The sequence below is a fragment of the Somniosus microcephalus genome, chromosome 7 (assembly GCF_052327205.1).
Source record: "Somniosus microcephalus isolate GS21.2 chromosome 7, FLI_Smic_1.0, whole genome shotgun sequence".
NCBI classification, from domain to species: domain Eukaryota; kingdom Metazoa; phylum Chordata; class Chondrichthyes; order Squaliformes; family Somniosidae; genus Somniosus; species Somniosus microcephalus.
Genome location: NC_140993.1, coordinates 177872736 through 178449451, shown reverse-complemented (window position 1 = coordinate 178449451; position 576716 = coordinate 177872736). Strand labels below are relative to the sequence as shown.

At 45.3% G+C, this 576716-nt stretch overlaps 1 protein-coding gene across 7 annotated transcripts; it reads right to left on the bottom strand.

Moving 5' to 3' along the window:
- Window positions 1-265794: 265794 nt before the first annotated feature.
- On the bottom strand, window positions 265795-564359 carry mib1 (MIB E3 ubiquitin protein ligase 1). Of its 7 annotated transcripts, none has more exons than XR_015079035.1 (21): window positions 563507-564359; window positions 550625-550796; window positions 541724-541853; window positions 519713-519817; window positions 516352-516418; window positions 495225-495429; window positions 494920-495103; window positions 493762-493906; window positions 492122-492255; window positions 475304-475411; window positions 446021-446218; window positions 444743-444894; window positions 356600-356732; window positions 346861-346947; window positions 346090-346251; window positions 318791-318972; window positions 317406-317598; window positions 316629-316707; window positions 311106-311219; window positions 267791-267914; window positions 265795-266560 (listed from the first exon to the last, which is right to left on the bottom strand). XR_015079035.1 is itself a non-coding variant. In XM_085993272.1 (21 exons), exons 1-21 carry the CDS (start codon window positions 563910-563912, stop codon window positions 302092-302094), a joined length of 3198 nt encoding a protein of 1065 aa, XP_085849398.1. In that variant the 5' UTR covers window positions 563913-564351; the 3' UTR covers window positions 298080-302091. The 7 variants fall into 7 exon arrangements, 4 of the variants coding, with proteins under 4 accessions (XP_085849401.1, XP_085849398.1, XP_085849399.1 ...); XR_015079034.1 differs by lacking the exon at window positions 265795-266560 and adding an exon at window positions 266587-266982; XR_015079036.1 differs by lacking the exon at window positions 265795-266560 and adding an exon at window positions 266588-266982 and having other exon boundaries at window positions 311133-311219; window positions 563507-564358.
- Window positions 564360-576716: the final 12357 nt, after the last annotated feature.

Genomic DNA, 576716 nt, shown 5'->3' with positions numbered 1-576716 from the left:
AGAGAAGTGGGGGGGAGGGGAGAGGCCAAGGTGTGAATTGGCGATAAGAGCTGTGACTCCACCATAACTATTGACAAGAGCCAAGGCTTAGGGATCCCCAAATATGTACAATGGCACTGATGGTATTTGATGAACTAAAACTTCACAGCTTACTAGCACAAAAATTATCCCATCATAACCTTATTTTCACATTGATTTTCCTGCCTTTGCAATTCTTGTATTTTCAGGTTACAGCAGGTTTGCTTACCATTTCATTTGCTGCAACTTTCTCTCAATGCAAACATCAAAGGTTAGCAAAAGTAAATTTTTTCCATGGACCACTTAATGAAAACCTTATGGTTAAGGCCCTTTTGCAAAGGTATGCCTTTTTTAATTGATCCATAAAGATGACACAGAGAAACAAATTTGCAGGTGCCCCTTTGTTTTAAAAGGCACAGCTAATAAAATAATTTCATCACAAAGTCGAATTTAAAGGAAGCCAAATAATTTTATTGTGTGTGTCTATCAGACACTCTGTTCCCTGCGGTGCCCATTGGTCGCAGGAGGCCTCAAGCGTTTTCCTGTGCAGTTCATTTTTGCAGAGCTTGAAGGTTCCAGTTTCTAATGAGCCTGACTGATGAGTGTTCATCAGTGTTATTTATGCTGAGTCTCAGCTCAGATACTGGGTGGGATCGAGAAATGCCGACAATCTCGATTTCATTGTCAAGTTTTTAAGCAAACAGCTGAGTTACCAAATAAAGTCTGCTTCTAAGTTTTCTGAGTCAGTACATGGGATGTATCTCACTACCCCTCCCCCCATTTACTGATACGATTTCCTGAAAAAGAATAGGATAAAAAAGGAATGGCAGCCTAAATTTTATGCAAGGTTTAAGCTTTTCAAAAATCTTCCAGGATGCAGCAAGGCACTGTTTGGCAAATTAAAAAGTGGGAGAAATTAGAGTTTTCAATGGGGGATGCAGCTTTCTCCTCATGTGACGCATTATAGATGTGAGAAACTTTAAACTAAATTAACTTTCACCCATATTAAGTTTTGGTTGTGTTGAATTCTTCTAAATGATTGAAAACTCTCCTGATGTTGCCAGTTATTTCTCAATCCTTTTCCCCTTGCCACAAAACATTTGGCGCGACAGTAAATTCTGGCCCATACATCTTACTGGTATTAAACATAATATTAAAATATATAAATACTATAAAGGACATGGAGAATTGGATGCAAAACCTTATCAGTGACAGATTGTTAAAAAATAGGATCAGGATTGATTGAAGAATGTTTCATATAAAGTTATGTTCTGATGAGGGTTGAATCGCTTAAGGGGCTATTTCAGAGTTACCTTCCTTCACCCCATACATTAACTGTACAAAATCATTGCTGTTATAGGCCATGGAGGAGTCTGTGGTCTGTTCAGCTGAAGAAAAAGCATGTGAAGGATGAACCGGAATAACACAGGGGTGGTGGTGAGGGGGGGGGGGTGCGGGTGCGGGGGGGCGGTGGAGGAGGAATGTTACATTTTAAAGGTATGATTAATTTCCAATATGGAGTGCTACACAGACATAGATGTGTTAATTGAAGTATTTCAAAGTGGGCTCTGATGTTAAAGTGCACAGCTCACTTTTTTGATTCATTCCTTTGTTGCTAAGATGCTGGTATGAGGGACAGTCATGTGGAATCTGTAAGGTTCTACTGAGGTTTGGTTAGCTTGAATTGAATTAGTCATTACAGTCTGGCTGCCAGGATTTAGGAGAATGTGGGCGGCAGTATTAAATACTGGATAATCTTTAACAGAGCATGTGAACGCCTCCTCATTGGCCTGGTGCCTGCTTTGGGTTTTCATCTCTCTGTGAACAGACCACAGTCAAGTCATTAAATCAGTTCTTCATTTAAAGTTTGCAACCTAAACAAAGTGTCATAGCTAGGGATCTTTTTACAAGGCTTACATAGGATAGAATTGAACATTTTCATTTTAATGCATTTTCAAGATCTACAAATGGCATTAGCCATATTTACCGTTGATGTTATAAATCACAGGAGTTAGAATTTTTCATCAATAATTGATTGCAGTTATAGATTCATCCCATGTTATATATGTCTGTTACAATGTAAATAATCCAAAGCTTAACAACTGGTTGAGAAAGATAAATGGTTTGTAACCACAGTAAGTTGGCAGCCATTATGAAACAAAAAATGAGTTAAGCTTGGAGTAAATAAGCAACTAATTTATAGAGCTAATAAATTTCAACGTAGTGCAGCTATCCTGCCCAATAAAAAAGTGAGCAATATTGCGTGACAAGATCTGTCACCGCCTCACTACCCTGATGCCAATTTCCCTCCCACCACCCATGCCAAGACCACCGCTGGCATCCCTTTTAGCACCCCTACATGCAAATAACAATGGAGGCAGTGCTTGGGTTCGCAGCCTATTGCCCTTCTATCTGCCCCTGTTTCTGCTACTCCTCGGGACCACCAGGTAAAGCCTGGAAGTTTGCATGGGGTAGTGGTGGGAATGATCCTACATGTGGCAAATGGAGGGCTTGGTAGAAGCCTCCCCTCCTTCCAATGAGACCCAGAGATAAGGCCTACAGTGGGAGATGTATTGAGGACTTCAGGCATCTTCTATACCTTTAATTTGGATCCCACCTCTTCTGCTGCTGCAGTGGCAGCCCCACAGCAGCTCCGGCCAGGTATTCCTGTCAGCCGCAGGCAAGTTGTCACTAGTTGGTGGGGATTCTGCCAGGGGGCTGCCATAAATGTCTAATGCCCCCCAATCAGGATGTTGGGCTGGGGTCATGGTGGGGTCAAGGCAGCAGGCAAAAGTCCCACCCCAACGCTGTAGGGGCAGGATCAGGAAAATCCAGCCCTAAGGGTCCATGATCTTCTGGAAGATGCAGTTCTTCATGAAGGTCTCTACATGAAGGGGGTTATTTTAATCAAACCCGCTCACCGGGAAATTGACAGGATCGGATTGGCTGCCCGTTTTACACATCACCAGATTGAAGCGAATGGAAAGTAAAATCGAACGGGGTGTAAAATGGCCGACCAATCCGAACCTGCCAGTTTCTCGCTGAGCGGGTTAGGCTTCAATTACACCTGAGGAGCCATCTTTTTGTCTAGGCACATCTTTTGCTTCACACCAAGCTCTGAAAGTGTGACAAAATGTAAGCTTATGGAGTTTCTATTCTTTAACACTGAGTTTACATAGGAGAGAGAGTACTGGCTTCATTAATCAACATTAGATATCCTCAATGGGCACTGAGCCTGAAGTGGGCAATCAGCAGCACCATAACTGAAATAACTATTCACCTGGACACAATTAGGGAGACACTAGGACATTAGTAGAATGCAAGCAGGTAACAGAACTACCTGATTTAACTCCCTGCCCAAAGATTGAAGGAGAAAGCAGGGACCTCTGGGGAAACATGACAAAGAAGAAATGAATGGCTGACTTGCAAAAAAGTAAAAATGGACTTGTGAGAATTGAAAGAACTATTTTACTTTCAAAAGTATATCTCATTGAGTTCTCCATTCTGACAGTGATTTCCTTCACCTTTTCCAGAAGTGTTACAGATACATTCTCTGGCTTGGATACCACAGGTTTGCCCTGTAAGAAAACAATGTGACATTTTCCTTGCCATAATAGATTTGTTTATCTTTCTCAGCAGCCGCGAATCTTTGCACTCTATGGAAGAACAGCTTGTGTGCACACAAACACCCAATCTACCAGTTCAGAAAAATTATCACTAGCATTTTGACCTGCTCAGGATCTTGTGTTATAAATCTGTAAATCAGTGCAAGTAACTAAGCATTGAATTTGTAAGTCAGTAAGAACAATAAGAATGTCACTAAATAAAGCACCATCAGTGTAATATACAGAGGTTTAGAAACAATGCAAAGTAACAACTTAGAAATATGTAACCTTGAACATTTGAATTAAATTTTATATGATGTATATCTGTCATATCTTTATAACATTTATTGTTCAGTTAATTAATATAGTAAATATTTACTGAAGAAGGAAAGAGAGAAAGAAAAAGAGAAAGAGAGTGAGAAAGAAAGAGAGAAAAAAAGAGAAAGAGAGAAAGAATGAAAGAAAGAACAAACATTTATATAGCATGTTTCACGACCTCAGGACGTCCTAAAGCGCTTTATAGCCAATTAATTACTTTTGAAGTGTAGTCACTGTTGTAATGTAAGAACCGTTATATAGGCATATAAAATGGTTACTATATTTATTGCAAAAAATGGTAAATATCCAAACATCTGCACTGGGATTATTAACACGTTTTTTGCCCTCGCTTCAGTGAGACAATACAAGGTAGTCTAAGATAATTAATGATATTTATTGTGTCCTTTTTGAGTCTCCCAGCTATAACATTCTCATCTATTGGTAACATCCTATCAAGAACTCAAAAAAGTTTTCTTTTTTACATGTATCTAGAGATACACAATACTGTGTTGTAGTTGTTTTGTGTTTGAGTTCTGGAATCTGGAACAGGATTAATCAGCAAAGAAATCAAACTGCAGCCACTGTCCCTCACAAAAGATGTGGAAGGATAACAACAAAGCACAATATTGCAAGTCCCAAGTCATAAATTAATCACAAATCTTACTAACAAGCCTGGTATAATTTCATTACTGTTTTTCAGAAATAGTGAGAATGCAATGGTCATCTCAAGAGCCTTGCAAAGTTCAATATCACATTAATTCACACAGCACCTGTATATTTATCAAATACAAACTCTTTTAATGGTAAATGGCCATTGCTGGAGATTTGTGTTATTGTACGGCGCAGCTGTGTCACCAGACCTGATTTATGACACATAACAGAAAATTATGGCTTAAGTAACATCAGCCATTACTTACGCCGCTCCATAATTTCCTAAGACTTTTGCACCATATGGGTTTTCACTTTGGTCATTGGTCGCGCTACTTCCGATTTGCTGCTATAGTTGCCTATAGGTTCGCCAGCAAATTTTGGCGTAAGCTCCCCACTGGAGGTGTACAACAGTCTTAATTATGGCATTCGTCGCCAGTATAGCCGTCTCAGCGAATTCCAGTCTCCGAAAGTGGACAGGCAGGGCACAAAACTAGTATTTCATCTGTTGTTGCCAGAGATGAATTAAGTGAAGCTTAATAAACCAGACCACTGTCCTAAACAATATAATGCTTGCCTGCCTAATATTTTTTAGAATTTAGAATATTGATTATACAAGAAATGTCACTTTTAGATGCCTAATAGATGCCAGTAGCATAGAAGTAAAACAATAGGGGTCATTTTAACTTTCATCACTGTGCGAAAAATGGCCGATAGCAAATCAGCAGCCCCGGTGTGGGCAATGCTGGCAAGGCCGCATTTATTGCCAATCCTTAGTTGGCCTGAGAAGGTGGCGATGAATCTTTTCCTGGAATCCCTGCATTCCTCAAGGTGATGGTGCTCCCATGATAATGTTAAGGTAGGGATTTCCAGGATTTTAATCTAGCAATGATGAAGGAAAGGTGATGTACCTACAAGTCTGGATGGTGTGTGATGAGGTGAGGAACGTGGATATTCCTGCTCTTGTCTTTCTTAGTGGTAGAGGTCACAGGGCTTGGAACTGCTGTCAAAGTAAGCCTGGTGCATTCTGAGGATAGCACATACAGATATGCAGTGAATTGTAACAGAATTCATCTGAACTTACTACCAGTGGTTAATTATCACTGGGAGACTCCAGAGGTAAGCCATTGCAGGAGATTCTCTGGGTACGATTGGATAGATAAGAGTGGAACCAGGCTAGGGCAGTCCCACTCAGCTGGACAACAGAGGAGAAGCATTGGAGGAGTATGGTGTGGTCAACCATGTCAGGCTGAGAAGGATGAGGAGCGATAGTGCAACATGGTCAGAGTGACAGACTTGTGACTTTGATTAAAGTCATTTCAGTGCTGTGGCAGAGGTGGAAAACTGATTGGAACATGCTGTTGCGACAACGATTGTCACGCATTTGGGACCCAACAGCACATTCAAGGATTTCAGGGCCAGGGCAAGGGGGAACTTTGGGGTAAGCTTAGCTGGATGGGCAAGGGGAAGGGAGGGAAGCAGCAGAGGCAGCTGAATGGATGATGTCAATCTTAGTGACAAAGAAGTCCATGAGCTCCTCGCACCTGTTGTCAGAGGTGACGGTGGAGGGGGCAAGGGAGAGGGGTTTAAGGAGATAGTTTGTAGTGGAGAAAAGAAGCCATGGGTTATCTTTACATTCCAGGATGATTCTGGGGAAGTGAGCAATTTTGGCAATCAATTCATAATCAAAGTTAAGTATTTAAACAGCCAGAAAATGAGATACTTAACCCATACGTCGGAGGTGCCGTCTTTTGGATGAGACGTTAAACCAAGGTTAAACCTGCTCTCTCAGGTGGACGTAAAAGATCCTATGGCACTATTTTGAAGAAGAGCAAGGGAGTTATCCCCAGTGTCCTGGCCAATAGTTATCCCTCAATCAACATAACAAAAAACAGATTATCTGATCATTATCACATTGCTGTTTGTGGGAGCTTGCTGTGCACAAATTGGCAGCCGTGTTTCCTACATTACAACAGTGACTACACTCCAAAAGTACTTCATTGGCTGTAATGCGCTTTGAGATGTCCGGTGGTCGTGAAAGGCGCTATATAAATGCAAGTCTTTCTTTCTTTCATAAACATTACAAAGCAGAAATTACAGAAAAACAAGATTTACTGAACAGAAAAGTCAAAGAGGAGAAAAAAAACCATTTAGCCCATGGAAGCTCATCCCTCCAGTACTCTAACTCTCCCATTATAGCATCCAACTTTTCGTTGAATATCCCTAGGCCTAGAAATTCATTAGCTCCCGAAAACAAGCGCAGGGATAGCGAAGCGCTAGCAACCTGCAAATACTATTGGAGTGCAGTCACTGTTGTAATGTGGGAAAGTAAGAGGGAAGGTAAGGTATGGGACTATTGTTGATTGGGAAATTGGGGTTGTGTTCACTCATACAACAGTCGGATGAGTCGATCACGGACAGCCCAGGCAGAAAGGGGCTGTCTGGGTTGCCTCTCTCTTCCGCATCCTCCTCTTTCTCCTTCTCCTTTTCCTCCTCCTCCTCTTCCGCTTCCTCCTCCTCCTACTCTTCCTCCTCCTTCTCAGCTGGTCGCCATATTCCTGGTGGCAAGGGCTGGACCCTCATGATGGCCAGGTTGTGGAGCATGCAGCAGACCATGACGAATCTTGAGACACATTCTGGTGAGCACTGCAAGACTACTCCAGAGCGGTCCAGGCAGTGGAAGTGTTGTTTAAGAACGCCAATGGTCTGCAAGAGGTGACAGAGTTCTGTGAACACCTCCTTTGTAAAGTGCAGACACCTCACACACTGCTCCTGGCTCAGATTGAGGTAAGAGAATTGCTCTCGGAAGACTGTAGGTAGGTAAGGCCTCCTGCTGAAAGCCCTTATCCACCTCCACCTCCTCCCTCTGTGAGCAGCTTGTCCTCTTCTTTGCTGCCTTGGCTCCATCTCCCTGTCATGCTGCAGACAAGCGCACCCATGACTGGGAACAAGTGGTCTGACCAGAACCCTTGAAGTCAGAAGCAAGGACTTCTCCACTTGCAGCACCACTCCCTGTCACCTCACCAACTTTAAACATCTCTAGAAAGCTGCAAACACTTCCACAAACTTACACAGAGCCAATAGAAATTAATCAGCAACTGACCTGTGAGTGGTTGATGATCCCTTTAAATATCTCTGGCGGGGGTCCTTGCAGCTGCAGAATGCAGGTTCAGCTGTGTAAAGTTAACACAGGGCGTTACTTCCAGCGTTGAGGACGAAAATGGCAGCACCTACTCTACATACTTTTGGTGCTCACTTCCAGCACCAACGCTACCGCCCTCACCAAGTTGGCATCCAGCGTGGCCCACACCAGACTTGTGCGTGCGCTGCTCGGACCCCATTTTCAACTCAAAACGGGACCCGTAGCACCCAAGCAACGCGTACTATGCAATCTAATTTCTAGGTCCTAATGTTTAATCCTTAGTGCCCTACTTTGAACATTTATCACTCTTTGAGGAAAGAAGTTCACTTCAATATTCCTAATTTAAAACTATTTTTCACTAATTTGAATTTATGTCTTCTGTTTCTCTGTTACGTTTCAGAATTTTCAATTTTTTTTCCATGGAAAGGATTTGGATATGATCTCTGACAAATAAAATGAACTGCATTGCTTAGTCAGAGCAATGTGTGAAGGTGATTTCTTGGAGACCGAGGTTGCCCACTTCAACCATGGCTGATGAGATCACTCCATCACCTGAAATCTAAGAACAATGACAGGTTCAATTAAGCCTTGTGTGCTAGAGACCTGGGTCCTTGAAGGAAGTGAATCTTGAATGGATGGTAGGAATAGGAGGGGGAATGGGAACCTACCTTAAACATGGTACCAAGGAAAAGGAATATACATCATTGTACATATTAACACAGTGATAAACCTCAAGGAAAACACTTCCATATGGTAACACAACAGAGTGATCGGAAAGGGGCTACCTTAATACCTGGGGTCCCCACTGGGGGAGACTGCCCCTGCAACCAACAGGAACAACCCCTCTACCTGCAGACAGCATTCACCGCCAGCCACAACTCTGGGCAGTTCTGGGCCACTGTGTTCAGAACACAACAGCCCTACCCCTTGGCTGAAATCAAAATTATATCCTTAAATATTTAGGGCCTGAATCAGCCAAGCAAATAGAAGAAAATCCTGATTAAACTCATGAAAGAGGTGGCAGAGAGGTAGTTTCTGGAGGAGACCCACCTCACTAGCTCAGACTATGTCAACCTCACTAGGAGCTGCATACGACAAGCAATGGAAGCCACCTATTCATGCAGGACTAGAAGGCTGGACATATTGATTAACAAGTGCCTGGAGTTGTCCATCCTGCTCTATCCTAGTAATGGGTCAAGTAGTGGGAGAGCTGTTCACTATCTATGCCCCAAACGAGGATTCCTCCCACATTCCCCACTTTAGAATTTCTCTCACTTGTTCCCCACATGGAAGACACAGTGATCATGGGAGAAGACTTCAGCTGTGCCCTCCTTTCACAGCTGGACAAGCTCCCAGCAGACTTAGGGCAAACTGCCAGAATAATCTGTGAGCAATGTAACAACCTTGTCCTGATAGCTATCTGGGAAACCAAGTACCCCCAGTGAGGGGATTAACCTTCTGCTCAAATGCACATAAAGCATATTCTAGAATCAACTACTTGGGGTAGCTTCTGACTTTACGATAATGTAAAACGAGCAACGGTAAGTTGTTAGCCCATTTTACATCATTCCTGATTTTATAACGGAAATCAAAATCCAGAGAGATGTAAAACGGGCTGCTGACTCGCTATCACCAGTTTTACACTATCTCACAAAGTCAAGATCTACCCACTAGATTCTGAAGCCAACGCACCTACCTCAAGTTAACAGATTGGGCCCACAGTCATCTCTGACCATTCACCAGTCACTATCTAACTCACCCTTGATGCCCCATCCCCAGTACTTGGACCTAAAGCTGGCACTGATCATAGAGCAAGGAACGAGCCCTGATACAGAACAGAGATAATCTCAACAATCTGTTATCAATTGGAGCAGAAAAGCTCCTTCGAGACAACAAGGTTAAATACTATGAGCAGGGGAACAAATCAGGAAAACTGCTATCTTACACTCTGCAACAGTAGGTAAAGAACAGAATGTCACATCAGTTAGGAAAGCAAATGGTGAGCTAACCTCTGATTACAGGAAAATCAACAAAGAACTTGCAGTTTCTTTTACCACACAATACACCTCAGAGTCTCAGATCTTCCCACAGAAAACATTCCACTATCTTACCAACCTCCCCCTTTCACACCTCACCCAGGCAGAAGCACAGACACATGTTTGTTGCACAGACATTGGGCTATCCAATCTCAGCCATGGAGATCCAAGTGCCAATAGAAAGTGCTAGGACCCAATGACTACCCAGCAGATACTTTCACGGCCCTGCTCCCAGAACTGACACCTGTCCAACTGAAACTCTTTCACACCTTGAGGAGATGGGCACCCTCCCTATCATCTGCAAAACCAGACTAGGTCAACTCATTGACAGAGGCCAGATTGTGTCTTGCAACAACAGGTAGACAGAAGTCAGGCAAATTCCACTTCACCCAGCATGACCTATTCCTCCACCTCCAAATTAAAAAATTCCGCCCACACCCAACCATACTTGAATAACTCCAACATGAGCCAAACTCCCTGGAACTGTACTTCCCCATATCAATATAATCCCTCGTTTTCTACCATGATTGCATCCAGATCAAAAGACAACATATAAGCCTGAAAGTTTCCTGGGAGTGATACCTTGGCTGCCAGATAACAGGGAAAGAATAGGAAGAAGTATGGAAGCAGATCCTCATAACCATCACCTGGAGCAGAATGTGTGGGACCAAGATAACATATCAAGTGTACCTCACCCCACACAAATTCCATCCCTCCGTGGGGTTAATTACCGGAGGGCTGCAGCCAGAGGTGTACACTAGTGCACACGTGCTGGTCCTGTCGTCACTTACCCCTCCCCCATTCAACATTTATGAGCAACAATCCAGAAGGCCGCAAAGAGTACGACAAACCTCTGCAGATGTTTGCTGGGCATACTCACTGAGGAGTGAGATCCCCCACCCTCACAACACACAGACTAATTAGTGTCATTGCTAGCTGCAAGATGATGCATGATCCCATTACTGCAGAGCAATACCCACCCTACAGCAAATATGTGGATGAACCATCTAGGCGATACATGGCAGTCAAAAAGGGGCATGTATGTGCTACACGTGGAACTCAGAAAATAGCAATCAATCTTTAACCTATTCCTAGAAACCCACATGAACTAGGGTCCTCGCAGATAGGCTCAGGCCACCTGTCAAAGAAGGATTGCAAACTAATAACAACATCCCCCCCCCAACCAGTACTCCACAAAGGGCAAGGCCCACTATGATACTTACAAGGCCCACTATGATACTTACAAGGTCCACTATGATACTTACAAGGTCCACTATGATACTTACAAGGCCCACTATGATACTTACAAGGCCCACTATGATACTTACAAGGCCCACTATGATACTTACAAGGCCCACTATGATACTTACAAGGTCCACTATGATACTTACAAGGCCCACTATGATACTTACAAGGCCCACTATGATACTTACAAGGCCCACTATGATACTTACAAGGTCCACTATGATACTTACAAGGCCCACTATGATACTTACAAGGCCCACTATGATACTTACAAGGCCCACTATGATACTTACAAGGCCCACTATGATACTTACAAGGCCCACTATGATACTTACAAGGCCCACTATGATACTTACAAGGTCCACTATGATACTTACAAGGCCCACTATGATACTTACAAGGCCCACTATGATACTTACAAGGTCCACTATGATACTTACAAGGCCCACTATGATACTTACAAGGTCCACTATGATACTTACAAGGTCCACTATGATACTTACAAGGTCCACTATGATACTTACAAGGCCCACTATGATACTTACAAGGTCCACTATGATACTTACAAGGTCCACTATGATACTTACAAGGCCCACTATGATACTTACAAGGTCCACTATGACACTTACAAGGTCCACTATGATACTTACAAGGCCCACTATGATACTTACAAGGTCCACTATGATACTTACAAGGTCCTTGAACCTTTCTTATTCAGTCAAACCTCATGGACTGTCATTAAATCATCCTGACCCCACAAACTAAATGCTGTTCCCAATGTGAACAAAACACGGCAACTACCCTGTTGCATCAACATATACCTCTGTAACTACCATGTGACAAACTGTACAGTGACTTTATAAAGTATATGCACTTTTTATTAAGGAAAATAAAACACAGGCAAAAGAATTTCACATGAATGTATTAACATGCACATTACTAATATCACACAGCAAGATTAATTAATCAAAAGCAAAATACTGCAGATGCAGGAAATCTGAAATAAAGACAGAAAATGCTGGAAACACTCAGTAGATCAGGCAGCACCTGTGGAGAGAGAAACAGAGTTAATGGGCTGGATTTTGTGAATGGAGGCGAGTTGGAGGCGAGACAGTTGCTTGTCATGTCAATGTCCCGCCTCCATCCTCGCCTGACAAACCAGAGGGATTTTCCCCTGATTAAGCTTGTTAAGTCTGCCCCGCGGACTCAGCAGGCCAATTAGGGAGGAAGTCACTGACAGATGACGTCAACATCAGACGTGCTATCTGTCAAGACTTCTTGAAAGAAGAAATGTCAGCGTTTAACAGCTCTGTGAAGCTGTCAAACACTGACATTCTCTTTAGCTTGATGAGACCTTGTGTTCAGGACTCATCAAACCTTTCAAATTTGTAAATTTCACAAGGCTGTTGGAACGGAGGTTCCAACAGTCATTCTATGAAATTGACAAGCAGGATGTCGGCTCTCCCGATCCACCGCAGCTAAAGGCTGTAGGAAGAAAACAAGGTAAGTGAACGCTTTTTAAAACTTATCGCTCACCTTGCATACTTACCACTCCACACTTGCACCCATCACTCACCTCTACACCTTACTTCCAGGTGCCTCTTCCCATCACAGACCTCCTCCATGTCTCCTCCAACCCGGCAGGGTTCTCCGAGGTTGGGAAGCCTTCATCTGTGAAGGTAAAATGGCACTAGTCCTTTTTTCTGCCTGTTAACTACCTGTTAACAGGCAGTTAAAAGGATTAAATGCCTTTTCTGCCTCCAGGAGATGGGACCCAAAGCTGCACATCTTCCCGCCTCCTGGCAAAAGGGCACAGAGGCAGGATGGGGGCAGCTTTGCCATCCGCCCCCACTTTCTCCGAGTTTACCGGCTGTCCCGCCTCCATGCCTGCCTCATCGGGGCTTGGAAAATCCAATCCAATGTTTCAGGTTGATGACCTTTGATCAGAACTGGAAGATGTTAGAGTTGAAGAGCTTTTAAGCAAGTGCAGAGCCAGGGAAAAGGGGGCAGGAAAAGAACAAAAGGGAAAGTTCTGTGATAGGGTGGAGGGCAGGAGTTATAAGAATGAATCCTATATCGATATGATTATGCATTACGTATAGCCAGCAGTAATCTGTACTTTGAGTTAAAGATCATGGTTTATACATTTCCTGAAAATAGATGCTGCTGCTGGATAATAAGAGTAAGCAATCCATCAATTCCTTCATTTAAAATGGCCTTTGTGGGGCTGTATTCATAACTCCTTTAATCTAATGTATGCTGAATAATTAACATGAAAATTTATCATTTGTAAGTTATGAGACTAGATTATATGATTAAAATTGGGAAATTACAACGTCAATGGATTTTATAATCAGGGATCACTGAATAATATTTTTACTGGTACCTGCTTTTTACTTGCATTTGCAAAATGTTTGTGTCTTATCTTGTGAAACATCATATCATTTAAAATTTACAAGGTTCACAAAGAACATTGCTTTCCTAATAATGTGCTCATTATGTTCGCATGGCCATTCTCAGCCTTCAGATATTGAAACACAAGCGCAGATTTTTTGCTCAAGTATGCAAGGAATTGAGGACTAATTTGATACAAAACACTCCAAGACTGCAACTGCAGAAGCAACATATTAACTGAATTTTGTAACACCGGGTATTTTGCCTTCAGGAGATAACATGTCAAGGTCTATGACGCAGCCCATTTAAAAAATATCATGTTGAACACGTTGCCAATTAGGACAACACTGTCCTTCTGGGAAAAGCCTTTAAAACGTCTTCTGTTTAAATTTTAGAAATTTTAAAATTACAATATAAACAGGAAACTCTGTCACACTGCAAATATATTAAACTTTTATTCTAATAGTCAGATATAATGTGATAGTCATTTCCATTTCCAGTAGGCAATAGTTTTGAGGAGAAAATTTTCGGCCCATTTTATACCATATACATTAATAGAAAAGATTAAGCACAACGCTGATTTTACAGAGAACAATAAATGGGAAGAAGACTTAGTTGATCTGCTACACTGAAAGAAGATGAGTCGAAACATTTCCCTCACTGTGTAACTAGGAGAAACTGTTAGGTTCAAAATTTATTCATTTAAATTTTCATTATTTATCTACATAAATTGATGCTAAATATTTCATTTATGATAACTTTTTAACTTTTAAAATTTTAATGATTCATATTTATATTGAAATGTTTTCTTAAATTCCACTTCAAAAAAGATGTTTGATCTGATTTTTTTATTTAAAAAAAAAATAAAATTCTCCTGAACACAAACTTGTTCTGAATTGTATGCAGTTACATTGTAATGAATTCCAGCTTTTATTTTTTCCCTACCTTCTTGCTTGGCTGCTAACTTCATTGAGGACAGGTTTCCTGGTCAGGAGAATCCCAAGTGGTATATATTATCCAGAATACTGGGTTGCAAAGTATTACTGATGTGCCTGCCCTGGTTTATACATTTCCTGAAAATAGATGCCGCTGCTGGATAATAAGAGTAAGCAATCCATTAATTCCTTCATTTAAAATGGCCTTTGTGGGGCTGTATTCATAACTCCTTTAATCTAATGTATGCTGAATAATTAACATGAAAATGCAGTGAAGGTGCTCCCACAGCGCTGTTAGGTAGGGAGTTCCAGGATTTTGACCCAGTGACGATGAAGGAACGGCGATGTATGGCCAAGTCGGGATGGTGTGTGACTTGGAGGGGAACTTGGAGGTGATGGCATTCCCATGCACCTGCTGCTCTTGTCCTTCTAGCTGGTAGAGTTCACAGGTTTGTAATTGTCTGTGTGGTTAAAAATGCAGTGTAATACATTAAATTCACATTACTTCATGCAGTCCAGTACGCAGGGAGAGGGGTTCTATTAAGGGGAAACCCATTGATATTTATGCCCCAATTATACTGCAACTAGTGGCTTTATAATGGTATCTGCTCAAGACCCATGCAAACTGTTAGCATTGAGTAACACTATTGGTTCCACACCACTATACAAATAGAAGCTCTGAATTTTTATACTTAGACCTAGGTACTCATAAACACCCAAATACCAGTAAAACTTTTAACATTACCGATGAGCTGACCAATCAATGGATGACTAACATTGCAAAGTTTAAAAATAAAGTTTGAATTTTTTTAAGTTTGCTTCATACTGGTTGCAATTATGCTGACGCAGTGGCCTCAAAGTGCTGTGGGACTATCTCATACCACTTTTGTTAAACCAAATCCCCCTGAAATCATTAGTTATCTTGCAGCTATTTTCCAGATTCTGTGCTGATTTTTGCATCAAATCAAAACAAAATCTGCAGTATGAATGGACCATTATAATATGTTAATAGAGTTGTGCCCCTTTTGAAATGCTAATTAAAATAATAATAATAATAATAATCAACTTTATTGTCATTGTTAGTGCACAGGTGCAGTACAACAAAATGTAGGCTTGCAGCTCCCGAGAGTATACATTTAGATTAAGACAAAGGTAAACTGTAAATAGAAAGATTTCCTGTAGTCCACGTGCATTTTACTTGCAGGAAAATGTTCTTTTTCTGGTTGTTGTTACAGATTCATCCAGTGATGCAGTGTCAGTTAGAAATGAAGAAGGATTTACAAGAAAAGTTGGGAAGTTTAGATTCTTCTATGCAATGCAAAACTCCCAGTTCGCCAGTAAAAAAAATGGTCAAAATGGGACACGGGCTAGAAGATTCCTAGTTTTTACAGCATTTAATTTCATTTATGCATATGGTATTATCTTAGAAACATAGAAACATAGAAGATAGGAGCAGGAGTAGGCCATTCGGCCCCTCAAGCCCATTCCGCCATTTAATGAGATCATGACTGACCATCCAAATTCAGTACCCTGTCCCTGCTTTCTCCCCATATCCCTTGATTCCTTTAGCCTTAAGAAATATATCTAATTCCTTCTTGAATATATTTAATAAATTGGCCTCAACTGCCTTCTGTGGTAGAGAATTCCACAGGTTCACCACTCTCTGGGTGAAGAAATTCCTCCTCATCTCAGTCCTAAATGGCTTACCCCTTATCCTTAGACTGTGACCCCTGGTTCTGGACTCCCCCGCCATCAGGAACATCCTTCCTGCATCTAGTCTGTCTAGTCCTGTTAGAATTTTATAAGTTTCAATGAGATCCCCTCTCATTCTTCTAAACTCTAGTGAATACAAGCCCAATCGACCTAATCTCTCTTCATACGTCAATCCTGCCATCCCAGGTATCAGTCTGGTGAATCTTCGCTGCACTCCCTCCATGGCAAGAACATCCTTCCTCAGATAAGGCGAACAAAACTGCACACAATACTCAAGGTGTGGTCTCACCAAGGCCCTGTACAACTGCAGCAACACATCCTTGCTCCTGTACTTGAATCCACTCGCTATGAAGGCCAACATACCATTTGCCTTCTTAACCGCCTGCTGCACCTGCATGCTTACCTTCAGCGACTGGTGCACAAGGACACCCAGGTCTCGTTGCACTTCCCCTTTTCCCAATCTATTGCCGTTCAGAAAATAATCTGTCTTCCTGTTTTTGCAACCAAAGTGGATAACCTCGCATTTATCAACATTATACTGCATCTGCCATGCATCTGCCCAATCACCCAACCTGTCCAAATCATACTGGAGCTTCTCTGCATCCTCCTCACAGCACACACGCCCACCCAGCTTTGTGTCGTCTGCAAACTTGGAGATATTCTATCTAGTTCCCTCATCTAGATCATTAATATATATTGTGAATAGCTGGGGTCCTAGCACCGATCCCTGCGGTACCCCACTAGTCACTGCCTGCCACTCGGAAAAAGACCCGTTTATTCCAACTCTTTGCTTCCTGTCTGCCAACCAGTTCTCTATCCAAGTCAGTACCTTACCCCCAATCCCATGTGCTTTAAATTTGCACGCTAATCTCTTATGCAGGGCCTTATTGAAAGCCTTCTGAAAGTCCAAATACATCACATCCACTGGTTCTCCCTTATCTATTCTACCAGTTACATCCTCAAAAAATTCCAGTAGATTAGTCAAGTATGATTTACCTTTTGTAAATCTATGTTGACTTTTTCCAATCCTGTCACTGGTTTCCAAGTGCTCTGCTATTACATCTTTTATAATGGACTTTAGCATTTTCCCCACTACCGATGTCAGGCTTATCGGTCTATAATTCCCCGTTTTCTCTCTACCACCTTTTTTAAATAGTGGGGATACATTAGCTACCCTCCAATCCATGGGAACTGTTCCAGAGTCTATATAATTTTGGAAGATGACCAGCAATGCATCTACTATTTCTAGGGCCACTTCCTTAAGTACCCTAGGATGTAGATTATCAGGCCCTGGGGATTTATCAGCCTTCAAGCCCATCAATTTCCCAACACCATTTCCGACAAATACTGATTTCATTCAGTTCCTCCCTCTCATTAGACCCTATGTTCCCCGACATCTCTGTGAGGTTATTTGTGTCCTCCTTTGTGAAGACAGAACCAAAGTATGTATTTAATTGGTCTGCCATTTCTTTGTTCCCCATTATAAATTCCACTGATTCTGACTGCAAGGGACCTATGCTTGACTTCACCAATCTTTTTCTCTTCACATATCTATAGAAGCTTTTACAGTCAGTTTTTATGTTCCCTGAAAGCTTACTCTCATACTCTATTTTCCACCTCTTAATTAATCCCCTTGTCCTCCTTTGCTGAATCCTAAACTGCTCCCAATCCTCAGGTTTGCTGCTTTTTCTGGCCAATTTATATGTCCTCTCCTTGGACCTTATGATATCCCTAATTTCCCTTGTTAGCCACGGTTGAGTCACCTTTTTTGTTTTATTTTTATGCCAAACAGGGATGAACAAATTTTGTAGTTCATCCATGCGATCTTTAAATGTTTGCCATTGCCTAACCACCGTCAACCCTTTAAGTAACATTCCCCAATCCATCCTAGCCAACTCGCACCTCATACCATCATAGTTTCCTTTATTTAAATTCAGGACCCTAGTCTCTGAGTCAACTACTTCACTCTCCATCTTAATGAAGAATTCTATCATATTATGATTGCTCCTCCCCAAGGGGCCTCACACAACAAGATTGCTAATTAATCCTTTCTCATTACATAATACCCAGTCTAAGATGGCCTGATCTCTAGTTGGTTCATCGAGATATTGGTCCACGAAACCATCCCGTATACACTCTAGGAATTCCTCCTCCACAGTATTATTACTAATTTGGTTAGCCCAATCTATATGTAGATTAAAGTCACCCATGATAACTGCTGTGCCCTTATTGCACGCGTCTCTGATTTCCCATTTAATGCCATCACCAACCTCAGCATTACTGTTTGGGGGTCTGTATACAACTCCCACTAATGTTTTCTACCCCATGGTATTTCTCAGCTCTACCCATACAGATTCCACATCATCAGAGCTAATATCCTTCCTTACTATTGTGTTAATCTCCTCTTTAACCAGCAATGCTACCCCACCTCCTTTTCCTTTTTGCCTGTCTTTCCTGAATATTGAATACCCCTGGATGTTGAGTTCCCAGCCTTGGTCACCCTGGAGCCATGTCTCCGTAATCCCAATTATATCATATCCATTTACATCTATTTGTGCAGCTAATTCATCCACCTTATTACGAATGCTCCTTGCATTAAGACACAAAGCCTTCAGGCTTGTTTTTTTAACACTCTTAGACCTTTTAGAATTATTATTTACTGTGGCCATGTTTGATTTACACCCTTGATTTCTCTGACTGCCACTTTTGCTTTTCTTCTTCCTATCTTTTGCTTTTATCCTTGCTTCCCTTTCCTCTGTCTCCCTGCACAGGTTCCCAACCCCCCTGCCATTTTAGTTTAAACCCTTCCCAACAGCACTAGCAAACACTCCCCCTAGGACATCAGTCCCGGTCCTGCCCAGGTGCAAACCGTCCAGTTTGTACTGGTCCCACCTCCCCCAGAACCGGTTCCAATGTCCCAGGAATTTGAATCCCTCCCCCTTGCACCATTCCTCTAGCCACGTATTCATCTGAAATAGCCTTCTATTTCTACTCTGACTAGCATGTGGCACTGGTAGCAATCCTGAGATTACTACCTTTGAGTCCTATTTTTTAATTTACCTCCTAACTCCCTATATTCAGCTTTTAGGACCTCATCCCAGTTTTTACCTATATCGTTGGTACCTATATGCACCACGACAACTGGCTGTTTCCCCTCCCCCTCCAGAATGCCCTGCAGCTGCTCTGAGACATCCTTGACCCTTGCACCAGGGAGGCAACATACCAACCTGGAGTCTCGTTTGCGGCCGCAGAAACACCTATCTATTCCCTTTACAATGGAATCCCTTATCACTATAGCTCTCCCATTCTTTTCCCTCCCGTCCCGTGCAGCAGGAATATCTTGCAACATATTGTGGCATAACATCAGCAATAAAACTATCAGCTCCACTTATTTTCCAGCTATATGCATAGTCTATGCATGAACATATTCTAACGTCTACCTTCATTATCTAGCAATGTTATTTATATATAATCAATCATTTTCATTCTATCACATGCTCAAACCAGCTCAGAATCACCTGTTTGATTACGAAGAGGCAATCTCAGCTATGCCAACTCTCACAAGAGTCCACTAATTAAAGATAGCCAGACTTCTACCAAGGGGGAAACATGTAGAACATTTTTAAAGCAAATATGCAATCCACAACCCATTCAAAACATGTTTTTCTCAGATTACTTTCTTTAGATACACCTGCACATTAATTTCTAGATGAACAGCATCTGAACTCTGAACATACATCGCCTAGAAATTACTGTTGTAATATCAGCAAATGAATATTTAACATGACATTCCTCTGTCTGTTATTTTAGTAGATGTTTTAACCCATTTAAAATAAGTAGGTTAATTGTGTTAAAATAGTGGACAGAGGAATGTCATAGGAAGGTGTTAAGCTTTCATCCGCTAACGCAGTAACAGCAACTTCTAGTCATATGAGTGTAGTTATGGGATTTCCAGCAGCATGTGCTTACCAAATTTACAGAGCTTTTGTGAATTTGCTCAACTTTGAAAAGAAGCGCCAAATGAATGGCAGCCAAAATATTGTCAAATGGATATAGTGAGAGTAATAAGCCATAATGTATTTTATGATCACTGTAATATGAAAACCATTTCCACAACTCTGTTATCACTTGATGCAGAACATGGAAAAACTATTGTATGTGGTAAAGGAAACAACTTCTTTATACTTTTGAAGCTAATATCATTGATTTTATTTGCTGTGTTGCAGCAGTCTTTAAATAATGCAGAGACTTGAATCAATAACAAAAATAACATTGTTTTTTTGCCAACGTCAGGATCTATGCTTCTTTCAAAAATGTATGTCAGGTATTTATGGTTTAGGTGTTTACTGCAAATTACTACACTTAAGTGACTTTGACAAGAGCATTGCTGGTGCTGTGGGTAGGGCAGAAGCTAAACTGAAGGGATTCAGACAGGAAATGGTGGAATGGGTGGGGTGCAGTGTTGCAATGGCAAGTTCAAGGCCCTGAGAGAAAAATGGGAGGTTGGTATGGGGCGGAAGCTGGTGAGCATAGAGGGGTTGAGGATAGGCTATTTAACGAAGGGAATGATGACTGCAGTTTTAAAGGCCCTGGGGAACAATAACTGAGGAAAGGGACCAGTTAACAACACTAGCAAGCATTGGACCAAGAAGAGACAATTGATCTTTTTTTAGATAGATAATGATTTTGTAGTTACATTGGATGGCTAATGGTTATAATCATGTATACCCAATGGACATTGTTTAGAATTGCATGCAACATTGTAAGTATTGTGTCCACTAACGATTAGAGTGCAATTTCTCCAGCAGGTTTTGTACTAGAGTAAGGTGTCACCTCTTGCTTTATTCAGGCATCTGTCTCCTACCAATTACAGCATGTAGCCCAATGTACATTGAATGGTACTCACAGTCACTAGCCCCAGTACTACAGGGGTGTTATGTTAAAATATATATTGTAACAAAGTACAATTACATAGAATATACAGCGCAGAAACAGGCCATTCAGCCCAACCAGCATAACCCTCCCTCTTACAATAGCAAAATACTGCGGATGCTGGAAATCTGAAATAACAACAGAAAACACTGGAAACACTCAGCAGGCCAGGCAGCATCCGTGGAGAGAGAAACAGCGTTAATGTTTCAGGTCTGGGAAGGGTCCCAGACCTGAAACGTTAACTCTGTTTCTCTCTCCACGGATGCTGCCTGGCCTGCTGAGTGTTTCCAGCATTTTCTGTTGTTATTTCAGCATAACCCTCTATTCCCTTCTCCCTCATATGCTTATCTAGCTTCCTCTAAAATGCTATTCACCTCAATCATTCCCTGTGGTAGCGAGTTCTATATTCTCATCACTCTCTGGGTAAAGAAGTTTCTTCTGAATTCTCTATTTGATTTCTTGGTGACTATCTTATATTGATGGCCTCTAGTTTTGCTCTTCCCCACAAGTGGAAAGACTCTGGGCAGGATTTTTATTGGGCCGTGGAGGCGGGATTGGAGGCGTGTGGGGGATTAAAATCTCGAAATGGGGGGCATGAACCCATCCCACCCCCAACCTGCCTCCATGCCAGTTTCAAAGGAGGCGGATACCCGACCTGTGCTGGGACCCGCCCCCCTGAGGCAGGAAGGGGCAGTTTTTAGCCTCATCCCTATTTTTATTCCTGAAGTGTGGGATTCCCGATGGCTCCAAACCACAGCAAGTTAGCGAGGCGGGCCGTCAGGCTGAAGGACTTGGAGGGTTCGATACAAGTTTAGCATAAATTCACTACTTTTCAATTCTATCCCTCTAGAAATAAATTCAACTGAATTTTAAATGAACATGTTTGATGTAATTGAAGATTTTTTTTTAAATTACATGAAATAGATCAGCTCCTCTGGGTGCTCCAGAGTAGCAGGCCTATATTAACAGATGTACAGTCAGGTCTCACGTGAGTTATATGTGGCTATTCCCATTGATGTACAAATGTTGTTGTAGGTGAAATGGTTGCAGAATATCAACACTTCACACCAGTGGCGTGAAGACAGACAATTAATTGACAAGAGTGAAAATTCAAATGTAACAAGTTCAGTTAGCCAAGGATCTTGCACAAATAGCTTTGGTATTTTCTGGAATTAAATCTTGCGAAATATAAAATTAACTTCCTACCAACCAGATAGGTGGCATTGTAGGCATTGTAAATGAAAGCATAACATTACAAAGGGATATGGATAGATTAAGTGAATGGGCAAAACTGTGGCAAATGGATTTCAATGTAGACCAATGTGAGGTCATCCAATTTGGACCTAAAAAGGATAGAGCAAGGTACATTCTAAATGGTGAAAATCTAAAAACAGTGGAGGTCCAAAGAGACTTGGGGGTCCAGGTACAGAGGTCATTAAAATGTCATGAACAGGTACAGAAAATAATCAAAAAGGCTAACAGAATGTTGGCCTTTATATCTATAGGACTAGAACACAAGGGGGTAGAAGTTATGCTGCAGCTATACAAAGCCCTAGTTAGACCACACCTGGAGTACTGTGAGTAGTTCTGGACAGCACACTTTAGGAAGGATATATTGGCCTTGGAGAGAGTGTAGCATAGGTTAACCAGGATGATACCCGGACTCTAAGGGTTAAATTACGAGGAGAGATTACACAAATTAGGGTTGTATTCCCTAGAATTTAGAAGGTTAAGAGGTGATTTGATTTAAGTTTTCAAGATATTAAAGGGAACAAATAGAGTTGATACAGAGAAACTATTTCAGCTGGTTGGGGAGTCTTGAACAAGGTCTAAAAATTAGAGCCAGACCTCTCAGGAGTGGAATTAGGAAACACTTCTACACACAAAGGATGGTAGAAGTTTGAAACACTCTTCCACAAATGGCAATTGATGCTAGAACAATAGTTAATTTTAAATCTGAGATTGATAGATTTTTGTTAACCAAATGTATTAAGGGATATGGGGCAAAGGCGGGTATATGGAGTATTTTTTTATTCATTCATGGGATGTGGGTGTCACTGGCAAGGCCAGCATTTATTGCCCAAACCTAGTTGCCTTTGAGAAGGTGGTGGTGAGCCGCCTTCTTGAACCGCTGCAGTCCAAGTGGTGAAGGCACTCCCACAGTGCTGTTAGGGAGGGAGTTCCAGGATTTTGACCCAGCGGCGATGAAGGAACGGCAATATACTTCCAAGTCAGGATGGTGTGTGACTTGAAGGGGAACTTGGAGGTGGTGGTGTTCCCATGCACCTGCTGCCATTGTCATTCTAGGTGGTAGAGGTTGCGGGTTTGGGGGTGCTGCTGAAGAAGTCTTGGTGAGTTGCTACAATGCACCTTGTAGATGGTACACACTGCAGCCATGGTACAACAGTAGTGGAGTGAGTGAATGTTTAAGGTGGTGGATGGGGTGCCAATCAAGTGGGCTGCTTTGTCTTGGATGGTGTCGACCTTCTTGAGTGTTGTTGGAGTTGCACTCATCCTTGTAGATGGTGGAAAGTCTTTGGGGAGTCAGGTTGTCACACTCGCTGCAGAAGACCCAGCCTCTGACCTGACCTTGTTGCCACAGTATTTATGTGGCTGGTCCAGTTAAGTTTCTGGTCAATGGTGACCCCTAGGATATTGATTCGGGGGATTCGGCAATGGTAATGCCATTGAATGTTAAGGGGCGGTGGTTAAACGCTCACTTTTTGCAGATAGTCATTGTCTGGCACTTGTGTGACGCGAATGTTACCTGCCACTTATCAGCCCAAGCCTGAATGTCGTCCAGATCCTGCTGCATGTGGGCATGGACTGCTTCATTATCTGAGGAGTTGCGAATGGCACTGAACAATGTGCAGTCATCAGCGATCATCCCCACTTCTGACCTTATAATGGAGGGAAGGTCATTGAAGAAGCAGCTGAAGATGGTTGGGCCTAGGACACTGCCCTGATGAACTCCTGGGGCTGTGATGATTGACCTCCAACCACCAAAACCATCTTCCTTTGTGCTAGGTATGACTCGAACCAGTGAAGAGTTTTCCCCCGATTCCCATTGACTTCAGTTTTACTAGGGCTCCTTGATGCCACACTCGGTCAAATGCTGTTTTGGTGTCAAGGGCAGTCACTCTCACCTCACCTCTGGAATTCAGCTCTTTTGTCCATGTTTGGACCAAGGCTGTAATGAGGTCTGGAGATGAGTGGTGCTGGTGGAATCCAAACTGGGCATCAGTGAGTAAGTGCTGCTTGATAGCACTGTCGACGACACCTTCCGTCACTTTGCTGATGATTGAGAGTTGACTGATGGGGCGGTAATTGGCTGGATTGGATTTGTCCTGGTTTTTGTAGCCAGGACATAACTGGGCAATTTTCAACATTGTCGGATAGATGCCAGTGTTATAGCTGTACTGGAACAGCTTGGCTAGAGACGCGGCTTGTTCTGGAGCACGACAGCCAGGATGTTGTTGGGGCCCATAGCCTTTGCTGTATCCAGTGCACTCAGCCGTTTCTTGATATCATGTGGAGTGAATCGAATTGACTGAAGACTGGCGGGGATGCTGATATGGATCATCCACTCAGTTGCAAATGCTTCAGCCTTGTCTTTTGCATTCACGTGCTGGGCTCCACCATCATTGAGGGATGGGGATATTCATGGAGCCTCCTCCTCCCGTTAGTTGTTTAGTGTGGGACAGGACATACCCAGGGATGGTGATGGAAGAGTCTGGGACATTGGCTGAAAGGTATGATTCTGTGAGTATGACCTCCCAATTTTGGCATAAGTCCCCAGATGTTGGCGAGGAGGACTTTGCTGAGTTGAGTTGACTGGGCTGGCATGTAGCCAGTGCCGAGATCAATGCCGGGTGGTCCGTCCGGTTTTATTCTTATCAGATTTTTTTACACCTGAGTGACTTGCTAGGCCATTTCAGAGGGCAGTTAAGAGTCAACCACATTGCTGTGGGTCTGGAGTCACATATAGGCCAGACCAGGTAAGGATCACAGATTTCCTTCCACTAAAGGACATTAGTGAACCAAATCGTTTTTTACAACAATCCGATAGTTTCACAGTTATCCTTAATAATACTAGCTTTTTATTCTAGATTTATTTAATTAACTGAATTTAAATTTCCCAGCTGCTGTCGTGGGATTTGAACTCACGTCTATGGATTATTAGTCTCGGCCTCTGGATTACTAGTCTAGTAACATAACCACTATGCTACCATTAGGTCATAGATCAGCCATGATCTCATTGAATGGTGGAACAGGCTGAAGGGGCTAAATGGCCTACTCCTATTACTATGTTCCAATGCTCCAAACGTGTATCTGAGAAATTGGGCTAGATTTTCATTGAGGAGGCGGGACTACAACTTTCAGGGTTGTAGTCCCGCCTCCATCGAGTTCTAGCCAACCCACGCGATTTTGACTTGATTGACCTTGTTGAGCCCGCCCAGCGAGCTCAGCAGGCCAATTAAGGGCCACCCGGCAACAGGTGACGTCACAGATTGATATTTCATCTGTCAAGACCTTTTGACAAATGAAATATCAGCGTTTCACAGCTGTTTGAAGCTGTCAAACACTGACAATCTGTACTCCAGGTTAATTCCTTCCTCTCAGGATGATTTAGAGATCTCCCCGGAACAGAAAGCTGAATGCTGGAACTTTTGACAGCTCGCGGCCATTCTGCTTTCTGTGCCGGTGTGATGAGGGACTCCCAAGACCTGAAGGAAGGAAGGCTGTAAAGGTAAGTAAAGGTAATTAAACTTTTTAAAACACTTTACACCAAACACACTTACCTTTGCACTCATGCACCTATCACTCACCTGAACACCAGACATCTCGAACCCTCCAAGCCCTTCAGCCCGGTGACCCGCCTTGCTATCTTGGCGTGGTTTGGAGCCGTCGGGAATCCTACATTTCACCAATGAAAATAGGGATCAGGCTAAAAACTGCCTGTTAACTACCTGTTAACAGGCAGTTAATTGGCACTAATCCCCTTCCCGCCTTGGGGAAGCAGGTCCCAGTGCGGGTCGGGTGCCCGCCTCCTTTGAAACTGGCATGGAGGTGGGTTGGGGGTGGGATGGGTTCGTGCCCCCCGATTTCAGGATTTTAACCCCCCACATGCCTCCAATCCCGCCTCCACAGCCCAATGAAAATCCTGCCCATTGTGTTCAAACAGATCAAACCATAAAACTGTGAAGCTTATGCATGGTATTCAGAGGGCTATTAACTTGCAATGTTTGAAGGTGGTGGATAATTAAGCTGTAAAGGCAGGTAGAAAGTAACCTTTGTAGTTTGAACAATTTCATAAATAGCCCTTTGTTTAGAATAGATAAGATACTATTTTTATACAACTCTGAACCTAAAGTTTTATTTAATTCAGCAACATATTTATAGGCCTAGAAATTGAGTGCCCTTAGCGCCGATTTTGCGGCGCTAGAGGGCCTAGCGCTGCATTTGGCGCCGGCGCCGAAATTGCCTGGGGCCCTTACGCCGCAGTAGACCGGTAGCGCTGCGCCGGCACCGATGACGTCATCGGTGTGCGCAGCGTCCCGGTTGCCATGCCGACGGGCCCCAGCGCCGAAATTCAGTTGCGGCCGCCTCGCCCGTGACAGCCGCAACTAAGACTCTGGCAACAGAGTCTTACGAGTCTTTGCGCCGGCGCATTAAAGGCCCCGCGGCGGCCGGCCGCTTTCCCGCCGGCCGCCTGGCCGCAGCTCCCTCCCCGGACTTCCCCCCCCCAACCCCCGGAACAGAAGCAAGCCTGGCACTTGTCCGAGGTGCCGGGCTCATTTTTTAAAAGATTTTCGCGGGCCGCGATCGGGTGCAGGCAGCTCCTCCTTAAGGGAAGGAGGAGGCCTGCACTTCCCGAGCCTGCCGCACCGCATCGGGTGCCGCAGCGCCGGAATTGCGGCGCGAAACGGCAGTTAGCGCCGATGTACCGCCGCAAAGACCCTTCAGTAGCGCCGGCAGCCGTTTGGGCGCGGCACTGCTGAATTTTTGGCGCGCGCAGGGGGACTTAACGCCGGCACTAACTTCCGGCGCTAAAGCCCTGGCTAAGCCAAAACTCAATTTCTAGGCCATAGTTTTTTTTAAACTTTAAAAGGTATATTGGGTGATTGTTTAGCCGTTTTTAAGAACAGCTCTTGTTGGGTAAATTAATATTAAAATTAATGTCCTCCAGTATTCAAGGTTTATGTTAAAGGGCACTCAATGAATAATTGTGTCAGTATGTTTACCTCCTCAGTGAGAATACCGTGTAACGTATGGATGACAAAGGCACGTGTGATCTCCACAAGTAGAAGATGCCAATCAGTTGCCCAACATTCCTACTACAAATTATATCAACAACATGTGAAAATAAATAACTCATTTATTTATCTCTAATATATGGTACAAAAAATATGATATTACTATCTTACCAACAAAGTGATGGCATTTACAGTCAGGTCTGGAATTTTTCCTACTTTGCTGTTTTACAGATTGTAACACTACATCTGAAGAGTCTTTAAATTTGTGGGCTTGATGCCCTGAAGAACTGCCAGCCTCAGGCACTGCAACAAGCCACATTTTTACAGACACAAAAGGGCTGCTTTGACTGTTTCAGCTGCTACAGTAGCAATGGATTTTCCTCCCCCATCCCCCATCCCCCACTGCCCCAACCCCCGAGGCAGCACCTAAAACTCACCATGAATGTATAATGAATGCGCACTGAGGAAAATTGGGCAGATTCACAGCGGTATAATACTGGCAGGTTTAAGGATAGTCCTAGTGCACTTCTGGCAGTAAATCCACAGATGAGAAAAATCCAGCCCCTTGTGTCAAAAAATCTGTTGTTACAAGTGCATAATTACAGATGAGGAAGGTCATTCATTTTATCTTAGTTCATCCATCCAGAGGGAGCCTAACTCCCCACCCCACCCATTGTAGCATTCAATTGTTTCTTAAATGACTCCAGGAATTTTGTCTCCACTACTCTATCTGGAAGTTTATTCCACGCATTGATCACTCATTGGGGTAGATCCTGACTGTGTGTGATAGTGTAAAATGCATCATTATAAATCGGCAGCCCATTTGACATCTCTCATGATTTTTACGTCCTTTGAGGTCAATGCCGACTCGCTATCACACGTTTTACACTATCACAAAAAGTCAAGATCTACAATATTGTATGAAGAAGAATTTCCTGATAGCCTAAAACTACCTTTTAATAGTTTAAACCTGTGCCCTCTAGAAACATAGAAACATAGAAAAATAGGAGCAGGAGTAGGCCATTCAGCCCTTCGAGCCTGCTCCGCCATTCAATATGATCATGGCTGATCCTCTATCTTAATACCATATTCCCGCTCTCTCCTCATACCCCTTGATGCCTTTTGTGTCTAGAAATCTATCTAGCTCCTTCTTAAATATATTCAGTGACTTGGCCTCCACAGCCTTCTGTGGTAGAGAATTCCACAGGTTCACCACCCTCTGAATGAAGAAATTTCTCCTCATCTCAGTCCTAAATGTTCTACCCCGTATCCTGAGACTGTGACCCCTCGTTCTAGACCCCCCCAGCCAGGGGAAACATCCTCCCTGCATCCAGTCTGTCTAGCCCTGTCAGAATTTTATATGTTTCAATGAGGTCCCCTCTCATTCTTCTAAACTCTAGTGAATACAGGCCTAGTTGACCCAATCTCTCCTCATACAACAGTCCGGCCATCCCAGGAATCAGTCTGGTGAATCTTCGCTGCACTCCCTCTATGGCAAGTATATCCCTTCTTAGGTAAGGAGACCAAAACTGCACACACTACTCCTGGTGTGGTCTCACCAAGGCCCTGTATAACTGTAGTAAGACATCCTTGCTCCTGTACTCAAATCCTCTTGCAATGAAATTCTACTTCTAATTCTACTTCTGCTGTTTAATTTAAAGTAATATTCCAGGTTAACTTTATACCCTTAATAATGTTACATACCCTCTATAAGATCACCTCTCAGATGTTTCCATTCTAAGTTGAAAAGCCCAAGTTTCTCCAGTCTTTCCTCTTAACTCAGGCTCCTGACACTGCGCATTATGCTAGTAGCTTTTCTCTGCACTGCTTCCAGTGATCAGAACTGTATTCTATTCTATATTCTATTCATATATTCTATTGTTTTATTATGTAGCTTAACTTCTTATTGGCTTTGTTAATTGCTGCTCTGCATTAGTTGGACATGTTCAGCATTAAATCCACTAAGACTCCTAGATCTTTTTCAGCATCATCCTTAACTATTTTAACACCGTGATGAAGTACACATGTTGGCCTAGAAATTCACTATGGCTCCGCCAGCTGCCTAGCGCCCAAAAGTTAGCGCTGGGCGGGAAGCCTATAGCGATCGTCAGATATTCATTGTTAGCGCCCCAATTCGGAAGCGGGCGCTATACCAGGGTGTGCCCGCCTCCGCTTGGTGCGCTGACACTGAATATCAGCGCTCTTGGCGCCGCTGCGCCAGGCGCTGCGCAGCGGCAGGCTGCGGTACTGCAGGCCTCCTCCTTCTCTTAAGGGGGAGCTGCCTGCAACGGGGAGATCGCCGCTGGATAGTGCCGGCAAATGAGCCCGGCACCACGGAGAAGTGCCGGGCTCGCGGAAAGCAGCCGGCAATGCCGCGGGGGGGGGGGGTGGAGGAGGCCGGGGAAGGAGGTGCGGGCAGGCGGCCGCCGCAAAAGCGGCCGGCCGCACCTTCCGCTTTAAAGCGCCCCACTAAGGCAGCAGGACGGCCCCGTTTTCTGGTCGCTGTTTGCAGCCGCTTCGGAGGAGGCGGCCGCAACTAAATATGGGGATCGGCGCGGTTTCGGGGCGGAACCGGGTCACTGCGCACACCGATGACGTCATCGGTGCCGGCGCAGCGCTAACGGCTACCGCCGCCAATACCGCTGCGTTGAATATCTGCGCAAACTCATTTTTGGCGCAAAATCACCCTTTAGGCGTTAACTGGGCGCAAAGCTGGCAGCGCCTTAATGAATTTCTAGGCCGTTGTCTATTTTTCCTTCCTATGTGTAGCACTTTACAGTTTTCTGCATTAAATTTAATCTGCCATTGTTTTTCCATTTACAGATTTTATCCAACTCATTCTATAATTTCTACGCTGCTTCCACTGATTCTACTGCCCCTCCTGGATTGGTATCATTGTCAAATTTCACCACTTTGCATTGAGTTTTTGAGCCCTCGGTGCCCTTGATAGAGTAACAAGTCATTTGTCCAGGAGTGTCTTCTAGTGGTACTACGTACAAGAGCAGCTTCCCTTTCACTATCTAGTAAGGAATCTTGAGACAGAGAAAAATCTGCTTCTGAAAGCTCATTCTATAGAGTTCTGAATCTAATTGTAGACTGGAGAATCCCGATGGGGATGCTGCTGCAGCACCAGTATAGATGGCGAAGGACCTTAAAGTGGCAGAAACCGGTAAGTGCTGGACTCAAATTGGAGGAAGAGAAGGCTTCTACAAAGCAGTAGCTCTCTGTTGCCCAACCTTACTGTCGCTTTCTGAGGCCTACGCCACCTTCCAAATGGTAGACCCAGGAAACAGTGGACTCAGGGTAAATACCCTGGGGATTTGGGCCCTGTACCCCATGCTCCCACCACCACGTTCATGTGGCAGGTGGGGAAGGAATGGGCAGTGTTGGTCCCAGCAGGGCGGGGAAGAGGGAAATCTAGGTTTTGACAGTGAGGCAACACGATAGGCCGCATTGTCCAAATTTTCCCTCAACCTCTGTCGGTATCCTGCCAATACTGTTTTCTACTCTGATAGATTGATCCGGTGTCCACAAGAAATGCAACCATAACTGCCAACAAGTAGCTTCACTGAATGGCAGAAGGAGGGACAGGTGGGTGTTCACCTTTGTTTCTATCAGGATGGGCTAATTTCAGCATTTAAGGTGCTTCTTTTCCTGTGTAGGGTGAAAATGGGGAAACCTTTTCATTCACACAAAGCCATTGAAGTGAGTATTACAAATGGATTCAAAAGACAGTTGGATGGGATTTTAGAGAGAAAGGATTTAGTGCTATGCTGAGAAAGGAGGCAAATGGAGTTGGTCTGTCAAAAAGGAAAACCTCTGAGCCTAATGGCCTTTTCCTGTTCTTAAAAATTATTCTTTTTTTAATGAAAAATCAATGTGAAAGGCCAAGGGCCATAGTGGAGGACCTCGCCAAGATTGAAAAGAATAAAGCCTGGAAATTCCGCAGTTGCACAAATGACAAGAGGTGAATAGTACTGTAAATGAACAAGCATTATGCAGCTAGGTTGTCTTAGGAAGATTTGTTGTCTCAAGCCTCTTTAAAATTTCCATGTGACAACAATTTCAGCTCGAAGTTGCTGCTGGATCTGTGCCATGCTGTAGTGTCCCAATGCATGGTAGGCATTTAGGCCCTGATATTCCTCTCCAATGCGCCTGGAGAATGCTTTCCACCACATTTATGTTACTGAGGGATGTTGTATGGTAAAGTGGGGGTCAGGGTGCAGCGGGCACAAGAAAGCCTTACAAATGAAATCAGCGGAGGCAGCGGACCTGAGAGGGAGCGAGAGCGGAGCCTGAGGATATAAAGAGTGTGGCAGAGCGAGGCCCGAGAGCGGAGGCAGCGGACCTGAGAGGGAGCGAGAGCGGAGCCTGAGGATATAAAGAGTGTGGCAGAGCGAGGCCCGAGAGCGGAGGCAGCGGACCTGAGAGGGAGCGAGAGCGGAGCCTGAGGATATAAAGAGTGTGGCAGAGCGAGGCCCGAGAGCGGAGGCAGCGGACCTGAGAGGGAGCGAGAGCGGAGCCTGAGGATATAAAGAGTGTGGCAGAGCGAGGCCCGAGAGCGGAGGCAGCGGACCTGAGAGGGAGCGAGAGCGGAGCCTGAGGATATAAAGAGTGTGGCAGAGCGAGGCCCGAGAGCGGAGGCAGCGGACCTGAGAGGGAGCGAGAGCGGAGCCTGAGGATATAAAGAGTGTGGCAGAGCGAGGCCCGAGAGCGGAGGCAGCGGACCTGAGAGGGAGCGAGAGCGGAGCCTGAGGATATAAAGAGTGTGGCAGAGCGAGGCCCGAGAGCGGAGGCAGCGGCCCTGAGAGGGAGCGAGAGCGGAGCCTGAGGATATAAAGAGTGTGGCAGAGCGAGGCCCGAGAGCGGAGGCAGCGGACCTGAGAGGGAGCGAGAGCGGAGCCTGAGGATATAAAGAGTGTGGCAGAGCGAGGCCCGAGAGCGGAGGCAGCGGACCTGAGAGGGAGCGAGAGCGGAGCCTGAGGATATAAAGAGTGTGGCAGAGCGAGGCCCGAGAGCGGAGGCAGTGGACCTGACAACAAAAACAAGGAGTGACATCACAGGAAAGCAGGGAAGTGTTTGGTTGGTCAGTATTTCTCTCTTTATCTTGGGCATTGGTTTAAATTAAGAACCGGGATTAAAAGCTAAACGTTCAAAAAGAGGGAGCTGATTGGTGAATATCTGGTAAGTGTTTTTACTTGGCTTTCTTAAAGTTTTCAAGTTTATTCCAGCTAGGTTAGTAAATAGTCTGTTAATTAGAGGTATGGCAGGGCAGCTCACATCCGTGGAATGCACATCCTCTGCCATGTGGGGCGTCCTGGACACCTCCCATGGTCTGGACGACCACATGTGCGGGAAGTGTCGCCAGCTACAGCAGCTCGAGCACCGGGTTACGGAGCTTGAGCGGCGGCTGCAGTCACTGCTGTGCATCCGCGAGGCTGAGAGCTACGTGGATAGCACGTTTCGGGAGGTGGTCACCCCGCAGCTTAAGAATGTGCAGGCAGAGAGAGAATGGGTGACCGTCAGACAGAAGAGGAAGACCAGGCAGGTAGTGCAGGAGTCCCCTGAGCCCATCTTGCTCACCAACCAGTATTCGGTGCTGAGTACTGGTGAGGGCAATGGTTCCTCTGGGGAGTGTAGCCAGAGCCAAGTCCACAGCACCATGGAAGGCTCAGGTGCACAGGCAGGGGGGAAGAGGAGAGGGAGAGCAATAGTGATAGGGGATTCAATAGTTAGGGGAGCAGACAGGCGTTTCTGCAGCCGTAGACGTGACTCCAGGATGGTATGTTGCCTCCCTGGTTCCAGGGTCAAGGATATCACTGAATGGCTGCAGGGCATTCTGAGGGGGGAGGGTGAACAGCCAGAGGTCGTGGTCCATATCGGTACCAATGACATAGGTAGGAAGAGGGATGAGGTCCTGCAGACAGAGTTTAGGGAGCTAGGAAAGAGGTTAAAAAGCAGGACCTCAAAGGTAGTAATCTCCAGATTACTACCAGTGCCACGTGCTAGTGAGTACAGAAATAGGAAGATAGAACAGATGAATGTGTGGCTGAAGAGATGGTGTAGGAGGGAGGGCTTTAGATTCCTGAGGATCTGGAACTGTTTCTGGGGGAGGTGGGACCTCTACAAGCCAGACGGGTTGCACCTCAATGGGAACGGGACCAATATCCTCGCGGGAGGGTTTACTAGTGCTGTTGGGGAGGGTTTAAACTAGCTTGGCAGGGGGATGGGAACCTAAGTATAGAGTCAATAGGGAGGGAAGAAAAACTGGAATTGGAAAACTAAAACATAGAAAATAAATTGGAAGGACAGAGGAATCAAGGGTTAGATAGTAGTCAACAAGGAGATTTGTCTGCACTAAATGGTATATACTTCAATGCAAGGAGTATAGCGAACAAGGCAAATGAGCTGAGGGCACAGGTAGATACTTGGGACTATGATATTATAGCTATTACAGAGACGTGGCTGAAAGAGGAGCAGGTATGGCAGCTCAACATTCCTGGTTACAGGATTTTCAGATGGGATAGAGAGGGAGGTAAAAAGGGAGGGGGGGTTGCGGTATTGATTAAAGAAACTATTACAGCTGTGAGGAGGGATGATACGTTGGAGGGATAATCAAACAAGGCCATATGGGTCAAATTGAAAAACAAAAAATGGGCTATCACCCTGCTGGGAGTGTACTACAGACCCCCAAACAGTGAGAGGGAGATAGAAGAACAAATATGTAGACAAATTTCTGAGAAGTGCAAAAACTATAGGGCAGTAATAGTAGGGGATTTCAACTATCTCAATATTAACTGGGATAAAATTAGTGTGAAGGATATAGAGGGTGTGGAGTTCCTAAAATGCATCCAGGAGAACTTTTTTAGCCAGTATGTAGCAAGCCCAACAAGGGAGGGGGTGGTTCTGGACTTAGTTTTAGGGAATGAAGCTGGGCAGGTAGAAGACATATCAGTGGGGAGCATTTTGGTGCTAGTGACCATAATTCTGTTAGATTTAAGGTAGTTATGGAAAAAAATAAGGATAGACCAGGAATAAAAATTCTAAATTGGGGAAAAGCAAATTTTGCTAAGCTCAGAGGGGATTTAGACATAGTGGGCTGGAAACAGCTACTTGAAGGTAAATCAGTGTCAGAGCAGTGGGAGGCAGTCAAGGAGGAGGTCCAGAGGGTTCAGACCAAATATGTGCCCTTAAAGAAAAAAGGTAGGACTAACAAATCTAGAGCCCCCTGGATGTCTAGGGACATACAGGGTAGGATAAAGAAAAAAAGGGAGGCGTATGACAGATACCGAGGGCTAAATACTCCAGAATCTTTAGAGGAGCACAGAAAGTGCAGGGCTGCAATTAAAAAGGATATTAGGAAAGCAAAGAGAGAGCATGAAAAATTCTTGGCAAGTAAAATCAAGGAAAACCCAAAGATATTTTATAAATATATTAAGAATAAGAGGATAACTAAAGAAAGGGTAGGGCCTATTAGGGATCATGAGGGTAATCTGTGTGTGGATGCGGGAGACATCGGTAGGGTTCTTAATGAATACTTTGCGTCTGTTTTCACAAAGGAGAGTGGCGAAGCAGACATTGCTATCAGGTGGGAGGAGCGTGAAATATTAGATGAAATAAACATAGTGAGAGAGGAAGTATTAAGGGGTTTAGCAGCTTTAAAAGTGAATAAATCCCCAGGCCCAGATGAAATGTATCCCAGGCTGTTAAGCGAAGCAAAAGAGGAAATAGCAGAGGCCCTGACCATCATTTTTCAATCCTCTCTGGCTTCAGGTGTGGTGCCGGAGGGCTGGAGGACTGCTAATGTGGTACCCTTGTTTAAAAAGGGAGAAAAGGATAGACCGAGTAATTACAGGCCAGTCAGCCTAACCTCGGTGGTGGGAAAATTATTGGAAAGAATTCTGAAAGACAGGATAAATCTTCATTTAGAAAGACACAGATTAATCAAGGATAGTCAGCACAGATTTGTTAAGGGAATGTCGTGTCTGACAAACTTGATTGAATTTTTTGAGGAGATAACAAGGAGGGTAGATGAGGGTAGTGCGATTGATGTAGTGTATATGGACTTTAGCAAAGTTGGATTCAAAACTGGCTTGGAGACAGGAAGCAGAGGGTAATGGTTGATGGGTGTTTTTGTGACTGGAAGTCTGTTTCCAGTGGGGTTCCGCAGGGCTCAGTACTAGGTCCCTTGCTTTTTGTGGTATATATCAATGATCTAGACTTGAATATAGGGGGTATGATTAAGAAGTTTTCAGATGATACTAAAATCGGCTGTGTGGTTGATACTGAAGAAGGAAGCTGTAGACTGCAGGAAGATATCAATAAATTGGTCAGGTGGGCAGAACAGTGGCAAATGGAATTCAATCCGGAGAAGTGTGAGGTAATGCATTTGGGGAGGGCTAACAAGGAAAGGGAATACACATTAAATGGTAGGACACTGAGTAGTGTAGAGGAACAAAGGGACCTTGGAGTGCATGTCCACAGATCCCTGAAGGTAGCAGGCCAGGTAGATAAGGTGGTTAAGAAGGCATACGGAATGCTTGCCTTTATTAGCCATGGTATAGAATACAAGAGCACGGGGGTTATGCTTCAACTGTATAAAACACTAGTTAGGCCTCAGCTGGAGTACTGCATGTGGTTCTTGTCACCACATTACAGGAAAGATGTGATTGCACTAGAGAGGGTACAGAGGAGATTTACAAGGATGTTGCTGGGAGTAGAAAATCTTAGCTATGAGGAAAGACTGGATAGGCTGGGTCTGTCTTCCTTGGAACAGAGGAGGCTGAGGGGAGACCTTATTGAGGTATATAAAATTATGAGGGGCTTAGATAAAGTGGATAGAAAGGACCTATTTCCCTTAGCAGAGAGGTCAAAAACCAGGGGCACAGATTTAAAATAATTGGTGGAAGGTTTAGAGGGGATTTGAAGGGAAAATTCTTCATCCAGCGGGTTGTGGGGGTCTGGAACTCACTGCCTGAAAGGGTGGTAGAGGCAGGAACTCTAACCACATTTTAAAAGTACTTGGATGCGGGGTTACAGACCAAGAGCTGGGAAGTGGGATTAGGCTGGATAGCTCTTTGTTGGTTGGCGGGGACACGATGGGCCGAAATGGCCTCCTTCCTTGCTGTAACTTTCTATGAATCTATTCTATGAATCTATGAAGTGAGAGGGCACTAACAGGCCTTTTATCTCATTTTGCTGCAAGCATGTTGGTGGGGCACCCAAGTGCAAGGGCACCAGAAGAAGTTAGCTGTAGGCTTTGTGCCTGGCACCCGTTCTCTGTTCGGAGGATCAGAAAGAGGCCTAAAAAGGTAAGTAGTAAGTGGCCTTTTTTCCTCATAATGTATTGAATCCTCAGCATTGAATTACTTTTAGCTGCTGTGTTTGTACAGCACCCAGAAGGCCCCAAAGCCTTTCCCATCATGTCAAAGGGTGGCCATATGCCTGGAGAGCATTGGGCCTACGACGATGACCTTAACCTAGAACTTTAGGCAGGTTCAGATCACATCAGGAGGCGTGCACTTTGGACAGGAAGGTTAACGTGAATTTATGATGATTTTCAAGAGTAGGCTTACCCGGCTGTTAATCTTCAATATTCTTAATCATTATATGAGTGCTGGGCAGGTGTGTTGGGGTTGCAGAGAGAAATCATGAGCCAGGTGAAGAGTAGATAGTCCTTGTCTCCGACCATCCAGCTGCGAGCTTGATGTGGTGGCTGGAAGAGTGCTGGCACAGGATGAAGGCATCGTGGCTGCTGCCAGGATAGCGGGCATTGACATTGAGGATTCGCTGTCTGTGGTCGCACACCAACTGCACAATAAGTGAGTGGTAGCCTTTGCGATTACGGAAGATCTCAGGATTGTTATGCGGTACCCGCAAAGCCACATGGGTGCAGTCAATGGCACCCTGCACCATGGGGAAGCCCGTTACCCTGGCAAAGCCACATGCACGTTCGTCCTGCTTCTCTCTGGTGATGGGGAAGGAAATGTAGTTCCTTCTCCTACTGTAGAGAGCCTCTGTGACCTGTTGGATGTAGCGATGGACGGCGAACTGCGAGATGTTCGCTATATCTCCTGTTGCAGATGAGAAGGATCCACTGGCAAAGAAATTGAGAGCAACGGTGACCTTGACTGCCACTGAGAGAGCCATGGTCGCCCTGATCTGAGGCTTGAGGTCTGGTTTCAGGAGGTGGCAGAGTTCTGTGACCACCTCCTTGGTGAAGGAGAGTCTTCCAATACACTGCTCCTTGCTTAATTGGAGGTAGGGGAAGTGCTCTCGGAATGCCCTTGGAGCATAAGTCCTCCTGTTGAGAGCCCTCATGGCCGTTCTCTTCCCTCTGGCCACATGTTCCAGTCTTTCTCGCTGCCTCCACTCCCTCTGCGGTAGATCCTGGAGGGCAAGGTCGACTGCCAGTAAAGTCCCTATTAATGTAACCAAGTGTAGCACTTTGATATGTTGTGTGAATAAATGTAACATTTGTTAGTACCCACAACACTCCTGATACTAAACAACCTTTAAATGACTGAATTAAACTGTTGCACAATGTCAAATTGACAAGGAAGCAGTGAAACAACACTAACCTGACAGCTGCGACTCATTACTGAGGATGCCTTTAAATATCGCCCCAGGGCTGGCATCCACCTGCTTGACGCCTCTTCTCCCTGTCGCTGTCGGAGCAAGGTGCTAAGGCAGGGAGCAACAATGAATTTTGCAGATCGGGTGCCCAGTGAGCGTCGCTCACTGACGTCACGATCTGCCTGCCGCTGAGGTCCCCGGTGGTAACTTGTAGCAGCGGCACTATGTGGGGGGGGGGGCTGGATTTGGCGTGCGGCCCCAGCGCTACTTCATCAGTGCCCCATTAGTGCTCCTGCCAGGCGATAACTGGAGGCGCCAACCAACTGAATTTTCCTCCCCTGTGCATCCTGCCTAGGAAGCACGCATTGACTTGCATGATATAGTGTTGACAGTTGTGCAGTGGTGGAGTAGAACCCTTTCTTTTCATATAAGCATTTCATTGTTCCAAGGGGCCCCCTGTTTTTTGGAGAATCCTGTAATGCAGTGGAATCGATCAACCATTTCTTAAGGCTAAAGGGATCAAGGGGTATGGGGAGAAAGCAGGGACCGGGTACTGAACTTGGATGATCAGCCATGATCGCATTGAATGGCAGAGCAGGCTAGAGGGGCCGAATGGCCTACTCCTGCTCCTATCTTCTATGTTTCTATGTTTCTATGTTAACCTGCCATGCCGGTATTGCTGTTCAATAGGAAAGGAGTTGAAAGTTCAATATGACTGCCTACAACACCCAACTCTACCTACTCATCACTTTTCGCAGTCCCTCAATAATCTTTGCGCTATCAGACTTTTTGACCAACACCCAGTTCTGGATGAGACATAGCTTCCACCACCTCACTGTTGGGGAGGCTAAATCCATCATCTTCCACCCCTATCACAAACTTCATTCCCTTGCTACTAATTCCATTTCCTTCCTTGTCAACCTCTCAGACTGAAGACTGTTCACAAGCTTGGTATTCACTGAGTTTTAGGGATGCTGTATAAATGGAAGTTGTTGTTGCATATGATAAAGCTGGGCTAAAAATACTAAAGATGATCATGAGGAATATAAAATATGTAGTAGGGAAATGGAAAAGGTTAGAAGGGTTAAAAGAAAATATGAAAAGTCTAGCAGATAATATAAAGTAGTAATATAAACATATTAAAAAGTAAATGAATAATTAAAGAGAGTGTAGGACCACTCAGGGATGAAGGAGGGAGTCTAATTATGGAGTGTGGAGGCATGTTGCGGTATCCAAAAAATACCTTGCATTGTTTCTTACAAACTATGGTGGGAGTGAGAACATGGAAGTACTAAAGAAAGAACTTGCATTTATATAGCATCTTTCACAACCTCAGGACATCCCAAAGCGCTTCACAGCAAATGAAGTACTTTTCAAGTTTAGTCACTGTTGTAATGTAGAGAAGTGCTGCAGCCAATTTGCACACAGTAAGGTTCCACAAATAACTTTGAGATAAATGACCAGACAACCTGTTTTATCGATGTTGGTTGAGGGACAAATGCTGGCCAAGGCATCAGGTGAACTTCAAATAGTGACATGGGATATTTTTACATCACCTGAGAGGACAGAGAGTTTAACAGCTCATCTGAAAAGCAGCACCTCTGATGGTGCAGCACTCCCTCAGTAAGGCACTGAAGTGACAGCCTAGATTATGTGCATAAATCTCCCAAGTTGGGCTTGACTCAGAGGCAAGAATGCTACAACCACTGGAGGAGAATATGAAAGAGTTGATAGAAATAAGTGTTGAAAATGAATTTCATTGATGTCAATGGGAATGAAAATTGGGAGATGTGTATAACGTGCAGCCAGTCTGATATCGCCAGTTTTCCACTATCATCAAAAGTCAAGATTAACCCATAGAGAGCTTACAGCATTGATTTGCCAAAATGCTGCCAGGGATGGGAAACTATAGTTATGAAGAGAGACTTGAGATACTCAAACTGTTTCCACTGGAGCAGAGGAGGCTAAGAGGAGATTTAACACAGATTTTTTTTAAATTGTGTAGAGCTTGATGGAATAGGGAAAGATTATTTTCTTTAGTTGGGAGTCAATGACAAGGGATCATTAATTTAAAATTATTAAAAGTGAGAATAAATGCTAGGAGTTTTAAAGGAAATTTGGATAAATATTTGAAGCAGATGAGGATACAAGACTATGTGGAGAAAGCGCGGCAGTGGGATTAGTTTTGGATCACTCTAGCAGGCACAGGCACAATGAATGGCCTCCTTCTGTGCTGTGAACTTCCATAGTTCTAGATTAAAGGTCATTGGGACCGAGCAGAAGGGTAGAAATAGACAAGGTGGCTTCACAGAAACCACAGAATCACAGAAACCTCACAATGCAGATAGAGGCCATTTCGGCCCATCGAGCCTGCACCGACACATATCCCACCCGATCCCCGTAACCCCACGTATTTAATCCCCCTAACACTAAGGGTCAATTTATCATAGCCAATCAACCTAACCCGCACATCTTTGGACTGTGGGAGGAAACCGGAGCACCCGGAGAAAACCCACGCAAACACGGGGAGAATGTGCAAACTCCACACAGACAGTCACCCAAGGCCGGATTCGAACCCGGGTCCCTGGCACTGTGACTGCAGAAAAAGACTGGCGCAGACTTGATGGGCCAAATGGCCTGCTTCTGTGCACTAACATTCTGGCCATGAAATTTGACACCATGGAGCCGGCTGACAAGGTCGGTTTCGGAGATTGTGGGGAGGGTGTCCTGATCATAGGTGGGGGGCACCCGATTGTGGGGGGACCCAATCGTGGGAGTGGTCCAATCACAGGGGGGTCCCAATGGCAGAGGGGTGCCAATTGCCTGAGGGGTCCTGATCGTGGGGGGGAGGGTCCAACCACAGGTAGGTCCAATCACAGGGTGGGGCGATCGCGGTAGGGGTGCAATTTCAGGGAGGGGGGCAGGGGTCACCCCGCGATCAGGGGGCGCGGTCCAATGGTGGTCGGGGGATCAGACAGATCGCGGCCAGGGTTATTGGGGGGGGTTTACTGGGTGGCTGGTTGGGCCTGGAGGGAACACTTCTGCTCCTCCTGGGCCACAAGCAGTGCTGTAAAGGCACTTACCTCATGGATTCAGCCCTTCTCGTCTCTTTTCACCTGCCGGGTTCCCAAGGCCTGGGAAACCCAGCCGACATGAATTAAAAATAGAATTACTGTTAAAATGAAGGCAGGCAGCCTCAGCCCCTTGTCGCGCCTCTATTAAAATCAGAAGTGGCTGGGTTCAAGGCGGGTTGGGTTCCTGTTTCAGATTTTATGAATATTAATCTCTGACACAACCCCAACCCACCCATTTGTGGGAGTTAAGATTCAGCCCTACATGTCTCAGTGAGGATTCTTCAATCTGATTGGGTGAGGAGACAGCTGTTGCATGCCCTATTTACACAGATCCCCTGTCGAGGGTGCCATGCTGTTTCAGATGCTTGATCACCCTAAGTTGTCGCTCAGAAGTCCACGAAAAGACTGTGGGCAGCTGCAAGTGTAATGAATGGTGAGCGCCGTTGATCATATTGAATGGTGGAGCAGGCTCGAAGGGTCCAATGGCCTACTCCTGCTCCTATGTTTCTATGTTCACTCCTGACCGCAAAATCTGGGCCATTGCCTCTTGCCTGGTATCATGCTGCACTTTCTCAGGTCATCCTGGTCAGTGCACGGGTTTAATTCACACAAACTCTACATGTACAATATCTTATATAGAATACATTTTAACAAAAGAGGCAAACAAACATGTCTGAGTTGGAATGAATGAATGACCATAAACTCCGCTCCACTACATCGATGTGATAAGTACTAAGTGAAGTTTTAAGTACTTCTTGCATTGTAGCCGACACCAGCAGCAAGTCACAAAAAAGGTGCAGATGAAAATCCAGTGGGACTTTTTGTAAGAGATTTTTTAAATTACGCATCAGTCAAATAAACATTGCTTTCCTATTTATTTGATTAACACATGGTTTGGAGCATCATTTTCTGAAGAGGCCCAATCGATTTTCGCCTGTAGCTTTTTGGGACTGAAATACTGCTGGTGTCAGTTACAATAGGTGATGCTGCTTGAAGCTCCATTTTGTACTTACCTTTACAATGTAGGGGTGATTCATTCATTCCAATTGAGACTTTGCTACTAATGTAAACTGTTTTGCCTTGTAAGTTTTGAGAATGATATATATTTGCGATGTTGTCTGCAATTATTTTGTGCTTTCCAGCATGTAGTTGCAGTTTGTTGGTACAGGGATGTTTTGTTCCTTTATATATGGGTCCATCATTTTATTAGCAAGAATACATTGAAGTGTCATTTGGATACTTAGCAAATAAACTGAAATTGGAACAATCTAGAACACTTTAAGTAAGACATTCAGTTCTTCATTTATCCCTGCCACTTAGCCAATAACTAACATCACAAATAGCATAGGAGCTTTATGATGTTAATGCCTTTTGGGAACAGGGAGAAATAAGTACTTAAAGAGAACCTATTTTAATAAAATATGCAAGAACACATATCGTTGAGCTCATTATTGCTGTCAGATTATCGATAGGTGCGTTTATTGTGCTGTCTTTATTAAAACATTTCCTTTCATGTTCCATTGTCTTTGTGACACTGTTGAGTCACACGAGCAGCTCTGCTATAAAACAATGAAAGGCTTCCAGGCTGAGTGAAGCCGAACATCTTGTTATAAGTTTTTCAAAATGTCCTCAACAGATTAAATCTGCATGTTAGGTGTATATGTAATGTAATGATTGTTAGACTATGATGTAATTGCTACTGGAGAAAATATTTCAAATCTGTGAAGGCTCAGACAGATGTCAGTTGGAAAATTGTGCCTACAGAAGATAATAAAATGTTTTATTGCTTAACGCGGTATCATTAGAAATAGGAAAATATAACAATGAGCTTGATTTTCTGCAGGTGCAAGAAGCATATAGCGGCTGTTATTTATAACAGTCATTAATCTGGTTTGTGTTTTTGTAAAGAGTTTAAACTAATTAAAAATGTCACTAAAACAACAAAGGCAAATCTGTTCCTAAAGCTGTCATGAAGCAGTGAGTCTGAATTCTAACAGTACTAAAGGCAGATCTGTAACCTATCTCACTTCACTGAGCTGGGCATTCTTGCTTTAAGCACTGGCGGGGTCAACATGCATTTTCTGGTAAATGTCTGGATCACATTAAAGGAGGTGGTTGTCAGGAAAGAATGTTCGAAAGGTGCAAGTATTAGAGTTATGTGGGAACTGTTGGTGATGCTTTCACTTTCACTGGTTGATGCCACTGTCAAACCAATATTTTCTGAGACCAATTAAGGTACTGAGGCCTAGAAATTCAGTGCCCTTAGCGCCGATTTTGCGGCGCTAGAGGGCCTAGCGCTGCAATTGGCGCCGGCGCCGAAATTGCCTGGGGCCCTTCCGCCGCGGTAGACCGGTAGCGCTGCGCCGGCACCGATGACGTCATCGGTGTGCGCAGCGTCCCGGTTGCCATGCCGACGGGCCCCAGCGCCGAAATTCAGCTGCGGCCGCCTCGCCCGTGGCAGCCGCAACTAAGACTCTGGCAACAGAGTCTTACATGACTTTGCGCCGGCGCATTAAAGGCACCGCGGCGGCCGGCCGCTTTCCCGCCGGCCGCCTGGCCGCAGCTCCCTCCCCGGACTTCCCCCCCCCCCCCCCCCCCCCGGAACAGAAGCAAGCCCGGCACTTGTCCGAGGTGCCGGGCTCATTTTTAAAAAGATTTTCGCGGGCCGCGGCCGGGTGCAGGCAGCTCCTCCTTAAGGGAAGGAGGAGGCCTGCACTTCCCGAACCTGCCGCACCGCAGCGGGCGCCGCAGCGCCGGAATAGCGCCGATATTCAGCGCGTAGCACCAGTTTTCAGGCGCAAACAGCTCTCAGCAGCGCCGGCAGCCGTTTGGGCGCAGAATTGGTGAATTTTGGGCCCGACCAGCGCGACTTAGCTCCGGCACTAACTTCCGGCGCTAAAGCCCTGGCTGCGCCAAAACTCAATTTCTAGGCCTGATTCTTTTAACCCCTATACTGCTGCCTCTGCTGAGGACTAAAACATTTTTCTTTCTAGGTGCATGTCTTTAGGGAAAACTATTTAGCTGGTTGCGCTGTGCACTGGAGCATTCTGATGCAGTGCCACAGAGCAGAGGTGATGTCAGCTGACTTTCATGCTCATGAGGGGGTTAAAAAATCAGACCCATAGTGCTGAGTGTGCTGCTGTTGGGTATCTCCTCGTGCAGTGTTGTCCAATACGTTAGCCACTAGTCATATGTGGATAATTGGGAATCCAGATGTGACTAACTGCATTTTTGATAAGTAAATTAAAAAAAGGAGTAATAGACAGCATCGTTAGGCATGTGATCTCAATACTCGTATTTGCAAGGTGTATGCAAGTCTACTTTAAACCTTTTGCTTGTTTATTGATAAAATGGTTAGACAAAAAGCAGAGTTTGCGAGTGGATTTTTGATCGTTGTGAGTGCTTTATTTCTTTAGTTACTGAATGGTGGTAGATGTTTGTTAAGTAAACAGACACGTGAAGTACATTGGCCTGCATTGTGCGAGTGTATGTACAGTAAGGTGTTTTTTACTAAAATTAGTGCATCTGTCTAAAACAGTGTAACTGTAGCCACACTTGTGGCTAGACAGAAATTTCTATTAGACAACACTGTCCAAGTGGATGGCTAGGAGTGGCATCAGCTGTGGCCTGGGAGGAGGTAGCCTGTCACACCCCTTTTGACATTTACCTCAGTGGAAGAACCTGCAAGGGCTAAAAATGCGTAAAACAAAATGAGCATTTCCCCTAATTGGGTAAACACATCAACAATTGGTTACCTGGCATATCTTTTGTATGAGAGTAAAGGCAGAAAAGCCATGACGTATTTCTATTATAATGACGTATTTTAGTGCAATACACATTATCACATCACGTGTTTGTGTGCAAGTTTTAAAAATGCTGCCAAACACTATTCATAAAGAGAATGTGCTTCAAAGGATTTTTTCAAAGCTCCAGATTGGAGTGCTTATTTTCCAATTGCTTTCCTCCTGCTAGATCACCACTGTTATCACTCACTGCCAGGCCATCTTTCATCCAGGAGGGTGGGATGATCTAAGTCACAGATTCCGCTGCAGCTTAAACTTTAAAAAAAATTAATACTCCAGGCGAATGTGGAAAAGGAACAACTTTTTAAATATAAGGGATGATTTTCTGACTTTGTGCTCCTGGCAGGGAGTCTCGCTCACTGGATGCACACGTTTTTTCTGGTACAAATAACAGTGACGTTATCAGTGCTCGCCATTATTAAGGAGTAAATTGGACATTAACTTCCAGCATCGGCACATGCGCAGTTCAACGTGGAAACTAGGAAGTTGTTATCCGAGATTCCCTGCTTTTCCAGAAACTTCGCTACACCGGTACCTCAGACTCGGCATTCAAATACATGGAAGGGCGTGCATTTGTGGTACTTACCCACTAGATATGCTGTAAACACGCGAGAAAAAGTTAGGACTTGTCCATTCAAGAGTAAATGAATTTCTAACAGCGTGATAAGTCTTAATTACTGCCAAACAACCTCTCTGGCACTGAAAATTTACTTTTAAAAGCGTGGAGTCTCATTCCTTCAGATTTTAATTTTGTTGGGGATTATTAAAAAAAAAATTTTTTTTAAATTTTACTTTATCTTTCTGTCTCTTTTATCTCTCGCTCTCTTAATCCCATTTATCTTTCTCTTTCTTTATTTTGCTTTCTGTACCTGATTTTACATTGACTTCTAACTTGCACTTCCTGGTTTAGACTCTGCGGGCTCGATTTTGTCAATGGGGACGTGATGGAGACGGCACTCCCACTTTTTGGGTTGTAGTCCCACCTCCATCGACTTGTGGCCAACCCACGCTATTTTCCCCTGATTGACCTTGTGGGCCCAGCGGGCTCAGCAGGCCAATTAAGGGACACCTGGTTACTGGTGATGTCAGCGATTGACATTTCATCTATCAAGAGCTTTTGACAGATGAAAAATCAGCTTTTGACAGCTCTGTGAAGCTGTCACACTGACAATCTGTCTTCTAACTTGAGTCCTTCTACTCAGACTCAGTTAGAGAGATCTCCAGACCAGAAAGCAGAGGCTGCAGCTTTTGACAGTTCAGCGGCCATTCTGCTTTCTGTGCCGGTGAGCTGAGGGACTCCCGAGAACTGAAGGAAGGAAGCCTGCAGGAGAAAGTAAAGGTAAATAAAACTTATTAAAACACTTTACACTTACCTCACACACTTACCTCTGCACACATGCACCCATCACTCACCTGCACAATGGACAACTCGACCCCTCCAACCCCTGCAGACCGACGGACCGCCTCACTAACTTGGCGTGGTTCAGAGCCATCGGACAGCCCATACTTCAGGGCTAAAAATAGGGATTAGGCAAAAAAGCTGCTTGTTAACTACCTGTTAACAGGCAGTTAATTGGCACTAATCCCCTTCCTGCCTCGGGGAGGCGGCTCCCAGCACAGGTCGGGTACCCGCCTCCTGGGATGTTGGCATGGAGGCGGGTTGGGGGCGGGATGGGTTCCTGCCCCCCGATTCTGCAATTTTCCCACCACTCCTGCCTCCAAACCCGCCTCCTCGGGGCTTGGAAAATCGAGCCCTGCGTGTCTCAGTGAGGATTCTTCAATCTGATTGGTTGAGGAGACACACCGTTGCTTTCCCTGTTCACACAGGTCCCAGATCCCCTGTAAAAGGCGCTGCACTGTTTTGACACTCTAATAACCGCCAAGTCGCAGTGCAAAAGCTCACAGAAAGTTGGTGAGCAACTGTAAGCATAATGAACGTTCACCACTGACCACAAAATCTGGGCCATTATAAATTTGGTTATGTGTTGCGCTTGGTTTTCCAGTCATTTATTGAATTTCCAATATGCACTCCCAGTCAGCGAGGCTCCCTACCAGATGCGCAAACTCAGAAAGTTATTCCTCTATTGTCTACCTCAACCACTCCAAATTTAGTTCCATTTTGGCACAGGGCAGGAAGGAGATTAGCTCACAGATATTTCACCTCTGTGACCTTGGTTAGAATTCAGCACAAATTGATAGGTTGAAACTCTCTCCTCTCTACACGTACAGTAGTGAGTTTGAACAATCTCAGTCCAGTTCCTAATAGGTGCAAGCTTGCAGTAAAATAAAAGTCCCCATAATTCTGTACAAATTGATACTGTATTAGCAATCTCACTCACAGAGAGCACAAGATAACTCATCACAAAGGGAAAACTCCCTCAGTCATACTCACAGAATCATACCTTTCAGCCAACATCTCAGATCCCTCCATTACTACCCCTGGGTATGTCCTGTCCTACTGGCAGGAAAGACCCATCAGAGGTGATGGCACAGTGGTATACAGTCAGGAGGGAGTGACCCTGGGAGTCTTCAACATTGACTTCAGATGCTATGAAGTCTCATGGCATCAGGTCAAACATGGGCAAGGGAATCTGCTGATTACCACCTACCACCCTCCCTCAGCTGATGAATCAGTACTCTTCCATGTTGAACACCACCTGGAAGAAGCACTGAGGTTAGCAAGGGCACAGAACATACTCTGGGTAGGGGACTTTAATGTCCATCACCAAGAGTGGCTCGGTAACACCACTACTGACTAAGCTGACTGAGTCCTGAAGGACATACCTGCCAGACAGCGTCTGCAGCAGGTGGTGAGAGAAACAACATGAGGGAAAAAGCTACTTGACCTCATCCTCACCAATCTATCTATCACAGAGGCATCTATCCATGACAGTATGGTAGAAGTGACCACCACACAGTCCTTGTGGAGACTATGCCCCATCTCCCCACTGAAGACACCCTCCATCGTGTTGTGTGACACTACCACCAAACTAAATGGGATAGATTTAGAACAGATCTAGCAGCTCAAAGCTGGGCATCCATGAGGCACTGTGGGCCATCAGCAGCAGCAGAATTGTATTCCACCACAATCTGTACCTCATGGCCTGGCATATCCCTCACTCTACCATTACCATCAAGCCAGGGGACCAACCCTGGTTCAATGAAGAGTGTAGAAGAGCATGCTGAGAGCAGCACCAGACATACCTAAAAATGAAGTGCCAACCTAGTGAAGCTACAACACAGGACTACATGCATGCTAAACAGCGGAAGCAGCATGTTATAGACAGGGCTAAGCGATTGCACAACCAACGGATCAGATCAAAGTTCTGCAGTTGTGCCACATCCAGTCGTGAATGGTGGTAGACAATAAAATGACTAACGGGAAGAGGAGGTTCTATGAACATCCCCATCCTCAATGATGGCAGAGCCCAGCATGTGAGCGCAAAAGACAAGGTTGAAGCATTTGCAACTATCTTCAGCCAGAAGTGCTGAGTGGGTGACCTTTCTCAGCCTCCTCCTGAGGTCTCCACAATCACAGAAGCCAGTCTTCAGCCAATTCGATTCACTCCATGTGAAATCAAGAAATGGCTGAGCGCACTGGATACAGCAAAGGTTATGGGCCCCAACAACATTCCAGCTGTCGTGCTGAAGACATGTGCTCCAGAACTGGCCGCACCTCTATCTAAGTTGGTCCAGTACAGATTCAACACTGGCATCTACCTGACAATGTGGAAAATTGTCCAGGTATGCCCTGTCCAAAAAAAGCAAGACAAATCCAATCCGGCCAATTACCACCCCATCAGTCTACTCTCAATCATCAGCAAAGTGATGGAAGGTGTCATTGACAGTGCTATCAAGCGGCACTTACTCACCAATAGCCAGCTCACCGATGCTCAGTTTGGGTTCCGCTGGGACCACTCAGCTCCAGACCTCATTACAGCCTTGGTCCAAACATGGAAAAAAGAGCTGAATTCCAGAGGTGAGGTGAGCGTGACTGCCCCTTGACATCAAGGCAGCATTTGATGGAGTGTGGCATCAAGGAGCCCTAATAAAATTGAAGTCAATGGGAATCAGGGGGAAAACGCTCCACTGGAGTCATACCTAGCACAAAGGAAGATGGCTGTGTTTCTTGGAGGCAAATCATCTCAGCCCCAGGATATCGCTGCAAAAGTTCATCAGGGCAGTGTCCTAGGCCCAACCATCTTCAGCTGCTTCATCAATGACCTTCCCTCTATCATAAGGTCAGAAGTGGGGATGTTTGCTGAAGATTTTACAGTGTTAAGTTCCATTCACAACTCCTCACATAATGAAGCAGTCCGTGCCCGCATGCAGCAAGACCTGAACGAAATTCAGGCTTGCGCTGATAAGTGGCAAGTAACATTCACGCCACAGAAGTGCCAGGCAATGACTATCTCCAACAAGAAAGAGTCTAACCACCACCCCTTGATATTCAACGCCATTATCATTGCCGAATCCCCCACCATCAACATCCTTGGGGTCACCATGGCACAGAAATTTAACTGGACCAGCCACATAAATACTGTGGCTAGAAGGGCAGGTCAAAGGCTGGTTATTCTGCGGTGAGTGATTCACCTCCTGACTCCCCAAAGCCTTGCCACCATTTGCAAGGCACAAGTCAGGAGTGTGATGAATACTCTCCACTTGCCTGGATGAGTGCAGCTCCAACAACAGCTCCATCCAAGGCAATGCAGCCCTTGTGATTGGCACCCCATCCACCACCTTAAACATTCACTCCCTTCACCACTGGCGCACCGTGACTTCAGTGTGTACCATCTACAAGATGTAATGCAGCAACTCGCCTAGGCTTCTTCAAAAGCACCTTCCAAACCCGCGACCTCTGCCACCTAGAAGGACAAGGGCAGCAGGCAACATGGGAACACCATCACCCCCAAGCTCCCCTCCAAGTCGCACACCACCCTGACTTGGAAATATATCGCCGTTCCTTCATCATCGCTGGGTCAAAATCCTGGAACTCCCTCCTTAACAGCACTATGGGAGTACCTTCACCACATGGACTGCAGCAGTTCAAGAAGCAGGCTCACCACCATCTTCTCAAGGGCAGTTAGGGATGGGCAATAAATGCTGGCCTTGCCAGTGATGCACACATTCCATGAACGAATAAAAAAACTTACTCGAATGCATAGCCTAAAATTGTACAGTTCCACTGCACAATAGACAAGGATCATTCCTGCAGTCCTGTCCAATTAATTTGACAACACTTCTACCTAATTTTCCTAACTGTGTAGTTCTAAAAGGATAGAGAAAAAAGACAGAAGAAAGAAAGCCAAGAGAAGAAAGAGAGTGGATGAAGGTCAATTGCAATTCAATCACTGTTCACCTCATAACCAGTTTTTTGAGCTTAAAACCTGGCCACAAGAATTCAAAATGGGGCCTCTATGCAGCTCATCTTTTGTCTGCTAGAATATTCCATTATACCACCCATGCTTACCTATTATAATGATATTACTGCTGCCCAACTGTTTTGCAGCCCTTCTTGGAAGAGAAAGTTTTCATTCTATCCCTTACTCTTTCCTTCCTCCTGTAATCTATGGGCTTTTAAAACTCAAGGTTGGCGTCACTTAACCACTATTTCTTGATTTATTTTTTATTCTCTTCTCTTTTCAACCTTGGCAATGTCCTACACATGAGCCTTGGCCCTTCATCTAGGATTCTAAATCATTAAAAAAAATTCCAGCTTCCAGGACACAAATATTAAATGCACAGGGAAGAGAGAGATGCTGACAGGAAAAGAAACAAGGTAAATCAGCAGCAATTTCTAGCAAGTGATTATTGCAAAGGATGAAGATTTGTTCTTCAGTGCCACAGTGTTGTGCATTTATGCTGAATATCCTGAATTGGTGAAGGATCTTTATGATTCTGTATGGGTCCTATGCCAACATTTATTGTATTATTGCTCACTCGAGAGTTATCCCACTATTATTTTTAAAGTGAAGATCCATTGCACAAACAAGCCTGGCCTACACTTCAATGCAGTACTGAGGGAGTGCTGCATTGTCAGATGTACTGTTGTTCAGAGACTAAAATGAGACAAAAGCAAAATACTGTGGATGCTGGAAATCTGAAATAAAAACAGAAAATGCTGGAAATACTCAGCAGGTCAGACAGCATCTGTGGAGAGAGAAACAGAGTTAATGAACTGGATTTTGTCAATGGGGGCGCATTGGGGGCGGGACTGCTGGTTGTCGGGTGGGACTGCTGGTTGTCGGGTTTCAGTCCCACCCCAGCGATGTCTGGCCAACCCACGCTATTTTCCCTTGATTGACCAGGTTAAGACCGCCCTGCCGGCCAATTAAGGGAAAGCCGGTGATAGAGGACGTCAGCGTGTGACATTTCATCTGTCGAAAAAATTTTGACAGATGAATTGTCAGCTTTGAGAAGCTGTCAAACACTGACAATCTCTGTTCTAAGGTCAGCAGAAAGCATCTGAGAATGCAGCAGCCATTCTGTCATCTCTGCCGTTGAGATGAGACACCTCCGGATCCCCAAGGGTTGAAGCCTACAGGAAGAAGCAAAGGTAAGGAAACTTTTTCCAACACTTTACACTCACCTCTCACACTTGCACCCATCACTCACTTCTACAGTGGACTTTTCGATCCCTCTCACCCCCGCAGACCCACTGCTCACCTCGCTGACCCTGGCGAGGTTCGCAGCCATCGGGAAGCCCACACTTGCAGGGGTAAAATGGGGATAAGCCCCTACACTGCCTGTTAACTACCTGTTAACAGGCAGTTAATTGGCTCTAATCCCCGTCCTGCCTCGAGGAGATGGGTCCCTGCGCGAGTCGGGGACCCGCCTCCCGGGAAGATGGCATGGAGGCGGGTTGGGAGCGGGGTCGGTACCTGCTCCCAGTTTCTGACATTTTCCTGGCAGTCCTGCCTCCATACCCGCCTCCCCAGGGCTGGGAAAATTCCCCCCAGTGTTTCAAGTCGATGACCCTTCATCAGAAATGGGTCTGCCAAAGGGTGATAGACCTGAAACGTTAACTCTGTTTCTCTCTCCACTGCTGTTGCCTGACCTGCTGAGTATTTCCAGATTAAAATGAGACCCTATCTCAATTTAGTTCCTAATGGGCATGGATTTACATTCAAAATGGTCTCTAATTTGGTCAAATTGGCAATCTTACTCAGAAAGGCCAGAGGATGGCTGGTGTGGGGAAATATTACACAGTGCAGATGCTCTCCTGAGGCTGGGACTGAAGCATGTCTTGGGGGCTGAGGAGCGAGCTAATTATCCTGCATCTGACTGTGCTATACCTGACACAGGAGTGCTTGATGCTGACAGTGGTTGCTTGAAATGGGAGAAATACCATTCCCCAGCACTGATATCCCTCACCTTGGTGAAAACTAAAATTGTAGGAGGTAAATAAAAGGAAAAACTTTTTTTTAAATCCTATGGTATTATTTGAAGAAAATCAGGGAACTCTCCGCTTGTCCTGGTCAATCTTGTAACCTCAACCAGCACTACCAAAAATTGATTAATTATGCTATGTAAACGCCATTCTTTCTATTAAGTTTTCCACTTTCCCAGCAACAAATAGGCATTTGGAGAGCAGTTACTTTGATTTACCAAAAGACAATTTTTCTGCTAACATCTTATCAACACTTCCAAAGAAGAATTCTTACCCATAAATGAGTAGCACCATAGCAAAGGAAGCCTGAAATGTAGAGATAGGAAAGCACATACGGCATTCCAGCCCAGAGTGTGGGGAATAAAAATTATTATATCGATCCCAGAGGAACAAGAAAGGAAGGAGGGAGAAAGGACTAATTAAACAGAGTAATCCTTAATCCTTTCAAACTCCAAAAAAATCAGCATTTTGTTTTTGGTTTCAAAACTATACTTCAGGTGTAGATTTACTAATGTTAATAACAGATGAAATATTAATTAAACCAAAGAAATAAAGAGTGACAGCAACTTTATTCCTAATACTTATCTAATAGTATAACTTGGAAATAAATGTTTTTACTTTTTTTTGTTTTGTTTAATTTGTTTATCATTATGAAGAAAGGAACAGGAAGTGACTTAGACTATTCTATCACCTTGGGGCAAGAGTGAGGGGCTAAAGAAATGAAGTATACCGATGTAATGGTTATGGTACAAGCAACTTCGAGGTTCTGAGTTCCAATCCATGTTATAAAACTGAAGTCAATAAATCTGGACATTTGTGGGTTGGCACAGAAAAAAATGACCATGAAGGTTGCAGATTGTTGTAAAAACCCAATTCTTCTTCTTCTTCTTAGGCAGTCCCTCGGAACTGAGGATGACTTGCTTCCACATTAAAAATGAGCTCGCAGGTGGCTGATTAGTCCAATGTGGGACCTACAGTCTCTGTCATAGGTGGGGCAGACAGTGGTTGAAGGGGTGGGTGGGTGGGGTGCTTGGGTTGACATGCGCTTCTTGCGCTGCTTGTGCTTGGCTTCCGCTTGCTCCCGGTGAAGAGACTCGAGGTGTTCGGCGCCTTCCCGGATGCTTTTCCTCCACTTTGTGCGGTCTTGGGCCAGGGATTCCCAGGTGTCGGTGGGGATGTTGCACTTTTTCAAGGAGGCTTTGAGGGTGTCCTTGAAGCATTTCCTCTGCCCACCTGGGGCTCTCTTGCCGTGCCGGAGCTCCGAGTAGAGCACTTGTTTTGGGAGTCTCGTATCGGGCATGCGGACAATGTGACCTGTCCATCGGAGCTGATTGAGCGTGGTCAGAGCTTCGATGCTGGGGATGTTGGCCTGAGCAAGAACACTGACGTTGGTGCGCCTATCCTACCAATGGATTTGCAGGATCTTGCGGAGGCAGCGTTGGTGGTTCCACTCCAGTGCTTTGAGGTGCCTGCTGTACATGGTCCATGTCTCTGAGGCATACAGCAGGGCAGGTATCATTGCGGCCCTGTAGACCATGAGCTTAGTGCCGGGTTTGAGGCCCTGGTCTTCAAACACTCTCTTCCTCAGGCGACCGAAGGCTGCACTGGCATACTGAAGGCGGTGTTGGACTTCGTCATCGACGTCTGCCCTTGTTGACAGTAGGCTCCCGAGGTATGGAAAGTGGTCCACGTTGTCCAAGGCCTTGTCGTGGATTTTGATAATCGGGGGGCAGCACTGTGTGGCGGGGGCAGTTTGGTAGAGGACCTTTGTCTTACGGATGTTTAGTGTAAGGCCCATGCTCTTGTATGCTTCGGTGAAGGTGTTTACGATGGTTTGGAGTTCGACCTCCGAGTGAGCGCAGATGCAAGCATCGTCTGCATACTGTAATTTGACGACAGAGGATGGGACAACCTTGGATCGGGACTGGAGACGACGGATTCACCAATTGGTTCACTAATGGCCTCAGGAAAAGAAACTTGCCACCTCAACAACAACAGCTCGCATTAATATAGCACATTTAACGTAGTAAAATGTCCCAAGATGCTTAACCTAGGCTAGGCCTCTACCTAGTCTGGCCTACATTTGACTACATGATTGAATCTTATTGCCCTTTGAAGTGGCCTGGCAAGCCACTTAGATATACAAACAATTGCTACAATTAAGCACCATCAACCCAAGCACTGTAGCAGTTCAAGAAGATCATCTCCACCTTTCAGGGTGACTAGGGATGGGCAATAAATGCAGCCTCACCAGCATCTATATCCCTAATGAAATAATCCAATTTTCTGTTATCATTTAACATGAACTTACATAGAAAAACATAATGGAGGAAATCATGATATACTGTAGTTACTTTCTAATGTAGGCTTTGTCAAGCATGAGATGTTTGTAGTGCTGAACTACACACTCACCATTCTTTTGATATTTACTGTCAAAATAGCTGCAGGTACAGCAAGTTTCTCTCTGGCAGATATAAAATGACAAAATGATAAATGGTAGTATATAAATATATTACCAATTTATCTTAATCTCTATTAAAAGTGTATTTATCATTAAAATGCCATAGATAATAAGCTTTCCACTTCACCTTCGTGACCTACCCTGCCTGTAAAATGGGATGATCACCCAAGAAGCAAATTTATCTTCAGTTATCAATGCGGCTCACCTTTTATTGCCTTCTGTGTGTAAATCGTACTCCAAATACTTGCTATGAATGCTAATGTACTGACGTTTGAATTCAGCTCCTTTGAAGAAATAACTATATTTTAAGAAATGGTTCTAAAGTTTAGAAAGCTAAACATAGATTGACACCAAAGCACAAAAGAAAATTGCTCAGCAAGTAAATATTTTAGAATATGAACCTTTAAATTATTCACTTATATAAGATCCTCAGATAGCATTGCCATATGCTAAATGCTTCTTTGAAAGGAGTGCAGGTTTTCTTAATGTTAATTCACTCCGAGCATTTCAGCTTTCAAAGTATTCAATTAGATAAATGATCTAACCATGATTCTTGACTTGTGACAGGAAGGTGAGTGGAAGCAAAGGTACAATTGAAGACAATAGTTTTTTCAGGGGTTTTTGAAGGCAGTGAGGGAAGTAATATGACAAAGTCATTTTTGAAGTGAGTTCCAGAGACCATGGGTATTGTAGCTGAAGGACAGACCTCCCATGGTGTTAGATCAGGTAATTAATTTCAGTGGACCACACTGATTTGAGGTCAACACACTAAAATTAAAGTTTGCGAGTCCGGTGGTAAGTTTTAAATAGTCAATTTATTGCATCACTTGATTTACACTGTTTGACTTCCTTTATCCGACTAACATCATATTCAAAATGGCTGGTTTTTATACAGCAGCAGATGTACCCGCCCCCTTTATTACCATTGGCTCAGCAGCATGCATGCAGAGCTATGGTTGGTTCAACTACATCACACTGATTGGATCTCTGGTACATCAATCATTCCTTTGTTCTCTGTTTAAGCTAAATCAGCACTTTCAGTATTAAGCTTAGATCAGCACCTTCATTGTTCTCAGCTTTTAAGCTAAATCAGCACTTTCATTGTTCTCAATTTTTAAGCTAAATCATGTTAAAATCTATGTTATTAAAATATATTCCCTAACACATGGTAAGGTAGAGGGAGCAGTGAACAAGCAGTAGTCTGGAATCAGAAGAGTAGAGGATTTTGGCAGAGACATATAGCTGGAGGAAATTATTCAAATTGGGTGGAGCAAGGCAATGGGGAAAGCTGAAAATGAGGATGAAGATCTTGAAGATGTTATCCGGTAGCATTAGGCAAGGACAGGGTTTGATGGCTATGTGCAGGAGATGACACAAGTCATAGAGTTGTGAAAGGTGGAAGCAGGGAGGCATGTGAGGAGAGCATTTGGGAAATTGACACTCAAAGTGATGAATGTGAGGATTAGGGTTTGGGCACAAGTGGAGGAGAAGCAGGGGCATAAATGAATAATGTTCTGGAATGGAAAAAGCTGATCTTAGCAATGGGTCTGATGTGGAGTAAAAAGCTTAGCTTGGGTAGACAGGATGGCAAGATTATGCACCACCATAATTAGCCTGAGAGAGCAGTCTGAGAGGTTGATGAAGTCAGATCCAAAGATATGTATATGCCGATGGGGGATGAAGAGGGTGGCTTTGGCTTTGCCATTGTTTAGGTTGAGGAAGTTTCATCTTATCGGGACTAATGTTATACAGGCAGTTGTAAATTATAATGACAGCCTTGGAGTCAATAGAGAGGTAGATTTTATGTGATCACCTACCTGTGGAAGCTGAGTCCATGCTTGGGAAAGATGCTGTCTAGGGTCAGCATGTAAATGCTGAACAGGAAGGGGCCAAAGATGTAGTCCTGGAGCACATTAATGGTGTTCATATTAGCATAGGAGGATATAAATGGAGTGATTAAAAGTGTCAAAGGTAGCAGAGAGGTTAAGGAGGATGAACAAGAGTCTGTGGTCACCGTTGGACTTTGACGCTGGGTTCAAAATCAGATTGTAGGGACAAAAAAAAGAATCACAAGGTAGGTAAGTATGTATTTGGTTGGAAATTTTATGTTCAAGCAACTTGAAGAGATAGGGTAGATTGGAAAAAGGGTTGTAGTTTGAAAAATAGAGGGGTTGGGATGGGCTCTTTTAGAATTGGGGGTGCTGAGGGTAATTTTAAAATGGGTGGGGACGATGCTAAAGGGTAACAAGAGGTTGATACTGTAGTGTATGTACCTTTAAGGGGAGAACTACTTTTTACAGCTCCTGTATACTGTAATACCAGCAGTGACCACACCTGTATATAAACCCTGAGTAGGGATCTGTACTGTTAGTTTTAGAGTAACCCTCATCCAGTAAACACCTGTTGATTGTTCCCCTGCAGTCTCTGTCTAGTTATTGAAGGACGCACAACATCAAGATACACGGATTTAACATTGGCGACGAGGCGATTCGAACCTACCTGCAACTCTGCAGAAGAAGGCCGATTCCAGAAGCATGGGTGTCGACCATCCAACGGAGACTCCAGCAAAACGGGCTGGCAACAGTTACGGCGCAGACCCTTCCCGCACAGCGGTGGCTAGAGCCGACCGACGGCACAGGAAAAGGCCGAGCAGCGTCGACGGGAGCAGAGAGAGGGTAGAGCGCAGAGGGCGCAGCCGGTGTTCAGGACCGAGCGGCGTTGACGGGAAAAGAGAGAGGGTAGAGCGCACAGGGCGCAGCCACTGTTCAGGACCGAGCAGCGTCAATGAGAGAGGCGCACAGGAAAATGCGCAGAGCGCAGCCAGTGTTCAAGGGCTCAGCAGCGTCCGCGGGGAAGAAAGGAAGCACGGGAGACGCCATTTGAGCCGCAGTGGAGAAGAAGGGAGAGCGCGGGAGACGCCATTTTTTTTGAGCCGCAGCGGAGAAGAAGGGAGAGCGCGGGAGATGCCATTTTGAGCCACAGCGGAGAAGAAGGGAGAGCGCGGGAGACGCCATTTTTAGCCAGTCTAACCACACCCAGGGATGCCGAAGAGTGCCAGTGTCACAGCGTTCGACAATGAAGTCGAAGATTGGGCGACATATGTCGAACGCATAGAAGTGTACTGCAAGGCGAATGAAGTGCCAGATGTCAGGAAAGCACTGGTATTGTTGAATTCCATGGGTGCAAAAATGTATGGCTTACTGCGAAACCTAGTAACCCCAGAGAAGCCAGTGGAAAAGGATTTTGAAAACATAGTGTCAATCCTACAGGACCACTTAAACCCCACACCGCTGCTGATAGCAGAAAGATTTAAGTTTCACAAAAGGAACCAGCATAAAGATGAAAGTAATGCTGAGTATTTAACAGAACTGCGCAAGCTATCGAAACACTGCCAGTTTGGAACGGGACTAGCAGATACGTTAAGGGACAAGTTTGTGTGTGGGCTTCAAAGTGAAGGAACCCAGAAACGGCTTCTATCAGAAAAGGATCTTACGCTGGACAAGGCTTTCAGCATGGCAGTATCACACGAAGCAGCCGCACGGGGCGCTGCAGAGATACAACGGAGACCGCAAGAATATGGCACCAATGAAATGCCATATGGAGCAGTGAAGTGTTATCGCTGCGGCAGAACAACACACGACCAGAAGGATTGTTGGTTCAAGGACCAAGTGTGCAGACAGTGTGGAAAAGTAGGACACGTAGCAAGAGTCTGCAGGTCGGGAAAGAAAACCAGCAGCAAGAAATCTCCACAGGAGAAGTACAAGGTACATAAGGTGACGGAGAGTAGTTCAGACGAACAGAAAAGTGATACAGACTCCGGAAGCAAGGAGCTGGGTTGTCTGAAACTACATAATGTAATCAAAATGGAGGATCACCAAACTATCTGGGTCACGCTCAAGATAGACGGAGTCCAAGTGAAAATGGAATTGGACACAGGATCAGCCCTAACAGTCATAAACCAAAGGGACTACAAGCGGCTATTCTCACATATACCCTTAAGAGATACAGAGATTGTCTTGAAGACGTACACGGGGCAAAAGTCTACCCCAAAGGAAAAATAAGGGTGAACGTTATATATAAAGGCAAGGAAACACCAAAAATGGACCTATATGTATTGCCAGATGGAGGACCACCACTACTAGGACGTGAATGGATCCAGAAGATACAGCTAGATTGGCATTCCATACAAGCACTGACTGTAGATGCCAAAAAGGATGACGACGTCACACCTGGACGACTGTCAAAAATGCTAACTGACGCACAAGAAGTGTTCCAGGAGGGACTCGGAACACTAAAAGGCATAACAGCGACGATCAAAATAGAGGAAAATGCAAGCCCAAAGTTTTTTAAGGCCAGACCGGTACCTTATGCGATCCGCCCAGCCGTCGAAGCAGAGCTGGAAGGTTTGGAACGTTCAGGAGTACTGTCCAAAGTGGACTGCAGCGAGAGGGCTACACCCATCGTTCCTGTAATGAAGAGGTCGTTGAGTAATACGCCTGGGGAACCAAAGAAGGTTCGCATCTGTGGGAACTTTAAGGTGGCAGTGAACCCAGTCCTTCACACTGTACAATATCCGCTTCCGCGGATTGAAGATATTTTCGCCTCGCTATCTGGAGGGAAACGCTTCACTAAGATTGATCTGGCCCAGGCGTACCTGCAAATGGAGGTAGAAGAAGCCTCGAAACAGTACCTCACGATCAACACTCATAAAGGTCTCTACCAATACAACCGGCTGGTGTTCGGGGTAGCATCAGCTCCGGCTATTTGGCAAAGGGCAATGGATCAAGTCCTGCAAGGGATTCCAGGGACCCAGTGTTATTTGAACGACATCCTGGTCACGGGCAAAAATGACAGTGATCACCTCACGAACCTGGAGCAGGTGAAATGAAGGAATATGGGCTCCGAGCTAACCGCCACAAATGCGAGTTTTTCCAGAAGCAGATCTCGTATTGTGGCCACGTTATTGATGAAGAGGGGTTACATAAGTCCCCTGAAAAGATTGCGGCAGTAGTCAAGGCTCCAGCACCGGAAAATGTGTCACAACTGAGGTCGTTTCTCGGGCTGGTGAACTACTACCATAAGTTCTTGCCGAATTTGTCTACAGTACTACACCCACTGAACACCCTACTGCAAACGAGGGTACCATGGAAGTGGAATGACGAATGTAAACGAGCTTTCCAGAAGTGCAAAGAATTGATCACATCAAAAGAGGTGTTGGCTCATTTCAACCCAGCACTACCAATTTGGTTGGCGTGTGATGCATCACCCTATGGCATTGGAGCGGTGCTGTCGCACAAATTCCCGGACGGCTCGGAGAGGCCAGTAGCCTTTGCGTCTCGGTCACTAACCTCAGCCGAGCGTAACTATGCCCAGATTGACAGGGAGGCCCTCAGCCGAGTGTGGGGAGTGATAAAGTTCAACCACTATCTGCACGGGCAGAAGTTCACCTTGCTAACTGACCACCAACCGCTTGTCTCCATCTTTAATCCAAAGAAGGGCGTTCCGGTGATGACTGCGCAACGGCTACAAAGATGGTCCCTTTTTCTAGGGGCGAACCAATATGAAATAGAGTATAAGGGCACGAAACAGCATGGAAAGGCTGATGGGCTATCACGCCTGCCACTGCCTACTGCGGAGGAAGCACCAGCAGTGGACCCTGTCAAAATATTTTATTCGACTATAATTGAACACTTGCCAGTAACTAATGCGGATATGGAGAAGGAGACCCAAAATGACCCGACACTGTCTCGGGTATATGACTTGACGGTGAAGGGATGGCCAACACATGGCGACTCACTGTTGCCAGCATTCTCATCCAGAAGAGAACAGCTGTCAGTATGCCAGGGGACCTTGATGTGTGGATCCCGAGTGGTAATTCCACCCAAGTTAAGTGAGAGAGTGCTCAATGAGCTTCACGAAGGCCATCTGGGAGGGGTGAAAATGAAAAGCCTTGCTAGGGCTTATGTGTGGTGGCCGGGGATCGATCAGCAAATCGAGGACCTGACAAAGAGCTGCTCAGGATGCCAGAAGGTCCAAAATGCACCACCACATGCCCCTCTACACCCATGGGAGTGGCCCTCCTCTCCATGGCAACGGGTGCATATTGATTTTGCTGGTCCATTCATGGACTCAATATTTTTAATAGCTGTGGATGTGCACTCGCAATGGCCTGAGGTGATCAAAATGTCCTCCACCACCACGGAGAAAACGATTGCAGTCCTACCGGGCCATATTTGCCAGGAACGGCTTGCCAGAGCAGATTTGCTCTGATAACGGACCAGAGTTTGTGTCCGAAGAGTTTCAGAAATTTATGAAAAGGAATGGGGTAAGGCATTACACATCCGCCCCGTATCATCCAGCCACAAATGGATTGGCTGAGAGGTTCGTACAATCCTTTAAAAAGGCAGTAAGGGCCTTGTGCGATGATGACATTCCACTGCAGCATAAGGTGGACAATTTCCTGTTAGCCTACAGAAATGCGACACATGCAGTCACCAACCAGACCCCGGCCATGATGTTCTTTAACCAAAGGTTGAGATCTCGTCTGGATTTGCTCAGACCAAATGTACGAAGAGATGTTGAGAATAAACAATTCCAGCACATCAATGAGAAGCCGACAAGGAGCTTCAATGTAGGGCAACCAGTCTTGGCCCGCGACTACCGAACAGAGAAATGGCAACCAGGAACGATATGCACACGGCAGGGGCCACTAATGTACACAGTGGATGTTGGGGAGAACATTGTGAGACGCCATGTCGACCAGATCCTAGAGTCACAGGAACGAGTCAACCCCATGTCTCGCGTACCTGGTGATGAACCCGACATACAGGCAGCATCTACCCCAGAAACAATAGCATCGGAAGCTGATGAACCAACCGGTGACGGGGGCCAGAATCGCCTCCGCACCAAGAGCAAGACACTCAGGAAAGGCGCTATCCAGAAAGGATCAGGAAGCCGCCCCAAGACTGAATTTATAAATGGACTATTTTCAGTTAATGTTGCATATTAAAAGTGTTAATTGTTAAATGAATGTTATGGTACTGTTAATCTAAAAGGGGAGGAATTGTAGTGTATGTACCTTTAAGGGGAGAACTCCCTTTTACAGCTCCTGTATACTGTAGTACCGGCAGTGACCACACCTGTATATAAACCCTGATTAGGGATCTGTACTGCTAGTTTTAGAGTAACCCTCATCCAGTAAACACCTGTTGATTGTTCCCCTGCAGTCTCTGTCTAGTTATTGAAGGACACACAACATCAAGATACACGGATTTAACAGATACCATTAACAAGAAGGGGACAAGAGGGTAAAGTTGGTTGGTCAGAATCTAGATCATTAGAGGGATCAAGGGAGCAAGTGGTGGGTTTCAGGAAGGAGATGCATTTGATGAGATGCAGAGTGTAAAGGAGAGGGAGCTGAGTTGGGATGAGGATGAGGTTTGGGGGTTTGAGGGAGCAGAGGAGGTAAAGGATGAAGGTTGTAAGGGAGGAAGCTTAGAGGAGATGGCTTGTGGTGGAAAACTAAAAATTTGGGGTTGATCTTTCTCTCCAGGATGACTGCAGATTAATAGGTCAGAGAAGAAAGCAATGGCATAGTTTGAAGTTTGTCAAGTGTGGTGTATGTGCCTTGTACTGTGTACTGTAATGCCGGTAGTGGCCACTCGGGCTATATAAGCCTGTATAGTGTCTTGTATCTTTTCGTTCACCTCCAGACTTTGTTCAGTAAACACCTGTTAAACCAACTCCTGCATTCCGTGTCTCCATTAACACACGGATACAACAGTGGCGACGAATTGGAAACGGACTTCCCTGCAATTCGGCAGCACCTCAAGGAGATTGATTCCTCAGACGAAGGACGAAAAAAAAAAAGAAAAAACTGTGGTTTCACCAGCTAGCCGGGCTGGTGGCAGGTACTGCAATAATCCGTCCTGGGCGGCGGGCTCGGGCTCGATCGGCTGGCTCTGCAGCGGGGCCGAGCAGTGAAGGCGGAGGCAAACAGAGACGGAGGGTGGAGCACTCGGGAGACGGCCAGCCCTGCAAAGTCCCAGAGAGCCCGGCGGGAACGAGTCTCCAACTATTAAAAATATCTGTATAAATAAAAACCGCGGAGAACAGCGTTATCAGCAGCGGCAGCGGCGGGAAAGCGCGGGAGGCGCCATTTTTTTCTCGGCAGGGAAGAAAGGAAAGCGCGGGAGGCGCCATTTTTTTTCAGGATGCCTAAGACTGGCAATATTATTGCTTTCGATAGTGATGTAGAGGATTGGACCACATATGTGGAAAGAGTGGAGGTATATTGCACAGCGAATGAAATAGAGGATGATAAAAAGGCATCGGTACTTCTAAAACTAATGGGCGCAAGGACATACGGGCTGTTACGAAACTTAATCACTCCAGCCAAACCGATGGACAAGAATTTTAAAGAGATTGTTGATACCCTACAGGAGCACTTAAACCCAACACCGCTGCTGATAGCGGAACAATTCAAATTCTTCAGGAGGAATCAGCACAAGAATGAAAGTAACGCTGATTACCTCACCGAATTAAGAAAGCTGTCAAAGCACTGCCAATTTGGGGCAGGACTGGCAGATTCTCTTCGAGACAAATTCGTCTGCGGTCTCCTAAGTGAAGGAACACAGAAAAGGCTACTTTCTGAGAAAGATTTAACACTGGACAACGCTTTCAGTATGGCTGTATCATACGAAGCAGCAGCAATAGGAGCTGCAGAGATACAGCAAAAGCCACAGGACTTCGGCACCCATGGAATGACACAGGGTTTCGAGAGATGTTATCGCTGCGGCAGATCCACCCATGACCAGAGGGACTGCTGGTTCAAGGACAAAGCATGCAGGCAATGCGGAAAGATGGGACACATTGCATGTGTATGCCGATCTGGAAACAAAAAATCCACTGACAGGAAAAAAATCAATAAGGAAAAGTACAGAAAGGTACAAATGATGACGGACAGTAGCTCCGAAGACCAGAAGAGCGATAGCGACTCCGGGAACAAGAGACTAAGCTGTCTCAAATTACATAATGTAATTGCCAAAGAAGATTACCAGACCATTTGGGTTACTCTCACGATAGCGGGGTCCCCAGTTAAAATGGAGCTAGATACAGGATCAGCTCTGACCGTCATAAGTCGACGGGATTACGAGCGGCTATTTCCGCATATACCTTTGAAAGACACATCCATTATCTTGAAAACATATACGGGGCAGAAAGTATACCCCAGAGGGAAAATAAGGGTGCCTGTTGTATACAACGGCAAGGAAATACAGAAGTTGTATTTATACATTCTGCAAGATGGTGGTCCACCGCTGTTGGGACGTGAATGGATCAGGAAGATACGTTTAGACTGGCACTCCATTCAGGCACTGACGGTGACCAGTAAGAAAAAAAATGATGATGACGTCATACCTGAACGATTAAAAGACATCTTGGCCAACGCCAAAGAAGTGTTTCAACAGGAACTAGGAACCTTGAAAGGCGTCACCGCCTCAATAAAAGTGGAAGATGCGGCAATTCCCAAGTTTTTTAAGGCAAGGCCGGTGCCATACGCAATTCGTCCAGCAGTCGAGGCAGAGCTGGAGAATTTGGAAAAGGCAGGCGTGTTATCCAAGATAGATTGGAGCGAGTGGGCAACACCCATCGTCCTGGTCATGAAGAAAACGTTGAATAATGATAAAGCTGAAGAACAGAGAAAAATTCGCATCTGTGGGGACTTCAAGGTGACTGTAAACCCGGTCCTTCACACGGTACAGTATCCTCTTCCGAGGATAGAAGATATTTTCGCCTCACTATCCGGAGGGAAACGTTTCACCAAAATTGACTTGGCACAGGCATATCTACAGATGGAGGTTGAGGAGGCCTCTAAAAAGTATCTCACGATAAACACACACAAAGGCCTGTACCAGTACAATCGACTGGTTTTCGGAGTAGCATCAGCTCCAGCTATCTGGCAAAGAGCTATGGAGCAAGTCCTGCAAGGGATTCCGGGGACTCAATGCTACCTAGACGACATCCTTGTAACAGGAGAAAACGACAACGAGCACCTTGCCAATTTGGAGCAGGTGCTCACTAGGCTGAGAGAACGGGGCCTACGAGCAAATCGCCCCAAGTGCGAATTTTTCCAGAATTAACGAAGAAGAGTTGCATAAGTCACCTGAAAAAATTGAAGCGGTCATAAAAGCCCCAGCACCTGAAAATGTCTCACAATTAAGGTCGTCCCTGGGATTGATAAATTACTATCATAAATTTTTACCGAACTTGTCAACTGTTCTGCACCCTCTTAACAAACTGCTACAAACGGGAGTAAATTGGAAATGGAGCGAAGACTGTAAACGTGCCTTCCATAAATGCAAAGGCTTGATCACGTCCAAGGAAGTTTTGGCTCATTACAACCCATCACTGCCAATCAGACTGGCATGCGATGCATCCCCTTACGGCGTAGGAGCGGTATTATCGCATAGATTCCCTGATGGCTCGGAGCGGCAGATAGCTTTTGCGTCACGCTCATTGAACTCAGCTGAGCGTAACTATGCCCAGATCGACAGGGAAGCACTCAGCCTGGTATGGGGAGTGAAGAAATTCAACCATTACCTACACGGACAAAAATTTACCTTGTTGACTGACCATCAACCCCTCGTCTCCATATTCAACCCTAAAAAGGGCGTTCCCATTATGACAGCGCAAAGGCTACAGAGGTGGTCCCTTTTCCTAGGGGCACACCAATATGACATAGAATACAAAGGATCAAAACAGCATGGAAATGCTGACGGTTTATCGCGTCTACCGTTGCCAACGGTAGAAGAGGCACCTACAGTGGACCCAGTGGAGATGTTCCACTCAACCATAGTGGAATGTCTACCAGTAACAAATTCTACCATTTAAAAGGAAACGAGAAATGACCCGACTCTCTCACGAGTCTACGATTTAACGGTGAAGGGATGGCCAGCACATGGCGAACCACTGTTGCCAGCATTCTCGCAAAGAAGAGAACAGCTGTCAGTGTGCCGAGGAACCTTGATGTGTGGATCCAGAGTGGTGATTCCACCCAAACTCCAGGATAAAGTGCTAAAGGAGCTTCACGAGGGGCATCTGGGTGGAGTGAAAATGAAGAACCTAGCCAGAGCGTTTGTGTGGTGGCCAGGTATCAATGGAGACATCGAAGAAATGACCAAGGGCTGTCTAGGATGCCAGAAGGTCCAAAACGCCCCACCACAAGCCCCTCTACATCCATGGGAGTGGCCCTCATCTCCATGGCAAAGGGTACACATCGACTTTGCTGGTCCATTTATGGACTCAATGTTCTTAATCGCGGTTGATGCACACTCCAAGTGGCCGGAGGTAATAAAGATGTCCTCCACCACCACGGAAAAAACCATCACAGTATTAAGGACCATATTTGCCAGGAATGGGCTGCCTGAACAGATCTGTTCTGATAATGGACCGCAATTTGTGTCCGAAGAATTCAGGAAGTTCTTAAAAAACAATGGGGTTAAGCACTACACGTCCGCCCCATACCATCCCACCACCAATGGATTGGCTGAAAGGTTTGTCCAGACCTTCAAGAAGGCCATGAAGGCCATGGGTAATGAAGACATAAATCTACAGCATAAGGTAGATAACTTCTTGTTTGCATACAGGAATGCAACACATGTGGTTACAAACCAAACTCCCGCCATGATGTTTTTCAATAGAAGACTAAGATGCCGGCTGGATTTGATCAAGCCAAACATCAGAAGGGACGTAGAGAACCGGCAATTTCAAGGCATGAATGAAAGGCCAACTAGAACCTTCCAGATAGGTCAACAAGTTTTGGCCCGGGACTACCGTACCGAGAAATGGCAGCCTGGAACTATTTGCACACGACTAGGACCGCTGATGTATACCGTGGACATTGGAGAAAGCATAATAAGGCGCCATGTTGACCAGATCATAGAGTCATCCGAAAAGGGACAACCTACACCCCAACTCTATACGCCTAATGATGAAGCAGAGATACCCATAGTATCTACCTCCGATCCGGTGATACTGGAACCAGATGAACCCGACACTGGCATTCAAGCCGAATCGACCTTGCCGAAAGAACCTACTACACCACCGAAAACTACTACACCACCGAGGCGTTATCCGGACCGAGTCAGGAAGCCTCCAGAGAGACTGACTTATAATTGATTAACTGCAGCAAATGTGTAGATTATTGTTCTTGTAAACATGTTAATTAATGATTACTTAAAATGTTATGTACTGGTTGTCTAAAAGGGGAGGAATTGTGGTGTATGTGCCTTTAAGAGCCCCTGTGTACTGTAATGCCGGTAGTGGCCACTCGGGCTATATAAGCCTGTATAGTGTCTTGTATCTTTTAGTTCACCTCCAGACTTTGTTCAGTAAACACCTGTTAAACCAACTCCTGCATTCCGTGTCTCCATTAACACACGGATACAACATCAAGCAATGTCTGGCAGTGGATGACCAGTATAAGAATGAATAATGGAAGATGGGAGCCCATCTAGGATTGGGTGCTTAAGATGCCATTGGGACACTATGGTGTGAAATAAGGATGACTGAGTCATGAGATAGTAATGGCACTTTTACCTTATTAATCGGATCCCCAAAGAGGGACACTCATATAGAGACCTGCATCCTCCATGTGCCACTGTCTACAATTTGCTGCCCATTCGTTCTGAAAGCCTCTTAGAGGCATATTTGTAAGATAGAGACCCATTTAGCTGGCTAGAAAAGGAGACATCTAAACTAACATCATATTGCAATACCCCAAACATTCTATGTCTATGCTGAGGTACAGAGGGATCTGGGGGTCCTTCTCATTAATCACAAAATGTTAGCATGCAGGTACAGTAAGTAATTAGGAAGGCAAATGGATGGTTGGCCTTTATTGCAAAGGGCATTGTAGTGTCCGAGTATCAATAATACACGGACTGCAGGAGAACAATGATAACAGGTATTTACTGAACAGAGGGTAACTCTTTTGTTTGTACCCAAAAAAAACCGAATTGGACTGTAAACAAAAGTTCAACTAAAACTTAACAAATCAAATTAAAATTTGGTTTTCCGGGTTGATGATGCACTCCAGTCCCCACGGTGCCCACCGGTCGCGGAAATACTCAAGCGCACCGGCGGACACCGCGTGCTCCATCTCCAGGGCCACCCGGGCGCGAACATGGCCGCGGAAGAGAGGCAGGCAATCCGGCTGGACGACCCCCTCGACCGCCCGCTGCCTGGACCAATTGATGGCTCTTTTAGCCAGGCCCAGGAGCAGGCCCACAAGGAGGTCCTCCAACCTGTCCGCTCCCCTCCGCACCGGGTGACCGTAGATCAAGAGCGTGGGACTGAAGTGCAACTAAAAATCGAGGAGCAGCCCCTTCAAGTAGTGAAAGAGGGGCTGCAACCTCTCACATTCCATATAAATGTGAAACACGGACTCCTCCAGACCGCAAAAAATGCAGGCGGCCTGGGAGTCCGTGAACCTACTTAAAACCTTATTGCACGGGACCGCTCCGTGCAACACCCTCCAGGCCAAGTCCCCGATGGAACAAGGGAGGACTCCCGCGTAGAGAGCCCTCCATTGGGGACCACCGCCACCGCCAGTCGGCAAGACGCCACGCCAAGGCATGTCCGGACGGTAGACGAAGATGGCAAAGTGGAGAGTGTGCAGGAGCAGCCAGTACAGGAAACCCCTCCGTGCGGAATGAAAAGGCACGGAGGGTATTTCCTCGAGATGGCTCAAGTTGTGAGGCGCCGGTTCCCGAGGGGAGTTTCGGGGCTGGGCGCCGATGAGGAATTCCGTCCGAACGGGGGTAAGCTCGGACGGGATCACCCCACGTGCTTGAGCCACCTCGATACACCTAGTGTAGTCGGGGCCCAGTGCCGCTATCACCGATTTGATGGCTTCAACCGCGAGCCGGGCGTTGGCCCAGGACAGGCGCCGCGCCAGCTCCTCCGGCGCCATCCAGCCCACTCCTCCGCCATCGAGCAGGTCCCCGACTCTGGTCACCTTGCCAAGCACAGCCCTGCCCTCCGCCAGCCGCCCGAACCCGCATTCGTGGAGGTGCGGATTCCTGAGCAGCGGCTCCCGAAGGAGAGCCGCCGCTCCTGACGGGGGAGAGCTCCGCCTGGAAGCGACGTAGTTCCAAACCCATAGCAGTTCCTGGTAGAAGACAGGCAGCTCCCGCAGGCCGGCACGCCTGCCGCCCACTTTCGCGAACAGGAGCTACGTGTCGTAATTGAGGCCGTGCAGCTGGTGGAAGAAAAACGTCGCCAGCGCACACCATCTCGGAGGATTCTCGACGTACAGGTATCTCTGCAGCGTCTGAAGACGGAAAGTCGCAGCCTGGGTGTGAAGCCACACCAGCGCCTGACCGCCCTCCCTAAGCGGGAGACACAGAACCGCGGCAGAGACCCAGTGCTTCCTTTTGTCCCAGAAGAAGTCGATGAGTTTCTTCTGCATCTTGGCGACAAACGCAGGGGGAGGGATCAAAGTGACCAACCGGTACCACAACATGGCGGCCACCAGCTGGTTTATGACCAGCGCTCGACCCCTGTAGGACAACACTCGGAGCAGTCTTGTCCAGCGTCCTAGGCGAGCGGTGACTTTGGCCTCCAGCTCTTGCCAGTTCGCCGGCCAGGCGTCCTCGGCAGGGCTAAGGTAGACTCCCAAATAGAGGAGGTGCGTGGTGCTCCAGGCGAAAGGCCTGAACTCCTCCGGCAGGGAGTCCACCCGCCATTGACCCACCAGGAGTCCGGAACATTTCACCCAGTTGATCTTGGCGGAGGATACGTCCGAGTAAATCTGCTGGCATTCCCGCATCCTCCGCAAGTCAGCGGGATCCGTGACCGTGAGGAGCACGTCATCGGCGTAAGCCGAGAGGACCACCTCCATGCCCGGCCCTTGCAGAGCCAGTCCCGTCAACCTCTTCCGCAAGAGCCGCAGGAATGGCTCCACGTAAACGGCGTATAACTGACCGGACATGGGGCATCCCTGACGCACCCCCCTCCCGAAGCGAAGGGGCGCCGTCAAGGACCCGTTAACTTTAATCAGACACTCCGCGGCGGCGTACAGAAGTCGGATCCGGGCGGCGAAATGCGTCCCGAACCCGAATGCGCGCAGAGTCCCGAAGAGATACTCGTGATCCACCCTGTCGAACGCCTTCTCCTGATCCAGGGAAAGGAAGGCGACTGACAGACCAGCCCTCTGGGAGTGGTGGACCAGGTCCCGGACCAGATGGATGTTATCGTGGATGGTCCGGCCCGGGACCGTGTAGGACTGGTCGGGGTGGATCATGTGGGCCAGCACGGTGCCAAGGCGAGCAGACATGGCCCTGGCAAAGATTTTATAGTCCGTGCTGAGGAGGGAGACCGGGCGCCAGTTCTTAAGGAGGCGGAGATCGCCCTTCTTAGGCAGCAGGACAATGACCGCCCTGCACCAAGAGAGGGGCATCTCCCCGGTCGCCAAACTTTCCCCCAGGACCCGCGCGTAGTCGCCACCCAAGACATCCCAGAACGTCCTGTGGAACTCCACGGTCAGCCCGTCCAGCCCCGGGGACTTTCCCCTAGAGAGCTGGCGGAGGGCGCCGGTCAGCTCCGCCAGGCTTAGCGGAGCGTGCAATTTTTCGGCGCTCTCCGGGCTGACCTTCAGCAGGTCCTCCCACAAAATTCTGCGCGCATCCTCGCTGGACGGATCTGGAGACAACAGAGCCCCGTAGCAGGCGCGGGTCTCCGCGCTGATTCCCTCCGGATCCGAGACCAGAGATCCGTCGTCGGCCAGCAGCCCCAAGAGCTGCTTACGGACTCCCCGTCTTTTTTCCCGCGAGTAGAAGAAGGGGGAGACGCGGTCCAGGTCCCGCAGGAGCTGGATCCGCGACCTCACGTACGCGCCTCATAAGAACATAAGAACATAAGAAATAGGAGCAGGAGTAGGCCAATCGGCCCCTCGAGCCTGCTCCACCATTCAATAAGATCATGGCTGATCTGATCCTAACCTCAAATCTTCTATCACTCTGCATCCACCCGAACCCATGTGATCTCCCGGGAGAGGCGAAAAACCAGATAAAGACCCAATGGCCAATTTGGGAGAAAAAAATCTGGGAAATTCCTCTCCGACCCATCTAGGCGATCGAAATTCTTCCAGGAGATCACTCTGTCCCTATATTTTCTACAGTACTTACCTTCTGTAAAGGCGATCTCCACCCCAGCCAGGAACAGGAATAAAACCATCTCCTGAAATCTAACAGAATTAGAACACAGTAGGAGCAGAACAAGGCTACACGGCCCCTGGGCCCACTCCACTACCCACAGGGCCATGACCATTCCGAACCTAGACTCATGTCCAATTTCCTGCCCGCTCCCCGTAACCCTTAATTCCCTTTACTTCTAGGAAACTATCTATTTCTGTTTTAAATTTATTTAATGATGTAGCTTCCACAGCTTTCTGGGGCAGCAAATTCCACAAACCTACCACCCTCTGAGTGAAGAAGTTTCTCCTCATCTCAGTTTTGAATGAGCAGCCCCTTATTTTAAGATTATGCCCCCTAGTTCTAGTTTCACCCATCATTGGGAACATCCTCACCGCATCCACCCGATCAAGCCCCTTCACAATCTTATATGTTTCAATAAGATCGCCTCTCATTCTTCTGAACTCCAATGAGTAGAGTCCCAATCTACTCAACCTCTCCTCATATGACCACCCCCTCATCCCCGGGATTAACCGAGTGAACCTTCTTTGTACTGACTCGAGAGCAAGTATGTCTTTTCTTAAGTATGGACACCAAAACTGTATGCAGTATTCCAGGTGCGGCCTCACCAATACCTTGTACAACTGCAGCAATACCTCCCTGTTTTTATATTCCAACCCCCTAGCAATAAAAGCCAACATTCCATTGGCCTTCTTAATCACTTGCTGCACCTGCATACTAACTTTTTGAGTTTCGTGCACCAGGACCCCCAGATCCCTTTGTACTACAGTACTTTCCAGTTTCTTGCCATTAAGATAATAACTTGCTCTATGATTTTTCCTGCCAAAGTGCATAACCTCACACTTTCCAGTATTGTATTCCATCTGCCAAATCTCTGCCCACTTACTTAGCCTGTCTATGTCCCTTTGCAGGTTTTTTATGTCCTCCTCACTCACTACTTTCCGTCCCATCTTTGTATCATCTGCAAACTTTGATATGTTACACTCGGTCCCCTCCTCCAAATCATTAATATAGATTGTAAAGGGTTGGGGACCCAGCACTGACCCCTGTGGAACACCACTAGTTACTGGTTGCCAATCTGAGAACGAACCATTTATCCCAACTCTCTGCTTTCTGTTAGAGAGCCAATCCTCCACCCACGCCAGAATATTACCCCCAATCCCGTGATTTTTTATCTTGAGCAATAATCTTTTGTGTGGCACCTTGTCAAATGCCTTTTGGAAGTCTAAATACACTACGTCCACTGGTTCCCCTTTATCCACCCTGTATGTTACTTCCTCAAAAAACTCAAGCAAATTTGTTAAACATGACTTCCCCTTCATGAAACCATGCTGAGTTTGCCCTATTAAATTATGTTTATCCAAATGTCCCGTTACTGTCTCCTTAATAATGGACTCTAACATTTTACCAACCACAGATGTTAGGCTAACAGGTCTATAGTTTCCAGCCTTCTGCCTACTACCCTTTTTAAATAAGGGTGTTACATTAGCAGTTTTCCAATCTGCCGGGACCTTTGCTGAGTCCAGTGAGTTTTGGAAAATTATTACCAATGCATCCACAATCCCTACCGCTACTTCCCTCAAGACCCTAGGATGCAAGCCATCAGGTCCAGGGGATTTATCCGCCTTGAGTCCCATTATTTTACCAAGTACCACTTCCTTAGTGATTTTAATTGTATTTAGTTCCTCCCCCCCTAGAGCCCCCTGTTTGTCCAGTGTTGGGATATTCTTAGTGTCCTCTACTGTAAAGACTGATACAAAATAATTGTTCAGTGTTTTTGCCATCTCCATGTTTCCCACGAGCTGCAGGTCCTTCAGCGCGCCCTTCTTCTCTTCCTACACCTTCCGCAGGGCCGGGTCCTCGACGACCTGACCGAGACGGGACTCCAGGTCGATCACCTCCTTCTCCAACCGCCCGACCCGGGCCTCCCGCCTCTTGGTCGACCCCTTCGCGTACTCCTGACAGAAGAGACGGATGTGAGCCTTGCCCACATCCCACCATAGCCTCAAGGAGGGGAAGCCCCCCCGCTTCCTTCTCCAGTCGGCCCAGAACCGACAAAATGAATCCGGAACCACGCGTCCTCCAGCAGCAGGTTGTTAAAATGCCAGTACGCGGACCCCTCCCGCGCGCGCAGCGGAGCAAGCTCCGCCCACACCAGGTGGTGGTCCGTGGACGGCACCGGCCACATGGAAGCTGCCGGAATGCAGGAGACGTACGCCCGGGAAATATAAAGCCGGTCGATTCTGGACCTTCCTCCCCCAGACCTCACGCTAGTGAAGGTGCTGGAGTCGGGGTGGAGATTTCGCCAGACGTCCACCAAGTCGAAGGACCCGACTAGGTCCCTCAACTTCTCCATCGCCGCCGGGCTTCACGGGGGACCCGAACGGTCCCTCGCCTCGAGGGTGCAGTTAAAATCCCCCCCCGAGGATGACGCACTCGCCCACGTCGACGGAGCCCAAAAGAGCGGACGCTTCTTCGAAGAAGCGCACTTGCTGCGCACCGGTCTGAGGGGCGTACACGTTCACTAGATGGAGCGGCACGCCCCCCAGGCAAACAGTGACCTGGAGCAAGCGGCCCGGCACGTGCTCCTTGACCCCCAAGATCTCCGGCTGAAAATGCGGGGCCAGCAACATAGCCACCCCGCTGGAATTGTTGGAGGGGTGACTCATGCTGACCCCTCCTTGCCATTCCAGGAGCCACGTGGCTTCGTCTCCCAGAACGGTGTGAGTTTCTTGCAGGAAGCACACCGCATACTTCCCGTCCCGAGGACCGAGAAGTTATTGAATCTGCGGCGCGCCTCCCTGCTGCCGTTGATGTTGAGGCTGGCTATGGTTATCTTCATGTCAGAAGCATAGTGCAACCTCTACCTACACCTAACGGGGGGAGGAAGCGCAGCCGCTGATCAGCCGCCACTTCCTCAGCAGCCCAGTGAGAAACGTTCTGAGCCGACGCAGCTCGAGCGGGTTCACACCCTCGTCCGCGCCCATGATCTTAACGGCAGCGCGGACGGATACGATGAACAGCGCCAGCTCCGACCACCTGTCGAGAGCCAGCCGGACCTTATTGCGCCGACCCAGGCACGTGGTCATAAAATCCTGGAGTTCCCTTACGGGAATGAGGGGAGACTCGGCAAGGGGCACGAGGTCATCCATTGCCTCGTCGGCGCTGGAGTCCAAATCATCCTCCGTGCCCATCACCGAGTCCCCATCCTCCTCCAGGGGGTCGTCACCAGCGGCCGACCCATCCGCCGCTCTGTGCGCAGCGAACGGCTCGGCCGCACCAGCCAGCCCCGCCTCCGCCCGGATCCCACCCCCAGGATCGGCGGCAGAGGATTCCTCCCTGGGCTCCTCTAGGGGTGCTGGGCCAGAAGACGGCGGCAGTTCAGAGCTCCCCTCCGCCCCAGATGCCGGAACGACCGGAGAAACCGGGGTGAGAACAATTCCCAGCTCCTCCAGCACGTCCGGCAACAGAGGCGCAGCCAGGGGGCCATCCTCCTCCCCGCCACCAACCTCCGACCCAGCGGATGGGTTGTTTTGAATTAAAAGCTCTACCAGGACGAGCAGCCCCTGGGAGATGTCCGGGTTGCATTGGGCGAGCTAATTATCCTCGAGCTCGCCCAACCCAGACCCCAGGCCGCCCGACCCGGCGAGGGACAACGGCACCGATAGAACGTCAATTTCCGCCGGGGGTTGTTCCGCGACCCCCCCCATGGGCAGGGTCTCGTCCCCAGCCCCGGGAGGCACGCGCCGGACAGACACATCTCCCTCAGCCTCCCGAGGGACAGGCGACCCCTGCCGATCGCTGGTGATGATGACAGCGGGGGGGGGGGGGCGCAGTACCCGCGGCGGGCGACGACTCCTCCTGCTTGGAGGGACCTTCCTCCTCCCGGTCCTCCTCCTCTTCCAGGGGGTCGCGCCTTCTTTTTAGCACGGAAGGAGCGAGGGAGGCCTCCATGTCTGCAGAGGCCTCCTCCTCAGCTCGCTCCGGCGGAGCAGGTTTGTCGGGTTCCTCGGGCCCGAGCCCGGCCGCAGGTATCGGCGTTTCCGCAACGGCGGTTGCGACCACAGGCTCGGGCACGAGGACCCTCCCACTCACGTCCGCCCCGATTAACTCCGCTGGGAGTGCGGGTGTAAGGGGCTCAAGGGGCAAGGGCTGGCCCTCCACAGGGGGACCCACCCCAAGGTGTTTTGATTTTATCCGCGCCTTCTTTCCAGCTGGACGCGCTCCCTCCCCCCGCCGGAGGCCTTGGTGGCATCGGCCCCCGAAATCAACCTCGCATCAGATGTTCTCCACGTGTGGGCAGATCCGGGGGGAGGAGCGGCGGCGGCGGCAGCCTCGGCCGCACGAGATGATCTGGCAGCCTTGGAGGCGGGGCAGTTTTTCCTGATGTGCCCCACCTCCTTGCAGGCGTGGCACCGCATACCGTCCGACGTCCAAAAGACGCGATAGGCGGTTCCCTCGTGGAGGACGACGAATGCCCCATCAGTGTCCTCCTCCTGCGCCAGCAGGATAAACAGCTGGCACCGGAAGGAGAAGGCGTGGCGAAGGCTGGCCTCCCGGAAGCCGAGCGGGATGGGCGTGATCCCCGACCTCACCTCCCCAAGTTGGCGTAAATGGGGAAGGAGGAGCTCACCAGGAACATAGGGCGGGACGTTGGAAATGGCGATCCTCTGCGCGGTGGCCTCGAGAGGATCCACTGGCAGGAAGGTCCCGCCCATGGTGAGCCCCTTGGCGACGGCCAGGGACACCGCCTGCTCCGACCCCAGGAAGAAAACAGCCTTCCCATACATTTTTGAGGCCGCGACGATGGCTGAGGGGCCGACAACCCCAGCCATGGCTTTAACGCAGGCCTCAATGGTCATAGTGGGGTGAGTGTAGCTCTTCACCCCAAGCTTTTTTGTCATCAATCTGAATGGTGACGGGTCAGCAGAAGCAGCGGGAGCAGCTGTGGCTGTGGCTGCCACTCCCGCATACGTCTTGGCTGGCCTCGTCACCGGCGAAGATGCAGTCGCCATTCTGGGGTGGTATTATAGAGGGCTACACTCACCCCAAGTCACAGGCCTGAAGGTGGAAATGGCCTCAGGTATTTTTTTGGTCCTCTATTGAGCAGAGGGAGCTGTTTAAAATGAAGGCACACCTCTCCCCCTATTGACTGAGATTGGGGGAGGGGCCTTCTCTCCTCTGCTCAATAGGCAATTAATTAATAGAGTCAATTGAGGTGCCTTAGAGAAAGAGGCAGAGAGAGACAAAGAGAGAGAGAGAGGGATGGTGGGAAGGAGGGAGGCCGCAAAGGCAGGGTCGCCACTCAGGATGGCGGGTGGGTGGGTGTTGGCAGGGGTGCACTCTCCTGATGGAAATTTAAAGTCTCTGATAGTGGTGGTCTTCTGGCAGGGGGAGAAGATGTCTTCACCTGGGAAAGCTGGAGCTGCCCAGGCTCAGTCCTGCACCAGGTATTAACGATGTAATTAATGGAAATAACCACTTCACCTAGGCAGCTCCAGCTGGCCCAGGTCAGGCAATAAAAGGGATGCTTATTTGTGGTGCGTGTGGCCTAGTTTTGGCAAGAGCCACACACACACACACACAGCCACCCCTTGATGTTCTGGCCTTGTTTCATCTTTTCTCCCCCCACCTTGATGTGCCTTCAATAACCACAAAGCTAGAAGTTATTAACTTAAACAAGTTGGCTTCTAATCACTAAGATCAGAGCTAACATCTCAACACACCGACTGGCTCACAGGAATGAGTGATACAGATCCTGAGATCTTTAAGTAAGAGAAGTCAGGGGCGGAGCCAAGAGCCAAGACCTGGAACCTTCCAGGTTAGTCAGGAAAAAGGAAGTGAAACTATACACCGTGTGGGGGAGGGTAATATACATGAGTGCAAAACGGATACAGGCAAGACAAACAGATTTCATTACACACCTAAAATACAAAGTCTTTGGGAGAGTGCCCCAAATAACACCCACCTGTAGATATTTTGAAAGATGATATTCCTCCCTCCTTCCAAACAGTTGGTGTTGGTTGATAGTGGTTTCTCTCCCCTCTCTCCCTCTCCTGAAGTGGAGGCCAATTTGGGGAGGCAGTAATGGGAAAGGCCTCTCCCCTGGTTGGTGTTGTTGCTGGCCTCCCTTCTCCTTCTCCTCTGTCCTCTCCCTCCAGGTACCTCAGTTGCTGTGATGATGGTGGAGGTGGAGGTGGTGGTGCTCCAGCGTTCTCCTCCTCTGCCTGGTCAGGGGACCACCACTTTAGTCCACTCTCCGAGTCTGGCTGCTCCCTCTGCTTGTGCTTGCAGCTGCACAGCCAGCAATGCTGTAACAGAGGGTACTCTTTTATTTGGACCCAAAAAAAACCAATTGGACTGTAAATAAACAAAAGTTCAACTAAAACTTAACAAATCAAATTAAAATTTGGTTTTCCGGGTTGATAATGCACTCCAGTCCCCGCGGCGCCCACCGGTCGCGGAAATGCTCAAGTGTGCCGGCGGACACCGCATGCTCCATCTCCAGGGCCACCCGGGCACGAACATGGCCGCGGAAGAGAGGCAGGCAATCCGGCTGGACGACCCCCTCGACCGCCCGCTGCCTGGACCAATTGATGGCTCTTTTAGCCAGGCCCAGGAGCAGGCCCACAAGGAGGTCCTCCAAACTGTCCGCTCCCCTCCGCACCGGGTGACCATAGATCAAGAGCGTGGGACTGAAGTGCAACCAAAAATCGAGGAGCAGCCCCTTCAAGTAGTGAAAGAGGGGCTGCAACCTCTCACACTCCATATAAACGTGAAACACGGACTCCTCTAGGCCGCAAAAAATGCAGGCGGCCTGGGAGTCCGTGAACCTACTTAAAACCTTATTGCACGGGACCGCTCCGTGCAACACCCTCCAGGCCAAGTCCCCAATGGAACAAGGGAGGACTCCCGCGTAGAGAGCCCTCCATTGGGGACCTGCGCCACCGCCAGTCGGCAAGACGCCACGCCAAGGCGTGTCCAGACGGTAGACGTAGATGGCAAAGTGGAGAGTGTGCAGGAGCAGCCCGTACAGGAAACCCCTCCGCGCGGAATGAAAAGGCACGGAGGTTATTTCCTCGAGACGGCTCAAGTTGTGAGGCGCCGGTTCCCGAGGGGAGTTTCGGGGCCGGGCTCCGATGAGGAATTCCGTCCGAACGGGGGTAAGCTCGGACGGGATCGCCCCATGTGCTTCAGCTGCCTCGATACACCTAGTGGAGTCGGGGTCCAGTGCCGCTTTCACCGATTCGATGGCTTCGACCGCGAGCCGGACGTTGGTCCAGGATAGGCGCTGCGCCAGCTCCTCCGGCGCCATACAGCCCGCTCCTCCACCATCGAGCAGGTCCCCGACTCTGGTCACCTTGCCAGGCACAGCCCTGCCCTCCGCCAGATGCCCGAACCCGCGTTCGTGGAGGTGCGGATTCCTGAGCAGCGGCTCCCGAAGGAGAGCCGCTGCTCCTGACGGGGGAGAGCTCCGCCTTGAAGCGACGTAGTTCCAAACCCATATTAGTTCCTGGTAGAAGACAGGCAGCTCCCGCAGGCCGGCACGCCTGCCGCCCACTTTCGTGAACAGGAGATGAGTGTCGTAATTGAGGCCGTGCAGCTGGCGGAAGAAAAACGTCGCCAGCGCACACCATCTCGGAGGATTCTCGACGTACAGGTATCTCTGCAGCGTCTGAAGACGGAAAGTCGCAGCCTGGGTGCGAAGGCACACCAGCGCCTGACCGCCCTCCCTAAGCGGGAGACACAGAACTGCGGCAGAGACCGTGTGCTTCCTTTTGTCCCAGAAGAAGTCGATGAGCTTCTTCTGCATCTTGGCGACAAACGCAGGGGGAGGGATCAAAGTGACCAACTGGTACCACAACATGGCGGCCACCAGCTGGTTTATGACCAGCGCTCGACCCCTGTAGGACAACACTCGGAGCAGTCCTGTCCAGCGTCCTAGGCGAGCGGTGACTTTGGCATCCAGCTCTTGCCAGTTCGCCGGCCAGGCGTCCTCGGCAGGGCTAAGGTAGACTCCCAAATAGAGGAGGTGCGTGGTGCTCCAGGCGAAAGGCCTGAACTCCTCCGGCAGGGAGTCCACCCGCCACTCACCCACCAGGAGTCCGGAACATTTCTCCCAGTTGATCTTGGCGGAGGTTGCATCCGAGTAAATCTTCTGGCATTCCCGCATCCTCCGCAAGTCAGTGGGATCCGTGACCGTGAGGAGCACGTCATCGGCGTAAGCCGAGAGGACCACCTCCATGCCCGGCCCTTGCAGAGCCAGTCCCGTCAACCTCTTCTGCAAGAGGCGTAGGAATGGCTCCACGTAAACGGCGTATAACTGACCGGACATGGGGCATCCCTGACGCACCCCCCTCCCGAAGCGAAGGGGCGCCATCAAGGACCCGTTAACTTTAATCAGACACTCCACGGCGGCGTACAGAAGTCGGATCCGAGCGACGAAATGCGTCCCGAACCCGAATGCGCGCAGAGTCCCGAAGAGATACTCGTGATCCACCCTGTAGAACGCCTTCTCCTGATCCAGGGAAAGGAAGGCGACCGACAGACCAGCCATCTGGGAGTGGTGGACCAGGTCCCGGACCAGATGGATGTTATCGTGGATGGTCCGGCCCGGGACCGTGTAGGACTGGTCGGGGTGGATCATGTGGGCCAGCACGGTGCCAAGGCGAGCAGACATGGCCCTGGCAAAGATTTTATAGTCCGTGCTGAGGAGGGAGACCGGGCGCCAGTTCTTAAGGAGGCGGAGATCGCCCTTCTTAGGCAGCAGGACAATGACCGCCCTGCGCCAAGAGAGGGGCATCTCCCCGGTCGCCAAACTTTCCCCCAGGAACCGCGTGTAGTCGCCCCCCAAGACGTCCCAGAACGCCCTGTGGAACTCCACGGTCAGCTCGTCCAGCCCCGGGGACTTTCCCCTAGAGAGCTGGCGGAGGGCGCCGGTCAGCTCCGCCAGGCTTAGCGGAGCGTCCAATTTTTCAGCGCCCTCCGGGCTGACCTTCGGCAGGTCCTCCCACAAAACTCTGCGCGCATCCTCGCTGGACGGATCTGGAGAGAACAGAGCCCCGTAGCAGGCGCGGGTCTCCGCGCTGATTCCCTCCAGATCCGAGACCAGAGATCCGTCGTCGGCCAGCAGCCCCAAGAGCTGCTTACGGACCCCCCGTCTTTTTTCCAGCGAGTAGAAGAAGGGGGAGTCGCGGTCCAGGTCCCGCAGGATCTAGATCCGCGACCTCACGTACGCACCTCGGGACCCGACGAGCTGCAGGTCCTTCAGCGCGCCCTTCTTCTCTTCCTACACCTTCCGCAGGGCCGGGTCCTCGACGACCTAACCGAGACGGGACTCCAGGTCGAGCACCTCCTTCTCCAACCGCCCGACCCGCGCCTCCCGCCTCTTGGTCGACCCCTTCGCATACTCCTGACAGAAGAGACGGATGTGAGCCTTGCCCACATCCCACCATAGCCTCAAGGAGGGGAAGCCCCCCCGCTTCCTTCTCCAGTCGGCCCAGAATCGACGAAACGAATCCCGGAACCGTGCGTCCTCCAGCAGCAGGTTGTTAAAATGCCAGTACGCGGACCCCCCCCCCGCGCGCGCAGCGGAGCAAACTCCGCCCACACCAGGTGGTGGTCCATGCACAGCACCGGCCGCATGGAAGCCGCCAGAACGCAGGAGACGTACGCCCGGGAAATGTAGAGGCGGTCGATTCTGGACCTTCCTCCCCCAGACCTCACGCTAGTGAAGGCGCTGGAGTCGGGGTGGAGATTTCGCCAGACGTCCACCAGGTCGAAGGACCTGACCAGGTCCCTCAACTTCTCCATCGCCGCCAGGCTTCACGGGGGACCCGAACGGTCCCTCGCCTCGAGGGTGCAGTTAAAATCCCCCCCGAGGATGACGCACTCGCCCACGTCGATGGAGCCCAAAAGAGCGGACGCTTCTTCGAAGAAGCGCACTTGCTGCGCACTGGTCTGAGGGGCATACACGTTCACTAGATGGAGCGGCACGCCCCCCAGGCAAACAGTGACCTGGAGCAAGCGGCCCGGCACGTGCTCCTTGACCCCCAAGATCTCCGGCTGAAAATGCGGGGCCAGCAAGATAGCCACCCCGCTGGAATTGTTGGAGAGGTGACTCATGCTGACCCCTACTTGCCACTCCAGGAGCCACATGGCTACGTCTCCCGGAACGGTGTGGGTTTCTTGCAGGAAGCACACCACATACTTCCCGTCCCGAAGGACCGAGAAGTTATTGAATCTGCGGCGCGCCTCCCTGCTGCCGTTGATGTTGAGGCTGGCTATGGTTATCTTCATGTCAGAAGCATAGTGCAACCTCTACCTACACCTAACGGGGGGAGGAAGTGCAGCCGCTGATCAGCCGCCACTTCCTCAGCAGCCCAGTGAGAAACGTTCTGAGCCGACGCAGCTCGAGCGGGTTCACACGTTCGTCCGCGCCCATGATCTTAACAGCGGCGCGGACGGATACGATGAGCAGCGCCTGCTCCGACCACCTGTCGAGGGCCAGCCAGACCTTATTGCGCCGACCCAGGCACGTGGCCATAAAATCCCAGAGTTCCCTTACGGGAATGAGGGGAGACTCGGCAAGGGGCACGAGGTCATCCATCGCCTCGTCGGCGCTGGAGTCCGAATCGTCCTCCGTGCCCATCCCCGAGTCCCCATCCTCCTCCAGGGGGTCATCACCAGTGGCCGACCTGTCCGCCGCGCAGTGCGCAGCGAACGGCTCGGCCGTACCAGCCAGCCCTGCCTCCGCCCGGATCCCACCCCCAGGATCGGCGGCAGAGGATTCCTCCCTGGGCTCCTCTAGGGGTGCTGGGCCAGAAGACGGCGGCGGTTCAGAGCTCCCTCCGCCCCAGACGCCGGAACGACCGGAGAAACCGGGGAGAGAACAAATCCCAGCTCCTCCAATACGTCCGGCACCAGAGACGCAGCCAGGGGGCCATCCTCCTCCCCACCACCAACCTCCGACCCAGCGGATGGGGTGTTTTGAGTTAAAACCTTTACCAGGTCGAGCAGCCCCTGGGAGATGTCCGGGTCGCATTGGGCGAGCTCATTATCCTCGAGCTCGCCCGACCCAGACCCCAGGCCGCCCGACCTGGCGAGGGGTAACGGCACCGATAGAACGTCAATTTCCGCCGCGGGTTGTTCCGCGACCCCCCCCATGGGCAGGGTCTCGTCCCCATCTCCGGGAGGCACGCGCCGGACAGATACATCTGCCTCAGCCTCCCGAGGGACAGGCGACCCCTGCCGATCGCTGGTGATGACGACAGCGGGGGGGGTGGGCGCAGTACCCGCGGCGGGCGACGACTCCCCCTGCTCAGAGGGACCTTCCTCCTCCCGGTCCTCCTCCTCTTCCAGGGGGTCGCGCCTTTTTAGCACGGAGGGAGCGAGGGAGGCCTCCATGTCTGCAGAGGCCTCCTCCTCAGCTCCCTCCGGCGGAGCAGGTTTGTCGGGTTCCTCGGGCCCGAGCCCGGCCGCAGGTATTGGCGTTACCGCTGCGGCGGTTGTGGCCAGAGGCTCGGGCACGAGGCCCCTCCCGCTCACGTCTGCCCCGATTAACTCCGCGAGGAGTGCGGGTGTAAGGGGCTCAAGGGGCAAGGGCTGGCCATCCACGGGGGGAACCGCCCTAAGGTGTTTATTTTTTCGCCGCGCCCTCTTTCCGGCTGGATACGCTCCCTCCCCCCCGCCGGAGGCCTTGGTGGCAACGGCCCCCGACGTCGACCGCGCATCAGACGTTCCCGATGCGCGGGCAGATCCGGGGGGGTGGAGCGGCGGCGGCGCCAGCCTCGGCCGCACGAGATGATCCGGCGGCCTTGGAGGCGGGGCAGTTTTTCCGGATGTGCCCCACCTCCTTGCAGGCGTGGCACCGCACACCGTCCGACGTCCAGAAGACGCGATAAGCGGTCCCCTCGTGGTGGACGGCGAATGCCCCGTCAGTGTCCTATTCCCGCGCCAGCTGGATAAACAGCTGGCACCGGAAGGAGAAGACGTGGCGAAGGCTGGCCTCCCGGAAGCCGAGCGGGATGGGTGTGATCCCCGACCTCACCTCCCCAAGTTGACGTAGATGGGGAAGGAGGAGCTCACCAGGAACATAGGGTGGGACGTTGGAAATGGCGATCCTCTGCGCGGTGGCCTCGAGAGGATCCACCGGCAGGAAGGTCCCGCCCACGGTGAGCCCCTTGGCAACGGCCAGGGACACCGCCCGCTCCGACCCCAGGAAGAACACAGCCTTCCCATACATTTTTGAGGCCATTACAATGGCTGAGGGGGCGACAACCCCAGCCATGGCTTTAACGCAGGCCTCAATAGTCATAGTGGGGTGAGTGTAGCTCTTCACCCCAGGCTTTTTTGTCATCAGTCTGAATGGTGACGGGGCAGCAGAAGCAGCGGGAGCAGCTGTGGCTGTGGCTGCCACTCCCGCATACGTCTTGGCTGGCCCCGTCACCGGCGAAGATGCAGTCGCCATTCTGGGGTGGTATTATAAAGGGCTGCACTCACCCCAAGTCACAGGCCTGAAGGTGGAAATGGCCTCAGGTATTTTTTTTGGTCCTCTATTGAGCAGTGGGAGCTGTTTAAAATGAAGGCACACCTCTCCCCTTATTGACTGAGATTGGGAGAGGGGCCTTCTCCCCTCTGCTCAATAGGCAATTAATTAATAAAGTAAATTGAGGTGCCTTAGAGAAAGAGGCAGAGAGAGACAAAGAGAGAGAGAGAGGGGGGCGGTGGGAAGGAGGGAGGCCGCAAAGGCAGGGTCGCCACTCAGGATGGCGGGTGGGTGGGTGTTGGCAGGGGTGCACTCTCCTGATGGAAATTTAAAGTCTCTGATAGTGGTGGTCTTCTGGCAGGGGGAGAAGATGTCTTCACCTGGGGAAGCTGGAGATGCCCAGGCTCAGTCCTGCACCAGGTCTTAACGATGTAATTAATGGAATTAACCACTTCACCTAGGCAGCTCCAGCTGTCCCAGGTCAGGCAATAGAAGGGATGCTTATTAGTGGTGTGTGTGGACTAATTTTTGGCAAGAGCCACACACACACACAGCCACCCCTTGATGTTCCGGCCTTGTTTCTTCTTTTCTCCCCCCACCTAAACTACAAAGTATTTGGGAGAGTGCCCCAAATAACACCCACCTGTAGATATTTTGAAAGATGATATTCCTCCCTCCTTCCGAACAGTTGGTGTTGGTTGATGGTGGTTTCTCTCCCCTCTCTCCCTCTCCTGAGGTGGAGGCCAATTTGGGGAGGCAGTAATGGGAAAGGCCTCTCCCCTGGTTGGTGTTGTTGCTGGCCTCCCTTCTCCTTCTCCTCCTCTGTCCTCTCTCTCCAGGCACCTCAATTGCTGTGATGATGGTGGAGGTGGTGGTGGTCCAGCGTTCTCCTCCTCTGCCTGGTCAGGGGACCACCACTTTAGTCCACTCTCCTAGTCTGGCTGCTCCCTCTGCTTGTGCTTGCAGCTGCACAGCCAGCAATGCTGTAACAGAGGGTAACTTAAGACTGAAGTACAGAAGCCTGCTATGGCTTTATATACAGGGGTGGTCACTGCCAGTACTGCAGTATAGAATCAGTTCATCTCTTAAATGTACATACACAACAATTCCTCCCCTTTTAGATAAACAGTACATAACATTCATTTAACAACTAAATAATAACTAATTACAATTACAATTTTCTCTGCACTATATAGATCAACTGAAATAATCATTTATAAGTACAGTCTTTGAGGAGGCTTCCTGATCTGGACTGGATAGCGCCTTTCTCGAGTATCCTGTTCTTGCGGCGGAGTTGATTCTGGCTCATTGTCATTGGTTGGTTCGTCAGCTTCCAATACCACTGCTTCTGAGGTAGATGCAATCTGTACTTCGGGTTGATTACCAGGTGCACCTGCTCGCGGTATGGGTTTGGCTTGTTCCTGTGACTCTAGAATCTGGTCAGCATGGCATCTCACGATGCTCTCTCCAACGTCCACTGTGTACATTAGTGGTCCCTGCTGTGTGCATATCGTTCCTGGCTGCCATTTTTCTGTGCAGTAGTCGCGGGCCAAGATTGGTTGCCCTATCTTGAAGCTCCTGGTTGGCTTCTCATTTATGTGCTGGAATTGCTTATCCTCAACATCTCGTCTTATGTTTGGTTTGAGCAAATCCAGGCGACATCTTAGCCTTCGGTTGAAGAACATTATGGCTGGAGCTTGGTTGGTGACTGCATGTGTCGCATTCCGGTAAGCAAACAAGAAATTATCCACCTTGTGTTGTAGTGGTATGTCATCATTATACATCGCCTTTATTGCCTTTTTAAAGGTCTGAACAAACCTCTCAGCCAATCCATTTGTGGCTGGATGATATGGGGCAGAAGTGTAATGTTTCACCCCATTATTCCTCAGAAACCTCCGGAAATCCTCGGACACAAACTGTGGCCCATTGTCAGAGCAAATCTGTTCTGGCAAGCCATTCCTGGCGAAGATGGTCTGTAGGACTGCAATAGTTTTCTCCGTGGTGGTGGAGGACATTTTGATGACCTCTGCCATTTCGAATGGGCGTCCACAGCGATTAGGAACATTGAGTCCATAAATGGACCAGCAAAATCAATGTGTACCCATTGCCATGAAGATGAGGGCCACTCCCATGGATGTAGCAGGGCCTGTGGTGGAGCGATTTGGACCTTTTGGCATCCTGTGCATCTCTTGGTCATATCCTCGATTTCTTTATCGATTCCCGGCCACCACACAAACGCCCTGGCGAGGCTCTTCATTTTCACCCCTCCCAGATGACCCTCATGAAGCTCATTGAGCACTCTATCTCTCAACTTGGGTGGAATTACCACTCGGGATCCACACATCAAGGTCCCCCGGCACACTGACAGCTGTTCTCTCCTTGGCGAGAATGCTGGCAACAGTGAGTCGCCATGTGCTGGCCATCCCTTCACCATCAAATCATAGACCCGAGAGAGTGTTGGGTCATTTCGGGTTTCCTTCTCAATACTTGAGTTTGTAACAGGTAAACATTCGACTATGGTCGCATGGAATATCTCAACAGGGTCCACTGCAGGTACTTCCTCTACCATAGGCAACGGTAGGCGCGACAGCCCATCAGCGTTTCCATGCTGTTTCGTACCCTTGTACTCTATGTCGTACTGATGTGCCCCTAGAAAAAGTGACCATCTTTGCAGCCGTTGCGCCGTCATCACCGGAACGCCCTTCTTTAGGTTAAAAATGGAGACCAGGGGCTGATGATCAGTCAGTAGGGTGAATTTCTGCCCGTGCAGATAGTGATTGAACTTCTTCACCCCCCACACCAGGCTGAGGGCCTCCCTGTCAATCTGAGCGTAGTTACGCTCGGCTGAGGTTAACGAGCGCGACGCAAAGGCTATTGGCCTCTCTGAACCGTCAAGGAATTTGTGTGACAGCACCGCTCCGATGCCATCGGGAGACGCATCACATGCTAACCGAATCGGTAGTGTTGGATTGTAGTGGGCCAATACTTCTTTTGAAGTGATTAGGCATTTACATTTCTGAAAGGCACGCTTACACTCATCACTCCATTTCCATGTTACTCCAGTTTGCAGCAGGGCATTCAGTGGGTGCAGAATTGTGGATAAATTCGGCAAGAACTTATGGTAGTAGTTCACCAACCCAAGGAACGACCTCAGTTGCGACACATTTTCCGGTGCTGGAGCCTTGACTACAGCCTCAATCTTGTCCGGCGACTTATGCAACCCTTCCTCATCAATCATGTGGCCACAATATGAGATTTGTCTCCTGAAGAACTCGCATTTGGGGCGGTTGGCTCGTAGCCCATATTCCTGTAATCTAGTGAGCACCTGCTCCAGGTTGGCAAGGTGTTCACTGTCATTTTCGCCCGTAACCAGGATGTCGTCCAAATAACACTGGGTCCCCGGGCTCCCTTGCAGGACTTGTTCCATCGCCCTCTGCCAAATAGCCGGGGCTGATGCTACCCCGAATACCAGTCGATTGTACTGGTAAAGGCCTTTGTGAGTGTTTATCGTGAGGTATTTCCTAGATGCTTCTTCCACCTCCATTTGTAGATGCGCTTGGGCCAGATCAATCTTTGTAAAGCGTTTCCCTCCAGATAGTGAGGTGAAAATATCTTCTATCCGTGGAAGTGGATATTGTACTGTGTGCAAGACTGGGTTCATAGTTACCTTGAAGTCCCCACAGATGCAAACCTTCTTCGGCTCCCCAGGCGTGCTGCTCAATGATTTCTTCATTACAGGAACAATGGATGTAGCCCACTCGCTCCAGTCCATCTTGGACAGCACACCCGAATGCTCCAGACTCTCCAGCTCTGCTTCAACGGCTGGGCGGATCGCGTAAGGTACCGGTCTGGCCTTAAAAAATTTGGGATTTGCGTTATCTTCAATTTTTATCATTGCCGTTACTCCTTTTAGAGTCCCAAGTCCTTGTTGGAACACCACTTTCGCATCAGTTAGGATTTTTGAGTCGTCTAATTGTGACATCATCATCCTTTTTGTTAGTCACAGTTAGCGCCTGAATGGAATGCCAATCCAATTGTATTTTTCGGATCCATTCACGTCCCAATAATGGTGGTCCTCCATCTTGTAGTATATATGGATACAGTTTCTGTGTTTCCTTGCTGTTGTATTTAACTGGCACCCTTATTTTTCCTCTGGGGTAGACTTTTTGCCCTGTGTATGTCTTCAATACAATGGACGTGTCCTTCAAGGGTATGTGTGAGAATAGCCGCTCATAGTCTCGTCGATTCATGACAGTTAGGGCTGATCCTGTGTCCAATTCCATCTTTACTGGGGACCCTGCTATCATGAGGGTGACCCAAATGGTTCGGTGATCCTCCTTTACGATCACATTGTGTAACTTTAGACAACTTAGTCTCCTGCTCCCGGAGTCATTATCACTCTCTTGATCTTCCGAACTACTGTCTGTCAATTTCTTTACTTTCTTGTACTTTTCCTTAGTAGTTCTTGTAGTGTTGGTTTTCTTTCCCGACCTGCAGACTCTTGCTATGTGTCCCATTTTCCCACATTGCCTGCATACTTTGTCCTTAAACCAGCAGTCCTTCTGATCATGGGTTGTTCTGCCGCAGCGATAGCACTTTTCTGTTCCATACGCCATTCCGTTAGTGCTGTATTCTTGTGGTTTCTGTTGTATTTCCGCAGCTCCCTGTGCTGCTGCCTCGTAGGATACTGCCACGCTGAAAGCCTGTTTTAGCGTCAGGTCCTTTTCCGAAAGTGGTCGTTTCTGGGTTCCTTCACTCTGGAGCCCGCAGACAAACTTATCCCGTAAGGTGTCTGCCAGTCCTGCTCCGAACTGGCAGTGCTTCGATACCTGCGTAGTTCCGTAAGATAGTCAGCATTGCTCTCATCTTTGTGCTGGTTTCTTTTATGGAACTTGAATCTTTCTGCTATCAGCAGCGGTGTAGGGTTTAGGTGTTCCTGTAAGATATTAACAATCTCTTCAAAACTTTTCTCCATTGGTTTAGCTGGGGTAATTAAATTCCGCAATCGGCCGTACGTTCTCGCGCCCATCAAATTTAATAATACCGACGCCTTCTTTCCATCGGCCACCTCATTTGCCTTGCAGTACACTTCAATTCTTTCCACATACGTGGTCCAGTCTTCTACCTCGTTGTCGAAAGCAGTGATACTGCCACTTTTCGGCATCTTGGGTGATTTAACATGGCGCCTCCCGCGCTTTTTCTTCTTTCCCAATGGATTAAAATGGCGCCTCCCGCGCTTTTCCTTCTTCCCCAATGGAATAAAATGGCGCCTCCCACGCTTTTCCTTCTTCCCCTTGCTGCCACGCTGCTCCTAGCGTTCTGCAGGGTAATGGCGGCGACCCGCGGCTTCGGCGCATCTCACTTTTCCTTCCCCTTGTTTTATTTTCGCTACGCTGCCCGGTTCTTGAGCACAGACCGCGCCCTGTGCGCTCCACCCTCTCTCTCTCTCTTTTCCTCCCGACGACGCTGCACAGCCCCTTTGCAGAGCCGCTCGATCAAGCTCGAGCCCACCGCAGTCCAGAAGGGTCAGCGCACTACCTGCTACCAGCATGATTTGCTGGAACACCTTGACTGGGGAGCCAAGCCCAGCTCTCCACAGCCTCTCCAGCAACTCTCTGAACTCCGATGGATCCTTGGGCGGTTGCCCGCGGTCGACGCCCGTTGCTCTGACTTCGACCTCCAAGAAGCTTCTTCTCAGGGAAAGATCCCCGTGAGGTGATGCAGTACTGCAGGTGAGTTCGAATCTGTTCGTCGCCAATGTAATGTCCGAGTATCAATAATACACGGACTGCAGGAGAACAATAATAACAGGTATTTACTGAACAGAGCATACTCTTTTATTTAATTTTATTTCTGAACAGAGGGTACTCTTTTATTTGGACCCAAAAAAAAAACCCAATTCAACTGTAAATAAACAAAAGTTCAACTAAAGCTTAACAAATCAAATTAAAATTTGGTTTTCTGTGTTGATGATGCACTCCAGTCCCCGCGGCGCCCATCGGTCGCGGAAATACTCAAGCGCACCGGCGGACACCGCGTGCTCCATCTCCAGGGCCACCCGGGCGCGAACATGGCCGCGGAAGAGATGCAGGCAATCCGGCTGGACGACCCCCTCGACCGCCCGCTGAACAAAGGGTACTCTTTTATTTGGACCCAAAGACAAAAAAAACCAATTCAACTGTAAATAAACAAAAGTTCAACTAAAACTTAACAAATCAAATTAAAATTTGGTTTTCTGTGTTGATGATGCACTCCAGTCCCCGCGGCGCTCATCGGTCGCGGAAATACTCAAGCGCACCGGCGGACACCGCGTGCTCCATCTCCAGGGCCACCCGGGCGCGAACATGGCCGCGGAAGAGATGCAGGCAATCCGGCTGGACGACCCCCTCGACCGCCCGCTGAACAGAGGGTAACTTAAGACTGAAGTACAGAAGCCTGCTATGGCTTTATATACAGGGGTGGTCACTGCCGGTACTGCAGTATAGAATCAGTTCTTCTCTTAAAGGTACATACACAACAGGCATGGAGTATAAAAGTAGGGAAGTCCTGTTACAACTGTACAGGGCGTTGGTGAGACCACACCTCGCTTACTGCATACAGTTTTGGTCTCCTTATTTAAGGAAGGATATACTTGCATTGGAGGCAGTTCAGAGAAGGTTCACAAGGTTGACTCCGGAGATGAAGAAAGGGTAAGCAGTTTGGGCCTATACCTCATTGGAGTTCAGAAGAATGAGAGGAGATCTTATTGAAACATATAAGATTCTGAAGGGACTTGACAGGGTAGATGCAGAGAGGATGTTTTCCCTCGTGGGGGAATCTAGAACTAGGGGGCATAATTTCAGAATAAGGGGGCACCCATTTAAAACAGAAATGATGAGGAATTTCTTCTCTCAGAGGGTCGTGAAGCTTTGGAATTCTCTTCCCCAGAGAGCTGTGGAGGCTGGGTCATTGAATATATTTAAGGTGGCAATAGACAGATTTTTGAATGGTAAGGGAGTCAAGGGTTATGGGGAGTGGGCAGGAAAGTGGAGTTGAGGCCACGATCAGATCAGCCATGATCTTATTGAATGGCGGAGCAGGCTCAAGGGGCCAAATGACCTACTCCTGCTCCTAGGTTTTATGTTCTTATGATACTGTCAGAGCTCCAGAAGTCAGGTCATTTATATTTGGGAGGTTCGTTGACATGAGAAAATGAAATGTCTGCCTTCGACAACATTCCCTAAAGGTAAAAGTGCCTTCAAACCAAAAACAGCTGACAAAAATCAGTGATTTGCAACAAAAAGAACTGGTCCATCAACATAGTAGAACATTCGATTTACCAAACTTAATACGTAGACAGGTATTGGAGATAGCGCGTTAAAAGCTTGTACTGTATATGCAACTTGTTTTGCACAAAAGTACATACGTGTGTCGGAGTATTTTTCTTGGTCCATCAGGCCAATCACATTCCCACTCTTGCTGGTCTCCTGCCAAATGTACTGGTCCCTGTCTAGTGAACCAGTGTTAAGTTAAAACCTTGGAACATTCTGTTTCCTAATGAAGTGAGTGGGAGGAGAGACCTTGTGAATTGCACAGTTGTACCTTTCTGGTACAATAACATGTAACTTGAAAATAAAAATGTTAATTATGCAGCCAGAACGAAGCTAAATTGAGTGAGATAAGCAGCTATCACTCTCCAGTATGATATTAAAAATTATCCTTATATCATGACCAGAATAATTTGTCCTTCTCCAATTACTGCTGTAAATCTGCCATGTTCTGGTGCTTTGCAATGATGCAACAATATGTTAAGGCCTGTTGTAAGAACTGATGTGGAAATAGTGACATTTCTGATTGTATAATTGTCGAGGGTAAATTTGGTCGCATTTTGCAATATTTTGTCTGTGTATGGAGTGACAGAGCTAAATATTCACATGGTCTGTAACTCACTTGTCAAAGCAGTAATACTTGGTGCCAAGAAGACCCAATGCATTTAGTATTACATCCCTAAAGCAAATCATCAGACCCATCTAGGAACAGATAAAGAAGAGATACATTTAAAAATCCATGTGAAACAAAGAAAAAAAACCTAAATGCACATTAATTATTGCAAACACCTTTATTCCGCACCAGGGAATCAAAGGAATGCCCAGTTTATTCTACTCACAGGTAAGATCTTCCTCACATATTTGTTATGTCATTACTCATTAGTTCTTAGGACTTTCATATTCATAAAGTAAACTGATATTTCTTCCTGCATTGGTCCCCTGATGATGAGGGTCTCTGCCACCTCCCTCCTCGACACCATGCTCATTTTGCGGGGATCCCTCGCCCTCTCAGTCCCCAGCAGCCACTCACATCTCCTCTCCACTTTATCCAGGGGGGACCACAAGTCCTCCTCTCCAACCCTCTGTCACCATTTCTTACTTTCATCTTGAGAAATTCATTTTGTGTATTGTGGGAAAAGTGTATACGCAAAACTGTTAATTACTTTTTACTGCATCGCAAAAATGTTTTAAAAAGTTTTTATGTGTTAGTAACTTTTTAAAGTTGATTTAGGTCTTTTCAGAAGTTGCAGTTCACTCATCTCTCAGTGCCACATCTCAGCTGAGTTATGCTCAGTTTTTCAGTTTTCATTTTTTTATAATGACATGTGGTTTATGAGGGGGGTACGTCATTGGGCACAATATTCATGAGGTCCTAGATGCGACATTGACATTAGAGTAGTCGAGTCTGGAGGTAGCAAAAGCATAGATGAGGGTTACAGCAGCAAATGGGCTGAAGGTCATTAGTGAGTTGAAAGAGTGAGGTGATCCTGCCACTTTATAAATCATTGGTGCGACCACACTGAAAATACTGTGCACAGTTCTAAAAGGATATTGCAATTATTAAAAGGATATAGAAGAGAGCATCCAGAATGATTGAGGAGATGGAGAGATTGGATTATGAGTAATTATGTAAATTGGGCATGTTCTCAATGGAAAAGAGAAGGTTGCGAGGTGATATAATTGCAGTTTCTTGGATTCTAAAGGGATTAGATAATGTAGACCATTACAAGTTGTTTCACCTTGTCCAGAACAGAAGAACCAGAGGACAGAGCACTGGAAGAGGCATAAATTCAAAACTTATCTACGGAGTTATTGGCCCCAATATTATAGGGGAGGTGAGGGGGGGGAACAGTTTTGTGGTTGGGAAACTCGGAAAAACAGGTTTCCCTTCGGTCCTGCCAAATGTAACGGTAGGGCCTGATTACCATATTTGGACTCTGTTTCCTGGCCACAGCCAGCCAAATTGAAAGGCTGGCTGGCTGTCGGGCGGGTAGGCCTGCAGCACCAGGCCGCAGACGGGGAGTGAGAGGAGGGAGGGAGAATTAGGAGGTGGAGGTGGGGGGACATTGATGGGGAGCTGGAGAGATTGGGAGTTGGGGGGTCATCGATGGGAGCCGGAGAAATCGGGGGTCGGGAGAGACATTGATTGGGGGGCCTGAGAGATCAGGGGAGATGGTGAGAAGATCGTGGAAGGGGCCAGAGAGATTGGGGAGGAGGAGAGAAGATTGCAGGGGTCAGGAGAGATCAGGGGAGAAGATTGCAGGGACCCATGGAGAGCATGGGGGGCCTTGGAGGACATGGAGGGAGCGGGAGCAGATTGTAAGCCATGGAGGACATCGGGAAGTCATAATTACTGTTGAACAACCTCTCCAGCCCTGAAAACTTAATTTTACAAATGTGGAGTCTCATTCCCTCAGAAGAACATATAAAAATTGCATCATTTTCTCAAAGTTTGTTTATTAATTCCAGCTTCTCCCTTAATCCCATGTGTATGTCACAATCTTTATTTTGCTTTCTGTACAATGATTAAAATGTGAATTATATTCCATGCTTTTCACTTCCTACTTTGCTGTCTGTGAGAATTCTTCAATCTGATTGGCTGATCAGCTGCCTGCTGCCTGCCCTGTTGCTGGATGGCACAGACCCCCTATAAATGGTGCCAAATTCAAAGTGACATTGGAATAGCGGAAATCAACGCTCTAGAGTCGGCTAAATCTTTGTGGACAGCTTTTTTCGAGGTCAGTGGTGAGTGTTGTCCTTTCGCCGTTGACTGCAAAATCCAAGCTATTTTATTAAATTGTGCCAGTTCTAATCTTTGTAAGAGTGCAGGCTTTTACCACACATTATTAACAATATTGTTGGATTTAAAAAACACTTTTAACCCTTAGAATGTTGGCATGTCAAGGGAATTGCACACACTGTGAAAAACCCTAATTGATAGTAGTAATACTAAGCAGGAATAGTGTTTTCACTGTAATATTAACTCAATGTAATAAAGATAAATACCCAACCCTTCACCATGGACAAGTTTACTGTTCTGGAAGTTATTTGGTTTCTGGGCCATTGCACAGCCCTCTTCTAAGTTTAACCTGGTCACTGAAGCCATATTAATGTGCATATCTGGGCTTTCAATTGGCTTAACAATTTAAATCCAGTTTTCAGCCAATGAAAGCCCAATATTTCTAAATTTGTTCCCAATTCCAAAATGGAATCAATTGCAAGTTGATATTGGAGTGGTGAAGCTGCTCTTGATATTGGAGTAATATTATTGCAGTATATCCATGTTCTTTTCAATATCACATTGTGTGAGTTGTAAACAACTGGTCACCCAGGGAAACAGGAGTTTCTCTTGAATCTGTTGACAGTCTAACGATTAAACTAAAAATGAATCTTCCAATGCATTAGACATTCATCATGGATTTGATTTTGAGTCATGCCTATCCAATGTTCATGCACGTGCATTTTCTAGCAGGGGTCACTGGATAGTGACTAGCAGTTGGAAGGTTACTGAGGTCAATTGTCATATCCCTACCTTCAACCTAGGTCAAATCATCCAACAGCCTAGGAACTTAAGACCTTCTGATCTGTGTGGTTGAGCTCCACTCTGCCTTTACCAATTAAGCCATCAGAGGAGCTCTACTGTCCACTTTAGGGATAAGCAGATGAGAAGGTTAAATGTATGGCTCAAAGAGTGGTGTGGGAGGCAGGGGTTTTGCTTCATGGGGCACTGCCACCAGCATTGGGGAAAGAGGGAGCTGTTCTGTTGGGATGGACTCCACTTAAACTGAGCTGGAACCAGTGTCCTGGCGAAACAAATAACTAGGGCAGTTGACAGGGCTTTAAACTAATGAAGAGAGGGTGGGAAGATTCAGGAAAGAGTAAATTTAAAAGTAGCAAGAGAAATGTCAAGGCTCTAGAGCAAAGCAGCGTTTTGGATGAAAATAAGCAGAGTGGGTCAGGAAAGGACAGAGGTTAATAGGGCGTCAGTGACTAAGGTGACATCAGGGACAAATATAAAAAAGTCATAGCTAAAGGCACTATAACTGAATGCATGAAGCATTCGCAACAAAATAGATGAATTCATAGCAGAGATAGAAATTAATAGGTTTGATCTAATAACCATTATGAAGACGTGGTTGCAAAGCGACCAAGGTTGGGAACTAAATATTCCAGGATACTTAACTTTTGAAAGAGATAGGCAAAATGGAAAAGGAGGAGAGGTAGCCCTGATAACAAAGGATGGGATAAAGACAGTAGAGAGAAAGGATCTTAGCTCCAAAAATCAAGAAGTAGAATCCGTTTGGGTGAAGATAAAAAACAGCAAGGGGCAGAAAACATTGGTGTGAGTTGTTTATAGGCCCCCAAACAGCAGTTGTAATGTAGGGCAGATTATAAATCAGGAAATTAGAGATGCATGTAACAAGGGTAATACAGTAATCGTGGGGGACTTTAATCTACATATAGACTGGGCAAACCAAATTTGCAATAATAGTGTGGAGGACAAATTCATGGAATGTATACAAGATAGTTTTCTAGATCAGTATGTTGAGGAACCAACTAGGAAACAGGTTATTTTAGATCTAGTATTATGCAATGAGAAAGGGTTAATTAATAACCTTGTAGTAAAGGGGCCCTTAGGGAAGAGTGACCATAATATGATAGAATTTTATATTAAGTTTGAAGGTGATTTCGTTAAATCCAAAACTAGGGTCTTAAATATAAATAAAGCAAACTATGTAGGTATGAGGGGCGAGTTGGCTAAGGTAGATTAGGAAACTACATTAAAAGGTATGATGGTAGGCAACAATGGCTAGCATTTAAAGAATTAATACATAATTTACAACAAATATACATTCCTTTAAGGCACAAAAACCCCACAGGAAAAGTGAACCAACCGTGGCTAACAAGAGAAGTTAAAGATAGTATTTGATCAAAGGAAGAGGCTTATAATGTTGCCAAAAAGAGCAGTAAGCCTGAGGATTGGGAGGATTTTAGAATTCAGCAAAGGATGATCAAGAAATTGATAAAGAAAGGAAAAACAGAATGTGAGAGTAAACTAGCGAGAGACATAAAAACAGACTGTAAAAGCTTCTATAGGTATGTAAAAAACAAAAGATTACTGAAAGTAAATGTGGGTCCCTTACAGGCCGAGACAGGAGAAATTAAATGGGGAATAAGGAAATGGTTGAGAAATTAAACAAATACATTGGACTCGATTTTTCGGTTCGAGGCGGCTTGGGTGTGGGACAACTGCCTTCCGGGTTCCAATCCCGCTCCCAACAACATCAGATGCACAAACGTGATTTTGCGTTAATTGGCCTTGTGAAGCCCGCCCTGCAGGCTTTCCAGCCAATTAAGAGGAAGCTGGTATCAGATGACGTCAGTTGATGATGCTTCAATCTGCTGGTTTTCTTAACGGGGCCATGCACATTTTTCTTTGACAGCTGATTTCTCAGTGTTTGACAGCATTGAGGTGCTGCAAACACTGACAATCACTGTACAAAGGTGAGTTTTTGCACCCAGGCTCTCCAGTGACTCCCTGCTTAGGCGAGAACAGATGGCAGCTGCAGGTGAGGTTACAGAAGCGATCTGTCACTGGTGAGAGAGGTTCTCCCAATGAGGTGGAAGCACACATAAAAATCAAAACTTGTTACTTATAGAAAAGTGTAAATGCATTAAAAATGATTTTCCCAACATTATCTTACCTCTGAAACTCACCAGTGCACCATTGGATCCTTCACACCACTCCTGCAGCTGTCATCAATGCAGAAACATTACAGTAGACCCACAGCACGCCACACTTACCTGGCGTGGTGTCCAGATGTCGGGAAGCCCACAGTAGACCTGTCAAAATTGCAAAAAGCCTCTTAACTGCCTGTTAACAAGCTGTTAACAAGCAGTTAAGTGGCTATAATCCTCTTCCCGCTGCTAGGTGTCGGGTCCATGCGCAAATCGGGGACCCGACACTTCAGAAGATTGATTGGAGGCGGGTTGACAGCGGGTTTCCGACCTGCTGTCAATCTTTGCGATTTTGCCGGATGTCCCGCCTCCAAACTCACCCCGAGTGCCGGCAAAATTCCGGCCTTTGTGTCTGTCTTCACGGAAGCAGACGCAAAAAACCTCCTGGAAATAATGGAGAACCAAGGGTCTAGCGAGAATGAGGAACTAAAAGAAATTAGTATTAGTAAAAAAATAGTACTGGAGAAATTAATGGGACTGAAAGCTGATAAATCCCCCAGATCTGATGGCCTACATCTTAGGGTTTTGAAAGAGGTGGCTATGGAGATAATGGATGCATTCGTTGTCATCTTCCAAAATTCGATTGACTCTAGAACAGTTCCCGTGGATTGGAAGGTAGAAAATGTAACCCCACTATTTAAGAAAGGAGGGAGAGAGAAAATGGGGAACTACAGACCAGTTAGCCTGACATCAGTAGTAGGGAAAATGCTAGAATCTATTATTAAGGACGTGGTAACAGGGCACTTAGAAAATATTAATTGGATTGGGCAAAGTCAACACGGATTTATGAAAGGGAAATTATGTTTGACGAATCTGTTAGAGTTTTTTGAGGTTGTAACTAGCAGAATAGATCAGGGGGAACCAATGGATGTGGTGTATTTGGATTTTCAGAAGGCATTCAATTAGGTGCCACACAAGAGGTTATTAACAAAATTAGGGCTCATGGGATTGGAGGTAATATGCTAGCATGGATTGAGGATTGGTTGGTGGACAGAAAACAGAGAGTCGGAATTAACGGGTCATTTTTGGGTTGGCAGGCTGTAGTGGGGTACCGTAAGGATCAGTGCTTGGGCCTCAGCTATTCACAATCTATATCAATGATTTGGATGAGGGGACCAAATGTAATATATCCAAGTTTGCTGATGATGCAAAGCTAGGTGGAAATGTAAGTTGTGAGGAGGATGCAAAGAGGCTTCAAGGGGATATAGACAAGCTAAGTGAGTGGGCAAGAACATGGCAAATGGAATATAATGTGGAGAAATGTGAAGTTATCCACTTTGGTAGGAAAATAGAAAAGCAGAGTACTGTTTAAATGGTGAGTGATTGGGAAATGTTGGTGTTCAGAGGAACCTTTATAAAGCGCTGGTTAGGCCACAACTGGAGTATTGCATCCAGTTCTGGCCACCACACTTTAGGAAGGATGTGAAGGCCCTTGAAAGGGTGCAGAGGACATTTGCCAGAATGATTCCGGGGATGGGAGATCTTAGCTACAAGGACAGGTTGGAGAAGCTGGATTTGATTTCATTAGAGCAAAGGAGTTTGAGGGATGATTTGATAGAGGTGTTCAAGATTATGAAGGGTTTGGATAGGCTAGACAAAGATAGGCTGTTCCCACTAGTTGATGGTACAAGGACTAGGGGACACAGATATAAGGTTTTGGGCAAGAAATACAGGGGGGATGTGAGGAAAAACTTTTTTACGCAGCGGGTGGTGAGGATCTGGAACTCGCTGCCGACGGAAGTGGTGGAAGTGGAAACACTCAATGTTTTCAAGGGGAAACTGGATAGGCACTTGAGGGAAATAAACTTGCAGGGCTACGGGGTTAGAGTGGGGGAGTGGGACTGACTGGATTGCTCTGCAGTGAGCTAGCATGGACTTAATGGGCCGAATGGCCTCCTTCTGTGTGTTATGACTCTATGACTATGACTATGACATGGGTGTCCTTGTACACGAATCACTGAAAGTTAACATGCAGGTACAGCAAGCAATTAAGAAAGCAAATGGTATGTTGGCCTTTATTACAAAAGGATTTAAGTATAAGAGTAAAGACGTCTTACTGCAATTATATGGGGCCCTGGTGAGACCACACCTGGAGTATTGTGTACAGTTTTGGTCTTACCGAAGGACGGATATACTTGCCATTGAGGGAGTTCAATGAAGGTTCACCAGACTGATTCCTGGGTTGGGGGGATTGTCCTATGAGGAAAGATTAAGTAGACTAGACCTATTTTCTCTGGAGTTTAGAAGAATGAGAGGTGATCTCATTGAAACATACAAAATTCTTACAGGGCTTGACAGGGTAGATGAAGGGAGGATGTTTCTCCTGGCTGGGGAGTCTAGAACCAGGGGTCACAGTCTCAGAATAAGGGGTTGGCCATTTAGGACTGAGATGAGGAGAAATTTCTTCACTCAGAGGGTGGTGAATCTTTGGAACTCTCTACCCCAGAGGGCTGTGGAGGCTCAGTCGTTGGGTATATTCAAGACAGAGATTGATAGATTTGTGGATATTAAGGGAATCAAGGGATATGGGGATAGTGCAGGAAAGTGGAGATGAGGTAGAAGATCAGTCATGATCTTATTGAAAGTTGGGCAGGCTCGAGGGGCCAAATGGCCTCCTCCTGCTCCTATTTCTTATGTTCTTATGTTTAGAGTTGGGACCGGTGCTGTAAAAATGAGTTTTTCATTGGCTCAAAAAGAGATTCTTCAGCAATTGAGGCCCAGAAGTGTAACAATTGACATGATTGCATCAGATCAACTTTTGCTTTGACTTTTACTGAGCAGACATATCATCAGTGGCATTCCAAGGGTGAACTAGCAGAGGGATTATGGACATCGCTTCACTGAGATTGACTACTGATTATCTCACAGAGGTGACTGTTTTATGAGTTTCTACAACAGGCTAAAGAATCTCAATCGTTATTCGTCCTTATTGCTCAATTATTCGGTTGGGAATTTTGTGTTTCCTGTTGATCATTAGCTAATTTGAAATTATTAACTTACTATTAATTAAATATGTTTAAATGCCCCATAATTCTGATCTTCTAATTCATGTTATATTAAAATTCTTCCTTGAAAGGGAAAAGATAATCTTATAATACATTATAAGGTGTATCATCTTCAGAACAAGTATTTTACTATGTTTAAACACATTACAGATTCTTGAACTAAAATGGTTGAAATTTGTCCACAGTTTCCATTTATGAAGACTGATGCAAAAAATTAATTTAACACCTCTGCCATTTTTTGATCCTCCATATTAGTTCTGCCCAAACTATCCCTTAAAGTATATACCTGGCCAGTTATCTTCCATCTATGAACATAGAAAAAAAATACTTTGGATACCTCTTGCTGCTATTCACAATCCCTCTTCTAATTATTCTTTTATTTACCCTCAAGTGGTATTTGCATGACTGTCAGTCCTCACAATGTTTTGTTCCATATATATATATTTTAAATATCTCTGCTTGGTCTTTAAGTTATTTTTAATCTATTCAGCTGCCATGGTCTTGGTCGACTCTGTTTTTCAGTCTCATAGGGTTATACTTTTGTCTTTTTTTCTGCTGCTTTATTTTCTTTAAATTCTACTTCTCATTTGATTCTCCCTGGAGCTCATCCCATTCATTTGCTTTCCAAGTTTCACACAGAGATATTGTTATTTTTGGCCTTAGCTTTAATTACAATATAAAGTGGAATTATACAGTGATTAATAGAAGCCATGTGTTAAGCTGCTTCCAGGTTACTAACCAGTTCTGGTGAATTGTTAATCATTTAATCTATCACAACATTCATCCTAAGTTTTCTGCTTCTCATGTTCAGAACTCACTCCAGCTCATTAGTTTAGAACTATGGAATCATCTTTATTGGAACTGGATTGAGATTGCACCAACACATCTAACTTCTGATCCTCAACATAAAAAATGTTTTTTTAATACTTTTTTTGTTTACAGACTCACTCACTGTGTCTCATTTTGAAAATTACTGTTGTGTCTTTGACAGAGACCACAATCTCCATGAAATTTCACCTCTTAGCTGGATCAACTGCTAACGAACAGAGTGACCTTGGTACTTGTTACATTGTAGATAACAAGCACGGAAAGTCGTCACTGAACATGCACGTGTGTGACCTTGTGATGCTTACTGCTTACAGCTTGCTGCTGTGCAAAGTTCTGATATCACTATTAAATTGCAAACAAAAAACACGTTGGAACTTCACCTCTTTTATTAGAAGACCCAATTAAACTTACCAAATGATGAGGGAGCTTTATTTTAAACTTTAGAATAAAAATTTAGCATGCCAGGCTTCTTAGACTATTCCAATGAAGTTGTGTGACCGAGTGACCTCTTCATCCATAGGGCTCATCAGTGTTTTAATCAGTTCAAAGTCCCCTAATCCATAGTGCAGCCTACTTAGTCATGCACTTAATACTATAGGCATTAGTAAATGGTCTCAGTTAAATTATTTTAGTAAATCATTTTCTCCTCTGTTCCACCAATTTTAATCCCCTTCTCTTGGGAAGCAGCGGCTCAATTTGGTGTATAATCCCATGGATGCCACCCCCTGCATGTCTCATCCATGTGGTCATTCTTCATGTGTAAGCCTTGACAGTGCATGCAGGTTAATCAAACATTGAAGCATCACAGCCAATCCTGATTCTGCAGTGGCACAATCAGGAGTGGGAATCCTGTTGTTATTTGCCTTCCTTAGTTGGGGACACTGAGGCCAATTGACTTTCAATAGAAGATGGCTCAGTAGGAGCACTCTCACCTCTGAACCAGGAGGTCATGTGTTCAAGCCCAGCTCCAGAGACTTGAATAGATAATCTAGGCTGAAACTGCAGTGCATCGTCAAATGCTTTATACAAGAAAAAGCTGGTTCTCTCCAACCTCTGGCTTAAAAAAATATATATTTTTTTGTATTTTATCAATATTACTATAATTGGTTCTCCTCTGAATTTTCCCTTTTTGTTCCTTTTAAGTTCCAAAGGAATTGCCTTACACACTCTTCTTCCTCTACGAATCTTGTGTCAAGATTCATCGCACAGACTCCAGCTCATTCTTGCTCAGGGCCTCAACTCTGCAGGACTTCTTACCTCTGTCAGATTTCAATACCTCTGACAATCTTTAGGCTTTGTTTGGTATCATTTAATCACTATTTCCTGATTTACCTCATCTTCTCTTTTATTCTTTTCAACCTTAGTGATGCCCTGCAATATAGGCCTTAGCTCTTTATTTTTCTTCGTCAATTAAAGAAAAAAGAGCCTCCAACTGCCACCGCAGCTGAGATCAGCTAACCCAGCACACACTAGGAATAAAATCTGGGGCCTTCCTGGTTTGTACAGCTTGGTGCCAGATCAGGTGGTGTACAAACCAGGAGATCCACAACAGTTATCAATTTTGAATGGATTGATAGGACATGACATTCATAAGCAGGAGGTTCCTAGTATATCAGCCATATGTAACAGCAAGGCATCATGTAACCCAGACGTGTGCTCACATTACTAATTGTGACCAGATCCCTTGTTGGCTATAGATTGGTGCTTGGCCCAGGAAAACTGGAACCTGAAATGTTAACGCTGTTTCTCTCTCCACAGATGCTGCCTGACCTGCTGAGTATTTCCAGCATTTTCTGTTTTTATTTTTGGCCTTGTTGATTTTTTTTTTAATTCATTGATGGGATGTGGGCGTCGCTGGCTAGGCCTGCATTTAGTACCCATCCCTAATTGCCCTTGAGAAGATGGTGGTGAGCCGCCTTCTTGAACCGCTGCAGTCCATATGGTGTAGGTACACCACAATGCTGTTAGGAAGGGAGTTCCAGGATTTTGGCCCAGCGACAGTGAAGGAACGGCGATACAGGTCCAAGTCAGGATGGTGTGTGGCTTGGAGGGGAACTTGTAGGTGGTGATGTTCCCATGCGTCTGCTGCCCTTGTCCTTCTAAGTGGTAGATGTCGTGGGTTTGGAAGGTGCTGTTGAAGGAGCTTTGGCGAGTTGCTGCAGTGCATCTTGTAGATGGTACACACTGCAGCCACAGTGCGCCGGTGGTGGAGGGAGTGAATGTTGAAGGTGGTGGATGGAGTGCCAATCAAGCGGGCTGCTTTATCCTGAATGGTGTCGAGCTTCTTGAGTGTTGTTGGAACTGCGCTCATCCAGGCAAGTGGAGAGTATTCCATCACACTCCTGACTTGTGCCTTGTAGATGGTGGAAAGGCTTTGGGGAGTCAGGAGGTGAGACACTCGCCGCAGAATTCCCAGCCTCTGGCCTGCTCTTGTAGCCACAGTATTTATATGGCTGGTCCAGTTCAGTTTCTGATCAATGGTAACCCCCAGGATGTTGATAGTGGGGGAGTCAGTGATGGTAATGCCATTGAATGTCAAGGGGAGATGGTTAGAGTCTCGCTTGTTGGAGATGGTCATTGCCTGGCACTTGTGTGGTGCGAATGTTACTTGCCACTTGTCAGCCCAAGTCTGAATGTTGTCCAGGTCTTGCTGCATATGGACACGGACTGCGTCAGTATCTGACGAGTCTCGAATGGTGCTGAACAGTGTGCAATCATCAGCGAACATCCCCACTTCTGACCTTATGATGGAGCGAAGGTCATTGATTAAACAGCTGAAGATGGTTGGGCCTAGGACACTGCCCTGAGGAACTCCTGCAGTGATGTCATGTGATTGAGATGAATGACCTCCAACAACCACAGCCAACTTCCTTTGTGCTAGGTATGATTCCAACCAATGGAGAGTTTTCCCCTTGATTCCCATTGACTTCAGTTTTGCTAGGGCTCCTTGATGCCACACTCGATCAAATGCTGCCTTGATGTCAAGGGCAGTCACTCTCATCTCACCTCTTGAGTTCAGCTTTTTTGTCCATGTTTGGACCAAGGCTGTAATGAGGTCAGGAGCTGAGTGGCCCTGGCAGAACCCAAACGGCGTCAGTTAGCAGGTTATTGCTGATTAAGTGCCGCTTGATAGCACTGTCGACGACACCTTCCATCACTTTGCTGATGATTGAGAGTAGACTGATGGGGTGGTAATTGGCCGGGTCAGATTTGTCCTGCTTTTTGTAGACAGGACATACTTGTGCAATTTTCCACATTGCCGGGTAGATGCCAGTGTTGTAGCTGTACTGGAACAGCTTGGCTAGGGGCGCAGCTAGTTCTGGAGCACAAGTCTTCAGTACTATTGCCGGAATGTTGTCAGAGCCCATAGTCTTTGCAGTATCCAGTGTCTTCAGCCGTTTCTTGACATCACGTGGCGTGAATTGAATAGGCTGAAGACTGGCATCTGTGATGCTGGGGACCTCAGGAGGAGGCCGAGATGGATCATCCACTCGGCACTTCTGGCTGAAGATAGTTGCAAATGCTTCAGCCTTGTCTTTTGCACTCACGTGCTGGGCTCCACCATCATTGAGGATGGGGATATTTTTGGAGCCTCCTCCTCCTGTTAATTGTCCACCACCACTCACGACTGGATGTGGCAGGACTGCAGAGCTTTGATTTGATCCGATGGTTGTGAGATCGCTTAGCTCTGTCTATTGCATGTTGATTCCGTTGTTTGGCATGCAAGTAGTCCTGTGTTGTAGCCTCACCAGGTTGACACCTCATTTTTCGGTATGCCTGGTGCTGTTCCCAGCATGCTCTCCTGCACTCTTCGTTAAACCAGGGTTGATCTCCTGGCTTGATGGTAATGGTAGAGTGAGGGATATGCCGGGCCATGAGGTTACAGATTGTGGTTGAATACAATTCTGCTGCTGCCCCACAGCGCCTCATGGATGCCCAGTTTTGAGTTGCCAGATCTGTTTGAAATCTGTCCCATTTAACACGGTGGAGGGTATCCTCAACATGAAGACGGGACTTCGTCTCCACAAGGACTATGCGGTGGTCACTTCCACCAATGTTGTCGTGGATTATGACATCTGCATCAGGTAGATTGGTGAGGACGAGATCAAGTAGGTTTTTCCCTCACCCCCTGTCGCAGACCCAGTCTGGCAGCTATGTCCTTTAGGACTCGGCCAGTTGTGGTGCTACCGAGCCACTCTTGGTGATGGACAACAACCCACCTTGCTTCTTCCAATTGCTGTTCAACATGAAGGAGTACTGATTCATTAGCAGGAGGTTTCCTTGCCCATGTTTGACTTGATGCCATGAGTCAATGTTGAGGACTCCCAGGGCTCCTCCCTCACAACTATATACCACGGTGCCACCACCTCTGGTGGGTCTGTCGTGCCGGTGGGACATGACATACCCAGGGATGGTGATGTCTGGGACATTGGTATACAGTTGGGAGGGAGTAGCCCTGGGTAATGGTTCAGTAATTATGACTATGTCAGGCTGTTGCTTGACTAGTCTGTAGGACAGCTCTCCCAATTTTGGCACAAGCCCCCAGATGTTGGTAAGGAGGACTTTGCAGGGTTTGCCATTAGTCGTTTCCAGTGCCGAGTGGTCCAGTCCGGTTTTATTCTTATTGTTTTTCATAGCAGTTGTTCACAACTGAGATGGCTTGCTAGGCCATTAAGAGTCAACCACATTGCTGTGAGTCTGCAGTCACATGTAGGCCAGACATTAGTGAACCAGATGGGTTTTTGCAACAATCAAATCATTACTAAGGCTAACATTTAATTCCAGAATTAAATTGAATTGAATTTAAATTCCACCAGCTGCTGTTGTGGGATTTGAACCCATATCCTCAGAGCATTATGACGGAGCCTCTGGTTTACTAGTCTAGTGACATAACCACTACGCCACCACCTCCCCTTGTATTAACTGCAGTTATTTATTTACTTAAAGTAAGGGACTGATCATTATACGATAAATTAGAAAATAACATGCCTTAATCTTCCCTTGGATTTCAAAGGTACAAACACTATTTACCCTTGGGCAAATAGCATTTGTGGCATTAGCACTATTTACAAATGCCCATCTCCGTATTATAAAACTAGTGTCATAGCTAGAAAGAGAAGGCAGTCTGATTGTCAAAATCAAGTATCACTTCTGGTGCCCAATGAAGTCACTTATATCTTTTGAATTTTCACAAATATTTTTAAATGAGATATAGACAAGCTTGTAATTAACTGTACAAAAAATGCCAATTAGGACAATTATTGGGAGGGGCAAAACCAATTAGTTAAATTAACACTGCCTATTTCAAGTTAAGACACACAATTTCAGATACAAAGATGGGAGGGAAAGCAGTGAGTGAGGAGGACATAAAAAACCTGCAAAAGGACATAGACAGGCTAAGTGAGTGAGCAGAGATTTGGCAGATACAATATAATGTTGGAACGTGTGAGGTTATGCACTTTGGCAGAAAAAATCAAAGAGCAAGTTATTATCTAAATGGAGAGAAACTGCAAAGTGCTACAGTACAAAGGGATCTGGGGGTCCTGGTGCATGAAACACAAAAAGTTAGTATGCAGGTGCAGCAGGTGATCAGGAAGGCCAATGGAATCTTGGCTTTTATTGCAAGGGGGATGGAGTATAAAAACAGGGAAGTCTTGCTGCAGTTATACAGGGTATTGGTGAGGCCACACCTGGAATACTGCGTGCAGTTTTGGTTTCCATATTTAAGAAAAGATATACTTGCTCTCGAGGCGGTTCAGAGAAGGTTCACTCGGTTGATTCCAGAGATGAGGGGGTTGACGTATGAGGAAAGGTTGAGTAGGTTGGGACTCTACTCATTGGAGTTCAGAAGAATGAGAGGCGATCTTATCGAAACATATAAGATTGTGAGGGGGCTTGATCGGGTGGATGCGGTGAGGATGTTTCCACTGATGGGTGAGACTAGAACTAGGGGGCATAATCTTAGAATAAGGGGTTGCCCTTTCAAAACTGAGATGAGGAGAAACTTCTTCACTCAGAGGGTAGTAAATCTATGGAATTTGCTACCCCAGAGAGCTGTGGAAGCTGCAACATTAAATAAATTTAAAATGGAGAGAGACATTTTCCTAGCAGATAAGGGAATTAGGGGTTACGGGGAGAGGGCAGGGAAGTGGACGTGAGTCTAGATTCAGATCAGCCATGATCCTATTGAATGGCGGTGCAGGCCCGAGGGGCCGTATGGCCTACTCCTGCTCCTATTTATTATGTTCTTATGAACTACAAGCCACATCTGGATCAGATTTATTAACATATTTATTTATGGTTTTACCTGATATAGTAATCTGGGATGTTATGATTAAGGTTATCCACCAGGTGGTGCTGTAGCTAATGCTGCTGCTAAGGTCAGAGGTTTGCTTCCTGTTAAGGTCAGAGGTTTGCTTCCTGTCAAGGTCAGCAAAGGTGGAATGCCAGGATGCAGGCATGATGTTTGTTACTCTGTTTGTTTAATAAAATACTCGTACTAGTTCCAAGATATCGCCTCTTCGAGTTCTTGTTCCACTACATGGATTTATCACATTTGGCGACGAGGTAAAAAGGACCCTGGATAAAGAAGAGAAGTCTGCCAGGACTTTTAAACAACAAAATCACGAGCTGAAGTTAGCTACCAGTTGGAAGAGAGCATGGCTGCCACGGTAGGTACGGTTTCCGCTTTTGATAGTCAAGCACAAACCTGGGAGGAATACTGTGAAGTGTTGGGTTCTTTTTTCAAAGGAAATGAAATAAATGATGCCAGAAAAACGAAAGCCATTCTGCTTAGTTCAGTGGGAAGCCAGACCTACAGTTTGATGAGGAATCTGCTCAGTCCTGAAAAGCCTGGAGACAAATCATTTGTTGAATTAGTGGCTTTGCTAAAAGAACATTTCAACCCTAAGCCTAGTGAGATTGTACAGCAGTTCAAGTTTAATTCAATGAACAGGAAAGAGGAAGAGAGCGTAATGGACTATGTAGCAGTGTTGCATAAATTAGCACAAGATTGCAATTATGGGAACAACCTGAAGGAAATGATGCGAGATAGGCTAGTTTGTGGAATTATGGACGACCGAATGCAGCGTAGATTATTATCCGAGACTGGGCTTACTTATGAAACAGCATTGGAACTTGCTCAAGCCATAGAGACAGCGAACCAAGATATAAAAGAAATACAGGGTTCAGACAGGGCTAATGCTATGCAATTTACATGTCAGGTTGTTGTGCACAAGTTGAACATGCATCATAAACCACAACGTGAGCATGTGAAGGCATGTTATAGATGCAAGGGCGATCACCTGGCAAGCGAATGCTGCTTTCTGGAGGAAAAGTGCTACAAGTGTGGGAAACAAGGACACATAAAACGAGCTTGCAGGGTGAAATCACCTGTGGAGGAATCCAAACCAAAAGGGGGAGGACAGCAAAACCAAGGGAGAGAAGTGAAAAAACATGGAGCACACCACATCAGCGGGGAAGCTGAGGAAGAAGAGGACATGTTCATAATGTATAGCATGTTAGAGAACATTCCAAAAGTGGCTCCTATCACATTGCAACTGACAGTAAATGACTCTAAGGTGAACTTTGAAGTGGATACAGGGTACGGCATGACCATAATGAACAAGGCAGAGTACTCAAAATTGTGGAACCGTGCAAAAGTTCCAAAGTTAAAGCCTTGCTCCCTGCATCTTAAAACATATACAGGTGAATGAGTAGCGACATTAGGTACAGCTAATGTAACTGTGCAACACAGGGACACAGTGGAACAGCTACCTATAGTTATACTATCGTGTACCGGACCAAACCTGTTAGGTCGGGGCTGGATAAAAGAACTTAAATTAGACTGGGGAGCAGTAAATCAAATAGATGCGGGCAAACAGTTGACTTTGCAAGAAGTGTTGAGTGAACATGAGAATGTGTTCAAGGAGGAACTTGGCACATTTAATGGCCCCCCAGCTAAGATTTATGTAGACAAGGAGGCACCGCCAAGGTTTTTTAAACAACGACCTGTGCCTTATGCCATGAAGCCAAAGGTAGAGGCTGAGCTTGACCGTCTATTGAGAGAGAACATACTGGAGCCAGTGAAATGTTCGGAATGGGCAGCTCCCGTAGTACCTGTTTTGAAACCGGACAATTCGGTAAGACTCTGTGGAGATTATAAATTGACAGTTAATCGGGTGTCCAAACTAGAGCAGTATCCGATTCCCAAAACAGAGGATCTCTTTGCAAACCTGGCTGGAGGAAAGAAATTAACAAAGTTGGATATGAGTCATGCCTACTTGCAGATTACACTGGATGATGAATCAAAGAAGTATGTCACCATAAATACACACAAGGGCTTGTTTACATATAACCGCTTACCGTTTGGTGTCTCATCTAGACCAGCTATCTTTCAGAGGACAATCGAAGGTGTACTGCAAGGGATTCCACATGTTTCCATCTATCTGGATGACATTCTGGTGACGGGAAGAACCGACCAGGAGCATCTGAGCACTCTGAGAGAGGTACTACAGAGGTTGGAGAGGGCAGGGTTCTGGCTCAAGAGGAGTAAGTGCACTTTCCTGGGGAATGAGGCAGTGTTCCTAGGACACAGAGTGGATGCCACCGGGCTCCATCCACTCAAGGAGAAGGTACAAGCACTGCAGGACGCCCCTGCTCCTACAAATGTGGCTGAGTTAAAAGCTTACCTGGGACTGCTGAACTATTATAACTGGTTTTTACCAAACTTGTCAACTGTGTTAGCACCTCTTCACAAACTACTGCGCAAGGAGACACAGTGGCAGTGGGGAGAGGAGCAGGGGGTTTCATTTGAACAGTCCAAGAAACTGATGCTGTCGTTGGATGTGCTGGTTCACTACAATGCAGAGAAAGACATCATTCTCTCTTGTGATGCTTCACCTTATGGGATGGGGGCAGTTCTTTCACACTGCATGGGAGATGGAACTGAAAGACCAATAGGGTTTATGTCCTGAACTCTAACACCAGCGGAAAAAAACTATTCCCAGTTAGACAAAGAGGGGTTAGCAGTAATGTTTGGGTTACAGAGGTTCCACAAGTACATATATGGCAGGAAGTTCACCATATGCACCGATCATAAACCCCTTCTCTCTCTTTTCAATGAAATGAAAGCAGTTTCACAGATGGTGTCACCCCGGATCCAGAGGTGGGCAGTGACGTTGTGGGCATATGAGTATGTCATCGTCTACAAGGCGGGCAAGTACCATGGGAACGCAGATGCCTTGAGCTGTCTTCCACTGCCAGGCACACCTATCCGTGCAGTCCAGAGGACAGAGTTTTGATGTTGGAAGACACTGACACGGCACTTGTGACTGCAGAGCAAGTAAGAACATGGACAGGTAAAGATCCAGTACTGTCTAGAGTTCGAGAATATGTGGTGAGGGGATGGCCACAGCATCCGGAAGGGGCTGACTTCACACCCTACAGTGTCAGGAAAACAGAGCTGAGTGTGCAGGATGGTTGCATGTTGTGGGGAGCACGAGTGATTATTCCACAGCCAGCACGACAGTCTATCCTACAGCAACTACATCAGTGTCATCCTGGGGTCTCGCGTATGAAAGCCTTGGCTAGGAGTTACTTGTGGTGGCCAAAGCTAGATGAGGAGATAGAAAATCTAGTCAAGACATGCAGCACTTGTCAGGAACACCAGAAGGCACCAGCAGTGGGTCCTCTCCACCCCGGGAAGTGGCTGGATAAACCATGGAGAAGATTGCACTTAGATTATGCGGGTCCATTCATGGGGAAGATGTTCCTCATAATCATTGATGCACATTCCAAATGGATGGATGTTTATCCTGTAAATTCTGCTTCCGCCACTACTACTATAGACTGCCTGCGTCGGAGCTTCAGTAATCAAGGGCTACCGGAGATCGTGGTGAGTGACAATGCCACTTGTTTTGTGAGTACAGAGACAAAAGAGTTCTTGAGAAAAAATGGCATAGTGCAGGTGACCTCGGCTCCATATCATCCGTCCTCAAATGGACTTGCGGAGAGAGCCGTACAAACATTTAAGGAGATGATGAAAAAAAGTGCAGAAGGGAGTTTAGCAGCCAAAGTGTCACGGGTTCTGTTCAGCTACAGAATAACACCTCAATCCACCACAGGACTCGTTCCTGCTGAGATGTTATTAGGTCATAGGCTAAGCTCCACTCTTGACCTTGTCCACCCAGACCTAAAAATGAAAATGGAAAACAGACAAAACAAACAAAAAGAGAACCATGACAAAAGAACAAAGAGCCGAAGTTTTGGAGAAGGAGATGCGATCCTTACCAGGAATTTCAGTTATGGACCAAAGTGGATTCCTGGTTTCATAGACTCAATGACAGGTCCAGTATCATACAAGGTCATGTTGGGAGATGGTAGGGTAGTACGCAGACATGTAGATCATATACTTCCCAGACAAGGGGAAATTGAAATGAAGGTTCCAGATGCAATGACTGAAGACAGGGTTGCCCCCAGTTATCCAAGTGCATCTGTGGTGCCACCCCCAGGGACAGAGACAATTCCACAGGAACCTATTCATCAAGAGGAAACCATCGTTGCAGAGTCAGATACTCTGAGTACTGCTCAGGAGCAGCTGGTGGCTTCACCACAAACAAGCAGGGACTTTACTGTTAGACGTTCACAAAGGCCTTGCAAGCCACCAGAGAGATTGATACTGAACTGTTAGATTTGTCAAGTATGGAACATGATGAATGGAGACTCCTTATGTGACCCTCAGGAATGGTTGTCTGTTAAGAAATTCATACTGAAACCTTAAGCGGGGAGGGATATAGTAATCTGGGATGTTATGATTAAGGTTATCCACCAGGTGGTGCTGTAGCCAATGCTGCTGCTAAGGTCAGAGGTTTGCTTCCTGTTAAGGTCAGAGGTTTGCTTCCTGTCAAGGTCAGCAAAGGTGGAATGCCAGGATGCAGGCATGATGTTTGTTACTCTGTTTGTTTAATAAAATACTCATACTAGTTCCAAGATATCGCCTCTTTGAGTTCTTGTTCCAGTACATGTATTTATCACACTAAACCTAACAAAAATTTTAATATAAAATTTGATGAAATGACTATTAATCATTTTGTTTTCAATTCAACTACATTATCTAAGGGTATATTTATTAGCTTAGCATCAGTGTGAAGCATGTTCTGCTTCCAGTGTAAACTCAATGTCTGATCTAAATCTGAAGTGTAGCAGAGTGAGACTGCCTCAGTATGGCAGTGCATGGTGAGTTGCCAAGGCTGGAGAATTTTAGCTATGAGGAAAGATTGGGTAGGCTGAGGTTGTTTTCTTTGAAACAGAGGAGGCTGAGGGGATACTTAATTGAGGTGTAAAAAATTATGAGGGGCCTAGATAGTGTGGATAGGGAGCACCTATCTCCCTTAGCAGAGAGGTCAATAACCAGGGGGCATAGATTTAAAGTAATTGGTGGGAGGATTAGAGGGGAGTTGAGGAGAATCTTTTTCACCCAGAGGGTGTGGTGGTCTAGAACTGACTGTCTGAAATGGTGGTAGAGGCAGAAACCCTCATCGCATTTAAAAAGTACTTGGATATGCACTTGAAGTGCTGTAACCTGCAAGGCTACAGACCAGGAGCTGGAAAGTGGGTTTAGGCTGGATAGCTCTTTTTCGACCGGCACAGACATGATGAGCCGAATGGCCTCCTTCTGTTCTGTAAATTTCTATGATCCTGAGTTCATTCAGTGCAATTTCAAATCTAGTTTACAAAGAGTTCATATTAAAATTACGGTAGGTTTACAAAGTGCTCAAGAGATCCAACTCTGTAAATGCATTACTCTCAATGAAGAACCAGCAAAAGTTTGAAGTTGCAATAATTTTGCATAGCAGATAATAGGGACTGGATTTTATCAATGGGAAGCGGAGGCGGGACTGCTGCTTGCCAGCTTTCAATCCCGCCTCTATCAGCTTCTGGCCAACCAGCGGGATTTTCCCCTGATTGACCTTGTTAAGCCTACCCAGCGGGCTCAGCAGGCCAATTAGGGGGAAGTCACTGACAGAGCACATCAATGTCTGATGTGCTATCTGTCAAGATTTCTTGAAAGAAGAAACATCAGCGTTTGACAGCTCTGTGAAGCTGTCATATACTGACATTCTGTGTATTTAATGAGGCCTTGTGTTCAGGACTCATCAAACCTTTCAACTTTGTAGAAATCACCTGGCTGTTGGTTCGGAGGATCCAGCAGTCAGTCTGTGAAATCTACAATGAAGATGTCGGGACTCCAGATCCACAGCGGCTGAATGCTATAGGCAGAAACAAAGGTAAGTGAACATTTTATAACGCTTAACACTCACCTTACATGCTTACCACTCCACACTTGCACCCATCACTCACCTCTACATCTCACTTTCAGACCCCGCAGACCTCTTTCTCATCTCCTACACCTTGGTGGGGTTCTCCGAGGTCAGAAAGCCTGCATTTCGGAGCTAAAAATAGGGCTAATTCTATTTTCTGCCTGTTAATTACCTGTTAACAGGCAGTTAATAGGTTTTAATCCCTTGCCCGCCTCGAGGAGACGGGACTCAGGGCAGGACGGCTTCCCGCCTCCTGGCAAGAGGGCACGGAGGCGGTTTGGGGGCGGCTTTGCCAGCCACCCCCAAATCCTGCAACTTTACCGGCAGTCCTGCCTCCATACCCGCCTCCACGGGGCTGACAAAATCCAGCCCTATATGTTTCTCCCATGGTTCAGTTGATATATGCACCATAAAGAGCAGCTTCAACCCCAAGTCCATGCTGAGCTCTCTAATAGCAGCCAATGCAGCAATGGGGACAGTGCAATTGGCCTTAACACTCTTGGGCTAGAGAGGGAAAACTCTACGGGGGTTTCCACTCCTTATTGGTATCCAGTGACCTGCTGCCTTTTACTGTTTTACCATTGATGTGGATCACATTCACTTGCATAGATCAAGTGACTCATTTCCTCTTTTTAAGTTTCAGCTAATATTTGCCTGGATGTCTTGACATACCATCTCTGGTAAGTTAAGATGTAATTAGTTGAAATAGATAGTGTTAATCACTCATATAATAAAAACAGAAAATGCTGGAAATACTCAGCAGGTCAGGCAGCATCTGTGGAGAGAGAAACAAAGTTAAAGTTTTAGGTCGATGACCTTTCATCAGTCCTGACGAAGGGTCATCGACCTGAAATGTTAACTCTGTTTCTCTCTCCACAGATGCTGCCTGACCTGCTGAGTATTTCTCGTATTTTCTGTTTTTATTTCAGATTTCCAGCATCCGCAGTATTTTGCTTTTGTGTTAGTGTAAATCACGCAGCAGCTAATGAATGTGGTTACCATTGGGAAAAAATGCTTGAATTGCCTTTATAACTAACAGCCCAAAAAATAGGATCCCAAGTCATTTTCATGTAGCGAGAGAACAGTTAAGGAGCAGTGACTGGGAACTGTTCAAATTAAAATCGAATCTTCTGAAATCAATAAAATTGCATTTCCTCCTGTTAAATCCGTGAATCTTGAGGTATGGTGTTCTTCAATAAATAGATGGAGACTGTAGATGAACAATCAACAGGTGTTTACTGGATGAGGGTATTCTAAAAACTAACAGTACAGATCCCTACTCAGGGTTTATATACAGGTGTGGTCACTGCCGGTACTACAGTATACAGGAGCTGTAAAAGTAGTTCTCCTCTTAAAGTTACATACACTACAATTCCTCCCCTTTTAGATTAACAGTACCATAACATTCATTTAACAGTTAACACTTTTAACATTCACATTAACTGAAATAGTCCATTTATAAATTCAATCTTTGGGGCGGCTTCCTGATCCTTTCTGGATAGCGCCTTTTCTGAGTGTCTTGCTCTTGGTGCGGAGGCGATTCTGGCCCCCTGTCGTTGGTTAGTTCATCAGCTTCCGATGCTACTGTTTCTGGGGTAGGTGCTACCGGTATGTCGGGTTCATCACCAGGTGCGCGAGTAATGGGGTTGACTCGTTCCTGTGACGCTAGGATCTGGTCGACATGGCATCTCACAATGTTCTCCCCAACATCCACTGTGTACATTAGTGGCCCCTGCCGTGTGCATATCGTTCCTGGTTGCCATTTCTCTGTTCGGTAGTCGCGGGCCAAGACTGGTTGTCCTACATTGAAGCTCCTTGTCGGCTTCTCATTGATGTGCTGGAATTGCTTATTCTCAACATTTCTTCGTACCTTTGGTCTGAGCAAATCCAGACGAGATCTCAACCTTCGGTTAAAGAACATCATGGCCGGGGTCTGGTTAGTAACTGCATGTGTCGCATTTCTGTAGGCTAACAGGAAATTGTCCACCTTATGCTGCAGTGGAATGTCATCATCGCACATGGCCCTTACTGCCTTTTTAAAGGTTTGTACGAACCTCTCAGCCAATCCATTTGTGGCTGGATGATACGGGGCGGATGTGTAATGCCTTACCCCATTCCTTCTCATAAATTTCCGAAACTCTTCGGACACAAACTGTGGTCCGTTATCAGAGCAAATCTGCTCTGGCAAGCCGTTCCTGGCAAAAATGGTCCGTAGGACTGCAATCGTTTTCTCCGTAGTGGTGGAGGACATTTTGATCACGTCAGGCCATTTCGAGTGCACATCCACTGCTATTAAGAACATTGAGTCCATGAATGGACCAGCAAAATCAATATGCACCCGTTGCCATGAAGAGGAGGGCCACTCCCATGGGTGTAGCGGGGCATGTGGTGGTGCATTTTGGACCTTCTGGCATCCTGAGCAGCACTTGGTTAGGTCCTTGATTTGTTGATCGATCCCCGGCCACCACACATAAGCCCTAGCAAGGCTTTTCATTTTCACCCCTCCCAGATGGCCTTCGTGAAGCTCATTGAGCACTCTCTCACTTAACTTGGGTGGAATTACCACTCGGGATCCACACATCAATGTCTCCTGGCATACTGACAGCTGTTCTCTTCTGGATGAGAATGCTGGCAACAGTGAGTCGCCATGTGTTGGCCATCCCTTCACCGTCAAATCATATACCCGAGACAGTGTCGGATCATTTCGGGTCTCCTTCTCTATATCCGCGTTAGTTACTGGCAAGCGTTCAATTATAGTTGAATAAAATATTTCAACAGGGTCCACTGCTGGTACTTCCTCCGCAGTAGGTAGTGGCATGCGTGATAGCTCAGCATTTCCATGCTGTTTCGTGCCCTTATACTCTATTTCACATTGGTTCGCCCCTAGAAAAAGGGACCATCTTTGTAGCCGTTGCGCTGTCATCACCGGAACACCCTTCTTTGGATTAAAGATGGAGACAAGTGGTTGGTGGTCAGTCAGCAAGGTGAACTTCTGCCCGTGCAGATAGTGGTTGAACTTTTTCACTCCCCACACTAGGCTGAGGGCCTCCCTGTCAATCTGGGCGTAGTTGCGCTCGGCTGAGGTTAGTGACCGAGACGCAAAAGCTACTGGCCTCTCCAAACCGTCCGGGAATTTGTGCGACAGCACTGCTCCAATACCATAGGGTGATGCATCACACGCCAACCGAATTGGTAGTGCTGGGTTGAAATGAGCCAACACCTCTTTTGATGTGATCAATTCTTTGCACTTCTGGAAAGCTCGTTTACATTCGTCATTCCACTTCCATGGCACCCGAGTTTGCAGTAGGGTGTTCAGTGGGTGTAATACTGTAGACAAATTTGGCAAGAACTTATGGTAGTAGTTCACCAGCCCGAGGAACGACCTCAGTTGCGACACATTTTCCGGTGCTGGAGCCTTGACTACTGCCTCAATCTTTTCAGGGGACTTATGTAACCCCTCTTCATCAATAACGTGGCCACAATACGAGATCTGCTTCTGGAAAAACTCGCATTTGTGGTGATTAGCTCGGAGCCCATATTCCTTCAATCTAGTGAGCAGCTGCTCCAGGTTGGCGAGGTGATCACTGTCATTTTCGCCCGTGACTAGGATGTCGTCCAAATAACACTGGGTCCCTGGAATCCCTTGCAGGACTTGATCCATTGCCCTTTGCCAAATAGCCGGAGCTGATGCTACCCCGAACACCAGCCGGTTGTATTGGTAGAGACGTTTGTGAGTGTTGATCGTGAGGTATTGTTTCGAGGCTTCTTCTACCTCCATTTGCAGGTACGCCTGGGCCAGATCAATCTTAGTGAAGCGTTTTCCTCCAGATAGCGAGGCGAAAATATCTTCAATCCGCGGAAGCGGAAACTGTACCATGTGAAGGACTGGGTTCACTGTCACCTTAAAGTCCCCACAGATGCGAACCTTCTTTGGTTCCCCAGGCGTATTACTCAATGACCTCTTCATTACAGGAACGATGGGTGTAGCCCTCTCGCTCCAGTCCACTTTGGACAGTACTCCTGGACATTCCAAACCTTCCAGCTCTGCTTCGACGGCTGGGCGGATCGCATAAGACACCGGTCTGGCCTTAAAAAACTTTGGGCTTGCATTTTCCTCTATTTTGATCATCGCTGTTATGCCTTTTAGTGTTCCGAGTCGCTCCTGGAACACTTCTTGTGCGTCAGTTAGCATTTTTGACAGTCGTCCAGGTGTGACGTCGTCATCCTTTTTGGCCTCTACCGTCAGTGCTTGTATGGAATGCCAATCTAACTGTATCTTCTGGATTCATTCACGTCCTAGTAGTGGTGGTCCTCCATCTGGCAATACATATAGGTCCATTTTTGGTGTTTCCTTGCCGTTGTATATCACGTTCACCCTTATTTTTCCTTTGGGGTAGATTTTTTGCCCCGTGTACGTCTTCAAGACAATCTCTGTATCTCTCAAGGATATATGTGTGAGTAGCCACTTGTAGTCCCTTCGGTTTATGACTGTTAGGGCTGATCCTGTGTCCAATTCCATTTTCACTTGGACTCCGTCTATCTTGAGCGTGACCCAGATAGTTTGGTGATCCTCCATTTTGATTACATTATGTAGTTTCAGACAACCCAGCTCCTTGCTTCCGGAGTCTGTATCACTTTTCTGTTCGTCTGAACTACTCTCCGTCACCTTATGTACCTTTTTGTACTTCTCCTGTGGAGATTTCTTGCTGCTGGTTTTCTTTCCCGACCTGCAGACTCTTGCTATGTGTCCTGCTTTTCCACACTGTCTGCACACTTGGTCCTTGAACCAACAATCCTTCTGGTCGTGTGTTGTTCTGCCGCAGCGATAACACTTCACTGCTCCATATGACATTTCATTGGTGCCATATTCTTGCGGTCTCCGTTGTATCTCTGCAGCGCCCCGTGCGGCTGCTTCATGTGATACTGCCATGCTGAAAGCCTTGTCCAGCGTAAGATCCTTTTCTGATAGAAGCCGTTTCTGGGTTCCTTCACTTTGAAGCCCACACACAAACTTGTCCCTTAAAGTATCTGCTAGTCCCATTCCAAACTGGCAGTGTTTCGATAGCTTGCGCAGTTCCGTTAAATACTCAGCATTACTTTCATCTTTATGCTGGTTCCTTTTGTGAAACTTAAATCTTTCTGCTATCAGCAGCGGTGTGGAGTTTAAGTGGTCCTGTAGGATTGCCATTATGCTTTCAAAATCCTTATCCACTGGCTTCTCTGGGGTTACTAGGTTTCGCAGTAAGCCATACGTTTTTGCACCCATGGAATTCAACAATACCAGTGCTTTCCTGTCATCTGGCACTTCATTCGCCTTGCAGTACACTTCAATGCGTTCTACATATGTCGCCCAATTCTTCGACTTCATTGTCGAACGCTGTGACACTGCCACTCTTCGGCATCCCTGGGTGTGGTTAAACTGGCTAAAATGGCGTCTCCCGCGTTCTCCCTTCTTCTCCGCTGGCTCAAAATGGCGTCTCCCGCGCTTCCCTTTCTTCCCGCACTCGCCCTTCTTCTCCTCTGCGGCTTCAAAAATGGCGTCTCCTGCGCTCTCCCTTCTTCTCCGCTGCGACTTAAATGGCATCTCCCGCGCTTCCTTTCTTCCCCCGCAGATGCTGCTCAGCCCTTGAGCACTGGCTGCGCTCTGCGCGTTTTCCTGCACGCCTCTCTCATTGACGCCGCTCGGTCCTGAACCCCAGCTGTGCTTTACCCTCTCTCTCTTTTTGTTTTCCGTCGACGCCACTCGGTCTTCAGCCCCCGGCTGCGCCCTGTGCGCTTTACCCTCTCTCTTACCCCGTCGACGCTGCTCGGCCTTTTCTGTGCCGTCGGTCGGCTCCAGCCACTGCTGTCTGGGAAGGGTCTGCGCCGTACCTGTTGCCAGCCTGTTGCGCTGGATCGTCGTGACTGGAGAACCAAGCCCAGCTCTCAACAGCCTCCCCTGCGATGCTCAGTCTCTGCTGGATGACTGGGCGGTTGCTCGTGGTCGATGCCCGTGCTTCTGGCCTCGAATTTCTTCCACTGTCCTCCAGGAGCGAATCCCTGGGAGGAAATGCAGAGTTGCGGGTAGGTTCGAATCTGCCCCATCGCCACTGTTAAATCCGTGAGTCTTGAGGTATGGTGTTCTTCAATAAATAGACGGAGACTGTAGATGAACAATCAACAGGTGTTTACTGGATGAGGGTATTCTAAAAACTAACAGTACAGATCCCTACTCAGGGTTTATATACAGGTGTGGTCACTGCCGGTACTACAGTATACAGGAGCTGTAAACGTAGTTCTCCTCTTAAAGGTACATACACTACACCTCCCATCAGCTTTATGCCAGTGTGAAACTTCAACTCACTGAAATCTACGTTTTGTTTCGTTACATTCCATTACCGGGGAGGGGGGAGGAGGGAAATCCACTTTTCCTCCCCATGGCAAGGGCTCCATTGTTCCTTGTCCAGCTGATTACACCAGCTATCTACAGAGGCACTATGCTGATCTCTGGTAATATGCTATGAATTAACCTATGGGGGTAATTATCACCATCAGTACTTTGTGGTAAAGTAGCACATTATAGAATCTGCCTAATTTCCATTTCTGCCAGTTTACCGCCCAAGCGCTGAAGGTGAAAAATGCCCCCTAATGTTTCTAAGATGTAACATAGCCCTGAGCAGTTTCTCCTTCAAAGTAATGGAAGAGACAGAAGAGAAGAAAACTGCATCTTTCCCAGACAAGATGAGTTTACAATGTGCACTACCAACAGCTCGTATTATTCCCATGTGTGAAACAACATGAATTCAATGAACAACGTAGCCTGTTTTATTTAGCAATTCCTCTTTAATTTTTTGCATAGAAACAGCATACTCTATCAATAAAAGTTTTACATCTATGTGCACTTCTTATCTACAAAACCTTACTTGCTGTAGTCATGTTTTTGTCACACTCTTGTGTGAACTTTCGCCGTTATAAATTCCTATTTCCACATTTATACTGAAAACTGTTGATGTAAATTTGTCATGTTGTAATTACACACTCCCACCAGCGGTGGTGCTGTAGTAATAAAAAATAAAATATGGAGGAGGCTGGAATTCTGAAATAAAAAGTATCACCTCAATTTTGCCATCCCTAACTCCTCAGCCTACACTGCAGAAAAATTACTATGTTCCAAACAATTCTATTTATTTGCTTTCCAAATTGTCATAAGCTTTACTATTTAATTATAAATAGCAATATAATAGTGTTACATAAACATTAGGACAGAATGTATTTTAAAATAGGGACTGGATTATGTTGATGTAAAACAACAATGGCAACTTGCATTTATATAACGGCTTTAACGTAGTAAAATGTCCCAAATTGCTTATCGGGAGCATTATCAGACAAAATTAGACACCGAGCCACATAAGGAGATTATACATAAGGAGACATGCGCTGGTCCAATTATTCCCCACCCTCTAACTCCACTTCACCTGAAGAGTATTCCACGTGTGACTTTACGGGAGATTACCTAGTGTGCTATAAAAAAAAATGTTTTACATTAATGTTTTAAATAAGTTAGTGAGACCTTCCTGTGCATGAACTGAAGACTCTGATCTAACTTTAGCATCAAAACATTGCATGGTGCATTCTGTGTTATTGAATTTCAATATTCTCTCTTACAGCAGCCATCAAACCAGATTTTTGAAAATTTGAAAATTATAGTTATATATTAAGGCATATATAGTTAGACATATATGCTGCTATTTTGGGAAAGCATTTGAAAAGTGATACTCAAGCTCAGGAGGGCAACGATTCTTCAACTACACCTGAGGTACTGTCCCCCTCCCTTTCAAATCTACTGCCATCACACCCCTTTTCAAAAAACCCACCCTCAACCCTACTGTCCTTGCAAACAAACACCCAGGGCTGGATTTTACTCACCGAGATGATTTGGGGGCGGGACTGCTGCCTTCCAGGTTCTAGTCCCGCCCCCAGCGATGTCCGACGCACTGACGCCATTTCCCCCTCATTGGCCTTGTTAAGCCTGCCCTGCGGGCTTGCTGGCCAATTAAGGGAAAGCCGGTGTCAGATGACATCAGTTGATGACACTTCATCTGCTGGTTTTCTTAAAGGCACATGAACCATCTATTTTTGACAGATGATTTGACAGTGTTTGACAGCATTGAGGTACTGTCAAACACTGACAATCACTGTACAAAGGTGAGCCCTTGCACCCAGGCTCTCCAATGACTCTCTCCTTAGGATGAAACAGATGGCAGCTACAGGTAAGGGTATAGAAGCGATCTGTCACTTTTCCCATTGAGGTGAGGCCACACAAACACTTCAAAGCTTGTCACCTTCAGAAAAATCTAAAAACATAAAAATGACTTTCCAAACATTTCCTTACCTCTGATACTCACCAGTGTCCCATTGCATCCTTCACATCACTTCCGAAGCTGTCATCTGTACACCAAGTACAACAGACCCACAGCATGCCTCACTTACCCTGGCGGGGTTCCCTGATGTTGGGAAGCCCGCAGCTAAAGTCTAAAAATTGGAAAAAGCCTCTTAACTGCCTGTTAACTAGTTAAGTGGCTATAATCCTCTTCCCGCCGCTAGAAGTTGGGTCCCTGCGCAAATCGGGGACCCGACTCCCAGGAAAATTGGTTGGAGGAGGGTTGGGAGCGGGTTCAGGACCTGCTCCCATTCCTTTTGACTTTCCCAGCAGTTCCACCTCCAAACCCGTCTCCTCAGGGCTGGTAAAATCCAGCCCCCAATCTCCAACCTCCCTTTCCTCTCTAAAGTCCTTGAGCTTTGCCTCCCAAATCTGTACCCATCTTTTCTGAATCTCCGTGATTGAATCCCTCCAATCAGGGTTCCACAGCACTGAAACGGCCCTAATCAAAATCACAAATTATATCCTCCGTGACTGTGACTGTGGTGCACTATCACTTCTTGTCCCTTTAGACCCATCTATAGCCTTTGACACAGTCGACCATACCATCCTCCTCCAATGCCTCTCTTCCATTGCCTGCTGCTGAAACCCTCATCCATGTTTTTGTCACCTCCAGACTTGACTATTCCAATGCTCTCCTGGCCAGCCTCTCATCCTCCAACCTCAAATTCATCCAAAACTCTGCTATCTGTATCCTATCCTGCACCAGGGCTTGCTCACCCATCACCCCTGTGCTCGCTGACCTATATTGGCTCCTGGTTTCCCAACGCCTCCAATTTATAATTGTCATCATGTTCAAATCCTTCATGGCCTCATCCCTCTTTATCTCTGTAACCTCCTCCAGCCATAGAACTCTGCATTCCTCCAACTCTGGCCTCTTATATATCCTCCATTCCCTTCGACCCACCATAGGCAGTCATACCATCAGATGTCTAGGCCTGGAATTTCCTCCCTAAATCTCTCCACCACGCCACCTCTATCTCCTTCTTTAAGACCCTTCTTAAAACTAACCTCGTTGAGCAAGCTGTTAGTCACCTGCCCTAATATTTCATTCTTTGGCTCAGTGTCAATTTTTGTCTGATAACACTGATGTATGGGGAGACTGTCTCTCAAATTTTGTTTGATAATGCTCCTGTGAAGCACTTTGGGACATTTACGTTAAAGGTGCTATATAAATGCAAGTTGTTGAAGGGAGAATAGGAGAAAAAAGAAAGACAAGCAAAGAAGTAAAGTCTTTAAAATATTTTATTTATATTTATGTTTATGTTTGTTTTTAAAGCATATATTTGATTGTGATTACCTTAGGGTGACCATACGTCCCCGTTTTCCAGGGACAGTTCCCTTATGAGGTACTGTGTCCCTGGGCAAATAACGTCCCCAGTAGAGTCCCCGGTTCACAAAACTCATCCCCAAATACCTTAACTTTTAATTTCTCATGTTGGAATATGTATCGTTCACCCTAATTTAATTACACGTTTCCTTCCTGGGTGCCCCCTGTCAATCATGCCCTCTGTGACTGGTCGGGAGGCCAGCCCTGAGGAGGGCTCGGTGATGTAAGGGGCTGGTCTATTGGTTAGCATCCACGTTAGCTGCCAGCGAGTTTGGCTGTTCTCCTGACCCAGCCTCGCTCGACAACCAAAACCCCACTTTTATTTCCACCCCTCTTCCTTCGCTGCAGGATGTACCAGTTTGAATCGCAGGTGGTCGCGAGCCGATTCGTCAGCGGGCTTCCGATTTTGTCATCTCCTTCTCCATCCCCCGCCACAATTCAAAATTGTCACAATTCAGAAGCTGATTGGTCAGTCGGTGACGGTTACGCCCAATGATTCCGTTATTATATGACGTATTTATTTTTGAAAAAAACAGTCGGCGACCCTTGAGCACAGCGGAGACAAAAAAACAGGTGTCCTGCAGCAGTGTCGACAGTGGGTACAAAGCACTGATGTTCCTGAACAGTGTTAGTGTATTATTTATAAACCGTGTCTGAACATTCTTCAATAGTGTGACGTCACATCCGCAGTAACTATATTCACATTTGTTTTGTATTTGTAGTGTATATGTGCAACTGTTAAAATATAGGCTGCTAAAAGTTTTTGCCTTGCTACGGTGCCCAACCTACATTTTCCGTCCTGGCTATTTTGCTGTGCTCCCAACCTGTATGTCCCCAGATTCGGTTTAGAAAATATGGTCACCCTAGATTACCTTTATTTTACAAGAATAGAGCTACTTTTGACATCTCAATTTCAATTTTATTTGTCAGATAACCAAATACAACAAGTGAAATCCAGTCAGTGAAATGCTTTTTTCTTAACAAGCCGAGCGCACCAAGCAGCAAAGGACACTTAGCTGCCTGGTACGCACAGAGCCCGCAAGGACGGCAGCCATCTTCATCGGCGCCATCACTATAGGGTCCGCTCTCGCCTCGCTCCGCCTTTCCCGCACTCCTGCCCGACAATCTTCAGCCGCCGTGGTACCGACATCCCGGGGCCTGCTTCTCCCTGGCTCTCCTTCCACCCGGTCTGACCTCCGAGCCTCCTGCGGTGTCCGACCTTCCAGGGCCTGCTTTTCCTGCCCTCGGTCCGCTGGCCGCCTCCCCTCCTACCGGTTCGACCTCCGAGCCTCCCGCCGAGGAGCTGCCGGCCGCCGTGCTACAGCGGGTCGTCGTGGCCTCCGTCGCTGCTTCTGCTGCCTCCCCGCCAACTCACCAAACTCATCAGCGCCGATGCACAGCGTCTGTAGCGGGAGTGGGCCGACCGACTCAGGGAGAGCGCTTACCCTGCGATCGCCACAGACGCCATCTTTAGGGTTGCTAACTTTCCAGATCTGTCCTGAAATCTCCAGGAATTAAAGATTAATCTCCTGGCAACTGCTGCCAGCAAAACAAGAGAAAACTGATCGGGGCATTAAAAAATATTGTGTGCTTTTTTAATTTTCTTTGAACGCTTTCATTTATTAGTTAGAAAAATATTGCAAATGGGAGGAAAACTTGGATTGACTGGGTGGTATGTTTGGAGGCAGGAGAGCATGTGGTGAAACCCCCAGGAATATGTCCAACCAGAATTGGCAATGCTACATCTCAGTCACATTATTATTGCAGTTCACAGGGAGCGAAATGACTTTTAAAAAGCTGCTCAAAATTCCCTGGAATTGTTACCAGTCTCAAGAGTTAATGTAGCATTGCTTTCAGCACCATGCTTTATATAAGTAGTTAAATCAAAACAGTTACTGACACTCAAGCACAGTACTGAGGAAGCGCTGCTTAGCTGGAGATGCTGTCCTTTCAATGAGGCAAAGCTACCCATTCATAGTCAATGGACAAAAAAATCTAGCCTTAAACAGAGATTCTATTTGCTTATTCAGGCAGATGTTAAAGATTCCATGGTACTGTACTACTTGAAGACCAAGGAGTTGTCCTGGCCAACATTTCTGCTTCAAGCAAAAGCATCAAAAAATAACTGAGTAAATTGTCATTCATCTCATTGATTTTTTTTAAGGAATATTGTTGGCCCAGTATGACTGCTGCATTTGTCTACATAACAATCAATCACTACACTTCAAAAGTAATTTACTATATGAAATCCTTTGAGATGTCTCAACAATGTGATAATAAGCTATATAAATTCCAGTATTTTTTTCTATAATAGTTAAATGCCTTCATTTTCATTTATTTGAGATAATATTGCATGATTACTGCATGCAGAAGAATCCTAAGCCCTGTTTTAAAATATGAAGTGTGGATCTGGTGTGAATTCCAGTGCCCGAGTGAAACCGGCATTAGGCAGTTAGTCTGGTGCCCTACTTACAGAGTAATCTATTACTTCAGCAGAAGCTTTCAGGCCAGTGTGACTTCAGAGACACAGAAGTGTAAACAATTTCTAGAGTCTGTCCCGAAAGGCGTTGCCATTACTTGGCGACATAGAATGCTAACAAGGTGACGTCAACTGTGCTTGATGTCATCCTGCTGGTGTCTGTCCATCACCACACTGTTATCAACAATCCAAGGTACCCTGGTGAGTCTGCAGTGTAAACAGGGCAAGATCTGTTAATTATCTCTGTGATACCTGAATTGAACTTTACCCGAGTCATTCCAAGTGCTGGTATAAATGTGTTTTAACATGCTGCCACTTCTAACAGATAGCAGGAGCCTGCTTCTCAAAATTTGTGCATAAAATTATCGGCAAAGTATATGCATGTGGTTCACATATAGTTATTAATGTATATAAAATGTAAGGTGATGGTGTGGCATCTTAGAAAAAGTATGTTGAAATGTTAACTGTCCCAGTCCCATAGGCCTGTAACATGGCCATTACTGAAAATGGAAAGGCAAAGTAGCCAGGAAAATACACTTCTTGGAATAACATATATCTACTTATTAAGATGCAACACCTGCCCTTATACCTCCCCCCTGCCCTTATACCTCCCCCCTTCCCACTGTCCAGGGCCCCAAACACACCTTCCAGGTGAAACAGCGATTTACTTGTACTTCTTGCAATCTAGTATACAGTATTCGCTGCTCACGATGTGGTCTCCTCTACATTGGGGAGACCAAATGCAGATTGGGTGACCGCTTTGTGGAACACCTCCGTTCAGTCCGTAAGGATATCCCCGAGCCTCCGGTCGCCTGTCATTTTAATTCACCGCCCCATTCCCACTCAGACCTCACCGCACTCGGGCTTTTGCATTTTTCCACAGAAGCTCAGCGTAAGCTCGAGGAACAGCACCTCATCTTCCGATTAGGCACTTTACAGCCTTCCGGACTCAATATCGAGTTCAACAATTTCAGATCATAACCTCGGCCCCCATTACATTTTTACTTACATTTTTTATCCACACCCTTGTTTTGGCCCTCCCCCACCTTTTTTTCTCCCACATGGCAGCTGTCTCCCATTCTGCCAACGCATTTCACACCTAATCTAGAGCTGTCTTTTGTCTCCACTAGTCCTATCACCATCTCGTCTTGTTTTGAATCCTTAATGTCTCTTCACTTCTCTTTTGTTCTCTCCCAGCCCCCAAACTGGCCTTTTAATCTATTTCATTTCCTGTGCTTTTTCAGTCTTGACAAAGGGTTTCGACCTGAAACGTTGACTCTATTTCTCTCTCCACGGATGTTGCCTGGCCTGCTGAGTTTTTCCAGCATTTTCTGTTGTTATTTCGGATTTCCAGCATCTGCAGTATTTTGCTATCGTACTTATTAATTAATGTTTGCTACTGTTTCTGATCATATACAGGACAGAGCAAATAATGTTATTTGCTACTGTGAGTTTGAAAAGTCATGAGCCAAAAGATATGGTGGGAAAAAATAATAGGTAATGGAAATATGAAGGTTTCTCTTATTTTATTCAAGTTATATTCTGTTCTGGTTTTGCTCCTCAGCTTCCTGTATTGGAGTCTCCCTACATCAAGCACTATCCCTGACCAAAGGAAAACTCAGCATCCCTCTGTTGTAGGGTTGCTAACTCTCCAAAATTTTCCAGGAGTCTCCAGGAATTAAAGACTAATCTCCTGGAGGAATCCTGGAGAAAAATAATTAGTGCATTAAAAAACGTGGTTTCTTTGCACACTTTTGTTTATTAGTTATAAAAATATTGGAGATGGGAGGCGGGGTGGGGGGGGGTGGTGGGGGAAGGTGGAAGGCTGTTTGACTGGCGGGGAGGATGGAGGTGGGAGTTCATGTGTTGAACCCCCCAGGAATACCTCCACCAGAGTTAGCCGCCCTGTTTGGTATAGGGCGTTTATTTAAAAAAAAATCAAATTTCGGAGCTCCATTTTACTTTTGACGAGAAGAAATACTCAATTGAAGCAAATCATGGGTGTTTTTAGAATAATTTTATTGAAAAGACCATCAATATAGGCTTTCCAAACAGCAGTTTATTTTTGACTTCTAAAATGGCCCACTCACATGAGCAATATCAATGACACAAAACCTGACTCGCAGGGAGGCCAAACGTAGTTCAATGCCTCCCAGTCACACCAGTGCACACTCTAAATGCTCTGTTATCCATTATCAGCAAACTCTGCACAAACTGATTAAATGAATCACAAGTGGAGAGTGGGATGCTTGTGACTTCAATAGAAATTAAAATCGGGAGAGATGTGTAAATGGTGGTGGATCCGATATCACCCATTTTATACTCTTTCCCCCAAATTACCCCAATGTCTCTAAAAACTAAAATCCACATACGTAAGCTAGTATTATGTCCATGTATAATTGAGACACGTACACCAGGAGTTGATTTAAACAAGTCTTTACTGAATGGAGTCAATCGGGAAACTAAAACTACAGAGGCATGCTAGCGCCTTTTATACAGGGGTGGTCACTGCCGGTACTGCAGTCTGAGACCAGTTATTCTCTTAAAGGTACATACACAACAATTCCTCCCCTTTTAGATAAACAGTACATAACATTCATTTAACAACTAAATGATAACTAATTACAATCACAATTACGGTTGCTAGATACATTGGTTGAGTTTAAGCAATTATAAGTTCAGTCTTTGAGGAGACTTCCTGATTCTGTCTGGATAACGCCTCTTTGGGGTATCAGGTTCTTCTGGCAAGGTTGAGTCGGGATCAATGTCGTTGTTTGGTTCACCTGCTTCCAATATCACCGATTCTGCGGTAGCTGCAATTGGTACGTCGATTTCATTGCCAGGTGTATCAGATCGTGGTGTGGAGTTGACGTTTTCCAGTGACTCTAGAATCTGGTCAGCATGGCGTCTTACAATGCTCTCTCCAACGCCCACGGTATACATGAGAGGTGCTTGCCATGTACAAATCGTTCCTGGCTGCCATTTCTCAGTGCGGTAGTCCCGGGCCAACATTGGTTGACCTATCTTAAAACTCCTGGTCGGTCTTTCATTCATATTCTGAAACTGCCTGTTCTCCACATCTCTTCTGATGTTCGGCTTAACCAGATCCAAGCGGCATCGTAGTCTTCGATTGAAGAACATCATGGCAGGAGTCTGGTTGGTAACCGCATGTGTTGCATTCCGGTAGGCAAACAAGAAGTTGTCCACCTTGTGTTGTAGGGGTATATCTTCATTACACATTGCCTTGATAGCCTTCTTGAATGTTTGAACAAACCTCTCGGCCAATCCATTAGTGGCTGGATGATATGGGGCAGATGTGTAATGCTTAACACCATTGTTCTTTAAGAACCTCCGGAACTCTTCAGACACAAACTGTGGTCCATTGTCAGAGCAAATCTGTTCAGGCAGCCCATTTCTGGCGAATATGGTTCGTAAGACGGTGATGGTTTTTTCTGTGGTGGTTGAGGACATTTTTATTACCTCTGGCCACTTTGAATGGGCATCCACCGCAATTAAAAACATCGAGTCCATAAAGGGACCAGCAAAATCAATGTGCACCCTTTGCCATGGAGATGAGGGCCACTCCCATGGATGTAGAGGAGCTTGTGGTGGGGCGTTTTGGACCTTCTGGCATCCTGCACAGCTCTTGGTCATCTCTTCGATTTCTCTATCGATTCCCGGCCACCACACAAACGCTCTGGCTAAGTTCTTCATTTTTACCCCACCCAGATGACCCTCATGAAGCTCATTGAGCACTCTATCCGTCAACTTAGGTGGAATTACTACTCTGGATCCACACATCAAGGTTCCTCTGCACACTGACAGCTGTTCTCTTCTCGGTGAGAATGCTGGCAGCAGTGGTTCGCCATGTGCTGGCCATCCCTTCACCGTTAAATCATAGACCCGGGATAGTGTCGGGTCATTCCGTGTTTCCTTTTCTATGCTTGCATTCGTCACAGGGAGACATTTGACTATGGTCGAGTGGAATATCTCCATTGGATCCACTGCAAGTTCTTCTTCCACCGTCGGCAACGGTAGGCGCGACAATCCATCAGCATTCCCATGCTGTTTAGTTCCTTTGTACTCAATGTCATATTGGTGTGCCCCTAGGAAAAGGGACCACCTCTGTAGCCGTTGTGCTGTCATTATCGGTACGCCCTTCTGAGGGTTGAAAATGGAGACAAGAGGTTGATGATCAGTTAGTAGAGTAAATTTTTGACCGTGCAGGTAGTGATTGAACTTCTTCACCCCCCCACACTAGGCTGAGGGCCTCTCTGTCAATCTGGGCATAGTTACGCTCGGCAGAAGTTAACGAGCGTGACGCAAAAGCTATCGGCCTCTCTAAACCATCAAGGAATTTCTGTGACATTACCACCCCAATGCCGTAGGGAGACGCATCACACGCCAGTCTGATCGGCAGTGCTGGGTTGTAGTGAGCCAATACTTCTCTTGAAGTGATTAAGTCCTTACTCTTCTGAAAGGCCTGCTTACAGTCATTGCTCCATTTCCATGCTACTCCCGTTCGTAGTAGGGCGTTCAGTGGGTGCAGAATTGTGGACAAATTCGGTAAAAACTTATGATAGTAATTCACCAATCTGAGGAATGACCTCAGTTGCGACACATTTTCAGGCGCTGGGGCCTTAACACCCGCTTCAATTTTGTCAGGGGGCTTATGTAACCCCTCTTCATCAATCACGTGGCCACAATACGATATCTGTTTCTTAAAAAACTCGCACTTGGGGCGGTTGGCTCGTAGCCCATGTTCCCGTAGTCTAGTGAGCACCTGTTCTAGGTTGTTAAGGTGTTCACTGTCATCTTCACCTGTCACAAGGATGTCGTCCAAGTAACACTGAGTCCCCGGAATCCCTTGCAGGACTTGTTCCATCGCTCTTTGCCATATCGCTGGAGCCGATGCCACTCCGAATACCAATCGATGATACTGGTAAAGTCCTTTGTGAGTGTTTATCGTGAGATACTTCCTAGAGGATTCTTCAACCTCCATCTGCAAATATGCTTGTGCTAGGTCAATTTTTGTAAAACGCTTCCCTCCAGATAGTGAGGCGAAGATGTCTTCTATCCTTGGAAGAGGATATTGTACTGTGTGAAGGACTGGGTTCACCGTCACCTTGAAGTCCCCACAGATGCGAACCTTCCTTGGCTCCTCAGACTGATTGCTTAACGTTTTCTTCATGACAGGAACGATGGGTGTCACCCACTCGCTCTAGTCAACCTTAGACAACACGCCTGCCTTCTCCAGATTCTCCAGCTCTGCCTCGACGGCTGGGCGAATTGCATATGGTACCGGTCTTGCTTTGAAAAACTTGGGAATTGCATTCTCTTCTATTTTTATCGAGGCAGTTACGCCTTTAAAAGTGCCCAGTTCTTGTTGAAATACCTCTTTGGCGTTAGCTAAGATTGTTGACAATCGTCCAGGAGTGACGTCTTCATCTTTTTTACCATCCACTGTCATTGCATGAATGGAGTGCCAATCTAAGCTTATCTTCCTGATCCATTCACGTCCCAATAACGGTGGTCCACCATTTTGCAGTATGTAGAGATACAATTTCCGCATTTTCTTGCCGTTGTATTCGACAGGCACCCTTATTTTTCCTCTGGGGTATACTTTTTGCCCCGTATACGTCGTCAAGACGATGGATGTCTCTCTCAAGGGTATGTGTGAGAATAGCCGCTCGTAGTCTCGTCGATACATGACGGTTAGCGCTGATCCTGTATCCAATTCCATTTTAACTTGGGACCCTGCTATCGTGAGGGTGACCCAAATGGTTCGGTGATCCTCTTTTGCGATTACATTGTGAAGTTTGAGACAGCTTAGTCTCTTGTTCCCGGATTCACTATCGCTCATCTGGTCTTCAGAACTACTGTCCGTCATCTTTTGTACTTTCTTGTACGGTTCCTTAGTAGCCTTTTTGTTGTCGCTGGTCTTCTTCCCAGACCTGCAAACTCGTGCAATGTGTCCCATCTTTCCGCATTGCCTGCATATTTTGCCCTTGGACCAGCAGTCCTTCTGGTCATGGTTAGTTCTGCTGCAGCAATAACATTTTGCAAATCCCCGTGTCATTTCATGGGTGCCGTATTCCTGTGGCTTTTGTTGTATTTCTGCAGCTCCCCTGGCTGCTGCTTCGTACGATACTGCCACGCTGAAAGCCTTATCTAGCGTCAGCTCTTTCTCTGAGAGTAACTTCTTCTGTGTTCCTTCACTCAGGAGTCCACAGACAAATTTGTCCCGTAGGGTATCTGCCAGTCCTGCTCCGAACTGGCAGTGCTTTGATAGCTTGCGTAGTTCCGTAAGGTACTCAGCATTGCTCTCATCTTTATGCTGAGTTCTCCTGTGGAATTTAAATCTTTCTGCTATCAGCAGCGGTGCAGGGTTTAGGTGTTCCTGTAGGACACCAACAATTTTGTTAAAACTCTTCGCCTTCGGTTTGGCTGGAGTAATCAGGTCCCGCAATAGGCCGTACGTTCTAGCGCCCATTAAGTTTAGCAATACCGATGCCTTTTTCTCATCGGCTATTTTGTTTGCCTCACAATATACCTCGACTCTTTCCACATACGTGGTCCAGTCCTCTATTGTATTATCAAAGGCAGTGATACAGCCAGCCTTCGGCATCTTGAAAATCTAAAATGGCGCCTCCCGCGCTTTGCCTTCTTCCCCGATTTAACAAAATGGCACCTCCCGCGCTTTGCCTTCTTCCCCGCTGATTAAGATGGCACCTCCCACGCTTTGCCTTCTTCCCCGCTGTTGCTAGCGCTGCTTTCCGCGGTTTCCATTGCAACCTGCAGCTCCTCGCGGTTTCCTGCGCGTTTAATATTTCTTTTTTTTATTATTTTCCCGTCGTGGAACAACCCTGTGGGACTCTTGCCTCCCTCTTCTTGGGTCTGTACGCAGGCCGGCTTCGTAGCACCGGCCGCGCCCTGTGTGCTCCACCCTCTCTCTCTCCTCTTCCCGACAACGCTGCTCGACCTCGTTGCAAGCCACCCGCTCAAGTTCGCGACCGCCGCAGCCCAGGAAGGATCAGTGTACTACCTGCCACCAGCCCGATTAGCTGAAGCACCGTCGACAGGAACCAGGCCCCGCTTTCGACAGCTTCTCCAGCAATCTTCAACTCCGCTGACTCAGGGGCGGATGCCCACGGTCGACGCCCGTTTCTACTGCTTCTTTCTTCCTTCTGGCCTCGACCTCTGCTCACTTCGCTTCAGGAATGGATCCCAGGAGGTGGTGCAGACTGTAGGTAAGTTCGTATCTGCTCGTCGCCAGTATTATGTCCGTGTATAATTGAGACACGGACAGCAGGAGTTGATTTAAACAAGTCTTTACTGAATGGAGTCAATCGGAAATCTGAAACTACAGAGGCTTGCTAGCGCCTTTTATACAGGGGTGGTCACTGCCGGTACTGCAGTCTGAGACCAGTTATTCTCTTAAAGGTACATACACAACAGCTAGTGATTAGATCAGACAGCACCAGTATGCAACGGATCCTTCTCCAGTATGTTGTACCATAGAGTGATGGAATATGTATTTCAACCCATTATGCTTCAAGGTTACCAATCTTAACTTTGCTATCATAAGGAGGCACAGAGCAGAGGCCAAGTGCTTCCATGCCAAAAGGTTAGAAAACCCTGTAGAAGAATCATTCCTATGCTGTTCTTGTGCCCATGAACTTGTTTAAAGTGCTAAAAATGTTGCCAAAATTATAATTTTCACAAACCTGGAATTTGCACTGAAGCAAATGCAATACTAATGCATAGCACATAATCCATCCTGCAGACACTACTAAGAGGAAGAATCACCACAAGGATCTATAATGTGAGCCTTTTGGAGGTGTGGCACATCAACAATAGTAACATTCAAGACTGACCCAACTATCCTGCTGTGTTCGGCATCAGAGAACTCTAAAAAAAAGGTCTGCCTGCTGATATCCCTCAGTTGTGTGAGAAAAGACACCAGTTACAGATTAGCATGGCCAGATAAATGATAGAGCCAATGTGTCCAGCAACTGGTGTGAGAAAAATGAAGCATTCTTATCTCATCTTAGCTTTGTATCCATCCCTTTAACTCAGTCGCAAGACGCAAGGCCCCGGACAGCTGCAAGGTCAGTCCACCGGTCTCAGGCCTCAGTCCCTGTTCCTGTCCCGTCTGAATTGTCTGGGTCAGGAGCATTATCATGAAGTAGGTGGGTGCTGTGCCACCAGTAGTAGCACAGCTGGTGCACTGAGGGGGGAGGTAAGAGGAAACTCATGGTGCAGGCAATGCACTGGGGAGGGGTACCAGCAGGTTTGGACGAAGAGGGATTTTTTATTCAAATACTGGCACTTTCTCAGAACTGCTGTAACAAAACTGATCTTTCTACGTGTAGCAGGCTTCAAATCCACCAGGTTGTGGTCTTGGCAAGGCCTGCATAACTGCTTCAGAGACAACAGAGGCAGAACTGGTGGGCATTCTGCCGGATGACGTCAACTCGTCAATCCTATCTCTTTTCATGATACCCCGCAATACAAGAAGCGGCCATCTCCAGTGTTTCAGGCAACCCCGACACAGCCCGAATGGGCAGAAATCCTAATTGGGTTCTATCCCAAATCAGCTCCTTCCCTCCCCAATAGCATTCCAGATCTGCTTTAAAAAAATCTCAGATTTTCGGGTCAAGTAGCTTAAAAGAACAACTGCAAGCCGAATCATATCTACGCATAACTCAATACAAATGTTGCGAGTGTTTGTCAGGTATCCCCACAAAGCTGTAGGCTTGCGAAACCAAGTCACATGCAAACAAATACTTACTGTGTGGTTTCCTCAGTTAACTGTATGACTAACAGTTACTTTTGAACATAGCTAACACTTATTCAAATCCAGAAAGCCCTGGCATGTGTTTTCAGGAGTAGTTAGTGAGCTGAAGCTGTTCAATAAGCTGAGTTGAATGGAGTCAGTTGGAACAGTCAGAGAATGGTCTGTTTGATTACCATCCTGTTACCAGCTAAATAGCCTCAATACTTACAGACAGCACAAACTCAATCTATGGGGACGATTTTGCCAGCCCCGGGGAAGCGGGTATGGAGGCGGAACTGCCGGGAAAATGGTAGAATCTGGGAGCGGGTACCCATCCCGCCCCCAGCCCGCCTCCGTGCCATCTTCCCAGGAGGCGGGTACCCGACCCACGCCGGGTCCCGTCTCCTCAAGGCGGGAAGGGGATTAGTGCCAATTAACTGCCTGTTAATGGGTAGTTAACAGGCAGTTGTTTGGCTAATCCCTATTTTGCGACCTAAAGTGTGGGCTTCCCGATGGCTCCAAACTTCACCAGGGTCAGCGAGGCGAGCCGTGGGTCTGCGGGGGTCGGAGGGGCCGAAATGTCCCGTGTGCAGGTGAGTGATGGATGCAATTGTGGAGAGGTAAGTGTGTGAGGTGAGTCTAAATTGTTTTAATAAGATTACTTACCTTTGCTTCTTCCTCCAGGCTTCATCCCTTTAGGCTGTGGAGCTGCCTCATCCCACCGGCAGAGAAAGCAGAATGGCCGCTGCATTCATTAAATACAGCAACCTTCTGCTTTCTGCTCAAGAAAGCTTTCTAAGTGAGTCTTCAGTACAGGGCCTCAACTTAGAAGACAGATTGTCTGTTAGCTTCACAAAGCTGTCAAACCATGACAATTCATCTGTCAAAAAATCTTGACAGATGAAACGTCATACGCTGATGTTCTCTGTCACCGGCTTTCCCTTAATTGGCCTGCTAAGCCCACTGGGTTATTGTTACTGCTGTAAAACCTTGGTGAAATCCTCTCCATATCAGAGAGCTCAAGCAACAGTTATTTTACTGGATAGGCCTTCACCAAGATTTTCAAGTGTGTCCATACCTCAATAAAATGGACTGACTTTTTAATAACTTACTCAGTAAACAGACAGGGTAATTGTTTTACTGAGGTCCTAGAATGAAGTTCCATTTAAGTAAAGTTCTTTTACTCAAGATTTTAGTAAAATGATTGCTCTGTGAACAATTGTCTTGTAGATAATTTATGTTGAGCCTACCGTGGCAGTCTTTACAATTAGTTACTAGTTTTCCATCTGTTTATATGGATGCAAGTTATACTGCAGGTACTGGTTTGAGACTGGTACTGATGTGCAGTGATGTGGGTTCAGCTGTCAGCTCCATGCCACTTTCTGCTCAGAGAAAGTATGCTTGCACAAATTCCCCGAGCTTTGCTCACTGGCACCAAATCATGAACTGTTAGTAGAGAGCTGACTGTCCTATGGGCTCTTGGCTGGGGAAAAAAGATTAGAAATGAAGCTTAAAGAGTTCCAAACCACTGGAAGGGGTCATCTAGGAACTGTTTAGATTATGTTGCATTGCCTGGAGCAGATTTGACACTAAATCAGTGTGAGACTACCTCCTGGAGGTGCCCTCACACTTCGTGCCTAAATTTGATTCAGCTGACTTCACAACCGAATTACGGAGATAGTGTAGAGCTGAAAACGCTTCTCATTGACACAGACTTGTAATGTGTTAGCTTGGCTCAGCTGGCAGTACTATTGCCTCCAGGTGGGAAAGTTGTGGATTTGAGTTTCAGACCAGAACTTGAGCTCTTGGAGACAAAAATCCACAGCCTTGTCAGCACAATTCCTCCATAACTCCACCAGAAGGGCCAAAAGTTAAGCCTCGGATACACCAGGTCCCAATCTAGCATAGGGATTTCTGCAGGGCTTTGTATGGAGCAGAGCCTCTGCCTACCCCTTACCGGTCTATTGACGGAGGAAGAGGCAGGGCCTGCAATGGGGAGGCAGATTTTTATTATTAAGGGGACCGCTGGGGGAAATCTATTAATCTCTCTGACTAATACTCCAAACCCCCCCCCCCCCCCAAATCAATTTTGGATATTGACCTAGTGGCAATTAGGTCCACGTCAGGATGGTGTGTGACTTGGAGGAGAATTTGGAGGTGATGGTGTTCCCATAAAATTGCTGCTCTTGTCCTGTCCCTGTGGTAGGGGTCACGTGACTGGGAGATGCTGTTGAAGTTTCCTCTTGGTGAGCTGCTGCGGTACATTCTGTAGATAGTACATACTGTAGCCACAGTGCGCCAGTGGTGGAGGGGTGGATATTGAGTCCAGTGGCAGAAACCCTGATCAAGTGGACTGCTCTCTCCTGGATGATTTTGAGTTTCCTAAAGAGCGTTCCAACTGTATCAAGTCAGGTGAATGGTGAGTATTCCATCAGACACCTAGGGCTGGATTTTGATTCTGGAGGCGTGTAGGAGGCGGGACTACAACTTTTGGGGATTGTAGTCCCGCCTCCATCGAGTTGTGGCCAACCCACGCGATTTTGACTTGATTGACCTTGTTGAGCCCGCCCAGTGGGCTCAGCAGGCCAATTAAGGGCCACCTGGCAACAGGTGACATCACAGATTGACATTTCATCTGTCAAGAGCTTTTGACAGATGAAATATCAGCGGTTGACAGCTCTTTGAAGCTGTCAAACACTGACAATCTGTACACTAAGTTAATTCCTTCCTCGCAGGCTGATTTAGAGATCGCTCCAGAACAGAAAGCTGAATGCTGCAACTTTTGACAGCTCGCAGCCATTCTGCTTTCTGTGCCGATGAGATGAGGGACTGCCGAGACCTGAAGGAAGGAAGGCTGTAAAGGTAAGTAAATGTAAGTAAAACGTCTTTAAACACTTTACACACACCAAACACACTTACCTCTGCACTCATGCACCCATCACTCACCTGAACAACGGACATCTCAAACCCTCCAAGCCCTTCAGCCCGACGGTCCGCCTCGCTAACTTGGCGTGGTTTGGAGCCGTCGGGAATCCCACACTTCAGGAATAAAAATCGGGATTAGGCTAAAAACTGCCTGTTAACTACCTGTTAACAGGCAGTTAATTGGCACTAATCCCCTTCCCGCCTCGGGGAGGTGGCTCCCAGCACAGGTCGGGTATCCGCCTCCTTTGAAACTGGCATGGAGGCGGGTTGGGGGTGGGATGGGTTTGTGCCCCCTGATTTTGAGATTTTAACCCCCCACACGCCTCCAATCCCGCCTCCACGGCAAAATGAAAATCCTGCCCCTAGGGCTCGATTTTACTAATGGAGGCGGGTTGAGGGCGGGCCTGCTGCTCAGCAGCTTTCCGACCCGGCTGCCACCTCCCATCAGTTACTATTTTACCTTGATTGGACCCGTTACGGCCGACGTGCAGGAACCTCCAGGCAATTGCTTGGAGGCTGTCAGTTTCTTGCGCCTGATGATGCGTTGTTTGAATGAATTTATATATCAATTTATTATCTGACTATGAAATGAAAAAGATGCCAGATTTATTCCAATCATTGGCTTAGTAATATTAATGCTTTTTTCTCTTAAAGGTGCTGGCTGCTGCAGGAACGGCAGCCCCAATAACTAAGGCTGCACCCAGGTTCAATGAGGGCTCCCTCCATGCTCTTGTTGAAGGACTTAGAGGTCCTCTTCCCTGGAAATGGAAGGAGGAGGCCTCCTCAGCAAACCAAGGCAGCTTGGCTGTAAATTGCTGAGGAGGTGAGCTTGAGGTCTGTGTGTATACGCACATGGGTTCAGTGTGGAAAAAGGTTTAATGATCTGCTGAGATCACCTAAAGTGTGGCCTCTGTGTTCTGGGAAATGGAAGTTCAAGATTGAGGGCTCAGGGAGAATTCCATGTAGAATGTTGGTGGTGACACTGAGCGCAAACCACCGTTTATTGGACAGATGATGCCTGGGGTTTTGAGAATGTCGGACTTATATTCATCTCCATGTGCCAGCCACCTGTCATTGAAACGTAAGCTTACGCGAATCTGGCATGGATGAATGCATCCCTTGCCTGACGGACAGCAATGTGGTCGCCTGCTGCTGGATTGGCCACATCCGGCCCCATAAGGCATCACTCCCCGTCCTCCTCCTCATCCCCTTCCTCCAAGGAGGCTGTGTGCTGAGCCACTTGTTCATCCGGCAGCACTAAGCCGCGCTGCTCTTCCTCCGAATCTGATGACCAGGATGAGAGGATGTAAATGGTTCCCATCCCGTTGTTATAGGTTTCAGTTGAGGTAAGAAGCTTGCAAGCACACACTCAAAGTGGCCTGAAATTATTCCAATCAGTTCAAACAGCAGATGTGTGTCAACTTGACCAGACACAAGGTCAGTAGATTTGCAAAATCTTATCCCAAACCTCCAACAGCAAAGTTGTTGCATTTGAATGCCAGCCATGTTACAGGAGTGCTTTTAAAGTTCTGCACCAATAATGACTACAGATCATGTCCTCCACCAACTCGTCTCCTTGCAGCAGGACTGTTTCTGACAAGACGGGAAACAGGAGCCAGAGGCATGAAAATGGGAAACCTCAATCAAAATAGGATTATCAAGGAGGTGGACCTGTGTGGGAGTGGAAGCGGCCATAAAAGAGCACTGCAGAGGAGGCCCAACACCGGAGTGCTGCGAGTTGGGAAAGTGTACGAGAGCGGGAGCAGTCAAACAACAACAACTATGAAACCGCTAAAGTGACGTCACAACCAGGGAAGGAGCTGATTGGTAAGCAGGAACTGGTGAGTATTTCAACAGTCCAGTCGTTGAAGTAAAAGTAAGGTCTCTAGTTTAGAGTAAGTAGTGATTAAAGTGAAGTAAGGTCCCTAGTGTATTTAATATTCTTTAATTTAAAGGAAGTAAAGGGAGTAAGTTAAGAGTAGGACAAGGCAGGGCAGCTCGGCAGCGTGGAGTGCTCCTCCTGTGCTATGTGGGAAGTCAGGGACACATTAGGTGTCCAGGACGAACACATGTACAGGAAGTGTCTCCAGCTGCGACTACTTGAAATCCATTTTTCGGAGCTGGAGCTGTGGCTGGAGTCACTGTGGACCATCCGCGAAGCTGAGATCTTCGTGGATAGCACGTTTAACGAGGTGGTCACACCGCAGGTAAAGAGTGCACAGGTAGACAGGGAATGGGTGACTGCCAGACAGAGTAAAAGAACTAGGAAGGTAGTGCAGGAGTCCCCTGGGTCCATCTCCCTCTCCAACAGAATTTCCGTTTTGGATACTGCTGGGGGAGATGGTTTCGCAGCAAGAGCCAAGTCCGTGGCACTAATAAGAACATAAGAAATAGGAGCAGGAGTAGGCCAATCGGCCCCTCGAGCCTGCTCCGCCATTCAATAAGATCATGGCTGATCTGATCCTAACCGCCAATCCACTATCACAGAACCATCTCCTGAATCTAACAGAATTAGACACACGAAATAGGAGCAGGATCAGGCTACACGGCCCCTGGGCCCACTCCGCTACCCACAGGGCCATGACCGATCCGAACCTGGACTCATGTCCAAATTCCTACCCGCTCCCCGTAACCCTTAATTCCCTTTACTTCTAGGAAACTGTCTATTTCTGTTTTAAATTTATGTAATGATGTAGCTTCTACAGCTTTTTGGGGCAGCATATTCCATGGACCTACCACCCTCTGAGTGAAGTAGTTCCTCCTCATCTCAGTTTTGAAAGAGCAGCCCCTTATTCTAAGACTATGCCCCCTAGTTCTAGTTTCACCCATCATCGGGAACATCTTCCCCGCATCCACCCGATCCAACCCCTTCACAATCTTATATGTTTCAATAAGATCGCCTCTCATTCTTCTGAACTCCAATGAGTAGAGCCCCAATCTACTCAACCTCTCCTCATATGTCCATCCCCTCATCCCCGGGATTAACCGAGTGAACCTTCTTTGTACTGACTCGAGAGCAAGTATGTCCTTTTTTAAGTATGGACACCAAAACTGTACGCAGTATTCCAGGTGCGGTCTCACCAATACCTTGTACAACTGAAGCAATACCTCCCTATTTTTATATTCTATCCCCCTAGCAATGAAAGCCAACATTCCATTGGCCTTCTTAATCACTTGCTGCACCTGCATACTAACCTTTTGAGTTTCGTGCACCAGGACCCCCAGATCCCTTTGTACTTCAGTACTTTCCAGTTTCTTGCCATTAAGATAATAACTTGCTCTACGATTTTTCCTGCCAAAGTGCATAACCTCACACTTTCCAGTATTGTATTCCATCTGCCAAATCTCTGCCCACTTACTTAGCCTGTCTATGTCCCCTTGCAGGTTTTTTATGTCCTCCTCACTCATTACTTTCCCTCCCATCTTAGTGTCATCTGCAAACTTTGATATGTTACACTCGGCCCCCTCCTCCAAATCGTTAATATAGATTGTAAAGAGTTGGGGACCCAGCACTGACCCCTGCGGAACACCACTAGTTACTGATTGCCAGTCTGAGAATGAACCATTTATCCCAACTCTCTGCCTTCTGTTAGATAGCCAATCCTCTATCCATGTCAGAATATTACCCCCAATCCCGTGATTTTTTATCTTAAGCAATAATCTTTTGTGTGGCACCTTGTCAAATGCCTTTTGGAAGTCTAAATACACTACGTCCACTGGTTCCCCTTTATCCACCCTATACGTTACTTCCTCAAAGAACTCCAGCAAATTTGTCAAACATGACTTCCCCTTCATAAAACCATGCTGACTTTGTCCTATTAAATTATGATTATCCAAATGTCCTGTTACTGTCTCCTTAATAATGGACTCCAAAATTTTACCTACCACAGATGTTAGGCTAACCGGTCTATAGTTTCCAGCCTTCTGTCTACTGTCCTTTTTAAATAAGGGTGTTACATTAGCAGTTTTCCAGTCTGCCGGGACCTTTGCCGAGTCCAGGGAGTTTTGGAAAATTATTACCAATGCATCCACAATCCCTACCGCCACTTCCCTCAAGACCCTAGGATGTAAGCCATCAGGTCCAGGTGATTTATCCGCCTTGAGTCCCATTATTTTACCGAGTACCACTTCCTTAGTGATTTTGATCGTGTTTAGCTCCTCCCCCCCTTTAGCCCCCTGTTTGTCCAGTGTTGGGATATTATTAGTGTCTTCTACTGTAAAGACTGATGTAAAATATTCATTCAGTGTTTTTGCCATCTCCATATTTCCCACCATTAATTTCCCGGTTTCATCCTCTAAGGGACCAACATTTACTTTAGCCACCCTTTTTCTTTTTATATAACTATAAAAACTCTTACTATCTGTTTTTATATTTTTTGCTAATTTACTTTCATAATCTATCTTCCCTTTCTTAATCAATCTTTTTGTTATTTTTTGCTGTCTTTTAAAGTTTTCCCAATCCTCTATCCTCCCACTAGATTTGGCTACCTTATATGCCCTTGTTTTTAGTCGAATACTATCCTTAATTTCTTTACTTAGCCACGGATGGCTGTCTTTTCTTTTACACCCTTTTCTTCTCAGTGGAATATATATTTTTTGGAAGTTGTAAAATAACTCCTTAAATGTACACCACTGATCATGTATCGTCTTACCCTTTAATCTATTTTCCCAATCCACTCTACTCACTTCCGCTCTCATACCTTCATAGTCTCCTTTATTCAAGCTTAGCACGCTTGTTTGAGATCCAACCTTCTCACCCTCTAATTGAATATGGAATTCAACCATGTTATGGTCACTCATTCCAAGGGGATCCTTTACTAGGACATTTTTAATTAATCCCGTCTCGTTACACAGGACCAGATCTAAGGTTGCTTGCCCCCTGGTCGGTTCAGTTACATACTGCTCAAGAAACCCATCCCTAATACACTCAATGAACTCATCCTCAAGGCAGCCCTGCCCAATTTGATTTGTCCAATTAATATGATAGTTAAAATCCCCAATAATTATAGATGTTCCCTTATTACAAGCCTCAACTATTTCCTGATTGATACCCCGTCCAACAGAATTGCCACTGTTCGGAGGCCTATAGACTACGCCCACTAGTGTTTTTTTCCCCTTATTATTCCTTACCTCCACCCAAACTGTTTCATTATCCTGATCTTTTGACCCAATATCATTTCTCTGTATTACAGTGACTCCTTCCTTTATTAACATAGCCACCCCACCTCCCCTTCCTTCCTGCCTGTCCTTCCTGATCGTTAAATAACCTATGAGTGGCTCAGCTGCACAGGAGGGGAGGAAAAAGACTGGGAGAGTAATAGTGATAGGGGATTCTATCGTAAGAGGAACAGATAGACGTTTCTATGGCCGCAGACGTGACTCCAGGATGGTATGTTGCCTCCCTGGTGCCAGGGTCAAGGATGTCATTGAACATTCTGAAGGGGGAGGGCGAACACTCAGAGGTCGTGGTTCACATTGGTAACAACGGCATAGGTAGAAAGAAGGATGAGTTCCTGCAACAAGAATTTAGGGAGCTAGGTAGCAGATTAAAAAGCAGGACCTCAAAGGTTGTAATCTCTGGATTACTCCCGGTGCCACGTGCTAGTGAGTATAGGAATAGGAGGATAGAACAGATGAATGTGTGGCTAAAGAGTTGGTGCAGGAGGGAGGGCTTTAGTGTCCTGGATCACTTTGTCTGCTTCTGGGGAAGGTGGGACCCGTACAAGTCGGACGGGTTGCACCTGAACCGCAACGGGACCAACATCCTTGCGGGGAGGCTTGCTAGTACTGTTGGCGGGGGGTATAAACTAACTTGGCAGGGGGATGAGATACAGAGTGGAGCTATAGTGGGGGGTGATGCACAGCCAAATATAGAGGAAAAAACAAGTCAGCCTGCAAGGCAGAGCAAATATGTAACGGCACAAGGGAGTATGGCAAGGCTGGATGGCATTTATTTTAATGCAAGGAGTCTTGCGAGTAAGGCAGATGAATTGAAGGTGTTGATGAACACATGGGAGTATGATATTGTTGCTATCACAGCGACATGGTTGAGGGAGGGGCAGGACTGGCAGCTCAATATTCCAGGGTATAGAATCTTCAGGCGAGACAGAGGGGGGTGTAAAAGAGGAGGGGTTGTCGCAATATTAATCAAGGAGTCAATTACTGCTGTAAGGAGGGATGATATCTTAGCAGGTTCTTCTAATGAGGCCATATGGGTGGAGCTTAACAACTAAAAGGGGGCAAGCACTTTGCTGGGAGTGTACTATAGGCCCCCAAACAGTCAGGGGGAGATAGAGAAACAGATATGTAGGCAAATCTCAGAGAAGTGTAGAAATAATAGGGTAATAATAATAGGGGATTTCAATTTCCCCAATATTAACTGGGATAGTCAGAGTGTGAAAGGCTTAGAGGGTGCAGAATTCTTAAAGTGCATCCAGGAGAGCTTTTTGAGCCAGCATGTAGAAAGTCCTACAAGAGACCTAATTCTAGGGAATGTAGTCGGGCAAGTGGTAGAAGTGTCAGTAGGAGAGCATTTTGGTGACAGTGACCATAATTCGTTGAGATTTAAGGTAGTCATGGAAAAGGACAAAGATGGGCTGGAAATAAAGGTTCTAAATTGGGGGAAGGCTGATTGTAATATGATAAGGCAGGATCTGGCCAAAGTGGATTGGGATAAGCTACTTGTTGGAAAATCTACATCAGTGTAAGATTTGCAAAATTTCTACATTTCCCCAAAAGTTATTATTAACAAAAGGGACCCTGCGTGGACATTTTAATTAAAAAGGTTACCCAAGATGGCGTCTGCGCCTCATGGCAGAAAGCCTGTGAGATTTTTAAAACTTGGACTCTGCGGCACAGGCAGCTTGTGGAGGAATCGAAACCAAAGCTGCAGTTTCTGTGAAGAGAGACTTTGCATTTTGAAAGCCAGACAGGACTTTGAATTATGTATTAGGCCAAATCGGAGACAGATCAAAACCCAGTTAGGCCTATAGTTAAGGCCATCAAGCAGTTTGCATAGATAATCGAGAACAGCTTAAGGAAGCCATCGAGGCTGAACAGGCCCATTAAGATGTACTAGTAACAAAACAAGTCAATTATCAGGCCAGCAGATGCGTTTACCGGCCATCTAAAAACAGTTAGTGTAGATTGCTACCATTACTTAAAATAGCCCGCCAAGATTAAGACAAAGAACTAACTTGATTTGGTGCGCAGATAAGGGCCATCCGAAGGAGTATAACTGAAGGCCCCGGGTAGCAATCTCACTCTTGGGCTCTCTTCTTCTTCTTGCTCCTCGTCCTCATGGCTGCTGCTCTTCCCCCATCCCGCACTTACCCCCTGGCCTCTGCCCGTGCCTTTCCCCATTCCATCAGGAACACCCGGCATTGCACCGGGCGGACACGAACAAACCAGGCCAGGCGAGGCGGGACGCAACAAGGCGAGGAGGCGAGACGAATTAGGCGAGATGAATTGGGTGAGACGAATTGGGAAGACGATTGAAGACAAGCTTCGAATAATCGGGCCTTCAATCCAGCTAACCTGTGACTATCTTCATGCAAACTCCAACTGCCGACCGAGGAAGAGGAACCATCATCTCTGCGAGGTAAAGTACCCAAGCAGAGACATTAACTTTGATACCTGGACAACGCCCTTGCAGCACCCGGAGACCACGTGACGACGGCAGGCTCCAGAGAGCACAAAGAGCGAACCCCAAGCCCCACCGTTGTTTGAATCCAGCAGATTTTGGATTGGTGAGCATGAATTCTGGCCCCTCATAACTTAATCTAGTTAGGTATAGGGGGTGGGATAAGGATAAGGGGATTGTTAAGATAGTTGTTTTCCCTCGATGTGCCGTGTGTTCCCCATTCCCTGCATAAGTATCGTTATTTTGTATTTGCCTGTAGTTTTATACTAGTAACTTCTCGTAAGACTGTGTTATTTTTCTGTTTAATAAAATCTTGGTTTTGCTTACATCCAAACCACCTGTCTACTCGAGTCTTTTCTGTATCGCCGCCTGTACCTAAGTCCGGTGTCTAGAACCCAGGGGCATGGGAGCGATTCGAACCGCTCACAAACAGTCAGAGGCATAACTGACTGGGCGCACGCGCCAACCACCACACACCACCCCCTACATCAGAGCAGTGGGAGCCTTTCAGAAAGGGAATAGAGAGAGTACAATGCCAACATGTTCCCGTAAAGGTCAAGGGTGGGACTAACAAGCCCAGGGAGCCCTGGATGTCAAGGGATATACAAGAATGGATTACAAAAAAAGGGAGGCTTTTGGCAGATACAAAAGACTAAAAACAGTGGAAGCCCTAGAGGAGTATAGAAAGTGCAGGGGGGTACTTAAAAAAGAAATTAGGAGAGCGAAGAGGGGACATGAAAAAACACTGGCGGGCAAAATAAAGGAAAATCCCAAGGTGTTTTATAAGTATATTAAGGGCAAGAGGATAACCATTAGAGACCAAAGTGGCAATCTGTGTGTAGAGCCGGAAGATGTAGGTGAGGTTTTAAATGAATATTTTGCATCTGTGTTCACTATGGAGAAGGACGATGTAGGCATAGAAATCAGGCAGGGGCATTGTGATATACTTGAACAAATTAGTATTGAGAGAGAGGAGGTACTATCGGTTTTAGCGGGCTTAAAAGTGGATAAATCCCCAGGCGCAGACGAGATATATCCCAGGCTGCTGTGTGAGGCAAGGGAGGAGATTGCAGGGGCTCTGATACAAACTTTCAGAACCTCACTGGCCACAGGGGAGGTGCCAGAGGACTGGAGGACAGCTAAGGTAGTACCATTATTCAAGAAGGGTAGTAGGGATAAACCAAGGAATTACAGGCCAGTGAGCCTAACTTCAGTGGCAGGGAAATTATTGGAAAAAATTCCGAGGGACAGAATTAGTCTCCACTTGGCGAGGCAAGGATTAATCAAGGATAGTCAGCATGGCTTTGTCAAGGGGAGATCATGTCTAACCAATCTGATTGCATTTTTCAAGGGGATGACTAGGTGTGTGGATGAGGGTAGTGCAGTTGATGTAGTCTACATGGACTTCAGTAGGCTTTTGACAAAGTCCCACATGGGAGACTGGTCAAGAAGGTAAGAGCCCATGGGATCCAGGGCAATTTGGCACATTGGATCAAAAATTGGCTTAGTGGCAGGAGGCAGAGGGTGATGGTCGAAGGTTGTTTTTGTGACTGGAAGCCTGTGTGCAGTAGTGTACCGCTGGGTCGGTGCTGGGTCCTTTGCTGTTTGTAGCGTACATTAATGATTTAGATATGAATGTAGGCGGTATGATCAGTAAGTTCGCAGATGACACGAAAATTGATGGAGTGGTAAATAGCGAGGAGGGAAACCTCAGGCTACAGGACGATATAGATGGGTTGGTCAGATGGGCAGAACAGTGGCAAATGGAATTTAACCCTGAAAAGTGTGAGGTGATGCATTTTGGGAGGACTGACAAGATAAGGAAATACACAATGAATGGTAGGACCCTAGGAAAGACAGAGGATCAGAGGGACCTTGGTGTGCATGTACATAGATCCCTGAAGGCAGCAGGACAGGTAGATAAGGTGGTTAAAAAGGAATATGGGATACTTGCCTTCATTAGCCGGGGCATAGAATATAAGAGCAGGGAGGTTATGATGGAGCTATACAAAATGCTAGTTAGGCCACAGCTGGAATACTGTGTGCAGTTCTGGTCGCCACACTATAGGAAGGATGTGATTGCATTGGAGAGGGTGCAGAGGAGATTCACCAGGATGTTACCTGGGCTGGAGCGCTTCAGCTATGAAGAGAGACTGGACAGGCTGGGGTTGTTTTCCTTAGAGCAGAGAAGGCTGAGGGGGACCTGATTGAGGTGTACAAAATTATATGGGGCATAGATAGGGTAGATAGAAAGGAACTTTTCCCCTTAGTAGAGGGGTCAATAACCAGGGGGCATAGTTTCAAGGTAAGGGGCAGAGGTTTAGAGGGGGTTTGAGGAAAAACTTTTTCACCCAGAGGGTGGTTGGAATCTGGAACTCACTGCCTGAAAGGGTGGTAGAGGCAGGAACCCTCACAGCGTCCAAGAAGCATTTAGATGAGCACTTGAAACGCCATAGCATACAAGGCTATGGACCAAGTGCTGGAAAATGGGATTAGAATAGACTGGGCTTGATGGCTGGTGTGGACACGATGGGCCAAAGGGCCTCTTTCTGTGCTGTATAACTTTATGGTGTGGAGATGCCGGTGTTGGACTGGGGTAGACAAATGTAAGAAATCACACAACACCAGGTTATAGTCCAACAGCTTTATTTGAAATCGCAAGTGTCACGGGGCCGTGCATTCACGGGGCCATTTTGCTAGGGTTTCGGTAGTGGACCCAAGCGCAGGAAACCTATCCAAGGACTCGAGACCGGGTAGAACTCGAAAGATGCTTCACTTGATACTCGAGAACACAGAGACATAGTAACACTCGAAAGGAGATTCACTAGAGACTCGAAGGCCAGAGACACAGCAAGAGCTGTTACTTGCAGGCAGGCAAACCCAGGACTGAGCAAAGAGGACAGAAAACAGGAAGCTTAAATACAGACCAGAGTGGTCACGTGACATAATTATTCAAATGAGACCGGAGACAAATACTTTAACAACACACAGGTGAGGCCAGAGGCACAGAAACAAGACAAAAACTGAACAACCTTATTAACTAGCCTAATTACTCTGATGAGATCAATTACTCGAGAAACAGGTGAGGAGAGGGGCCCAAAAGGCACGGCAGCAGTGCACCGAGGCCTCAAAAACCACCCTCAGGCGGCGAGCAGAGGGAAGTGCCACTGAAACCGTTACAGTAAGCTTTCGGAGCGCTGCTCCTTCGTCAAGTGAAGTGGAGAGATGCATAAAAACACAGCTTATATAGTCAGAGAATAATTTCAGATGTTTACAGGTAATCTTTCTAACTGCCATTTATCACACCTCGGCAGAGAGATAATCACAGCAATCAAAGGTGTAAATGGTGTCCAAACAGATCAGTCAGGAAAACATTACATCAGGAAAACATTACATCAAAGAACAATGAGGTGGGGTCACAAGGGGTCAAATGTTGCAGATGCTGGGGTCTGTATGAAAAACAAAAAAACAGACAAAAAACATTTTTTTTTTGCTGGAAATCACAGCAGGTCCGGCCGCATCTGTGTGGAGAGAACAAGCCAACGACGACTCGAGTCTGGATGACCCTACGTCAGGTGGGGTTACATGTAGCGTGGCATGAGCCCAAGATCCCGGTTGAGGCCATCCTCATGGGTGCGGAACTTGGCTATCAGTTTCTGCTCAACGATTTTGCGTTGTCGTGTGTTTCGAAGGCCGCCTTGGAGAATGCTTACCTGAAGATCGGAGGCTGAATGCCCTTGACTGCTGAAGTGTTCCCCAACTGGGAGGGAACACTCCTGCCTGGTGATTGTTGCGCGGTGTCCGTTCATCCATTGTCGCAGTGTCTGCATGGTCTCGCCGATGTACCATGCTCCGGGGCATCCTTTCCTGCAACGTATGAGGTAGACAACGTTGGCCGAGTCACATGAGTATGTACCATGTGCTTTATGGGCTTGATTTTGCCATTGGGGTCAGGCTGGGGCATGTCAGGTGGTTTTCGTGTCAGGACCCCGACTCCGATGTGAAGTGGGAAAAAAGTGCAATTTTCCCCTAATTGGGCACTTGATTTCCAGCATGTGGGAACCCCTGGCCCAATTAGTCTTTCCATCCTGAAAGTCGCCTTCGATGATGTCATCAGTGCTGCTGGATTTAAAGCCTGCAAGCAGCCTTACTTCTTCTGGAGACTGGAAACGCTTTGGACATTGTATGAAGGACTTCATTTACCAACCATGTCCACCAGCAAGCAAAAGTGTGCACCTCGCTTTGATGAGCCCTCCCTCCAAGCTCTGGTGGAGGGAGCAACATCTAATAAGGAGGTGCTCTTCCCTTCCTCAGGAAGAAAAAAGCCACCACACAGACTAAAGCTGTGTGACTGCAAGTGGCCCAGGAGGTCAATGCCATCTCTATGTGCCGCAGAACCTGGCTGCAGTGCAGGAAGAGGTTTCATGACCTTCTCCGCACAGGAAAAGTGAGTATGACTTTCTCATCACCGTCAATCTCATCCCCATCACCTCTCCTTACCAGCACTCTGCTTTGCTAACCTCTTCCTACACATCCCGCTTGACACTGACATCCCTGCACCCTTACCCATTGCCTCTCTATGGTCACATTCACTTAACTATTTGACCATGCAGCCCTCACACTCCCTATCACTGTGATGCAATGACAACTTACAACACACAGGGAGGGAGGGCCCTTTGTCTCCTTCTAAGCATCTATGCTATGGATTCTCTACACTCACTCCTTCATTCTCACTCAAACTCCATTTGTGTCCCTCATTGCAGGAAAAGAGAGCCCACAATAAGAGGGAAAGAGCGAGGAAGGAGGAGGGCCACCCTCAGTAGGCCAGCTCACCACCTCAGAGGAGGCAGCCCTGGAAATTGCCGGGATCGAGGAAGATTCCCAAGTGGGCGACTGACAGCCGGGTGCATCACAGCAAGCTGGTGACAGAATAGTTTGGCATCTCTCTCATTGACATTGCATGAGTGACTGATAATGATTCTGATGCTCTAGCAGATTGACTTATGATCATCTGCACAATTCAATGTGCATGCAACTTTTACCTCACATCTCTAACTCTTTCCTTTACTCCCCGACAGGACCACCGAAAGCACCTGTCCCCACTGTCCAGGAGGAAGAGCCTGAGCTTCCAGACCCCTCAGAGGAAGCTGCAACCTCTGAGGGCGCTCCGTCAGCAGAATTAAGCGCACCCTGCACCAGCGCAGACACTCACACCTCGGTGGGACCTTCGGGACATAGAGTAGAGTTGTCACCTGGTGTATCACAGCTCACAAGTGAGCATCAGCAGATGGTAGAGACAGGGACAGCAGTGGAGAGTCCTCGCCGCAGTTGAGAGGACGCTCCAAGCTCGGCTCCGCTGCATGTCGACCCTGTGCCTCCGGATCCATCCAGAAGGAGAGCATTGCTGGAACTCCAGGAACAGGTGCAGGAGTCTCTGGCAGGTTTTGTCTCCAGGGTCGCTGCGAGTGTGGAGCGAATGGAGGAGTCCATCGCTAACATGAGCAGTCTTTGTGGAGGCATTGGCGCATGAACGCATCACCATGGAAAGGATGGCAACCTCCTTGGAAAGATGGCTACCTCCATGGTAAGGCTGGCTACCGTAGAGGAGAGGATGGCTATGGTAGAGGAGAGGATGGCTACGTCCATGGAGGAGCTTAGTCGCCAGGGTATGGAAAGCATGGTATTTGTTCAGAATAGACTGACATCTCTTGAAGAGCGATGGTCAGCTATTCAGCAAACAAACCAGACCTTCATGCAAGTCCTCTGGAGCAGGACTTCCAGTGCAGAAACGGGTCCTCATGGCCCCCCTGCAGTGCAGCAAGGTGCTGTCTGTAATGTATATACCTTTAAGGGGGGAACTACGTTTTACAGCTCATGTATACTGTAGTACCGGCAGTGACCACACCTGTATATAGCACTGAGTAGTAATCTGTACACTCAGTTCCAGAGTGAGCCATGTTGAGTAAACACCTGTTGTACCGTTCTCCTGCAGTCTTGTGTCTTACTACTGACAGACACAACATTGGCGACGAGGCAAATTCGATCCTACCTGCAACTCTGCATCACCTCCCAGGGATTTGTTCCTGGAGACCAGTAGATTGGAGGTCAAGGCCAGAAACACGGGCGTCGATCACGGGCAACTGCCCAGTCATCCAGCAGAGACTCGAGAATTACGGGGGAGGCTGTTGAGAGACAGGCTTGGCTTTCCAGTCGCGGTGGTCCAGCGAAACGGGCTGGCAACAGGTAGTGCGCAGACCCTTCCCGGACAGCGGCGGGCTAGAGCCCGACCGAGCGGCACAGCAAAGGACCGAGCAGCGTCGACGGGAGAGAGAGAGAGAGGGCAGAGCGCAAAGGGCGCAGCCAGTGTTATGGGGCCCAGCAGCGTCGAGGCGAGGGAGAGAGATGCGCAGAAACCCGCGAGGCGCCGCCATTGCCACGAGGACAGCCGAGAGCGGCGTTGGCAGCAGCGCAGGAGAAGCACGCGAAACCTACAGGCGCCGCCATTGCCACGAGGACCACCGAGAGCGGCGTTGGCAGCAGCGGGGGAGGAAGGAAAGCACGGGAGACGCCATTTTAAGCCATTGTAAACCACACCCAAAATCGAATCAAATCAAATCAAATCAACTTTTATTGTCATTGTTAGTGCACAAGTGCAGTACAACGAAATGTAGGCTTGCGGCTCCCGAGAGTGTACATTTGGATTAAGACATTTAAACATTCAACATACATTTGCCTTGTAGTATATTAACATAAATATAACCATAATAAAGTGTATAGGCAGATGTGCAGGCTTTAGAGTTTATTTGTGGAGTTCAGTAGGATGACAGCCCTGGGAAAGAAGCTGTTCCTAAATCTGGTCGTACGGGTGCGAATGCATCTGTAGCGTCTCCCAGATGGCAGGAGGGCGAACAGACTGTGGCTGAGGTGGGTAGGGTCTTTGATGATGCTGAAGAGTGGCAGTATCACCGCATTTGACAATGAAGCCGAAGATTGGACTACATATGTCGAACTAATAGAGGTATACTGCAAGGCAAATGAGGTGTCAGATGACAAGAAAGCGCCGGTATTGTTAAATTTAATGGGTGCAAAGACGTATGGCTTATTACGAAATCTAGTAACCCCAGCGAAGCCAGTGGAAAAGAGTTTTGGAGACATAGTGATGATACTACAGGAACATTTAAACCCCACACCGCTGCTGATAGCAGAAAGATTCAAGTTTCACAAACGGAACCAGCATAAGGATGAAAGCAATGCTGAATATTTAACAGAACTGCGCAAACTATCGAAACACTGCCAGTTTGGAACGGCACTGGCAGATACCTTAAGGGACAAGTTTGTGTGTGGGCTTCAAAGTGAAGGAACCCAGAAACGGCTTTTATCTGAAAAGGACCTTACGCTGGACAAGGCTTTCAGCATTGCGGTATCATATGAAGCAGCAGCACGGGGCGCTGCAGAGATACAACAGAGACCGCAAGAATATGGCACAAACGAAATGTCATACAGAACAGAGAAGTGCTATCGCTGCGGCAGAACAACACACGACCACAATGATTGCTGGTTCAAAGAGAAAGTTTGCAGACAGTGTGGAAAAGTAGGACACATAGCACAAGTCTGCAAGTCGGGAAAGAAAACCAGCAATAAGAAATCTCCAAAAGAAAAGTACAAGAAGGTACATAAGGTGATGGAGAATAGTTTAGACGAACAAAAGTGTGATACCGACTCCGAAAACAGGGAGCTGAGTTTTCTGAAACTACATAATGTGATCAAAACGGAGGATCACCGAACCATTTGGGTCACTCTCAAGATAGCAGGAGTCCAGGTAAAAATGGAATTGGACACAGGATCAGCCCTAACAGTCATAAACCGACGGGACTAGGAGCGGCTATTCTCACACATACCCTTGAGAGACACAAAAATTATTTTGAAGACGTACACGGGGCAAAAAGTCTACCCCAAAGGAAAAATAAGGGTGACCATTACATATAACGGTAAGGAAACAACAAAACTAGACCTGTGTGTATTGCAAGATGGAGGACCACCATTACTGGGACGTGAATGGATCCGGAAAATACAGCTGGATTGGCATTCCATACAAGCACTGACTGTGGCTGCCAAAAAGGATGACGACGTCACACTTGGGCGACTGTCAAAGATCCTAACCGACGCGCAAGAAGTGTTCCAGCAAGGACTTGGAACACTAAAAGGCACGACAGCAACAATTAAAATCGAAGAAAATGCAAGCCCAAAATGTTTTAAGGCCAGACCGGTACCTTATGCGATCTGCCCAGCTGTCGAAGCAGAGCTGGAGAGTTTAGAACGTTCAGGAGTACTGTCCAAGGTAGACTGGAGCGAGTGGGCTACACCCATCGTCCCTGTGATGAAAAAGTCGTTGAGCAGCACACCTGGGGAACCAAGGAAGGTTCGCATCTGTGGGGACTTTAAGGTAACAGTGAACCCAGTCCTTCACACCGTGCAATATCCACTTCCGCGGATTGAAGATATTTTTGCCTCGCTATCTGGAGGGAAACGCTTCACTAAGATTGATCTGGCCCAGGCGTACCTGCAAATGGAGGTAGAAGAAGCATCAAAAAAATACCTCACAATCAACACCCATAAAGGTCTCTACCAATAAAACCGGCTGGTATTCGGGGTAGCATCAGCTCCGGCTATTTGGCAAAGGGCAATGGAACAAGTCCTGCAAGGGATCCCAGGGACCCAGTGTTATTTGGACGACATCCTGGTCACGGGCGAAAATGACAGTGATCACCTCGCCAACCTGGAGCAGGTGCTCACTAGATTGAAGGAATATGGGCTCCGAGCTAACCGCCCCAAATGCGAGTTTTTAAAAAAACAGATCTCGTATTGTGGCCACGTTATCGATAAAGAGGGGTTACATAAGTCCCCAGAAAAGATTGAGGCAGTAGTCAAGGCTCCAGCACTGGAAAACGTGTCACAACTGAGGTCGTTCTTCGGGCTGGTAAACTATTACCATAAGTTCTTGCCAAATTTGTCTACAATACTACACCCACTGAACACCCTACTGCAAACTGGAGTGCCATGGAAGTGGAGTGACGAATGTAAACGAGCTTTCCAGAAAAGCAAATCACTAATCACATCGAAAGAGGTATTGGCCCATTTCAACCCAGCACTACCAATTCGGTTGGCGTGTGATGCGTCACCCTACGGCATTGGAGCGGTGCTGTCGCACAAATTCTCGGACGGCTCAGAGAGGCCAATAGCCTTTACGTCACATTCACTAACCTCAGCCGAGCGTAACTACGCCCAGATTGACAGGGAGGCCCTCAGCCTAGTGTGGGGAGTGGAAAAGTTCAATCACTATCTGCGCGGGCAGAAATTCACCTTGCTGACTGACCACCAGCCTCTTGTCTCCATTTTTAATCCGAAGAAGGGCGTTCCGGTGATGACTGCGCAACGACTACAAAGATGGTCACTCTTTCTAGGGGCGCACCACTATGAGATTGAATATAAGGGCATGAAACAGCATGGAAATGCTGATGGGCTATCACGCCTGCCACTGCCTACTGCGGAGGAAGCACCAGCAGTGGATCCTGTCGAAATATTTCATTCGACTATAGTTGAATACCTACCGGTAACTAATGCTCGTATAGAAAAGGAGACCCGAAATGACCCAACACTGTCTCGGGTATATGATTTGACAGTGAAGGGATGGCCAGCACATGGCGACTCACTGTTGCCAGCATTCTTGACAAGAAGAGAACAGATGTCAGTGTGCTGGGGGACCTTGATGTGTGGATCCCGAGTGGTAATTCCACCCAAGTTAAGGGATAGAATGCTCAATGAGCTTCATGAGGGTCATCTGGGAGGGGTAAAAATGAAAAGCCTTGCCAGGGCTTATGTGTGGTGGCCGGGAATCGATAAACAAATCGAGGACCTGACCAAGAGCTGCTCAGGATGCCAGAAAGTCCAAAATGCACCACCACATGCCCCTCTACACCCATGGGAGTGGCCATCATCTCCATGGCAACGGGTGCATATTGATTTTGCTGGTCCATTCATGGACTCAATGTTTTTAATAGCCGTGGATGCGCACTCGAAATGGCCTGAGGTCATCAAAATGTCCTCCACCACCACGGAGAAAACTATTGCAGTCCTACGGACCATTTTTGCCAGGAACGGCTTGCCAGAACAGATTTGCTCTGATAACGGACCACAGTTCGTGTCCGAAGAGTTCCGGAGTTTTATGCAGAAGAATGGGGTAAGGCATTACACATCCGCCCCGTATCATCCAGCCACAAATGGATTGGCTGAGAGGTTCGTACAAACCTTTAAGAAGGCAATAAAGGCTATGTACAATGACAACATTCCGCTGCAGCATAAGGTGGACAATTTCCTGTTCGCCTACCGGAATGCGACACATGCAGTCACCAACCAGGCCCCGGCCATGATGTTCTTTAACTGAAGGTTAAGATCTCGCCTGGATTTGCTCAGACCAATCGTACGAAGAGATGACGAGAGTAAGCAATTCCAGCACATCCATGAGAAGCCAACAAGGAGCTTCAATGTAGGGCAACCAGTCTTGGCCCGTGACTACCGAACAGAAAAATGGCAGCCAGCAACGATATGCACACGGCAGGGCCCACTAATGTACACAGTGGACGTTGGGGAGAACATCGTGAGACGCCATGCTGACCAGATCCTAGAGTCACAGGAACAAGTCAACCCCATGCCTCACCCATACGTACCTGGTGAGGAACCCGACGTACAGGTCGCATCTACCCCAGAAACAGTAGCATCGGAAGCTGATGACCCAACCGACGACAGGGTGCCAGAATCGCCTCCGCACCAAGAGCGAGACACTCGGGAAAGGCGCTATCCAGAAAGGATCAGGAAGCCTCCCCAAAGACTGAATATATAAATGGACTATTTTCAGCTAACATTGTATGTTAAAAGTATTCATTGTAATTAGTTTGATATTTAATTGTTAAATGAGTGTTATGGTACTGTTAATCTAAAAGGGGAGGAATTGTAATGTATATACCTTTAAGGGGGCAACTACTTTTTACAGCTCATATATACTGTAGTACCGGCAGTGACCACACCTGTATATAGCACTGAGTAGTAATCTGTACACTCAGTTCCAGAGTGAGCCACGTTGAGTAAACACCTGTTGTACCATTCTCCTGCAGTCTTGTGTCTTACTACTGACAGACACAACACTATCAAGCCACTTGCTAGCTCTGAAGTGTGGCTGACCCATGAGAGGGATGTTGGTGGCATACAACAAGGAAGTGGGGGCTCCTCTCCAAGCGCTCACACAACCATGCCAATGCAGAGCCCTCGGTCAGAGCCCCACCAGAGTCCTCACCCAACTGAGATCGGCGTCTCAACCCCTGCACAGCCGCAGGAGCAGCAGACTGTTGCCGAGCCCTCGCAGGTTCGCAACCCCAGAGGACGCCCGCCAAAGGTGTCGAGACAGGAACAGCAAGAAAGTGAGCAAGGGGCCTCCACATCTGCTGAAGCCACAGGGGAAACACCATGTAGGAGCACATGTAAGAGGAAGATAATGCACAAGTAGTCACAAGGATAGTCACTTGGGTGTAATGTGTTTAATTTTGAAAAGCCATCAGTTGCTTATTGTCATAAAAAATTCTGATGGCAAACTGTTGCAGTTGTGGCATGTGTCATTTCGTTAATGTGACTTCCACTTTGAGGGCTTAGGGCGACTTGCAATTGTCAGTATGGTGGTCAGAGTGATAGGAATCCGCAGGTTCTTGTCTATTGTCGATGGTCTGATAAGAAGGTGTGAGACAAAAGTGTTTGATTGTGCAGGCTAAGCAAATCTGGCCAAGATGAGTGCGTCCCTTGCATCCCGGGCAGCAAAGTGGTCGCGCGCTGGCACCTTCTGGCCTGTGCAGCTTCAGGTGGGTGAGCAGCAGCTTGGCGCTCCTGTTGTTGCTGCTGCTGTTCTTCATCCGAGTCTGATGTCCAGGAGGAAAGGAAATAAATGGTTCCCATGCTTCTGGTATATGCTTCAGTTGAGGAAACACTCAGTCAAGGTGGCGAGAAGGGTTTCCCAGGAGGTCACACTGGTGATGGGTGTCAGGTTCCAAACTTCCACAACAATGGGTATGCCTGCTAAAAGTTCCCCCAGACCTGAGACAACAAAGTTCTGCCACCTGCAAATGAAGAGTGCTGAAAACTTCTTTTTAATGGTGGAGGTGCACCTGTTAGTAAGCAGTCCACTTGTGAGGCTGCCAGGATTCACTGGCGTATTCCAGAGGAGACGTGCAGGATGCGGGAAAAGTGGTAAAATCAGAAAGGCCTCTCAAAATCGGATTATGGAGGCACTTAACTGGTTGTTAAGGGCCATAAGGGCCTATCCTGCCTCTTGGAGGTTGGATGGAAACCGGGTCAGAAAACACGCATTTGGGAAAATTGCTCGGAGGCAGGATGGAGGCGGGATCGGGCCCGCCCGCCATTTTTTGCGATTTTACCACCTCACATGCCTCCAATCCCGCCTCCTCAGGCCTGGCAAAATCGCGCCCTGTGACTGTATTAACAGGCTCTTAACTGCCTTAACTACCTGTCCCACCGGCTGGAGTCGGGTCAGTTTGGGAGCAGCTGAACAGACACTCATGAAAAATGCATGGGGGCGGGATGGAGGCAGGTTGGGTGTCTGAAGCCATTTTTTCCGATTTTAGCAGCTGACACGCCTCCAAACCCGCCTCCTCAGGGCTATTAAAATTGAGCCCCAAGCTTCAGCCTTGTAGATGGTGCAGGAGCGATGTTCCCTTTAAGCTGTGTGGCTGCGCTGCTCTCTGGACCTCCCATGCAGACAGCTCGCTGGTTTTTCAATGCGAAAAACCGCGGATGCGCTTTATTTTGATTTGGCCGTGCAGCTCCTTAAAGGGGCCACTCACCCACCCCAAAATATTAACGGGAACATTAGTCAGGCGGTGAGCCATTCATCTAAGTGTACCCAGCCTCTGTTCTGGTCTTGTAGCTATGGTTTTGATATGGCTGATCCAGTTCAGCTCCTGACCCGCAAGAAGTTGATGGTGAAAAATTTTGTGATGGTGGTGCAAATGAAGGTCAGGATGATATGGTTGGGCTCTTTCTTGTTGGAAATGGTCATTGCTTGGCACTTATATGTGGTATAAATGTTACCATGTACATTGTTGATCAGTGGGACTGTTTTAGCCAATTAATTTTAGAGGACTAAGAGCAGCAGGAAAGGTTTTACATAACTTTCCTTATGATGAAAAAATGGGATTGAACTCAGAGTTTATCTAATGTTCCCTTTTACTTTATTCAAGTTTGATGTTGTCCTGATCTAAGACAATTGGGGGGAGAAATTGAATCGAGCCCCCTTTGGGGCGCTAACTTAGCCGGGGCATTACTTTTAGCGCCCTGGAAAAATTAGCATCCCCGCAGCCGAAATTGAGTGGTAGCGCCCCAAGAGGGAAGCAGGGCACTACTGGAAGCGCCCCGCCTCCCTCTTGGGGCACTGCAAGGGAATATTGCGGCGCTACATGCCGCAGCGTGTGGCGCCACGGTATTGCAAGCCTTCCTCCCCTTCTTAAAGGGGCGGGGCCTTGCGCAGCATGACCCAGGGCCCAGCTGGGCCACCAGGGATCGGAGTGCCGCTAAAAGAACCCAGCACTCAAGAGATGTGCCGGGCTCATGGAGCGCAGCCGGCACTCCGCGGGGGGCGCGGGTCAGGAGGCCGGGGACGGGAGCGGAGGCAGGTGCTGGCAGGCAGCCAGCAACAAAATTACAAAATTGGCAGCCCGGCACCTCGCCTTTAAAAAGTGCCGCCCCGGCCGCAGGTAGGCCCCCCTGACCTCGTCAGACATAGCGTCCAGCGGTAAGTCAGGGGGCGCTACCGAAGGTCGCGACCGGGGCACTGCGCATGGCGATGATGTCATTGCCGGCAGCGTAGCACCGCGGGGCACTAACGGTTAGCGCCGCCGCTAACCTCCCGCTGAATTTTGCGGGAGGCGTTGGCGGCGCCGCACCATGCCCGGGCACTAGCTGCTTTGCGCCCCATTAGCGCCGTCTTAGGGCGCTAACGGGAGGCGCAAAGCAACCGAATTTTTCTCACTTTTTCCTTCATCTAGGTGCCTCAGTAAGAATTGTTGGTACAGCAGAAATCCTTTTTTTCCTGCAAAATTTTCTAAAATGCCTTTCAGGCATGATTCAGAATTTAACCTCACCATCCTGCTGCAGTGCTTCGAGACAGAGCTACAACCCAAAAATGGAAGGGAATAAGTCACAATCCCTCGCAGTCGGGGAACACTTCAGCAGTCAAGGACATTCAGCCTCCGATCTTCGGGTAAGCAGTCTCCAAGGCGGCCTTCAAGACACACAACAACACAAAATCGTCGAGCAGAAACTGATAGCCAAGTTCCGCACCCATGAGGACGGCCTCAACCGAGATCTTGGGTTCATGTCACGCTACATGTAACCCCACCTGACGCAGGGTCATCCAGACTCGAGTCGACATTGGCTTGTTCTCTCTACACAGATGCTGCCGGACCTGCTGTGATTTCCAGCAAAAAAAACGTTTTTTGTCTGTTTTTTTGTTTTTCATACAGACCCCAGCATCTGCAATATTTGACCCCTTGTGACCCCACCTCATTGTTCTTTGATGTAATGTTTTCCTGACTGACCTGTTTGGACACCATTCACACCTATGATTGCTGTGATTACCTCTCTGCCGAGGTGTGATAAATGGCAGTTGGCAAGATTACCTGTAAACATCTGACATTATTCTCTGACTATATAAGCTGTGTCTTTATGCACTTCTCCACTTCACCTGACGAAGGAGCAGCGCTCCGAAAGCTTGTGATTTCAAATAAAGCTGTTGGACTATAACCTGGTGTTGTGTGACTTCTTACATTTGTCCACCCCAGTCCAACTCCGGCATCTCCACACCATCATTTAAATGAGGCTATGAAGTTAACTATTCTTTGAAGTGAATTGGTAGCTTAAGAATATATTTATATCAAAGACTCGACAGTATCTCACCAGCAGTTGTAACACTCTAGAAACACTCTTCAAAAAGTTGATAGTTTCACATATTATTCCTTCTGGTTCCTTTTTATAAACAATAAAAACTTTAAAGCACCCTACTGTTTGTTTTGATTAACTACAATAGACTATAAAACAGGGTAACAACCAGTCCTTCCTCAGTATGATTGTACAAGCTTGTTTGTTGTTCTTTGTCACAGCATTTTACATTGTATATGTTATTTGCCTGAACTGTCTCCTTTGCAGTGGCATTCATGAGAAAAAATATAGAAACATGCTACAGTAAAGGAATTCTGTGAAAACCATCAGGTCTATTTATGAGCCTGACAATGTCACAACTTGTTTTATTTTAATATAATGCTTTAAGTGAATTCCAACATTTCTATTTTTGCTCTTGCTGTTTTGCATTGCAACTTGCGCCTATCCAATTGTATTCTAGCAAGATGGGAAGTTTGTGAATAGGCTATAAATTCCTGAACTAGGGTATTGTATATAATGAGCTGAAAAATTGCCTTACTATTCTGGATGTTTCAGGAGACTCACAATTGCCTAGTCACCTTTTTCATAATTGTGCCAATAGTGCAGAAGCCAGCAACCTCTGTGTTAGAAACATAGAAACATAGGAGCAGGAGTAGGCCCTTCAAGCCTGCTCCACCATTCAATATGATCATGGCTGATCCTCGATCTCAAATGGGAGATGGATACAAGAACGTTAGAAAGTATGGAATAAGAAAAAGGCCATTTGGCCCATCAAGCTCACTACTTCTACAGATCATCCACAATCTATCCAATCATAGATCCCATCCTGCTTATTTACTGAGTTAATCACCAGAGCATGAATTACTTTTGCTGAGAGTATGCTCCACATATCCATCAACCTACAAGCAAAGAAGTTCTTCTAATCTGTAATCTTGTTTGAAGCTTGTTAATTGGAAACATGTGTCCTCCAGTTCAGCACAAAAAGGTCAGGTTAAATAGCTTAATTACATCTACTTCACCTATGCCTCCGAGCATTTTATCTGATCATGTCCCACCTCAACCTTCTTTTCCCCAATAAGTTTAGTTCAGCTCTTTGAGTCTCCTCCTCAAAACATCCAAGAGCTTGCATTTATATAGCAGCTTTAATGTAGAAAGGCGTCCCAAGACACTTCACAGAGGTTTAATCAGAATGCACCTCAAGGAGGTTTGATGAATATAACCATGTCTATATCAGACAAAGAATGAGATATTCGGAGGGGTGACTAGAACATTGGTCAAAGAGGTGGGTTTTAAGGAGGGTCTTAAAGGAGGAAAGGTAGGAGAAGAGGCAGAGGGGTTGAGGAAGGGATTCTAATGCATGAGGCCTAGGCAGTTGAAGTGGGGCAAGAGGAGGGAAGCACAAAAGCCCATAGTCAGTGAAATAGAGAGTTCAGGGGGGTTATCGAGCTGGAGGAGGTTACAGAGCTAGGGAGGGGTGAGGACATGAAGGGATTTAAACACTATGATGCCAATTTTAAATTAGAAGCATTGAGCTCCAGGAGCCTGGAACCCTAGAGTCTTAACATAGAGCTCCAAGTCCAGTGATCATCCTTATTACTCTTCTTAAACACCCTCTCCAATGCATTAAAGTCCTTTTGAAAGGTTAGGAGCCTAAAATTGGACACAATTCCAAGTATGGCCTTAAACATGATATAGACAAGGTTATATTAGTCAAACCTCCTTGAGATGTATTGTAGTATTTGTTTAGCTTTGTAGATAAAAGCTTCATATTGACTGTAAACCTTCAATGAATGATTAATAATCACATCCAAGTCTTTTTCGACATTTGTTAATGAACAGCCCTTCGTCATATACACATTTGCTGTTTCCTGGTCCTTTATGCAATACTTTATATCTATCTTCATTAAAATCTTTTGCAACTTCATAGCCCATTCGTTTAATTGGTCCAATTTTTTTTAACTTTATTTTTTTCTATTTGTTGCCAGGCTAATTAACTTGTCATCATCAATAAATGTTGTAATGTTAAAACAAATTCTCTTCTCCACATTATATTAAAGCATAAATTCATGGCCTTGAAATTCTGTCGCCGTTCTGGTGGAGTCCCGCTGTAAGTCTAGCAGGAGTCTGTGGGAAGAGCTGGAAACTCAGATACGCTGGGTTCTGGCCATAAGTCAGATGGCCTAGTAGGATAGCCTAGTAGGGGTGAAGCCTTCGTCCATCACTATAAGCACATCAACAGTGGGGGGAAGGGGTTGGGGGTGGAGACTCCAGGGCCTAGAAATTGGGTATAGCCCCGCTTGGGGCGGTAGAATTGGCGCTGCGCAAATTTTATAGCCAGACGCAACTTATCGCCACCTCGCGCGATATTGGGTTGTAGCGCCCCCTAAAGGTGATTGTGGTGCAAAGTCAGGCATTACACGGGGCTCCTAAGGCGCTAACTCAGTGGCGCTACTCAATATCGGGGCGGGCGGGTGCAGCGCAGGTGCTGTCAATTACCGCTGACCACGAGACTTTCAGGCGCCAGCCAGCTCTTAAAGGGGTGGGTCAGTAAGGATCAGCAGTCACACTCTGTGACTTGTAGGCCTCAAAATCGGCGCTGGGCATTCTGTGGCGTTAAAAACTTTGAGAAGATGGAGAGGGTGAGGCAGAGAGTGGAGCGCTTTACCAATGGGGCATTGGATGCTTTGGTGGGCGCAGTGGAGCGCCGGCGAGCTGTGCTGTACCCCGACAATGGCAGGAGGCCTAATCAGAAGGAATACCGCAGAGCTTGGAGGGAAGTTTCTCAAAAGGTCAACTCCAACAGCATGGTGACCAGGAGCCCTGTGCAATGCAGGAAAAATTCAACGACCTCACTCGGGTCGTCAGGGTGAGTGGTGTTTCGGCAATCTTCTTCATCCCTCCATCTGCACCTGACTTTATGGCCAGAGGGTGCGCGATGCCCCATTGGCCATCTGTCAGCAAGCACCCATGGCCCTTTCTGGGAACACACATGCACATTAAACTCAGGGCATCATGTAAGGGCTAGTCCACCATGGGGGGCATGAGATGACAACTCAGGGCATCATGTAAGGGCTAGTCCACCATGGGGGGCATGAGATGACAACTCAGGGCATGATGTAAGGGCTATTTCACCATGGGGGGCATGAGATGACAGCTCAGGGCATCATGTCTCATCACTTCCCGTCCTTTCTCCTGCAGGCCAAGCTGCTTCGGACCGGAGGAGGACCTCCTCGCCTCCAGACCCTCATGGACCTCGAGGAGAGAGTTCACCAGATTGTTGGAGGCCAGATGACTGGACCTGTCACCACTGGAGCTGCCGACCCCATTGTGCACAGCGATGGTAAGGTCATCACCTTTTTGATCTGTCTCCTTCCACTTGTTCCCCCCACCAGCATGCTTTTCACTCTGGACCCATGTCATAGCATTGCAGCAATCTTGCATCCCTTGCTGCCACCCTGTCCTTTCGCTAAAGCCACTCTTCAACCTCCCTGCTTTCAGATGCTGCATCACCAGCTCGGGAGATGGGCCCTCAAGCTGCCAGTGCCACTGACTCTGGAGGCGACTGTTAAGTCTGTGTGTTCCAGTTGTATTAAGATTAATTACTGACACAGACTACAAGAATAAAGTTCAACAGGTCTTTACTGGTTGGAGGTCAGGACTATACTAAATACAATATCACTACACAGTACTTATATACCGGTGGTCACCACCGGTATTACGTATACAGCAGCCAGAGAAAGTAGTACATCTCTTAAGGTGGAACAGGCTTAAGTTCTCTTAAGGTGGAACAGGTTACATACACCACAATCCTCCCTTTTTAGCTTAACAGTCATATCCCCATTTAACATAACATAATAACATATATACATATATAACTTCAGGTATAAACAGTTCAAAGGTTCAGTCTCTCAGGAGGCCTTCTGATTCGGTTTGGATAACGCCTTTCAGTGGTCTCTGATTCTTGTTGCTGAGGTGACTCTTCTTGTTGGTTTCCTATGTATTGGACGTCATCATCAGGTACAGTCCCTGCCGAGGTAGATGCTTCAGGTTCATTAACGTCTTCCACAGTTGTCTCTGTCGCAACCATGGGTTCGACCCTTGCTCTTGATTCTACCAGTTGATCCGCATGACGCCTTATCACATTGTTACCAATATCTACTGTGTACATCAGAGGTCCTTGTCTGGCCCGAATTGTTCCGGACTGCCATTTTTCGTTTCCATAGCCCCTTGCCAACACTGGTTGTCCTACGTCGAAACTTCGAGTGGACTTGTTATTAATATGCCGGAACTGTTTGTTTTCCACTTCCCTCCGCACATTTGGTTTTAACAAGTCCAACCTGGACCGCAACCTCCTGTTATAAAACATCATGGCAGGACTTTGGTTAGTCACTGCATGAGCGGCGTTTCGATATGCCATTAGGAAATTGTCCACCTTGTGTTGTAACGGAATCTGATCATCGTTCATGGCCTTTATTGCCTTTTTGAATGTTTGGACAAATCTCTCGGCCAACCCGTTTGTCGCCGGATGATATGGGGCAGAGGTATAATGTTTCACCCCATTCTTCTTTAAGAATTTTTGGAATTCTTCCAACACGAACTGTGGTCCGTTGTCCGAACATATCTGTTCTGGCAATCCGTTCCTTGCGAATATTGTTCTTAACACCGCAATTGTCTTTTCTGAAGTAGTGGTATTCATCTTGATCACTTCTGGCCATTTGGAATGTGCGTCCACCGCAATTAGGAACATGGAGTCCATGAATGGACCAGCAAAGTCAATATGTACGCGTTGCCATGGGGCTGAAGGCCATTCCCATGGGTGTAGCGGTGCGATCGGAGGTGCATTTTGCACTTTTTGGCACCCAGCGCAGCTTTTTGTCAACTCCTCTATCTGTTGGTCAATGCCCGGCCACCATACATAAGCCCTAGCAAGACTTTTCATCTTAACTCCCCCCAGATGACCTTCATGCAGTTCCTTTAGAACTCTTTCCCGTAACTTGGGAGGAATAATCACTCTTGTCCCGTACATCAAAGTACCATGGCAGACGGACAGCTGGTCTCGCCTTGCCGAGAATGCCGGTAACAGAGGATCACCATGTGTTGGCCATCCCTTCACTGTCACCTCGTAAACTCGGGACAGTGTCGGGTCGTTCCTGGTTTCTCTTTCAATACTTGCATTGGTGACTGGTAAACACTCGATGATGGTCGAATGAAATAACTCAACAGGGTCAACTTTCGTCGTCTCTTCTGCTTCAGGTAGTGGCAGGCACGACAGCCCATCAGCATTGCCATGCTGCTTTGTACCTTTGAATTCTATTTGATATTGATGTGCCCCTAGGAAAAGGGACCATCTCTGGAGTCGCTGTGCTGTCATCACCGAAACACCCTTCTTAGGGTTAAAAATGGATACCAACGGCTGATGGTCTGTCAGAAGTGTGAATTTTTGGCCCTGCAGGTAATGATTAAACTTCTTCACTCCCCATACAAGGCTGAGAGCCTCCCTATCGATCTGCGCATAGTTGCGCTCAGCGGAGGTAAATGATCTGGATGCAAACGCGACTGGCCTTTCCGTGCCATTTGGCAACTTGTGTGAGAGTACTGCCCCAATACCATATGGAGAAGCATCACAAGCCAACCGAATAGGCAGTGTCAGGTTGAAGTGAGCCAACACTTCCTCTGAGGTGATCAATTCTTTGCTTTTGTGAAATGCCTTCTTACAGTTTTCGCTCCATTCCCATGGTACCCCCTTCTGTAAAAGAGCGTTCAGCGGGTGCAGTACCATGGATAGATTCGGTAGAAACTTATGGTAATAGTTAATCAATCCCAGAAACGACCTCAGCTGAGAGACATTATCCGGAGCGGGAGCCTTTACAACTGCCTCTATCTTGTCAGGAGACTTATGAAGCCCCTCCCGGTCAATGACATGACCACAGTACGAGATCCGCTTCTGAAAGAACTCACATTTCTGCCGATTAACTCGAAGTCCATACTCTTTCAGTCTGTTGAGCACCAGTTCCAAGTTTGCGAGGTGTTCTTCATCACCATCACCTGTAATCAGAATATCGTCCAGGTAACATTGTGTGCCTGGAATTCCCTGTAATACCTGCTCCATGGCCCTCTGCCAAATTGCCGGAGCCGATGCCACTCCAAAAACCAGCCTATTATACCGGTACAAACCTCTATGCGTGTTGATCGTGAGGTACTGGCGTGACTCTTCTTCAACCTCCATCTGCAAGTACGTCTGCACCAGGTCTATCTTGGTGAAGTGTTTCCCACCAGACAACGAAGCAAAAATATCCTCAATCCGCGGAAGCGGATACTGCACCGTGTGAAGCACCGGATTAACGGTGATCTTGAAATCTCCACAGATGCGAACCTTCCCTGGTTCTCCTGGCTTGTTGCTCGAAGGACGTTTCATAACGGGAACAATGGGCGTAGCCCACTCACTCCAATCTACCTTAGACAGTACACCTGAACGTTCTAGCGCTTCCAGTTCCGCTTCTACAGTAGGTCGTATTGCATAGGGTACCGGTCCGGCTTTGAAAAATTTTGGTTGTGCATGTTCATCAATCTTGATGTTTGCCGTAATTCCTTTCAGTGTTCCCAGTCCTTGCTGGAACACCTCTTTAGCATCATCCAATATTTTGGACAATCGTTTAGGTTTGACATCTGTTTCCCCGGAATCTACCGTTAGTGCTTTTAAGGAGTGCCAGTCCATATTCATTTTCCTAATCCACTCCCATCCCAGTAGTGGTGGACCTCCTTCAGGTAGCACATATAAGTCCATTACTTGGCTTTCTTCGCCCTTGTGGACCACTTTTACCTCTATCTTTCCGATGGGGTACACTCTTTGCCCCGTGTATGTTTTCAATATAATCTCCGTATCCCGTAGGGGAATATGTTGGAATAACCTTTTGTAATCTTTCTTATTCATGACCGTCAATGCTGATCCAGTGTCCAATTCCATCTTTACTTGGACTCCTGCTATCTGGAGAGTGACCCAAATTGTCTGGAGATCTGCATCCTTACCAACGTTGTGTACTCTTAAGCTACCCAGTTCATTACTGCTAGCGTCTGAATCTGACTTCTGTTCGTTCGAACTGGTCTTTGTCACCTTGTGCACCTTTATGTATTTTCCTTGCGGTGACTTTTTGTTGCTGGTCTTCTTTCCTGACCGGCATGCTTTAGCTATGTGGCCAAGCCTGCCACACGTTCTGCATTCTTGGTTTTTAAACCAACACTGGTTCTGATCGTGTGTTGTCTTTCCACAACGATAACATTTTACAGTACTCAAACCCAATTTATTTGTACTGAGTTCCGGTGACCGTAGCTGCATTACTGCCGTGCCTCTCGCTGCGGCTTCGTGTGCTGCTGCCATAGTGACCGCTTTCTCAAGCGTCAGCTCATTCTCCTCGAGCAGTCGCTTTTGTGTATCTTCTTTTAATAATCCACACACAAATTTATCTCTTAGCGCTTCTGTTAGTCCCATTCCAAACTGACAGTACTTTGCTAGCTTACGCAATTCCATTAAATATTCAGCATTGCTTTCATCCTTCAGCTGCCTTCTGCTGTAAAATTTAAATCGTTCCGCTAGCATCAGCGGCGTGGGGTTTAGATGATTTTTCAGGACAGTAACAATCTCCTCGAACGTCTTATCCGCCGGTTCATCTGGTGATAAAAGGTGTTTCAATTGCCCGTATGTCTTCGCACCCATTAAGTTTAATAAAGTTAGTGCTTTCTCTGCATCTGGGATTTTATTTGCTTTACAATAATTTTGTATGCGTTCTACATACATGGCCCAATCTTCGATGTCGCTATCAAAGGTATTAATGTTCCCATGTTTAGGCATCGTTGCAATTTATTTTATCCCAAGATGGCAGCTTCCCGCTCTTGTCTTCGTCCTCCGCCTACAAAATGGCGGTTTTCCCGCACTTGGCGGTCTTCACCCACTGACTGCAATGGCATTTGGCGTGCCACTGCTGCTCCCCTTTCCCAGCGGTTAGTAACTCCCCCGACGCTGTCTCCGCTTCACCGCGGCTCCCTCGGGCATTCGCGCTTCCCCGATGTCGCGCCTCGCAGCCCTTCTTGCAGCCCGGTTATTAGCACCGGCTGCGTTCACCTTCACCGCGGCTCTCGCGCCTTCAGTCGCCCCAGACGCTGCGCCTTTTTGGCCCGAAAGCAGCCCGACCCTTATCACCAGCCGCGATCGATGTCCCCGCGCTGCGCCTTTCGGCCCGAATGCGGCCCGGCCCTTATCCCTGGTCGCGATCGATCTCACCGCCCTTATTCCTCCGTCTTCCTCCCCCCATCTGTACAGCCAACGCGGCCGACTTTCTGCTCGCGTTGCTGACCGGCTTACCCACCACCGAGGTAGAAAGAAGATAGCTGACTGCCGCTGATGGAGGCTTCGAGTTCAGGATGTCTTCTGCACTCCGGGTTCTCGATGCCTGCCGCGCGACGTGTCTTCCAGCAGGGTGATGAGGGTGGATGCCTCTCTTCGACGCCCATTCTGTGGACGAAGCCGCCGTGGATATAAACTGCCGCAGGGTAAGAATCGGACTCATCGCCACTGTTAAGTCTGTGTGTTCCAGTTGTATTAAGATTAATTACTGACACAGACTACAAGAATAAAGTTCAACAGGTCTTTACTGGTTGGAGGTCAGGACTATACTAAATACAATATCACTACACAATACTGGTCACCACCGGTATTACGTATACAGCAGCCAGAGAAAGTAGTACATCTCTTAAGGTGGAACAGGCTTAAGTTCTCTTAAGGTGGAACAGGTTACATACACCACAGCGACCAGCAGGAGGAAGCCGGAACATCCGTGCCAGCCTCAGGCAAGCCAGCCCATCTGGAGACTGGGGATAGTACTTCCCTGGAGGGCAGCGGGGGGGGTGGCTCTGATGAGGAACCAGCGGGCTGCAGCAATGCAAGGGGGGTAGGGAAGCTCGGGGGCCGTCTCCCCGGAGGGCAAGTCAGGCCATGATGACTGCTGCACAGAGTGCGGAAGAGGTGCGGCCCCTCGCTGAAATGAGCGCCCAGGCTCGGCTCAGGCACACTGAGCCGATGGCTGCAGTGGCAAAGATGCCTGAATCCGTCGAGACACTGGCAAGGAGTGTCCAAGACTTCGGGGCAGCACAGGCAAGGAGTGCGCAGGACTTTGGGGCAGCACAGGCAAGGAGTGCGCAGGACTTTGGGGCAGCACTGGAAAGGACTGTCCAGGACTTCGGGGCATCACTGGAAAGGACTGTCCACGGCTTCGGGGCAGCACTGGAAAGGACTGTCCAGGGCTTCACCGATGCATTGGAAAGGACTGTCCCGGCCTTCAGCGAAGCACTGGAAAGGACTGTCCAGGGCTTCACCGAAGCACTGGCACTTGCCATGCAAGTACTGAGTGCTGCCATGCAGTCACTCGCTGGCCTCATGCAGACGCAGATTGAGGCCACGCGAGCACTGACTGCTGCCACCCTCGATGGATCCGGCAGGATTACCCGGGGCCCTTGCAGCACCACAGCAGGCCGTCAATCTGTGGACCAGCCGATTGGGGCGCATGCTGCGGTGCTGCCCCATCAGAGTGCCAGCGTATCGGCTGAGCACGGAGCAGGTGTCTGCTCTCAGGATGTCAGCATTCCTGATGCCACCACTGGGACGTCTCCACTGCAGCTGCCACCACCTGCAGGACAGATTGCTTCCACCCATGCACAGTTGGAGCAGTCAGCACCCGAGCCCTCCAAGCCCAGAGGTCGTCCACGCCGTCCCTCAGGGGCTTCTGCGCTTTTGGACACTCAGCAGGCATCCCCCAGCCTTGATGCAGCCACTGGGGTCCAATTACGGAGGAGCTGCAGGGAGGGAAGGGGCCGATCTCGTAAGAGAAGTAGATCTCCATCAAGGGGCAAAGAGTAGAGGGAGCTGCTGAGACATCTTATTTGTTGAATTCAAGGCCGTATACACCTGCTGTGAATGTTAGTTATGTTTTGGGTAGTCTGGCGGGTTTGCGAGACAGTTATGTGTTATTTCGTTAGTTATGCTTTCGGTTGCCATTGCTTTGTCATGTTGGAAGGAAGCACATTTTTGAAAATAAAGAAAAGGTTTTATTTACAATGGCCATCTATACTATTTGCAATCATTCTGGCCTTCATAGGCTTTGGGTGACCCGGACGGTTCTCTCCCAATGACACCAAGCATTCCGTCAGAGGGGCCTAGAACCGACCCCTTATGAGCCTCTGACAGACGGCCCTTCCAGTTTCTGGAACCCTCCCGTCTTCCTCCTCCTCCTCCTCCTCCTCCGCCTCCGCCTCCTCCTCTGCCTCCTCCTCCTCTGCTGGTCCTTCAAGGTCGGCTGGCATTGGCTGGGTGCGTTGGATGGCGAGGTTGTGGAGCATGCAGCAGACAACGACGATGTGGGCGACTCGCTCCGGCGAGTACTGCAGGGCGCCCCCCGAATGGTCGAGACAGCGGAACCGCTGCTTGAGCACACCGATTGTGTGCTCCACAATGTTCCGCGCCGCCTGATGGCTGGCGTTGTACTGCTCCTCTGCCGGGGTGCTGGGCGAGCGGAGCGGGGTCATAAGTCAGGGGCACAGAGGATAGCCCTTGTCTCCGAGAAGCCAGCCTTGTGGGTGAGCCGGGGCCTCGAAAAGGTCTGCCACTGAGGTCTGTCGCAGGATGAAAGCGTCGTGGCTGCTGCCAGGGTATTGTGTGTTGACCGCAAGGATCAGCTGCCGGTGGTCACAGACCAGCTGTACATTGAGGGAGTGGAACCCCTTGCGGTTGCGGAACTCCTCGGGATTATGTACAGGCGCGCGCAAAGCCACGTGCGTACAGTCAATGGCGCCCTGCACCATGGGGAAGTCAGCTATTGCCACGAAGCCCTGTGCGCACTCCCGCTGCTTCTCCAGTGTCAAAGGGAACGAGATGAATTGCCGCCTCCTCTTATATAGGGCATCTGTAACTTGGTGGATGCAGCAATGCACCGCAAACTGGGAAATGTTAGCAATGTCCCCAGTTGCTGCCTGAAACGAGCCGCTGGCAAAGAAATTCAGGGCTACAGTAACCTTTACGGCCACCGACAGAGAGGTCCTGCACCGTATCTTCGGCTGCAAATCGTCCTGAAGCAGGTGGCACACCTCAGTCACCACCTCCTTGTGGAATCGTAGCCTTCTGACACACTGCTCCTCCGACATGTTGTGGTCGGAGAACTGCTGCCTGAAAACCCTCGCCGCATAAGGTCTGCAGTGGCGACGTCTGTTGGCCCTCCCCCGTCTGGCCACTCCTGGCCCTCTCTCCCTCCGTCTCTGTGCCCTCTCAGCATGGTCGACCAGCAGGACGTTCCCCTCCAGAGCAGCCCCCATAATAAGAGCGAACAAGGTAAAGGTTGTAACGTCTCACCAGCAGCAAGGTAATGTTCACAGGGCTGACGGTCCTCTGGCACCGCTGGCTGAATGGCAATAAGGCTTTCCCACTGCAGCTCTGCAACTCTCTGAAACCAACCAACAAGTTGCGCTCTCGAAATGGCTGACGCTTTGATAACAGTACAGTCCCCTTTAAAGAGCGCCCCCCTAGCCCGAGAGTGCCTGGGGAACGTTCCAGTGAGCTGTCACTATTAGCGCCAGGCGGAACGGAGGCGGGCGCCACTCAATTTCCGGTCCGGGGTGCCAAAAAGGCGTTGCACACTGAAATGACATCGTGATCAGCCTGTGCCCGCGAGCGGACGCTAAGAGTTTGCGCTGGCGCTAGATGCATGCTCAATATGGGGCGAGGCGCTAGGCTCCCTGCGCCCGCCCGGAAATTGGCTAGCGCCCCACTTCTCGGCCTCTTTAGGCGTTAATCAGTGGCGCAACCAACCGAATTTCTCCCCCCAGAAGTCCAGAGTTCCTGTACCCAGACCCCCAGTCAGGACCCGGCGTAGTGTTGGCAGAGGTATGCCTGGAGACACTCCCAAACCCTAGCAGAAGATTGAGAGGTGATGTGATTGCTGTTTCTAAAAGTTTTAAAGGGACTAGATAATGTATATCATGACAAGGTCTTTCACCTTGCTCACAACAGTAGAACTAGGGGACACGGCCTGCGTTTGAAGGGGGGTAAATTCAAAACTAATCTGCGGAAACATTGGGTTAGATTTTAATGTGCGGGAGCGAGTGGGTTTGGGAGCGGGTGGGGGATTTAAACTGGCGAAATTGACAGCACGTCGGGAAGCTGGCTCCAACCCGCCGACTTCCGGGTTTCACTGCAGCGTAATAGGCTGCGTTCGAGCAACCCCTTTGGGAGAGGCGGGTTACATATATTAATCGGTCAATTAGAGCAATAGTGACACAGATTTTTCTCTTTAACTTTGGGTCCACAGGTTTCCCGGGCTTCCTGGAACTTGCCAGTGAAAGCAAGGCGAGAACATAGCAACAATTGAGGAGGCTGAAGTAATCTCAGGGAAATATGCCAATAAATACACAGTACTCACAGCTGCTTTCTTACCTGCTTGTGGAAAGGGTTTGCTCAGGGTACTTTTACTGAGGGGTTACTTTACACACTTTGGACCTTTCTTCAACATTTGGAGGTTTGGAGATATGATCTACACTTTGGAGGCTTGCTCTATCATATCAGGATGGGTGCCGCCTATGCTGCCTTATATTTGACCTCAGATGAGGACCAAGATGACCAACAACAGCAGCAGCCTGCTAGTAACAGACCTGTAGCTCCACAAGAGAGAGGGCAGCAGCAGAGAGGTGCAACTCGTAGGAGGCCATACCCGGCACGTAGTGTCTACAGGCAGAAGATAAGCTTCCTCAGCATGTCTGAACACCAGTGTCTCAGGAGGCTCAGGGTGTCGCGCCAAGTGGCGGCAGACATTTGCAGCCTGCTGGAACAAGACCTGCTGCCAGCTGAACCAGGTGGCTATGCTTTCCTAGTGGCTGTCAAAGTCACCACCCCGCCCTCAACTTTTTTGCCTCTGGATCCTTCCAGGCTCTGCTGGAGACATTTGCAGGATCTCCCAGTTGGTGGCCCACAAATGCATAAGGCAGGTGACTGATGGCTTGTTTGTTTGCCAGGGTCAGCAATTATGTCAACTTTGCCTGCGATGGAACCAGTTATAATGAGCGAACGCTTGGGTTTGCTACTATGGCTGACTTCCCACAGGTTCAGGGCATCATTGACTGCACACATGTGGCAATTAAAGCAATTAGGGCACCCATAGCACACTCAGAAGTTTTCGGCAACTGCAAGGGATTCCACTCCATCAATGTTCAGCTGGTGTGCAACCACAAAAATAATTTATGTAGGTGTGCTTAACTGCCACGATGCTCTCGTCCTGCGGCAGTTCACCTTCCCAATTGTTACCGGCTGGCTGCTCAGGGACAAGGGATACCCACTTAAAATGTGACTGATGATACCTCTCAGAAACCCGAGAAATGAGGCCCAGGAGCAATACAATGAATGCCATATCACCACCAGATGTGTCATTGAACAAGCCATCAGCATGCTAAAGATGCGCTTCAGGTGCTTGGACAGGTCTGGAGGTGCCCTTCAGTATGTACCAGACAGGGTCTCCAGAATGGTCGTGGTGTGCTGCGCTCTGCACAACATTGCGCAGCAGCGAGGTTTAGACCTGCAGGAGGGACAAGGCACAGAGTGTAAAGCCTCTTCAGAGAACTCCAAGAAGGAGGAGGAAGTTAGATGAGGTGGAAGGTGCTGAGGCCAATCAGTGGCGCATATTGCTGCCTGGGATGCCTTGATTATAGCGAGGTTCACTTAGGTTCCACCCGCGCATCCATCTCACAACCTCATGCAAAAGCCACTTTTCTCCCCCGCCCATCTCCCCCCACCCCAATGCCACTAACACAAAGCAGTCCTGTAAACAACTAAGCATCTCTTTTACATCCCCCCATTGGTCACCATCAATTCATGTCTTCCCATTCATCATCAAACAATGGAAAAGGCCACTTGCCAACCAACAACCAAGAATTGGCAACACGGGAAAGTGGTGCAAAACGATAATATTTATGTGCTTCTAATGAGGAAAAGAAACTTAACAATATAATGATATGTAAGACACCTATGTGTATACCCTTGTGCAACTACAAATCTTTACTCTTTCTTTTCCTAGTCCTTCTACTTAGTGCAACCCCTGTGGCTTAAGCAGAGGTAAAGGCAGGCTGCTCACATTCCTGCTCTGACTGTTGAGATGCTCTTGGCTGACGTACTTCGGCTGTTGGAGGCTGTGTAGGCCTCACCAAAGACTGCACCACCGTCACCTGTGCAGGGGTAGACTCGGCCAAGGGGACGCAATGCAGCATGTCAGGCTATTGACTGGGGCTGTCACGGGGCCGTGCATTCACGGGGCCGTTTTGCTAGGGTTTAGGTAGTGGACCCAAGCGCAGGAAACCTATCCAAGGACTCGAGACCGGGTAGAACTCGAAAGATGCTTCCTTGAGACTCGAGAACATAGAAACAGGGTAACACTCGAAAGGAGATTCAGTTGAGACTCGAAAACACAGAGACATGGTAACACTCGAAAGGAGATTCAGTTGAGACTCGAAAACACAGAGAGACTCGAGAAGGCCAGAGACACAGCAAGAGCTATTACTTGCAGGCAGGTGAACCCAGGACTGAGCAAAGAGGATAGGAAACAGGAAGCTTAAATACAGGCCAGAGTGGTCACGTGACATAATTATTCAAATGAGACAGGAGACAAATACTTTAACAACACAGGTGAGGCCAGAGGCACAGAGACAAAGCAGGGACTGGATCGAGCCAGCTTTATTAACTAGCCTAATTACTCTGATGAGAACAATTACTCGAGAAACAGGCGAGGAGAGGGGCCCAAAGGCACGGCAGCAGTGCACTGAGGCCTCAAAAACCGCCCTCAGGCGGTGAGCAGAGGGAAGTGCCACTGCAGCCGTTACAGGGGGTGGGGGGCAACGGGTGAAAAGTGGAAGCACTTTGAGTTGAGTTCCCACTTCCATGTCCCCTTTTGCCATCATCCCTCTCATGATCCAGCCACGTTTCACTGTTACCCCTGTGCTGGAGAACACTTTGCTGCAGATCAGTGGGGTGCTGCAAGGCCAAGGCTAGGGTATTGTTCACCCTATTTAAGGTGGCATCCAGAGTCTGCAAGTCCTTGTTCAAGGCCTGCAAGCACTCGTTCAATTGCCGCGTTTGATGCTCCATGTAGTTGGCCACTCTATCCATGGAAGAAGACATCATCACAATGGCCTGCGACAGCATCCCACTCATGCTTGAGGTGGACTCCTCCAATCTCTCTGCAATCGTGATCAGTGTGCTTGGAAGGCCTGTCAGTGCATTGCACATTCTCTGCTGCTGCTCAATGATTATCTTCTTCTTTGACCATTTCCCAGGATGCAGTATCTGCTTCCAGCCGAGGGGGCTTGGGGCGACCTGGGCCCTCTGACACAGACTCTCCACTGAAGTGTGGGTCACCAAGTGAAAACCTAACTATCTCTCTTACTAGTCCTACCGAACTGCGAGTATCTGCGACACTCTATCCATGTCTTCTTCCATGGATAGAGTGGTCAACTACATGATGCCTGGTCTGCATGAGTCCTGTGACAGTGCACCCTCAGAGAGATTGAGCTCCTCTGAGGAGTCAGTGGCGGCGGCGACCTCGACCACCTCCTGCTGGATGCAGGAAGATCCTGTAGGAGATAAAAGACACGAATAAGTACTGTCAAGGTAAAAATGTTGGAAGTTATCATTATGAACATGATTATATTTCACTCGCCTTTGACATCAAGTCAACATGACTGAGTGTTGTATGCCATGTGGCTGTCTGACATTTAATTCTGTCACCAGGTAACTGGGAGGCCCCCAACTCCCACGGTCAGGCACGCCAAGACTCCGCTGATCTCCAGCACCTCCTCCTCTGCAGCTGTTAATTGCGAGTTGGATGGAGGGCCACCTCAGGTTCTCTGCCTCTCCCTGGTGTTCTCTGCTCTCTTCCCCTGCAAAGAGGGAAAGAAGAGACATATGACCGAGAGCAGTGGGATGTGTTCACCCGATGGATAGAGAACATTTGTTGAGGGTGACTATGAGGGAGAGACATGTCATTACATAAGGATGAGGGTGAGTGTCAGTGGTGGATGGATAGATGGGGATGTGAGGAAGTGCATAGACAGAGGGGGATGGGTGCACCTGCAGGGTAAGTTGGTGTGAGGAGTGATGTGCAGGAGTAGGCTTGAGAAGGCAGAGTGAGGTGGTTGATACCCACATCAGAATGTAGGTGAATGTGCCACTGCTTTCACCTTTCCTGCCACCCTGGTTAGGTAGGGTGACCATATTTTCTAAATCGAATCTGGGGACACACAGGTTGGGAGCACAGCAAAATAGCCAGGACGGAAAATGTAGGTTGGGCACCGTAGCGAGGCAAAAACTTTTAGCAGCCTATATTTTAACAGTTGCACATATACACTACAAATACAAAACAAATGTGAATATAATTACCGCGGATGTGACGGCACACTATTGAAGCGTATTCAGACACGGTTTATAAATAACTAGCTGAAGTGCCCGGCGGTGCAGAGGGATTTTTGAGGGCATTTTGTTGTTGGAAGAGAGAGAGAGAGAGCACGACTGGGGGGAAGAGAGAGCGCGACTGGGGGGAAGAGAGAGAGCGACTGGGGAGAAGAGAGAGCGACTGGGGGGAAGAGAGAGCGCGGCTGGGGGGAAGAGAGAGCGAGACTGGGGGGAATGGGGGGGAAGGGGGGAAGGGGAGGGGGGAAGGGGAGGGGGGAAGAGAGAGCGCGATTGGGGGGAAGGGAGGGGGAGGGGGAGGGGAGGGGAGGGGGAGGGAGGAAGGGGAGGGGAGGGGGAGGGGAGGGGGAAGGGGAGGGGGAGGGTGAGGGGGAGGGAGGGGAGGGGGAGGGGAGGGGGAGGGGAAGGGAGGGAAGGGGAGGAGAGGGGAGGGGGAGGGGGAGGGGGAGGAAGGGGAGGGGGAGGGGGAGGAAGGGGGAGGAAGGGGAGGGGAAGGGGGAGGAAGGGGAGTGGGAGGGGGGAGGGAGGGGAGGGGGAGGAAGGGGAGAAGGGGAGGAAGGGGAGGGGGAGGGAGGAAGGGGAGGGGGAGGGGGTGGAGGGGTGGAGGGGGTGGAGGGGGAGGGGAGGGGAGGGGGAGAGGGGAGTGGGGGAGGGGAGTGGGGGAGGGGAGGGGAAGAGGGGGGAGGGGAGTGGGAGAGAGGGAGGAGGGGAGGGGAGGGGGAGAGGGGAGTGGTGGGAGGGGAGGGGTGGGGGAGGTGGGGGAAGGAGGGGGGATTTTTGAGGGCATGTTGTTGTTGGAAGAGAGAGAGAGAGAGCACGACTGGGGGGAAGAGAGAGCGCGACTGGGGGGAAAAGAGAGAGCGCGACTGGGGGGAAGAGAGAGAGCGACTGGGGGGAAGAGAGAGAGTGACTGGGGGAAAGAGGGAGCGTGACTGGGGGGAAGAGAGAGCGCGACTGGGGGGAAGAGAGAGAGCGACTGGGGGGAAGAGAGAGCGCGACTGGGGGGAAGGGGGGAAGGGGAGGGGGGAAGGGGAGGGGGGAAGGGAGAGCGCGACTGGGGGGAGGGGGAGGGGAGGGGGAAGGGGAGGGGAGGGGAGGGGGAGGGAGGGGGAGGGGAGGGGAGGGGGAGGGGAGGAAGGGGAGGGGGAGGGGGAAGAAGGGGAGGGAGGGAGGAAGGGGGGGAGGAAGGGGAGGGGGGAAAGTGGGGTGGAGGGGGGAGGGGGGGAGGGTTGGAGGAAGGGGAGGGGGGAGGAAGGGAAGGGGGAGGGGGGAGAGGGGGGACGAGGGTGGGAGGGGGGAGGGGGGAGGGGGAGGGTGGAGGGGGAGGGGGATGGGGGGAGGGGAGGGGAGGGGGAGGGGAGGGGGAGGGTGAGGGGGAGGGGGAGGGAAGGGGAGGGGAGGGGGGAGGAAGGGGAGGGAGAGGGAGGAAGGGGAGGGGGAAGTGGGGTGGAGGGGGGGTGGAGGAAGGGGAGGGGGGAGGAAGGGGAGGGGGAGGGGGGAGAGGGGGGACGAGGGTGGGGAGGGTGGAGGGGGAGGGGGGATGGGGGAGGGGGAGGGTGGGAAGGGGGGAGGGGGCGAGGAAGGGGAGGGGAGGGGAGGGGGAGAGGGGGGAGGGGAGTGGGGGAGGGGAGGGGAGGGGAGTGGGAGGGGGAGAGTGGGGGAGGGGAGGGGAGGGGGAGAGGGGAGGGGTGGGAGGGGAGGGGAGTTGAGGGGTGGGGAGGTGGGGAAAGGAGGGGGGAGCCAGCAGACCCTCTCCCCTCTGCCGGCGATGGCTCCGCTGAGCTCCGTGCCGCCCCACGCACTGACATGCCGAGCGCAGCGCCCCGGTGAGCCCGAGCCCCGCCCTTCCGAGGCCGGGCCTGAGGCGGCTTGAGACGGCCGATTGCGGCTGGCCGGGTCCGGTTGCCTTGGTAACCCTCCTCCCCTCTCCGCCTCCCGATCTCCGGGACCGGGCCCGGCCCTGAGCAGCTTGAGACGGCCGATTGCGGCTGGCGAGCCCGGTTGCCGGGGTAACCCTCTCCACTCCCCCTCCCCTCCCGAGCCCCGCCACCCCCCCCCCGCCCGCTAACCTGCTTGCTTCCCTCTGGCCATGCTCTGTGTGGAGGTGCACGTGCGCCGTGCAGCGCGAGCGCGAATGAAGCGCGAGGAGCTTGCAGTGAGCCCAGCCAGCCTTTACCAAGATGGCTGGCCGCTGGTTCGGAATTGGGCCCAGCGGGGTGGCCGGTGCGTAGCTCAGGCATGGCTGGGCAACAGACGCCCAGGCTTCGAGGCCTGCCTGCAAAAACTGTGAAAGGTAGGAAAATTATAGAGGTTAGAAAAAAGATTTACAACTGAATTAACTTTTTGAAAAACAATTTTAAAAGCAACTTTTTTTTTGGTGGAAATGTAGATTTGAGAAGAAACACGCAGAAAGCGGGAAAAAGAAATGAAAAGTTTGGAATCAAGATGGCAGCGACTTACCTCGGTTCAGAACGATAAGGCCCGCCCACACACGCGTATTGGTCAACCGTCAGGTCACCGAAGTGCAGGATTGGTCAATCGTCCCGTCACTCGACACTAGGAGGGCCCACCCACACGCGCCAGGAACCCACCACGCAGCGATTGGTCGGCCGTCGGGTCGCTCGACCGTACAATTGGTCGACCTCGACGTCACTCAATGCTAATGAGCAAATAATGAGCGGAATTTTGAAAGTTTTTTGGATACTGCGGGCGCAATTTTTGTCTCACTGAAACGTAAATATGCTTACGACCGTTCTGGAATCGTAAGCTTTCTTTTGATGTAACACACATGTAGGTACGCTCTATAACTTGAGAGTGTATAGCCGGACAGACAGACAGACGGAATGACAGACAGAAGAATCGCTTTATATATATATATATATACTAACACTGTTCAGGAACATCAGTGCTTTGTACCCACTGTCGACACTGCTGCAGGACACCTGTCCTTTTGTCTCCGCTGTGCTCGAGGGTCGCAAACTGTTTTTTTCAAAAATAAATACGTCATATAATAATGGAATCATTGGGCGTAACCGTCACCGACCGACCAATCAGCTTCCGAATTGTGACAATTTTGAATTGTGGCGGGGGATGGAGAAGGAGATGATGAAATCAGAAGCCCGCAGACTAATCAGCTCGCGACCACCTGTGATTCAAACTGGCACATCCTGCAGCGAAGGAAGAGGGGGGGAGAATATATTGGCAGTTTGGTTGTCGAGTGAGGCTGGGCCGGAAGAACAGCCAAACTCGCTGCGGTGCATTCCTGCCGTTCGGCGCTCAATTGACGTGGACGCTAACCAATAGACCAGCCCCTTACATCGCCGAGCCCACCTCAGTGCTGGCCTCCCGACCAGTTGGTGCTCACGGTGGGCGTGATTGACAGGGGGCGCCCGGAAAGGAAACATGTAATCAAGTTAGGGTGAACGGTACAGTGTATGTGTATTTTACGTCATATTCCAACATGAGAAATTAAAAGTTAGGGTATTCGGGGCCACGTTTTGTGAACTGGGTACATTGTTTGCCCGGAAAACGGGGAGGTATGGTCACCCTATTTTAAGTAAATGCAGAGCCAGGGAATAGAGTTAGGGAAAGTACAAAAGGGAAAGATTTGTGGAGGGCAGGAGTGATTCAATGACCAAAGTGATGATGGTGCAAGGCAAATAAATTGATATTTTCACTAAGACGTTCAAGGCAATGATATCATAGAGTGGTAGCACTTGCTTACCCGAGGGGTTCTGAGTGTTTGCAGGCAGGCAAGAAATGAGCCTCCCAGTTGAAGGGTAACTACTGGATTTCTATATTTGACCTGTAACACCATTTCTTTAACTGGAGTGATGAAGTGTAATTGAAATGCTTTCAAATTGTGAACTAGAGACTTAAATAAAGACAAAAATTGCATAGCAGGTCAATTGGCACATGTAAGAGGTTAACATTTCAGGTATAAACTGAGTTCTGGTGAAAGGTTAACGTTTTGGATGTAACATTCATTGGGACTCAGTTTACACACAAAACATTAACCCCTCTTTCTCTGTCAGATGCTGACTAACCTGCTGTGTATTTACAGCATTTTTTGCTTTCATTTCAGAATTCCAGCATTTGCTGTTCTTTTTATCTTAGTTTCGAGGTCTCCTAAGACTCCTCGGAGCTGTGGTATCCATTTTCCATTGACCTCTTGTAAATTTCAAGTCTGTTTTATAAATAAAGAATCAAATCTCTTCTGATCGCTGTGCAGTTTGGGTGGTTTAACAGTGAGGGCTGTCATTAGGGAGATTATGACAGAATGCATTAGGACAAAACTAGACAGACTAGAGAGTAGTGCACTTTTATTATCGATATGTTATTGTTAGCATGAACATTTCAACTGAACTTAATCTGAATGTCAAATCTTTTAAGACAATGAAGCTTTCAGCTTGAAAAGCTATGCATGCTGTAATGGATACTCCTACTGTAGAATCATAGCCCTACAACTGAAATCTGTTTCCATACTGAGATAAACCCAATACAACAAATTACATTCTGCTAGAGGTTCGCACTTGTTCACATGCTCCCTTTCTGGTTTGGAATGTTTTATTTTAAAACAATGAATATTGATTATATTAAGAAACCTTGCTTTGAGAAGGTACTGAAGTTGATAGAGAGAGACAAAGCAATCATTAATTCAGCGTGTTTCAGCAATCTTGTCATTTCAGTGGTATGGTGCAGAATTTCCTGGAACACCTCAATCAGCGGCTTACACCATAACTTACACCATTGTGTGCGCTAATCTTCCCGTTGTGAACTTACCTAGAAAGTAATTTGAATACGTTGCAATAAGCATAGTGGTGAATCAGAGATGTCAGAAGTAGCACAGCCAATGGCGGGCCCCAAAACATCTTCGCATGCCACTATAAAAACTTGTTAAATAAAAGGTTTTATGATGTTATTTGTGGAATAAAAGTTTTCCTGGTGTCATTTATTGGATGAGAGTTTAATAAGGCTGTTTTTTCAGTATAATTTTCATTGATGTTGTTTGCTTAATAAGTTTAATTGCTTTGTAAATTTAATTGCAATTTTTTACTGAATAAAAGTTCTATTGTTGTTACATTATCTTGCCTCTCGTTCTTTAATTTCACAGGTCTACAGGGATTAAGCCACAACATAATTATTTCAGACTTCCTCATGCTGCTTGATTTGCCGGGTTTGACATCAGGGGCGGATGGGTAACAAGGGTTGGGGGTGATCACTGGCCCAACACCTATACCATCACCTGCTCTCTGGCTGCCCTGCCGGCTGTCGGGGCGGATTTCTCCGCGGGGCCACCACCTCTGGGCTTGGGAACATGCACCCCAGGTTCCTCCAGCTCCATGGGCATTTTGTCTGCCAAGTCCAGGCTGAGGCCTTCCAACAGTGTGAAATTGTACAGTGTGCAGGACACCTGTACAATCTTTGCCACTTTATCGGGGTGTACTGCAGCATTACTCCAACCCCTCAACCTATTGAAGCATCTGAAGTGAGCGTTCAGCACCCTATGGTTCTCTCCATTACTTGCCTCTGTGTGCAATTGTACCTTTCCTGCGCTGTATTATAGGTAATGCAGAAAGGTGCCATCCACCACGGCTTCAGGCCTTGTCCCTCCCTGCTGAATAATTCATAGATGGCAGAGTGGCAAAGGACAGAGGCGTTGTGAGAACTGCCGGATTCTTAGATGTGACATGCAGGATCCTTTGTTAGGCATCGCAGACTATTTTCACATTAATGAGTGGTACCCCTTCCTGTTGATAAATGTGACAAGATCCTTGCATGGAGCCTTCAGTAGCATGTGGGTCCCATCGACAGCCCTCTGCACCCTGGGGAAGCCAGAAAGCTTGTGGAAGTTGATGGTCTCTGTCTCTTTGCTCTGCAGGCAACATGTCGAATTTGATGCCCTGCAGAAGAGGGCATCTGTCACTTGTCGACTGCAGACAAATACATGGCTGATGCTGCAGAAATCTCCAGTGGATGACTGGAAAGAACCGGAGCCAAAAAAACTGAGGGCTGTGTACACCTTGGGGGAAAAATTCCGTTGTTTGCGCCTCCCGTTAGCGCCTTAGGAGGTGCCAAGTGGGGCGCAAAGCAACTAGCGCTCGGGCACGGCGATGTTTGCGCCGCTCGCGAAATTAACTAGACATTTTGCGGTGGCGCTAAACACTACCTCCACGATCTCCTGCGCTGGCAGATTGTGACGTCAGTCGAGTGCGCAATGCCCCATTAGTGCCCCGGACCGGAAATTGAGTGGCGCCCCCTGCCCTACCGCCTGCCGCTAGCAACGACAGGTTGAGGGGAGCGTTATGCTGTCAGAAAGGGACTAGGGGAGCGCTATTTAAAGGCGACCACTTCCTGCTTTTTTTTGTCGGTGACATTTTTGCACCACGCATTCTGAGAGAGAGAGAGAGACTTCTGGAGAGATTCAACGCTGTGTGAAGGAGTTTTGGGTACTGAGCAACACTTTGCAGGTTGATTTTGATCTGCCCTTCCTTGTATCGATTTAGAAGAGACTATGGGGTCTGCACTCTGAGCTCTTTTCCTGGTTCTCTCCATTGTTCTTTCCAGCAGATTTGATGTACAGGTCTCTCCAGGCTGAGATTCAGGCCGAGATTCAAGGCTGCAATGAGCAGGATGTGGATGGAGAGCAAGATCAACCCTCCCCTTTAAGATAAAAACAGAAAATGCAGGAGAAACTCAGCAGGTCAAGCAGCATCTGTGAGGAGAGAAACAGAGTTAACGTTTCAGGTCGATGACCATTCGTCAGAACTCCCCTTTAAGAATTGGACGGTGCCAGTGTGTCTGTGTTCCATTGCTGACTGACATCACATGAGCTTCGCCAGCGCTGTGAGGTAGCGCCCCGCTCCTCCGGCTTAGCGCCTTAAGAGAGGTGTGTAGCGCCTGATTTAGCGCTCCAATCACCTCCAGGGGCGGTAAAAGCCAAGTTTGCTGTCGGAGGCGATAATTAGCGCCAGGTGCTAAACTTTGTGCACCGCCAATAATGGCGCCCCAAATGGGGCGATACCGAATTTTTCCCCCCTTAAGTTTGACTAATAAGGCACTGTGGAAAGTAAGCCTCGGCCTCAGGTCTTCCTGCAGCATTTCACAGAGAGGCCAGTTGCTTCTTTTTACCCAACTAGTCAGGGTTTTGGCCAGAGTTTCGGTGCAAAGGACCCAGGAAATTATGATGTGGCGTGGCGTGGCATGGCGTGAGTAGTGACGTAATTCACTTACGTCATCATTTCCTTAGACTTTTTGCATTAGAAAATTAACCCCATGATGTAGATAGACCATTCCAGGAGGAAAATCTCTAGGAAATTTCCGCCCTATGCTTTATCTCTGCTGTTCATCCTTCTGGACTCAGTCATTTCTTCAAGCTAGTTTCCTTTATAATGTCATCGATGCTTAAATAAAACTCTTCCAAAAAGCATGTTAATCCTATTTCTTTGTAAACTGGATTTTTCTAAAGAGATTCCATGATGGCTTTCATTCTAAAGCCCACAGCCATTAGTACACGTTTTTTTTAAATTTAGTTCAAAGAATGTCATGGTACAAAGTCCCTTTCAGATTACTTATGGTACTATTTTGGTAGTTAAATTAGAGTCAGAACAGAGAACTGTATCAGGGTTTAATGACTGTCCATCAGCTAATCAGATGACATAATTCTGTGTTTGCATCTACTCTTATAAAGCATTGTTTTCTGAACTGGCAAAAAGTTAATAATTGAACATGTATGAAAAACACCACAGATAATAGGGTTGAAATTTCTTTAGGCCCGTTCTCGATCAGGCCCGATCAGGACACTAGAATTGGGGCAACACTTCTGCTCCTCCTGGCTTCACAGCAATGTTTTTTCAGCTCCTGTTCCTGTTCAACCCTGTGATATCCAGTTTCCCAGGGGCACTAAAACAGGTAGTAGGTCACTCTTTTTCATATTGACAGGGCATAATGCCTATTTTATGCGGCCGCCAGAGACGCCTGAAAAAATGGCTCAACGCAATACGCCCATAAAACGTGCATGAGGTCAAATTTCTACCCTATAGGTCTAATTTAAAACGTACTGAAAACACCAAATTCCCACCTGTTTAACATTTTTTTGATTTAAGACTTCTCCTGTGCTACAGTGAGTTCATGCACCTCGAGATGTGGTATGTAGCCATACAAGATAATGATATCCTAGATTAGATTCCTGGTCTGAGTGGTCCAGTCTCAGCTGGGGCAATGCAGGGCACCACAATTGGCTTCAGTATCCTGATAGAAGGGAAGGGGAAAATTGGCCCGAATTCTGGATCCTGATTACTATTCAGCAGCCCTTACTAGAAGGTGCACATGTGATGATATCAGATGCGGACAGGATCAGACTCAGCAAGGATACCCCCATGAAGAAATAGCCAACTGACACTCAGGCCACGATTTTGCCGGCATTCAGGGGGCGGGTTTGGAGGCGGGTCAGGTGGTAAAATGGCAAATATTGATGGCAGGTACCGATCCTGCTGTCAACCCGCCTCCGTGCAACTTTCCCAAAGGCAGCCTCCCAGACTCCCGATCGGTCCCGCCACCAAGCAGCGGGATAAGCCCTTAAGGCAGTTAACTACTTGTTAACTGCCTGGATAATGCTATTAAGACAGCGGTTTTAGATTTTACCACTTTCTCTGCATGTTACACACTGTTCCCAAACCATGCCAGCTGATTGTGGTGGGTTCACAAGTGGCTGCCTTCTTCACAGCTGCAGCTCCAGCATAAAAACGGAGCTCTCAACAAGGCTCAGTTGCAGATGGCAGAACTTTGTTTTTTCAGGTCGTGGAAAACTTTTTGCAGGTCTACTGATCTTGGAAATGGTGAAGCTGAGATCCATCTCCACTGTGACCTCCTGGGAAAACCCTCTCCCCACATTGACTGAGTGCTTCCTAAACTGAGATATCTACCAGCTGCATGAGATCCATTTATTTCCTTTCATCCTGGTCCTCAGATTCGGAGGAAGAGCAGCCGTGGCAGCAGCAGCACCAGGCACAACAGCAGCACCAACAGCAGGAGCGCCAACCTCCTGCTCAGCCACCTGATCCTGCACAGAGCAGAAGGCATCAGCGCAGGGCTGCACATCGCCGCAGGAGATACCCCCAACACAGGAGTTACAGGCCAAGGATGACCATCATTACAAATGCAAGTTGCCCTGAGCCCTCAATGCGCAACTTCCATTTCCCAGATCACATAGGCCAGATCTTCAACTGTTTGCCATCACTTCTGTTTAATCAATGCACAAAAGGATGACAATGGCAAAAATTAAAGACAACACAACAGAACACCCAAATGACTACCCTTGTGACTAATTGTGCTTTATCTTCCTCTTACGCGTGCTTCTATGTGGTGCTTCCCCATGCGGCTTCAGCAGATCTGAAGGCACCTTGCTCATTTTCATGTTGCTCCTGCTTTGACACCTTTGGCGGGCGTCCTCTGGGTTTGTGAGCCTCTGAGGGCTCGGCAGCAGTCTGCTCCTCCTGCATCTGTGCAGGGGCTGAGACGTCCATCTCAGTTGGGTGATGTGATAAATCCATGTAGTGGAACAAGAACTCGAAGAGGTGATATCTTGGAACTAGTACGAGTATTTTATTAAACAAACAGAGTAACAAACATCATGCCTGCATCCTGGCATTCCACCTTTGCTGACCTTGACAGGAAGCAAACCTCTGACCTTAACAGGAAGCAAACCTCTGACCTTAGCAGCAGCATTGGCTACAGCACCACCTGGTGGATAACCTTAATCATAACATCCCAGATTACTATATCCCTCCCCCCTTAAGATTTCAGTATGAATTTCTTTACAGACAACCATTCCTGAGGGTCACATAAGGAGTCTCCATTCATCATGTTCCATACTTGATGAATCTAACAGTTCAGTATCAATCTCTCTGGTGGCTTGCGAGTCCTTTGTGAACGTCTAACAGTAAAGTCCCTGCTTGTTTGTGGTGAAGCCACCAGCTGCTCCTGAGCAGTGCTCAGAGTATCTGACTCTGCAACGATGGTTTCCTCTTGACGAATAGGTTCCTGTGGAATTGTCTCTGTCCTTGGGGGTGGCACCACAGATGCACTTGGATAACTGGGGGCAACCCTGTCTTCAGTCATTGCATCTGGAACCTTCATTTCAATTTCCCCTTGTCTGGGAAGTATATGATCTACATGTCTGCGTACTACCCTACCATCTCCCAACATGACCTTGTATGATACTGGACCTGTCATTGAGTCTATGAAGCCAGGAATCCACTTTGGTCCATAACTGAAATTCCTGGTAAGGACCGCATCTCCTTCTCCAAAACTTCGGCTCTTTGTTCTTTTGTCATGCTTCTCTTTTTGTTTGTTTTGTCTGTTTTCCATTTTCCTTTTTAGGTCTGGGTGGACAAGGTCAAGAGTGGAGCATAGTCTATGACCTAATAACATCTCAGCAGGAGCGAGTCCTGTGGTGGATTGAGGTGTTATTCTGTAGCTGAACACAACCCGTGACACTTTGGCTGCTAAACTCCCTTCTGCACTTTTTTTCATCATCTCCTTAAATGTTTGTATGGCTCTCTCTGCAAGTCTATTCGAGGACGGATGATATGGAGCTGAGGTCACCTGCGCTATGCCATTTTTTCTCAAGAACTCTTTTGTCTCTGTACTCACAAAACAAGTGACATTGTCACTCACCATGATCTCCGGTAGCCCTTGATTACTGAAGATCCGACGCAGGCAGTCTATAGTAGTAGTGGCGGAAGCAGAATTTACAGGATAAACATCCATCCATTTGGAATGTGCATCAATGATTATGAGGAACATCTTCCCCATGAATGGACCCGCATAATCTAAGTGCAATCTTCTCCATGGTTTATCCGGCCATTCCCAGGGGTGGAGAGGAGCTGCTGCTGGTGCCTTCTGGTGTTCCTGACAAGTGCTGCATGTCTTGACTAGATTTTCTATCTCCTCATCTAGCTTTGGCCACCACAAGTAACTCCTAGCCAAGGCTTTCATACGCGAGACCCCAGGATGACACTGATGTAGTTGCTCTAGGATAGACTGTCGTGCTGGCTGTGGAATAATCACTCGTGCTCCCCACAACACGCAACAATCCTGCACACTCAGTTCCGTTTTCCTGACACTGTAGGGTGTGAAGTCAGCCCCTTCCAGATGCTGTGGCCATCCCCTCACCACATATTCTCAAACTCTAGACAGTACTGGTTCTTTACCTGTCCATGTTCTTACTTGCTCTGCAGTCACAAGTGCCATGTCAGTGTCCTCCAACATCAAAACTCTGTCCTCTGGAGCTGCACGGATAGGTGTGCCTGGCAGTGGAAGACGGCTCAAGGCATCTGCATTCCCATGGTACTTGCCCAACTTGTAGACGATGACATACTCATATGTCCTCAACGTCACTGCCCACCTCTGGGTCCGGGGTGACACCATCTGTGGAACTGCTTTCAGTTCATTGAAAAGAGAGAGAAGAGGTTTATAATCGGTGCATATGCTGAACTTCCTGCCATACATGTACTTGTGGAACCTCTGTAACCCAAGCATTACTGCTAACCCCTCTTTGTCTAACTGGGAATAGTTTTTTCCGCTGGTGTTAGAGTTCGGGACATAAACCCTATTGGTTTTTCAGTTCCATCTTCCATGCAGTGTGAAAGAACTGCCCCCACCCCGTAAGGTGAAGCATCACAAGAGAGAATGATGTCTTTCTCTGCATTGTAGTGAACCAGCACATCCGACGACAGCATCAGTTTCTTGGACTGTTCAAATGAAACCCCCTGCTCCTCTCCCCACTGCCACTGTGTCTCCTTGCGCAGTAGTTTGTGAAGAAGTGCTAACACAGTTGACAAGTTTGGTAAAAACCTGTTATAATAGTTCAGTAGTCCCAGGTAAGCTTTTAACTCAGCCACATTTGTAGGAGCAGGGGCGTCCTGCAGTGCTTGTACCTTCTCCTTGAGTGGATGGAGCCCGGTGGCGTCCACTCTGTGTCCCAGGAACACTGCCTCATTCCCCAGGAAAGTGCACTTACTCCTCTTGAGCCAGAACCCTGCCCTCTCCAATCTCTGTAGTACCTCTCTCAGGGTGCTCGGATGATCCTGGGCGGTTCTTCCCGTCACCAGAATGTCATCCAGATAGATGAAAACATGTGGAATCCCTTGCAGTACACCTTCGATTGCCCTCTGGAAGATAGCTGGACTAGATGAGACACCAAACGGTAAGCGGTTATATGTAAACAAGCCCTTGTGTGTATTTATGGTGATATACTTCTTTGATTCGTCATCCAGTGTAATCTATAAGTAGGCATGACTCATTTCCAACTTTGTGAATTTCTTTCCTCCAGCCAAGTTTGCAAAGAAATCCTCTGTTTTGGGAATCAGATACTGCTCTAGTTTGGACACCCGATTGACTTGTCAATTTATAATCTCCACAGAGTCTTACCGAATTGTCCGGTTTCAAAACAGGTACTATGGGAGCTGCCCATTCCGAACATTTCACTGGCTCCAGTATGTTCTCTCTCAATAGGCAGTCAAGCTCAGCCTCTACCTTTGGCTTCATGGCATAAGGCACAGGTCGTTGTTTAAAAAACCTTGGCAGTGCCTCCTTGTCTACATAAATCTTAACTGGGGGGCCATTAAATGTGCCAAGTTGCTCCTTGAACATATTCTCATGTTCACTCAACACTTCTTGCAAAGTCAACTGTTTGCCCGCATCTATTTGATTTACTGCTCCCCAGTCTAATTTAAGTTCTTTTATCCAGCCCTGACCTAACAGGTTTGGTCCGGTACCTGATACTATAACTACAGGTAGCTGTTCCACTGTGTCCCTGTGTTGCACACTTACATTAGCTGTACCTAACGTCGCTACTCATTCACCTGTATATGTTTTAAGATGTAGGGAGCAAGGCTTTAACTCTGGAACTTTTGCACGGTTCCACAATTTTGAGTACTCTGCCTTGTTCATTATGGTCACGCCGCACCCTGTATCCACTTCAAAGTTCACCTTAGAGTCATTTACTGTCAGTTGCAATGTGATAGGAGCCACTTTTGGAATGTTCTCTCACATGCTATACATTATGAACATGTCCTCTTCTTCCTCAGCTTCCCCGCTGATGTGGTGTGCTCCATTTTTTTTCACTTCTCTCCCTTGGTTTTGCTGTCCTCCCCCTTTTGGTTTGGATTCCTCCACAGGTGATTTCGCCCTGCAAGCTCATTTTATGTGTCCTTGTTTCCCACACTTGTAGCACTTTTCCTCCAGAAACCGGCATTAACTCGCCAGGTGATCGCCCATCCTCGTCGCCAAATGTGATAAATCCATGTAGTGGAACAAGAACGCGAAGAGGCGATATCTTGTAACTAGTACGAGTATTTTATTAAACAAACAGAGTAACAAACATCATGCCTGGCATTCCACCTTTGCTGACCTTGACAGGAAGCAAACCTCTGACCTTAACAGGAAGCAAACCTCTGACCTTAGCAGCAGCCCAGATTACTATAGGTGAGGACTCTGGTGGGGCTCTGACCGAGGGTTATTCAGTGGCATGGGGTTGTGAGCGCTTGGAGAGGAGCCCCCACTTCCTTGTTGCCTGGCATCAACATCACGCTCATGGGTCAGGCCCACTTCAGTGCTAGCAAGTGGCTTGACAGCACCTTGCTGCACATCAGGGGGGCTATGAGGACCCATATCTGCACTGGCAGTCCTACTCAAAAGGACTGCCATGAAGCTTTGGTTTCTCTGCTCAATAGCTGCCCATCGCTCCTCCAGAGATATCAGTTTATCTGAACATTCACATTGTTTTCCAGACTCTGGCAACTTATTTCCTCCATGGCCGTAGCCATCCTCTCCTCTACCGTAGCCATCCTTTCCAGAGAGGTAGTTATCCTTACCACGGAGGTAGCCATCATTTCCACGGAGGTTGCCATCCTTTCTGTGGTCGCTGAAGGTAAGCATGCAGGTGCAGCAGGCAGTTAAGAAGGCAAATGGTATGTTGGCCTTCATAGCGAGAGGGTTCGAGTACAAGAACAAGGATGTCTTGCTGCAGTTGTACAGGGCCTTGGTGAGACCACACCTTGAGTATTGTGTGCAGTTTTGTTCACCTTATCTGAGGAAGGATGTTCTTGCCATGGAGGGAGTGCAGCGAAGATTCACCAGACTGATACCTGGGATGGCAGGAATGACGTATGAGGAGAGATTGGGTCGATTGGGCTTATACTCGCAGGAGTTTAGAAGAATGAGAGGGGATCTCATTGAAACTTATAAAATTCTAACAGGACTGGACAGACTGGATGCAGGAAGGATGTTCCCGATGGCCGGGAAGTCCAGAACCAGGGGTCACAGTCTAAGGATAAGGGGTAAGCCATTTAAGGCAGAGATGAGGAGGAATTTCTTCACCCAGAGAGTGGTGAACCTATGGAATTCTCTACCACAGAAGGCAGTGGAGGCCAATTCATTAAATATATTCAAGAAGGAGTTGGATATATTTCTTAAGGCTAAAGGGATCAAGGGACATGGGGAGAAGGCAGGGGCAGGGTACTGAATTTGGATGATCAGCCATGATCTCGTTGAATGGCGGAGCAGGCTCGAGGGGTCAGATGGCCTACTCCTGCTCCTATCTTCTATGTTTCTATGTTTCTATGGCAGGAACTCAATTGCCCAATTAGGCCAAAATCGCAAATTTTTACTGGCTGAAAGCGGCAGCGGGATCAGAACCCGCCGACCACCTGACCCGCACCCAACCCGTCACCAATGGGAAAATCGCAGCCTCACTGTCTAATTTCAAGCAAGGAAATGCTTACTTCTGTGAAGTACTGAAGGGTGGTTCTGTCTTCACAAAGGAGGACACAAATAACCTCCCAGAAATGTCGGGGAACATAGGGTCTGATGAAAGGGAGGAACTGAAAGAAATCAGTATTTGTAGGGAAATGGTGTCAGGGAAATTGATGGGATAGAAGGCCGATAAATCCCCAGGGCCTGATAATCTACATCCTAGGGTACTTAAGGAAGTGGCCCTAGAAATAGTAGATGCATTGCTGATCATCTTCCAACATTCGATGGAATCTGGAACAGTACCCATGGATTGGAGGGTAGCTAATGTTACCCCACTATTCAAAAAAGGTGGTAGAGAGAAAACGGGGAATTACAGACCGGTAAGCCTGACATCGGTAGTGAGGAAAATGCTAGAGTCCATTACAAAAGATGTAATAGCAGATCACTTGGAAAACAGTGACAGGATCGGACAAAGTCAACATGGATTTACAAAAGGTAAATCGTGCTTGACTAATCTACTGGAATTTTTTGAGGATGTAACTGGTAGAATAGATAAGGGAGAACCAGTGGATGTGATGTATTTGGACTTTCAGAAGGCTTTCAATAAGGCCCTACATAAGAGATTAACATGCAAAGTTAAAGCACATGGGATTGGGGGTAAGGTACTGACTTGGATAGAGAACTGGTTGGCAGACAGAAAGCAAAGAGTTGGAATAAACGGGTCTTTTTCCGAGAGGCAGGCAGTGACTAGTGGGGTACCGCAGGGATCGGTGCTAGGACCCCAGCTATTCACAATATATGTTAATGATCTAGACAAGGGAACTAGATGTAATATCTCCAAATTTGCAGACGACACAAAGCTGGGTGGGTGTGTGTGCTGTGAGGAGGATGCCAAGAAACTACAGGATGATTTGGACAGGTTGGGTGATTGGGCAGAAGCATGGCAGATGCAATATAACGTGGATAAATGTGAGGTTATCCACTTTGGTGTCAAAAACAGGAAGGCAGATTATTATCTGAATGGCAATAGATTGGGAGAAGGGGAAGTGCAATGAGATCTAGGTCTCCTTGTGCACCAGTCACTGAAGGTAAGCATGCAGGTGCAGCTGGTGGTTAAGAAGGCAAATGGTATGTTGGCCTTCATAGCGAGAGGGTTTGAGTACAGGAACAAGGATGTCTTGCTGCAGTTGTACAGGGCCTTGTTGAGACCACATCTTGAGTATTGTGTGCAGTTTTGGTCGCCTTATCTGAGGAAGGATATTCTTGCCATGGAAGGAGTTCAGCAAAGATTCACCAGGCTGATACCTGGGATGGCAGGAATGACGCATGACGAGAGATTGGGTCGATTGGGCTTGTACTCACTGGAGTTTAGAAGAATGAGAGGGGATCTCATTGAAACTTATAAAATTCTGGCAGGACTGGACAGACTAGATGCAGGGAGGATGTTCCCGATGGTCGGGGAATCCAGAACCAGGGGTCACAGTCTAAGGATAAGGGATAGGCCTTTTAGGACAGAAATTAGGAGGAATTTCTTCACCCAGAGAGTGGTGAACCTGTGGAATTCTCTACCACAGAAGGCAGTAGAGGCCAATTCATTAAATATATTCAAGAAGGAGTTGGATATATTTCTTAAGGCTAAAGGGATCAAGGGGTATGGGGAGAAAGCAGGGACCGGGTACTGAACTTGGATGATCAGCCATGATTGCATTGAATGGCAGAGAAAGCTCGAGGGGCCAAATGGCCTACTCCTGCTCCTATCTTCTATGTTTCTATGGACAACACCTGTGGAGCTGCACCCAGCAGTAGAAAGGATAAAAGTGCAGCAATCCAATGGGATAGTTTTTTTAACTAGTAGATCTCCTTGGCATTCCTCATGGTGAGTCAGAGTATTTAGCGTTTTATAATAATAGGGTTGTTTATGCCATGCAGGCCACAACATCAGGGCCATTGATTTACTGTGACTGAAGCAGTTACATTATATTCTTTTACAATTTATTATAGGATTTTTCACTGCCCATTGTTCTGTGAAAACTGTATATAAGTGGCCTTTAAATTTTACATATATTCATTTGCCTATGTCTTTCATTTATAGCTATCTGGACCGTGAATATTTCCCGATCTCTCCCCCTCTTCAATAACTTCAGCAGGAGATTGTCTGCCCTCAGATAAACAGCGCAAATGGATGTTTTCTAGCATTGGCACCATTGCTTTAAGGGTTCTACTGATCTCCCACTGCGATTATGCTGAAAGATTGGGACAACCCCTGCAGAAATTCAGGGTCCTGGTACTTAGTGGTACTGAGGAGGCGGAGTTGGGTTCAGCAGCACTTGTTCCAGTCCTGGTTTGGGTGTCAGTGGTGGTTTGTGCTGGGGTTTGATAGCACTGGGGAATTGTCCTGGGGTTTGGCAGAACTGGGCTAGGGGCTCCTAGGGTTTGCCACAAAGGAGAATCCTTTGATCTGGCTTCACAGTGGAAGGTGAACCTGCAGTTTGGCAGAACTAGGAGTTAACTGTGAGGTTTAGCTCACTGATGGATTTTTGATGTTTGTCAGGAGAGAGAAGAGGGGCAGGGCTTGAACCTGCCAACTTTGTTGTTGGGGGTGGGAGGGGACATTTAAGTGTGCAGCATTGGTTTGCGACTTTCTACGGATCTCTGCAAACATTGAATTTGGTATTTTGTGATTGGTTCCTGGATGTGCATCTGTGTCTTTCTCCGTCCACCTATCTCTGCTTATCTGTCTCTCTTTCACAGTTATATGAAACTGTAAATATTTTAATTACTAACTATCTATAAAGATGATAATAAAAGCTTTCAAAATTCAACATTTTTTGAAAAATGAACTCAATTCCAATTGAGCTCATCAGAGAGTTCATTCAAAAATATCCTGGGGATAAAACACCAGTAACGTAAAGCGGGCTCAGAACGAATCGCCCCAGCCACCCCACCCCCTCTGGAGCAGCTCTCCCCCAAGGAGCCGGAGCTCGCCCCAGTCACCCCACCCCCTCTGGAGCAGCTCTCCCCCAAGGAGCCGGAGCTCGCCCCAGCCACCCCACCCCCTCTGGAGCAGCTCTCCCCCAAGGAGCCAGAGCTCGCCCCAGTCACCCCACCCCCTCTGGAGCAGCTCTCCCCCAAGGAGCCAGAGCTCGCCCCAGTCACCCCACCCCCTCTGGAGCAGCTCTCCCCCAAGGAGCCTGAACTCGCCCCAGCCACCCCACGCTCTCTGGAGCAGCTCTCCCCCAGGGAGCCGGAGCTCGCCCCAGCCACCCCACCCCCTCTGGAGCAGCTCTCCCCCAAGGAGCCGGAGCTCGCCCCAGCCACCCCACCCCCTCTGGAGCAGCTCTCCCCCAAGGAGCCGGAGCTCGCCCCAGCCACCCCACCCCCTCTGGAGCAACTCTCCCCCAAGGAGCCGGGGCTCGCCCCAGCCACCCCACCCCCTCTGGAGCAGCTCTCCCCCAAGGAGCCGGAGCTCGCCCCAGTCACCCCACCCCCTCTGGAGCAGCTCTCCCCCAAGGAGCCGGAGCTCGCCCCAGCCACCCCACCCCCTCTGGAGCAGCTCTCCCCCAGGGAGCCGGAGCTCGCCCCAGCCACCCCACCCCCCCTGGAGCAGCTCTCCCCCAAGGAGCCAGAGCTCGCCCCAGTCACCCCACCCCCTCTGGAGCAGCTCTCCCCCAAGGAGCCAGAGCTCGCCCCAGTCACCCCACCCCCTCTGGAGCAGCTCTCCCCCAAGGAGCCAGAGCTCGCCCCAGTCACCCCACCCCCTCTGGAGCAGCTCTCCCCCAAGGAGCCAGAGCTCGCCCCAGTCACCCCACCCCCTCTGGAGCAGCTCTCCCCCAAGGAGCCAGAGCTCGCCCCAGTCACCCCACCCCCTCTGGAGCAGCTCTCCCCCAAGGAGCCAGAGCTCGCCCCAGTCACCCCACCCCCTCTGGAGCAGCTCTCCCCCAGGGAGCCGGAGCTCGCCCCAGCCACCCCACCCCCTCTGGAGCAGCTCTCCCCCAAGGAGCCGGAGCTCGCCCCAGCCACCCCACCCCCTCTGGAGCAGCTCTCCCCCAAGGAGCCGGAGCTCGCCCCAGCCACCCCACCCCCTCTGGAGCAGCTCTCCCCCAAGGAGCCGGGGCTCGCCCCAGCCACCCCACCCCCTCTGGAGCAGCTCTCCCCCAAGGAGCCGGAGCTCGCCCCAGTCACCCCACCCCCTCTGGAGCAGCTCTCCCCCAAGGAGCCTGAACTCGCCCCAGCCACCCCACCCCCTCTGGAGCAGCTCTCCCCCAAGGAGCCGGAGCTCGCCCCAGCCACCCCACCCCCTCTGGAGCAGCTCTCCCCCAAGGAGCCGGAGCTCGCCCCAGCCACCCCACCCCCTCTGGAGCAGCTCTCCCCCAAGGAGCCGGACGATTTGTCGTCCTCCACAACCGGTGAATTGCAGCTGGTTGGCTGAATTCAAATGAGGTTGAAAATGGTTCAGGCTGCCCAATGCTGGCTTTGGACAGACAGCACAGCCAATCTGGCAACTTCATGCCCATTTTAGGTGTGTACTAAAAATCACCCTTGTGATGTCAAAATTGAATCTGCTGAAGTTGGCAAAATGAAACCTCCCCAGGATGAGGGCTGTCAAGATAGAGTGGGCTTCTGGCCCTGATGGTATGGTATTCATCCACGAATACCGAAGGAAATGGGGACTAGATTATGTCAGCTGCTGGCTCACATATTTATCAGTTTGTTGAAATCCAGGATTGTTCCCATGGACTGGTGCCAATATTTAAAATGTGGTGCCAATATTTTAAAAAGAGGGGTAAATCAAAGCCGAGGAACTATAAACCAGTTAGCTTGACATGAGTTATAGGCAAGAATTATTAGAGATGCGCTGTATGATCAGTTGGGAAGAGAAGAGGTTATTAGGGATTCTCAACATGACTTTTGAAAATTGTGGTCCTCTCTCACTTACTTGGTTGAATTTTCTGATGAGGTCAAAAAGATGATCAGTGATGGTTACCCAGTGAATATTGTGTATCTGGTTTCCAAAAAGCCTTCAATAAAAAGCTGCACTAAAGATTGTTAAGTAAGGTTGAGTCTTGTGGGATTGGCAGTCACGTTTTCACCAATTTACCACAGGCTTTCCAAATAGAGCTGGATGAGTTCCTGCAAGTAGAAGGTATGTGGGGCTAGCATGATTAGTGCATCAGTTGATTGTCTTTGGGAGTCAGAGAGGAATTCCCCAGAGGTTTTTTCCTGTCTGTGTTTCTTTTTTCCGGCCTTTTTTTTTTGCCTGTTCCAGGAGATTGCATGACTGGGGATGGGTTGATGGTGAACATAGGCTGTACCATCTGGTTCAAACAGGCTGGATGGATCAGTCAGTGTTTTCTTGTCCCTCTTTATCATATGTTCATATATTGCTCTTCTTGCAACCAGCTTATCTTCCAGCAGCTTCCTCCAGCTATGATGATGTGATGGTTTGGAAGATGGGCAGGTCCACTGTTGCTGAGAATGTCATTCTGTGATCAACTAGATAATGATGAGATTCAACCAGAGAAAGTTCGAAAAGAACTATCATCTCCCCCTCCCCCCACCTCCCCAAGAGAAATGGCTTTCTACTTTGTCATGCAGTCTGGTATCCTTATTGAAAACTGACAAAATTCACCCAAAAATGAGAACTCCGGTGGCAGGTAGCCCTGTGGCAGCTATGACTCATTACTGTCTGGTTCAGAGACGAAGTGCTCAAGCACTTCAGTTACTGGGCCCCTCGACACATTCTATTTAAAATGGGGAATAGTTACCCCTGAAATATTATACATTGCACTTCAGTAGCTTTGAAACAGAGTTTATCAATCTCTTTTTAGAGATATTTTGCAGCTTTACTTAACTACTTTATACACAAATCTAGTCTAAGTAAACCAAAGAAAGACTTTGTTTGTCCCCCAGTTTATTGGTGCACAGTTTGTCTAATTTATCTCTGTCACACCCCCTGCTAGTTTGAATGACTCCAATTATATTCAAGTTGTTTAGATAAACGAACGCACCATTCAGAACCTGAGCACTCTTCTGCTTGCACTTGTGATATACTCATTTGCTAGGACAACATTCAGTACTAGGTTAACACAGAATATTGTAACCCAGCAGACAATGTCTTCAGATGTTTTAACAGTAGTTTCTGTACTCCTCTGTGTTTGTTCACACTGGTCAAGAGTAATCTGCCCATGTATCTAAAGGCAATGTCTTTGTAGTTCTGCAATTGTTTGGTTCATGACCTGTGCATGATTTGTCCTTGACAAACACCTTCACTGCTCAAGAAGCAGAAGAGGTCTCTCCTGTACCTTTACACCACCTCCCCCCGCTCCCTGGCTTTTGCCAGATGAGCACAACACACATACTGTATTCACCTCAGGATGACCTGCAGCTGACCTCAGCCTCAGGACAGCACATACCACCAGCCACTCTCACCATCAACTTTCTTTATCTTTGGACTGGATCTAAGGCCGCTGAATCCCTAAGCTTGCAGTTACACGTCCTAAAGTCAGCTCTTTGTGGTGCTGGTTGCCAGCCAGTCTTCAGATGTAAAAAGAGCAGATATTGACAACAGCATTACACATGGAGCAGAAATTTGATGTAGGCTCCAAAAAGTTCCCTGTGTCATTTAACTATTTCTACATGACTTCCCCACACCTTTGAATAAATTACACGAGGAACTTGGTGCAGTTTAACTTTATTGCAAACATAAAGTGAACAGTAGTTCAAACGTCAAATTTTAACAACTGATGTTTTTAACATTTATACTGCAATGTCCAAGTTTTACATAATTTTTAAATTAGAGCATAATCTCTACGAGAAAGCACGAAGGCCTAGAACGCACCAGGGCAGGGGGAGCATAGAGTGCAATCCCTGCACCTGAATGATGAGGCTGCAGGCACACACATTGAGTGGGCAAGCTGTGGACAGTATCAGGCAGCTATCTGGCGAAGCGGCATTGAAGAAAGCGGGCGATTGGGAAGGGGAGTAACCAGGAAGGGGGGGGAGATTGGGTCAGGAAGGAAGCGATGGCTGGAATGGAGGTAGCAGTGGTCGGGGAGGGGAGTAGAGGTGGCCGGTGTGGGGAGAGGGAATGTAGCAGTGGGGATCGAGGGGGATAGTGGTAGTGGTGATGATCGGGTGTCACAGTGGGGGTGATCGAGGGGAGTTAGTGAGGGCGATCCGGTGGAGGTAGTGGTGGTGATCGGGTGTCGTAGTGGGGGTGATCGAGGGGTGATAGTGAGGATGATCCGGTGGAGGTAGTGAGGGTGACCGAGGGGAGGTAGTGAGGGTGATCGAGGGGAGGTAGTGAGGGTGATCGAGGGGAGGTAGTGAGGGTGATCGAGGGGAGGTAGTGAGGGTGATCGGGGGAGGTAGTGAAGGTGATCGGTGGGAGGTAGTGAGGGTGATCGGGGGAGGTAGTGATGGTGATCGGGGAGGTAGTGAGGGTGATCGAGGGAAGCGACTGAGGATGACCGGGGGAAGCAGTGAGGGTGATCGGGGGAGGTAGTGAGAGTGATCGGGGGGATGCAGTGAGAATGATCGGGGCGAGTTAGTGAGGGTGATCGGGGATGTAGTGAGGGTGATCGGGGGTAGGGAGTGAGGGTGATCGGGGAGGTAGTGAGGGTGATCGGGGGGAGTTAGTGAGGGTGATCGAGGGGAGGTAGTGAGGGTGATCGGGGGAGGTAGTGATGGTGATCGGGGAGGTAGTGAGGGTGATCGAGGGAAGCGACTGAGGATGATCGGGGGAAGTAGTGAGGGTGATCGGGGGGAGGTAGTGAGGGTGATCGGGTGGAGGTAGTGAGGGTGATCGGGGGGAGTTAGTGAGGGTGATCGGTGGGAGGTAGTGAGGGTGATCGGGTGGAGGTAGTGAGGGTGATCGGGTGGAGGTAGTGAGGGTGATCGGGGGAGGGAGTGAGGGTGATCGGGGGAGATAGTGAGGGTGATCGGGGGAGGGAGTGAGAGTGATCGGGGGGTAGTGAGAATGATCGGGGTGAGTTAGTGAGGGTGATCGGGTGGAGGCAGTGAGGGTGATCGAGGGGAGGGAGTGAGGGTGATCAGGTGGAGGTAGTGAGGGTGATCGGGGGAGGGAGTGAGAGTGATTGGGGGAGGTAGTGAGGGTGATCGGGGGGAGGGAGTGAGAGTGATAGAGGGAAGGGAGTGAGGGTGATCGAGGGGAGGTAGTAAGGTTGATCAGGGGAGGTAGTGAGGGTGATCGGGGCTGTAATGAGGGTGATTGGGGGTAGGGAGTGAGGGTGATTGAGGGGAGATAGTGAGGGTGATCGGGGGGAGGTAGTGAGTGTGATCGGGGGGAGTTAGTGAGGGTGATCGGGTGGAGGTAGTGAGGGTAATCAAGGGAGGTAATGAGGGGAGCAGAGGGAGGTTGTGAGGGTGATCGGGGAGGTGGTGAGGGTGATCGGGGAGGTGGTGAGGGTGATCGGGGAGGTGGTGAGGGTGATCGGGGAGGTGGTGAGGGTGATCGGGGAGGTGGTGAGGGTGATCGGGGAGGTGGTGAGGGTGATCGGGGAGGTGGTGAGGGTGATCGGGGAGGTAATGAGGGTGATTGAGGGGAGGTAGTGAGGGTGATCAGGGGGAGGGAGTGAGGGTGCTTGGGGGAGGGAGTGAGTGTGATCAGGTGGCGGTAGTGAGGGTGATCGAGGGGAGGTAGTGAGAGTGATCGGGGGAGGTAGTGAGAGTGATCGGGGGAGGGAGTGAGGGTGATCGGGGGAGGGAGTGAGGTTGATCGAGGGGAGACAGTGAGGGTGATCGGGTGGAGTTAGTGAGGGTGATCGAGGGGAGGTAGTGAGGGTGATCGAGGGGAGGTAGTGAGGGTGATCGAGGGGAGGTAGTGATGGTGATCGAGGGGAGGGAGTGAGGCAGATCGGGTGGAGGTAGTGAGGGTGATCGAGGGGAGGGAGTGACGGTGATCAAGGGGAGGGACTGATGGTGAGCGAGGGGAAGTTCTGAGGTTGATCGTGGGGAGGTAGTGAGGGTGATCTGGGGAAGGTAGTGAGGGTGATTGAGGGGACAGAGTGAGGGTGATGGGGGGAGGTAATGAGGGTGCTCGGGGGAAGGTAGTGAGGGTGATCGAGGGGCGGTAGTGAGGGTGATCGAGGGGAGGGAGTGGTGGTGATCAGGTGGAGGTAGTGAGGGTGATGGGGTGGAGGTAGTGAGGGTGATCGGGGGGAGGTAGTGAGGGTGATCGGGGGGAGGTAGTGAGGGTGATCGGGGGAGGTAGTGAGGGTGATCGGGGTGAGGTAGTGAGGGTGATTGGGAGGAGGTAGTGAGGGTGATCGGGGGTAGGTAGTGAGGGTGATCGAGGGGAGGTAGTGAGGGTGATGGGGTGGAGGTAGTGAGGGTGATCGAGGGGAGGCAGTGAGGGTGATCAGGGGAGGTAGTGAGGGTGTTCGAGGGGAGGTAGTGGCGGTGATTGTGTAGTGTGGTAGTGAGGGTGATTGAGGGATGGAGTGAGGGTGATCGGGGGGAGGGAATGGCGGTGATCGGGGGAGGTAGTGAGGGTGATCAGGTGGAGGTAGTGAGTGTGATAAGGGGGAGTTAGTGAGGGTGATCGGTTGGAGATAGTGAGGGTGATCGGGGAAGGTAGTGAGGGTGATCGGGGAAGGTAGTGAGGGTGATCGGGAGAGGCAGTGGCGGTGATTGTGGGGTGTGGTCGTGAGGGTGATCGGGGAAGGTAGTGAGGGTGATCGAGGGGAGGGAGTGGCAGTGATTGTGGGGTGTGGCAGTGGTGGTGATCGGGTGGGGAGGTAGTGGCAACAATTGGTAGTGGAGTGTTGAGCTGCAGCATCTATTTTTGAATGTAGCACTGGATGAAGTTCTCCTGTGCCTCCCAGTGCCACACTCAAATAAGTATATTTAAAACCTTACCTTGTTGGTTGCAGCCTAACAGGCGGTTCCTTTTTACTAACATACCTACCCTGTCATTCAACATTCGGCAAATTAAATTTCATAATACATTTCCATTGTACTGTACATGATGAGTGTCATTTAACTCTGATGTTTGGCGTGATTCAATGACTAATTTCTTGTTGTCATTCTCCAGGCACTAGTAAAAACCTGCGCCACTAACATACAATAGCAACATGTTTTCATCCTGGGTCACTCACCAGTGAAAAACGTGGAACAAAACAAACTCTTGCTTCACTCTCCACTATCAGGAAACGAAGTGAAGCAGCAATCGTAGTGGCTGAGCCAGCGATCCATGTTCATAGGACTCCTCAATATACCATTAGGATACAGGTAGACTATCTTTTATCCGAACTTCCGAAAACCGAAACCCTCTAAAAACCAAAGGTTTTTTCGTTCAGCGTAAGTCGTGCGCACGACATGACCAGAGTGGCGCACGACCCCGACCCCCGCCGACGACCCCCCGACCGACCCCGACCCCCGCCGACACCCCCGCCGACCCCCCCGCGGACCCCGACTCCCGCCGACCCCCCCGCCGACCCGACTCCCGCCGACCCCCGCCGACCCACCCCCGACAAATTTCCCAGTCTTCTAAAATACCTTCCGAAATCCGAAATTTTCCGAAAACCGAAACACGGCTGGTCCCGAGGTTTTCGGATAAAGGATAGTCTACCTGTAATACAAAGTGTAAACGGTTATAAAGACCACCTACTTTCACCTCAGTAACATCACCCTCTGCCCCTACCTCAGCTCATCTGCTGCTGAAACCCATATCCATGACAAGCCTATTTTGTGTATACATTTAAAATGTGATTTTTGAAGCTATTTCTTTTTTTTATCAATGCACTTTTGATTTATCATCACATTACAGTCTACCTCTCTTAGTTCAAAGTTGCTTAACTTGAATGACCTGCTAATTTGAATTTTTTGGCACTGAATTCACACTTTACTGTATTATTTGCATTGCTTAATTTGAAAATTATTGGAAAATTCAAAAATTCTAGTGCAAAAACAACTTTGAATTATCAGGAGTAGACCCTCTTATCTCTCATTGCTAGGCACACCTTCTTAGCTAAGAATCTAGCTACAGATGGGCTCAAAGACATCCAACAAAAGGGGATCTAAAGCCAGCCACTGGGAGGTGCGCAGGATCAGCCCAGGTTAACTATTCCTCCCTATGCTGAGGTGCCTGGCCTCTGTGCACAGCTGGAGTTGGTAACTCACCATGTGCTCTAACATTCTGTGGCACCCCTACCCTTTTTATTTCTTGAGCGTGCTTAGTATGTACCTGAAAATGTGTCCAGCTTAATCATTTCAAAATGCATCTCGCATAAAGTGACACATGCGTTACTACCACTTTAAGAAGCAATTGGTCCCACAGCAGAACACCTGGAATTACTCATTCCTAATCATTCTCATTCAACAAAAAGGGGTGTCTGGGAACATTTTACTGGCTGGCAACACCAAAGTTTAAATTTAGAAAACAATTAGGAGCTTGGGTGTAAAAGCCTTAAATAAACTTTGTTTTAGATATAGTGATTGCACCCTCCCCTCTTCAGACTAATTCATCACTGTCACCTTGTCAAAGCAATCGTGGTGACAGTTCAGCATGATCATTAACTAATAATGATGATGTGCCAATCATGCAAGTAGACCAAACAGCATAATCTTATGTAGCAAGACCAAATAGACTGAACACTCACCCCAAGCTAACCTAAGCTTTATAGGGAAGGATAGAGTGGCATAGTCAAGGCACTCGTGACAATACTTATTGATGCTGCCCTCTAGGAGGAGAGGTTGCTAGACTGTCTCAAGTCAAATGATTCACAACCTACAGTACATCAGGGGTTTAGAGTGATGAGACCAAACCAGGAGAGCTGTAACTAAATTAATGTGATTTATTAGGCCTAGCTGTACACCAAAAGATAGGCCAGGAAATTCCTGGGAGCTGCGTCTGTTCTGCCTCCACTGGCATCACTTTGCCGCAAGTGCTGAGGAATTCGTTGGCCATAGTTTGCATAGCACACAACACAGAATGCTGGCAAGGCAGGCATCAAATAACATTGAGCCATGGTTCTTTTTTTCACTTAAAAAAAAATCAGTGCTACATTTGCAATGAAATAATTTTCAGACTATTCACACTGCCATATGAGCATGACAATATATAAATGGTGACATTTTACATTATTGTTATACATTTCAGCCCTAATTGTATAATTAGTGTTTCTTTCAGGTAGGAGTTATTTGAATGTGAAAATTGAGCCTTTTTTCTATTTGAAAATGCGTCTCATTTTTCTCTTCCTGTTTCAAATTTTATGCCTGCATTTTTTATCTGTTTTACTGAGATAATGGAAAGGTGGGTGGGAAGTCGCCATGGGTCATTTTTAAGCAGGAGAAATGGCTCCAGAACCCACAGCAGCAGCCATAGTAGCACAACTCATCGCAGAGCCATTCTAAAGGCTACAACTTAGGGAAATGCAATCCAGCAAAAGAATGGTTGCTTGAAGATTACAGGTTCTGTGCTGAGCTCGTGCTAATCACTATCACTTTTTATTTTGACTCAACTTTATCAGGGGAGTATTAACTGGCAGCTGGTTGAAGGGGGGCAGGGCCGGCGTGAGTGTCAAACCTGCCATCAATTTGAGGCCCGGACTATTTCATCTCCTGGGACTCATTTACATTTGATTGGTGGGCTGCCCATGAGATTACGTCAGGAACGGGCAGCCCACCCATTTTCCATTCGGAATTTCCAGTGGGCCGCCAATGTCCTATTTAAAGTGTGAATGCACCTGTTAAAAGGAGGTTGTATACACTGTTGCCGGATTGGTCTTTAATACTGCTGGAACATGGAGATTCTCACCAATGAATCACCAGGCTCCCCCAAGGTCCTCTGCTGCCTGGAGACCTTTGTGGAAGAGGTGAGGGCAAGGGAGGACATTCTGGTTCTCAGAAGTGGGAAGAAGATTGCCAAGATCTACATAGGCCATGCATGGAGAGAGGTGGTAGAGATAGTCAATTCCAGGAGCATCAGACCAGGATCTGGATGAAATATAGGAAACTCTCCAATGACCAGACAGGAGCAGTTAGGGTGAGTACAGCTCTCGATCTATTTCTCAATAACACCTGGCAACCGTCCGTTCCCTCCCCTGCATCACATCCTTCACCACCAAACACAAGGGCATATTATACCATGTCTCATGCGCATGCCAAACACACACTCACCTCTTGTTTGCGGCCTTCACAGTAGCCACTAACAGCATTCTGTTCTCTCATGGTAGCAATTGCAGATCCAGGAACTCTGCTGATGACTCCTTCTGCTCTTCACATTGCAGCCACTTATTTTCCATTCAACATTTCCCCATTCTGCTTGCAACTTGTTTCTTCCCCCTCTCAGCATATGTACTACAGGCAGAAGCCTCACGCACATGCACTCTCCTTTTCAGTAGCCACTCACTAATTCTCACCCTTTCTTTCTACAGGACAAAATGGTGCACTACACAAAAGAGAGGAGAAAGACTGGGGGGGAACCACCCAGCATCATTACCCTCACCTAGATGGAACAGGAAGCTCTGGAAATCAGTGGCCCTTTAACAGCAATGCACATTTGAGATATCGAGCCTAACATTGAGCCAGCTTTACAGCTTCAAGCTACAACGTGAAGCCTGCCATCTGCGACTGTCCACCTTGTCATGCTAACTCTTTGCTCTTTCCTCTAGGTCCTTCTCAGCAACATGACCCTGAAGAGGAGTACATCATCATGCAGTTCTTCGTGCCCGAGACTGCAGTGATCAGCAACAACCTCCCTGGAGTAGCGCAGCCTCCTCATGCACAGCTCTTCAGACAGATCACTTCTGCCCTCACCCCATCCCCTCCCTCCCAGAACCATGATAAGGTTCCCCTTGTCCTCACCTTTCACCCCACCAGCCTCCACATTCAACGGATCATCCTCCGCCATTTCCGCCACCCCCAACGTAATCCCACCACCAAACGCATCTTCCCCTCACCTCCCCTTTCAGCATTCTGAAGGGACCACTCCCTCCGCAACACCCTGGTCCACTTCTCAATCACCCCTAACAGCCTTTCCCCTTTGCCTAGCACCTTCCCGTGCAAGCGCAGGAGCTTACCTCCTCCTTTCCCGCTGTCCAGGGCCCCAAACACCCCTTCCAGGTGAAACAGCGATTTACTTGTACTTCTTGCAATTTAGTATACTGTATTCGCTGCTCACGATGTGGTCTCCTCTACATTGGGGAGACCAAACGCAGATTGGGCGACCACTTTGCGGAACACCTCCGTTCAGTCCGTAAGGGTGACCCTGAGCTTCCGGTCGCCTGTCACTTTAATTCACCGCTTCACGCCCACTCTGATCTCTCTGTCCTCGGTCTATTACATTATTCCAATGTAGATCAACGTAAGCTCGAGGAACAGCACCTCATCTTTCGATTAAGCACTTTACAGCTGCCTGGACTCAACATCGAGTTCAATAATTTCAAACTATAACCCCTGCCCCCATTTTTCATGCTGTATGATTTTGCCATTCCCATTTGCAACATTTTATCTTTCCTGCCTCCTCCAAATGTACAGTATGTTCCTTCAATTCCTTCCTCCCCTCCCCCCCCCCGACCCCCCGCCACCCCCCGTCTCTGCACCTGCTTAATATCTGTTACATCTCCAGCTTTTTCCAGTTCTGATGAAGGGTCCCAGACCTGAAATGTTAACTCTGTTTCTCTCTCCACGGATGCTGCCTGGCCTGCTGAGTTTTTCCAGTGTTTTCTGTTGTTATTCCAGGAAACTCACTCTTGGCCTACAGACCATGTGGACTGTCTAAGCCCTAAAAGGCAAAGGCTCCACTTGTGTAGTTAAGCAACCATGATCAACAAATGAGGTAAAAGATAGTATCAAGCTTAAAGAAAAGGCTTACACAAATGCAAGGAAAAGTGGAAAACCAGCAGACTGGGAAAGCTATATAAAAAAACCAGAGGTGTTATGTTCATTAATAACTAGTCGTTTTCATTATGAACAGCTAGCTTCTAGCTCGTCACTTTATTCATGCCATGTGGACTTGGTACAGTATCCATCTTGACTACTGCCTTGTGGGTAGCCTAGTGCATCATGGGTAGTCCACTCTTAAATATACAGCTCCAACATACAGCAACATACAGCTCCACCTAGTGTACCATTCTAGAATGACATGTTACTGATCATTACATCCCCCTTTCTTTGAGGTTAAACAAAATCAATATCAATCAACTTTCAAGAAAAACGATAAAGATGATATCAGTAACACTTTTGTTAGTGCTCTATAAACATAAACATTTTCACAACAGTCAACACATTTTCAAAGCTTTACTTTATACTCAAAAGATTAAGTCTATCAGGCTTTTTTACTTCACGTGTGGATCTTCTCAGCACAGGTAAGTCTGATGTGTTTTCATGAGAGCCTGTATGTGTGTTTGTGTTAGATTGTTCTGGTGGTGAGTGACAAGATTCAGTTGCGGCATTGTCATCAATTTGATCTTGGATAGTCTCTTGTGTTTTTAGGAGGGAACGGCGGTTCCTCCTGAGAATCTGTCCTTCCTCAGTTCTAACAGTGTATGACCTTGGTCCTACTTCCTCAAGAACTGTAGCTTTCCTGTTCCATGCATCTGGATCCTCAATCCTGACAACATCATCCCTTGTCAATGGTTTTAGGGTTTTGGATGACTTGTCATAGTATGATTTCTGTTTCAGCTTTAATAGTTGAAATCTCTGTCTCAGTTCCTTACTCTGCTTTTCTTTTGCACAGCAGGGTAGCGTGGTACGCAACTTGCGACCCATTAGGAGTTCAGCAGGTGAAGAACCACAGTCTAAAGGGAAGGCTCGGAAGCTCAGCAGGGCGAGATAAGGATCAGACTTGCTTTCTGTTGCTTTCTTCAGTAGCTGTTTGAGAACTTGAACACCTTTCTCTGCCTTACCATTTGACTGAGCATACAAAGGACTGGATGTGATGTGCTGAAAGTCATACTGTGCTGCAAACTGTTGCCACTCCTTACAGTTGAAGCACGGACCATTGTCGCTAACGGCAATCCTGGGAATTCCATGTCTGGCGAAGATGGATTTAACATGCATTATGACACTGCTTGCTGTGGTGCTTGAGAGCAGCGCCATCTCAGGATAGTTAGAATAGTAGTCAATCACTATTAGATAGTCTTTACCATTCAAATGAAAAAGGTCCATACCAACCTTTTGCCATGGTGCTGTTGGTAAGTCAGCTACTATCAGTGGTTCCTTTGCTTGTTTGTTTTGGTGTTTCTGACATGTCTCACATATGCCTATCATGTTCTCAATGTCCTTATTTATGCCAGGCCAATAAACAGTGTCTCTTGCTCTCCTTTGCATTTTTCAATTCCAAGGTGTCCCTCTTGAATCCTTTTGAGCATGTCTTGATGTAGAGCCTGTGGAATGACTATTCTGTTTTGTTTTAGTAATAGTCCACTTGCAACACTCAACTCTGACCTTATGTGAAGGTATTTTGGACAGGAACCTTTTGACTAACCATGATGAATGTTCTCTATTACTGTTTGTAACACTGTATCTTTTACTGTTTCTTCTGCTATTTGCTTTGATTTTGTGTCTGACACGGGCAGCGCAGCAGTGACCATACTCACATGAACATCCACGTCTTCCTCAGAAGAGCTCACAGGACTCATTGTGGGTGCTCGGGATAGTGCATCTGCTAATACTATGTGTTTGCCTGGTGTGTAGATCAGTTCAAAGTCATATCTTTACAGCTTCTTCATGAGTCGTTGTATCCTTGGAGACATCTTATTCAGGTTCTTTTTTTATGATGGCAACCAGTGGGCAGTGGTCTGTCTCAACTGTGAAGGTGGGAAGTCCATATATGTAGCCATGGAACTTTTCTAGTCCAACTACCAAGCCTAGGCATTCCTTTTCAATCTGGGTGTATCGACACTCAGAATCAGTCATAGACCTGGAGGCATAGGCAACAGGCTTCCAATCTTCACCCTCTGCTTGTAGCAAGACCGCGCCTAGGCCATCTTTTGATGCATCCGTTGACACTTTGATTCTCTTTGTTGGGTCAAAGAAGGTGAGTACAGGTGTGGTTGTCAGCACTGTTTTGAGGTTCATCCACTCTTGTTCATTTCTTTCTGTCCATGCAAACTCATTTGTTTTACGTAGCAGGTCTCGCAGACAGGCTGTCTTGGCTGACAAGTTAGGAATGAACTTTCCAATTAAGTTTATCATCCCCATGATGCATAGCACTCCTTTTTTGTCAGTGGGTCAGGGCATGTTGAGTATGGCGTTTACTTTTTCCATATCTGGCTCTATTCCTTTACCAGATAGATTATCTCCTAGGAAAGTGACTTCCTGGATGCCAAACTGACACTTGGCTTTGTTGAGCTTCAGTCCATTCCAGCGTATGCTCTGTAGCACTTTAATCAGTCTCTCATTGTGTTCTTTCAGTGTGGAGCCCCAGATGATGATGTCATCAACATAGACCCGAACTCCTTCCAGACCTTCAATTATGTGTTCCATCGCTCTATGAAAGATTTCAGATGCAGATATTATCCCGAAAGGCATTCTGAGGAAACAATACCTGCCAAATGGTGTGTTGAAGGTACAGTATTTGGTGCTTTCTTCATCCAGTTTTAGTTGCCAAAATCCTTGTGAGGCATCAAGCTTTGTGAAGTATCTGGCACCTGACATTTCCCTGGTGATTTCTTCTCACTTGGGAATCTGGTAGTGTTCACATTTTATGTTTGCATTTAAGTCCTTTGGATCCATGCATATTCTTAGATCATTGTTCTTTTTCTTTACACATACCATGGAGTTAATCCAATCTGTTGGCTCTTCGACTTTCCTGATGACTCCTAGTGTGGTCATTCTGTCCAGTTCTTTCTTGAGCCGGTCACGCAGGGGTGCTGGAACTCTCCGTGGAGCATGTACCAGTGGCTGAGCATCCTCCTTTAGCTGGATCTTGTAAGTGAATGGTAGAACTCCAAATCCTTTGAACATCCTGGAAATTACTCACTACAGAATCCACTGAGTCATCTGGTCTGCTTATGGCACAGTTTATATGGTAGACTCTCTTGACCAGTTCTAAGTCCTCACAAGCTTTGTCACCTAGTAGTAAATCAAGTCCTTCAGCCACAACAGAAAACATGAGATGATGCACTTTGTCTTTGACTGTCACTTTAAGTCTGCATACACCGAAGCTATCTATTTTCTGTCCATTATAGTTCTTCAGTAGTACTGACTTTTTCTGTATTTTGGGCTTTTCTTTCATGTTTTTAATGTCACTCATACTGATTAAGTTTGCTTTTGCCCCAGTGTCTAGTTTCAATGTGACTAATGCTCCATTTACCTGCAGTGACATTATCCATTTGTCCTCTTTTACTGCATTAACTTTATGTTCAGCATTGTCCATTCCTGAGGGCTGCACATTTTCTGTATCCTTTTTGATATTGTCACATGACACCATTCCTACAGAAAATGTCTCACTTAAATCAGTGTCCTCAATCACATTAACTCATTGCCCTTTCTTAGTTTTTACTTTTGAAAAGCATTGTTTGGCAAAGTGATTCTTTCCATGACATTTTGTGCACATTTTTCCAAACGCTGGGCATTGTCGTGACTGGTGTTTGTAACCACAGCATTTACAATTAAAAATTCCTTCCTCTGATTGCTTTTCATTTCTGTTCTGCCCATGTTTCTTTCCTTTGTAGGACACAGCACCGACAGCAGCACTATCACTTACTACAATCGCATTATTATTAATTTCACTGAAAGTCTTCGCGTGCTTTTGAGCTAGCTCACTGGCTTGGCATATTTTTACAGCATTTTCCAATGTTAGTTCGGTTTCTCTCAACAGATGTTCCCTGACCTTTTTATCATGAATACCAAACACAATCTGGTCACGAATCATGGATGATTTCAGTTCAGAGAAATTACATGTCTGTGCTTTCAGTTTCAGATCAGTCACAAAGCTATCAAAAGTCTCATTTTGCTGCTGTATCCGTGAATGGAACACGTATCTCTCATAGGTTTAATTCTTTTTGGGAGAACAATGTGTATCAAACTTCTTTAACACATCGTCTATTTTTTCTCTGTCCTCCTCTTGATTAAATACAAACGTATTAAATACCTCTATCGCCTGTGGGCCTGCAACCGTGAGCAGCAATGCTATTTTCCTTGTGTCTGGCTTCATACCGAATCCGATGGCAGCAATGTAGAGTTTGAATTGTTGTTCGAAAGTCCGCCAATTGCAGTCGACATTCCCCGTGAGTTTCAAACCCTCCGGTGGCTTCAAAGTCTCCATGTCGCGTTTCACAATATTCAGCAGATTTCACCAATCCTGGTACCATATTATGTTCATTAATAACTAGTCGTTTTCATTATGAACAGCTAGCTTCTAGCTAGTCACTTTATTCATGCCATGTGGACTTGGTACAGTATCCATCTTGACTACTGCCTTGTGGGTAGCCTAGTGCATCATGGGTAGTCCACTCTTAAATATACAGCTCCTACATACAGCAATATACAGCTCCACCTAGTGTACCATTCTAGAATGACATGTTACTGATCATTACAAGAGGGATACAAAGAAAGTAATAAGAGGTGCAAAGGAAATACAAAAAAACAAAAGGAATATCAAAGCTAACAGCAAAGGTTTTTATAAATATATTAAGAAAAAGAGAGTGATAAAGGGAAATGTGGGCCCATTAAAAACGGATGCAGGCGAGTCTATAATGGAGAATAAGAAAATGGCAGATTTGTTAAATGAATACTTTGTTTCCGTTTTCACAGTGGAGGAAGAGGACAAAATACCAGCAGTACACAGGAACCTAAAAACAAGTCCGGGGAGGAATTTAGTGGATTTAATATAAGTTTTTTAAAATGGTAATGGAGAAAATATTGGGACTTATGACAGACAAATCTCTAGAATCTGTTGGTTTCCACCCCAGGGTATTAAAAGAAATAGGTGAGGAATTTGCAGGTGCTCTCTAGATTTGGATTGGAAAATTGTAAATGTCACTCCATTACTTAAGAAGGGAGGGAGAAAGAAACCAGGTAACTACAGGCCTATCAGTTTAACATCAATTGTGGGAAATTATTGGAATATATCATCAGAGATAGAGTAACTGAGAGCTTGGAGAAGTATGAGCTGATCAAAGAGAGGCAGCATGGATTTGTGAACGGCAGGTCATGTCTGACTAACCTCGGTGAACATTTTGAGGAGATCACTAGCATGGCGGGCAGGGCAGTGTCTATAAATGTTGTCCATCTCAATTTATAGAAGGCATTTGATAAGATTCCACACAAGAGATTATTAGTGAAAATGAAAGTGCACGGAATTAGAAGTAAACCTGTGACATGGGTTGGTAATTAGTTGGGAGGTAGGAGATAGAGAGTAGGGGGATAAGAAATGTTCTCTGATCGTCAGAATGTGACAAGTGGTATTCCTCAGGGATTTGTACAGGGGCCTCAGTTTTTCACCATATATATTAATGACTTGGATGAAGGAATAGAGAGTTGTATATCCAAGTTGCAGTTGTCACTAAGTTAGGAAGCACAGTAAGTTGTGTGGATGGGAGCAGGAAGTTACAAAGGGACATAGACAGATTAAGTGAGTGGGCATAACTATGGCAGATGGAGTTCAATGTGAGGTCATCCACTTTGGATCCAAGAAAGACAAATCGGTGTATTTTCTTAATAGTTAGAGACTAGTTGCTGTGTCGGGGCAAAGGGATCTGTGTGTCCAGGTACATAAATCACTAAATGCTACTGCACAGCTAGAAAAAGTAAGCAAAAAGGTTAATGGAATGTTGACTTTTGTCTCAAGGGGTTTGGATTTCAAGTGAAGAAGTGATGCTTCAGTTGTACAGAGCCTTGGTCAGATCCCATCTGGAGTATGGCGCTCAGTTTTGGGCACTGACCTTCAGGAAAGATATATTGGCTTTAGATGGGGTGCAGCACAGATTCACCAGCATGATACCAGGGGCTTAAATTATGAGAACATTTGTGGATTTTATTGATAACTTTTGAGATAGTTAAAGCCAAATAAGATTTATGAATGTGAAATTGTCCCACAATTTCTTCACCCTCCCCTCCAATTCCTTAGGCCATAGCTAACTGAGATATCCATCATTAAACTGAGATAGTACCAGGAGACCAAACTAATGTGCTCTTATCTTGACTCTATCTTTTGCCCCATTGTTCAGTTTCTACCGACCTACATCTGTGACTCCGCTGATGCCCTTTGCCACTTTAACAATTTCAGATTCTGGTGCCCTTATCATATCCTTTTTACACCTCCTACACCCAGCTCTCACCTTGAACAACTTCTTTTTGGACTCCACTCACTTCCTCCAAACAATAGGTGTTCCTATGGGAATCTGCAGCCCCAGTTATGTCTGTCTTTTTGTAGGATATGTGGAATGCTCTTTAGGGATAATTGCACAACACAATGGTCACTAGCGGGGAGCCATACACAAAGAGAATGTGGGTCAGAGAATCAGAGTTTCAGCATTGTAGCCCTATCTCTGTCCCATGGTCTCTGCAAGGGCACAGAAGATCATGAAATTACCCCTATAATTCCAACCCTACTCAGGTCCCCTCTCTGACCTCTTCCTCCTTATGACCAGCAATCCCAACTGCTCCATTCTACTCTCTCGCTGACCTTCCTGCACAGCACACCCATTGGATGCAAATGTTACCAACCTTCTTCCATCCCATTCATCCCTCCCAGCGCTGACCCTGTGGATTCTGACAGCGGATCAACAATTACCATCCCTCTCCACATCTCCCTCCAGAATGTCCGTTCACTTGTGAACAAGGTCCTTGCCTTCCATAAGCTTATTGTGGATGATTGCATTGACATCATGGCCTTGATGGAAGCCTGGCTGAGGGGTGAAGACACTTTCCCCCTTAATGATGCCTCTCTTCCTGGCTACAGCTTCCACCACTTGCCCTGTCCAAACCACCATGGTGGTGGTGTGGCTCTTATCATCAAATCACACCTTGGTCTGTCCCCCTACTCCTCTGGCGCCTTCTCCTCCTTTGAGCATCTCACCTTGTTCCACCCCTCTCGACTCTCATTTAAAATCCTCGTTCCCTACCGCCCACCCAACTATCATGCCAAGTTTCTCACCCAGATATCTTCACTGCTTTCCTCCCTCAGCCTCTGCACCGGTGACTTCTAATCTTCTGTGATTTCAACCTCCATCTCAACTCATTATGCTCTCTCTCCTCTGAGTTCACTGCCCTCCTATCCTCCCTTAAAATCTCCATCCATGTAAATAAACTCCCCTATCCATATTCATGGCCAACCCCTCAACCTTGCCATCTCACGTGGCCTAGCTACTCCAATCATGTCAATCACAGATAAGGCCTTCTCTGAGCACTTCCTTATATCCTTCTCAACGCACATCCACCTTCCCCCTCTCCCAACCCCCCTTCTTTCTGTGTCTGCCGCTGGAAAAAAATTCTCCCCCAAGTCACTTACAACTACACTTTCAAAATCTCAAAAGTCTAGTCTTTGGCCCTCCATTCACCACAACATTTCTGCTGGTACCGATCTTCTCAAACACACCTTCACCTCCACCTTTGATACCCTAGACCCCTTTAAAACCATTACTCTCTCTCACCTTGCTCATTCCCCCGGTACAGCCCTCATCGCCACTCCCTTAAATTCAAGGGATGCAGACTTGAACGTTCATGGCGGACAACTGGTTTAACTATTCATCGCCTGATCTGGTTGGACCGCATAAAGCACTATAGGATCCTGCTCTGCTCTGCCAAAACTACTCTATAACAGTATCATCCTGGAATGCAAAGATAACTGCTGGCTTATCTTCTCCACTACAAACCATCATATAAAACCCCTCTCCCTTACCTGCTCCATCCTCACCTCCAACCACAAGTGCAAGGAGCTCATGGATTTCTTTGTTACTAAGATTGAGACCATCCATTCAGCTGCCTCTGCCACTTCCCTTCCTTCATCTAGCCCACCGGGCCAAACTTGCTCTAAGGTTCCCCCCTGCCCTAGCCCTGAACTCACATCTTTCTCTAGTTTCTCGCCTATATCCCCTCATACCCTCTCCGAGCTCATCTTGTCCATAAGACCCACCTCCTGTTCCCTCGATCCCATTCCCACCAAACCATTGACCACTCAACTTCACTTCCTGGCATATGTTAGTTGACAGTGTTAATGGTTCTCTCTCCTCAGGTATTGTCCCCCTTTCCTTCAACTCTGCCGTCATCACCCGCTCCTCAAAAAAAACAACCTTTGACCCCTCTGTCATTGCAAACTACAGCTCCATCTCCAATTTCCCTTTCCTCTCCAATGTTCGGCCCCAGCTGCAGTATTGTGTCCAATTCTGGGTGCCACACTTTAGGAAGGATGTGACGGCTTTAGAGAGGGTACAGAAGAGATTTACTAGAATGGTTCTAGGGTTGAAGGATCACAGTTACATGGACAGACTGGAGAAGCTGGGGTTGTTCTCCTTAGAGCAGAGAAGGCTAAGAGGAGATTTGATAGAGGTGTTTAAAATCATGAAGGGCTTAGATAGAGTAAATAAAGAGAAACTGTTTCCAATGACTGAAGGGTCGATAATCAGATGGCACAGATTTAAGGTGACTGGCAAAAGAACCAGAGGCAAACATGAGGGGAAACTTTTTTATGAAACGAGTGGTTAGGATTTGAAATGTACCGCCTGATAGGGTGGAGGATGCAGATTCAATAGTGGACTTCAAAAGGGAATTGGATAAATACTTGTAGGAGAACAAATTGCAGGGATATGGGGAAAGAGCAGGGGCGTGGGACTAACTGGATTGCTCTTCGAAAGAGCCAGCGCAGACTCGATGGGCCGAATGGCCTCCTTCTGTGCTGTACTATGATTCTATGATTAGCTCCCTCACTGAGTATCTTCTGTTTCTATCCTCTTGCCATTTTCCTATTATTCTAGCCTTACTAAAATGTTTGCTCATTATTTAAGTTTTCATTTCTGCATCTTAAAGGTTAACCTGTCTTTTCTCGTTACAGATGCTGACTGACCTGTGTATTTCCAAAATTTTCTGTTTTTATTTCATAGCACCATTGAAATTCAGTTTCAGTTTTTATTGTTTGTTCCCATTTCCATAACACTTTAATAAAATGTTTTATTATTTGTTCCTGTTTCAGTAAAGTTTTTCTTCATCTCTTCATTGTGTTTTTTATTATACTTTAAGAGAACAGGTCATTAACTATTCTATTCTTAGACAGCCAAGATAGACAGTTTTTTGATGGCTATCAGGCTGAAAAAGAAATCTAATACTGTGATAGGTCACTGTGTTGAACATGCTTTGTTTGTGGACTGTGCCATTGCCCTGACATTTTGTATTAACACTTAACAAATCACGTGCAAGAACAGGGCACAAGAATAGTCACACCCATGAAGGCCTATTCTACCTGGCTCCAAGTCATAATTCTGATAAAATGATTGTAAAAACATATTTACACAAAAAACTAATTGAACATTGCGACAGCAGCCAGAATTAACTTATACAATCACATTTTTGCCTTTGAAAGCAAAGAAATACATTTCCCTTAAACACGAAAAGAGCTTAAATCTTTACATTCCCAGAATGCAATGCATAAATGAACTATTAACCTTGGCGTGCCCGCTTTAAAGTTAACACATCATCATTAGAGTTTCAACAAAAAAAAATCAATAATGCTGATTTAAGGATTTGTGGGAGCTTTTAACATAACCTGTGAGAGACAAACAAATGACCTCCAGAAAAGTTAATAAGTTACATATTTATCAAATTTTATAGCCATGGGGTTGTACCCAAATCAATAGTCATTCTACAAATACCTGAGTGCTGTGGGTATAAAACTATGGAAGGGTCAGTAAAGCTGCTTTTCTAAAAATAAGAAAATAAAGCAGCACTGATAAGAATGTTTTATATTTAAGTTTGCACTTACTACATTGACTTTACTCTTGTCCTTTATATTCTATTATGGTGCATATACTTTTTATTTTTTTTAATTATATTATGTTCCACATTCTCATTTATAAAACTGAGGGAGACAATAAGCTAAAAATACTGCTCAGGAAAAATGCATTGTCAGCATTAAGATCTATGCAACCTGCTTTAACCTTTTGAAAGACATTTTATGTACTCAATAGCTTCCCGTCCCCCAAGTTTATTCATTATTGTGAAAGAAGTACAAATGTATAAGGATTGGATCCTGTGTTAAGAAATGAAAGAGTGTCAAACTCGCCCTGCTGTTCTTCGCCACCCGCCACCCCCCCCCCCAATCCTCCCCATGAAAAAAAAATGTCAGCACCTGTCATTTGGTTCATTTAGGTGTACAATCCTACTCATTAATATTTAAATGAAGTAACAATGATAAGCGTGAAGATGTATATCCATTATGCCCATTAAGTTGTGCAAACTCTGAAACCCACACCTTGCCAACAGAAGATAAACTATTAGTTAATTAAGCATCTGGTAATAAAGTTTTATTAAACTCTGCAGTATTTCCTACAGCAGTTGCCAACTGCTATAAGGCTATAGATAGAACTAGGTTATGAAAATGGTGAAATATCTTGTGCTTCTGTTATACTGCCTGTGACTGTAAAGTCAGGCAGACCTGGAGGAAAATGTTTTGAAAATAGGATACAAATTTAAAATGTTTTTTGCTGCTTTGTACCCTCAATTCCACAAACCAAGACACGGCTGCAGTGGCCTCCTTCTGATGGTCTTTTCATCTCCATGCATGTGATCCCTTCTATTTCACCCCCCCTCCCCCATTTACACTGGTCACTGTGCAACCGATGCTTGAAATCAAAATAAAAACATTATAAACTAATAATCACTACATACGAGTAATAACGCTTACTTGGCTGCATACATGTGTAGAATACTCTGAATACACACTATTTTTTCATTAATTTTTTTTTAAACTTCATAGATTTCTTCAGGCAAAAGCAATGGGAAAAACCTCACTGGGCAGGAATATGAAATGGCCACAGGAAGCAACAAATGAGTTAGGGAGGTGACAGCATTTTCCCACAAAGTTGTAAATGGGGCAGTTTTTGGATGCAGCAGGTATAAATACATTGGAATCGAAAGTGAATCTGTCATCTAGGTACATAGAGAGCATTGAAGGTCAGCAAGTTCATAACAGAAAAGCAGAATGCAAAATGTTATTACATGGGTACAATAAAGATTAGAATCATAAAAACAACTTGCTAAATTATGCAGCGTAACAGTAAAATGTCAAATGAACTCTGAGCAACCATAGAATCATAGAATGGTTAAAGCACAGAAGGAGGCCATTCGGCCCGTTGAGCCCGTGCCGAGTCTCTGTAAGAGCACTTAAGCTAGTTCCACTCCCCCGCCCTTTCCCTGTAGCCCTACAATTTTTTTTCCTTCAGGTGCTTAGCCAATTCCATTTTGAAAGCCACAATTGAATCTGCCTCCACCATGTTTGCCTCAGTAGAAATTTGACCGTGCTTAACCCTAGCTCCCAGGCTGCCCTAATGCAGTTACTCTTCCTGTCAAACACCATTTGGCATCTTCTTAGCACCTCCTCCTGACGGGAAACAGAGATCAAAATTTTAATATGAAGGAATCATGCTCATCTCACCTGCGATTTAAGCATAGCATTAAACTGTAAAATTCTTTATTTTTTCTCTATGAATTTTTAGCTAGGCCAAGGATTGCAAATTTTAAATTGAACTCTGAAAGGAACTTTTTGTCTTAAGGGTTGAATTTAAGCAGTACACAATACTGTCAAGCTATTATTACCTATAAACAAAACTTAATTAGGTTTAAGATGTCACTGAGCGGCTGCAGGACACTGAGGGGGGAGGGTGAACAGCCAGAGGTCGTTGTCCATATCGGTACCAACGACATAGGCAGAAAGAGGGATGAGGTCCTGCAGGCAGAGTTTAGGGAGCTAGGAGAGAGATTAAAAAGTAGCACCTCAAAGGTAGTAATCTCTGGATTACTCCCTGTGTCACGCGCTAGTGAGTACAGGAATAGGAGGATAGAACAGATGAATGCATGGCTGGAGAGATGGTGCAGGAAGGAGGGCTTTTAGATTCCTGAGGCATTGGAACCGTTTCTGGGGAGGTGGGACCTGTACAAGCCGGACGGGTTACACCTCAACAGAGCCGGGACCAATATTCTCGCGGGGAGGTTTGCTAGTGCTGTTGAGGAGGGTTTAAACTCAGCTTGGCAGGGGGATGGGCACCAGCATATAGGAGTAGAAAAGAGAAATAAGGTGCATAAAAGAGTGAGTGTGTTGGATAGTACTAGAGAAGAAAGTAGTACTAGAGGCAGAAGTAGTAGCATATTAGATAGGAGCAGACTAAGAAAGGCTACGAAAAATTCAATAATGGGTTTAGAATGCATGTACATAAACGCACAAAGTGTGGTGAATAAGGTTGGTGAGCTACAAGCACAATTAGCCGTGTGACAATATGATGTTGTAGCAATAACAGAAACGTGGCTTAAAAACGGTGAGGACTGGGCACTTAATATTCAAAGGTACAAGGTGTTCATAAAAAATCGGGAAGGAAAAAAGGGAGGTGGGGTGGCTTGCTGATTAAGAAGACATTGTAGTGTTGGAAAGGGAGGATGCTCTTGAGGGGACAAGGACAGAATTCATTCGGTTAGAGTTGAGGAGCAAAAAGGGTATGATCACACAATTGGGGGTATTCTATAGGCCTCCAAATAGTGTGAAGGAGCAAATCTGCAGGGAAATCGCAGAGATATGCAAGAGCTATAGAGTGCTGATATTGGGGGACTTTAATTACCCAAATATTGATTGGGCTAATGCTAGAGTAAAGGGAAAGGAGGGGGAGGAATTTCTGAAATGTGTTCAGGAGAATTTCCTTGACCAATATTTTATTGGCCCAACTAGGAAGGAGGCAATGGACCTGGTGCTGGGGATTGAGGTGGGCCAGGTCGACCAAGTGTTTGTGGGAGAACACTTGGGTACAAGTGATTAACAATGGAGAGGAGCAAGGAACAATCTAGAGTGGAACTTCCAAGATGTTCCAAGTACAGGCTAGGTACATTCCAACAAGAGGGAAGGGTAAGGGAACCAAAGCAAGGGTTCCTTGGATGACAAGGGAGATAGAGAAGATGATGAAACAAAAAAGAGGGTGCATGATGCATGTCAGGTGAATTCTTCAAGGGAGAACCAGACCAAATACAATAAGTTGAGAGGGGAAGTGAAGATGAAAATAAGATTGGCAAATAGAGAATATGAGAGTAGAATGGCGGTTAACATAAAAGGGAACCCAAAAATCTTCTACCGGCATGTAAACAGTAAGCAGGTAGTAAGAGGCGGGGTGGGGCCTATTAGAGACAAAGAAGGTAATATATGCTTAGAGGTGCAGGGCAAGGCTAGAATTCTCAATGAGCATTTTGTATTGGTGTTTACTAAGGAGGTGGATGCTGACAAAATATCGGTAGAAGTGGAAAAGGTAGAAGCAATGGAAGGGGTGAAAATTGATAGACAGGATGTACTAGAAAGGCTGGGAATGCTTAGAGTGGACAAGTCGTCTGGTCCAGATGGCTTGCATCCCAGGTTGCTAAGGGAGTTGGGGGAAGAGATAGCGGAAGGGCTTGCCATAATTTTCCAATCTTCCCTAGATGCGGGAGAGGTGCCTGAGGATTGGAAAGTGGCAAATGTGACACCATTGTTCAAGAAAGGCTGTAAGGACAATCCTAGTAACTACAGTTTAACATCAGTGGTGGGTAAAGTTTTAGAACAATAATCAAGGAAAAAATTAACGGGCACTTGGAGAGGTTTAAGCTAATTAAGGAGAGCCAACACGGATTTGTAAAAGTCATATCATGTTTGACTAATCTAATTGAATTTTTTGATGAAGTAACAGACAGGATTAATGAAGGGAATGCAATGGATGTTGTCTACATGGATTTTCGGAAGGCGTTTGACAAAGTACCACATGGAAGGCTGGTTAACAAAATTGAGGCTCATGGAATAGGTGGGTCAGTGGCAGCTTGGATAAGGAATTGGCTTAAGGACAGAAAACAACGAGTTGTGGTAAATGGCTGTTTTTCAGACTGGAGGATGGTAGACCATGGTGTTCCCCAAGGGTCAGTGCTGGGGCCATTGCTTTTTTGATATATATATGTATATATATAAATGACCTGGATATTGAAATACAGAGTAGAATTTCTAAATTTGCCGATGGCACCAAACTTGGGGGTGTGGCAAACAGTGATGATGATACCAACCGACTGCAACAGGACATAGAAAAGCTAGCAGAATGGGCAGACAAGTGGCAGATGGAATTTAATAAAGAGAAGTGTGAGGTGATGCATTTTGGCAGAAGGAACAGGGAGCGGCAATATACACTTAATGGCACAGTTTTAAAGAGTGCAGGGACAGAGGGACCTGGGAGTTAATGTGCATAGGTCCCTGAAGGTGGCAGGATATATTGAGAGTGTGGTTAGCAAAGCATATGGGATCTTGGCTTCATAAATAGAGGTATTGAGTACAAAAGTAGAGAAGTTATGCTGAATCTTTATAAAGTGCTGGTTAGGCCACAACTGGAGTATTGCGTCCAGTTCTGGTCACCACACTTTAGGAAGGATGTGAAGGCCCTTGAGAGGGTGCAGAGGAGATTTACCAGAATGGTTCCGGGGATGGGGGATCTTAGCTACAAGGACAGATTGGAGAAGCTGGATTTGTTTTCATTAGAGCAAAGGAGGTTGAGGGGTGATTTGATAGAGGTGTACAAGATTATGACGGGTTCAGATAGACTAGACGGGGAAAGGCTATTCCCACTAGTTGATGTACAAGGACTAGGGGACACAGGTTTAAGGTTTTGGGCAAGAGATACAGCGGGGATGTGAGGAAAAACTTTTTTACGTAGCGGGTGGTGAGGACCTGGAATTCGCTGCCGACGGAAGTGGTGGAAGCGGAGACACTCAGGCCTAGAAATTCAGTTGTTTGCGCCAGCCGCTAGCGCCTTAGGAGGAGGAGATGTGGGGCGCTAGGTGGCTAGCGGCCGGGCGCTGCGCGATCTGCGCCTCTCCCCAACTTCAGTAAAGATTTAGCGGTGGCGCAAAGCCTTTGCGCGCGCTCAGCTGCGCGCGCAGATCCTGACGTCATTTCATCGTGCAACGCCCTTTGTGCGCCCCAAACCGGAAATTCAGTGGCGCCGGCCTATTGCGCGCCTGGCGCCCCTAGCGACTGGTAGAGGGGAACGGTTCCCAGTCGCTGCGGGGCGCAGGGGGCGCTAATTAAAGGGCACTCCTCCTGCAGTAGAAATGGCAGCCATTTTGCAACACTCCTTCTTTGTGAGAGACGGATCTTTGCAGAGAGACAAAGGTAGAGAGCTTTCTGGTTTGGCTCAACACTCGCACAGGTACTTGTGGCTTCAGGCCTCAGCTTTGCACTTGTCTTTAACTTCAGAGCCATAGCATTGATTGGAAACATATAATGGGGGCTGCAATGGGTGCAAACGTTGGCCTTCTCCATTGCATTCAAAGGGCTCAGAGACGCCGTGAGAGAGTGGCAGTCATGGCCAGAGGGAGAAGGGGCAACAGGCGTCGGCTAAGGAGGCCTTACCCACCCAGGGTATACCGCCAGCAGTTCTCATATCTGAACATGTCTGACGAGCAGTGTGTTCGGAGGCTGCGATTCCGAAGGGCGGTGGTCACTGAGATCTGCCACCTGCTTCGCGGAGATCTGCAGCCACAGCTGAGGAGCAGGACGTCTCTGTCGGTGGCAGTGAAGGTGACGGTGTCTCTCAACTTCTATGCCACCGGCTCCTTCCAATCCGCTGCTGGGGACATTTCCAACATCTCCCAGTTTGCCGTACATTGCTGCATCCACCAGGTGACCAATGCCCTTTTCAGAAGGAGACGTCAGTTCATCTCCTTCTCCAGGGCCCTTGTCAAGCAGCAACAGCGTGCAATGGGCTTTGCAGCATTAGCGGGCTTCCCCATGGTGCAGGGCGCCATTGACTGCATGCATGTGGCTTTGCGGGCACCTCTAGAGCATGCCGAGGATTACCGCAACCGGAAGGGCTACCATTCGCTCAACGTGCAGCTGGTGTGTGACCACAGGCAGCGCATCCTAGCTGTCAATGCCCGCTTTCCAGGCAGCAGCCACGATGCCTTCATCCTGCGCCAGACTTCTGTGGCAGACATGTTCCAGGCCCAGCCTCACCCACGAGGATGGCTTCTGGGGGACAAAGGCTATCCTTTGTGCACCTGGCTGATGACCCTGCTCAGTGCGCCCAGCACCCCTGCTGAAGAGGGATACAATGACAGCCATCAAGCAACCAGGAACCTCATTGAGCAAACAATCGGTGTCCTGAAGCAACGGTTCCGCTGCCTGGATCGTTCCGGAGGAGCCCTACAGTACTCGCCTGAGCGAGTCTCCCATTTCGTGGTCGTGTGCTGCATGCTGCACAACCTGGCTATCCGCAGGACTCAGCCACTGCCACCAGACATTGGAGGACCACCAGAGGAGGAGGAGGAGGAGGAGGAGGAGGAGGACCAGCACAGGAGGGAGGCAGAAAGTGCAAGGGCCGCCCGTCGACGGCTTATTGAACGTCGGTTCTAGGCCCCTTCTCAGGGAATGGCTTGTGCCAATGGCACAAGATAAATGTAGCCGCTCCACAAGCCCTCAGCCGAGCAGGGCAACCAGGACTTCCAAAAGAAAGCATGGACAGTGCGATTTAAGAACATTTACTACTTTGATACCTCTGTGCCCTTCCCACATAACAAACTAATGGAGAGAAGCCCCCCGCAAAAACACAAATCGAGCAGTCTCGGCCTTTCAAAAAACACAAATACACCAGTCTCGGCCTTTCAAAAAAACAAATCCACCCTCCCCCTTTAAGAGCTCACCGGCGCCAGAGTGTCTGCTGTCAATCAGCAACTCGCCGCACCTGCGCTGCGCCCACCCTCGGGGGTTTCGCCCCGGGCCGCCGGCTTAGCGCCTAATGATAGTCGTGCATCGCCTGTTTTAGCGCAGCAACAACCTCTTGGGGCGATGCCACTGAATATCGGCGAAGGTGGCGCGAAGTTGCGCCGGGCGCAAACTTTAGCGGCCGCCCGGCTGTAGCGCCCCAAACGTGGCTATACTGAATTTCTAGGCCTCAATGTTTTCAAGGGGAGACTGGATAGGCACTTGAGGGAAATAAACTTGAAGGGCTTCAGGGATAAAGCGGGGGAATGGGACTGACTGGATTGTTCCACAGAGAGCTGGCACGGACTCGATGGGCCAAATGGCCTCCTTCTGTGCCGTTATGACGCTATGATTCTATGGGCAGGATTTTCATTGGGCCGTGGAGGCGGGATTGGAGGCATGTGGTGGGTTAAAATCCCAAAATCGGGGGGGCACGCACCCATCCCGCACCCAACCTGCCTCCATGCCAGTTTCAAAGGAGGCGGGTACCCGACCCACACTGGGACCCGCCTCCCCGAGGCGGGAAGGGGATTAGTGCCAATTAACTGCCTGTTAACAGGTAGTTAACAGGCAGTTTTTAGACTAATCCCTATTTTTAATGTTGAAGTGTGGGATTCCCGATGGCTCCAAACCACGCCAAGTTACAGGAGGCGGACCGTCGGGATGAAGGGCTTGGAGGGGTCGAGATGTCCTGTGTTCAGGTGAGTGATGGGTGCATGAGTGCAAAGGTAAGTGTGTTTGGTGTGTGTAAAGTGTTTAAAGAAGTTTTACATACCTTTACTTACCTTTACAGCCTTCCTTCCTTCAGGTCTCGGGAGTCCCTCATCTCACCGGCACAGAAAGTAGAATGGCTGCGAGCTATCAAAAATTGCAGCATTCAGCTTTCTGTTCCGGGGAGATCTCTAAATCAGCCTGAGAGGAAGGAATTAACCTAGAGTACAGATTGTCAGTGTTTGACAGCTTCAAACAGCTGTGAAACGCTGATATTTCATCTGTCAAAAGGCCTTGACAGATGAAATATCACCTGTTGCCGGGTGGCCCTTAATTGGCCTGCTAAGCCCGCTGGGCAGGCTCAACAAGGTCAATCAAGTCAAAATCGTGTGGGTTCGCTAGAACTCGATGGAGGCAGGACTACAACCCTGAATATTGTAGTCCCGCCTCCTACCCGACTCCACAACGAAAATCCAGCCCATTGCCTTTTAGATGAGATGTTAAACTAGATTGATTCCTGAGATGAGAGGGTTGTCCTATGAGAAGATTGGGACTATACGCTCTGGAGTTCAGAAGAATGAGAGGTTATCTCAGTGAAATAATAAAATTCTGAGGAGGATTGACAGGGTAGATGCTGAGAGGTTGTTTCTCCTGGCTGGAGGGTCTAGGACTAGGGGGCATAGTCTCAGGATAAGGGGTTGGCCATTTAGGACTGAGATGAAGAGGAATTTCTTCACTCAGAGGGTTGTGATTCTTTGGAATTCTCTACCCCAAAGGGCTGTGGATGCGGAGTCGTTGAGTATATTCAAGGCTGAGACAGATAGATTTTTGGACTCATGGGGAATCAAGAGATATGGAGATCAGGCGGGAAAGTAAAGTTGAGATTGAAGATCAGCCATGCTCTTATTGAATGGCAGAGCAGGCTCAAGGGGACACATGGGCTCCTAATTCTTATGTTCTTATTTTCTTAGTCTGCTCTCTCAGGTGGACGCAAATGATCCTATGGCACTATTTCGAAGAAGAGCAGAGGAATTATCCCCGATGTCCTGGCCAATATTTATCCCTCAATCAACATCACAAAAACAGATTATCTGTTTGTGAGAGCTTGCTGTGTGCAAATTGGCTGCTGCGTTTCCGACATTTCAACAGTGACAAAAGTACTTAATTGGCTGTAAAGTTCTTTGGGACATCCTGAGGTTGTGAAAGGCGCTATCTTTACTTGTCCATTACCATCTTCTTTTGCCTTGCACTATCATCCCTTTTATCATTTAATCTCTCCTGCCCTCCCCCTATCACAGACCTTCCCATTTGTTCTTTCCTCCCCTCCCTCCTCACCCCTCTCTTTTCCCTGGCTCTGTACTTGCTTATAAATTGTTAAATCTCTAACTTCTTCCAGTTCTGGCGACCTGAAATGTTAACTCTGTTCCTCTCTCCACAGATGTTACCTGACCTGCTGAATATTTCCAGCATTTCTGTTTTTATTTTTAATACAATTGGCTGGCTGATTGGGCCCTGATCCCAAAACAGTGACCCTGGAAATATTAATGAGAAAATAGATCAGTAACAAATTTTAAAAGAATTGTGGAGCTTTTTCCCCCATCTGCTACAGACACCACCCCTGTTTGTATTATTGTTAATAACTAAAACCTAATCAAATTTAATTTGTCTGGCTAGTACCTCAGGTTTGTGAAATGATGGAAGTTTGGTGCTGTGAGGGAAAACACAGCTCAGTGTCTGTGATTGCAACCACTAAGAATGGGTGCCACATCAGATGGACGGTTCATAAGGCTGGAATACCAGCACCTCTGCTCTCCAGTACCTTGTCCAAGTGGCATTCTTCATGTGTAAGTTTTGACAGTTAGTATCAGCATGTTATTCAACCATAGAAGGCATCACAGCCACGCCTGATCCTATTCTTATCCACCACCTGGCAACACAGGCTATTTTATAAGTTTAATCAGGAGCAGGAAACCTAGCTGACTAAGAAAAGTCACAGATTAGTGAGACATCACGTTAGTAACATATTATTAATTTTAATTGTTTAAATACACTGATTTCTGTTACGTAAGAAAATCTGACAGGAATTAGGAATTCCCTCATTTGCATCCTCCAAGCCAGAATTCTGCTCCAGCTAATGACGGCATGACTCACAGGACCAGGCAAATATTGTGTCCTTCAACTCATATCTGTTTTAGTCATGAGAAAAAGCCTTTGTTGATGATAATAAAAAAAAAGTAGGCCAAAAGAGATGTAAACTTGAAATATGTTGTATAACATGTTGCTAGAAACTTCCAAATGTACAAATAATACTTATTCAGGTAATTATCAGCCAGGTCGCTGGCAAACAAAGCTATTCCATAAAATAAAATGATTATACATTATTGCAAAATATAGGACTATTAATTCAAAATCAGCTTGGTTTACCTTTTATTTCTGCATGTGTATGAACTTCAGCAGAAAAGTTTTTATCAAAACGCAAATTTTTCAATAAAAACATGAGAAGCTCAACCTCAAATCTCAACAATCCTGAACTAGTTACAGTATCAAATATAACAGAACAACAACAACTTGTATTTATATAGCACCTTTAACGTAGTAAAATGTCCCAAGGCGTTTCACAGAAGCCTTTCAACACAACTCTCTGCAGTTCAGGGTTAGTGGGATTTGAGTGACAGACTTTGGCGCAGTCACCATCACTGCTCATTCTATAATTAGTCATCAAGAGCTGCATATTTGTAACAGGCGCGAACACTGAACAGCACTTTATTTATGCCCTTTCCTAAGGAGGAATGTACTGGCATTGCAAAGTGCTCCATCTAGTAGTCAAACTAAGAACTGGCAAAAGTCACAGATTGATTGTAACCAGATTATATCAGTTCAGCTCCCTTTGGATTCACAAAATAATTATGCATAAGGAAGGCCTTTCTGTCCATCCATCCAGAAAAACCTTACAGTCCCCCCACTGTACCATCTCATTTCTTCTGGTGATTCCAGATTTGTTGCCTCCATTACTCTATGTGAAAGTGATCACTCTTTGTGGGAAGAACTTCTTGATTTCAATCTAAATTTGCCTTTTACTAGTTTGAATCCATGTCTCATTGTTCTACTCCCACAATTTAATTTAATGTAGTATTACAGATTTACTTTTCCCATTTCCTCGAATACCATATTTACCTCTAGAAGATAACCTTTTAGACATAGAATCATGGAAATTTAGGCCACAGTACGCCATTCGGCCCATCGTGTCTGTGCCAGCCGAAAAAGAGCTATCCAGCCTAATCCCACTTTCTAGCTCTTGATCCGTAGCCCAGTAGGTTACGGCACTTCAAATACATATTCAAGTACTTTTTAAATGTGATGAGGGTTTCTGCCTCTACCACTCTTTCAGGCAATGAGTTCCAGACCCCCACCACCCTCTGGGTGAAAAAAGTTCTCCTCAACTCCCCTCTAATCTAACATCTCCTTGCCAGGTTGAAAATTGGTTTCTTTAGTCTTTCCTCCTAACTCAGACCATTGACAGGGATCAGCCTTGTGGCTCTTCTCTTCACTGCTTCCGATATCTGAATGTTTTTCTTGGTGACCAGAACTGGATACAATACTTAAGGTGCAGTCTGACCAAAACTCTGTACAGTTTGATCACTACTTCCCCCAACTTATATTCTATTGTTTTAGCTATGTAGTTCAACATTATATTGGCCTTCTTGATTGCTGCTCTGCATTGGTTGAACATGTTGAGTGTTGAGACTACTAAGAGGTCATTTTCATCTTCATCCTTAGCTATTTCAAAACCATTCACAAAGTACGTATGTCGCTCATTTATTTTATCATTCCTACGTGCAGTACTTCATCATCTGACATTGTTCAACTCACATGCGTATTTCATCCAGCTCGTTCTATAATTTCTGAGCAGCCTCTTCTGATTCCACTGTCCTTCCTAGTTTGGTATCATCTGCTAATTTCTGAATCCAAATCGTTAATCTAAAATAGAAACAGTAATGGTTCCAACACCAAGTCCTGGAGCACCGGACTCAGTACTTACTTCTCCCCTCCCATTCCAACATAAATCCTCTAACACCTGCTGCTTTTTTTAACCCATTAACCAATTTCTTATCCATTCCCAAGATTTATCCCAATTACTGCACTTGAGGCTAATTTGTTATATGTGAAGCACTTAGAGACATTTCTGAGAGATAGATGAGGGATAATATAATCTGTCATTCTTTCCTTTAGGACTCAAGCTTTAGTGACAATCCTCTGAATGAAAGTTACTTGGGCCCCCAGATTCTGTGTAGTGCAATAGAGATAAACTCATCATATTGAGTTTTATTGTCAATACTATGTTCATGACATTCTCTGCTACAAAACCATATGTTAATATAACATACATGACTTTGGAAGACATTGGTCTGGAACTTCCGCTTGGTTGCATTGGTTTTTTTCAGCGTAACAGGCGCAAAAGATCGCAAATTACGTCCAGCGTTAATCGAGTTTCCACAATCTTTTGCATTTGTTTAAAAACCATCTGCTCGAAGCTGGCCCCACCCACAAAACTGGCCACGCCCCCTGATTGAATTAATCACCATGGAGAGTTTCTGCTAATTGCACTCGTTGCCTTTGAAGGAGGCTCTAAAAATTAAGCTGGTTCTTTTGGGCGCAAGGACACTAATATGCACATTTTAAAAGCTTTTGAATATAAGAAACCAACTACTATACACCAATATAACTACAAAATGGTTCTGTTTATTTGTTAATGTCATTTTCAGTTATTTAAAATCGGGTTACTCACAGATGGTGAACTAGACACTGATTAAAATGCTTATTTTTTGTGATAAACCTATTTGCAGCTGTATTAATAAAGCTGCACCAAGTTACCACTCTTAAATATATCAAGGAATATTTTTTACAGAAATTTTTTTTGAATTACATTATAAAATGCTGTCCAATTGCGCTGGTTCATTGCAGATTTTGTGTTTGCCGATATGCAAATGAGTTTGAGCGGAAATGTGAGAAAAAAACACTTCTCCAGCTAGTGGCTGTATCTGGACTAGCTGCCTTAAACCTCACCCCCCTACAACTCAGTGAAACTCATCTCAACTCATCATGCTCTCTCTCCTGAGTTCACTGCCCTGCTTTCCTCCCTTAATCTCTCCCACCATGTAAACTCCCCTTCCCATATTCATGGTCACCACCTTGACCTTGCCATCTCATGTGGCCTCTATTATGTCCGTGTGTAATTGAGACACGGACTGCAGCAGTTGGTTACAACAGGTGTTTACTGAGTGGAGACAAAACTGGAACTATTTTGCAAAGTTACTGCACAGGCTTATATACAGGGGTGGCCACTACTGGTACTGCAGTATACAGGGGCTGCAGAATATAGTTCCTTCTGCAAAGTACATACACTACAATTCCTCCCCTTTTAGCTAAACAGTACATAACATTCAATTAATAATCAAATAACATATTTACAATTACAGTTGCTATATACATTAGCTGAAGTTAAGCAATTATAAGTTCAGTCTTTGAGGAGGCTTCCTGATTCTGTCTGGATAACGCCTCTTTGGGGTATCAGGTTCTTCTGGCAAAGTTGATTCGGGATCAACGTCGTTGTTTGGTTCGTCTGCTTCCAATATCACCGATTCTGAGGTAGATGCAATTGGTACTTCGGTTTCATCACCAGGTGTATCGGATCGTGGTGTGGATTTGATGTTTTCCAGTGACTCTAGAATCTGGTCAGCATGGCGTCTTACAATGCTCTCTCCAACGTCCACGGTATACATTAGAGGTCCTTGCCGTGTGCAGATCGTTCCTGGCTGCCATTTCTCTGTGCAGTAGTCCCGGGCCAAAACTGGTTGACCTATCTTAAAACTCCTAGTCGGCCTTTCATTCATATTCTGAAACTGCCTGTTCTCCACATCTCTTCTGATGTTTGGCTTAACCAAATCCAAGTGGCATCGTAGTCTTCGATTGAAGAACATCATGGCTGGAGTTTGGTTGGTAACCGCATGTGTCGCATTCCAGTAGGCAAACAAGAAGTTATCCACCTTGTGTTGTAGGGGTATGTCTTCATTACACATTGCCTTGATAGCTTTCTTGAATGTTTGAACGAACCTCTCAGCCAATCCATTGGTGGCTGGATGATATGGGGCGGATGTGTAATGCTTAACACCATTGTTCTTTAAGAACCTCCAGAACTCTTCAGACACAAACTGTGGTCCATTGTCGGAGCAAATCTGTTCAGGCAGCCCATTTCTGGCGAATATGATTCATAAGACTGTGATAGTTTTTTCTGTGGTGGTTGAGGACATTTTTATTACCTCTGGCCACTTTGAATGTGCATCCACCGCAATTAAAATCATCGAGTCCATAAATGGACCAGCAAAATCAATGTGTACCCTTTGCCATGGAGATGAGGGCCACTCCCATGGATGTAGAGGGGCTTGTGGTGGGGCGTTTTGGACCTTCTGGCATCCTGTACAGCTCTTGGTCATCTCTTCGATTTCTCTATCGATTCCCGGCCACCACACAAACGCTCTGGCTAAGTTCTTCATTTTTACCCCTCCCAGATGACCCTCATGAAGCTCATTGAGCACTCTATCCTTCAATTTGGGTGGAATTACTACTCTGGATCCACACATCAAGGTTCCTCTGCACACTGACAGCTGTTCTCTTCTCGGCGAGAATGCTGGCAACAGTGGTTCGCAATGTGCTGGCCATCCCTTCACCGTTAAATCATAGACCCTGGAGAGTGTCGGGTCATTTCGTGTTTCCTTTTCTATGTTTGCATTCGTCACAGGTAGACATTCGATTATGGTCGAGTGGAATATCTCCACAGGATCCACTGCAGGTGCTTCTTCCACCGTCGGCAACGGTAGGCGCAACAATCCATCAGCATTCCCATGCTGTTTAGTTCCTTTGTACTCGATGTCATATTGGTGTGCCCCTAGGAAAAGGGACCACCTCTGTAGCCATTGTGCTGTCATTATCGGGACGCCCTTCTGAGGGTTGAAAATGGAGACAAGAGGTTGATGATCAGTTAGTAGAGTAAATTTCTGACCGTGCAGATAGTGATTGAACTTCTTCACCCCCCACACCAGGCTGAGGGCCTCTCTGTCAATCTGGGCGTAGTTACGCTCGGCTGAAGTTAACGAGTGTGACGCAAAAGCTATCGGCCTCTCTGAACCATCAAGGACTTTATGTGATAGTACCGTTCCAATGCCATAGGGAGATGCATCACACGCCAGTCTTATCGGTAGTGATGGGTTGTAGTGAGCCAATACTTCTCTTGAAGTGATTAGGTCTTTACTCTTCTGAAAGGCCCACTTACATTCATCGCTCCATTTCCATGCTACTCCAGTTTGTAGTAGGGCGTTCAGTGGGTGCAGAATTGTGGACAAATTCGGCAAAAACTTATGGTAGTAATTCACCAATCCGAGGAATGGCCTCAGTTGTGACACATTTTCAGGCGCTGGAGCCTTAACTACCGCTTCAATTTTGTCAGGGGACTTATGTAACCCCTCTTCATCAATCACGTGGCCACAATACGATATCTGTTTCTTAAAAAACTCGCACTTGGGGTGATTGGCTCGTAGCCCATGTTCTCTTAGTCTAGTGAGCACCTGCTCTAGGTTGGCAAGGTGTTCACTGTCATTTTCACCTGTCACTAGGATGTCGTCCAAGTAACAGAGAGTCCCCGGAATCCCTTGCAGGACTTGTTCCATCGCTCTTTGCCATATAGCCGGAGCTGATGCTACTCCGAATACCAGTCGATTATACTGGTAAAGACCTTTGTGAGTGTTTATCGTGAGATACTTCCTAGAGGATTCTTCAACCTCCACCTGCAAATATGCTTGTGCTAGGTCAATTTTTGTAAAACGCTTCCCTCCAGATAGTGAGGTGAAAATATCTTCTATCCTCGGGAGGGGATACTGTACTGTGTGAAGGACTGGGTTCACCGCCACCTTGAAGTCCCCACAGATGCGAACCTTCCTTGGCTCCTCAGACTTATTGTTTAACATTTTTTTCATGACAGGAACGATGGGTGTCGCCCACTCGCTCCAGTCTACCTTAGTTAACACGCCTGCATTCTCCAGATTCTCCAGCTCTGCCTCGACGGCTGGGCGAATTGCATACGGTACCGGTCTTGCTTTGAAAAACTTGGGAATTGCATTCTCTTCTATTTTTATCGAGGCGGTTACGCCTTTAAGAGTTCCCAGTTCTTGTTGAAATACCTCTTTAGCGTTAGCTAAGATTGTTGACAATCGTCCAGGTGTGATGTCATCATCCTTTTTACCAGCCACAGTCAGTGCCTGAATGGAGTGCCAGTCTAAACCTATCTTTCTGATCCATTCACGTCCCAATAACGGTGGTCCACCATCTTGCAGTATGTACAGATACAATTTCTGTATTTCCTTGCCGTTGTATTCGACAGGCACCCTTATTTTCCCTCTGGGGTATACTTTCTGCCCCGTATACATCTTCAAGACAATGGCTGTCTCTTTCAAGGGTATGTGTGAGAATAGCCGCTCATAGTCTCGTCGATTCATGACGGCCAGGGCTGATCCTGTATCCAATTCCATTTTGACTTGGGACCCTGCTATCGTGAGGGTGACCCAAATGGTTCGGTGATCCTCTTTTGCAATTACGTTGTGAAGTTTGAGACAGCTTAGTCTCTTGTTCCCGGATTCACTATCGCTCTTCTGGTCTTTGGAACTACTGTCCGTCATCTTTTGTACTTTCCTGTACTGTTCCTTAGTAGCCTTTTTGTTGTCATTAGTCTTCTTCCCAGACCTGCAAACTCGTGCAATGTGTCCCATCTTTCCGCATTGCCTGCATATTTTGTCCTTGGACCAGCAGTCCTTCTGGTCATGGGTTGTTCTGCCACAGCGATAACATTTTTCAAATCCCTGTCTCATTTCATGGGTGCCGTATTCCTGTGGCTTTTGCTGTATTTCCGCAGCTCCCCTTGCTGCTGCTTCGTACGATACTGCCACGCTGAAAGCCTTATCTAGCGTCAGCTCTTTCTCTGAGAGTAACCTCTTCTGGGTTCCTTCACTCAGGAGTCCACAGACAAATTTGTCCTGTCGGGTATCTGCCAGTCCTGCTCTGAACTGGCAGTGCTTTGCTAGCTTGCGTAGTTCCGTAAGGTAATCAACATTGCTCTCATCTTTATGCTGATTTCTCTTGTGGAATTTAAATCTTTCTGCTATCAGCAGCGGTGTAGGATTTAGGTGTTCCTGTAGGATATCAACAATTTCGTTAAAACTCTTCGCCATCAGTTTGGCTGGAGTGATCCGGTTCCGCAATAGGCCGTACGTTCTTGCGCCCATTAAGTTTAGTAGTACCGATGCCTTTTTCTCATCGGCTACTTCGTTTGCCTTGCAATATACTTCGACTCTTTCCACATACGTGGTCCAGTCTTCTATTGCATTATCGAAGGCAGTGATATTGCCAGTCTTCGGCATCTTGGAAATCTAAGATGGCGCCTCCCGCGCTTTGCCTTCTTCCCCGATTGAACAAAATGGCGCCTCCCGCGCTTTGCCTTCTTCCCCGCTGGATTAAGATGGCGCCTCCTGCGCTTTCTGTCTTCTCCGCTGCTGCTAGCGCTGTTGCTGGCGTTTTTAATGCCTTGATGGTGACGCCCTATGGTCTTCGCGCACTTCCCCCCCGCGCTGCTGCTAACGCCGCTCTCCGCGGTCCCCGTGGCAAACTGCAGCTCCTCGCGGCTTCCTGCGCTTCTAATTTCTTTTATTTTCCCGTCATCAGAGCAAACCCTACGGGACACTTTCCTCCCTCTTCTCGGGTCTGTACGCTGCCCGGCTTCGTAGCACCGGCCGCGCCCTGTGTGATCCACCCTCTCTCTCTCTCTCCTCTTCCCGACAACGCTGCTCGGCCCCGTTGAAAAGCCACCCGATCGAGCCGCAGCCCAGGAAGGATCAGTGTACTACCTGCCACCAGCCCGATTAGCTGGAACACCATAGACAGGATAACCAAGCCCCGCTCTCGACAGCCTCTCCTGCAAATCTTCAACTCCGATGAATCAGAGGCGGTTGCCCACGGTCGACGCCCGTTTCTTCTGTTTGTTTGTTTTTTTCTTTCTTCCTTCTGGCCTCGACCTCTAACAACTTCGCTTCAGGTGGTGCAGAACTGTAGGTAAGTTCGGATCTGCTCGTCGCCAGTATTATGTCCGTGTGTAATTGAGACACGGACTGCAGGAGTTGGTTACAGCAGGTGTTTACTGAGTGGAGACAAAACTGGAACTACTATGCAAAGTTACTACACAGGCTTATATACAGGGGTGGTCACTACTGGTACTGCAGTATACAGGGGCTGCAGAATATAGTTCCTTCTGCAAAGTACATACACTACAGCCTCGCTACTCCCATCGCATCAACCACAGATAAGGCCTTCCCTGATCACTTCCTTGTATCGGTCTCTACCCACATCCCCCTTCCCTCCCAACCCTACTTCCTTCTGTGTCTTCCCCTGGGAAAAAAACTCTCCCAATTCACTAACAACGGCACTTTTAAAAGCCCAACTGTTTAGCCTTTGGCCCTCCATTTACCACAACAATTCTGCAGCTACCGATCTGCTCAACCACACTCACCTCCACCTTTGATGCTCTAGTCTCCATTACTCTCTCTCACCCTGGTATGGCCCTCGTTTCTGCTCCCTTAAGGCCAAGGACGCAGACTTGAACATTTATGGTGGACAACTGGTTTAAACATTCATCGCCAGATCTGGCTGGACCACATAAAGCATTATTGATCGGGCCCTGCTCTTGTCTGCCAAAACTGCTCACTATTCCAGGATCATCCTAGACTGCAAATATAACCTCCAGCTTCTTTTCTCTACTGCAGACCATCTTCTTAAACCCTTCTCCCCTGTCTCCTCCCACTTCACCCCCAACAACAAGTGCGAGGAGCTCATGGACTTCTTTGTCACTAAGACTGAGACCATCCGATCAGCTACCTCTGCCACTTCCCTCCCTTCCCCTAGCCCACCAGACCAAACTTCCTCTAAGGTTCCCCTGCCCTAGCCCTGAACTCATATCTTTCTCTAGTTTCTCTCCTATCTCCCCTCATGCCCTCTCCAAGCTCATCTTGCCCATGAGACCCACCTCCTGCTCACTTGACCCTATTCCCACCAAATTGCTGACCACCCAACTTCCTTTCTTGGCTCCCATGTTAGCTGATGTTAACGGTTCTCTCTCCTCAGGTACTGTCCCTCTCTCCCTCAAATCTGCCGTCATCACCCCTCTCCTCAAAAAAACTCCTTGACCGCTCTGTCCTTGCAAACTACTGTCCCGTTGCCAACCTCCCTTTCCTATACAAGGTTCTTGAACTTTTAGTCATCTCTCAAATCCAGGCCCATCTTTCCCAGAACTCCAAGTTTGAATCCCTCCAATCAGATTTCCGCCTTGCCACTGTACTGAAATGGCTCTTATCAAAGTCTCAAATGACATCCTATGTGACTGTGACCATGGTAAACTATCCCTCCTCGCCCTTTTTGACCTGTCTTCAGCCTTTGACATGGTTGACCACTCCATCCTCCTCCAACACCTCTCCACCATTGTTCAGATGGGTGGGACTGCACTCGCCTGTTTTTTTTATTTTATTTGTTTATGGGATGTGGGCGTCGCTGGCAAGGCCAGCATTTATTGCCCATCTCTAATTGCCCTTGAGAAGGTGGTGGTGAGCCACCTTCTTGAACCGCTGCAGTCCATGTGGTGAAGGTACTCCCACAGTGCTGTAGAGAGTTCCAGGATTTTGACCCAGCGAGGATGAAGGAACGGCGATATACTTCCAAGTCAGGATGGTGTGTGACTTGGAGGTGGTGCTGTTCCCATGCGCCTGCTGCCCTTGTCCTTCTAGGTGGAAGAGGTCGCGGGTTTGGGAGGTGCTGCCTGTAGTGTATGTACCTTTAAGAGAGAACTACTTTTACAGTTCCTGAACACTGTAGTACCGGCAGTGACCACACCTGTATATAAGCCTTGAGCATGCCTCCGTACTGTCAGTCTTGAGACTACCCTCCTCCAGTAAACACCTGTTGATTGTTAAGTTACAGCCTCCGTGTAGTTATTGGAAAACATCATACTTTAAGAATCACAGATTCAACAGTGGCGACGAGGTCGATTCGAATCTGCCTGCAACTCTGCATTTCCCTTCAAGGATTCGCTCCGGGAGGGCGGTGGAAGAAAGTCGAGGCCAGAAGCACGGGCATCGACCACGAGCAACCGCCCAGACGTCCGGCAGAGAGTGAACATCGCAGGGGAGGCTGTTGAGAGCTGGGCTTGGTTCCCCAGCCACGACAATCCAGCAACAGACTGGCAACAGGTACAGCGCAGACCCTTCCTGGACAGCGGCGGTTGAAGCCGACCGACGGCAGAGAAAAAGCCGAGCAGCGTCGACGGGGTAAGAGAGAGGGTGAAGCGCACAGGGCGCAGCCGGGAGTTGAAAAGCGAGCGGCGTCGAGGAAAAACAAAACAGAGAGAGAGAGGGTAAAGCAGCAGCCGGGTTCAGGACCGAGCGGCGGCAACGGGAAAGGCGCACAGGAGAACGCGCAGAGCACAGCAGGGCTCAAGGGCTGAACAGCGTCCGTGGGGAGAAGGGAGAGCGCGGGAGACGCCATTTTTAGAAGCCGCAGCGGAGAAGAAGGGCGAGCGCGGGGAGAAAGGAAAGCGCGGGAGATGCCATTTTGTGCCAGCGGAGAAGAAGTGAGAGCGCGGGAGATGCCATTTTAGACAGTTAAATCACACCCAGGGATGCCGAAGAGTGGCAGTATCACTGCGTTCAACAATGAAGTCGAAGGCTGGGCGACATATGTGGAACGCATTGAGGTGTACTGCAGGGCGAATGAAGTGCCAGATGCTAGGAAAGCACTGGTTTTGTTAAATTCCATGGGTGCAAAAACTTATGGCTTACTGCAAAACCTAATAACCCCAGAGAAGCCCGTGGATAAGAATTTCGAAAGCATAGTAGAAATCCTACAGGACCACTTAAACCCCACACTGCTGCTGATAGCAGAAAGATTTAAGTTCCACAAAAGGAACCAGCATAAAGACAAAAGTAATGCTGAGTACTTAACGGAACTGCACAAGCTATCGAAACACTGCCAATTTGGAGTGGGACTAGCAGGTACGTTAAGGGACAAGTTTGTGTGTGGGCTTCAAAGTGAAGGAACCCAGAAACGGCTTTTATCAGAAAAGGATCTTACGCTGGACAAGGCTTTCAGCATGGCAGTATCACACGAAGCAGCCGCACGGGGCACTGCAGAGATACAACGGAGACCGCAAGAATATGGCACCAATGAAATGTCATGTGGAGCAGGGAAGTGTTATCGCTGCGGCAGAACAACACATGACCAGAAGGATTGTTGGTTCAAGGACCAAGTGTGCAGACAGTGTGGAAAAGGAGGACACATAGCAAGAGTCTGCAGGTCAGGGAAGAAAACCAACAGTAAGAAATCTCCACAGGAGAAGTACAAAAAGGTACATAAGGTGATGGACAGTAGTTCAGACGAACAGAGAAGTGATACAGACTCCGGAAGCAAGGAGCTGGGTTGTCTGAAACTACATAAGGTAACCAAAATGGAGGATCACCAGACAATCTGGGTCACACTCAAGATAGACGGAGTCCAAGTGAAAATGGAATTGGACACAGGATCAGCCCTAACAGTCATAAACCAAAGGGACTACAAGCGGCTATTTTCACATATACCCTTGAAAGCTACAGAGATTGTCTTGAAGACGTACACGGGGCAGAAAGTCTACCCCAAAGGAAAAATACGGGTGAAAGTGACATACAAAGGCCAGGAAATACCTAAAATGGACCTATATGTATTGCCAGATGGAGAACCACCACTACTAGGACGTGAATGGATCCGGAAGATACAATTAGATTGGCATTCCATACAGGCACTGAAGGTTGAGGCCAAAAAGGATGACGACGTCACACCTGGACGACTGTCAAAAATGCTAACTGACACACAAGAAGTGTTCCAGGAGGGACTCAGAGCACTAAAAGGCATAACAGCAACGATTAAAATAGAGGAAAATGCAAGCCCAAAGTTTTTTTTAAGGCCAGACCGGTGCCTTATGCGATCCGACCAGCCGTCAAAGCAGAGCTGGAAGGGTTGGAACGTTCAGGAGTACTGTCCAAAGTAGACTGGAGTGAGTGGGCTACACCCATCGTTCCTGTAATGAAGAGGTCGTTGAGTAATACGCCTGGGGAACCAAAGAAGGTCCGCATCTGTGGGGATTTTAAGGTGACAGTGAACCCAGTCCTTCACACGATACAATATCCACTTCCACGGATTGAGGATATTTTCGCCTCGCTATCTGGAGGTAAATGCTTCACCAAAATTAATCTGGCCCAGGCGTACTTGCAAATGGAGGTAGAAGAAGCCTCGAAACAATACCTCACGATCAATACTCATAAAGGTCTCTACCAATAAAACCGGCTGGTGTTCGGGGTAGCATCGGCTCCAGATATTTGGCAAAGGGCAATGGATCAAGTCCTGCAAGGGATTCCAGGGACCCAGTGTTATTTGGACGACATCCTGGTCACGGGCGAAAATGACAGTGATCACCTCGCCAACCTGGAGAAGGTGCTCACTAGATTAAAGGAATATGGGCTACGAGCTAATCGCCACAAGTGCGAGTTTTTCCAGAAGCAGATCTCGTATTGTGGCCATGTTATTGATGAAGAGGGGTTACATAAGTCCCCTGAAAAGATTGAGGCAGTAGTCAAGGCTCCAACACCAGAAAATGTGTCACAATTGAGGTCGTTCCTCGGGCTGGTGAACTACTACCATAAGTTCTTAACAAATTTGTCTACAGTATTACACCCACTGAACACCCTACTACAAACGGGGGTACCATGGAAGTGGAATGACGAATGTAAACGAGCTTTCCAGAAGTGCAAAGAATTGATCACATCAAAAGAGGTGTTGGCCCATTTCAACCCAGCACTACCAATTCGGTTGGCATGTGATGCATCACCCTATGGTATTGGAGCAGTGCTGTCGCACAAATTCCCAGACGGGTTGGAGAGGCTAGTAGCCTTTGCGTCTCGGTCACTAACCTCAGCCGAGCGCAACTACGCCCAGATCGACAGGGAGGCCCTTAGCCTAGTGTGGGGAGTAAAAAAATTCAACCACTATCTGCATGGGCAGAAGTTCACCTTGCTGACTGACCACCAACCACTTGTCTCCATCTTTAATCCAAAGAAGGAGCTTCAATGTAGGACAACCAGTCTTGGCCCGTGACTACCGAACAGAGAAATGGCAACCCGGAACGATATGCACACGGCAGGGGCCATTAATGTACACAGTGGATGTCGGGGAGAACATTGTGAGACGCCACGTCGACCAGATCTTAGCGTCACAGGAACGAGTCAACCCCATGTCTCGAGTACCTGGGGATGAACCCGACATACCGGTAGCATCTACCTCAGAAACAGTAGCAGTGGAAACAGATGAAGTAACCGACGAAAGGGGGCCAGAATCGCCTCCGCACCAAGAACAAGAACCTCAGGAAAGGCGCTATCCAGAAAGGATCAGGAAGCCGCCCCAAAGACTGAATCTATAAATGGACTATTTCTGTTTAATGTGCATGTTAAAGTGTTAATTGTTATTTGAATATTATGGGTACTGCTAATCTAAAAGCGGAGGAATTGTAGTGTATGTACCTTTAAGAGAGAACTACTTTTACAGCTCCTGTATACTGTAGTACCTGTAGTGACCACACCTGTATATAAGCCTTGAGCATGCCTCTGTACTGTCAGTCTTGAGACTACCCTCCTCCAGTAAACACCTGTTGATTGTTAAGTTACAGCCTCCGTGTAGTTATTGGAAAACATCATACTTTAAGAATCACGGATTCAACACTGCCGAAGAAGAATTTGGCGAGTTGTTGCAGTGCATCTTGTAGATGGTACACACTGCAGCACGGTATGCCGGTGGTGGAGGGAGTGAATGTTTAAGGTGGTGGATGGGGTGCCAAACAAGCGAGCTGCTTTGGCCTGGATGGTGTCGAGCTTCTTGAGTGTTGTTGGAGCTGCACTCATCCAGGTTCTATTCTTATCTGTCCAGTCATAGCCAGAAAATCACCTGCAGTAGCTTCTCTTCCCGCTCCTGCAACGTTACCTCTGGTGTCCCCCAAGGATCTATCCTTGGCCCCCTTCTATTTCTTATCTATATGCTGCCCCTTGATGACATCATCTGAAAACACAATGCCATGTTCCATATGTACACTGACGACACCCAGTTCTACCTCACCACCAGCTCTCTCGACCCCGCCACTGTCTCTAAATTGTCAGACTGCTTGTCTGACAACCAGTTCTGGATGAGCAGAAATGTCCTCCAACTAATATTGGGAAGACCGAAGCCATTGTCTTTGGTCCCTGCCACAAACTCTTCCCCTAGGCACCGACTCCATCCCTCTCCCTGGCAACTGTCTGAGGCTGAACCACACTGTTCGCAACCTTGGTGTTGCATTTGACCCCAAGATGAGCTTCCGATCACATTTCCGCACCATCACTAAGACTGCCTACTTGCACCTCGTTAATATCACTCGTCTCCTCCCCTGCCTCAGCTCATCTGCTGCTGAAACCCCCATCTATGCCTCTGTTACCTCTTTACTTGACTATTCCAATGCACTCCTGGCCGGCCTCCCATCTTCCACCCTCCGTAAACTTGATCTCATCCAAAACTCTGCTGCCCGTATCCCAACTCACACCAAGTCCCGTTCACCCATCACCCCTGTGCTCGTTGACTTACATTGGCTCCCAGTTAAGCAACGCCTCGATTTTAAAATTTTCATTCTTGTTTTCAAATCCCTCTATGGCCTTTCCCCCATCTCTGTAACCTCCTCCAGCCCTACAACCCTCTGAGATATCTACACTCCTCCAATTATGGCCTCTTGTGCATCCACGATTTTAATCACTCCACCATTGGTGGCCGTGCCTTTAGCTGCTGAGGCCCTAAGTTCTGGAATTCCCTCCCTAAACCTCTCCGCCTCTCTACCTCTCCTCCTTTAAGCCAGTCCTTAAAACCTGCCTCTTTCTTTCTTAATAACACCTTATGTGGCTCAGTGTCAAACTTTGTTTAATAAGGTTCCTATGAAGGGCCTTGGGTCTTTTTGCTACATTAAAGGCGCTATATAAATGCAAGTTTTTGTTGTTGATACATCTAAGCAACACACTTATATCTGCTTGTGTTTAACTGGTATATCTATACAATCTAAACTTCTGTAACTTTTTGTGTCAGAAATGCACTTTTTGATTTTTCAGACAAGCTTCTATATATACTAAACAAAGTACAGTATTACTAAAGGATCCTAACTGAAGGCAGCAGGAGAGAGCACTAAACTAAACACTGAGGGGTGAAGACTGAAAACTGAACTTTAGTGTCAAAAACACGTTTTGTTTGTCTAAGCCTTCGTGGTTAAATTAGTATTAACCGTTTTTGATAAGAATAACAATGTAACATAATAATGGAATCACAAAGATGATCAATCAAGAATACGTGCATTGGATGAAAGAAATCCTTGGCTAGAGACTGCCTGATCATATGCTGAAGAAGCCACTGCGATCCCTGGAATTAGGTTCACCTAGGGTCTGAGATAAAAATTGCTCTCATTTCCTGGTACCAGAATTTCCCAAGCTATAGCAAGAACAATCATATCAAGGAGTACGAAAGGAATTGCCAATTCTTGGGGTGGAGTGGGTGGGGGGAGAGAAGAGATGTGCTTAGTATAAAAACGCTTCAATTTGTTAGTCCTAGTATCCCGAGAAAGTGTGACCGGTCTGACTGGGCTATGGGTCTCCTTTGTGCATGTTCCTCACAGTATTTCAGGAAAGACGACCAGCAAGTCTGGAGGAACTGGTTGTGACGAGGACACAGGAAGCACACATTGTTTTCCGGAATCCTTATCTTGCCTGAATTTCTATTGAATAACCGGTAGTTAAAATGTGCACAATGAGTTATTTTACTTTTAGGATTAAATGTCAAAACAGAGACACTGAAGAGCTATCGTATGTGAGGAAAATGGTAAACAGCCAGCAATGGTGGAAACTATCAGTAGGGAATAACAGAGGCCATTGCCTAGTGACATCATTGAGGACAAGTTACAACCTGACCAAAATAAGTTAAAAGGTTCCCCACTTAAATTAAATGTAATATTTATTGTGGAAATTCCATGATGTATTTTACATCTAAGAATACAGAAACATACAAAGTCCAAAAGGTCTATTGAAGTCCATCCTGTAAATAGACACAATGAATCATCCAGACACCCGTTGCAAAGGAGCATAAGTTATCTAAATGCAGTCAATCTAACACATACTGCAAATCAATGGAAAAACAATTAGCATAAAAAATAAATCAGAAGCAGTAGGGTAAAGGCATCTGTAACAATCAAAGTGTCCCTCACTCACCATTGTGAGAATATCAGATTATGTGCTCAAATACTTGATTAGGCCTTAAACCCGCCATCATCTGACTCAGATGCAACATTGCTACTAACAGGGTGTATTAATATGCTATACTATGCTGGTACTCACATAGTATTACATTGTATATCACATAGTATTTACAGCACAGAAACGGGCCATTCGGCCCAACAGGTCCAATGCTGGTGTTTATGCTCCACACAACCCTCCTCCCATCCTTCCTCATCTAACCCCATCAATATATCCTTCTATTCCTTTCACCCTCATGTGTTTATCTAGCTTCTCCTTAAATGCACCTATGCCAGTTGCCTCAACTGCTCCATGTGCTAGAGAGGTTCACATTCTAACCACTCTTTGGGTAAAGAAGTTTCTCCTGAATTCCTTATTGAATTTACTAGTGACTATCTTATACTCATGACCTCTAGTTCTGGTCTTGCCTGCAAGTGGAAACATCTTCTCTACGTCTACTCTATCAAACCCTTTCATAATCTGAAAGGCCTCTATCAGGTCACCCCTCAGTCTTCTCTTTTCTAGAGAAAAGAGCCCCAGCCTGTTTAATCTTTCCTGACCGGAATAACCTCTCAGTTCTGGTACCAGCTTTAATTATACTTAGTATGATTAAATAATATACTGAAGCACTGAGTGTTTTGTCTTTATTTCGAATGGACTGTAGATGCCACAGCCCACATCTGCTTCGGTGGAAAATTTAGAAGTGTCCATGCATGGAAAATAGACAATCTTGACCCAGGGGTTTAAGAATGGTGTTATCAGAAAGCTGGAAAGTGGGTGTTACTGGGCTATTCTTATTGAATCAACCTAGCTTCAATGCAAAACATGCTACGCTGCGGAGTGCTATATATTTAATAAAGTACTCTTCTTGTACCATTGCAATTGTTTCAATGACCTATAGGGTTAAATTGATGATATTTAAGCAAAACGTTTTGCTGCAGAATTAGTTTGTGCTTCAAAGTTCACCCTGTGAAAGAACACTTCTCACATAGCTCAGTAAGTTTTCTTATGTACTGTTTGACCAATCTATTGACATTGAATACAACAGTTTTATCTGTTGGCAGTGGGACTTTTCTATTCTCCATAAGCTCAAGGGATATAATAATACAAACACAGATTGTAACTTTGGAGCTGTAAATAATAGACTATTATTTCTTGATTTATATGCAAGTTGCAAAGCATAGTACATGCTCAATCACTCTCTGGGCAGCATTTTATTACTACACCTCAACCACAACTAATATTTAGTATAAAATATAATGTGAGCTGGAAAGAGCTGCATAAAAAATCTAGGCTACCTTCATTAATATAATGCACAAGCACACTCTTCACAGCTATCAGCAAGAGAGAGGCCAGATCTTACTGATCTTCACATATGATACAGACTGTTTTGGTCAAATAATTGTAAATATTTTGGGCTTGGAAAAATTATTTTAGCTTTATTTTGTTGTGAAAACTTGGCAATAGCGATATGCAACTGAGGTTGGATTAGACATAACCCCAGTGGATTGAACTTCAAGACTGACCAAAACACCAGCAAATGTGTAAAACTTCGCTCCGCTTCAACTTCTTGGTTAGTTCAAGGATGGATTAACAAATTGGGGTTCTGTAATTTCACAAACAAAAACGCTTTGGCTGCTATTGTTATATCAGGTTTTTTTCTGTCTGACATTTTCAAACTGCTGTAAATTTCCAGCACAGTTCCAAGAAAAACCTGCTCAGTAAACAGAATAGAGGCAAAATTCGGTTACTGCCCAGGCGGTAACCGAATTATCGCCGGAGATTTAGCACCCGGCACGGGATTACCGCCCTGCCCGCTAAATTCGGCTTACCGCCCCGGCGAGGAAGCGAGCATTTTCTTGGGCGCTCCACTTCCTCTCGGGGCAGTGTCGACGGAGCAAAATGCAGTAGCACCAGAGCGCTACACGGCCGCTCTGCGTAGTGCTGATGCATTTCAACGCCCCTCCACTTCTGTTACAGGGAGGGACACTGCGAGCTCTGCAGGGCCTCCGATGACCCACACTAACCCACCAGAGCAGCAGCATGGTGCTGTGGCTGCAGCCCGGCACCGAGACGTGGTGCTAGGCTGCGCGATGGCGGCCACAGACCATGTCAAGGGACGCCACGGAGGGCCGACCTGGAGGTCAGCCCAAAAAAATTAAATGGCAGCGCAGGTCATAGCCACACCTCCCTTTAATTAGCACCCCACGAGCGGAGTTCAGCCCGGCTTGCGACCCGCGACCCGCGAGGCTGGCGCTGACACCACCCGCGGCAGCCTCACAGGGTGCAGCTGAATTTCTGCCGCGGGGCAGTAAGGGGTCACGGCGCACAGCCCAGGGTGCTACCGGCAGGGGAGCGGCACTATCGGCTAGCGCTTCAATAGCGCCCTGCCAAATTTCTCGGGATGCACTCCCTGCCTTGGCGATAATCCATTTGCGCCCATTAGCACTTTCCGGAGGCGCTAACGGCAGGTGCAAAGAAGCTGAATTTCACGGCCAATGATTTTGTGCTTTCTGGTAAAAAGATCATTCTGTTTGGACATAAAATTGCAGACTCCTAGTGCCACTCTGCGGGGTGGTTAGCAAGGGTTGTGCAATAGAGATGATTACGAGCCTTGTTTGATATATCCTATAAGAGAATCTTAATCAGTAGCTTATCTGTTCAAAGGCATCCAATCACAAATTCAGCATAGCTGTATATTTCAAATTGAAAAGTGAATGCACTATTGCAATAGAATTTTGGCAAGTACACCAGAACTGTGTTAAAAACTCCTTCTGCGCTCTCCTGCTGCCTTCAGTTAGGGTCTTCTTGACTGTCGTCTTCTTCATGCCTCCTAAAAAGTTCCAGCCTTCAACAGCAGACAGCTGCGCTTCTGCAGAGCTAGGTTGATTCTACTATAAGCACATCTTCTGGCAGCTCACCCAAGGCTGGACAACAGTTACCTATTGAGTCAAGAGTAAATGTCCTCTGGGTGAGAATCTATTACGCTGCTACTAGAGCTATTGGAAACAAATGAGTCTGAATCACTTAATTAAATTGTGACATGTTAACGCATTCAAATCTGGCCTCAATTTTCCATTGGATACAAGGGTCTGAATGTTATTTGATCTTTAGGTAAATAATGAGTGCACCAGGTAATAATGTTAATTGTAAAGGAGTTAAAAAATGTGTATATGTGCCACATTAACTTGCCCTTCTGTTAGGAACCTGTTTTCCTGCTTCAAGCAAGGGGCACACCAATTTTCATCTAGATTTGTTAGATTTTGAAGAGCATGCAGATTTTCAAAGTTTGAGTACTGTCAATTTTGTTATGTGGAAATAAGGCTTTTACCCTTAGATTACCAGCAGTTCCAGTAATAAAGCTACTCAAAATGTCAGGAATCAGTGTTACTGTAATATTAATGCTAAAAAGGGAACATAAACACAATTTTAATTAAAAATGAAATTGTTTTAAACCCGTTCACCCAATCAATCCTTTCTCTTAATTATCATTTCCATTCTAAAAAATAATATTCTTTAAAAAAAAAGACATTCATTTAAAAGAAAAAGATTTTCTTTCTGTTTCCCACTAATTCTTACCATCCATTAAAAAAAAAGATCTTTTACCCACCATTGGCGGCTGTGCCTTCAATCGTCTAGGAATTACTTAGCTAAACCCTGCTGCCTCTTCACCTATCTCCCCTCCTTTAAGACTAGACTTAAAGCCCACCTCTTTTACCAAGCTTTTCGTTACTCTGCCTAATATCTCTGTCTTTGGCTTTGTGTCCATTTTTTGATTACATCACTGTGAAGTGCATTTGGACGGTTTTCTACGTTAAAGGTTCTATGTAACTGCAAGCTGTTGTGGTTTACACTTTCACTGATGTTAAACACGGAGGGGGCAGAGGTTACAATTGTAAAGTCTTGGCCTGCGCATAGTCAGTCTTGCTGTCAATCAAAATTTCTAGAACCTATATGTACAAGTGTATGCAAAAATTGTAGCCTGCTACCTGTTGAGTCTCTTCAGTTGATAGCAATAAATCTTTGAACCTGCCTAAATACAAAGTTCAGTCTTCTTGCATGGGAAAAAGTTTTAACCAGCATTTCAAATACAGAAAATGCTGTTGTATAGAAAATTCAAATAAGTTTTTGTAAATGTTTTAAATTATGCATTTCTTACATTACCTTATTTTCAGGAGTAAACGATTAGTTTTGTGAGCGAACAAGATGGTGGATGAAAGGATTTTGGAAAAATACTTGGAGCGATTTCATTGGTTCCCTATCTTCTTTTTTCTTTTATTGGTAGGTTTTGCTGTCTGTTTATGCTCTAGATGTTTCTTTCATTCATCCCTCATTGCTTCACACATCCCCAATAGTTTCTTCTTTTCTATTCATTTTCCTAATTTTTGATTTGCCCATTCCCTGCCTTTTTTACTATTTTATGAACATAAAATTTAAGCCAATAAATTGCAATATATGCAGACATGATGCACTAACCTGTAAGATTAACAAAGTCACAAAGGAAACAAACAACCACTCCTCTGAAGCCTCAGCAAGTTATCCCATAAGTAACTCAGCCACACAGACCCGGAAGATCCCAGGTGTGACGCCCAAGCTATGCTGATATAGCTGATCACAGCTGGGTGCTGCACTTGCTCTCAGAACCCTGGACTAAGGGCAAGAAAATTACTATGCAATAACTTTTGCCACATGTGGACATTCAGTGATGGGGATTGGACTCTGTTCTGAAGCCTCACAGTAAAATAGCTGGCCAAAGCTTACCATCAAGGCTCACATGTGAATAATGGCCTGGAAGGCAGCCACAGGAAATTATCGGGCCGGATTTTCCGACTCCCATGGGTGTGTACGAGGTGTGTACACACCCGTAGGGGCCATGCAAGTTTCGGTTTCCTGCGCTGAAAGCCGGGACTTGCAATCTGTCAAATAAGGCTTTTACCCGTAAAGGGAAAAGGGCCTCCGCGGGCGGAGAGTTCCGCTTTCTGCATAACTTCCGCCCGCTGAAAGGCCATAGAATTCTTACGCCTGGTAAAAGCAGGCATACGGCCTACTTTTACCAGCTTAAGAGTGTTGAAAAATAGAAAAATTAAATTTGATAACTCACATATAAATTTAAAATACTCTTCAAAAAGGTAAGTTTATTTTTCAAAAAATTAAAATTTTTTTTTAATTAAATGGAATTTTAATTAATTTTAATTATGTAATTAAAAAATATATATATTTAATGATTTAGTGTGTTTTTAAATGTGATCCCCATTCATACTTTTGACAGTTCTGTCCATAGGGAACTGTCAAAAGTATGAAGGGGGATTCCCTTCTTTGATTGGTTCGCCTGGCCCACATGATCCCAGGGGTGCTTGCGAACCGCATGCGCCGCTGGGATACCTGGGCCTCTGCGCATTTCCAACAGGAGTGGCCCAGGATCGCAAGCCTCAGGATCTACAGAACCAGCAGGTAGGTTTGTAGATTTTTTTCCCGATTGGAGGCATCCGCCCGCAGGAAGCCTCCGATCAGAAACTCAGGTCTATTATCTTCAAGAGAGGAGGGGAAGAGAGAAAATGGAAAAGATAAAAAGCAATTAAATGTTCTCTGACATTATACACTATCCAAAATTATAAATTAATTTACAATATCAATGCTATCAGTTTTTAAAATCTGATCGCAACTAGAATTAAAAATAAAGAATAGTGTTGATATTGGGGACACACTGACATGAATCTCGTCATTCATGTGGAAATTACTTATGAAATGATACTGGGCGGCCTGCTGGTGGCGCTGTCCAGGGAGAGTATAAATACTCGGGTATGGGCCCAGCTTGCTCAGGACATTCTTTAACAGGAACTAGTGAAGGACACAACTAGATCTCCATCTTGAAAAACAGTTGATTAAAGCCTTGTTTAATACTTAGACCAAGTGCCTAGTAGTTTTCTTACGTCACACACCATGGCCGTGACTTTGCGCCTGGAGGCGGGATGGTGGCAGGTCCCCCGGTCAGCGGGTTCCAAACCCGGTCCCGGTTCTGGCCGCCCTGCAGTTTAAATTTTGCATTGATTGACCCCGTTAAGGCTGTGTGCGGGTTCTCCAAGGCAATTGCTGGGTGCGGGTCAGCTGCTCGTATCTGATGAAGTGATGTTGGACTAATTATTTAAAGGGGCCATGTCCCCTCTGCAGATTCATTTCTATTTTGTTCCCTGAAGTGCTGGCTTCTGCAGGTATGGCAGCGCCAAAACCTAAGGTTGCCCCCCCGCTTCGATCAGGACTCCCTCCATGCTCTTGTGGAGGGAGTAAGAGGACGTAAGGAGGTCCTCTTCCCTGGAGACGGATGGAGGAGATCTCCTCAGCATACCAAGGCAGCTTGGCTGCAAATTGCTGAGGAGGTCAGTTCGTGGTCGGTCTGCATACGCACCTGGGTGCAGTGTCGCAAGAGGTTTAATGATCTGTTGCGATCAGCAAAAGTGAGTATAACATCACACTTACCTTCCATCTGCCTCCCATCTCTTCTCATACCCATCGCTCTGCATTGGCAACCTTCCCCTTCACATGCCAACTCACTAACATCCCTTGCACCCTCACCCATCACTCTCTTTCTCTGTAGAGAATCATGTCACCATCTTACTGTGCACCACTCGCACTCTTATGCAATGCCAACAACTAACAACGCACAGGGAGGGAACTTGGTTTGTGCACCTCACTCCTTCATAGTCTCCCTCTAAACATCTATGTCATCCATTCTTTACCCTCACTCCATCAATCTCTCTCAAACTCCACTTGTGTCCCACAATAAAAGGGAGAGGCGGAGGACAGGAGCAGGACCACTATCCCTGGCGCACCTGACGAGCACTGAGGAAGCAGCCCTGGAGATAGTTGGAGGGGCAGAGGAGCTGGGAGTGGGGGACAGAGAGATGGGCGTAGAAGAGCAAGCTGGTGGCAGAATTGATTTCCAACCCTCTGATTTAGCATTCATGAGTGACTAATATGGGATATGGGGGGAGAAATTCAGTATCGCCACGTTTGAGGCGTAATATTCGAACGGGCGTGAAATTTAGCGCCCGGTGCAAAATATCGCGACCTACTGCTAAATTGACCTGCTTCGCCCCAGGAGGTGCTTGAAGCGCTAAAACAGGCGCTGCACGACTGTCTTAAGGCGCTAAGCCGGAGAAGCGAGGCGCTACCGCCGAGGGCGGGCGCAGCGCAGGTGCAGCCAGTTAGCGATTGCACGCAGACACGCTGGCGCCGGTCAGCTCTTAAAGGGGAGGTTCGATCTTGGATTGCAGCCACACCCTGCGCATCGCAGCCCTGATTCTCGGCCTGGACAGACCTGCTGCCACATTCTTACGCCTAGGACCATGGAGAGGGTCAGGGAGCGAGCGCAGCGGTTCAGTGAGGGGGCCTTGCAGGTTCTGGTTGGCACGGTGGAGCGCAGGCGATCTGTCCTGTTCCCGGATAGTGGCAGGAGGCCGCTGCCCAACGATTATCGCAAAGCTTGGAGGGAGGTGGCTCACCGAGTGACCTCCAGCAGCATGGTGCCTAGGACCCCTGTGCAATGCAGGAAGAAGTTCAACGACCGCACTCGGGTCGTCAGGGTGAGTACCCTTTTCAGTATCCTCTTCATCCCTGCATGTCCACCTCACTTTATGGCCAAAGGGTCCTGAAAGCCCCAATGCCCAGCCCTCGTCCAACACCTATTGGCCTTTCATGAAACTCACATGCACATTCAGCACTTTACACACTGTAAGGGCTATTCCACCATGAGAGGCAGTGCAGCCAAGATCAGGGCTTCACACTGTAAGGGCTATTCCACCATGGAAGGCAGTGCAGCCAAGATCAGGGCTTCACACTGTACTCAGAGCCCATCCTTTCTCTTGCAGGGCAAGCTGGCCCATAACAGGAGGCAGCAGCAACGGACTGGGGGAGGCCGGCCTCACCTTCAAGCCCTCACCGATCTGGAGCAGTGAGTCCAGCAGATTATGGCAGGCCGGATGATTGGCCCCGTCGCCACTGGAGATGCCGACCCCGTTCTGGACAGCAATGGTAAGGTGATCACCTTTTTGACCTCTCTCCTTCCACTTGTGCCTCACACCAGCATCCTTTGCCACTATCGAACCAATACAGTGCATTGCAGCACTCATGCCTCCCTCGCTGCCGCCCTATCCTCACGCTAAAGCCACTCTTGTACCTCCCTGCTTTCAGATGCTGATTCGCCAGGTGAGGAGGCGGGCCCTCAAGCTGCCACTGTGAGTGACTCTGAAGGCGACGAGGAGGAGGAAGCCAGACCATAAGTGCCACCCTCAGCTGAGGCAGCCCATGGCCATAATGGGGACACGTCTTCCCTAGAGGGGAGCAGGGGGGAATGGTCTGAGGAGGGTGAATCTCCGGGGCCCAGCGGGCTGCAGCAATGCGGGGGGGGGGGGGGTAGGGAAGCTCAGCGGCAACTTCTCCCCAGAGGGAGAGTCTGGGCTCGAGTCCTGCTACAGTGAGCGCAGAAGAGGTGCAGCTCCTCGCTGAAATGAGCGCCCAGGCGGAGCACAGGCACACTGAGCTCATGGCTGCAGTGGCAAGGATGCCCGAATCCATTGAGTCACTGGCAAGGAGCCAGGACTTCGGCGCAGCACTGGCAAGGAGTGTCCAGGACTTCGGCGCAGCACAGGCAAGGAGTGTCCAGGACGTCGGCGCAGCACAGGCAAGGAGTCTGCAGGGCTTTGGCGCAGCACAGGCAAGGAGTCTCCAGGACTTCGGCGCAGCACAGGCGGCTTCCACGCAAGTGCTTAGTGGTGTAATGCAGTCAGTGGCTGGTCTCATGCAGACGCAGATTGAGGCCACACAAGCACTGACTGCTGCGACCCTCGCTGTATCGGACACAAATCACCGGGGCCCTCGCCGCGCCGCAGCAGTCCAGCAGTCAGCAGATTGCTCCGCATGCTGCAGTGCTGCCCCATGGGAGTGCCAGTGTGTCGTCCGACCAGGGAGTTGCTGTCCTCTGTCAGGATGGCAGAATTCCTGCTGCCAACACTGTCACTTCTCCACTGCACCTGCCACCACCTGTAGGACAGACTGCTGCCGCCCATGCAGAGTTGGAGCAGTCAGCAGCCGGGCCCTCCAGGCCCAGAGCTGGTCCAGGCCGTCCTTCAAGGGCATCTGCCGACTCAGTTTCTGACACTCAGCAGCCTTCCCCTAGCCTTGCTGCAGCCACTGGGGTCCCATTGCGGAGGAACTGCAGGGTGGGAAGGGGCGAATCTCGCAAGCGAAGCAGATCACCCTCGAAGGGCAAAAAGTAGGTGTGGTGGCAAAATGCTGTTAAATGTTTTATTGAAGGCCGAGGATCGTGGTCATTTTTTGGTTACTGTTTTGTTCATTGTCTCCAGGCTGTGAGAGCCAGTTATGTGTCTGACTGCTTTTTTGGGGGTTTCTCTGTATTACTTTGTCATGCGGGAAGGGCACACAGTTTGTTAAATAAAGAAGTGTCTTTATTCAGAATGTGCATGTTTGCTCTTTGAACTATTTGTTGCTTTGACCGGCTTAGGGGTTGCGGAACGGTTCCATTCATGTTCTTTCAATGGCACAAGCCATTCCCTGAGAGGGGGCCTAGAACCGACTTGCAATAAGCCGCTGACGGACGGCCCTTGCACTTTGTGCCTCCCTCCCGTCTTGGTGCTCCTCCTCCTCCTCTGCTGGTGCTCCAATGTCTGGTGGCAGTGGCTGAGTCCTGAGGATTGCCAGGTTATGCAGCATGCAGCACACTACAACGAAATGGGAGACTCGCTCAGGTGAGTACTGAAGGGCTCCCCCAGAATGGTCCAGACAGCGGAACCGTTGCTTGAGCACGCCGATTGTGTGCTCAATGATGTTCCTGGTCGCTTGATGGCTCTCATTGTATCGTTCTTCAGCAGGGGTGCTGGGCGCACGGAGCGGGGTCATCAGCCAGGTGCACAGAGGATAGCCCTTGTCCCCGAGAAGCCAGCCTCCTGGGTGAGCCGGGGCCTCGAAAAGGTCTGCCACAGAAGTCTGGCGCGGGATGAAGGCGTCGTGGCTGCTGCCTGGAAAGCGTGCATTGACAGCGAGTATCAGCTGTCTGTGGTCACACACCAACTGGACGTTCAACGAATGGAACCCCTTCTGGTTGCGGTAATCCTCGGCATTCTCTTGTGGCACCCACAAAGCCACATGCGTGCAGTCAATGGTGCCCTGGACCATGGGGAAGCCCGCTATTCTTGCAAATCCCATTGCGCGCTCTTGCTGCTTGTCCGGGGTCATGGGGAAGGAAATGTACTGATGTCTCCTTTTAAAGAGGGCATTCATGACTTGATGGATGCAGCAATGCACCACGAACTGGGAGATATTGGCGGATTGGAAGGAGCCGGTGGCATAGAAGTTGAGAGCCACTGTCACCTTCACTGCCACCGACAGAGACGTCCTGCTGCTCAGTTGAGGCTGCAGATCTGGCTGAAGCAGGTGGCAGAGCTCAGTGACCACCTCCCTGCTGAATCGCAGCCTCCAAAAACACTGCTCCTCAGACATGTTGAGGTATGAGAACTGTTGGCGGAAAACCCTGGGAGGGTAAGGTCTCGTGTGCCGACGTCTGTTGGCCCTCCTCCGTCTGGCCATGATTGGCACTCTCTCTCGGCTTCTCTGAGCCCTCTCAATGTAATGGAGAAGCCCAACGTTTCCACCCATTGCAGCCCCCAAAGTATGTGGCCACTCAAGGTTATGCCAGTGAAAAAGCAAACCAACTACAAAGTTCTGGGCCGAAGCCAGAAGTACCTCTGCGAGCGCTGACTCAATGCAGAAAGCTCTCTCCCTTTGTCTCTCTGCAAATCTCTCTCTCTCTCACAGAAGGAGTGGTCCAGAAATGGCTACCACAAAGAAGCCAGGAAGAGCCCCCTTTAAATAGCGCCCCCCCAGCCCCACAGCGACTGGGAACTGCTCCAGTCAACCAGTCGCTGGGAGCGACAGGCAGAAAGGAGGGGGGCACCACTGAATTTCCAGTTCAGGGCGCCCCAAGGGCATTGCACCATGAAATGACGTCAGGATCTGCGCGCGCAGCTGAGCGGGCGTTGCGGTTTTGCGCCGCCGCTAAATGTCCGCTCAATTTTGTGAGAGGCACAGGTCTCGCCACGCCCGGGCGCTAGCCGCCTCGCGCCCCACTTATCACCCTCTTAAGGCGCTAATGGGTGGCGCAAACAACTGAATTTCTCCCCCATGATGTTCATAGAGATTGACTGCTAAGCATCTGCACAATGGGATGTGTCTGCAACAGACATTTCACTTGTCTAACTCATGCCTTTACTCCCCCACAGGACCATTGAGAGCCACGTTCCCCACTGAGAGAGCAGCGTCACCAGCATTCAGCACACCCAGCCCCAGCGCAGAGACACACACCTCGGCGTTTTTTTTGCGTGATAGATTAGTGTTGTCACCTGGTGTATCACAGCTCACAAGTGAGCATCAGCAGATGTTGGCCACAGAGACAGCAGTGGAGAGACCTCGTCGGAGGACGTAGGGCGCTCCTAGCTCTGCTCAGCTGCATGTGGACGCTGAGCCTCTGGGGCCATCCAGAAAGATGGAGCTTCAAGAACAAGTGCAGGAGGCTCTGAATGGGTTTGCTTCCTCAGTAACTGCGAGTGTGCAGAGAATGGAGTCGTCGATCTTAAACATTAGTAATGCCGTGGTGAACGTTATGGGCAATCTAGGTGCTGCCATGGAAAGGATGGCAATCTCCATGGAGGACCTAACTTGCCAGACACAAGCTAACATGATGGCTCTTCTAGATAGATGGGCGGCTATGGAGGATAGATGGGCATCTATTGAGGAGAGGAACATGGGCGTCCCCATTATGAGGAATGTCAGTACAGAGACGGGTCCACATGGCCCTACCGATGTGCAGCAAGGTGCTCTCCAGCAAGTTGTTAGCAGTGAAGTGCGGGTGACCCATAAGAGGGATGGTGGTGTTCGAGCACAAGGAAGTGGGGGCTCCTCTCCAAGTGCTCACACTCCCTTGCCATTGCTGAGCCCTCGGCCAGAGCCCCATCTGCCTGAACCAACAGAAATGGCCGAGTCTGCCTCTGCACAGCCACAGGAGGAGCAGACTTTAGTGGGGCCCTCCAAGGTTTGCAAAACCAGAGGATGGCTGCTAAAGGCGTCTAAGCAGGAGTAGCAGGGAAGTGAGCATGCTGCCTCCACATATGCTGAAGCCACAGGGGTCTCACAACGTTGAAGCACACGTAAGATGGCATGTTAATAATCACAAGGGTTCCCACTTGGGTGTTATGATAGATTTATTTGTAAGTTTCTGTTCTTTGCCAATATTGTAATAAATTGATGTAGAACGAAGGTTTGGCATCATTGCCGTCTGTGTGCTGACTATTTGAGGGGGCACAGTTTAGGGTAAGTGTGCCTTTAAAATCCAGCAATGCCGGTTACAGTGGTTCTATAGTGCACAACATATACTTGCAGCCTAAACACAGAATATGCTCCCCAAATTATTCAATCACCAACCTCACAGATTTCTAAATGACAAGATTTGAGAGTGCAGCTTTTACACTGTAGTTGCAGGTGTGAAGTCTCCAGCTCGTTGGTGTTCACGCCACACTTACCTGGTGTATTGTTGGAATGTCGTGAAACCCGACTCAGAAGCTGGAAAATCTAAAAACCCTGTGAAAACAGCTCTAAAGTAACACTTAATAGACAGTTAAGTGCCTTTAATCCTTTTCGCACCGCTTGGTGTCAGATCCTTTTGCAAATCGGAGACCCAACATTTGGGAAAGATGTGTGGAGGCGGTATCACGGCGGGTTCTGTCAATCATCGCGAGTTTAACATCTGACTCGCCTCCAATCCCGCCCTCTGAGCGCCGGCCCATATAATCTAATTTGCTGTTTTTAATGATTTCATTTTGTGAACTTCTTTAATCGTGTTCTATCTGAGTCTCTGGGTGCATTTTTGTATCTATCTATGATTACAGAATAGTTTTGTCATCACAATAGAAAAATAAAAGGTCAAACCTCTGCTGGCACAATTGCACATGCTGGTAAAAGCAGGAAACAGTTTAAGGGGACCTGGGCAATAAGTGAAACACAGGTGGAGAGAAACTAATGAGTGTACTCTAAGTTATAGGGTGGAGAAACTTGTTCACAAAGTTGTGTTACGGAAGAGGTTTGACAGCAAATTGGTTTGCTCAGCTTACTTCACCTGACGTACATAAATGGGTTGTAATGACCAATTTCCATATTTGTCAAGCATGCTGTGTGCTTATGTGTCAAATTATCCATGCTAAATTTAGAGATATTGAAAAGTCTCACTACAATGTTGAGCAGAGAAAAATTGATGGGTGGGAGTATATACACAAGAAAGCAATCGCATCTTGGGGCAAAGATAACAGCATAACATAATAAAAATCATTTCTGCTGTAGTATTTGTAATTTGAAGATTCAGATGAGATTCATTTAGCACTGTAATTGCTTTCATTTAGTTAAGTTATTTGGACATAAATAACGTATGTTATTTGAGCCCAGCTTCTGACCCCATATCCTCTCCATCACCAAGATCGCGTACTTCCACCTCCGTAAATATCACCCATCTCCACCCCGTCCCAGCTCATCTGCTACTGAAACCCTCACCCATACCTTTATTGTCTCTAGACTCAACTATTCCAATGCCCTCCTGGCCGGCCTCTCACCTTGCACCCTCTGTAAATTTGAGCTCATCCAAAACAGTGCTGCCCGTATCCTAACTCGCGCCAAGTCTCATTGACACATCACCCTTGTGCCCATTGACCTACATTGGCTCCCGGTTCAGCAACGCCTCGATTTAAAAATTCTCATCCTTTTTTTCAAATCCTGCCATGGCCTCGCCCCTCGCCATCTCTGTAACCTCCGCCAGCCCTCCGAGATCTCTGCGCTCCACAAATTCTGGCCTCTTGTGCATCTCCGATTTTCTTCGCTCCACCAATGCCTTCAGCTACCTAGGCCCTAAGCTCTGAAATACCCCCACCCTCAAAACCTCTCCGCCTGTCTACCTCTCCTCCTTTAAAATGCTCCTTAAAACCTATCTTTTTGACCAAGCCTTTGGTCATCTATCCTAATATCTCCTTATGTGGCTTGGTGTCAAATATTTGTTTGATAATCGCTCCTGTGAAGCACTTTGGTACTTTTTACAATATTAAAGGCGTTATATAAATGCAAGTTGTTGTTGTTGTTGGTCAGGCCTGTCGTTGCTGCTATTGTCTGTGGAAGGCACTCTTTTGCAGGTGGATGTCATGACCAACATCAACAACCAAGGCACTGTATTTAAAATTTGATGTGATCCCCAACGAAGTATTACATTTGGGACATCACCACAAAATTACAGAAACATAACCTGTACTGGATTATTGTAAACTAAACACTATTATGTATACTGTAGTGTTTTAAATAACCAAGAAATTACAAACTCCAACTCTTTGATTGAATAGAAATCTTAACTTTATGTTCACTTTCTCCTAGTCTATCTACTCTGAATGTTGAACACAGGTTGAGCCCTCTGCAGAAAACTAATAGATAATTATTTATTTTTTTCATTCATGGGATGTGGGCGCCACTGGCAAGGCCAGCATTTATTGCCCATCCCTAATTGCCCTTGAGAAGGTGGTGGTGAGCAGCCGCCTTTTTGAACCACTGCAGTCCATGTGGCGAAGGTACTCCCACAGTGCTGTTAGGGAGGGAGTTCCAGGATGATGAAGGAACGGTGATATATTTCCAAGTCAGGATGATGTGTGACTTGGAGAGGAACTTGGAGGTGGTGGTGTTCCCATACACCTACTGCCCTTGTCCTTCTGTGGGTTTGGGAGGTGTTGTTGAAGAAATCTTGGCAAGTTGCTGCAGTGCATCTTGTAGATGGTACACACTGCAGCCACGGTGCGCCGGTGGTGGAGGGAGTAAATGTTTAAGGTGGTGGATGGGGTGCCAATCAAGCAGGCTGCATTGTCCTGGTTGCTGAATTATTTTAGTTTAAATAATTATAAGTGAGAACCAGAATAGACCATCCAACCCATGTACAATTTATCTCATCAAGGAATCTATCCAACATTTACACTGTGCGAACAGTGTGCAAATCATTCTCAAATTTACTGCGGTTTGAGAGCCAACTTCCACTAGCTCTTCCAAATCTAATCTTAATTACTGGTTTTGAAATCATTTCCAAGCCTTCTGATGTGCTAACATCATGTTTTAGAGTGGCCCCAGTAGTACAGTGCACTTCTGGATCAGAATAATATGGTGTGGAATCTGAAATTCATGTGCAAACACCTGGGCCTAGAAATTCAGTTGGTTGCGCCAGCAGTTAGCGCCTAAAGAAAAGTGAATGTCGGGCGCTATGCGTGTTGCGCCCGGGCGCAGCGCAGTTTGCGCCTCGCCCCAAATTAAGTTGGCCGTTAGCGCCGGCGCAAAGTTTAGCGCCCGCCCGGATGCGCGCGCAGAAAATGACGTCACATCCTCGTGCAACGCCCTTTGGCCGCCCCGATTCCAAACTTCAGTCGGACCGCCCCATTGTGCAGCTGGCGGCCGGAGCGTTTGAAAAAGGGAACGCAACACAGCCAGCGCGGGCCCCGGGGGGCGCAAATTAAAGGGGACGTACCCTCCAGTATAAAGGCCAGCCATTTTGCAGCAAACACTCTTGTGCAACGCATTTCTGGACACACAACAAGGAGGATAGCTAACTGGTTTCAAGCAGCAACAGCTCAGGTATTTTTGGACTCAGGCCAGAGCGCTGCAAGTGGCCTTTTGGAAATTTGATTGTTTGCCAGGATTTGATGGGGGTTGCATGGGGTGCCAACGCGGAGCTGCAGCGCCATGCCCGTAGGGCTCGCAGACGCATTGTGAGAGGGGCAGCCCTGGCTAGAGGCAGAGGGGGCAACAGGCGTCGGCCACGTAGGCCTTACCCAGTCAGGCTATACCGCCAGCAGCACTCCTACTTCAACATGATTGGCGCGCGATGTGTTAGAAGGCTCCGATTCCGAAAGGAGGTGGTTGCAGAGATCTGCCACCTGCTTCACAGAGATCTGCATCCAAAGCTCAGGTGCAGGACGTCTCTGTCGGTGGAAGTGAAGGTGACGGTGGCATTGAACTTCTATGCCACCGGCTCCTTCCAATCCGCTGCTGGGGACATAGCTAACATCTCCCAGTACGGCGCGCATCGCTGCATCCGCCAGGTGACCGAAGCACTGTTCAGAAGGAGACGCCAATTCATCTCCTTCCCCATGGCCCTGGAGAGCCAGCATCAGCGCGCATTGGGATTTGCAAGACTCGCGGCCTTCCCCTTGGTGCAGGGCGCCATTGACTGTACGCATGTGGCTTTGCGGGCCCCTCTGGAGCATGGCGAGCAGTATCGCAACAGGAAGGGCTACCATTCTCTGAATGTGCAGCTGGTGTGTGACCGCAAGCAGCGCATCATGGCTGTCAATGCCAGCTTTCCAGGCAGCAGCCACGATGCGTTTATCCTGCGGCAGAGTACTGTGCATGACATGTTCGAGGCACAGCCTCCCCCAAGAGGATGGCTACTCGGGGACAAAGGCTATCCTTTGTGTACCTGGCTCATGACCCCGCTCCGCGCGCCCAGGACCGCTGCTGAAGAGGCATACAACGAGAGCCATCAAACCACCCGCAACATCATCGAGCAAACTATTGGGGTCCTCAAGCAGCGGTTCCGCTGCCTTGATCGCTCCGGAGGATCTCTGCAGTATTCGCCGGACCGGGTCTCCCAATTTGTGGTAGTTTGCTGCATGCTACACAACCTGGCTATCCGCAGGACTCAGGCACTGCCACCTGATGTTGGACCACCACCTCAGGAGGAGGAGCAGGAGGAGGAGCAGGAGTACGTTCCCAGGAGGGAGCGACCAGGGCCAAGGGCCGCACGACGCCACCTTATTACACATTACTTCTAAGCCCCCTGTCAGGGAATGCCTTGTGGCCATGAGGGAAGATGAATGCAGCCGCTCCGCAAGCCCTCAGCCGGCGAAGCCAACAAACACTAACAAGAACAACCATGGAGACTCTATGAATAAAGATAATTATTTATTACACAAAAATGAAAACCCCTTCCCACATGAATCCCCAAAAACAATCAACGGGCCCCACAAAAAGCCCAACAAACGACTCACTCCCACAAACTGGGGAGGAGTAACTCCACATTTGTACAAACCTGGCCTCAACCTCGGCCTTAACGCAAAAAATAAGCCCACGAACCAAACAACCATGGCCAAAAGAAAGATGGCCACCGCCATATAAAATGAAAGCTGGCCACACCCTTTACTGAGTGGCCCGCGAGGGCGAGACCTTGTCCAGCCTTTTGCCTCCCCTGCCCGGCCTGCTGCTCCTTCGCCAGCTCTGCCCAGTGGCTGCTGCGAGGCTGGGGGAAGGCGCCTGAGGCTCAGATGTCCTTCCGCCAGATGCCCTTGGGGGGCGGCCTACACGGCCTTTGGGCCTCGAGGGGCCGGCTGCTGAGTGGCGCACCTGAGCCTGGCCACCATCAGCTCCAGCCGCTTGCCCTTGACGCCCCAGTGGGGGAGTGGCGGCGACGGATGGCGCAATGTGGGCAAGCTGGCGTCTGGGATGCGCTGGCTGGTGCTGTGGCGCGCTGGCACTCGGCCGGGCCCGCACTGCAGGATCCGCACCAATCAGCCGAGGGGCGGCTCGCTGGGATGCTGCAGCGCGGCGGGTGCCCTGGCGATGCCTGCCTGAGACAGTGCGTGTGGCAGCAGTGAGTGCCCCTGTTGTCCTGGTGTGCCCCCGCATCACACCCGCCAGGGACTTGATGGCATCAGTGAGCATGCGGCCACTCACGGCACTTGATGCCCCGAACCCGCGCACACTGGTCGCCAGCGACTCGATGGCCTCAGGCATGCGCCCCACCACGCGCATGAGCTCCGTGTGGCGCCGGTCCGAATCCTCGGCCATCTTGTCCAGCTTCCGTGCCTCCTCCGAGGTGAAGGTGGCCGGACTGGAGTCGGGACTCTCCCGCTGGGGAGCAGGGGACCGAACTAGGGGAACCTTGCCACGTTGGTGGCGGCGAGTGTCCCGATCAACTGCACTCCCCTCTGATCCTTCCCCCCTTTGGGGGGAAGGCCGCAGCCCACACGCAGGGCTCCTGGGTGGCTGGATGCCACTGGTCCCAGCAGCTGCAATCCCCTGCGACAGTTGGTCCAGGCACTCGTCCAGTGAGGACGTGTCAATCATTTCATCCTCTCCTGCGGGACCTGAGTGCTCCCCTGATGGTCCGGCTTGCTCTTGCTCCTCCTCCTCCTCCTCCTCCTCCTGCTCGGAGGGGCTGTCACTGGCAGCTTCAGGGACCTGGTCGTCACCAGCTGAAAGCAGGAATGCACAAGAGTAGCTTCAGAGTGAGGAGACGGCGTCAGCGAGGGAGTCAGGACTGGTGGCATTCAGCGCATTGGTGGGACAGTGGCAAAGGAGGTAGCTCGGATGCGCAAGTGCGACGCGAGAGGGCCAAAAGGCGAGGTCCTTACCATTGCCGGGCAGTGGAGGGTCGGCTACTCCGCACGCTGTGGGCACGATCAGCCAGGCTCCCATGAGCCCACTCACGCGTTCCTCCAGGGGAGTGAGCTTCTGCAGCTTGGCGCGGCCTCCCCTGGTCCTGTCACGGGCCTTCTCTGGCGTTGCCATGACTCCCTGGGGCTGAGCAGCAGTGTTGAGACCTATTTGCAAAGCTGCAGTGTGCAGGGCGTGGCAGCAGACCAAATCGTCCCTTCCCCCTTTAAGAGCTGGTCGGCGCCACGGGGTCTGCTGTCAATCAAAAAATGACCGCACCCGCGCTGCGCCCCGCCTCGGCGCTATCCCTCTGCACCGCCGGCTTAGCGCCTAAAGATAGTAGTGGAACGCCTCTTTTAGCGCTCCAGCAACCTCTTAGGGCGAAGCAACTGAATTTCCGGCAAGGGGGCGCAACTTTGGGGCGGGCGCTAACTTCGGGCGGGCGCTAACGTTAGTGCCCCAAAACTGGCTATACTGAAATTCTAGGCCCTGGACTTCATTTACAATATTTTAGTTGAATCTGTAGTCCAATCACTAGTAAAAGTCCCTGTTTACATGCTGTCTTTAGTATTGCAGCAAAACAGAAACACTTTGTTGTAACACTAAAGGTGCTGTGTAAATGCACCCTAAATCTCCTGAGAAAATATTCTGTAAAGCTTTACCTTTCCATCCACTTTATCCAATGGTGATACAAACAAAACTGCAGAATATCTATCCAACCTTACATTATATAATGAATATCCATGATGGGTTGCCTTCCATTTGCACAACATTTCCAAGGGCCCAGGCAGAAAATCAGTAGCTCATCATGTTGCACACATCATTTGATTATCTATTACAAATTCACGTCTGCTGTAGATACCTTCTCCGGTTCAGTGGAAGGTCAGTCATTCTGCTATGTTATTTTTGAGTGTATTACTTTTTTAAAAAAGAAGTTGACTCACATTTTCCTTTATCTATTTGCACCATAATGTAACCCAGGGGTGTAACAATAGTATCCGCTTGTGATCTGGACTGGGTATTTGTGCCTTTTGCATGTATGCTTCTTCAATCTCTCCAAAGGCAGACTGAGCAAGCATTTGGTGAAATGTGGTTTGATACAAATCAATAAGCCATTTTATTTCACAGTAAGGCAAACAGAACAACCATTGTGATCAGGCTCATTTAATTCAAACATAAAACGCATCTTCGCATCAGAATACAAAATAAACAATAAAATGAGTGGGTTATTTTACTTGACTAAAGACTTCTAACAATCCTCCAGCATTTATAGCCTCTTCACCTCAGCTAAGCCCTCACAACTGTCTCTTTAACAAACCTGGTTGCCCTCGTTGTCTTCCGATTTCAAAAAACCTGGTCTCTTTTCATTTCCCTCTTCACAAGACTGATGGGTCAAAGGACTTTGACACAATGGATGTGAGGTGTTTTCTGATTTTCTAGACAAGCTAACAAATTGTTTATTGTTCAGTACTGGGGAAAACAACTTCCATTTAGTATATTAAGCACTTCATCTAGTGAAAATTGAAACTTCTGAAAATACACTTTGCTTAAAAAAGCATGAAAAGTAATCCATTTTCAAATCCCTTCTGTGGAAAAATGGTCAAAAAATCCTGATACATGACCAGCTTTATCTGTGCATATCCTCATCACCCTCAGTCCATTCTCAGTTTAAAATAGATGTTCCATGTATAAACTACTAGCTGGGGGAGCCCGGCTTTGCCAGGGCTGTTTTGGGCCGGGCGGTTTAAATTGAGTGCGAGGCTTTGGGGCCTCTCTGTGTCCCTCTGTGAATCTGCTGCCGGGTAGCGTTTTAAATCGAGTCCCAGGCTTTTGGGCCCTGTCTGTGTCCCTCTCTCAATCTGCTGCCGGGCAACATTTCTACCTTTTAATACCTTGAAAGATGAAAGTGAAAGTACTTATAAAACGTTTTTGGTAAATCTTATGTTATTTTTAAAAGAGATACTAACTTTTTCAAAGCTGGATGATCAAAGTAGTTTGAGCTGGAAGCTGAAGTAATGGCAGTGAAACAATGGCTGCCAGATCCCTGAGATGAAAACGATTAGTCCCGCCCACACACACACCATCAGGGGACCATCGTGACGGCACAGGATTGGTCGAACCTTGATGTCAGTCAATCAATGCTAAGTAGCAGATAATGAGTTTAATTTTGAAGGTTTTTTGCATAAGGCGCGAACAATTTTCGTCCGACTGAAAAGTAAATACGCTTACGACCGTCCCGGAACCGTAAGCTTTCTTTGGAGGTAACGCGCGCGTAGGTACGCTCTATAACTTTCGAGCGCATAGCCGGACAGACGCACACCCAAGGACAGACAGACAGATCGACTCGTTTATATATATCTAAGATACAATGGTGTGGGGGGGGGGGGGGGTCCTTCCAATTTCAAGCATTGTTTGTGGTTTTTTAAGTTAACAACTGAGAAATGCAACTGACCATTCAGCAGAAGCAAATGTAAAATGCTTCCTAATTCTTGCAAACTAATTTATGCATCAAAATTCACTCTGCCCCCAATCCCATTTTTCTGCTCTCCTATGGCAGTGCGATTGGAAGCAAGTTATCTGATCCCAGGAAGAAACATAGAAGATAGGAGCGGGAGTAGGCCATTCGGCCCCTCAAGCCTGTTCCGCCATTTAATGACATCATGGCTGATCATCCAAATTCAGTACCCTGTCCCTGCTTTCTCCCCATATCCCTTTAGCCTTAAGAAATATATCTAACTCCTTCTTGAATATATTTAATAAGTTGGCCTCAACTGCCTTCTGTGGTAGAGAATTCCACAGGTTCACCACTCTCTGGGTGAAGAAATTCCTCCTCATTTCTGTCCTAAATGACTTACCCCTTATCCTTAGACTGTGACCCCTGGTTCTGGACTCCCCCGCCATCAGGAACATCCTTCCTGCATCTAGTCCTGTTAGAATTTTATAAGTTTCAATGAGATCCCCTCTCATTCTTCTAAACTCTAGCGAATATAAGCCTAATCGACTCAATCTCTCTTCATACGTCATTCCTGCCATCCCAGGTATCAGTCTGGTGAATCTTCGCTGCACTCCCTTCATGGCAAGAACATCGTTCCTCAGATAAGGCGACCAAAACTGCACACAATACTCAAGGTGTGGTCTCACCAAGGCCCTGTACAACTGCAGCAAGACATCCTTGCTCCTGTACTCGAATCCTCTCGCTATGAAGGCCAACATACCATTTGAAACATAGAAACATAGAAGATAGGAACAGGAGTAGGCCATTCGGCCCCTTGAGCCTGCTCCACCATTCAATGCGATCATGGCTGATCATCCAAACTCAGTACTCTGTCCCTGCCTTCTCTCCATATCCCTTGATCCCTTTAGCCTTAAGAAATATATCCAACTCCTTCTTGAATATATTTAATGAATTGGCCTCTACTGCCTTCTCTGGCAGAGAATTCCACAGGTTCACCACTCTCTGGGTGAAGAAATTCCTCTTCATCTCTGTCCTAAATTGCTTACCCCTTATCCTTAGACTGTGACCCCTGGTTCTGGACTCCCCAACCATCGGGAACATCCTTCCAGCATTTAGTCTGTCTAGTCCTGTTAGAATTTTATAAGTTTCGATGAGATCCCCTCTCATTCTTCTAAACTCCAGCGAGTACAAGCCCAATCGACCCAATCTCTCTTCATACATCATTCCTGCCATCCCAGGTATCAGCCTGGTGAATCTTCGCTGCACTCCTTCCATGGCAAGAACATCCTTCCTCAGATAAAGCGACCAAAACTACACACAATACTCAAGATGTGGCCTCACCAAGGCCCTGTACAACTGCAGCAAGACATCCTTCTTCCTGTACTCAAACCCTCTCGCTACGAAGGCCAACATACCATTTGCCTTCTTGACCGCCTGCTGTACCTGCATGCTTACTTTCAGCGACTGGTGCACAAGGACGCCCAACTCTCGTTGCACTTCCCCTTCTCCCAATCTATTGCCATTTAGATAATAATCTGCCTTCCTGTTTTTGACGCCAAAGTGGATAACCTCGCATTTATCCACATTATATTGCATCTGCCATGCTTCTGCCCAATCACCCAACCTGTCCAAATCATACTGGAGTTTCTCGGCATCCTCCTCACAGCACACACGCCCACCCAGCTTTGTGTCGTCTGCAAACTTGGAGATATTACATCTAGTTCCCTCGTCCAGATCATATATATATATATATTGTGAATAGCTGGGGTGCGGTACCCCACTAGTCACTGCCTGCCACTCGGAAAAAGAGCCGTTTATTCCAACTCTTTGCTTTCTGTCTGCCAACCAGTTCTCTATCCAAGTCAATACCTTGCCCCCAATCCCATGTGCCTTAATTTTACACGCTAATCTCTTATGCGGGACCTTATCGAAAGCCTTTTGAAAATCCAAATACACCACATCCACTGGTTCTCCCTTATCTATTTTACCAGTTACAGCCTCAAAAAATTCCAGTAGATTAGTCAAGCACGATTTACCTTTTGTAAAGCCATATTGACTTTGTCCGATCCGGTCACTTTTTTCCAAGTGCTCTGCTATTACATCCTTTATAATGGACTCTAGCATTTTCCCCACTACCGATGTCAGGCTTACTGGCCTGTAATTCCCCGTTTTCTCTCTACCGCCCTTTTTTAAATAGTGGGGTAACATTAACTACCCTCCAATCCATGGGAACTATTCCAGAGTCTATAGAATTTTGGAAGTGTAGGAGAGCAGTAATATCTGGCCTCCACGTAGAACTTTTCTACAGCAGTATGGTAGATCTAACCAGGACTTTACCATTCCGTGAGGCTGTACAATGGTTTTCCAATGTGCTATATTGCTTTGCCAAGAAAATCTACACTGTCAAATATTGCTATTGTAAGAATAAGGACTAGTGAATTGATTACAGCGCTCAGCTATCATTATATACTTTAAAATGTCCACTATTCCAGGTAACTGTTCTTACCATCAATGTATAACATTTCATAAGGATATCAATTTGAATAAAAGATATGCATAAATCAAATAAATATTGAAAAAAAGGCATCTTGTGACTTGGGCAATGTTACAATGCCACATAACTTCACTTTCTGCTCTGATAAATAACTGATCCCCATTATTTATCTTTCACTCCCCATCAAACATCTGCAAAAAAGGATTTGCATTGAATTCTGAAATTAACTGTGATGAAACTTTACCATACAAGATGAACTTTCTCCTTTTGCAATGTTAACTTTTTTTAAATGAACTTTATTATTTTGATTTCCTTTGTCCTTCAAAGAGTTAATGCATTTAGTTTATCATGCAGATAATTGCTTTCGCCTGGAAACCCAAGTGGATTATATGTCAAAGACACTTATCTGCGCTTATTTTAAAATTGTATCTGTAAAGGGTGTAGAATAACAAATTTATGCCACCTTCCCCCCCTCCCCCCAGACTCTCTTATCAGTTAGCTGGCAAGTTGTTGGAGCCGATAGCAATTAGCTGTTTGGAACTCTGCCCTATGTAATAAATGCACAGGATCGTGGGAGCCTTAAAATGAAGTACAGGTGCCAACTGTCACAGATTCAAACTCCAATCGTGAAATCCAAACCTGCGTAAGCCATATTAAGGTGAACTGAACACATTTTCAGATAAAGATGATGCTTAAATCCTATCCAGGTCTTTATTGTCACTTTAATCCTATCTCACATGCAAAAAAAGGTAAAGGCACAACTGCTTGAAAGTTCCCAGTAGGATTGACTTTACCGCCACCATGTGGAAGCCACAGCAAACAGCCTGCATTAGAAATGCATGTGAATCAAGCATATGGCAGCAAGGCCAGCTATTTTTTTACTGAAGTGATTAAAAAGTTTATCAATCCGTAATGAGTTACTGCTGAGACAGTTGTATTAGGAATAAAATCTCCTGAAAAAGGTTATCCTCAATGCTTTCCCCCATTTATTGTAACAAATAAATGAGAAATAAATTTGAATCATTTTTAAAAATATGAAATGCCTTTTATTTAAATATATCTATAATTGCATTATTAAGAGATGCTTTATAGATACATACACATGCTTTGAGCCTTTTTATTGATTTTATTCTGGACTTGAAAGGATTTTCCACTGTTTTAGGTCAGCCCATTCGATCTATGCACAATTTCGCAAGTAAAGAGGAAAGGTAGAGAAGTTGCTCTCAGATCTCTGGTGATACAAATCTGTAAGTTATCACTAGGATGTGCGACTCTGGCCAGGGATATCTCAAGTACATTTTCTCTCCCTTCCTGTTGTGAAGCGTCTCCTCTATTTCGTAGCTCTCCTAGAAAAGTCAATCAAGTGCAGCAACACGCCGTTTACAAACACACACATCAACATATGTACGACTGTCTGCATTTGATGAAATCAGGCCCATAATTTCCCTATTTGGAAAGTTGACGTACTAAGTATAAATTCTGTGAGAAGAGAGGGACTGTGGTAGTGGGTAAATGCACCATGTGGTGAGGCATTGGACCACATAGACCAGAAATGTGCCAGGTTCAAATTCTGTTCTGCCATTAGTCTGCCAATCTTAGCAAGGTTGGTGTTACAAATTCAGGCCTTCTGTAGATACCTTCTCAGATCCAGTGGCCTCAGTCACTCCTTTAAGCGGTCTGGCCATCTTACTTTTTGTGGAGTTGACTTACACTGCCCTATATGTGCTTGTATGGCAATGTAACTGGAAGTGCAGCACTAATTCCTCGTGACCTGAATCATGTCTTCACATGTATACTTTTTCGATCTATCCAAAAGCAGAAAGAGTTAACATTAGATGAGGCAAGGCTGGATATACATCATTGGGCCATTTTATTTCACAGTAACATGAACATACAGAGCAAGAGTTATAATCAGATTCACTTAGTTCAATTAGTACAACTTATTTTTGCGTAATTATACAAAACAAAGCACACACATGCTTCCCCACATCATTGGGTCCTACTTGACTTTAACAAGAGGTCTTCTTATTATCTTCCAGTGTTTTTCTTTTTCAACCTCACTGCTAACATGTAGGTCTTTGTTCCCCTCTTTCCTATCCCCACAAGAAGTTGGAGTTTGGTCTCTGACCTATCCTCCTGTCCAGGGTGGGCCAGAACCTGCTACCATACCCGAAACTGGCTTCATGCAAGGATCCATTTCTATGGTGTGACCATTTGTTCAGAGCCTCTGGAATGAGATAAGAATTCCCCATTGTTGCTGATCATCATATCAATATTTGACCTCAATACACATTCTACAAATGTCTCCAGCCTTCCTTTTTAAACATGGGCAACTCTATTATATTATATTTTAAAACCCAATACTTAAAAGTAACTATTTTCCATTAAAAACTTGTCTGTGGAAAAATGGTCAAAAATATCCTGAAATATGACAGTTGACAATTCAGCAGTCAAACACAACCAAGACTGATAAACTAACTGGTGATTAATTTTATTGCTATTTGGGGGGATCTTGCTGTGTGGAAAATGGCCACCAGAGTTTTCTACATAACAATTGTCACCCGATTTTAAAATAGCTCATTGAATGTGAAAAGCTTGGAGACATTTCTGAGAGACATGATAAGGCACTATTTAATCTAAGTCTTTCTGTTTTTTTTCTCAATCGGTGTCACTCCTCTTGCATTAGGGAGGAGTAGAATTTCCAAGGTTTCTGCTGCTGGTTGCTATCTAAAGTACAACTCCCTTTCCTGCAAGTCAGCATAAATCCTGTTTTAAACTGTTTGTTACTTCTTTCTACAACATGTTGGAATTTTTAACTCGAAAAATTACCAAGAAGCGCTGTTTCAGAAAAAGAAAGTGAAGGCGACAATATATTGAGATTAAAGTGAGTTAAGTATTGTTTTTAAAAAAAAGTGCAAGACACAGAAATATATTGCTTATATAAATGCTGCATTTACCCTATAATGCTACCACTAGAAGTAGCCCTAGCTTCAGTCGTAATGTAAATGGCCATCTCAAAAGGTGGTTTTACTCACCTGACACCATGAGCAGAATCAGAGCACCACCTTAGAAAGCTATTGATTCTGGTCACTTCTTTTTCTAGCTTGGAGTGGCTTTTGTGCTGCAAGGACTATTTTCCAACTGTTGGAGAAACTGCAGCTAGAAAATGAAAGTCATAGGTGTTTTTGTGTTATTGGTATCTGCAATATAAATGATGTAGATACTAGGGCCTGTCTGTCAACCAAAACAGAATTGCTGCTATTTGAATTGGTTGTGTGTAATATAAAGGTGCTATAAGGTTTTCAATGATCCCACCCACAGCTCTATCCCATCTGGTTTTGGATTTAGCAATAATTTGCAACCTCAATTCACTATAGAGTATAAGAAGTTATAAATCTCTCTACAGCTGAACTGAATCCAAATGCAATATGATTTCATTGACATGCTCAGTTACACTGCAGTTCGTAACCCATATAACCCAGAGTCCATTCACCCTTGGAGTTATACACATTAGAAGTAGTCACATTAAAAAAAACACCCAATCCTATGAGGAATCAGCTCTTGCTTTCACAGTAAAATAAAAAGGAAAAGCTGCAAATGCTGAAAGTCTGATGAAGGGTACACACCCAAAATGTCTTAACCTGTCTTTTCTCTTTACAGATGCTGTCTGACCCAGTGTATTTCCAGCATTTTCTGTTTTTATTTCTTGCTTTAACAGTTTAGCTTATCATATTATTTTGTATAGTCTGCTTTTAATATTTATAGCTATTAACTAGTAATACAGTAACAATGGGCCATTCAGTGACAGATTATGCTAATTAACTCAAATTACATATTAATTAGAAAGTATAGTTTTCTTACATCTCAAACACAAGTCCCACTTGGAGAGTATGGTTGCAATACAAATAATGGATGTCATGTAAATTTGGTGAACAAAATAAACCTTTAACTTAAGACTCAGAAACATTGCTATTTTTAGCAAGCATGGAGAATATAGGAAGGGCCACTGTTGATCCAATGGTACATTATAATATATCACATAAATCAAGTCTACACCTGTAGTTTACTGAATTAAATATAGCCTTTAGGTATCATTCTGTCACACAGAAATAATTCTGTTTAATACCAGTAGCCTGTGCAAAGTACCACATTTCAAGAAAAACATCAAAAGTGGGTGATATAGCATTAACATTTTCACTGTTAGATCTCAGTTGTTTCATTATAAGGAGCCGTTTAAAGTTATGTACTTTACTATGAATTGTTAACCTGTACGTATATTGCACCCTAACCCCACCCGTCCCTCCTTATGCTTTAAAATATCTGTACCAGTAAGTGTTAGTAGCAGATGACCTAACTTGGACAGTATGAGTGGGTTGAATACATAGTTAAGCATTCCAGCTTAATGAAAGTATCTCTACTGATGTTGACTCAGCTTTCTCATATCATTTGGCTCTGAGGAGTTATTGAGCCTGAGTTTTCCCCAGTGATGTCATTTGTCACTGCTTAAACAAAACTACTCTAAAATAAAATCAACAGAAATAGAAACACATAAAATGTTATGATGCAACAAGCTGATTTTTTTAAAGAAGTGTTGCTGATGTTGAGACTGACTCTTTAACCAGAATGTGCTACATTTCATTATTTAGGTATCCTGTAAGTAAAGTAAAATAAACACAAAACTCATGAAACCAACACTGCCTTGTCTCAACAGAGAACATTAACATTTTTACACTTCTGTTACTGTGTAAGTATTTTAAAAGGTATCAAATTTCACATTCCCAATGCATGTACTGGTATGCCAGTCAGAGTAAGACAGCAGAGGGGGTTCAAATCAGAAACCTGCATACCTCCTTAACCAAACCCTAACTTTGTCAACAAGTGCAATATTAAGTTCTTTTTCTGGGCAGTTTCAAAAGTCATTATCATCACAAACTAAACTTTTGCAAATCATTCTTTTTATACGAACCAAAATATAGGAGGTAGAAATTGATTGCGCTGTGCCTGTTTTTTGGGTGTAAAACAGGCAAAAAGCAGGGGCAATGCTAACCAGTTTAGCACTGGGACGGCCTGCGACCAATCTGTGTAGGTGATCGTTGTTAAGTCCGTGAATGATTGCGACACGGACCAGCAGGAGTGAAAACAAACAAGTCTTTACTGGTGGAAGTCAATAGTGAAACTAACAAACAGAGGCTCTCTAGCGCCTTTTATACAGGGGTGGTCACTGCCGGTACTGCAGTCTGAGACCAGTTCTTCTCTTAAAGGTACATACACAACAATTCCTCCCCTTTTAGATAAACAGTACATAACATTCATTTAACAACTTAATGATAACGAATTACAATCACAATTACTGTTGCTAGATACATTGGTTAAGTTTAAGCAATTATAAGTTCAGTCTTTGAGGAGGCTTCCTGATTCTGTCTGGATAACGCCTCTTTGGGGTATCAGGTTCTTCTGGCAATGTTGCGTCGGGATCAATGTCGTTGTTTGGTTCATCTGCTTCCAATATTACCGGTTCTGCGGTAGCTGCAATTGGAACGTCAATTTCATTACCAGGTGTATCAGATCGTGGTGTGGAGTTGACGTTTTCCAGTGACTCTAGAATCTGGTCAGCATGGCGTCTTACAATGCTCTCCCCAACGTCCACGGTATACATGAGAGGTCCTTGTCGTGTACAAATCGTTCCTGGCTGCCATTTCTCAGTGCGGTAGTCCCGGGCCAAAACTGGCTGACCTATCTTAAAACTCCTGGTCGGCCTTTCATTCATATTCTGAAACTGCCTGTTCTCCACATCTCTTCGGACGTTTGGCTTAACCAAATCCAAGCGGCATCGTAGTCTTCGGTTGAAGAACATCATGGCTGGAGTTTGGTTGGTAACCGCATGTGTCGCATTCCGGTAGGCAAACAAGAAGAAGTTGTCCACCTTGTGCTGTAGGGGTATATCTTCATTACACATTGCCTTGATAGCCTTCTTGAATGTTTGGACAAACCTCTCGGCCAATCCATTAGTGGCTGGATGATATGGGGCAGATGTGTAATGCTTAACGCCATTGTTCTTTAAGAACCTCCGGAACTCTTCAGACACAAACTGTGGTCCATTGTCAGAGAAAATCTGTTCAGGCAGCCCATTCATGGCGAATATGGTTCGCAAAACTGTGATAGTTTTTTCTGTGGTGGTTGAGGACATTTTTATTACCTCTGGCCACTTTGAATGTGCATCCACCGCAATTAAAAACATCGAGTCCATGAAGGGACCAGCAAAATCAATGTGCACCCATTGCCATGGAGATGAGGGCCACTCCCATGGATGCAGAGGAGCTTGTGGTGGGGCGTTTTGGACCTTCTGGCATCCTGCACAGCTCTTGGTCATCTCTTCGATTTCTCTATCGATTCCCGGCCACCACACAAGCGCTCTGGCTAAGTTTTTCATTTTTACTCCACCCAGATGACCCTCATGAAGCTCATTGAGTACTCTATCCGTCAACTTAGGTGGAATTACTACTCTGGATCCACACATCAAGGTTCCTCTGCACACTGACAGCTGTTCTCTTCTCGGCGAGAATGCTGGCAGCAGTGGTTCGCCATGTGCTGGCCATCCCTTCACCGTTAAATCATAGACCCGTGATAGTGTCGGGTCATTCCGTGTTTCCTTTTCTATGTTTGCATTTGTCACAGGGAGACATTCGACTATGGTCGAGTGGAATAACTCCATTGGATCCACTGCAAGGTCTTCTTCTTCCACCGTCGGCAACGGTAGGCGTGACAATCCATCAGCATTTCCATGCTGTTTAGTTCCTTTGTACTCGATGTCATATTGGTGTGCCCCTAGGAAAAGGGACCATCTCTGCAGCCGTTGTGCCGTCATTATCGGTACGCCCTTCTGAGGGTTGAAAATGGAGACAAGAGGTTGATGATCGGTTAGTAGAGTAAATTTTTGACCGTGCAGATAGTGATTGAACTTCTTCACCCCCCACACTAGGCTGAGGGCCTCTCTGTCAATCTGGGCATAGTTATGCGCGGCAGAAGTTAACGAGCGTGACGCAAAAGCTATCGGCCTCTCTAAACCATCAAGGAATTTATGTGACAGTACCGCCCCAATGCCGTAGGGAGACGCATCACACGCCAGCCTGATTGGCAGTGGTGGGTTGTAGTGAGCCAATACTTCCCTTGAAGTGATTAAGTCCTTACTCTTCTGAAAAGCACGCTTACAATCATCGTTCCATTTCCATGTTACCCCCGTTCGTAGCAGGGTGTTCAGTGGGTGCAGAATTGTCGACAAATTCGGCAAAAACTTATGATAGTAATTCACCAATCCGAGGAATGACCTCAGTTGCGACACATTTTCAGGCGCTGGGGCCTTAACAACCGCTTCAATTTTGTCAGGGGACTTATGTAACCCCTCTTCATCAATCATGTGGCCACAATACGATATCTGTTTCTTAAAGAATTCGCACTTGGGGCGGTTGGCTCGCAGCCCATGTTCCCGTAGTCTAGTGAGCACCTGTTCTAGGTTGTTAAGGTGTTCACTGTCATCTTCACCTGTTACAAGGATGTCGTCCAAGTAACACTGAGTCCCCGGAATCCCTTGCAGGACTTGTTCCATCGCTCTTTGCCATATCGCCGGAGCCGATGCTACTCCGAATACCAATCGATGATACTGGTAAAGACCTTTGTGAGTGTTTATCGTGAGATACTTCCTAGAGGACTCTTCAACCTCCATCTGCAAATATGCTTGTGCTAGGTCAATTTTTGTAAAACGCTTCCCTCCAGACAGTGAGGCGAAGATGTCTTCTATCCTTGGAAGAGGATATTGTACTGTGTGAAGGACAGGGTTCACCGTCACCTTGAAATCCCCACAGATGCGAATCTTCCTTGGCTCTCCAGACTTATTGCTTAACGTTTTCTTCATGACAGGAACGATGGGTGTCGCCCACTCGCTCCAGTCGACCTTAGACAACACGCCCACCTTCTCCAGATTCTCCAGCTCTGCCTCGATGGCTGGGCGAATTGCATATGGTACCGGTCTTGCTTTGAAAAACTTGGGAACTGCATTCCCTTCTATTTTTATCGAGGCGGTTACGCCTTTAAGCGTGCCCAGTTCTTGTTGAAATACCTCTTTGGCGTTAGCTAAGATTGTTGACAATCGTCCAGGAGTGACATCTTCATCTTTTTTACCGTCCACCGTCATTGCATGAATGGAATGCCAATCTAAGTTTATCTTCCTGATCCATTCCCGTCCCAATAACGGTGGTCCACCATTTGGCAGTATGTAGAGATACAATTTCCGTATTTTCTTGCCATTGTATTCGACAGGCACCCTTATTTTTCCTCTGGGGTATACTTTTTGCCCCGTATACGTCGTCAAGACGATGGATGTCTCTCTCAAGGGTATGTGTGAAAATAGCCGCTCGTAGTCTCGTCGATTCATGACGGTTGGCGCTGATCCTGTATCCAATTCCATTTTAACTAGGGACCCTGCTATCGTGAGGGTGACCCAAATGGTTCGGTGATCCTCTTTTGCGATTACATTGTGAAGTTTGAGACAGCTTAGTCTCCTGTTTCCGGATTCACTATCGCTCATCTGGTCTTCGGAACTACTGTCCGTCATCTTTTGTACTTTCTTGTACGGTTCCTTAGTAGCCTTTTTGTTGTCATTGGTCTTCTTCCCAGACCTGCAAACTCGTGCAATGTGTCCAATCTTCCCGCATTGTCTGCATATTTTGTCTTTGGACCAGCAGTCCTTCTGGTCATGGTTAGTTCTGCCGCAGCGATAACATTTTGCAAATCCCCGTGTCATTTCGTGGGTGCCATATTCCTGTGGTTTTCGTTGAATTTCTGCAGCTCCCCTGGCTGCTGCTTCATACGATACTGCCACGCTGAAAGCCTTATCTAGCGTCAGCTCTTTTTCTGAGAGTAACTTCTTCTGTGTTCCTTCACTCAGGAGTCCACAGACAAATTTGTCCCGTAGGGTATCTGCCAGTCCTGCTCCGAACTGGCAGTACTTTGATAGCTTGCGTAGTTCCGCAAAATACTCAGCATTGCTCTCATCTTTGTGCTGAGTTCGCCTGTGGAATTTAAATCTTTCTGCTATCAACAGCGGTGCAGGGTTTAAGTGTTCCTGTAGGACAGCAACAATTTCGTTAAAACTCTTCGCCTTCGGTTTGGCTGGAGTAATCAGGTCCCGCAATAGGCCGTACGTTCTAGCGCCCATTAAGTTTAGCAATATCGATGCCTTTTTCCCCTCCGCTATTTTGTTTGCCTCGAAATATACCTCGACTCTTTCCACATACGTGGTCCAGTCCTCTAATGTATTATCAAAAGTAGTGATACAGCCAGTCTTCGGCATCTTGCAAATCTAAAATGGTGCCTCCCGCGCTTTGCCTTCTTCCCCGATTTAACAAAATGGCGCCTCCCGCGCTTTGCCTTCCTCCCCGCTGTTGTTAGCGCTGCTTTCCACGGTTTCTTGCGCATTAAATATTGATTCTTTTTCTTTTATTATTTTCCCGTCGTGGAGCGGACCCTCTGGGACACTTCCCTCCCTCTTCTTAGGTCCGAACGCTGCCCGGCTTCGAAGCACCGGCCGCGCCCTGTGTGCTCTCCCCTCTCTCTCTCTCTTTGCTTCCCGACTCGCTGCCCGGCCCCGTTGAAAAGCCACCCGATCGAGCTTCAGCCCGCTGCAGCCCAGGAAGGATCAGAGCACTACCTGCCACCAGCCCGATTAGCTGGGAAACCACAGACCGAGGAACCCAGCCTGGCTCTGGACAGTCTCTCCTGCAAGTTTTCAAACCGATGATTGACGGTCGACGCCCGTTTCTTGAGTTTCTTTGGACTCTTTTTTTTTCTTTCTTCTGGCTCCGACCTTCAACAACGTCGTCTGAGGTGCTGCTGAGTTGCAGGTAAGTTTGTTTCTTACTCGTCGCCAGTGTTAAGTCCGTGAATGATCGAGACACGGACCAGCAGGAGTGAAAACAAACATCTCTTTACTGGTGGAAGTCAATAGTGAAACTAACAAACAGAGGCTCTCTAGCGCCTTTTATACAGGGGTGGTCACTGCCGGTACTGCAGTCTGAGACCAGTTATTCTCTTAAAGGTACATACACAACAATCATCCCACTGCTAAATTTGCTGGGCCTAATTCATTGGCGGCCACAAGCGTTAGGCCCCTGGCATATGTTAAGTAGGGGGCTAATGCCTGTTGAAAGACCCCTCTGCAAAAATTGTTTTCAATCTGCATTGGACCTGTCCTAGTCAGGATTCTTCAGTGGCTCTCCACATTCATCGCCGAGCCTCTTGGTTTGGGTGCAGTGCGGAGTTTGGGCCCGTAATAGGCCCAGATGAAATTCTACCCCATTGTGTTTATAAAACAGAGGCAAAGGCCCAGATATTTACGGGGAGGCGTGGAGGAAGGGTGGTAAACCCGGCAAGACTGGGGATGCTGAGGAATTTAACGACAGTTTCCCGTTCGGCAACCAGCCAAAGGGTGGTGGGGGTCTGGAACTCACTGCCTGAAAGGGTGGTAGATGCAGAAACCTTCATCACATTTAAAAAGTACTTGGATATGTACTTGAAGTGCCGAAACCTACAAGGCTACGGACCAAGAGCTGGAAAGTGGGATTAGCCTGGATAGCTCCTTTTTGGCTGGCACAGACACGATGGGCCGAATGGCCTCCTTCTGTGCCATATGATTCTATGATGAAATTGACAGGCTGGCCAGGAAAACCAGTGGCAGGATGCTGCAGCCGGTGATGCTTTGGGATGGTCCCCAGGAATCATGATCGTGGGGCAGGCCGGAGATTGGGAGTTGTGGGGGAGGTCATCAATCATGACAGGGGGCGAGAGAGGCCACGATCAGCAGAAGAGAGGCCGAAGGTTTGCTTGAGGGGGCTGGGGGAAGCACACCTGCTCCTCCTGGTCCACAAGGAGTGCTATTAAAAGCACTTACCTTCTTGAGCCGGCAGCTTTTGCCTCCTTTTCGCTGCCGGGTTTTCCGAGCTCTGAGAAACCCCGTTGTTGGGTGAAAATAAATTCACATCTAATCTGTGGTAAAGTAAAAGGTGCAGTTTATTGAAAACAGAGCTCTGGGAGAAGCATCTCAGACCCCGCGGTCTGTGCGAGCACCTTCTCCCCGATCAACAAAATTCACAAGCTTATATACAGTACAAGACTGGAGCACATCGATAGCCTTGATTACATTACTTATTCCTTGGCCAGTCTGGCTTCGTGGCCCCCCTCCCCAATTATATTCCTTCAAAAACAACCTAATTATAACTTTACATCGTTAGCTAAGCCCCTTCTTTTAGTTCTGTCTTTTATCTAAGTTTGTCCAGTTATCTGGACAGCAGGGTCCTTTCTTACTTCATTGTGGCTTCGGCCGATCAGTGACTCGTGATTGGACATGGCTAACCTTGTTATTGCAGCTTCTCATATCTCCACATGCTTAATCACTTTTGTAGTTCAGTCCATTGTGTTTTTAAACTAGTCTCGACTGAAACTAGGTTGTCCTGCTGTGTCGCTCGACTGCAACATTCAACTGGTTCAAATCCCAATCCTTCACCCGCCAGCAGTTGTTAAATTTAAATCAGGTTCCCATTTGCACTCCGGGAGCCTGATTTAAATATGATAATGAAGTGTCCCACCAGTCCAAGATAGGACACAGGCAATGTTCCTTCTAAGCTGCGCGCATGCGCAGTAATCTGCAAGGTCCCGCGCAAGCCATTCGCCGGCTTTTACAGTGGAAATACTGCGCATGCGCAGAAATTTAAAGGAACCATGCATTGAAAGAAACAGGCCAGGCAGAACAAAGTGCAGCCTACAGGGAACATTGGACACAGGCACATCCACTGTTGTTAAAATGGCAACGGGTACATATGTGGCGTGTTGAGGACGCAGTCCCCATTTTTTTTAAAGTGTTTAATATCAACCCCAAAATTTCAAGTATGGTGCCATCTTTGATAAAGGCAACATTGACAACTGTTTGTCAGTCAAGTATTCCTCATGACAATGCATCTATGTGTTCCATGAACCCAGCCCACAACTCCTTACCTCCTACAGATGGACAATAATAAACAACTCCTTAAAAAGAAACAAAGTGAGACTCACAAATAAAGCTTCCACCTGCTGTCCCTGAGCTTTAAACAATGTAATAGGCAGTTATCAGTTCATACATCTTCAATGTCAAATGGCTGAGTTCAAAGTCAGTTTCAATTGATTGGGTTCAGCCATTCCTGCAACAGTACAATATTCTGTGTACAAGTGCTCCCTGTTTGCCATTTAAACTGCCATTTGGACGATCTCAAGGACAACCAGTAAGAGTGGGGGTTCCAGGAACTACTTGTACAACTATCAACTCATTTAGAATCACGTGTGATCATCTACTTTACTCAGAAAACATCATGCTAGAACTTATTAATTTCACTAAATCACATGACAGCACCAAATATTTTCTGATCAATGGTTTACCAAAAAATTAGCCAATTTTAACATTGCTGATGCTGAACCCTGGGGTCTATCGTTGAGAAGGAGAATAATAGAGGTGCATCAGCAACTTAGCCTGGTACTGACAGATATGCCATGCTCACTCTCCACAATAGCGGAGAAGATGGAGGAGTCCAACTCGATCGCTGGTGGATTGGTGGTGCAAGGAATTGCAAGAATGTCTGCCATGGAGAGAGTGGCCACCTCCATAAAGCTTCAAGCCGGGCTCTCAAATGAATCCATGCAGGCCGTGACCACACTTTGGATGCCAATTTGTCTGCCGCCTTAAACAGGATGACAGATACCTTATCCGTGGCCTTACAACTCGTCACTGGTCTCCACCAAGCTGGTCTGCAGCAAAGTGGTAGGAGTGATGTGGCGCTGGCCCAGGAGAAGGACAATGGTGAAAGGGGACATGGAAGTGGGAACTCCACTCAAAGTGCTCCCATTTCTCTCATGTTGCCCCACCGAGCTAGTACCCAACATGCTGCCGAGTCTCCTGATGGCCGAGTCTACCCCTGCACAGGTGCAAGTGGAGCAGTCTTTGACGGGGCATCAAGGGCTCTAAAACCCACCTGGCGTAGGCTAAAAGCATCTCAGTCAATGCAGGGATCTACCTCTGCTGAAGCCACAGAAAATGCATCACATAGAAGCAGGAGGAAGCATAAGTTGAAGAAATTGCAAGTCAACAAGGATATGCACATGGGTGTTTGACAAAGTCTTGGGTTAAGTTTTCTTTTTTTATAATGGCACATAAAATTTGTTAATTAGCTCCACTTCCACATCTTGTCCATTATCGCATTCTGAGTGCCAACTTGCCCTTTCACTTGTCTCATGATGAATGTCATTATACGATGGGACCCATTGGGCAGATGCAATAAGTGGATGAATGGTTGAAGGACTGATTAGTGCAAAAAGTGTGTGTGTGTGTGTGTGTTAGGTGGGGGGGGGGGGTGTTGGTGGACAGCAGGATTTAATTTCTTCCATGTCACACTAGGTGAACCTTCGCGATATTATCCCTGGCATCCCGGGCAGCAATGTAAGCTGCTGGTCTGGCAATGGGTGCCCCATCTTCCTCCTTCTCTATGTTTTCCTCATCCGAAGGTAAGTGATGAGCCCATCCATCCTCCTTCACCTGCAATCCTCTTTGCTGCGCAATGTTGTGCAGGAGACAGCACACCACACCATAAACACTCCTGGGTGCTGTGGCGATGCTCAGTTTGCCATGTGTGTGCAAGCAATGGCACTCTGTACCTGTGGGAATCCAGGCAGAGAGGCAAAGGTGAGTGCCCACTCAGTTTGGCTATTATTACAGGGAAAATTTAAATAGTTGTCAGGCCTGGTAAACAAGCCATCAGTGACCTGCCTTATGCATTTATGTGCAGCTGACTGGGAGATCCTAGATACTTTCACAGCTACTGGTAATGCGTGGCCACCAGGTCCAGGTCTTCTTCTAGGAGGCTGCAGATGTCGGCCACCACCTGATGTAACAACCTCAGCCTGCGGAGGCACTGGTCTTCCGAGAGGTCAACGACGCTGAGCTTGTGTCTGTAAACCCTATAACCTGGGTAGTGCCTCCTGTGACCTCGGCCCCTCTCCTGTGCACGTGCTGATCCCACCCCAGCACGTCGTTGCTGCCGTTGATGGTGATGGTCTTCCTCTTCTGATGTGCTGTCAAACACATCCAAGGCGCCTCCCATCCTGATCGTGCCAATTTGAAATCCTCCAAGGATGGAAAAAAAAACTCTCTGCGAAACGTTTACCAGAAGGAACTGAGGCATCAGCTGAAATAAGTGCGCTTTTATTCAGATGGGACAGACTGCAGAAATCGACTTTGATGTTGAGGGGGTTTGACGTTACTTTATCGGGAGGTTATCGTTGCCAGGTTCCCCCCAGCCCACCACACCCAAGAAATGGTTCATCAGGTTCAAGGGGATCTAGAAGAAAAAGACCAACTTTTTCTATCAGTTATTTAATAGGAGCACTGTCCTTGATTGCTTTCACCTCGGCTGTTGCTGTATCTCTTTGAAACTGACATCGCTATTGATATTGATCTGCTCCTCGGCTCCTGTCGATTTCTGCATTCTTCCATAGCTGTGGAGGGAATTTTGATTTGTTTCTGAGAAACTTACTTCAATTTTTTTCCCCCCCGATTGTCTCTTTATAAAATCTTCACGATATTTTATTGACAGTCGGAACAACATTGATTGGAATGACGATTTCTTACTGCATCTTTTGACCAACCGCCATTGACAACTAGAATCATAGAATAGTTGCAGCACTGAAGGAGGCCATTGAGCCCGTGCCGGCTCTCTGCAAGAGCACTTCAGCTAGTCCCACTCCCCCACCCTTTCCCATAGCCCTGCAAATGTTTTTCCTTCTGGTACTTATCCAATTCCCTTTTGAAAGCCATGATTAAATCCGCCTCCACCACCCTTGCAGGCAGTGCATTCCAGATCCTAACCATTCGCTGCGTAAAAAAAGTTTTTACATAGGATATACAGCACAGAAACAGGCCATTCAGCGCAACTAGTCTATGCCCCACTCAAGCCATCTCCCATCTTCCCTCATCTAACTATCTTTTTCCTCATGTCACCTTTGGTTCTTCTGACAATCATCTTAAATCTGTGTCCTCTAGTTCTCGACCCTTCCGCCAATGGGAACAGTTTCTCTCTATCTACTCTGTCTAGACCCCTCATGATTTTGAATACCTCTATCACATCTCCTCTCAACCTTCTCTGCTCTACGGAGAACAACCCCAGCTTCTCCAGTCTAGCCACGTAACTGAAGTCCCTCATCCCTGGAACCATTCTAGTAAATCAACTGACAATAACTGTTTTTACTCAGACATGGAACTGAGATAAATGTGAGGCTATGAGGCACTGACGACATCAACTTTTTCAGGCTAATTCAAATTATGCTTTATAATCCAGCATTCAATGATGCCGTTGTAGCTTGATCCCCATGTCCATCCTCATGCACGTTTTGACTGTCGTTCCACAACTGAGTTCATCATTTGTATCTCTCCCTTTTTCCTTTACCCTCCCCTGGCCTTCATGCCTCCTTTTCTTTCTCCGCCTTCAGGTACTCTACCCACTACTCGTCATCCTTTATCCTTTCTACTCTCCTGCTGCTGCTCACGTCTTGACTCTCTCCTAAATAATTCCAGTTTCCCTCTGTGCCTCTCATCTATCTCCTAGCGAGCAGCAACTCCAATTGCCCTAACTTACACTCTCTGTAATCTCACCAGCCGGTCCCTCCCTGCTCTGCCCCTTTGGACTTTGCCAGTAAATTAGGTCTCTGCATTTCCCCACAAAATGTACGCTCACTTGTAAATAAGGGCCTTGCCATCCATGATGTTGTTGTAGACGATCAAATTGAATTCATGGCATAGACAAAGGCATGGTTGAGAGGTGATTCACCATTTGCCACGCCCAAACTGTTGCAGTGGTGGTAAACCAAAGCTCTGTCTGCTCTCTCAAGTGGACGTAAAAGATCCCATGGCACTATTTCGAAGAAGAGCAGGGAGTTATCCCCGGTGTCCTGGACAATATTTGTCCCTCAATCAACATAACAAAAAACAGATTATCTGGTCATTATCACATTGCTGTATGTGGGAGCTTGCTGTAGACAAATTGGCTACCACATTTCCCACATAACAGTGACTACACTCCAAAAGTACCTCAATGGCTGTAAAGACGAATGGGTAATAAATGCCAGTGATGCCCACATCCCATGAATTAAAAAAGACATCTGGTGGTCGTCAAAGGCACTATATAAATGCAAGTCTTTTTTTCCCTTTTATTCACCAGTGTTTTCCAGTGGTGCCTGCTTGCAGTGGTGCTTTTAATTGCTGCTCCTCGTGTTTGGAGCATGGGAGATAGCTGACCGCTGTGCGCCAGTCAAATGCATTTGAAACGGTGGTAGGCGATCTCCATGAGTACAGACCTGAAGGTCCAGCTGCAGGCTGCTCCACTTCAGCAGTTGACAGGGCAGCCTGGCACTGCACACTTTATGACATCTGTACCAGCATTGGTTGAGTTACAAATGTTGTCATCTAGACATCCCCTGATCTATAGGAAACAACAAGAGAACGGAGTTGGCTGAATCCAGTATCCACACAATCTCCAAGCCAGAACAACAGTATGAGCATTCCTGAGATGCTATTACTGGCATTATAGGCTGCGTCAGGAGGTCTGCTGCAGATGGCCAGGAAGTGACCGTGCGCTCCATGGTGGACTGTAGAGCTTCGATGCATCAGGAAATGAGTGCACAGATCTCTGACACTTACTTGCATACAATTTACACCCTACTTGAAAATCATTGACAAAATTCACCTAGTGATATTCTTGTGTATAGGAACAGGAGTAGGTCATTCAGGCCTTCAAGCCTGTTCTGCCATTCAATTAGGTCATGGCTGATCTGTATCTTAACTCCACCTTTCCACTACCCTGTGTGTGAAGAAGTGCTTTCTGACATCGCCCCTAAATGGCCCAGCTCTAATTTAACAGTTTTGCCCCCTTTTTCTGGACTTCCCTCACACCCCCCTCCCCCAACCAGAAGAAAGTTTGTCTTTATCTACCCCATCAAATACTTTAATCATCTTAAACACCTCAATTAGATCACCCCTTAATCATCTATACTCAAGGGAATACAAGCCTAGTCTGTGCAACCTGGCCTCATAATTTAACCCTTTTAGCCCCGGTATCCCCTCCAAGGCCAATATATCCTTCTTGAGGTGCGGTGCCCAGAATTGAATATAGTACTCCAGATGGGATCAAACCAGAGCTCTGTACGCTTGTAACATAACTTTTACTCCTTTGTACTCCAGCCCTCTTGCGGTAAAGGCCAACATTTCGTTAGCTTTTAAAATTATTTTTTGCACCTGTCCGCTAGCTTTCAGTGATTTCTGTACCTGAACCTGTAAAAATCTCTGCTCATCCACAGCTCCTAGCTTCTCGTCATTTAGAAAATACTCTGATCCATCTTTCTTAGGTGCAAAGTGGATGACCTCACTTTCCTACATTGAACTCCATCTGCCACAGTTTTGCCCACTCACTTAATCTATCAATGTCCCATTGCAACTTTCTGCTCCCATCTACACTATTTACTGTGCCACCTAACGTCATCAGCAAATTTAGATATACGGTTTCTATTCCTTCATCCAAGTCATTTATAAATATAGTGAAAAGCTAAGGCTCCAGTACAGATCCCTAGGGGACACCACCAGATACATCCTACTAATTTGAGTACATACCCATTATCCCTACTCTCTGTCTCCTATCCAATTACCTATCCAAGGCAATAGGTTGCTTCCAATTCCATGTGCTCTCATTTTTGTTAACAGCCTCTTATAACTTGTCAAATGCCTTCTGGACAGTCATATAAATAACATCCATAGACACTCTCTTATCTAATTTTGTTACCACCTCAAAAAATTCAACTGGGTTCATTAGACATGGCTTATCCTTTACAAATCCATGCCAACTCTCTCTGACCTGCTCATATTTGTCCAAATGCTCAGTCACTCTGTCCCTAATAACAGATTCAAGTAACTTTCCCATAACTGATGTTCGAATAATAGGCCTATAATTTCCCTGTTTATCTCTCCTACCCAAAATAGAGTAGAAGGATTAGCACTATTTTTTCAGGTGGTATTTGGATGCTAAATCCAGGAAAACTGTCTCCATTACATCTTACAGAATTTAGTGAATACAATACACTTCAATCATTATTTTTGGATACATACAAGTACTGCCGGTTTTATGGTACTGTTGACAGTCAGGTTATCCCACAGCATGGTGCAATATCAGATTTATAGGATTATGGCCCATGTCCATAATTCCCCATATGGAGAGTTCACGATCTACATTAGTCCAGCAGGAGAAGCACGCCCCCACAAAAGGGAAAGAAAACTGGAATGCAAGTTAATGCACAGCACTTTTACACACCACCTACTGTATAGATACAGAGAAAAGGGCAGGGATCAAATGAACTACTCACTCATTTGAAATAATGGTGGGTGACTTGAAGATTGAAAGGCAGGGATTGGGAGGGGGAGGGGAGAAGAGATTTAGGGATAAGAAATTTGTACATTTATGCATTTAATACTACACAGTAACAACTCTGCTGATGGGTGGGATTAAACTGAACAGTAGGCACCATGTATTGGGTTATAAATAGTGTTGTAAATAGTGTGCCATATTTGGTTATTCTGTCATCAGTAGGAAATTCCAGTGTCTTGCTTCTTACTTTGCGTGGTAGCTTTTTTGCAAGAAAATGTACCCGGAATTTAACCAGCAGGTGGCTGGAGTAAATAAGCACATACACTAGTCAACTGGTTTCTATGTAAATGGCATCATTCCTCAAGATGGGGCAAAAGGGCAACCAAAATGAGTATTTTATGAAGAAAGTATCAAAAATAAAACATTTTCAGGGGTATACAATGAGTATTTGTGGGTACCTTAATGTCCATTGTTGAAAATTTAGAGAACAGCTATTCTACAGTCTAAAAATGATTTTCTTTGATTTTGCATATCACTGCATATGCTATTTCTCACAGATTACTGTTCAATTTTTAAAAATCTCACCCCATCCTCCTCAAATTTTTGGCATCCCGTCCCATAAGTAATTCCCAACTGTGCACTCTAGCTGACTTTTCACAAAAAATTGTATTGTACTCAACAGTACTCTCAAAATGCAAATGTACTGTTTTTCAACAGGGAAACAAAAGCAGTTTTTTTTTGCCCTGTAGTGCAATCCAGAACTAATAGACAAATTTTATATGGCTGTGATGTAAAGGGGAAACGCTTGGAAGTAGCACTATTACTCTGGCTATTATAATGCAACCACCAAAGCAGAATTAGACATCAGATGCATAGCTAAAACATAACACAAAGAAATATATTCCATTGATTAATAATGGTTTACTTAACATTGTAACCAAAACAAAACAAAACCCTACTTAGATTGGCAGATATTTTTGATTCTATCAGCACAAATAGAATACATGCAAAAGTTGTAAGATTGATAAAACACCAATTTCATCAAGGTAAGAAATATCAATGCATTTCCCCAATTTCTGAACCTAGTGCAGCAAAAGCCACAGGTTAAGTGCAGTGCAAAACTTCTACTACACTACCCCAACATGTCTTAATATCAGCCTTTGAAGAGTGCCTCCTATTGTATCAGAGTTCTTGCAACTTCAGTCCTCTTAAGCCATAGAGTGATTCGATCTTCGTGTCAGCTTGTACAGAATTATTGACCATTGCGTTTAAATCCATGCCCACTCGGAAATGCCAAAGGTTATTTCATGCAAGACGCTGAATGTTGGGAGAGAGAAGGAATTTTCATTCAATCAGTCTGGGCAGGATTTGAACTTGGCTCCCAGAGGCAAAAAGAACTGAATCTCTCAACTTTGTTATCCCTACTACTTTTTTTATTTAAAAAAGTTAACCCTTGAGCCTATTGTGACGTTTTAATACTAGTGTCATTTAAACTAATCAATTTCATCTTTTAAAGGTGAGAAAGGAAAGAAAAATTCATAATTATTCCATTTTCAACTGAACTATCCTTTTACTTATTCTCTAGCATTACTGCCATCAGGAAAGCATAAACGTTGTTTGTCTATGTTAAAGCAAACTCAGCACGAGAAAAGCCATTTCAGTTGTAATATTTAGTAAGTTGCAGCCCTATGTTGATCTTTTGAATATTTGTGGGCACATATTTTATGTAATGGAAAATTAACCACTTAATACATTTTCATAGAGTTTTTCTAAAGAACTTTTTTTGGATCATCTACCCCATGTATTTTTCCTCATTCTTTTTATATAGTTCATTCATCATCCATACATAAATGATTGACACATTATTCAAAAATTATAATATACTTGCTTCGAAATTGCTTCATCCTTGCAGTTGTCACAATCCATGTGATCTCCTCCAGCCTACTATAAAGTCTCATTCTGGATTTTCACTTTATCTTTTTGATGGATGAAGCAACAGCTACCGAGACCATTTTTTTCTTCTTCCTCCCCTCCCCTCTCCTTTCCTTTCCAGAGGGCATTGACTTCTTGCTGGGTTCAAGCGGACTGGTCATCCTCCCATACTTTGCCAAAGTGATCATTTTTCTTGTGTGAATAGCTATTGGATTGGATAGGAATCAGGAACAGAATCTCTGTCTGATTTTACTTTGCATAATCCAAGGCTGCATGGTCAGCATAACTCAACTAGGGAGCTGTAGAAACTAGGTTTACACAATGTAATTATACATACAGGTTGGGCCTGACTGACTGACTAATGAACTCTCACTGCAGTGTGCGTACTCAGCTAAACAAGCCCCTCTGGCCACAGCACAAACAAAAAAACCCTCATCCAAAATACCTCAAAATTACTATTTCGAAGCACATACACAAAAAATTTCAATGTTGATTTTTTTTCTTCTGCCTCTTGCTTCTGGTTGCCACAGGATTCTCTCTCTTTTTCCCTCCTCTCTCTCCTCTTCCCCCCCCCAACACACACACACAAATTCCAGCACCTAAAGCTCAGGTAAAATATCCAACTCTGGAACAATTTACAACTCTAGAACTGAAGCAGAATTCAAGCCCCAGAAGCACAGGCCTGAACACGGAAAAATTCTCATTAGCATTTCTAAAGCTAAATGGCAAATTTTAGTTTATTCCCCCACCCAAATGAGTAATTTTTAAAATGCATTTGTTATATTAATTTTTATCTGTATACAGTGAATGAAAATGAAGCAGGAAAATAGCAGCCAAAAACGTGAAGACAGTTGAGCATTTTGATTGGTTCATTGAGTTGGAGCCGCAGGATCCATTCTACTGAGTTTGAAAATCGGGTAATTTGATTTAATGGCTATACTGTGCTTACTCATTACTGACTGGAAGCTTTCCTACTTATCTGAATTGGCTAAAATAGCCCATTAACTAAATACAAAGCAAAGTGTGGCCATTTGAGTCAATCACAAGTTGGGCGAGGAGCTCCAATCAGCTGCCTCCATTTATGATTTGGTAATGGGGGTAATTTAGTGCAAGGATCAACTATGATGTTATACACTTTATTCTGCAACATGGGACATTTGGTGCCATTTTGCTTCTTGAATGTGATAATTTGGTATTACACCAAGGATCTTGTGTTGCCACTTCCTCCAGGATCAATTTGAAACATTTCAAGTTCTTTAAGAATTTTGATAGGCCATATACTGCAAGTTATGTGATGTAGAAACACCAAGTACTACTTATGGATGCCAAGGTCCCGGCAGACTGGAAAACTGCTAATGTAACACCCTTATTTAAAAAGGGCAGTAGACAGAAGGCTGGAAACTATAGACCGGTTAGCCTAACATCTGTGGTAGGTAAAATTTTGGAGTCCATTATTAAGGAGACAGTAACAGGACATTTGGATAATCATAATTTAATAAGACAAAGTCAGCATGGTTTTATGAAGGGGAAGTCATGTTTGACAAATTTGCTGGAGTTCTTTGAGGAAGTAACATATAGGGTGGATAAAGGGGAACCAGTGGACGTAGTGTATTTAGACTTCCAAAAGGCATTTGACAAGGTGCCACACAAAAGATTATTGCTTAAGATAAAAAATCACGGGATTGGGGGTAATATTCTGGCATGGATAGAGGATTGGCTATCTAACAGAAGGCAGAGAGTTGGGATAAATGGTTCATATTCAGACTGGCAATCAGTAACCAGTGGTGTTCCGCAGGAGTCAGTGCTGGGTCCCCAACTCTTTACAATCTATATTAACGATTTGGAGGAGGGGACCGAGTGTAACACATCAAAGTTTGCAGATGATACTAAGATGGGAGGGAAAGTAGTGAGTGAGGAGGACATAAAAAACCTGCAAGGGTGATATACCTATCAATTCCTCCAATAAAAGGCGAAGAGTTACGAAGGTGACTAAAGGTTTTTATTGACTAAATAACAGAGCCCACTCTCGTGGGTGATCCGATCTAAGCAGGAGGAATACCAGCCAGTCGCTCACCTTTATACCTGGCCTGGTGGGTGGAGCCAAGGCGGAGTCGGCAGTGGTCATCCCAGGTATAGCAGTGTGGCAAGAGGCGACCTCGTACCGTGATACAATAGTGGTCAGTGATACAGTTATAACGAACAGTGGTGAACAGTGCTAACTACTAACAGTGATACGATAGTGAACGTGGTTTACCACATTCACCCCTTGTTTAGAATTAAGTCCGGCGGGGTGAAGTGTACTACCAATTCTGGTAGGTCAGTCTGTCCGGAGGCTTCGTAAGCCTCTCCGATCGCCGCAGCGGTGGTGTTGCCTTATCCGGTGCTGGTGCCTTATCCGGTGTTGATGCTGGTGTTTGCGTGGTCGGCGAGGGCTCGTGGGGTTCCGGCATGCCGTCTACCTGGACTGAGGTTGGGGGGGGGGGGTGGTGGCGGTGTTTCCGGATCGGCTGAGGGTGCGAGGTCTCGTAGGGAGACAGTGTCCTCCCGCCCGTCTGGGTACGCCACGTAGGCGTACTGGGGGTTGGCGTGCAGGAGGTTCACCCTCTCGACCAGGGGGTCTGTTTTATGGGTCCTCACATGTTTCCGCAGCCAGACCGGCCCCGGGGCGGTCAGCCAGGTTGGTAGAGTGGTTCCCGTAGTCGACTTCCTGGGGAAAACGAACATTCGTTCATGGGGGGTGGTGTTAGTGGCCGTGCAAAGTAATGACCGGATGGAGTGCAGCGCTGTCGGGAGGACTTCTTGCCAGCGGGAGGTTGGGAGGCCCTTAGACTTTAAGGCTAAGAGGACGGCCTTCCATACCGTCGCGTTCTCTCTTTCCACCTGACCGTTACCTCTGGGGTTGTAGCTGGTGGTCCTGCTTGCTGCAATACCTCTCTCTAGGAGGAATTGCCGGAGTTCCTCGCTCATGAAGGAGGAGCCCCGGTCGCTGTGTATATAGTTCGGGAACCCGAACAAGGCGAAGAGGGCATTCAGGCACTTAATGACCGTGCTACTGGTCATGTCGGGGCAGGGGAAGGCAAAGGGGAAACGGGAGTACTCATCAACGATGTTGAGGAAGTACACATTACGGTCAGAGGACGGGAGGGGCCCCTTAAAGTCGATGCTCAGGCGCTCGAAGGGGCGGGTGGCCTTGATCAGGCTTGCTCGGTCCGGCCTATAGAAGTGCGGTTTGCACTCCGCACAGGTCTGGCAGTTCCTGGTCATGGTCCTGACCTCCTCGATGGAGTAGGTCAGGTTGCGGGCCTTAATGAAATGGTAGAGTCTGGTGACTCCGGGGTGGCAGAGCTGGTCGTGGAGGGTCTGAAGCCTATCGATATGCGCGCTGGCGCATGTCATTCGTGAAAGGGCATCAGGGGATTCGTTCAGCTTGCCTGGCCGGTACAAGATCTCATAATCGTAGGTGGAGAGCTCGATTCTCCATCTCAAAATCTTGTCATTCTTGATTTTGCCCTTCAGCTTGTTATTAAACATGAAAGCCACCGAACGCTGGTCGGTGAGGAGGGTAAATCGTTTGCCTGCCAGGTAGTGCCTCCAGCGCCGTACTGCCTCCACGATCGCCTGGGCCTCTTTCTCGACCGACGAATGTCGGATCTCGGGGCCCTGTAGGGTCCTTGAGAAGAAGGCCACTGGCCTCCCCTCCTGGTTTAGGGTGGCGGCTAAGGCGAAGTCGGATGCGTCGCTCTCCACCTGAAAGGGGATGGACTCGTCCACTGCGTGCATCGTGGCCTTGGCTATGTCTCCCTTAATGAGGGAGAAGGCCGCGCACGCCTCCTCCGTGAGGGGGAAGGAAGTGGCTTTCAGGAGGGGTCTGGCTTTGTCCGCGTAATTGGGTACCCATTGGGCATAGTAGGCGAAAAGCCCCAGGGTTCTCCTAAGTGCTTTAGGGCAGTGGGGGAGGGGTAGCTCCATGAGGGGGCGCATTCTTTCTGGGTCGGGGCCGATGATTCCGTTCTCCACTACGCAGCCGAGGATGGCAAGGCGCGTGGTGTTAAACACGCATTTCTCCTTATTGTAGGTGAGGTTCAGCCGTTGGGCCGTACGGAGGAATTTCTCCAGATTCGCGTCATGTTCCTGCCGGTCGCGGCCGCAGATAGTGACGTTATCTAGGTAGGGGAATGTAGCCTGCAGTTCGTTCTGGTCAACCATCTGGTCCATCTCCCTTTGGAAGACCGAGACCCCATTAGTGACACCGAAGGGGACCCTAAGGAAGTGGTATAGGCGCCCATTCGCCTCGAAGGCGGTATACTGGCGGTCCTCAGGGTGGATAGGGAGTTGGTGGTAGGCCGACTTCAGGTCGATGGTCGAGAATACTTTATACTGTGCAATCTGATTGACCATGTCAGATATGCGGGGGAGGGGGTATGCGTCCAGCTGGGTATATCTGTTTATGGTCTGGCTGTAGTCGATGACCAGGCGGTTTTTATCGCCGGTCTTTACGACTACGACCTGGGCACGCCAGGGGCTGCTGCTCCCCTCGATAATGCCCTCTTTCAGGAGGCGCCGCACCTCAGAGCTAATGAAGGCTCTGTCCCCGGCGCTATACCGCCTGCTTTTGGTAGCGACGGGTTTGCAGTCAGGGGTAAGGTTAGCAAACAGAGAGGGTGGCGGGACCTTGAGGGTGGAGAGGCTGCAGGTGTTACGCGGTGGGCGGTTTAACGTTTGCTGGTTGTTGACTGTGAGTGGGGGGAGGGGTCCACCGTATGCTAGGGTTACGCTTTGGAGGTGGGATTGGAAGTCCAGCCCTAGTAGGACGGCAGCGCAGAGATGGGGGAGGACGAGGAGTTTAAAGTTTTTATACTCCGTGCCCTTAACCGACAGGGTCACGACACAGTAGCCGCTGATGTCCGTGGCGTGGGACCTCGATGCCATCGAGATTCGGCTGCGCGTTGGTAGGACAGAGAGGGAGTAGTGGCTCACCGTGTCTGGGTGGATGAAGCTCTCCGTGCTTCCGCTGTCGAACAGGCAGGTCGTGGCGTGGCCGTTCACTTTGATGTCCATCATTGACTTGGACAGATGGTGCGGGCGGGCTTGGTCCAGGGTGACGGAAGCTAGTGTGTAGCTGAGCGAGTCGTTGTCATCTGCGGGCGAGGTGAGTAAAATGGCGTCTCCCACGAGGTAGGGCCCCATGAGGCACTATTGGGGTCGGTTGCCTTAATCAAAGATGGCCGCCCCCATGACTCATGTGTGGGGATGCTGGCCTCAGTTGCCCTAAACAAAGATGGCCGCCCCCATGACTCATGTGTGGGGATGCTGGCCTCAGTTGCCCTAAACGAAGATGGCCGCCCCCATAGTTCGCATGCGGCACTGCTGGCCTCTGAGGATCCGCTCCTGCAGGCCTTGGAGAAGTGGCCTTTCTTCAGGCAGGTTTTACATATGGAGTTCTTGGCTGGGCAGCGCGACCTCGGGTGCTTCTCCTGGCCACAAAAAAAACAGCCGGCGGCCCGATCGCGGATGCCCGATGTCGGGGCCGGTGCCGGGGCCGGTCGTGTCCGGGACGCCGACGCAGAGGTAGGTCCCGGGGGCGGCGCTGGGAAGGGTGCTGTGGTAGGGGTCGGGCCCGAGTCCCAGGGTCGCGAGCAGTACCTGGTGAATGCTTCCTGATCTTGGTGGGCCACTTCCAGGGAGATAGCGAGGGCTTCAGCTTTTTCCATGCTGAGGTCTTTAGCTTCCAGCAGTCTTTGCCGTGAGTACTCGGACCGTAGGCCTTTCAGGAATGCGTCGCGGATATTATCTTCAGTATTTTCGGCTGCCGACACCGATTTAAACTCACAGTTCCTGGCGAGTGCATATAGCGCCTGTGAGAATTCGGCTACTGATTCTCCTGGCTGTTGCGGCCGTGATCTTAGGAGGTGCCTAGCGTACATGTAGTTTACCGGGGTCCGGTACTTCTGTTTCAGCAGGTTGATGGCGGTCTCGTAGGTAGTCATGTCCTCGATGAGAGTGTATACTCTCGGGCTCAGTTGTGCCTGCAGGACACTTAGTTTGGATGCCTGAGGGACGCTGGATTCTCTCAGGTATGATTCGAAGCAGACCAGCCAGTGTTTAAAGTCTGCGGCTGAGTTTGCTGCTCGTGGGTTCAGGTCCAGGTACGGCGGTCTGAGGGCTCGCAGCCAAGCTGGCTGGTGTGGCTGTGCTCCTGGGAGCTGCGCTGGTGGCTCCTCCGCCGGTTGTGACTCGTTGTCGGACATCATTAAATTTAGTCAATAAAATTGATATACCTATCAATTCCTCCAATAAAAGGCGAAGAGTTACGAAGGTGACTAAAGGTTTTTATTGACTAAATAACAGAGCCCACTCTCGTGGGTGATCCGATCCAAGCAGGAGGAATACCAGCCAGTCGCTCACCTTTATACCTGGCCTGGTGGGTGGAGCCAAGGCGGAGTCGGCAGTGGTCATCCCAGGTATAGCAGTGTGGCAAGAGGCGACCTCGTACCGTGATACAATAGTGGTCAGTGATACAGTTATAACGAACAGTGGTGAACAGTGCTAACTACTAACAGTGATACGATAGTGAACGTGGTTTACCACAAAGGGGACATAGACAGGCTAAGTAAGTGGGCAGAGATTTGGCAGATGGAATACAATACTGGAAAGTGTGAGGTTATGCACTTTGGCAGGAAAAATCGTAGAGCAAGTTATTATCTTAATGGCAAGAAACTTGAAAGTACTGAAGTACAAAGGGATCTGGGGGTCCTGGTGCACGAAACTCAAAAGGTTAGTATGCAGGTGCAGCAAGTGATTAAGAAGGCCAATGGAATGTTGGCTTTCATTGCTAGGGGGATAGAATATAAAAATAGGGAGGTATTGCTTCAGTTGTACAAGGTATTGGTGAGACCGCACCTGGAATACTGCATACAGTTTTGGTGTCCATACTTAAGAAAGGACATACTTGCTCTCGAGTCAGTACAAAGAAGGTTCACTCGATTAATCCCGGGGATGAGGGGATGGACATATGAGGAGAGGTTGAGTAGATTGGGACTCTACTCATTGGAGTTCAGAAGAATGAGAGGCGATCTTATTGAAACATATAAGATTATGAAGGGGTTGGATCGGGTGGATGCAGGGAGGATGTTCCAGATGATGGGTGAAACTAGAACTAGGGGGCATAGTCTTAGAATAAGGGGCTGCTCTTTCAAAACTGAGATGAGGAGGAACTACTTCACTCAGAGGGTGGTAGGTCCATGGAATATGCTGCCCCAAAAAGCTGTCGAAGCTACATCATTACATAAATTTAAAACAGAAATAGACAGTTTCCTAGTAGAAAAGGGAATTAAGGGTTACGGGGAGCGGGCAGGAATTTGGACATGAGTCTAGGTTCGGATCGGTCATGGCCCTGTGGGTAGCGGAGCGGGCCCAGGGGCCGTGTAGCCTGATCCTGCTCCTGTTTTTCGTGTGTCTAATGCTGTTAGATTCAGGAGATAGTCCTGTCATAGTGGATTGGCGGTTAGGATCAGATCAGCCATGATCTTATTGAATGGCGGAGCAGGCTCGAGGGGCCAATTGGCCTACTCCTGCTCCTATTTCTTATGTTCTTATGTTGGAAAGGTCAAGTAACTACAGGCACCGACTAAATACAAAATGTTAAGAGTCCAAATTCAAAGCACGATGACACATTTTATGGCACCAGGACTAGAACATAAACAATGAAAGAAACTGCAAAACAAATAAGCTACTAGTGATAACTGGTGCAATGGATTGTAAGCAAATAACTGAAACACCAGGTTATAATTACCCCAATGGCCCTATGGGTAAACTCGGTCTGGCTTTGGTAAAAAGCCAGACTGAGCAGGTAAATCCAAGGTTTCATTTGCGGTCTATATTTACTGATCAGCTTTCAGCAAGGGTACCATTAGTTGTGCTGTAATTTTGACTAGAGAGAGGAGTCTGCTAATAAACCAGCCAGTATTCCCCATTCCCGATTGCAATCCAATGGAAGCACACGGGGGTCATTTTCATCATCACCACTTGAGCAATAAATTGGCGGGCTGGGGAGGATTACCTGCCTGCTATTAAACTGTCTGATTTTAATTTCCACTGAAATCGGTAGAAAGTTGGGCGATTTCTACAATGGGTGGACGATCCAGCCCACAGGTTTACTGCCCAAGTGCTGAAGACAAAAATACCACCCCATGCGTATGGATTTTGGGCAAGGACAGGCTCCCTCTCATTGGTTAAACAGCATTCACTGTCAGGCACTACACATGAAAAATGAAAAACGGTTACCTGAAGCTTGCCAGGACCCATGGAATTGTGGCCTAGCACATCAGTAGCTTTAGGAGAGAAAATTAGACAAACTTTGTAAAAAAATAACTACGTGGTTGAATAATCCTTCTTGGTCTGATGGAACAATAAAAAGAACAAACTGAAGTGCAAATCCAATATAAGGCTTTGCATGCAGTGTGTGCTAGAGAGATCATATGACACACATTACCACTGTAGGAATAAATCTTAGAAAGTTCTATCTACTCGGCTGATTGCTTGTTCACTGTATATGGAAGATTAATTATTTTCCCACAAGTTCCTCTGAAAATATCTTAAACCATTTTCTTCTTGTATTGTGCAAAAATCTAGTCTGTACACTACGGTCTAGAAATCTGATCACACCCAGGGTGCACACTGCACGCGCCTGTTGCAATTGGATCCTGGGCCGGATGTAATTTTTGTTACTGCTATCTGCATTACTCATTCACTGCACACCTGTAAAGGGGGGTCGTGGGGGTGGAAATTGGATGTCTGACGCCAGATAAAGGCAGCCAGCACCTCTTAAAGGGGAGGTGCATTCTGGCTGCAGACACACTGATGTGCCTCAATGAATCCGAGACTCAACGTTAACGGAGCAAAGCAAGGCTTTTATTAACTCAGAAAGTAATACAGTGGAGAAGTGTCTCTCATCCAGAGATCTGTTGTACTGCCTGTGAGACACGCTGGGGCCTGCTTAAGTAGGGGCCAGGTATGGGCGGAGCCCTACACACAATACAATACAGGTAAGGAAATGAAACTGAAACTAAACTCCCCTGCTTGTCACAGGCACAATCAAACACAGAGAATACAGAGTGCCTGATGAATGGCATATTTCATCACACACACACCAGAGAAACACTTTTGGAAGGCGAGATATGGTTTCCTGCGTAGGGCTCGCCTCCTCCTCCCTTTCTGGCAGCTGCTACTGCTCTCTGGTGTCTTTCTTGTTGCTCCCCCTAATCCTCCAGCCCAAGGCATCCCCACCAGACCACATATGGTTTCAGCCAAATTATCTGCGAGGCAGCCCAAAAAATGTAAGACCAGCAAAATCTTGCTCTGTCTAGGCAAAGTGAACTTTCCAGTGATGAAACACACCAAAAAAAAAAGTTAACTAGCAGCCTGAAATTATAAACCAGCAACTAACCTGCAAGTACTGTATGATCGCTTTAAATATTGATGGTGAGGGAGGGGGTCTTCCTGCCAGTTTGCACCACGGGTTGCTGAGCAAGTTCAGCACGTGGCAAGTTAAACGTTGGGACATTCAAAAATTGAAAACAGGTCCTGCAAGAAGCGCAGCATCCCAATTCAAATTAAATATTCTATCCTTTAAGTAATCTCGACGTGTGCTCGAGGCCAGTGCATCCACCTTACCCAATATGGCGAGAGCCACACTTCCAGCCCTCCATATTGGGATCTCGGTAAGTTGAACTTTTAGACCTACATGTTTTACTACTGGAGGGAGAATGCTCCAACATACATAAAAAAAAACTAAAATTTCTTCTACATTTTTATCCTTCTCCAGTGTAAAGTCTTCCTGATGTTAAACATGCTACAATAAATACAAACTATTTACTCTTCTCTCGCTCCACTTTGGTTTCTACAATTTATGAATCTCTTGACTGTCAATTATTTCAAATATTTTTATGTATCACTCAAGATCAGTTTTAAGTCTTGTAATTGTATTTTTAGTGGCCCTGCATCATTCAAGCTCCTGTCCATCATCTAAGCCGTCCATTCCAGGAACATACATCACCTTGTCAGTCCAGCAAAAGAATAACTTGCATTTATTTGACACCTTTAATGTAGAAAACATCCCAAGATGCATCACATTGTTGTGGGGGGGAAAAATCTGAGCCAAAGGAGGAAAGATTAGGAGAGGGGGCCAAAGCTCACCCTCAATCCAACAGGTGGGTGTAAGAAGGAAGGTGGAGACACATAGGGGGAAAATGTGGTTGCTTTGCACCTCCCGCAAAGCAACTGGCGCCCGGGCGCGGCACCACCAATGCCTCCCACGAAATTCAGTGGGAGGTTAGTGGCGGCGCTAACAGCGCCCCGTGCTGCTGCGCCGCCGATTATGTCATCGCCGTGCGCAGCGCCCCGCTCCCGATCTTCGGTAGCGACCCCTGACTTACTGCCGGACGCTATGTCCGACGGGGTCAGGGGGGCCTAACTGTGGCCGGGGCGACGCTATTTAAAAGCAAGGTGCCGGGCGGCCATTTTTGTTGCTGGCCGCCTACCAGCACCTGCCTCCGCTCCCGTCCCCGGCCTCCTGACTCGCCCTCCCCGTGGAGTGCCGGCTGCACTCCATGTGCCGGGCTCTTTCGCTGGCACTCTGAACCCCGGTGACCCAGCTGGGCCCCGGGTTGCGCTGCGCAAGGCCCCTCCCTTTAAGGGGAAGGCGGCCTGCAATACTGTGGCACATCGTGGCGCTGCGGCACGTAGCGCCGTGATATTCCCTCGCCGCGCCCCAAGAGGAAGGCGGGGCGCTTCCAGTAGTGCCCTGCTTCCCTCTTGGGGCGCTACCGCTCAATTTCGGCCACGGGGCACTAATTTTTCCGGGGCACTAAAAGTAGCGCGACTCAATTTTTCCCCCAAAGGAGTTTATGGAGGGAATTCTAGAGGGTGCAACCTAGGTCAGGGAAGGCATAGCTGCTAATGCTAAGACAAAAGGTAGGGGCTGCAAGAGTCAGAGGAATGCATAATTAGGAGAGGGTTGGAGAGCAGGAGTCACAGAGATAGAGAGGGATAAGCTATAGAAGAATTTAAACACAAGGGAGAAATTTGAGGTGTCGTAAAGCCAATGTAGATTAGCAAGGAAGGGGTGATGGGCATCATGGAGTTTTTGATACCAACAGCAGTTTTGAAGGAATAGAAATTTACGGAGGGTGGAGAATGGGAGGCCGTCCATTGGAGCAATCGAGGCTGGATGTAACAAAGGCAGGTATGGGGCTTCAGCAGTAGATTGATGAGGTACAAATGGAGATGGGTGATGTTATGGAGGTGATAGTAGGTTGTCCTTTTGAAAGAGATGATATGAGGTTGAAAGCACAGTTTGGAATTGAACAGAGCACCAAGGTTGGAAACAATCTGGTTCACCCTGAGACAGCGGCCTGGGAGGAATAACGGAGCTGGTGGTGGGGGTACAGGTTTGTGGCAGGAGCCAAAGACATTGGCTTTTCCAAATATTTAGCTGTAAGAATTTATGGCTTATCCAAGGACACTGGGGCTATGGAGTCTGGAGGTGATAAGAGCATAGATAAGCATTTCAATGGCAATGTGGCTGAGGAAGAGGTAGAGACACGCAGATTTCCAGCACCCACAGAATGTTGCTTTTGTAAATGTTAGGCCTTGTTGGATTAAGTGTAACTGGGATTTTAGCAGCATATTGACTGCTAAACAAACGTTATGGCCCTGAAAAACTAATTTTAATTTTGTGGAGTGTGAAATTTCTCCATAATGATGAAAATTACAATTTTTATGAAACTTAAAAAAAATTCAACTTAAGTTTGTTCATATTTATTTTGCTCTCTTTTTTATTAAAGTCTGAATAAAAGCAACTTCACTTCCTGGTTCCCCATCTGAGAATTGTGTATTGTGATTGGCTGCTTAGACAGCATGTTGACATCACAGCAGCACACACTAGGAATTCCCCTCTATTCTACACTGATCTGACTTGCGCGTCGAGAAAGGCAAACTTTATGCCACAGAGATCGCAAGATCTTTGTGGACATCTTTCTTTGGGGCCAGCGGTGACGCCTCCGCATCGCCACTGACCGCAAATTCCAGGTCACTATTCTACTTTGAGCACCTCGTGTAACATCAAAGTACTCCCAGGTCAGATATAGCCACGTAACCTTGTGAAAAACATATCCTGTTGCACCAGTGTGATTTTTTCCCACATCATTCATCAATATGACCTTGCTAAGTAAAAATGATAATTTGGTTCTGAATTGTAGATCATTTTGTGCTGTGGAATTGTGCCCATAAGAAAGGAGCTGACCGGTCAAATTCATTTCATGTGGGACCTTTACAGCTGTTAAAGGGAAGAGATTTCATCCCAATAATGTGGGCTCAATGCAAACAGTAATACTCAAATTTGCTATACTCTGTAATGAATGAAGCATGTACTGAATTACATAAATTTTAAGCATCATTATAACTTATTAAAAGTGCATCAAAACCAAAATTATATTTACAGTACTTACATCAGGTAAGTATTCAGCTAATTCGCTTAATATGCAAATAGTCAAACTGATATACAGAACATAAACAAAGGATAAGTTTAAAAGTGGGTCATTTTAGCCCGCAATTAAAAAATGCTGACTATAGTGGGTAATCAGAAAAGGCATAGTAAAACATCTCTCCCTTATTAGAGAAAAATAGGTCTAATGTTGTTTCCTTTTTTGACGTGCTGTAATCTTCTAACACAATTATGCCATATCGAAGGCTTAAAACTGGGGCATTCAAATTTGTTTTATGTTTAAAAAAAGTGATTTAATGCGGTGTTCATAAATGCAGCCTGAATAAATGTGGGAGTCTCACACAAGAGGAAATGATTGTAATCATATAAAGTTGAAGCATGTTGCACTGCATAAAGTTTAAAAAAATCCTGTTGATACAAACATCCTACTTTTATTCAGATAATACAGAAGTACATCCCATGTGAAGAGAAACATCACTTGTCCTCAATGTCATGATCTTCAACACTTTTTGTATTCTTCCTATAGGTTTAGCTGAACTTCAAGGCCACTTACAGATTCTGCACTGGTGATGTAGCAGTGTTGGTCATGCCTCCATAGTTTTGAAAGGTTTCCATTGTTCTCTTAGATTTTCAATCATGTCAGGCAGGTTAACCAAGGAATATAAATGAGTCTTTATTTCTAAAGCTTTGACTTGGTTGTGCAATTTTCATTGACAAAGCACAGTGCTGCTGCGTTCAGACACTATACAGCGTAGCAAAAAGATGAGCAGACAGTTTGGTCATAAATCACCCCCTTTAATGCGGTTTGCAGATTCCCCCCCGCCCCCAAGACTGTGAGAAGTATTAATAGTTGAAAGGGGACAATTTTCCCTTTAAAATAAAGGCAGCAAAACATTTATCTCAAAAGGGGGGAAATTGAATTCAAAATGTCCACTTATCCATTAGTGACCAGCATTTGAATGACAAAATATGAAGTGATTTGATAAAACAAGAGTACTTCCAATTCAATTAGCATGAACATTACAAAAACTTCATTATATAATTATAAGCAACCCTACTTACTACTACGACACTATGATGAATAGCCAGTAAGTTAAGAATGACTCACCAACTTTACACACAGGTTCATTCTATCACAAGAGTAAAGTAATGTACGTTGAGAAGTGTAAGAAACTTATTGTTGGAGAATAAGCACCCAACAGAAAAAGATATCACTGTCTGTTAAAGCAAAATACTAAATAAATAAGATAAATACAAGGCAACTAATTTTGTTCTACAGCCAGTTTCACTGTCGATGAATCACCTACACAAGAGGCAAAGCAAACTTGCAGGTACATCTAATACAGCTCAAGCTGCACAAAGCAAAGGCAAAATTAATAAAAAGCTTATAGTTTGTGAAATGTATCTCATCTCAATTTGAACCAATCATTTGATTGGCTCTATTACTTACAGTAAGACTGAGTAAAAACTGGGATTTTCCTCTTTACTCTGTCCTCTTCCCTTTCCCCCCTTACCGCAGTCAGACATTTAGACTCAATAGTCACGATAATGGGCTATTTTTCCCAATTCAACATTCACAGGAACCCCTCCAAATAGTGTGGATAATGATTGGAATGTTGCCAATCTATAAATGGCAATAAATGCAGAACTGTAATCAACCAACAAGAGGCAGTCACAGACTATCAGAGACTATTAGAAAGCTGTGAGGCTTCCTTGTCTTCAGGTTACCAAGCAGAGCCAAGAGTTTAGAATTGGCATCTGAAATTATTAATTTTAATTATGAATTGCAATTTGACAAGAAATCCTCTTGTTACCACTAACTTAATTTCCAACTAATATTTTAAATGCAAAATATTAGTACGATAAAACTCCTAAAGAGTTAGTTAAAATTATTCAACCATTTTAATACTATTATAAAATATTTAAGTTGCAATACAGTATAATCCTAAAAATAAAACTGATTTAGCCATAAATTTAAACTTGAAAAAAATCAGTATCATGCAAATTGCTAAATTCTCATACCACAAAGCAGTAAAAAAAAAATCAGCTTAAACATTAACAAGATACATGAAAGACACATACCCAGACTAGCTGCAGTAAAATGGAAAAAGCTTAATCTTGCATTTCAGAAATCACAACACTGACAAAGCTGTGCAATCTGCTGCTAGGCATTCAGTGACCATTTAGAATTATTGTGGTGGTTGGAGAAAGTTTTTGATTTCAAAATAAATTCAAAAAAAATAAATCAAGCAATGTTACCAATGTGCATCCTGTGTCATGATCTGCCAGAACCAAACTATGGAGGTTTGCACACTCCAGAGATTTCAAGGTAGAAATTCTTTAGCAATTTTATATATAAAATGCCAGCTTATTTAATTGTAAATAGCTTTTAATTCTGTTTCAGATCCTTTTCCTGATTCACTTTCCTCAACTGTGCATTGCTTTCTCTGCCAGCTGCCATTTTGATTCAAATATAACCTGGAACTTCAAAATTGCTCCGTGCCACATAAATGAAGCCTAGAAGCCCACTGTGTTGGATCTCCAAGATACAACATTCTATTTCAGCAGAAAAGGGATAATCAAGCTGTATGAATGTAATAGCAGCTTTACGTGACAGAAATCAAATATAACAGTCCATGTAAGACAATGGGTTGTTGGTGCAACAATGCATTGTAGAAGGATAAATATCCAGTTGGTTTGGAGCCAAAATGTACGAATGGCATTAGGAAACCACATACAAAACATGCCAACAAGCAACTGTGGACATCAGTTATTCATCCCCAGCTAAATTTCATACAATATATTCCAACATGTTTAAAAAAATTAATTTCTTCCTTAAAAGTCAGAGCCACAGTGAACTGACGGCACAGATAAGATGGTTTGTACCATCCTTGAGCAGCCCAGTGGTGCAAATGTATTGGTGCATGAATGCATTACACCACTGATAGCTGGAATTTGGACTGCCAACTATAATTGTACAGTGAGCTCCTGATTTTAGTCAGGTCATGTAGAGGTGCTGCTGAGCACAGACTAGGCACTTTCAGAGAGAAGAAAATCTGCTCTTGCACACCTGCACGTGCCCAAAGCCTGTAAAAATGTCAAACATCAAAATGGCTCTATGATGACCAATGTATGCATGATTAGAATTCAAACTAGTGCACATTAATGCATCTGAACATGCAAAAATATATGGGATTACTTGCCTCCAGAAATTAACAGTATAATTTAGCATTTCCACTGGCTTGTGGATTTCAAATTATTTCCTGTTGCTCCAGACCCCCTAAACATCTTAAACTCTGGATCTTAGAATAGCAAAATCTTCAACCCCTTTCAAGTTGCAGTTACTATACCCTCAGATTTATTTTCTTACTTTTGCAGCACACACTGTTGCATGCCCTCTTATAGTCTTTACTGCATTTAAACTTAGTCTAAAGCACTACTACGTTAACATCTGTTCCAAATTTTGATAAATGCCAACTTACCAACCCAAGGGGCTACTAAAGCTAGGTATTCTAATGCAGCCGATCATGTTCCTTTGGAGGGTAGACTCTATGAAATGCGCCAGAAACACGAAATAAAGGCATTTTATAATGGATGCCAGTTTTATGTAGTAAAATTGATGAGAATACTCTGCAGTATTAAATTCCACAGCATATACAAAGTCCATTTTAACTGTTTAAAATTCCCCATACTATACAAGATAGCACCCAATTAATTTGCTGAGGTATTATTCAGGCTAAAACAACACACTTTAAACACCCGTATGCAAAATACAGTAATGGAAAGATTAACTGAACCGGCGAATTCTAAATAGTAAAGCCAATTTAACTTCATATGCTTTTCACGGGCTGCTGAACGCCGCAGAGGAGGATCTGTTGCCTATGTGAATAAGTGATTAACTGCAGAAAATTAGTCTTAGCTGATGAGTTCTAAACTGCCACATATAGGGACGTGTTAAGCTCAATAACTGCAGAAAAGTAAGTATGCAAGACTAGACAGAAATGTGTTTAAAACTGAAGTAACTTTTCAGGAAGTCATGCATACTTTTGAAGTTGTTAAAATAATAAGTTTAAAGGGCTATCTTCTGTTGTATGTACTTTCTCAGAAGAAAAAGACCTTTATTTGCTGCTTTCTTGTAGCCTACAGAGCCGTTTTATCTGCCATAGCAATGCAATCAAGTGCATCAGGAGCTAAGCTTAGAGCTGGTAGAATCGCTCCATACAGGTCTCATCACGGCTAGTAAAGAACTATGCATATAAATGCAAGATCTTCCGTACTGTATAACATGGAAAAGGCTCTAGAGTTTATGATCAAACTGCCATAGCACATACAGAAAAGAACTACCCAAAATAATTTATTTGCAAATATGATACAGGTGTGGTTGTTGTAGTGCCGTTTTGTATTCAGACAATACTCTCTCAGTTTAATACAGTAGAATCCTGCGTTCTATGGCTTTGCGGCAGATAGGGCATTCACTCATTCGATCGCCACAAAGCTGACATGTCCCATGTCCGCAGAGGAAGATCATGTTCTTCAAGCGATCCAGGCACACAGGGCACATAGTCTGAAACAGAAAACACCACATCAATCACTGATAGCTATCTGCATTTCAGAACATCAAATACACTGTGAGCATTTTGACATAACATTATTCTGAAGGTTTGGTCTTGTACAACACCCCATTTATTGGTACGTACTGGGATTGTGCACAACGGGAATTCTGTTGCATATGTGAAAAATTTATAACAAAGAAGGCTGAACGAGGTATTCACCCATGGTTTGAACTCAGTACCTTCCTCATTCTTTTCTTACAGCGTTACATAAATTTAATAAATGTACTTTCTACTGTTCATTCTGTCTGAACTGCATCAAAAGAAAAAAATATGCAACTACTTCACATAGGCAAGGTGTTCTCAGTCAGCTAAACTAATCCCATGCAATTTGTAGCCAAAGCAGCAGAACCGGTCTGCCACAAACAATTGGGCAGAAATTACTCAATGATGGTATTGTAGTAAAAAAGGGACAATATTACTTTATACTACAGCAGCTTAAAGACCCTTAATGAACCATTGGACATGCAGTAGTTACATCAGAGGTGTATATTAAAAAAGAGGACTCTTGCATCACTCTAGTCCCACATTTTCTGAGATGCATATCCCTATTCAAATTTTGGGGTGGGTGGGGATATTTACTTCACATTTGATATCAATATACATGATTGCAGTAGAAACATTCTAGAGAAACCATTTAAACACATTTAGCTATATAACTGGTGGTCATTTACTACTTATGAGGCCAATAAATGCTTCAATTTTACAATTCTGTAAGTTTTAATATCAAACTCAGCTATTCTTTTGGTCAACTAGGTGTTCTGACATGCACAGATATCTGTCACCATGCTCGAGTATCTTCAAACTAAGTTATAGAGGAATCCGCACAGGTAAAGTTTCTGTTTGCCTGAATTGGAGTGCATACTCTCACTCATTAGGGACACACTCCATTTAGTTTCTGTTAGCACAGGTGCAGGGTGGCAACAGCCATATTGTAGGGACTCCTCCTCAGTGTATACAGAGGTACCATTAGCGTTTAACAAGTTAATACGACACAGCTTATTATATAGCACTAGTAAGCTTCGTGCTACTTATCCAGCTAAGACCAAGCTACCCATTGGGGCACTGGCTTGCAGGGTTATCTAGAGTTCACTGGGAATAATCCAGTCCCCGTTGACAGGACTACCCCATCCAGGTCCCAATAATGAGCTAGGCCCGGTGGATCAAACATCAAGTGTCCTGGAGTAAAGCAGATTTTCCCCGATCAGTTACTGAACTACTGAGCATGCACTCGGGTCTAATCTTTCATCGCCAGAAGTGTCACCTTGGAGCCAACTAGGCTCCAATTACTGTCCCCTCATCTATGTGGCAAGTCATTAGTTGGTTATTATATACAACTAGTGAGCACGGGTTCGAGCCCATGCTAGGCAGACAGCAGTTACAAGGAACTCATGAGCTGCATACAACTAGTACAGCTCACCATAAAATGCATGATGTAATGTAATCATTTCCTTGACCTAAAGATTAACACACTGAATGGTGTTTCCACTAGTTGGAAATACAAATCTTCATCTAGTCATCTCTTTGCAACTCAATGTTGTTAAGAACCGAACTTTGGATATACAAACCCTTGGTCATGTCAATATAAAAATTAATTTGTTGAAAACATTTTCTCTGGAGTTAAATCCATAAGAGTTACACTCCGGATCTAAGTTTGCAATGTAACTTAGACATTACAGGCATATAGCTTTTAAGACCCTGACTAAATTTTGCAATGTAAATGTATTTTTAACATTCAAGTTAATTTCTCCATCTATTTTTTCCTAGCTCCTTACACCATTATCTAGTCAAGATAATGGATAACCAACCTGCTCCCAGACCATTATAATGGTGCTTCCACATTGGTCATTAAGTTGTGAAAAAGTGATCAGGGACACACAATTTTCACTTTTCCCTCTTCACAGAAAAGCACATTAACGTTGATTTGGCTTTTTTCTCTTCTATCTCCAACAAAAGACCTAGCAAAGATTTGTTATATACTACATGAATAATTAGGTATAAACCAGTGCCCTACAATTCCATTGGTCATCAGTATACTCCAGTAACACTTTAGTATTTTAACCAGTTGGGCCAAATGGCTTGTTTCTGTGCTGTAAATTCTATGCAAATTAAAATACTGCTATGTTCCTTCAAGGCTATCAATTTAGAAGAAAGGCTAATCTGTAGAAATCCCCAAGAGTTATTTTTTAATTAAATGAAGACCCAAGTTGAACTCAGAATAGACTGCTGGTAGTCTGTCAGAATCCCCTTTGCACAACTTCCTAATCCACTTTATTTGTATATTTTACAAAATTATATATCTGAGCATAATAAAAGTACATTTCAAGTCTGTCACAGCAATCCCACTCTCAGTTAGTCCTCATCTCCCTAGTGTTTGGTTTCCTTGAGTTCTCAAAGCAGAAATTGCATCTAAATTATTGTTTCATTTTCTGTAGCATTTTACCTGTTCCTTGATATCCTGTAACTGTTGCTGGAGCTTCTGCACATCTGCATTGACGTTGGTATTGTCCTTGTCTCGCTGAAGAGGAGTAATATTTCCACTACCTGCAATACAAGTAAACTCCTAAAGAGCCCATTTTGCTCAAAGATTTTTAATATGGCTTTTCAATGGTTTAACATCTATGGACACATATGACTGACATTGATCAAATGCAGTATCATCTACAAAGAACATTACTTGGTAACAACAAAAATATTGAAATGAGATTTTTTCACGGGTTGCCTAATATTTCACAGTACGTACTGATGAAGGACTTCATCCAACTGTGCTTATAAAGGTTTCTCTCATCTTCAAGTATATCCTATTTACTTTCATCTTGCAGTATTGTTAAAGAAGTCTCTTGTCATGGGTTCAAAGATCCTCATTACCTCCACTTATCTCCCAATAAGCAAATGAAAGCTTAATTGAGGACAGTTTTGTGCAATGAGCCTGTACTGCACCAACTAGGAACAGGTTGAATTTTGCAAACCAAGATACTTACAGTGGAGTAGAAATTAATCTGGACATAAATTCAGGCCCCAGGGGTGAAAGCATCTGATATCTAGATCCCCAGACTATCATTTTAAAACAATAAATGAACATTTTTGGCAGGTAAAGTCTTTATAAATATAGCAAAATATCTGAGGAAGTTGTCCAAAATCAATTTAATGGAACAGGTAATTGAGTTATTTAAAACTTTTATATGTCAAAATTATTTCCAAATGAAGGATATGCTAAAGCTATCAGTGTGATACATTTTCTTCCATGAGAAGGCTGACTGGAAAACTCAAGTGATAAAGTTGTAAGCATATCATACATAACTAGTGATTTTCCAACTGTTGGACAGTTTTCTACTAAAAAAAAATTGTTGGTTACTTTTGAAAGACCCATTTATGCAAGAGATGGAGAGGACACTGATATCCTTTAGATGATTATTCTTAGTAGAGACTGATTGAAATTTAAAAAAAAACCTGCCACTACAGATGTGACAGCACATAACAAGGAGCCAACTCAGGGAGAGGAAGAAAACCTCAGTTCAGAATAGAAGACTTTTCTGTGAGGCGTTTTACAATGTTAAGGGTGCTATACAAATGCAAGTTGCTGTCAAATCAGAGGTGGCACTTGAGTGAAGAGTTACCAACAATGAGTAAACTAGGCCTATATTCTCTAGAGTTTAGAAGAATGAGAGGTGATCTCATTGAAACATATAAAATTCTTACAGGGCTTGACAGGGTAGATGCAGGGAGGATGTTTCCCCTGGCTGGGGAGTCTAGAACCAGGGGTCACAGTCTCAGAATAAGGGGTTGGCCATTTAGGACTGAGATGAGGAGAAATTTCTTCATTCCGAGGGTGGTGAATCTTTGGAATTCTCTACCCCGAGAGCTGTGGAGGCTCAGTCATTGAGTATATTCAAGACAGAGAGCGATAGATTTTTGAATATTAAGGGAATCAAGGGATATGGGGATAGTGCAGGAAAGTGGAGATGAGGATGAGATGATCTTATTGAATGGCAGAGCAGGCTCGAAGGGCCAAATGGCCTACTCCTGCTCCTATTTCTTATGTTCTGATGTAACTTACATTTATATAGTGCCATTAATGTACAAAGACTTCCCAAAGCACTTCACAGAAGTGCAATTGTACAATGATATGCAGCCAATGAGTAGTTAAATGAAATGTACAGGGAATGAATCCAATAACAGTGAAAATCCTACAGAGGCATAGATGACTATCACAAGACCCATACTATATAGTACGTCATGCAATTCTTTGTAGAAATAGTACTAGCTTGTGATTTATGACAAAACAGTACTAAGGCCAGACTGGGCAATGTAGTCAAGGAGAAGGCCAGGCTGAGGTCTGCCCAAAGGCAATGGAAGCAATTTTAGAGGGACTAGGGAGATCAAGAGCACATCTTTCACAGGAAGTGGCACACAGAGAACAGTCCAGACTATGATGATGCTAAGCAATCAATATTATTGAACATGTATTTCCCTTTTCTCAGACTATTTGACAGCTACCCATGTAGCAGAAAATTATGGTAAATTGTCAGGAGTACATTGGCGTATAGTTACAATCCCCTTTAATGTACAGGTCCCATTGCGATTCAATCCCTATTAATGTTGTGCAGGCACTACAGATATATTTTTAAAAATTGTACTACAGCATATTTCTAAATGATTAGTGACATCTAGTGGTTGCGATAGGGTTTTACAAAAACTTTTTCTCAAATTACTTATCCACTATTCCAGGTACAGAGTAGCACACACCAGGATAATGTCAGAATATCTTGGTGTAAAGGATATTGCACATTAACATTACACAGCCTGCCTCATTTCCATCTATTAAAGGGCACACTATTCTCACATACCATATTCTGATGGGCAGACCTGGCATGCGCATAAAAGCAGAAAATTACCCCTTATCTTTGATACTTCCAACAACTTAAACATTAGCAAAGCTAGACCACATTTTGCTACTCATCATGAGTAGATTTAAGACTCAACATGCAGCTATAAAATTACAACACAGAATCAAAGCTAAGGGAGGAGGGGGGGAAATCTGTCCAGGTTCGCATTCTTGACTGCCAACACTCTTCGCTCCACAACAGCCTAGCACTGTACACACTTTTTCATTAAGCTCGCACAATCTGAGAATATTTAGGACATGTACATTTGTGGGTGATGGAGGAGTACAGTTCAAACTCAGTTCTGATGCCCACTACAACTGAATAATCCATTGACACTCACTATCTAGGCTCAAACATGAGCACCAAATTACAACCTTCAGGAAAGGTGGCAAAACAATTAGTATCATTATAAGACTCACATGGCACCCTTATAGAAAAAAAAGAGGTCGGTCATTCGGCCCTTCGAACCTGCTCCGCCATTCAACACGATCATGGCTGATCCTCTATCTCAATACCATATTCCCGCTCTCTCCCCATACCGCTTGATGCCTTTTGTGTCTAGAAATCTATCTATCTCCTTCTTAAATATATTCAGTGACTTGGCCTCCACAGCCTTCTGTGGTAGAGAATTCCACAGGTTCACCACCCTGTGAGTGAAGAAATTTCTCTTCATCTCAGTCCTAAATGTCCTACCCTGTATCCTGAGACTGTGACCCCTTGTTCTAGACCCCCAGCCAGGGGAAACATCCTCCCTGCATCCAGTCTGTCTAGCCCAGTCAGAATTTTATACGTTTCAATGAGATCCCCTCTCATTCTTCTAAACTCTAGTGAATACAGGCCTAGTCGACCCAATCTCTCCTCATACGACAGTCCTGCCATCCCAGGAATCAGTCTGGTGAACCTTCGCTGCACTCCCTCTATGGCAAGTATATCCTTTCTTAGGTAAGGAGACCAAAACTGCACACAGTACTCCAGGTGTGGTCTCACCAAGGCCCTGTATAACTGTAGTAAGACATCCTTGCTCCTGTACTCAAATCCTCTTGCAATGAAGGCCAACATACCATTTGCCTTCCTAACTGCTTGCTGCACCTGCATGTTTGCTTTCAGTGACTGTACAAGGACACCCAGGTCCCTCTGTACATTAACATTTCCCAATATATCACAATTTAAATAATACTCTGCCGTTCTGTTTTTCCTACTGAAGTGGATAACTTCACATTTATCCACATTATACTGCATCTGCCATGTATTTGCCCACTCACTCAACTTGTCTAATTCACCTTGAAGCCTCTTTGCATTCTTCTCACAACTCACAATCCCACCTAGTTTCATGTTGTCAGCAAACTTGTAAATATTACATTTGGTTCCCTCATCCAAATCATTGATATATATTGTCAATAGCTGGGGCCCAAGCACTGATCCCTGCGGTACCCCACTAGTCACCGCCTGCCGCCCCGAAAAAGACCCATTTATTCCTACTCTCGGTTTCCTGTCTGTTAACCAATTTTCAATCCATGCCAGTATATTACCCCCAATCCCATCTGCTTTAATTTTGCACACTAACCTCTTATGTGGGCCTTTATCAAAGGCCTTCTGAAAATCCAAATACACCACATCCACTGGTTCTCCCTTATCTATTCTACCAGTTACATCCTCAAAAAACTCCAGTATGTTTGTCAAACACTATTTCCCTTTCATAAATCCATGTTGACTTTGTCTAATCCCGTTGATATTTTCTAAGTGTCCTGTTATCGCATCCTTTATAATAGACACTAGCATTTTCCCTACTATTGATGTTAGACTAACCGGTCTGTAGTTCCCTGTTTTTTCTCTCCCTCCTTTTTTAAATAGTGGGGTTACATTTGCCACCCTCCAATCTTCAGGATCTGTTCCATAATCTATAGAATTTTGGAAGATGACAACCAGTGCATCCACTATTTCCATGGCTACCTCTTTTAGTACTCTGGAATGCAGATTATCAGGCCCTGGGGATTTATCGGTTTTCAGTCCCAATAATTTCTCCAGCACTATTTTTTTTTTACTAATACTAATTTCCTTTAATTCCCCCTTCTCACTAGCCCTTGGTTCCCTAGCATTTCTGGGAATTATTTGTGTCCTCATCCGTGAAGACAGAACCAAAGTATTTGTTTAATTGCTCCGCCATTTCCTTGTTCCCCATTATAAATTCTCCTGTTTCTGACTGTAAGGGACCTACATTTGTTTTCACTAATTTTTTCTTTTTACATACTTGTGGAAGCTTTTACAGTCTGCTTTTATGTTCCTTGCAAGTTTACTCTCATACTCTATTTTTCCCCTCTTAATCAATCTCTTGGTCCTATTTTGCTGAATTCTAAACTGCTCCCAATCCTCAGGCTTGCTACTTTTTCTGGCAACTTTATATGACTCCTCTTTGGATCGAATACTATCCTTAATTTATTTTGTTAGCCATGGTTGAGCCACTTTTCCTTTTGTGTTTTTGCGCCAGAAAGGAATGTATAAAACTGTTGCAATTCATGCATTCATTTCTTAAATGTTAGCCATTGCCTATCCATCGTCAAGCCTTTTAATGAAGCTCCCCAATCTATCATAGCCAACTCACTTCTCATACCTTCATAGTTTCCTTTGTTTAGATTTAGGACCCTAGTTTCGGATTGGACGACTTCACTTTCCATTTTAATTAAGAATTCTATCATGTTATGGTCACTCTTCCCTAAAGGACCCCGCACAACAAGATTATTAATTAACCCCTTCTCATTGCACAATTCCCAATCTAGGATAGCCTGTTCCGTTGTTGCCTCAACGTACTGGTCTAAAAATCCATCTCGCACACACTCCAGGAATTCATCCTCCACAGTATTATTGCTAATTTGGTTTGGCCAGTCTATATGCAGATTAAAGTCACCCATGATTACTGCAGTACCCTTGTTACATGCATCTCTAATTTCCTGTTTACCACTACTGTTTGGAGGCCTATAGACAACTCCCAATGTTTTCTGCCCCATGGTGCTTCTTAGCTCCGCCCAGACTGATTCTACATCTTGATTTTCTGAGCCAATATCCTTTCTCACTATTGCTCGGATTTCATTCTTTACTAACACCACCCCACCTCCTTTTCCTTTTTGCCCGTCCTTCCTAAATATCGAATATCCTTGGATATTCAGCTCCCAGTCTTGGTCACCCTGTAGCCATGTCTCCGTAATTGCAATTATATCGTATCCATTTACATCTATTTGCACTGTTAATTCGTCTACCTTTTTACAAGTGCATCATTCAGATACAGTGCCTTTAGATTTGTCTTAACATTTTTAGACATCTTAACTTTTTTTGTACTATGGCCTTATTTGTCTTATTACCATTTTTCTTACCCGGACCCTATTTGTTAGTGCACTCCTTTGTTTGTACGCTCTGTCCCTTCCTGAGACAATCTGGTTATCCTTACCCCAGTCACTTTCCTGCACTGCTTCCTTGTCTTTTCTTTTTAGCATTCTAGATTTCTCTCCACTGGGATCCTCCCCCGACCCTTATTTAGTTTAAAGCCCTATCTACCTCCCTAGTTATTCGATTCGCTAGAATTCTGGTCCCAGCATGATCAGAGTCACAAATCTGCAGAAAAACTTTTTATTTTTTAAAAAAGATTTGGTAAACCCTTTCACTGGATCATATTGTGTATGCAAACAAGCCAATTCCAGTCTTGTATTCTTGTTACAAAAAAATGTAATTTTGCTTTTCTAAACTGGATTGATTTTTTCATGTTTTGATAACATTGTAACCAAGCTGATGTCACATGCACATTAACACAGGATGCCACACAAGTGAAAATGGGATTAATTGTACAAATTAAGAGTCATGTATAAACTGGGCTGAAAGAAACAAAATCTAGATTTAAATGCAATGAAAATCATAAGAAAATAAAAAATGGATTGTGGTAAGAAGTCACTCACTAAGATCATCATTGGAATCTTCATTACCTTTCCCACCACAACACATGATAAAAGGCACTCTTCGCTCCACCACAGCCCGGCACTGGACACACTTTTTCATTAGGCTCGCACAATCTGAGAATATTTTAAAAATAGCCATTTCACTACATATACTTCTTTTCAAAAGAGCAATTCTCAATGCCTGTGCTATTGAAAGTAAGTTTAGTTGCACTTGGTAAAGTGCAGGGCATTGATCACAGGGAAAGTAAATTGCATAAAATGGATCAAAGGATCATATTTTAAATTGATCTACTACAAATAAATAAATTTCATAATTTTGGCATTTTTGTTGCCGACAATGAATGAAACAATTTACAATTTTAAGCTTACTTAATTCAAAGAAAGACAGACTTGCATTTATATAGCGCCTTTCACGACCACCGGACGTCCCAAAGCACTTTACAGCCAATGAAGTACTTTTTCGAAGTATAGTCACGTGGCAGCCAATTTGCGCACAGCAAGCTCCCACAAACAGCAATGTGGTAATGACCAGATAATCTGTTTGTGATGTTGATTGAATTTACACTTGTATCGAATTCAGTTGAATGTTCATTAATCCCAAATTTATTACATATTGTACTTGTGTCTCGAGCATTTTCTAAAATATCATATTTATCTGCTTCTGTCATTAAATAATAATGGTATTCTAAAGGATTTTATCAATAATAAATGTTTGTTACATTGACAGGGTCTGGAAGTATCACACTGTTGACACCTGCTCATAATGGGGCATTTAAAAAAAAACTACATGCAAAATGTAAACTTTTGGCTACCATAAGGAGAATGACTGAAAATTAGATTTCAATTTACTCAAAGCTAGATTTATGTATGCATGTATTTGATTTGCATAATTATCTATTTCTGTTTAAAAACTAAATGCAATACAAATTAACAAATCTGGCTTGCTATTTACATACTGATTTGCAGAGCACTGGGTAACACTACTGGTTGGAACACCGCTCTTATACCACTGGATTCAAATCCAGCATTGAACATCTTTCTGCTGGTTGTTTGATTCAGATGAAAATGTAACATCCTGGAACAGAAGACACTTGCCCTAAACTGGAAACAAGCAGCTCCCACTAAAGCTGTACATTAGAACAGGTTCAAAATGTTGAAGCAGATATTTTGCTGTTAAAATTTGAATATAAAAACTTTTTTTTATATAAAGGTGAAGGGATGGAAATTAGCGGAATCCCCAATCTGGAGGCTTGAGGCTGGTCTGAAATTGGGCACCGTGATTCATTACATTTTACGCATGAACAGTCTGCGCCCGTCGTACATCTACAGGTAGACTGCACATTGAAGACGACGCTTGCTGGGCCACTTGCCTCTCCGGTAGCGACCAATGTTCCCGCTAAGGTGCGTGGACGCGCAGTAATCTGAAAGGTCCCGCGCAGGTCACTCTCCAGCTTTTACATTGTATATACTATGCAATGCAGAAATTTAAAGGAACTATGTATTAAAAAAAAACAGGCCGTGCAAAACAAAGCGCAGCTTACAGGGAACATTGGTAGCGACCCAGAGTTAAGTCCCGATAGGAGAGCTGAAGCGGGCAACGGGTGGAGGTGGGCGATTGCGACAACTGTGGAGCCTGCTCCTCCTGGCGCCACAGGAAAGTTTACTTTAAATGTTATTTTTTTATTTATTTATTTTTTAAAAGCCTTTTGTTGGCAGCAGAGCGAGTCAGGCCTGGCACCTGCTCCTGTTCAATAAGAAACAAATTTCCCCAGAGGGGTCCTAAACAGACGTTAGGCCCTTAATTAACATATTCAAACGGCCCAATGCCAGTTTTAGACAGATGTTTGGGAGACCTAAAAAATAGGCCCATCGAATATACCAGAGGCCTAAATGCCAGCCCAGACTGGGTGCAGGCCACTCAGTGCTAAATTAAAGGCGAGTAAATGGAGTTGAGGGGCAGATCAGCCTTGATCTAATTGAATGGCAGAGCAGGCTCAAGGGGCTGAATGGCCTACTTCTGTTCCTATTTTTCACACCCGTAAAAGGGGCAAAACACATACCAATTTCAACCCCCAACTGCCATGACCGCGTGCAGCTACAAGCACGTGTCAATTCAGCTGATGAAAAGTAATAGTGGAATTATGGAAAGGGTTACGAGGCCACAAACAGCTTTACTTTATTTGAATGGGTTCAAGGAATGTACTGCTCAACCAGTAAAAGGGGGAAAAATGAAAAATGTGCAGAGCATTTCAGTCTATCTTTATAATCAAATTATGGGAAATGCAGGCAAATAAAAATAACTGGCAAGTACTGATAACTATGCAAGACAAGATATTAGGAATATTGAAGATGTTGTTGAAGTACCATGTTGGAACAGACACATCACCTTAAAGTAACAGATGCAGTTTGAGCAATAGGCCTAGTCAGTAGACCTATTAGCACGAGACACTCAAAGGACTTTGGTAGCCCTTAAGGCTTTGGCCTGATCGAACCTCTGGCTTTCCTTTCTGGTGCCATTCAGAGATTCTTCTGGACATGTTTGGTGGGCTCCCCTGTTGTGCCACAACAGGCTCCTCATATTCAAATGAGCCCCATCCCCAAGATTGGGGATGGGGTCATGAAGTTCTGCCCTGCTCCACTTCCAGTAGTGCAATGGTGCCGCAAAAGTTTTAGTCCTTTAACTTCTGTGGAAGACACCATATCTATAATGAACGTTGTCAGTAAAGTTTATAAGTCGTGGGATAATTAGCGGAAGTCTATTGGGGAAATGGTGATGCTGATTCAATTCTGTCTGGGCCACCTTACTATATATGAAATGAGATGGATTACTATGCCAGTCTATCCATGCAAGTATACTGAAGTGAACTGGTATGGTACTAGGAATAACAGAAAATGCTGGAAACACTCAGCAGGTCAGGCAGCAACCGGGGAGAGAGAAACAGAATTAACGTTTCAGGTCTGTGACCCTTCGTCAGAACTGGAAAAAGATAGAGATGTAACAGGTTTTAAGCAGGTGCAGAGACAGGGAAAGGGGGGAGGGGAGGGGAGGAAAGAACAAAAAGGACGGTCTGTGATAGGGTGGAAGGCAGGAGAGGTTAAATGTTGCAAATGGGGAATGGCAGAATCATCAACAGCTACTGCCGGAAAAACAGGGGCAGAGGTTATAGTCTGAAATTGTTGAACTCAATGTCGAGTCCAGAAGGCTGTAAAGTGCCTAATCGAATGAGGTGGCGCTGTTCCTCGAGCTTACTTTGAGCTTCGTTGGAACAGTGTAAGAGGCCAAGGACAGAGAGGGAGTGGAGCGAAGAATTAAAGTGACAGGCGACTGAAAGCTCAGGGTCACCCTTACAGACTGAACAGAGGTGTTCTGCAAATTGGTCACCCAATCTGCGTTTGGTCTCCACAATGTAGAGGAGACCATATCGTGAGCAGCGAATACAGTATTCTAAATTGCAAGTACAACAAGTGAATCGCTGTTTCACCTGGAAGGGGTGTTTGGGGCCCTGGACACAGTGGGAAGGGAGGAGGTAAAATGGCAGGTGTTGCATCTCCTGCGCTTGCACGGGAAGGTACCGTGGGGAGGGGAGGGACTGTTGGGGTGATTGAAGAATGGACTAGGGTGTTGTGGAGGGGGCGGTCCCTTCGGAATGCTGAACGGGGAGGGGAGGGGAAGATGCGTTTGGTGGTGGGATCATGCTGGAGGTGGCGGAAATGGCAGAGGATGATCCGTTGAATGTGGAGGCTGGCGGATGAAAGGTGAGGACAAGGGGAACTCTATCGTGGTTCTGGGAGGGAGGGGATGGGGTGAGAGCAGAAGTGCTGGAAATGGAACGGACACGATCGAGGGCCATGTCAACTACGGTCGAGGGGAATCGTCGGTTGAAGAAAAAGGAAGACATATCGGAAGCACTAGGAATTACTGATTCTCAGATTTGTTCAACTTTTGCACAAGGTGGTTCCAAAAATGTAAAGGTTTAGACCAGCTGAATCAAAGCTGGTCGCATTGGGCCACATGGGCACTTACCATGGCGCCTTGGGGGCCACACAAAGTTTAAATCCACCTTCCCATTAATCGCATATGTCTCAAGTAGTTGATACCAACAGATCTAGGCGTTCTGCTTTAGGACTTATCCACCAATAAAGCTAAGAAAATTCCAGGCTCACAATATTCAGTGAAGAAGAAGAAATAAACACAAATATGACTGAGTGGCTGGGCTTTAAGGACAAGATTGCCAGGACACAGAAGCCACAGTTTAGATAGCAAATCAAACAGCCCGAATTGCATAAAAATCCCAAATTATTCAGTTTTGTGCTGCACATAAACCTGGAACGGAGTTACATTTAAAGCACATCTTCACTATAGCAAATCAAACCTGATGAGCTTTAAATGTCTGGTGACAGGACCACTATAATTTTTAATGTAATGCCATCACTGGCAGGAGGGTGCAATTACACAATGACAAGTTTACATAGCCAATTATAAATGTGGACATGGGAATTTATAATGAAAATATATAAAAATAGGGACAAAACATATGATTTTAAAGTGGGTACTGAATTAGTCTGTGTTGTCGGGTTCAATTATCCCCAACATCCAGTTTTGCTTCACCTGAAGACTACACTTGGTCTGGAATCCACATGAACTATCTTCTGACAATTTAGGTATCGGTATTACAATTCTCAAAAAACATAAGCTTAAGAATTTATCCTTCTCCTTTCGGGTTAAAATTAGGTTAGGTAGTCTGGGCAGAAGGGTAGTTGGTAGGGTATATTCTTGTGTTCATATGATCAGAAAGTGCTGGAGTTTCTGTTGCACTGGAGTCTGCCAATTCTATTTGGCTCATGCTTTTAATTACTGCTTGTCCTGTTTTTCTTGCCAATATCTGGTTGTTTTTCTTACCCCTAGCTTGAGTTATGGTAGTGAGGTTGGTCCTGGCCCTGGTCCTCAGGGTACATGATGAGGATTAGGGGGTATTTTAGCGTTAAGAGTTTCGGGTTAGGATCCAGGACATGGTCTGGGGTGGATAGAGTCAGGATTAGGATTAGGGTTGGCATGTTATTAGCGGAGGTGTATTTTAGGGTTACGGTTTTGGGTTAGAGTCTGGGTCCAGACTTGGGGTGGTTAGGATCAGGACAAGGATTACGGTTTATTTTTGGGTTTGGAGAGTATTTTAGGGTTAGGGTTTCGGGTTAGGTTTAAAAGAGTTGGTATGCACTCAGAATATTTGTTACATTATTCTGCTGCTTTGCACTGAAATAGTTGCATAAACATCTGCACATAACATAAACCTGGAACGGAATTGCATTTAAAGCACATCTTCATTATAGCAAATCAAACCTGATGAGCTTTAAATGTAAGTTAGGCATAAATAGTGATTATCACATCAAAAAGTAATTTGCCGAGTTAAAACTTCAGTGAAAAGACAGAATGTTCCAGCTATTGCTTAGTTTACATTCACAGAAACATGTAAATATTGGAAAATGTCAATTCACAGCATTGTGAATTAAACTCATTACACTCACTCTCACAGGCGCACATGTGACCACAAGGCTGAAAAAGCACTGCTGCCTTCTTATCGGAACATACCACGCATTCCTCAATCTGTGGGTAATCGAACACACTTCATATTAGTCTGGAAATTAAGATTTAACTGGTAGTTCACCCATTGTGAATTAGTTCAAACTTTTGCAGTATATAATCAGATTGAAAGTTACTAGATTTTAATCGGGTTAATGTTTGCATCAGGAAAAGGGGGCAAAATATGACAGTTCTTAACTAACTTGTGTAACAACCTCATCAACTACTTATGCGATAAAAAAATAAAAGCACAATTAGGCGCAAAAGTATATATACCTACTTAATGTAGATAAGATTCAGTAACAACAGATAACTCAAGCTGTGCAGCATGCTAAACCACCAAGAATAGGGATTGTTCCTGCATCCTCAATACTACCAAAATTCAACTTGATTCACATCAAGGGAAAGAAAGTATGGAGTGGGGCTGGGGTAGAGGGAGGGCGAGGAGAGAAAAAAGGCAAACATGAGTAAGTGTACAGGAGAGGATGGACAGATATCAATCCACCCCCATGTACTATCCCCCACCCCTCCCGCCACCGAGGTTGATTTCAGAGTAGCACTTGTGGGACTTCGTAGCCCTTGCCCTCTCAAATGTAGACAGTGCAGGGAGATCTAATTGAGAAAGGAGTGGCGAGAAAAAGGGCACTACCCTCAGGAGCCAAATGAGGTGGGTTAGACAGAAAAAGACAGACACACAGGAAAGTTGCACTCATTTCTTTTACCTTTGTTCGAGACTGAACCTGGTCTTTACAGATTAGGCATTTTTTAACACGTGGTGAACAGAGAGAGCAAGTAGCAATGTGCCCACAAGGTCCAAACAAAGTGTCGCGTTTCATATCCGAACAAACCATGCACTCTTCCAAAGTCTCTGTGTCATTGTTAATCATAGAAGGACTACGCGATCCCACCTGTCCACTGTAAGAAGAAAAACATTTATTTAACATTCCTATTATAATTGTATCAGCTCCCTGTCGAGATCAAATATTAAAATCAAATCCTCAAATTCAAGTCTTATCAAGCACACAAATATAGGGTAGATGTTTTCCAACAATCCTTCAAAGCTTGCTCCCCCCAACCCCTACTCTCCTTAGACAGGGTATGTATCCCAGGCCATATTTGCCCGTAGGTACTTTGCCAAGTAGTTATTTATTTGTGAACTTTAACACGCACACTTCCAACAGGATAGTAATCAGGACTGGAAATGCTGGCTAATTTTCCACTCTAACTGAGGGGCACCAAGGGCACCTGTAGCACTTCTAGCGCCTGCTGAGATTAGCAAATTCAGCACAGACCACAGATCAAATCTGGGACCTTCCAGGTCTGCATAGCTCAGCTAGTCACTGCATCAACTCATTGAACCTACTCCTTTAAAAAAAATACTGAATGTACACAAAATCACTATTTTCTTCCCATAGTCTCTCCAAGGCATGTACCAACTGTGGCTGAGAGATCAGGAATCGCTACTAGTGTTAGGAACTTAAAAGCATTTGAAATGCTGTCTGCATCCTGTGCTGTTATGGCATGAGGCAGTGGTGCTCTATCACACCATGCCAATGCACTATCACTGCTTGCACAGTAAACATATTTAAAATAAAAAAACCTGCATATTCCAAAACAATGGTAGTCTTTCCCCACATAATCTGTGCAAGATTGTAACTTTGTTGTGCAGAGAATCACAGGCACAAACCTTTATCCCACCACTCCTCTGTGGCAGAGCACACAGGTACATAAATTCTTTGCGCCAAGGAGACGCCTTTATAGGTTTCATTATATGCAATATAAGGATGTGTCCACAAAACCCAACAAATAAAATTTTATTACTGTACAAGGGCAACAACCTTGCAACATTTGTTGGTACAATGACAAGTCTTTATCTTTATTACTGAGTACTTAACCGACCACCACCCAATATTTTTAATGGCTTGTCTGGTTCTCTAAACATACTATAACCTTACTACCAACAATAAAAATTATCAAAAGGTTAATGTTAATTCATTTTTTTTTAAAAGCTAAGCTTCACAAACATTTTAAATTACTACATAGCAAGTTGGCAAAATTAATTTATTTTGTGACTGCTACTATGCCGAACTAATATTGGTGTACAAACCTGACTTTCTCTTTGTGACATTTTGCTAGGACCTTACAGAGGTTTGGATCTGGGCAAAGGTCAAGCGGTGACTGTCCTTTCTTGTTGCGAATAGCAAGATCTGCTCCATTTGCGGCTAAGAAGCAAGCAATAGAAGCAGCACTCTTTTTATCTGCTCCTTGCGTCCCAAGGCCCATAAGCAACTGAAGGAGGAGGAAAAAATTACAAGTTTTCACAAAACATACCAGCATAATAAAAATGCTAAATATTTGGAAACTTTATTAAAAAAACTGCAGATAAAATAAATCTTTCCACTTATAACTTGCAGGATTATTATTTTAAAGAGTAAATCACAGATACCCTGTATATCTAATTTTGTCTTGCATTGCACATAAATTACAATAATTTCCTATAGCTTTAAAATCAACTCAATGTAACAATCATACTATATTTGAACAGCTATACCCCACCAATTATCATTTGATAAGTTTGCGGGCTCCTGTTAAAGGAAATCTCCTCAAATTAAAATACAAGATATGGCATAACCTCCCATTTAAGTTTAAAGAAAATTCAGTTGTGCATATAAAAATTTGATGTGGGTCCATTCAGCTATGAATTAATTTCTGTCTGAAATAGTGTACATTTATATTCAACAGTGTTGCTGTTTCACCACCCAAGTAATTGTAAACTAAGATCGTTCATTACTGAAAGATGCTAGAAGAGCATTTCAGTATGATTTGTATACCCAACTCGAATAAGATCATCTGCAATGTAAAGCTATTCATATTACTATTCCTATCTCTGTGGGGAAAAATGCTTTAATATACTTTTAGGAACTTGAAATTGCCTCACAAAAACCTTGCCAATATTACATCCGGTTAAAAAGAACAAAAGCAGCTTGTCCACTGAGTAGATTACCAAAATTGTATCCTTCATCGTGTTAGTTAAAAAAGATGATCCCACCAAAATGTCTTTCCTTCAAAAGGAAATACTGGGCTTTAACTAGGGCCAACTCTTGTTAATAAATAAGGTAACTTTAAAAGACATACTACAGGAAGAATAGCAGAGACAAAGAAACTAGCAGCCTTATGCACAAAGCATTGCATAAAACATCTATTGTACATTAAAACAGTAGACATGTCACAAAATTTCATTTCAAAATGCATTGCAAACTTCCTATATAAACTTGGTGGTATTGAAAATGCCATTATAAAAATGTTCATATGTACCTACAATAACTCCAGGTGGTGTGATAGGGGTTTTCAATATTAAGCTTTTCTAAGATTAATATGATAATGCTTTGCACCGTAACACAGGAACAAACTTGGATAAATTGGTGTGTATTCAGTAGTGAAGAAATCATAGAATCATAGAAATTCACAGCACAGAAAGTGGCCATTCGGCCCAACGTGCCTGTGCCGGCCGAAAAAGAGGTATCCAGCCTAATCCCACTTTCCAGCTCTTGATTTGTAGCCTTGCAAGTTATGGCACCTCAAGTGTATATCCAAATACTTTTTAAATACGACGAGGGTTTCTGTCTCTACCTTTCAGGCAGTGCCTTCCAGACCCCCAGCACCCTCTGGGTGAAAACATTTCTCCTCAATTTCTCTCTAATCCTTTACCAATTACTTTAAATTTATGCCCTCTGGTTATTAACCTCTCTGCTAAGGGAAATAGGTCCTTCCTGTCCACTCTATCTAGGCCCCTCATAATTTTATACGCCTGAATTAAATCTCCCCCAGCCCCCTCTGTTCCAAAGAAGAAAACACCAGCCTGTCCAATCTTTCCTCATAGCTAAAATTCTCCAGTTCTGGCAACATCTTTGGTTCTGTCTTCACAAAGGAGGACACAAATAACCTCCTAGAGATGTCGGGGAACATAGGGTCTAATGAGAGGGAGGAACTGAATGAAATCAGTATTTGTAGGGAAATTGACGGGATTGAAGGCTGATAAATCCCCAGGGCCTGATAATCTACATCCTAAGGTACTTAAGGAAGTGGCCCTAGAAATAGTAGATGCATTGCTGGTCATCTTCCAAAATTCTATAGCCTCTGGAACAGTACCCATGGATTGGAGGATAGCTAATGTAACCCCACCATTTAAAAAAGGTGGTAGAGAGAAAACGGGGAATTATAGACCAGTAAGTCTGACATTGGTAGTGGGGAAAATGCTAGAGTCCATTATAAAAGATGTAATAGCAGAGCACTTGGAAAACAGTGACAGGATCAGACAAAGTCAATATGGATTTACAAAAGGTAAATCATGCTTGACTAATCTACTGGAATTTTTTGAGGATGTAACTGGTAGAGTAGATAAGGGAGAACCAGTGAATGTGGTGTATTTGGATTTTCAGAAGGCTTTCGATAAGGTCCCGCATAAAAGATTAGCGTGCAAAGTTAAAGCACATGGAATTGGGTGTAAGGTACTGACTTGGATAGAGAACTGGTTGGCAGACAGGAAGCAAAGAGTTGGAATAAACGGGTCTTTTTCTGAGTGGCAGGCAGTGACTAGTGGGGTACCACAGGGATCGGTGCTAGGACCCCAGCTATTCACAATATATATATAAATGATCTAGATGAGGGAACTAGATGTAATATCTCCAAGTTTGCAGATGACACAAAGCTGGGTGGGCGTGTGTGCTGTGAGGAGGATGCCGAGAAACTCCAGTATGATTTGGACAGGTTGGGTGATTATACTGCATCTGCCATGCATCTGCCCAAGGTAAGCATGCAGGTGCAGCAGGCAGTTAAGGCGGCAAATGGTATGTTGGCCTTCGTAGCGAGAGGGTTCGAGTACAGGAACAAGGATGTGTTGCTGCAGTTGTACAGGGCCTTGGTGAGACCACACCTTGAGTATTGTGTGCAGTTTTGGTCACCTTATCTGAGGAAGGATGTTCTTGCCATGGAGAGAGTGCAGCGAAGATTCATAGATCATAGAGTCATAGAGTTTTACAGCACAGAAAGAGGCCCTTCGGCCCATCGTGTCTGCGCCGCCCATCCATCCCTGTCCAGTCTAATCCCATTTTCCAGCATTTGGTCCATAGCCTTGTATGCAAATGGCATTTCAAGTGCTCATCCAAATGCTTCTTGAATGTTGTGAGGGTTCCTGCCTCTACCACCCTTTTAGGCATTGAGTTCCACATTCCAACCACCCTCTGGGTGAAAAAGTTCCTCCTCAAATCCCCTCTAAATCTCCTGCCCCTTACCCTGAATCTATGCCCCCTTGTTATTGACCCCCCTACTAAGGGGAAAAGTTCCTCTTTGTCTGCCCTATCTATGCCCCTCATCATTTTGTACACCTCAATCAGGTCCCCCCTCAGCCTTCTTTGCTCCAAGGAAAACAACCCCAGCCTGTTTAGTCTTTCTTCATAGCTGAGGCGCTCCATCCCAGGTAACATCCTGGTGAATCTTCTCTGCACCCTCTCCAAAGCAATCACATCCTTCCTATAGTGAGGCGACCAGAACTGCACACAGTACTCCAGCTGTGGCCTCACCAGCGTTTTGTACAGCTCCATCATAACCTCCCTGCTCTTATATTCTATGCCTCGGCTAATGAAGGCAAGTATCCCATATGCCTTTTTAACCACCTTATCTACCTGTTCCGCTGCCTTCAGGGATCTATGTACATGTACACCAAGGTCCCTCTGACCCTCTGTACTTCCTAGGGTCCTACCACTCATTGTGTACTCCCTTGCCTTATTTGTCCGTCCAAAATGCATCACCTCGCACTTTTCAGGGTTAAATTCCATTTGCCACTTTTCCGCCCATCTGACCAACCCGTTTATATCATCCTGTAGCCTGAGGCTTTCCTCCTCGCAATTTACCACCCCACCAATTTTCGTGTCATCTGCGAACTTACTGATCATACCTTTTACATTCTCATCCAAATCATTTATGTAGATCACAAACAACAAGGGACCCAGCACCGATCCCTGAGGTACCCCACTGGACACAGGCTTCCAGTCACAAAAGCAACCTTCGACCATCACCCTCTGCCTCCTGCCACTCAGCCAGTTTAGGATCCAACGCGCCAAGGCACCCTGGATCCCATGGGCTCTTACCTTCTTGACCAGTCTCCTATGCGGGACTTTGTCAAAAGCTTTACTGAAGTCCATGTAAACCACATCCACAGCATTTCCCTCATCCACCCCCCCTAGTCACCCCCTCGAAAAATTCAATCAGATTTGTCAGACATGATTTACCCTTGACAAAGCCATGCTGACTATCCCCGATTAATCCTTGCCTCTCCAAGTGGAGACTAATTTTGTCCCTCAGAATTTTTTCCAATAATTTCCCTACCACAGATGTTAGGCTCACTGGCCTGTAATTCCCTGGTTTATCCCTGCTACCCTTCTTGCATAATGGTACTACGTTAGCTGTTCTCCAGTCCTCTGGTACATCCCCTGTGGCCAGAGAGGTTCTGAAAATTTGTGTCAGAGCCCCTGCAATCTCCTCCTTTGCCTCCCACAGCAGCCTGGGATACATCTCGTCCGGGCCTGGGGATTTATCCACTTTTTGGCCTGCTAAAACCGCTAGCACCTCCTCCCTCTCGATGCTAATATGTTCAAGTATGTCACAGTCCCCTTGCCCGATTTCTATGTCTGCATCGTCTTTCTCCAGTGAACACAGATGCAAAAAATTCATTTAAAACCCCGCCTACATCATCTGGCTCTACACACAGATTGCCACTTGGTCCCTAATGGGCCCTACCCTTTCCCTGGTTATCCTCTTGCCCTTAATATACTTATAAAACATCTTAGGATTTTCCTTTATTTTGCTCGCCAGTGTTATTTCATGGCCCCTCCTCGCCCTCCTAATTTCTTTTTTAAGTATGCCCCTGCACTTTTTATACTCCTCTAGGGCTTCTTCCGTCTTTAGTCTTTTGTAACTGCCAAAAGCCCCCCTTTTATTTCTAATGCATTTTTGTATATCCCTTGTCATCCAAGGTTCCCTTTGCTTGTTGGTCCCACCCTTGACCTTTACAGGAACATGTTGGCGTTGTACTCTCTCTATTTCCCTTCTGAAAGTCTCCCACTGTTTTGATGTGGATTTTCCTATAAGTAGCTGCTCCCAGTCCACTTTGGCCAGATCCTGCCTTATCATATTAAAATCGGCCTTCCCCCAATTTAGAACCCTTATTTCCGGGCCGTCTTTGTCTTTTTCCATGACCACCTTAAATCTCACCGAATTATGGTCACTGTCACCAAAATGCTCTCCTACTGATACTTCCACCACTTGCCCGGCTACATTCCCCAGAATTAGGTCCAGTACCACCCCCTCTCTTGTAGGACTTTCTACATGTTGGCTCAAAAAGCTCTCCTGGATGCACTTTAAGAATTCTGCACCCTCTAAGCCTTTCACACTCTGACTATCCCAATTTATATTGGGGAAGTTGAAATCCCCCACTATTATTACCCTATTATTTTCACACTTCTGAGATTTGCCTACATATCTGTTCCTCTATCTCCCCCTGACTGTTTGGGGGCCTATAGTACACTCCCAGCAAAGTGCTTGCCCCCTTTTTGTTTTTAAGTTCTACCCATAAGGCCTCATTAGAGGAACCCGCTAATATATCATCCCTCCTTACAGCAGTAATTGACTCCTTAATTAATATTGCAACACCCCCTCCCCTTTTACACCCCCCTCTGTCTCGCCTGAAGATTCTATACCCCGGAATATTGAGCTGCCAGTCCTGACCCTCCCTCAACCATGTCTCCGTGATAGCAACAATATCGTACTCCCATGTGTTCAACAACAACTTCAGTTCATCCACCTTATTTGCAAGACTCCTTGCATTAAAATAAATGCCTTCCAGCCCTGCCATATTCCCTTTTGCCTTCACATATTTGCTCTGCCTTCCCAGCTGACTTGTTTTTTCCTCTGTATTTGGCTGTAAATCACCCCCTACTATAGCTCCACTCTGTACCCCATCCCCCTGCCAAGTTAGTTTAAACCCCCCCCAGCAGTGCTAGCAAACCTCCCCGCAAGGATATTGGTTCCCCTCTGGTTCAGGTGTAAACCGTCCGACTTGTACAAGTCCCACCTTTCCCAGAAGCAGACCCAGACTGATACCTGGGATGGCAGGAACAATGTATGAAGAGAGATTGGGTCGATTAAGCTTATATTCGCTAGAGTTTAGAAGAATGAGAGGGGATCTCATTGAAACATAAAATTCTAACAGGACTAGACAGACTAGATGCAGGAAGGATGTTCCCGGTGGCAGGGGGGTCCAGAACCAGGGGGTCACAGTCTAAGGATAAGGGGTAAGCCATTTAGGACAGAGATGAGGAGGAATTTCTTCACCCAGAGAGTGGTGAACCTGTGGAATTCTCTACCACACAAGGTAGCTGAGGCCAATTCATTATATATATTCAAGAAGAAGTTAGATATATTTCTTAAGGCTAAAGGGATCAAGGGATATGGGAAGAAAGCAGGGAGAGGGTACTGAATTTGGATGATCAGCCATGATTAGCATGTAAAATTAAGGCACATGGGATTGGGGGCAAGGTATTGACTTGGATAGAGAACTGGTTGGCAGACAGAAAGCAAAGAGTTGGAATAAATGGCTCTTTTTCCGAGTGGCAGGCAGTGACTAGTGGGGTACCGCAGGGATCGGTCGTTGGACCCCAGCTATTCACAATATATATTAATGATCTGGACGAGGGAACTAGATGTAATATCTCCAAGTTTGCAGACGACACAAAGCTGGGTGGGCGTGTGTGCTGTGAGGAGGATGCCAAGAAACTCCAGTATGATTTGGACAGGTTGGGTGATTGGGCAGAAGCATGGCAGATGCAAAAAAATGTGGATAAATGCGAGGTTATCCACTTTGGTGTCAAAAACAGGACGGCAGATTATCATCTGAATGGCAATAGATTGGGAGAAGGGGAAGTGCAACGAGACCTGGACGTCCTTGTGCACCAGTCGCTGAAAGTAAGCATGCAGGTGCAGCAGGCGGTTAAGGCGGCAAATGGTATGTTGGCCTTCATAGCAAGAGGGTTTGAGTAGAGGAACAAGGATGTCTTGCTGCAGTTGTACAGGGCCTTGGTGAGACCACACCTTGAGTATTGTGTGCAGTTTTGGTCGCCTTATCTGAGGAAGGATGTTCTTGCCATGGAAGGAGTGTAGCGAAGATTCACCAGGCTGATACCTGGGATGGCAGGAATGACGTATGAGGAGAGATTGGGTCGATTGGGCTTATACTCGCTGGAGTTTAGAAGAATGAGAGGGGATCACATTAAAACTGATAAAATTCTAACCGGACTAGACAGACTAGATGCTGGAAGGATGTTCCCAATGGTCGGGGAGTCCAGAACCAGGGGTCATAGTCTAAGGATAAGGGGTAAGCCATTTAGGACAGAGATGAGGAGGAATTTCTTCACCCAGAGAGTGGTGAACCTGTGGAATTCTCTGCCAAAGGCAGTAGAGGCCAATTCATTAAATATGTTCAAGAAGGAGTTGGATATATTTCTTAAGGCTAAAGGGATCAAGGGATATGGAGAGAAGGCAGGAACAGGGTACTGAATTTGGATGATCAGCCATGATCTCACTGAATGGCAGAACAGGCTCGAGGGGCCGAATGGCCTACTCCTGCTCCTATCTTCTATGTTTCCTCGTAAATCTCCTCTGTACCCTCTCTAGTGCAATCACATCCCTTTCTGTAATGTGGTGACCAGAACTGTAAACAGTACTCTAGCTGCAGCCTAACTAGTGTTTTATACATTTCAGGTATAACCTCCCTGCTCTTGTATTCTATGCATCAGCTAATAAAGGAAAGTATCCCATATGCCTCCTTAACTACCAGTCCTGCTACCCTCAGGGATCTGTGGATATGCACTTCAAGGTCCCTCCATTCCTTTACACTTCAGTATCCTACCATTTATTGTTTATTCCCTTGCCTTGTTAGCCCAACCCAAATGCATTACCTCACACTTCTCTAGATTGAATTTCATTTGCCACTTTTCTGCCCACCTGACCAGTCCATTAATATTTTCATGCAGTCTACAGCTTTCTTCCTCACTATCAACCACACGGCCAATTTTTGTATCATCTGCAAACTTCTTAATCATGCCCCCAATGTTCCCTCTAAATTTTTTTTCATGTGCGGTCTCTTTAACTGGCTGTGTGGCCCATTCAAATTTTTGCGCGTGTGCAGTTTCCTCCACTGAAAAACTGGTGAATGGTCTGCACAGAACCGCCAGACCGCTGCGCGGCTACGCAGTTTAGCAGAAACATTGCATGCCCCTTACATTGAAGTCTAAATCATTGACATATACCACAAAAAGCAAGGGACCTAGTACTGAGCCCTGCAGAACCCCACTGGAAACAGCCTTCCAGTCACACAAACACCCAACCATTACCCATTGCTTTCTGCCAGAGCCAATTATCTTGCCAGCACGGTATTTCATATTTTTTCTATATATAAAAAAAAAATCAGGACCTCTTCAAACTTGAAATATCAGATCATATGCTGTTTCAAATACTGGGGCATCCGTATACATTGAAAAAAATCAGAATTTATAAAAAAAAGAAAATTGGGGCACCTTCCCACACTAAGATAGTTTCTCCCCACTTCTCACCAAGGTACATCTTCTATTTTTCCTCTCCACCACCTGATGTTGTTTCCCCCACCCACCTAATCTTCCATGGGCTCCTTCCCTTGCCTCTCCTCCTCGTCCTCCTCCCGATGCAATTAGCCCCCCTGCCCTCCAACGCTCTTGGAACTGAAAACAGCACTTGATCTTGGCTACCTGTGTTGACACCACAGGAGATCAACTAATATGCACGAAGAGTGATGAAACAAAGATAAGAATTGCGTTTATATATCATCTCATCACTTGTCTCAAATGTTCTCAAAGTGCTTCACATACGATGAATTAATTTGTACAGTAGTAACTTAAACAGGCAAAAATACCAGTCATTTTGCACACATGACGATCCCAGCAATGAGATGAATAAACAGTTAATCTATTCTTGGTGGAGTTGGCTGATTGTGAAATGTTAGCTAAGGTCCAGGAGATCTCTGTACCCTTCTTTGAATAGTATCATGGGCTTTTTAACATCCAAATGATTCACCAGGTCACTGTTTATGGACAAATGCATCTATACATTTGTGAAAGGAAACCAGCATTTAGTGAGTACCTTTATAAAGCTTGTCCAAACACTAACCCCAAGTCTGAGGTAGTAAATTAACATTTACAGGGGGACAATGTTCCTAGCATATGGATTTTCCAAATGATTACTGGAAGTCTCTGAAATCTGGTGCAATTGGATATCGCCATTTTAATCAAAATATAAAGGAGCTGCTCATATAACTAGTCTCATTCCATTTACTTTTGTTTCTGTGGTATGGGGGACATCTTAAAACTGAAAGTAATTTTTTCTGATTTGCAAGTAGATTCTGAGCCATCATTGAATCAATTCCTGTGCAATACGGCATCAGCAACAAAATTCAGTTCTAAACAAAATAGAATATATACTCATCAGTAAAGATTGAACAGGCTGGGACTCTTTTCTTTAGAAAAGAGAAGGCTGAGGGGTGACTTAATATAGAGGTCTTTAAATTATGAAGGGGTTTGATATTGTAGATGCAAAGAAGATGATTCCAATTGTGGTGGGAGTCCAAAACAAGGGGCCATAAATACAAGATAGACATCAAGAAATCCAATAGAGAATTCAGGAGAAATTTTACTCAGAGTGGAGAGAATGTGGAACTCGCTACCACAAGTAGTTGTTGAGGCGAATAGCATGGATGCATATAAGGGGAAGCAAGATTAAAAACACAAGAAACGAATAGGATAAGCTGACAGGGTTAGATGAAGAGGGGTGGGAGGAGGCTCGTGTGGAGAATGAACGCTGGCACAGACCAGTTGGGCCAAATGGCCTGTTTCTGTGCTGTACATGCTATGTAATTCTATGTAAAACAGTGTCCTGGTTAGAAAGCAAAAAGCAAAGAGAAAACACAACTCCATGGAAAAGTAAACAGATTTTTCATGAGAAGCTTTCAACTCTACATCTGTCATCCAAGTCTCTCAAGATGCTGGTTTTTAGAAATACAGGAAACTCTCTTTACCGGCACCTAAATAACCGGAAATCTCTCTTAACTGGCAAAATTCAGGAGTAGGTTCAGGTAAGTTTTACTTCATATTAGTGGCCGTGTAACCGGGGTTCCTCGATCTGTGGCCGTGTAACCGGGGTTCCTGCACCTGTTGCCATGCAACAGGGACGCCTGGATCTGTGGCCGTGTAACCGGGGTTCCTGCACCTGTTGCCATGCAACAGGGACGCCTGGATCTGTGGTCGTGTAACCGGGGTTCCTGCACCTGTTGCCATGCAACAGGGACGCCTGGATCTGTGGCCGTGTAACCGGGGTTCCTGCACCTGTTGCCATGCAACAGGGACGCCTGGATCTGTGGCCGTGTACGGGGCTCTCGTACCTTAGTAAGTATATCTCTCTGTAATCCAGACTTTTTGATCAACCGGCACCACGCCGGTGCCGGATAAAAAATGAGTTTCCTGCATACCTTCTTTCTAGTGTTACTGCTTGTTCAACATCCTGTCTCTGATGAGTAGCAATTTCCTTCAGCTAAACACTGGGAAAATCAAGGTCTTTGGCCCATGGCACAAACTCTGTACCCTTGTCACCGACTCCATCCTCTTCCTTGCCAACTGTTCCAGAGTGCTTGTAACCTTGGTATCCCGTTCAACCCTGAGCTGACTCTCTGAATTTATATTCTGTCCATCACAAAGACCACCTACTTCTACCTTCGTAACATCACCCGCTTCTATCTGTTTGTTGCTGAAACCCAATTACTCCAATGCTCCCCTGGATCACTACCACCCATCCTTCATCCTACAAAAATGTTAGCTTGTCCAAAACTCTGCTGCCTTTTTCCTATCTAGCATCAAATCTTGCTTGTCCATCACCCTGTTCTCGTTGACATATACTGGCTTCCGGTCCAGTAACACTTCAAATTTAAAATTCTGATCCTCATGTTTAAATCCCTCCATGGCCTTGCCTATCCTGACCCCTCTAACCTCTTCCAGCCCTACAATCATTCACCAGAAACTCTCCATTCCTGATTCCAGCCTCTTGTATACGCCTCCTCCCTTTGCCCAAACATTGGCAGCCATCGCTTGAGCCATTTAGTCCCTGCATTGTGAAATTCTCTCTCTAAATCCTTAGCTTCTCCACCTGCACCTTCTCTTCAAGACCCTCATTATAACCTGCATCTTTCACTAAGCTTTTTGTCACTCATTTTAATCTTTCCTCCTTTAGCTTGGCATTCATTTTCCAAGTGTAAATCACTTCGGACTTACTTTTACTTCAGAAGCGCTATATAAATGCAAGATAGTTACAATTTTTCAACAACCTACCATGTGGCCACTTTTGGATATTTGCAAAAAAAAATCTTACCCAGCCAAACTGAATTTGAGGTACAAATTTTGTATTTGGTTCACGTTTTTTCTACATAAAGCTGCCTCCAAGGAAGCTTATGGATCTTCACCATGATCAACATCTGTGCAGCTGTCTCGCTATATTCTCCCTTTTCTCACACCCAAAGGCCCTGGCCTCCCCACCCTTTTACAATTACTTGCTTATTTTCCCCGTCTGCTCTCTCTGAGCTCAACCCCTTCATTAGTCCCACTTCTTGCTCAATCATCTGCCCACTTAACTCCTGATCACCCAGCTCGCCTTCCTGGTCCCTATCCTAACTGATGTTGTAAACAGTTCCCTCTTCTCACACACTGTCCCAATATCTTTTATTACCAGAGTTATTGACCCTTCCTCAAAAAAACTCACTCTTGATACTTCCATCCTTGCCGACTATCAACCCATCTCAAGCTCCCTTTTCTATTTAAAGTCCTTAAATGGGTTGTTGCCTCCTAGTTCTGTGCCCACTTCTCCCAAAACTCTGAGCTCAAATCCTTCCAGTCCAGCTTCCACTCGTCATACAGCACTGAAACAGCCCTAACCAAAGTAATGAATGACATCCTTGGTGACTGTGACAGGGTTGTATTCTTTCCTTGATCTCCCCAGAATGTCCGGCTCGATTGACTATGCCATTCTCCTCAAACACCTCTCCTGTCGTGGAGCTCTGTGGGACTTCCCTCACTTAAGAACATAAGAAATCGGAGCAAGAGTAGGCCATTCAGCCCTTCGAGCCTGCTCTGCCATTTACTAAGAACATGGCTGATCTTCTACCTCAACTCCACCTTCCCGCACTATCCCCATATCCCTTGGTTCCTTTAGTATCCAAAAATCTATCAATCTTTGTCTTAAATATACTCAACGACTAAGCATCCACAGCCCTCTGGGGTAGAAAATGCCAAAGATACACAATCCTTTGAGTGAAGAAATTTCTCCTCATCTCAGTCTTAAATGGCCGACTCCTTATTCTGAGACTGTGACCCATAGTTCTAGACTCCCCAGCCAGGGGAAACCTCCCCCCAGCATCTACCCTGTCAAGCCCCTTAAGAATTTTATATGTTTCAATGAAATCACCTCTCATTCTTCTCAACTCTAGGGAATATAGGCCTAGTCTACTCAATCTCTCATGGGACAATCCCTCCATCCCAGGAATCAGTCTAGTGAACTTTTGTTGCACTCCCTCGAAGGCAAGTATATCTTTCCATAGGTAAGGAGACCAAAACTGTATACCGTACTCGAGGTGTGGTCTCACCAAAGCCCTATATAATTGTAGCAAGATTTATTTACTCTTGCACTCAAATCCTTTTGTAATAAAGGCCAACATACCATTTGCTTTCCTAATTGCTTGCTGCATGTTAACTTTGTGATTTGTGTCAAGGACACCCAGGTCCCTCTGAATTTCCCAATCTCACCATGTAAAAAATATTCTGCTTTTCTATTTTTCCTACCAATCCTACCAAAGTGGATAACTTCACATTATATTCATCTGCCATGTTCTTGCCCACTCACTTGTCTATATCCCTTTGCAGCCTCTTTGCGTCCTCCTCACAACTTACTTATCCACCTAGATTTGTATCGTCAGCAAACCTCGGTCGGTCCTCTCATCGAAGTCGTTAATATAGATTGTAAATAGCGGAGGCCCAAGCACTGATCATGGTTCCAGTCATCGAAGTCGTTAATATAGATTGTAAATAGCGGAGGCCCAAGCACTGACCATGGTTCCAGTCATCGAAGTCGTTAATATAGATTGTAAATAGCGGAGGCCCAAGCACTGATCATGGTTCCAGTCATCGAAGTCGTTAATATAGATTGTAAATAGCGGAGGCCCAAGCACTGATCATGGTTCCAGTCATCTAAGTCGTTAATATAGATTGTAAATAGCGGAGGCCCAAGCACTGATCATGGTTCCAGTCATCTAAGTCGTTAATATAGATTGTAAATAGCGGAGGCCCAAGCACGGATCATGGTTCCAGTCTTACCTATCCAAATGTAGATCGTGAATTTCCAGCAAATGCTTCTGTTCTTTTCTTCAGTCAACTCTAGAGTCTTTCAAGGAACTATCCATGGCTCTCCTTAGTCTCAGTTACACGCAACCCCTTGGTGACTCATCCACAGGCACATGGTCAACTTTCACATTTACTGATGACATCGAGCTCTACCTCGCTCAACCCCACCCGACTGACACGGTATTGTCCGACTACTTGCCCAACATTTATTCTCAAATAAGTCATCTGTCCTCTGGCTCAACATTGGAAAAACTGAAGCCATTATCTTTGGCCCCCTTCACAAACTCCACTCTCTTGATATGGATTCCATCCTCCTCTAAACTGGACAATTAGCAATGTTAGCGTCCTGCTCAACTCAGAGCTGAGTTTCAGACCTCATAATCCTTTCAATCAAAATGCTTGCTGATTTCCATCTCTGCAACAGCTCAGCTCCTTTGGCAACAAAACCCTTACACGCCTTTGTCACTTCCAGATTCAACTACAACACTCTCTTTGCTGGCCTCCCATCCTCCATAACATTAACTTGTGTTAGAAATTAGGGCATTCAAAATATAGGGGATTTGCGAATGAAATTGTGACGCGAATATGACTGCTTATATGACTGTATTCGAACTCGAGACAGAAGTGTCTCTTCAGACTAGTATGGATAGATGCTTGGAATTTGCTTATGTTTTTGGTTCCCTGCAGATGTTATAACATTTTGCACCATGACGGTCATATTTGATCTAGTTTCCAGGCTAGTTATCTGCTGTTTAAAAGTTAGGATTTCAACTTTGTTTTATGTATCTTTGATTTGGTCAAATGAGGCCCAACGCCTATGTTTCTTCCATTACTGCTAATACCCATATTATAATGTTAAGTTAGGATTTTGACTTTGTTTAACAAGGCTGCTTTAAAATGTGTAAGTTAACCAGTGTATGAGAATAGAATAGAGGATATCTTTGGGAATTTAATGATTCATTCCATGGAACAATAGTCCGATAATGGAATGAAATAGTTAGTTGTCCAATGTCGCACGTATCCTTATCCATGTGAAATCCCACTTGCCCATCACCTGTCTGCGCTGACCTGGGTCCCCAAACCCAGCCCATTAAATTTAATATCCTCATCCAAATCTTTAAATCCCTACACGGCTTCACCCCTCCCTATTTGTGAAATCTGTTCCAGCCCTGCCTCCCTCTAAACACTCCGTTCTTGTGACTCCAGCCTATTATGTATCACCCTCTCTTTCACCCACCATCGAAAATCTTTTCAAAACCTATCTCTGATTAAGTTTTTGATCACATCTTAGTCTCTGCCTTTCTGGCTTGGCAGCCATTTTCATTACAACTATCTGTGAAGTGCCTTAAGACCTTTATGTTATTAAAGAAGCTGTATTAATGGAGGGTGCTACTGTTTGCAGTGCAATAGGTGTTGCATTTGAATTCACCTACAAAGGCACAAAGAACAGGTGGGCAATATGGTGGTGCCACACCAGCTTGGTGTCACCTGGCATTGAGTACAAGTAGAAGCAGCCTCTAATTGAAGTTTTTACACTTCAGAACCATTCTCTATTCTTTTTACTTGTGCTAGTCACAAAAGTTATCTTCCACAGATGAGCTTGCTCTTCCCATAATCAGAAATCTGACACAATATGCAAAGTAGCTAGGATGCAGCATGCACAGGACAAACAATCAACACTTTCATTGATGCTGGCTAGGAGGCAGGAATTCCACCATGTCTCACATCAGCTACACCAGGCACTTTTTTTTTTAAACAATGCTAAACTATTAAATAGGTTGAATTAGAAACTGAGTTAGTTAGAGCAGAAAGCACTATAAATGAGATAGGTTATGAAAGGTTAAGCGGAAATAAGTCAGATGAGCTTCTTTGAATGTTCCTGCAGAACTTGAGAAAAGTACTTTTTCTAGAAAGGATCAAGTCACATTGGCAGATATGCAAGAACAGTGCTGTCCAAAATGTCAGCCACTAGCAGCTAACTGAGAATCCAGATGTGGCTAACTGCATTTCTAATTAGTAAATAAAAAATGAAGAGACAGTCGTTGGGTATGCAATCGCAATAGCCACAATTACAAAACATGCAAATCTGTGCTTTTTGATTGTTGAGTGCTTTACTTCTTTGGTTACAGAATGGTGGTAGATGTATGTAAATATACACATGAAGTACATTTACCTGTATTGAGAGTGTAAGCAGTTTTCTACTAAAATGTGAGTCAGCAATTTCTATTGGATAACACTGGCATAGAGCCATCTTCTGTTCCCAGGCTTTACGGCAACACAAAAAAAACATTTTTAACAGGTTCTGGCTTTGAAGGTTCTCCTGAGACAGAGGTATTCTGCCACACATTGCCCACCATGGTATTCACAGCCTATAAGCACAAGGACCTAAGCATGGGAACATGTGGTGTTTTATGAGCATTGGAAATGCACACTGTTTGTGTTGTAAGCCATTGATGTATCCTAATGACAGCTGGTTCAAAACAAGTAGTAATTGTCTCTGTGGTACATTCACACAACTTTTCAATCAAAATATTAAGAATACACTGTTGCCTTCAAAAGGTTCACTGCTGTAGTGCCAGCTGGAAAAAATCAAGTGTCTGACCTCACCTGACGATTCATGGCGTGCTGGATGTTATGTGGATGATTTGTAGGCAAATAATGACCCCAGCCTGCATTTTAATATTTAAATACCAATGAAAAGGCTCCTATGCCAAATTATAACTTCTGGCAAAACCTGCTTAAAATACACTCAGGAGTCCTGGGACATGGCTTCTTAAAAGAAAGTAGGTTTTTGATAATTCTTTAAAAAAAAAAATTCGATGTGGATTTTGCACTGTGCATTAATTGGTTTTGCTGGATCGTCCTCGATTTTTGCACCCCCCACCCCCCCCCAAACTTTTGCTTCATTACTCGTGGCTTTGACGTTGCACCATCAGGATGAGATGAGGAAGACGACTTCATGGTTAACAAATAAATGCAGATGCAATGACTCCCGAGGTATTTTAGTCACATCCATGCTAATGCAGGATCTGTGCTTTTAAACCCCTTCACACGTGCCTGGACATTTCGGAGATCTACCTTTGCCTCCTTTACTTCGCAAGACAGGATGCTACAGCATTTTGCACAAATCATCTGGATCAGAAACAGTTCTTGGTGTAGAAGTGAAGGTAATCACAGTATAAAGTTTACATGCCTAAAATTCCTTCCAAGCAACTCCAAGAGACATGTGCCACATCAGGCAATCTGCAATTCAAACATGTCTCAAAAGCAAGTGACAACTGCAATGCTTGCAAAAGTAAACCCCTTAATCACTTGCCGCGTGGAAAGGACACCAAAGCTGGACAGAACACACAGCTTTCAATGTGGCAGAGTTCCCTTGACTACAAAGAGTAAAACTTGGTACCCATGTGGACATCAAGCCTTTTCACATCAATTCCTGGCCTTCATGAACAGAAAGGTTTTGCATTCAATTTATGTTCAGGTGTAGCTGGTCAAAGATACAGCAACCTACATGTTAGTAGCAGTTATCCAGGAAGCAGTCATGATGCCTTCATTTTGCAGCTTTTCACAATGCCTACATTATTTGGAGAAGAATTACTGTAGAGATGGCTCTTAGGAGAACAGGGTTCTGCTCTGCATCCACGATTGTTGAGCCCACTCAAACTCCCCAACAGGAGTATCCAAGACTGGACACTTCAGCATCTGCAGAAGCCATCTCCACCTTCAAGAAAAGTGTACCAAGCAAGCAGCTTGGGTACAATGAAGGAGGGCAATGGTTGCGTGCAATACTTCAAATGATACATTTGCTTGCAGCAATTCACAACCTAAATTTGTCCCATGCTTGATGAGCCCCACAAGAAATGTGTGCAAAAGTGAGTACACTTATCTTTGTTTTCCCCGATACCAGAAAACTTCATCCTCATTTGCAGTTATGAATCCAGGATCTGCGTGACTGCATTGACTCGGTTGGTGACCTCCTTCAATAGAACAGGTGCTTATACTTTCATTGGAGGGTTGCCTTAAACCTCAAATAGAGCTACCCCCTGTGGTAAACCACTGTTTGTATTCCACTGTGTACATGCCTGGACATGCCTCGGCTGACTCCTCCCACAAGTCCTAGTATAAAGGTGACTGCTCCCCAGCCCTTTGTATTCTGGACCGGTCGACCACTCGAGGCAGACCTTCATTCTTTTGTTAAGCCTTTAGTTACTCTCTTAACTCTCAGTCTTTTATGAGTAATTGATAGCGCATCACCCCCCTTTGTGCATCTCCTGCAGCAGGACCTCCAACTCATCAGTATCAAAGGGAGCAGGGTTGTCCACATGTCTCTGCTGTGCCATTGTGAACAGATAGTCCACTTTTCTGCCACTACTACAACTTCCATCTTTATAGTAAGATTCAGCCTTAAGAGGTGCTTGCCTCATTTGATTTTCCAATCCCCAGCCAGGACCAAGCTCTCTAAGCAAGTTTCCCTGTGCTAGTGGCCTATACAAATTGGTGGGAGTGTAGGTGGAAAGGGAGAAGAGAAACAGGCTCCCATTGGAAAATTAAGCATGACCACACCCTACACTTATCCGCCTGTACCATGAGTGGATGGGGACACAGTTTTGCCAGGATTGCAAAACTATCCTTCATTGTACCGAAGCTCTAAGCCAATATGGCGGCTTTTAAAATAACTTACATTTATATAGCGTCTTTAATGTAGTAAAATATCCCAAGGCACTTCACTCTACATGTGCCTTGTAATCAGACAAATCATTAGAAAGTTACAGCGCGGAAGGAGGCCATTTCGGCCCATCGTGTCCATGCCGGCCAACAAAGAGCTATCCAGCCTAATCCCACTTCTCGGCTCTTGGTCTGTAGCCCTGCAGGTTAGAGCATCCCAAGTGCACATCCAAGTACTTTTTAAATGTGGTTAAGGTTCCTGCCTCTACCACCCTTTCAGGCAGTAAGTTCCAGACCCCCACAACCCTCTGCGTGAAGAAATTTCCACTCAAATCCCCTCTAAACCTTCCACCAATTACTTTAAATCTGTGTCCCCTGGTTTTTGACCCCTCTGCTAAGGGAAATAGGTCCTTTCTATCCACTTTATCTATGCCCCTCATAATTTTATACGCCTCAATAAGGTCTCCCCTCAGTCTCCTCTGTTCCAAGGAAGACAGACCCAGCCTATCCAGTCTTTCCTCATAGCTCAGATTCTCTACTCCCGGCAACATCCTTGTAAATCTCCTCTGTACCCTCTCTAGTGCAATCACATCTTGCCTGTAATGTGGTGACTAAAACTGCATGCAGTACTCCAGCTGAGGCCTAACTAGTGTTTTATACAGTTGAAGCATAACCCCCGTGCTCTTGTATTCTATACCATGGCTAATAAAGGCAAGCATTCCGTATGCCTTCTTAACCATCTTATCTACTTGTCCTGCTACCTTCAGGGATCTGTGGCCATGCACTCCAAGGTCCCTTTGTTCCTCTACACTACTCAGTGTCCTACCAGTTAATGTGTATTCCCTTTCCTGGTTAGCCCTCCCCAAATGCATTACCTCACACTTCTCCGGATTGAATTCCATTTGCCACTGTTCTTCCCATTTGACCAATTTATTGATATCTCCCTGCAGTCTACAACTTCCTTCTTCAGTATCAACCACACAGCTGATTTTAGTATCATCTGCAAACTTCTTAATCATACCCCCTATATTCCAGTCTAGATCGTTGATATATACCACAAAAAGCAAGGGACCTAGTACTGAGCCCTGTGGAACCCCACTGGAAACAGCCTTCCAGTCACAAAAGCACCCATCAACCACTACCCTCTGCTTCCTGTCTCCAAGCCAGTTTTGAATCCAACTTGACACTTTGCCCTGGATCCCATGGGCTTTTAACTTTGTGACCAGTCTGCCATGTGGAACCTTATCAAAAGCCTTGCTAAAATACATATACACTACATCAAACGCACTACCCCCATCTACCCTCCTCGTTACCTCCTCAAAAAAATCAATCAAGTTTGTCCGACACGACCTTCCCTTAACAAATCCGTGCTGACTATCCTTGATTAATCCGTGTCTTTCTAAATGAAATAAAAATTGACACCAAGTTAAAGAAGGAGACATTAGGACAGGTGACCAAAACCTTGGTTAAAGAGGTAGGTTTTAAGGAGCATCCTAAAGAGAGGTGGGAAAGAGGACAGGTTTGTGGAGGGAACTCCAGAGCTTAGGGCCTAGACAGCTGAAGGCATGGCCACTACTGATGGGGCAAAGGAAGTCAAGAATACATACGTTTCATTCTGAGTGTAATATCATAAATCTAATTTCAACTAAAAGACAAAGCAAAAAAAGAAACAATTTTTTGTCACACAGCAGACTTCTTCACACATGGACAAGAGAATTTCAAGACTAGTTTAAGTGTAGTCAGGTTTTATTGAGAAATGTAATCCTCTTTTAGGTTGACAATAGGACAAAATTATGCTCTTGGCATAGAGCTTTGAAAGCTGGGTGTGCTCCAGTAGTAAAAAAGCAGCCCAAATGAAATATGAACAAGTCCTTTGCTCACTAATTAGGCAATTCAAGATTTCAGAGGAATTCAGCTCATCCCTACCCTGTACTAAGTCCCACTCACCCATCACCAACGTTTCCCCTAAGGTGTGCGGGCGCACGGCTGCACATCAATCGGGAGGTCCCGTGCAGGCCACTCACAAGCTGTTGCCGCTGGAAGAAATACCGTGCATGCGCAGCCGCTGCAGCAAATTTAAAGGGACCGCACACGAAAAAAAATTAGAGGGAACACTGGCCATCATCCCCGTGCTTGCTGGCATACATTGGCTCCTGGTCCCTATTGCCTCAAATTTAAGATTCTCAGCCTGTGTTTAAATCCCTTCGTGGCCTCATCCCTCCCTATCTCTGTAACCTCCTCTAGCCATGCAACCCTCAGAAATGTTTGTTTCTCCAACTCTGGCCTGTGTAGCCCAAGTGTCTTCAGCTGTCTAGGCTCTAAACTCTGGAATTCCCTCCATAAACCGCTCCAACTCACCACCTCCCTCTCTTCCTTTAAGGCCTTCCTTAAAGCCCAAGTCTTTGACCAAGCTTTAGTCAACGCCTCTCCTTTTGTGGCTCAGTGTTGATGCTTGTCTGATTACACTTCTGTGAAGCACCTTATAATGTTTTTCTACTTTAAAGGTGCAATATAAATGCAAGTTGTTGTTGAACTGTCAGTTATTTAAAGTTGAATATATTTTCTTCTTAAGAGAACTATTGATCCAACTTATCTTCAACGTTTGATGCAGCACTTACAATCTGGTGACATAATGTTATGTGAGCTTCAGAGCTCTTGAAAAGTTATTTCATTTTTCAGATAGATGCAAAAGAAATATCAGAGAAATTGAGACAGTGTTTCTTTAAGATGTCATAATAACATTACCTGTAAATATAAGAAATCAAAAAAATATATATAGTTGTATTAAGACAAAAATGTAATCACCTTTAAAGTCATCTTGACAGTCTGCAGAAAACTGAAGTCAATATTAAGATTTAAGATTTTCTTTAAACATATGTACATCTTGGCAATTGACTCCAAAGAATGTTTCTGCTAGTGATGTAATTTGTTCACCAATAAGTATATTACACAGAGGAAATGAGCTTATCAAAGCTTATCATTTTAGGCTTTTAAACATAATTCAGGATACTCTATAAATCTCCTTCTCTGGGTCTGCTATTTTGGATCCATGCCAGCATGGAGACACAGCAGCTGTGTATTTTCTCACCCGCCAGCCTGACCCCACTTCCCTGTTGATGCATAGTCTGGGTCAATCACAACAGGCTCACCATCACAACCGAGATTTGACACGACATATAACCTCAAGATGAACCAAAACCATAATTTTCATGTGCATTACTCTTTAAAAAAAAAATTAAAAAAAATTAAACATAAAAACTGTCAGATAACATTTATAACTAGAGCCATTGAAAACTAAAAAATACATCGTAATGCTCCTTTAGGATTAGACGGCTGATTGAGTGTTCTTATTAACTTTGCTCAAACTCTGAAGAAGTTCGTTTTATTTGTATTGGTTTGTTCCACGACTGCTTTATTTTTTTAATTGGCTATAGGACCGTGACAAACAACAAGCCGCTAGAGTTCGCTATACACAATTCAGCAATTACAACTTCAAACGTTATTTTATGGTAGTATTCTGAATGGTGTCCTCCAAAGGAGCATTCAATGGAATTTCCACAATGCTTTTCCACAGGAATAAAGTCAATTAAAATCAGAACAATCTGAACAAAAATAAGTAAGTTTCCCTCATTTTATCCCCCAAGACTGCCAGCAGGTCTAGGGAAATTCTCATCTCCCTGGGTTAGACTACAACATTGTTGCAAGCACTAGAGACAGTAGAAGCATTAATCATAATTTGCCAAAAATCGTCACAAGCAGGAACGATGCCAAAGGATAAGATACAAATACAGAACTTAAAACCATGCAGCTGCATGCCCTTTAATATCACATGCCTCAATTCTCTCAGGACTTTAAGGCACTTCATTAAATGCCTTCTGATAATCCACACAGAAAACATACATTGCATTCCTTTTATCCGTTTATCTATACTCTTAAGATCATAGAATCGTACAGCACAGAAGGAGGCTATTCGGCCCATCGAATCTGCGCCAGCTCTTTCGAAGAGCAATTAGTCCCACACTCTTACTCTTTCCCCATATCCCTGCAATCTTTTCTCCTTGAAGTATTTATCCAATTCCCTTTTGAAGGCCCTATTCAAGAGAGGGGCAAAGAATAAACAACAAATTCTAGGCCAATTAATTTGATCTCCGTTGTGGGTAAACTTCAAGAATCCATAATGAGATGAAATTAGTAAACAGGGCATGAACTAAAAAGGGATTCTTAGTAGGGATTTATAAAGGGCAGATTGTGCTTGACTAAGTTAATTGAATTTTTTGACAAAATCAGACTGCATAATGCGGTGGACTTTTTACATATGGATTTTTCAGAATGTGTTTGATAAAACAGACAGTAGTGTCACAACAACCAAATTAAACTTTTATGAATCGCTCTGCACACCCACCTGATCATAAAACCTTCAATAAAATTTCCCTTTTCAATATTCAAATCTTAAGACAAGTTTTATTAAATGTCCATCTAACCTATCTAAATTAACAAGTAGACCTTATCTTTTAATTGTTTCCAATTAACTAAATAGTGGAGTTAATATACTGCTTCCCATTGCACCTGCTATGGGCTATGTGAACCCATAGGAACAGGAGTAGGCTTCTCAGCCCTAAGAAATGATCTTGGCTCAGAAGATCAGGAAGTAGAATCAGTATGAGTGGAGATAAGAAATAACAAGGGGCAGAAAACACTGGTGGAAGCAGTTTATAGGCCCCCTAACAGTATACCAGCTATACCATTGGACAGAGTATTAATCAACAAATAATAGGAGTTTGTAACAAAGGTAATGCAATAATCATGGGGGACTTTAATCTTCATCTAGACTGGGCAAATCAAATTGGCAAAGGTAGTCTGGAGGGCAAGTTCATGGAATGCATTCGAGACAGTTTCCTAGAACAATAGGTCATGGAACCAACCAGGGAACAGGCTATTTTAGATCTTGTGTTGTGTAATGAGACAGGGTTAATTAGTAATCTCATAGTAAAGGATCCTCTGGGGAAAGAGTGATCACAATATAAGCATTTCACACTGAAGCGCAACGTAAAATTCCAAGTCTGAAACTAGAGTCGTAAACTTATTTAAAACTAATTACATAGGTATGAGGAGCGAGTTGGCTAAGGTAGATTGGGAAATTAGATTAAAAGGTATGACGATAGATAAGCAGTGGCAAACATTTAAAGAAATATTCCAAAACTCTCAGCAAATATACAGTCCATTGAGAAATAAAAACTCCATGGGAAAAGTGATCCATCCATGGCTAACAAAAGAAGTTAAGGATAGTATTAGATTAAAAGAAGAGGCTTATAATGTTGCGAAGAATAGCAGTAAGCCTGAGGATTGGGAGAGCTTTAAAAACCAGCAAAGGATGACCAAAAAATTGATAAGGGAGAAAATAGAATGAGAGTAAACTAGTAAGAAATATAAAAACAGATTGCAAGAGTTTCTACAAGTATGTAAAAAAGAGAGCAGCAAAAGTAAGCGTTGGTCCCTTAGATGCAGAGACAGGAGAAGTTATCATGGGGAATAAGGAAATGACAGAGACTTTAAACAAATATTTTGTATCGGTCTTCACAGTAGAAGACAAAAAAATACCAAAAATAGTGGGGAACCCAGGGGCTAATGAGAGTGAGGAACTTAAAGTAATTAAGATCAGTAGAGAAAAAGTATTTGATAAACTAATGGGACTAAAAGCTGACAAATTCCCATGACCTGATGGCCTACATCCTCGGGTTCTAAAAGAGGTGGCTGCAGAGATAGCGAATGCATTGGTTGTGAGCTTCCAAAATTCCCTAGATTCTAGAACGGTCCCAGCAGATTGGAAGGTAGCAAATGTAACCCTGCTATTTAGGAAAGGAGCGAGAGGGGAAACAGGGAACTACAGGCCAATTAGCCTGACATCAGTCGTCGGGAAAATGCTGGAATTCATTATTAAGGAAGTGATAACAGGGTACTTAGAAAATCATAATATGATTAGGCAGTCAACATGGTTTTATGAAAGGGAAATGGTGTTTAACAAATGTATTCAAGTTTTTTGAGGATGTAACTAGCAGGGTAAATAAATAAAGGGGAATCAGTGGATGTAGTATATTTGGATTTCCAAAAGGCATTCAATAAGGTGCCACATAAAAGGTTGTTATGCAAGATAAGGGCTCATGGGGTTGAGGGTAATATATTAGCATGGATAGAGGATTGGTTAACGGGCAAAAAACAGGGAGCAGGGATAAACGGATCATTTTCAGATTGGCAGGCTGTAACTAGTGGGGTGCCACAAGGTTCAGTGCTTGGACCTCAGCTATTTACAATCTATATTAATGACCTAGATGAATCGACCAAGTGTAATGTAGCCAAGTTTTCTGAGGATACAAAGCTAGATGTGAAAGTAAGCTGTGAGGAGGACACAAAGAGCCTGCAAAGGGATATAAACAGGTTAAATGAGTGGGCAATAAGGTGGCAGATGGAGTATAATGTAGGGAAATGTGAGGTTATTCACTGTGGTAGGAAGAACAGAAAAACAGAACATTTTTTAAATGGTGAGAAACTATTAAATATTGGTGTTCAGAGAGATTTAGTGTCCTCGTACAGGAAACACAGAGCTAAGCATGCAGGTACACCAAGCAATTAGGAAGGCAAATGGCATGTTGGCCTTTATTGCAAGGGGGTTGGAGTACAAGAGTAAGGAAGTCTTGCTACAGTTGTACAGGGCTTTGGGGAGACCACACCTGGAGTACTGTGCACAGTTTTGGTCTCCTTACCTGAGGAAGGATATACTTGCCTTAGAAGTGGTGCAACGAAGGTTCACTAGATTGATTCCTGGGATGAGAGGGTTATCGTATGAGGAGAGACTGAGTAGACTGGGCCTATACTCTGGAGTTTAGAAGAATGAGAGGTGATCTCATTGAAACATACAAGATTCTGAGGGGGATTGACAGGGTAGATGCTGAGAGGTTGTTTCCGTTGGCTGGAGAGTTTAGAACTAGGGGGCATAGTCTCAGGATAAGGGGTCGGCCATTTAAGACTGAGAGGAGGAATTTCTTCACTCAGAGGGCTGTGAATCTTTGGAATTTTCTACCCCAAAGAGCTGTGGATGCCGAATCGTTCAAGATATTCAAGGCTGAGATATATAGACTTTTTGACTCTAGGGCTATCAAGGGATATGGAGATCAGGCGGAAAAGTGGAGTTGAGGTCGAAGATCAGCCATGATCTTATTGAATGGTGGAGCAGGCTCGAGGGGCTGTATGGCCTACTCCTACAGGTTGGACCCCGGTAATCCGGCACCCTTGGGACCAGGCCGGTGCCGGACCATTGAAAATTCCGAACCACTGAAGGTTCGGTAAATAACACCCCGTATGCTTTTCTACGTGTCTGTCCCTTTCACCCGTCTGGCTTTTTCGTCCTGAAAGTCATCCTGAAGTTATCCTCTTCACTGCTTACTACGTTTGAGTTTTGCGTAAGCTGCAAACGTGGGAATGATGCCTTGTATACCCAAAATCGAGTTCGTTAACATAAGACTGCCGGTTTCAATTCGTGCCGGACCACTGAAGGTGCCGGACCGTCGGGTGCCGGATTACCAGGGTTCAACCTGTACTATTAATTCTTATATTATTTTCTTATTGAGCCTGTTCCACCATTCCATTGGATCATGGCTGATCTGTACCTCAACTCAATTTACCTGCCTTTGCTCCATATCCCTTGATACCCTTACCTAATAAAAATCTATCAATCTCGGTCGTAAATATTTCGATTGACCAAATATCCACAGCCTTTTGGGGGTGGGAGTTCCGGATTTCCACTACCCTTTTTGCGAAAAAGTGCTTCCTGATTTCACTCCTAAATGGCCACGGTCTCATTTTAAGGTGATGCCTCCTTGTTTTGGATACTTAAAAATTCATGACCATCTGATAAATCATGCCCATTCTCTGATTATATAATCTTCCAGTTCTTATTTACATTGCATTTTTAAAATCATATCTAGGTAGCGCAAGTAAATAATTACTTTGTGCTAATCCCAATTTTCTAATTTAGTTGTAATTAAGTAACCAAACATTACTTTTATTTCTGGAATAAATGCTTAGGGTTTTACAAATCGTGGAATACTGCAAGTTTCTAGCACAAATCCATCTGAGTGGTCAGATATTTATATAATTCATAATCAATCAGAAAAGGGTGCACATCAGGTTAGAGATGTGGCCCCCGGCAAGCTGCTTATTAGTTAGTACATGTGTATGTGGTAGGAAGAACAGAAAAACAGAACATTTTTTAAATGGTGAGAAACTATTAAATATTGGTGTTGAGAGAGATACTCTGTATCTACCCTATTGAGTCCCATAAACATTTAAAATACCTCGATTAGATCACTGCTCAACTGTCCAAACCCAAGGGAATACAAACTAAGTTTATGCAACCTGTCCTCATAATTTTACCCTGTAAGCCCTGGTATTGTTCTGGTGAATCTACACTAAGTTCTCCAAGTCAATATATATTTCCTGTAGTTTGTTGGCCAAACTGAACGCAGTACTCCAGATGGGGTCTAATCAAGGCTGTGTGAGACTAAAGCTCTTTCGCTCTTGTTAATCCATCCCTCTGATGCATGGTATGCACCTAAATTGTAGTCCAATTGCATGCCCTCGTACAAGGCCCAAGCATGTCTACTTTATTTGCTTCCATAAAACAGTACTATTCTCTTCTACCCTCACAATGACATGTATATTCAGGGAATGTTCATGAGAAGTGGGTCTATCTTCTCTATAACTGTAGTGATAACAGATTGGTATCTGAGCATGTTCGCTGCTATTTATTTTGTCATCTATTCAACAAGCAAATTTATCAGCACATTTTGGAGGAGTTGGGGAAAATAAATTTGAAATATGAAGCAGGAGGAAACAGCTCCAGCACTGCTTCCCCCTAGTCATGTGGCTGAAATCAAGAACTTGGCACGAGGGAATTACAGGTATAAAATCAAATGCCAGATTCAAATACCATCACTCCATGATATTCTTTAGTACAGCATTTATGAAAGAAAGACACAGGTAACCTGGACATCTTATTTTCATGGATATTCAATTTGTTAAAACGTGTCTTAGTTTAAAAAAATTACTGTTAAAAGCACATATACTCAAAAAGAATAGCCATCTATATATACATAATAAATAGATATACAATTGAGATATAGCATTGTTTTATGCAACTAAAAATTAGTGAAGAAAATGTATTTACTGTGTTCTTGGAGGGCTCCCAGCCACTATCTACTTTGCCCACATCCTGCATATCCTGCAGTTGACGGAGCTGACATAAAGTGTGGTGTCGCAGGGCTTCATGGAGAGGTGTATCTCCATCTTTATCCTGGATGTCCAATTTTGCACCAGCACGAACCAGTAGCTTAAAAAATAGAATTCTAGTAGTTATAACCTTTCCTCCTGAAGGCCAATGTTTTCAAAATGTTTTCTTCTCAACTCTAAATTAGATGATTATTATTTCTGATAATCAAAACTCATTTTAAGTTAACATTTTAAAATCCAGCTTTCAATCATATTATAATTGAATTAACAAATTGTTAAGTATATAAATCAGTCATGTGAATAAAAATTTCCTATAAATACATACATAGTTCTGCTACAGAGAAATCGAAGCAGTTATATGATAAATAGTGGCATTTAGGTGAGATTTTACTTACATTGCCAATGACTACCACAAGCACTAAAATAGCAAACAATCTGTTGTCAGTTGTTGCTGGCTGCAGGAATACAAAACACTAGTGCAATGTACCTTTGACGCAAGTTTACTTTTTTGTTGCTCATGGGTAGAAGTTGCAAGTGTGTGTGGAAGGCTGGGAATGCATCACAATCGCACCGTTAGAGTCCAAAAATAACGAGGATCAGTGAGCTCTCAAAGTTGGAATTATATTATTTTTGAAAACACTGATCATTTCCCTTAACAGACAATTTCCACTAACTTGCCATCTCTTACATTTTACACAGATTATCCTACCCGAACAATTTGAGTGTGCTGACGTTCAACAGCTAGATGCAATGCAGTTTGCTGGTTTACATTCTGGATATCCAGGTTAGCACTGCCCTGAAACAAAAATGCATCAAATACTTAAAAATTCATGACCATCTGAAAAATCATGCCCATTCTCTGATTATATAATCTTCCAGTTCTTATTTACATTGCATTTTTAAAATCATATCTAGGTAGCACAAGTAAATAATTACTTTGTGCTAATCCCAATTTTCTAATTTAGTTGTAATTAAGTAACCAAACATTACTTTTATTTCTGGAATAAATGCTTAGGGTTTTACAAATCATGGAATACTGCAAGTTTCTAGCACAAATCCATCTGAGTGGTCAGATATTTATATAATTCATAATCAATCAGAAAAGGGTGCACATCAGGTTAGAGATGTGGCCCCCGGCAAGCTGCTTATTAGTCAGTACATGTGTATGGCAGTCTATTTCAATAAGCTTTTCCAATCACTAGATCTATAACCAGTACATTAAGATCCCCATAGAGGCAGTCAGGCAACATAGCAGAGTGGTGCAATTTACAACAGGTTCCGACAAGTCCAGGCTGCTATTGACTGCACTCGTGGTGATTAAGGCATTGCCATACGAGCGAGCACTCTATGAACAGGAAAGGGTACCATTCTCTCAATGTGCAGCTGGTATGTGACCATCCTCTGATAATTATGCAAGTTGTGCATGGCACCCTGGTAGCCGCCATGATGCGTTCATTCTGCGTCACTCCAACATCCTTGCACTTTTTGAACAAGAACAGCAGATCCAACAATGGCTATTAGGGGACAGGGCCTACCTGTTATTGCCACAGCTGATGACACCCATCCAGCACCCACGAATCCTAGCTAGAATGCGATACAATGGCAGCCATTGGAACACCAGGGCAGTAATAGAGCATGCCATTTGTGTTGCTGAAACAGCGGGGGTAATTTTAACCCCCAAAAATAGGTGGGTTTGGGTCGGATGGGAACTTAAATTTAAAAAAATTATAAAATTTAAAACCCGCCTCGAACCGCCCACTTCTGGAATTAACAGAGGCGGGACCTGGGGGGGGAGGGTGACTAACTTGCTCTCAGGAGGCTGGTCCCTTATTTAAATATTTTAATGAGACTGCATGCTTAAGATTTTATCTGTGTTCCAGCTTTAACACTAAGCCTTGGGAAACCCAGCAGCTGAAGAAAACTGCTGGATGGATCATGTAAGTGTCTTTCCAGCACTGCTTGTGGGTCAGGAGGAGGAGTGCGTCCCCTTGGCCCACCAAGCTACCTTGTTAAACTTCCCCAGCAATTGGATCCCACCCCACGATCCGAAGCCCACCCCAGCCTGCGATCTCCTTCCCGGCCGTCCCCGCTCTCCCACCACCACCAAACCCCCACTCCGTCCTCCCACTGGCCTGCGATCTTCTCCACTGCCTCCCCTGCCTCACACCACCCCCCCCGCCCCCCACCCCAAGTGATCATCTCCCCTGATCTCTTTGGCCACCCCATCAATGTCGTCGTCCTCCCGAACTCTCCAGGGCCCCCGACCCCTTCTTCCTCCCCTCTGCTTCTCGGCTGCAGCCTGGTGCCACAGGCCTACCCGCCCGCCAGTTTCTCAATCCGGTTGGCTGCAACTGGGAAACGGAGACCAAAATGGTAAAATCAGCAGGAACGGAAGGAAACCCATACTTCAGGGTTTCTCCGACCGCTAAACTGCGCCCCCACTCCCTACCCCCCAGCCCCCCACCCCTGCTAATATTGGGGCCAGTGGTTCAGCTGCCTGGATAAATCTAGGAGATTCCTTCAATACCAACCACATCAAGCCTCCCATATCTTGGTCGCCTGTTGCACCCTGCATAACCTGGCCTTGTAAGAGGGAAAAGATACCAAGCCAGCAGCAGCTGAGGAGGTCTTCATTGGAAGAAGAGCCCCAGGAACAAGAGGATGCAGGAGAATCTGCGACAAGGTCAGCACAGCGTGCAGCCAGGGATATTAAGCAGCGGGACAGAGGAAAGGGAAGCAAGGATACAAACAAAAGACAGGAAGGAGAATAGCAAAAGTGGAAGGCAGAGAAATCAAGGGTGTAAATCAAAACAGGGCTACAGTAAATAATAATTATAAAAGGACCAAGAGTGTTAAAAAAACAAGCCTGAAGGCTTTGGCCTAGAAATTCAGTATAGCCACGTTCGGGGCGCTACAGTCGGGCGGCCGCTAAAGTTTGCGCCCGGCGCAAGTTCGCGCCACCTTCGCCGATATTCAGTCGCATCGCCCCAAGAGGTTGCTGCTGCGCTAAAACAGGCGATGCACGACTATCTTTAGGCGCTAAGCCGGCGGTGCTGAGCGATACCCCCGAGGCCGGGCGCAGCGCAGGTGCGGCGAGTTGCTGATTGACGGCAGACACTCTGGCGCTGGTCAGCTCTTAAAGGGGGAGGGTGGATTTGTTTGCCTGCCACGCCCTGCACACTGCAGCCCTCAACCTAGGCCTGACCACTTCTGCTTCATCTGCACAACGCCTAGGGCTATGGAGAAGGCCAGGGAGAGAGCGCAGCGCTTCAGCGACGGTGACCCGAGGGTGCTGGTTGGCGGAGTGGAGCGCAGGTGCCATGTTCTGTTCCCAGAAGGTGGCAGGAGGCCGCTGCCCAGCGCCTACCGGAAAGCCTGGAGGGAGGTCTCAAACAGGGTGACTTCCAACAGCGTGGTTGCCAGGACTCCTGTGCCATGCCGGAAAAAGTTCAACGACCTCACTCGGGTTGTCAGGGTGAGTACCCTTTCCAGTGTCCTCCTCATCCCTGCATGTGCACCTCAGTTTATGGGCAAAGGGACCTGAAAGCCCTAATGGCCAGCCCTCATCCAGCAGCTATGGGACGGTCATGAAAATCACTTGCACATTCAGCACTTTACACACTGTACAAGATATTCGACCATGGGAGGCAGTGCAGACAAGATCAGGGCTTCACACTGTCAGGGCCAGTCCACCACGGGAGGCAGTGCAGACAAGATCAGGGCTTCACACTGTCAGGGCCAGTCCACCATGGGAGGCAGTGCAGACAAGATCAGGGCTTCACACTGTCAGGGCCAGTCCACCATGGGAGGCAGTGCAGACAGGATCAGGGCTTCACACTGTACTTAGAGGCCGTCCTTTCTCTTGCAGGCCAAGGTGGCGCACAACCGGAGGAAGCTACGTGAGACCGGGGGAGGCCGTCCTGACGTCAAAGAGCTCTCCGACCTCGACCAGCGTGTGGAGCGCATTATGGCAGGGCGTCTGATTGGCCCCGTCGCCAGTGGAGATGCCGACCCTGTTCTGGGCACCAATGGTAAGGGCATCACCTTTTTGACCTCTCTCTTTCCACTTGCGCCTCAGATCAGCATCCTTTGCCACTGTCCGACCAATGCAGTGCATGGCAGCACTCATGCCTCCCTCGCTGCCGCCCTGTCCTCACTCTAAAGCTACTCTTGTGCCTCCCTGCTTTCAGATGGTGAATTGCCAGGTGAGGAGGCGGGCCCTCAAGCTGCCACTGTCAGCGATTCCGAATTCGAAGAGGAGAAAGAGGAAGCCGACCCATCAGTGCCACCCTCAGCCGCGCCAGCCCATGACGATGAAGGGGACACGTCTTCCCTGGAGGGGAGCCAGGGGGAAGGGTCGGAGGAGAGTGAAGCTCCGGGGCCCAGCGGCCTGCAGCAACGCGGGAGGGGTGGTGAAGCTCGGCGGACTTCTCCCCAGAGGGTGAGTGCGGCCTCCAGTCCTGCGACGGTGAGCGCAGAGGAGGTCCGGCTCCTGGAGGAAATGGCCGTCCAGGCTGAGCGCAGGCACACTGAGCTCATGGCTGCAGTGGCAAGGATGCCTGACTCCATTGAGTCTCTGTCAAGGAGTGTGCAGGAATTCAGAGCAGCACAGGCCAGGAGTCTGCAACAATTCAGTGCAGCACAGGCCAGGAGTCTGCAGGACTTCGCGGCAGCACAGGCGGCTTCAAGCCAAGTGCTCAGTCGTGCCGTTCATTCACTGGCTGGTGTCATGCGGACACAGACCAGGGCCACACGGGCACTAACTGCTGCCACTCTCGCTGGATCGGCCAGGCATCGCCAGGGCACTCGCGTAGCAGCAGCCCAGCAGTCTGTTCTTCAGCTGTTTGCTGCGCATGCTGCAGTGCTGGCCCGTGCGAGTGCCAATGTATCAGGCGACCAGGGAGTACCTGCGATCTGTCAGGTTGGCACCATTCCTGCAGCCGACACGGCAGCTGCAATGGCAGAGTGGCAATGAGCCGCTGGACAGACTGCTGCCGCCCAAGCAGAGTTGGAGCAGTCAGCAGCTGGACCCTCCAGGGCCAGAGCTGGTGCAGGCCGACCCCCAAGGGCATCTGCCGTCTCGCCATCTGACCCTCAGCAGCCTTCCCCCAGCCTTGCTGCAGCCACTGGGGTCCCATTGAGCTGCTGCTGCAGGGCGGGCAGGGGCCAGTCACGGATGCGAAAGGCATCGCCCTTGCAGGGCAAAAAGTAGAAGGTCTGCACAAATGCTTTGTGTTTTTGTAAGGCCGAGACTGGTGTCTTTCTTTGTTTTGTAAGGCCGAGACTGTTAGTTTTGTGTTTTTGGAGGGGGCTTCTCTCCATGAGGTTGTAATGTGGGAAGGGCAGAGGTTTGCAATAAATTAATGTTCTTAAATCGCATTGTGCATGCTTTTTTTTGCAAGTCCTGGTTGCCCTGCTCGGCTGAGGGCTTGTGGAGCGGCTACATTCATCTGGTGACATTGGCACAAGCCATTCCCTGAGAGGGGGCCTAGAACCGATGTTCAATAAGCCGGCGACGGGCGGCCCTTGCACTTTCTGCCTCCCTCCTGTGCTGGTCCTCCTCCTCCTTCTCCTCAGGTGGTCCTCCAATCTCTGGTGGCAGTGGCAGAGTCCTGCGGATAGCCAGGTTGTGCAGCATGCAGCACACGACCACGAAATGGGAGACTCGCTCCGGGGAATATTGTAGGGCTCCACCGGAACGATCCAGACAGCGGAACCGTTGCTTCAGGACGCCGATTGTTTGCTCAATGATGTTCCTGGTCGCTTGATGGCTGTCGTTGTATCCCTCTTCAGCAGGGGTGCTGGGCGCACGGAGCGGGGTCATCAGCCAGGTACACAAAGGATAGCCTTTGTCCCCGAGAAGCCATCCTCGTGGGTGAGGCTGGGCCTGGAACATGTCTGCCACAGAAGTCTGGCGCAGGATGAAGGCATCGTGGCTGCTGCCTGGAAAGCGGGCATTGACAGCTAGGATGAGCTGCCTGTGGTCACACACCAGCTGAACGTTGAGCGAATGGTAGCCCTTCCGGTTGCGGTAATCCTCGGCATTCTCCAGAGGTGCCCGCAAAGCCACATGCGTGCAGTCAATGGCGCCCTGCACCATGGGGAAGCCCGCGAATGCTGCAAAGCCCATTGCACGCTGTTGCTGTTTGACAAGGGCCATGGAGAAGGAGATGAACTGACGTCTCCTTTTGAAAAGGGCATTGGTCACCTGGCGGATGCAGCAATGCACGGCGAACTGGGAGATGTTGGAAATGTCCCCAGTAGCGGATTGGAAGGAGCCGGTGGCATAGAAGTTGAGAGCCACCGTCACCTTCACTGCCACCGACAGAGACGTCCTGCTCCTCAGATGTGGCTGCAGATCACCGCCAAGCAGGTGGCAGATCTCAGTGACCACCTCCCTTCGGAATCGCAGCCTCCGAACACACTGCTCGTCAGACATGTTCAGATAGGAGAACTGCTGGCGGTATACCCTGGGTGGGTAAGGCCTCCTTTCCCGACGCCTGTTGCCCCCTCTCCGTCTAGCCAGGACTGCCACTCTCTCACGGCGTCCGTGAGCCCTTTGGATGCAATGGAGAAAGCCAGCGTTTGCACCCATTGCAGCCCCCATTATATGTTAGCAAACAATGCTATGTCACTGAAGGCAAAGACAAGTGGAAAGCTGTGGCCTGAAGCCACAAGTACCTGTCCAAGTGTTGAGCCAAAGCAGAAAGCTCTCTACCTTGGTCTCTCTGCAAAGATCCGTCTCTCAAAAAGGAGTGCTGCCAAATGGCAGCCTTTTCTACTGCAGGAGGTGTGCCCTTTAATTTGCACCCCCCGCGCCCTGCTTCGACTGAGAACCATTCCCCTCTACCAGTCGCTAGGGGCGCCAGGCACACAATAGGGCGTCGCGACTGAATTTCCGGTTTGGGGCGCACAAAGGGCGTTGCACGAGGAAATGACGTCAGGATCTGCGCGCGCAGCTGAGCGCGCGCAAAGACTTTGCGCCGCCGCTAAATCGTGAGTGAAGTTGGGGAGAGGCGCAGATCGCGCTGCGCCCGGCCGCTAGCCGCCTAGCGCCCAACATCTCCTCCTCCTAAGGCGCTACCGGCTGGCGCAAGCAACTGAATTTCTAGGCCTTTGTGTCTTAATGCGAGGCGCATTCGTAATAAGGTGGATGAATTAGCTGCACAAATAGAGGTAAACGGATATGATGTAATTGGAACTACGGAGACATGGCTCCAGGGTGACCAAGGCTAGGAATTCAACATCCAGGGGTATTCAATATTCAAGAAGGACAGGCAAAAAGGAAAAGCAGGTGGGGTAGCATTGCTGGCTAAAGAGGAGATTAACACAATAGTAAGGAAGGGTGTGAGCTCTGATGATGTGGAATCTGTATGGGTAGAGCTGAGAAATACCATGGGGCAGAAAACGTTAGTGGGAGTTGTATACAGACCCCCAAACAGTAATGCTGAGGTTGGGGACGGCATTAAACGGGAAATTAGAGATGTGTGCAATAAGGGCACAGCAGTCATCATGGGTGACTTTAGTCTACATATAGATTGGGCTAACCAAATTAGTAACAATACTGTGGAGGAGGAATTCCTAGAGTGTATACGGGATGGTTTCCTGGACCAGTATGTCGAGGAACCAACTCGAGATCAGGCCATCTTAGACTGGGTATTATGTAATGAGAAAGGATTAATTAGCAATGTTGTTGTGCGAGGCCCCTTGGGGAAGAGCGATCATAATACGATAGAATTCTTCATTAAGATGGAGAGTGAAGTAGTTGACTCAGAGACTAGGGTCCTGAATTTAAATAAAGGAAACTACGATGGTATCAGGCACGAGTTGGCTTGGATGGATTGGGGAACGTTACTTAAAAGGGTTGACGGTGGATAGGCAATGGCAAACATTTAAAGATCGCATGGATGAACTACAGAATTTGTTCATCCCTGTTTGGCATAAAAATAAAACAAAAAAGGTGACTCAACCATGGCTGACGAGGGAAATTAGGGATAGCATAAGATCCAAGTAGAGGACACACAAATTGGCCTAAAAAGCAGCAAACCTGAGGATTGGGAGCAGTTTAGGATTCAACAAAGGAGGACAAAGGGATTAATTAAGAGGGGGAAAATAGAATATGAGAGTAAGCTTGCAGGGAACATAAAAACTGACTGTAAAAGCTTCCATAGATATGTGAAGAGAAAAAGATTGGTGAAGTCAAGCGTAGGTCCCTTGCAGTCAGAATAAGGGAAATTTATATTGAGGAACAAAGAAATGGCACCCCAATTAAATACATACTTTGGTTCTGTCTTGACAAAGGAGGACACAAATAACCTTCCAGAGATGTCAGGAAACATAGGGTCTAATGAGAGGGAGGAATTGAATGAAATCAGTATTTGTAGGGAAATGGTGTTAGGGAAATTGACGGCATTGATGGCCGATAAATCCCCAGGGCCTGATAATCTACATCCTAGGGTACTTAAGGAAGTGGCCCTAGAACTAGTAGATGCATTGCTGGTCATCTTCCAAAATTCTATAGACTCTAGAATAGTTCCCATGATTGGAGGGTAGCTAATGTAACCCCACTATTTAAAAAAGGTGGTAGAGAGAAAACAGGGAATTATAGTAAGCCTGACATCGGTAGTGGGGAAAATGCTAGAGTCCATTATAAAAGATGTAATAGCAGAGCACTTGGAAAACAGTGACAGGATTGGACAAAGTAAACATGGATTTACAAAAGGTAAATCATGCTTGACTAATCTACTGGAATTTTTTGAGGACGTAACTGGTAGAATAGATAAGGGAGAACCAGTGGATGTGGTGTATTTGGACTTTCAGAAGGCTTTCGATAAGGTCCCGCATAAGAGATTAGCGTGTAAAGTTAAAGCACATGGAATTGGGTGTAAGGTACTGACTTGGATAGAGAACTGGTTGGCAGACAGGAAGCAAAGAGTTGGAATAAACGGGTCTTTTTCTGAGCGGCAGGCAGTGACTAGTGGGGTACCGCAGGGATCGGTGCTAGGACCCCAGCTATTCACAATATATATTAATGATCTAGACGAGGGAACTAGATGTAATATCTCCAAGTTTGCAGATGACACAAAGCTGGGTGGGCGTGTGTGCTGTGAGGAGGATGTAGAGAAACTCCAGTATGATTTGGACAGGTTGGGTGATTGGGCAGATGAATGGCAGATGCAGTATAATGTGGATAAATGCAAAGTTATCCACTTTGGTGGCAAAAACAGGAAGATAGATTATCTGAATGGCAATAGATTGGGAGAAGGGGAAGTGCAACGAGACCTGGGTGTCCTTGTACACCAGTCACTGAAGGTAAGCATGCAGGTGCAGCAGACGGTTAAGAAGACAAATGGTATGTTGGCCTTCATAGCGAGAGGATTCGAGTACAGGAGCAAGGATGTCTTGCTGCAGTTGTACAGGGCCTTGGTGAGACCACACCTCGAGTATTGTGTGCAGTTTTGGTCACCTTATCTGAGGAAGGATGCTCTTGCCATGGAGGGAGTGCAGACAAGATTCACCAGACTGATACCTGGGATGGCAGGAATGACGTACGAGGAGAGATTGGGTCGATTAGGCTTATATTCGCTAGAGTTTAGAAGAATGAGAGGGGATCTCATTGAAACCTATAAAATTCTAACAGGACTAGACAGACTAGATGCAGGAAGGATGTTCCCGATGGCGGGGGAGTCCAGAACCAGGGGTCACAGTCTAAGGAGTAAGCCATTTAGGACTGAGATGAGGAGGAATTTCTTCACTAGAGAGTGGTGAACTGTGGAATTCTCTACCACAGAAGGCAGCTGAGGCCAACTTATTAAATATATTCAAGAAGGATTTAGATATATTTCTTAAGGCTAAAGGGATCAAGGGATATGGGGAGAATGCAGGGACAGGGTACTAAATTTGGATGATCAGCCATGATCTCATTAAATGGCGGAACAGGCTCGAGGGGCCAAATGGCCTACTCCTGCTCCTATCTTCTATGTTTCTATCTCATAGACCAGCATTTCCAGCAAAAGATCCACACCAATGCCTTCACATCACCCCTGCAGTAACAGTCCTTCAACACTACCCCATCTTCCCTCTCCACGTTGCAAGCAGCACCCACCCCCCCGCCAACACTACCACCCACCCAGACTCTAACCACCATTTGCACAAACGCCACCTGCCATGAACAGACAATCTTGCACGGTTCAGTCACTATAATGTTTAATGCCCTCATAGATTAACATTTCACCCTACGGCGACCCCATAGTGCTTTTAAGTGTTTTCTTACCTAACCTACCGCTTCCATGATTTTAAAAACAATTATAAGTTTGTCTTTAGTTTTAGTACCAAATCACTATACTAGTGAGTCTACAGTTAATAAATTTGTCCTCTTTAAATTGTAGCAGGTTTTTCCATCATAATGTAAACATTTTCACCACATAAACTCTAAGGCAAGTCCATACCTGATGCACCAATAATTCTGCCACTTCGACATGATTGTTAAGTGCTGCTAAATGCAGAGCAGTATACCCATCATCCTTTTTCTCATCTACAATCCATGGCCGTGGGAGTTTGGAAAGTAACACACGCATGGCACTAAAGTTAAAAAAAAATTAAGTTAAGCATTCATTCCAGTTGTCCTTTTTTCCCTTACATTCCATTTCAGTGCAGTTTCCAATACACATTTTTAACCACTCAACCGTCTAACGTTTTCAAATTCATGAGAAAGGTAAAACTCAGGAAGCCCGGGTAAAAATATCACTGAAGAATGATATTCAATTTCACTCTATACTCACTTGATAGTTCAATGAGTTTATCCAGTTAGCAGTATATAGACCAGGAAAATTCTAGGTTATGATTTCTAGTCTGTACTGAGTTAGCCAGTGGAACAGTTAGGGAGCTACAATCGGCATCAGCACTCACGGGCTTTAAAAGACAATAAAAAAGATTCCTGCTCTTGATTGCTATCCAAGAAACTCTACAAGAGTAAAGAGGTAATGAGGAATTTGTGTAAGGCAACAGTTAAGAGTACTATGCGTAATTTGAGCATTGCATTATAGAATGATGAGCATTAAAGCCGTAGATTCACCAAGATGATGCCAGGGATGAGAAACTATAGTTATAAACAGACTTTAGAGATACTGAGATTATTCCTACTGGAGCAGAGAACACCAGTGATTTAATAGAGAATTAAAAAATTATGAAGAATTTTGATTGGGTGAATGAGGAAATATTATTTCCTTTGCTTGGAGAGTTAGTGATGAAGGGGCATCACTTTAAAATTATCACTGAGGGAGTGAGAAGTGAGGTTAGCAGAAGGATAGATATTTGAAGTAGACAAACGTACAGGCCTGCAGGAAGAAAGCAGACCAGTGGGATTAGTTATACATAGCTGTAGCAAAGAGCTGACATAGACATGATGGGCCAAGAGGTCTCCTTTTGTGCTGTAAACTTCTATGGTTCTATAAACCTTCCTGGAATTGTATGTGTTAATGTGATGAGAACATGATTGGGCTTGGCTGTGACACCCCTCTATTGTTGAACAGCCTCTTGCCAAGCTCATATGTGAACAATGGTAACTTGGATGACAACACCCATAGAACATACCCCAGCAAAGAATCAAGACCATCAGCAGAAGAGTGGAAGTTAGCAGAGAAAAATTGACAAAAATAAAACAAAGAAAATTTACTCTCCAGACACGCCACAATCTAGCAATGTATATACTAGGCTAATTTGTTTGTATCTCTTATTTTATCAGCCTTAAGCATACCCTTCCTCAAGATCACAAAATCTCTAATAATGACTTCCCATCTACGCTACTATAACTTCTGACCAACTTTGAAAGGAGATTAGGCCATCTGCCACTAAAATGTACCTAACATTAATTGAATCATTTGTTAAATTTATCATTTTCATAGAACTATCACTATTCATCTTGCCACACTGCAGCATACACATACAGAAGAGGGGCTATAAACAGCACACATTACACTACCAACTTAATCAAAACGTAATAAGATTAGTGTTTTGGCGGTAACACTGAGCTGATTTAAAAAGATTGTGGGTTATCATATTAAACTTTACAAAGACTCAGCTGTGCCATAAGTATCATTTTTTAAAACTGCCTTAGACTCCAGAAATGATACTTCACCTGACTCTCTCTTCTCATCTGCCAGTTTCAAGTTATATTTGTTTGCTTTATTCAATACTTGTATGTAATACAGCTATCTAAACTGTAATTACCAACTTAAAACTCAGTATGAAGGAATTTCTGAAATGTCTTCAATAGCCAATTTTCAATATTGTTTTGTTTAATTCATTAATCATGAATGAATCTGAAATGAAGCTTGATTTATTCCGGTTAATATATACTCTGCTGTTTCCTCAGGATTTTATCATACACACCTCTGCTGGCACAAAATTATTAGAAACTGTCAGTCACATCCATTATAACTGAAATTAAAATCAACAGCGCACTGCAGGCAAGTTCATTCCTGCTGGTATACTTTTGCTCTACGCTTTGAGTATACTCATTCCTCAATACAGGGAAACTTTGTGCTATCCGGCACCGACGGGACCGAGCTGTTGCCGTCCCATCAAAAGTGCCAGACAAACCAGCGCTAATGTTGAAACATACGGAGATTTTGAGCTCCGTGTCTGGCAACAAACCCTGTTGCTTAGCAACAGCTTCTAAACAGTCGGCCGTACCTTGCAAGCGTCTCTGTAGCTTAGCAACAGCTTCAGCGAGACCTTGCAGAGCCTGACTGGTGAAAAAAAAAGCAACGAAAAGAAAAAAAAACTAACGAAACGGCTCCTGATTTTTGCCGGTGGCTCGAGCATTCCGGACAGTTAACCTCCGGATAAACCAAAGTTTCCTGTAGCTCCTTCTACAGTGTGACCATAGATTCTTAGTTTGCATTCTTTTGGATTTCAATTAGCTTAAAAAGTCAACTTTCAGCTCTTGCTTTAAAAAATTGCTCCCACCTCCAAAATGGAGAGTCAGGAAATAGAACGTTTAAAAGTTTGCTAAAAGAATTAAGGAATGGGAAATACAGACTGGATTACAAAAAATTAATTCAAAGTTTGAAAAAAAGAGAATTGGAAAGGTGAGAACAGACTAAAAGGGCATGGCAAGCAGAATTAAACTATTTTCAATTAGTGTTTTTTAGGAGTAGGATTATTACAGTGATAAAAAAACTTATGAATGGGTACTATTACTACAATATCATTTCATCGTTGCACTGCAGCAGCTGAAAATTAGCAAAATTGTCTGATTAAGATAATTGTTGTTTTCCTGGACCTGTCAGCATCTATTAGTTAAGTACAGTTCAAACCATTATTTACCTCATAACATAGAAACACAGAAGATAGGAGCAGGAGTAGGCCATTCGGCCCCTCGAGCCTGCTCCGCCATTCAATGCGATCATGGCTGATCATCCAAATTCAGTACCCGGTCCCTGCTTTCTCCCCATAACCCTTGATCCCTTTAGCCTTAAGAAATATATCCAACTCCTTCTTGAATATATTTAATGAACTGGCCTCCACCGCCTTCCGTGGTAGAGAGTTCCACAGGTTCACCACACTCTGGGTGAAGAAATTCCTCCTCATTTCTGTCCTAAATGGCCTACCCTTTATCCTTAGACATACATTCAAATGCTTATATAATAGGGGATGTACGTATACTTCATGTTAATACAATATATTTTAAGTTACCTGTTGGTTACTAATGCTCAGTATTTCTCATTTGTTTCTGCTCCTGCCAGAATTATGGCAATAATGTGCCTAAAGAGTATAAAATTATGATTGCTCCACAGGAAGTTCCACGAGTAAATTGAGAATTAATTGAACAAAGCTTAGCAGGTGATTTGAACCCGACCTTCCCCGCGAAAACCTGATGGGCAGGCAGTTAAAATTGGCCAGGTTACTTCACCTCCCTGGTAAAACACCAGGAGATGAAAGTTCCGGATTTTTACCTGCTCAACTGAACAGGCGGCAAGGACATCTGGCCAAAGCTGGTGGGGTGCTTTATTACACATGTATGTCAGTTCCCGATTGGGATCTCAACCCTCCCGGAACGACCAGGAGTTTCCCAAAATCAGGGGCACCTCTCCCGAGTTCCGCCACCAGCAGCCCGAGAGATCAGCTTTGTACAAGGTCACCGGCTGCTGTTAAAGCCTCAGGCTCGGTGATGTCACCCAACCACTGCCGCAGAGAGCAGTGACCACATGGTCGGCAGGAGAGTTGGGAGGCTCCAGAATAGTGGATGTCCATTCGGGAAGGCTCTGAACTCGTGAGGGTTCTGAAATCGCAGGGTCTGAAATCTGAGGGTGATCTGAAATCAGGGGCTCGAGACTGGTGAATGGGGAGGAGATGGAGGGCTGGGGAATGGGGGAGAGGTGGAGGCTGGGGAATGTGGCGTTTGAGGTACAAATTAAAACTATTTCAAAGGGAATGGGATAAATATTTGAAAAGGAGGACTATAAAAAGATCTTTAATGGGGGGGGGGGGGGAGAATGGGGATACAGGAGAGCATGTCAGCACCAGGGACAAATGGCTTCCTCCTGTGCTGCAATTTCTATAATTACAGGAAACTTTGTGCTATCCGGCACCGACGGGACCGGCGTGTTGCCGATGTATCAAAACTGCCGGACATACAAAGTTAATGTTGAAGCATACAGAGATTTTCATCTCCGTATCTGACAACAAACACTGTTGCTTAGCAACAGCTTCTAAAGAGTCGGCTTCAGCTGCAAGCGTCTCTAGCTGAAGCTGTTGCTATAGCTACAGACCTTGCAGTGCTTGACTGGGGAAAAAAAAAAGAACGAGAACTGAACTAAAAAAACTTATAGAAAACGGCTCCTGATTTTTGCTGTTAGATCGAGTATTCCAGACATACAACTTCCAGATAAACCAAAGTTTCCTGTATAAGAAAATCTTCCTTCATCAAGTCCGAGCTCAGAGTGGTTTAGAAATGTTTGGTGCTGAACTGAGTTTAGGGTGATGTGTCCTGTGAGAATTATCCCAAACACTGAGCACGCTGCCTTATATGCGATCTCTGTTTGGTTCAGGTCGGTCTGCTGCCCGGTTTTGACATGAGAAGTCGAAATACAAATCAGCTCTGACTGAGGTTCCCAGTTCAGAGTTGTCACCTTCACACGGAACCAGAGTCCAAGGAGACAGGGAAAGAGATTGGGTCTGCTAAAAGGGAAATCAACTGGGAAGCCTGACCGGACCTTGTCCAATGTAGGGCGATTCGGGCTACAATTAAGGTGATCACCAGCGGGTTATAGGTTTACTACAAGTTATGTAGGATATCAGGACATTACACCTATTACTAGCAGTTACATATAGACTATCAGTAAGTTATTGTATTACTGTTGATTATGAGGGGAATCGGAGTATTACCACTTTACTATTACTGTAGTTATCAGTGTAATTTCAGGGAGTTGCCATTAGTTAATGGTGGAATCAAAGTTCCTTCCACCTCTAGCTTCACCTCTGCGAATCAATCTCCTGCTCGCCTGCTCACTGGTGGTCTGCTGGTTTATGGAACTTGTCGCAAAAAGGCCGCTAGCACAAAACCACAAGCAAAAATACTCAACTACAGGGGACCCAACCTCGAAGGTAAATGCAATAACATTTGTAGAAGTCACGTGATCAGATGGTATGTGATCGGGAATCATGGTCAGATATCGTGATCAGAATGTCACGTGATCAAACCTCCAGGAATGCCTCAAACCAGAGTTGGCAACCCTAGGTCACAATGATGTAATCGTGACAAGACTGCAATTTTAACTTGCCTGCCTGAGTGGGAAAACAGTGAGTTTCACACAGGTGAAGATGGGGAAAGAGAATTGGGGACACAAGAGATCCAAAAAGATAATTTACAAATAAAACTTCGTGCAGCCCACAGGAACAGGACTCACCACCCCTTTTCCGGCAGCCAATCCAGGCCACTTATCTGCTGTCTTTTTTTAAAATTTGTTCATGGGATGTGGGCGGCGCTGGCAAGGCCAGCATTTATTGCCCATCCCTAATTGCTCGAGAAGGTGGTGTAGACTGATGGGTTAATAATTCGCCGGATTGGATTTGTCCTGCTTTTTGTGGTCAGGGCATACCTGTGCAGTTTTCCACATTATCGGATAGATGTCAGCATTGCAGCTACATTGGAACAGCTTGGCCAGAGACGCAGCTAGTTCTGGAGCACAAGTTTTCAGTACGACAGCCAGGATGTTGTAAGGGCCCATAGCCTTCGCTGTATCCAGTGCGCTCAGCTATTTCTTGATATCACGTAGAGTGAATCGAATTGGCTGAAGACTGGCTTGTGTGATGGTGGGGACCTCAGGAGGAGGCAGACATGGATCATCCACTCGACACTTCTGGCTGAAGATCGTTGCAAATGCTTCAGCCTTGTCTTTTGCACTAGCGTGCTGGCTCCGCCATCATTGAGGATGGGGATGTTCATGGAGCCTCCTCCTCCCGCTAATTGTTTAATTGTCCACCACCATTCACGACTGGATGTGCAGGACTGCAGAGCTTGGATCTGATCCGTTGGTTGTGGGATCACTTAGCTGTCTATAGCATGCTGCTTCTGCTGTTTAGCATGCATGTAGTCCTGTGTTGCATCTTCCCCAGGTTGGCACCTCATTTTTAGGTACACCTAGTGCATGCTCTTCTACACGCCTCATTGAACCAGGGATGGTCCCCTGGCTTGATGGTAATGGTAGAGTGAGGGATATGCCAGGCCATGAGGTTACAGATTGTGGTGGAATACAATTCTGCTGCTGCTGATGGACCGCAGCGCCTCATGGATGCCCAGTTTTGAGCTGCTGGATCTGTTCTGAATCTATCCCATTTAGCACGGTGGTAGTGCCACACAACACAATGGAGGGCGCCCTCAGCCTGAAGATGGGACTTTGTCTCTACAAGGACTGTGCAGTGGTCACTCCTACCAATACTGTCATGGACAGATGCATTTGCGACAGGTAGATTGGTGAGGACGCGGTCAAGTCGGTTTTTCCCCTCGTGTTGGATCTCTCACCACCTGCCGCAGGCTCAGGCTGCCAGCTATGTCCTTCAGGACTCGGCCAGCTCGGTCAGTAGTGGTGCTACTGAGCCACTCTTGGTGATGGACATTGAAGTCCCCCACCCAGAGTCCATTCTGTGCCCTCGCTACCCTCAGCACTTCTTCCAAGTGGTGTTCAACATGGAGGAGCACTGATTCATCAGCTGAGGGAGGGTGGTAAGTGGTAATCAGCAGGAAGTTTCCTTGCCCATGCTTGACCTGAAGCCATGAGAACTCCCAGGGCCACTCCCTCCCGACTGTATACCACTGTAATGCCACCTCTGGTGGGTCTGTCCAACCCGTGGGACAGGACATACCTAGGGATGGTGATGGAGGAGTTTGGGATGCTGGCTGAAAGGTAGGATTTTGAGAGTATAACTAGGTGCTTGACTAGTCTGTGGGACAGCTCTCCCAATTTTGGCACAAGTCCCCAGATGTTAGTAAGGAGGACTTTGCAGGGTCGACTGGGCTGCAGGCAGTTTTTATTTTGCCGCTTCCCGGCGACTTGCCTGTTGGTGGGAAGACAGCTGGCAAGTTTTAAGTGAGGCCTGGGAGTTAAAATAACCTGGGCCTCATTTCTGGAGCAGCGAGTAAGTTTTTAACTCTCTCTGCTATACACCTGTCGAAAACTGTCCCAGTGCCCTGCCAAACTTATTGGTTAAGTCTACACTTTTGTCTTAGATGTGAACAGCATTGCAATGTAAAAAATCTTTGATGGTAATCATTCTGTGCATCACAAAATTCTGCTGTAACTACTTCGAACTGATATAGGTATTCTTCACAAGTATCAACAATATATCTGTGATTATTGTGCTCACTAACACCCCAAATCAGTACAAAGCACTCTCAGATTAGGTATACCATTACTAATTGCTCCCTCCATAACACCCTAACAAATTAGCAAACTGGACCAATGCTTTTAAAAAAATAATCTTAAGTAGACAAAAAAAGCTGACAGCTCAGGAACAGCCCAAAAATCAAAGCCTATGACATGTGAAAACAAGTAATAACATTGAATGTGCTGTGTGCATGAGGATGTAATTTAGACTGTGGATATACCCAATATTGTTTAACCAAGTTTATGAAAACCTGAAAGAGATACAAATGTTGAAGGCTGAATTTTGTTTTCCTGAGTGAGGAGGGTTGGGAACATGCTTTTTGACTTCTCTGCCCCACCCCCTTCACACTGCTGCTCTGGCTACTCCTGTCACCTCCCTATTATCCAAGTGGACTGCTGTTCTTAGCTTCTCTTCCACTTCCAATGCCCTCCCCCCGCCCAGTGCTGCAATTCGCTTCTCTTCGCTTTCCTTCCTTCCCCCCTCCACTGTTGCTCCTTGTTTCAACTCTTTCTCCCCACCCTAATGCTATTCCTGGCTTCACCTTTCTCTCCCCAAATGCTGCTGCTTTCTGAAACCAGCAGAAAAACAAAACTTAATTGTTTTCCTTAAAGAGTCCCTGACCTACGAGTTGAAGAAAAACAGATTCTGACTTAAAAAGTAAAAAATCTATAACTTGTACTTAAAAAAAAAAAAAAAAAAATTTTGCTTTCCAATTAAACTTGTCTGGTACGGACTAGTCAAGAGCTCTAGAGATTAATAGATTTGTATTACAGTCCCCAGGGAATGGTCTAGTTCATTGACCGCCAGTCTGGTAAGCACTCCAATTTTGCTGGTCAGTAAAAATTTCAAACATTAGTCACAGCACAAACAGATCTCTGTATCCTTATTCCTTTTAATTAGGTCAGAAATAACAACTGAAGTAATTCAGTGCATGCACTTTCAAGTAACTCCTTATTCATATGTAAAGATGCAGTCTCTCTAGTTGCAGCTTGTACAAAATAGTCCACTAAATAAGAACACGAGAATTGTTAGGAACTGGAAAAGACCATTAGGCTCTTTTGGATTGATTGTTAATCAGCCTCCATGTCTGTTCATCATATCCCTCAATCTCCTCTCCCTCTCCAGAAACACTTCAATTGTCTCTTGAACCTATTGGCCCGGATTTTCCGGGGCCTATGACGGTCGCCAATGCCCTGCAAGTTCCGGGCTTCTGCATGCGATGCGCATGAGCGAAAACCTAGAACTTGCAACGTCAAGTTTCAGCTTGACAGATTGTACGAAACCGAAGGAAATGGACATTCGCTGGCGCAGTGAATGCCCCTGAAACTCTTACGCCTGATAAAAGCAGGCGTAGGGCCTTCTTTTACCAGTGTAAGGGTTTCAATAAATATTAAAATAAAATTTTAAAAATCATTTAAACATTCAAAAACCTTTAAAATTTGTTTAGGTTAATTTTGACCCCTTTAAAAATGTTTATATTTATTTTTCAAAAAATTTAATTTGTTTTAAATGTTTAATTAAATTGTATTTTAATTAATTTTAAACAGGTGCTCATTTATTTTTATTTAGGTTGTATGAAAGTGTGTTTTTTATGCCATTCCCATTCATGCTTATGGGGATTCCATACGCACAGTGGGAATCCCCCTTTTTGATTGGTTGGGCCAGCCCACGTGATTCCCAGGGATGCTTGCGAACCGCATGCGCCCCTGGGATATGTGGGCCTTTACGCAGGCGTACGCCTGCAGGCCCAGGACTGCAAGTCTTCGTAGGTCCGGGGCCATCAGGTAAGTATGGATTTTACCTGTGGTTCGGAGGCATTCGCCCGCGGGAAGCCTCCGACTGCAATTTCAGGTCCATTGTATTCATTTGAATGCCCTTCCCCAGCAACTTATTCCACAAATCTATTACCCTTTGTGCAATATTTTTGTAGTGCAGTCTTTATACCCAGATAATCCTTAGGAGTGTAAGGATATTCACTCGACACTGAGCTGCCTGGCCTACCTTTTTAGTTAAAGAATGGTGCATATGTTGGAAAAGGTTTAATATAAATACAAAATACTGTAACTTACAAGTGTCAGCTTGGTGCAAACGTAGCACTCTCACCTGAGTCAGAAGGTAATTGGATGCAAGCTGCACTCCAGACCTTCAGCAGATAATCTACGCTGACATTTTAACGCAGCAGTGAGGCAGTACTGCATTGCTGGAGGTACCGCCTTTAAGATAAGTAACATAAGAAATAGAAGCTGGAGTAGGCCATATGGCCCTTCAAGCCTGCTCCGCCATTCAACAAGATTATGGCTGATGATCTACCTCAACTGCACCTTCCCGCACTATCGCCATATCACTTAATTCCCCAAAATTTATCGACCTCAGTCTTGAATATACTCAATCACTGAGCATCCACAGCTCTCTGGGGTACAGAATTCCAAAGATTCACAACCCTTTGAGTGAAGAAATTTCTCATCTCAGTCCTAAATGGCTGACCCCGTATTTTGTGACTGTAACCCCCGTGTTCTAGATTCCCCAGCCAGGGGAACATTTTCCCAGCATTAACCGCGTCAAGCCCCTTAAGAATTTTATATGTTTCAATTAGATCACCTCTCATTCTTCTAAACTCTTAAGGAATATAGGCCTAGTCTACTCAATCTCTCCTCATAGGGCAATCCCCGCATCCCAGGAATCAGTCTAGTGAATATTCGCTGCACTCCCTCTAAGTCAAGTATGTCTTTCCTTCAGTAAGGAGACCAGAACTGTACACAGTACTCCAGGTGTGGCCTCACAACAACGTGTATTTATATAGCACCTTTAATGCAGTAAAACACCCCAAGGCGCTGCACAGGAGTATTTTAAGACAACAAATTTGACACCGATCCACATAAGAATGAATTAGGGCAGGTGACCAAAAGCTTGGTCAAAGAGGTAGGTTTTAAGGAACGTCTTAAACGAGGAAAGAGAGGTAGAGAGGAGGAAAGGTTCTCACCAATGCCCTGTATAATTGTAGTAAGACTTCTTTACTCTTATACTCTAATCCCTTTGCAACAAAAGCTAATATACCATTTGCTTTCCTAATTGCCTGCTGTACCTGCATGTTAACTCTGTGATTCATGTACAAGGGCACTCAGGTCCCTCTGAGTGTAAACATTTCCCAGTCTCTCACCATTCAAAAAATATTCTGCTTTTTTGTTTTTCCTACCAAAGTGGATAACTTCACACTTCCCCACATTGTATTCCATTTGCCATATTCTTGCCCACTCAACCTGTCTATATATCTCTCTGCAGTCTCTTCCCGTCCTCCTCCTCAGCTTACTTTTCCATCTAACTTTGTATCATCAGCAAAGTTGGTTACGTTACACTCAGTCCCTTCATCCAAGTCATTAATATAGATTGTAAATAGCTGAGGCCCAAGCACTGATCCTTGCAGTACCCCGCTAGTTACAGCCTGCCAACCTGAAAAAGTCCTGTTTATTCCTACTCTCTGTTTTCTGTCCATTAACCAATCCTCAATCCATGCTAATATATTACCTCCAAAAACATGAGTCCTAATTTTGTGTAATAACCTCTTATGTGGCACCTTTCAGGCAAGGCTCCAGCTGCCCTTTTAAGTGGACATAAAAGATCTCATGGCACTAGTCAAAGAGGAACACACGAGTTTTCCCAATGTACTGACCAACATTTATCCCTCAACCAAAGAATAACTGGCCATTCATGTCTTTGCTGTTTGTGGGACCAAGCTGTGCTCAAATTGGCTACCATATTTATCGACATTACGACAATGATTACACTTCAAAAGTAATGCAATCGCTGTAAAATGCCTTGGGATGTCCTGAGGACACAAAAGGTGGCATATAAATCCAAGTTCTTTCTCAACTTCAGCTGGAAAAAAAAAAATCTTTGAAGACTGTGCCAAATCATAAAAGTACAGCTTTCTTCCCCCTCCCATTTTCTCTTCCCTCCTCCTCCAAATTAGCTCTTTTCAGGCAACATACAAATCCAAAGTGAGGTTCTGCAAGCTACTTGTTCCCAAACAGCTCTAGTATGGTTCTTGTCCTGACGAGTAGAAGGTGCAGCTCATGGCACAGTAAAGCACCAAAGACTCTGGCCTGCGTCTTCTCTCCACCATGGTATGACCAACAAAATCAGAACTTCCTCTTTGGATTGGGTTCTCAGAAAGTGCAGCTACAATCATCAGACATGCCATTATTTCCTCAATGGATATTTTATACAGCACAGCTAACAACCCTACTAAACATCTCCCCATTTTATGAGCTCTTGTCCAGCACACTGCATGGACAACAGCAGATTGATAGTGACTAAAATAGCTTAGTAGAAATTTTTGCTTTGTAAAAAGGATAAATGATTGTTAACACACACAACAATGCATCCTTACAATTACCAGCACTTGAGCACATAATTTAGGCTAGCACTTCAGTGCATTACTGAGGGAGTGCTGTATTTTTAGAGATACCGACATTAAAGCAGGGCCAGTTCCGATGGTTTAGTTGGAAAATAAAGAACTCATGGCATGATTAAAAACAACAGGAAGTTTGCCTGGTGTCCTGTGAATATTAGGTCCTCAATCCAACATCATTTATCTCATTACTGTTTGTGTGGCCGACTGTGCACAAAATGGCTGCCATGTCTGCATGCATAACAGTTACTGCACTTCAACGTTTTGTTGTATGGAATTTTGGGGGGGGGGGGGCATTTGAAAAATATGGCAAGGCATATTTTAATTCAAGTTGTTTCTTTTTTCTTTATTAGTGTATATAACACGGTCACTGCCTTAAAAACATTACAATTTTGCAAGTATTTCAGAAGTTTTAATGAAGAAGGTTGCATCTACCAGCTCAAATGAACTTTCACTTTTGTATTACAATTTTCAGCTCTATGCTGAAGATCTAGCTCATCAATGGTTAAGTGAGTCTTAATCCTTTTGAAGACCTCTCAGTATTTCTCTGTACAGTACCTAATCAGTTGACAGAAACAAGATTTTTGGGGTGTGAATACCAAATTAGGTGTTTTGGGATTCAATCTTGGCTTCAATCCATCCCACAAGGGTAAGATGTTAATGTAGGCGAGCAACAAATGTATAAATATGGGCAGTTCAAGAAATAACATTTCACAGATCTGGCCAATATACAATCACACAACACAGTTCAATACAAATGCACTGCCAGCAAAATATAAAAATGGATATTGCCAAAGTATCTCATTGAATCTGCTTATAAGATACATTAGGACTAAACCTGTATCTAACAATTCTAGCTTTAAACCCCAATGGACAGAAACAATATGAAGCTATCTCTAAGAGCAGAAAAATGTTCTCCATTATGATTCTAATTGGCATCCAGTCATTATAAATTCAACAGTGATAGTTTTCATTCTACAGAAACACAATAGAGTCTTCGTTTGTGGTACATTGAAGTTTCTGTTACCAATGTATGCGTGAGATTTTTTTCCCCTCACGCTTGGGACATTGTTCTACATTAAAGATGTTAAAGTACTCGAGAAGCACTAGCATTCTAGCTTCACCTCTGCAACTCCATATAACGTCAGACAGCCCACATGGGAGAGAAAAAAAACCTAAGGATTATTGGGCGTGTACCCCATCCTGCTCAAATTGATTAGATTTAGACCAAGCGAAGTCTGAGAGTAGATGCTTTGTTTACCATTGAGGCTGAACAATGATGCATAGCAAAATGAGAATGGGTAAATAAATAGAATTAACAGAAAATGCTGGAAATACTCAGCAGGAATAAATAGAATTACTGCTTTAAAATGAATGCGATTATACCATCTTAGAAAGTTCAATCATGTTGAGCACCAAATATTTATTTCAGTACACTGGATTGGGAAAACTTATAAAATGGGTGGCCTAAATTTTCAAATACATCAATTATAGAATAGTGTTTGGCAATTTATTTTGGTAGTCGGCAGCTTCAATGCTACAAGAGCAGTACTCAGCTAAAAACAATCTGAATTCCAGTCTAGGAGTCAAAACTTCTGTTGAATCAAAGTCTAGGATTCATGGTTCATTTAGTCCAGACTAGAAGAAAATCTTCCGTGGAACAGGATGGCATGGATATCTCTCTTCATTACCTTATATTAGGATAAAATGAATGATTACCGACACACACATCGTCCAGTTCTGGACACTCAACAGTGCTGTACCGAAACTAGAGTTACATAGCGTCTACTTGTGATTCCTCAGAAAATGAAGCAGTCCATGCCTGCATGGAGCAAGACCTAGACAACATCCAGGCTTGGGCTGCTAAGTGGTAATTAACATTAGAACCACATAAGTGTCAGACAATGACCAATTAGCAATCTTATTGCACGAGGCCCCTTGGGTGGGAGCGATCATAATATGATTCCATCTTAATGAAGAATTCTGAGTGAAGTAGTTGACTCAGAGACTAGGGTCCTGAATTTAAATAAAGGAAACTACGATGGTATCAGGCGCGAGTTGGGTGGGATTGATTGGGGAATGTCACTCAAAGGGTTGACGGTGGATAGGCAATGGCAAACATTCAAAGATTGCATGGATGAACTACAGAATTTGTTCATCCCACTTTGGCATAAAAATAAAACAAGAGGTGACTCAACCGTGGCTAACAAGGGAAATTAGGGATAGCATAAGATCCAAGGAGAGGACATATAAATTGGCCAGAAAAAGCAGTAAACCTGAGGATTGGGAGCAGTTTAGGATTCAACAAAGGAGGACAAAGGGATTAATTAAGAAGGGGAAAATAGAGCATGAGTGTAAGCTTGCAGCGAACATAAAAACTGACTGTAAAAGCTTTTATAGGTATGTGAAGAGAAAAAGATTGGTGAAGTCAAGCGTAGGTCCCTTGCAGTCAGAATCAGGGGAATTTATAATGGGGAACAATGAAATGGCAGACCAATTAAATACATACTTGGTTCTGTCTTCACAAAGGAAGACACAAATAACCTCCCAGAGATGTCGGGGAACATAGGGTCTAATGAAAGGGAGGAACTGAAAGAAATCAGTATTTGTAGGGAAATGGTGTTGGGGAAATTGATGGGACTGAAGGCCGATAAATCCCCAGGGCCTGATAATCTACATCCTAGGGTACTAAAGGAAGTGGCCCTACAAATAGTAGATACATTGCTGGTCATCTTCCAAAATTCGATAGACTCTGGAACAGTACCCATGGATTGGAGGATAGCTAATGTTACCCCACTATTCAAAAAGGGTGGCAGAGAGAAAACGGGGAATTATAGACCGGTAAGCCTGACATCAGTAGTGGGGAAAATGCTAGAGTCCATTATAAAAGATGTAATAGCAGAGCACTTGGAAAACAGTGACAGGATCGGACAAAGTCAACATGGATTTACAAAAGGTAAATCGTGCTTGACTAATCTACTGGAATTTTTTGAGGATGTAACTGGTAGAATAGATAAGGGAGAACCAGTGGATGTGGTGTATTTGGACTTTCAGAAGGCTTTCGATAAGGTCCCGCATAAGAGATTAGCGTGTAAAGTTGAGGCACATGGGATTGGGGGCAAGGTATTGACTTGGATAGAGAACTGGTTGGCAGACAGAAAGCAAAGAGTTGGAATAAACGGGTCTTTTTCCGAGAGGCAGGCAGTGACTAGTGGGGTACCGCAGGGATCGGTGCTAGGACCCCAGCTATTCACAATATATATTAATGATCTAGACGAGGGAACTAGATGTAATATCTCCAAGTTTGCAGACGACACAAAGCTGGGTGGGCGTGTGTGCTGTGAGGAGGATGCCGAGAAACTCCAGTATGATTTGGACAGGTTGGGTGATTGGGCAGAAGCATGGCAGATGCAATATAATGTGGATAAATGCGAGGTTATCCACTTTGGTGTCAAAAACAGGAAGGCAGATTATCTGAATGGCAATAGATTGGGAGAAGGGGAAGTGCAACGAGACCTGGGTGTGCTTGTGCACCAGTCGCTGAAGGTAAGCATGCAGGTGCAGCAGGCGGTTAAAAAGGCAAATGGTATGTTGGCCTTCGTAGCGAGAGGGTTCGAGTACAGGAACAAGGATGTCTTGCTGCAGTTGTACAGGGCCTTGGCGAGACCACATCTTGAGTATTGTGTGCAGTTTTGGTCACCTTATCTGAGGAAGGATGTTCTTGCCATGGAGGGAGTGCAACGAAGATTCACCAGGCTGATACCTGGGATGGCAGGAATGACGTATGAGGAGAGATTGGGTCGATTGGGCTTGTACTCGCTGGAGTTTAGATGAGAGGGGATCTCATTGAAACTTATAAAATTCTAACAGGACTAGACAGACTAGATGCAGGAAGGATGTTCCCGATGGTTGGGGAGTCCAGAACCAGAGGTCACAGTCTAAGGATAAGGCATAAGCCATTTAGGACAGAGATGAGGAGGAATTTCTTCACCCAGAGAGTGGTGAACCTGTGGAATTCTCTACCACAGAAGGCAGTGGAGGCCAATTCATTAAATATATTCAAGAAAGAGTTAGATATATTTCTTAAGGCTAAAGGGATCAAGGGATATGGAGAGAAGGCACGGACAGGGTACTGAATTTGGATGATCAGCCATGATCTCATTGAATGGCGGAGCAGGCTCGAGGGGCCGAATGGCCTACTCCTGCTCCTATCTTCTATGTTTCTATCTCCAGGAAGAGAGCGCAAAATCACCTCCCCTCGGGATCATCGAATCCCCCACCGTCAACATCCTGGTGGTCACCATGAAATTGAACCGGACCAGCCACACAAATGCCATGGCTACTAGAGCAGGTCAGAGGCTGGTTATTCTGCGGTGAGTGGCTCACCTTCTGATTCCTCAAAGCCTCTTTACCACCTATAAGGCACAAGTAAGGAGTGTCATGGAATATTCTCCACAGCCCGGATGAGTTCAGCTCCACCAATACTCAAGGAGCTCACTGCTACAGTCCCCACCACTTAAAGGCAGCGTTTATTTGCAACACCAGTGGCTTGGGCCAGATTTCACACCCAACAGTTTGTCTGGAATGTGTAATTTGATCCTGCCTGCTGTAGAACAGTCTGCAATGTGCAATTTGATTGTCTTGTCATGTAGCCTACAGAATTGTAGTTTTCTTTGTGAAGATCCTGTTATCTAGTGTTTGCAATTGTAATTATAGTTGTCCTTGGCTGGTAAAATAACAGAGTTTATACGTTGCTCCTTTGGAGTTTAATTTTTTTTTCCCCTCTGGAAGTGATAAAATTTCTTTATTTCAGAAAGAAGGGACCGTGCGTGGGGTGTGAGATGCATGTGTGTATCCAACCTTCTGACAACCACAAAATTCACACTGGGGAGAGGGCATTCACCTGCTCCATGTGTGGGAAGGGATTCACTAATTCATCTGGTTGCAAGAATGTGATCCACATCTAAAGGCTGGTTGGGGGGGGGGGGGGGGGGAGAAGAACATCTGGATCATGTTCGTGCTCTCATTTCCCCCACCCGCCTTTAGACCTGGATCATGTTCTTCCCCCATCCCCCATTGTTCTCTTCGTGCTCTACCACCCCCACCCCACCCCCAAGTTCCTGACCCCCCTTCCCCGCTCCCACACCACCGCCCCCCCCCTCACTCCTGCCCTTCTCTCCTCCCCCCCACCTTCCTGAATCCCCGACTTCTTTCTCCACAGGAAGCCGAGGAAAGGGTGGTTGAGGCCGCAGGCCTGTGGCTAGGCGCATGAGCGTTTGGAACCTCCAGTGCACATGCGCAGCCGCAACGTCGGATGCGCATCCACAGTTCCAGTGGGGACAGGACAGTGTTTAGGCCCAGCCCACATACAGTGCGCATGCGCAGAAGACCCTGTGTAAATAATCACAGTGACGTTTAAAACAGGCAGTCGCTTACATCGCCGAAAAAGCGATAACCATTAACTGTTTGCATTAACGCTAATTTCAAAGTAGTCAGTTAGTGTTTTTCAGTTTATTTCTGGCATAAACAGCTGTGCTTACTCACTAGTTCGTACCTTGTTAAAGTGCACTGAATGTAATAAAAGATCCTTATTGAGGCAGACTTCTCATGAATTATATCGAGATCATTTAAAAAATATTCAAATTACTCCAGCAGCCTTCCATAAGCTAGTGAAAGAAAAATCAGACGCGCTGATATTGCGGAGATAATACAGTAGGAATACAGCAGTTGTAATTTTATTTACGCCAGAGACAAAAATATACTCACGCCTTTTCTTTCAAACAATCATCTAAACAGAAACTTTGAGAGGAATAGCAACGTCTACAAAATCTTAAAACTTAAAGAATAAGGCATATTGCAAACACATTTAATTAATGACTTAAAAGAACAACTGCATTGACATAGCAGCCTTCAGGTCAAAAAGTCAAGGCACTTCACACACACAACAAAATTACTTTTGAACAGTGAGATTTTTAATTTCATTAACTCCACCAAGTTATACTGCCCATTGTACATAGCGGGCAAATCACGTTCGTACACAAAGCCCACTATAGGCGGTTGGGATTGTATCAGAACAAAGTAGTCTGCTTGATTGGCACCGTGGCTGCACTGCGTACTATCTAGAGGATGCAGCAACTCACTAAGTCTCTGGCAGCACCTCCCAAACCTGCGACTCCACCACCTAAAAGGACAAGGGAAGCAGGTGCATGCAAACACCATCACCTCCAAGTCACACACCATCCTGACGTGGCCATATAGCACCATTCCTTCATTGTCACTAGGTCAAAATCCTGGAACTCCCCACCTAACAGCATTGTGGGCATACCTTCACCACACAAGACTGCAGTTCAAAAAGATGGCTTACCACCACCTTCTCAAGAGCAACTAGGGGTGGGCAATAAATGCTGACCATGCCAGAGACACACACATCCAGGGAATTATTAAAAAGTAAAATTTTGTGCAGTTTCCTAATAAGCACAAGTTCAGTGCTAAACCATTACTGATCAGCTAGTTATACTTTTGAGACACCAAAGAAGATGGTTGGTAGTGTCATGAGAATTCTGCAAATGAACTTTAACAGATAAATGTGAGGTGATGCACTTTGGTAGGAAAAACAGAATCACCACCTACACCTTAGAAAAGAAGGAACTGAATGGGGTAGTAGAGCAAAGGGATCTATAGATACATGTGAACAAATTATTAACAGCAGCATCACAGGTCAGCAAAGCAATTAAACATGCAAACAAAGCACTGGGATTCATTTCTAGAGGTATAGAATTCAAAAGTAATGAAATCTATGATTCTAAGTTATGTTAAACTTGTGTCGGACCCTGGTCAGGCCACATTTAGTACTGTGCACAATTCTGGTCTCCATACTATAAATAGGACATAGAAGTGTAGTGTATGTACCTTGAAGGAGGAACTATATTCTGCAGCCCCTGTATACTGCAGTACCAGTAGTGACCACCCCTGTATATAAGCCTGTGTAGTAACTTTGTATAGTAGTTCCAGTTTTGTCTCCATTCAGTAAACACCTGTTATAACCAACTTCTGCAGTCCGTGTCTCAATTACACACGGACATTACATTGGCGACGAACAGATCCGAACTTACCTACAGTTCTGCACCACCTCACGGGATCCATCCCTGAAGCAAAGTTATTGGAGGTCGAAGCCAGAAGGAAGAAATCCAAAAAGAAAAAAAAAAATCAGACAGAGGAAACGGGCGTCGACCGTGGGCAACCGCCCTCTGATTCATCGAATTCGAAGATTTGCAGGAGAGGCTGTCGAAAGCTGGGCTTGGTTCTCCAGTCTATGGTGTTCCAGCTAATCGGGCTGGTGGCAGGTAGTACACTGATCCTTCCTGGGCTGCGGCGGGCTAGAGCTCGATCGGGTGGCTTTTCAACGGGGCCGAGCAGCGTTGTCGGGAAGAGAGCGAGAGGGTGGAGCACACAGGGCGCGGCCAGTGCTACGAAGCCGGGCAGCGTACAGACCCAAGAAGAGGGAGGAAAGTGTCCCATAGGGTCTGCTCTGACGACAGGAACAGTAATTAAAATAAAGGAAAAAGTTAGAAGCGCAGAAAGCCGCGAGGAGCTGCAGTTTGCCACGGGGACCGCGGAGAGCGGCATTGGCAGCAGCGCGGGGGGAAGCGCGCGAAGACCACAGGGTGTCGCCATCAAGGCATAAAAACGCCAGCAACAGCGCTGGCAGCAGCGGAAAAGACAGAAAGCGCGGGAGGCGCCATCTTAATCCAGCGGGGAAGGCGGCAAAGCGCGGGAGGCGCCATCTTAGATCTCCAAGATGCCGAAGACTGGCAATATCACTGCCTTCGATAATGAAATAGAAGACTGGACCACATATGTGGAAAGAGTCGAAGTATATTGCAAGGCAAATGAAGTAGCCGATGAGAAAAAGGCATCGGAACTACTAAACTTAATGGGCGCAAGAACGTACGGCCTATTGCAGAACCTGATCACTCCAGTCAAACCGATGGGGAAGAGTTTTAACGAAATTGTTGATATCCTACAGGAACACCTAAATCCTGCACCGCTGCTGATAGCAGAAAGATTTAAATTCCACAAGAGAAATCAGCATAAAGATGAGAGCAATGCTGATTACCTTACGGAACTACGCAAGCTATCAATGCACTGCCAGTTCGGAGCAGGATTGGCAGATACCCTACGGGACAAATTTGTCTGTGGACTCCTGAGTGAAGGAACCCAGAAGAGGTTACTCTCGGAGAAAGAGCTGACGCTAGATAAGGCTTTCAGCGTGGCAGTATCGTACGAAGCAGCAGCAAGGGGAGCTGCGGAAATACAGCAAAAGCCACAGGAATACGGCACCCATGAAATGACACGGGGATTTGAAAAATGTTATCGCTGCGGCAGAACAACCCATGACCAGAAGGACTGCTGGTTCAAGGACAAAACATGCAGGCAATGCGGAAAGATGGGACACATTGCACGAGTTTGCAGGTCCGGGAAGAAGACTAACGACAACAAAAAGACTACTAAGGAAAAGTACAGGAAAGTACAAAAGATGACGGACAGTCGTTCCGAAGGCCAGAAGAGCGATAGTGAATCCGGGAACAAGAGACTAAGCTGTCTCAAACTACACAACGCAATCGCACAAGAGGATCACCGAACCATTTGGGTCACCCTCACGATAGCAGGGTCCCAAGTCAAAATGGAATTGGATACAGGATCAGCCCTGACCGTCATGAATCGACGAGACTACGAGCGGCTATTCTCACACATACCCTTGAAAGACACATCCATTGTCTTGAAGACATATACGGGGCAGAAAGTATGCCCCAGAGGGAAAATAAGGGTGCCTGTCGAATAAAACGGCAAGGAAATACAGAAATTGTATCTGTACATACTGCAAGATGGTGGACCACCGTTATTGGGACGTGAATGGATCAGAAAGATAAGTTTAGACTGGCACTCCATTTAGGCACTGACTGTGGCTGGTAAAAAGGAAGACGACGTCACACCTGGACGATTGTCAAAAAATCTTGGCTAACGCTAAAGAGGCATTTCAACAAGAACTGGGAACTCTTAAAGGCGTAACCGCCTCGATAAAAATAGAAGAGAATGCAATTCCCAAGTTTTTCAAAGCAAGACTGGTACCGTATGCAATTCGCCCAGCCGTCGAGGCAGAGCTGGAGAATCTGGAGAATGCAGGCGTGTTAACTAAGGTAGACTGGAGCGAGTGGGCGACACCCATCGTTCCTGTCATGAAGAAAACGTTAAACAATCAGTCTGAGGAGCCAAGGAAGGTTCGCATCTGTGGGGACTTCAAGGTGGCGGTGAACCCAGTCCTTCACACAGTACAGTATCCTCTCTTGAGGATAGAAGATATTTTCGCCTCACTATCTGGAGGGAAACGTTTTACAAAAATTGACCTAGCGCAAGCATATTTGCAGATGGAGGTTGAAGAATCCTCTAGGAAATATCTCACGATAAACACTCACAAAGGTCTTTACCAGTATAATCGACTGGTATTCGGAGTAGCATCAACTCCGGCTATATGGCAAAGAGCGATGGAACAAGTCCTGCAAGGGATTCCGGGGACTCCGTGTTACTTGGACGACATCCTAGTGACAGGTGAAGATGACAGTGAACACCTTGCCAACCTAGAGCAGGTGCTCACTAGACTAAGAGAACATGGGCTACGAGCCAATCGCACCAAGTGCGAGTTTTTTAAGAAACAAATATCGTATTGTGGCCACGCGATTGATGAAGAGGGGTTACATAAATCCCCTGACAAAATTGAAGCGGTAGTTAAGGCTCCAGCGCCTGAAAATATGTCGCAACTGAGGTCATTCCTCGGATTGGTGAATTACTACCATAAGTTTTTGCCGAATTTGTCCACAATTCTGCACCCACTGAACGCCCTGCTACAAACTGGAGTAGCATGGAAATATAGCGATGAATGTAAGCGGGCCTTTCAGAATTGTAAAGGCCTGATCACTTCAAGAGAAGTATTGGCTCACTACAACCCATCACTACCGATAAGACTGGCGTGTGATGCGTCTCCCTACGGCATTGGAGCGGTACTGTCACATAAATCCCTTGATGGTTCAGAGAGGCCGATAGCTTTTGCGTCACGCTCGTTAACTGCAGCCGAGCGGAACTACGCCCAGATTGACAGAGAGGCCCTCAGCCTAGTGTGGGGGGTGAAGAAGTTCAATCACTACCTGCACGGGCAGAAATTTACTCTACTAACTGATCATCAACCTCGTCTCCATTTTTAACCCTAAGAAGGGCGTCCCAATAATGACAGCACAACGGCTACAGAGGCGGTCCCTTTTCCTAGGGGCACACCAATATGACATCGAGTACAAAGGAACTAAACAGCATGGGAATGCTGATGGATTGTCGCGCCTACCGTTGCCGACGGTGGAAGAAGCACCTGCAGTGGATCCTGTGGAGATATTCCACTCGACCACGTCTACCTGTGACGAATGCAAACATAGAAAAGGAAACACGAAATGACCCGACACTCTCCAGGGTCTATGATTTAACGGTGAAGGGATGGCCAGCACATGGCAAACCACTGTTGCCAGCATTCTCGCCGAGAAGAGAACAGCTGTCAGTGTGCCGAGGAACCGTGATGTGTGGATCCAGAGTAGTAATTCCACCCAAATTGAAGGATAGAGTGCTCAATGAGCTTCATGAGGGTCATCTGGGAGGGGTAAAAATGAAGAACTTAGCCAGAGCATTTGTGTGGTGGCCGGGAATTGATAGAGAAATCGAAGAGATGATCAAGAGCTGTACAGGATGCCAGAAGGTCCAAAACGCCCCACCACAAGCCCCTCTACATCCATGGGAGTGGCCCTCATCTCCATGGCAAAGGGTACACATTGATTTTGCTGGTCCCTTTATGGACTCGATGTTTTTAATTGCGGTGGATGCACATTCAAAGTGGCCAGAGGTAATAAAAATGTCCTCAACCACCACAGAAAAAACCATCACAGTCTTACGAACCATATTCGCCAGAAATGGGCTGCCTGAACAGATTTGCTCCGACAATGGACCAGAGTTTGGGTCTGAAGAGTTCCGGAGGTTCTTAAAGAACAATGGTGTTAAGCATTACACATCCGCCCCATATCATCCAGCCACCAATGGATTGGCCGAGAGGTTCGTTCAAACATTCAAGAAGGCTATCAAGGCAATGTGTTATGAAGAAATACCCCTACAACACAAGGTGGATAACTTCTTGTTTGCCTACCGGAATGCGACACATGCGGTTACCAACCAAACTCCAGCCATGATGTTCTTCAATCGAAGACTAAGATGCCGCTTGGATTTGGTTAAGCCAAACATCAGAAGAGATGTGGAGAACAGGCAGTTTCAGAATATGAATGAAAGGCCAACCAGGAGTTTCCAAGATAGGTCAACCAGTTTTGGCCCGGGACTACCGCAGAGAAATGGCAGCCAGGAACGATCTGCACACAGCAAGGACCTCTAATGTATACCGTGGACGTTGGAGAGAGCATTGTAAGACGCCATGCTGACCAGATTCTAGAGTCACTGGAAAATGTCAAATCTACACCACGATCCTATACACCTGGTGATGAAACCGAAGTACCAATTGCATCTACCTCAGAATCGGTGATATTGGAAGCAGACGAACCAAACAACGACGTTGATCCCGAATCAACTTTGCCAGAAGAACCTGATACCCCAAAGAGGCGTTATCCGGACAGAATCAGGAAGCCTCCTCAAAGACTGAATTTATAATTGATTAACTTCAGCTAATGTATATAGCAACTGTAATTGTAAATATGTTATTTAATTATTAATCGAATGTTATGTACTGTTTAGCTAAAAGGGGAGGAATTGTAGTGTATGTACCTTGAAGAAGGAACTATATTCTGCAGCCCCTGTATACTGCAGTACCAGTAGTGACCACCCCTGTAGATAAGCCTGTGTAGTAACGTTGTATAGTAGTTCCAGTTTTGTCTCCATTCAGTAAACACCTGTTATAACCAACTTCCGCAGTCCGTGTCTCAATTACACACGGGCATTACAAGAAGCACTGGAGAAAGTGTAAAAAAAAGATTTACAAGAACAGTACTAGAACTCAGAGATTCCAGCTATTGGGAAAGATTAAACAGGTTGGTGCTTTTTTCTTTACAGAAGGTGGCCAGATGGAGGTCTTTAAAATTATGAATGGGTTGACAGGGTAGATGTGGAGAGAATGTTTCCACTTGTGGGAGAATCCAAAACTAGGGGCCATAAATACAAGATAGTTACTAATAAATCCGATAGGGAAATAAAGAGAAATTTCATTACTTAGAGAGTAGTTAGAATGTGGAAGTCGCTACCACAGGAAGTGATTGAGGCAAATAGCTTATATGCTTTCAAAAGGAAACTAGATGAGTACATGAGGAAAAAAAGGAACAGGAAGATATGCTGGAAGGCTGAGATGAGGTAGATAGAATGGAAGGAGACTCATGTGGAGTATAAACACCAGCACAGATGAGTCGGGCTGAATGGCTGGTTTCTGTGTAATTAGGCAGACTAGCTGATCAATTATCAACAACGATCTGGAGTATCACAAAGTTGTGTGGTTTAAGTAGATCTTTCTGAGAGCCAGCGCAGGAACAATTGGCTGAATCGTCTCCTTCTATGCCATAAAATTCCATGATTCTAATCTCAAATACAATACTGGGATTCAATTTATGTATTCCCTTCAGGTTTTTGAATAATATTGGCCCTCTTCTCCAGGGTAAGCAATCCCAAACTCTTTAACCTCTCTTTATAGTTCAGACGCCTTAAGACAGCTATCAGTTTTGTTGCCCTTTTCTGCACTGCCTCCAATGGCTGGATATTGTTGCTGTTGTACAGCAAGGTAAGCTGCATGGTTTTAGCCAGTAAAATTCTAGCAATAAACCAACATACTCTTTAGGAAAGGGCAGATAAAGGTGGTCCTTGGCTTTTGCCAATCTGCATCTAAATTCTACAAGGTTAGATGAATTTACATTTATGGGGGGTGGGGAAGATTGAAAAAAGAATGAATGCGCTCTCCAAATCAGGCAAACTGAAACTACTTACGCAAGTTGGTTTGGAAATTGCTGAACATGGAGATAGGTTTCCGTGCATGTCAGGCATCTCGCAGACCAAAGAAAAACATATCCTGGTCCTGAAGCAGCACAATCCATTAACAAGGTTCAGGGTCTGCGGTAATTATTAAATAATGTAGCTTCCTTTTCTCAATAACAGTGATTGGTCAGTGGATAAACACCACACCATGAGGTGTGCTGAGCTACCCAGATCCAAGGAGGAACCAGAAGAAAAAATGGTTACTCTAGATATAATTCTCAACTGGAATCATAATAAAATAATTTGCATACAATATCGATACTGTTGTACACCACAGTATAAATGAACATTACATTGCATCCTTCTGTACTAATACACCTCTGCAAATGAAAACAGTCCACCAACAAGACATGATTAAATATAAGCCACTGTTTAATTATTGTATGCATTGGCTGAAATGTTTTGTGTTGGCATTTTTAGATAAATTGCTCGAAATTTTTCAGCTCACATTCAATTTTTAACAGTGCTGAATGAAATGCTGAATTACCCCATCTCCTGCTGTTACCTAAACTTGGAGTACACCATGTGTTATTTTAAAGTCCCCAGAAACTGTATGGATTGACTAGTTGTAGTAAGTTTTTTTTGTTTTTCACTGAATTTTCAACCATCCAAAGAAATTTAAAACGTTGCTCACGTTATTTTTCAACAATAATTTGTTTAAGAACGTTGCCAAATAACACCTATTAATCCAAGTGTCTATTATCCAAACAATTTGATTCTCCAGGCATCTTAATGGGCTTTCACCTCATCTTTTTAATTCTCAATGATAGCATTACATCAAATAGATGCAGTTATACTGCCACTTCTGTATACAAGTGATGTAAAAAGTGAGGATATAGCTCTAGTTGGATCCCAACTTGACTCAAATGGAGTTGTGGAATACCAGAGGAAGCCATCTCTCACTGCATGGAGTATAACACTAGTGCCATGTTAAATCAAGCTCAGGGATCTCTTGCACATTTTATAAACTTATCTGGAGCTTAATGTTTTAGACTGCAGACACTTTTGTTAGCATTTAATATTTACTTGCCCTTAGCAGAGTTATGCACATGCATATCTGATACATGCTTGTGTCAATTTACAACGGGAATACAATTTTCTTTATAAATTTGAAACAGGGAAACCAATTTAAAATAAGATTTCAGTTAATAAAAGTGGCAAGAATGGAATCCTTAGAAAAATTATAAATTTAACCATAATCTTTGTCTTGCTCCTTTCCCATAAAACTAACCAATTAAAAACAAACCAGTAAGAATCTGATCAAAAAAAAGCTGTCAATCTTAGTCAGGAGTCCTATTCTGAGCAAAATGAAACCAATGTTTCTCAAATCAGTTGAAAACTCAAATTACACCGGGAGTATTCTGTATTATTTTAATAGTTGAAGATTCTGTATTCATTTAATATTTGAAGATTTACGCAAAAATAGCATTACTTAGAAATAACACGGAAACAGACCACTCAGCCCAATTTCAGAGTACAATAAAGCAGGGGTTCTCAACTGGGGATCCGCAGCACCCTTGGGGTCCGCAAGAGTAGTTCGGGGGTCTACCAGTTGGTTTGTCCCATCAATATACAGGGGAGACTACTGATAATACACAGGGGAGACTGAGACGAATGGCATAGTCTCAGCTATACAAAGACTATGCATGCGCAGTCAATTCAGGTTCTTACTGTTGGGACACCATTTGAATGCGGAGGCAAGTTACTTTACATGTCACTGACTTTTACAGCAGTATTTATCTCGGTAAGGTTTTTTTTTTGATCCAGCCCTAATTGCTTCTACGTTCATAAACCACTTGCCGCTTTTAACAAGTAAATAAAATAGTGGAAGTTATAAGTTCTCTTCCAGGAGATTAAAACCTGAGTTGGGGTGGGTAAATCAGTGAGTTAGGTTGCATATGCCGAGGTAATGTGAACCTTCCTTTCAACCCTTTTCTTTCCCCTCATGCGAAGCCGCTTGTGTCAGTTAGAAGCCACTCGCATATTTGAAAAGAGCGCCGTCAATGGAGAGAGTGCACGCAGGCCACATGGTCTTGGGAGGGGGGTTGGGGGGGGGGGTGGAAAGAGTGAAAAGTTGAGACTTTCCAGTCACTGGGCCTACAGCATGGCCGTATAATAATCGGGATCCAGTGTGACGCTCTCCTTCAATGTCTTCAGCCTGAGTTAACAGCTGATAGTGTCATCACGATTTTCCTTGTACCTCAGACTCTGAACTTTATATTCAAGGCCACATGCTTCTCTGACAGACAAACGGGCTTAGTCTGGGCGCTCGTGTCCTTTGAAATACCGCCAGCTATTTGTGAAAGGGTTGGGGAGGAGGAAAGAGGCTGCCTTTGTCACTAAAGGATATATGGCGATGAGGTCGGGTGAGTAAAGTCGCTCAGGGCCCTGTTTATTTCTCTCGGGTGTCATCGGCCTCCGCCATTACTGGTGCTGTTAATGCAAGTCGCTGACTTTCACCGCAGTTTTGGTTGGGCTTTGGTGTCGAAGTATGAGAGATGTTCTGTTTCCGAAATAGAGGACATGGAATTTTAGTCCAGTCCAACCGAGTGCGTGAAAAACGAGCCTGTAGTGAGCATTGTGCTGGTTGCTCCTGGTTCATTTCCTGTTAAGCAAATAGTTGATGGGGTGGAGCAGACCTTGGGCAGCAAATGGGCACATAAATGTAAATTTAGTATAAAAACAGAAAATGCTGGAGATACTGAGCAGGTCAGGCAGTCTCTGTGGAAAGAGAAACAGAGTTAACGTTTTAGGTTGATGACCTTTCGTCAGAACTGAAACGTTAACTCTTTCTCTCTCCACAAATGCTGCCTGACCTGCTGAGTATTTCCAGCATTTTCTGTTTTTATTTCAGATTTCCAACATCTGCAGTATTTTGCTTATGTAAATTTATGACTTAATAAAATTCTTCTTTACGTAAAATGTAATAGAGCAATTAGTAACGAATACCTAATTTTTATACAGAAAAATACTTGTGTTTTGGGGGTCCACGGAATTTTTATAACAAGAGGGGGCGGGTCTCGGAAGCAAAAAGGTCGAGAACCCCTGCACTAAAATACTTAAAACTTCTACAGCGAAGTGTTGTATGGTTACATCTAACAACTGAGCAAGAATATTTTCAACATTAGCACAGTCACTGCTGCTTTCTTCCTGAAATATATAAGTGTAGCATAAACCAAAGTGGTACAATTTGAGTACTTAAATTAAAAAGTGATTATAACTAACATGGATGTTTGCATGAAGACATTTCAGAACAGGAAGAAATAATTTGACACTGAAAAGACCATGAACCTTCAGCACATCCCATGTGTGCCACACAAGTGTCACAGACAAGTGCAGGACTCATTGTCACACATTAAAATAGGAATCAGCTGTCTGCTGAGTCAGCTAGGGATCTGGGTACAAGAAACAGAGGCTAATTCATGGAAGTGAAGGTTATTTCAATGTCAGAGAAATAGAGACACTTTAATGACCTACGCTAAATAATCGGAGAACAGCATCATCAACACAACTATCAAAATAACACCAGAACATGCAGAGAGATCCGAGTACATTTATATTCAACAGTCAAAAGCACAGAAGGTACAAAACTGTGTTTTCTTAGAGGGGTAAGTGCAGCTTTGATTCTAAACAAAACAACTTCCACCACTATGATTCAGACTAAGAATGGTGAGATACTAGAAGACTGCTGACACCAATAGAACTGTGCATGAACATGATTGACCATCTTAATGAGAGGAGGGATGAGGGAAGAACATTTGAAGATGAAAAAAATAATGCAGGAGGAGGAGAAACCTGCAACGCTTGGTGTTGTGTAGCCTTCTTGATTACTTCATGTACCTGCACGCTAGCGTTTCGTGATTTGAGTACGTGGATCCTAAACCCCTTTGCTCCTTCACAGCTCCTAGTCTCGCACCATTAAGAAAATATTCTAATTTGTCTTTCTCGGATTCAAAGTGGATGACACCTCACTTCCCATATTGAACTCCATCTGCCACAGTTTTGTCCACTTAGTCTGTAAATGTCCTTTTGTAACTTCCTCCTCCCATCCGCACAACTTACTGTGCCTCCTAACTTAGTGTCATCTGCAAACTTGGATATACAACTCCCTATTCCTTCATCTAAGTCATTAAACTATATGGTGAAAAGTTGAGACCCCAGTACCCCAGTGGGCAGCACGGTGGCATAGTGGTTAGCACTGTTGCCTCACAGCGCCAGGGACCCGGGTTCGAATCCGGCCTCGGGTGACTGTCTGTGTGGAGTTTGCACATTCTCCCCGTGTTTGCGTGGGTTTCCTCCGGGTGCTCCGGTTTCCTCCCACAGTCCAAAGATGTGCGAGTTAGGTTGATTGACTATGATAAATTGACCCTTAGTGTTAGGGGGATTAAATACGTGGGGTTACGGGGATAGGGTGGGATGTGTGTTGGTGTAGGGGTTACGGGGATTGGGTGGGATATGTGTCGGTGCAGGCTCGATGGGCTGAAATGGCCTCTATCTGCACTGTGGGGTTTCTGTGATTCTGTGATACAAATCCCTGGGAAACACCACTTATCACATCCTGTCATCAGAGAATGTTCCCATTATCCTTACTGTGTCTCCTACCTCCCAACCAACAACTTGCATTTATACAGAGGCTTTAACATAGTAAAAATGTCCCACGGCACTTAAACCAATTACCAACCCACATCACAAGGTTACCTCCAGTTCCATGCACTTTTTTTTTTTAAACGAATAATCTCCTGTGCAGAAGCTTCTCAAATGCCTTCTGGAGATCCATATAGACAACATCCATAGACACGCCCTTATTCACCATGTTAGTGACTGCTGCTTTAACACAGTAAGCTTCACAGATGTAAACAATGTCTGAGCTACTGTATAATATAATAATCTACCCTAATCTTTCAAAATAGCTTTGGGAGAAATTTTATCTTAGATTTTTTTTGGTCGTTTTTCTTTATTTAAAACTGCATTTGGGCAACAGAATTTAGGATTGCTGATGAAAAGGATAAAACAGCAAACTTTGGAGTCAAAAATATTGTAAAGAGATCAGACACTCAGCATATTTAAGCTCCATAACGCATCACTACTCAATCGCTTCGTAAAATACCATGTTGTTCATGGCTCATACAAAACTTATACAAAAGAAACTAAATATTACAATACAATTAAACCTTCTTTCCAGTTTTATTAAAAAAGGTAGTTTGTGCATTTAACTCTTGCAAATCACACCACCAAATTTTCAGCTTAGTAGTCTTACAAGTTAAAATGGTTCTGCACTGTTGTGACTGTAGTGTGAAGAATTGCTTTGCATAAAAGGCTTCACCTGTTTGGCAACCCAGCACTAAATGTTCAGATGGCTGAGTTTGATTTCCACCCGACATTCAAACTCAGTTAGTTCTCAGATAATCCACTAGATGGAGGTCTTTGCTACAGCAGAAATCTCTATTTAAGAGGCAAAAATGGTTAGGATCAGCCTGACCTTGGAGGTGCATACCACCTATTTGTCAATCATTGGAGTAACGTACATGGTTGTCACAGCTGCTTTAATGAAATACACACCAGTATTTCACTTGTGGTGGCAGATGATGAATTAACACAAGTCTCCTAGATACTCCAGGACATTTAAAAGTATACTAGCACAACTGAAAACACCGAAGGTACTTATTCTAGTTTCGGCTTTAGTTACACAGCATGCATGGAATCTCCCGACAGCTGCCATGCACAATTAGCAAAATTTACCAAAAAGGACATTGAGCCGACTGATCCTCGACTCCTGGTCAACGCCTACTGACTAGCAAATAAGCCATTATTAAGCCTAGTTAATGGCAGGGAAACTCAGCAAAAAAAATCATGAGCCCCAAAATGCAAAAAAGGTTTTGGTTCTACAGAGGAAGAAATATAATTCCACGTAAGTAACAGAATAGATAGCTAGCTGGCTTCAAGACAGAAAGCAGAGTAGGGGTAAAAGGTAGCTATTCACATGGTAGAAGGTGGGTCGTGGTGTTCCATAAGAACATAAGAAATAGGAGCAGGAGTAGGCCATTTGGCCCCTCGAGCCTGCTCCGCCATTCGATAAGATCATGGCTGATCTGGTCTTGGCCTCAGCTCCACTTTCCTGCCCGCTCCCCATAACCCTTGACTCCTTTATCGTTCAAAAATCTGTCTATCTCTGCCTTAAATATATTCAATGACCCAGCCGCCACATCTCTGAGGTAGAGAATTCCAAAGATTTACGAACCTCAGAAGAAATTACTCCGCATCTCCACAAGGATCAGTGCTGGGACCACTGTTGTTCACAATTTATATTAACGATTTAGACTTTGGAATCAAAAACACAATTTCTAAATTTACGGATGACACCAAATTGGGGGGGGGGGGGGGGGGGGGGGGGGCGGGTAGTCAATACCGAGGAGGACCGCAACAAATTACAGGAGAACATTAATAAACTTGCAGAATGGGCATATAATTGGCAAATGAAGTTCAACACAGATAAATGTGAGGTATTACATTTTGGTAGGAAGAATAGGGAGGTCACTTAGTACTTGGAGGGTGCGAGTCTTGGTGGGGTAAAGGAACAAAGGGATCTCGGAGTACAAATACACAAATCACAACGTTGCGACACAGGTTAGCAAGGCCATAAAAAAAGTAAACCAAGCACTCGGGTTTATTTCTAGAGGGCTAGAATTGAAAAGTAGGGAAGTTATGCCAAACCTGTATCGAACTTGGTTAGACCACACTTAGACCACTGTGCACAGTTCTGGTCACCATATTATAAAAAGGATATAGAGGCACTGGAGAGGGTGCAGAGAAGATTTACAAGGATGATGCCAGAAATGCGAGGGTATACATATCAGGAAAGGATGAACAGGCTGGGTCCCTTTTCTCTTGAAAAAAGGCTGAGGGGTGACCTAATAGAGGTCATTAAAATTATGAAAGGTTTTGATAGAGTGGATGGAGAGAGAATGTTTCTACTTGTGGGAAAGAGCATAACTAACATCCATCAATATAAGATAGTCACCAAGAAATCTAATAGGGCATTCAGAAGAAACTTCTTTACTCAAAGAGTGGTGAGAATGTGGCACTCGCTACCACAGGGAGTGGTTGAGGCGAATAGTATAGATGGATTTGAGGGGAGGCTAGACAAGCATATGAGGGAGAAGGGAATAGAGGGTTATGCTGATAGATTTAGATGAGGAAAGACGGGAGGAGGCTCAAGTGGAGCATAAACGCCAGCATGGGCTGGTTGGGCCAAATAATCTGTTTCTGTGCTGTACATCGTATGTAATAATCCAAATACAGTAATGACATTTGTGCTCTAGGTTAGAATTAATATACAAAGGTGACAATGAAAACATCTGATTTTTGAACATGTATAAGTTTATCTAATATTAGTACAATAAAGATGTCAAAGTCCAGTGATTTTTTTGGGGTGGGGGGGTGGGGAGGGGGTGACAATGTTTAGGTTATACACCTCTTTGGCCTTGAGGTAGTCTCATTACTACCATTTTACATTTGAAGTTCATTACCAACCAACCGAATACAAAAAGTCTGTCAGTGGAAGGTCACCCAAGCAGTTATGATGCAACTCGTGTTTTCCACATTACTGAATTTCCAACATCAGCTTTCAGTGCTGTAGGGGAAAATGAAATGAAGGAAAGTTCTGATATGCTGGATAGCATTCCAAGGGAGTGTCTTGGAATGCACATTTTGGGCATTTCTGAAAAAGAATTGCACCACTTTTTTTGCAGATATTATTGCTGCAGACTCATCTGGGAATCTAGTGTGCTCTAGTCACCATCTGGAACCAAGGTTAACTATTGAGATATAATGGTGGGTGCCCCCAAGAGGGATACTAGGGCTCTACATGGCTCAAGAGAGGACCTCGAAGATATGACGAGAAGAAATAAGGGATGTCTTAATTGTTGATCTACATTGGTACCTGGCGATCCTGTGGAACAATAACTTTAGTCAGGACTGCAGAGAAGGGACAAAAGGGCAAATTGTTGTTTGTTGTTCCAATGTAAGTTAGTCTTGTGATGCAGGACAAACAGTCCTCCTTCATGATTCAGAACCTGAAAGCATGTAACACAAGGGCTCACTTTGGCCCATGGGTGAGAGCCAGGAATTAAACAGTGAGCTGGATTTGTAGCAAAAACGATAAACGGTTCCCTGGAAGGCTCTGTACCAATCCGCCACACAGCACCCTGGAGAAGTCAACCTCGTGGAAGGCAATCTCTCATGAGGGCAGGAATAATCAGGTGGTGGTAACAAGCTGGTCATTGGATTTGGACATTTGCATCCGTCTTTACCAAGAAAGATGATGCTGCCAAAGTCATACTTAAAGTTGATAAGGCACCAGGACCAAATGGGATACGGCCTAGGATGCCGAGGGAGGTTAAGGAGGAAATCGCGGAGGTACTTGCCATAATCTTCCAATCCTCCTTAGATACGGAGGTGGCCTGGAGGACTGGAGAATTGCAAATGTTACACCCTTGTTCAAAAAAGGGTGCAAGGATAAACCCAGCAACTATAGGCCAGTCGGTTTAACCTTGGTAATGGGGAAACTTTTGGAAACGATAATCAGGGACAAAATTAACAGTCACTGGGACAAGTGTGGATTAATTAAGGGAAGTCAGCACGGATTTGTTAAAGGTAAATCGTATTTAACTAACGATCAAATTTTTTGATGAGGTAGCACAGAGGGTTGATGAGGGCAATGCGGTTGACGTGGTGTACATGGACTTCCAAAAGGTGGTTGATAAAGTTCCACATAATAAGCTTACCAGCAAAGTTGAAGCCCATGGAATAAAAGGGACAGTGGCTGCATGGATACAAAATTGGCTAAGTGACAGGAAACAAAGATTAGTGGTGAACGGTTGTTTTTCAGACTAGAGGAAGGTAAACAGTGGTGTTCCCCAGGGGTCGATACTAGGACCACTGCTTTTCTTGATATATATTGATGACTTGGACTTGGGAGTACAGGGCACAATTTCAAAATTTGCAGAGGACACTAAACTTGGAGATATGGAGAACAGTGATAGATTTCAAGAAGACATAGGCTGGTGAAATGAGCAGACTCATGGCAAATGAAATTTAACACAGAAAATTACGAAGTGATACATTTTGGTAGGAACAAGGAAAGGCACAACCCTAAAGGGGGTGCATGAACAGAGAGACCTGGCGGTACATGTGCACAAATCGTTGAAGGTGGCAGGGCAGGTTGAGAAAGCGGTTAAAAAAGCATACGGGATCCTGGGCTTCACAAATAGAGGCATAGAGTACAAAAGCAAGGAAATTATGAAGAACCTTTAAAACACTGGTTCGGCCTCAACTGGAATAGTGTGTCCAATTCTGAGCACCTCATTTTAGGAAGGTTGTGAAGGCCTTAGAGAGGTTGCAGAAAAGATTTACGAGAATGATTCCAGGGATGAGGGGCTTCAGTTACGTGGATAGACTGGAGAAGCTGGGGTTGTTCTCCTTAGAGCAGAGAAGGTTGAGAAGAGATTTGATAGAGGTATTCAAAATCATGAGGGGTCTAGACATTAGGTAGAGCAAAACTGTCCCTATTGGTGGAAGGATCGAGAACCAGAGGACACAGATTCAAGGTGATTGGCAAGAGACCAAAGGCGACATGAGGAAAACTTTTTTTATGCAGCTAGTGGCTAGGATCTGGAATGCACTGCCTGAAAGTGTGGTGGAGGCACACTATATCACGGCTTTCAAAAGAGAATTGGATAAGTACTTGAGGGGAAAAAATGTGCAGGGCTACGGGGAAAGATGGGGGAGTGGGGCTAGCTGAAGTGCTCTTGCAGAGAGCCGGCACGGGCTCAACAGGCTGCCTTCTGTGCTGTAAAGATTCTATGATACTATGGACATCCGGAACATCGAGATGGCTGGCATGTCATAAGCTCTCCATGTAGATCCATTAGAATTGGCAAGCAGTAAAAAATGTTTAAAATGCTGATAAACTGGGGCTTTAGCTCATTAAACCTTAGCATTACTCCTTTCTGCATTCTTCGATCCTAAACGTTGGTTCTTGTTGACATGAAGCCCAAGCCCTCTGGACTTGAAAGTGCACATTCCATATTGTGCAAAGAACATGGGTTTCTGTGTATGCCAGATACCTGGTTGGCCAAATAAAAAGGTAAGTTACAGGGAGTATTGCTTCAGGGATGCACTTGTTCACTGGCTCAGAGGTGCATTGGTGAATCTTGGAACCAGACAAACAGAGCTAGTGTGTCCAAACTTTACTTAGAGTTGCATTCAATGGACCCTACATGCCACATATAAACAATTATAATACAAAAAGGCAAATTCAAGAACTATTTTGTTAAAATAGGAAGTTTTCCAACACTTCCTACTCATGTATAGTATATCACAAAAGGTTTTTCAAACACAAATTAAACATGAAATCTTTAGATGGAGCAGGCAGTACAAAGGTTATTAAATTTAGTTTCAAACTAATGGGCAAAAGAACATTAGTGTAATCCAATAGAAAGGGAGAAAAAGAAAGCAAGGAAGGCATTATTAGATCACCCTGGCCCGTAATTTCCGATAGGAGGCTTCCTGCGTGCGGATGCCTCCTGTCCAAAAAAAATCTATGCTCTTACCCGAGGGCTCCCGAGGTCCAAACACCTCCGCTCCTGGGCCTCTCCACAGTTGAAATGCGCAGGGCCCACGTATCCCAGGGGCGCATGCAGTTCGCAAGCATCTCTGGGATCACATGGGCCAGGCAAGCCAATAGAAGGGGATCTCCCTTCATATTTTTGACAGATAGAACCGTCAGAAATATGAATGGAGATCACCCCAAAAACACATCAAAACATCATATACATTTAAAAAAATCATCACTTTTTAAAAGGAGTTAAAATTACATTAAATTAAATATTTTAAACAAAAATTTAATTTTTTGAAAAAAAAATATTTTTTATGGGGCTAAAATAAATTTACCTTTTTAAAAGTATTTTTAAATTATAAGTGAGTGAAAAAAAATTAAACAAACTCTTATGCTGGTAAAAGCAGGCCTTACGCCGGCTTTTACCAGGCATAAGGTTTTTAAGTGCTTTCAGACAGTTCTGCAGAAAGTGATACTCTCCGCCTGCAGAGGCCCTTCTCCAGGGCAGGCATCCGATCTGGCAAGAGGATTCTTGACAGATCGGAAATGCCGGTTTTCAGCGCATGCGCTTTCCATGCCTGAAACCGGCATTTCCGATGTCCCTACGGGTGTGTAAACAGCACGTACACACCCGTAGGCATTGGAAAGTACAGGCCATTATGTTTGCCAGAAATGTCTCTTTGGGTGTAAGAAATTACATCAACTTGCATTTATATATACACAGCACCCTTAACATAGTAAAATGTCCCAATGCACTTCGCAGGAGCGTTATCAAACAAAATTTGACAGTGAACCACATAAGGAGATATTCAGAACAATGACCAAAAGCTTGATCAGAGGTAGGTTTTAAGGAGCATCTTGAAGGAGGAAAGAGAGACAGAGAGGCGGAGTGGTTTAGGGAGGGAATTCCTCTTGGAGAGGTTTAGGGAGGGCCTTGGCAGCTAAAGCCACGGCCACCAATGGAGGAGCGATTATAATCGGGGATGCACAAGAAGCAAGAATTGAAGGAGCACAGAGATCGCGGAGGGTTGTAGGAATAGGAGGTTACAGAGATAGGGAGGGGTTTGAAAACAAGGATAAGAATTTTTAAATTGAGGTGTTGCTGAACCAGGAGCCAATGTAGGTCAGCGAACACAGAGTGATGGGTGAACAGTGTAAAGTCCGCGCCTCAATAATACACGGACTTCGGGAGAACAGTTTAACAGGTACTTTACTGAACAAGAGGCAGCTTGAAACTGAAACTACAGAAGCCTGCTAGGGCCTTTTATACAGGGGTGGTCACTGCCGGTACTGCAGTCTAAGACCAGTTATTCCCTTAAAGGTACATACACAACAATTCCTCCCCTTTCAGATAAACAGTACATAACATTCATTTAACAACTAAATAATAACTAATTACAATTACAATTTTCTCAGTAATATATACATCAACTGAAAGTGTCATTTATAAGTTCAGTCTTTGAGGAGGCTTCCTGATCCGGACTGGTTAGCGCCTTTCTCGAGTATCCTGTTCTGGTGGTGGAGTCAATTCTGGCTCATTGTCATTGGTTGGTTCGTCAGCTTCCAATACCCCTGCTTCTGAGGTAGACGCAATCTGTACTTCGGGCTCATTACCAGGTGCACATGCTTGTGGTACAGGTTTGGCTTGTTCCTGTGACTCTAGAATCTGGTCAGCATGGCGTCTCACGATGCTCTCTCCAACGTCCACTGTGTACATTAGTGGTCCCTGCTGTGTGCATATCGTGCCTGGCTGCCATTTTTCTGTTCGGTAGTCGCGGGCCAAGACTGGTTGCCCTATCTTGAAGCTCCTGGTTGGCTTCTCATTTATGTGCTGGAACTGCTTATCCTCAACATCTCGTCTTATGTTTGGTTTGAGCAATCCAAGCGACATCTTAGTCTCCGGTTGAAAAACAGTACGGCTGGAGTTTGGTTGGTTACTGCATGTGTCGCATTCCGGTAAGCAAACAGGAAGTTATCCACCTTGTGTTGCAGTGGTATGTCGTCATTATACATTGCCTTTATGGCCTTTTTAAAAGTCTGAACAAACCTCTCAGCCAATCCATTTGTGGCTGGATGATATGGGGCAGATGTGTAATGTTTCACCCCATTATTCTTCAGGAACCTCCGGAAATCCTCAGACATAAACTGTGGGCCATTGTCGGAACAGATCTGTTCTGGCAACCCAATCCTGGCGAAGATGGTCCTCAGGACTGCAATAGTTTTCTCCGTGGTGGTGGAGGACATTTTAATGACCTCTGGCCATTTCGAATGGGCGTCCACAGCGATTAGAAACATTGAGTCCATAAATGGACCAGCAAAATCAATGTGTACCCATTGCCATGGAGATGAGGGCCACTCCCATGGATGTAGCGGGGCCTGTGGTGGAGCATTTTGGACCTTCTGGCATCCTGTGCATCTCTTGGTCATATCCTCGATTTCTTTATCGATTCCCGGCCACCACAAACGCCCTGGCTAGGCTCTTCATTTTTACCCCTCCCAGATGACCCTCGTGAAGCTCATTGAGCACTCCATCTCTCAACTTGGGTGGAATTACCACTCGGGATCCACACATCAAGGTTCCCCGGCACACTGACAGCTGTTCCCTCCTTGGCGAGAATGCTGGCAACAGTGAGTCGCCATATGCTGGCCATCCCTTCACCGTCAAATCATAGACCCGAGTGTGTGTCGGGTCATTTCGGGTTTCCTTCTCAATACTTGCGTTTGTAACAGGCAAACATTCGACTATGGTCGCATGGAATATCTCCACCGGGTCCACTGCAGGGTGCTTCTTCCGCCATAGGCAACGGTAGGCGCGACAGCCCATCAGCGTTTCCATGTTGTTTCATACCTTTGTACTCTATGTCATACTGATGTGCCCCTAGAAAAAGTGACCATCTTTGCAGCCGTTGCGCCGTCATCACCGGAACGCCCTTCTTTGGGTTAAAAATTGAGACCAGGGGTTGATGATCAGTCAGTAGGGTGAATTTCTGCCCGTGCAGATAGTGATTGAACTTCTTCACCCCCCACACCAGGCTGAGGGCCTCCCTGTCAATCTGGGCGTAGTTACGCTCGGCTGAGGTTAGCGAGCGCGATGCAAAGGCGCGGAATCGTCACGGAATTTGTGTGATAGCACCGCTCCAATGCCGTAAGGTGACGCATCACATGCCAACCGAATCGGTAGTGTTGGGTTGTAGTGGGCCAATACTTCTTTTGAAGTGATTTGACATTTACATTCCTGAAAGGCACGCTTACACTCATCACTCCATTTCCATGTTACACCAGTTCGAAGGAGGGCGTTCAGTGGGTGCAGAATTGTAGATAAATTCGGCAAGAATTTATGGTAGTAGTTCACCAACCCGAGGAACGACCTCAGTTGCGACACATTTTCTGGTGCTGGAGCCTTGACTACAGCCTCAATCTTGTCCGGCGACTTATGCAACCCTTCCTCATCAATCATGTGGCCACAATACGAGATTTGTCTCCTGAAGAACTCGCATTTGGGACGGTTGGCTCGTAGCCCATATTCCTGCAATCTCGTGAGCACCTGTTCCAGGTTGGCAAGGTGTTCATTGTCATTTTCGCCCGTAACCAGGATGTCGTCCAAATAACACTGGGTCCCCGGGATCCCTTACAGGACTTGTTCCATTGCCCTCTGCCACATAGCCGGGGCCGATGCTACCCCAAATACCAGTCGATAGTACTGGTAAAGGCCTTTGAGAGTGTTTATCGTGAGGTATTTCCTAGATGCTTCTTCCACCTCCATTTGTAGATACGCTTGAGCCAGGTCAATCTTTGTAAAACGTTTCCCTCCAGATAGTGAGGCGAAAATATCTTCTATCCGCGGAAGCGGATACTGTACTGTGTGCAGGGCTGGGTTCACAGTCACCTTGAAGTCCCCACAGATGCGAACCTTCCTTGGCTCCCCAGGCGTGCTGCTCAATGCTTTCTTGATTACAGGAACGATGGGTGCGGCCCACTCGCTCCAGTCCACCTTAGACAGCACCCCCGAACGCTCCAGACTCTCCAGTTCAGCTTCCACAGCTGGGCGTATCGCGTATGGCACCGGTCCGGCCTTGAAAAATGTTGGGGTTGCGTTATCCTCAATCTTTATGGTTGCCTTTACTCCTTTTAGAGTCCCAAGTCCTTGTTGGAACACCTCTTCCACGTCAGATAGAATTTGTGACATCCATCCAGGTGCGACGTCATCATCTTTTTTGTCAGTCACAGTTAGTGCCAGAATGGAATGCCAATCCAATTGTAGTCTTCGGATCCATTCACGTCCCAATAATGGTGGTCCTCCATCTCGTAGTATATACATGTATAGTTTCTGTGTTTCCTTTCCGTTATATTCAACTGGCACCCTTATTTTTCCTCTGGGGTAGACCTTTTGCCCCGTGTATGTCTTCAATACAATGGACGTGTCCTTTAAGGGTATGTGTGAGAATAGCCGCTCATAGTCTCGTCGATTCATGACAGTTAGGGCTGATCCTGTGTCCAATTCCATCTTCACTGGGGACCCTATCATGAGGGTGACCCAAATGGTTCGGTGATCTTCTTTTGCGATCACGTTGTGTAACTTTAAACAACTTAGTTGCCTGCTCCCGGAGTCCTTATCACTCTCCTGATCTTCTGAACTACTATCTGTCAGTTTCTTTACTTTCCTGTACTGTTCCTTAGTAGTTCTGGTCGTGTTGGTCTTCTTTCCCGACCTGCAGACTCTTGCTATATGTCCCATTTTCCCGCATTGCCTGCATATTTTGTCTTTAAACCAGCAGTCCTTCTGCTCATGGGTTGTTCTGCCGCAGCGATAGCACTTCGGCTCCATACGCCATTTCGTTAGCGCTGTATTCTTGTGGTTTCTGTTGTATTTCCGCAGCTCCCCGTGCTGCTGCTTCGTAGGATACTGCCACGCTGAAAGCCTGTTCTAGCGTCAGGTCCTTTTTTGAAAGTAGTCGTTTCTGGGTTCCTTCACTCTGGAGCCCGCAGACAAACTTATCCCGTAAGGTGTCTGCCAGTCCTGCTCCGAACTGGCAGTGCTTCGATAACTTGCGTAGTTCCGTAAGATAGTCAGCACTGCTCTCATCTTTGTGCTGGTTTAATTTATGGAACTTGAATCTTTCTGCTATCAGCAGTGGTGTAGGGCTTAGGTGTTCCTGTAACATATGAACAATCTCCTCAAAACTTTTCTCCATTGGTTTAGCTGGGGGTAATTAAATTCCGCAATAGGCCGTACGTATTCGCACCCATCAGATTTAATAATACCGACGCCCTCTTTCCATCGGCCACCTCATTTGCCTTGCAGTACACTTCGATTCTTTCTACATACGTGGTCGTCTTCTACCTTGTTGTCGAAAGCAGTGATACTGCCACTTTTCGGCATCTTGGGCAATTTAAAATGGCGCCTCCCGCGCTTTTGCTTCTTCCCCAATGGAATAAAATGGCGCCTCCCGCGCTTTTGCTTCTTCCCCTTACTGCCACGCTGATCCTAGCGTTCTACGGGGTAATGGCGGCGACCCTCAGCTTCGGCGCGTCTCGCTTTCCTTCCCCCCCCCCGCCCGTTTAGTTTCTCTCCGCTGTCCTGTTCTCGAGCACCGACCGCGCCCTGTGCGCTCCACCCTCTCTCTCGTTTTCTTTTCCCGGCAACGATTTGTAGAGCCGCTCGATCGAGCTTGAGCCCGCCGCAGTCCGGAAGGGTCAGCGCGCTACCTGCTACCAGCTCGATTCGCTGGAACCACAGTCTCTCCCGCAATTCTCCAAACACCGATGGATTCTTTGGGCGGTTGCCCTCGGTCGACGCCCGTTGCTCAGACTACAACCTTCCAGGACCTTCCTTTCAGGCGAGATCCCCGTGAGATGATGCCACACTGCAGGTGAGTTCGAACTTACTCGTCGCCACTGTAAAGTCCGCGCCTCAATAATACACAGACTTCGGGAGAACAGTTTAACAGGTACTTTACTGAACAAGAGGCAGCTTGAAACTGAAACTACAGAAGCCTGCTAGGGCCTTTTATACAGGGGTGGTCACTGCAGGTACTGCAGTCTAAGACCAGTTATTCCCTTAAAAGGTACATACACAACAAACGGGACTTGGTATGAGTTAGGATACGGGCAGCAGAGTTTTGGATGAGCTCAAGTTTATAGAGGGTGGGAAGATGGGAGGCCGGCCAGCAGAGCATTGGAATAGTCAAGTCTAGAGGTAACAAAAGCAGGGGTGAGGGTTTCAGCAGCAGATGAGCTGAGGCAGGGGCTGAGTTGGGCCATGTTACGAAGGTGGCAGTAAGTAGTCTTGGTGATGGAGCAGATGTGTGGTTGGAAGCTCATCTCGGGGTCAAATACAACAAGGTTGCAAACAGTCTGGTACAGCCTCATACAGTTTCCAGGAAGGGAGATGGAGTCGGTGGCTAGGGAATAGAGTTTGCGGCGGGGACCGAAGTCAACGGCTTTGGCCTTCCCAATATTTAGTGGGAGGAACTTTCTGGATGTCGGACAAGCAGTGTGTCAAAATAGAGACAGTAGAGTGATCGAGAGAGGTGGTTGCGAGGTAAAGCTAGGCATCATCGAACCGGACGTGTTTTGGATGATATCACCGAGGGGCAGCATGTAGATGAGAAATAGGAAGAGACCAAGGACAGATCCTTGGGGGACTCGAGGTAACAGTGCTTTTAGCCTAGCATTTTTTTCATAGGCAAACAACTTATTATGTAGACACACACACACAGCAGCCATTTGCACACTGGAAAATTTCAATAGCAATGAAATGAATGACCAGTTAATCCATGTTGTTGGTGTTGATTGAGGGAGGAATATTGGCCAGGTCACTGGAAGAATTTCCTGCTCTCAAATAGTACCATGGGATCTTTTAAATATAAATGTCAATTTGGCACTCTCTCATGGAGGTTACAACATTAAATTAATCAAATCTGGAATAAGAAATATCTCTATATTCTGTTATAGCAGCTTAGTGATAGCCATTGTTCTTTGTTTCTACCATTAATTGAAAAATAAATATACTGCCTTCTTCAAATATGCATATGTAGAGAAGATGTTTCTACTTGGGGGAGTCTAAAACTAGGGGCCACAAATACAAGATGGTCATCAATAAATCCAATAAGGAACTCAAAAGAGTGGTTAGAATCTGGAATTTGTTACCACATGGGAGTAATTGAGGATAATAGCATAGATGCATTTAAGGGGAAGTTAGACAAGCACATGGCAGAGAAAGGAATAAAAGGATACGTTGATAGGGTGAGATGAAGTAAGATTAGGAGACTCGTGTGGAGCATAAATACCAACATAGACCTGTTGGGCCAAATGGCCTGGTACGATGCAATATATATTTGACTGTGAAGTCATGTTTGTGTCAAATGTTGCTCAGTATTAAGTATACTTGTTTAAGCTGATCACACCTAGGAACTTTCTTTTGCATATTGGAAATGTAACAGCTATGGTCAAATATTTTGCTGTTAGTGTCAACTTTGTTCCTGGGTTCAAGTACTACTCCAGTACTTGAGCACATAGTCCAGGATGACACTTCAGTGCCATACTGAGGGGATGCTCCATTGCTGGAACAAACATTAAACCAAAACCCCATCTACTTGTTCAGGATCCCATGACACTATTCAAAAAGAGCAGCAAGGGGGTTCTTCCAGTGCCCTCACTAAAATATAGCCCTCCATCGCCACCAAAGACAGATTAACTAGATTTTTCTCTCATCGCTGTTTGTGAGATTTGCTGTGAGCAAATTGGTTGTTGCATTTGCCTACAAAACAGAGCCTAAACTTCAAAAGTAATTAATTGGCTATGAAGCACCATAGGATATCCAGGACATAGAAGGGATATAAATGCAAATTCTTTCATTTTTTCCTACTTAAACTGAGATAGGGCTTCAGTCTGATGTCTCATCTGACAATACTGCCCTCCCTCGGAAACACAACGTAATTTCAGCCATGTGTGTGCGCTCATAGCTTGAAATGGGGTTTGAATCCACAACATTCTGACTCAGATGAGAATGCTACCAACCAGAACATTTTTTTGATGTTCTTAATACAATTTCATGTAATTGAAAAATTATGAACATGTCCATCTATAACTGCTTTGGCCTTCCCAATATTTAGTGGGAGGAACTTTCTGGTCATCCGGTGCTGGATGTCGGACAAGCATTGTGTCAAATTAGAGACAGTAGAGTGATCGAGAGAGGTGGTTGCGAGGTAAAGCTAGGCGTCATCGAACCGGACATGTTTTGGATGATATCGAGGGGCAGCATGTAGATGAGAAATAGGAAGAGGCCAAGGACAGATCCTTGGGGGGACTCGAGAGATAACGGTGCTATGCAAGTTCCTTTTCTTATTCACAGAATCATAGAAAAGTACAGCACAGGAGGCGGCCATTTGGCCCATCAAGACTGCCCTTGCTCTTTTGAAGAGCAATCTAGTTAGTCCCACTCCCCCGCTCTTTCCCCATATCCCTGAAATTTTTTCTCCTGCAAGTATTTATCCAATTTCCTTTTGAAAGCTACTGTTGAATCTATGTCCTCCACCTTATCAGGCAGTGCATTCCACATCCTAACCACTCGTTGTATAAAAAAGTTTTTCCTCATGTTGCCTCTGGTTCTTTTGCCAATCACCTTAAATCTGTGCCCGTTCATTATCGACCCTTCAGCCATTGGAAACAGTTTCTCTTTATTTACTCTATCTAAATCCTTCATGATTTTAACCACCTCTATCAAATGCCTTCTTAGCCTTCTCTGCTCCAAGGAGAACAACCCCAGCTTCTCTAGTCCATTACTTGAAACTAAATGCAATAGCTAAACTGCCATACTTATCAGTTGATTTCCTGATATATTGTACAAATAGAACTCTGGTCAAGCTGCACTGCAGTAATTAAACGACAGTTAATAATCATCCTGCTGAGACCAAACAGAAGACAAATTTCATTTGCATTTTCAAGCATCACAGGGAAGTGATCCAAGACAGTCTTGGATGAGCTGCAATTTCCTCCAGCTAAACACCGGTAAGACCAAAGCTGTTGTCTCCTCCAACTAAACATTGGTAACACCAAAGGTACTGTCCCCACCACAAACTTCATACCTTTGCCACCGATTCTATCCCTTAATATCCAAAAATATATCGAACTCTGTCTTGAATATACTCAAATGACTGAGCATCCACAGCCCTCTGGGGTAGAAAATTCCAAAGATACACAACCCTTTGAGTGAAGAAATTGCTTCTCATCTCAGTCCTAAATGGTCGGCCCTTAGTCTGAGACTGTGACCCCGAAGTTCTAGACTCCCCAGCCAGGGGAAACATCTATCCAGCATCTACCCTGTCAAGCCCTTAAGAATTTTATATGTTTCAATGAGATCACCTCTCATTCTTCTAAACTCTAGGGAATACAGGCCAAGTCTACTCAATCTCTCCTCAGAGGGCAATCCCATCATCCCAACAATTAGTCCAGTGAACCTTTGTTGCACTCCCTCCAAGGCAAGTATATTCTTCCTTAGGTAAGAACAAAACTGTACACAGTACTACAGGTGCAGTCTCACCAATAGCCCTGCACAATTGTAGTAAGACTTCTTTACTCTTATACTTCAATTGTTTTGTAATAAAGGCTAACATACCATTTGCTCTCCTAATTGCTTGCTGTATCTGCCTTTTAATTTGTGATTCATGTACAAGGACACCCAGGTCCCTCTGAATACCAACATTTCCCAGTCATACCATTTAAAAAAAATTCTGCTTTTATATTTTTGATACCAAAGTGGATAACTTCACATTTCTCCACATTGTATTCCAGCTGCCATATTCTTGCCCACTCACTTAACCTGTCTAAATCCTTTTGCAGCCTGTGTCCTCCTCATAGCTTACTTTCCCACCTAGCTTTGTATCGTCAGCAAACTTGGATACACTACACTTGGCTCCCTCATCCAAGTCATCTTATCCTGCACAAAGTCCTGCTCACCCAAAATACCAAATAAGGCAATATAGCTTTTTTTTTACAAAAAACTTCAAGAAAGCCAACTGACATTCCCCGAGGTTTGATTCAAGACTTCATGCATGGGCAACAGTGGTGGCAACAACAATTCAAGAACTAGCACAATCAAAATCAAGGCCATATGAAATCGCCACTGAAGTTACAAAAAGCAGTAGCATATCGCAGGGTGATCAGAATATCGGTCAAGCATAATGATGGGTGTTGCCCAACGTTGGCCATCACTGTCCAACCTTGCACATAACTTACCCAGAATCTGAATCCCATAGATTATTGGCTGCCTTCAAGTTACTGATAAGCACCCAATATCTAACAGCACTTTCTCCATAACCATCATGGAATCCTTCACCTTGCTTCAAAACGAAAATGCTGAAAAAGTTAAGGATGTACAGTTTTTCCAGAGTAAAAATGTTAAAATTGAGAACATACTTTTTTTTAGTATTTAAACATTCCTCCGCGAATTCATGAACTCATTTCTCTTATCTGGAAGGAGGAGAGCATGCCAGGGGATCTCAGAGACGCCGTAATTGTGACCATCTTCAAGAAAGGTGACAAGTCCAACTGCAGTAATTACAGAGGAGTTTCCCTGCTATCTGCCACAGGAAAAGTCATCGCAAGAATCCTCCTCAATCGCCTTCTCCCAGTGGCCGAAGAGCTCCTCCCACAGTCGCAATGCGGATTCCGCCCACTAAGGGGCACAATGGACATGATCTTCACCGCACGTCAGTTACAAGAGAAATGCAGGGAACAGCACCAACCGCTGTACATGGCCTTCTTTGATCTCAAAAAGGCCTTCGACACCGTCAACCATGAGGGATTATGGAGTGTCCTCCTCAAATTCGACTGCCCTCAAAAGTTTGTCACTATCCTCCACCTGCTTCACGACGACATGCAAGCCGTGATCCTGACCAACGGTTCCACCACAGGCCCAATTCACGTACGAACCGGGGTCAAGCAAGGCTGTCTCATCGCACCAACGCTCTTCTCAATCTTCCTTGCTGCAATGCTCCATCTCACCCTCAGTAAGCTCCCCACTGGAGTGGAGCTAATTTACAGAACAAACGGGAAACTGTTCAACCTCCGTCGCCTCCAGTCCAGATCCACGGTCGTCCCATCCTCTGTCGTCGAATTACAGTATGCAGACGATGCTTGCGTCTGCACTCACTCGGAGGTCGAACTCCAAACCATCGTAAATACCTTCACCAAAGCATACGAGAGCATGGGCCTTACACTAAACAGCCGTAAGACAAAGGTCCTCTACCAACCTGCCCCCGCCACACAGTACTGCCCCCCGATTATCAAAATCCACGACAAGGCCTTGGACAACGTGGACCACTTTCCATACCTCGGGAGCCTACTGTCAACAAGGGCAGACGTCGATGACGAAGTCCAACACCGCCTTCAGTGTGCTAGTGCAGCCTTCGGTCGCCTGAGGAAGAGTGTGTTTGAAGACCAGGACCTCAAACCCGGCACTAAGCTCATGGTCTACAGGGCAGCAGTGATACCTGCCCTGCTGTATGCCTCAGAGACATGGACCATGTACAGCAGGCACCTCAAAGCACTGGAGGTGTATCACCAGCGCTGCCTCCGCAAGATCCTGCAAATCCATTGGCAGGATAGGCGCACCAACGTCAATGTTCTTGCTCAGGCCAACATCCCCAGCATCGAAGCTCTGACCACGCTCAATCAGCTCCGATGGACGGGTCACATTGTCCGCATGCCCGATACGAGACTCCCAAAACAAGCGCTCTGCTCGGAGCTCCAGCACGGCAAGAGCGCCCCAGGTGGGCAGAGGAAACGCTTCAAGGACACCCTCAAAGCCTCCTTGAAAAAGGTGTAACATCCCCACTGACACCTGGGAATCCCTGGCCCAAGACCGCACAAAGTGGAGGAGAAGCATCCGGGAAGGCGCTGAACACCTCGAGTCTCTTCGCCGGGAGCAAGCGGAAGCCAAGCGCAGGCAGCGCAAGGAGCGCACATCAACCCAAGCACCCCACCCAACCGCCCCTTCCAGCACCATCTGCCCCACCTGTGACAGAGACTGTAGGTCCCGCATTGGATTTATCAGTCACCTGCGAGCTCATTTTTAATGTGGAAGCAAGTCATCCTCAGTTCAGAGGGACTGCCTAAGAAGAAGAGGAGAATTGCATCTTTTTTTAAAATGATGTGTAACACAGTACTTCAAGAAAATTATAAAGTTTTTAGTAACTTATAATGTAGCTAATGCTCCAAGACTAGCAGTTCTAGCCAGGCAGTGCCTTGTTTTTGTGTGCATGGCTCTCAATCAATTTCTCTTAGCCCACAGAACTCACGGCAAGTGTTCTTGCATGTATACACAGAGTTCTACTCCTGACATTACAAATTTAAATGTTATGACCGCAAGGCACTCACTTTCACAAAACAGTTTAAACAATTTTGTACAAGTTCATTAAAGTGCAAATGGTCCAAGTGTTGCAAATCAGCAGTATAACTACATCACTCTTTCAAAATGGTCCCTTTGCCCCTTAAACAGCAAGTTTGTCTATTGGCCAGTGAAGATTTACCACATAGTTAAACAGAAAGATTGACATTTCTCCATGCTATAAGTGATGGTAACAATAATAGCTAGCTCCATCACACATTGCAACAAAGTAGATCTTATTTTAAAAATGCATTAACAAATGTTTCATACCTTGGAGTAATATTTTCAATAGATCCCATTAACACTCCCTCTCATTTTGTTAAATTTTGGTTCTTGTTCACAAACACATTAAAATTCATATCTACAATTCCATTTCAGGCTAGTTGACTAGATTTAATCAGTCATGAACCTGATATGGTGGAAAATTTATAAAAACAAAGCAAGTTCTACTTTGTATTCCAATAGTACAAACACATTGTGTTATATCAAACATAGAAGCTAATTCAGAAATACACAGATAACTTCGAGAAATAATAGGTTTTATCTGAATGTTAAGGGCATAAATTAATTTGTATGATTATGGTATGCTCCCTTCCATAATTTTAGAAACTACACAAAAACAACTTTATATCGCATGACCAATAGGAAAATGTTCCCAGGCACTTCACAAATAAGTAAAGGAGCAGGCACTGAATATTTTCATGAAGGTTAGGAGAGGTGACTGAAAAACTCAGTGAAAAAGATGTGTTTTTTTTTTAAGAAGAATTTTAATGGTGGAGACAGAAGTAGAGAGGGTTACAGAGGAAGTTCCAAAGAGTGGGGTTGAGGCAGCTGAAGCCTCTGCCACCAAAGGTGGAGCAGGAGGGGTGAGATGCATAGGAGGTAGAGTCAGAGGACCAGAGGTAGAGTAGACAGGTCCAAGTAAGGATTTGCAGACAAGGACAAGATTTTAAAAATTAACCCATTGAGCAACAGGGAGTCAACATAGGTCAATAAGTACAGAAGTAACGCCAAGTGGAACTTGGTACAGGACAGGATATGTGCAGTGGAGTTTTGGGCAGTAAGGAGTTTATGGAGTCAGCAAGGAACAACATTGGTGAAACTGGGTCTGGAGGCAGTGAAGGCATGTATATGAATTTTGGCGACAGTGGGGATAAGTTGGGGCAGAAGTTTGTAATGTGAGCAGGCAGGGAGAAGCAAAGAGTTGATGGCAAATGTGTCAAATTTTTGTTGAGGGGCAAAACCTATAGTTTTAGTCTTCCAGCTGTTCAATTGAAAGAAATTCTGTCTCATTCATCATATCAGACAGGCAATCTGACAGAACTGAAATGGTGATGGGGAGCACTAATAGAGGGGTAAAGCGGTCTGTTATCAGCATATATATGCAAGCTGATCCTGTATCTACAGATGATGTTGCCAGGGAGCAGCATGTAGATGGGGGCGGGGGGTTCATGGATGGAACCTTGAAAAACTCGAGGGAAGACAGTGTGGGAACTTGGTTGCACTAGATGCTTTGGAATAATTACGAGTGAAATCACACAGGCCAGTCCCACTGAAGTGGACCATGCAGGAGAAGGAACGAGATAGCGGAGAGATTTGAAGACAAGGAGAGGAATTTGAAAACAATTTGCTGAGGGACAGGGAGCCAATGTATGTCGACAAGGGTTACAGCAATAGGCAGGTGGGATTTTGTGTGGGATTGGATGTGGACAGCACAGTTCTGGACGAGTTGGAGTTTATGTAAGGTGGAGCACGGGAGATCAAAAGGTAGAGTCTAATGTCAACAAATTAAGTGGATGAGGGTTTCAGTGGCAGTGGGGTTGATGTATATATGGACACGGATGGTGTTTCAGAATAGCCAGTCTTGGTCCAAAGATGTGCGGGTTAGGTTGATTGGCTATGATAAATTGACCCTTAGTGTTAGGGGGATTAAATACGTGGGGTTACGGGGATAGGGTGGGATACGTGTTGGTGTAGGGGTTACGGGGATCGGGTGGGATATGTGTCGGTGCAGGCTCGATGGGCCGAAATGGCCTCTATCTGCACTGTGGGGTTTCTGTGTGGTGGTGAAACAAATGTGGAGTTTGAAGCACAGCTCAGGGTCGTGCATGACAGCAAAACTGCCTGCAGTTGGACTGAGTTTGAGCAGGCAGCCAGGAAGAGGAATAGTATCAGGAGCCAGGTTTGGAGGTAAAGATTCTCATTTTTTTCAAGTGTTGCTTTTTCACACTACAAATGGATGAGACCATAAATCACAAGCAGGTGTTGCATTTCAGAAGCTTTCAGTTGAAATCATTCGTATCCACGTTTATCAAATTATTTTGCTTGTGTAGAGGAGAAGCACCAACGCAGATTGATTGGGTCAAATGGCCGGTTTCTGTGTTGTAATTGCATACTTTTAAAGAATGTTTGCCTAATCATACTTTTATGTTTGAGAAATCTGAACACCATGAGGTCACAAGTTACCATTTAATTTATATGCATTTATATATGGGTGTATGAAATGAGAAATTAGCATCTCTTCTATTTACAGATTTTTGGAGAGCAGACAGTAGGGAAAGGATAATGAAAGCAACTTGAAGTTTTTTGCTGTACAAGGCAGCAATTTGTGTTGATGCTACGAGAGACACTTACAGGGCACCCTTATGTAGAGTGTACATGCCCAGTGAAAGTCACATTGTGGCAGAATGAGGAATGTGGTGTTAGAAGATGAATGAATGTGGTGTTAGAAGATTAACGCAAAGTATGCAGTGTGCCTCAACACTTTTCATTTGCTCTTCCAAGAATCAAACCCCTAACAACTGCATAGTAAAAAAAATGACAAAAGCCTTACCCTAGGATAGGATTATTGGCACTGATCATCTTACGAATGGCAACTGCTGTCATTCCTAACTGTACTGACTTAAGTTGCACAAATTCAGCTGTTAGCTTAAGTTACATTTTTAATAACGTGACCCTGAAAGAAGCACACCTTTCAAGACCTCAGAATGCTCCAAAGTGTTTTACAATTAATTTAAGTACTTTTTTGAAGTACTGTCACTGTTGTAATGTAGGAAATGTAGCAGCCAATTTGTACACAGCAAGTTCCCATAAACAGCGATGAGGTAATGACCAGATAATGTTTTAGTGATGGCGGTCAAGAAATAAATATTGGCCAGGACACGGGGAAGAATTCCCCTGCTCTTCTTCAAATAGTGCCATGGGATCTTTATCATCCACCCGAGAGGGTAGACGGGTCTTGGTTTAATATCTCATCCGAAAGACGGCACCTCCGACAGTGCAGTATTGCGCTGAAGTGTCATCTAAGATTTGCTCAAGTCTCTGGAGCAGGACTTGAGCCCACAACCTTGACTCAGAGGCAAGAGTGCCATGCTCACGTCTAAATTTGATCAGCCAAACTTCCCCTATGCATGCTGTCTGCTCCTTCAACACCAACTTACTCTTCGCTCCCCGCTCCATCTATTCCATTAGCGCCAATGCCCTTCTCACTTTCAAAGCCTCTAAAAGCTCTTTTCACCTTGCTTTTACAGCATTAGCTCTCTCTTCCTTTGATCACTTCTGCTCAGCGTACACCCTTTGCTCATCACCCTAGATGTCTAAGCAAAGACCAGTATAGAAATACAGGTTGTTGATTTTACTTCAAGATTATATCTTTTGATTTATTTATGCAGTTAAATCAGTAAAACTTTGAAGTGCCTTTTTAATTTATAAAAGTTGGGTGCTTGCAACCCATAACAAACTGTCCTTCTGATTATTACAGTGCTTCTTTAGCAAGGTAACTTCAACTCACAAGAAAAATGGAATTCAAGATCAAATGCTGGAAACAAAAGCAAGAACTTGCACTTATATAGCACCTTTCATGTCCTGAAGAAGTTTTAAAGCAAATCACAGCTTATGTTTCAAGTGTAATCACCTACGTAGGTAAACAAGACAACTGAAGTGCACACAGCAAGGTTCCACAAACAGCAAATGAGATGAATCAGTTAAACTGGTTTCTGGTGGTGTTGATTGAGGAAGAACTTCTGGCTCTTCTTCGAATAGTACCATGGGATCTTTTACATCCACTTGAACAGGCAGATGAGAGCTTGCTTTAATTGTCTCATCTGGAAGACAGTACTCTCGACAATCTAGCCCTTACTCTGTACTGCACTGAATTATCAACTTTTTTAATATTAATTTATGGGATGTGGGCAGCGTTGGCAAGGCCAGCATTTATTGCCCATCCCTAATTGCCCTCGAGAAGGTGGTGGTGAGCCACCTTCTTGAACGGCTGCAGTCCGTGTGGTGAAGGTACTCCCACAGTGCTGTTAGGTAGGGAGCTCCAGGATTTTGACCGAGCGACGATGAAGGATCGGCGATATGCATCCAAGTCAGGATGGTGTGTGATTTGAAGGGGAACTTGGAGGTGGTGGTGTTCCCATGTACCTGCTGCCCTTGTTCTTCTAGGTGGTAGAGGTCGCGGGTTTGTGAGGTGCAGCCGAAGCAGCCTTGGCGAGTTGCTGCAGTGCATCTTGTAGATGGTACACACTGCAGCCACGGTACACCGGTGGTGGAGGGAGTGAATGTTTATGGTGGTGGATGGGGTGCCAATCAAGTGGGCTGCTTTGTCTTGGGTTGCGTCGAGCTTCTTGAGTGTTGTTGGCGTTGCACTCATCCAGGCAAGTGGAGAATATTCCATCGCACTCCTGACTTGTGCCTTGTAGATTGAAAGACAATCGCCGCAGAATACCCAGCCTCTGACTTGCTCTTGTTGCCACGGTATTTATGTGGCTGGTCCAGTTAAGTTTCTGGTTAATGGTGACCCCCCAGGATATTGATGGTGGGGGATTTGGTGATGGTAATGCCATTGAATGTCAAGGGGCAGTGGTTAGACGCTCGCTTGTTGGAGATAGTCATTGCTTGGCACTTGTGTGGCGCGAATGTTATGTTCTCTAGTCCTGGAGTAAGTCTTCAACCTACAACCAGATGAGAAAGCTACCAACTGAGTCAAATTGACACTTTAATCTGACATTTTTGTTTTCATTCCAATTATATTTATTAAGAGCAAACAAAATAACAAATGACGGAGGAAGTAGTGGGTGTAGTGCAACAAGCCAGTGTTCCTGAGCTAGGGAGAAGAAAAACTGGTCAGGAGACATGTTCCCAGTAACTATACAGCAAACTACAGCCCAGATTTTCCTGGGGAATATTGCCATTAAAATGATGCATCCTATGTCGTCTGGACACTTGAACAGTACAAAAGAGTAAGTTACTGCCATTTTGGTGCTCCATACTTTCCATGATCTTTTGTGCCACTTTGCAGTTGCTCCTTGCCAAAAATATTTGGAAGCTAATTTTCAAAACCCCACCTCCCCACTGAAAGCAATGGTGATCGCAATTTTGCTGGATTCTTGCCAGTTAGACTTTAAAAAAGTTTTGAAAAAGGGTTAGACCCGAAACGTCGACTCTATTTTCTCTCCACGGATGTTGCCTGGCCTGCTAAGTTTTTCCAGCATTTTCTGTTGTTATTTCGGATTTCCAGCATCTGCAGTATTTTGCTATCAGACTTAAAATAATGGTAGGAACGTCATTTATCATCGATACTGATATAAAAAAAAAATTGCTTGCACAATTAATCATTAGGCTAGAGAACAGGCTCTCTGTACTCAAATTCATGACACTTTAATAACGTAGTCTAAACAGAAACAGGCCAACCAATTCCACCGAGGTGAGATTGGCCTGGTGGGAGTAGCGCTTTTGGTGAATGCCATACTCTGGCTTCACACAAAAGCCGGTTTTAAGACTTCATATTGCCACCGTGTTCACATATTTGTCGAATTGCTGCGAACAATGACCGCACCACTTTTGATTCACCGCCATCCTCACTATGGTATATTCGAATTAGAAATGCAAGAAAACATGGAGGAACTTAGGATAACAAGATCAGTGTGCTGGATGGTTAAATTTACAGGGTATGTTGCCGATCTTGCCACAGCAGGAAAATCTGGGCCCATATGCTCTGGACTTTAGAAGAATGAGGTGATCTCATTGAAACATAAAATTCTGAGAGGGCTTGACAGGGTAGATGCAGAGAGGCCATTTCCCCTGGCTGGACAGTCTAGAACTAGGGGTCATAGTCTCAGGATAAGGGGTTGGCCATTTAGGGCTGAGATGAGGAGAAATTTCTTCACTCACAGGGTTTTGAATCTTTGGAATTTTCTACCCCAGAGGGCTGTGCATGCTCAGTCAATGAGTATATTCAAGACTGAGATGAATAGATTTTTGGGCATTAAAGAGAAGCCGGGAAAGTGGAGTTGATGTAGAAGTTCAGCCATGATCTTACTGAATGGCGGAGCTGACTCGAGGGGCCATATGGCCGACTCCTGCTCCTGATGTTGTGATGATTGCAGAAGACAGTCTCCGAATCACCAACGCTAAACCAATGTCAAAATAATGACATTCATTGCTTCATGCTCACCTAGGAAGAATGGACTGAGGGTGTTGTATATAGCGCCACAAACATACTTGAAACTCGACCACAGCACAAGTTGATCCTTTTAAAATTTGAAGAAAATTAAATATTCATTAAACTCAGAGAAGTAATCTCTATGAATAAATACCGATTTAGGTTTCTATGGTCTATTGTGGAAAAACAAGTACAACCCTTTGATATTTTCATACAATAACCTGAATTTCTACTGCATCTTTAACATAAAAGTCTTAGCCGTGGCTCAGTCACAAGGCCATGGGTTCAAGTCCCGCTTTAAAGACTTGAGCAAAAAATCTAGGCTGACACTTCAGTGCAATACTGAGGGAGTGCTGCACTGTCGGAGGTGCCGTCTTTAGGATGAGATGTTAATCAGAGACCCTGTCTGTCCTCTCAGGTGGACGTAAAAGATGCCATGGCATTATTCGATGTCCTGGCCAATATTTATCCTTCAACCAACACCTAAAATAGATTATCTGGTCATTATCTCATTACTGTTTGTGGGAGCTTGCTGTGCACAAATTGGCTGCCACTTTTCCCACATTACAATAGTGACTACACGTCAAAAATAATAAATTGGCTGTAAACAGCTTTGGGATATCCTGAGATCGTGAAAGGCGCTATATAAAATGAAAGTCATTTTTCTTTCTATAAAAGGCCTAGGCACTTCAGAGTTGGGAACTGGAATTGGACTCTGATGTGGGAAGAAAGATCGAAAGCTTGTCTGGGGATGTGTTTGTTAATGTTTTTAAAAAGGTGAAATGAGAGGTGGAAAAGCAGAGAGGTCTGTGGAAAGAGTTTGAGAGTAGAATTGAAGGGTCTACCACCATTGGTAGGATGAAGGGGGGGGGGGGGGCCGGGCGGAGGAAAGAGGGAAGAGGATGAATGATGATTTGAAGGATGAATAGGAATCAAAGGATCAGGCCATTTCAGAGGGAGTTGGAGGCCTGGAAAAGCTTGCAGAAGTAGAGTGAGGCAAAGTGGTGAATTGATTTAGGACAAGAATGAGAATTAGACAGAGCTAAAGCAACTGGATATTTTTTGTTAAATTGTGAAGTAGAATTTGATTTAAAGATGGATAATTTGGTCCAAAAACTAAGGCGACCACGGCTCTCTAGGTGTCCCTCAAGGCAGTGGCAAGGGCAATGGCGGAGTGGCAGTGGTGGGAGTAGGAACGCTGTCACCCTGAGAGAGGACAGCAGGTTCTTGCTCCACAGACCCACTATCAACTCCCCCAGACGGTGCCTCAGCATTCCTAGCAATCTGTTGGCAGACAGATTGCTGGCCTGCTGCGACACCCTGCAAGCCCCTTTCGACACTCAAACCCAGCAACGATGGCAGCAGTCTGAGCTTGCGTGGCAGCAAGCTGAGCCAGCAGGAGAGCAGTCTCCTTCTGCCTGTGCTGGAATGGGAGCCGCAACATCGCCCACCACACGCAGCATCATGGCTGGGTCTATAAGGTCTCTTCTGGAGTTGTCTATCATTTCCATCCTGGAAATCATGGGCTCCAAGCTCTGCGCAAAGCCCCGCACAATGTTGGAGCCAGACTCCTGCATGCCCCTTGACATTGACAAGAGGCTCTCTGGCAGGCTCATCATTGCATCTAGCAATTCCGCGTGCAGGCCCATCATCCTTCTTCTGAAGGCCGCCCCATTGAGGTCATCATCTGAGTCCTGTGGAGCAGAACTCGTGCGCGAACTCGCCCTCCGGAGAGCTGGCACCAGAGCTACCCTTTCCCCTTGGCCTTGATGCAGCTCACTCATGCCCGATGCCTCACCATGTGCAGATCCTGCCTCTACACTACTCTAAATTCCACGTAGTGCCAATTTCTGAGCTGATGTCTGCGAGTGTCAGATACAGTGACGTTGTGTCGTCTTCTCTTCCATCACTTTTCTCCAAAACTCAAGGGACATGCTGTGTTGGTGGCACTTATTGGGTATCTGAAAGGAGAAAGGCACAAGGATCGGGTTGTGGTGAGGGGAGGGGGAAAAGCAAGATATTCATATATACACCATCAGCAGCTTGTAAGAGAGAAGAGATTGCTGGATGAAAGGGAAGTAGGATGGGAGAAGAAGGATTAGGTATGACCAGACAGTCATTGTCAGCAATGGCTTTACATTGTGCCATTGCCACGGCCTCCATCACTGCACCTCCAATTATGTCAAGGACAGATTCCGCCAGGTCGGTGAGGTTCGGTATAGCGTCCTGGCTGCCTCCAGTCTGACGCTGCTCCCTCCTGTTCTGTGTCACCTTTGCCTGCAACAGAGAGGGAAGTGTCTGAGTGAGTGTGGAGCAATGTGTTTGGGTGATATGCCTGCCATAGTTGAATAGCTGTCAGTGTGTGCAAGGTGTGAGATATGGGTGAGGGTGTCGCAGCAGTTGTGAGGGTGAAGTGAATTGTGAGGTAGGAGAGGTGATAGGTAGAGATTGTTGGTTGGTGAGTGATGGGGGTGTAATGCATGGAGCAGTGTGTGCGGCTTAAGATGCAGATGGTGGGATATGGCATTTGCTGAAGCCTTCACTCATCTTGACCAGTCATGTGAGGTCATTAAACGCTTTTCGGTACTGGGTCCACGTCCTTGGGACTACACTGGTGGCCGTGACAGAGTTGGTTATCTCCTCCCAGAGCCTTCTGCAAGTGGCCTTGGGTGGCTTCCTGCCACCATGCGGGAACAGGACAGCCTGCCTTCTTTAAACAGCCACGACCAAGGTCTCCACTACAGCATCCGAGAATCTTCATGTTTGCTCCCTTGGTTGCTGAGCCAAGTCTTCAGTGAGACTGAATTAGGTGCTGCTACAACAAAGCACCTCCCCTTTAAGTAGTGCAGAGAGCCTAGGCTAAACATTACTGGCCATTAGACTGCACCCGCTATTGGCTCCCCTGTTGAGCGCTAAGCCAATTAGCAGCGCGCTTCATGTGGAGATCAGCACTCCAATCATTATAATGAGCAGGCAGTACGAATTTTGCGTGCTGCCTGGACCACTTTCAACAGGCGCAGGCAAATAGTGCTGACCCTTGACACTGCCCGTTTTTGGGCCTAATATAATTTCTAGGTCTTTGTGTTTGTCTTAGTAGATTTTCATAGCAAGCAATTTTTAAACAAGCAAGCTGCAAGAATTTTTCTAACAGCAATAATCCACCAACAAGCTTTAAGTATGCTACAATCCTCACATTAAAAAAAAAATCTTACTTTGGCAAGCAAATGACAACATACATTTTCCAGAATCCCTGCAATAGTTCCTCTGCACTAGGCACATTTTTCACAGCTCTATTACTTTACAATAAGAAATCAAGTTACACAATCTGTTCTCTTGGTGGTAGATTTTTTCTCCCACTTTCTCCCAGCTGACACTTTCCCTTGGTTCTAGCATTCATATCCTCTGCAGTGCTTCTAAGTATAGTGCAGATTGCATCAGACTCTACCATGTGCAGCAGAGGAACACTGAAAAGCCAGGAAACATTAGTAGAAACATGAGAGACTGCTTTATTTGGCTCAACTAAAAATAGAAGCCAAATGGCACAGCCTCGTCAGGGATCTGCAGGATAAGCAATCAATAGGCTGAGCACACGATAGAACTCCCCCAGCTCTTGGATCGACAATCGACAGCTGAAAGGCTATTTTTTGCTATGGTTGACTAAATATGGTCAGGGAGGGAGCGATGCTGGAGAGCTTGGTTGCCTGGTAGCGCATGTTTCAAATGCTTAGCTGACTATAAAGCTAGAGCAGTTTGGTTTTTCTTTGAGTGTAAAATGTGTCCAGCAGCTTTGCGTGTATGGAAGCCCTGACCTCAGTAGCAGACCTGACCTTTGAAGAAACATAGTAGTCTCTAACAGATGTTCAATCTATACGTAAAGCCAGAAGTGAGAAGTGACGCAGTGCAGCGTCGAAGCAGGCAGAAGATCCATCTTTCCAACTAAAGTGCCGAACCTTTCTCAGCATCTTTCTCTCTCCCTCTATCTCTATCTGCTTCTCAGCCTCTTCTAATCACCTGAACAACCACCCTGCAGTGTTCAACTTCTGGCAGGGCAAGCAAAAGGTATTTGTTTCCCAATAATGCAGGCAGAGCTGTATAGTTTTTTTTTTATAAAAGGAAAGCTATTAAGGCTTGTACAAATTGCCCATTTTAAAACATTTTATTTCAGGTGCATTATTAATTGAACCATGCTGTAATTTTTTTTTTTTTTTTTAATCAGTGTCTTAACTGATTCGTACCCTTGCCCAGCAAAAGCTGGGTTGATTTAGCTACTACAGCAAATAGTTTTGGATGAATGATGACAACCAGGAAGGATGCAAATTTGTTTAACTGCAAAATGCTGCATGTTTCTAACAAACTTATTTTGCATTATATGGGGAGGAGGTTAATATGGTGCTGTCAGTGCCAGCTGTTAGCTATTTGCATGTGTCCTGCAAAATGCCCTCCCTGTTCAAGTGCAAATGTAAAGTTGCAAATTCAATTGTGTAAGATTTGGGTTGCGCTTAAAACAATTTAAAAAATGAGACTCTCAAAGTCAACAGTAATTGTAATCTTTTGACAGATCATCATAGGTTCATGCCTACGTTTAGGTTTTGAGCAATAATTTGTTGTAGTTAGCTTAAAAAACAATGCGTTTATATGCATGAAACTAGCAGATATGGCTGCGACAAGAACAACCTATTTTAAATACGCAGACTGCCTGCTGGATTTTTTTTATGCTGCAGTGCTTTGGCTGTCCTGCTATTGTACGAACTACAACTCAGATTTGTTCAGCCTCTGAACTTTTTTTTAAATAATGCGCTGCATGAATTTAGTTTCAATGCTTATCCCTCCTTTCAATAGTCCGTGAAATCTCTTGAATGTCACGCAATTGTCCAGAAGAACACAAGACATTTATGGAAATAATACAGCTGAAAGCACTGTGCTATATGCAAAGCACTCTTAACAGTTTAATGGTTGATAAATTTCAAGTATGCCTGAACTACATATTTGAACACCAACTTTAATTTACATTTTTATGCTCTTCACGTGATTATTTGAAAACAACGTTTTTGCCTCAAGGCAGTATTTACTTGTGGAATCTGAGAAAAGGAAAAGATTCATTAGCAGCAAGCTGTTCATTTCACATTTGTATGTATTGATGCGGAAAACCTGGAACGGATTTGTGCCTCTTCCACCCCTTCCCCAAAAAGCGAGTGGACAAGGAAAGTGCAATATTAAAGAAATGCTGAATAAGCATTACATTTCCATGCGACGTATGGTTTGTTCGTAGCCTAAATTCCATACAGAATAGCTTTGTATTGTGTGTGATCATTTCAAATATCACCAGCATTGAAATATTGGGAGGTGTTGAAGCACAGCATCAAGGCTATGGGAAGCAGAAAGACAAATCAGAGATGGACTAATTCTGCTCCTCATATTAACACCAAAAGATCAAAGATGACGTGGCTCTGATGGGCACTACTCCACAGATAAATTCTAAAAAAGGATATAAGATGTTCTTTTAACTTTCTGCATAACAAACAAAAATATGGTGACAAACAATGGAGCTCAAGAAGAAAAAACAAGGTTAAAAATAATGATCAAAAATCCTTCTCTGTGCAGAAACACAGGCCACGTTTAAGTGGAACTTTGAAATGCATTACAAAGGAACAACCTAATTTCTGCAGCAAATGGCACTCAAAGTTTGGATAAATAGACAACAGAAAATGAACTTCGGCTGCTGACTTTGATTCTGGGTTGATGAAATTTTAACTTCTACGCCTGGCATTTTTCAGGTAATCAACAAAATTGCTTTGGAGCAAGTTGCATTTTTTTGCCATATATAGTGTAGTAACTCCGTTCTGTAATATTTCTGCCACGTTAAGTGCAGCTTTTTATTCCTTGCAATATTGGTTAACAATAAAAGTGACGTTATTGTGCTTCAGCAAACAGGTGAACCTTATAACAAGATGCATTGTTTCTAAGCATTCATATTCAAGACAGATGATCTGCATATGTCTTCCCTGCCTGGAACACATACTTCTTTATATGCCCATATGAACTTAAACAACTATGGAATGTAAAGAAGTATGTATTTTTGGTAGGCAATGAACAACCAAGAAGAACAAGGGCACATAAAGTGGACCAAAACATAGAATGGAAAACACACAAGCCCTTGCATAGCTGTTGTGTAAGCAAGATATACTCCAATGCTTTTTCTCCCCCTTACAGAATTCAAAACACAATTTTCAAGTAAACAAACTTGGTTGAAAGCCACTGACCAATACCTTCTGCTTTACCCAATGCCATTAAAAAAAAACAGGAAAATGTGGATCTAAGCATCACACTTTACACCAGCTGTCCATTAATTGAGTACCCAGTACAATTTTAAGTATACAAATTGCACAGGTAATTTAAGACTGTTGCTAAAATTACTATAAAATATACACATTTATTTTAATTCTTAAAATCATACAACAGAATCGAAGACCCAGAAATATTAAAAATGAAATGTCTTCTAGCACAAAAAGCTTTAATATCAAACAGAAAATGTTCAGCATATAGAACAATGTGCAGTCTCAAACTTAATTTAGCAACTGTACATTCAAGTAAAACAGATAATGGATTCTAAATCACAGCAAGTATTGGGCTACTGAGAACAAAGTATGCAATTTCAGCACCATCACCCTAGAATTCTACAGAACATTCAATACAGTGCGAATGAGAGTAAAGCAGAACTTGTACTACTAGTTCTAGTAACACAGTGACAAACTATATACTTGTACTGGATATTCACAGCAACTGAGTATTTTTAAGGTATGAATACAGTGTGCCTTTAGTTCTTTGAGCTTCTTAAATTGTTTTGTTTCTTGTTTGCTCAATACAACAAAGGATACCTTCCTTTCTTTTACACCCCCACACAAAAAACACGATTTGAAAGGACACAGAAAATAATTACACAATGAAGGCCAGTAATTCTCTGAGTAAAATGAAATGGTTTGCAAGTTAAATTAAAATCAGGGCCTATAATAATGGGTTTAGCTATTTGTTTATTTTTAATATACCATTACATGTCAAAAACTGTTATTCCATTAGTATGTATAATAAATCCCACAATGCTTGTGTTTATTTTTAAAATCGTGAAAGATGGACAGAAACTACAGTACAATATTCCAAAAGTGTGATAAGATTTTAAAATTAATTAAATGGGGCGTTTTTCAAATGTTAGTCACAGTATTTGCAGGAGAGTTGCAGCACATTCAGCATGTTAACAGGTTAAACAGTAATTTATCATTTTCCTGTGCTCATCAGTTTATTAAAAAAGGACAAGGCCAAAAACTTCCAAAATGCAAACAAGGTATGGAGGGTTTGGAGGAAATCCATAGGTGAAATAGCCTTAACATTTTAGTCTGGAATACTGTACTCCTTTCTCAGCTTTTACACTGCATACAAGATTCAAGCTATCTGCAAGCTTAATTTTTGACTGTTGAACTAATGTTGCAGAAGTTTGGCTAAGTGTATGTGCAATCAGATTACAAAATATTTACCAAATGAACAGCCTAAAGTCCCTGTACATTCTTCTGCATGAAAAATAATTGTAGTTTCTGCAAATTTGAAAACTTCCCATGAAGTTAATAACTTTTATGGTTGAGTTACTGAGTGAACAACTTCAACTATTTGAGGGATTCAAAAGTTAATCCATTCCACAAGCCTTCAATCCATCCTTCTCCTTTCCTGAAGCTGAAAATGCAGTTTTACATTTTCACAGAAAAGTTTAAAATTGTAAAATTAACTGCAACTCCAAAATTAATTAGAAGCATAAGCATTCTACGTGGTCTTAAAATTAATAAAGATCTAAAAATGGTAAAATCTGAAATAAATCAAGTGCTATTTGCATTTTTAATAGCAATTTGGTTCAGTGGCAGCAGGATAAGATTCTTTAAATGGTTTAAAACATTATATTGTTCCAATTCAGGTTTTTCAAAGCTGTTTACCAACATTCACTAATCCTTGTTGAATGTTTGTGATTAAGCTCGATTAACAAAAAAGAACTGCACATTTAGCTTTTTGTCCTGCCTCCCCCACCACCTTTTTTGAACTGACAATGCAGACTTTTCCAGGCCATGTCTGCCAGCCAACTGACTTTGATTGTTCATAGCTTCACAGATTAACAAAAAAAAACTTCTACTGCGACAATTACATTTCAGAACACCAAGCTGTGTTTATTAAAAACTGTACAGTACAACCAACTGTGAATATAAAGACACGAGGCTGTTAACTTGGTAAATATTTCATAACCCGACTGCACACTCACTGAAGAATGCTCTCAGTAGTATCCACATAGAAGTATTGCTCTAAGTTTGTCATACTGACCTGCACAGCATAACACTACAGGAATGAGCCAAAAAACAGATAGAGCTGTTTGTCACAAGCCAACTTCTCTAAAACGTGTGAAAACTTAAACACACTGGATAAAAAGAGTGGAAAAACAAGAGCACAATAATATTTCACATGTCTACCAAGTACTGTAGCAAGAAGTCAACAAAATTTAATGTTTCTAAAAAGCAAATTTTAAGAACACAAACAAATCATTACAACGTCCCTCATGTTCCTATGACTGATGGTTATGTGTGCAATATGACGTGCACAATCCATAAATATAAATTATATTTTCACAACAGTTCCAAAATGTTATAAACAGTACAGAATTTTGTGCTGAGATATATTTATAATTTATATTTCTACATCTGTTCAGATTCTTTTACTTAATGTCAAGTTTGACATTCTCTAAAGCCTCATAGATTTAAGCAAATAAAAGTATTAATTGTAGGAGCTTATCTCACTTATCAATGCAACACAACTAAGAATACTCTACTGCTAGTCTGAAGTCAATAAAATCTTTATACTTAACAGAGAAACTAGCAGCAGTTTCTACATCACATCAGAAAATCAATGCAAATTTGAATTTTCTTTATTACAAGTATACCAGAAACTGAGGTACTCTATTGCACTTGCACTTGACTTGTATGCAAGGAGCATTTTAGACCACCTTAATTGAAAAATATTTACAGAATCTGAAAAGTACCTTCTAGTGCTCAAAGTCACGAGCTCTGGCTATATTTAAGTCAAAAATGGCTTAGAAATTGTTTGTTATGTATTTAATACCAAACACATTTACAGAGAACTACAAAATAGAACTTTAAAGATCACGGGATTACAAAGGTTGCATATGGAGAATCAACGATTTTTGAATAACTGTGGACACATTTTTTTTTAAAGGGACAAATACTTCTTGTAATAGCATTGCTTCAATCAAGTATCCAAAATGTCACATCTCTCAACCTGACGAGCTTGACCAGTTCATTCAACAGATATAACAGAAGTCTGAACATTTACTGACACCATTGTAACTCAAAGATTTTCAGATGTCTGAGTGACACAGTGAACAGACGTTGACATTATGAAGTATTACACTGCATGTTCCAATGTCTCTTCATGCCCAGATATGGCCATTGCATGAAAGTACACTGCTCTTCAACTAGGCACCCACAGCAGCCTAAGCTGTCCAAGTACACTACCACAGTGGATATTAATAGCACCAATTTACAGCTGACTTGGTCACTGCTGTTCCAGCTACATTGCACCTGTATCAACTGGCAGTGATAGTGTGCCAATAGACTGAATTAAAAGAAAATGTACACTTTACCAGGACAAGAAATTATTCCAAAAGATGTGATATCAGACATTATGATCCACACACGATATGACATCTCTATTTATCCATTGAAACATTTTCAACAAGGCAATGCTGTCAAACAAGTGATCCAAAAAACCACCAAGGATAAGACTGTTTACGTAAGGCTGAGTTTTAAGGCCAAGGATAGAGATGAACTGTGCAATAAGTTCCACTAAAAGGGGGGGGGGGGGGGGAAAAGAGAGCAGGAAACACCATTGTAAAATGGAATATTCACCTTTGTAACACAACATCAGTGTAAGTTATACAGTAGTTATGAGATTTTCTAGATTTTTAGCGTCATCTGTCAATTACGTTAAGACAAGATTTGTGTAATGGATTATATGGACATTGAAATGGTATTGAGGAAGCCATTGGAAATGGAACCTCAACATAACTGCCACCTTTGCTCAAACATTGGAAGTGGATCTCTCAGGCACTATGCCCCTTCTCTAATTCACTTTGCCTTGCTACCTACCTCTCTTCAAACACCTCTTAAACTTTCCTCCTTTCACTGCTGGTTGTCCACTTTTCCATCTTTTGTTCCAAGACAGTTAAACAAAGAACTCTTATATAAATGTAAATTGTTGTTACTGCACCAGAAAGTCCTAGAATATCCAGGTTCTTGCATTGTAAAAGCCTTCCTAATTTCTTCTGCCTACCCACCTTAAATTTAAAAGTAGGTAAATATGATTGGAACAACTGATTTTAATAATCTCAATGTTTCATATAGTTTCTTCAAACATGAATTTTGAGTATAAGAATGATTAAAAACAGATCAAACAATGGAGTTCAATATTTTCTTCATTGTAACTTTCATCACCAAAGTACACTTTGGAATAAAATTTTAAAAAAGAAATTCAAAAGTGACGCTCGATACTTCTACATTTTACATCATCCTACATAGAATTACAAAACAAATATTGCAGATTTTAGGAAAAAAATCAAGTCTTTTAGAGGAAAACAAATTCAAAACTACTGATTGAGAAATGAGAAAAACATTTAAAATTAACAAAATCAGAATATTCAGTATGCTGTGTTCATTATTAACCAAGCTGCTGTCATACATTTTTACATTTTCATTGAAACATCAAGTAATTAAGGGTGAAAACATTTTCAAAGAAAATCAAATAGAAAAAAGTTCAATGCAAGTGCTGCCTCTCGAAGAGATTTTGCACTTCTTTTTGGGCCAACTTCTTAACAGCCAATGCTTTGCTGAAGCTGGTAAAATGGAACCAAATCAACTTTTCAATGGATTTGGTCCCCTTCAACCAGCTGTAGCTATGCATTGATCACAACCAGAAGGAGGAGTGAAAACAATATCCACTCACTGTCATTACCATTGGTATGTTACTAATGTCAACCCAGACGCCTTGGTTAGCTAATGCATTATATAATGTAAATCAGTTTCAAAGATTTGATTTTTATATAAAGATCCAAATCGAACCACTTGTACAAGAGACGACTCCAAACCCAATGCTATGGCCCTTGCTTTCATTGTAATTGGTACTTGTCTGTATATTTGTTTATAAAACACATTGTATAGATGCACTGTATTTTAACTGAAATGAACTATGGAGTTAAAAGTTACTCATCTGAATTGGTGTCGTGAAATGCCAGTGTGTGAACAAGTCAACCATTTTCGTTGCATTCCATTAAAGACAAAAAGGACTGAAACTAAAATCTCTACTTTAAGTTTTTAAAATGCACGATTAAAAAGGTAGTAGAATTTTTATCACTGATGGTGAGCATTACATAAATCATGATACTGCTTCTGAAGCATTAAAACTAACAGAGAAAAGCTATATTGGCTGTTCTACCTGGAGGGTGACTGAATGACACATTAACCCATATAGAGAGGGTGCACGACACAGTTTTAATATTCACAAAGCAAAAACAAAAATCTTAGATATCAGACAAAGGAATACTACACAGGAAAGCTGAAACATGTTTTATGCAATACACCAAATTTTAAATCAAAAGCAAATTGCTGGCACGGTACAATCTTAAGTCATTAACTTGAAAATAATATACTGGGGTTATAATGTTTTGATTGATGCAATAGCTGTACTGCCTTATGAACACAACCACATATTTTGCAAAAACTCTCATTGGATTCAGCAAAAAAACCTGTCTATAACTTACATATTTGGTTCCAAGTATATTTTAATATCAGTACTAAAATACTCATGAATTTAATACAGCATTCAGTACTAACTACACATTTTGATTTAGAAAATCTGCCTTTGATTTGGAAAAGTATACATAATATCTACATATAAAAAATGTTGTACTGCTTTGAGATCAATCTGAAATAATTGAAAACTACAGTAATGGGACAATCTTCCTATAATCCTCTCCCCAAAATGTATACACAGCATTAAATTTAAAATGCTGCTCTTTTCAACAGATTTCAAATCTTGAAACAGTGTATGTAGTCAGAGTATAAGACATGCAAAAAGACAAAATGTATAGCTAGCATATCTAGAATCAGAGATAGTAACTCAAACATATTCCAGCGAATGTGTTAGTGGTTCTACAGCAGTACCCTTGAACATCCTTTTGTCACCTTCATAGAGGTACTCTCAGACATCTGCAATGCAGTTACAGCTACTGACTGACACGAGTTGAACAGTGCATTCATTACTCAGGATAGGAACTGAATAAAGCACATCAGGGAATTAGATGAGTAGTGATTGCAAGTGGGTAGCAGTGAAAACAGTTGGCGAGTGATTTAATTTTTTTTTTTTTTTTTAAAAACAGAATGCTACTAATTCAAGATTTTAGCTAAAAAGAAAAAATAACAGTTCACGATGCACGCCGATATTAATGCGTAAATTGGCCAGCAAGTTCAGGCGAAGAGGAGATACGTCGTGAGTTGCAAATCGCCATCAACTTGCTGGTCAATTTACGTCGCTCCGCCGTTTGCATTGCACAAAAACCAGCTAGCCCTCAAGCTCCCTGTTAATTTTTAAGAACTTGCTGGATTTGCACATAAAACTCAAATTAAACTCGCTGCAGAAAGTTAGGGCTGGTACTTTATAGCGCAAGTGCCCTTTTAATGATGTGATAATTATTAATGTAATGTCAAGCAACCTCTCCGTCCCAGAAAGGGAACAATTTAAACTGTTGAGTCTCATTCCTGCTTGTAGTAAATTCTTTGAGATTTTTCCAATCTTTCTTTCACTATTTCTTTCTGTTCCTGATTTGACGTTAATTCACCCACTCTAATTCACCCTCCACCTACGTCACCTCTATTTCTTTTACAATCCATAAATCTCGTTGACTAAGGAGATAGACTGTTCCCCAAGGTCCCAGATGCCCCATTGCACTCACCAAGCCATTATCAGCTCACAGTTCCAGCAACTTAGAGCAGAAAAGTTTTGAGCTGAAGGGTGCAGGAAATAGCACCTCCCAAACCCACGACCTCTACCACCTAGAAGGACAAGGGCAGCAGGCGCATGGGAACACTATCACCTCCAAGTTCCACTCCAAGTCACATACCATCCTGACTTGGAAATATATCGCCGTTCCTGCATCATCGCTGGGTCAAAATCCTGGAACTCCCTCCCTAACAGCACTGTTGGAGTATCTTCACCACATGGACTGCAGCGGTTCAAGGCAGCTGCTCACCACCACCTTCTCAAGGGCAATTAGGGATGGGCAATAAATGCTGGCCTTGCCAGCAATGCCCACATCCCAGGAAGAAATTTAAAAAAAGTCTAACTAATGGTGCCTTGCTCCAGCAAGATTTGGCCCATTAAGGCAGCTACACTAAATTTTATACAATTTTCAAACTTACATATATGGTCAGGCTTAAATAGTGTTTATAAGGTTTGCACGACCCATTCCAGTCAGCATTAAATTGGCTGACTGGTTCAATTAGTACATGCAGTGGATGAAGTGACAAGCTAAACAGAGGATAGCAACTAAAAATAAAGCATTTAACAATATAAAGAAGCTTCTATACAACCAACTACAAAACCAAATTGATTAGAAGCATGATGGTAGTGTTACAGATATTCAAAAGGGGAAAGTACCAACTACAGACTCTGTTGGTCTTTGTTCAATCCCAGGTAAAATAATGGAATTAATTATCAGGTGTACACATGAAGATCATCTATAAAATATTAACTTAATTAACAGCAAACAATATGGATTTATGCCTGGTCAATCAGCTTAACTTCTTAACGAAGTTATATCCCAAGTGAACTGCGCTAAGTCCGATGATCTGGTGTATCTAGACAACCTGAAGGTATTTGTCACTGGTCCACAAAAAAGGCCATCAGTTAATCCCCAAATTGTGGGTATTCAGGGTAAATAAGAAATTGGCAGAAGGTAGAAAACAACAGGTACTTATTAAAGAACTTACATCCGTGTTAGTTGGAGGACTGGGATGGCCCAGGAATCAGTGTTGGGACCACTGCTGTTTCTAATCTGCACGTGATTTTGACTCAAAGCCAATGCAAATTGGTCAATTTTGCAGATGATGCCAAACATGGAGGGCCAGTGGAATTGGAGAAGGCAGCTCAAAAATTACAGGATGAGCCAGTCAAAAAAGGAGCAGACCAATGGCAGATGAAGTTTAATCCTGACAAATGTAAAGAACTAGACAGAAAGGAAAAAAAGAGATTGCATATATACAGCACTTTTCACAACTTCAGGACATCCAAAAGCACTTCATAGCCAATTAAGTATTTTTGAATTGTAGTCACTGTTGTAATGTCGGCAAACATAGCATCCAGTTTTCACACAGATTTACAACCAAATAGTTGGTTTCACTGATGTTGGTCAAGAGGTAAACTTTGGCTAGGACACTGGGAGAAATTCCCTGCTCTTTTTCCAATAGTGCCATGCAATCTTTCATCTGTCAACCCGAGAAGGCAGATGGGGCCTCCGTTTAGCAGCTCATCTGAAAGACTGCACTGAACTATCAGCCTAGGTTGTGTGCGCATCTGTGGAGTGGGGCTTAAACTCCTGACGTTCTGGCTCGAGAACGGTCACCAAGCCAAGGCTGACATCTATAAAGAGAGAACAGAATTTGGTATATACTGATGCCATGCAAGACATAACACCTAAAAGCAATGAAAGAGGGTTTTGGCTGTGACTGGAAAGATCCTGATGGGACAAGGAATGACAAAAAATGGCCAACATGTACGCCATAAATGGTGCTGAAATAGCCAAGAATGAAGCTGAAAAAGATCCAGGAGTTTTACTAGATTCAGGGCTCAACATGTCCAACCAATATAAAACAGCGATCAACAAAGCCAAGAGAATGTTGAACTACATTACCAAAAATAGAACACAAGTCAGGGATAGGACATCAGCTGGTGTGCCTAAAACTTCAAATTGCTAGCTACAATCTGGATATTATAATAGCAGTTAGAAGGTTAAACATAGATGGGCCAAGTAGCCTTTTCTCACTCTTAACTTTTATGTTCTTTTAATTGAAGCGGTTTACACAGTACAATTCTTGAGCCAAATATTGGGAATTACACATGTTAATCTCAGTTCATTACTCCCATGATCACTGTCCTTAGAATACCAGTACCAACACTAAAGAGGGTGCAGGCAGCAACGCCGATCCTTAGGCTTTCGGTGTGAACCCTTCTATACCAGTATAAATGCACTATTAGACTCTGGCATCTGCCCAATAAAGTGAAAAATTGCCCAGGTATGTCCTGTCTACAAAAAGCAGGACAAATCCAATCCAGCCAATTACCGCCCCATCAGTCTACTCAGCAAAGTGATGGTAGGTGTCGTCGACAGTGCTATCAAGCAGCATTTACTCACCAATGCCCAGTTTGGGATCCGCCAGGACCACTTGGCTTCAGACCTCATTACAGCCTTGGTCCAAACATGGACAAAAGAGCTGAATTCCAGGGGGGAGAGTGACTGCCCTTGACATCAAGGAGTCCAGTAAAATTTAAGTCAGTGGGAATCGGGGGAAAGCTCTCCACTGGCTGGAGTCCTACCTGCACAAAGAAAGATGGTTGTGGTTGTTGGAGGCCAATCATCTCAGCCCCAGGACAGTGCTGCAAGAGTTCCTCAGAGCAGTGTCTTAGGCTCAACCATCTTCAGTTGCTTCATCAATGACCTCCTCTCCATATTAATATAAGAAGTGGAGATATTCATAATGACTGCAGTGTTCAGTTCCATTTGCAACTTCTCAGATAATGAAGCAGTCCGAGCCCACATACAGCAATATCTGTACAACATTCAGGCTTGGGCTGATAAGTGGCAGGTAACATTCGTGCCAGACGCACCAGGCAATGACCATCTCCAACAAGAGAAAGTCTAAGCACCTCCCATTGTCATTCAATGACATTACCATTGTCTAATCCCCCACCATCAACATCCTGGGGGGTCACCATTGATCAGAAACTTAACTGGACCAGCCACATAAATACTGTGGCTACAAGAGCAAGTCAGAGGCTGGGTATTCTGTGGTGACTCACCACCCGACTCCCCAAAGCCTTTCCACCATCTAAAAGGCACAAGTCAGGAGTGTGATGGAATACTCTCTACTTGCCTGGATGAGTGCAGCTCCAACAACACAAGAAGCTCAATGCCATCCAGGACAAAACAGCCCACTTGATTAGCACCCCATCCACCACCTTAAACATTCACTTCCTCCACCACCGGTGCACCATGGCTGCAGTGTGTACCATCTACAAGATCTACTGCATCAACTCGCCAAAGCTTCTTTGACAGCACCTCCCAAACCCGTGACCTCTTCCACCTAGAAGGACATGGGCAGCAGGCACATGGGAACACCATCGCTTCCAAGTTCCAGTCCAAGTCACACATCAACCCAACTTGGAAATATATCGCCGTTCCTTCATCGTCACTGGCTCAAAATCCTGGAACTCCCTACCTCACAGCACTGTGGGAGTACTTTTACCACACAGACTGCAGTGCCTCACCACCACCTTCTCAAGGGCAATAAGGGATGGGCAATAAATGCTGGCTTTGTCAGCGACATGTGAGTAAGTAAAAAAAAAACTGATATACCTATCAATTCGTCCAATGAAAAGCGACGAGTTAAGAAAGTAACTATAGGTTTTTATTGACTAAATAACAGAGCCCACCCTCATGGGTGATCGGATCCAAGAAGGAGGAATACCAGCCAGTCGACCACCTTTATACCCGGGCAGGTAGGTGGAGCCATGGGCGGAGTCGGCAGTGGTCAGCCCAGGTATAGCAGCGTGACAAGAGGCGACCTCGTACAGTGATACAACAATGTGAACAGTGATAACTATAGGGAAACGATCTAACAGTGATAACTATAGTGTAACGATAGTAAACGGTAAAAGTGGTTTACCACATTCACCCCTTGTTTAGATTGGAGTCCGGCGGGGTGAAGTGTACTACCAGTTCTGGTATGTCAGTCTGTCCGGAGGACTCGTAAGCCTGTCTGATCGTCGCAGCGGCGGTGTTGCGTTCTCCGGTGTTAATGCTGGCGTCTGCGAGGTAGGCGAAGGCTCTTGGGGTTCCGGCGTACCGTCTACCTGGGCTGGAATTGGGGGGGTGGTGGGGGGGGGGGGGTAGCGGTGGTGTCTCCGGAGTGCCCGAGGTCTCGTAAGGAGACTGTGTCCTCCCGCCCGTCTGGGTATGCCACGTAGGCGTACTGGGGGTTGGCGTGCAGGAGGTTCACCCTCTCGACCAGGGGGTCCGTTTTATGGGCCCTCATGTGCTTTCGCAGCAAGACAGGCCCCAGAAAGGTCAGCCAGGTTGGTAGCGTGGTTCCCGTAGTCGACATCCTGGGGAAAACAAACATTCGTTCATGGGGGGTGGCGTTAATGGCAGTGCAAAGTAGTGACCGGGTGGAATGCAGCGCCGCTGGGAGGACCTCCTGCCAGCGAGAGGTTGGGAGGCCCTTAGACTTTAAGGCTAAGAGGACGGCCTTCCATACAGTCGCGTTCTCTCTTTCCACCTGGCCGTTCCCTCGGGGGTTGTAGCTGGTGGTCCTGCTAGTGGCGATGCCTCTCGCTAGTAGGAACTGACGGAGTTCCTCGCTCATGAAGGAGGCGCCCCGGTCACTATGTATATAGTTTGGGAACCCGAACAAGGCAAAGAGGTCGTTCAGGCATTTAACGACCGTGGTGCTGGTCATGTCTGGGCAGGGGAAGGCAAAGGGGAAACGGGAGTACTCATCAACAATGTTGAGGAAGTACACATTACGGTCAGAGGACGGGAGGGGCCCCTTAAAATCGATGCTCAAGCGCTCGAAGGGGCGGGTGGCCTTGATCAGGCTTGCTCTGTCCGGCCTAAAGAAGTGCGGTTTGCACTCGGCACAGGTCTGGCAGTTCCTGGTCATGGTCCTGACCTCCTCGATGGAGTAGGTCAGGTTGCGGGCCTTAATGAAGTGGTAAAGCCTGGTGACCCCGGGGTGGCAGAGGTCGTTGTGGAGGGTCTGAAGTCTATCAATTTGCACGTTGGCGCATGTAATTCGCGATAGAGCGTCAGGGGGTTCGTTCAGCTTACCAGGCCGGTACAAGATATCATAATCGTAGGTGGATAGCTCGATTCTCCACCTCAAGATCTTGTCGTTCTTGATTTTACCCCTCAGCTTGTTATTAAACATAAAAGCGACCGAACGCTGGTCGGTGAGGAGGGTAAATCGCTTGCCTGCGAGGTAGTAGGGTCGCTGTAGTCTGTAGGTGAAGCGGTCGTCAGGTCTGGAGGTAAGGTGGCGGTCGAGCGTGGTGGGTAAAATGGAGGCGCCCACGAGGCTAAGTAAGTGGGCAGAGATTTGGCAGATGGAATACAATACTGGAAAGTGTGAGGTTATGCACTTTGGCAGGAAAAATCATAGAGCAAGTTATTATCTTAATGGCAAGAAACTGGAAAGTACTGTAGTACAAAGGGATCTGGGGGTCCTGGTGCACGAAACTCAAAAAGTTAGTATGCAGGTGCAGCAAGTGATCAAGAAGGCCAATGGAATGTTGGCTTTTATTGCTAGGGGGTTGGAATATAAAAACAGGGAGGTATTGCTGCAGTTGTACAAGGTATTGGTGAGGCCGCACCTGGAATACTGCATACAGTTTTGGTGTCCATACTTAAGAAAAGACATACTTGCTCTCGAGTCAGTACAAAGAAGGTTCACTCGGTTAATCCCGGGGATGAGGGGGTGGTCATATGAGGAGAGGTTGAGTAGATTGGGACTCTACTCATTGGAGTTCAGAAGAATGAGAGGCGATCTTATTGAAACATATAAGATTGTGAAGGGGCTTGATCGGGTGGATGCGGTAAGGATGTTCCCAATGATGGGTGAAACTAGAACTAGGGGGCATAATCTTAAAATAAGGGGCTGCTCATTCAAAACTGAGATGAGGGGAAACTTCTTCACTCAGAGGGTGGTAGGTTTGTGGAATTTGCTGCCCCAGAAAGCTGTGGAAGCTACATCATTAAATAAATTTAAAACAGAAATAGATGGTTTCCTAGAAGTAAAGGGAATTAAGGGTTACGGGGAGTGGGCAGGAAATTGGACATGAGTCTGGGTTCGGAATGGTCATGGCCCTGTGGGTAGTGGAACGGGCCCAGGGGCCGTGTAGCCTTGTTCTGCTCCTACTGTGTTCTAATTCTGTTAGATTTCAGGAGATGGATTTATTCCTGTTCCTGGCTGGGGTGGAGATCACCTTTACAGAAGGTAAGTACTGTAGAAAATATAGGGACAGAGTGATCTCCTGGAAGAATTTCGATCGCCTAGATGGGTCGGAGAGAAATTTCCCAGATTTTTTTCTCCCAAATTGGCCATTGGGTCTTTATCTGGTTTTTCGCCTCTCCCGGGAGATCACATGGGTTCGGGTGGATGCAGAGTGATAGAAAATTTGAGGTTAGGATCAGATCAGCCATGATCTTATTGAATAGTGGAGCAGGCTCGAGGGGCCGATTGGCCGACTCCTGCTCCTATTTCTTATGTTCTTATGGAGGCGCCCACGAGGTGGGGCAAAATGGCGGAGAAGATGGCTGCCCCCACAACCCACATGAGGCACTGCTGGCGTCGGTTGCCTGGATCAAAGATGGCCACCCCCATTGCTCATCTGTGGCCTTGATAAAAGATGGCCGCCCCCACAGTTCACATGAGGCACTGCTGGCCTCTGCTGCCCTTCGCGAAGTGGCCTTTCTTCAGGCAGCTGGAGCACGTCGCATTTTTGGCTGGGCAGCGCGACCTCGGGTGTTTCGCCTGCCCACAGAAGAAGCAGCCGGTGGCCCGGTCGCGGGGCTCCGATGTCGCAGCCGGTACCGGGGGTGGCGGTCCCGATCGGGTCCGGGACGCCGACGCTGAGGTAGGTCCCGGGGGCGGCGCTACGAGGGGTATTGCGGTCGGGGTCGGGCCCGAGTCCCAGAGTCGCGAACTGTACCTGGAATACACCTCGAGGTCCCGCTGGGTCACTTCTCGGGAGTAGGCCAAGGCTGCAGCTGAGTTCAGGTCGAGGTCCTTTGATTCCAGCAGTCTCTGCCGTGAGTAGTCGGACCGAAGGCCTTTCACGAAGGCATCGCGGATGTTATCTTCAGTGTTTTCTGCAGCCGATACTGCTTTAAAGTCACAGTCCCTGCCGAGTGTTCGTAGCGCCCGTAAAAATTCAGCTACAGACTCTCCTGGCTGTTGCGGGCGGGATCTTAGGAGGTGTCTGGCATACATGGAATTTACCGGGCTCCGGTACTGCTGTTTCAGTAGGTTGATAGCGGCCTCGTAAGTAGTAATGTCCTGGATGAGTGCGTATACTTTAGGGCTCGCTTGGGCGGTCAGAACTCTTAGTTTGGATCTCTGAGGGACGCCGGATTCTTCCAGGTAGGATTCAAAGCAGCACAGCCAGTGTTTGAAGTCGAGGGCTGCGTTTGTTGCTTGTGGGTTTAGATCCAGGTACGGTGGTTTGAGGGCTCGCAGCCAAGCCGGCTGCTGTGGCTGTTGTAGCTGGGCGTCTGGCTGGTCGTTTGGCTGCTCCGTTGACTGGTTGTTTGGCTGCTCAAGTGACGACATTTTAAAATTTAGTCAATAAAATTGATATACCTATCAATTCGTCCAATGAAAAGCGACGAGTTAAGAAAGTAACTATAGGTTTTTATTGGCTAAATAACAGAGCCCACCCTCGTGGGTGATCGGATCCAAGAAGGAGGAATACCAGCCAGTCGACCACCTTTATACCCGGGCAGGTAGGTGGAGCCATGGGCGGAGTCGGCAGTGGTCAGCCCAGGTATAGCAGCGTGACAAGAGGCGACCTCGTACAGTGATACAACAATGTGAACAGTGATAACTATAGGGAAACGATCTAACAGTGATAACTATAGTGTAACAATAGTAAACGGTAAAAGTGGTTTACCACAAAAACCATCAGTGATATGTTTAGTATTAAGTTCCAACTGTAAGCAACAAAGTAAAATACAGGTCATCTTGTCAGAACTTGGTACAGAAAAACCTGTACCGTGGTTTAAGCTCGTAAAAGGTAAATTATTTTAAATTAAGGGGAGTGTGTAAATCAGGGGATCACAGGTTTAAACTAGTAAAAAGGTAAATTTAGAATCAGTATCAAGAAGAAGTAATGAACACCTGGAATGTCCTCCCATATAGAGTAGGGTCGGCAAAAGCACAGGAATCATTGAAGAAACAATTGGAGGTTACAATGCAGAGGCTTCAGGAATCTTCCAAATGGATAACCAGAGATGGGCTGAATGGCCTCTCAACATAATTATCTTGTGCACTCAACAACACTACAGATGTAAAAACCTGGACCCTGAACACTGAAGAAAGAAAATTGGAGGTATTTGAGTTATGGTGCTAGACACATACTGAAAATCAGTTGGATATTAATGACAACTAATGATAGTCCTTGAACTAGCACAAGAGGAGAGAAGTGATGGAGATTGTTGTAACATACTTTTTTCTGGAGTCAAAAGGAAAGTTGTCGGTAATAGATCAAGAGGGAGGGATGGAATGGGCAGAGTAATAAAAAGAAAAAAGACTTGCATTTATATAGCGCCTTTCACGACCACCAGATGTCCCAAAGTGCTTTACAGCCAATAATATTACAAGAGGGAGAGAAAGAGAGGATGAGGGCTGGGGTAAGGGTGAGAGAGAATATAAACATATTGATCAACTCAACTGGTTAAATTACTAGTTAGTGGGGTGGGTCATCCATCCAAAATGTAAATTTAAGTAACATGGAATGTGAACTTTATTTTTATATATTAAAAACCACAATTTCATAGAATGATTACAGCACAGGAGGCCGCCAATCAGCCCATCGAGCCCGTGCCTGCGCTCTGCAAGAGCACTTCAGCTAGTCCCACGCCCCCGCCCTTTCCCAGCAGCCCTGCAAATTTTTCTCTTTCAGGTATTTATCCAATTCCCTTTTGAAAGTCACAATTGAATCTGCCTCCACCACACTTTCAGGCAGTGCATTCCAGATCCTAACCACTCGCTACGTAAAAAAGTTTTTCCTCATGTCACCTTTGGTTCTTCTACCAATCACCTTAAATCTGTCTCCTCTGGCTCTCAACCCATCCGCCAATGGGAACAGTTTCTCTATCTACTCTGTCTAAACCCAATCATGATTTTGAACACCTCTTAATATAAAAAAAAAAATCTCCTCTCAAACTTCTCTGCTCGAAGGAGAACAACCCCAGCTTCTCCAGTCTATCCACATCCCTGATGTGCAGGTTAGGTTGATTGGCTATGATAAATTGACCCTTCGTGTTAGGGGAATTAAATACGTGGGGTTACGGGGATAGGGTGGGATATGTGTTGGTGCAGGCTCGATGGGCCGAAATGGCCTCTATCTGCACTGTGGGGTTTCTGGGAAACCATTCTTGTAAAGCTTTTCTGCACCCTCTAAGGACTTCACATCCTTCCTAAAGTGCGGTGCCCAGAATTGGACACAATATTCCAGTTGAGGCCGAAGCAGTGTTTTATAAAGGTTCATCATAACTTCCTTGCTTTTGTACTTTATGCCTTTATTTATGAAGCCCGGGGTCCTGCATGCTTTTTTAACCACTTTCTCAACCTGCCCTGCCACCTTCGATGATTTGTGCACATATATCCCGAGGTGTCTCTGTTCCTGCACCCCCTTTAGGATTGTACCCTTTAGTTTAGATTGCCTCTCCTCATTCTTCCTACCAAAATGTATAATTTCACACTTTTCTGCATTAAATTTCATCTGCCATGTGTCTGCCCATTCCATCAGCCTGTCTATGTCCTCTTGAAGTCTATTACTATCCTCCTCACTGTTCACTATACTTCCAAGTTTTGTGTATTCTGCAAATTTTGAAATTGTACCCTGTACTCCCAAGTCCAAACCATTAATGTATATCAAGAAAAGCAGTGGTCGGTCCTAGTACCAACCCCTGGGGAACATCACTATATACCTTCCTCCAGTCCGAAAATTTCATAAGCAATTTGCTGTGTATTCAGAACGATCATTGTAGAACCATAAAAAATGGTATCATTGCCAGCAGTGAAAAGTTTATATAAAAAAACCATGACAAGTCAGTACATTCTACAAATACAAACCGAGTAAATTAATGGAATGCACACGTTATGTATCATTAATTACAATAGCTAAAAAACAGTTTCACTGCAAAAACTGCAGCTGGTATGGATGCACAGGGAATAGAAGTTGATTCAACTGCTTTAAAATGTTATATGCGTAGCATCGATGCTTTTTAAAAAAAAACAGCTCAAGGAAAAGCATGGCAATAAACAAAGCATGAATATAAACCTGGTGTGAAGTGACTTCACTTTACTGCTACAAATAGGGTCAATGGTTGTGGATTACTTCGTTATCAAATTTAAATGCTGTACAAAACATGAACAGTCAGTGACCTTCCCTACTATAAACACATTTTATTCCAACATAAGTCACTTTTATTGTAAAGTATCTCCACTAAAACTTCATTAATAAAACTGAGCAGTCATGGTACGTATCATGTTGCGATATTATTTGCATAAAATAACATAAGATCAGAGGCTTCCCCAAATGTTCAGTTGATTATCGCAGTGCGTAGTAGAGCTATACAGACCAGAAAAGTTCTAGCTATGAACCTTTTGTGTGCTGAGTTATCACTGGGAGCAGAGGCAGCACTGCGACAAATGGTCTCCGTCCTCCAGAGGCAAAAATTGGCCAATGTTCTCATCCTATTGCTATCCAGTGGTCCCTAATGAAGTGTGCGCATGTGGGTTAGGCTCCACTCTGATGCCCTATTCGACTGAATAGCCTGCTAAAACGTATTGTTTGTACTCAAAAGTACCTGGTGCCTGTGCAGCCATGCCCACACAGAGGATTCAATGATTTCAGGTCGAGAGGAGAGAAAATTGGCAGGGGGGGGGGGGGGGGGCGGGGAAATAAACAAGAAATATTATCTTGCGTTCTGGTCAAGTATTAGAAGCTGTGTAGTGCAAAAACATTTGCCTATCCTGTAGCATATCATTGCTACTGCAAACTCAACAGCATTACCATCACCAAATCCCCCACCATCAACATCTTGGGAGTCACCATTGAACAGAAACTTAACTGGACCTGCCACATAAATACTGTGGCTACAAGAGCAGGTCAGAGTCTGGGTATTCTGCGGTGAGTGACTCGTCTCCCGACTCCCCAAAGCCTTTCCACCATCTACAAGGCACAAGTCAGGAGTGTGATGGAATACTCTCCACTTGCCTGGATGAGTGCAGCATCAACTACACTCAAGAAGCTCGACACCATCCAGGACAAAGCAGCCCGCTTGATTGGCACCCCATCCACCACCTTAAACATTCACTCCCTTCACCACTGGCACACTGTGGCTGCAGTGTGTTCCATCGACAAGATGCACTGCAACAACTCCCCACTTCTTCAACAGCACCTCGCAAACCCACGACCTCTACCGCCTAGAAGGACAAGGGCAGCAGGCACATGGGAACACCACCACCTCCAAGTTCCCTTCCAAGTCACACACACCATCCCTCAACCTCATGCAGCCTTTGCCACAGTTGACCACAATATCCTCGTCCAACGCCGCTGCTCCGTTGTAAAGCTGAGTGCTATTGCCTTCACCTTTACAGTGCATTAGCCATGACTCAGTTGGTAGGACTCGCGCCTCAGAGTCAGAAGGTTGTGGGTTCAAGTCGCACTCCAGAGACTAGAGCACAAAAATCTAGGCCAACACTCCAGTGCAGTGCTGAGGGAGTGCTGCACTGTCGGAGGTGCCGTCTTTCGGATGAGACGTTAAACCAAGGCCCCATCTGCTCTCTCAGGTGGACGTGAAAGATCCCATGGCACTATTTCGAAGATGATCAGGGGAGTTATCCCCGGTGTCCTGGCCAATATTTACCCCACAATCAGCATCATTAAAACAGATTATCTGGTCATTATCACATTGCTGTTTGTGGGAGCTTGCTGTGTGCAAATTGGTTGCCACGTTTCCTACATTACAACAGCGACTACACGTCAAAAAGTACTTCATTGGCACAATGGGATGTCCGGTGGCCGTGAAAAGCGCCATATAAATGCAAGTCTTTCTTTCTTTCACTTGGCTCCAAACTTACCTATTCAATCGCAGCCAGTGCATCTCCAGCAATGGCTTCTCCTCCTATCCCACACCATTACCTCTGAAGACCCCAAGGATCAATCCTTGTCCACCTCCTATTCCTCAAGTACTTGCTGCCCCTCGACGGTGTCATCCAAAGACACGCCATCAGGTTCCACATGTACGTCGACTGCACCTACCTGTACTAGTTCACCACCTCGCTCTATCTCTCTACTACGTGTATTGTCAGCCAGCTCGTCAGACATCAATTCTGGATAAGCCCCAATTTCCCCCAGTTAAACACTGGGAAGGCCAAAGGGACAGATTCCATCCTCCTCCACCACTGTCTTAGGTTGAAACAGACTGTTCGCAACCTCAGCGTCTGGTTTGACCCCGAGCAAAGTTTCAAAAACCATATCCTCTCCATCACAAGTCTGCCTACTTCCACTTTCATAACATCACCTGTCCATGCCACTGCCTCAGTCCATCTACTGCCGAAGCCATCATCCATGCCGTTGTCACCTCCAGACTCAAATATTTTACATAAACTTCAGCTCATCCAAAACTCTGCTGCCTGTACACAAAACAGAGTCCTGCTCACCCATCACCCATGCTCACTGACCTACATTGGCTCCTGGTCCCCCAATATAACATTCTGATCCTCGTGTTCAAATCCCTCCACGGCCTCACCTCCTTATCCCCCCCTCCACCTCTACAAACCTCCGAGAACTCTGCGGTCCTCCAACTGTGGCCTCTTGTACATCCCCCACACCCTTCGCCCCATCACTGGTAGCTATGCCAGTAACCATCTGGAATTCCCTCCCTGAACCTCTCTGCCTCCCTCCTTCTTTAAAACCCCCTTAAAACCTACCTCTTTGACCAAGCGTTTAGCCACCCTTCCTAATATTGCCTCCTTTGGCTTGGGATCAATTTTTGTCCGATTACATTTCTATGAAGTGCCTTGCATCTATATAGCTCCTTGAACGTTTTTATACATTCAAGGAGCTATATAGATGCATGTTACAGTTGTAATGGTAAAGCATTCCACGTTCAAATAATCCCCGTAGGGAAATAGTTCTTCCAACTTTCTGCCTCATTCTTCTAGTGATAATACTGAATCTATGCCTCTTGAAACTAATTTGCCAACAATTAAATAATCTTCCATTATTTACCCCCTTCAAAATCTTTCATAATTCTGAAAGCTTCTAGGAGACCCCCCCTTTACTCTCCTATCCAATAAAAAGACTTTACATGGTACCTTATCAAACACCTTTTGAAAATACACACAACATTCCCTGCACCTTCACACTGAGATTTCCCCTACAAATTTAGTAACATGCCTTTGACAAATCCATGCTGACCATTCTTAATTAGCCATGCCCTTATAAATGTTCACTAACTTCATCTCGTATTATAGATTCAAAGTTTGACCACAATAAGGCAAGACTAAATGATTATAATTTCCTGGCTTATTCTTTGCCACTTTAAAAAAAGATACAACTTTTAATAGCCTACAGTCTTTTGGCACAATTCTCATTTCCAAGGATTTGTGAAAAATCATGGTTAAAACCCAACTCTGCCAATATTCTGAAATGCATATCATCTGGGCCTTGATGTTTCTATTTTTAGTCCCATTAGCTTTGGAATATGTTTCTCCAAAAGTGTCTCTTCCACATTCGACTGTTACTCCTGCAATCCTAGTTTCACATCCCTCTGTAAAAACTGATACAAGGTATCAAGTATCTCTATTGTTCCCTCACTCACGTATAGGATGCTCTTCTTTGCCTTAAAAGGTCTCATCCCTTTCTTGACAAACTTCTACTTATGCTTCCTTTCTTCTGTATTATTTGTGCTATAATTTTCATATGGCTTTTTTTAGGAATCTAATTTTTGTTCTAACCTCTTTTTTGTTGGAACCCCTGCCTTTAATGTACCCACCCCCCCCCCCCTACTTCTGGTTGGAATGCATTTAATCTGTATCTTATCTAACACTTAAAATACCTTCCACTGCTGGTCAGTGGTTTGATTTGCCATTTTTTCCAATCAATTAATATGGGGTAGATTTTTTTCATGCCACTGAAACATGATAATTTCTAGTCATTTTGAACTTTTTTTACATCTATTTTCACTGTATGGTCACTATTTCTCAAGTGTTCTCTTATCTTCATGTCATTTATTTGGCCATTTTTTCATTACTTAAAACCAAATTTAGCACTGCATCCTCCCTTGTAGACATACAACATACTGATTCAAAGCTCCCTAGATTCAGGAATTGTGCCTATGGATTGGAAAATTGCAAATGTCACTTCATTATTTAAGAAGGGAGGGAGAGATAAACCAGGAAACTGTTTAACATCAGTTGTGGGGAAAATTCAGATCATCATAAAAATTTAAATCAGGACAAAGAGCTGAGAATGAGAATAGGACACATGATGGGTGGAAACTAAAAGTATCTGTATTAAAAACAAAATTAATTAAAATGTTAAATACTGTAACTGACAACCTATCTGTTATCTTAGCTACAGTGAAGCTTCTGAAAGAACAGCTCTACAGAGAGACTCAGAAGCCAGAACATGCAACTGCATGCAGACTCACTTTCCCTACCAGATTCTTGCCATTAAATAGCAGGTACTGTGTGACACCAGGCATTACGCGATAGGTATGCCAGGACACCTTTAACATTGAAAACAATGATCAGAGCACCACCTACAGGCATAGCAGGTAAATCTGGTCATTTTTATAATGGAATTTCTCATAAGACGAGGTTGACATGGAAGTTTTCAAATAAAGCATGTGCCCAATGTACTGAACTTAATATATAAACAACTTGAATTTATATAGTGCCTTTAATATTGCAAAACATCCCAAGTTGCTTCACAGGAGCTTTATAAAACAAAATTTGGCACTGAGCCACATAAGGAGATAGTAGGACAGGTGACCAAAAGCTTGGACAAAGACGTAGCTTTTAAGGAGCATCTTAAAGAGAGAGAGAGAGAGGGAGAGAGGCAGAGAGGTTTAGGGAGGGAATTCCAGAACTTTGGGCCTAGGCAGCTGAAGGCACGGCTGCCAATGGTGGAGCGATTAAAATCAGGGATGCGCAAAAGGCCAGATTGGAGGAGCGCAGAGATCGCAAAGGGTTGTCGGGCTGGAGGAGGTTATAGAGACAGGGAGGGGCGAGGCCAGAGAGAGATTTGAAGAGAAGGGTGAGATAAAGTAGATTGAATAATTTAATATTGTTAAAGCATTCAAGAAGCAAAGTTAATTTCCATGAATCATAACTGATTTTTTTTTTAAATCACAAAAAATGTCAGTAATTTCCTGCTGATTACAATCATCTTGAGATATGCTGGTTTCTCCACAAGGAGAGCAGCCAAGCAGCTGCCAATCTATAAAAATAAAGAGCTTTTAGCCTCAATTTATCTCAAAATGTAACTATATAGACAAGTTTCCCATAGCAAGCACCTGAGCAGCGGCCTTAAAAAGGGACTGGCTGGGGTATAAAGCAAGTCAAAATTGTGCTCCTGACCTCGACTACTCATGAGCAAGAGATCGTCTGATGCAAACAAAAAATTGTGTGTTCAGCTTGCATCTATCACACTTTACAGCGTCAAAGGTATAATAACTTGCAACTTCAACAGAGTAAAATGTCAAGGTGCTTCACAGGAGCGCAATCAGACAGAAAAACTGACACTATGCCAAAGAGTAACATTAGGACAGGTGACCAAAAGCTTGGTCAATGAGGTAGGTTTTAAGGAGTGCCTTAGAGGAGGAGAGGCGTGAGGTGGCGAGGTTGAGGGAGGGAACTCCTGAGCTGAGGGCCTAGACAGCTGAAGGCATGGCCGCCAATGGTGGGGTGAAGGAAGCTGGGGATGCACACGAGGCCAGAATTGGAGGAACGCAGAGTTCTCAGAGGGTTGTCGGGCTGGCGGCGGTTACAGAGATGAGGGGCGAGGCGATAGAGGGATTTGAACACAAGGATGAGAATTTTTTAAATGGAGACATTCAGGGACTGGGAGCCAATGCGTGTCAGTGAGCACAGGGGTGTTGGATGAACGGGGCGAGTTAGAATACAGATAGCAGAGCTTTGGATGAGCTCAAGTTTAAGGAGATAAAAAAGGCAGGCAGTTATTTCTCGCCATTTTCCTCAAACCTGGAACTGTGAAACATAAATTTTCCAATAAGGTTAGCTCAACCTTAGCACAGCTTTAATTTCACAGCACAATAGTACTTAGTCAGTTACATGTTTAACACTCCTGTTTTTATAAAACATCTCATTCAATGACTGTGATCAACACCATGAAACATCCTTGACAGAATGTGAAATAATTTACATCTTCACTTGCAGTCCTGGGACTGAAAATCAGTGTGTTCGGCTCTAGGTGTAGTACTTCACTAATTTGTAGGCGGATATAGAGCAGGAAGAGGGGGTGAGGGGCTGAAATGCAGTTGGGAAACCCAAGAGAACGGGTTAGCATTCAGGCCCCGATTAGCATTTTACATCTCTGTGTCCCTCCCGCAACCAGCCAGATGGAGGATCAGGCCACAGACAGAGGGGAGGTAGAGAGGGGGGTCGGGGGTGCACGCGTAGGAGGTCAGAATGCCAAAGGAGAGGGGTGGTCAGGGGCCAAGATTTGAAGGCCTGGGGAAACAGAAATCGGAAGAGTTGGGAGGGGGTTCAATCGCGGGGGGTTGGCGAGGCAGGTACGCTGGATCCATCAGGTAAGTGGGAAAGCACTTGCCTCCTGGATCCAGCAATCCTCGCCTCCCTTTAGCTGGCAGGGATTCCCGAGGCCTGGGAAACCCAGTCAGCCAGAGTTAAATTTGAAATGGTGAATCACCATGAGGCACAGAGCTTCATTATAATATTTAAATAGCCCACCCGCCTCCTGGAAGCAGGTTGGCTGCACGCCCTGCCTCTGTTAAAACCGGAGCTGTAGGCACGTCGGGGTCACAATTCAGGTTTTTTTACTCTACTCTCCCACCAAACACCAACCCACCCGTTTTTTGAAGTTAAAATTTCCCCATGAACTTCAGTTTAACATCTCTTGAAAGGCATTTTTTTTTAAAAAGTATTTCCGCAGTACTGCATTGAACTGGCATCCTAGATTGTGAAACATAGAAATTCACGGCATAGAAGGAAGCCATTGTGTCTGTGCCGGCCGAAAAGAGCTATCAAGCCTAATCTCAATTTAAAGCTCTTGGTATGTAGCCCTGTAGGTTATGGCACAGGGCACTTCAAGTGCATATCCAAGTACTTTTTAAATACAGTGAGGGTTTCTGCCTCTACCACCCTTTCAGACAGACAGTGAGTTTCAGGCCCTCACCAACCCTCCCCCAGGTGAAAAAATTTCCCAACTCCCCTCTAAACCTGCTACCAATTACTTTAAATCTATGCCCCTTGGTTATTGACCCCGCTGCTAAGTAAAATAGGTCCTTCCTATCCATTATCTAGGCCCCTCATAATTTTATACACTTCAATTAAATCTCCCCTTAGCCTCCTCTATTCCAAGTAAACAACCCCAGCCTATCCAATCTTTCCTCATAACTAAAATTCTCCAGTCCTGGCAACATCCTCGTAAATCTCCTCTGTACCCTTTCTAATGCAATCACATCCCTTCCTGTAATGTGGTGACCAGAACTGTACGCAGTACTCTAGCTCTGGCCTAACTAGTGTTTCATACAGTTCAAGCATAACCTCCCTGCTCTTATAGTCTATGCCACGGCTAATAAAGGAAATTATACCGTATGCCTTCTTAACCGCCTTATCTACTGATCCAGCTACTGTCAGGGATCTGTGGACATGTACTTCAAGGTCGATCTATTCCTCTACACTTCTCGGTATCCTACCATTTATTGTTTATTCCTTTGCCTTGTTTGCCCTCCCCAAATGCATTACCACACACTTGTCTGGATTGAACTCCATTTGCCACTTTTCTGCCCAAATGACCAATCCATTGATATCTTCTTGCAGTCTACAGCTTTCTTCCTCACCATCAACTACACGGCCAATCATCTGCAGATTTTTTAAATCATGCCCCCTACATTGAAGTCTAATTGATATATACCACAAAAGGCAAGGGACCCCACTCGAAACAGCCTTCAAGTGACAAAAACACTGGTCAACCATTACTCTTTGCTTCCTACCATTGAGCCAATTTTGGATCCAGCTTGCCACTTTCCCTTGGATGCCATGGGCTTTTGCTTTTCTGACCAGTCTGCCATGTGGGACCTTGCTAAAATCCAGGTAGACTACATCAAACACACTACCCTCATCTACCCTCCTTGTTACCTCCTCAAATAATTTCATCAAGTTAGTCAGACACAACCTTCCCTTAACAAATCTATGCCAACTGCCCCTGATTAATCCATGCCTTTCTCAATGACTATTAATACTGCCCCTCAGAATTTTTTCCAATAGTTTTTCCACCACCGAGATTAGGTTAACTGGTCAGTAATTACTCGGTCTATCCCTTTCTCCCTTTTTAAACAACAGCACAACTTTAGCAGTCATCCAGCACCACTTCTGCAACCATGGAGGATTGGAAAATTATGGTCAAAGCCTCCGCTATTTCCTCCCTTGATTCTCTTAACAGCCTGTGATACATTTCATCCAGGCCTGGTGATTAATCTAGTTTCAAAGATGCTAAACCTCAATATTTCCTCTCTCACTATGTTTATCCCATCCAATATTTCACACTCCACCTCCTTAACTACAATGTCTGCACCATCCCCCTCTTTTGTGAAAACAGATGCAAAGTATTCATTCAGAACCATACCCACATCATCCGCCTCCACACACAGGTTACCTTTTTGGTCTCTAATAGGCCCTACTCTTTCCTTAGTTATGCTCTTGCTCTTTATGTATTTATAAAACATCTTTGGGTTTTTCTTGATTTCACTTGCCAATATTTTTTCATGCCCTCTCTTTGCTTTCCTAATTTCCTTTTTAATTTCACCCCTGCACTTTCTATACTCCTCTAGGCTTTCGCAGTATTGAGCTCTCGGTATCTGACACAGGCTTCCCTTTTCTTCCTTATCCTACCCTGTATGCTGCTCGACATCCAGGGGGCTCGAGATTTGTAAGTCCCACCCTTTTTCTTTGTGGGAACCTATTTGCACTGAACCCTCACTATCTCCTCCTTGAATACCTTCCACTGCTCTGACACCGATTTACCTTCAAGTAGCTGTTTCCAATCCACTTTCGGTAAATCACATCTCAGCTTAGTAAAATTGGCCTTTCCCCAATTACTCCTGGTCTATCTTTGTCCTTTGTCCTGCATTAAACTGAATTATGATCACTACCACCAAAATGCTCTCCCACTGATACCCCTTCCACCTGCCCAGCTTCATTCCCTAAAACTAAGTCCAGAACTCCCCCCCTCTCTTGTTGAGCTTGCTACATACTAGCTAAAAAAAGTTCTCCTGAATGCATTTTCAGAATTCGGCACCCTCTATACTTTTTACACTAATTTTATCCCAGTTAATATTTGGGTAGTTGAAATCCCCTACTATTTCTGCCATATTGTTTTTGCACTTCTCAGAAATTTGCTCTTCTATCTCCCTCTGACTGTTTGGGGGTCTATGGTATTGTCCTTTTTTTGTTCTTCAGTCCTACCAATATGGCCTCTCCCACTCTCTCTCTCCCACTCTCGTCTGAAAACCTTGTATCCAGGAATGTTGAGCTGCAATTCCTGCCCTTCTTTAAGCCATATTTCAGTAATAGCTATATCATCATACTTCCACGTGTCTATCTGTGCCCTCAGCTTATCTGCCTTATTCACTAGACTCCTTGCACTAAAGTAAATACCATTAAGCACTGTCAAACTCCCTTGTTGTCTATTTTCTAGCCTTTTTTCCTCTACCTTCCAAACACACTTACTGATTTTCTGCCTTCCATTTCCAGCTTTACTTCTCTCCCTTCTGAATCTGTTTTCGGGTTCCCATTCCCCTGCCAAGCTAGTTTAAAAACTCTCCAACAGCACTAGCAAACTTCCCCATGATGATATTGGTCCCGGCTCTGTTGAGGTGCAACCTAACCGGCTTATACAGGTCCCACGTCCCCCCAGAACCTGTCCCAATGCCCCACGAATCTAAAGCCCTCTCTCCTGTTCGGGTCATAGAGCAGGATTTGAACCCACAAGTGCTACCAACATAGCCAGTTGATCCTGATGCTTTGCAAAATTTTTGACAGTGTAATCCTTGTATTCAATCCTGACAAATTCATAACAAGATTCAAATATATGCAAATTGTTATGGAGAAGTTGAAAGGTATTGCTGAAAGACATATGCAATAAGTTTGTTCAACCAGATATATCAAAGAATTCCACTGTATGTTGCTGAATATAATAGAATTCAACAAAAATATCTATAATCCTTATAGATTGTAAAACTTTACTGAATCACCACAGCACAAATAACCATGATAGACTTAAAATTCGCAGGTCATAAAAAGTCATGATCACCAATTATGATACGCATAGAATATCCACAATTACCAATAATCAAGAATAGTCGTACCTGGGGTTTCCTCGCAGTGCAGCATGATGAAGAGCATTGAAACCATTGTTGTTAGTGATCGTTACATCCGCACCAGATTCAAGCAGCACCGAGAGCATATCATCACGTTTTTTGCTTATTGCATCATGAAGGGGTGTGTCACCTTCAGAGTCCTGCAGAAACAAGAAAACAAAAGTTTTAGCTTAGAGGGTGGTACAGGTGTTCTGGTGACTTAGCAGATCCATGCTTATAGAAAATGATTAAAATAAGCCTCATTCTCAATAAAGATTTAAATTCCTTCAACGAATACTTTGTCAAGTTATAGTAATTTGGACTGAGTTATACTCTAGTCATCATATCGAAACATAGATTTAACAAAAATGTATTAAGTAATTACTTTCAAAAAATACTTGAACAAAAGCCTGAACATAAAGATGTTCTATAATTTGCTCATTCTAAATTAAATTATTCATAACAGTCAACTATGAATAATAAATATCATTCAGAATTAGCAAATCATAGAACACTTCTTTGAGAACATTATGAGGAGCATGCAGTGCTCAAAGGTAGACTCATTCATTCTGAAGGTTTGTTTTTTAAAAAAGCTTCCAAAACTGGCTGAGATTTTCTACATTTTTCATTTATGTTGAAGTAAAAAATGGAGCAATGGAAAATAAAAATATACTGTTAAATATTGCTGATGTACTTGTAAATTGTAAAAGATGGTGAATATATTTAAGGTGGAGATAGGCAGATTTTTGAACAATAAGGGAGTCAAGGGTGATGAGTGGGCAGGGAAGTGGGGTTGAGCCCAAGATCAGATCAGCCATGATCTCATTAAATGGCAGAGCAGGCTCGAGGGGCCAAATGGCCGACTCCTATTTCTTATGTTCTTACTTAAGATATCTGCAATTGTTCCTGTATAAAACGATGGGATAAATCAAAGTGCCTCCATAAGGATTAAAAAACTGTTTCTATAAAATTTCCTTTATTCTTTAGTTTCCTTCCTCTTTCCCTACAGACATTATCCTTGGGTCACATACCACTAAACCTTCCTTTTATGTTGTTGTTAAACCAGCTACCATGAACTGAGAGATATTTAGCACTGTTCAAAAAAATACTACCTAAAATGAATTTTATTTGCAGTTCTATTAAAAATTAACAAGTTTTTGAACTATCAAAAATTGAATTTGATAGCTTAACAATAAATGCCAAGAGATGTACAAAAATGGTAAATTAGTAACTCTAATCTTTCACACTTCAAAATTGAATATCTAGGTTATACAATCCATTTCTTACCTGGAGGCTGGGATGACATCCAAGATCTAGCAAAGTCTTAACAACTTGCAAATGACCTTTGTTTACAGCAATGTGCAATGGAGTCTGCCTTCGCTTATTCCGAGCATTTAGATCTGCTCCTCCTCGGTGTAAAACATCAATAACAGCTCCTTCATCCCCAAACGATGCATGGTGAACAGCTCGGTCCCCATCTTTATCCTTTAATGAAAAAAACCCAATAACTTAAGCATGGCAAAGAAGCCATGTACTATACTGCAACAAAAACAACAGCCTTGTAACACTGGCACATGGTACTTCACCTGCTTCAACCATTGCACATTTTATCCTTAATGGCTTTCATCTCTTCTGTGATCTTTCAGCATTTGCAACAGAAGCCACCTAGTAATTCCCACTACACTATGACCAAAATGAAAATTTACTCAAGAATTTCCTGAACAAATTCAAATATAATCAATGGAAGTTATGTGAAACACTAAAAACATGCATCTTGATTTCTTCCACACACTCCAATTAATTCAGCACAACCAATGCAGTCATACAAACAGAAACTACTAATGCAGGCACATACAGATCAAATACAATTTCAAAAACAAGTAATCTTTATGGGCTGAGGCAAGGATGGAAAAAGAGCATGCAACAACACTGAATGTCCTTTAAAAAACTGTTAAATTGTTTGAAAGAAATTGAAAAAATCTGCAGAAAGTTCAGTAAGGTGTGTAGAAATAATTGGGTAATTAAAGTCCCCCATTACCATCTCCACAAGATAGATATGGGAACACATCTGGCAGGGACTTAAATGAGAGGGATTTATAGAATACATTCAAGAATCTTTTCTGAATCAATACACAACAGAAAGAATGTAATACAGGAAACTTTCTGGTATCTGGCACTGACGGGACCGAGCTGGTGCCGTACCATCAAAACTGCCATAGAAACCAGCGCTAATGTTAAAACATACGGAGCTTTTGAGCTCCGTGTGAATCAACAAACCCTGTTGCTTAGCACTGACAAACTGTATCACGGTATGGTACGGCAGCTGTAGCTCCCATGACCGGAAAGCCCTGCAGCGGGTAGTCAAAACTGCCCAACGCATTACCGGCACCCGGCTACCGACCATAGAACATATATATCAGAAACGCTGCCTACGGAGGGCACGGTCCATCATCAAAGACCCTACCCACCCCAGCCACAGTCTGTTCGCCCTCCTACCATCTGGAAGACGCTACAGATGCATTCGCACCCGTACGACCAGATTTAGGAACAGCTTCTTTCCCAGGGCTGTCATCCTACTGAACTCCACAAATAAACACTAAAGCCTGCACATCTGCCGATGCACTTTATTATGGTCATATTTATGCTAATATATATGTACAAATGTATGTTGAAATGTTTAAGTGTCCTAATCCAAATTGTACACTCTCGGGAGCCGCAAGCCTACATTTCGTTGTACTGCACTTGTGCACTAACAATGACAATAAAAGTTGATTTGATTTGATTTGAACAGCTTCAAAACAGTCGGCCGCAGCTTAAAAGCGTCTTGTAGCTAAGCAACAGCTTCAGCGAGACCTTGCAGAGCCTGACTGGAAAAAAAAAGCAACGAGAAGTAAAAAAAAACTTATAGGAAACGGCTCCTGAATTTTGCCGGTAGATAGAGCTTTCCGGACATTTAACCTCCGGTTAAACGAAAGTTTCCTGTACTTGACTAGGTTCTGGGTAATGAACTGTAACATGTCAGCAACATTAAGTTTGAAGAAAAATTAGGGCCAAGCAATCATAATATTAGCTTAAATGTTAAAAGAGAGAAAGGAAAATAGAAAAGGGAAAATAGTTGATTGATTAGATAAGAGCAAACTACAGAAGAATGAAAGATGACTTAACCTAAATAAATTGGAGAAAAGAGTTAACAGTGGAGCAACAGTGGGAAGCAAGAGTGAGATTATAGAGCACCTTCTAGGAACAACCCAATGAGAAAAAAAATCTCCATCCAAGGTTATAGTTCCAAGAATAAACAGTCTGATTAGAATGGAATCATTACACTAGACACAGCTCCCAGGTGTGCAGATAAATTAAAATCTTGAAGTGAGTAGAGTAGATGGGTTAAATACAAAAGCAAAGAGGTCACGATGATTCTGTATAAAATGATCGTTGGGTCACATCTGGAATACTGCATAATTTTGAGTTCCTGGGAAAAGGGACAACTCAGACTTTCCAGGAAAATACTAAGGTTGAGGAGGCTTGAATTATGAGGAAAGACAAATAAGGGCATATTTTATCAACTACAGATTCAGGGGGAATTTGATAAGGTGTTTTAAATGGTATAAAGGAGCAGACAAAGGTAAAGATAGATATTTTTCACTGATAGTTAAGACAAAAATAAAAGGCCATGATCTTAAGAAAAGCACAAAATAGATAAGGGGAAGACCAGAAGAAACTTTTTCACATAGTTATTGGGATATGGAATGTTTTCCAACAAGTAATGATCAATACTCAATTAAGCACAGTATTCAAACAGGTATGAGATAATGAAATATAAAATGGTATTTAGAGAAAGCAGGAAAATAGGACTGCATAAAATCAAACCATGTAAAGGGTGTGAATTCAGCACAGGAAAGATAGGCCAAATGGCCTCCTCTTGAGTATATTCAAGATAGATTTTTGAATATTAAGAGAATCAAGGGATATGGTGAAAATGCATGAAAGTGGAGATGAGGTAGAAGATCAGCCATGATCTTATTGCATGGCGGAGCAGGCTGGAAGGGCCAAATGGCCGACTCCTGCTCCTATTTCTTATGATTTATTTCCTTATGCTAAATTATGTTATTAAATGAGTGGTAGTGCAAAGCATGGCTGAAATATAACCAATGATTCAGATCATCAAAAAAATATATAAATTAAACCGAGTGATTATTTGCGACGCAATTTGACACTCTCTATGCATGCGCGCCCATTTTGTACTGCGTATGCGCACTTTATCCGGTTATGCATGCGCAATACCAAACGGTGCAGCAGCTGCAGCCTGCACTGCCACGCTTTCCTTGGCTCCATGCAGAGAAGGTCAATCGATCCGTTGGTGGTGGTTGGGGGGGGGGGGGGGAGAAAGAGAGAGAGGATAAAAGGGGGGGGAAGAGAGAGAGAGAGAGAGAGAGGGGGAGATCGAAAGGGGGAGGAAGGAGAAGGGGTAATTGAAAGGGGGGAGGAAGGAGAGAGGGAGGATCATGGGAAAGAGAGCAGAGGGGATCGAAGTGGGGAGAGAAAGTCAGGAATTCGGTGGTGGGGGGAAAGAGCACAGAGAGCACATTGGGGATGGGGGAAGAACTTGATTCAGGTCTAAAGGGAGGGGGGTGGGGGGGGGGGGGGAAGGTTGAAAGCGAGAACATGATCCAGATGGGAAGACTGATCACGCTCTCCCCCTTTATGTGATTCACACTCTTCCAACTCCACCCCACCCCTTTCCATCTGCACCGCAGTCTCCCTTTTCTCCTCATAGACCTGGTTGATTTCTTGGAAAGCCCGGCACATGTGCGGCAAGTGACATCATTGGATTGAACGAAATCCAGAAATCATGTCACTAGTCATTTCATATCCAATAAACCTGTTAATAATTCATCCAGCCCCGTCCATTTTTTTTTTTTTGGGGGGGGGTGGGGGGGGGAAAGACAGAGAGAGAGAGAGAGAGAGAGAGAGAGAGAGAGAGAGAGAGAGAGAGAGAGAGAGGAACTCGGGGGAGAAACCGGGAAAGAGCGAGGCCCAAAGAGCGAGAAAACCCGGAGAGCGAGGCCGGGGCCTGGAGAGAGAAACAGGCCGCAACAGGCCAGAGACCGAGAGAAACTCCAGGGCCTGAGAAACTCCGGCAAACACCGGGGCCTGAAACCAGAGGGCCCGGGGCCGGAGAGTGAGGCCCAGAGACCGCGGGGCCTGAGAGTGAGAGCGGCCCCAGAAACAGCCCCGGACCCGGAGAGAGAAACAGCGGCCCCGAGACCCAGAGACACTCCGAGAGAAACCACCCGAGAACAGGGAGGGAAAACCGGCACAGCCCGAGAAATGAGACGGGAACCCGGTGAGTGAGAGAGTCAGAGAGAGAGTCAGAGAGAGAGAGAGAGCCCAAAAAATTTGAGAAAGAGGGAAGGGAACCCGGTGAGAGAGAGAGAGAGAGAAACTTTTAAGAGCAACTGTATCTAAGATGAACCCCTGAAAAACTCTCAATTTTTGGACCTAAAAGTGGGATAAGGTGGAACACGACACTCAAAAAAAAAAGTTATCTAGCTACGACAAAAACAAACGACTGCAATGACACAGAGCAGGGAAGTTATATATCCTGAGCATTGCAAAAGTGCAAAGGCAAAGGATAAACACAAGGATAAAACACTACAAAATAACCCAGAGGTCCTCTACGTTGACTATGTCAAACAGAAAGGGACTAGGAAGAAGAACAACCTCATATTCTACACTGACTCTGTTCCCTCACGGAAGGATACTTTATACAAAAACTACGCACACGTCTTCAGTGAAGGTATCGGCAAGGGAGGCAGACTGAAAATATGTAAAGATGGAAATCTAGATAAAGATGACCCCCTGCTAACTATAAGCTACTATAACAAAGGAAAGATCATGATACAGGGGAATGTAGAAAATTTGGGCTCCTTTGAAAAGGAATTCCCCCGGTTGAAAGCTAAGGCAGGCGCAAAGAGGACCTATGCAAATGAGGCAAAAGAGAGCCCAACAGAGGTTGAAGAGAGCCAAGCAGAGGAAGAAGATAAGTCCAGCAGAGAGACACACCTCCCTGGCCATCTCTACCCTGGCCATCTCTACCCCTCCCACACCTCTCAGCGCAAACCAACTGCTGAAGGAGAGTCTGTCCAAGCTAGAACTCGATTTCAATGAATACAGGGAAACACAGGCCAAGAAATTGAAGGAGGAGCTCAAACAGCTGAAAACGGAAAACGAGTCCACCATCCACGAGTTGAGAGAGATCATGGAGGGGCAAAGAAATGAGATCAAAGAACTCCGTACTCAGCTAAACAAAATGAAGGAGGAAGTAGAAAGGCAGAAAAATGAACTCAGCAGGCAACACAAACCCCTTAAGGTCCAACAACCGGCTGACACAAAAACAACACACGCAGGGACACAGAACCCGTTGGATGTCCCCCCACACGAGGATGCCACACCCTCTTTGCCTTGCGACCAGAACAGGAACACACCGCAGGTCCCAAACCCCCCTCCTGTCACACAGCCTACCCCAGCAACTCAGTCAACAACCAGCCCTCAGTTGAGTCCTGCCCAGACTACTGCTACCCAGTCTGAAAAGCCAGCCCCTCAGGCGGTCCTGCTGACCGACTCCAACGGGAAGTTTTTGGACCCCCAGAGGATGTTCCCAGGTCAGCAAGTCCTGAAAAAACGGTGCAGCACCACAGGCCAGGCAATGAAGATCCTGAACAAAGAAACCCTTGGAAGCCCAAAATGGCTTGTGATCCACACAGGCACAAACGACCTGCACACCCTACATGAAGGCACTGCTAGAGCAGTGAGCAGGATGGCGGAGAAGGCCAGCAAGGAATTCCCCGATGCGCGGATTGTGATCTCCACTCTACTGCCCAGAGAGGACACCCTAGCCTATGTAATCCACAACACCAACAGGGAGATCGACATGGGATGTGCTGCCCTCCCCAACGTCCACCTGGCCCACCACCCAAACATCAACACATGGGACCTCTATGACAGATTACATCTACTCAAACAGCGGGTGTGGATCTTCGCAAAAAACCTCAAACACTGCCAAAGGACGCACCCCTCCCACCCCCTCTACCATTGGGAGCCCTAACCCAAACAGGACCACCACTGTCCCCCAACCCCCTATACAAAACCAGCAACAGAACCGTGCTATTGTACCTGACCCCAGACCCCCCCTTTAGACCACAGGCGACTGTAAACCAAGAACTGAGAAAGATCATGACGATGCTAAGCACCCTGATGGAAAACAGGATAGGAATGTAGTAAATTATTATTATTGTTATATTACTATTATTAGGTAGCAGTATGTGCATGCCTTATGGAATTTATACTAAATCGTCATTTAGCATTGTGAATCTATAGAAACTACTGTTTTTCACACCCGTCCCACAAAATAGGTCCATTTTGCTTTGTTTTTTGAACTATATAGATGCGTTCTTTCCACATAAGCTGCTGGAATATCCAGGGTCTCCGCTCCTCAACTTTTGGGCTGAAGAGTACAGACCCTGAATTCCTAAAATCTATAAAAGACATTGATATAATTGTGTTAACAGAAACATGGTGTCAAAAGGACGTGCCCACCCACTGTCCTCCAATGTACCATGAAATCATTGTGCCCTCAGTAAAGAACACTAAGATACGCAAGGGCAGAACCTCCGGGGGAATCTTGGTGTGGTATACAGGAGAATTGGACAAACACATCTCACCGGTAAAACAGGGGAAATCACATGTATGGCTAAAATTAGATAAAAATATAGGAATAGCTAAAAAAGATGTCTACTTATGTGCGATCTACATACCTCCAATAGAATCGCCATATTTTGAAGAGGAGTTATTTGAAACTCTCCACATGGAAATCAGCCATTTCCAGGCCCAAGGAAAGGTGCTACTATGTGGGGGCCTAAATGCAAGGACCGGATGTGAACCTGACTTCATAGACCCACAGGGCAACAACCATGTGTTTGGCCAGACCCCTTTATATGTCACACCAGCCATCACAAATCGGAACAACCTTGACTGTGAAATAAATAAAAGCGGCAGGGAGGTAGTGCAACTCTGCCGAGCCTTAGGCCTGTACATAGTTAACGGTAGGTTCAGAGGGGACTCCTTAGGGAGACTCACATATTCCTCAACTCTTGGGTCTAGTGTGGTGGATTATACAATCACTGACATGGACCCCTGCGATATCAACGCATTCACTGTCAGGCAGCAATCCCCCCTCGCAGACCATAACCAAATAAATGTGTACCTTAAACTTTCTGCCCAAACTACAGACACAAAAAAGGAACCCAGTAAGCTCCATAAACTAAACCAGACATACAGATGGGCCCCAGACAGTGGAGATAAATTCATCACAGCACTAAATTCACCTGATCTCACAAGTAAAATATCAAAATTTAAAGAAAATCTATGAGATCACCAGAGATGGTGTAAACATGGCCATAGATGATATTAATATGATCTTCCATGAGGCAGCTGTAAAAGCCGACCTTGTGAAACAGAACAGGAAACGTTACAAAAGACAAAAAAGAGAAATGGTTTGATCACGAATGCAAAAATGCCAGAAAAGACCTGAGAAAAATATCAAACCAAAAGCATCGCCAACCAAACAACCCAGACCTGCGTATTAGATACAATGAGACCCTCAAAAGATATAAACACACCATTAGGAACAAAACACAAAATTATACCCACAAAAGACTCGAAGAAATTGAAAACTCCATTACTCAAAATCAATTCTGGGATATGTGGAATAGCCTGAGTACAACACAATTACAAGCATTACCAATCCAAGATGGTGACATCTGGAGAACACATTTTGAAAACCTCTACAAAGACATCCCAGTAAACGAAACAAACTCAAGTCAACATCATGTCACAGAAAAACTCTGCACATTAGAAGCAACAATTAAAGACAACCAAAACCCTCTGGACTCCCCAATCACTTGGAAAGAACTGGCCACAAAAACAAAATCTCTCCACCTAAAGAAAGCCTGTGGTCCAGACAACATCAAAAATGAAATGCTAAAGTTCAGCACTATGGAGATGCAGGGTGCTGTACTCAAGTTATTCTACATCATATTACGTTCAGGCTGTTTTCCCGATATCTGGTGCCAAGGACTCATCTCTCCCATATATAAAAGTGGAAACAAATCAGACCCAAATAACTACCGTGGCATCTGTGTCAACAGTTGTCTAGGGAAGTTATTCTGCAGTATTCTAAATAGTAGATTACTGGATTTTAACAAACATAATATCCTTAGAAAAAGTCAAATAGGCTTTCTTCCAAAACACCGCACCACCGACCATATCTATACCCTTCACACTCTCATTGAAAAACATATACACCAAACAAAAAATGGGAAAATATTCGCTTGTTTCATTGACTTCAAGAAAGCTTTTGACTCTATTTGGCATGAAGGGCTCTATTACAAACTTCTTCAGTGTGGAATAGGGGGCAAAGTCTATGACCTTATTAAATCGATGTATCTGAAAAATAAATGCGGTGTCAAAATTGGAGACAAACGCACTGGTTTCTTCACCCAGAGAAGAGGCGTCCGGCAGGGTTGCAATTTGAGTCCGACCCTGTTCAACATATACATAAATGAGTTAGCAGACATGCTGGAGCAAAGCGAGTCACCGGGTCTCTGTCTCCTGGATGAGGAAGTGAAATCCCTGTTCTATGCGGACGACCTGGTTCTGCTGTCTCCCACAGAACAGGGATTACAGCAACATTTAGACCTACTCGACAAATACTGCCAAAATTGGGCCCTGACAGTAAATCTAAAGAAAACCAACATCATGATTTTTCAAAAAAGGCCCAGATGTCAGGAAAACAAATACCAGTTTACTCTGAGTGATACCATCATAGGACACACTATGAGCTACACTTACCTTGGTCTAACCATTACAGCATCAGGGAGCTTCAGCATAGCAGTGAATGCACTAAAAGAAAAAGCCCGAAGAGCCCTATATGCAATAAAAAGAAAACTCTACAACATCCAAATTCCAATCAAAATCTGGCTCAAAATATTTGATAGTATAATCCTGCCCATTGCGCTGTATGGTAGTGAAGTATGGGGCCCACTCAATCACCATAGCTACACTAAATGGGGCAAACACACAATAGAAGCCCTACATGCAGAATTTTGCCGAAGCATTCTTCGCACCCAAAGGAAAACACCAACAAATGCATGTAGAGCCGAACTAGGCAGATACCCACTGATAATAAACATCCAAAAACGAGCACTAAACTTTCTAAATCACCTCAAATCTAGTTCCCCAGACACCCTTCATTTTAAAGCCCTCCAGACCCAAGAGCTGAACCCAGAAACGAGTCCCCTGAGTCAGTTGTTACTGAAACGAAGTTCTCCTACCCAGCCGGACCCGGACCAGTCCCAGACCAACACTGCTCCCCAAACACCAATCCGAGTGAACCAAATCATTAAACAATGCAAAGAAACCTACCTGGAGCACACCCATAGCATATATACTCTAAAAATGTTTAAATCAATACCAAATGTACCCAACGACTGTTTAAATTAATACTGTCTGTACCCAACGAAGGTCAAAATTGTTTGACACCTACAGAATGTTGGAAACCTGTACTTTTTGTTATGTAAGCTTTGGCAATATGGTTCCCTGTAAACTTTCATGCCAATAAAACATTTGAATTTGAGAGAGAGAGAGAGAGAGAGAGAGAGAGAGACACAGAGAGAGAGAGAGAGACAGAGAGAGAGAGAGAGAGAGAGACAGAGAGAGAGAGACAGGCAGAGAGAGAGAGAGAGAAAGACAGACACAGAGAGAGAGAGAGAGAGACAGAGAGAGAGAAGGTTAAATTCCTCCTCTATGCAGACGACCTGGTTCTGCTGTCACCAACTAAGGAGGGTCTACAGCAGAACCTGGATCTGCTGGAGTCGTACTGCCAGACTTGGGCCCTGACAATAAATCCCCAAAAAACCAAAGTCCTTGTGTTCCAGCAAAGATCCAGACATCAGGGACCCAAAATAAATTTCACAGTAGGAACAACCAAAATTGAACAAACCACTAACTACACATACTTGGGCTTAAAAATCAGTTCTACGGGAAATTTCAAACTGGCTGTGAATGAACTGAAAGAGAAAGCAAGAAGGGCTTTCTATGCCATTAAAAAATCAATCCAAATAGAAATCCCAATTAGCATTTGGCTCAAAATTTTCAAATCAGTAATTGAACCAATTGCACTCTATGGCAGTGAGGTGTGGGGACCGCTAACACAACAAGAATTTGCAAAATGGGACAAACACCCTGTGATGAAATATGCCTTCATCAGACCTGCTTGTATTTTACCTGCTTGTATTGTGTGAACCACACCCTTTTGTTCCTATTGTGTGTATTGGCTACGCCCCTGTCATTTGCCATATAAAGGTCTCAGGAGCTGTATGAGTCACTCACTACCAGATGAACCCGATGTGGGAAGACCTGCTATGCTGCTATGTTCTTAGTGATTAAAAGCCTTCAGTTGAATCCTTGTCTTTGAGTCATTGATGGCACATCAATTTTAATCACTAAAACACCAAGATGGATCGACTCCTGAAACCAGAGCGCTTGGATCTGGACCCCCATGCCTCAGACGCAGCCACACAGTTCGGACACTGGTTCCAATGCTTCGAATTTTTCATTGCAAACTCATCCACTGCCATAGCCGCAGCCGAAACCACTACCGGAGACATGAAACTGGGAATCCTGTGAAACTGGGTGAGCCATCGGGTCTCCCCTCTCATCCAAGATGCCACCAGCTACGAGGAGGCCTGCACCATCCTGAAGGCCCACTACGCGCGGCCAATAAACGTGGTGTACGCCAGGCATCTTCTGACTACTTGCACGCAGCGGCATGGTGAGTCACTAGAGGACTTTATACTAAACCTAAAAGTACTGGGCAGGGACTGTAACTGTAAGGCCGTGTCTGCCATCGTGTACACGGAGGAGCTGATTCGAGACTCCCTTATTGCGGGCCTCAGTTCAAATTATATTCGGCAGAAACTGTTTGAAAAGGAGGGACTGGACTTAAAACAGGCTATAGATATAGCGTGATCGCTGGATATGGCCCAGAGGAACTCTGAATCCTGTTCCCCAGGCCACGCGGCCCACTCCGCCTCGTGCGCGCCGTGGGGGCCGCCATCTTGGAAGCCATCTTCACCTCCCAGGTCTCAGGCCAGCCCAGCACCATTGGAGCCCCAGCCTCCACCCAGGAGCCCCACTACTGCCGCGATGCATCGGGGCCCGAAATGCTACTTCTGCCGTCAGGACAAACACTCCAGGCATCTGTGCCCAGCGAAGGGCACCACCTGTTTTAAATGCGGGAAGAAAGGACATTTCAGCAAAGTCTGCAGAGGGAACCCCGCCTCCAACTCCACCACTGCCGCATGCGCGCCGTGGGAGCGGCCATCTTGGAAGCCATCTTGTCCACCCTCATGGAGTCCACCATCTTGCCCCGACTACACGGACCTCCAGGACCCACTGGTGGCCTCGATCAGTGGATCAATCCAGGCCACATCCGTTGTCTAAATCGATGATGGACATAGAGGTAAACGAGAACAAGGTTAAATGCTTGATTGACTGCGGGAGCACCAAAAGTTTTATTCATCCTAGCCTAGTAAAACGACTTTCTCTAACGATAGTCCCCACACAGGGCAAAATCGCCATGGCCGATAAGACTCATACCTCAAAAATTACAGGTTTCTGCGCGGTTATGTTGTCGGTAAAAGGCAATGATTACAGAGATTTTAAACTACTGATAATGCCAGATCTCTGTGTGAGCGTGATCTTGGGTCTGGACTTCCAGTGCCACCACCAAAGTATCACGCTTACCTACGGTGGGTCCCAGCCGCCCCTCACAGTGTGCGGTCTGGCTACCCTGAAGGTCAAGCCGCCCTCTCTGTTCGCCAACCTCGCACCCAACTGTCGACCCATAGCGACCAAGAGTAGGCGGTACAGCTGGGAGAATAGACGGTTCATTGCGTCGGAAGTAGAAAGACTCAAGCGGGAGGGTATCATCGAATGCAGTACCAGCCCGTGGCGCGCCCAGGTAGTAGTAGTTAAGGGTAGCGAAAAGAAGCGGATGGTGATAGATTATAGCCAGACGGTTAATCTATACACCCAGCTAGACGCCTACCCTCTGCCCCGCATAGCGGATATGGTTAACCAAATCGCGCAATACCGGGTGTTTTCCACCATCGACCTAAAATCGGCATACCAGCTCCCCATTAGGCCGGAGGACCGTCCATACACCGCCTTCGAGGCGAACGGACGTCTCTACCACTTCCTCAGAGTCCCCTTTGGGGTAACGAACGGGGTCTCTGTCTTCCAGCGGGAGATGGACCGCATGGTCGATGAGAACCAGTTAACAGCCACCTACCCATACCTAGACAACGTCACCATCTGCGGCCACGACCAGCAAGACCACGACTCGAACCTCGCGAGATTTCAGAAAACCGCCTTCAGACTCAATCTCACCTACAACGAGGATAAGTGCGTCTTCAGCACCACGCGCCTCTGTATCCTGGGCTGCGTGGTGGAAAACGGGGAAATCGGTCCGGACCCCGACCGATTGCGCCCCCTACGGGAGCTACCCCTACCAAACACTCCCAAGGCCCTGAAAAGGTGCCTGGGGTTCTTCTCCTATTACACCCAATGGGTCCCCAATTATTCCGACAAGGCCCGTCCCCTCCTGAAATCAACGTCCTTCCCGCTCACAGCCGAGGCCCACGCCGCCTTCAACAGCATTAAACACGACATTGAGAAGGCCGCGCTGTGGGCAGTGGCCGAAAACATCCCTTTCCAGGTCGAAAGCGATGCGTCCGACTTCGCTTTAGCAGCCACCCTCAACCAGGATGGTCGGCCCGTAGCCTTTTTCTCAAGAACCCTCCAAGGGCCCGAGATCAGGCACTCCTCGGTAGAGAAGGAGGCCCAGGCCATAGTGGAGGCAGTGCGGCACTGGAGGCACTACCTAGCCGGCAAACGCTTCACCCTGCTTACCGACCAGCGGTCGGTAGCCTTCATGTTTAACAACAAAGAGGGGGAAGATCAAGATCGACAAAATTCTCAGGTGGCGGATCGAACTCTCCACGTTTGAGTACGACATAATATATAGGCCGGGGGCCCTCAACGAATCCCCCGACGCCCTATCACGAGGGATGTGTGCCAGCATCCAGGGGGACAGGCTACAGGGCCTCCACAATGGCCTCTGCCATCCGGGGGGTCACCCGGCTATTCCACTTTATAAAATCCCGTAACCTGCCCTATTCCATCGAGGAGGTCCGGTCTATGACCAGGGACTGCCGCACCTGTGCGGAATGCAAGCCCTGTTTTTTCAGACCCGACCGAGCCCACCTGATCAAAGCTACACGGCCATTCGAGCGCCTGAGCTTAGATTTCAAGGGACCACTCCCCTCCACCGACCGCAATGTGTACTTTCTCAACATTGTGGACGAGTACTCCTGCTTCCCATTCGCCTACCCCTGCCCAGATATGACCAGTGCCACGGTCATCAAGTGCCTCGGCAACCTGTTTTGCACGTTCGGCATGCCTAACTACATCCACACTGACAGGGGGGCGTCGTTCATGAGCGATGAACTGCGCCAATACCTGCTGTCGAAGGGGATAGCCACGAGTCGGACCACTAGTTATAACCCCCGGGGTAATGGGCAAGTGGAGAGGGAGAACGCGACAGTGTGGAAGGCGGTCACCTTAGCACTAAGGTCTAAAGGCCTCCCCACCTCCCGCTGGCAGGAGGTCCTCCCAGACGTACTCCACTCGATAAGGTCGCTACTGTGTACTGCTACTAACGCCACTCCCCACGAGATGATGTTCGTTTTTCCCCGCAAATCAACCTCAGGAGTATCCCTACCCTCGTGGCTCTCTACCCCAGGGACAGTCCTGTTACGGAAGCATGCGAGGGGCCACAAAACGGATCCCCTCGTGGAGGCAGTACACCTACTCCACGCAAACCCACAGTACGCGTACGTCAAGCACGCCGACGGGCGTGAAGACACCGTGTCCATAAAGGACCTCGCCTCGGCAGGAAGCGACAACGACCCATCACCACCACCCCCAGAAGAACCTCCACCATCCCCAGAGGTATCCTCACCACCCCCAGAAGTACCTGCAACACCCCCGGCACATGGGTATGCCCAGGAGGGCACCACGGACTCCCGGTCGGAACCCGAGGTACTGTTGCGACGTTCAGGAAGGACTATCACACCCCTGGACAGACTAAATCTGTAGAAGGGGTGAATGTGATGAAATATGCCTTCATCAGACCTGCTTGTATTTTACCTGCTTGTATTGTGTGAACCACACCCTTTTGTTCCTATTGTGTGTATTGGCTACGCCCCTGTCATTTGCCATATAAAGGTCTCAGGAGCTGTATGAGTCACTCACTACCAGATGAACCCGATGTGGGAAGACCTGCTATGCTGCTATGTTCTTAGTGATTAAAAGCCTTCAGTTGAATCCTTGTCTTTTGAGTCATTGATGGCATATCACACCCAATTGAGATCCTACATGCAGAATTCTGTAAAAGTATCCTCCAGACTCAAAGGAAAACCGTAAACAATGCATGCAGGGCAGAACTAGGCCAATATCCATTAATAATCACTATCCAAAAAAGAGCCACCAAATTTTGGAAACACCTAGAAATGAGCAACCCCCAATGCTATCATTACCAAGCCCTGAAATGCCAAGAGAGGACCATAAAGAAGAATACCCTCAGTCAACTAGTCCTGGGACTCAGTGAAGTAACTACTAACAATAACCAGCCCCAGGACAGTGACAGCGTAACACAAAGAATTCGACCCAACACAATCGTCGCTAAGCAAAAGGAAAAATATGTCATATTGGGCAGAAACAACAAAAACCCAAAGCAAACTCAATTGCTACTTGGCCCTAAACAGACAATACAACATGGCTGATTACCTGACCATGGTAAAGGATAGCAAACTGAGAAAAACTTTGACAATGTACAGACTTAGTGAATATAACCTGGTGATCGAAAAAGGTAGACACAGGCAGACCCGGCTACCAAGAGAGGACAGGATATGCTCTCACTGCAGTCAGGGAGTGGTGGAGACAGAGATGCACTTCCTCACAGCTTGTAGAAAATATCAGGGCATAAGGGAGAATTTCTACCCAAAATTCACAAAAATATGCCCGGAATTCAGAAATTTGAATGACAACCAAAAACTACCATACCTACTAGGGGAAGACAGAAATTGTGTAACACTAGCGGCACACTATGTTACAGCTTGCCATAAACAGAGGGACAATCACTAAATATAAGAAAAGAGTATATATAAATTATATGAAAGTATATTTATACACTCAAGGATATATCTGTTTATACACTGTATGGATAGATCTGTATTTTTGTGAACAAACATGAATGTTTTTCGATGCTTTGGCAACATAAGATGTAACTTGTCATGCCAATAAAGCGATTTGAATTGAGAGAGAGAGAGAGAGAGAGAGAGAGAGAGAGAGAGAAAACAGAGACAGACCCTCACCAGGTACAGACTAAGCGACCACCAACTGGCAATTGAAAAAGGCAGATACAAGAAATCCTGGCAGCCTAGAGAGAATAGAATATGCGATCAATGTCTGGCCGGCGAGGTTGAAACAGAAATGCATTTCCTCCTAAAATGCGAAAAATTCAACACATTAAGAAACATATTATTCAACAAGCTAAGCCAAACAACCCCAGATTTCAAGGAATTGGATGACCTGTCAAAATTGAGATTAGTCCTGGGAGAAGGAGACAGACCATACCTTGGGGCCAAATATGTAACAACATGTCACAACCTGAGGACTGTTTAAAATTAATATTGAACGTACCAAATGAAGTAAAAAGACTGTTTAAAATTAATATTGTTTAAAAGTAATATTGTATGTACCCAACAAATGTCAAATCGATTGACACCTACAGAATGTTGGAAAACTGTACCTTTTTGCTATGTAAGCTTTGGCAATATGGTTCTCTGTAAACTTTCATGCCAATAAAGCATTTGAATTGGAGAGACAGAGAGAGAGACAGAGAGAGAGAGACAGAGAGAGAGAGACACACACAGAGAGAGAGAGACAGAGAGAGAGACAGAGAGAGAGAGAGAGACAGAGACAGAGACAGAGACAGAGAGACAGAGAGACAGAGAGAGAGAGAGAGAGAGAGACAGAGAGAGAGAGAGAGAGAGAGAGAGAGAGACAGAGAGAGAGAGAGAGAGACAGAGAGAGAGAGAGACAGAGAGAGAGAGAGACAGAGAGAGAGAGACACAGAGAGAGAGAGAGACAGAGAGAGACAGAGAGAGAGAGAGACAGAGAGATATTAGATAGATATATGTGCATGCCTCATGAAATTTATACTAAATCATCATTTAGCATTATAGAAAATAGTGTTTCCACACTCATCCCACAAAATAGGTCCATTTTATTTCGTTTTATTGAACTATATAAATGCGTTCTTTCCACATAAGCTGCTGGAATATCCAGGGCCTCCGCTCCTCAACTTTTGGGATGAAGAGTACAGACCCTGAATTCCTAAAAGCTATAAAAGACATTGATATAATTGTGTTAACAGAAACATGGTGCCAAAAGGACGTGCCGACCCACTGTCCTCCAATGTACCATGAAATCATTGTGCCCTCAGTAAAGAACACTAAAACACGCAAGGGCAGAACCTCCGGGGGAATATTGGTGTGGTATAAGGGAGAACTGGACAAACACATCTCACCGGTAAAACAGGGAAAATCACACGTATGGCTAAAACTAGATAAAAATATAGGAATAGCAAAAAAAGATGTTTACTTATGTGCGATCTACATACCTCCAATAGAATCGCCATATTTCGAAGAGGAGTTATTTGATACTCTCCACATGGAAATCAGCCATTTCCAGGCCCAAGGAAAGGTGATAATATGTGGGGACTTAAATGCAAGGACCGGTTGTGAACCTGACTTCATAGACCCACAGGGAAACAACCATGTGTTTGGCCAGACCCCTTTAGATCAAATCGGAACAACCTTGATTGTGAAATAAATAAAAGCGGTAGGGAGGTAGTGCAACTCTGCCGAGCCTTAGGCCTGTACATAGTTAACGGTAGGTTCAGAGGGGACTCCTTAGGGAGACTCACATATTCCTCAACTCTTGGGTCTAGTGTGGTGGATTATACAATCACTGACCTGGACCCCTGCGATATCAACGCATTCACTGTCAGGCAGCAATCCCCCCGCTCAGACCATAACCAAATAAATGTGTACCTTAAACTTTCTGCCCAAACTACAGACACAAAAAAGGAACCCAGTAAGCTCCATAAAATAAACCAGACATACAGATGGGCCCCAGACAGTGGAGATAAATTCATCACAGCACTAAATTCACCTGATCTCACAAGTAAAATATCAAAATTTAAAGAAAATCTATACGAGATCACCAGAGATGGTGTAAACATGGCCATAGATGATATAAATATGATCTTCCATGAGGCAGCTGTAAAAGCCGACCTTGTGAAACAGAACAGGAAACGTTACAAAAGACAAAATAAAAATGAGAAATGGTTTGACCACGAATGCAAAAATGCCAGAAAAGACCTGAGAAAAATATCAAAGCAAAAGCATCGCCAACCAAACAATCCAGACCTACGTATTAGATACAATGAGACCCTCAAAAGATATAAACACACCATTAGGAACAAAACACAAAATTATACCCACAAAATACTCGAAGAAATTGAAAATTCCATTAATCCAAATCAATTCTGGGATATGTGGAATAACCTGAGTACAACACAATTGCAAGCATTACCAATCCAAGATGGCGACATCTGGAGAACACATTTTGAAAACCTCTACAAAGACATCCCAATAAACGAAACAAACCCAAGTCAACATCAGGTCACAGAAAAACTCCACACATTAGAAGCAACAATTAAAGACAACCAAAACCCTCTGGACTCCCCAATCACATGGAAAGAACTGGCCACAAAAACAAAATCTCTCCACCTAAAGAAAGCCTGTGGTCCAGACAACATCAAAAATGAAATGCTCAAGTTCAGCAATATGGAGATGCAGGGTGCTGTACTCAAGTTATTCAACATCATATTACGTTCAGGCTGTTTTCCCGATATCTGGTGCCAAGGACTCATCTCTCCCATATATAAAAGTGGAAACAAATCAGACCCAAATAACTACCGCGGCATCTGTGTCAACAGTTGTCTAGGGAAGTTATTCTGCAGTATTCTAAATAGGTTACTGGATTTTCTTAACAAACATAATATCCTTAGAAAAAATCAAATAGGCTTTCTTCCAAAACACCGCACCACCGACCATATCTATACCCTTCACACTCTCATTGAAAAACATATACACCAAACAAAAAATGGGAAAATATTCGCTTGTTTCATTGACTTCAAGAAAGCCTTTGACTCTATCTGGCACGAAGGGCTCTATTATAAACTTCTTCAGTGTAGAATAGGGGGCAAAGTCTATGACCTTATTAAATCGATGTATCTGAAAAATAAATGCGGTGTCAAAATTGGAGACAAACGCACCGGTTTCTTCACCCAGAGAAGAGGCGTCCGGCAGGGCTGCAATTTGAGCCCGACCCTGTTCAACATATACATAAATGAATTAGCAGACATGCTGGAGCAAAGCGAGTCACCGGGTCTCTGTCTCCTGGATGGAGAAGTGAAATCCCTGTTCTATGCGGACGACCTGGTTCTGCTGTCTCCCACAGAACAGGGATTACAGCAACAATTAGACCTACTCGACAAATACTGCCAAAATTGGGCCCTGACAGTAAATCTAAAGAAAACCAACATCATGATTTTTCAAAAAAGGCCCAGATGTCAGGAAAACAAAAACCAGTTTACTCTCAGTGATACCATCATAGGACACACTATGAGCTACACTTACCTTGGTCTAACCATTACAGCATCAGGGAGCTTCAGCATAGCAGTGAATGCACTAAAAGAAAAAGCCCGAAGAGCCCTATATGCAATAAAAAGAAAATTCTACAACATCCAAATCCCAATCAAAATCTGGCTCAAAATATTTGACAGCATAATCCTGCCCATTGCGCTGTACGGTAGTGAAGTATGGGGCCCGCTCAATCACCATAGCTACACTAAATGGGAAAAACACACAATAGAAGCCCTACATGCAGAATTTTGCCGAAGCATTCTTCGCACCCAAAGGAAAACACCAACAAATGCATGCAGAGCCGAACTAGGCAGATACCCACTGATAATAAACATCCAAAAACGAGCACTAAACTTCCTAAATCACCTCAAATCTAGCTCCCCAGACACCCTTCATTTTAAAGCCTTCCAGACCCAAGAGCTAAACCCAGAAAAGAGTCCCCTGAGTCAGCTGCTACTGAAACTAAGTACTCCTACTCAGCCGGACCCTGACCAGTCCCAGACCAACACTGCCGTCCAAACACCAATCCGAGTGAACCAAATCATTAAACAATGCAAAGAAACCTACCTGGAACATTGGAACAAAATAACCAAAAGCCAAAGCAGATTAGAATGTTACCGGGCCCTAAAAAGAGAATATAAACTGGCAGACTATCTCTCGACCATCAGAGACACAAAACAGAGACAGACCCTCACCAGGTACAGACTAAGCGACCACCAACTGGCAATTGAAAAAGGAAGATACAAGAAATCCTGGCAGCCTAGAGAGAATAGAATATGTGATCAATGTCTGGCCGGCGAGGTTGAGACAGAGATGCACTTCCTCCTAAAATGCGAAAAATTCAACAAAACAAGAAACATATTATTTGACAAGCTCAGCCAAACAACCCCAGATTTCAAAGAATTGGATGACCTGTCAAAATTAAGATTAGTCCTGGGAGAAGGAGACAGACCATACCTTGGTGCCAAATATGTAACATGTCACAACCTGAGGACTGTTTAAAATTAATACTGAATGTACCAAACGATGTTCAACGACTGTTTAAATTAATATTGTTTAAATTAATATTGTATGTACCCAACGAAGGTCAAAATTGTTTGACACCTACAGAATGTTGGAAAACTACTTTTTGTTATGTAAGCTTTGGCAATATGGTTCCCTGTAAACTTTCATGCCAATAAAGCAATTGAATAGACAGAGACAGAGACAGAGACAGAGAGAGAGAGACAGAGAGAGAGAGACAGAGAGAGAGAGACAGAGAGAGAGAGACAGAGACAGAGAGGGCCAGGAACTTGTTTGGGGATGGGAAGGTCCTAACCTGCGAGGGTGAGCCTTGTCTGCTCTCAAGAAGTACTGTCAGCTGTGTGTGGAGCCTGGCAGTCAGAATGAATGGCTCAAATTACACATTGCAAACTACTTGATTACACAGGCAGAATCTAATTACACATTCCAGACAAACTACTGGGTATGTCTTGTCCTCCAAGAGGACCAATCAGATGTCTGGTCTCGTCATCAAAGGGGACCAATCTGATCTTTGGTGTTGCAAATACACAACCTAAATGAAACCCGCAAATACTTGTTGAACCTCAATATACTTTCATCATGTTACTAGGACTGTTTTAACTGGGGGAAAATAATTTACTTCTTGAGCACATCTGCCCTCATTTAGCTGGAAGAACATTCTGCACTGTGAACTTTTTCAAGTCGTACTGCAGCACATTTGTTGGCAGGAGGCATATTTAACAGGGCAGGATAGGTCTCTTAACTTTTAATCCCCAAAAATGAAGTACTCTGCCATCAAGAGGCACCCCATCAAGCTGGGTTACGAAAGAAATATACGGCATGTCTCAAATGTACCTCCATTCACTGATCTCATAGAAACTTCCTACATTATAGCAGTAACTACACTTTAAAAGTATGAATTTGGCCAATATAGCACTTTGGGACATCCAGAGGTCATGGAAGGCGCTATGTAAATGCAAATCTTCCTTTTTGTTTTTATTATGACACTTTCTGCCAATTCGCATGCTGCTGCTTCTTTTCTTGCACCTTGCGTGTGTAATGTTTCCTCACATAGGAACAGGACTAGACCATTCAGCCCCTCAAGCCTGTTCAGTCATTCAATGAGATCATGGTTATCAACTGTATCCTAACTCCATTTACCCGCCTTGGCTCCATATTTCTCAATACCCTTGGCTACAAAAAAAGCTACTGACCTCAGATTTTAAACGAATTTGAGCGACCATCTACTGCTTTTTGTGGGAGAGCGCCACGCTTCTATCACCCTTTGTGTGAAGCAGTATTTCCTAACTTCTCTCATGAACGGCCTGGCTCTGATTTTAACATTATGTCCCATTCCCCACCAGCAGAAAAGTTTCTATCTACCCTATCAATTCCTTTCAAAATGCTAAAAACCGCAATCAAATCACCACTTAACCTTCTCTATTGCAGGGAATACAAGCCAATATATGTAATCTCTCCTCAATTTAACCCTTGGAACCCTGGTAACATTCTGGTAAATCTCCGCTGCACCCCTGCCATCGCCAATATATCCTTTAAGGTGCAGTGCCCAGAACTGTACATAGTAGTCCAGATGTAGGCTAACACGAGCTTTGTATAGGTGTAGCAAAACTTCCTCCTCCTTTATATTCTAGCCCTCTAGGAATAAAGGCCAACATTCCACTCGCCTTTTTAATTATTTTTTGTACTTAACCACTACATATTAGTGAGGCGTACATGGACCCCTAAATCTCTACACACCTCCACTGTTTCTAGCTGTTCACCATTTTAAAAATGCTCAAATCTATTCTTTATAACAACAGAAAATGCTGGAAAAACTCAGCAAGTCAGGCAACATCCGTGGAGAGAAATTTGAGTTGACGTTTCGGGTTTGACCCTTCTTCAAAAGAGTTTTGAAGAAGGGTCAAACCCGAAACGTCAACTCAAATTTCTCTCCACGGATGTTGCCTGACTTGCTGAGTTTTTCCAGCATTTTCTGTTGTTATTTCGGATTTCCAACATCTGCAGTATTTTGCTATCAAATCTATTCTTTGTTGGCTCAAGTTTTGCCCACTCACTTAATCTATCAGTATCTCCGATGTGCCTTCAATAACCACAAAACTAGAAGTTATAGACTTTAACAAGTTGGCTTTTAATCACTAAGATCAGAGCTAACATCTCAACACACTGACTGGCTCGCAGGAATGAGTCATACAGATCCTGGGATCTTTATGTAAGAGAAGTCAGGGGCGGAGCCAAGAGCCAAGACCTGGAATCTTCCAGGTTAGTCAGGAAAGAGGAAGTGAAACTATACACCGTGTGGGGGAGGGTAACATACATGAGTGCAAAACGAATACAGACAAGACAAACAGGTTTCATTACAATCTCTTTGTAATTTTATGCTTCCCATCCGCACTACTTACTATGCCACCAATCTGTGTGTCATTGGCAAACTTAGATACATGACTCTCTATTGGGTTATCGAAGTCATGAATAAATATAGTGAATAGTTGAGCTCCCAGCTAAGATCCTTGTGGACACCACGAACCACTTCTGTCCAATTTGAGTACGTACCCATTATCCCTCCTCTGTTGTCTTCTACCACCTAACCAAGTCAATAATTTGCCTTCAATTCCATGGGATTTAATTTTAGCCAACAGTCTCTTATGTGGAACTTTATCGAATGCCTTCTGGAAGTCCTTATAAACTACATCCATAAACATTCCCCCGTGTACTACTTTAGCTACTTCCCCAAAAAAGTTAATTAGGCTTGTTAGACATGATCTACCCTTTACAAATCCATATTGGCTCACTCTAATCAGCTCAAATTTCACTAAGTGCTCAGTCATGTTGTCCTTAATTATAGATTTCAATAACTTCCCAACAACATACGAGACTAACGCGTCTATAATTTCCGATCCTGAATAGAGTGCGCTTTGGAAGATTATGGCTAAAGCATCTGTAATTTCCACACCTACTTCCTTTAAAACCCTAGAGTGGAAACCATCAGGTCCTGGGGATTGTCAGTCTTTAGTGATTATTATTTTTTCTAATACTGTTTTCTTACTTATGTTAATTTTAGTGAGTTCCAGTCCTCGATTCATTATTAATTTCCATGTAATGTCAGGTAAAATTTCCTCTTCCTCTACTGTGAAGACTGACACAAAGTAATTGTTCAACAAGTCTGCCATTTTCTTATTTTAATTTGCAATATTGCCTGCATCTGTTTTTAAAGGGTCCACATTACCCTTGACTACCCCGTTTCTTCCAATATAACTTGTAAAAACTGTGTGTTAATCTTGATACCTCCTTGCAAGTCTTTTTGTATACACGGGAATGGTAGCATAGTGGTTATGTTACTGGACTAGTAATCAAGAGGCCTGGACTAATGATCTGGAGGCACATGTACAAATCCTAACACGGCAGCTGTGGAATTTAAATTCAGTTAATTAAATAAGCCTGGAATTTAAAAAAATTATCGTAAAAACCCATCTGGTTCGCTAATGTCCTTTAGGGAAGGAAATCTGCTGTCTGGCCTATATCCAGACCCACAGCAATGTGGTTGACTTTTAACTACCCTCGGAAATGGCCGAGCAAGCCGCTCAGTTGTACCAAACCGCTACAAAGAAGTATACGAAGAATAAAACTGTACGGACCACCGGGCATCGACCTAGGCACCGGACATGACAAAGGCACACCCAGCCCAATCGACCCTGCAAAGTCCTCCTCACAAATACTTGGGGACTTGTATTAGTCAATGCAACAGCCTGACACAGTCATACTCACAGAATCATACCTTTCAGCCAATGTCCCAGACACCTCCATCACTATGCCCTGTCCCATCGGTGGTGGCACAGTGGTATACAGTCAGGAGGGAGTGGCCTTGGGAGTCCTCAACATTGACACCGGACCCCATGAAGTCTCATGGCATCATGTCAAACATGGGCAAGGAAACCTCCTGTTGATTAACACCTACCGCCCTCCCTCAGCTGATGAATCAGTACTCCGCCATGTTGAACGCCACTTGGAAGAAGCATGGAGAGTAGCAAGGGCAGAGAACGCACTCTGGGTGGGGGACTTCAATGTCCATCACCAAGAGTGACTCGGTAGCACCACTACTGACCAAGCTGGCTGAGCCCTGAAGGACACATCTGGCAGATTGGGCCTGTGGCAGGTGAGGAGAGAACCAACAAGGGAAAAACCTACTGGACCTCGTCCTCACCAATTTACCTGTCGCAGATGCAACTGTGCATGACAGTATTGGTAGCAGTAACCACCGCACAGTTCTTATGGAGATTAAGTCCCGTCTTCACATGAAGTACACTCTCCATCGTGTTGTGTGGCACTACCACCGTGCTGAATGGGATAGATTCAGAACAGATCCAGCAGCTCAAAACTGGGCATCCATGAGGCGCTGTGGGCCATCAGCAGCAGCAGAATTATATTCCACCACAATCTGTAACCTCATGGCCTGGCACATTCCTCACTCTACCATTACCATAAAGCCAGGGGACCAACCCTGGTTCAATGAAGAGTGCAGAAGAGCACACCAGGAACAGCACAATGCGTACTTAAAAATGAAGTGCCAACCTGGGGAAGCTACAACACATGAGAATATGCTAAACACGGGAAACAGCATGCTATAGACAGAGCTAAACAATCCCACAACCAATGGTCAGATCAAAGCTCTGCAGTCCGGCCACATCCAGTCGTTAATGGTAGTGGACAATTGAACAACCGACGGGAAGAGAAGGCTCCATCAACATCCCCATCCTCAATGATGGCAGAACCCAGCACACAAGTGCAAAAGACAAGGCTGAAGCATTTGCATCCATCTTCACTAGAAATGCCAAGTGGATGATCCATATCGGTCTCCTCCTGAGGTCACCACCATCACAGAAGCCAGTCTTCAGCCAATTCGATTCACTCCACGTGATATCAAGAAACAACTGAGCGCAATGGATACAGCAAAGGTTATGGGCCCCGACAACATCCCGACTGTTGTGCTGAAGACTTGTGCACCAGAACTAGCTGCGCCTCTTGCCAGGCTGTTCCAGTACAGCTACAACACTGGCATCTACCTGACAGTGGAAAATTGCCCAGGTATGTCCTGTCCACAAAAAGTAGGACAAATCCAATCCAGCCAATTGCCAGTCTACTCTCAATCATCAGCAAAGTGATGGAAGGTGTCGTTGACAGTGCCATCAAGCAGCACTTACCAATAACTTGCTCACCAATGCCCAGTTTGGGTTCCGGCAGGACCACTCGGCTCCTGATCTCATTGCAGCCTTGGTCCAAACATGGACAAAAGAGCTGAATTCCAGAGGTGAGGCGAGAGTGACTGCCCTTGATATCAAGGCAGCATTTGATGGAGTATGGCATCAAGGAGCCCTAGTAAAATTGAAGTCAATGCGAATCAGGGGGAAAACTCTCCTCTGGCTGTAGTCATACCAAGCACAAAGGAAGATGGTTGTGGTCGTTGGAGGCCAATCATTTCAGCCCCAGGACAGTGCTGCAGGAGTTCCTCAGGGCAGTGTCCTAGGCCCAACCATCTTCAGCTGCTTCATCAATGACCTCCCCTCTATCATAAGGTCAGAAGTGGGGATGTTCGCTGATGATTCAGTTCCAGTCGCAACTCCTCAGATAATGAAGCAGTCCCTGCCCACAGGCAGCAAAACCTGGATGACATTCAGGCTTGGGCTGATAAGTGGCAAGTAACATTCACACCACACAAGTGCCAGGCAATCTCCAACAAGAGAGTCCAACCACCGCCCCATGGCATTCAATGGTATTACCATCGCCAAATCCTCCACCATCAACATCCTAAGGGGGTCAGCATTGACCAGAAACTTAACTGGACCAGCCACATAAATACCGTGGCTACAAGAGCAGGTCAGAGGCTGGGTATTCTGCGGCGAGTGTCTCACCTCCTGACTCCCCAAAGCCTTTCCACCATCTACAAGGCACAAGTCAGGAGTGTGATGGAATACTCTATTTCCCTGGATGAGTGCAGCTCCAACATCATTCAAGAAGCTCGACACCATCCAGGACAACGCAGCCCGCTTGATTGGCACCCCATCCACACCGTGGCAGCAATGTGTACTATCTAGAAGATGCACTGCAGCAACTCAACAAGGCTTCTTCAACAGCACCTCCCAAACCTGCGACTTCTACCGCCTGGAAGGACAAGGGTAGCAGACGCATGGGAACACCATCAACACAAAGTTCCCCTCCAAGTCACACACCATCCGGACTTGGAAATATATCGCCATTTCTTCATCAGCGCTGGGTCAAAATCCTGGAACTCCCTCCCTAACAGCACTGTGGGAGTACCTTCACCACATGGACTACAGTGGCTCAAGGCGACAGCTCACCACCACGTTCTCAAGGGCAATTATGGATGGGCAATAAAGGCTGGCCTTGCCACCAATGGCCACATCCCATGAACAAATTTAAAAAAAAATCCCCTTTTTGCAGCTCATACCATCTTTTCTCTCTTCCTTTGCTGGTCTTTACAACTTTCCCAGTCCTGTGGATCTATACTATTCCTTACACTTTTGCATGTTTTTTCTTTTAGTTTTATGTTACCTCTCATCTCTTTTGCCGACCATGGCTGTTTTACTTACGAACTAGAGCTCTTGTCCCTTAAGGCTATATACAGGTACTGTATTAAGCTAAATTGTTTTTTCAACACTTCTGACCGTTGATCTGTAGTTTTACTTGATAACTGTTTTGGCCAGTTTGCTGTCTTCAATCTGTGTCTCACCCCATTAAAATTAGCATAACCAAAATCTAGAATCTTAGTAACTGTGTTGGGTTTGAAAAGAATAAACTTAACAGTGAATTCGATCATATTATGATCAATGTTCCCTCTAATTTTTTTTCTCCCTGCACAGGCCCTTTAAATTTGTATCTCTTCCAGCTGAACAGCTGGCAAGTGGCCTGTGTGGGGCCTCGCGGTCGACCACATTGATCATGATCACTGTTAGATAAATATTCCTTTACTGTTAAGATTATTAACAAGTCTGGCTCATTAGTCATTACTAAATCTAGTATGGCCTGCCGTCTTCTTGGTTCCAGGACATATTGCTCCAGAAAACTATCTTGAATGCACACAAGAAATTTTCTACCTTTCTGACTGGAGGTACTCTGCTCTTCCCAATTTGTATGAAAATAAGAGTCTATGAAAACCACTCTGCTTTTGCTACAAGTCTCTCTAAGCTCGGAATTAATACATTCTGCCATTTCATTGCTGCTATCAAGACACCTGTAGACAACTTCCATTACAGTTTTAAGTCCTCTCTTATTCCTCAATTCTAACCATAGAGTCTCCACTGATTGCCTTCTCTTACCTATATCCACTCTTACAAATATTGTAATAGCATCTTTAATCAGTAAGGCTACCCCTCCTGCTCTTCCAGTTTCTCTATCCTTTCTAAAGACCTTTGCTCGGATTTTGCAGTAAGAATAACGGTAAGGCCATCAGCGCTCACCGTTATTATTGAGTAAATTGGACAGCAACTTCTGGCATCCGTACATGCTGTTAAACGCGCAAATCACAAAGCTGCTGTCCGATTTACCCTGCCCCTCCATAATTTAATTCTAGACATAATAGAATTACCTGAGATCTAGATTATATTTAGTAGATGGATTTAGATTCATTACAAATTAACCTGAAATCAATGTCTTTTTTTTTTTTACTTATTCACTATCTAAATTGGATAGATTGGTTTATAGTTAAATTAGATTGTGTAAAGTAAATTAGATACTTAAATTTATCTGAAATTTCTCAGGTTCCACTGCTCCGCTCGCTCTGCGTTGATTTTAATGTCATTTTTTCATGTACTTGTCTGGGTCTCACTCTTGTCGTTTTATACCCTCGGGTCCCGCTCTCGCCGCTTTATACTGGCATTGTCGGTGCTTTTCTTCAACTTTGCACTTTCCAGCAAAGAGTTCTTTTTCAGCCTCTAATTTTAGCAATAACTGGTGTGCACTGACTATCATTCCTTCCCTGCTCCTGCTGGAATGCTTTTCATCTTGCTGCTTAGCCAGCTCGAGTTTTGTTTTGGCTTCCAGTTTCCCCACTACAGAATAGATTTCTGAACATGTGCTCACAGTAATTGCTATTTGCTTCTGATGATTTACTGAAAAATGTAAACTTTAAACCACCTGTTTGGTTTGTTAGTGATATTAATCTCACCATAGCTGCTACCAAATGTTACCGTTTGAGCTTTCTCCCAACACTTGTTTATGTTCACCGCAAAAAAGCCAGCCCAAGTCTCCCATGAACTAAAACATGTAATTTTATGCTTGCTGTTTGATTGCACCCAGGATTAACACAGATACCCTTTCATACTGATATGGCCATTGGAAATTATGTGGTTTGCCCATGATATTCTTCAAAAGGTGAAACAACAATGTCAGAGTGGTAGATAGGCCAAAATTAATAGCTGGATTTATTTAAGACAGATATATGAACTTACTTAAATCTACACGATTTAAATTAAAGTAACCAGATAACAAGGAGTTAAAATACCTTTTTCAGAACATATTTCATACACAGCTTGAGGAGTGACCAGACCTTTGGAAGACAGACATCTTCCATAGACTTGCACAATGAATAGTTGTATGAGGATTATGTGAATGACCAATCCACAGACTTCAGAACTGAAGATATTGTGAGAAGTCTCCAGTGTATTACAGAATAAAATCCACAAGGGGCAGAATGGACAAAACAATGGAGTGGAAAATTGCAGAGAATGAATGGCAAGCAGGTATTCATTCACACAATGTTTCTTTACCCAGGGCCTGCTTATGTTTTGATTAAGTACAAACCCAAAGCAAGCCTCCTTATCCTGACTAATATATAGATCCAATAATCTGGCCCGGTCCCACAGGCTATCCATCTTCCCCTAGCCCAATTTCAGATTGGAAGCTGAAGATAGCTTCCATTTTACATCTAGTTATTTCAAAACTCTACAGCATAAAATGCAGAACTCTCCCTTGTCACAGTTAATAAATCAACTTTTCATTGTTCGACAATGAAACAGAATATGCCAGAGGTAATATGCTGACTTGAAGGTCTGAACATATAGTGACAATAAGTCCCTTGACTAAGAAATTCACCAAAGATGTACCACTGAAGTTCTGTGCCAAAGAAAGATTGCTGGACTCTTTGGACATCTAAGGAAAGAACCAAGTCTTGAATTACTGGTCAAGGTGCAAAATAACACTAAGATACAAACCAAAAATAATACCCAAATTAGAATAGGTATCTAAACCAAGCCAAACTGCAATATTTTCTGACACATTCCTATTAGTCCAGCCTTATTACCACTTCTTGCTGCTCCCATCCACACTCTTCTAATCAGTACAAAAATATCCACTTAGTAGCAACTGCTTCTCGATTCCTGTTGACTTAAGACATTTATACAGCCAACCACTATTCTTTTGTGCTCATGTCTAATTTTTAAACCAAGGGGTCATTATTCCCTCCTGTAGCACCACACAGCAGTTCAATGTGGCAGCTAATAAGTTTAGGGCTTAATACAACACAATATGAACAAATCATTTTGTATAAATGCCAACCATTTAAAGATTCCAAAGAACCTACCTCAGCTTCTAAGTCAACACTGTGTTTGAGAAGAAGTTTCAGAACATCCACGTGTCCATTCTGGCTGGCTGCCTGCATTGCAGTGTGTCCTGCACACTGACCATTCACCTGAAAGTTTAACACAATTAAAAAATTCATTTTCTGTCATCATTTAAGTTCATAAACGCTGTTCTGTCCCAATTCTAAAATAACATTTCCAACTTGAAAGAAGCTTTAAGTCAAATTCCATTATGAAAAATGAAGTTCTATATGGAACAGTAAACAAACTATTGAGAAATAATAGCTCCATTAAATCCATTTTTGGAGAGTCATATTTGGCTACCTTAAAATCATCAATATGCTTTAAAATAAACATTTGAAAGCAATTGCTGGAAATACTCAGCCGGTCAGGCAGCAGCTGTGGAGAGAGAAACAGAGTTAACATTTCTGGTCAATGACCTTTCATCAGAACTTTGACGAAAGGTAACCGACATGAAACGTTAATGGTTTCTCTCTCCACAGATGCTGCCTGACCTGCTGAGTATTTCCAGCATTTTCTGTTTTTATTTGAGATTTCCAGCATCCGCAGTATTTTGCTTTTGTATTTGCAAGTAGTTCACATAATTAATTACTTTTGATGTACAGTAACTGTTAAATAGCCAAATGCAATAGTTATTCTGTGCCAGGAACGTCCTACAAACAGCAATAAGACAAATGACCAGTTAACTTTTTTTTTTTGTGGTCTTGCTTGACAGTGAGATATGCCAAGACACAGGGAGAACTTCTGTTCTTCCTCGAATATCGCCATGGGATCTTCAACATTCGCCAGATGGTGAGATTTTGATTAAATGTCTCACCCAAAGTATTGCAACCTCCAACAATGCAGATGGCATCTCTTCTTCTGCACTGGGGTATCAGGTCTAGATTATGAAGTCAAACCCTGATAGGAGCCACTGAAACCCACAAGTTTCTGACAGAGAGGAGTGAGTACTACCAACTGAGCCAAGCTGGCATCAATGAAAATGGTCTCCAGTGTCACCTCCACTAATAAATCCCAAATAAAGACTAGAGATGAAAATCTGATTTAACAAAATTTCCCAAATCCACAACCTGAAAAGATCCAACAAAACAGTATTTTAAACATAGTTTCTCGTTGAAGTTTGCAGGCTAAAAATTGGATTGGACACGAAAACAGGCACAAAGACCGTGATGAGCGATCGGCCTGTGCCCGTTGAAAGGAATGCAAGCAGCACACAACCTTCGTGCTGCGTGCTAATTGCAATGATTGCAGTGTTCAGCCCAGCACTGAACACACTGCTGAACGGCTGAACACTCAGCAAGAGCCCAAGTTTGTGTGAGACTAGCTACAATTAAAGCTAGCCTCCAATTCTTAAAGGCAATCTGCACCACAAAGGTGAGGAGCATTCTGCCTGCAACAACTGCTGGAATTGGTTGTGGAGGCATGTGCGACTGAATATTGACTCAACAGGCCAGAGAAGGGGCTCCAAGGTTCTCAGACGTAGCACTAGAGGCCTTAGTGCAGGAGTTGGAAAGGAGGAGACAGGTCCTCTATTCACAGGGGGCCAGGAGGCCCTCCAGACACACACAGCAAAGGCAGTAGGAGCAGATAGTCAATGCCAGCAGTGTTGTCCCCAGGACCTGGATACAGTGCCAAAAGAAATTTAATGACCTCACACGAGTGGTTCAAGGTCAGTGAATGCATCTTCAAATGCTGTCTCCCACAAACTGCACCACTAGCCTCACACACTGCTCAATGCACTGCACCCCAACAATCTCGATCAAACACAACTCATACCTCACATTCATAGCTTCACCTCACCCTCACACACTTACCACTGCTGCAAGCCTCACACCCACATCTCACACCTTGCACACACTGCCAGCTATTCAACCATGACATGCACAAATTTTGATAAGGTTCCACGTGGTAAACTGGTCACGAAGTTAAAAGCCCATGGGATCCAGGGCAAAATGTCAAGTTGGATTCAAAACTGGCTCGGAGACGGGAAGCAGAAGGGTAATGATTGATGGGTGTTTTTGTGACTGGAAGGCTGTTTCCAGTGGGGTTCCGCAGGGCTCAGTACTAGGTCCCTTGCTTTTTGTGGTATATATCAATGATCTAGACTTGAATATAGGGGGAATGATTAAGAAGTTTGCAGATACTAAAATCGGCTGAGTGGTTGATACTGAAGAAGGAAGCTGTAGACTGCAGGAAGATATCAATAAATTGGTCAGGTGGGCAGAACAGTGATAAATGGAATTCAATCAGGAGAAGTGTGAGGTAATGCATTTGGGGAGGGCCAACAAGGAAAGGGAATACACATTAGATGGTAGGACACTGAGTAGTGTAGAGGAACAAAGGGACCTTGGAGTGCATGTCCACAGATCCCTGAAGGTAGCAGGCCAGGTAGATAAGGTGGTTAAGGCGGCATACGGAATGCTTGCCTTTATTAGCCATGGCACAGAATACAAGAACAGGGGGGTTATGCTTCAACTGTATAAAACACAAGTTAGGCCTCAGCTAGAGTACTGCATGCAGTTCTGGTCACCACATTACAGGAAAGATGTGATTGCACTGGAGAGGGTACATAAGAACATAAGAAATAGGAGGAGTAGGCCAATCGACCCCTCGAGCCTGCTCCGCCATTCAATAAGATCATGGCTGATCTGATCCTAACCGCCAATCTACTATCACAGAACCATCGCCTGAATCTAACAGAATTAGACACACGAAATAGCAGGATCAGGCTACACGGCCCCTGGGCCCGCTCCGCTACCCACAGGGCCATGACCGATCCGAACCTAGACTCATGTCCAAATTCCTGCCCGTTCCCCATAACCCTTTACTTCTAGGAAACTGTCTATTTCTGTTTTAAATTTATGTAATGATGTAGCTTCCACAGCTTTTTGGGGCAGCATATTCCATGGACCTACCACCCTCTGAGTGAAGTAGTTCCTCCTCATCTCAGTTTTGAAAGAGCAGCCCCTTATTCTAAGACTATGCCCCCCTAGTTCTAGTTTCACCCATCATCGGGAACATCGTCCCCGCATCCACCCGATCCAACCCCTTCACAATCTTATATGTTTCAATAAGATCGCCTCTCATTCTTCTGAACTCCAATGAGTTTCATATTTATGCTAATATATATGTACAAATGTATGTTGAAATGTTTAAGTGTCCTAATCCAAATTGTACACTCTCGGGAGCCGCAAGCCTACATTTCGTTGTACTGCACTTGTGCACTAACAATGACAATAAAAGTTGATTTGATTTGATTTGATTTGAAATCTACTCAACCTCTCCTCATATGTCCATCCCCTCATCCCCGGGATTAACCGAGTGAACCTTCTTTGTACTGACGCGAGAGCAAGTATGTCCTTTCTTAAGTATGGACACCAAAACTGTACGCAGTATTCCAGGTGCGGTCTCACCAATACCTTGTACAACTGAAGCAATACTTCCCTATTTTTATATTCTATCCCCCTAGCAATGAAAGCCAACATTCCATTGGCCTTCTTAATCACTTGCTGCACCTGCATACTAACCTTTTGAGTTTCGTGCACCAGGACCCCCAGATCCCTTTGTACTTCAGTACTTTCCAGTTTCTTGCCATTAAGATAATAACTTGCTCTACGATTTTTCCTGCCAAAGTGCATAACCTCACACTTTCCAGTATTGTATTCCATTTGCCAAATCTCTGCCCACTTACTTAACCTGTCAGAGGAGATTTACAAGGATGTTGCCAGGAGTAGAGAATCTTAGCTATGAGGAAAGACTGATGGGCTGGGTCTGGTTTCCTTGGAACAGAGGAGGCCGAGGGGAGACATTATTGAGGCGTATAAAATTGTGAGGGGCATAGATAAAGTGGATAGAAAAGGACCTATTTCCCTTAGCAGAGGGGTCAAAAACCAGGGGGCACAGATTTAAAGTAACTGGTGGAAGGTTTAGAGGGGGTTTAAGGGGAAATTTCTTCACCCAGAGGGTTGTGGGGGTCTGGAACTCACTGCCTGAAAGGGTGGTAGAGGCAGGAACCTTAAGCACATTTAAAAACTACTTGGATGTGCACTTGGGATGCTCTAACCTGCAGGGCTACGGACCAAGAGCTGGGAAGTGGGATTAGGCTGGATAGCTCTTTGTTGGCCAGCGCGGACATGATGGGCCGAAATGGCCTCCTTCCGTGCTGTAACTTTCTATGATTCTATGAATACCCAAACACACTGCACCACACTCACTGACATTTCCCCCTCTTTTGCAGGGCAACATTGCTCATAACCACAGGCAGCAGCAGCAGCTAACCAGCGGGGGAGGGGCAAGCCTGCATATTCTCACCCAGGTGGAGCAGTCATGGAGGCCGTGGCGAGCCTGAAACCATTGAAGAGGAAGGTATGCTCACATCCTACAATCTCTTCTCACTTTCAAGCTGCTGATGGTGTAAGAATGCACTTCTTACTTTCTCCCCCCTCCCCTCACCACAACCCTATCCTTGTGCCTTTCTCCTTTCAGATACCCAAGAACTCCAACCTGGCCAGCCAGTGCAGGAAGAGCAAGAGGAGAGTGATGGAGAAGACATTATCACTCGATCTCAAACTCGCAGGCACCAGCTCAGATACTGACGCTGCACATACTTTAAAGGGTAGTATAAAGGCAGGATCTGCACGTGTTGAGTCATTGGGCACAAGGGGGGGGGGAAAGATAGTGCAGGTGCCAGCTCCCCAGATGAGGACTTCAATGGGGCGGCCTACAGAAGAAGGCTGAAGGGCATGCACACAGAAATGCTTGGTGCAATGGCAAGCCTGCCAGAGAGCCTGTTATCACTGTCAAGGAGCATGGAGGAGTCCAGCACCTGCTTTGCGCAGAGCTTGGAGCCCATGAATTCCAGGGTGGAAGTGATGTGCAACTCCATTAGCGCACTTGTGGACCCAACCATGAAGATGATTCTGATGGCTGATGTCTCAGCTTTCATTGTAGCACAAGTGGAAGCAACCTAACGTCCGAGAGCTGCAGTGGAAGCTCAGACTGCTTTCATGCAAACTCAGACTGCTCTCAAGCAGACTTAGCTTGCTACCACGCAAACTCACACTGCTGCCATTGTGGCTGGGCTTACGAGTGTGGAAAGGGGCTTGCAGGATGCCACAGCAGTCCAGCAATCTGTCCTCCAACAAATTGCTAGGATAGCTGAGGCGCCGCCCCGGGGGAGTGGCAGTGGCTCCATAGAGCACGAACCTGCTGTCCTCGCTCAGGAAGACAGCATTCGCCCTCCCACCACTGCCACTCCACCAGTGTCCTTGCTGTTACCCATCAGCTAACCAGCCCAGACTGCTGTTACCTATGCTAAGGTGGTGTAGTCCGCAGCCGGGCCTTCTAGGCTCAGAGCTGCTCGAGGTCGTCCTGCAAGACCATCTGCAGTCTCGCCCACTGAAAATCAGCAGCCTTCCGCCAGCCATGCTGCAGTCACTGGGGTAGCAGTTCAGAGGAGCACTTAGACAGGCTAAGGTGCATGGAAGACAGGCACTAAGGGGAAACACAAGGGCAGTTAGTTGACTTTGCTACGTAATATTGGATTGATTGATTGATAAATTTGGTTTGGAATGTTTGTTTTGTGGTGCCTTTCATTTCAGCATTGTGGCCAAGAGGAAGCTGTGATGATTTATGGTGTGGAGATGCCGGAGTTGGACTGGGGTGGACAAATGTAAGAAGTCACACAACACCAGGTTATAGTCCAACAGCTTTATTTGAAATCACAAGCTTTCGGAGCGCTGCTCCTTCACCTGAAGAAGGAGCAGCGCTCCGAAAGCTTGTGATTTCAAATAAAGCTGTTGGACTATAACCTGGTGTTGTGAGATGATTTATGACAGAGGGATGGTAAGGTGGGGAAGTTTTGAGCAACGGGGACCATTTCATTCAGGGGGCCGGATTCTGATGTGCTCACGGACAGCCCATCCAGAACGTGGATGTGCAGGCTTCCTCCTCCCATCCTCTTCCTTCTAAGGTGGTTGTGGAACCCATGGTGGCAAGGGCTGCGCCCTCATGATGGCCAAGTTACAGAGGATGCAGCAAAGCACCACGAATTGGGACACCTGTTCCGGCGAGTACTGGAGGACTCCTCCCAAGCGGTCAAGGCAGCGGAACCATTGCTTCAGCACTCTGATGGTCTGCTCGATGACGTTCCTCATGGCAGTGTGGCCACGAGTGGTAGGGTTGCAGGGGGAAGTCATCAGCCGGGTGCAGAGCGGATAGTTCTCGTTGCCGAGCAACCACCCTCAGGTTCAACACGGTGGTTGGAAGATTGCTGGCACAGCATGAATGCTGCCAGGATAGCAGGTATTCACCAACATGATGTGCTGGGCGTGGTTGCACACCAACTGCACATTAAGTCGGTAGTACCCTTTGCGGTTACGGTACATCTCACTACAGGAAACTTTGGTTTATCCGGAGGTGAAATGTCTGGAATACTCGATCTAACGGCAAAAATCAGGAGCCGTTTTCTATAAGTTTTTTTTAGTTCTCGTTGCTTTTTTTTTCCCCCCCAGTCAGGCACTGCAAGGTCTGCAGCTATAGCAACAGCTTCAGCTAGAGACGCTTGCAGCTGCAGTCGACGGTTTTGAAGCTGTTGCTAAGCAACAGGGTTTGTTGATTCACACGGAGCTTTTCAGTTCCGTATGTTTCAACATTATGCTGGTATGTCCGGCACTTTTGATGGTACGGCACCAGCTCGGTCCCGTCAGTGCCGGATATCAGAAAGTTTCCTGTATTGAGATGCGGCACCCGCAAAGCCACGTGTTTGCAGTCGATGGGACGGACGGACAGACAGAAAGATAGACTTGCATTTATATAGCACCTTTCACAACCACCGGACGTCTCAAAGTGCTTTACAGTCAATGAAGTACTTTTGAAGTGGAGTCACTGTTGTAATGTGGGAAACGTGGCAGCCAATTTGCGCACAGCAAGTTCCCACAAGCAGCAATGTGATAATGACCAGATAATAAATTTTTGTTATGTTGATTGAGGGATAAATATTGGCCAGGTTACCAGGGATAAGTCCCCTACTCTTCTTCGAAATAGAGCCATGGGATCTTTCATGTCCACCTGAGGGAGCAGACGGGGCCTCGGTTTAACGTCTCATCCAAAAGACGGCACCTCCAACAGTGGAGCTCTCCCTCACCACTGTGCTGGAGTGTCAGCCTAGCTTTATGTGCTCAAGTCCCTGGAGTGGGACTTGAACGCACAACCTTCTGAAGATAATGAAGACCCCTTTCCTAGCATACAGAGCCTCTGTGACCTCCTGGATGTAGTGATGGATTGGTCAAACTTCTACTTCACAAAAAATATCAGAGTATCTTGTTTGGTACTATAACCCTAATATAGGAATTATACTATACCCAGTTATGGATTTGTGGTTTTTCATTGTATTGTTACTTACATTAGAATTATGTGGTACGCAACTGGTTAATGTAGTGCTTTAATCTAGAACCAGTTGGGACTTGATAAAATTTGTCATACTAGTGAATCTTCAGAAAAAGTTAGCAGTCAAGAAACAGCTACACATGGAACACTCATGGGGTTCAATTTAATCGATTCACCAACATACAGCACAGTATAGCCATGCTACTTCAGTTTTTTTTAAACATATATATAGATTTAACATAGGGCAAGACAACCAAAGCAGCGCCTGCACAAATTCTAGGGGTTAGCTGTACAGCAAAATTGGTTTAGCTATCAAAACAGGTATAGATATTCTGCAAGTTAGCAAATAGTGTGCATATGGAATCTAAAACAGGCAAAGGAATTTTAAAAGGCAGTAGGAAAAATTTGGGGGCACAATGAAAGTGAAAGTTTATTTGGTCTGTAGGCTGTAAGGACCCTATCTGAAACCGGTTTGAGCAGTCTTAATCTATTACCTACTGGGCACGGACCCACATCATAGATTGCAGTAATGTGGGATTCATTGGCAACGTAACTCAGAAGTCACAAGGCGGCTGATCTGGGAAATGGAAAACTGGCACAATGGGGATACTCTAAGCAATGCTGTTGGGGAAGAGTAGGGGCAGCTTTATTCTGCATCTAATTATGCTACACCTGACCTGAGGGAAACACTGGATCGTGACATCTGTGCGTGAAATGAAAAAGGTCTATTCTTTGCAAATAATGTCCCTTTCCTTGAGTACAAAAAAAATGCATCATTCTATAGAATGATTATAAATTCAGTTTGAAATGGTTGCACTGCTGCTCATCATATTCTTGCACAATTCAACCAAAAACAATTAAAACACTATTTAGTCTAATAATCTAGATGGGTTGAGTAATAAAACAAGATTAGTAAGCATTTTATGCTTGTGTATTAAAACAAAGTTGGTTTAATTTAGAACTATCTGGATACAATACTGTTAATTCAAAGTAGATTTTTATTTCAATGTTTTTTAATTATCCAATAATTCAAAGCAATTTAAAATCAAACAGCAGAGGAGCTATTTGCTCGAAAAAAAATTGAATGAATAGAATTTGAGTTAAGTAACTTCAAATTATAAGTAGTAGACTGCAATGTCATTTGAGTAAAGCAGTGATACAATGGTACAATGGAATTCTACACTGGGACCGTGCAAATGTTTATGCAAAGCTACTTCAGAACGATTTAAAGCAAAATTATAGCCAGGAGTTGAATAAATTCAATGGCCTAGAAATTGTATATGGCCCAAAAAAGGGTGGCATCATAACCCAGCGCTATTAAGCTGCGCCAGGTCAAAGTGGTCTAGGTAGCACGCAAAATTCACGCTCAGTGTTCATTTACATGATTATACTGCTGATCTCAATGCTAAACCCACTGCTCATTGGCTTACCACACAACAGGTGGGCCAATATCGTGTGCACTCTAATTCCAAGTCATGTTTGACCTAGGCTTTATCCATTACTTAAAGGGGAGGTTCTTTGACGCAACAGCACCTCATTATCATTCCATTTGGAGCGTCACTTGGATGCAGAACTGACTAGAAAGAGAGGGCTAAGCGGCAGCAGAGGGAGAGAGCCACATGGCTTTCAGATGCGGCTCTGGAGATGGCCGTGGGGAGGTGGTGGGCTGTCCTCTTCCCACAAGCCAGTAGGAAGTCATTGGCCCATACGTGAACAAGGCTGTGGCAGGAGAAATCTGATTATGTGACAGCCAACAGTGTGGTCCCCAGGTCCTTGATCCAAATGCCGCAAGAAGTTTAATGACCTCGCACAGGTGGTCAAGGTGAATGAAGGCTTCAGGAAATGTCATATCCCACCATCTGCACCACAAGCCTCACACTGCTCAATGCACCACGCCCCCATCACTTACCTACCAATAATCTCTACCCATCACCACTCAGGCCGCAATCATAGCTTTTCACCCTCGCTACCGTACCACTGCTGCAACACTCATACCTTGCAGAAACCGACAGCTATTCAGCTATGGCAGGCACATCATCCAAGCACATTCCACCCCACTCTCACACACTTCCTTTTCTCTTGCAGGCTAAGGTCGCGCACAATCGCTGGGAGCAGCGGCAGACAGGCGGGAGGAGCAAGCCGCAATACAGGCCTTGAGGGAACTGGAGAGAAGTCACAGAGGCCATGGCAACGGGCGAAGTTAAAGCCCCCGGGGACAACAACTGTATGCTCATTCCTAATCCTTCCCATTCCTAATGCAGCGTCACTGCATCGGTCACTCGCAGACACCAGCTCAAAAACTGGCACTGCACTTAATTTTGAGGGTAATGTAGATGCGGGATCTGTACAGGGAGGCACTGGGCAGGAGTGGGCTGCAGCAAGCCTAGGGGGATAGGGTAACTCAGGGGCCAGCTCCCTGGAGAGCGAGTTCTGTTGCACACGACTCAGATGAGGACCTCGAAGGGGCGGCCTTAAGAAAGGTGAGGGGCATGCACACCGAATTGCTAGGTGCAATGGCAAGCCTGCCAGCGAGCGTCTTGGCAATGTCAAGGAGGAATACACTTCCAACATTGGCCGGGGCTTTGCGCAGAGCTTGAAGCCAATGATTTCCAGGCTGGAAATGTTGGGAAACACCAGATATGCTGCTGCATGTGATGGACGATGCCATGGCTGCCATTGCAGCACAGGCGGAAGCAACCCCACGTCTTATTGTTGCAGCGTAAGCTCAGACTGCTCTCATGAAGTCTCAGCTTGCTGCCACGCAAGATCAGACTGCTGCCATCATGGCTGGGTTTACCAATCTCGAACAGGGCTTGCAGGGTGTTGCAGCAGGCCAGCATCTGTCCTCCAATAGACGGTTAGGAATGTTGAGGCGCCGCTCCGGTGAAGGTGTAGTGGGTCTGTGGAGCAAGAACCTGCTGTCCTCTCTCATGATGACAACATTCGTGTTCCCACCACTGCCACTCTGACATTGCCCTTGCAGCTGCCCTTCGGCCAGCCAGCCAGGACTGCTGCCGCCCATGCAAAGGTGGTGCAGTCTACAGCCGGGCCTTCTAGGTCCAGAGTTACTCAAGGTCATCCTGCAAGGCCATCTGAAGTCTCCCACCAGCAATGGTGCAGCCACTGGGGGAGCACTTTGTGGGAGCAAAGCAGGAAAGGGCACCCGAACGACAGGCACTAAGGGGTTGCACAAGGGCAATTAGTTGATATAGTATTTGTGAATGTATTATTGATAAATTTATTCATTTTGTTTGGAATCTTTGTTTTGTGGTGGCTCTCATTTCAGCTTAGTGCCCAGGAGGACGCTATGATATTCCGTGACAGAGGGACGGTATGGTGGGGATGTGGTTGATGAGGATGTGGTGAGCAACGGAGATCTGGGGTTTCATTCACCAGAGTAGGAGTCTGATAAGGCGTTCACAGATAGCCCGTGTCAAAGGGGGATTTGCTCCTGTTCTTCCTCCTCCTCTCTCACATCCTCTTCCTGAGGTGGTCCCGCAATCGCTGCAGGCAAGGGCTGGGCCCTCACGATGGCCAAGCTGTGAAGCATGCAGCAGACCACCACGAAAATGGGACACCCACGTCGTCGGGTACTAAAGGGCTCCTTTCCTAGCAGTCAAGGCAGCAGAACTGTTGCTTCAGCAGCCCGATGGGTCTGCTCGATGATGTTCCTAATGGCAGCATGGCTCTCATTATGAGTGCTGGGCATGAATGTTGGGGTTGAGAAGGGGAGTCATGAGACAGGTGCAGAGCAGACAGCCCTGGTCTCCTAGCAGCCACCCTCTGGTTTGACGCGGTTGCTGGAAGAGTGTTGGCATACCAGACTGACGCAGCGCGAAGGTATCATGACGGCTGCAAGGATAGCGGCCATTAACCTTCAGGATGCACTAGGCGTGGTCACACAACATCTGCACATTGAGTGGTAGCCTTTGCGGTTACAGAAGATCTCAGGATTGTTATGCAGCAACTGCAAAGCCATGTGGGTGCAGTCGATGGTGTCCTACACCATGGGGAACACCGCTATCCAAGCAAAGCCACATGTGCTACCCTCCGGCTTCTCTCTGCTCAGAGAAGAAAACGTAGTCTCCTCCTGGTGTAGAAAGCATCAGTGACCTCCTGGATGCCGCAATGGATGGCAAACTGGGAGATGTAGTCTGCACAGAGCAGCATTAAACGGAGTGCACGTAAACAGAGTGTTTTATTTGGGAATTTGGAAAGAGTGGGAATTCGAAGAGGGGGAAGGAGTTGCTGCTTTTTGCCTACACTACTTGTAGTGCTGTGTGTTACATGTAGATATTTAATTTCATAACCCATAACTTAATCTAGATCAAGTAGTCAAGAAACGAAACTGTAAACTAAGTTACTTAAATACAAATTTAATTAAATAGAACAAGGTCATACACGGATGGCAGTGCAGGTGGTGTGCCGCAACTGCAGCATGTGGGAGTTTGTGGAGCGTATTGTGATCCCGGCAACCACGTTTGCAGTAAGTGCCTGCATCTTGAGGAACTTCAGCTCAGAGTTTTTGAGCTGGATTCAGAGGTGCAGACATTACGGGGCATCAGGGAGAGGGAGACTTTAATCCAGGAGGCAGTCACACCCCTTAGATTAGGTAGTGGTACAGGTCTGGTTAGTGGTCAGGGACAGGAGGGAGTGACTGCAACTCAGGCAGGTAAGGGGACTCCAGGTGCAGTGCTGAAGGAGCCTCACAATTTGTCCTTATCCAACAGGTATGAGGTTCTTGCTGCCTGTGTGGATGCGGGAAAAGCCTGCAGGATGGATGAGCAAGCTGACCATGGCACCATGGTGCAGGTAAAAGGGAATGTAGTTGTGGTAGGGGACAGTATAGTCAGGGGGATAGATACTGTTCTCTGCAGCCGCGACCGAGAGTTCCGAAGGTTGCGTTGCCTGCCTAGTGCCAGGGTTAAAGACATCTCCTCGCAGCTGGAGAACTTGGGAGTGGGAAGGGAAGGATCCAGTTGTCGTGGTCCACGTAGAAACCAGCAACATAGGTAATTAGGAATAAGGTTCTGCTGAGAGAATTTGAGGAGTTGGGGTCCAAATTAAAATGCAGAACCTCAAAGGTAATAATCTCTGGATTGTTACCTGAGCCACTTGCCAATTGGCATAGGGATAAGCAGATTAGAAGGTTAAATGCATGGCTCAAAGAATGGTGTGTGAGGTAGAGGTTTTGCTTCATGGGGCAATGGCACCAGTACTGGGGAAAGAAGGAGTTGTTCCATTGGGACAGGCTCAAACCAGTGTCCTGGTGAATTGAATAACTAGGGCAGTGGACAGGGCTTTAAACTAATGAAGGGGGGTTGGGAGGATTCAGGAAAGAATAAATTTAAAAGCAGCAAGAGAAATGTCAAGGCTCTAGGGCAGAGCAGAGTTTTGGGTAAAAATAAGCAGAGTGGGTCAGGAAGGGACAACGGTAATAGGGCAGTGACTCAGGTGACATCAGGGAAAAATAGAAAAAAGTCAAAGCTGAAGGCACTATATCTGAATGCGCGAGGCATTCGCAACCAAAAAGATGAATTAATAGCTCAGATAGAAATGAATAGGTTTGATCAAATAGCCATTACGGAGACATGGTTGCAAAGGCACCAAAGTTGGGAACTAAATATTCCAGGATACTTAAAAGAGATCTTTTAGAAGAGATAGGCAAAATGGAAAAGGAGGCGGGGTAGCCCTGATAATAAAGGATGGGATAAAGACAGTAGAGAGAAAGGATCTTGGCTCCGAAAATCTTTGGAATTCTCTACCCCAGAGGGCTGTGGAGGCTCAGTCGTTGAGTATATTCAAGACAGAGATCGATAGATTTTTGGATATTAAGGGAATCAAGGGATATGGGGATCGGGCAGGAAGGTGGAGTTGAGGTAGAAGATCAGCCATGATCTTATTGAATGCCGGAGCAGGCTCAAGGGGCCAAATGGCCTACTCCTGTTCCTATTTCTTATGTTAGCTAGGTCTCCTGCTGCAGGCTGGAAGGATCAGCTGGCAAAGAAATGGAGGGCCACAGTGACCTTGAGGGCTACTGGGAGAGCTGTGGTCGCCCTGCTCTGAGGCTGCAGGTCTAGTTGCAGGAGGTGGCAGAGTTCTGTGACCACCACCTTGCTGAAGCGGAGCCTTCTAATACACTGTTCCTCACTTAAGTGGATATAGGAGAAGTGCTCTTGAAAGACTCTAGGTGGGTAAGGCCTCCTGGCCATCCTCCTCCTCCCTCTGCACACATCATCTCCTCTTCCTCGCTGCCACTGCTCTGTCTCACAAAGATAGTCGAGCGTGAGGGGGACTACCAGTAGAGCCCCCATGACTGTGAGCAAGTGTAGTGAGCAGAAGCCTTTAAATAAGAATGAAGGCATGCTCCACTTGCCCCAACACTCCCTAGAGTTGCAGAAAGTTCCACAGCGCCAGTCACACTGAACAAACAGGTCAGCTGCAAGTTGTTGCTGATGATCCCTTTAAATAACGCTTCTGGAGCCTCCTTCCTGTTTGTCAACATTTGCTTGGCTGGTCACAATTAAAACAGGCCGGCAAGTGGAGCGGCGCACTCAAAAATGGCAGATCGGGTGTCAAGTGAGCGTTGCACACTCACCGACATCACGATCTGCATAATCTCCATAATGATAGCGAGTGCACACATCGGCAACACTGATGCCCAGCTGAAAATGGCGACCGTCACTGGACCCACCGGCAGCGGGCGAATATGCAGCGGCTGCCATTTTTCTTCCTCGAATCAGGCCTTAACGGCCAGCGCTTAACCCCCGAATTTCTAGGTCAATAATTCTGCACTTAATGACTTAGATTTACCACAAGGTGACAGAATTGTACCCAGTTCCAATTGTAAACTCTCTGAACTCAATTTCAGAAGTATGTTTTGTTGAAACTGATAAAAGTGAAAGCTAAAAGTTTATAACTACTACTTAAGAGCCAATAAAATAGTCTATTCAATTTGTACAATATTTTATGCAACTGTTGGATGTGCTACGAAGGAAAATGGGTCGAACTGAAGGTAGATGATAACACCTAGGCAAAATGTAACGAGATGTTAGCAACTTCAATTTTTTAATAAAAATTGAATATCAAAGTCCTCCATTTTAACAAAGCAATATTATGGCATTCTGCTCTTTTCAAGGATAATAGAAAAACCACTACATTAAATGCAATGTGATATCTTGGGAGTACTAACAAGCTGTGCCACATCGTGGTGAAGTGTAGATTGAATACAACATGCTGCTTTTTTTTTTTTAAATCCCCTCCATTTTCCTATCTGTGGGAAGGAGTCTGAACTCCTCTTGGCAGCTTTCCACACCAGTAGACTGGGGCCTAGCAAAGTCAGAGTCAAAGTTCAGGCTGCTCAAGTGCATTAGGATCAGAGGAACAGGAATATGCCATTCAGCCCCTCTAAGCTATTCTGCCATTCAACGAGATCATGGCTGATCTGCGACCTAATTCCAGTTCTGATGAAGGGTCCCAGACCTGAAACGTTAACTCTGTTTCTCTCTCCACGGACGCTGCCTGGCCTGCTGAGTGTTTCCAGTATTTTCTGTTGTTATTACCTATATCCGCCTTTGCTCCATATCCCTTAATACCTTTGGTTAATAAAAATCTATCAATCTCAGATTTAAAATTAACAATTGATCTAGCATCAATTGCCATTTGCGGAAGAGAGTTCCAAACTTCTACCACACTTTGTGTGTATAAGTGGTTCCTAACTTCACTCCTAAAAGGTCTGGCTCTAATTTTTAGACTATGCCCCCTAGTCCTAGACTCCCCAACCAGCACAAATAGAATCTCTCTATCTACCCTATCAGTTCCCCTTAATATCTTGAAAACTTCGATCAAATCACTCCTTAGCCTTCTAAATTGCAGGGAATACAACCCTAGTTTTTGTAATCACTCCTCGTAACTTAATCCTTGGGAGTCAAGATATCATTCTGGTAAATCTACACTACATTTCCTCCAAGGCTAATACATCCTTCAGATGGTGTGGTGCCCAGAATTGCTCACAGTACTCCAGGTGTAGTCTAACTAGGACTTTGTATAGCTGCAGCATAACTTCGAACCCTTGTACAGGAAACTTTCGTTTAACCGGAGGTTAAATGTCCAGAAAGCTCTATACACCGGCAAAATTCAGGAGTCGGTTCAGATAAGTTTTTTTACTTCTCGTTGCTTTTTTTCTCCAGTTGTGGCTCTGCAAGGTCTAGCTGAAGCTGTTGCTTAGCTACAGAGACACTTGCAAGCTACGCCGACTGTTTTGAAGCTGTTGCTAAGCAACAGGGTTTGTTGCTTTACACGGAGCTCAGAAGCTCCGTATGTTTTAACATTAGCGCTGGCTTCTCCGGCAGTTTTGATGGAACGGCAACAGCTCGGTCCCATCAGTGCAGGATACCAGAAAGTTTCCTGTATTCTAGTCCTCTAGATATAAAGGCTAGCATTCCATTAGCCTTTCTGATTATTTTCTGTACCAGTCCATGACATTTTAATGATCTATGTACATGGGCCCCCCAAGTCTCTTTGAATCTCCACTGTTTCTAGCTTTTCACCATTTAGAAAGTACTCTGTTCTATCCTTTTTAAGTCCAAAGTAGATGACTTCACAAATAACAACAGAAAATGTTGGAAAAACTCAGCAGGCCAGGCAACATCCGTGGAGAGAAAATAGAGTCGACGTTTCAGGTCTAACCCTTTTCCAAAACTGGAAAGGAAATGAAATGAAATAGATCGAAAGGCAGGGCTGGGAGAAAACAAAAGAAGTGAAGAGACATGAAGAGGTATTCAAAACGAGACGAGATGGTGATAGGACTAGTGGAGACAAAAGACGACTCTAGATTAGGTGTGAAATGTTCTGGCAGAATGAGACACAGCTACCATGTGGGAGAGAAAAAAAAAAGGGGGGGGGGGGGTGGGGAAGGGCCAAAACAAAGATGTGGATAAAATATAAGCAAAAATGTAAAGGGGGCCAAGGTTATGATCTGAAATTGTTGAACTCGATGTTGAGTCCAGAAGGCTGTAAAGTGCCTAATCAGAAGATGAGGTGCTGTTCCTGGAGTTTGACTTCACATTTGCCTACATTGAAATCTATTTGCCATAATTTTGTCCATTCACTTAATCTATTAATATTTCTATGTCTTCTGCTGTCTTGCTCAAAGTGGCCCTGCCAAAGGCCAATCAGCAGATTATCCAGCCTAATGATCACAGGCAATGTTACTTATGGAAACTAGAAGGAAAAAGTTGAAGGGTAAATACGCATTTAAAATCCCCATGTCAATCTTTTGGACAGTTTTGACTTACAATTTTAAAGCTATATTAATATCTGTCTCAGGCTTTATATCTCTGTCCCAATTTCCACAAAAGAAATATATTAGTAGTTTTGCACAAAGGAGTAGTGTGTGTATTGAAAAGACTCACATCAACATCTGGTCGTGCCATTATTTCTTCCACTTTCGCAACATCACCATTGGCTGCAGCTTTAACAAGTTCTTCATTGATGTCTCCAGATTCTTGCGTTTCAAATAGTTTTTTCAACAGTTGGGACAGACGCTCTGACATAACAAAAATTTGTAAACAATAATAGTGTTAAGCCTCCAATCCAACAAACCAAAAGTTGTTTTGTTAATTTTTTTAATAACTTGTTCACATGAAGACAAACAGTCAAACATAGGATGGGAAGAGAGTAGCAAGTAAATAATAGCATTCCATCATACTGGAGCCCTGGGGATCGAGAATAAGGGCAGCAAGTAGCACTGAAAGTCTTGGGGTTTGGAACTTATTAGCAAGTGTTAGAGATAAATTATGACTTCCTGCTTGTTTTTGGGGTGTGTGCAGATTAAAGCTCCAATCTGTAATGCTGGCTGAAAGGGAGCTCAAATTTATTTTTTGCCTAGTTTCTAATCAATTCATTGTTTTCCACAGCAAAGGCAATCAACCACAAAGGAAAGCTCAATTTCTATCACCTATTATGCTGTAAAAAGGCATCAATTACAAAACTGATACATAAGCTGAACACCGGACAGAGACTCTACGTATGCACTCCAATCACATTATGGAGAGGCTCCTTAATTTAATTATTTTTCAGAGGCCTAATAAGCTTTGCATTCAACTTATGTGCATTCTCGCAGCATCCTCCATGCCCAGTTATCTGGGGAGCAAGAATCCAATGCAAGATTGTTCTCAAGTCACATCTGGCAATTTTTGGCATCTTTCTTACACTTTGCTTCCATCAGGCTCCTCTCACCCGTTCTCTGCTCTTGCCTGCCCTCACTAGTTGGCAGCCAGTGCTCGGCACTTTGACTCTTGACCGCTATCGATCTCTTTCTGCCATTCTCAACATCCCACCCTAATTGTTGGCCACTTACCAGCCCGTTCTCGGTCATCAGCCTGCTCCATACAGGCCAACGACATTTCAGGCCTGGACCTCCTTATTTCGCTCTCCCACTATTTTCTCCTTACATCCAAGGCCTGCATTTCACAGTCTGAGGGGCCACTTTCACTTTTTAAATCGCAGTTCTACATGCATTAAAATTTAAATATAATGAAGGGAAAGAGGTCGTTAGTGGGCTGGGGACATTAAGGGGCAGAGTGGAATGTTAAGTAGGCAAAAGGCACAAGGCCATTTAAAAGGGGCACAGCCAAATGTTAGGGAAGTGCAGTAGTAAAGAGGGATTTTAGGGGCAATACAGAAAATTATGCTAGTGATGTTGCACCAATATTTTGAGTTACATGAATTATGAGCTGCAATTATAATGCATACATTGCTGTGGAGCAGAGAGGTAGGGTGAGCTCTACATGTGTATACTGCAACGCATATATGGAACACTGTTTATAAACATTCAACTATTACTGAAATTTTCAGTGACTATAACAAAATTAAGAAAAAACATTTCTTGGAAGTGTTCTCACTTTCAGTGATGCTGAACTTCAGGAACAGCAATAAACTGCCCTTTCAGCACCAGTGAGCAACATCAACACCAAGCATATCGTTTAACTGTGGTATACAATAAGGAAACAAATAGAAAAAGAGAAACACTTGTTCAGAAGATGATATGTACCACCAGATGCATTGCTCACTGCAGATCCAGCTGATGCCACCTTAGTAACTGCTGCAGGGTTGTATGTCCAAGATGTCCCACAAACCTCTACTTTCAGGTCACTGTCAGAGTAAATCTGTTGGACACGCCCAACTTTCCCCAAAGTCTGTATTAAAACAAAAATGTTTAACAGTTTAGACAATATGCTCGTGCTTTTAGTGCTGGGTGGTGGAAAGATTTCACTATTTCCAATACTGTACTTAATTTGCACCTATACCCTACAGTAGCTGAATCTGGTAATGGAGAACTTTATTTTCAAAGCATCCTGGTCAAATTGGTTTATTCCTGATTCTCATATCCAAGCTCTCCAATCATGTTACAAAATTTCAAGACGACTGCTGTCTTAGGCTGTTGTCATATACACATCACTATTTCTGTGCCGTATATTTTCTAAAAGATTCTGAACATTTAACAGAGGAACAAAACCTGCTCTTCAATTACAGGCAATGTAGTAGAAAACTCGGCGCTCCCACTGATTGAAGTAACAGGCCCATGTGATCCCAGGTACGCTTCCGCACACGCTGCATCCATGGGCCATTGCACTGCCCTCGAGTAAGCAGCGTTAAAGAGCAAGTTCATGAAGGAGGGTGCCCATCAAGCAAGTTCGTATCCTATTCGGATGCCAGCAGCGTACTCCGTGGGTACGCTGCTAACCGCAAAATCTGCCCCCTTGTAACATTGATAGTTTTCAAAAGCCCAACTGAAACTCAACTTTTTCTGCTGCAGCCATTCATTTCTCAGGAAGTAACAGAGCATAGTTCTCGAAACAGCAAGCGGAGCTCAGTGCAAATAAAAGAGAGGAAGAAAGGGGACAAAACTGAAAAGGAATAAAAAGAGCAGCTGAGGAGCAGACTGGATTTGCAATTAGAGAGCAGCTGTCCTCTATTGTTTGACAGCAGACTGGATTTATACTCCATGCGGTGTCAAACTGAAGCAGTGGAAGTCTATGCCTTCTAAAGAGTTCCTTTCATTTTTATTCCAGATTCAGGTTGAGCCCTGACTCTGGGTTTACACTGCCAGTTTAGCATCTATGCGCAACTGAAATTGCTCCACACAGACACTAAAATGGCTGGGTAAATGCACTCCAAAATGTAGCTAAGAAAATTAATTTCTACTTACAGGGAGCATAGCTTCAGCCCATTCTCCATGACCTCGCTGAAGAAGCTTGATTCTCTCCAAGTCATAACAGATTTGAACTAGGTCGCCAACATTAAACTGTGAAGATCCACCTTCCGCTCCCTGAACTCCATCTCCACTTCTAACCGCATTAGCCTTAGTAAGAACTGCAGGATTGAATGTCCACCTATGGACGTAAAAAGTCATTTAGAAGCTTGACTTCAAGAACCGAAGTGCCATAAGATTAGGACTTGTTTGCCATATTTCAGTACTGTGTGGTTTTCTCTTCTAATGTTTTTCCGACATACCTGTTACCACTTGGATACTGTACTACAATGTCATGATCTTCATCAATGCCACAGACTGTGCCAGTGGTGGTTAATGTCTCAAACATGCCATCGGTCCAACCACCGTGCCCATGTTGCAACGACTGGACAATCTCTAGATCCAGATCAATATTTACAAGATCGCCAATCTGTAGACCACCAGGGTTCCGACTCCCATTTTGTTCACCTAGTGACATCATTTATTACAAAAAGAAAAACAGTATCAGAAAGGATCAGAGTACATACCAATATCTTGAAAATAATATATTCATAAAGCAACGTCTCAAAATAAAACACTCAATCTTGTAATGTGTGATAGAAAATGGTCTCAACAAATGAAGTGTGCATCAATGCTGACACCTGGTGGTCAAAATTAACAAAATATTTTCATTTCACCCCAGGCATACCACTGATCAAATTACTGTATGGCAGTAGAAGAATTTAGGACAAACTGATGTTGAATACAATTATATACAAGTGCATGCGCTTAAGAAAAAAATTGCTCAACCTACAGAGCTAGTCTATTAATAGAACTAAATTAATTAGGCAATAAAATCTGCAAGAGGAGCAAAATGGTTTAGCATAGTTGGTAACCATGTTTTTTGGCTACTGTTTTTACCCTATTTGTGAAACTGCCTCATACTATTAGCAGAGTTATTTCAACATCAATCTCTAGATTCAGATCTGGGTATTAATTGTGACTAAAAATTCAATAATTCAAACACATTTTAGATTGCTTTCTTTTTGCCAAGTAAACAGGATTTAAACAAATGGAAAAAGCTGCAGTGCGGCTGTTTGTCAAAAGTGACACGAGCTGGGGCAGCAGCACCTTGGTCCCCAGCTTCATCACCTAAAAAGCCTACTTAAGGAAATGGTAACACCAAGGATAATTGCTTGTTTAATTTGCTTTGCCATTTCCCCCAAAATATCAACGGTAACCTCAAGGAAATAGCCTCACCCTTTCAGCCTCAAGTCCCATTTGAGGTTTTTGTTGTGTCTGTGTGTTGATAGAGACACTGAAGACAGGAGTTGGTTTGATAGGTGTTTACTAAACAAAGTCTGGAGGGGAACTAACGGATACAACACAATACTCAGGCTTATATAGCCTGAGTGGCCATTACCGGCATTACAGTAAACATGGGGCTCTTAAAGGCACATACACTACAATTCCTCCCCTTTTAGCTAACCAGTACATAATATTTTAAGTAATTATTAATTACATGTTACAAGAAAAATAATCTATACATTGCTGCAGTTAATTAATTATAAGTCAGTCTCTCTGGAGGCTTCCTGACTCGGTCCTGATAACGCCTCGGTGGTGTAGTAGTTTCTGGTGGTGTAGTAGGTTCTTTTGGCAAGGCTGATTCGGCTTGAATGCCAGTGTCGGGTTCATCGGGTTCCAGTATCACCGGATCGGAGGTAGATATGGGTATCTCTACTTCATCGTTAGGCGTAGAGAGTTGTGGTGTAGGTTGTCCCTTTTCGGATGACTATGATTTGGTCAGCATGGCGCCTTATTATGCTTTCTCCGATGTCCACGGTATAAATCAGCGGTCCTAGTCGTGTGCAGATAGTTCCAGGCTGCCATTTCTCGGTACGGTAGTCCTGGGCCAAAACTTGTTGACCTATCTGGAAGGTTCTAGTTGGCCTTTCATTCATGCCTTGAAATTGCCGGTTCTCCACGTCCCTTCTGATGTTTGGTTTGATCAAATCCAGCCGGCATCTTAGGCTTCTAGTGAAGAACATCATGGCGGGAGTTTGGTTTGTAACCAAATGTGTTGCATTCCTGTATGCGAACAAGAAGTTATCCACCTTGTGCTGAAGTTTTATGTCTTCATTACCCATGGCCTTTATGGCCTTCTTGAAGGTCTGGACAAACCTTTCAGCCAATCCATTGGTGGCGGGATGGTATGGGGCAGACGTGTAGTGCTTAACCCCATTGTTTTTTTATTGTTTTTTTTTTTGTGTTTTTTTTAAGAACTTCCTGAATTCTTCGGATACAAATTACAGATCTGTCCCGGCAGCCCATTCCTGGCAAATATCGTCCTTAATACTGTGATGGTTTCTTCCGTGGTGGTGGAGGACATCTTTATTACCTCCGGCCACTTGGAGTGTGCATCAACCGCGATTAAGAACATTGAGTCCATAAATGGACCAGCAAAGTCGATGTGTACCCTTTGCCAGGGAGGGGAGGGCCACTCCCATGGATGTAGAGGGGCTTGGGGTCGAGCGTTTTGGACCGTCTGGCATCCTAGGCAGCTCTTGGTCATTTCTTCGATGTCTCCATCAATACCTGGCCACCATACAAACGCTCTGGCTAGGTTCTTCATTTTCACTCCACCCAGATGCCCCTCGTGAAGCTCCTTTAGCACTTTATCCTGGAGTTTGGGTGGAATCACCACTCTGGATCCACACATCAAGGTTCCTCGGCACACTGACAGCTGTTCTCTTCTTTGCGAGAATGCTGGCAACAGTGGTTCGCCATGTGCTGGCCATCCCTTCACTGTTAATCGTAGACTCGAGAGAGAGAGAGAGAGAGAGAGAGAGAGAGAGAGAGAGTCGGGTCATTTCTCGTTTCCTTTTCAATGGCAGAATTTGTTACTGGTAGACATTCCACTATGGTTGAGTGGAACATCTCCATTGGGTCTACTGTAGGTGCCTCTTCTACCGTTGGCAACGGTAGGCGCAATAACCCGTCAGCATTCCCATGCTGTTTTGATCCTTTGTATTCTATGTTGTATTGGTGTGCCCCTAGAAAAAGGGACCACCTCTGCAGCCTTTGCGCTGTCATAATGGGAACACCCTTTTTAGGGTTGAATATGGAGATGAGGGGTTGATGGTCAGTCAACAAGGTAAATTTTTGTCCGTGTAGGTAATGGTTGAATTTCTTCACTCCCCATACCAGGCTGAGTGCTTCCCTGTCGATTTGGGCATAGTTACGCTCAGCTGAGTTCAATGAGCGTGACGCAAAAGCTATCGGCCGTTCCAAGCCATCAGGGAATTTATGCGATAATACTGCTCCTATGCCGTAAGGGGATGCATCGCACGCCAGTCTGATTGGCAGTGATGGGTTGTAATGAGCCAAAACTTTTTTGGGCGTGATTAAGTCTTTGCATTTATGGAAGGCACGTTTACAGTCTTCGCTCCATTTCCAAATTACTCCTGTTTGTAGCAGTTCATTAAGAGGGTGTAGAAGAGTTGATAAATTACTATCATAAATTTTTACCGAACTTATTAATCCCAGGAACGACCTTAATTGTGAAACATTTTCAGGTGCTGGGGCTTTTATGACCGCTTCAATTTTTTCAGGTGACTTATGCAACCCTTCCTTATTAATTATGTGGCCACAATATGATATTTGATTTTGGAAAAATTCGCACTTGGGGCGATTTGCTCGTAGGCCCCGTTCTCTCAGCCTAGTGAGCACCTGCTCCAAATTGGCACGGTGCTCGTTGTCGTTTTCTCCTGTTACAAGGATGTCGTCGAGGTAGCATCGAGTCCCCGGAATCCCTTGGAGGACTTGCTCCATAGCTCTTTGCCAGATAGCTGGAGCGGATGCTACTCCGAAAACCAGTCGATTGTACTGGTACAGGCCTTTGTGTGTATTTATCGTGAGATACTTTTTAGAGGCCTCTTCAACCTCCATCTGTAGATATGCCTGTGTCAAGTCAATTTTGGTGAAACGTTTCCCTCCGGATAGTGAGGCGAAAATATCTTCTATCCTTGGAAGAGGATACTGTACCGTGTGAAGGCCCGGGTTTACAGTCACCTTGAAGTCTCCACAGATGCGAATTTTTCTCTGTTCTTCAGATTTATCATTCTTCAATGCTTTCTTCATGACTGGGACGATGGGTGTTGCCCACTCGCTCCAATCTATTTTAGATAATACGCCTGCCTTTTCCAAATTCTCCAGCTCTGCCTCGACTGCTGGACGAATTGCGTATGGCACCGGTCTTGCCTTAAAAAACTTGGGAATTGCTGCATCTTCCACTTTTATTGAGGCGGTGATGCCTTGCAAGGTTCCTAGTTTCTCTTGAAACACTTCCTTGGCATTGGCCAAGATGTCTTTTAATCGTTCAGGTATGACGTCATCATCATTTTTTTCCTTACTGGCCACCGTCAGTGCCTGAATGGAGTGCCAGTCTAAACGTATTTTCCTGATCCATTCATGTCCCAACAGCGGTGGACCACCATCTTGTAGAACGTATAAATACAACTTCTGTATTTCCTTGCCGTTGTATACAACAGGCACCCTTATTTTCCCTTTGGGGTATACTTTCTGCCCCGTATATGTTTTCAAGATAATGGATGTGTCTTTTAAAGGTATATGCGGAAATAGCCGCTCGTAATCCCGTCGATTTATGACGGTCAGAGCTGATCCTGTATCTAGCTCCATTTTAACTGGGGACCCTGCTATTGTGAGGGTGTGGTAAACCACTCTTATCGTTCACTATCGTTACACTATGGTTATCACTGTTATATCGTTACACTATGGTTATCACTGTTTACACTGTTGTATCACTACACGAGGTCGCCTCCTGTCACGCTGTTATACCTGGACTGACCACGCCCATGGCTCCACCTACCTGCCCAGGTATAAAGGTGGTCGACTGGCTGGTATTCCTCCTTGTTGGATCCGATCACCCACGAGGGTGGGCTCTGTTATTTAGCCAATAAAAACCTATAGTTACTTTCTTAACTCGTCGCTTTTCATTGGATGAATTGATAGGTATATCAATTTTATTGGCTAAATTTTAAAAATGTCTAACGACCCGTCAGACCAGCCAGACGCCCAGCTACAACAGCCGGCCTGGCTGCGAGCCCTCCGACCGCCGTACCTGGATCTAAACCCACAGGCAGCAAACTCAGCCCTCGACTTCAAACACTGGCTGAGCTGTTTCGAATCCTACCTGGGAGAATCCGGCGTGCCTCAGAGATCCAAACTAAGAGTTCTGACCGCCCAAGTGAGCCCTAAAGTATTCGCACTCATACAGGACCTTACTACATAAGAGGCCGCCATCAACCTGCTGAAACAGCAGTACCGGAGCCCGGTAAATTCTATGTATGCCAGACATCTCCTAAGATCCCGCCCGCAACAGCCAGGAGAGTCTGTAGATGAATTTTTACGGATGCTACAAACACTCGGCAGGGACTGTGACTTTAAAGCGGTAACGGCTGCAGAAAATACTGAAGAGAATATCCGCGATGCCTTCGTGAAAGGCCTTCGGTCCGACTACTCACGGCAAAGACTGCTCGAATCAAAGGACCTCGACCTGAACACAGCTGCAGCCCTCGCTCGCTCTCTGGAAGTGGCCCATCGGGACCTCGAGGCGTATTCCAGGTACTGTACTGCGCGACCCTGGGACTCGGGCCCGACCCCGACCGCAATACCCCTCGCACCGCCGCCTCTGGGACCTACCTCAGCGTCGGCGTCCAGGACCCGATCGGGACTGCCACCCCCGGTACCGGCTGCGACATCGGAGCCCCGCGATCGGGCCGCCGGCTGCTTTTTCTGTGGCCAGGCGAAACACCCGAGGGCGCGCTGCCCTGCAAGAAACGCGACCTGCTCCGACTGCCATAAGAAAGGCCACTTCGCGAAGGCCTGCAGGGGGAGAGCCACAGACGCAAGCAGTGCCTCATGCGAGTTGTGGGGGTGGCCATCTTTCATCAAGGCCACAGATGCCAGTATCCCCTCGTGTGAGTCGTGGGGGCGGCCATCTTTGATCAAGGCCACCGACGCCAGCAGTGCCTCATGTGAGTTGTGGGGGCGGCCATCTTCTCCGCCATTTTATTCAACCTCGTGGGCGCCGCCATTTTGTCCACCACACTCGATCGCCACCTTGTCGCCAGACCCGACCACCGCCTCACCCGCAGACTACAGCAGCTCGCTCAACCATACACTAGCCTCCGTCACACTGGACCAAGCTCGCCCGCATCACCTGTCCAAGTCCATGATGGACATCAAAGTAAACGGCCACGCCACGACCTGCCTGTTCGACAGCGGAAGCACGGAGAGTTTCATACATCCAGACACGGTGAGCCACTACTCCCTCACTGCCCGGCCAACGCGCAACCGGATCTCGATGGCGTCGAGGTCCCATTCTACAGACATCAGCAGCTACTGTGTTGTGACCCTGTCGGTTAGGGGCACGGAGTATAAAGATTTTAAACTCCTCGTCCTGCCCCAGCTCTGCGCTGCCGTCCTACTAGGGCTGGACTTCCAATCCCACCTGCAAAGTGTCACTTTGGCATACGGTGGACCCCTCCCCCCCCCCCCCCCCACTCACAGTCGACAACCAGCAGCCTTTAAACCGCCCACCGCATACCACCTGCGGCCTATCCACCCTCAAGGTCCCGCCCCCCTCCCTGTTCGCTAACCTCACCCACAACTGTAAACCCGTCGCCACCAAGAGCAGGCGGTACAGCGCCGGGGACAGAGCTTTTATTAGCTCTGAGGTGCAGCGTCTCCTGAAGGAGGGCATCATCGAGAGGAGCAACAGCCCCTGGCGTGCCCAGGTCGTAGTCGCTAAGACCGGCGATAAAAGCCGCCTAGTCATCAACTACAGCCAAACCATAAACCGGTACACTCAGCTGGACGCATACCCCCTCCCCCGCATATCTGATATGGTCAATCAGATTGCACAGTACCGGGTATTCTCCACCATCGACCTTAAGTCGGCCTATCACCAACTCCCTATCCGCCCTGAGGACCGCCAGTATACAGCCTTCGAGGCGAATGGCCGCCTCTACCACTTCCTTAGGGTTCCCTTCGGCGTCACTAACGGGGTTTCGGTCTTCCAAAGGGAGATGGACCGGATGGTTGACCAGAACGGGCTGCACGCCACGTTCCCCTATCTAGATAACGTCACCATCTGCGGCCGCGACCGGCAGGACCACGATGTTAACCTGGAAAGATTCCTCCGTACGGCCCAACGGCTGAACCTCACCTACAATAAGGAGAAACGTGTGTTTAACACCTCGCGCCTTGCCATCCTCGGCTGCGTAGTAGAGAACGGAGTCATCGGCCCCGACCCCGAAAGAATGCGACCCTCATGGAGCTTCCCCTCCCCCACTGTCCAAAGGCGCTGAAGAGAACCCTGGGGCTATTCGCCTACTATGCCCAATGGGTGCCAAATTATGCGGACAAAGCCAGACCCCTCATGAAGTCCACCTCCTTCCCCGTGATGGCAAATGCGTGCGCAGCCTTCTCCCTCATTAAGGGAGACATTGCTAAGGCCACTATGCACGCGGTGGATGAGTCTATCCCTTTCCAAGTGGAGAGCGATGCATCCGACTTCGCCCTAGCCGCAACCCTCAACCAGGAGGGGAGACCAGTGGCCGCCTTCTCAAGGACCCTCCAGGGCCCTGAGATCCGACACTCTTCGGTCGAGAAGGAGGCCCAGGCGATCGTGGAGGCTGTACGACGCTGGAGGCATTACCTGGCAGGCAAACGATTTACCCTCCTCACCGACCAGCGTTCGGTCGCTTTTATGTTTAATAACAAACTGAGGGGCAAAATCAAGAACGACAAGATGTTGAGGTGGAGAATCGAGCTCTCCACCTATGATTATGATATCTTGTACCGGCCTGGTAAACTGAACGAACCCCCAGATGCTCTATCACGAAGTACATGCGCCAACGTGCAAACTGATAGACTGCAGACTCTCCACAACGACCTCTGCCACCCCGGGGTCACCAGACTTTACCACTTCATTAAGGCCCGCAACCTGCCCTACTCCATCGGAGGTGGTCAGGACCATGACCAGGAACTGCCAAACCTGTGCCGAATGCAAACCGCATTTCTTTAGGCCGGACAGAGCAAGCCTGATCAAGGCCACCCGCCCCTTCGAGCGCTTGAGCATCGATTTTAAGGGGCCCCTCCCGTCCTCTGACCGCAATGTGTACTTCCTCAACATTATTGATGAGTACTCCCGTTTCCCCTTTGCCTTCCCCTGCCCAGACATGGCCAGCACCACGGTCATCAAATGCCTGAACGACCTCTTCGCCTTGTTCGGGTTCCCGAACTATATACATAGCGACCGGGGCTCCTCCTTCATGAGCGAGGAACTTCGCCAGTTCCTATTAGCGAGAGGTATCGCTGCAAGCAGGACCACCAGCTACAACCCCCGAGGGAACGGCCAGGTGGAAAGAGAAAACGCGGCTGTCTGGAAGGCCGTTCTCTTAGCCTTAAAGTCTAAAGGCCTCCCAACCTCTCGCTGGCAGGAAGTCCTCCCGGCAGCGCTGCATTCCATCCGGTCACTGCTTTGCACTGCCATTAACGCCACCCCCCCATGAACAAATGTTTGTTTTCCCCAGGAAGTCGACTACGGGAACCACGCTGCCAACTTGGCTGACTTCTCCGGGGCCCGTCTTGCTGCGAAAGCATGTGAGGGCCCATAAAACGGACCCCCTGGTCGAGAGGGTGGACCTCCTGCACGCCAACCCCCAGTACGCCTATGTGGCATACCCAGACGGGCGGGAGGACACAGTCTCCTTACGAGACCTTGCACCCTCGGGCACCCCCGAGACACCACCGTTACCCCCCACCACCCCCCCAAATCCAGCCCAGGTAGACGGCATGCCGGAACCCCACGAGCCTTCGTCGACCACGCAGACACCAGCATTAACACCGGATACTGCAACACCGCCGCCGCTGCTGCGCCGATCAGAAAGACTTACGAGGCCTCCGGGCAGACTGACATACCCGAACTGGTAGTACACTTCACCCCGCCGGACTCAAATCTAAACAAGGGGTGAATGTGGTAAACCACTCTTATCGTTCACTATTGTTACACTATGGTTATCACTGTTATATCGTTACAACAGTGTAAACAGTGATAACCATAGTGTATCACTACACGAGGTCGCCTCCTGTCACGCTGTTATACCTGGGCTGACCACTGCGGACTCCGCCCATGGCTCCACCTACCTGCCCAGGTATAAAAGGTGGTCGACTGGCTGGTATTCCTCCTTGTTGGATCCGATCACCCACGAGGGTGGGCTCTGTTATTTAGCCAATAAAAACCTATAGTTACTTTCTTAACTCGTCGCTTTTCATTGGATGAATTGCTAGGTATATCAGAGGGCAACCCAAATGGTCTGGTAATCTTCTTTGGCAATTACATTATGTAATTTGAGAGAGCTTAGTCTCTTGTTCCCGGAGTCGCTATCGCTCTTCTGGTCTTCGGAGCTACTGTCCGTCATCATTTGTACCTTTGTGCTTTTCCTTATTGATTTTTTTCCTGTTAGTGGATTTTTTTTTTTTTCAGATCGGCAGACACGTGCAATGTGTCCCATCTTTCCGCATTGCCTGCATGCTTTGTCCTTGAACCAGCAGTCCCTCTGGTCATGGGTGGATCTGCCGCAGCGATAACATCTCTCGAAACCCCATGTCATTTCATGGGTGCCGAAGTCCTGTGGCTTTTGCTGTATCTCTGCAGCTCCTCTTGCACTGAAAGCCTTGTCCAGTGTTAAATCTTTCTCAGAAAATAGCCTTTTTTGTGTTCCTACACTTAGGAGACCGCAGACAAATTTGTCTCGTAGAGAATCTGCCAGTCCTGCCTCGAATTGGCAGTGTACGGTATCAACAGTCTCCTTAAAATTTTTGTCCATTGGTTCGGCTGGAGTGATTATGTTTCGTAACAGCTTGTATGTCTTTGCGCCCATTAGATTTAGAAGTACTGAAGCTTTTTTTTCATCTTCTATTCCATTTGCGGTGCAATATACCTCCACTCTTTCCACATATGTGGTCCAATCCTCTATCTCGTTATCAAAAGCATCAATATTGCCAGAATTAGGCATCTTAGAAAAGATATGGCGCTTCCCGCGCTTTCCCGCCGCTGCTGCCGATGACAACGCTGTTTCCGTTCTTTTTTATTTATTTATTTATTTATTTATTTACAGTTGGAGACTCGTTCCCGCCGGACTCTCTCTCTAGGTCTGAACGCCGACCTGCTTGCAGCGCCAGCCGTCTCCCGAGTGCTCCCTCCCCGTCTGTTACTGCTTGCCTCCGCTTTCGCTGCTTGGCCCAGCTGTAGAGCCAGCCGCTGGAGCCCCAGCCTGACGCCCAGGAAGGATTACCGCAGTACCTGCCACCAGCTTGGCCAGCTGGTGAAACAACAGCTTCTTTCACTTCTTGATTCTTCTGGACGCCAGAGGAATCGATGTCCTTGAGGTGCTGCCGAATTGTAGGTAAGTCCGTTTCCACTTCGTCGCCACTGTTGTGTCTGTGTGTTGATAGAGACACTGAAGACAGGAGTTGGTTTGATAGGTGTTTACTAAACAAAGTCTGGCGGGGAACTAACGGATACAACACAATACTCAGGCTTATATAGCCCGAGTGGCCATTACCGGCATTACAGTACACATGGGGCTCTTAAAGGCACATACACTACAGTTTTCAATCTCCCAAGCTGCTCCAGTGATACTGGTTATGTGCACATCCCAAAACGGCTCCATTAATTTTAAATCAGAGCTACAGCTTTGAGCCACCAGGCAGCCAGACCGAAAAAAGTCTACCCGCTAAATATGCAACTGTTTGTTCCTCTCTTCAGCTGGGGCAGCAGCGCCTTTGTTCCCAGCTTCATCTAAAGTCCATCTCTCATTTAAAAACATATCTGAAAATACACTACAAAGATGAACATCTTTTCTAATAAAGGAAATATCTTGAAAAAAATTCAGGAGAGGCCTTTTAAAAAAAAAAAAAAATAGATAGCACTTAATGCCCCCTACCATACCTTTCTTCTGCCTTAATGGAAATGTTATTAGATGAACTTGTAGTTGCATAATGACAAAGAAAATCCTGACATTAAAAGAGGTAAGAGAACGGAAAGTGGAAATCCAGCATACTGGGGAGAGCTATAAAAAAATCAAAGGGATACAAAAGTAATAAAAGGTGCAAAAAAGGAATATAAAAACAACTTGCATGGGATATAAAAGCTAACAGCAAAAGAATTTAATATATTAAGAGCAAGAGTGTGGCATGTGGACCCATTAAAGACGATAATGGATAATAAAGAAATGGCAGACTATTAACTAAGTACTTAGAACAGAGATGGTTAAGTGAAGATTTGATAAAGGTGTTCAAAATTGTAACGGGTTTTGATCGAGTAACTACGAAGAAGTTGTTTCTAGTGGCAGAAGGGTCAGTAGCCCCAGGACACAGATTTGAGGTAATTAGCAAAAGAAACAGGCGAGATGAGGAGAATTTCTTTTTCCCCGCAGTGAGTTGTGATCTGGAATGCACTGCCTGAAAGGTGGTGGAAGCAGATTCAATAATTTTCAAAAGCGAAATGGATAAATACTTAAAGAAGAAAAATTTGCAAAGTTATGGGGAAGGGGCAGGGCAGTGGGACTAATTGGATAGCTCTTTCAAAGAGCCAGTACAGGTACAATGAGCCAAATGGCCTCCTTCTGTGCTGTATCATTCTACATTGTATCCATTTTCACAGTGGGGGGAAGAGTGAGGGGTCAAAAGATCAGGATAATGAAACAGTTTGGGTGGAGGTAAGGAATAATAAGGGGAAAAACACACTAGTGGGCGTAGTCTATAGGCCTCCGAACAGTGGCAACTCTGTTGGACGGAGTATCAATCAGGAAATAGTTGAGGTTTGTAATAAGGGAACATCTATAATTATGGGGGATTTTAACTATCATATTAATTGGACAAATCAAATTGGGCAGGGCTGCCTTGAGGATGAGTTCATTGAGTGTATTAAGGATGGGTTTCTTGAGCAGTATGTAACTGAACCGACCAGGGGGCAAGCAACCTCAGATCTGGTCCTGTGTAACGAGACGGGATTAATTAAAAATGTCCTAGTAAAGGATCCCCTTGGAATGAGTGGCCATAACATGGTTGAATTCCATATTCAATTAGGAGGGTGAGAAGGTTGGATCTCAAACAAGCGTGCTAAGCTTGAATAAAGGAGACTATGAAGGTATGAGAGCGGAATTGAGGGGAGTGGATTGGGAAAATAGATTAAAGGGTAAGACGATACATGACCAGTGGTGTACATTTAAGGAGTTATTTTACAACTTCCAAAAAATATATATTCCACTGAGAAGAAAAGGGTGTAAAAGAAAAGAGAGCCATCCGTGGCTAAGTAAAGAAATTAAGGATAGTATTCGACTAAAAACAAGGGCATATAAAAGGTAGCCAAATCTAGTGGGAGGTTAGAGGATTGGGAAAACTTTAAAAGACAGCAAAAAATAACAAAAAGATTGATTAAGAAAGGGAAGATAGATTATGAAAGTAAATTAGCAAAAAATATAAAAACAGATAGTAAGAGTTTTTATAGTTATATAAAAAGCAAAACGGTGGCTAAAGTAAATGTTGGTCCCTTAGAGGATGAGACCGGGAAATTAATGGTGGGAAATATGGAGATGGCAAAAACACTGAATGAATATTTTACATCAGTCTTTACATTAGAAGACACTAAGAATATCCCAACACTGGACAAACAGGGGGCTAAAGGGGGGAGGGAGGAGCTAAACACGATCAAAATCACTAAGGAAGTGGTACTCGGTAAAATAATGGGACTCAAGGCGGATAAATCACCTGGACCTGATGGCTTACATCCTAGGGTCTTGAGGGAAGTGGCGGTAGGGATTGTGGATGCATTGGTAATAATTTTCCAAAACTCCCTGGACTCGGCAAAGGTCCCGGCAGACTGGAAAACTGCTAATGTAACATCCTTATTTAAAAAGGGCAGTAGACAGAAGGCTGGAAACTATAGACCGGTTAGCCTAACATCTGTGGTAGGTAAAATTTTGGAGTCTATTATTAAGGAGACAGTAACAGGACATTTGGATAATCATAATTTAATAGGACAAAGTCAGCATGGTTTTATGAAGGGGAAGTCATGTTTGACAAATTTGCTGGAGTTCTTTGAGGAAGTAACATATAGGGTGGATAAAGGGGAACCAGTGGACGTAGTGTATTTAGACTTCCAAAAGGCATTTGACAAGGTGCCACACAAAAGATTATTGCTTAAGATAAAAAATCACGGGATTGGGGGTAATATTCTGGCATGAATAGAGGATTGGCTATCTAACAGAAGGCAGAGAGTTGGGATAAATGGTTCATTCTCAGACTGGCAATCAGTAACCAGTGGTGTTCCGCAGGGGTCAGTGCTGGGTCCCCAACTCTTTACAATCTATATTAACGATTTGGAGGAGGGGACCGAGTGTAACATATCAAAGTTTGCAGATGATACTAAGATGGGAGGGAAAGTAGTGAGTGAGGAGGACATAAAAAACCTGCAAGGGGACATAGACAGGCTAAGTGAGTGGGCAGAGATTTGGCAGATGGAATACAATACCGGAAAGTGTGAGGTTATGCACTTTGGCAGGAAAAATCATAGAGCAAGTTATTATCTTAATGGCAAGAAACTGGAAAGTACTGAAGTACAAAGGGATCTGGGGGTCCTGGTGCACGAAACTCAAAAGGTTAGTATGCAGGTGCAACAAGTGATTAAGAAGGCCAATGGAATGTTGGCTTTCATTGCTAGGGGGATAGAATATAAAAATAGGGAGGTATTGCTTCAGTTGTACAAGGTATTGGCGAGACCGCACCTGGAATACTGCGTACAGTTTTGGTGTCCATACTTAAGAAAGGACATACTTGCTCTCGAGTCAGTACAAAGAAGGTTCACTCGGTTAATCCCGGGGATGAGGGGATGGACATATGAGGAGAGGTTGAGTAGATTGGGACTCTACGCATTGGAGTTCAGAAGAATGAGAGGCGATCTTATTGAAACATAAAAGATTGTGAAGGGGTTGGATCGGGTGGATGCGGGGAAGATGTTCCCAATGATGGGTGAAACTAGAACTAGGGGGCATAGTCTTAGAATAAGGGGCTGCTCTTTCAAAACTGAGATGAGGAGGAACTACTTCACTCAGAGGGTGGTAGGTCCATGGAATATGCTGCCCCAAAAAGCTGTAGAAGCTACATCATTACATAAATTTAAAACAGAAATAGACAGTTTCCTAGAAGTAAAGGGAATTAAGGGTTACGGGGAACGGGCAGGAATTTGGACATGAGTCTAGGTTCGGATCGGTCATGGCCCTGTGGGTAGCGGAGCGGGCCCAGGGGCCGTGTAGCCTGATGCTGCTCCTATTTCGTGTGTCTAATTCTGTTAGATTCAGGAGATGGTTCTGTGATAGTGGATTGGCGGTTAGGATCAGATCAGCCATGATCTTATTGAATGGCGGAGCAGGCTTGAGGGGCCGATTGGCCTACTCCTGCTCCTATTTCTTATGTTCTTATGTAAGAGGACAACATACCAGCAGTATAAGGGAACCTAAGAATAAGTTATGGGCGGGGGGTGGGCGGAAGAGAACATAGTAGATTTAAAACAAGTTTTCTTTTTTTTTAAATAGTAATGTCGTAAATAATGGGACTTAATATAGACAAATATCCAGGACATGATGGTTTCCACCTCAGGGTATTCAAAAAAATAGGCAAGTAATTTGCAGATGCATTACCATAATTTTCCAAACCGCTCCAGATTCAGGAATTGAACCTTTGTATTGGACAATTGCAAATATCACTTTTTTATTTTAGAAAGGAAGGAGAAATCAGGTAACTACAGAGCTGTCAGTTTATCAATTATCAGGGAGTCACTGGAATATATCAGAGACAGAGTGACTAATCACTTGGGAGAAGCATCAGTTGAGCAAAGGGTCAGCATGGATTTTTAAAGGGTAGTTCATGTCTGACTAATAGCGTTAAATTTTTTGAAGTGGACAGGGGCATGGCAGTGGATGTTGTCTATATGGACTTCCAGAAGGCATTTGACAATGATTAATATATATTAATGACTTGGATATACAACTCTATTCCTTCATCTAAGTTTAAAGATGGCACAACATTAGGAGGCACCATAAGTTTGGGTGGATAGAAGTAGGAAGTTAGAAAGGAACAAAGGCAGATTAAGTGAGTAAGCAAAACTATGGCATATGAAGTTCAATGTGGGGAGGTGTGAGATCATCTACTTTGGATCTGACGAAGACAAATCAGAATATTTTCTGAATGGAGAGAGAATAGGTGTTGCGGAAAAGCAAAGGGATTTAGGTGTCCATGTAAACAAATCACTAAAAACTAGTGCACATGTACAAAAAGTAATCAAAAAGGCTAATGGAATGTTGACCTTTATCTCAGGGGGTTGGAATTCAAGCGAGCAAGTGGTGCTTCAGTTGTACAGAGCCTTGATCAGACCCCATCTGAAGTACTGCATTCAGTTTTGGACATCAAACCTCAGGAAATATATATTGGCCTTGGAAGGAGTACAGGGCCGATGCACCATAAGAACACAAGAAATAGGAGTAGGCCATACGGCCCATCGAGCCTGCTCCAACATTCAATAAGATCACGGCTGATGATCTACCTGAACTCCACTTTTCTGCTCTATCCCCATATCCCTTGAATTATACCAGAATGATACCAGGGTTTAAATTTGTGATCTAATTGAGGAATTTAAAATGATAGAGAGATTACATAGGGTAGATACAGAGAAACCATTTCTTCTGGTTGGGGAACTGTAGAACACGAAGACATAATCTTAATTTTAGAGCTAGCCCATTTAAGGTCAAAATCAGTAAGCATTCTTTCACTAAAGGATTGTGGAAATCTGAAACACCCTCCCCAAAAGGCTGCAGATGCTGGGTAACTGGAATTTTCAAAACAATAATCAATAAGATTAATGTTGGATAAAGGTATCAAGGGATACGGAAGAAAGGAGTTGAGGTACAGATCAGCCATGATCTAACAGAACAGGCTCGAAGGTTTGAATGGCATACTCCTGTTCATATGTCGGAGTAACGCCTTTCATACAGGAGATTTGGATGTTAATGTATTGTGCTAAGAGGGGGAGTATCTCCACCACACGGGCTGCAGCGGTTCAAGGCGTCGGCTCACCACCAAGGACAATTAGGGATGGGCAATAAATGCTGGCCTTGCCAACGATGCCCACGTTCCATGAACAAATTTTTTTTTTTTTTTAATATAAAGTGAATTCCTGGTAAATCTCCAATTTTAATAAAGCTTTTACCAGCATTCCCATAGAAACTAGACACACAGTTCAAGAAGGGTTAATTTCAAAAGAGACATCTATTGAAGTCTAAAATAGGGAAAGACTTAAATTTGCCCACAAATAAAATGCATCCTTGGGATAAATAATAAGCTCCTCCACTTTACATAGAATTACATTACATAGAATATACAGCACAGAAACAGGCCATTCAGCCCAACTAGTCCGTGCTGGTGTTTATCCTCCACATGAGTCTCCTCCCATTCTATCTACTTCATCTCAGCCTTTCAGTGTATTTTATATTTCTTTTTCTCTCATGTACTTCTCTAGTTTCTTTTTGAAAGCATCTAAACTATTTGCCTCAACCACTTCCTGCGGTAACAAGTTCCACGTTCTAACCACTCTGAATAAAGAAATTGCTCATTTCCCTATTGGATTTATAAAATAACTATTTTGTTTTTTGGTCCCTAGTTTTGGCTTCTCCTACAAGTGGAAACATTCTCTCCACATCTACCCTGTCCAACCCATTCATAATTTTAAAGACCTCCATCTGACCATCTCGAAGTCTTCTCTTTTCTAAAGAAAAAAAGCCCACCCTGTTTAACCTTTTAATGATTTGTTCACCTGTATCCCTAGATCACTTGCTCTTCAACCCCATTCAATTTCTAGTGTAGATGATGTTTCTATTTTTCCTACCAAAGAGCATCACCTCACATTTGTCTATGTTAAAGTTCATTTGACACTTAACAATATGCCACTTATTGCAGAATTTTCTGGCATTACCATTCATACTTGCCAATCATCTCTTTATGGTGTCTCAAAGGTATAACTTTAAAAATGTGTTTATGGGGTCAGAGCGTCGCTGGCAATGCCAGCATTTATTGCCCATCCCTAGTTGCCCTTGAGAAGGTGGTGGTGAGCCTCCTTCTTGAACCGCTGCAGTCCATGTGGTGATGGTACCCCCACAGTGCTGTTAGGGAGGGAGTTCCAGGATTTTGACCCAGCGACGATGAAGGATCGACGATATACTTCTAAGTCAGGATGGTGTGTGACTTGGAAGGGAACTTGGAGGTGGTGGTGTTCCCATGCGCCTGCTGCCTTTGTCCTTCTAGGTGGAAGAGGTCGTGAGTTTGGGAGGTGCTGCTGAAGAAGCCTTGGCGAGTTGCTGCAATGCATCTTGTAGATAGTACACACTGCAGCCATGGTACGCCAGCGGTGGAGGGACTGAATGTTTAAGGTGGTGGATGGGGTGCCAATCAAGCAGGCTGCTTTGTCCTGGATGGTGTCGAGCTTCTCGAGTGTTGTTGGAGCTGCACTCATCCAGGCAAGTAGAGGGTATTCCATCACACTCCTTACTTGTGCCTTGGAAAGGCTTTGGGGAGTCAGGAGGTGAGACACTCGCCACAGAATACCTAGCCTCTGATTTGTTCTTGTTGCCATTGTATTTTTGTGGCTGGTCCAGTTAAGTTTCTGGTCAATGGTGACCCCCAGGATGTTGATAGTGGGGGATTCGGTGATGGTAATGCCATTGAATGCCAAGGGGAGGTGGTTAGACTCTCGCTTGTTGGAGGTAGTCATTGCCTGGCACTTCTGTGGCACGAATGTTACCTGCCACTCATCAGCCCAAGCCTGACCGTCGTTCAGGTCTTGTTGCATGCGGGCATGGACTGCTTCATTTTCTGTGGAGTTGTGAATGGTGCTGAACACTGTGCAGTCATCAGCAAACATCCCCATTTCTGACCTTATGTTGGAGGGAAGGTCATTGATGAAGCAGCTGAAGATAGTTGGGCCGAGGGCACTGCCCTGAGGAACTCCTGCAGCGATGTCCTGGGGCTGTGATGATTGATCTCCAACCACCACCACAACTACCTAATAAGTAATAATTTTACACTGAACTTATGCTCATTAGAAAACTTCAAAAATTTCACAAAAAAAAAATCATTCTCTGGATGTGGGCATCTTTGGCAAGGCCAACATATATTGCCCTAGTTACCCTTGAGAAGGTGGTGGTAAGCCATCTTTTTGAACCACTGCAGTCCATGTGGTGAAGGTACTCCCACAATGCTGTTAGGCAGCGAGTCCCAAGATTTTGACCTAGCAACAATGAAGGAATGGCGATATATGGCCATGTCAGGATGGTGCGTGACTTGTAGGTGGTGGTGTACACATGCACCTGCTGCCCTTGCACTTCTAGGTGGTGGAGCTGCGGGTTTGGGAGGTGCTGCGTCCTCTTGATTGGCACCGTGGCTGCACTGTGTACTATCAAGCGGGCTGCTTTGTCCTGATATAAGTGATGGGGATTGTAACAGGCATGTTCGTGCAAACGCAATGTGCCAGTTATACACAATGGCCAATAGAACGTGGTAGTGTTAATAAAATTAAAAATTACTGTTCAAAAGTAATTTTGTTGTGTGTGAAGTGCCTTGACTTTTTGACCTGATGGGCTGCTATGTCGATGCAGTTGCTTTTTTAAGTTATTAATTAAATGGGTTTGCAACATGCCTTATTCTTTGTCCAGTTTTAAGATTTTGTAGACGCTGCTATTCCAGTCATAACAAATTTTCTGTTTAGATGACGGTTTGAAAGAAAAGGCATGAAATGTATTATTGTTTCTGGTGTAAATAAAGTTACAACTGTCGTATTCCTGCTGTATTAGCCCCACAATATCAAAGTCTCTGATTTTTCTTTCACTAGCTTGTGGAAGACTGGAGTAATTTGAATTTGATTTTTTTTTTTAAATAAATGATCTCGATATAATTCATGTGAAATCTGGAGGCAGTGTTCTGGTATACTAAACCTGCATTTTAAATTGTAGAAGACATGAAAGCCTAAGGGTAGTGAAGTCTACCTCAATAAAAAGGATCTTTTATTACATTCAGTGCACCTTAACAAGGTGCGAACTAGTGAGTAAGCACAGCTGTTTCTAGCAGAAATAAACGCATCACTTAAAAATGCTACAACTGGCCACTTTGAAATTAGTGTTAATGCAAACAGTTAATGGTTATCACTTCTTCGCCAATGTAAGTGACTGCCTATTTTAAACATGGTTGTTTTGAACTTGGTTGTTTTAAGTGGTGGGGACTGTAGCAGCAAGCTTCTTGAATATTATTGGAGCTGCACTCATCCAGGCTGCGGAGAATATTCCATGACACTCCTAGCTTGTGCCTTGTAGGTGGTAAAGAGGCTTTGAGAAATCAGGTGGTGAGCCACTCACTGCAGAATAACAGGCCTCTGACCTGCTCTAGTAGCCAAAGCGTGTGTGTGGCTGGTCCAGTTCGATTTCTGATCATGGTGACCGCCAGGATGTTGATGTTGGGGGGATTCAGTGATACCAAGGGGAGGTGGTTATGCTCTCTCTTGCTGGAGATGGTCATTGCCCAACACTTGTGTGGCTTTAATGTTATCTACCACTTATCAGCCCAAGCCTGGATGCTGACTCCTTCCATCACTTTGCTGATGATTCAGAGTAGGCTGGGTTGGATTTTCCTGCTTTGTGGACAGGCCATACCTGGAGAATTTTGTATATCGTCAGGTAAATGCCAGTGTTGTAGCTGTACTCGAACAGCTTACCCAAGGTACAGCTAGTTCCAGAGCACAGTTCTTCAGCACTATAGCCAGGATATTGTCAGGGCTTGTAGCCTTTGCTGTGTCCAATGCACTCTGTTGTTTCTTGATGTCACACGGAGTGAATCAAATTACCTGAAGACTGGCATCAGTGATGGTGGGGATCGCCGGAGGAGGCCAAGAAGGATCATACACTCCGTACTTCTAGCTGAAGATGGTTGTGAACACTTCAGCCTTGTCTTTTGCACTCACATGCTGGGCTCTGCCATCACCGAGTATAGGGTTTTCAATGGAACCTCCTCAATTATTAACAAACATTTGTGACTGGATGTGGCAGGACTGCACAGCTTTGACCAGATCTGTTGGTCGTAGGATCGCTTAGCTCTTTCTATAGAATGCTGTTTCCGCTGTTTAGCATGCATGTAGTCTTGTGATATGCTAACCAGGTGAAACTCTCATTTTCAGGTATGCCAGGTGCTGCTCCTGGCATGCTCTTCTACACTTCTCATTTAACCAGTGTTGGTCATCTGGCTTAATGGTGACAGAGGAGTGAGGGATTTGCCAGGCCATGAAGTTACAGATTGTGATGGTATACAATTTTGCTGCTGCTGATGACCCACAGCGCCTTATGGATGCCTAGTTTTGAGCTGCTAGATCTGTTCTTTAGCTGTTCTGACGAAATGTCATCAAACTGAAATGTTAACTCTGTTTCCCTTTTCACAGGTAGTTTGGCGAGGATGAGTTCAAGTAGGAGAATTATCATTCGAAGGTTTTCATCCAATTCGCCTACACTGGATATAAACCCGTTGGAACTTTCTGCAGGTGGCACAATTGCTTAACCGCCACCTGGCACTCGGCATTGACCTGCCCCAGGTAGTAGTCATACAAAATACTGCAGATGCTGGAAATCTGAAATAACAGACAATGCTGGAAATATTCAGCAGGTCAGGCAGCATCTGTGTGGAGAGAAACAGAGTTAACGTTTCCGGTCGATGACCTTTTATCAGAGATGCTGCCTGACCTGCCGAGTATTTCCAGCATTTTCTGATTTTATTCCAGGTAGTACAGTCTACAGTTATTACAATAGCAGGTTTTAACACTCGAACTCCAGAAAGTGCCAATGGCTCCAGCTAGAAGAGCACCTGGAAGAGTGTGGTGGAACCCTTGATGGAAGACATGTCGTCAAAAGGCAAAGAGCTAATCCTTGAATTAGCCAACAGCACCCACAACCTGCAAGTCATTACGCAGCTGCAGTACATAACTTCAATGAAAGAGCAACATGGACAGTCTGAAACAACAACAGGGTTCATTCCCCCCTGCCTCAAGAGTTACCATCATGCATGATGGAGAGGAGTGGAGCAGTCATAGGCACTCAAACGATTATTGGCCGATGATGGATATAAACCCAGATCCCAGGAGTAAAAAGTCAGTGTGCTAAACCGCTGTACTATGTATTCATCTCATTTGCTTGAGTTTTGAGTCTTTGAGTCCTTATGAAAAATTCTGTAGTTACATACCTAGCACAGGACAATGATCTCTGTAAAAGGAACCTCCTTTTGCATCCTGGACACATTTCAAGTCAGACTGGATAAAAGAAGGAAAGAAAATCATATTAATGCTCCTAAATTATATATACACATCATACCCAGACACACAAAACAGAGGTTAAATATGAAGGTTTTACTCTCCCACTCTAGTTAATGGTAAAATAGAAAGCAGAACTTCCCAGATGGTTCAGGGACTTCATCCTGTGTGTGGCAGGTCCAATTACTGCTCAGTGCTGACTTAGATAATCTCAAGCACTGTAGCAGTAGGGTTAGTACAATTGGATTCAGCCAGGGTTGGGGAAGGAGGGAAGAGCAAAAAAAGAGCTGTGGTTTTCACTCAATAATTATTCAATAATTCAGCTCGAATTGTTTCAGCATGAATGTGGATGCTGGGATAGGGCTTGATCAGGCTAGGCTTTGATGTCCCACACAGTCAAATAGCTTGACAAGGCTCACACAATTAATAAACATTCCCAGAACAAGACACCAAAAGTGATTGAAACCCCTGCAAGCTTCACCAAGAAAGTAAGGGAGAAAATTATCAGTAATTAAGACTAAAATTATTGTGGAAAAATATTTGCTTTCCTTCCCCACCAAGATGGATTGACTGCAACAGAACTTTTCATCCAAACAAGCAACCTCCATCAAACCTTTCAGTACAACTCAATGGTTTCAATAAACAGTCATAGAATTCTCCTTTTCCATGTTGCAGCTTTTAAAATGCAAAGTACCCACTTAGCCATTTTCTAATGAGAATTTAAAATACAGCCCTAAATTCACTTCAAACCAAATATGAAGTAAATGCCATTCCTGGAGTATTCCTTTAAAATTATGAAGATTTAACATTTTTAAACTAGTCTGGGTTTATTAATGTGTGCTGGGTTGACTTTCTGGCATTGCATTTTTACTGTGAATAAACCCCACTAAATGCCAACACATGGTTCTCCTGCAATCAAAAGCACTCAACATAAACAAATCAATCTCCACACAGAGGACAACAATGAAGAGCCACTTTTCCATGGGTCTTAAATTCAGAGAGTGGAATAACAATCCCCTTCTGCATCCTGCTAAACACCAATCAGTTCAGTGTTTTACCTCAACACCAGCTCAGCATCAGTTTCCAACTATGCTACATACAATTATTCTCAGCCAGGGTGTCTATCTCATCTGAATCTTTGAGGTGGTTGCGGGGGGGGGGGGGGGGGCTCCATTTGATCAATCAGCAGAAAGCATAGGCAAGAGCAAAACTGACATGAATCCACAATTCAATACCACTACCGCATCTCATTAATGCACTAATCTACCTCAAAATATAAGTAATTAGATTTCTGTTTTGCTTCCTGCTTATGAGATAAGAAAATAAACAGTTTGGGGACAATAATTTACAACTGCAGCTAAGGAATGAGTCCTGAAACAGATAAATTGAAATAAGACAGATAAGATTTGATGGCATGTGCATAATTAATCTCAAGCAAATTAATGCAGAACTAAAATAATGTCACTCAAAGCACTGGAGAGGTACCACCAACGCTGCCTCTGCAAGATCCTGCAAATCCATTGGCACGATAGGCGCACCAACATCAGTGTTCTTGCTCAGGCCAACATCCCCAGTATCGAAGCTTTGACCACGCTCAATCAGCTCCGATGGACGGGTCACATTGTCCGCATGCCCGATACGAGACTCCCAAAACAAGCGCTCTACTCGGAGCTCCAGCACGGCAAGAGAGCCTCAGGTGGGCAGAGGAAACGCTTCAAGGACACCCTCAAAGCCTCCTTGAAAAAGTGTAACATCCCCACCGACACCTGGGAATCCCTGGCCCAAGACCGCACAAAGTGAAGGAGAAGCTTCGGGAAGGCGCCGAACACCTCGAGTCTCTTCGCCCGGAGCAAGCGGAAGCCAAGCGCAGGCAGCACAAGGAGCGCACGTCAATCCAAGCACCCCACCCACCCGCCCCTTCAACCACCGTCTGCCCCACCTGTGACAGAGACTGTAGGTCCCGCATTGGACTCATCAGTCACCTGTGAACTCATTTTTAATGTGGAAGCAAGTCATCCTCGGTTCCGAGGGACTGCCTAAGAAGAAGAAAATAATGTACATTATAAGTTATATTCTAAAGTTTTGCTTGATTGCCTCTTGTGGCAAAGAAAAACTTCCTTCATAACAAATGAGTCGGGGTTTGTGAAGGAATGGGCTTAATGGGTTGAATGTTTTAGCCTGCGCTGCACTAAGCTTCAAAAACTCTGAATTAGGTATTGTTTTTGTTCTACTCTCCGGTAAACACTTAAACCAGTTTACTGACTCTTTTTACGCCACAATGAGATCATTTAGCACAGAATAATGGAACATTCACATTGACCAGGATTTTGCGTCGACGTTCACCTTTGTGACAGCTACCCACAATGTTTTTGCGGGCTTCAGAGCACAGAGTTCCACTAATTTGGCGTCTGTTTCAGGGCCAAGAAGGTTGTTCAGCAGTAATTATCACTTATCATGCCGTTAAAACTCACTTACTCCTGAATGCACCAGCCCCAACTTTTTCAGCCGTTTTTAAGTTCGGAACGAGTAGGCAAGCACCCCAAGCTTACGCCCTTGCAGTCATTTCAGTGCCGAGTCTATAGGCGAGGACTGCAACAGCGCATCCCGCGGAGGAGTGGGCATCTCTGACAGCAACTTCTGGGTTTCCACATTTAACTGCACATGTGCACACTCCAGAAGTTGCTGTCAGATTTTCTCCATTATAACGGTGAGCGCAGTTAGCCTCTCAGTTATTTTCATCACAAAATCCAGCCCATTGTTTTACACTGCACATCTTTTCAGGAGCACATTTCATACCACCTCCACACTTGGAACATTAACCATTTAATAACAGAAAAGATTCTGAAGGTTCTGTAACTTCCTCCATTAAATGTTTAGATTGTATTTGTAGTACCCAAGATGTAATGTTTAGGTTACATTTTAACCCACATTATATCACTTATTGTACAAGGTAATTGAATACTACTGGGTAATAAACTTATTTAATTCAAGGGCAAGTTGGCCTGTTTGCTTGGTGCATGTAAAAGGAGCTCAAATACGCAAACAAGATGTGGAAAGTTTTACTCTAAGTTACAACTTATGTAGAGTATAAACACAGACTTCATTAGTGATCTTTACAAAGACCAATTTTTGTTTTGATCAATATGCATGACTTCTCATTAATGAAGGCTTAACATTACTTTAGTGCAGTTCTTTTCTAAGTGTCACATCACAATCAACACACTATAGCACACGCTCAGATCAGCCAAACTCTTCATCCAAATAATGTAGAATTGTATTGCTGACCCTACTTACCATGCCTTCAAACCCCACTCTGTATAAATTCTTGGCTCCATTGTCCCACAAAACATATGCTGCACTGTGAGGGCTAGAGGCACTCCAATCTTGGATTTCAGTGACCTAGAAAAGAAGACATTCACATCACTACAGTACTACTAAAACAAATCTAGCCGAGTTTTAATGTATAAATCAGAGAAAAGGGAGGGATACAGGGTACATTTAGGGCCTTAAAAGGGGGGGGGCAGGAGGGGAAGGACAAAAGAGGGTGTAAATGACTGGAAAACTACCTCAGGGAGCAAGGAAAAAAAAATCAGTGGGGGAAAGCCGGGGGTTGCCGAGATCACCTTGGGAGATTCTAGGTGGACACATTATTTACCTAAAAATCAAGTAACATTTATACCCTTGTATCCAATGGAAAACTGAGGCCAGATTTGAATGCGTTAACATGTCACAACTTAATTAAGTGATTCAGACTCATTTGTTTCCAATAGCTTTAGTAGCAGCGTACTAGATTCTCACCCGGAGGACATTTACTTTTGACTCAATAGATAACTGTTGTCCAGTCTTGGGCGAGCTGCCAGAAGATGTGCTTATAGTAGAATCAACCTAGCTCTGCAGAAGCACAGCTGTCTGCTGCTAAAGGCTGGAATTTTTTTAGGAGGCATGAAGATGACGACAGTCAAGACGACCCTAACTGAAGGCAGCAGGAGAGCACAGAAGGAGTTTAAAATGTACAAGGACATTTTTAACAGTTCTGGTGTACTTGCCAAAATTCTATTGCAATAGTGCATTCATAGAAACATAGAAGATAGGAGCAGGAGTAGGCCTTGAATATATTTAATGAATTGGCCTCTACTGCCTTCTGTGGTAGAGAATTCCACAGGTTCACCACTCTCTGGGTGAAGAAATTCCTCCTCATTTCTGTCCTAAATGGCCTACCCCTTATCCTTAGACTGTGACCCCTGGTTCTGGACTCCCCAACCATCGGGAACATCCTTTCTGCATCTAGTCTGTCCAGTCCTGTAAAGATCTAAGGCTTATAAGGCTGGAGGAGGTTAGAGATAGGAAGGGGCGAGCCATGGAGGGATTTGAAAACGAGAATAAGGATTTTAAAATTGAGGCATTGATGGACCGGGAGCTAGTGTAGGTCAGCAAGCACAAGGCTGATAAATGAACAAGACTTGAAGCAAGTTAAGATATGGGCACAAGTTTATGAAGGGTGAAAAATGGGAGGCTGGCCAGGAGAGCACTGGAATAGTCAAGTCTAGAGGTAATAAAGGCATGCATGAGGAGTTTCAGCAGCAAATGAGCAGAGGCAGGATCAGAGTCGGGCAATGTTGGAGGTAAAGTTGGCAGTCTTGGTGATGGCGTGGATATGTGGTCGGAAGCTCATCGAGGTCAAACACAACACCAATTTTGCAAATGGCCTGGCTCAACTTCAGACAGTTGCCAAGGATGGAAACGGTGGCCAGGGAACAGAGTATTTGGCAGGGTCCAAAGACCATAGCTTCAGTCTTCCCAATATTTAGTTGGATGAAATTTCTGCTCATCCAATATTGGATGTCAGACAAGCAATGTGACAAATCAGAGACAGTGAAGGGATGGAGAGAGGTGGCGGAGAGATAGAGCTGAGAGTCGTCAGCGCACGTGAAACCTGATCTTCTGTTTTCGGATGATATCGCCGAGGGGTAGCATGTAGATGAGAAATAGAAGGGGGCCAAGGATAGATCGTTGGAGGACTGTTGCCTCACAGCGCCAGGGACCCGGGTTCGAATCCGGCCTCGGGCGACTGTCTGTGTGGAGTTTGCACATTCTCCCCGTGTTTGCGTGGGTTTCCTCCGGGTGCTCCGGTTTCCTCCCACAGTCCAAAGATGTGCGGGTTAGGTTGATTGGCTATGATAAATTGACCCTTAGTGTTAGGGGGATTAAATACGTGGGTTTACGGGAATAAGGTGGGATATGTGTTGGTGTAGGGGTTACGGGGATCGGGTGGGATATGTGGCGGTGCAGGCTCGATGGGCCGAAATGGCCTCTATCTGCACTGTGGGGTTTCTGTGATTCTGTGACTCCAGATGTAACAGTGTGGGAGTGGGAAGAGAAGCCATTGCAGGTGATTCTCTGGCTACGATTCGATAGATAAGAATGGAACCAAGCAAAGGCAGTTCTACCCAGCTGAATGACGGAGGAGAGGTATTGGAGGAGGATGGTGTGGTCAACTGTGTTGAAGGCTGCAGATAGGTCTAGAAGGATGAGGAGGGATAGTTTATCATGGTCACAGTCACAAAGAATGTCATTTGTGACTTTGTATACCCTTTTTAATGCAAGATACACAATATGCTTAACATTTCTTGTGCAATATTCATATTTCTCAGGAAAATAAACCTGGTTAACTATGCTTAGATTTTCCAGTCTTTGGATAATATAGCAAGAGAAATGTTCAAACCACTCCCAGTGATTTTAATGAGAAACATCACTATCTCGGAGGCACAAGAATGATTAGAGAGAGCAGATTAACGTTTGTGGACTGTTACCAGTTCTTGAATACAAGTAGTGCACTGTTTAAGATTATGCCTATGTTTCTGAAAATCATTTTATTTGTAAACAAATCTGGATCGTACTTTCGCCTGCCCAAAATGGATGAACATTGTGACTATTTTTCACTTTTCAAAACAACAGGAAACATTTTACAAGTTCTCCAGTAATCACTTTACCATGGGGTTAAACTTAGACTTGGGTTGCGCTAACTCAGTTGTGCCGAGAATAAAATACGCAGGTTTCAGATTATAATAGCTGGTCTTAAGCAAACAGTAAATTTGTTGGAAAAAAAAAGTTAACAGAACACTAAACATCAACCCTGGACAAGTGAACAACCTGCTCCCAAGTCTCTGCCAATGCCATTCTGTAACCAGCATCGCATGGAGTGATCCTCCTACTCAATCTTTCATGGGAAAAAGGGAATTACCTAGTCTTCATTCCTCATAAAAAGGACACATCTGAAAATCAGGGAAATTTACAACTCTGCATTCCAACACTCCTTACCCGAGTATATTGATGTTTCAATGCACTGAGCCACCAACAGTCAATTTAGAAGTGCATGTTTAGAAATATACATAACCAACAAACCAAAGCACAAAACTTGTCTGTTCAAATCTCCACCAATTTTCTTTGTTCTACATTCTTGTGAATTGCAGTTCTACTGCATGTGTAATTGTATGATTAGTGCACAGATGTATTAGCCTATATTCCTCAAAGAATAGTGTAATCTGTCATATTTCATCCCAAATGTTCTTGATAATGGAAACTATTTCCTTTGTTATTTGTATCAGAAATCTGGATAGTCTGTATTTAATGACAGTAAGTAGCTAAACTGTGTAATGGTTTTGTGTGGAAAGTACAAAAGCAGCTGTTGGACACTCAGAATTTTCACAGATAAAACAGCACTTAACAAGGAAGGAACTTCTGTCTGAAGCTTCTACTGTTGCAATGCCCTTTCATTGCATGAATTTTAAAAGCATGCGAACTTGATTTGTAAACATGCAAATTCTCTCGTGAATATCTTAAATTCATGCCCTCTAGTTATCAGTAAAAATAGTATAATTTCAGCTTAGTATTAACTCACCTAAATTCTAATATTTTTCAATAGAATCCCCATGCATTTCGGAAGCAACGTTCCAGGATAAGGTTCCACAACAGCTTTACTATAAATATTGAGGATAACTACCAATTCCGTTAGAAATTTAATTTTTTTTAAAAAATTGTTCATCAAATTTTCTCCCCTCCTATTTTTCCTCAGATGAAGTTGTTGACTTCTTGCTGGTGTAGTATAGACAGTCATCCTTTCCAACTGTCCATTATTCATGTGTGAGCCTTGACAGTGCGCATCAAACTATTCAACTGCAAAATAGAGTGTATCACAGGCAACCTTGGTCATGTTCTCACCCAATATTCACATGCACACTTCCAGCAGAAGCTGCTAAATAGCAATCAAAAGCAGGAAGCCTGAACAATTTTCTCCAATCTAGCGCAGTGATGCTAAAGCCAAATGTAAATCTCCCACTGCTGAGCAAAACCCAGCCAAAAGCCACAAAGATGATAGTAAACCTGATTAATGAGGCAGCTATGTTATTTTCAATTTTAAAGGAAAAACCAACAGGAAACAGAAGAGCATTCTCCCAATAAACACTTGAGGCCATATTCTGGACTATTCCTTCAATCTAAAAATGTCACCTTTGCCAATTCTCTAGCTATTGTTTTTTTAATTTACCTATGTACACATGGTTCCTTTGTCACTTCAACTGGTTGTCAATGGACGCAAGAAGATAAAGAATTTTGAACCATTTATCATGGATATTGTTTATTATACAATAAGCATGTTTTCTTGTCTTTATCCACAGAACGTTAAATTTTGACAGCTCTACTTACGATGGATTCTAAGTTTAATCATAAAGGGACTATGCCCCCAAGTGTAGCATCTCTTTTCACCAAGTATCTATCCTCCATATAGTTTCTCAATAACACATTGTCTCTAGCATTTTTTCCTCTCTCGTAATGCCAACATCCTACATTTAATTTTAGCAATGATTTTAATTACACTATCCCACAACTTCCAATAAATTCCACAGCTCACTTTCAATCTACCATTAGTCTTGCTCCCTTCCTATTAGGCTTCCTCATCTGTCCTTGATCCCTGTATAATAAGAAAAATTACTGTCAAAGAGGAAGCGTTGCAGTATAATTTTAACTATCGTTAACTTTTTAAACTATCAATACAGTTTGTGATATTAGCCTGTCAGAACTCAGAACACTTCAAATTAAGTCCCAGTTCAAACAACAACAACAACTTGTATTTATATAGCACCTTTAATGTAGTAAAACATCCCAAGGTGCTGCACTGGAGTATTTTAAGACAACAAATTTGACACCGATCCACATAAGGATAAATTAGGGCAGGTGACCAAAAGCTTGGTCAAAGAGGTAGGTTTTAAGGAGCATCTTAAAGGAGGAAAGAGGTAGAGAGGTTTAGGGAGGGAATTCCAGAGCTTGGAGCCTAGACAACAGAAAGCACGACCACCAAAGGTTGAGTGATTATAATCAGGGATGTTCAAGAGGGCAGAATTAGAGGAGCGCAGAGATCTCGGGGGGGGGGGGGGGGGGGCTGAAGGAGATTAGAGAGAGATAGGAAGGGGCGAGGCCATGAAGGGATTTGAAAACAAGGATGAGAATTTTGAAATCGAGGCGCTGCTTAACCAGGAGCCAATGTAGGTCAGCGAGCACAGGGGTGATGGGCGATCGGGACTTGGTACGGGTTAGGACACGGGCAGCCGAATTTTGGATGACCTCAAGTTTACATAGGGTGGAATGTGGGAGGCCAGCCAGGAGTGCACTGGAATAGTCAAGTCTAGAGGTAACAAAGGCATGGATGAGGGTTTCAGCAGATTTACTGTAGATTTATTGGATTTGAAGCAGTTGCACTAACACACAAAGCTCTCTTTAAAAAAAAAGTCACTCGGAACAAATTATGCAATAACATGACATAATATAGATTATTGCACAAGAGATTCAAGTAGACAATGCAAAATCCAGAAACACTGCAAATGGATGTTTTGCAAACTGAAAAGAAAAACAGTAGTATGCTTGATTGCTTTGTTCCAGTTTTGCCTAACTTGCAACACCACAGCGTTTATTCTGCACATAAGGAATACATTTAGTACAATGCTGTATGAAAGGCTGAGCGAGAGATATTTAGTAGACGCGAATCATATATGTATAAATTCAAGTGTAGCCACTGACCAACTAATATTACCCATAATTACTACTGGGTAACTAAAATGCTAAGACTTGTTCAGGATGCAGCTGCAAGGACAGTCAAAAGCAGTTTTGACTAAGCTTGGATAACAAACAGCCACAGGCTGCAAGTAAAGGTTAAATTGTTAAACACATCCTAATGCTAAGTAGAAATTAGAATTTGCTTAACAAAACTAATTGCAGATATACTAATTATTTTTTAAATGACATAAAAGAAGAGATAATGGAGATAAGGTATATATCTGGTAAATTAAAAGTGAGACAGTCTGGATACCTCAAGATTAGTGAAACAGCGCAGATATGGGCCCATGGCGTAGAAAGGCCTTGTACCAGGGAGGCTAGAAATGAAAGCGGTAAGACAAATTCCAATGGGGTGAAGAACTACAAACAAGATAACAAGACAGTAGGATAGGGTTGATGGAAAAGTATTTAAAAAGGAGTGGCCAAGATGCTACCCTTAGTCTGAGTGACAATGGTATTTTGACCATTAGAACCAATTAAAAAAGGTGATTTTGTTAAAGACCATATATGGATATATGGACACTGGCCAAACCAACTTTTGATAAGAAAAGGGTTAAAACCTCGATACTCAAAGAACAACTTTACAGACTTACTGTGAGAACAAAGGAACAGACTTACGACTACATCATCTGTGTCCAAGAGGTTCCAGAGACCAAGGGCTGCGAGCTACTCGTTAAAGCTATCGCCTTTTGTTAAGTATTGATTACGCTGTAAGCTTAATAAATCTTGATCTATTGCTCAAATATACTGGCTGCTACCTATTAGTGTCTTGTCCAAGAACTCGGAGATCATTAAGATCTTACAATGCCATCGTTTTTGTGTCTTTTAAAGTATATATAATTGGCTTATCAAGGTCCTGTTTGCTATTCATTTCTGTAGGACAGTACAATACAAATCCACCAATGTTTAAAACAACTGCCATAAAACAAAACTATGTTTCCTTCAAGTGTTTTTTCAGTACAACATCACTTAGCACTGCTTTTCCCCTCCAATATATCCACATTAATAGAAGAGCAGTCATTAACTTATGATACTTATGTTTTAACAGTGTATTTTAATTCCGCTGCACCATATAGTCAGGCCCTGTAATTACTTGAGTCATTTTCCTTCGCAATGTTATTGCCATCCTGCTTAAATAAAAATATTCCTCCAAATAAATTTTAAATTATACATACACATGGATTTTTTTTTTTTTTACAAAACAGATTCTGCTAATGATACTTTAAAAGGACTTTTTTTTTAAGTCACAATTTTATCAACCTAACAGTTCGGAAATCATTGCTTTTTGATTTGAAAATATTAAACTGCCAAGATGAGCAAGAGAGTATGTCAGCAGGCAGAATATTCAGTTTGCGAATCTTGATTTGGAAAAAGAAATCAGCCAAGTTAGTGTATCAGTAGATTTTTAAATACCCTTCAGTGGAAAGTGGAAACAATAGAACACATTACAAAGTATACCACTCCTTAAAATATATGAATTAAATTTTAAATTTTTTTCTGCCATTGCCAACCATTAATAAATTTTGAATGCTAGAGATATAAATCTTATAAAGTCACTGATTTAACTGGGTATATGGGGTCCTGGCTTGTCCTTTTCTATCTTGCTGTTACAATTGCTGTCGGCTGAACGTATCACAGATAGCTTGCTAACTTAATATGATGCTTTTGGGTAGAGCAGGCAGCGCTATTGTAGCTCACTCACATTTTTAAAGAAATTCCACCAAATTTCATCAGAAGGGATGGTGCCAGTCAGAATGACAGGCTGGTCAGTGTAAGCCAAATGAAATCCTAACTTTACAAGAGTATGATTCCCATTACAGACACACAGGAGGCAAGAAACTGGGAGACAGGCTATTTACAACAGGTGAACAACTTTATGTTGGCTGAATCTCATGAATTATACTACCAAGTTGGCTGTTGGCAGGTAGCAAGTGTAGTAGGAAACTTTTCTATATACCTTGTAACCTCACCTGAAAGTATGACTTCTACCCTTAATGTTCACAGCTTGTGTCTCTGTATTCAGAAGGTTTGGCCTGTGAATCTTTTCCTGCAATAATTTGTAACTTGCATAAAACAATGGATTCTACCGAGTGCTTTATAGACATCTGAAGAAAAGGACAATGATTCTTGCCTCAAATTGGTACCTCGTTAGCTTATCATGAAACAGCACCAGGAATGGAATGGCAAAGGCCACTGACCAGACTGCCCCACCTTCTTGAGGAAGGATGTTTAGAGGCAACAGCAAAGGCAACCTAATTAGTTGGGGTGTGGGACGAAGACAGTCATGTATGCTTGCTTTTCAACTATCTCATTTAAAAAAAGCTAAAAGAATTATTTTCATCATATTCTTCCCTTTCTTGTCTATTTGGGGGGGCGGAAAAGATTAATTATTTATAGCTGATTTTTTTTCTATCAAATTTACAGAAACCAAATCTTAAAGTTTTCAAACTAAATGAATACATTGCAATAATTTTAAAGAAATTCTTACACTAGCGATTTCTTTGTTCTGAAATGTTAGCAATGGAAATGATGTCCCTCCATGCAAGGAAAATATTTTGTATGAGAAGTTATGCATATGGAAGCAATAAAGCAGAATTATGAATGTGGAAAGCCATTCAGCCCACTGCAATTCATACATCCAAAAAAGCCTACAATTCCCTCCACTGCAGTATCACATTGGTTCTTGCATGATTCCCAGGCTTTCACCTCCACTGCTGAGAGCTCATTTCATGTATTGATCATTCTCTACATGAAGACCTTCTTGATATCAAACTTAAATTTGTCCTTTACTAGTTTGAACCCGTGTCCCCTTTTCCTACTCCCACCGAGTTTTCCGGATTTACCTTTTCCATACCGTTTACTGCCTTGTATACATCTCCTCTCAGACACCTCCTTTCCAGGATGAAAAGCTCAACTTTCTCCAGCCTTTCTTCCTAGCTCAGATCCTTGACACTAGTATCAACCTTGTGGCTCTTCTCTGCACTCTGCCTCTGGTGCTTGACTGTCAGCTTTGTGTCTCAGTAACTAGATCTGGGCACAATACTCTAGAGCTCTGGTCAGACCACATCTTTTTTGTTTTATCATGACTTCCTCGGACTTGTATTTTGGTTATACAATGCAAGATTCTATTGGTTTGTTGATTGCTGCTCTCCATATGTTGGACATGTTGTGCATTAAATATATTAAGACTTCTAGGTCTCTTTCAACTTCATCCTTGTAGTGTGTGGCTTGTTTTCCTTCCTATGTGCAGTAGTTTACTTATTTTAAATGTATTTATTACTCATTACATTTCATCTGCCATTGTTTTGCTCAAATATTTTATCCAACTCATTTTGTAATTTCTTATCTACTTAGAATTTAGAAATTTACAGCACAGAAAGAGGCCAAGAGGCCATCGTGTCTGTGCCAGCCAAAAAAGAGCTATCCAGCCTAATCCCAATTTCCAGCTCTTGGTCCGTAGTCCTGCAGGTCACAGCACTTAAAAGTGCATATCCAAGTACTTTTTAAATGCGATGAGGGATTCTGCCTCTACCACCTTTTCAGGCAGTGGTTTCCAGACCCCCACCACCCTCTAGGTGAAAAAAAGATTCAACTCCTCTCTAACCCTTCTACCAATTACTTTAAGTCTATGCCCCCCTGGTTATTGACCTCTCTGCTAAGGGAAATAGGTCCGTCCTATCCTTTCTATCTAGGCCCCTCAATTTTATACACCTCAATTAAGTCTTTCTTCAGCCTCCTCTATTCCAAAGAAAACAACCCCAGCCTATCCAATCTTTCCTCTTAGCTAAAATTCTCCAGTCCTGGCAACATCCTCGTAAATATCCTCTGCGTCCACTCTATTAAATCCGTGTGTTAATGGAGACACGGAATGCAGGAGTTGGTTTAACAAGTCTTTACTGAATGGAGACAATCTGGTAACTGAAACTACAGAAGCCTGCCAGGGCCTTTTATACAGGGATGGTCACTGCCGGTACTGCAGTCTGAGACCAGTTATTCCCTTAAAGGGACATACACAACAATTCCTCCCCTTTTAGATAAACAGTACATAACATTCATTTAACAACTAATTACAATTACGGTTGCTAGATACATTAGTTGAAGTTAAGCAATTATAAGTTCAGTCTTTGAGGAGGCTTCCTGATTCTGTCTGGATAACGCCTCTTTGGGATATCAGGTTCTTCTGGCAAGGTTGAGTCGGGATCAATGCCGTTGTTTGGTTCGTCTGCTTCCAAAATCACCGATTCTGCGGTAGATGCAATTGGTACTTCGGTTTCATCGCCAGGTGTATCAGATCGTGGTGTGGAGTTGAGGTTTTCCAGTGACTCTAGAATCTGGTCAGCATGGCGTCTTACAATGCTCTCTCCAACGTCCACGGTATACATTAGAGGTCCTTGCCGTGTACAGATCGTTCCTGGCTGCCATTTCTCTGTGCGGTAGTCCCGGGCCAAAACTGGTTGACCTATCTTAAAACTCCTGGTCGGCTTTTCATTCATATTCTGAAACTGCCTGTTCTCCACATCTCTTCTGACGTTTGGCTTCACCAAATCCAAGCGGCATCGTAGTCTTCGATTGAAGAACATCATGGCTGGAGTTTGGTTGGTAACCACATGTGTCGCATTCCGGTAGGCAAACAAGAAGTTATCCACCTTGTGTTGTAGGGGTATGTCTTCATTACACATTGCCTTGATAGCCTTCTTGAATGTTTGAACAAACCTCTCGGCCAATCCATTAGTGGCTGGATGATATGGGGCGGATGTGTAATGCTTAACACCATTGTTCTTTAAGAACCTTCGGAACTCTTCAGACACAAACTGTGGTCCATTGTCAGAGCAAATATGTTCAGGCAGCCCATTCCTGGCGAATATGGTTCGTAAGACTGTGATAGTTTTTTCTGTGGTGGTTGAGGCCATTTTTATTACCTCTGGCCACTTTGAATGTGCATCCACCGCAATTAAAAACATCGAGTCCATAAAGGGACCAGCAAAATCAATGTGCACCCTTTGCCATGGAGATGAGGGCCACACCCATGGATGTAGAGGGGCTTGTGGTGGGGCGTTTTGGACCTTCTGGCATCCTGTACAGCTCTTGGTCATCTCTTCGATTTCTCTATCAATTCCCGGCCACCACACAAACGCTCTGGCTAAGTTCTTCATTTTTACCCCTCCCAGGTGACCCTCATGAAGCTCATTGAGCACTCTATCCTTCAATTTGGGTGGAATTACTACTCTGGATCCACACATCAAGGTTCCTCGGCCCACTGACAGCTGTTCTCTTCTCGGCGAGAATGCTGGCAGCAGTGGTTCGCCATGTGCTGGCCATCCCTTCACCGTTAAATCATAGACCCGTGATAGTGTCGGGTCATTCCGTGTTTCCTTTTCTATGTTTGCATTCGTCACAGGGAGACATTCGACAACAGTCAAGTGGAATAACTCCACTGGATCCACTGCCAGTTCTTCTTCCACCGTCGGCAACGGTAGGCGCGACAATCCATCAGCATTCCCATGCTGTTTAGTTCCTTTGTACTCGATGTCATATTGGTGTGCCCCTAGGAAAAGGGACCACCTCTGTAGCCGTTGTGCCGCCATTATCGGTACGCCCTTCTGAGGGTTGAAAATGGAGACGAGAGGTTGATGATCAGTTAGTAGAGTACATTTCTGACCGTGCAGGTAGTGATTGAACTTCTTCACCCCCCACACCAGGCTGAGGGCCTCTCTGTCAATCTGGGCGTAGTTACGCTCGGCTGAAGTTAACGAGCGTGACGCAAAAGCTATCGGCCTCTCAGAACCATCAAGGAATTTATGTGACAGTACCGCCCCAATGCCGTAGGGAGATGCATCACACGCCAGTCTTATCAGTAGTGATGGGTTGTAGTGAGTCAATACTTCTCTTGAAGTGATTAGGTCCTTACTCTTCTGAAAGGCCCGCTTACATTCATTGCTCCATTTCCATGCTACTCCCGTTCGTAGTAGGGCGTTCAGTGGATGCAGAATTGTGGACAAATTCGGCAAAAACTTATGGTAGTAATTCACCAATCCGAGGAATGACCTCAGTTGTGACACATTTTCAGGCGCTGGAGCCTTAACTACCGCTTCAATTTTGTCAGGGGACTTATGCAACCCCTCTTCATCAATCACGTGGCCACAATACGATATCTGTTTCTTAAAAAACTCGCACTTGGGGCGATTGGCTCGTAGCCCATGGTCACGTAGTCTAGTGAGCACCTGCTCTAGGTTGGCAAGGTGTTCACTGTCATCTTCACCTGTCACTAGGATGTCGTCCAAGTAACACGGAGTCCCCGGAATCCCTTGCAGGACTTGTTCCATCGCTCTTTGCCATATCGCCGGAGCTGATGCTACTCCGAATACCAGTCGATTATACTGGTAAAGACCTTTGTGAGTGTTTATCGTGAGATACTTCCGAGAGGATTCTTCAACCTCCATCTGCAAATATGCTTGCGCTAGGTCAATTTTTGTAAAACGCTTCCCTCCGGATAGTGAGGCGAAGATATCTTCTATCCTTGGAAGAGGATATTGTACAGCGTGAAGGACTGGGTTCACCGTCACCTTGAAGTCCCCACGGATGCGAACCTTCCTTGGCTCCTCAGACTTATTGTTTAACGTTTTCTTCATGACAGGAACGATGGGTGTCGCCCACTCGCTCCAGTCTACCTTAGTTAACACGCCTGCATTCTCCAGCTCTGCCTCGACGGCTGGGCGAATTGCATATGGTACCGGTCTTGCTTTGAAAAACTTGGGAATTGCATTCCCTTCTATTTTTATCGAGGCGGTTACGCCTTTAAGAGTGCCCAGTTCTTGTTGAAATACCTCTTTGGCGTCAGCTAAGATTGTTGACAATCGTCCAGGAGTGACGTCGTCATCCTTTTTACCAGCCACCGTCGGTGCCTGAATGGAGTGCCAGTCTAAACTTATCTTTCTGATCCATTCATGTCCCAATAACGGTGGTCCACCATCTTGCAGAATGTAGAGATACAATTTCCGTATTTTCTTGCCATTGTATTCGACAGGCACCCTTATTTTTCCTCTGGGGTATAATTTTTGCCCCGTATACGTCCTCAAGACAATGGATGTCTCTCTCAAGGGTATGTGTGAGAATAGCCGCTCGTAGTCTCGTCGATTCATGACGGTTAGAGCTGATCCTGTATCAAATTCCATTTTGACTTGGGACCCTGCTATCGTGAGGGTGACCCAAATGGTTCGGTGATCCTCTTTTGCGATTACGTTGTGAAGTTTGAGACAGCTTAGTCTCTTGTTCCCGGATTCACTATCGCTCATCTGGTCTTCGGAACTACTGTCCGTCATCTTTTGTACTTTCCTGTACGGTTCCTTAGTAGCCTTTTTGTTGTCGTTGGTCTTCTTCCCAGACCTGCAAACTCGTGCAATGTGTCCCATCTTTCCGCATTGCCTGCATATTTTGTCCTTGGACCAGCAGTCCTTCTGGTCATGGTTTGTTTTGCCGCAGCGATAACATTTTGCAAATCCCCGTTTCATTTCGTGGGTGCCGTATTCCTGTGGCTTTTGTTGTATTTCCGCAGCTCCCCTTGCTGCTGCTTCGTACGATACTGCCACGCTGAAAGCCTTATCTAGCGTCAGCTCTTTCTCCGAGAGTAACCTCTTCTGGGTTCCTTCACTCAGGAGTCCACAGACAAATTTGTCCCGTAAGGTATCTGCCAGTCCTGCTCCGAACTGGCAGTGCTTTGATAGCTTGCGTAGTTCCGTAAGGTAATCAGCATTGCTCTCATTTTTATGCTGATTTCTCCTGTGGAATTTAAATCTTTCTGCTAACAGCAGCGGTGTAGGATTTAGGTGTTCCTGTAGGATAGCAACAATTTCGTTAAAACTCTACGCCTTCGGTTTGGCTGGAGTAATCAGGTCCCGCAATAGGCCGTACGTTCTTGCGCCCATTAAATTTAGCAATACCGATGCCTTTTTCCCCACGGCTATTTCGTTTGCCTCGCAATATACCTCGACTCTTTCCACATACGTGGTCCAGTCTTCTATTGCATTATCGAAGGCCGTGATATCACCTGTCTTTGGCATCTTGAAAATCTAAGATGGCGTCTCCCGCGCTTTTCCTTCGTCCCCGATGGATCACAATGGCACCTCCCGCATTTTTCCTTCTTCCCCGCCGAGTTAAGATGGTGCCTCCCGCGCTTTCCCGCCGCTGCCGTCAACGCCGCTCTCCGCGGTATTTTTATTTTTAACCGTTCCCGCCGTGGAGCGGACCCTCTGGGACACTTCCCTCCCTCTTCTTAGGTCCGAACGCTGCCCGGCTGCGCCCTGTGTGCTCCACCCTCTCTTTTTGCTTCCCCACTCGCTGCCCGGCCCCGTTGCAGAGCCACCCGATCGAGCTCTAGCCCGCCGCAGCCCAGGAAGGATCAGTGCACTACCTGCCACCAGCCCGATTAGCTGGGAAACCACAGACTGGGGAACCAAGCCTGGCTCTTGACACTCTCTCCTGCAAGTTTTCAATCCGATGATTTGGAGGGTGGTTGCCCACGGTCGACGCCCGTTTCTCGAGTTTCGTTGGATTATTTTTTTTTTCTTTTCTGGCTTCGACCTTCAATAACGTCGTCTGAGGTGCTGCTGAGTTGCAGGTAAGTTCGTTTCTTACTCATCGCCAGTATTAAATCCGTGTGTTAATGGAGACACGGAATGCAGGAGTTGGTTTAACAAGTCTTTACTGAATGGAGACAATCTGGAAACTGAAACTACAGAAGCCTGCCAGGGCCTTTTATACAGGGATGGTCACTGCCGGTACTACAGTCTGAGACCAGTTATTCCCTTAAAGGGACATACACAACACACTCTAGTACGATCACATCCCTTCCTGCAATGTGGTGACCAGAACTGTCCGCAGTACTCTAGCTGAGGCTTAACTAGTGTTTCATACAGTTCAAGTATAACCTCCCTGCTCTTACATTCTGTCTCGGCTAATAAAGGAAAGTATCCCGTATGCCTTCTCAACCACCTAATCTACCTGTCCTGCTACCTTCAGGGATCTGTGGACATATTCCTCTACACTGCTCAGTATCCTACCATTTAATGTATATTCCCTTGCCTTGTTAGCCCTACCCAAATGCATTACCTCACACTTGTCTGGATTGAATTCCATTTGCCACTTTTCAACCCAAATGACCAGTCCATTGATACTTTCCAGCAGTCTACAGCGTTCTTCCTCACTATCAACCACACAGCCAATTTTTGTATCATCTGCAAACTTCTTAATCATGCCCCCTACAGTGAAGTCTAAATCATTGATGTATACCACAAAAAGCAAGGGACCTAGTACTGAACCCTGTGGAGCCCCACTAGAAACAGCCTTCCAGTCACAAAAACACCTGACCATTACCCTTTGCTTCCTGCCATTGAGCCAATTTTGGATCCAACTTACCACTTTCCCTTGAATTCCATGGGCTTTTACTTTTCTGATCAGTCTGCCTTGCTAAAATCTATGTAAACTATATTAAATGCATATGCGCGGATTTTGGAATGGGACGTGCAACCTGTTAAAGGGACCGCGTGGCCCCAAAAAAAGAGAACATTGGCAGTCGCTTATATTGGCCAAAAAACAATAACCATTAGCATCAACTTCAAGTTGCTGGTTATAGCGTCTTAAGTGCTCTGTTTATTTCAGGTAGAAATAGCTGTGCTTACTGTGACATTGTAAGAGTGAAGTACACATTGATATATCAACTTTCATCATTACTTTTAATCTTTGTGTGTATAAATAAAAAAGTCAGAGAGCTACACAAAGGGTAAACACTATACTCCCTTCGCAGAGCCTTTCTGTAATATGCTGGAAGATTAAATAGTGCAACAAAAAACTAATATCTACTGAAGCTCTGTTTTGTAAGCTTACGCTATGCCCGTCGATGTTGTAATTCAGTTCCTCTGCCCAGGTGAACGACCTCCCCGCCCCAATCAGGTTATAAAGCATCGCTGTTTAGTATTCTTGTTGCTTAATGTTGAGCGATGCTTCCCATGCGAGACAACAACAGGATAGTGAACAGGCAGCCTTGATCCAATTTTGTTTGGGGCAATTACAGAAATAGGTACTTGGGCACTGGAGAGCGACAACTCCAGAGGAGGAGGGGAAAAGCTGGAAGGGCTGAAATAAGTTAGTCCTTGGTCAGGTCTAAGGTCCGGCAGCGAAGAGGTTTGTTCAGGTCGTGGTTCAGGGAGCTGCGGATGCTGATGAGCAAGGACAACCTATATGCTATCACATTATATTGGCCTGTGTGTTAACGAACAAATCTCATTCTCATAAACACGCTGATTATAAGCCGTGGGGACTGTATTATCCCAGTCAGAACATAAAATATTTTATTGTGCTGGAAGTATATAGCACTTTTTGGCAAAATAAAAATTATTTTATTAGATATCAACGGCAATCCTTGGTAGTCATGTATTAAAAAATGCCACTTCAGGAAGCCCAGTATAGAGAGAAGCTGAAAACATTATGGCCCAGAAATTCGGGTCTCCACGGGCGAGTACGCACGGGGTACTCACGCGTAGGCCCAACGAAAGTGCCGGTTTCGTGCATGCACGGGAAACCAGCACTTCCGTTCCTCTGAAAGAAGGGGTTAAGAGCTGGAACACGTGCGCAGGAGAAGCTGCGCGTGCGCATTGAACTTACATTTTTTTTCCAGGTTTCTCTGGGAAGGTAAGTCTCCAGAAGTTAGACATGTAAAAAGCAGTCGCAAGGTCTGCTTTTAACAAGGTAAGTGGTGAATTAATTAAAATTAAAACATTTTTTCCCCACAGGTTTATTATTTTTAAATACTTTAAAGGTAAGTTTATTTTTAGCCCTGTTAGAAAATGCAATTAATTTTTCAAAAATTTAAATTGTTTAAAATAGTTATTTCATGTAATTTATAGTTTATTTTAAAAATGTGATTTTTTTTTTCAGGTTTTAGTGATGTTTTGGGGCTTATAGTATTTATAGGTTTGACAGCTCTTCCTGTCAAACTTATGAATGAAGCATTCCCTGCTACCATTGGCTCTCCATGGCCCACGTGATCCCAGGGGATGCATCGAACTAACTGTGCCCCTGGGATACGCAAGCACTGCGCACCAGCAGTTGGAGGAGGCCCAGGATCGGAATCCCATGCGGGCCCACAGCTCAACGGCCGGCACGCTAGCTAAGTGCAGGTCGGGGGCTTGCACCCGCGGGAAGCTCCCGACCCGAATTTCTGGGCCATTATCACAGTGTACTAAGACAAAATATTTGTACTTAAAAAAAGGCAAACTACTTGGACAGCTCATTGGGTTTATCTATGTAGTAACTGAGTTACACATCAGGAAGGTCCAAGGTACACTCCTTGAGCAATACTGACTTAATGGATTTCATCCAGTAGAGGCACTACAGTTGCCTTCAGCACCCCTGGATATGGACAGGAAGTCATCAGTTGGGGTTCCCGATATCAATATATGGTAATTCCTTCTAGAAAATGTCCCGTGAGAAAAAAAATCAAGCTCAGCTGTGCGGCCCCACACATTTAAATGCCCTGCTGACAATAATTGTCTGTTTTCACACAAAGAATGGCCAGTTGAGGGCAGTACTAAAAGGTACTGGCACCTGTGGAACCATATGCAGCAACAGTAGACACTTTCTGAAGCATTTTCTACAGAGAGTAAATATGCATTAGTTTAGTGCACAGACTTCCTTTAATTTGGAATGGCGTTGAACATCAAAGCCATAGATTATACAGCATCACAAGCCAGAAATTTCAGTCTTTGCACCAAACCAACATCAAAGTCTTGATTCCTTAAAGCATTTATCATATCACTTGTAATAACTACATTGCATTTGGATATTTCCAGCAGAGCATGATTCTACATCGTACAAAATCTATACAAGAACAACTGGATTCAGATCTGACTAGATTAGCTATTTCATTATTCCTTAACGCTCCTCTTCCACTCGCCCCCTCCACTGAACATGCCTTTCAATTCTGGCACCCATGTCTTATCTGAAACTGCACACCTTTCACTCCACTAGTGCCTCCTCTCCGCGGACCCCCCGCACCCCCATCTAAAACAAGTAATAATTTTTTTTTTTAATTATTTCTTTCCACACACGTGCATTAGTGATACAAACCCATTTTTAAACAGTTTAGTATTAAAATACAGACTGATAATTATGTTACTTTTAACTTTCATTCTTTGCAACCACATAAGCATCCATAGATAATGTTAAATACTGAAACAGATAAAATTTCCTCTTGCATAGAAAATTTCATAGGTTACTGCAAACATTTGAGACCTTAATTTTCATTTACTATTCAATTTTCCTACATCAATGGAATTTTAGGCTTTGGTCACCAGGTGGTGCTGTGGAGCAAGATTCTAAACTCTTCCTACAACAACCATTTTGCCTACTTTGTAATGAGTTATATTTTTTAATCTTTAAATGTATATTTTTAATTTTATATAGTTATTTTAATTATTCAGCCTCTTATCTACACTCTTACTCGCTCAATTTTTATCTGCTTAGCACCTGGTTCGCCAGCTCCTCTGAGCCCAACCACAAATACTTCCAGATCCACCATTATGGCAGTTTTGCTTAGCCTTTGGCCACTCTGAATTTCAAACAGTTCTTCGGTCTTTTGTGGGTTGGAGGACAGGTCTTTATATTGGCTCACCACTACCATCTCAAGGGCATTAGGGATGGACAATAAATGCTGGCCTTGCCAGCGACACCAAATCCCATGAATGAATTTTAAAAAATTAGAAACCAAAATAGCGTTTTAAATAGTATACATTTCACTGTTACATGATTAAATCTACCCATTGAACTGTCTTGTGTCTTTTACTACATTTATTAAAGATTTTATTTCAAGGCCTTAACTCATCTCAAAAGCCTGGGCTTCTACTGGATTTTCCCCACCCCCCCCCCCCCAAATCATTAACGAGAGCTTCCAATCGCATCTGTTTATTCTCATGTATTTCCCAGCATGCAATCTGTACATCAACTTGAGTTAATGCCTTCATTTTGTGAGGATTTGACAGCTTCTTCGGTCTTTCCAGAAGACTTTCAAAAGGGAGATTTAATTCTCAAACCTGTATTTTGAGCAAATACTTATTAACAATCGCCACAAGCTCCTCACAAATTCATAGAAACAGTGCACTAAAAGTTACATTTTCCGCTCCTGACACACCTCAGGAGTACACATCAGACAATTGTGTGCCAAGCACATGGTTTGCCATCCACTGAGTGCAATCTCCTTTTTGGCTAATCTGAAGCGCAACTGCATTAACATTTATCCTTAAATGCTTTAAGACAGGAACATAAACACTGCTGACGATGGGAAGTGGTGGTGGAGGGTAAACGAGAGCTTAAAGGGTCACATTAAAGGGTCTATGAGCTTGTCAGAGGAAGATGTTGATCGGCAGGAACGCAGTATTAGGTCAATGGTCCAAAACGGGCCATGCTTAATTCCAGTCCTGTTTTCATCACACTCCCTCCCACAAGGCTACAAGCCACTGCTCCACTCCAATACTGTCAGATCCCAGCTACCCCCAATACTGCCAGACCCTGGCCCCAATTTCTGACATCAAAGTAAGGTTTAAACAAAAGAACTCTGAAGAGAGCATAGGATCTTGAGATTTGGTACCACTTAGGAAGAGAGATTCTGTGGTCTGGTAATAGAGGGGTCCAGGTTCTGGGAGCATTTTGAAAGGGGGGGGGAAATCTATGTATATGGGCGTATCCAAAGGTCTAGGAGAACTGGTGAACTGGTAGAGGACTGGGAAGGAAATTCAGCCACAATACTTCAAAAGGCAGTAACTACCACTGTAACAAACCAATGCACTCAAGCTAAAACTGATACAATTATTTACAGGTTGAAGAATGCCCAAAAGCAGTGAAATGCTGCAAAGTACATACGTTACTGTAAAACAAAGATAGAGTCAACCCACAGGGGTCAAAATACTCTTAATTTATTCCTTAAACAGTTTGATGATCGCCATGACTTTTGGATGTTATTTGTAGACCATTTTGTGAGGATTTGACAGCTCCTCAGTACAATAAGCAAGTACAGTAGAAGAGCCAAACACCCGATGAGTAAAGTGCAGGTTGAGAAGGACCTTCTGAGAATAGCTCCGAGTGGGCTGAGCCTACAATCACTTGGGTTGAGCCAAGAAGCACTCAAGGCAGATAAGCAGGTGACCTGGCAGGGAAAGCATTTAGGCCAGGCAAGTGAGATCGACCAAGAAGTACTTGGGTGGAGCAAGCCAATGGGCTGTGAAAAACTTAGGCCAAGTGAGCAAGCAGACAGGGCAAGAGCCACTCAGTCAACACAAAGAAACACTTCACCCAGTTGAACCAAGCACTTGAAGGGCAAGAGAATAGACAAGCGGGAAACCACTTGGACTAAGTGGGTAGTCAAACAGGTGAGCCACAAAGCACTTGCACTGGCTGTGCCTGGCAAGCCAACAAGTTGGGAAAGCACTCAGGCGGGGAGCGTGGACGCCGGGCAGCCAGAAGATCTTGGCAATGCCCCACCCAGATTCGTTCTGACCATCTTGCAACTGGCTTCCATCCAAGTTCTTCTTTACCTGTTATTTTCTCATCAGCTGTTGCACATTTCTGCTTTGTAATTATTAGTTATCAAATATAGTAGAAGTTCTGTACTCTGCTACAGCTGATGAGCAAACCACAAGTGAATAAGGTTCAGCAAGAAGCTCAGCACAGGCTAGTAACCATGATTGGGCTATATTCCAAAGGACTCCAAAACAGCTGAGGTCAATAGGACAGGGATCGATTCAGGTCAGGTCGCCCAGCAGAGGTGGTGAGTGCAGCCAAAATGAATAGTGGATGGGCATGTCTTAATAGTGAAAAACCAGGGCATTTGCAGAAAAGGGCAGCAAAGCCCAATCTAGTAGGTAAAGCTCCAGCCAAGTACTCCAGATTGAGATCCAGGCTCCTGAAACAAGAGTCGGCCTCTGAGAAAATATTTTTAGGAATTTACAACACCGTATAGGCACCTCTAGGAGTTAACAGTAAGCACTCTTACATTTTAAAAAAAAAAATAGGGTTCTTACATTATAAATGTTACTGTTACCAGTAAATTTTCAGCTGGGTGGAAAGTTAAACTAACTTAAAATATTTTCAGTAATTTGATTAGTGCCTTCTTGCTCCATGCCAGATTGTGACAAGTAGCTTTAAAAAACCTGAACAATTTGATTGTTCCATTTTCACCTGCTTATTCATTCTTACCATCTTAAGGAGTTTTTGATTTGCTCATATTTAATTAACTGGATATACCTTACTTTAACAGTTCACATTTCAGCTCTAGACATGTAACATCCTGAGGTGAGAGACTTTCAACTACTCCCTTTCACAGGCATATGACAGGTATATTCGAGATAACTTTCAAGAAGATGACATGATTTTCTTTTAAAATGTGAAGATAATTTTCAAAGTATAAACACTCTAAGGCAACACCACAAAGACTATTGATCACCATCTCCAACCTCCCCGAAATCAAACCATAGAGGAACACAGCAAACCATGAAATACATCTTTTTAACTTCTGTTCTATTTTTAATGAATAGTACAAGCAGAATGCATTCCAAAGAACTGAATTTACGTATCGCTTGTGGTGCCAACCATAATTCAATCTCAACTGCCTTTCATCAGTTACATTACAGCTGATCGCAAAGTGCACTAAATATATAAACATCAAGCACACACATGCATTTTATCCACCATCATTCTGCTCCCACCTTGGTGCCATCTCTGCAAAAGAATGACATCAGTTTTAGGTCACCACTTCAACAATACTGTCAAATAAGCAACTACAGGAAATTTTCGATTTACGGCACCTAAATAACCGGAAATCTCGGTTAACCAGCAAAATTCAGGAGTAGGTTCAGGTAAGTTTTACTTCATATTGTACTTGCCTTCCTCGATCTGTTGCTGTGCAAGGGTGTAGCTGCAGCTGTTGCTAAGCTACAGAGACGCTTGGAACTTGTGGCCATTGTTCTGCACCTGTTGCTAAGCAACAGGGTTTGTTGCTTTATACGGAGCTCTCAGCTCTCCGTATCTTTTACTATAGCTCTATTTATCCGGAATTTTTGATGAACCGGCACCACGTCGGTCCCGTATTAAAAAAGGTTTCCTGTAATACTTCGACTACTGAACAAATCCCAACCGCTGTTGAAGCAGACTGCTCACCTTTCCCCTACGTCCATTGCCCCCATCTTGGTCCTCCCACTGCCAATCCACTCCACGTACCACTCGTGCACCAGCAAAAATCCCTCTTGCAGTTATCTTCTTTGACTTCCGTCGAGACTCCAGCAAAACTCTAAAAGAAAACAAAAATTACATTCTTGGGAAAGAGAAAATCTGGAATTAATTTAGATTTCTATACAACCCAGAAAGACGATAATCTCCTCATCCTCCCTTCTCTCCGGGTCTCCCGGGGTCAGGAATATCCAAATTTTGGGAGCAATGAGCCACAACTAATGAGTGTATTATGTACAGTTAAATCGCTTTTCCGTCTGGCGGAATCAAGATTAAACATCATGTCAGCCGTGGCTCAGTTGGTAGCACTCTCGCCTCGGAGTCAGAAGGTTGTGGGTTCAAGTCTCACTCCAGGGACTTGAGCACAAAACTCTAGGCTGACACTCTAGTGCAGGGCTGAGGGAGTGCTGCACGGTCGGAGGTGCCCTCTTTCAGATGAGACATTAAACTAAGGCCCCGTCTGCGCTCTCAGGTGGATGTAAAAGATCCCATGGCACTATTTCAAAGAAGAGATTGGGGGTTATCCCCTGTGTCCTAGCCAATATTTATCCCTCAATCAACATAAAAAACAGATTATCTGGTCATCACATTGCTGTTTGTGGGAGCTTGCTGTGCGCAAATTGGCTGCCCTGTTTCCTATATTACAAGAGTGGCTATACTCCAAAAGTACTTCATTGGCTGTAAAGCGCTTTGCGACATCTGGTGGTCGTGAAAGGCGCTATATAAATGCAAGTCTTTCTTTCTTCACAACTTTTAGTTTTCTTGGCACCTTGAGCCATGCCATTTTCACCCAACAACAAATGACCAGAAATAGGATATTCTGGACATTAAGGTGGTAGAAATGCCCTTCTCTTTTGACAATGCTGTGTGATTTGCTGTGACCCAGCCACTCAAAATCTATTAATTAAAAAGGGAAAAAGGATCAGATGCCACTGTCACCTTCAGATCCTAGCTTCCCTGGAATATATTACAAGATCTCTCCAGAAGGCCAGTTAGCCCCTCTAGTCTGTTCCACCATTCAATGAGATCAAGGCTGATTTGTGACCTAACTCCATACACTTGCTTTTGTCCCATATCCCTCAATACCTTTTGTTAACAAAAATCTATCAAACTCAGATTTAAAATTAACAATTGATCTAGCATCAACTGCCGTTTGTGGAAGAGACTTCCAAATGTAACCACCCTTTGTGTGTAGAAGTGTTTTCTAACTTTACTCCTGAAAGGCCTGGCTCTAATTTTTAGACTATGCCCCCTAGTCCTAGAATCCCCAACCAGCGGAAATGGTTTCTCTCTATCTACCCTATCTGTTCCCCTTAATATCTTAAACTTCAATCAAATCATAGAAACATAGAAGATAGGAGCAGGAGTAGGCCATTCAGCCCTTCAAGCCTGCTCCGCCATTCAGTGAGATCATGGCTGATCATCCAAACCCTAGCACCCGGTCCCTACACCGACAGCCATCCCACCCCAGCCCTATCCCCGTAACCCTTAACCATCACCCCTTAACCATCTAAATTCCAGGTAATACAACCCTAGTTTGTGTAATCTCTCCTCCTAATTTAACCCTTAGAGTCCAGGTATCATTCTGGTAAATCTATGCTGCACTCCCTCCAAGGCCAATATATCCTTCCTTCGGTATGGTGCCCAGAACTGCTCACAGTACTCCAGCTGTGGTCTAACCAGGGCTTTGTATAGGAGATTAGCTTCTACCCCCTTGTATTCCAGTCCTCTAGATATAAAAGCCAGCATTCCATTAGACTTTTTGATTATTTTCTGAACCCATCTATGACATTTTAAATAATCTATATACATGGACCCCCCCCCCCAAAAGTCTCTTTGGACCTCCACTGTTTCTAGCTTTTCACCATTTAGAAAGTACAGGAAACTTTGGTTTATCCGGAGGTTGTATGTCCGGAAGCCTCAATCTACCGGCAGAAATCAGGAGCCGTTTTGTTAGGGTTTTTTTCTTCTCGTGGCTTTGTATTCAACAGTTGGGTTCTGGAAAGTCTCTCTGAAGCTGTTGCTAAGCTACAGAGACGCATACGGAGATGAAAACCTCCGTATGCTTCAACATTACCTTTGTATGTCCGGCAGTTTTGATAGATCGGCAACAGCTCGGTCCCGTCGGTGCCGGATATAACAAAGTGGATGACCTCACATTTGCCTACATTGAAATCCATTTGCCAGTTTTGCCCACTTAATCCATTAATATCTTTGTAATTTTATACCTGCATCTACACTGCCTACAGTGCTGCCTTTCTTTGTGTCATCGGCAAACTTGGATATGCGGCCTTCTATCCCATCATCAAAGTCGTTAATAAATACGATGAATAGTTGCGGCCCCAACACAGATCCTTGCAGGGCACCACTAGTCAGATTCTGCCAATTAGAGCAACTGCCCATTATCCCTACACTGACTCCTGCCGCTGAGCCAATTTCCTAACCAGGTCAATAATTTGCCTTCAATTCCCTGAGTTTCAACCTTTAGTAACAGTCTCTTATGACAGGTTTTATCAAATATGCCTTCTGGACATCCATGGGCATTCCCTGTTCACTACTTTAGGCACCTCTTCAAAAAATTCAATCAGGTATGACCTACCCTTTACAAGTCCTGCTGGCTCTCTCTGATCAGATGAAAATTTTCAAGCTGTTCAGTCACTCTACCCTTAATTATGGACTAGTAACTTCCCAACAACAGATGTTAGGCTGACTGGTCCATAATTCCCTGGTTTCCCTCTCTCCCATTTCTTAAATAGCAGAGTGACATGCACAATTTTCCAATCTAAAGCAACGGTTCCTGAATCAAGACAACTTTGGAAGATTATAGTTACAGTACATCTGCAATGTTCTCACCTATTTCCTTTAAAACCCTGGGATGGAAACCATCTGGTCCTCGGGATTTGTCACTCTTTTGTACCATTATTTTCTTCATTACTGTTATTTTACTTACGTTAATTTTATTGAGTCCCCATCCCTGATTCAATATTAGTTTCCTTGGGATGTCCGGCATGCTGTCCTCTTCCTCTACTGTAAATACTGAAAGTAATTATTCAACATGTCCACCATTTTCATTGACTGCATCACCATCATCAGTTTAAGGGGCCCACATTGCTCCTGGCCACCCCCTTTCCCCCCAACATAATTGCAAAAATGTGTTGATTTTGATATCCCTTGCAAGTTTCTTTTCATACTTTTTGTAGCTCTTACTATCTGCTTTGTCACCTTTTGTTGTTCTTGTTCTCTTTCCCAGTTGGCAGGGTCTGTGCTAGTTTTTGCATTTTGTATGCTTTTTCTTTTAGTTTTATGTTGTCTCTTACCTCTGGTCGTCCATGGGTTTTTTGGGCAAGTAGAGCTCTTGCCTCTTAGGGGTATAAATTAGTTCGGCATCACAAAGTTCTTTTGTGAACACCTCCTACTGATTGTCTGTCGTTTTACCCGTTAACAGATTTGCTCAGTTTACTGTGGACAGTCTCTGTCTCATCACATGGAAGTCAGCCTTACCTAAATCGAGAATCTTAGTAGCTGTTTCGCGTTTCTCCCTTTCAAACACTACATTGAACTCGATCATATTATGATAGCTATTAGATAAATGTTCACACACCATTAGGCTGTTAACTAAATCTGGCTCATTACTAAATCTAATATGGGATGCCCCCCTTGTTGGTTTAAGGAAATATTGTTGCAGAAAACTATCGTGAACACACTCAAGAAATTCACTACCTTTCTGACATGAGCTAGTCTGCTTTTCCCAATCTATAAGGAAGTTAAAACTCCATTAAAACCACTCTTCCGTTACTACATGCTTGTCGACCTCTGCATTTGTGTGTTCTACCACTTCTCAGCTGCTACCAGGGGGGCCTATACACAACTCCCACTACAGTCTTAAATCCTTTTCTATTTCTTAGTTCTACCCATAAAGTCTCCACTGCCTGCTTACCTCTCGTTATATTCTTTCTCATCATTGAAGTGATTTCATACTTAATTACTATGGCTACTGCTCCCACTCTACCATTTTCCCTATCTTTCCTGTAGACCTTATAACCTGGTATATTTAGTTCCCAGTCCCGACCGTCTTACACCCATGTCTCAGTAATGGCTACCATGTCATACCCTCCAAGATGAATTTGCATCTACAATTCATTCAATTTGTTCCTTGTGTGTTTGTATACGCTTATTTGGGTCACATAGCTTTTCACAACACTCATCACTTTGGAATGCAGAATTATCACATGCAACCACTCTAAACTCTACTTTCTGGCATATACCTGATAACTTCCATGTGAAACAAGTTCAGCAAATCCTTTTTGAAAGTCACAATGGCCCAGTGACATGCTTGAGTGGGCCATATTATTTCAACAGACTATGCATCAGACATCATAATCCTAGACCATACACCATTCCCTTGTACAGAGGGCAGGTCGACAGGCTAATTTCAACCTTTAGCCAGTGGCAATCGTGATCCAGCAAAAAGGTGATTCCCACTTGGTTAAGAGGAGTTTTCACATGGCCACAGTTGAACTGAACCAGTACCGCAGCTATCCGTGCATATTACACGGTTTTAACAAATAATCAATGATTTACCAATGGAGTTAAGGATGAACATGTCACACAGTGGCATGGCAGCACACTGAGCTCTACAATAAGATCCTGTAAATAAAAATTTCTGAAAAGGACAAACTAAAAAAACAGAATTTCAGCTACCCTAGTTATAACGCGTTATTTTTCTCCAGATGACAATATGGGTGTTGTGGCAATAACAGAAACGTGGCTTAAAAATGGTGAGGACTGGGCACTTAATATTCAAGGGTACAAGGTGTTCAGAAAAGATAGGGAAGAAAAAAAGGCAGGCGGGGTGGCAGTGCTGATTAAGGAAGACATTGTAGTGTTGGAAAGGGAGGATGTTCTTGAGGGGGAAAGGGAGGATGTTCTTGAGGGGACAAGGACAGAATCCATTTGATTAGAGTTGAGGAGCAAAAAGGGTATGATCACACTATTGGGGGTATTCTACAGGTCCTCAAATAGTGAGATGGAGGTAGAGGAGCAAATCTGCTGGGAAATCGCTGAGATATGCAAGAGCTATAGAGTGCTGATATTGGGGGACTTTAATTACCCAAATATCAATTGGGATAATGCTAGAGTAAAGGGAAAGGAGGGGGAGGAATTTCTGAAATGTGTTCAGGAGAATTTCCTTGACCAGTATGTTCTTGGCCCAACTAGGAAGGAAGCATTGCTGGATCTGGTGCTGGAGAATGAGGTGGGCCAGGTCGACCAAGTGTCTGTGGGAGAACACTTGGGTACGAGTGATCATCATATCATAAGATTTAGATTAGTAATGGAGAGGAGCAAGGAACAATCTAGAGTGGAATTTCTAAACTGGAAGAGGGCTAACTTCAATGGGATGCAAAAGGATCTAGCCAGGGTAAAATGGAACCAAAGACTGACAGGAAAAACTGTAACGGAACAATGGGAGATCTTTAAGGAAGAGATGTTCCAAGTACAGGCTAGGTACATTCCAACAAGAGGGAAGGGTAAGGGAACCAAAGCAAGGGTTTCTTGGATGACGAGGGAGATACAGAAGATGAAGAATTAAAAAAAGGGTGCATGATGCATGTCAGGAGAATTCTTCAAGGAAGAACCAGACCCAATACAATAAGTTGAGAGGGGAAGTGAAGATGAAAATAAGATTGGCAAAGAAAGAATATGAGAGTAGAATGGCAGTTAACATAAAAGGGAACCCAAAAATCTTCTACCGGCATGTAAACAGTAAGCAGGTAGTAAGAGGTGGGGTGGGGCGATTAGGGACAAAGAAGGTGATATATGCTTAGAGGCGCTGGGCAAGGCTAGAATACTCAATGGGTACTTTGTATCAGTGTTTACGAAGGAGGTGGATGCTGACAAAATATCGGTAGAAGTGGAAAAGGTAGAAGCAATGGAAGGGGTGAAAATTGATAGACGGGATGTACAGGAAACTCTTTTTTATCCAGCACCGACAGGACCGGCGTAGTTTATCAAAAAGTCTGGATTAGAGAGAGGTATAGTAAAAGGTGCGAGAGCCCCGTACACAGCAACAGATCCAGGCTTCCCTGTTGCTTAGCAACAGGTGTAGGAACCCCAGCCACAAGATCCAGGCATCCCTGTTGCTTAGCAACAGGTGCAGGAACCCCGGTTACACAGCCACAGATCCAGGAACGGCCACTAATATGAAGTAAAACTTACCTGAACCTACTCCTGAATTTTGCTGGTTAACAAAGATTTCCGGTTATTTAGGTGCTGGTAAATCAAGAGTTTCTGGTACTAAGAAAGGCTGGGTATGCTTAGAGTGGATAAGTCACCTGGTCCAGATGGCTTGCATCCCAGGTTGCTAAGGGAATTGGGGGAGGAAATAGCAGTAGGGCTTGCCATAATTTTCCAATCTTCCCTAGACACAGGGGAGATGCCCAAGGATTGGAAAGTGGCAAATGTGGCCATTGTTCAAGAAAGGCTGCAAGGACAATCCTAGTAACTACAGGCCGGTCAGTTTAACATCAGTGGCGGGTAAAGATTTAGAAACAATAATCAAGGAAAAAATTAATGGGCACTTGGAGAGGTTTAAGCTAATTAAGGAGAGCCAACACGGATTTTTAAAAGACAGATCATGTTTGACTAATCTGATTGAATTTTTTGATGAAGTAACAGGGAGGATTGATGAAGGGAATGCAATGGATGTTGTCTACATGGATTTTAGAAAGGTGTTTGACAAAGTACCACTTGGAAGGCCGGTTAACAAAATTGAGGCTCATGGAATAGGTGGGTCAGTGGCAGCTTGGATAAGGAATTGGCTTATGGACAGAAAACAGTGAGTTGTGGTAAATGGCTGTTTTTCAGACTGGAGGATGGTAGACGGTGGTGTTCTCCAAGGGTCAGTGCTAGGGCCACTGCTTTTTTTTTTTTTTTTTTGAGATAAATGACCTAGATATTGGAATACAGAGTAGAATTTCTAAATTTGCCGATTGCACCAAACTTGGGGGTGTGGCAAACAGTGAGGATGACACCAATCGACTGCAACAGGATATAGAAAGGCTAGCAGAATGGGCAGATGGAATTTAATAGAGAGAAGTGTGAGGTGATGCATTTTGGCAGAAGGAACAAGGAGGCGCAATATACACTTAATGGCAGTTTTAAAGAGTGTGCAGGGACAGAGGGACCTGGGAGTTAATGTGCATAGGTCCCTGAAGGTGGCAGGATATATTGAGAGTGGTTAGCAAAGCATATGGGATCATGGGCTTCATAAATAGAGGTATTGAGTACAAAAGTAGAGAAGTTATGCTGAATCTTTATAAAGCACTAGTTCAACCACATCTGGATTATTGTGTCCGTTCTGGTCACCACACTTTAGGAAGGATGTGAAGACACTTGAGAGGGTGCAGAGGAGATTTACCAGAATAGTTCCGGGGATGGGGGATCTTAGCTACAAGGGCAGGTTGGAGAAGCTGGATTTGTTTTCATCAGAGCAAAGGAGGTTGTGGGGTGATTTGATAGAGGTGTACAAGATTATGACGGGTATGGATAGACTGGACAGGGAAAGGCTGTTCCCACTAGTTGACGGTACAAGGACTAGGGGACAGATTTAAAGTTTTGACAAGAGATACGGGGGAATGTGAGGAAAATCTTTTTTACACAGCGAGTGGCGAGGACCTGGAACTTGCTGCCGACTGAAGTAGTGGAAGCGGAGACACTCAATGTTTTCATTGGCACTTGAGGGAAATAAACTTGCAGGGCTACGGGGATAGAGCGGGGGAATGGGACTGACTGGATTGCTCTACAGAGAGACGGCACGACTCGATGGGCCAAATGGCCTCCTTCTGGGCCATTATGACTGACATTATGATTATTTTTTTTATTTTTTATTCGTTTATGGGATCAGGGCGTTTCTGGCAATACCAGCATTTATTGCCCATCCCTATTTGCCCTTGAGAAGGTGGTGGTGAGCCGCCTTCTTGAACCGCTGCAGTCCGTGTGGTGATGGTACTCCCACAGTGCTGTTAGGTAGGGATTTCCAGGATATTGACCCAGCGACAAAGAAGGATCGGCGATATACTTCTAAGTCAGGATGGTGTGTGACTTGGAGGTGATGGTGTTCCCATGTGCCTGCTGCCCTTGTCCTTCTAGGTGGAATAGGTCGCGGGTTTGGGAGGTGCTGCCAAAGAAGCCTCAGCGAGTTGCTGCAGTGCATCTTGTAGATGGTACACACTGCAGCCATGTGGGGGAAAAAAATCAGTTTCTGCTCAATTGAGCAGCTCTGACAAGTTGTACGTACAACTTTACTCTCTAGATGTCATGCTGGAGTACAGTTCGACAGGTACTAAAGTGGACATTATCAACACACAAGCATCAGTAAATGAGTATTGGCAGATTATTTGACCAGAAATGGAAGACCGCATCACAGCTCATCCCAATACTGTCCTCACCCAACATCTACACACTACAAATAGAGTGGCTAAATAGTGACCAGGAGCAGGAACTTTTGGTCGATTTTCCTCTCCTCAACTAAGGGTCACTCGGACCAATAGTAGTGGCCCTACCACCAACTTGGCGGAGGTCAGCTAACTCAGCAAGCTGAAGAATCAAACCCGGGACCCAAGTAGTCTAAACAGCTCAGCCACTCATTGGGTAAATTCATCAAGCCAGCAGGGAGCGATTTCCACCCACTTTAATAACAAAGATAATGGCATGAACTGACCAATTAAAACATTCTAGAATGCTGAAATTTTGCATGACAGGATAAAGATCAACAAAGTAAACAGGATGACCAAATAAGGCTTCCACCAACCCACAATTCGTCCGTACACTTACCTCTCACTTCCAGGAATGGTGATTCTATAGAACCTGTGCCTCAGATGATGCTTATCGCCATGGTAGCAAACTGTGCAAAGGTCATAATTGGTACACTCTGCACACTTCCAGCGAATGCCAATAATCGGCTGCTGACGACATGTATCACACATTGTCCCATCATGCTTGATCCCTTTAAGAAATGTTAATAAACAAAAAGTTAGCCCAAGTTCTTGTACAGGTTGAAAATTAAGACAGCTTTGATTTAACATCTGCGCAGAAATCTAGACTTATTTGGTAGCCCTGATGGCTCTCTTGATAAATAGGAACATAGGAACAGGATTAGGCCATTCAGCCCCTCAATCCTGTTCTGCCATTCAATTAGATCATGGCTGATCTGTACCTTAACTCCATTTACCCGCCTTGAGTCCATAACCCTTAATGCCCTTGCCTAACAAAATCTTATTAAGTTTTGAAATTTTTAATTCACCTAGCCTCAACTGTTTTTTGGGGAAGAAGAGTTCCACATTTCCATTACCCTCTGTGTAAAGGTTCCTGACATCATGCCTAAATGGCCGAGCTCTAATTTTAAGGTTATGCCCCCTTGTTTTGGACTTCCGCCCCCCCCCCCACCAGAGGAAATAGTTTCGCTCTATCTACCCAATCAAATCCTTTAATCACCTTAAACACTTCAATTAGATCACCCCTTAATCTACAGCAAGACTCAAGAAGCTCGACACCACCCACATCAAAGCAGCTGCTTGATTGGCACCCCATCCACCATCTTAAAACATTCACTCCCTCCACTGCCAGTTCACTATGGCTGCAATGTGCATCATCTACAAGATGCACTGCAGCAACTCTCCAGGGCTTCTTCGGCAGCACCTTCCAAACCCGCAACCTCTACCGCCTAGAAGGACAAGGGCAGCAGGCGCATAGGAGAACACCAGCACCTCCAAATTCTCCACCAAGTCACACACCATCCTGATGTGGAAATCTATCGCCGTTCCTTCAACTTCACTGGATCAAACTTCTGGAACTCCCTACCTAACAACACGGTGCGAGTACCTTCACCACAGGGACTGCAGCGGTTCGAGAAGATGGTTCACCACCACCTTCTCAAGCGCAATTAGGGATGGGCAATAAATGCTGGCCTTACCAGTGACGCCCACATCCCATGAATGTATTAAAAAAATTATTCAAGGAATACAAGTCTAGTCGAGACAACCTGCCCTCATAATTTAACCCTTTTAGCCTCAGTATCCTTCTGGTGAATCTGCGCTGCGCCCCCTCCAAGGCCAATATATCCTTCCTGAGGTCCGGTGCTCCAGATGGGGTCGAAGCAGAGCTCTGTACAGCTGTAACATAGTTTTCACTCCTTTGTATCCCAGCCCTTTGGAGATAGAGGCCAACATTCCAGTAACCTTCTAAATTATTTTTTGTACCTGCCCGCTAGCTTTGAGTGATTTCTGTCCTTGGACCCCTAAATCTCTCTCCTTCTCATCATTTAGAAAATAGATCTATCTTTTTTAGGTCCAAAGTGGATGACCTCACACTTTCCCCACATTGAACTCCATCTGCCACAGTTTTGCCCACTTACTTAATCTATCAATGTCCTTTGCAACTTCTGCTGCTTTCTACACTATTTAATGTGCCACCTAACTTAGTGTTGTCAAGAAACTTAGATATACGGCTCTCTATTCAGTCATCCCAAGTCATTTATAAATATAGTGAAAAGCTGGGGGGTCGCCACAAGTCACACCCTGCCAATTTGAGTACATACCCATTATCCCTACTCTCTGTCTTTTACCTCCTAGCCAATTCCCTATCTAAGGCAATAGGTTGCCTCCAATTCCATGTGCTTTCATTTTTGTTGAGTCTCTTCCGTAAAACCTTGTCGAATGCCTTCCGGACATCCATATAAATAACATCCATAGACACTCCTTTATCTACCACATTAGTTACCCCCTCAAAAAAATTCAACTAAGTTTGTTACACACGGCTTACCCTTTACACATCCATGCTGATCAGCTCATATTTGTCCAAAATGCTCAGCCACTTTGTCCCTAATAACAGATTTTAGTAACTTCCCCACAACTGACATTAGACTAATAGGCCTATAATTTCCTGGTTGATCTCTTGCCCTTCTTAAATAGTGGCGCCTATGCTGAAATAACAGATCTCCGTCTCTTATTAGCACCTTAGTGTTCAGAGTTTGAGTAAGGGGTGGAGATTAAACAGAAAGAATAAATGGGAAAAATCAGCCAGGATTCCCACTCCCTGATGCTATTCAGTCCCCTCCACTGGCAAGTGTGCATGTAGAACTTGAATGATGAGCCATGTTTACCAGTACTTGTTTGGTCCAGTCTATCCTACCCACAACAGAGACTTAACAGACAAAACAATTTGAAAAGTAGAAAACACACAGATGTCTGATGGACATCTTTAAGCCAAATCATGTTTGCCATGCCACCATACAAGGCATTAGCCAATTGAGATCAGTCCAACGAAACTTTAAAAAGTGGCAAACTGGGCTGGTTTTCACGGCACAAAAATGGTCCAGTTCTTTCAAACGTCAGATATAGAAAATGGTCCAATGAGATGCTGAAAAATGAAGCAACTCATTTAACTTGAATGAGAATTGTAGAACTAGCGATTGGGTACAAATTGAATGACCCTGAAGAGAAAAAGCTGGAGCTTAGAAGCAGCTTTGGGAGGATGAACAACTCCTCACTAAAGAGAAGCTTGCCTTTTTCTGGAGCTGCAGGTACCTCTCTAGTCAACTGCCACTTAACTGAGATTAGCATGTTTCTTGCTCCTGAATACTGATCCTAGCCCTCAAACACATGACAAAGGATCAGTACCAGCTGATGTGCAGTGGGATTGGTATTCTGTGCAAAAAGGATGCTAAACCACCTCACTTCAATGGTGGCCAACTAGACAGGAAGCCAATGCAGCCATCATCAGGGTAGGCTTTTTCAGCTGAGGCACAATATTGCAGGTCTCAAAATTGCTAACACATATTAAATATAAAATATCTGCTGCCTAAAATGAGCAGAGAATGATGCATAAAAAAGCTTTGCAGGAGGAAGGAGTACTTTGCATTGATGTCCCCCATAATGTTACGTCAATGAACTACTTTACAAAGACCCCTTGATGAATATCTACAGAATTGAAAGTTATAATGGGCAAATATAGACATAAACAGAACATGATGTTACCAGTCCTGTTGGAACTTTGGGAAAACGTATCTCATTAAGATTGAGTAATGGAGAATGTAATGTTAGATCGAAATCCTGGACTTTTTCACTTACTTACCTGTGGGAGTGGAAGTGGTAGAGAAATTTCAGTTATCTTACAAATTTAATCTGTGGTAACTGACCTTGCTCAATAAATGCTACATGACAATGCAAACTAGACTTTATTTGTTGGAAGGAGGTGGCTTGATAAGCTACCTGGCCTGATCTCATTCAGTGCTTACCTTCAAGTTCTACTACAGGTAAGTCAATAGAAACTCCTGCACTGATTGAAAGGCTCAAGTCAAAGAACTAACTACAGTCTCCATTTCTTCAGATCATGAGCCAGACTTGAAACTAAATGCGTACTCTGCCAAAAAAAAGTGATCCAGATGTCCGAGGGAAGAAAAAAAGATTGCTATACCATGACCACTGTTGCAAGTGTATTAACTTCAGTTAAAAATCAGATTCCATGCTATGTCCTCCACAGCTGAATAGCCAATGGAAACTCACGGTCAGGGCCATTGGCAACCGCTGAACCATGTTGCAGCACAAGTCACCCCAATAAGAGAGGGAATATAGATCATAGGCCTGTACAAGAGTGAAGAGACCACTGCACTCCATCTGGACAGTCACAAAATGTTTAAATAGTCAACAAGACAAACTCTTCAATGTGCCTGAACTGAAACTTAAATCCGATGTGGTCTGATTTCTATTTTGATTTTTTTCCCCCAAATATCTCGTTTAATAAAAGGTTAAAATTGGGGAATACTGTCCGAGAGCAATTACTGAGTTGAACAATGTGATGAAGCTAAATTCATATTTAAAATTACACCAGAACAGCTGAAGTTAATGATTATATTGAATCTATTGATGTTAAGGTAATTCAGCTCCTGGAGAATTTTGGACTCAAATGCTTTGCCCCATTGTCCTCATCAATACCCAAAAAATGTAACAAAAAACATAGCTATACAACCGTTCATATTTAGTGTGTTTTATTTTTTCTCCACCACCATCTACCAGCCATGAACATGGAAACGTTTAGACAAATAAGAGGCTCTCAAGCCTCTGATCATCTGGTTTTATAACCGATTGCTGGGCGGTGTGAAGAGTATCCTGGAGTAACTGGGCCGTATTTTGCAACCCCTACGGGTGCATACGAGGTGTGTACGCGCCCGTAGGGGCCGCGCAAGGTCCGGGTTTAGGCATGCGAAGTGCATGCGCTAAAACCTGGAACTTGAGATCTGTCAAGAGTCCTTTTGACAGATCCTCCGCATCCCCAGGAGATGGGCCTCTGCAGGTGGAGAGTTGTGATATTTGCCCAACTTCCGCCCGTTGAATGCCTGTGAAATTCTTAAGCCTGGTAAAAGCAGGCATAAGGCCTGCTTTTACCAACATAAGAGTTTTAAAAAAAAAATTTTTATCACTCATTTATACATTAAAACCCTGTCTAATAAGGTACGTTTATTTTTAGCCCCGTTAAAACATATTTTTAAAAATGTCAAAAAATGAAATTTTCGTTTAAAATATTTAATTCATTTTAAATAAATGTAATTTTTTTAAAATTTGTTTCATGTGTTCGTGTATTTTTTTATTTTTTTTAAAAAGTGATCTGCATTCATAATTACAGGAGTTCCATACGTACGCAATCCCATAAGTATGAATGGGGATTCCCTTCTTTTATTGGTTGGGCTGGCTCACGTGATCCCAGGGGCGCTTGCGAACCGCATGCGCCCCTGGGATACGTGGGCGTCTACCCGGGGGTACTCGGAGAGGCCCAGAATCGCAAGCCTCTTTACCTCCCGGGCCACCAGGTAAATGTGTAGATTTTTTTTTTATTTATTTATTTATTTTTTCTTTAAAAAACAGGTCGGAGGCATCCGATCGCAAATTCTGGGCCACTGTTTTTAACTTCCTGAGATAGTGGCTGGCCTCCAATTAGCAGCTTCGCACAGCATCACTGCTGGCATCAGCAATTCCCCAAGAACTACTGCAGGCATGAACCAGCATCACATTCTGTGGCACAGCATGCACTCTGGATCGCCAATGTACTGTATCATTTAATATTTAAAATAGGCACCAAGTGAAATTCTCACCTAAGCCATTCTATATTGCAGAATTGTTTCTAATTGAAGCTGTGGTTCCCAGTGATCAGTGATCTCCCCATTTACACGGTGCAGCACTTTTTTTTTTTAAACTCATTTACAATCGCAAGCTGTCCCAAACATCAGAAACTGCTTTCCGACAACCAAGCAATGCATACTGTAACCATGCTAGATCTTAAAAGCTGCCGTTACAGAAAATACAGTTTACTCTTAAAAGTTGCTCAATTTAAATTCTGATATTTTTTTCCAAATTGCACTAAATTCCCACTTTATGATTTAATAAATTATTGTATAATTCAAACTTTTTAGCACAAACAATTGTCAGCAGTTTTGACTTCCACTTAGATCAGCAGCTCGAACTAAGGTTTTTTCTGTGCAACCTAACTTACAAACGAAATATAGTTGAAAGGGCCACTCCAAGTCATCAGACGCTAGCCAAGGGATACATTTTCACTACAGATCAGAGCATTTGCATTTATTCACACAAGATTGCATACATGAAATGGCATTGAATTCCAGTGTACCTCAAATGTATTATGTTAAAGAAAAATATATCCAAGGGCTCCCGGGGATCAGATTTCTATCAAAGTTCTGTGATTAATAGTTTGAAATGTTACAGAATGCAGAAATCTTGTTGGAGCTTGTACAAATAGACTGCATTTGCAGACTTGCATACCTAAAAGAAAATGCATTTCAAACTTGGAGCAACATGTATAATGGGTGTAACAAGATGGCTTACAAAAAAAAATTTCAAAGCTCCTGATTAGGGTTTGCCACTAATGTTTGTTCTAATTAAAGTTTACAAGGATGGTACAAAAGTGAAGGGTTTCACAGCCATGTAACAGCTCGTTCAAATCTTTACGATGGATGCTTTTACCATTGTTGCACGCAAATTTATTCTATGAAGTTCATCTTTAGGCTCGCTTACTTGGCAGGATTAACAAGTACTGAAAAAAAATTACTTTTTATTTGATTAGCTAGGTGCCCGGTAGGTGGCAAAACCATCACCATGTAAGCAGTTTCTGTTTGCTTGAGTGTAAATGCTCTCCTTAAAAAGGGAGATATCCCACTGGCATGGAAAGTTGGCAAGAGCCAAGGTTTAGAGGATTCCTCCTCCCTTCAAAAAAGTGTTTTCATAGGGATATTGCTGGAGCTTAACTATGCAGCCTGCCAGCACAGAGCACCTGTAAGCTTCCAACATACCAGCCACATCGATGTTCTAAATATCCACGTCCAATATTAATCACCAACTACTTGCTCCCTTAATCTTCAAGCAAAGAACTATGACAAAGACACATACCCCACTTGAGGCCAGCATGTTATCTAGCATCGTGGGCAACAGATCAGTATAGGTGGGAGCCCTCTTCCCAGCCAGTCCCTTTTTTTTTTTAAAAACCATAAGTTCATAACAAAAGGTTAAGCCCAGATCTAACATAGAACAAAGGAAGCCCCTCCATGGCATGGTTAGGAACGCTAAAGCCACAAACTTAACATGCATTAGGACATTACAAAAAGTAATCAAAGAGGCTACTGGAATGTTGGCCTTTACCTCAAGAGGGTTGAAATACAGTGGGGAGGAAGTTATGCTTCTGTTGTAGAGCCAGACAGACCCCATCTGGAGTATTACATTTAGTTGTGGGCACCCCACCTGTTTCTCTCTCCACAGATGCTGCCTGGCCTGCTGAGTATTTCCAGCATTTTCTGTTGTTATTTCACAAAAGATATATTGGCCTTGGAGACCATACAGCACTGCTTCACCACAACAAAACCAGGGCTTAAAGGGTTAAAATAAGAGGCTAGGTTGCATAAACTTGTATTTCCTCAAGTTAGAAGGTTGAGGGGTGATCTACTTCAGGTGTTTAAAACGATAAAATGATTTGATAGTAGGTACAAAGAAGCTATTTTCTCTGGTGGGCCAATCCAAAGCAAGGGGACACAATCTTATTGGAACTAGGTCATTCAGGAGTGAAATCAGGAAGCACATTTTCACACAAAGAGTAGTGGAAATGTGAAAGTCTCTGCCCAAAAAGGCTGTGGATGCTGGGTCAATTGAAATTTTCAAGACAACGATTGATAGGTTTTTATTAGGCAAGGGATATGGGTCAAAGGCACGTAAATGGAGTTGAGGTACAAATCAGCCATGATCGAACTGCATGGCAGAATAGGCTCAAGCGGCTAAGTGGAACATGGGAACAGGCGTAGGCCAATCAACTACAATCAAAAATACACTGTGGGGGAAATTGTGGACATAAATTCATTTTAGCCAGACTACAATGAAGCACCATCAAAACCTGTGCCTTTCAATTAACTGTTCCCCAGTTGATTTGTTGTTTCGAAGTTAAAATATTTCAATAGATCCTCCAGTACCACAGTGGTCAACTGCACTCCCTGTTGGTGTTGAGTTATACAGAGCAGGGAGGCCCCAAACTCATTCCCTATTGTGAGCTTAAAATAAGAGGCTGGGTTGCATAAACTTGTATTTCCTCAAATTAGCTGGAAAGGCAGTACCGACAACTGGCCTCTGTCACTGGGGTGGTGAGGGGAAGATTTTTTTTTTTTTACATCAGCCATGACTCCTGACTCTCTGCTAGAAAGTCGAGTCTGATGAGCACAGGACTGGAATGCCCCACAACATTCACTGTCTAGATCTACACGACAAGAACACCCACTTGGGCAAGCTACTGGGGGACAGTTGGTCTCTATGGAATTATAAGCCAGCATGGTTCAGGGCTTCAGAAGAAAGGAAAGTAGAAGATTGGAGAGCAAAAATGTTTTTATGTATGAACACCCTCAGTATCTATTCAGTGAGTTTCAAACTTCAGCAATTAGTCAGATAATGCACAACATCTTCCAGTTACAACTCAGAGACAATCATGGCAGATTAGAATTGTCAGTTGGACTTAACAGAACAAAATGTGAACTGATGGTGAGTAACTTCATTGGCAAATAGTACTGGAGAAATTAATGGGACTAAAAGCTGACAATCCCCTGGCCCTGGTGGCCTACATCCTAGGGTTTAAAAAAAAAGGCGGCTACAGAGATAGTGGATGCGTTGGTTTTGATCTTCCAAAATTCCCTAGGTTTTGGAACGGTCCCCGCGGATTGGAAGGTAGCAAATGTAACCCCGCTATTCAAGAAAGGAGGGAGAAAGAAAACAGGGAACTATAGGCCAGTTAGCCGATCATCAGTAGTAGGGAAAATGCTAGAATCTATTATTAGGGACGTGGTAACAGGGCACTTAGAAAATCATAATATAATTGGGTAGAGTCATATTATTATGAAAGGGCAATCGTGTTTGGCAAATCTATTCGTTTTTTGAGGTTGTAACTAGCAGGGTAGATAAGGGGGAAACCAGTGGATGTAGTGTGTAAGGTGCCACAAGAGGTTATTGCACAAAATTAGGGCTCATGGGATGGGGGGAATTGAGGATTAGTAAACTGACAGAAAAGAGAAAGTAGGAATAAATGAGTCATTTTTAAGTTGGCAGGCTGTAACAAGTGGGGTACCACAGGAATCAGTGCTTGGGCCTCAGCTATTGACAATCTATATTAATGACTTAGATAAAGGGATTGAGTGTAACATATCCAAGTTTGCTGATAATACAAAGCTAGGTGGGAAAGTAAGTTGTGAGAAGGACACAGAGGCTGCAAAGGGATATAGACATGGTAAGTGGGTGGGCAAGAACGTGGAAGATGGAATGTAATGTGGAGAAATGTGAAGTTATCCACTTTGGTAGGAAAAATAGAAGAGCAGAATACTTTTTAAATGGAGAGAGAACAGTCACAGTCTCAGAATAAGGGGTTAGCCATTTAGGACTGAGATGAGGAATAATTTCTTCACTCAGAGGGTTGTGAATCTTTGGAATTCTCTACCCCACAGGGCTATGGATACTCAGTCGTTGGGTATATTCAAGACAGAGATCTATAGATTTTTAGATACTGGGAATCAAGGAATATGGGGATAGTGCGGGAGGGTAGAGTTGAGATAGAAGATTAGCCATGATCTTATTGAATGGCAGAGAAGGGCCGAATGGCCTAGTCCTGCTCCTATTTCTTATGTTCAAACACTGAAAATCTTACTCTTTCAAAATGGCATAAATGATATTAATTTCAGGAATCACAATTGTTGAGTTCTGTAGATTTCTTCAACACAAAACTGAAGAATTACTTTTGAAATGTAGTGTTTATTGTTTGCAGGCAAATGGAGCAGCCAATTTACAGGTCTCACAAATAGTAAATGAGATAACTGGCCAGTTAATCTGTTTTTGATGGCATTGGTTAAGGGATGAATATTGGCCAAGACATCAGGACAACACTCAACACCTCTTCAAGTAGCACCGTGGGAACTTCTTCAAAGATCCCATTACAGACAGGGCTCACATCAACATCCCATCTGAAAGACAGCACCTCTGACAATGCAGCACTGAAATATTAGCATAGATTAGATGCAAAACTTGAGCTCACAAACTGCTGACTAAGTTATACCAACTGAGCCAAACTGACAGGTTGGAAGGGAGGATGGCAGGGCATGGCAGGAAGGCAAGCAGCATGAGGATGTAAGAAACACTGACACAGTAAGACTTAGCCGGGAAAAAAAATGGAAGTACCCCCTTGATTTTTGTCACAAAAAATACCTTGCTCAAATTACTTATTATGCATTGTCTGCATATCACTAGTATTTTCTATCAACTGCAGAATATCACTGAAATCCAGAGTAATGCAATATCATTTCTAATGTTATAATGAGGACACCTTGTATTAACTGCAGGAATTGTCTCCATTGTCACTGTCCACCGTAACAAGAACTTCCCCCCCACCAACTCCACAATGCTTAATCCTTCAACTTTTGAAATATTTCTCCCAGGAACATGGGTGATGCTGACATAGCTGAATTTACTCCCTATCCCCAATTGTTCTGGTGGTGGGCCTTCTTGAACCACTACACTCCTTGTGCCGATGGTACTCTCAATGACATTAGGTAGGGAATTTCACAATATTGACCCAGTGACAATGGAGCCATATTTTCCAAGTCAGGACAACAAGCGACTTGAGCTAATGGTGTTGCCATAATATTGTTGTTCTTGTTCTAGTCAGTGGTAAGGGTCACAGGAAAGGAAGGTGCTGTTACAGAAACTTTGGTGAGCTACTGCAATGCATCTTGTAGATTGTACATACTGCACCTACAGTGCATCAGCGATGGAAGGGGTGGATAGAGTCCAATGAAAGGAGTGGCAATCAAGCAAACTGCTTTGTTATGGATGCTGTTGAAATTCAAGTGTTGTTGCAGCTGCTCCTATCCAGGTAAGTGGCAAGTATTCCATCACTCTCCTGACTTGAGCTTCCTGAATGGTAGAGAGGCTTTCAGAAGTCAGCAGGTGAGCTACTCCTTGCAGAATACCAAGCCTTTCCTCTGCTCTTGCAGCCACAACGTTGACATGGTTGGTCCATTTAACCTTCTCGTCAATGGTGACCTTTTAGCTGTTGATAGTGGGGGAACTTGTCGATTTTGGTGCTGTTGAAGGTGGGGTGGAGATGGTTAGGCTTACTTTTTGTTCAAAGAAGTCACTGCCTGGCACTTACGTTCCTTGGTTGAATGTTGTCTGTGTTGTGCTCATTCTGTCCTGTTTATAATGCAGGGTGGATGCAGCAATCATAACATTGGAGAAGGTCCATGGACAGACAGGCAAAGCCAAATGCAAACAATAAAAAGCTATGCATGCATGCATCTCATACATGTGCAATGTCTTAAGTCACAAATGTGACTAACAGTTTGACAATGGCTTCTTCAATTTCAGCAGAAAGTCCATTCAAGCCAATAACGCTGGAAGTGCACTACTAGACTTCAGGGGCAGCCTGACAGCTAACGTTCCAAATACTATTTCTGCCATTAGAAGCAACTCTGTAGTGCACAGACAGTAGTTTCAAGTCTAACAATCTCAAATGTTCAGATGACATCAACTGCCTGAGCAATACATTCATGAATTATGATATTAGCTGAGCTCTAAGAGATTACCATCTTGGAAACCCTCCTGGTTATGTTTATTCATCTAATTAATCAATCAAGCCCACTCGAGCATGAATCTCTCAAGCTTTCATTAAAAACTAAATTCTAGTTTATACGGGAGATTGGTAGCCAGGTTTCTGACGACATTAGCATTTTCTTAGTAAATCATAACAAATCAATGCACAATGCCCCTATTCCATATATTTCAAACATGGTCTAGTCCTGGAACATTACCCACTATAAAAAAAAATTATAAAGTGAATATCAAACACAAGTATCTATTTAGGTGTTAATATTTTTTTAAATCCAGAGTTTAAAAATATGGTTTATGTTTTTTCAAGCTTTAATTCAGATTGAGGGAAACAAAAGGAACAGGGTGAAATACACTGATGCCACCACTGAGAAATGGGATGTCATAATCATAATCCAATAATTAGGTATTAATTCACAAAGTCTGCCAGCAGAAACATGCTCATGGATAGAATACATTTTATTAGCTAGCTGGTGTTATTTCAAATGCCTTAAAACAGCAATCATACTCAAGGCCATGAGTTAGTTGCAGAGATTTCTACTAGATCAGATTATACAATGAACATCTAACAACTATAGATTTTTTAAATCAACATTTTCTGGATTTGCAAGACCTATCATTTGCATATATGCCAACTATGATTCACCAACTACACTCTGCAGATGACCAGTTTCTCTGACAGTCATTACACCTTTCAATGGGTAACCTTTCAATGCTATGGGATCACAAGACAGGTATGGATGAGGAAGGTCACTCGCCCCATCATTGCTCATCCATTCACAAAATAAATCCCACAGATTACAAAAAGCCCTGCAAACAACTCAAAATTGAGGGTGCATAAGTAACTTATGAAGTGAAGTGTAATAAAGGTAAGATTTCATTAAAGCTTAATCAAATCATCTGCCTTAATGAAAACTAATAAATGCGGAGTCCAGAAAACTAAATGGCAGTTTAAATCATGCGTAAAATACATAAACCATGTATTCTCTACACTCAAAAGATCATAAAACTGTAGCAATTGTAGGTGAGGGGAAAGAGAAGAAAGTCATAACCAGTTAATACTGCACTTTTCAACCAAAAAAAAATTGTTCAATCACGGCTTGTTTTTAATTTTGAAACAGTTGTTTACGTCAGGAGATGGTCAGCACCAACCACAACATGCAATGTTTTTACACAACTGAATGAACCCGCCACCCCAACCAACACAAAACAAAAAGATATTTCATGAAAATTCCACCTGTATCCAGACAATGAAGTTATGCTAGTATTCATTTTCAGTAGCAGTCACTTCAATATCAATACTAACTCAGCCACACAATTGTAGCTACTCCAATAATATTTACTTCAACAATTATTAATTTTCTTATAACTCTGATGAGGACAGAGCGATTGAATAATTGAGTTATTTCCAATAGCAGTCACTTTAATGATGATTCTCACTCCCCCGCGGATGAGGCCTGCAGGGAGCAGGTTTCAGACAGGCTGAGCACAATGAGCCAGCCGGCCGCCTGCCCGCGGTGACTCTTACCTGTCGGCGCGCTGTCCAGTATGCGCAGGTCGTAGGCCCCGGAGCAGCGGTAGTTGGCGGCCGTCCCGTTATCCCACACCACCACCACCTCCTCGGGGCTCTCGAAGCTCCTAACGGTGCCCACATGCCCCTCTCCTCCGTCCTGTTTGCCCCATTTCCAGTCGGGGCCCCGCACCACTCGGGCCCCGACTCCCTCCATCATCACCCGGTTATTCCTGGAGCCGCTCATGCTGAGTCCGCGGAGAGGGAGGGCGGCTGCCTGCAGCCCCGAGAGCCGCACGAGTTCACAGCGCCCGCTGCCGCGCGCACCGGCCGCCGCTCTGATTTGGCGAAACCGTTTTTTTTTGTTGTTGGGAAATCCGGGAACTCGACGGAAGGAAAGGTGGTGAGGGAGGGTACAGCGCATGTGCAATCACAGCCTGTCAACTGAGTGCATCGCCGCCATCTTTCATATGGGCAAACGCAGCTGTTTACTTGGTCATTTAACAATTGGCATTTACCGACTGCCTTGAACGTTGAAAAGCGACGGCCCAAAGCGCTTCGCAATCGAGAAATTAGACAAAAATGAACCCGAGTCAAAGACAGAGCTATTATGAGGGGAGACCAGCCTAGTTTTACGGTTTTAGCGCCTTTAACCGAGTAAAAACCTCCCCAGGCGCTACACAGGAGCGTTATCAAACAAAATATTAGGGCAGGTGACCAAAAGCTTGGTCAAAGGGGTAGGGTTTAAGGGGCATCTTAAAGGGGAGTGGAGAGGTTTAGAGAGGGAATTCCAGAACTTGGGACCTAGACAGCTGTAGACACGGCCACCAATGGTGGAGCGATTAAATTCGGAGGTGTGCAAGAAGCACACAGAAGTGGAGGAGCGCAGATATCTCGGGGTGGGGGGAGTTGTAGGGCTGGAGGAGGGTACAGAGATAGGGAGTGTAGTAACCTGGGAGGTTATGAGTAACCTGATCCACCAGGTGGCACTGTGGCAATTGGTCTCCTGAGTTAAGTCTGATCTGTACTGGTTGTACTCTTTTTGCTGCCTCATGGCAGAAGCTTTTATGTGCAAGTGTTGATTAAACCATGTTACGGAGTTAACCGGTGTCCGTCTCCATCTATGGCCACCTCAAGATACCACATATGGCGACGAGAATAAAGGACGGAAAAGTTTTGGTGGATCAGTCATAGTTAGGGAGTATTCGGAAGAGGTGCTCGGGTTGGCTAGCAAACTAGCTGGAAAAGCACGAGGCTAGGCCGTGGGTGTCGAAACGGAGTTTGATTTTTTGGCTGAAGTGACCGGACTCCAAGGATGGCAGGAACGGTAGGCTCCGTGGCACCTTTTGACAGCAAGTCGCAGTCTTGGGAGGAGTATATTGAAATACTGAGCCATTTCTTTATGGCAAACGAGGTGGACAGTGCTGAAAAAAAAAGGGCCATTTTACTGAGTTGTGTGGGAGCGCAAACCTATACACGGATGAGGAATCTGCTGAGCCCGGAGCAGCCAGGAGAAAAATCTTTTGACGAGTTGGTGAATCTACTAAAGAATCATTTCAATCCGAAACCTAGTGAAATAGTACAGAGATGGAAATTCAATTCGAGGATTAGGAGGCCGGAAGAAAGCGTTACTGAGTATGTGGAGGAGCTTCTGAAGCTCGCACAGGACTGTAATTTTGGAAATGCGCTCACAGTCATGTTAAGGGACAGACTAGTATGCGGCGTTAACAACGACAGTATACAGCAAAGGTTGCTGTCAGAAGAAGGATTAACGTTTGAGAAGGCACTTAAAAAAGCACAAGCCATGGAGATGGCTAACAAGGACATTAAGGACTTAAACAGTATGAGCAAGGAGAAATGGAGTAAACCAGTGGGAGGAGCTGTTTTCAAGATGGAAGCTGGCGCGAAAAGTCCACCAGTTGGGGTTGGGGATTGCTACTGATGTGGCGGGACGAGCCATTATGCAAAGGACTGCAGGTTTGCAAAGGCAAAGTGCCACAATTGTGGAAAAATAGGGCACTTAAAGAAAGTCTGTAAAAGGGCAGTGAGTGAGAGAAGCAGTGCTAAAGGGGCAAAGCATGCAAAAGGGGGGAGAGAGAAGTACACAAAGCGGGCAAATTACATACAAGAGGAGGAAGAGTCTAGTGAGTCTAGTGAGGAGGTTTTCACTGTATACAGTATAGACACTTCAAGGCCCAACGTACCCCCTCTCACTCAGTATTTGATAGTGAACGGAGGTCAAGTAAAGTTTGAGATTGACACCGGATGTAGTGTAACCATAATGTCGCAGACTGAGTACACCAAGCTATGGGGGGAAGCAAAAGTACTAATGCCCCATTAGTCTCAAAACCTACACAGGACAGAAGGTGGACATTTTGGGGGCGGCCGAAGTACAAGTGGAACACAAAGGAGTCACCAAAGAGCTTATGGTGGTAGTGGTAGCAGGGTCAGGGCCAAACCTGTTAGGGCGAGGGTGGATCAGTGAGTTGAGTGTGTACTGGCAGGCAATGAATAAAATGGAGGACAGTACAGAGGCACTGCAAGAAGTGCTGATGAAGCATGAGTTAGTGTTCAAGGACGAACTGGGCACCTTAAGGGGAGCCACAGCCAAGATTCATGTAGCCAGTGATGCCACGCCTCGTTTCTTTAAACCAAGGTCGGTACCTTTTGCAATGAAAGCCAAGGTTGAGGCGGAACTAGATCGCCTGCTAAGGGACAAAGTAATAGAACCAGTGAAATTTTCAGACTGGGCGGCACCAATAGTCCCGGTATTGAAGCCCGACAGTAACGTAAGGGTGTGTGGTGACTATAAGTTAACAGTGAACAGAGTATCATCACTGGAACAGTACCCCATTCCGAGAATGGAGGACATGTTAACATCGCTCGCTGGGGGAGAAAGATTCAGCAAACTGGACATGAGTCATGCGTATCAGCAGATATTGCTAGATGAAGAATCAAAAAAGTTTGTCACGGTGAACACGCACAAGGGGCTGTTCACGTATGCCAGGTTACCATTTGGTGTCAGTTCTAGCCCAGCAATATTCCAACGGACTATGGAAGGCATTCTGCAGGGCATTCCAAAGGTGGCCGTGTACTTAGATGATATTCTGCTAACAGGAAGTGACGATCAGGATCACTTAAAAACACTGGACAAAGTGCTACAGCGGCTGGAAGAGGCGGGGCTACACCTGAAACAGAGTAAGTGTAGTTTCATGGAGAAGGAAGTTACATTCCTGGGACATCGGGTGGATGCCACAGGCCTCCATCCATTACCAGGGAAAGTGCGGGCAGTGCAGGATGCACCTGCACCCACCTCAGTGACTAAACTGAAAGCCTATCTAGGGCTCCTGAATTATTATAACCGGTTTCTTCCAAACTTATCTGTAGTGTATGTGCCTTTAAGAGCCCCATGTGTACTGTAATGCCGGTAATGGCCACTCGGGCTATATAAGCCTGTATATTGTGTTGTATCCATTAGTTCCCCTCCAGACTTTGTTTAGTAAACACCTATGAACCAAACTCCTGTCTTCAGTGTCTCTATCAGCACACAGACACAACAGTGGCGACGAAGTGGAAACGGACTTACCTGCAATTCGGCAGCACCTCAAGGACATCGATTCCTCTGGCGTCCAGAAGAATCAAGAAAGTGAAAAAAGCTGTGGTTTCACCAGCTGGTGGCAGGTACTGCGCTAATCCTTCCTGGGCGTCAGGCTGGGGCTCCAGCGGCTGGCTCTACAGCTGGGACAAGCAGCGAAATCAGAGGCAAGCAGTAACAGACGGGGAGGGAGCATTCGGGAGACGGCCGGCGCTGCAAGCAGGTCGGCGTTCAGACCTAGAGAGAAAGTCCGGCGGGAACGAGTCTCCAACTGTAAATAAATAAATAAATAAAGAACGGAAACCGCGGGAAACAGCGTTGTCATCGGCAGCAGCGGTGGGAAAGCGCGGGAAGTGCCATATCTTTTCTGTAGAAAAGAAAGAAACGCGCGGGAAGCGCCATATCTTTCTAAAATGCCTAAGTCTGGCAATATTGATGCTTTTGATAATGAGATAGAGGATTGGACCACATATGTGGAAAGAGTGGAGGTATATTGCACTGCAAATGGAATAGAAGATGAAAAAAAAGCTTCAGTACTGCAAAGACATACGGGCTGTTACGAAATTTAATCACTCCAGCCAAACCAAAGGACAAGAATTTTAAAGAAATTGTTGATACCCTACAGGAGCACTTAAACCCAACACCGCTGCTGATAGCGGAATGATTCAAATTCTTCAAGAGAAATCAACACAAGAATGAAAGTAACGCTGATTACCTCACCGAATTAAGAAAGCTATCAAAACACTGCCAATTCGGGGCAGGACTAGCAGATTATCTTTGAGACAAGTTCGTCTGCGGTCTCTTAAGTGAAGGAACACAGAAAAGGCTGCTTTCTGAAAAAGATTTAACACTGGACAAGGCTTTCAGTATGGCTGTATCATACGAAGCAGCCGCAAGAGGAGCTGCAGAGATACAACAAAAGACACAGGACTTCGGCACCCATGAAATGACACAGGGTTTTGAGAGATGTTATCGCTGCGGCAGATCCACCCATAACCAGAGGGACTGCTGGTTCAAGGACAAAGCATGCAGGCAATGCAGAAAGATTGGACACATTGCACGGGTATGCCGATCTGGACAAAATAAATCCACAGACAGGAAAAAAAAAATCAATAAAGAAAAGTACAGAAAGGTACAAATGATGATGGACAGTAGCTCCGAAGACCAGAAGAGCGATAGCGACTCCGAAAACAAGAGACTAAGCTGTCTCAAATTACATAATGTACTTGCCAAAGATGATTACCAGACCATTTGGGTTACCCTCACGATAGCAGGGTCCCCAGTTAAAATGGAGCTAGATACAGGATCAGCTCTGACCATCATAAATCGACGGGATTACGAGCGGCTATTTCCGCATATACCTTTAAAAGACACATCCATTATCTTGAAAACATATACGGGGCAGAAAGTATACCCCAAAGGAAAAATAAGGGTGCCTGTTGTATACAACGGCAAGGAAATACAAAAGTTGTATTTATACATTCTACAAGATGGTGGCCCACCGCTGTTGGGACGTGAATGGATCAGGAAAATACATTTAGACTGGCACTCCATTCAGGCACTGACGGTGACCAGTAAGAAAAAAAACGATGATGAGGGTTTCAGCAGCAGATGAATTAAGGCGGGGTGGAGACAGGCAATGTTACGAAGATGAAAGTAGGCGGTCTTGGTGATAGACAGGAGGTCGGAAGCTCAGCTCACGGTCAAATAGAATGCTAAGGTTGCGAACGGCCTGGTTCAACCTCAGATAGCTGCCAGGGAGAGGGATGGATACAGTAGCTAAGGAATGGATCTTATGGCAGGGATCAAAGACTGTGGCTTCAGCCTTCCCACTATTTAGTTGGAGGAAATTTCTGCTCATCCAGTACTGGGGCAGGAGGGAGCTGTTCCGTTGGGACGGGCTTCACTTGGCCAGTGCTGGGACTAGAGTCCTGGCGGATCATATAACTAGGGCTGTAGAGAGGGCTTTAAACTAACTATTGGGGGGGAGGTTCCTAGAGAGCAAATAATAAAAATGACAACAGAGAAGGTCATAGACTTAGGTAGCAGTGGGGAAATTAAAAACCAGAGCATGTCAGGAAGGGGCAGAAGGTATGGAGTAAAAGGTAAAGTAATAAAAAGGGCAAAAGCAGGAACTAAGTGTCACAAAACATATTTGAAAGTTCTCAATCTGAATGCACGTAGCATTCGTAACAAAATAGACGAGTTAATGGCACAAATAACTACATATGGGTATGATCTTGTGGCCATTACAGAAACATGGCTGCAGGGTGACAATGCCTGGGAATTAAACATACCAGGTTATTTAACGATCAGGAAGGACAGGCAGGAAGGAAGGGGAGGTGGGGTGGCTATGTTAATAAAGGAAGGAATCACTGTAATACAGAGAAATGATATTGGGTCAAAAGACCAGGATAATAAAACAGTTTGGGTGGAGGTAAGGAATAATAAGGGGAAAAAAACACTAGTGGGCGTAGTCTATCGGCCTCCGAATAGTTGCAACTCTGTTGGACGGAGTATCAATCAGGAAATAGTTGAGGCTTGTAATAAGAGAACATCTATAATTATGGGGGATTTTAACTATCATATTAATTGGACAAATCAAATTGGGCAGGGCTGCCTTGAGGATGAGTTCATTGAGTGTATTAGGGATGGGTTTCTTGAGCAGTATGTAACTGAACTGACCAGGGGGCAAGCAACCTTAGATCTGGTCCTGTGTAACGAGACAGGATTAATTAAAAATGTCCTAGTAAAGGATCCCCTTGGAATGAGTGACCATAACATGGTTGAATTCCATATTCAATTAGAGGGTGAGAAGGTTGGATCTCAAACAAGCGTGCTAAGCTTGAATAAAGGAGACTATGAAGGTATGAGAGCGGAATTGAGTAGAGTGGATTGGGAAAATAGATTAAAGGGTAAGACGATACATGATCAGTGGTGTACATTTAAGGAGTTATTTTACAACTTCCAATAAATATATATTCCACTGAGAAGAAAAGGGTGTAAAAGAAAAGACAGCCATCCGTGGCTAAGTAAAGAAATTAAGGATAATATTCGACTAAAAACAAGGGCATATAAGGTAGCCAAATCTAGTGGGAGGATAGAGGATTGGGAAAACTTTAAAAGACAGCAAAAAATAACAAAAAGATTGATTAAGAAAGGGAAGATAGATTATGAAAGTAAATTAGCAAAAAATATAAAAACAGATAGTAAGAGTTTTTATAGTTATATAAAAAGCAAAAGGGTGGCTAAAGTAAATGTTGGTCCCCTTAGAGGATGAGACTGGGAAATTAATGCTGGGAAATATGGAGATGGCAAAAACACTGAATGAATATTTTGTATCAGTCTTTACAGTAGAGGACACTAAGAATATCCCAACACTGGACAAACAGGGGGCTATAGGGGGGTAGGAGCTAAACACAATCAAAATCACTAAGGAAGTGGTACTCGGTTAAATAATGGGACTCAAGGCGGATAAATCACCTGGACCTGATGGCTTACATCCTGGGGTCTTGAGGGAAGTGGCGGTAGGGATTGTGGATACATTGGTAATAATTTTCCAAAACTCCCTGGACTCAGCAAAGGTCCCGGCAGACTGGAAAACTGCTAATGTAACACCCTTATTTAAAAAGGGCAGTAGACAGAAGGCTGGAAACTATGGACCGGTTAGCCTAACATCTGTGGTAGGTAAAATTTTGGAGTCCATTATTAAGGAGACAGTAACAGGACATTTGGATAATCATAATTTAATAGGACAAAGTCAGCATGGTTTTATGAAGGGGAAGTCATGTTTGACAAATTTGCTGGAGTTCTTTGAGGAAGTAACATATAGGGTGGATAAAGGGGAACCAGTGGACGTAGTGTATTTAGACTTCCAAAAGGCATTTGACAAGGTGCCACACAAAAGATTATTGCTTAAGATAAAAAATCACGGGATTGGGGGTAATATTCTGGCATGGATAGACGATTGGCTATCTAACAGAAGGCAGAGAGTTGGGATAAATGGTTCATTCTCAGACTGGCAATCAGTAACTAGTGGTGTTCCGCAGGGGTCAGTGCTGGGTCCCCAACTCTTTACAATCTATATTAACGATTTGGAGGAGGGGACCGAGTGTAACATATCAAAGTTTGCAGATGATACTAAGATGGGAGGGAAAGTAGTGAGTGAGGAGGACATAAAAAACCTGCAAGGGGACATAGACAGGCTAAGTAAGTGGGCAGAGACTTGGCAGATGGGATACAATACTGGAAAGTGTGAGGTTATGCACTTTGCAGGAAAAATCGTAGAGCAAGTTATTATCTTAATGGCAAGAAACTGGAAAGTACTGGAAGTACAAAGGGATCTGGGGGTCCTGGTGCACGAAACTCAAAAGGTTAGTATGCAGGTGCAGCAAGTGATTAAGAAGGCCAATGGAATGTTGGCTTTCATTGCTAGGGGGATAGAATATAAAAATAGGGAGGTATTGCTTCAGTTGTACAAGGTATTGGTGAGACCACACCTGGAATACTGCATACAGTTTTGGTGTCCATACTTAAGAAAAGACATACTTGCGCTCGAGTCACTACAAAGAAGGTTCACTCGGTTAATCCCGGGGATGAGGGGATGGACATATGAGGAGAGGTTGAGTAGATTGGGACTCTACTCATTGGAGTTCAGAAGAATGAGAGGTGATCTTATTGAAACATATAAGATTGTGAAGGGGTTGGATCGGGTGGATGCGGGGAGGATGTTCCCGATGATGGGTGAAACTAGAACTAGGGGGCATAGTCTTAGAATAAGGGGCTGCTCTTTCAAAACTGAGATGAGGAGGAACTACTTCACTCAGAGGGTGGTAGGTCCATGGAATATGCTGCCCCAAAAAGCTGTAGAAGCTACATCATTACATAAATTTAAAACAGAAACAGACAGTTTCCTAGAAGTAAAGGGAATTAAGGGTTACGGGGAGCGGGCAGGAATTTGGACATGAGTCTAGGTTCGGATCGGACATGGCCCTGTGGGTAGCGGAGCGGGCCCAGGGGCCGTGTAGCCTGATCCTGCTCCTATTTCGTGTGTCTAATTCTGTTAGATTCAGGAGATGGTTCTGTGATAGTAGATTGGCGGTTAGGATCAGATCAGCCATGATCTTATTGAATGGCGGAGCAGGCTCGAGGGGCCGATTGGCCTACTCCTGCTCCTATTTCTTATGTTCTTATGGTCTAATACAAGGATGTTGAACAAGCAGCGTGACAAAACGAAGGCAGTGGAAGGGTTGAGAGAGGTTGTGGTGAGGTAGAGCTGGATGTCATCAGCATACATGGGGTATTCCAGAGCTAAGGACCTAGACGGCTGAAGACACGGCCGCCAATGCGGAATGAAGGGAAGGATGCACAAGCGGGCAGAATCAGGAACACGAGGGTTTTAGCGCTAGAGGAGGTTACAGAGATAGGAGAGAGGCCATGAAGAGATTTAAGCATGAGGGGGACCAGGAGTCAATGTAGGTTTTCAAGGAGAGTGGTGATGGAGGACCGGGTGGTGGTGCGGGTTAAGGTACAAGCAGCAGAGTTTTGACTGAGCTGAAATTTATCGATGGTGGAGGATGGGAGGCTGTCAAGGAGAGCATTTGAATGGTCGAGTCTACAAAGTATTCACAGCACAGAAACAGGCCATTCAGCCCAACAGGTCCATGCCAGTGATTATGGTCAACACAAGCCTCCTCCCACCCTTCTTCATCTAATCCCATCAACACATTCTTCCATTCCTTTCTCCCTCATGTGTTTATCTAGCTTCCCCTTAAATGCTGTGGAGGAGGAATTCCTGGAGTGTTTACGGGATGGTTTCCTGGACCAATATGTCGAGGAACCAACCAGAGATCAGGCCATCTTAGACTGGGTATTATGTAACGAGAAAGAATTAATTAGCAATCTTGTTGTACGAGGCCCCTTGGGTCAGAGCGATCATAATATGATCGAATTCTTCATTAAGATGGAGAATGAAGTAGTTGACTCAGAGACTAGGGTCCTCAATTTAAATAAAGGAAACTACGATGGTCTGAGGAGCGAGTTGGGTAGGATTGATTGGGGAATGTCACTCAAAGGATTGACGGTGGATAGGCAATGGCAAACATTCAAAGACCGAATGGATGAACTACAGAATTTGTTCATCCCAGTTTGGCATAAAAAGAAAACAAAAAAGGTGACTCAACCGTGGCTAACAAGGGAAATTAGGGATAGCATAAGATCCAAGGAGAGGACATATAAATTGGCCAGAAAAACCAATAATCCTGAGGATTGGGAGCAGTTTAGGATTCAACAAAGGAGGACAAAGGGATTAATTAAGAAAGGGAAAATAGATGATGAGAGTAAGCTTGCAGGGAACATAAAAACTGACTGTAAAAGCTTTTATAGATATGTGAAGAGAAAAAGATTGGTGAAGTCAAGCGTAGGTCCCTTGCAGTCAGAATCAAGGGAATTTATAATGGGAACAAAGAAATGGCAGACCAACTAAATACATATTTTGGTTCTGTCTTCACAAAGGAGGACACAAATAACCTCGCAGAGATGCTGGGGAACATAGGGTCTGGTGAAAGGGTGGAACTGAAAGAAATCAGTATTTGTAGGGAAATGGTGTTAGGAAAATTGATGGGACTGAAGGCCGATAAATCCCCAGGGCCTGATGGTCTACATCCTAGGGTACTTAAGGAAGTGGCCCTAGAAATAGTAGATGCATTGCTGGTCATCTTCCAGAACTCGATAGACTCTGGAACAGTACCCATGGATTGAAGGGTAGCTAATGTTACCCCACTATTCAAAAAAGGTGGTAGAGAAAAAGCGGGGAATTATAGACCGGTAAGCCTGACATCGGTAGTGGGGAAAATGCTAGAGTCCATTATAAAAGATGTAATAGCAGAGCACTTGGAAAGCAGTGACAGGATCGGACAAAGTCAACATGGATTTACAAAAGGTAAATTATGCTTGACTAATCTACTGGAATTTTTTGAGGATGTAACTGGTAAAATAGATAAGGGAGAACCAGTGGATGTGGTGTATTTGGACTTTCAGAAGGCTTTCGATAAGGTCCCGCATAAGAGATTAGCATGCAAAATTAAGGCACATGGGATTGGCGGCAAGGTATTGACTTGGATAGAGAACTGGTTGGCGGACAGAAAGCAAAGAGTTGGAATAAGCGGGTCATTTTCCGAGTGGCAGGCAGTGACTAGTGGGGTACCGCAAGGATCGGTCCTAGGACCCCAGCTGTTCACAATATATATGAATGATCTGGACGAGGGAATTGGATGTAATATCTCCAAATTTGCAGACGACACAAAGCTGGGTGGGAGGGTATGCTGTGAGGAGGATGTCGTGAAACTCCAGTACGATTTGGACAGGTTGGGCGATTGGGCAGAAACATGGCAAATGCACTATAATGTGGATAAATGTGAGGTTATCCACTTTGGTGGCAAAAACAGGAAGGCAGATTATTTCTTGAATGGCAATAGATTGGGAGAAGGGGAAGTGCAAAGAGACCTGGGTGTTCTTGTGCACCAGTCGCTGAAGGTAAGCATACAGGTGCAGCAGGCGGTTAAGAAGGCAAATGGTATGTTGGCCTTCGTAGCAAGAGGGTTCGCGTACAGGAACAAGGATGCCTTGCTGCAGTTGTACAGGGCCTTGGTGAGACCACACCTTGAGTATTGTGTGCAGTTTTGGTCGCCTTATCTGAGGAAGGACATTCTGGCCATGGAAGGAGTGCAGCGAAGATTCACCAGGCTGATACCTGGGATGGCAGGAATGACGTATGAGGAGCGATTGTGTTGATTGGGCTTATACTCACTGGAGTTTAGAAGATTGAGAGGGGATCTCATCGAAACCTATAAAATTCTGTCAGGCCTGGACAGACTAGATGCAGGAAGGATGTTTCTGATGGCCGGGGAGTCCAGAACCAGGGGTCATAGTCTAAGGATAAGGGGTAAGCCATTTAGGACTGAAATGAGGAGGAATTTCTTCACCCAGAGAGTGGTGAACCTGTGGAATTCTCTGCCACAGAGGGCGGTGGAGGCCAGTTCATTAAATATATTCAAGAAGGAGTTGGATATATTTCTTAAGGCTAAAGGGATCAAGGGATATGGGGAGAAGGCAGAGGCAGGGCACTGAATTTGGATGATCAGCCATGATCTCATTGAATGGCGGAGCAGGCTCGAAGGGCCGAATGGCCTACTCCTGCTCCTATCTTCTATGTTTCTATGTTTTCTATGCATCTATGCTATTCGTCTCAGCTACTCATTGTGGTAGCAAGTTCCACATACTAACCACTCTCTGGTAAAGAAGATTCTCCCGAATTCCCTTGGATTTATTAATGACTGTCTTACATTTGTGGTCCCTAGTTCTGGTCTCGCCCACAAGTGGAAACATCTTCCCTACATCCACCCTATCAACCTTTTCATAATGTTAAAGACTTCTATCTAGAGAAAAGAGCCCCAGCCTGTTAAATCTTTCCTCAGTGGTATAACCTCTCAGTTCTGGTACAATTCTAGTAAATCTTTTTTTCACCTTCTCAAGTGCCTCTATAACCTTTTTTTATAATATGGAGACCAGAACTGTTTACAGTTCACCAAGAATAGTCTAACCAAGTTTCTGTACAAGTTTAACATTACTTCTCTGCTTTTCAATTCTATCCCTCTAGAACTGTACCCCAGTGCTTTGTTTTTTATGGCCATATTAACCTGCATTGCTACTTTTAGTGATTTGTGTATCTGTACCCCCAGATCCCTCTGTTCCTCTACCCCATTTAGATACTTATTTTGCAAGGAGTATGTGGCCTCCTCATTCTTCCTAACAAAATGTACTGCCTCACACTTATCTATATTAAAGTTCATTTGCCAATTACACACGATATTCGAGTCCAAATCGCTTATGTAAATGGTCAACAACAGTGGTTCTAGCACCGATCCTTGTGGAACTTCCCACCATTTGCCAATCTGAGTAACTAACTTTAACCCCTACTCTCTGTTTTCTGTTTTGTAGCCAGCTTGCTATCCATTCTGATACTTGCCCCCTCACTCCACATGTTCTGACCTTAGTCATGAGTCTACTATGCTGTACCTTATCGAAGGCTTTTTGGAAATCCAAATATATTACATCTACAGCATTAACCTTATCTACCCTTCCTATTACTCCTTCAAACAATTAAATAAGGTTAGTCAAGCATGGCTTTCCATTTTGGAATCTGTGCTGACTACTGTTTATTATATATTTCAGTTTCTAGTTGTTTTTCTATTACATCTTTGAGTAAGGATTCCATTATCTTTCCTACCACCGACATTAAGCTAATTGGTCTATAGTTCCCTTGGCTTGTTCTGTCTCCCTTTTTATATATAGGAATCACATTAGTTGTCCGCCAGTCCTCTGGTACTATTCCCTTTTCTAATAAATTTTTATAGATATGTAATAGTGCCTCTGCTATCTCTGCCCTAATTGCTTTTAATATGCACAGTTGCAATCTAGGGGTTGTAGCCTCTCTACAACAACAACAACTTGTACTTATATAGCGCCTTTAATGTAGTAAAACGTCCCAAGACGCTTCACAGGAGTATTAAAAGACAAAAAATTTGACACTGAGCTACATAAGGAGAAATTAGGGCAGGTGACCAAAAGCTTGGT

Coding starts and splice junctions, on each gene's coding strand:
- mib1 (XM_085993272.1), bottom strand. CDS start 563,912: ATGCGCTGTACCCTCCCTCACCACCTTTCCTTCCGTCGAGTTCCCGGA. Junction 519,818..541,723: donor GCAATGGACGTAGGGGAAAG/GTGAGCAGTCTG, acceptor CTTCTTTTCTAG/GTCACTGAAATCCAAGATTG. Junction 495,104..495,224: donor CAGTATCCAAGTGGTAACAG/GTATGTCGGAAA, acceptor TTACGTCCATAG/GTGGACATTCAATCCTGCAG.